The sequence below is a fragment of the Pogona vitticeps genome, chromosome 1 (assembly GCF_051106095.1).
Source record: "Pogona vitticeps strain Pit_001003342236 chromosome 1, PviZW2.1, whole genome shotgun sequence".
Classification (NCBI taxonomy): domain Eukaryota; kingdom Metazoa; phylum Chordata; class Lepidosauria; order Squamata; family Agamidae; genus Pogona; species Pogona vitticeps.
In genome coordinates, this window is record NC_135783.1 from 194,587,267 (window position 1) to 195,163,982 (window position 576,716).

The 576,716-nt window shown below is 42.6% G+C and overlaps 1 protein-coding gene and 1 non-coding gene across 2 annotated transcripts; both read right to left on the reverse strand.

The window, feature by feature from the left end:
* Positions 1-6,796: 6,796 nt before the first annotated feature.
* On the reverse strand, positions 6,797-299,600 carry ZNF804A (zinc finger protein 804A). The gene is made up of 4 exons (XM_020810961.3): positions 298,825-299,600; positions 97,366-97,509; positions 27,181-27,311; positions 6,797-10,548 (listed from the first exon to the last, which is right to left on the reverse strand). Exons 1-4 carry the CDS (start codon positions 298,933-298,935, stop codon positions 7,257-7,259), a joined length of 3,678 nt encoding a protein of 1,225 aa, XP_020666620.3. The 5' UTR covers positions 298,936-299,600; the 3' UTR covers positions 6,797-7,256.
* LOC140703574 (U1 spliceosomal RNA) lies at positions 213,262-213,429 on the reverse strand. The gene has a single exon (XR_012082898.2). It is a non-coding gene; the product is annotated as a U1 spliceosomal RNA (small nuclear RNA).
* Positions 299,601-576,716: the final 277,116 nt, after the last annotated feature.

Below are 576,716 nucleotides of genomic sequence, written 5' to 3' on the forward strand. Positions count from 1 at the left end.
CACTGGACAAACAAGATTTCAACCAGTACTTTGAAAAATCCGAATACTTACAAGCCAATGGTTTATAGCACAAAATAGATTTTCTTGCCATCTTTGTCACCCCCAGTTCAATATGGACATTGTGCACAAGGTACAATATAAGGCAGCATTTGAACTATGTGCTAATCGTACTCCAACGAGGTCAGGCCACTATAACCATAAAAGGAACTAAGAAGTTAACATTACAGCACAAAAGGAATGAAGTGATTCCTTGCCAAATTACAATTGTAATGTAACTTAGCTGTGTTTTAGTTATTGTAAAAAAGGATGAACTATACAGTAATTACATTGCTAACATGCGCTGGATTATGGAGAAAGTCAGAGAGTTCCAGAAAAACATCTACTTCTGCTTCATTGACTATGCAAAAGCCTTTGACTGTGTGAACGACAGCAAACTATGGCAAGTCCTAAAAGAAATGGGAGTGCCTGACCACCTGATCTATCTCCTGAGAAACCTATATGTGGGACTGGAAGCAACAGTTAGAACTGGATATGGAAGAACTGCTGCATATTGTCCCCCGGCTTATTTACAGTAACTTATATGCAGAATACATCATGCGGAAGGCTGGACTGGAGGAATCCCAAACCAGAATTAAGATTTCCGGAAGAAATATCAACAACCTTCGATATTCAGATGATACCACGCTGATGGCAAAAACTAAGGAGGAATTAAAGAACCTTGTAATGAGGGTGAAAGAGGAGAGTGCAAAAACTGGTCTGAAACTCAACATCAAAAAAACTAAGATCATGGCCACTGGTCCCATCACCTCCTGGGAAATAGAAGGGGAAGATATGGAGGCAGTGACAGATTTCATTTTATTGGGTTCCATGATCACTGCAGATGGAGACAGCAGCCATGAAATTAAAAGACGCCTGCTTCTCGGGAGGAAAGCGATGACAAACCTTGACAGCATCTTAAAAAGCAGAGACATCACCTTGCAACAAAAGTCCGCATAGTCAAAGCTATGGTTTTTCCTGTAGTGATGTATGGAAGTGAGAGTTGGACCATAAAGAAAGCTGACCACCGAAGAATTGATGCTTTTGAATTGTGGTGCTGGAGGAGGCTCTTGAGAGTCCCCTGAACTGTAAGGAGAACAAGCCTATCCATTCTAAAGGAAATCAACCCTGAGTGCTCACTGGAAGGACAGATCCTGAAGCTGAGGCTCCAGTACTTTGGCCATCTCATGAGAAGAGAAGACTCCCTGGAAAACACCTTGATATTGGGAAAGTGTGACAGCAAGAGGAGAAGGGGACGACAGAGGATGAAATGGTTGGACGGTGCCATCGAAGCAACCAACATGAACTTGACGCAACTCCGGGAGGCAGTGGAAGATAGGAGGGCCTGGCGTGCTCTGGTCCGTGGGGTCACGAGGAGTCAGACACAACTGAATGACTAAACAACGATGATACAGTAATTATAAGTTACCTGCAACTAATCACTCCCAAGCTCTGGGTAAAGAAAACAAAGGAGCTGGAGATTGGGTGCTTGAAACAGGCACCCAGCTATAGGAATCTTGGTTGACTTTCTTGAGCTGGAGCAGGAGGAAACAGAAATGATGAAGACAGGGAAGACTGATGGTTTGGTCCACCAATCAGTTGGCTCAATTGGGAAGGTGGGGTTGGAATATTATGCACATTCTTTGCCCTTTTGATATACTATATTACTTTTTCAGAACTTCTTTCTTAGAAGAAGGAATTGAGTAGACTTTCTGTGACCATCCTCAGTCAGAACTGTCCTCACAATTGCGTGGAAGAGGCAATCAGTGGCCAAACTATGAGCTATTGCCCTCATAGACGTCCTTGATCTATCATCCTTGTAAGCAACATTAGTAGAGGTGGACCACACTGTGTTGACTCTCCACTAGTTGTTGAAGGACACCTCCCAGCAACCCTCATTATTGGCTGCACTGGCTAGGTCTGAAGGATGTTGCAGTCTAACAACCGAGGAAGAGTTCAGAGCACCATTTCTAGCCAACCCACAGCAAAAAGTAGGCTTGTTGTTGTTTAGTCATTACATTGTGTCCAACTCTTTGTGACCCCATGGATCAGAGCACACCAGAACCTCCTGTCTTCCACTGCCTCCCTGAGTTGGGTCAAATTCATGTTGGTAGTTTCAATGACACTGTCCAGCCATCTCGTCCTCTGTCATCCCCTTCTCTTGCTGTCACACTTTCCCAACATCAAGGTCTTTTCCAGGGAGTCTTCTTTTCTCATGAGATGGCCAAAGTATTGGAGCCTCAGTTTCAGGATCTGTCCTTCCAGTGAGCACTCCAGGTTGATTTCCTTTAGAGTGGGTAGGTTTGTTCTCCTTGCAGTCCAGGGGACTCTCAAGAGTCTCATCCAGCACCACAATTCAAAAGCATCAATTCTTCGGCAGTTAGCCTTCTTTATGGTCCAGTCTTCTTTATGGTCCAGTAGACAGTGGCTCTCAATCTAATATTTTGTAGGAGAACTTCAAGATATTTTAAATATCCTTAGGTTTTTGTGACACGTTTGCTCAGTATGAATGGTGTGGTTGCCTCATACCACTGCAAGTTACCACACTGAAAAAGCTTGTTCTACACATGTTACATCAAGCCAAATGCCATCCCAAGTCGATCTTCAATGGCCTAATAAACTTCCTTTACTTCTTCTTCTTCCCCCTCCCCACTCTGTTTCCCAGCTTGGGGGTGAAGTGGTAAACAATGATACCAGTCTGGTGGGCAAATTTGGCTCAGTGGGTCACAGCTTATATAGGCCATCTCCAAGACCAGGTGCAGCTATAGGGAAGATCTCAGGTCCTCTTGATTTGATTCATAAACAAGAGTGAATGCTGAATCTGGCAACTGTATTCTGTGGCAAATCAAGTGCTTATGGGCAATCTCTCTCAAAAGAATATGATTAGGACTTGTAATGGTAATAAAAGTCCTATTCAGACCACTACTGTACAGTCCACGTTACCTGAACAACAGTATGTCTCCTGTGGACTGGTCAAGTTGCTCCTTTTCAAGATCAAGGAGTTGTGGGGGCAGGAATGCTACATTTTTCATTTGACGGGAACACATTAGCTTTTCAGACATTTCTCTGTGTAGTTGTTTAGGGAACAGGAAGCAATTTCACAAAATCCATAACTTAATTTAGGGTTATTATTGAAATCTGGAGAATAATTAATTCTATGGACCCAGGTGACTGAAAGAAATCCCCTCTAAAATATCTCTAGTATGACTTGGAGGGAAAATAATTTGTACAGTGCAAAAAGAAATGTAAAGAAATTCTTCTTTCTTTTAGTCTATCTTGACTTGGCAATGAGGAATTTTCAAGCCCCACAAAATTCTTCCATTCGAGGCAAGAGTGAGGACAGGAGAATATTTTCTGTAAACAATCTCTACGCCAAACTAGTGGCCTTTCTCTTTGAGAGGCAAAGCACACACACAAACTAATTACAGAGCAACTCATTTTAAAAAACACCCCTTTCCTATACTTCTAAGCCTTATTCATCCATGCAGCAAAGAGAGGGTGGTTGTTATTTTCTGCAGGCAGCAATCCTATCCTCAATTACCTAGAAGGAGCCCCCTTAACAGGCTGGATAACTCAGTGAGTTGGAGTTCAATTCCCCACTGTGCATCTCAGAAGAGCCAGCCTGGGTGGCCTTGGGCCAGCTGCACAGTCCCAGGATGCTCCCAGAAGAATAGAATGGTAAACCATTTCTGAGCGCTCTCTACCTAGAAAACCCTGGAAAGGGTTTCCATTAAGTCGGAATTGATGTGAAGGCACATGGTTATTTTATACACCCCTTAAACTTAATTACACCTATTTCCAAATAGTTCTGCATCGTCAGTCACATAACTTAAAAGATCTTCTATAATGAGTAGATAAAAATATTAAGAAATCCATTTGTGAATAAGAAATGGTTCTTTTTTTTTTACCCAAGGTACTTATTAAATACTGTACTAATTAATCAAATAATGAAACATTTAATTTATATGCTGCAGTATGATTTAACAGTGGTCCAGCAGTAGAATATATTGACTGTTGCCTAAAATTGGACAGCCACTTTTGAGGGGATACTCCACTGCAATGCCAAACAACAAACCTTAAAGGCCAGGTCTCCCTTTTTGACTCTCTCATACTGGGTTGAATCTAACAGCTTCATTCCATAGATGAAAGGACTGCAGGCACACAAGATTCCTCTACCCACTTTTGGGGGAGGACCCCCTTCCCTCTTTTACCACCACTAACCCCATTCAGTAAGGTTCCCAAACCCCTTGTGTAGCCTTTACAAGGTATGATATGGGCTATCACGAGGACAAGAGGAAGGGGAGGGGCTGCATCCACCAGCCCAATTGACCATGTCTAAATTTGGATCTGTTCCATTGTTAGCACCACCACCACCATCACGACTGTATCTGGGGTTTACCTACAGCTGATGAGTTCTCCCTTGTTGGCTGGCTATCTCTCACCTGCAAGTCAAAGAGGTATGTGTTTGACAGTCACATTTGTTGTTTGTTGTTTAGTTGTTAAGTCGTGTCTGACTCTTCGTGACCCCATGGACCAGAGCACACCAGGCCCTCTTGTCTTCCACTGCCTCCCGGAGTTGGGTCAAATTCGTGTTGGTAGCTTCGATGACACTGTCCAACCATCTCGTCCTCTGACGTCCCCTTCTCCTCTTGCCTTCACACCTTCCCAACATCAAATATACCTGCCCTACAATTTGAAAGGCAACAATAACAAGTATTTTTTTTCTATGGTGACAGCAGTGGTATGCAGCTGAGGAAAATGATTTTAAGAGTAAAAAGGAATCTAAAGGGTACCCATATTAGAAGGACTTGCACCATTGACCCTGTAGGTGATGATATTCCCATTATTGTACATACCATGCCTAATGACTGTTTTCTCTGTGGTGTGTGCATCGTTTTCCCACATCTTCTATATACTTGATTATGCTAGATTTGGTGACAGGTATGTGACCTGTGCATGTGACCTTGTTCAAAACCATGATGTCCTCAATAGTACAAATGTTCTGTCTGTAGTTTGGAGTCTACATTGGTCATGCAAATAATACCTAGATGTCACACTGATCGAGTGATTAAGATGGATACACAAACTGGACCTAAGAATAATCTACATCTGTCAAGGTCCACTACAGGCATGCAGGCATGAAATTCCCTTTCCTTAGAAGTAATCTTGCTAGTGACACATTAGCTCCCTTTCTCTCTGTAGGTCTTCTTCTGGCAAGGACACATATATTAATATATTATTCCATCATGCCGCCTGCTATTTTTAAGAAGCCAGGTGACAAAGAAGCTTTCCATAAACACAACTGATACTTACTTTCTTCCCAAACAATTGCAACACTCTCATTCTATGTTATCTTCATGCATACATGTGATGGCCCATGATGCGTCAGGCCAAAGTTGTGCTTTGTGCTCTGAGTAACTACGAGCCACTTATGATATTGGTTCAGAAAAGCAGTAACATCAATGCTGTCCTTCAGCATTTTCACTCACCTCTTCCTTCATTTTGTCTACCTACTAAAGCAGACTGGCTCTTCTGTACCTCATGACCATCGTTAGCTTCCAGCAGGAACTCATGTCATACTTTCTGCCCAAACTGGGTCTCTGCAGTGAGTTCTCTACGCACAAGTACACCATTTAGAAATGCCCACTCTGTGATTTATCTGTCTATAGCTTAACCACCACTTTGCCTAGCAGTGAAAGTCAGTTTACTGTAACTCTACTTCAGCTGGGACACATTTCCAAAACAAATGGGGGGAGAGCAGAAAGAAAGACTCTTGTTTGGATCTAAGTTTAAGCATGAGCAGCTGGGCTAGAGGAAGGGAACTCCCTGGCTTCTTCTTCCTCCCTTACCTCTAAAAATGATGCAGAAACAGTTAAGGAATTCTGTTTGGAATGAGAGGGTGTAATGAGGCAGGAGGAGGCATCTTCTGCCTGTGTCAGCTCCACTCTGCCTCACTGGGGGAGGAATCACCCCTTCCCTGTCATATCACCACTGTCCCCGTTCAGTATAGATGCACAGCTTGCTTTCCTCATAGGCTTGTCCTAGTGAAGAGGGGGCAGCAACATCTTCTTCCACCAGCACCTTCTAAACCTAGATCCATCTCATTGTTCTTCGCAATATCTGTGTGAGGGATGCCCCAACCCTTCCCGTGCATTGTGATCAGTATGTTTGATATGGGACATACTGATAGGGAGTACAGCTGCTAGCCACCAGCCATGCTGTGCCTGGCATGGGCAACAGAGGTTCCCTTGGCTGCACAAGCCATCCAGGAGCTGCAGGTCATGGACAGGTGGTTCTAAGCTACTTGAGTAACCCTCTGGCTCATTGCAAGGGTGCCTAGACAGCGATACAGAGCAGAGGAAGACACAAATCAGGGAAGTTGCAGGGGTGTTGTGGGAAGAGTGCCTTCTGTTTGTTTTTCCTCCCTGTGCTTTTTTAAAAAGAACTTTTTTCCCCCCAAGTCCTCTGAGGAGGATGCACCACTAATGGGCAATATTTGTCTTGACTGTATCAAACTGCTAATACAACCCAATCCATTACCCTTTGTCTACCTCTCTGTAGGAATGCTCCCTTTAAGGTTGTAGCCTCTGAGCCTTGATAGTAAATCACAGAAGGCTGGGAAACGGGATTACCCAAACATAGTAAGCCTCCTATTTAAATGAAAGGGAACAATTATCTCTGAGGCGAACAGTGAATGATTTTTTAAAAAGTAATTTTGTTAAACTGTGTAACAAACAAACAACAAGAATTATTGCAAAGAGAGAGTTTCTTACTATATTTATGGTTATAAGGAAGGTTGTACAAAACATAGTGCATCGGCTTTGTCTAAACATTACTTAGGTGCAAATACACAAATATAATCGTTAAAAAAAATCCAGGAGCATACTTTACAACATAACTTATAGTACTATAAATATATTTTATATACATGTTAACATATTTAAGACATTAGCTTCTTACATACGTACATATCTATACCTATATATAGAGACTGTATTCATATTAGACTACCTCAGTGCTTTAATTTTATTATGAATCTGCACTTTACACATAAATATTTGCATTGTTAGGCCAACGGGCAAAGGGTTCCCAGGTCAGAAGGCTCTTGAGACCTTTTCGTCATAGCCTCCCGCTTGAAAGATTTCACCTAACCTCCGACGAACGAAGTTGGCGTGTCTTCTGTTTCAAACTTCACTGCCCCTTTTTAACAATGTGGGGGCCTAGAAAAGAGGCTGCAAAGGAATGACAGCAGGGTGTGGGGACAGGAGGGAAGGGAAGAAGGAGTGTGGCAGAGGGGAGAAAGCCAAATGGCTTGGGTGGAGAACGGAGGCTGGGATGAGGGGCAACTGGGGTGGGCCAACAAGGGCCGTATGACCTGCGGGACAAAGTCTTGGCCCAACAGAGAAGTGAGGCAAAGGTGTCCGTGAAAGAGTTGGGACTTGAGAAAGGAACTGTTGGTGAGGCTGAAGGACCTTAAAGGTGCTTGCTGCCGCTGCTGCTGCCGCCGCTGCCGCTGCATGCTGCTGCAGGACAGTGTGATGGATCGTAGTGACGGAGGTAGAACACAGTGGCTGCTGATGCAGGGACAGGGGTGGCAGAGGAGCGCTGGAAGGCTGGAGGGCAGCAGGAGGAAACGTCAGCTTCATCTTACTGGTGAACATGTTCTGCTGGATAATCTGGTGGTAGGCCTCACCCGGCAAGTCTTTGAATTTGTCGTGGTTTTCTGGGGGCAAAAGTAGTGCGTGGTCAGGCAAGGCGAAAGGGGTAAGGATTTGTTCCGTGGTTAAAAAAGCATGGCTGTTCATATGTGCTTCTTTAAAGGGCAAAGGCGGTGGGGTATTAAACATGCCCGGGTTACAGCGCAACCACTCATTGCCGGACGGATTTAGCTTCTCTTGGGGGATTGTTTCAGCCACTTCATAATGGCACAGGTATGCTTTTGAGGGAGGTGGGTCTAAGTTTCTTTCAAGAGTGGGCACTTTATTAGGAGCCTGGATTTCAGGAGCACTCACATTTTCATGCATTTCTCCCTCTTTTGGCAAGTTCCTGGGTTCCATCGCTGCAAGAATGCCATGTTCAGGAACTGGAGAAGCCGAATATGTCAGTTGTTCCACATGGGGAATATTTTCTGTAATGGAACCATGTGATCCTGGGGTGTTTTCTAAGGAAAGTAAACAGTCAGATTGGGGGGATGTTTCATTTTCTAAGGCTTGCGCTGTTTTTTCCATGTTACCTGCATAGTCAGTGGTGGTAGGGTTTTTTGTTTGCTCCGTATTTCCTTCCATCAATGGTTTGGGAGAATGATTTCCCACAGAGACCTCTTCTGGAGCATTGGCATGGATACTCCTTCTGGAAAGGTCTCTGTAAGCCCTCTCTATAAACGCAAGATGCATTCTTGTTCTCTTTCTCCTTCGTTTCCGTTTAGGTTTACACGGTGCTGCTAAGCCATATGTCTGCCTTGAATTATCTTCTGAAAGACAGGTCTCTGTGTGCGAGATGTCATCTGATGAACAAGAGGGTATGTGATGTCTCCGTTTTCTGTAGGATCGCTCTGGCTCATCCGTGAGAGAATTATAGGCCCTCTTGATGGACTGTGTTTGATTTCCAGCTTGATTTTCATCAGGAGCCAGATGTTTATGAACTGAACTACTGCTACATCTTCTTATATTCCACTTACAGAATGTTCTGGAATAAGCTGAGCCCTGCCTTCCAGAACTCAGTCCTGCTTTACTTGATTGCCTGTGAGAAACCGGCTTGTTCCCTCTCCAGAGATGGCTAGCCTTCATGCAACAGTTGCTATAAGCCTTTGTGTGCCAAACGGAGTGGGGCGTTTGGTAGTCCTGCTGGTTGCTAGATGGAGCTATGGTTCCATTATCCTCACCCTTCTCACCCTCAAGAGTTTCAGGGGCTGGCTGTAAAAGCTCTGCGATGGGCCCTCCCACTCCGTTCTCAGCCACACCTTGTTCCGGAGCGTCATGAAGCTTCTGATGCTTATTAACAGCACAAACGTTGCGCTGCTCAGTGATGGGATGGGTGTCATTCTCTGCCTCGGTCATTTCCTCGTAATGGTGATGGCACAGCTTTCTCCTCCTTTTCCTTTTCCTGTTTTTATGAAGCCACTTTTCATGTGTTCTTTTGACCCAGCCCTTGTTCTGCTGTTCATGGGCACACGAGCTCTCTCGTAGGCATTTCAAAGAACTGCAGAGTCCTTCATGTTTCTCAGTACCCACATCTAATGCATCTTGGTTCTTTTCTGGATCACAACTCACAGGAGAAGAAACATCTGGCAAAACTAATGTTACGTTGTCGCACGGACACACATTAATGTCAGTTGCACAAGAAGCTGTCACTGAAAGGGATTTATCTGTACTGTCTAAAACTGAACTCTGGCTAGAGTCAGGCTTCGGTGAAGAACTTGGCATATGGAATGGCCGCTTACTTTTCTCCAGGCCTTCCTTCAGCCTTGAGGACCTGAAGTCAAAACATAATGGATTACAGCTATAAGAAATAGATGGCTCTGTGTTGGTGTACATGAGCATCTCTGATGGCCACTGAAGAATGGTTGACCCAAATTTGTTCAGCACGGGGACAAATGGCTCATAAGGTCTTTTATGTGGATTTTGCTTACAAGGTGGAGTGACTGTTTCCCCTTCAGAATGCGCTGGAACCTGTCCAATGGAAGAGCACTTTTTACTTTCATCCTCTGCTGTAGGCGAGTCACTGCTAATGTTCTGATCATGGTCCTCCTGGCCATTGTGCTCTGATGAACATTCTTCGTTCACAGGAAGACCTGTGCAGTCATTCCTTATGTGCTCATCACTATTGGTTTCTGCAGATAGGTCTGGATACCCAGGGGACACTTTGGATGGTGTTTCACCCGGCAAAACCACTGAATCTGCATCAATGGAAATGTTATCCAAATTGCCAAGTTCCTGGCTTTTCGAATGAGAAAAGGAGGGTCTTAAATGTACAACTTCTTTGGCCATGTTCTCTTGACTGGGTGATTCATGCGAGTCCTGTGCTGGGGGACAGACTGTACCATGAGCATGTTTCTCGGTTAGCAGAGCAATGGGGCTTGGTTTCTCCTCTAAACAAGGAACTGTTTCTTCAGCTGGCGAAACCTGAAGGGTGCAAGGCCCAGGAACAAACCGACTTCTTCGGTTCAGCCCATGTTCAGTTGACGCTTCATCATTATATTCATAGAAAGCCGCAGCCGATGATTCGAGCTTGACCGATGCCTTCTTTGGAAATGCAAAAGAGAAAGCCACTTTATGTCCGTGGAGTCTCTGCATCTGATCCCCAAGCTGGTTCACCTCTGGCTGACTGTTATTTGCCAGTGACAAAGAAGCAACGGATGTGACATTGCCTGTACTCTTTGAGCTGTGCAGCAATGCAAAGTTGAATTCTTGTTCCTTTTCAGCGGAGTCAAAGAGAGCACGCGGAGGGATTTCGTTCAGATTGTCTCGGACCATGACGGTGGTGGATCTGAACATAGGGCCGCTCCCAGGAGCACTGAAAGAAAAAGCAAGGAGAAATGCATTTCTGTAAATGTCACTTGGAAAGAATGCAGAAGCATTTGAAACTTACACAAAGCGATCAAAGAACATCTCATTTAAAGAACCACGGCATAATCCTGAAGTTTCAGAAGCAAAGAAAAGCCATGCATTTCCAGCTCCTGGGAATTAAAGGGAGTGTTGTGCTAAAGCTCGGAGTGTAAACGTTCCTCCTCTGGGTACTATGTAGAGGTCACTAGGAGTTCAGAGCTTCTGCCAGCTCCAGGGTTCAGAGTGGCATTGCTTCCCCATTTTTCCGGTGGGATCCCTTCCTTTCTTTCTGCTGCGACTTCTTCCCGGTTGCTTGTCCTCTTCCTCCAGGCTAATTCTGCAAAGCTAACCAGAAAATGAGAAACAGGCCAGGGGCAGCTGTTAGCCATGGTGCGGCCATTGCTTCTGTTGGGGGAGTGCTGAAGGTGGCCAAGCCACCACCACTGTCACATCCACTTCACGACGCTCGGCAGCACTAAGAAACCAGCCATGGTTTGAATAATGGCTGGCTCCAATCAGGCCCTTGGGGCCAGGGAACTGTGCAAGGGATGGCTAACTGAGTAAAGAAGTGGCCACATATATGGGGTGGGAAGAATAGGGGGAAGCCCTTTTGTTACCAGCTTAGGTGGTGGCACAGCTTGCCTTGTTATAGCTCTGACCTTGGCAAGTGCCCAGTGATGCCAGTCTGTGACAGCCTGTTCATTACCAGAAAATTACGGTAATCCAGTGGGAAATGAGATGTGAGCTACTCTGCCTTCCTTTCTTCTACTGGCTCTTCTTTGAATGACCTTTCCATCAGTCTCTTGAGAAAATCTGAGCACCACGTGGGCTACAGAACCTGCTGCAATTCACGTGGTGGTTTCAGTAGCCCTATCCAATTTCCATTGCAAGAAGACAGGATGGGTCCTGGGCTGGCCTGGGGGGCTCAAAGGATCAATGGTCAGCATGATTTTGCCTTGTTGCTAAGTCAAGGCCTAATTATCCTCTAATGCAGTGGTTCTCAACCTTGGGTTACTCAGGTGTTCTTGGACTACAACTCCCAGAAGCCTTCACCACCAGCTGTGCTGGCTGGGGTTTCTGGGAGTTGCAGTTCAAAAACACCTGAGTAACCCAAGGTTAAGAACCACTGCTCTAATGCAGTGGTTCCCAACCTCGGGTCCCCAGATGTTCTTGGATTTGAAAATAAGGATATGTTTCAACACTGAGTCTTTCTTCAGGACTAATGCAAATTTCCTTTGTGGCAGAAAGAGAAATGAGTAGTACAGTGTCTCTCCTCTCCATTTAGGCTCCACCTCCTTTTTTTCACCTCTTTCTCCTTCACAGTCAAAATGGTGATAGCCACTGAACAGGCCTGTTAAGTTACAAGGAGAGAAATACATCTGGAATTTTGTCTATGGGACGTGTATTGTAGTTTTCTGGAAAAGCAGTATTTGACTGGATTTCTCTTTAGGAGGAAAGCAACCTTAATTTATGGTCAGATTCTCTGTCTCTCATCCCCCTTGTTACACACACACACACACACACACACACACAAACACACACACACACACACACACACACACACACAGAGAGAGAGAGAGAGAGAGAGAGAATGTGAAAAAGACACAGTGTAATATGTCATAGATTTTTGTTGTTCATCCGCGGTTGTATCTAGGTGATTTTTATTATGTCCTGGTATGTAAACTGTAGAATTCGAAGAGGGTGTATAGTAGGACCCCCATATCTGTTCGGGATTGGTTCCAAGTCCCCCAGTGGATACTGAAAGTATTTTCACAGGCACTATAAGAACTGGTCCTTAGAGGGCGCCATAGATCATGCTATGTATTCTTCACTAAAAAATATTCATAGCATGGTCTCTGGCTCCCTCTAGTAGCTGGTTCTGGTAATACATATGGAAATATTTTTTCTGTTGTTTTTTTTCCCTTCTAATATTTTTTTTTATATTTTCAGACCATGGATAAGTGAGTCAGTAGATATAGTGGAGTCTCGACTTATGTGCGGCTCCACTTACGAACTTTTCGACCTATGGACTACTCCGGCCGCAAAGTTTCACTTCAACTTGCGGCTGGAGAATCGACCTACGAACCAGGAAGGGGAGGCTGGGAAACTGCCTAATTCAAAATTGGCACTTTCCCTGCCTCTCCCTTCCAGTCTGTAGGCTGCAGGTCTAAGCCCCGAAAGCCCAAAGCTGACAGTGGGCGCAGGGTGGCTTTCGGCTTTCCGGCTTCCAAAGCTGTGAGCAGGGGGGGGAGGTGGGGAAAGCCGAAAGCCACCCTGCACCCGCTGTCAGCTTTTGAGGCTTAGAAAGTTGGACCCACTTGCCTCTTGCCTCCTGTCCCTGGGGCCCAGGGCACTGGGGACAGGAGGCAAGAGGCCAGTGGGTCTAGCTTTATAAGCCCTGAAAGCCAAATCTGACAGCGGGTGCAGGGCGGCTTTCGGCTTTCCCCCCCCTCCCCCGCTCGCAGCTTTGGAAGCTGGAAAGCCAAAAGCTGCTCTGCACCCGCTGTTGGCCTTCGGGGCTTAGAAAGGTCCACCCACTGGTCTCTTGCCTCCTGTCCCCAGGGCACTAGGGACAGGAGACAAGAGGCCAGTGGGTCCAGCTTTCTAAGTCCCGAAAGCCGGCAGCAGGTGCAGAATGGCTTTCGGGACTTAGAAAGCTGGACCCACTGGCCTCTTGCCTCCTGTCCCCGGTGCCCTCTGCTTCCTGTCCCTGCGGGAGGCAGAGGACAGTGGGGACAGAAGGCAGGGGGCAGCGGGGGCAGCTTTGGAAGCCCTGGATTTTTTTTTCCTCTGGCTGGGATGCATTAAATGGTTTTCAATGCATTCCCCTGGGAAATGGACCCTCGACCTACGGAATTTTCGACCTGCAGCCACAGATCCAATACAGATTAATTCTGTAAGTCGAGGGTCCACTGTACTAGAGATGAGCATGAACTGAAAAAATGAATTATAAAATTCATCAAAAATCATTAATTCATTGATTCACATTGTCCTCAGGCACCTAGAGACACAAAAATCACATAGAAGTCTCCCATGACTTTCCTCTACAATGTCCCTCAGTCTGATGATGATTGGGATTACTCAAGCCAGCTGCTAAAGGGCACTTTCTTGGGCGGACCTTTGTCGGTGTATAACTTGGATGTCTGAAACCCAATCTTCATCATATTTGAAGGGCTTATAGAGGAGAGTCATAGGAAGCTTCTCTGTGATTTTGGTGTCTCTAGGTGCTTGGTGAGAACTTTCTTGGGGGCCCTCTTTGTGGGTGCATAACTTGGATGTAGGAAACTCGAACTTCATCAAATTTGCAGGGACTGTAGCGGAGAGTCAGAGAAAGCTTTTCTGTGACTATCGTATCTCTAGGTGACTGGCGAGTCATTTTATAGGGTTTTAAAGGGAAAAACAAATGGACAAATAATTCATTGATTTGTCTGATTTTTTTGTAAATTTGTTACTTGTTTTTTTTAATTTCAGTGAATCGCAAGTCAAAATGAATCACCATTTTCTGACTCATGCCCATGTCTAGTGGATACTGATCCTGTGAATAAGGGGGTCCTATTGTACTTCCCCCTCCTCCCAACTGTAGATTTTATGCTGGGACATGCGGTCAGGCATTTGTGTTTTTTTGTGTCTCCTTCGACAAGTATGAGCTGAATGTTATTTTCCCCTTTCATGGCGTCATTTCCCCCTTTCATGGCGTCATTTCCCCACCCAAGTGGTAACTGAACGTCACCTTTTGAAATGGTTACTGTTTTAGGTAAAGGTAAAGGTTCCCCTTGACTTTTAGTCCAGTCGTGTCCAACTCTAGAGGGCGGTGCTCATCCCTGTCTCCAAGCAGGGATGAACTGGGTGATCCTTTCTCAGGGTGTTCACTCCTGGCTGTTACTTTGCCAGGTCACTTATTTTGCCCAGCCAAGTCTGGAGATGCTCCAGGTAAAGGTAAAAGTTTCCCTTGATAAATTGTGCAGTCGTGCCCGACTCTAGAGTGCGGTGCTCAGCCCCGTTTCCAAGCCGTAGAGCCAGTGTTTGGCTGAAGACAGTTTCCATGGTCACGTGGCCAGCACAACTCGACACAGAACGCTGCAACCTTCCCACCGTGGTGGTACCTATTTATCTACTCACATTTTTACATGCTTTCGAACCGCTAGGTTGGCGGGAGCTGGGACAAGCGACGGGAGCTCCCTCTGTCATTCGATCTTACGACTGCTGGTCTTCTGACCTTGCAGCACAGAGGCTTCTGAGGTTTAACCCGCAGCGCCACCACGTCCCTTATGGTTACTGTTTTAGCTTTCCTTATTGGAAAAGTTCTCCCAGCATTTTTGCATGGGCAGGATCCTCCTTATGGGTCTCTAGGTTTGTATTATTCTACCATTAGATGAAATGTCTTGAACACTATTGGGCGATGCCTGTGATCCTATCACAGGAAATGCATGATGCTGCACTTGATGGTGATTTGTGTGGAGGAAGTGCACAATGTGCCACTGATCTGCATTCTGCAACCCTCCTCTCTTCCACTTACAGCTGAGGAAAGCTTGTTGAGTTGGCAATTTTGAAATGACTTTAAACACATCTTATTTGACATACGAATTGTTGAGTAGCAATAACTGTGGACCCCCCCCCCCCATGGTCATCCTAAACAGTAACTCTCAAGAGCACAGCGACGCTGTCTCAGTCAGGTCTGCGTTCTCTGCAATATGGCATGTAGAGCTCCTTAGCTGTATTTCTAAAACATTTATAGCCATGCCTAAACGTGTACAGTATCCCCAGGGGTCCAGCTTGCAATGCCAGATATGTATACACATAGGCTGATCCACTGTCCTTCACCCTCTCTTAAGCACCACCATTAATAAACATACCATTACATATAATGTGATCATTAGCTCAGCATGGGGAGCTGGATATGGACCTCTAGCTGTGAATTATTTAAAGGTTACAAAGGCCCAAGGAGTAGGAAGGAGAAAATAATCACACGTGCCCCAGCTTAAAAACATGCTAAATCAGAGTTCTTGAATGTAAAATGATTCAGCTGTATGGAAACCTCCAGGGCTAAGTTGTTTCTGGTTTAAATGAATGGTGGTTCACAGTAGGAATAGTCATTGAATTTGCAAAGGGCCCTGAAATTTACTCCTTTGATCCACTAGGAATTAATCCCTTTATATACAAATATTCCTGATACATTAGTTTACATCATCTGGGTTAGATAATAAGAGTAGTGATCCCAAGCAGTGCTATACACAGGACAAGGAAAGAAAGCTTCGGAGAATGCATTCATATAAGTCACACAAATGAGCCACGCTACTGAGTTACGAAAGCAGGGTGGGACTTCAGCCTCTATTTGAGAGATAAGGTAAATAGTGGGTGCCATCTAATTACTAGCCCAACTAGAGTAGACTCTTGGAATGAATTGTTGAACAGTGAGTTGACACTAATGTAAATGCTGCTAATTCAATGGGTTTGATCCAGCTGGCACTACCAATTGGATTCAAGCCATTGCACACTGATTTTACATATTAAAGTGTGTGTAAAGTGTTCTGCTTATATACCACCTGATAGAAACTAAAGCACTCTCTGGGCAGTTTACAAGTTCATTATTCAGGCTACTCATACTCCCCTGCCCGCCCGCCCCAGCCAGCTGGGTAATCCATTTACTGACCTTGGAAGGAGGGAAATCTGAGTGACCCTTGAGCCAGCTACCTGGGATTGAACCCCAGGTCGTGACTAGAGGTTTGGCTGCAGTACTGCAATTTAACCACTGTGCTATGAGGCCCTTTTGCTTTATCAATGTATGTTTTATCATCACAGTACACTGTCTTGGAGGTTTTTTTTTTAAAGGAGGTGGAGTATGAATGCTTGTAAATAAATTATGTTCAGCAAGATATGTAATCATGGAAAGATATGACTAGATCCCAAAATGACAGTGTAATCTGTAAAATGGGAATAACAGCAACTGGCATGAGGCTGAACAAGGGTAGGAAATTTGCCACCAACACTTGATCATGTAAATATATATAATCACCATTCGTACATCAATTTTAATTTTAGAGAGAGAAAAACGAAAAGCGTATTCTTCTTCTATTTTCACATCATGGTTACTGCTTGTCAGTTTTCATTATGAGGCCGAGTTGTGTAATTTGCTGCACCCAGGGGGCATATAACTTTCAGTCAACACAGTGAATCTGAGAACTTCTGTGTGACATTAGAAGTCATAGATCACACCACTTTGGGGCCATTCACAAGATATGGTCGTCAATGGAGAGAGCTCACGAGCAGGTGAATCAAAACTGAAGGGAAGGGGAAGAACGAAGCCATTACCAACCAGAGACTGTCAACACCAGAGGAAAGCACTTCAGAAGTCAATCAGTTTGGACAGTGCTAAGAGGCAATGATTTGTGGTGATGAGATGAATGCCATTAGCACTTTGGAGTTGTGAACACACCTCGGTAATGGTTGTACTCTTTGCACATTTGAAGTGTGACGTACGTCAGCAGTCATAAAGCATGGGTGTGCAATTTTCTATACTATATTGTTTTCTGACACTGAGGGACTGAAGCTGAATGCAATCAATTGTTTGTTTATCTGTTTAAAGACATAGTTTTCATATAGGTTCTCATTTTTTAAAAAACGGTTATCATGCTGTGATGTATCTATGAAGCGGGCTATAGGTCATGAAACCTCAAGCTATTTAAAAAAATTGCAAGGTCAATATTGGCCATAACAACACTTTCAGGAAAGACCAACGTTGTTCTGCAGGGACTTGGGTCATTTCACGTGATGCAGGTCCTTGTGTGGCTGGAAAATGTGTGTGTGTTGGGGGGGGTTTCTACACAATTTTAGTTAACATGCACATTTTTGCAAACTTTATCCTAATACAGTATCATCATGGTCATAATGATCATCATCATATTTGAGCTGCAGAGCTGCAGACACTTTATGCCAAAGACTCCGAGATGGGACACTCCAGATTTTTTTATTTTTTATTTTTTTTTTATTGGCCCTCCATGAACCTTTGACTGTGATAGGCTAGCTCCTGGAAGTTAAGGTCCATTAACAACTGGGGCCCGCATACTGAAATCCAGGATCTAAGGGTATGAGCAGTTTCTCTTATAGCTACTTCCCTTGCACCCTGAACATCTTTTACATATACTTGTACAAATTCCAGTTGCCTGAAATTACGGTTGCCTTAGAATGTTTCAGTGGTTGCCTCTTGATGCTCTTTTCACTTATGCTTTCTGATTCCTTTGTCATTGCCAGCTGTAGGTTATGAAACAAGGAAAGCTGACACAAACCTCCCTCACCTCCCTGTGGTTTATGGCAGGGAGAGCTCAAGATATATTTTTGCTTGAGGTCAGACAGTGAATGGTGCCCTCCACCCTACCTCACCAAAATCATGATGCATGATATCCAAGGTAAGGTAAAGGTAAAGGTCCCCCTTGACATTTAGTCCAGTTGTGTCTGACTCTAGGGCACAGTGCTCATCCCTGTCTCCAAACCATAGAGCCAGCATTTGTCCATAGACAGTTTCCATGGTCACGTGGCCAGCGCGACTAGACACAGAACTCTGTTGCCTTCTCACTGTGGTGGTACCTATTTATCTACTCGCATGTTTGCATTTTGCATGCTTTCGAACTGCTCGGTTGGCAGGAGCTGGGACAAGCGACGGGAGCTCACTCTGTTGCATAGATTTGATCTTATGACTGCTTGTCTTCTGACCTTGCAGCACAGAGGCTTCTGCGGTTTAACCACATCCCTATGATATCCAAAGCCAAGTTATTTTAGCACATGAGACCAACAAAAGCACATCCCCACTGTGTGTGTGTGTGTATACAGAAATAACAGCATAAATAATTAATAGTTATGCTTTCATGACACCCCAAGCCTCTTTTACAGATACAAGAGAGCACGTCTCTCATATCGATGTTTAGTCTTTTGCTAACTGGCCCATTTAGCAGTATCCTGCCTAATGGACAATGTTGTCTCTCTGGAGTCTCAGCTGGAAAGCCATGGGCCCTGCTCTTTCAATCTGCAATCGGTGTAAGAGAACCTAGGAAGAAGGTCACTTCCCATTTCAGAATTCTACCACGAAAATTCACACCTCTATTGCTTAAGGGGCAATCCTACCTCACTGAAAAAGGAGCAACCTTCTTTTCATCCTCAGTACAAATTAGGAAGAGTTCAATTTGTTGGCATCTCCATCAGTTTAGGCAGAACAGCAGTCTTACTATATAATTTATTTTGTTAATATCAGTATATACCAGTCGGTGGCTACATTATATTATTGTGCTCCAGTCCTTGAGGGGATTTGTGGTGCTTTCCTCTAATGCTTACTTGTTTTATTTTTTTTTAACGTTTTCACCTTGCTCCCCTTCTCAAGTATAAAAGAGCAGAGATGGGGCAGTCAGGTGCCAGCCAAGTCAAGATACAGTTACTTTCAAGTGCGGTCATATCATGATCTCTGTCCACACCCCCATCCTAGGGCTTGTGATGTCAAATTGTGAATGTGGCAGAGACCATGGTCTAAATGAAGAAAACACCAGGTTCAGTTCATTACAACTCTTTCTTTAAATAGGGTCATCTGTTGGAAACATTACTATTTTGGACCACAACTCCCAGGATGCACTAATCACCAATGGTTCTGGGAGTGACAAGCCGAAAGCAATGTTCTGAAGATTTGGCAGGTGATGGGAAAGACCTTTGCTAGATACCCTGAAGTGTTATTGCTCCAGACAAGACGGAGGTCCTGAGGGTGGGTGGCCCCACCGTCAGCGGTCTGGGAAACTCACATTTGGGGGGGAGGGAATCTCACATTTGATTCTTACCGCAAACAGTGAGGTTTGCAGCTTGGGGATCCATCTGGACCCGGTGCTCGCCATGGAAACTCAGGTGGCATCAGTGGTCCATACCGCCTTTTGGCAGATAGCCCAGCTGCATCCCTATCTTGATGTTGGGGCACTCACCACGTTGGTACATGTGCTCGTAATCTCAAGATTAGACCACTGTAATGCGCTCTACGTGGAACTACCTTTGTGGCTGATGTGGAAACTCCAAATGGTGCAAAATGTGGTGGCCAGACTCCTTAGTGGAGTTACATACAGCACTGATGTTACCTGTCTGTCATGGGTTTGGAGGGAAAGTTCCATCCTATGGGGAGTGGAAGGCGGGACATCAGGAGGAGGGGCTGTACTGTATATATATGTGATGCGTGTGTGGAGAAGTAGAGAGACTCTGGGATGTGAAGAAGCAGCAGCTGGGAAGAAGAAGCTGGTGTGGGAGTCTGTGTGTCAGACAGGGTACTACTGTGTGTCAGAGTACCAACCTGATAGGTTCAGGTGTCTGTTGGTTAGCCAGAACCTGATAGGTTCAGGGTCTGTGCTTCAAGTTAAGGGTTCTGTGTGAACCAAACTGTGTGTATGTATGAGTGAAACTAAGCCACGTTACTATATCTTATTCACCTGATCATTTTATTTTCCCTGTGTGTTGTATTTAAATAAACCTTGTTCTTTTATTTGTTTAAAAATCCATCCCTGGTCTGTGTGACTTATTATAGGGAATGGTTGGTGGCAGCTTAGTTAACGTGTGGCAGATCCCAGTAGGTCTGGGTTTGTCACATTGATTGGTGTCCAGCGTGTGGGATACGACTGGTCCAGTTGTCCAGTGGTCCAGCAAAGCCTTGGCACGTGTGCCCAGAGCAAGGGGGGTCTAGTCAGGGACAATCTGAGAGCACGTAGGTAATCTTCTAGGTGTACCTCAAGGGGAGGTGCGCTAGTAGAAGAACGTGTAACCTCAGATTGGGGACTAGATTAGAGTGCTCTGAGGCAGCCTGGTTTTGGCGGGAAAAAAGCTGAGGCAAAACTGTGTAGTAGCAGTGATTTAGCCTGCCAGCTGAGAGGCCCAGCAGAGGGGGGTAGTCTCTAATTCGCTACAGTTGCAAGTAGTGCTGAAGAACAGCAGCAATCTATAGAAAGCTGGTTCTGAGGCAAAAGAGGAAAAAAGTGGTCGTTTTATTTTGAGGCTTGACTTTTTAAAGCAGCCTGTTCTGAGGGGGGGATTATGCCCTTGACTCGAAGCCAGATGGCAGAAATGGGTGAAGTGAAAGACCCCCAGGTTGACCAAGGTTCTGAGGATGAATTTGGCTCAGTGCAAGGGGACAGCACAGGAGAGCAGAACCCAGAACTCAGAAAATTGCTCATAGCCCAACAGCATGAACTGAGGATGAGGGAAATAGAAAGGGAAGAGAAACAAAGGCAATTGGAAAAAGAAGAAAGATTAGAGAGAGAGAAAATTGCTCTGGAAAGGGAAAGGATGGTGTTTGAGTTAAAAAGATTGGAACTGATGAACCAGAACAATAATAACAATAGGGATTCTGAGGGAGGCCAATTGTCTAAAGCTGACCTGAAGAAATTCCCTGTGTACCACAAGGGAGATTGTCCTGAGGTGTTCTTTTCCTTAGTGGAAAGAGCGTTTGTGGACTTCTCAGTGAGGGAAACTGAGAAGATGACCATCATGCGATCTTTAATCAGTGGTAGCCTGGCTGAGGTCTATGCCGAGATGCCTGAGGAACTGATGAAAGATTTTGCAGAGTTTAAAAAACTGGTGTTTGCAAGACATGGGATAAATGCGGAACAGCTGAGGCAAAGATTCAGATCAATCACCAAGAAACCAGAACAGACTTTTACCCAAGTGGGGGCCCAATTGGTGAGGCTGCTTGAGAAATGGCTATCTCAGGAGGGGACAGAGACCTACGAGCAGCTTAAAGACTTGATAGCACTGGAACAGTTCTATTCAGTCCTGCATGGGGAATTGAAATTCCAGGTGAGGGAAAGGAAACCAAAATCTGTGGCAGAAGCAGCCGAGATCGCAGATTTTATTTCCCAAATAAGAAAGCCCTTGGGTGAGGGGAAGTCTGTAGGTAAACCCAAAGAAACCTACAGCAAGTACTCTCAGGGACCAGGGAAAAACCAGCAAGGGGGAGGGGCCCATGGTGAAGGGAAGCCCTCAGACATGAAACCAAGACCTCAGATTTTGGAGGGAAAACCAAAACAAGATGAGAAAGACTCAAAATACACCAGAAAATGTTATTTCTGTCAGGGAAAGGGCCATCTAATCTCAGAGTGTGAGAAATTAAAGCAGCTAAAAGGAATGGTGCCTCAGGATTCTAGTGGAACCAAGCCAAAAGCTGTGTTCTGTGTCCAGAGAGAGCAAGGCTCATTGTCACTGAGGGAGCCTGTTGCCATGGCTGCTCAGTCTGGAACGGCTGCATCTGCTGATCAGGCTGAGGAAGGTGGTCCTCTTGTGGAGGTCAAGCGATGCTTGCTCGTGAGAACAGATTCTCAGTTGTTTGAGACAGCAGGGGTGGACGTAGGAATACTTGGCCGTCAGTATCGGGGGCTGCGGGACACTTGTTCTCAGGTGACCCTGTGCCATCCAGATATTATTCCTAGGGAATATATAATCCCGAATGAGAGCATGAAGGTGGCAGGGATTGAGGGGCAGGTGATCTCACTGCCAATCGCGGAGGTACCTGTGAACTTTCAAGGCTGGAGGGGAGTTTGGCGGCTAGCAATTTCATCGACTCTGCCAGCAGCCGTGCTCGTGGGAAATGACCTGGCTGAACATGTGAAACGGGTGCTAGTGATTACACGCTCACAAGCCACCACGGGGACAGTTCAGGGGGGTAATGATGAGCCAGAGACGGAAGCAGAGGGGAGTTCAGAAGCTGTGGTGGAAACCTTAACCACAGACAGCAGATTTGGACAGGAGCAAAAGGCAGACGCCACTCTCCAAAAGTGTTTTGAACAGGTGACTGACGCCCAGCTAACACCTGAAACCCCAGTGAGATTTCTGGAGAAAAAGGGGATTTTATATAGAGAAACCCTGAGGAATATCTCAAAAGGGGGAGATGGGATCAGAAGTCAGCTAGTGGTACCTGAAAAGTATCGCCCCATGATCTTACAAAGGGGGCACTCTGACATGTTTGCTGCACACTTAGGGGTGAACAAAACACAGCAGAGAATCACACAGAATTTCTACTGGCCTGACATAGGGAAGCAGATCAGGGAGTTCTGTAAACAGTGTGATGTGTGTCAAAGGCAGGGGAATAGCCGCGACAGGACCAAAGCAAAGTTGTGCCCTTTGCCTGTGATTGACACTCCGTTCAAATGCATAGGGGTGGATATTGTGGGACCTTTGCCCAAGGCCACAAAGAGGGGGAACAAGTTCATTCTCACAATTGTGGACCATGCCACAAGGTACCCTGAAGCCATACCCTTGACTAACATTGAAACTAACACAGTGGCAGATGCCTTGGTGGGGTATATGTCCAGGATGGGATTTGCCTCAGAAATAATCACAGATTTGGGCGCATCGTTCACATCAAAGCTCATGAAACGCTTATGGCAAATCTGTGGAATTAAGCACAAGGAAACCACTGCTTATCATCCTGAAAGTAATGGGTTAACTGAGAAGTTCAATGGGACTCTTATGCGCATGATTAGGGCTTACTTGGCAGAGAATCCAAACAATTGGGACCAGAAGCTGCAATCCCTTTTGTTTGCTTATCGATCAGTGCCACAAGCCAGTACCGGGTTCAGTCCATTTGAACTTTTATTTGGGAGAAGGGTGAAAGGGCCCCTTGATTTGATCAAACAAAATTGGGAGCAGATCACCCAGGATGACCCACAAGACGTTGTGACATACATAGACACCTTGATGAATGACCTAAAGAGAAATCTAGAGCTGGCAGCAGAAAACCTGCAAGCTCAGAAGGTCAGACAGAAAACATGGTATGACCACAAAGCTAGAGAGAGGCACTTTGACCCAGGGGAGGAAGTGCTTTGGCTTAGGCCCTGCAGAGAGAATAAACTGCAGCTCAAATGGGCAGGACCATATAGGGTCATTTCCAAGATGTCAGACCTGAACTACCTTATAGAGCAGGAGGAGAACCAAGCAAGGAGGGTGGTTCATGTGAATGCCCTAAAACCCTACTACAGAGGGGAACAGAGGGTTCTATTTGCGATAAAAGCAGCTGAGAGTGAGGAAGCTGAGTTACCCTTCTGGGAGGGTAGAGGGGAAGTAAAATACAACCCAGAGGAGGTAAAAATCAGTCCTGCACTCACCCAAGACCAGCAGCAAGAACTAAAAATGCTGCTTAGTAAATATCAACAGGTGTTTTCCAACAAGCCGGGGATAGTGAAGGGAGTGATGCATCGGATCCACACAGGGGATGCACCCCCGCAGGCAGTATCCCCATACCGAGTAACGGGACCCTATAGGGACAAGGTGCGGAAGGAGCTGGACGAGATGCTTAGGGAGAACATAATCGTCCCCTCTTCTAGTCCTTGGTCCTCTCCGATAGTCCTCGTGGACAAGCCTGATGGGAGCATTAGGTTTTGTGTCGATTACAGGAAATTAAACCGTGTAACCACTCCTGATGCCTACCCAATGCCCAGGCTAGACAACCTGATTGAAACCATAGGGGGTTGTCGGTTCATCTCATCATTGGACCTGGTAAAGGGATATTGGCAATTAAGAATTGATCCCAGGGATCAAGAAAAGACTGCCTTTTGCAGCCCTTTTGGTCTCTATGAGTTTCGAGTCCTGAGCTTTGGTCTCAGAAATGCACCAGCCACATTCCAAAGGCTGATGGACCAGACCTTGGCAGGGCTCAGTGACTTTACAGTGGCCTACATTGACGACATAGGGATCTTCAGTAATACCTGGGAAGATCACCTGATACACCTGGAGTTAGTGCTGCAGAGGTTAAGTGCAGCAGGGCTAACAGTAAAGGCCAGCAAGTGTCAGCTGGGTAGCCCAGAAATAAAATACTTGGGTCACATGGTAGGGGGAGGAGTGATAAAACCCCTAGAGGCCAAAATAGAAGCTGTTCGTGATTGGCCTAGACCCAACACCAAGAAAAAAGTCAAATCATTTCTTGGGTTGGTGGGCTACTACAGAAAGTTCATCCCGAGGTTTAGCGAGATTGCGGCTCCGCTGACCGATCTGACGAGGAAGACGGCTGATGACCGCATCCCGTGGACCAGCGACTGTGAGGCGGCGTTCCAGAGGTTGAAGGAGGCGCTAATCAACTATCCAGTGCTGCGGGCTCCAGACTTCGACCGGGAGTTCATCATCTACACCGATGCGTCTAACAGCGGGGTAGGAGCAGTTCTGTGCCAGGAGGATGAGAATGGTGACCAGCATCCAGTGTCCTACCTGAGTAGGAAACTTCAAAAAGGTGAGAGACATTTGGCAACCGTGGAGAAGGAGTGTTTGGCCATAGTCTACGCGATCCAGAAGGCCAAGCCTTACATCTGGGGAAGACATTTTGTTCTGTGCACTGACCATTCACCACTGCAATGGTTAAAGACAATGAAAACCCACAATAGCAAACTTATGAGGTGGGCTTTAAATCTGCAGGACTATGACTTTGAAGTGAAGGTGGTCAGAGGGTCAGTGAACTGTGTTGCTGACGCCTTGTCAAGAAGACCTGAAGAATGAAGACGGCGAAAGAAACATGGACTATGTATATATATTGATGACAAAAAGTTAAATGTACCTGGGTTTTTTGAATTTGGTTTGTATGAATAAAGGTAACTTGATGTAATGTATATGGTAAATGTTTAAATGCCTAATTGATATGGTTAACTTAGAATGTAAGTATAAGTAAGTATGATATGGTATGTATAACTGTTGTGGTGTGTTTTATCCAGGTTGTTTTTTGGGAAAAAGCACCTTAGCTTTCCCCCTACAAAACAACTTATAAAGAGGGGAGGTGTTACATACAGCACTGATGTTACCTGTCTGTCATGGGTTTGGAGGGAAAGTTCCATCCTATGGGGAGTGGAAGGCGGGACATCAGGAGGAGGGGCTGTACTGTATATATATGTGATGCGTGTGTGGAGAAGTAGAGAGACTCTGGGATGTGAAGAAGCAGCAGCTGGGAAGAAGAAGCTGGTGTGGGAGTCTGTGTGTCAGACAGGGTACTACTGTGTGTCAGAGTACCAACCTGATAGGTTCAGGTGTCTGTTGGTTAGCCAGAACCTGATAGGTTCAGGGTCTGTGCTTCAAGTTAAGGGTTCTGTGTGAACCAAACTGTGTGTATGTATGAGTGAAACTAAGCCACGTTACTATATCTTATTCACCTGATCATTTTATTTTCCCTGTGTGTTGTATTTAAATAAACCTTGTTCTTTTATTTGTTTAAAAATCCATCCCTGGTCTGTGTGACTTATTATAGGGAATGGTTGGTGGCAGCTTAGTTAACGTGTGGCAGATCCCAGTAGGTCTGGGTTTGTCACAGGTACATGTGCTCGTAATCTCAAGATTAGACCACTGTAATGCGCTCTACGTGGAACTACCTTTGTGGCTGATGTGGAAACTCCAAATGGTGCAAAATGTGGTGGCCAGACTCCTTAGTGGAGTGAGAAAATATCACCACATCTCCCCTACTCTGGCCGCATTGCATTGGCTGCCTATTCGGTTCCATGTTGACTTCAAAGTCTTAATGATTACATACAAAGCCCTAAACGGTTTAGGGCTTCGATACTTTGCGGAACGCTTACTCCCACCAAAATCTACCCGTATCACCCGATCCAGTCAGAAGGTGATGCTGAGGAGCCTGACGCCAAGGTTGGTCCGAAAGGGAAAAAAACAAGGAACTGGGCCTTCTCGGTGGTTGCTCTTCGCCTCTGGAATAATCTTCCTTCTGAGATCCATGCAGCCCCCTTGCTGGCCATTTTTAAAGCCAATTGAAAACCTGGCTGTTTAGGCAGGCCTTCCCTCCAGTTACTATCTGATTTATTTCTTCATATTCTTTCCATCTTGTAAAATTTGATTATTGATGTTTATAACATTGTTATTTTTATAATGTTTTATTATACATGTTGGAAGCCACCTAGAGTAGTCAACTGACTAGATGGGTGGGGTATAGATAGATAGATAGATAGAGAGATAGATAGATAGAGAGAGAGAGAGAGAGAGAGAGAGAGAGAGAGAGAGAGAGAGACAGACAGACAGACAGACAGATAGATAGATAGATAGACAGATAGATAGATAGATAGATAGATAGACAGACAGAGATAGATAGATAGATAGATAGATAGATAGATAGATAGATAGATAGATAGAGAGAGAGAGAGAGAGAGAGAGAGAGAGAGAGAGAGAGAGAGAGAGAGATAGACAGACAGACAGACAGACAGACAGACAGACAGACAGAGACAGACAGACAGACAGATAGATAGATAGATAGATAGATAGATAGATAGATAGATAGATAGATAGATAGATAGATAGATAGATAGATAGATAGATAGATAGATAGATACACAGAACATATTTTAACTAAAATTCTTGTCATTTTAACTCTACTGAAAAAACATCATTAAAATATTCATTTCTTCACAGAGCACCAAACCGATGCTCCACATCTCAAAACATATTTTTATTATTTTATTATTTATTTATTTTATTATTTATTTATTTATTTATTTATTTTATATTGCTCTTGTTCTGGTTCAAGGTCTTCATCCTTGTGGGGCCTCCTGCCAAAATGCTCCAGCTGAGATATCTTGCAACCCCCACCCTTGGGCCATCCCCACTTTCCACTCACCATGCAGCTTCTTTTCTGAGTTCGGCTAATTTGTGCAAGCGTTGAAGGGCTTTTTCTTGCTTCCTTTCATCCTTCCTTGATTTGGAGGCTACGTTTCGGGCAAACTCTCTCTGTTTCAGCTCCTTGAGTCTCTATTGGAAACAAATGGAAGCAAGGGGTTGGGGTGGGGGATGGGGTGGGAGAGAGAAATATTGAATGCAGAAGGGGGAAAAAAGGCAGGGGGAAATGTTTGCTGACAGAACATCCCAACATAACCTTTTAAGATACTGTTCTCATGAAAACATTTGATTTGTGTATTTACCCAAAATGGCGGGCGTACCTGACTTCACCTTATCATTGATCTGGGATTATTTTGTTTAATTCTCCCGGAAGTCTAACTGCTTTTTTTAAAAAGCTTACACATGCATTCTTCTTGCATAGTTCAAAAGCCTTACGGTAATTAAAGTGAGACCCTAAATTATTCTGGGGAGGGCAACGGGCCCATGCGCAGTATTGCTTGCAGTAGTTCCAAAAGCATGCTGTGTTCCATAACGGTGGCTTGTGATTTGGTGTCTTTGGTTAAAATGTTGGACGTGTGCTTGGGAAACCTGTGATCAAAGGAAGGACCAGTTGGCCATGAGCTTTACTACATGATTCGAAGCCAGTCACTCTTCCCACACCCAGACCTTCCTCACAGGGCTGTTCTCAAGCTAAAGAGAGTCATGCTGAGCTCACTGGAAGAAAATGGAGGTATAACTGCAACAAACAAACAAACAAACAAAAGAAATAAACAATAAAATACTTCCAGATTACTATAATTTGGGGCACAGGATAAGAGGAAGAATACAGGGTAAGAGGAAGAATACAGGGTGGCAATGGCTATCTGGGGTTGCTGCGATGAACTACTTGGCCTTCTCTCATTCTAAATGTATGCACTGCATTATTTTAATGTCTGCAGGCTAACAACTGTAGTGGTGCAGATTGTGCATGCTATTTATTTTAATCCCCCCATCTTGCAGACAGTGAATATGACAGCAGACAAATGAAGATATGATCTACACAAATGAAGATATAATAAAGATATCACCAAACTCTTGTATTAGTGCAGTCCTGAACCACACAGCCTTTTTTTAAATTCTTTCTAGATCTTAGTGATGGGAGATGTTAAACAGAGATGGGCACAGACCACAGTTTGGAGGTTTGTGCTGGTTCGTACACATAGCACTATAAGTACCGCACATTCCCTTCTCCCACCTCCCGGGCCAATGACCCGCTCACCAGCCAACACATGCTCCTCTCCTCCTCCTCTTCGGCTGTTCGACCAAGCCCTGGCAGGAGCACAGATCTGCCTGTCCTGCCTCCTTGTCTGAGTGGAGGCTCAGGCAAGGAGGCGAGGCAGAGAAGCCCTGCCTTAATTTAACCTGTCCTTCCCCAGTCCTCTACTGATGTAGGAATATTCTTCAGTGAATTGATGAAATATCAACAAAAAGTTACACCAAGAGTGAGAAGGCAACCCATGGGCCACATGCTGTGCCTCAGTTTCCCAGTATGCATTTCCATGCCCTAGACCTTCCCCTTCCCTACACCAGATTCCCAATTTCAAAAAAATCAGAATAGTGGACTACTCCTTTCAGGAATCGTAGCTACAAATTTTGTCTTATTTTTTGCCCCCACCCCTAAACTTGTTTTAAGCTGGAGGAGGGCTCTTCCGGATCTGTAAAAGATGTTCTCATCACCCCTATTTTTTTTTTTCAAAAGTCTTTAGGAGCCTAAATCAGGTTGCAGGGGAAATAATAAACACGGCTGCTAATTGTGGACTATGGGGACGTGATTGATTATTTTGAGCTAAAAGGGGTGTGTGGGGAACAGAGGTGGAGGAGGTCTATTGAGTGGATGAGGCCTTCAGATGTCCAGAGGGGTTGGAATAATCCTCACAGCTCTGGAATTTCACCAGACCTGAGTCATACGGGATTCTTGGATAAGTAAAATGGAAAGGTAACCACGTTTTTTAGTTGAATTTTCCCTGTTATGAGCTTTGTTCACAGGTGTGCCTCGTGAGCTGTGACAACAAGGTATTGACTGACATCCAATTACATCAACAGCATTCTCCTAATCCACCGGTACAATGTTAGAAATGAGCAATGAGCAAAGAGAACACTGAAAAAGTACAAAAATATCATGGCTTCAAAGGAGAACACAGAAGACCTCTTACTTAGGCACAGACAGACGATTAAGGTAATCAATGAAGAAATGTTCCCATCTCAGCCCTATCCAAACAATGCTGAAACATCCAAATCAACTTTACTTTCAATCATGAAAGATAAACACATTCTGTCAGTCTGGTGAAAAGGAACAGACAGAGCCATCAAGCTCTTACACCACTTTATTAAGAACAATCTGGAAAACAAATATTTACACCATAACTAACAACAGAAGCCTGATTCTTCTCCCGAGTTGCCTCAGAATCGCTGACATCTACATTTTGAAGGGGGTTTCATGGTGTCTCTACTTATGAGAACTAGACATGAATTCTATGGCAGAGACTGAGGTAAACAATGGAGAATCCAAATGAAGAGAAACAGCCATTTGTTATCTTAAGACTCAGACAGTACAAAAAGTTTGGAATTAAGATTCACTCCAGTTTTCCTCCCTAACCCAGACTCTTAGGTTTTAAAACTCAAGTTCTTGCTATCAGAAATAAGAAGAAATTTGCAATGTTTAGATCAATTCTTCAAATACAAGGAGAAACTAATTTCACTCATATCTGAACAAAACTAACTCCACTGGACACAGGTATTCCTGGGATGAACAGACAGAGGACTGTGTGGTGCTTGTGCGCACCATGTATGTGTTAAAGATGATGACCTTTTTTTTTGGGGGGGGGAGATGACAATCCCCATTTAGTACTGATTGGATGGAATTCACAAGGATTCAGACCCAGGGCTTTTGAAGTTCAGCATTCAAAGCCCAGGACTTGGATGGCTAAAATTCTTCTGTGTTCAAACGTTTAATTAAAGTGCTTTCCATCCCCACTGTGAAAGAACAATGTGGAAACTTCGGCAGTTTCTTATGAAAAAAATAAAGTAAAGCAATTTTTATTTCAGCTTCCAGCATTCTGTTCTCTTTCAGTGGCCACCCACCCCGGATCTTACAGGTTCCATTACTGTATGCCCTTCAAAACCCGCTACTCAGCTTTCCAGGTCCTTGGGGTTTTTTTTTATAGCAGCCAGCGAGCTCTGACTGTTCAGGATTTTTAGTTTTTCCTTCCCGTAAATTGGATCCTTTACGAAGCACATCTGCATGAACCTAATTTATTTATTCTTCAGTATTTCAGTCTGCTCTCTTTCTCCTTTTGAGTGATACAAGCTCTGTGCCATCTGTCTACTCACATGTTGTCACAAACCTTTTAGAGAGACCAAGAAAGAGTAAAGTGAAATATTAGACTCAGCGGTTCATGTGCATTACTTGTCATTTCAGCAGCTTTGTGTGGCTTTCGTGAGGGATTCTGGATGGGTGCAAATCAATGATTTTGGAGTTAAAATAATCATGACCTCTATTCTACGTATTCTCCAAGGAGAACTTGGAAAGCATCCTGCTGCTTGTTATAGGCCAGAGGAATGGAAAGTAAAGCATTTTGGAAAATGCTTTGGGATTTTTGACAGCTTCATTGTGAAGCAGAACACCAGGTCCTGAGGTCTCGTTTCATAAGATTTAGTTCTTTTCCGTCCCAAATTATGCAGTGATGATCGAGAGCACACTTCACACTTCACGTTTCTCTTTTCTTTTTTGATATTCCAGATGGCTGATTTTATATAAATATTGCATTCCCTAAGTATAGGGGCAGTAATTATGTATGTGTGTCTTTCTATGGAAGGAGCAAAAAACACAAAAAAACAAAAAATCCCCAACCCTTTGAATATTCATCCCATCCATCTGTATCTGCTGGTCTCAATAAATGAGAGTGTTATGCTGTGGTGTGTGTGCGTGTGTGTGTGTGCGCGTGCGCGGGCACGTGTTGGTGGTGTCACATCCTATCAAACTGATTCCAACTTACGGCATACCTAGGAACAAGTGACCTCCAAAATTAATGCAATGGTCCTATGACAGAATGGGACAGACCGAAGCAAGTCGACTTGGGCTAGATAAAAATTTTGATGACCTGGGGGATTTTTCTACCAAGCAGCTAAAGTAAAGTTCAATTTTAAGCAAGTCTTCTCAAGAATAATTTCAGTGCCATGAAGGAGTACCTATGAAGCAGGCCTGATAGGAAGTCAACAAGTTTAGGGTTTAGTGCTAACCTTACTCTTTTTCTTATATTTCCATCTAAGAAAGCTGTTCTGGGTCTACACCAGTTCCTGATGGCCTGGGATGAGGGCGAACAACCTGAAACTTATCTGCAGTTCTAAGATTATTAATATTATTAACCCAGAAAGGCAGAAGTGCTCCTGATCAGTCAAAAAGCAGATCAGGGAATAAGGATTCAGCCTGCAATGGACAGGGTTCCCTTCCCCCTGAAAAGTCAGGCCAGCAGGGAGGGTGTGCGCCTGGATTCAGCTGTGAACAGAGGTTTCAGCAGTGGCCAAGAGTGCATTTCCACAATTAAAGCTAGTTCAGCCATTTCTGTTCCATCAGATATCTGATCTGCTTATGGTGATGCAGGGCATACTTACATGCTGTATGGAGTACTGGATTGCACTCTTAAGTGGTGCTGCATTTGAACAATGTTCAAAAACTTCAGCTAGTTTAAAGTGATGCCGGTGAACTGCTGACCAGAACTGGCTACAGGGAGCACATAACTTCTCGGTTACAACAGCTTCACCGGCTGCCAGTCCATTTCCAGGCTCAACTGGTCATGGGTTAGGGACTGAAGGACTGCACCCCCTCATGTGAGTCTCCTCAGTTTTTAAAATATTAATTCCCAGAAACCGCACAGAGTCATTTGGTGAAGCAAGAAGAGAGGCCTTTTCTGTGGATGGCCCCTGGTCTTCTAATGCAGTGGTTCTCAAACTGGGGCCCCCAGATGTTCTTGGACTGCAATTCCCAGAAGCCTTCACCAGGAATTCTGGGAATTGCAGTCCAAGAACAACTGGAGGCCCAAGCACTGATCTAATGCCTTCCCTTAAGAATTCATGTTGGCCCTCTCCCTGTTGTCATTCTATTGTGAATCTAAGACTTTCCTTTTGAGGCAGGTTGTGAAGTGATAAGTGAGCTTTTAGGAATACATTTACTGAATTCAGGGATTTTTAAAAGGATTTTAAAGTGTTTTTAAAGATGGCTTTTGAAATTTTTAGATCTTTAATTGTTCCAGTTTTAATATTATATCTTACGGTATTTTTTAATTGAAATTACAGGTTATTTTAACTGTGAGCCAGCTTGAGTGCTCTACGGGAAGAAATGTGGCATATAAATAAAAGAAATGAATGTGTAAAGTAAAGCACTGACTTATCCTCCTTTCGAGTGTGTCAGAAGACAGCAGCTGGGAGGACCACTGGAAAGTGGCAAAAGACTATTGCACCTGACACTTGAGACTTCTCTTAGGCTTGGCACAATTTTCACATCAGCAAGAAACTTATGGGAATTTCTTGGATGGGCATGTAGCCCTCTGCAGGGTAGAGACACAACAATATGTGTTCTTATTGAACAGGTCTTACTTTACCTTCTCTCATCTCTGCACTCCAGAGCCTATGTGACATTCTTTAAAGTCCTTGAAGAATTATTTACACCTGCTCCAGAGTCAACAGAATATATTGAGCACATAACCCAGATGTTTGAATACATTAAGGTGTCTTGAAGTACACAGTATGGTTATTTCTGTAAATGTTAGCAGGTGGAACTTTCTGGTGCAGCCGACATCATGTCTCTGAGGGGGATCCTCTATAACAGAGACCCCCTAAGCACTCCTCTGGGGGCATGCCATATTATCAAATATTTAGAGGAGTCTGAAGTCCAATTGAGGTCTGTTTGTTAAGCACTGGATCGCTGGAGATGGTGGGTGTCGCGACTGCCACCTCCTCCTACGTCACCACAAGAGATGACAGGTCACGATCCTTCACACACACACACACAACTTCGCTGCCACCAACCACACATAAACCTGACACTTCAGACAGTATGGATTTCAAAATAAAAATGATGATTTATTGAATACAGAAATAAAAAGGAAATCACTGAGTAAATGAATCACTTGTCACACTATATTTTTCAGACCTTAACCCTGCACAGTTCTTTGTTACTTAACACTTAATTACTCAATTACCTAACCTATATCTAACCCTGTCTACAGATCTTCTTTCAAGCCCTCTCTCACTCTCCCACTCTCTAATTCACTCAACTAAAAAAACTCCCCCTTCTTTGCACTCCCCCCTTATATACAAAAACTCCACCCCTTTAAGACCCACCTCCTGCCCTGCCATAGGCCAGGAAACTCCAGCCTTAGCCAAGACAGGCAGGTGACGTCATGGCACTCGTCACAGTGGGCAAACAAGGAATTTGAGAACAAAGCAACAAAGAGGCCATTACCTTAAAAAACAAACAAACACAATTTGTCTGACATAAGCTTTACCTCAGATGCAGTAGGCTAAGTTCCATGACTGCTTATGCCAAACTGAACCTGTTAATCTTTAATCCACAAGGTTTCCTGTTGTTTTCTGTGGCAATGGGCTATAACGGCTGTTGGATGCTGGAGATGATGACTGGTAATGAAATGTTGCTTGGCTAAATCGCTTTGGATCAGGGCTGACGTTGGATATAGAATAGGTTATGAGCAATGGCTTTATAGGTTTTTTTTAATTGTAAGATTTCACATATATTTCCAGTCTACATAAGTGTGCTTCCCTGCTTGCCTTCTCAGTTCCATGTCAAACAACCAAGAACATTAACTTCAGGCTCCAGCTTAATGATTAATAATTTACCATATTTATTTTTGGTACAGAGTTGGAGCCTCTGCATGGAAGTGGTGGCGCTGCGGGTTAAACCGCAGAAGCCTCTGTGCTGCAAGGTCGGAAGACCAGCAGTCGTAAGATCGAATCCACGCGATGGAGTGAGCCCCTGTCGCTTGTCCCAGCTCCTGCCAACCTAGCAGTTCGAAAGCATGCAAAAATGTGAGTAGATAAACAGGTACCACCATGGTGGGAAGGTAATGGTGTTCCGTGTCTAGTCGCACTGGCCACGTGACCACGGAAACTGTCTTCAGCCAAACACTGGCTCTACGGCTTGGAAACGGGGATGAGCACTGCACCCTAGAGTCGGACATGGCTGGACAATTTATCAAGGGAAACTTTTACCTTTACCTGGAGCCTCTCCAGACTTGGCTGGGTAAAATAAGTGACCTGGCAAAGCAACAGCCAGGAGTGAACAACCTGAGAAAGGATCATCCAGTTCTTCTCCCATGGACATTTACTGGACAACCTTGTCAGCACGAGGTCAGGAGTGGGGAACCTTGAGTAGCTCAGATACTTTAAACTGGAACATCTATTTGCTTAATATTGTTCATGCTGGCTGAGGCTTCTGGGAACTGAGCCCCAAAACCTCTGTCAGGTCTAGAGTTCCCTACCTCCGCCCTCGATGGATTAATTGTATTGGACAAGTCCAAGAAATAAATAAGCCAATGAGCTTGTGGTGGTTGAGGGGCACTCATCTAGGAAGCTTCTTGTTTTGTTACTTGAACACCAAAACTGGGCACTTTGCACAACTGAAGAATCTGGAGTGGTTATTTTTCTGATATTTTTTCCTATAAGAAGAGACACTGGATGGAAGTTGCATACTGTCATACTAACAGTTATGCGCAGAAGAGTAATACCAGCAGTGTACAATGCATTTCCGATTCCCATATGAAAGAAGAAGAAAATGTGACCAAATCACCAGTAAGATCTATAAAATCAGTATTCTTATATTCAATCACCTTTCTTTCTTTCTTTCTTTCTTTCTTTCTTTCTTTCTTTCTTTCTTTCTTTCTTTCTTTCTTTCTTTCTTTCTTTCTTTCTTTCTTTCTCTCTCTCTCTCTCTCTCTTTCTTTCTTTCTTTCTTTCTTTCTTTCTTTCTTTCTTTCTTTCTTTCTTTCTTTCTTTCTTTCTTTTTTCTCACCCTGGGGTAAGCTGGCCCTCTGTATCACCTGAACAAGTGGTGATGAAGATTTTAATGGACATCTGATACTAGTATTTTATTTATTCATTCAATTTATATGCCGCCCAAACTACCCAGAGGTCTCTGGGCGGCTTACAATAATTAAAATTCAATACAGCAAAAGATAAAATAATTAAAATACAATTAAAATACAATTAAAATTGCCATCAGACCCACAGCTAATATTATTTCAATTAAAAGCCTTCTGGAACAGGAAGGTTTTGACCTGGCGCCGAAATGTCATCAGCGTCGGCGCCAGACGAATCTCAGTCGGGAGGGCATTCCATAGTCTGGGGGCAGCTGCCGAAAAGGCCCTTTGTCTACAAGCCGTCCCTCTTACCTCCTTAAGGGACGGCTCTTTCAAAAGGGCCCCCTGGCTAGATCTTAACTGCCGGGTAGGTTCATATGGAAGGAGGCGGTCCTTCAGGTATCCAGGGCCCAAGCCGTTTAGGGCTTTATATGTCAAAACAAGCACTTTGAATTGGGCCCGGGCAGCAACTGGTAGCCAATGTAACTTATACAGAATCGGCTTGATATGTTCCGTGGCAGCTGCAACACTCACCAGCCGCGCAGCTCGATTCTGGACCAGTTGCAATCGCCGGACCGTCTTCAAAGGCAGCCCCACGTAAAGCGCATTGCAGTAATCTACGCGGGATGTTACCAGTGCATGTGTGACTGTCATGAGACTCCGCTCGTCCAGGTAGGGCCGTAGCTGGTATAATTTCCGCAGCTGAAGGAAGGCGCCCCTGGCCACCGAGTCCACCTGGGCTTCCAGTGTTAGACTGGGGTCCAAGAGCACCCCCAAGCTGCGGACCCTGTCCCTTAGGGGGAGTGTAACCCCATTCAGGGCGGGGAAATGGCCCTCCAGCCTGTCCGGCGAAGCACCCACTAACAGCACTTCCGTCTTGTCTGGATTGAGTTTCAATTTATTAACCCTCATCCAGTCCATTATCAGGTCCAGACACGAGTTCAGCACAGAAACTGCCTCACCTGGATTGGTGGAAAACGAGAGGTAGAGCTGAGTATCATCAGCATATTGCTGACTCCTCAGCCCAAACCTCCTGATGACCTCTCCCAGCGGTTTCATGTAGATGTTGAACAGCATGGGGGACAGTATTGAGCCCTGAGGAACCCCATGACACATTATGCACATTAATCAATTAATAGTAAGTAATTTCTACTAACATTTTTTTCTCTTTATTATGAAAACTATAATAAACAAAGCATTTATGGGTGGGGCGAGGGCTTATAATTTTAAATTTAAAACAAGATAAACCACAGATGGATGAAATCCGAGGCAGAGACTAATGGGGATGGTATGGTTTTAGTCACTATACACAAACACGGCAGGTAACTGCTGACAATGGCTAAAATCCTGCCAGCACAGGTCTGTGTGTGCATTGATGACATAGTCAGCCTCACATGCAAACAGTGGTGCCAGCAGATTTCAGTCTATAAGTGGTAATATATATATTCTTTTATCCTTACAATGCAATTTCCCTGTATGGCATTCTTTTTCCTCACAAGAAATCTCATGGCAACTTGCAGGATTTCCCGGAAGCTTTGTAGACATCCCCCCCCCCGGTAGAACTGCTGAGGTGTACAGGATTAGTACAATGAAATGTCCTGGGAACCCAATCCAGATTACACCAGGCACAAAGTTATGTAACAGGATTTTACCCACTCTACATTACCGGTTAGTATCATGGCAGTTTTCTGGGAAGCTCTTCCAAGCAACAGAGGATTGGTATGCAGATACACAACAATGTGAAAGTAATCTGAGTACAGGTACTATAGTCTTAATAGAATTCAAAGCCATGCACTCCTTAGGAACGCCATGGCAGAAATCTTAGCATACTACCGAAACCGTGCCTTCTCGGCGGTGGCTCCTCGCCTCCGGAACAATCTCCCTCCTGAGATCCGTGCGGCCCCCACTTTGGACACTTTTAAAAGTCAATTAAAAACATGGCTATACATTCAGGCCTTCCCTCCAGTTAATATCTGACTTTTCTGTTTATTCTCTCCTTATGTATTTTCTATTCTATTGTAGTATTCTGTTTAATACAATATGATTTATGTAATTGTTTGTGTTTTTTTGTATTATTCCACTGTTTTTACTATATTGGAAGCCGCCTAGAGTGGTCTTTTAGACCAGATGGGCGGGGTATAAATCAAATAAATAAATAAATACCTTGAGTCACACATATGTTCCATTGATGAAACTGGACCTACTCTATTTGTTGGATAAGATCAGTCTACATCCCAATACCAAAGAAGGGCAGTGCCAAAGAATGCTCCAACTACCGTACAATTGCACTCATTTCACATGCTAGCAAGGTTATGCTCAAAATCCTACAAGGTAGGCTTCAGCAGTATGTGGACCGAGAACTCCCAGAAGTACAAGCTGGATTCCGAAGGGGCAGAGGAACTAGAGACCAAATTGCAAACAAGCGCTGGATTATAGAGAAAGACAGAGAGTTCCAGAAAAAGATCTACTTCTGCTTCATTGACTATGCAAAAGCCTTTGACTGTGTGGACCACAGCAAACTATGGCAAGTCCTTAAAGAAATGGGAGTGCCTGACCACCTTGTCTATCTCCTGAGAAACTTATATGTGGGACAGGAAGCAACAGTTAGAACTGGTTATGGAACAACTGACTGGTTCAAAATTGGGAAAGGAGTACGACAAGGCTGTATATTGTCCCCCGGCTTATTTAACTTATATGCAGAATACATCATGCGGAAGGCTGGACAGGATGAATCCCAAGCCGGAATTAAGATTGCCGGAAGAAATATCAACAACCTCTGATATGCAGATGATACCACTCTGACGGCAGAAAGTGAGGAGGAATTAAAGAACCTTGTAATGAGGGTGAAAGAGGAGAGTGCAAAAAACGGCCTGAAACTCAACATCAAAAAAACTAAGATCATGGCCACTGGTCCCATCACCTCCTGAGAAATAGAAGGGGAAGATATGGAGGCAGTGACAGATTTTACTTTCTTGGGCTCCATGATCACTGCAGATGGAGACAGCAGCCACGAAATTAAAAGACGCCTGCTTCTCGGGAGGAAAGCGATGACAAACCTTGACAGCATCTTAAAAAGCAGTGACATCACCTTGCCAACAAAAGTCCGAATAGTCAAAGCTATGGTTTTTCCTGTCGTGATGTATGGAAGTGAGAGCTGGACCATAAAAAAAGCAGACCGCCGAAGAATTGATGCCTTTGAATTGTGGTGCTGGAGGGGGCTTTTGAGAGTCCCCTGGACTGCAAGGAGAACAAGCCTATCAATTCTAAAGGAAATCAACCCTGAGTGCTCACTGGATGGACAGATCCTGAAGCTGAGGCTTCAATACTTTGGCCATCTCATGAGAAGAGAAGACTCCTTGGAAAAGACCTTGATGTTAGGAAAGTGTGACGGCAAGAGGAGGATGGGACGACAGAGGATGAGATGGTTGGACAGTGTCTGCGAAGCAACCAACATGAAATTGACAACTCCGGGAGGCAGTGAAAGATAGGAGGGCCTGGTGTGCTCTGGTCCATGGGGTCACGAAGAGTCGGACACGACTAAACGACTAAACAACGACGACTCTATTTGTGACTTACAATGCTAAAGTAAATCACAACTAAAGTAGGTCTATTTGAATCAACAGAAATGTATGGAAGAGTTGACTCACCAAGTCCCCATTGATTCAGTGGGCCTGTCCTAGTGCAACTTGCTACACTAAGCAACAAGATTGCAGCCAATAGATTTTTCTTCAAGGAATAGTGAAAAATAGGTTTGGTGTGTGTGTGTGTGTGTGTGTGTGTGTGTGTGTGTGTGTGTGCGTGTGCGTGTGTGTGTGTGTGTGAGAGAGAGAAGAATTAAAGTATTCCACTGAAGCTAGTCAAAGACTTCTTCCTTAATAACTCTTACTCTGAACTTTGTTCTGTCTTCTCCTAAATTCACCTCCCTGGGATTTATAGTGATATAATAGTCCTTTAAGCAGAATCAGACAGCTGCCTGAACAACACACACACACACACACACACACACACACACACACACACACACACACACACACACACACACACACACACACACACACACACACACACACACACACACACACACACACACACACACACACACACACACACACACACATCCCTATTGGGGAAGGTTTCCTTTCCTATTGTCAAATGCATCTGCGTTTTCATTTCTCTTTTATAATGAGATTGTCGCCATCTGATGTTTTGTATAGCCAAGGGCGGAGTGGCAGCTTTTCTCGAAACCTAGTGACACCGCAGTGTCAGTCAGGTCTAGCCATGACATAATAAAATAAACACAATCCTGCCCTGGAGTTTCCAAATTGAGAGACTGAGCTCATGACAGAAGTGGGATGTCCCAAACTTTTATTAACATTAATGTAAAATGATTTATTCTTCCTTCTCCAAATCTGGCAGCTGGAAAACCAGATCTTCCCCTGAAAGAAGGAGTGGGAGAGCACACTGTAAGAACCAGAACCAACTTGACAATGCTTTAGGGCAGTAGCATAAAGAAATACAATGACGGAAAGACAGTATTTCAGATCTTCTAGAGCTGAGGCAACCTTACGTTGGCCATCAGATTTCTAGCACTGGGCTAGAATATCTGTGACTACTCGCTACTGCAGCTCTCATACTGACAGCAGTACTAATGTTAAATATGTTTACATATATAAACAGCTCTTAGAGAAAGAGGCAGATAACAAATATTAGCTGATGCGACTTGAGAGCTCCCAGACTCTTATTTTTCCTCCCAAGCAACAAACTTTTCATTCAGGCAGGCCAGCAGCAACTGGCCTATGTTGCAGAGGGGGTTTAGCTCTCGGATTGCACTTGATGCTTTGTTCACTTCATGGCTTTTAAATTGTGTTTTAAATCTTTGATTTTTGAAGCCATTGTATGTTTTAATTGCATTTGTTTTTATCTAACTGTCATGTAAGCTACCTTGTATTTCAAAGGAAGGCAGGACATAAATCAAATGAACGGCTGTAATACCTCGGGATGTTTATAAACATTCTAGTTCTGTCCCTTCTTTTACCGATGCATCTATTGAATTGTGAGAGGGCACAATACGGCTGCAGATCCTATTTGTCCATATACATTGGTGAAGGTGGGCATGAAGCACCCTGTTCTAAGTATGTGGATTCTTGTAGCTAGAGTCTAGGCTCCTACTGGCCTCCTGGGGGAAAAAAAAAGAAGTTTAATTTTATCTTCCACAGATTGCTGGGGATGAACTGAGAGTTCTGGGAATTAACTGAGTTGCTGTCCCGATAAAAGGAAGATTTGGGGAAAATACAAGGAACAAGATGAGGAACATAAATGATCAGAAACTTGTATTAGAATAAGAATAAGAATAACAAACCACTTTTTGAGCTTAAGGTTACTATATGAAAAATCTCTGGAAAGACATTTTAGACAATGATAAGGAAATTATCTTTTTTTAAAAGAATGAATTCTAGTAGTATTTGCTTTGGTATGGGTCTTTGAGCTGCTTACTGGATCTATGGACTACTAAGTTAAAAGGATCTTGTAACTCCCTAAACATACTGTATTTTTCTGTGTATATGACCCCCCCCAATGTATAAGACAACCCCAAATTTTGACCCTTGCTGGAGATGGAGAAGCAGTCAATGGGCATCCAGAAGGAATGGCCCAGCATGCCTACGCCTCCACCTCCTGCTGCTGCTGTCGCTGCCGTCCGATTGCCCTCCTCCAGCACCAGTGCTGGGGCTCACCTCCAGCTCATGTCGCCGCCTTGTCCCATGAACAAACGGAGCCTGCGAGTGGCGCTGGAGGAGGTGATCTGGAGGTGGTGGTAGTCAATGGGCAGCCATGAGAAGTGGCGGCAGAGGCAGCCACACTTGGCCCCCTCTTGCGGCAGCGGGAGGTGAAGGCGGAGGAGCAGCTGCGCTGGGCTGCTCCTCATGGCTGCCCATTGACTGCTGCTGCCCAATCGCCTTCTCCAGCACCAGTGCTAGGGGCTCACCTCCAGCTCATGTCGCTGCCTGGTCCTCTGCCCAAAGGGTGCCTGCGAGTGGTGCTGGATGAGGAGATCTGGAGGTGGTGGCAGCAGTCAATGGGAAGCCATGAGAGGTGTCCAAGTGCCATTTCCTCCACCTCCCGCGCCTACCTCCGCCTCCTGCAGCTGCCTCCACCTCCCATAGCTGCCCACTGACAGCTGCCACCACTGGATTGCCTCCTCCAGCACCACTCACGGGCTTCCTTCAAGCAGGGGACAAGGCAGTGACGTGGGCTGGAGGTGAGCCCCAGCACTGGCTCCTTCGCCTCTGCCTCTTTCTGTGTATAAAACAACCTTCAATTTGTCCTTTAATGATTTTCCTTTCATGATATTCCGTGTCCTTTTATACACGGAAAAATACGGTACATAGGAGACTGACGTATCTGTACTTTCTAGCAATCTGAAAGTGGCAAAGTGGTTTTCCTAGCCCACACCTGCCAGAATATCTCAGACATCATGGTCAGTGGCTATTCTGGCTAACGGGCTCTGTATTATGTAGGTCAAAAGCTAAACTGTCCAAGCTTGGCTTTGAATGTCATTATTTACTGTACTGTAACCCAAGGGAGTGACATAAAATTAGAGCTAATAAGGATGGAGTTTGGGAAGAATTTATATTATAGAGAAGTATAGGCAAAATTAGGGAGATGCTACACTGGATGGGCAGCTAGCTTGAAATAGGTGGATGGATGGACAGACAGAGAGACAAATCAAAGACAGCAAAGTAAGTTATGTCAGGGTATTTTCTAGTATGGGTGTGTATTAGGTCCTCTGACTAAGTCTGTGTCTGAACAATGGCGCTCAGATTGGTGCAGGGTCTTTTCATGGTCTGTTCTGTTGACATTCCAGCCAAATCTTTGTCCAAGTCCATGACAACATTTGTGTTTCTGGAACTCCATGGAAAAAAAATCCAAATTTCCATGGATAGGGAAAGGCGAAGAGCTATGACTTGAAGTGGCTTCAGGGCTGCGCAGTGGCTTCAATTCTGGGGATGCAGTAGACCTTAAATACTCAGAGAGAGACATCCAGGAGGATTGTACTTCTGCCCATAGGTACCCTTCTGGCAATGGTGTAAAGAACAGCAAGCAGAGGTACTTGTACCATCATATCAACAAGTCAAAGAAAGAAGAGATGGTGGGGTGAGGCAAGGAGAAGCCCTACCCAGCAATGGCGAGGAAACCCTTTCGCATCTCCCTGAAGCTACAAAAAATGGCTGGTCAAGCAGATGCAGATGAGATCTTATCTCACTTTACCCACTAGAAATTGCAGCCTGTCTTGGCCTTCAGTCACAAATGTGAGGATCTTTTCTAATTCCTTCATCGCTGCCCTTCTGAGGACTGAAACATATTGTAGAAATACAACACAACAGCCAATGGTTGTTATTTGAATGAGAGCATATGGAGATATGCATAGTTTGCAACTAAGGGTGTGTAATTTGCAAAAATATTAAAATGAGGTTACCCAAATTTGAAGAACTGGAATATGACAACCCTACAGGAAGTGAAAGGAAAGGTAGAGAGGAAGAAGTCTTAACAGAATGATAGCCAAGAAAGGCCACTGTTGTTCAATTAGGTACATATCTTCTGCTGATTGATTCATTTCATCTACTGCTCTATGAATACTGCAGTCAGATCTGGAACGGGTTAATCTAACGGGTTATTTTAAAACCACAGATTACAATGAGCAATTTCTATGCAATTTTTGCATTGCTCTAATGTATGCCTACTGCAATTAGCAAGAATCATAGATTCATATACTACATATTAGTTTAGGCTGATTAACATAACTCAATTTTTAAAGCTAATCAGTTCAAATTGCATATTGAAATGTTATTTAATGCCATGCTCGGATGCTGTAATAATGGATATGATACAAGAACCTGAATAGAATTTTACAAGAGTACATCTGAATGCAGTACAAAATTAATTTAGCATATTAATTTTCCATTTGTTAGTAATTATACTTCCACATTATCCTAGAGAGAATCAAGGGCATTACAAAATGCATTGAAAACCATGGGAATACTAAAACAAAAAGCAGACCAATCTATTTAAAAATCTAGTCTGTTGATTTTTTGGAGATGACCCTAGGAAAGACTGGGGGGAAATGTCATTTTGCCTTTCTCTACTCAGATTTTTTAAAATCTTTTTTTTTCTGTCTCAGATATGTGGTTTGTAACGTTTGATAAATTCTTCAAAACAAGCTTACACAGAATGCTTATAGAATAAGAGAATCATGGAGTTGAAAGGGTGTATAAGGCCATCAAGCATAACCCTCTGCTCAAGGCAGAAATCCAAATCAAAGTATATATGACAGATGGTTGTCTGATTTTCTCTTGAATGCCTCCAGTGTTGGGAGTGCCCACCACCCTAAATGGTTCCATTGTCAGACTGTTCTATCCATTAGGACATTTTGTGAAATCTTGCCTCCTGTAGATAGAGCCCATTTTTACATGTCCTGCACTCTGGGATGATTGAGAGCAGATCCTGCCCCTTCTCTGCATGACTGTCTTTCAGGTATTTAAGAAGCACCATCCTATCTCCCATCAGTCTACTTTTCTCAAGGCTAAACATGCCCAGTTCTTTCAGTCTTTCCTCCTCCTAGGGCTTGGTTTCCAATCTTCTGATCATCCTCATTGCCTTCTTCCAGTTTCTTAGCATCCTTCTTAAAATGCAGGGTCCAGAACTGGGCATATTGCTTTAGATCAATGGTTCTCAAACTGAGGTCCCCAGATGTTCTTGGAATCACTACTCAGAAAAGGAATAAAAAGGGAAAGGGAAAACAGCATGAAAGATATTAACAATCTTGCATGCTTTGTAACACTGGGTATCCATGGGAGGGTGGTTTTTGGATCTAAAGGGATTCTCTCCTTTCCCATAACCTATTGCTAAATTTCCTTTTCCTTTTCCTGCCTCTGACTTGCCTTTCCTCTCTTCCTGCTTGCTTCACTTCCTTTTGCTTTTTTAGTTTCTCTTCTTCCTCAGACCTTCCATCACCTAGCAGACATGGAGGATGCGTCTCCCACATGGCAGAGGCTCCAATTCCTTGTTTATGTTTTTCCCCTTTTATTTTTCTGACTGTAATTACAAGTAGCAACAGTAAGTTAAACAATTCCCCCATATACACACACACAAACACTTTAAATGTTTCTAGAGGGTTTTTTGTAACTCATAAAGTGCTGGTTACTGTGGAAGAGGTGGTGGTAATGAAACTTGGCCAATCTCGCCATGTTTCTTACTCTGCTAAATAAAAAGGAATTATTATACAGTAATTCCACAACAAACGACTGGCCACAAAAGTAGTACCAACATGAGGGATTTGGATTTTGGGAGCACAAGCTTCATTTCCTGGAAGATGAACTGTTAGCAAGTGATGGGTTGCACCTCACAAGGACTGGAAAGAGTATGTTTGGCCACAGCATGAAGAACGTCAACTGGGGGGGCATTAAACTGAACTTGAGGGGGAGACAAGCTCAGAAGTAAAAGGCTTATGCACAATAAGAGGAACAGAGCAAACAGGTCTAAGTGCCCCCCATAATAATCTTCATAAAAATTTGGAAAGAAAGCAGACCACAAATCACACAATCTGATGTCTATATATGAATGCCAGGAGTATGGGAAACAAACAAGAAGAACTGGAAATCTTAGTTCAGGAAGGTAAATATTACTTGACAGGGATAACTGACACTTGGTGTGATGACTCCCATGGCTGGAATACAGCAATTGAAGGATTTTCAGTTGCAGTTCTTTTCTGTTCAAAGAGAACAGAAAGAACAGAAAAGGAGGTGGCATTGCAGTACATGTCAAAAATACATATTCTTGCATTGAAGTACAGGGAAATGAACTTGGTTGTCCCATTGAGACCATCTGGTTTAATACAACTGGGGTGAAAAACAAAAGGAATGTGGTCGTTGTAGTATGCTATGGGCTGCCTAACCAAGAAGATGATCTGCATGAAGGCTTTGAAAAACAAACTGCAAGAATTGAAAAGAGACATGATGGGAGACTTCAATCATCTTGGGAGACAAAATTCTGCCAAAAATGGCTCTACCAAGACATTCCTGGCTTGCGCTGCTGACTATTTTCTTGACCAAAAAGTGGAGGAAGAAACTAGAGGGTTAGCTATCCTTCACTTGACTCCAAACAACATACAGTCATGGCCAAAATATTGGCACCCTTGCAATTCTGTCAGAAAATGCAACTTTTCTCTCATAAAATTGTTGCCAAATGTTCCAAATGTTTTGGTACTCACATGTTCATTTCTTTGGTTTGCATTGGAACAACATTAAAAAAAACAGAGAAAAAAAAGTCAAATCTGATACAGTCCCACACAGAAACCTAAAAATACACTGGCCAAAATTATTGGCACCCTGTCTAAATTGTAAGAAATAATTGCTTTTCAAGCATGTGATGCTCCTTTAATATGTATTTAGACAAACCTGTTGTAAGTAAGAGGTGTGGGCAATATAGTCATCACACTTGCAACCAGTTAAGATGGAGAAACATTGACTCAACCTTTGTGTTATGTGTGACACTGAGCATGGAGAAAAAAATGAAGTGTAAAGAGTTGCCTGTGGATTTGAGAGAAAAAATTGTGGAAAAACATTGACAATCTTAAGGCTACAAGTCCATCTCCAGAGATCTTAATTTTCCTGTGTCCACTGTGTGCAATATCATCAAGAGGTTTACAGCCCATGACATTGTAGTTAACCTCCCTGGATATGGATGGAAGAGCAAAATCACTGAAAAATTAGAACGAAGGGTTGTTTGAATGGTGGATACAGAACCCAGATTAATTTCCCAACAAGTTCAAGCTGATCTGCAGACACAGGGTACAGCAGTGTCAGTTCCTACTATCCGTCACCATCTGAATGAAGACCAAATGGAGACCCAGGAGGACACCACTGCTGACACGAAGGCATAAAAAAGCAAGACTGGAGTATGCCAAAACCTATGTGACAAAACCACAATCCTTTTGGGAGAACATCCTGTGGACAGATGAGACAAAAGTAGAGGTTTTTTTTGTCAAGGACACCATAGCACTGTTTACAGAAAAAGAAATGAAGCATTCAAAGAAAAGAACACAGTCACTACAGTCGAACATGGTGGAGGTTCAAAGATGTTTTGGGGTTGCTTTGGCTGTGTGAACAGTATCATGAAATCTGATGATTACCAAAGAATTTGGGGGCACAACGTACTGTAGTGGCCAGTGACAGAAAGCTATGTCTCCAACAGAGGTCATGGGTCTTACAGCAGGACAATGACCTGAAACACACTTCAAAAAGCACTCAGAAATGGTTACAAACAAGGCGCTGGAGAGTTCTGAAATGGCCAGCAATGAGTCCAGATCTGAATCTCATAGAACACCTGTGGAGAGATCTCAAAACAGCAGTTGGGAGGAGGCATCCCTCAAATCTGAAGGCCCTGGAGAAGTCTGCAAAAGAAGAGTGGTCCAAAATTCCAGTAGAGGGGTGTAAGGAACTTATTCATGTTTATAGGAAGCGATTTCACTTATTTTTTTTCCAAAGGGGGTGCAACCAAATATTAAGTTAAGGGTGCCAATAATTTTGGCCAGTGCATTTTTGACTTTCTGTGTGGGATTGATTTGATTTTTCTTCTCTGTTTTTTGTGTTGTTCCAACGCAAACCAAAGAAATGAACATGTGACTACCAAAACATTTGCAACTGCAACAATTTTCTGAGAGAAGGGTTGCATTTTCTGACAGAATTGCAAGGGTGCCGATATTTTTGGCCAGGATTATATATGACTTTGTGGAAGAAGTGTCATCCAGAGAAACTCTAAGGGGAAGTCATTATGTTTAATTTGAGTTCTTGATTTCAGAGGAGACAAAAGCAGAGTGTAGCCACACATGTACACTGGATTTTAGGAAAGGCCTTACAGACTCAGAACAATGATAAATAAAGTTTCATGGCAGGAGATCCTAACAGGAAAAGGAATCCAAGGTGGGTGGGGATTTCTTTAAAAGGAAATTCTAAAGGCTGAACTACAAACAATTCCAACAAGAAAAAAAAAGAAAATAGCAAAAATAGAGAGACCAATATGGCTTCACAAAAAGCTCAGAGAAAGCTTGAAAGCAACAAAAAGGACAATATAGAAAGTGGAAGGAAGGCCAGGCCATGCAGGAACCCTGCAAACAAGTATCAAAGAATCTCAAGGATGGCATTAGAAAGGCAAAGGCTAGGAAGGAGCTGAGGTTGGCAAGAGAGGCTTGAAACAGTAGAAAAACCCAAAACATTCTTTAGGTGGGTGCATAGCAAAAGGCAGAGAAAAGAAATAGTAACTCAGCTATTCAGTGGGGAAGGAAAATGTTAACAGACAACAAGGAAAAAGCAGAAATGCCCGATTGTTATTTGACCTCAGTTCCCCCCCACCCAAGAGACAGTCTATGACCCTCCAGGCAAATATAAACTACAAGAGGAGGGGACAAGGCTGCAACTTGAGAAATAGTCAAAGAATACCTTATTACTTGGAACAAGTTCAGCTCTCCAGGGCCGGATGAATTGCATCCAAGAGTACTGAAGGACCTGGATGAAAAACTCTCAGGACCACAGTCTATTATTTTCTCGAAATCATGGAGGATGAGTGAAGTGTCGGATGACTCGAGGAGAGCTAACGTCTCTATGTTCAAAAAAGGGCAAATGGGAGTATCTTGGGAACTCAATGTATTCTTGACCAACCATACTAAGAAGTTTTCTTGAAAATGTCCTGATTTTTAATTTGAGACTTTGAAAGTATGTCTGTTAGCAAGACTCTGCTGCAGGGTATTTGTTTGTAATTTTCTTGTCCTGATCCACCTTGAGGGCATACTATGCATGTGAATAACTAGGCATTTGGCATGGGTACCTGTAGCTGAAAGAGAAAGGGGGGGCATTTACAAATGTCAAGGAACAGAAGGGACTTCACCAAAAAAGAGGACCAAAAAAGGCACAGATACTACGTGTGCATATTTTGTTTCACATATATAGATGCAAATTTAAAATAATCCCTGGAGTTCCAACATCAGTAAAAAAAAAAGAGTCTCATCTACCCTTAGAAAATGATGTGCAGACACCAGTCTGTTTGTGATAGTGAGCACTGAGATCATGTGCGGCTTGGATAATATCAATTGCCACTGAGGTGGCCTCATACATCTTGTTTTCACCAGGGCAAGTACTGAATATGAGCAAGTATTTCCCATTGTCCCTTTACGCAACTGCTCGGCAGTTAAGCAGGAATGGTAAACAGGTTGATGGCTGGAAATAAGCATTTCCCTTGCCAGCAGTTGTAACCTTGTGTTTTTCAACTTTCTGGTTTTTCAAATGCAAAGCAAGGCTGCAGGTACACACGACCCCTGTTATCTGTGGGCTATCAGTTTCAGGCCCCCTGAGGGTGACCAAAACTGTGGATAATAGCACATCCTATACATAGAATGGTCTCTGGATTCCTTTAGTGTCCAGTTCTAGTAATTACATCATGGTAATACATATTTCTGTATTTTTTCTTTTAATATTTTTTAATATTCCCAGACCATGGATATTTGAAACAGCGGATACCAATCTCGTGGATACAGGGGTCCTACTGTACATCCTACACTAGTATAGCAACATGCACAGAACCTGCAGCCAAACTGCATCTCCAGGGCCAGCCCTACCCCTAAGCACAGCGAGGGGGCTGCCTCAAGGTTCAGATATGGGGTTTCACAAACGGACAGCTGTTAGTCATTTCAGTCAATTTTTCCTATATTTGCTCTATTTTTACTGCTGAGGGGTGGAACTGGTCACAGCAGTCAAAGGTTTAGCTGACCTTGGTGCTGTGCACCTTGGTTGACAGCACTGTGCGCTGTCTGTTGACCTGCATTGGCCTCAAGCAAAAAGGTGTTTTGGGCCAGCTCTAAAGATCCCAAAGGTAGTTTGGTAACACTCTGTGCATCCCATTTTGTAAGGATGACAAATCAGGCTGAAAAAAGACAGCTGAGAACTTGACAGTGAGAGGTACATTCCTTTGTTGGGGGCCACTGAAAAAGAGCATCGCCCGTCTCCTACCCATCTCAACTTTGCGGAATTCACATCCTGCTTGCCTTAGTCCCTTCCTTTGAAGTTAGCTCTTTTTAATCACCAACAGATCTTCTTGCCTTTGCTCACTGCTGAGCTGTCTCCACACCTGAATCACACACCGACGGCACTTTTATCAGCTGTTCAATCAAATATGTATAATAGAAAAACAAATTAGAGGGAAGAAGGGAAAACATGCTCGGGTTGTGGAATGGTGCCTCATTCTCACATGCTGGGAGAACATGCCCATCAGCCGCATGTTCTTGGACCACGACTCCCAGAAACCCCAGCCAGCACAGTTGGTGGTGAAGGCTCCTGGGAATTGCAATCCAAGAACACCTGGATTATCTACGGTGGTGAACCACTGCAATAGATTACAGTACTGTGAATGCTGCAGGATACTTTCCTGTGAAGATCTTCCCTAGATGACAGTAGAGCTTTCTATTGGCATGAATACCACAGGGGCATTTGACCCACCATGTGTTAATGCAGTAGCGACTTGAACCCAGATCTCCTAAATCTTAGCCCACTACTCTCTCCACTACTACGCCACACTGACTCTCCATGTGAACCAAATTCCATACTGACAACTAAGGGGAGGAATTCTATGACATGCCACATTTTCTCTGCAACGTATACGTGAACCCACTAGAAAGTTTAAACATCTTTATGAGTACTCTGGCCTTTCTCGACCAATTAACTCATAAACATGTCCAAACACAGGCTGCAGAAAAAATAAGGCATGTCATAACAATCTTCCCCCTACTCATGCCTATTTGAGTGAAAACGCGTATGGATGGACAAAAGTCATATTGTTATTTTACATCAGCATAACACTGGTGGATTGCTGCCAGTTGTGAAATCAGAATAGCTATTATTTACTGCATACTGAGTCATGTGCCTCACAGAATTCCTTGTTCTCAGTGATTTTCTGAGTCTCACTCTGTCAAGATTGTTTGTCAAGACTTCCTTCTACGCCAGTGAGATCGACATCTACGTCTAGCCTGCACAAAAATAAGTCCCTGATCTCGTTTCCCCCATACGTTGTCACTGTTGTCATTGTTCTTGTTGTTTGCCTCATGTTCTTGGCAGGAAACTGCCAGGTTCTGGGGAGCTATCCTGAACAAACTTTTTTTCCTCTTCCCTTTCCAGGTTAATCCAGCACAGGAAAATTGATTTTCTACATAGGAATTGTAATAATCCAAAACAATCTGGCATTTCTTCCTGAAAAGGAAAAATAAATAAATCATGGAGTTTCTGAGAAATCCACAAAATTTCCCATGGGATTTCTGGGGGTAGGGGAACCAGTGCAAAAAAATAATAATCTTGTTGCAAGGATTAAAGAGGGATTTCTTTTCTCAGGGTGTGTGATCTGACAGCTGCAAAAGCATCAGCTTGGGAATGGCTCTACCCTGCCCCTAAAAAGTAGTTGTTCTACAACTGGACCAAAAAATGTCCAGCTTGGAGACAGGCTGGGGATGAGCCGGAGTGCATTTCCCTGCACGTCATAGGATTGCAAGGAAACAGATTGCACTAGGCCACTCCACAAATCAGCCCACATTGTGATCTATTTCCTCATGTAATCACACCCTGAATTTCCGTCCAGGAGCAAGAGTTCCTAGCAGCCTGGACTCTCGAATCCCCCATGTTTCCAGAGCTTAGAGCCACATCAGCAAAAATATAGCACTTCGTTTTGCAACACGTTAAGTAGATTAAATGACTCTAGCTCGTCAACCCTTTAAATGAACAAAATTGCTAAGGAGAGCATGCTGGATATTTTACACAAAACAGCCATGTGTAGAAGAGCGATCTGGCCAAACTGCAGAGCTTTGAACATTTTTGTATATATCTACACACACACACACACACACACACAAAAGAGTACCTCATAAATATTAGTGATAGGAGGGCCAAAGGAAATACTGTAACACTGAAATTAGTATCCCTGCCTTTCAAATTAATTTAAATGCCTTATCAAAAGCACATAAAGCTGGGACTATTTGAATAGCTGCAAAATGGTTACATGTTGCATAGACTTGAAGTTGGAAGGTAATTATTTTTAATGATTTTTTTTGTATGGGAGTTTCATTCTGCCATCACCAAAGTCAATGGCAAAAGCACTCGCTGGCTTTCTTCAAGAGGAGACAGAACAAGCTTTCTAATTATAAAGATAAATTTTCAGTAACACCTTCAAGAGCTTTTCTCCGCCAAGAAAATTAAAGACAAGTTGGAGTCATTTTTCTCTCTTTACTTTAAATTTCACTTGACATTTCAATTCCGTTTCTGTATCGCATTGGCCTCCCATTTCAAATCTTATCCAATAGGAAGTACGTGAGAGCTTTCTCTGAGCACAGTCAAGACACAGAGATGATTACCTCATGACACAAGCAATCTTTAACACCCCAACATGACAAATAAAGCTGCCTTCAGGGTTAAATCAAAACCATCCCGTGGGCAGCAGCTGCCTCCAGCCCATGACCATGCCGGGCCTTTATGCGGCCAATGTTCTTTCACTGTTTTCCCATTCCCTTGATGGAACACAGGAAGCAGTTAAGAACACAAGAAAGACTAACATTCCCTCTCAGATTGCTCTCTTTTTCCAGCATTGGCCAGGTTTGCATGGATGCCGTTTTTATTGCTCATCCTCCTTTTCACTAGTAGATTCTGGAAACAGGCAAAGAGAGGTGGTACAAGTGCTCACTTGTCTCATATTTGTACACAAGAGCAAGCCATCAAGGTTTTTTTCTCTTTGCAGGTGAGATGAGTGATGTCCTCTGCAGATCTTAAAGGACGTTCCAGGATTGGTAAGAATGAGTTTGGAGGAAACTAAATGAAACTTACACAGTTGCTGTCTTCATGCAGGGACATGCGATAATCAGAAGTAGACAAAACAATAATAAGCAATCACAATGCAGAACCTTCACTCAAACTATAATCATAGTTCAAACTGGTGATAGTCACCTCACTTCATCAGCTATTTAGAAAGGTACAGATCCAGTCAACAGGAAGGTCTTGTTTTCTGCTGTTTTGAGTAGGATGGAAAAGAAATTCGTTAAGCTTGCATTTCCAGAGGAATCTATTTTGCTCCTCCTGAAAATGGCAATGGGATGAAGCACATCTCATCTTGGAAACCTGGGTGCTGATACACAGTGGGAAAAACACAAATTGATCCACTGTGAACTCAAGAAGTTGGGTTTTCTGAGGTGCATTCACTTTAGCCAACCAAACAGGAGTCAGCAGAGAGAAGAAGGAACTCGTAATCAGCCATGGAAGCTTCTTAAGGCAGCTTCTGCTGTAGCCACCCAGATTTTCAAAGGCACAAATGCAGCAGAGGTACCTCAACCAGCTGGATCATAAAGAAGGCTGACCGCCGAAGAATTGATGCTTTTGAATTGTGGTGCTGGAGGAGACTCTTGAGGGTCCCCTGGACTGCAAGGAGAACAAACCTATCAATTCTGAAGGAAATCAACCCTGAGTGCTCACTGGAAGGACAGATCCTGAAGCTGAAGCTCCAATACTTTGGCCATCTCATGAGAAGAGAAGACTCCCTGGAAAAGACCCTGATGTTGGGAAAGTGTGAAGGAAAGAGGAAAAGGGGACGACAGAGGACGAGATGGTTGGACAGTGTCATCGAAGCGACCAGCATGAATTTGACCCAACTCTGAAAGGCAGTGGAAGACAGGAGGTCCTGGTGTGCTCTGATCCATGGGGTCACGAAGTGTCGGACACGACTTAATGACTAAACAACAAACCTCAACCAGCTGCAAATTTGGGATGATTGTTCACTTCTTCCTCTATTTCACTCTTTCTGCCTGTCTCCCTCTCCCTCTTTGTTTTGTTTTGCTTTTGTCTCCTAAATATTTTAGTGCAACTTTGCTGCAGTGCTGCAACCAAGCTTTAAAAAAAAGGGGGTGGGTGGGACTGAAATGGCATCAGCATTATTAGCAAAGACCCAAAGTCTTCTTCACTAGATCTTCTGTGCCTTGTAGAAAAATGAACTTAAGTTGTACTTTAATATAAAATATAGGGGCTTTCAGCCTATAAAGGCAGTTATTGCATTTCTAGAATACATCATTTAAAAATAGAAATCAATATAAATTTAAACCTTAAAAAGCTTCCTTAAAATATGTATTAAAAATCAGATAATAATATAATAAGAAAATACAAAACAAAAAAAACTTGTTTGAGCTTCTAAGCATCTCTGCACATATACACAAACTTATCTCTAAAAAGCTCACCCAGCCTTGGCCAGTTAGAATCTACGACTATGAGCTGTCCATAGTCTGGTGTAGTCCTGTTGAGCTCTTTGCTGCTCTAAGGATGTCTGCCTGGCATCAGTTCTATTCACCACTCTCACATCCTCTTTGGATAAGATGTCTTTCCATTCAACGTGATAGCTATTGGTAATCCAACCAAGGGCATGGGTAGCTTATCAGTACTCTAGTGAAGGGCATATACAGCCATCTGTTGGGGGAAGCAGCTTATTGCTATTTATTTTATCATTGTTAAATGATACTATAAGATAAGAAATAATTTTATATATATCCACTTACTTATTAATTTTGAGGATAAAATCTTATAAAACAAACTACATGTTTCTTTCTCTTCTCTACTTGCTTATCATTACACAAACAGTTAAACGTAACATTCATCTTTTCCCCCATCTGTTTTATAACACTGTATTGTACAATATATTATTATTCTCATTTGGCTGACACAGGTTTTCCCATCTGTTTTCCAGTATCCCTTTGTTAATTAACATTATAAGTAAAACACAATAGAAGCAACATTTTAAAATGCACTTCATTGCCCCCCTCTTGTTTTCTTGTTCACTTTAGATCATCATTCTGTTGTTTACTCTTTCTTGTGAAAACTGGCATAAAATGGAATGAGCTACTTCCACCTTGTCAGTAACCGTGTTCCAAAACAATCTGGCTATCATTGTAAACCATCTCCAGACCTGTAGTTTTTCAACTGTACTTTTATTTTTAACATACCTCTGAAGCAACTTTTTAAAAGCAGTTTTCATTTTTTAGGGCAACATCTCTATACTCCATAAACTCAAATATTTTGAATTATTTATTTATTTATTTATTTATTTATTTATTTATTTATTTATTTATTTATTTATTTATTTATTTATACATACCCCACCTATCTGGCCCACCGGACCACTCTAGGCGGCTTCCAAATATAAAATCAAATAATAGACAAATACATAATAATCAAACAAGAACAGCAGTAAAGATAAAAAGGAAAAGTAAGAAAAAAATCAAGAGTTGGCTGGAGGGAAGGCCTGAATAAACAGCCATGTTTTTAATTGGGTTTTAAAGGTGCCCAGCGCAGGGGCTGCGCGAATCGCCAGAGAGAGATTCTTCCAGAGGCGAGGAGCCACCGCCGAGAAGGCCCGGTTTCGTGTCTTCTCCTTCCGGGCCTCTCTCGGCGTCAGGCTCCTCAGCCTCACCTCCTGACTCGCGCGGGTGATCCGGGTAGACCTTGGTGGGAGGAGGCGTTCCGCCAAATATCGAGGTCCTAAACCGTTTAGGGCCTTATAAGTAAGCATTAAAACTTTGAAGTTGACACGGAAACAGATGGGCAGACAATGCAATGCAGCCAGCGTTGGAGAGATGTGTTGATATTTTCTCACTCCTGTAAGGAGCCTGGCCGCCGCATTCTGCACCACCTGAAGTTTCCATGTCAGCCTCAAAGGCAGCCCCACGTAGAGCGCGTTACAGTGATCTAATCTTGAGATTACGAGCGCATGCACCAAGGTAGTGAGCGCCCCCATGTCGAGATAGGGTCGCAGCCGGGCAATCCGCCAAAGATGGAAAAATGCGGTGCGGACTACCGACGCCACCTGAGTTTCCATGGTGAGCGTCGGGTCCAAATATATGCTGAGGTTGCGGACCCCACTCTTCGCGTCTAAGGTGGTGTGAGAGCCACCCAAGCCACCTACCACGGGGGCACCCACCCTCAGAACTTCCGTCTTATCCGAATTCAGCCTCAGTCCGTTCTCCTGCATCCATTGCAGTACGGCCCCCAGGCAATGCTGAAGGGAAAGGACAGCATCACCTGCAGTTGGTGAAAAGGAGATGTAGAGTTCGGTGTCATCGGCATATTGATGACACGAAGCCCCACATCCCCTAACGACCCCACCCAGCGGCCTCATATAGATGTTAAACAGCATTTGGGAGATAATCGACCCCTGTGGAACCCCACAATTGAGACTCCACGGGGCCGAGACGCTCTCCTCAAGCTGAACTCTCTGGGGACAGTCCCCCAAGAAGGAACGGAGCCAGGCAAGTGCCGAGCCACCAATTCCCAACTCAGAGAGCCTCCCCAGGAGGATACCGTGGTCGATGGTATCAAAGGCCGCCGAGATGTCGAGGAGGACCAGCAGGGAGATTTTGCCCCTGTCGGCCTCCCTCAACAGGTCATCGTACAGGGCAACCAATGCCGTCTCAGTACCGTGGCGCGGCCTGAAGCCCGACTGAAATGGATCCAGGGCATCCGTTTCGTCCAGGTGAGCCTGGAGCTGATCGGCCACCACCCTCTCAACCACTTTGCTCATGAAAGAAACATTGGCGACAGGCCTATAATTGCCAATTTTGTCCGCCGCCAAACTAGGTTTCTTTCTTATGGGCCTAATGAGTGTCTCCTTGAGGGCGGATGGAAATCTACCCTCAAGGAAATACTCATTTATTATTACTGTGGCCCATTCTGTTGTTATCGGCCTGGCTGCTTTGATTAACCAGGCCGGGCAACGGTCCAAGGAGGAGGAGGTGGCTCGGCAGCGGTCAAGCACCCTGGAGACGGAATCAGGCATTACAGGCTGAAAAGAATCGAAAGTCACTGGGTAAGACGGAGCGCTGGACATCTCTGCTCGACTCACTGTTTTTAAAAACGGAGAGAGCTCCAAGCGGATGGCCTCCAATTTAGATTTTAAAAAGGCTGCAAACTGGTCAGGGGAAAAACTAGGGGGAGGCCTGTCACCTGAACCAGTTCCAGATAGGTCGCGCACTATACAGAATAACTCCGCCTGCTGGTTGGACGCTTCGCTTATCCGGTTAGCAAAGAATGATCTACATGCAGCCTTTATCTTAGTCAGGTAAAGGTTAGTTGCGACCCTGACAGCTATCCAATTGTAATCCGTCGGGTTCTTCCACCATCTATGCTCTAGCCTTCTCCTATGTCGCTTCATTGCTCGGAGCTCCTGGTTAAACCAGGGCGCAGGCCGAGCTCTGAGCCAGAGAGGGTGTTTAGGTGTGATCGTGTCTATAGCCCTAGTGGCAGCGATGGACCAGCTGTCAACCAGAGCCTCGACAGGAGCGCCAGCCAGGTCAGCCGGAACACCTCTCATGGCCTCCTGGAATCCAACAGGGTCCAGTAGCCTTCGAGGTCAGACCATAGAAATAGGTCCTTGCTCCCTGCGAGGGGGGAGTGCCACCGAGAGGTTGCATTTTATTAGGTGGTGATCTGACCATGACAAGGGGACCGACACGAGGTCAGTCACCACCAGACCACACTCGCTCCAGTTGGTGGAAAAAACCAGGTCTAACGTATGGCCACCCACGTGGGTGGGGCCGATGACATGTTTGGACATGTTCAAGGAAGCCATGGTTTCCAAGAACGCAAGAGCTGGCCCTGTGGTCTCTGCCCCCGTGTGCACGTTGAAATCACCCAAGACCAAAAGCCTCGGGGATCCCAACAATGCCGCGGAGACAAAGTCGGCCAGCTCCAGTAGGGAAGTGGCTGGGTTGCAGGGAGCGCGGTAACCCAGCAAAATCCCAATACCATCCCTAGCCCCGGCTTTACCACCGAGGAGCGCCTAGTAACCTCTAAGTTGGATTTGTAGACAATGGCTACTCCCCCGCCCTGCCCCTCCAGTCTACCCTGGTGCTGGACAGCATAACCGGGTGGGCAGATGAGAGCCAGAGGAGGACACCCCTCCCCATTAATCCACGTCTCGGTTATGCATGCCAGGTCTGCATCCTCCTCCAAGATAAGGTCGTAAATCACCTGGGGTTTGTTGGCTACAGACCTGGCATTCAACAGTACCAGATTTAGAGTGGAGGGCTGGCTGATCCGGCTACCTCGATATTGGGGTTTGGTCACAGTCTCAGAACAATGAACAGCTTTCAAACATCTGTCCATCGTTCTACTGACACAAGTAGGGACTGTGCCAACGCCGTATCTCCCTCTACCTGTGATCACAGGGATGTTAAAAGACCCCCTGCTGGGCGAACAGGCCTTCCACTCCATATCCAAGAGAAAGAAAAAGAAAAATAGAGACCAATTAACCTAAATTAATAAACCAAACAAACCTAGATACAAAGCAGGTACATGAATCAAATATATGCAATAAAACAGGAAAATTACAAAAAAATAAAAATAAAAATCCCCAAATTATGAACCCCCTGTGTAACATTAAAATAAATTATTGAGAAATCACATACTAAAGCCCCATATATAATCCTGATCCTCCCTCCTCCTCCACACAACCTTGTCCATTCAACAATGTCTGTTTTGATGTTGTTTTGAATATTGGTGTTAAAGATGATGTTGAAGGAGGAGTAAGAGTATTACTCGTGGAGGTGAGCCAAGTCGTTTCAGTCGCTGGCCGTTGTGTGGGGGCAGAGCGTCTTTGCAGATGGTCCAAGAAAGGGAGAGTGAGTGAAGCAGTCTTAGAAAAAGTCCCGTCCCCTGGAGATCCAACATGGCGACCAGCCAGCCAGGGAGCGGGACAAACAACTCACTCTCACTAACCGACACCCAATATTCCCCCCACAGCCTTCCACACTTAAAAGCCTTCACTCCCCCTAAGCCAGGTGGCTGATGTTGGGAGGGGGGTGAGGCAATCAGGAGTAGCAGGGCCTAGTCCTGGGAAACAGAGGGAGATAGAGCCAAACTCCGGATGGCAGTTGGCAACAGTCCAGCCACAGTTCTTACTGTCTCTCACCCAGTGAGACTGTGGCAAGCAGAAGATCTTCCACTCCCCCAAAGGCAGGAATGTTGGTCCGGTGAGGCCCTGAGAACACCTTCAGCTTAAAAGCCTTCACTCACCCTAAGCCAGGTGGCTGATGTTGGGGGGGGGTGAGGCAATCAGGAGTAGCAGGGCCTAGTCCTGGAAAACGGAGGGAGATAGAGCCAAACTCCGGATGGCAGTTGGCAACAGCCCAGCCACAGTTCTTACTGTCTCTCACCCAGTGAGACTGTGGCAAGCAGAAGATCTTCCGCTCCCCCAAAGACAGGAATGTTGGTCCGGTGAGGCCTTGAAAACACCTTCAGCTTAAAAGCCTTCACTCACCCTAAGCCAGGTGGCTGATGTTGGGGGGGGGTGAGGCAATCAGGAGTAGCAGGGCCTAGTCCTGGAAAACGGAGGGAGATAGAGCCAAACTCCGGATGGCAGTTGGCAACAGCCCAGCCACAGTTCTTACTGTCTCTCACCCAGTTATTATTATTATCAACAAACAAAAGAAAGAAGCCATACATAAAGCTGATGTCTGTAAAACACATTCATGCCTAGCAAAAACAGTAAGATCTTCTGACCATTGGAATGATAGACAGGGGATATTTGTCTTCTGAACCCCAGAGTAGAAGCCTTTTTGTTACAGCACTTTTAATCTGTTGCATTTCTGCAGAAGACTTGAGCCTCCTGGGTAAAGCATGATTATTTAAAATCCATCTTCCTTTCCCAAGTTGAATTGTGGAGAAAAATCCACTTGGCTAATTGCGGCCCTGATTTATGTGACCCAGGGATTGCCATTTGTATCTTTTCTACCTCCCTTCTGAAGATATAGGCAGGTAAGCACCATCCATTTAAGAATTTAGAGCTGCAGATGATACTTTACATTTGCTCTTTCAGGTGACCCTTGCTGTTGCTTTTCTTTTCTTTTCCTTTTTTAAAAAGTGGAAAGCATCTGAATCTCCAAGAGGACAGCTTCTTAGACAAGTGTGACTCCTCCCCGTGGACAAGGGAGTTGTGCTGCCTGCTCTTCTTTGGAGCTGACCTTTGCAGGAAAATAATTTCAGAAGTGAAAAGTCAGAGCAGCGTTTCATGACGTTAAAATCTATCTCTTTTTTTATTCCAAAGCTTGAGGGTTCATCTAATAAAAGACAACCAGTACCCTCGTGTTAGCACCTGTATATGCATACCAAAGCAGAAGATTCTTCTGCTTCATAGAGAGAGTATACAATATGAACCTTCTCAATTTTTCCCCACTCAGTCTCTCTCTCTCTTTTTAAAAATACTGCTTTCAGGATTTTGAGTCATGGAAATGCTAGTTGTTCCTGGGAGTCATTTCTGGTTATCTGGTGGGTTTTTTTTAAAAGTCCTGTTTTTATCTTTAAGCAGAAGAGTAATAATTGAATCATTTGCTCTGACAGATTTCAAGTAACGAAGAAAAATAAATATCGTACTTAGGAGGTGGTCCACATATTTTATAAAAAATGAATTTGCCTTCTGTGTCCTTCCTCTTTGACAGTGAATTTTTTCTGACTCTTCTATGTTGGGTATTGCCACAGAAATGGATGAAGTTCTTTAAAAAACAAAACAAAATAAAATCCCTACCTTATTTTGCCTTGCCTGCTTTGGCTTCTCTTACTCACTCACACACATTCTCTGGACTCCACATGGGCAAATAATTCTAGTAGAAATAACTGACACTGCTGCATACTCACCCACTCCCCAACAAAAATAATTAGAAGTGATTTACCATTCCCTTTTTGGGGGGGTGTCTTGGAACTGTGCACGTTGACCAAAGCTACCCAGGCTGGTTTTTCTCCCAGGCAACCCATTGAGGAATTGAGCTCCCAGCCTCTGGTTCTATAGCTACTGTGCTATTCAGTCAGGTACGTACTTATCAAAATTCAAATCACTGCCCTTCCATGTACAGCGATCACTGCCGATTCACCGGAGTCTCCTAAATATGATGGTCAGAATGCACTTGCTTATGTTTGTAAGTTGGAACAACATGCACCTATTTTTCTATAGTCACAAAATTAATTTGAAAAATCCAGTTCCCATCTGTGAATGTTAGGAGCGGTTGTAACATAAACACTTCCCCGTAGTGATGAAATACCTCTGTGCTTTTCCCATTTTGCTAAACAAAGAGAGTAGCGTGTCATGAACCAATTTCTTTTAATGTGAAACAGCTGAATGCTAGGGCTTAAACAATGTCTTTTATGTCCTAATACCAAAGGGGTTTGGGCATAAAAACACAATGCCAGGATGCCCTCTCAGGTGTTTCAAACAAAGGGCATGCCAAGCATGTGGAATGTAACAATTAGAAGATGAGAAAAAGAGGTCCTTGCTTTATAATGTATACCCATTCGAAACACTCCATAGTTTAAGGGGTGGGGGGGGAAAGGAAGCAAAAGAGGACACTGTAATCAGTTGGCACCACAGGGGGGAAATTAATAGAGAGGGTGTTTAATTACCAGACTTGGAATCTGGCGCATTTGTGAGGGTTGACACCTCTGCTCTTAAGAAAAATGTTATGGGACTTTAATTATCACAAGCCATCAGGGGCTTGGTTTTATGTCTCCAAAATGGCAGGCACAGCAGTGGAGTGACACACTGCTGCAGTACTCACTCGCAGGGGGGGAAGAACTAAGTGTCACCCCTTTGGAAAGATCAGCATTTCTTCCAGTGCAAAGAGTTAATGGCAGACCTCTTTTCTGTTGCGAGTTTCCCCCAAGCCTGCTCAGCTGGTAGACACAAAGCACCTACTCAATGGTGTGGGACATCGCTAGCACTCCTAGGCTAATCTAATTTGATTAGTATCAAGTAAATGCACGAAGTTCGGTCCAAATTCTTTCCTCGAAACTTTTGATATAGTGTGTGTGAACTAAATAATAATGAGAGCAGTAATGGTGTAGTCAAGTGCAGGAGGGCAGTCCTCTGGCCTGATCAGGTACCCCAGACTGCCATTGACCTTTTTCCTGTCCCTTTTCTCCATCTAGTGATTGGAGATCAGATGTGAGAGGCTAAATAACCACAACAAATGTGCTGTCAAGTCAATTCTGACTTATGGTGACCCTTTCTAGGGTTTTCTAGGTAAAGACTACTCAGCAATGATTTGCCATTCCATTCTTCTGGAGCATACCCCAGAACTGTATATTTTGCCCACCGCTACACAGATTGGCTCTTCTCCTGACAGAATGTGGAATCAAACTCCTGGCCTCTGGCCAGCAGCTGGAGAGCTCAGAGGTTTAGGCATCTCACTATGGAGTCAGAGGTTGGGAGTTCAATTCCCCACTGGGCCTCCTGTGAATAGAGCCAGCAACATGGCGCCCTCGGAAGAAAGAAATGGTAAACCATCTCTGAGTATTCTCTGCCTGGAAAACCCCCCAAAAAGCATTACCATAAGTCTGAATTGACTGGAGGGCAAATTATTATTATTTATCCATCCAGCAAGAAGTTATTTACAGCCCAGAAATGTTTTCTCAGAAAATATACTTTTGGTTTCCAGATTGAGGAAGGTCCTTCACGGATTCCAAGCTCTGATCTGAGGAGGGTGAAGATTTGGCATGAAACCGGAAGTGTAGGCTGCAAATAGTGAACGTTTTGGGTGGAACTCAGTCTCTGGCTTGCCATACAGCACCATCTCTGTTTTTTAGCTTGGGGACATTTTGTAAAGAGCCAGTGTTTGAACTACCAGTTTAGGAAATCATTACACATATCTTGAGCTTCCATTTGTAGACTGGGGAGGTTTTGCACAGGGACTCAGTCCCTGAATATACATGCATATTCAGCAAGCGTCCTTTTCATGATTCATGGTCTGATCTGTATTGGGCCTTGCTCCTGCTCTGTAGCATAATCTACTGCTGTCATGTGGCTCCTAAAATCCTTCCCAAATTGGAACTTGGCTGCTGGAACAAAGGAGGTTCTTCACACAGCCATATTAACTGGAGAGCTGGACTGGCTCAAATCTCCGCCCAGCTGAAAGCTTGCTGGGTGAACTGGGCCAGCTAGCAACTCTAGGTCTCATTCAACTACAATAGTAGACCACATCTACTATTTAAGGATAGGAATATCTGCTTTCTGACCTTTACCCCAAAAGTTCATTTTGCTAACGCAAGACTTTTTTTTTGCCTTTGAACAGGAAGTTATGAGAAGTTTGGGAAGTACATTTGCTTGGCAGAAATAAATTTTAAAAAAGGAAAGAAAAAAAAAAGAATAGCAACACACTTAGCAGACCAAGCTACAACATCCCAAAGTGCCCAGTTTTTAGAAGCTAACTGGAGCTGTCAAGGTGTCAGGACAAGAGAAAAGCCTTCACAATTAAGCTAAATCATAATGCATTCTCTCAAAAGGGGAGAAAGCAGCAAATGTGTTTGAGGACAATTGTGTTTAATAAATACATGTGTCACTTGATGTATAGTTACTTTCCACAGCACCCCATTAAAGCATACAAAAGGCCAAAACCTCTCATACACCCTGTCACATTACGCAACATGCTGCCATTATTTCATATTTCGGGCAATTTTACTGTCAGTGATAGCACTTAGAAAGGGGGAACAAAATGAGCTTCGCAGCAGTATGCCACACCGCTTTCATTGCAGGCACCATCAGGGCTGCCTGCTCCCAGAGACAACCATTATTTCATGTTTCCGCTGTTTTCTCCTACACAACATGTACATTCACAATATACAATTGATCCAAACTGCCGGCTTCAAAATCTATTCACCCTCCTTCTTGTGGCACATGTAGCAGTAGCGGGAACTCTTCCCACTCTCAGAAGGCCAGATCCATCTTTTTTTTTTAGCTCAGCCTAGTACTTGTCCCCAACACAGTTTTGTGAGTGTTAACACAAAGCACATGCAGCAAGTGACTCTCATAATCTTGCTTCCTGACACAAGACAAGGCCCCCGAGATGTACATATACAGCAGCACAACCATGGGCTGGCTGTGCAGTAAACACGCTGGTTAATCCGAGTCTCCTTTTTGAAAATAAGGGTCTGTGCTGTTCTAGCCTAAGTGAAGAACTCTACGGTATTAAGCATGCTGACTAGATAGGTAACTAGGCTCACAGAAAACACTAGTAAGTACATAGTACACCCTTGTACAACTTCTATGCATAGTATGTAACCTCTTCCTCTTTTAAGTCTTCGTTTAATCTAGGAATGTGGAAAATCTCTCTAGTTGTAAGAGATTGTTTAGATCATCATATAAATTAGGGCCGGTCAACTGTGGCTTCCAGGTGTTCATATGCCCACCGTTCCCATCAGCTGTAGCCAGAGTTGTCAACATGATAGATGTTGTGGTCCAAAAACATGCAAAGGGCCACAATTAGCCACCTCTGCTTTCAATGTGGCTTGGTTTTACTGACTCATGATCTGGTGAATATGTCCCTATTTTGCAGAAAATAAAACTGAGCATAAGTTAAAATGTGCAAATGAACACCCACATTTTTTTTACTAGTTTAATCTAATCTTCTTCAGCTGTCCTCCAAATTGGCTAGATATTTCGGAGTCTGCAGATTATCCACAGGTGTCCACTTCAAGTGAAATTCTGTGGGAAGTCTAATCTCATTCCTATAACAAATTCAGGACAGTGGTGCTTCTTTTATATATTTTCTACTTGGATCTACTTGCTAAGTGGTCACTTTGTAAAATGTTCTGCACTGGATTTGAACAAATCACAAATTACTAACAGAGCAGGCTTGATTCTGACCAGTTTGTATGAGGTTGTAATGGAATGGCCAGATTTCTGGTTCTGGGATAAACTAACATGAATTTGCAAATCATTTTGTGTCCAGAATTAGCTGCGGCAACAAATCACATCAACTATTGACTTCCTCCCCCCAAAAGCAGAATTTATAGGTATCTTGAATACAAATCCCTGAAACTCTCTCACAAAAAACTGGCAAATTAGCTCCCCGATGGTAAAGGTAAAGGTTCCCCTTGACAATTTTTTTGTGCTCATCCCCGTTTCCAAGCCACAGAGCCAGTGTTTTGTCCAAAGACAATCTTCCGTGGTCACATGGCCAGTGCGACTTAGACAGAGAGCGCTGTTACCTTCCCACCGAGGTGGTCCCTATTGATCTACTTGCATTTGCATGCTTTTGAACCGCTAGGTTGGTGGGAGCTGGGACAAGTGACGGGCGCTCACTCCGTCACATGGATTCGATCTTATGACTGCTGCTCTTCTGACCCTGCAGCACAGGCTTCTGCGGTTTAGCCCACAGCGCCACCACATCCCTTTTTAGCTCCCTGATGAGGTTCCATTATGTCGCCAAGCCTAGTGTGCATCAGTGCAAAATCAAACAAAAGAAAGCCATGTTGGTTTTCCAGACCAAGTCAATGGAAGGTTGGCAAATCAACTTGGATCCAGAGCACAAACAGAATCGGATGATGGACAAATTGCTCCCAGTTTAATCAGGAGTGCATTCCAAAAGACTGAACTGGCCCCCAAGTTGGACTGGAGGACTTGTACCTCATCCTGAGTGATGCAGCTGACAGCAACAGTGGAAGTGTATGATAAGCCACAGGGGGCAAGACAATGGTTACCCCCAAAATGAAAGGCTGCATCTTCTGACTGACTGCTTTGCAGTTAGCCTATTTGTCAGTCTTCTAACAGGTTCCTCTTCCCTCTTCTGTGCAAGGATGAGAATGGAATACAGCTGGTCCTCAGAAGAGCCTTCTTTAAGTGAGATCTTGAGAAAACAATGAGCAATCTTGTAGTGCCTTAAATACCAATCAATTTTCGATGGGTTTTGTGAGCTGTAGCCCACTTTATCTAGCATCTTATGAAGTGGATCAGAGTTCCACAGATAAGTGTGACCACGATCCACTATGGATTTAAAATGAGTTTCAAGGGGGTGGGATGAACCACCTGGAAAAACAGAGCTCAAATGGATGGCTGCAATCAATACTCACACAGTTCCTAATCTTCAACGGAAAAGGATGTCTTGGCACATTGAAGTATGCTGCTAGAAAGGGGGGGGGAGAGCAAACCCTCCAAGATTTTTCACTCCTACAATTAGGGCAAAAAGACACTTTTCTGTCAACAAAACCATTCACACACCAAAAGAAATGCAGAAAAGCTGTATTTTGCATTAAAATGCATTTTTGGGTTTGTTTGTTTGTGGCTTGGTTTTTTTTTTTTTTTTTGAGGAAAAACACTATTCTTTCTTACAGAATACAATGTTTTCTATGCACAAGTATTGGATGTTTGTTTCTGCAAAAATGTGTCAACATGTGAAAAACACTTTTTAAAAGCTTTCCTAATACCACCAGGTGATATCTTGAAATTTTTCGTTGCCCTCTATGAAAATGAAATAAATTAAGATCCACCCTACTCAGGTGAAGGGGTTTCCACACTTTCTCAGGAGCCCATATGTTGTCCACCGTGGTACAAAACCAGAGCTAAAAGTGTGAAGTCCCAGTGGCTGAAGCATTTAGTATCCACAGTTTTATCTCTTGGTGTATGTCAAGGATGTCCAGCAGTGCCCTCCAGAGTCTGCCTGCCTGCCTGCCTGCCTGCCTTCCTGCCTTCCACCCACACCTTCGGTCTTCACCAGGATGGTTAAGTGTGAAGGATCATGGGAGTGGAAGTCAAAAAAAGTCTAGGCTGCTGGCGTATATGGAACTGAATCCTTCACTGAAATATATGTCAGAGGGCGCAGGGATCTTTCCCTCGCTTTTGGGCTTTCATGGAATCACTGGATAAGAGTGCCTAGAGGTCTGCTATCATTCACAGGTAACGTCAAGCATGACTCAAAAAGGAATGACGAATGCTGAATAATAGGTTTTGAATTAGGCCCCGGAAATTCTAATCAGGACAGCTTCCTTTATTTCACAGGCCTCCCTGCTGCCGTGTCCCGTGGGGGTTTCCGTAGTGGACAACGGACGGCTTGCGTTCGTTCGCTCTACCAACATTTCCGAAGAGCGGCGTTGCCAGCATACGCTCGGAAGATGAATCAGGCTGGCTGCCGCGCAGCCGCTGGGCATTTTAACATAGCAGCATTAATTATTAATGAACTGGAATTAATATTATTATTTATTATTCATTATTTGTAATGCAGAGGTGCCTAGGAGGCCCGGTCAGAACTAATTGAGGCTGAGAGAACAAGAGAACGGTATAACACCGAGGCAGAAGAAAGGGAGAGATAATAGAGGCAGGAAGCCATGTCGACTTCTATTATTTATGCGAAAAGAGGTTGCCAGACTTGATAGAGGCCTTCTTCTGGGCCGGAACACAAGCGGAAAGTTCAGGCTTTTATGCGCCAGAGGAATCATAACTCAGAGCCTCCTGCTGCAACACTGAAGCCGTATTCTGTGTCAAATAAAGCATTTAGGGAGGACTTTGCTCCCCAAGAAACTTGGATTACTGGTATAATAGCTGAGAAAGCACAGCCTAAGCAGAATTTGCAAAGGGTTGTGTGTTCTATTGCAAAAGGGGGAGGGGGAGGTGTTGGCCACAGTTCCCAGGAATCCCAGCCAGCACAGCCACTGTCCATGGTGGCTGGGGGATTCTGGGAGCTGTAGTCTAAGAAAGTAACTTCTCCTAGCTCTGTAACAGAGTACCTCTTCAGGTAACAGTGCAAAAAGACCACTGGAAAAGCCTCTACACATAGAACCACTGTTCCTCACTTGTGCTCCTGGACTTATCTATTCTTCCATAAAGCATCCTGGGTGAAAAAGACTGAGGCACAAGTGAGCCCTAACAGGGCCTCCCATTGCATGCAACCAACATAATTGATGCCCCTTATTTTGACTTTTCCCACTTCCAGGGAGCATAACGGATGTCCCTAATTTCAGATACCACAGCACTAGGAGTCCCTTGTTTCTGAAATATTGATCTGCCAACTCTGATTCAGGGCCACCGTTGATGACTGTCTCTTCACAAAAGCGCCGGCTCCTCATAGTGCACCAGATACTACATTTTGGAAGTGGAACAAAAATCAATCCCCCGCCTTGCCCACCTCCCTGCCGCTAAGAGTTCCCGGTTGTGCTGGACTGATGTTTCTGGCCCAGTAATTTACTGAACTTTTAAGAGGGAGGTGGAACTGAAGAACTTCCATCTGGTGGGTAAAGCTTTTAATGGTGAGGGAGCCAACATTTCTTTTACTTTTACCAAGGTTGAAGGAGAGAGAGAAAGAGAGAGATTTGCTTTATTTCACATTACAACTACCCAGAGCAACCTTGTGGTGCTTAACATTAATATTTTCAACAGAAAATGGCACAGGAATGATTGTTCATCACAGAAAAAAAAAAGGACAACAGTCTTCAATGGCTAATAGCAAGCTGTCCCTCTCCCAGAGCAGTGGTATTTCAGAACAAACATAAACCACATAACTCAGACTGTGGGGTATAAGTTGGGTTGTCGGGTGTCGGTGTGACAACCCCAGACCTACTGGGATATGCCACAGTTTCACTAAGCTGCCACCAACCATTCCCTGTAATGAGTCACACAGACCAGGAATGGATTTTTAACAAACAAAGGAACAAGGTTTATTTAAATAACACACAGGGAAAAATAAAATGATCAAGTGAATAAGATACAGTAACGTGGCTTAGTCTCAATCATACATACACCAGTTTGGTTCACACAGAACACCTTTAAATAAAGCACAGACCCTGAACCTATCAGTTCTGGCTAACCATACAGACACCTGAACCTATCAGGTTGGTACTGACTGACACACAGTAGTACCCTGTCTGACACACAGACTCCCACACCAGCTTCTTCTCTCAGCTCTCCTTCAGCTCTCCCTCAGCTTCTCCACACAAACTCCACATATATATGTAGTACAGCCCCTCCTCCTGATGTCCCGCCTTCCACTCCCCATAGGATGGAACTTTCCCTCCAACCCATGACAGACAGGTAACATCAGTGCTGTATGTAACAGTCGGGACACTGGCTGAAGCCTCCAGGAATTGTTTCACTTCTCTGTTTCTCCAGCTGAGGAGAAAAATCTCAGGGTGGACAAAGCTGGAGGAGGAGAGAGTTTGTTTGTTAGACATGAAGCAGCTTTAAAGCTTGCACAGACCCTGAACCTATCAGTTCTGGCTAACCATACAGACACCTGAACCTATCAGGTTGGTACTGACTGACACACAGTAGTACCCTGTCTGACACACAGACTCCCACACCAGCTTCTTCTCTCAGCTCTCCTTCAGCTCTCCCTCAGCTTCTCCACACAAACTCCACATATATATACAGTACAGCCCCTCCTCCTGATGTCCCGCCTTCCACTCCCCATAGGATGGAACTTTCCCTCCAACCCATGACAGACAGGTAACATCAGTGCTGTATGTAACACCTCCCCTCTTTATAAGTTGTTTTGTAGTGGGAAAGCTAAAGTGCTTTTCTCCAAAAAACAACCTGGATCCAAAACATACAAAAACATTTATACAATAACATACAATACCATACTTACTTTAGGATAAACATATCAATTAGGCATTTAAACATTTACCATTTACAATGCATCAAGTTACCTTTATTCATACAAACCAGGCATATTTAATAACCAGATACATTTAACCTTTGGTCACCAAAATATATACATAGTCCATGTTTCTTTCGCCGTCTTCATTCTTCGGGTCTTCTTGACAAGGCGTCAGCAACACAGTTCACTGACCCTCTGACCACCTTCACTTCAAAGTCATAGTCCTGCAGGTTTAAAGCCCACCTCATAAGTTTACTATTGTGGGTTTTCATTGTCTTTAACCATTGCAGTGGTGAATGGTCAGTGCACAGAATAAAATGTCTTCCCCAGATGTAAGGCTTGGCCTTCTGGATCGCGTAGACTATGGCCAGGCACTCCTTTTCCACGGTTGCCAAATGTCTCTCACCTCTCTGGAGTTTCCTGCTCAGGTAGGACACTGGATGCTGGTCACCATTTTCATCCTCTTGGCAAAGAACTGCTCCTACCCCGCTGTTAGACGCATCGGTGTAGATGATGAACTCCCGGTCGAAGTCTGGAGCACGCAGCACTGGATAGTTGATGAGGGCCTCCTTCAACCTCTGGAACGCCTCCTCACAGTCGCTGGTCCACGGGATGCGGTCATCAGTCTTCTTCCTCGTCAGATCGGTCAGCGGAGCCGCAATCTCGCTAAACCTCGGGATGAACTTTCTGTAGTAGCCCACCAACCCAAGAAATGATTTGACTTTTTTCTTGGTGTTGGGTCTGGGCCAATCACGAACTGCTTCTATCTTGGCCTCTAGGGGTTTGATCACTCCTCCCCCTACCATGTGACCCAAGTATTTTATTTCTGGGCTACCCAGCTGCAGTTTGTTCTCTTTGCAGGGCCTAGGCCAAAGCACTCCCTCCCCTGGGTTAAAGTGCCTCTCCCTGCCTTCCTGGTCATCCCAAGCTTTCTTTCTGACCTTTTGAGCTTGCAGGGTCTCTGCTGCTAGCTCTAGGTTTCTCTTTAGGTCATTCCTTAAAGAGTCTATATATGTCACCACATCTTGTGGGTCATCCTGGGTGATCTGCTCCCAATCTTGTTTGATCAAATCAAGTGGCCCTTTCACCCTTCTCCCAAATAAAAGTTCAAACGGACTGAACCCGGTACTGGCTTGTGGCACTGATCGATAAGCAAACAAAAGGGATTGCAGCTTCTGGTCCCAATTGTTTGGATTCTCCGCCAAGTAAGCCCTAATCATGCGCATCAGAGTCCCATTGAACTTCTCCGTTAACCCATTACTTTCAGGGTGATAGGCAGTGGTTTCCTTGTGTTTAATTCCACAGATTTGCCATAACCGTTTCATGAGCTTCGATGTAAACGATGCGCCCAAATCTGTGATTATTTCTGAGGCAAATCCCATCCTGGACATATACCCCACCAAGGCATCTGCCACTGTGTTAGTTTCAATGTTAGTCAAGGATATGGCTTCAGGGTACCTCGTGGCATGGTCCACAATGGTGAGAATGAAACGGTTCCCCCTCTTTGTGGCCTTGGGCAAAGGTCCCACAATATCCACCCCTATACATTTGAACGGAGTGTCAATCACAGGCAAAGGGCACAACTTTGCTTTGGTCCTGTCACGGTTATTCCCCTGCCTCTGACACACATCACATTGTTTACAGAACTCCTTGATCTGCTTCCCTATTTCAGGCCAGTAAAAATTCTGTGTAATTCTCTGTTGTGTTTTGTTCACCCCTAAGTGCGCAGCAAACATGTCAGAGTGCCCCCTCTGTAAGATCATGGGGCGATACTTTTCAGGTACCACTAGCTGACTTCTGATCCCATCTCCCCCTTTTGAGATATTCCTCAGGGTCTCTCTATATAAAATTCCCGTTTTCTCTCGAAATCTCACTGGGGTTTCAGGTGTTAGCTGGGCGTCTGTCACCTGTTCAAAACACTTTTGGAGAGTGGCGTCTGCCTTTTGCTCTTGGCCAAATCGGCTGTCTGTGGTTAAGGTTTCCACCACAGCTTCTGAACTTCCCTCTGCTTCCGTCTCGGGCTCATCAATACCCCCTTGAACTGTCCCTGTGTTAGCTTGTGAGCGTGTAATCACTAGCACCCGTTTCACATGTTCAGCCAGGTCATTTCCCACGAGCACGGCTGCTGGCAGAGTCGATGAAATCGCTAGCCGCCAGACTCCCCTCCAGCCTTGAAAGCTCACAGGTACCTCCGCTACTGGCAGCGAGATCACCTGTCCCTCAATCCCTGCCACCTTCAGGCTCTCATTCGGGATTATATACTCCCTAGGAATAATATCTGGATGGCACAGGGTCACCTGGGAACAAGTATCCCTCAGCCCCCTATACTGATGGTCAAGTATTCCTACGTCCACCCCTGCGGTTTCAAACAACTGCGAATCTGTTCTCACTAGTAAGCAGCGCTTGACCTCCACAAGAGGACCATTTTCCTCAGCCTGATCAGCAGATGTAACTGTTCCAGATTGAGTAGCCATGGCAACAGGCTCCCTCAGTGACAAGGAGCTTTGCTCTTTCTGGACACAGAACACAGCTTTTGGCTTGGTTCCACTCAAATCATGAGGCACATTTCCTTTTAGCTGCTTTAATTTCTCACACTCTGAGATTAGATGGCCCTTTCCTTGACAGAAATAACATTTTCTGCTGTATTTTGAGTCTTTCTCATCTTGTTTTGGTTTTCCCTCCAAAATCTGAGGTCTTGGTTTCGTGTCTGAGGGCTTCCCTTCACCATGGGCCCCTCCCACTTGCTGGTTTTTCCCTGGTCCCTGAGAGTACTTGCTGTAGGTTTCTTTAGGTTTACCTACAGATTTCCCCTCACCTAAGGGCTTTCTTATTTGGGAAATAAAATCTGCGATCTCGGCCGCTTCTGCCACAGATTTCGGTTTCCTTTCCCTCACCTGGAACTTCAGTTCCCCATGCAGGACTGAATAAAACTGTTCCAGCGCTATCAGGTCTTTGAGCTGCTGGAAGGTCTCTGTTCCCTCCTGAGATAGCCATTTCTCTAGCAGCCTCACCAGTTGGGCCCCCACTTGGGTAAAAGTCTGCTCTGGTTTTTTGGTGAGTGACCTGAATCTCTGCCTCAGCTGTTCCGCATTTATCCCATGTCTGGCAAACACCAGCTTTTTAAACTCTGCGAAATCTCTCAGCAATTCCTCTGGCATCTCTGCATAGACTTCTGCCAGGCTGCCACTGATTAAAGATCGCATGATGGTCATCTTCTCAGTTTCCCTTACTGAGAAGTCCACAAACGCTCTTTCCACTAGGGAAAAGAACACCTCAGGGCAATCTCCCTTGTGGTATACAGGGAATTTCTTCAGGTCAGTTTTAGACAATTGGCCCACCTCAGAATCTCTATTGTTATTATTGTTCTGATTCATCAGTTCCAATTTTCTTAACTCAAACGCCATTTTCTCTCTCTCCAATCTTTCTTCTCTTTCCATTCTCTCTATTTCGAATTGTCTTTGCCTTTCCCTTTCCTGCATTTTTTCTCTCTCTAATTCAAATTGTCTTTGTTTCTCTCTTTCCTCCATTTCCCTCACCCTCAGTTCATGCTGTTGGGCTATGAGCATTTTCCTGAGTTCTGGGTTCTGTTCTCCCGTGCTCTCATCCTGCACTGAGCCAAATTCATCCTCAGAACCTTGGTCCACCTGGGGTTCCCTCACTTCACCCATTTCTGCCATTTGGCTTCGAGTCAAGGGCATAATCCCCCCCAGGACAGGCTGCTTTCAAAAGTCAAGCCTCAAAATAAAGCGACCACTTTTTTTTTCTCTTTTGCCTCAGAACCAGCCTTCTATAGATTGCTGCTGTTCTTCAGCACTAACTTGCAACTGTTGCCAGCCAGAGTCTACCCCCCTCTGCTAGGCCCCTCAGCAGACAGGCTAGATCACTGCTACTTCACTCAGCTTTGCCTCAGCTTTTTCCCGCCAAAACAGGTTGCCTCAGAGCTCCCTAATCTAGTCCCACCAATCTGAGGTTACACGTTCTTCCACTAGCGTACCTCCCCGTGAGGTAAGCCTAGAAGATTACCTACGCGCTCTCAGATTGTCCCTGACTAGACCCCCCTTGCTCTGGGCACACTTGCCAAGGCTTTGCTGGACCACTGGACAACTGGACCAGTCGTATCCCACACGCTGGACACCAATCAATGTGACAACCCCAGACCTACTGGGATATGCCACAGTTTCACTAAGCTGCCACCAACCATTCCCTGTAAGGAGTCACACAGACCAGGAATGGATTTTTAACAAACAAAGGAATAAGGTTTATTTAAATAACACACAGGGAAAAATAAAATGATCAAGTGAATAAGATACAGTAACGTGGCTTAGTCTCAATCATACATACACCAGTTTGGTTCACACAGAACACCTTTAAATAAAGCACAGACCCTGAACCTATCAGTTCTGGCTAACCATACAGACACCTGAACCTATCAGGTTGGTACTGACTGACACACAGTAGTACCCTGTCTGACACACAGACTCCCACACCAGCTTCTTCTCTCAGCTCTCCTTCAGCTCTCCCTCAGCTTCTCCACACAAACTCCACATATATATGTAGTACAGCCCCTCCTCCTGATGTCCCGCCTTCCACTCCCCATAGGATGGAACTTTCCCTCCAACCCATGACAGACAGGTAACATCAGTGCTGTATGTAACAGTCGGGACACTGGCTGAAGCCTCCAGGAATTGTTTCACTTCTCTGTTTCTCCAGCTGAGGAGAAAAATCTCAGGGTGGACAAAGCTGGAGGAGGAGAGAGTTTGTTTGTTAGACATGAAGCAGCTTTAAAGCTTGCACAGACATCACCGCTCATTCTCAGGTGGCATTGGGGTTTTGCAGGCATGTGTTGTGCTTGTCCAGCATCAACACACAAAAAAGCCAATGAAGGGAAGGGACCAGGTGGAGAATCACTGGGTGCAAGCAGTTAGGTCTATCTGCCACACCGAGTAGAGCAAGGCATGCACAGCACCAGTGCTATGATTCCTGAATCTCACTGTTTCACAGGCCATGAGTGCATTAGTGAAAATGTGGGGCAGTGTTGGGACTAGAAAAACTCTCCCAAGGTCACACACACTACAGGTGAGGCCACACAGAAGGCCAGATCTAGGTGCTGGCTGCTTTCTTCTCTCTGTTTGGATGCTGATTTTTCCCCTTCCAGCTATATTACCTGGTTAGATGGTTTTATCCTAGTTTAGGACCAGTTGTTCCAGATTTCCCCCAAGCCTATTTCCAGAATCACCTTGCCTAGAGCAGCTCCAACCCCCAACACTCCCAATCATCACCTGAGATTGCAGGGGCCTTTTTCCTGGCTCCTGAAATGTCAGGAAGTGGGATTTATGTTGAGTTGGCAATCCTCAACAGAGGCCATGGAACACTTCCCAAACCACAGGAATAGGTCATTCCAAAGCAGTAGAGAACCAAGGGCCTTTCTTCCTCCATTCTCCCTATAGGTAACGTCATGAAGAACCTAATCTTCAGATTGTCTTTATTGTATCTGTTTTGCTCAAATGTTTTCTTCAAGCTACTAGGGTGAAACAAGCACCCAAGAACCCCATGCCTGAAAGAGGACCAGGGTTTTCCCTGATGCTGGAACCTTGAATCTCAGAAACTATTCTGCTGTCTCATTTTGATTCATGCTGTAGAGAAGAGGTGCCGATTTTGCAAGAGTATCCTCCAGTCTAGCATTTCAGCAACAACCTCATTGCCATTCCCCGCCACCTGGCAGTTGCTTTTGGGTTTAGACTTCTCGTCGCATTTTCAGATGTCATCTGAGTTGTGCGTCAGTGGGGGTTTCTGCTTGTTTTCCCCTCCCCTCCTCCTTCATGGTCCAGCGGTGCCCCGTTGTTTTGGCAATCTCACCATCCTCGGGGGAGGGGGGGGTGTCAGCAATTTTCAAACAAGATAAGAGAGAAAGAAGCAAAGGCCCCACCACACCAGTGTGTCCCTTCCCCTCATGAGTTGCATGATAGATGTGTGTTCGTAACAACCAGGCTTAAAAAGGGAGAGTGCTTTGTAGAACTGGTAACAGCACTAATTCATACAGAGAGTGCATTTTGAAGCCTTCCAGCTGGCTAGTAGAGTTCCTATGTGGCTCTTCTTTGTGGACATTTTCAGACTGTCATTTGATGAACCCCAGGAGACTCTCAGAGATTTTTCAATGAGATCTGTATAAAAACTTCCCCATTACCTCTGTCCTTTCCCTCCAAACAAGAAGCTACAGAAGGATTTAGGGTTTGAGGGTTCACTGCGGCTAAGGGGCATTGCAGGACAGGCCAACATCCTGTACAGTGGGGTCTTGACTTAAGAACGGCTTGAGTTAAGAACATTTTGACTTAAGAACCACTCTCATAGGAAAATATTGACTTGACTCACATACTTAGATTTGAGTTAAGAACTGAAAAAAAACCACGTGGGAGGCAAGGAAAGTGCAAAATTTGAATTTTCAGTTAACTGTTGGCCAGTGAAAAGTGTGCCTGTCTGCTTCCTCTCTCCTCCCAGCGTTTAGAGAGTGGATTGGGAGACAGTCTTCGGACTGCCTGGTACTGCCTGGACTGTGTTTTCCCTGCCTTCCCTGAACCTTTCTTGACCTAAGAAAAAAAAGAAACAAAATATCCCCCTCTAGTGGTCGAAGGCGGAATAGCAGCTTCCCATTAGTTTCTATGGACGGAAAAGAGCAGATACGGATCAAATGGTTTTAAATGCATTCCTATGGGAAATGCAGATTTGACCTGAGAACTTTTTGACTTGAGAACCGCCTTCCAATACGGATTAAGTTCTCAAGTCAAGACCCCACTGTATGAGCTTGGTGTATGGCCTCAAACTAGTTTAAGGGTAGCCGATTCTTTAGATCAGTGTGGCATAATGGTTAGGGTGCTGGGCCAAGACTTTGAAGATCCAGCCATGAACCTCACTGGATGATCTTGCAGGAATCAGTCACTGTGGATCTTTACGGGATTGTAACAGTAAAGAAATAAGAAGGAGGGGAGTCAAACACTACCTTGAGCTCAGTACAGCTTATAAAGATAACTAATGGGCATATCATAGTCTCTGTCTGTAATGTCTTCTGCATAGTTGTTGTCCAATATAGCAGAGTGGTCAAAATTTTCAACCTGAACATATAAAACTCAGGCTCAAATCCCAATCAGCCAGGAAGTTCACTTATAGGGAGAGGACTTTCATTACTTTGGACTCCAGCTCCAAGAATATGTCAAGGATTTGCCAACAAGTCTATGAGGTGCAGCCAAGAAACACAAGTCTACAGACCAGCTGTATTTACTTCCACTGGTGCCTTCTTTACCCTCTTCCCAATATTCAAACCAAGAAAACTGCCCCAGTGTTACCTGGGAGCCATTGGTCTTCCTGGGAGATGTGGTACTTAGGGAAATGCACTCTAGAGAGCCTAATAGGTAGTGAGACTATCCCACCCAGGAAGACCTGTAATTCCTACCTAGGATCAGGACAGCTTCCCTTTTTTTCTGCACAGGGAGTGTAAGTCCTAGATATCTCAGCAGCCTTGGAGACAGGCCTTGGTCCAGGTGAGCAAAATGTAGGGGTTTGTAGGGGTGGGTCTGTAAGCTGGAACTTCCAGAATTCTACCTATGGAATGCTTAGAGGATTCTGGGAGCTGGAGTCCAAAAACTCCCCAAAACAAAATATATCAAAAATCTCACCAACAAATGGCACATACCTATTTACTGGGTGACCTTAGGTCAGGTACTGTCTCTCAGCCTCATTCCCCCCCCCCCAATAAAGTTGCAATGAGGACAAAAGCAGAGAATAAACATGTAGGCTACCTTGAGTGGAAAAGCAGGATATAGATATAAATTTCTAGAGGCAGACCATTAAAAAAAATCATTCATTCATTCATTCATTCATTCATTCATTCATTCATTCATTAGATTTTTACCCCGCCCCTCTAGACTATTGTACATATTACAATAACTACCCTTTCTGGCCCTTCTCATTTGGAGTGAGAATTTTGTCTGGCAAAACTTTTGTATAAGCTATCCAAGCTATCCCTTGGTCGCTCCAACCGTTACTTGGATAACTGTGGTAATTCTAGAGCTAATACATGCAAAAAAAAATACCCCTTCATGGATTGCTGCCTTGTCATTGCGAGGGGGCTTGAGTAACTCAGAGAAGCTATGGGCTATGCCGTGCAGGGCCACCCAAGACAGACAGGTCATAGTGGAGAGTTCTGACTAAACGCAATCCACCTGGGGTAGGAACCAGCAATTCCACTCCAGTATCTTTGCCAAGAATGGCCCATGATCAGAAACAAAAGGCTAAAAGATATGACGCTGGAAGATGGGACCCTCAGGTCAAAAGGCGTTCAACATGCTACTGAGGAAGAGCGGAGGACAAGTACAAGTAGCTCCAGAGCTGATGAAGTGGATGGGCCAAAGCCGAAAGGACGCTCAGCTGTGGACGTGTCTGGAAGTGAAAGGAAAGTCCGATGCTGGAAAGAAAAATACTGCATAGGAACCTGGAATGTAAGATCTATGAACCTTGGGAAGCTGGAGGTGGTCAAACAGGAGATGGCAAGAATAAACATCGACATTCTGGGCATCAGTGAACTAAAATGGATGGGAATGGGTGATTTCAACTCAGATGATTATCATGTCTACTATTGTGGGCAAGAATCCCGTAGAAGGAATGGAGTAGCCCTCATAGTCAACAAAAGAGTGGGAAAAGCTGTAATGGGATATAATCTCAAAAATGACAGAATGATGTCAATACGTATCCAAGGCAGACCTTTCAACATCACAATAATCCAAGTTTATGCACCAACCTCCATTGCTGAGGAGACTGAAATTGAACAATTTTATGAAGATTTACAACACCTTCTAGAACTGACACCGAAGAAGGATGTTCTTCTCATTCTGGGGGACTGGAATGCTAAGGTAGGGAGTCAAGAGATAAAAGGAACAACAGGGAAGTTTGGCCTTGGAGTTCAAAACGAAGCAGGGCAAAGGCTAATAGAGTTTTGTCAAGAGAACAAGCTGGTCATCACAAACACTCTATTCCAACAACTCAAGAGGCGACTCTACACATGGAAATCACCAGATGGGCAACATCGAAATCAGATTGACTATATTCTCTGCAGCCAAAGATGGAGAAGCTCTATACAGTCAGCAAAAACAAGACCTGGAGCTGATTGTGGTTCTGATCATCAGCTTCTCATAGCAAAATTCAAGCTTAAACTGAAGAGAGTAGGAAAAACCACTGGGCCACTCAGGTATAATCTAAACCAAATCCCTTACGAATACACAGTAGAAGTGAAGAACAGATTTAAGGAACTAGATTTGGTGGACAGAGTGCCTGAAGAACTTTGGATAGAGGCTCGTAACATTGTACAGGAGGCAGCAACAAAAACCATCCCAAAGAAAAGGAAATGCAAGAAAGCAAAGTGGCTGTCCAACGAGGCCTTACAAATAGCAGAAAAGAGAAGGGAAACAAAATGTAGGGGAGATAGGGAAAGTTACAGAAAATGGAATGCAGACTTCCAAAGAATAGCAAGGAGAGACAAGAGGGCCTTCTTAAATGAACAATGCAAAGAAATAGAGGAAAATAACAGAAAAGGAAAAACCAGAGATCTGTTCAGGAAAATTGGAGATATTAGAGGAAAATTTTGTGCAAAGATTGACATGATAAAAGACAAAAATGGAAGGGACCTCACAGAAGCAGAAGACATCAAGAAGAGGTGGCAAGAATACACAGAGGAATTATATCAGAAAGTTTTGGATATCCCGGACAACCCAGACAATATAGTTGCTGACCTAGAGCCAGACATCCTGGAGAGTGAGGTCAAGTGGGCCTTAGAAAGCCTGGCTAACAACAAGGCCAGTGGAGGTGATGGCATTCCAGTCGAACTATTTAAAATCCTAAAGGATGATGCTGTTAAGGTGCTACATTCAATATGCCAAAAGTTTGGAAAACTCAACAGTAGCCAGAGGACTGGAAAAGATCAGTCTACATCCCAATACCAAAGAAGGGCAGTGCCAAAGAATGCTCCAACTACCGGACAATTGCACTCATCTCACACGCCAGCAAGGTTATGCTCAAAATCATACAAGGTAGGCTTCAGCAGTATGTGGACCGAGAACTCCCAGAAGTACAAGCGGGATTCCGAAGGGGCAGAGGAACTCGAGACCAAATTGCCAGCATGCGCTGGATTATGGAGAAAGCGAGAGAGTTCCAGAAAAACATCTACTTCTGCTTCATTGACTATGCAAAAGCCTTTGACTGTGTGGACCACAGCAAACTATGGCAAGTCGTAAAAGAAATGGGTGTGCCTGACCACCTTATCCATCTCCTGAGAAACCTATATGTGGGACAGGAAGCAACAGTTAGAACTGGATATGGAACAACGGATTGGTTCAAAATTGGGAAAGGAGTACGACAAGGCTGTATATTGTCACCCTGCTTATTTAACTTATATGCAGAATACATCATGCGGAAGGCTGGACTGGAGGAATCCCAAGCTGGAATTAAGATTGCAGGAAGAAATATCAACAACCTCCGATATGCAGATGATACCACTCTGATGGCGGAAAGTGAGGAGGAACTAAAGAACCTTGTAATGAGGGGGAAAGAGGAGAGTGCAAAAAACGGTCTGAAACTCAACATCAAAAAAACTAAGATCATGGCCACTGGTCCCATCACCTCCTGGGAAATAGAAGGGGAAGATATGGAGGCAGTGACAAATTTTAGTTTCTTGGGCTCCATGATCACTGCAGATGGAGACAGCAGCCCCGAAATTAAAAGACGCCTGCTTCTTGGGAGGAAAGCAATGACAAACCTTGACAGCATCTTAAAAAGCAGAGACATCACCTTGCCAACAAAAAGTCCGAATAGTCAAAGCTATGGTTTTTCCTGTAGTGTTGTATGGAAGTGAGAGCTGGACCATAAAGAAAGCTGACCGCCGAAGAATTGATGCCTTTGAATTGTGGTGCTGGAGGAGACTCTTGAGAGTTCCCTGGACTGCAAAGAGAACAAACCTATCAATTCTAAAGGAAATCAACCCCGAGTGCTCATTGGAAGGACGGATCCTGAAGCTGAGGCTCCAGTACTTTGGCCATCTCATGAGACGAGAAGACTCCTTGGAAAAGACCTTGATGTTGGGAAAGTGTGAAGGCAAGAGGAGAAGGGGTCGACCGAGGATGAGATGGTTGGACAGTGTCATCGAAGCAACCAACATGAATTTGACACAACTCCGGGAGGCGGTGGAAGATAGGAGGGCCTGGCGTGCTCTGGTCCATGGGGTCACAAAGAGTCGGACACGACTAAACGACTGAACACACACACATCCAAAATTACTAAATATCTTCAGCCGCATGATGGAAAGAACGTTCGGATTTTTAAAATAATAACACGGGAGAAGAGTGAAACTGACAAATCTGCCCAACCAAACAAGAGGTTTTAAGTGCTTAGTGCTTTAAAAAAAAAGGAGGCAAGATAAGTTACTCATTTAGACTTAGCTTTCCCAGAATGCCCCAGCAAGGATGGTGGCAATGACTGGTTATGTTATTCTGGGATTTGTAGTTGAAGAAAAAAAAGAAATGTTTTCCAACTGGGGTTGAACGTTCGGTCTTGACCCCACTATGCATTTAACAAGGGTTGTGGGATCACTACCAATATATAGAGAAAGATTTGGCTATCACTACATAGACAGGTACCAAAGGCTTATTTAAAATTGCATTTTTCCTCAAAAGGGAATTGTCAGTAAAAGGAAGAGCAAAGTCTCAGGTTGTCCTCTTCAACATTTTAGCTGGTCATTGTCTCCTTTGATATCTTGCTGCTTTGATTGCTGTTTCTTTTCTTTTCTTCAGTGTTTTCTTCTTCTTCCTTATGTTTATATAGTTCATTTGGAGGCAAATATAATGTGCACACTGCCCTGCTTTCTTTTGCACACCACCCTGTTAGGGATTATCTTCAGAATATTTCTTGAGAAATACGAAAATACATCAATGCCCTTAGTACCATCACCTTTCATGTTAATACCTGATGATGCAAGGCCAAGAAGCTCCCAAGGAAGTCAGCAGTTGGTTGTTAAGGAAGACGTGAGTAGCCTTTTGGGGGATAAGGGTCACATGTTCACCTCCAGCGGTCTACATGGGCTAGACTGTGAAATGGACAAACATGACCCAAAACCGTGGGGAGGTGATCAGAACAGAAATCGACCTGGGCTCCAACTTCAGTTTTGTTTTGTTTTGTTTTGTTTTAGTTTAGATTTGGGAGGGCTGGGAGAATGTATGTTTGGGTGCTCCTCTGCCCTGTGTAAACCACCTCCAGAAGCAGGAGAGAAAAAATACACATGTTTGTTACACACATCTATTTTGGCTAAAGGGGCCCGGGTGATCCCTTGGAGACCCAAAGGCCTTCAAAATGAACTTTGGGGTCTGCTTCTGGCCTACCTCCAAACAAGGAACACTTTTCAGATAGCCCTAAACCAGTGGTGGGATTCAGCAGGCCAACAAACAGTTCTGCAGAACCAATAATACATTAGCTACTGGTTCTGTAGAACTGATGCGAACCTGCTGAATCCCACCACTGCCCTAAACTAACATTCTCCAATAGTGGGAGGGAGTCTTATTTTGCCCCAAGAAACAAGGTGTGATACGATCCAGAGAAATAAATTATATATGCTGAACTTTACCACTTTAAAAAGGGGATATTTTAAAACTAAGTTCCCATGAACTGTTCATAGGCATTGATGATTTGTTAGGAATGGTATAGCAGCTTAACCTAAGCTGGTGCCTTCCTGTGGTGTCCCTTGTAGCTATGGAAATTGTAGTCCCCCATATCTAGATGGCACAGGTTGGGGAAATCTGACACGGCATTTCCACAATACACCTGTCGTACAGGGGCCTCCTACTTGTATTTCAGGCAGAGAAAATAAAGCATAGTTTTTAGAGCTGTGATGGTAAAGCTTCCCCTAAAGCTTCCTACTCTGTATTTTCTTGGAAAAGGGGAATCTTAGTTATGTCCTAGGACGATGGTTGCCAATGCAGGTTTTCTACCATTTTGTTCTACTACGACCCCCAGCAGCCTGGGGCCAGTGATCAGAGCTTCTCTGTAGTATAGTCCATTGTGAGGAGGAAAGTAAGGAAACAACAAGTAGTGAGCCGTCCCCTCAGATAGTTATCGTGGAGTCAGAGATATCAGTGAAGCCCGAAATAAAAGAACAAGCAGAGGAGATAGAGGAAGGTCGCGCGGGCAGAGTAGAGAAAGCTCGAGAGGAGGAAAGGCGCGCGGGTGAGGATGACAGGCGCGTGAGAGAAAGTCAGTTGAAACGGTTGAGAGAGGAAAGGGAAGGTGCGAGAAGCAAGGTGTGCCGTGAAAGGGAGCAGATAGATGTTTTCCTAACTACCGAAGAGGGAGAGATCTCTAAAGAGACGGAGAAGGTGTCTGTATTTAAAGAAAGAGAGTCGGGAAAGACCATTGAAGATGTTCAAGCCTTCTCAGTTCCAGTGAAGAGATCTGCTCAAGCCCTGTTTGAAGGTGGAAGTGAGGAGGGAAAGACCAGTGCGACAAGACCGATCATTCCTGGGCTGAGCCCCGAAGAATGGACTGTATTGGTCTTCCCGAAGAAGCGTGGTCCTGCTCGAATAGTGCATCACATTCCCCCAGAAGTGGAGGAGGGAATATCGAGAGAGGGGGATTGGGCCCGCCACCCTTGTTGCGGGACCCTGTGCGCTGTTCGCAACAACTTTCTGAGACTACCCACGGAAGAGGAAGAGAAAACAAGAACCTATTACTAAAAGGGTTAGAGGAAGATAAATCGTTGTTATGGTTTTGGGAGAGTTCTCCTCCCTCGTTGTCTGTTCATGGTTTAAATGTTAGCAACAAAGAAATGACAAGTGAGCATATTAATAAAAATGTTTCGTTAAATACTTCTGAATCCTCTCTTATGTCTCCAAATAAAGAAAAGCCCTTTAAAGACAGAGAACCCACTCACATTGGCGCCCAACCCGGGGCTGCTTCGGAGACACCAACGAAGAAAGAGGGAGATGTAAAACAAACAATAGCAAGACAAGAGAGAATGATCAATTTATTAGTAGAACAACAGAATATAATACTATCTCAACTAGCGAGAAATACAGATCGTAAAGAACCGAGGGAGGAGACTGCAAATAAAAACGCATGGGTAGCAGGACCAGCTCCAATCCGATTACAAAAAATGACGACGGATGATGACCCTGAAGCATATTTAAATACATTCGAAAGAGTAGCTCTTGCAGCTGGATGGCCCAAAGAGCAATGGACTTTAATTTTAACACCTTGTTTGTCTGGAAACTTACAAGAAATGGTCGACACTTTACCCCCTAGTGAAGCTCTGCAGTATAACAAAGTAAAATCCATGATCTTACAAACTCTCAATTTAACAGAGGAAGCTTATCGGAAAAAATTCCGCAGTTTGAAATGGAAAAATGGATTACATCCGCGTACTTTAGTACAAAAACTGAAAGCTAACCTGATAAGATGGGTCCGACCTGAGGAAAGAAGCAAAGAACAAATACTTGATGCAATCGTATTAGAACAACTAGTAACCACTTTACCCGCGAATATGAGAGCCTGGGTTCAGAGAAATCACCCATGTGACCTAGATGCCGCGATACGATTGGTCAAAGACTTCTGTATTGCCGACGAAGGATCGCGCGAGAGTCACTGGTCTTACAACGAGAAAGAGAGAGTCAGAGAGAAGATGGCGTCCGAAAGCAACGTGGCTGGTTCGCAGCGGCCTGCGCGCGACATGAAGGGTGAAACCAGCAAGCCGGGAGGATCGAGAAAAATTATGGAAGCTTATCCAAAATGGAAAGAACCCAGAGAATTCAGAGGGGCTTGTTTCCAATGTGGATCTTTAGACCATCAAAAGAAAAATTGCCCCGGAGTAGATTGCTCATGGATTAAAGATTGGAGTCAGGTGACTGGGGGAAGTGGGGAACAAAAGAATGGATGGGAGGTGATCGCGTGTGTAAACGGAGAAACGAAGAAAGCCTTAATTGACTCCGGGAGTGGGAAAACTTTGGTAAAGGACTTAAAGAGGGTTGTGGAAAAAGGGGAATTAACAGTTAGATGTATACATGGAGAGGTAAAAACCTATAAGACTGCTATTGCAACTGTTGAGATTAACAATGTAAAAAGAGATATGGTAATTGGTATTGTACCTGGTTTGGTCAGAGAAATGATTTTAGGAAGAGATTGGTTAGAAATGAAAGAGTTGATGACTTCCACAGAAGTTATGCAAGGGGAATGTGTGAAACAAAATGTAAATGAAATGTTTGAAGATATGTCTAGACATAATACGCGACTGTGGCAACAAGATGATGATACTTTGGTTAAGTTTATGGAAAAAGCAAAGGAAGAAGGGATGGTTGGGAACGGCGAAGTGGGTTTTGAAATGCGTGATGGTCTTTTATACAGGATATCAATTGAAGGCATCCCACAGTTAGTAGTCCCCAAGAAATGGAGGGTGAATATTTTACAATTGGCTCATGACATACCAATGGCTGGCCACTTAGCTGTTCAGAAAATGAGTGCTAGAATTTTACAAAGATTTTGGTGGCCTAATGTATGGGCAGATATAGAAAAATATTGTAAAACATGTAGACAATGTCAAATGACTCAACCTAAACCAGAACCTGGAGCTGGTTTAATACCGATGCCTTTAGTTGATACGCCTTTTGAACGGATTGGGTTAGACATAATAGGACCTTTAACCAAGTCTAATGCTGGATATAATTATATTTTGGTACTAGTAGATTACGCAACCAGATATCCTGAGGCAATTCCCTTAAGAACCACTTCTGCAAAGGTTTTGGCTAAAGAATTAATGCAAATCTTTTCAAGGTTAGGGTTCCCTAAGGAAGTAATCACGGATCAAGGATCTAACTTTATGAGTCAAACTTTTAAGGAGATGTGGAAGTTATTAGATGTAAAACCATTAAAAACTACAGTATATCATCCTCAATCTAACGGCCTCGTGGAAAGATTTAATAAGACATTAAAAGGAATGTTAAGAAAATTAGTTATAGACAAACCTAGAAATTGGCACTTACTTGTTGCCCCATTAATGTTTGCTATTAGGGAAGTGCCCCAAGCTTCAACGGGTTTCTCCCCATTTGAGTTACTATACGGAAGAAACCCTAGGGGAATTTTAGATTTAATAAAAGAAGGTTGGGAATTCGGTAAAGATGAGTCACAATTACAAATTAAACAAATTATCGAAATGAGAGAACATTTAAATCACGTTGCTAAGGAGGCGAAAGAACAATTAAGGAAAACTCAAAAAGGTCAAAAACTCAGGTATGATAAGAAGGTAAGGGAAAGGTATTTTGAAGCTGGTGATAAAGTTTTGTTGTTACTTCCATCTGAACAATCAAAATTATTCGCCAGGTGGCAAGGACCATATACTGTGATAAAAAGATTGAATGAAACTAACTATGAGATAGCTACTCCAGATAAAAAGAAGAAATCAGGGATTTTCCATGTTAATCTATTAAAAGAATGGATGAAAAGAGACATTTTTATAGGAGACATTAATGAGGAAGATTTTGGACCAGACATACTAGGATGTAAATCACCGGAAGAGGAACTGATATTAGAGGAAAATTTGAATGAGACACAAAAATTAGAAATTAGGAGATTGGAGTCCAAATTTAAAGACGTATTTTGTAATAAACCGGGGTTCACTAAAGTGGGAATGCATTGCATAAATACCATACCAGGGAAGATAGTAAGGTCGGGTGCACGAAATTGGCCATATCATCTTAAAGAAAAAATTAATAAGGAAGTTGATGAAATGTTAGCCCTGGGAGTAATAGAGATGTCTTATAGTCCTTGGAGAAGTTACCCAGTTATGGTGCCTAAGTCAGATGGAAGTATTAGGTTATGCATTGATTTTAGGAAACTAAACGATGTGTCCAAATTTGATGCATACCCTATGCCTAAAATAGAAGATTTATTGGAAAGAATTGGAGGAGCCACCGTGCTCAGTTCTCTGGACTTAGTAAAAGGTTACTGGCAAATTCCGTTAAGAGATGAGGATAAAGAAAAGACGGCCTTCGTAACCCCTAAAGGCCTTTACCAATTTTCACGAATGCCATTTGGATTACATGGAGCCTCTGCTACATTCCAAAGAGTAATGGATAAAGTATTAGAGCCTGTGAAAGAATTTTCAGCTGCTTATATTGACGACATATTAATATACAGTAAGACTTTTGAGGAACATGTCGGACATTTGGAAAAAGTATTAATTGAATTGAGGAAAGCTAATTTATGTGTCAGTCCATCTAAATGTAAAATAGCACGCCGGGGCATAAAATATTTAGGACTTTTGATAGAAGATGGGAAAATTAGGCCCGTGCCTGAAAAGGTAGATAAGATTAATAAATGGATGGTTCCTAGGAATAAAAGGGAAGTGCAACAATTCCTTGGACTGGCTGGTTACTATAGACAGTTTATACCAAATTATTCAGAGATTACAGCGCCTCTAACTGATTTGACGAAAAAGAAAAAGTGTAATAAGATAGTGTGGGGGAGATCAGAACAAATTGCTTTTGAAAAAGTGAAAAGTATTTTAAGTGAGTTGCCTCATCGATATGCTCCTGATTTTCAAAAGACATTTATTGTACAAACCGATGCTTCTGATAGGGGGATCGGAGCCGTTCTTTCTCAAACAGATGAACAAAAAGAGTACCCGATTATGTATATTAGTAGGAAATTGAGTGATAGAGAAAGACGTTACGCCACCATCGAAAAGGAAGCTTTGGCTGTAAAATGGGCTATTCAATCTTTCAAGTATTATTTATTGGGTGCTCCTTTTATTTTGATGACAGACCATGCACCTTTGCAATGGTTAAATAAGATGAAAGATTCTAACGCGAGATTAACTCGGTGGTATTTGTCGCTACAACCTTTCTCTTTCCAAGTTCAGTATAGAAAGGGAAAAAATCATATTAACGCTGATTATTTTTCTCGACAGGAGTTGGAAGAGAACATATAAGCCGAGAGGACGGCCCACTCAAGGGAGGGGGCGTGTGAGGAGGAAAGTAAGGAAACAACAAGTAGTGAGCCGTCCCCTCAGATAGTTATCGTGGAGTCAGAGATATCAGTGAAGCCCGAAATAAAAGAACAAGCAGAGGAGATAGAGGAAGGTCGCGCGGGCAGAGTAGAGAAAGCTCGAGAGGAGGAAAGGCGCGCGGGTGAGGATGACAGGCGCGTGAGAGAAAGTCAGTTGAAACGGTTGAGAGAGGAAAGGGAAGGTGCGAGAAGCAAGGTGTGCCGTGAAAGGGAGCAGATAGATGTTTTCCTAACTACCGAAGAGGGAGAGATCTCTAAAGAGACGGAGAAGGTGTCTGTATTTAAAGAAAGAGAGTCGGGAAAGACCATTGAAGATGTTCAAGCCTTCTCAGTTCCAGTGAAGAGATCTGCTCAAGCCCTGTTTGAAGGTGGAAGTGAGGAGGGAAAGACCAGTGCGACAAGACCGATCATTCCTGGGCTGAGCCCCGAAGAATGGACCGTATTGGTCTTCCCGAAGAAGCGTGGTCCTGCTCGAATAGTGCATCACATTCCCCCAGAAGTGGAGGAGGGAATATCGAGAGAGGGGGATTGGGCCCGCCACCCTTGTTGCGGGACCCTGTGCGCTGTTCGCAACAACTTTCTGAGACTACCCACGGAAGAGGAAGAGAAAACAAGAACCTATTACTAAAAGGGTTAGAGGAAGATAAATCGTTGTTATGGTTTTGGGAGAGTTCTCCTCCCTCGTTGTCTGTTCATGGTTTAAATGTTAGCAACAAAGAAATGACAAGTGAGCATATTAATAAAAATGTTTCGTTAAATACTTCTGAATCCTCTCTTATGTCTCCAAATAAAGAAAAGCCCTTTAAAGACAGAGAACCCACTCACATCCATCAATATCTGGAGTTTGGGAGCCACCGTCCAGATGCTCCTGTACAGAAGTGAAATGGAAATATTTCCTGCATGTCAAGAGCCTGAAAATCACTGCTTTAGCAGAGAGATGCAGGTAATTTCATAAGTGATACTAAAATCAGAATGGGAATTTATACAGTGTGTGTAAATCAAACAAAATATCGTTGTTGAACGGAATATAGATAACAATTTTTTAAATGATTCTTTTCGGCTCTGTCACATTAAGAACATTAAAAATGTGGTGCATTCCAGACCAAAGCACATTCTTAACATCTATTCTAAATCATCCTGACACAGAATATGCATTAGATTAATACATCAGAGGTCCTAATGCAGGAAAGGGGCAGTTTTTCATGCACGAACATCAGTACTGGAGCTAACCTGTGTAAATCTTCCTTTGAAAAGAAGAGTGTCTCTCACAAAATTTCTAGGAAAACCTTCATGGAGTAGTCCCATAGATGGGACTTTAAAAACTGGACTAGAGGTATTATAAAAAGAAGGAAGCTTATTGTTTTAACCTGATAGCTATGACTCTGTCCCATAGGTTGGGAGTTTTATTCAGCCCTGTGCCTCCAGGAAGAACAGCCAACCTGTGTAGCCTTGGGCAAGCTGCACAATCCCCAGAAGAAGCGAAGAGTCAACTACTTCTGAATATTCTCTACCTGGAAAACCCTGAAAAGGGTCACTATACAACAGAATTGACTTGATGGCCCACGATTATTATTTTTATAGTCATCGTTCCAAGACCCAAAAGTAGTTATTACCATATATATTATTTAAGCTCAATTTTAAAAAAAATAAGTAAGATAGAAATATTTAGTTACCGTACTTTTTAAAAAAAGGAACAGGTAAATTCTGCAAGCCATTGGACTGTGCTATACAAAGCCCTCTCCTCCAGCCCACCACATACGTCATCAAAAGCACAGTGCAGTAGAGAGCACAAGGTACTGCAGGGGATGACCCCTAAACATAATATTCAAAGGAGGAAAAGCCATCTCTCATTCAGCTACAATCCCAAAAGTGGAGCAAGTGTATCTCTTGTTACAAGGAAAAGCAATTAATTGCCATTAGCAAATTCTTATAACTAGTTATCATTTGCAAGATGGATTTTGCTCCATGTCAAATGACCCACATCTTAGATGGGGGACCTACTCTGGGTTTATTAAACTGACATTTGTGTTACATAATATGTGGACTGGCTATAATGTTCTATCTAGAGAGAACATGTCTATCACAAGTGGTGCCAGTTATTTATTATGTTACTGATTAAACTGAATGGCCATTGGAAATAGCTGTCCATGACTCAGGACCATCATCCTTTTAAAACTACTTAAGGATTGAAAGGAGCCATTTCCCAATACACAGTTTCCTTCCCAAGCCAAGATTCCCATGCAAGTGCATACTTAATGGAGTTAAAATTGAGTTGATAAAGATAAGGGAGTGGGGGCAACATTGAAAAGTATTCTATGAAAGAGAAGCTATTCTCTCCATAATATCACTAAAGCCATCAGTCCCAGTTCTTTTCTCCTGGTAGTGAAAAAAAAGGGGACCACTGAACAGTAGAACTGTAGTGTTGGAAATAGTTCAGCAGGTCACCTAGCCCAACCCCCTGCCACTACAGGAAGTACCCAGCTAATGTATTCTTGGCACATGGGCATCCTATCTGACTTGAAAACTTTTAACAACAGGCAAGTGCATCACTTTCTGAGGAAATCTGTTCCCCACTCTTCAACAGTTTTAACCATCAGGAAGTTCTTCCTAATATTTAGTTAGATTTTCTCTTCTTGTCCTTCAAATCATTGGTTCTGGTCCTGCCCCTTGGAGCTGCTTGGCTTCCTCCACATGACAATCCTTCAGATATTTGAAGATGACTGTCCTATCACTTCTTCTCCAGGTTGAACATTCTCAGGTCCCTCTATCGTTCCTCACTGAGCTTGACTTTTAGGCCCTTCACCACCTTGGTTTCTCTTCTCTGTATACATTCTAACTTGCCAGTATCCATCTTAAACGTAGCTAGAAAACTTTCCAGTTCTGTGGCCTTGTGAAGCAGGAAGATAAACAGGGCTAAGGTTCAGAAAATGACAGCCAGCTGTGTGTTGTGTTCTCAAAATCATCTCGCAGATAAAATAAATGTTCAACTGTGAGAAACATATTCAAAGGTCAGGGGAAATGGAAAGATCTTTGCCCTCAAACCAAATCAAAATAAAATCCAGGATTAAAAAAAAACTGCTCAAAAGCTGTTGAGGCCATCTCACTAATTGGTGGTGACAAATCATCCAACAGGAAGTTGGTTTCCCAAATGTGTCTGGCAAGGTCACGGATATTTAGACAGGACAGGACTGGAAAGGAAAGGAAAGGAAAGGAGAGAAAAGGAGCAAGCAGTTGTCACTTTTGAGACTTAAAAAAATAATAATAATCAGGGGAATAAAACTCTTCCAAAACTGTCATGGTGACGGATTCCCATGACACAAAATTCATGTTAAAGCAATGACAGAACTTGGCCTACTTTTACCTCAGTGCTGAGTGTCCAAAATTTCCAATGACAAAAGAAAAAATAATTTTAAAAAGTGCTTGCCCATTTTTATCTCTGTTTAATGCCAGCAGGAAGGAGAGGAGAAACAGCAATAAATATTTAACCATTTCCACAATTAAAGGGGATTGAGAAAGTCCTTACAAAGGCAGCTAAATCTATACTGTACCATCTGTGACCCTTCCAATGGACGTGGCTGAATGTAGGAATGTCCACATCCCTTTCCCATCCCCCCACATTATGTTCTTTTGTAATTCCCCCTCCCCATCTCAAACTAAAAATAACATAGTGAAACTCTTCACTGAGGCCACAAGTATCTTTTCATTTCCCATGGCTGTCCAGCAAAATTCAGATGAATAGCATGTTCCTCTTGCCCCTCTGGGGAGTGGCAATGGTGGTGGTGGGGATGAGCCCTTTAATACGGATTTTGATAAAAGCTACAGCTCTGGATTTTCATGGGAAATAATGGCTTCGATCCAAAGATGTCTTTGGGAGGCAGAATGAAAGCGGAGCAAATTCCAAGCATTTATCTCATCATTCTTGCCTCATCATCATTGCCTCTTTCCTGCCAAGGGTGGGAAGAAATACTTGGCAGATTTTTCTGTCTCTTGCACCAAAATCATGCGGCCAGTTTTAGTGATGATGGAGAACTGTTTGCACTCAGGTAACAAACTGGTTTGGCCCAGTGCTGACCTCTAGTTTTTAGGCATAGGCTGATTGTTTCTTATTCATATTTGAGGCATACAGTTCATTGGCAGAGGGATCAGGGAAGTGAATTTTCTTGTAAGACTCTGCTAGATTATCACTGAGATGCTTCATCAAAAAAAAAAAATAAAAAAAAATACTTTCTTTGGTTTCTCTTAAAGGACTGACTGACAAACTGCCCACAGCCGAATCCACAGATTTCTTTTCCCCCTGTACCTCCACCAAGGAAGAGAGGAAGTGTTCAGTTTGCTGATGACCTGAAGTGGCTTGCTTATGAAGCTACTTCATGATATCAGAAGGAGCCGGACCAAACTGGGTTGCTTGAACTCCATTTAGATGTGAGGATGGCACCAAATGGCCTATTGTACCACCACCCCAACCCAAAATGGCCCTATTTAGCTCCCACCAGCCTGCTCCCAAAAAGTCAGTGTAAAAAAGCTCTTAGTCTCATAATGTGGGCTCAGGACTCAGATCAGAGGTGTCAGCTTCAGATGTTACTTCTGGCGGGGTGGAGGTAGTTCATGACTCTCTCTCCCACTGTCCTGTACTGAAACACATCAAACACACCAAAATTTGGCAAGCGCTACATCAGAGAAGAACCACAGTGCGTACAAGGACCACACCACCTTTTTTTTAAAAAAAAATCTGTTGGAATGTGGAAGGAACTCTGAACAACCACCTAGAACACCACTTGCAGTCAATGTGGAAACTGGACATTGCCCAGCTGGGACTGTGAACTGAGGACAACATCTTCCTCCAGCCAATAGATACTCTTATACAATTGGGTGTAATTGGCTCGCCTAGCGTGTAGACCAAATCCTATCTGAAACTCTCTGACACAGGCTCCACTATTTTTCTGTATGTCGCTGTTCCCAGCCATACAGGAACCCATTGTTTTCATCTATGGCCATTAGATGATGTGGGGGCAAGGGGTGCTGAAAGACTGGCAACCCTTTGCCTCGTGAGATAGGGAGAGAGATTCTAATCCACCTCACTAGATGCGGATCCTGAAACCTACCACTCTAACCTGGCCCTGGAGTCCCCCACTTTGAAACTAGCTTTTGACAAAGGAGCCTGGCCGGCACACTGGGGCCCTTGATCTTCAGAGCCTGGATGGCAAGTGTTGTCATTTTCGATCCAAGTTTATGACTATTTATTCAGTTTGGTCAAATATTTATACAGGGTGTCAAGAGGCAAAGTATAGTTATGTCTCACCCTTCCCCTAACCCAGTGGTTCTTAACCTTTGTTACTCGGATGTTTTTGAACTGCAACTCCCAGAAACCCCAGCCAGCACAGTTGGTGGTGAAGGCTTCTGGGAGTTGCAGTCCAAAACTCCTGAGTAACCCAAGGTTAAGAACCAGTGCCCTAACCCATATCCTGTTTCACCATCCCAACAAGATGTCCAGTTCTTCTTGAATCTATGCGAATCATAGGCACAGACCACTTAAAGGCTGAGAGAATAATTTATGCACCAGCAGGTTTGAGTTTATTTGTACTGAGAGTCCAAGAGAGAAAGAAGCAATTGTTGTTGCACAATGCTTCGGGGGGTGGGGGGAATAAGAAGGGGGAAAGTACAGCAAACATACAAGTTTTGTATCACAAGGTACTGTTGTTGTTTTTAAATAAAATGTAATTCCCAAATTGCAATAGAGCCAAGTTTAAAAAAATACTGCCTTTCAACTCACCATCTTATTTGGAAATCTGGAGCAGGACCACTTTGTCCACTGAGGGCAGGAATGCAAGACCATAAGTTCTGAAAAGTCATTATTTGATAGCACAGCTTTGTCAATCTCTTTATTAATGACTTGGATGAGGGCATGGAGGGGGTGCTTGTTAAATCTGCAGGTGGTGCAAACCTTGGAAGGGTTGCTAATAAATCAGGAAGAGGATTAGGAATCAAAATTACTCTAACAGGTTAGAGGACTGGGCTGACACAGTGAAACCAGGGGACATGTAAAGTGCTGTGCTTGGGCAAGAAAAATCAGGTGAACCATTATAGGATGGGTGAAAGCTGGCATGGAAGCAGTACATATAAAAACAATCTAAGGGTTTTGATAAACTATACTCTAAAGATGAGCCAATAGTCTGAGATAGCAGCAAAAAAAGTGAATGCTGTACTATGGTGTATCAACAGAAGTAACTATCCAGATTAAGGAAAGTAATAATGCTACTCTGTTTTAGCAGACCTCATCTAGAGTATTCTGTCTATTTCTGGGCAGAACAGTTAGAGAATATTGAGAAGCTTGAATGTGTTCAGAGGAGGGTATGAGGTTTTGAAATGACATCCTATGAAAAAAGGTTGAGGGAACTTGGCATGTTTAGCCTGGAGAAGAGAAGGCTCAGGGGCAATATGAAGGCCATCTTCAAGTGTGTGGAAGAGGGAGTGTGTTTGTTTTGTGCAGCTCAAGAGGATACAAGAAGAAGTAATTAATTTAAGTTACAAAAAAAGAAGATTTTGATTGAACATTAGGAAGAACTGCCTACCAGTGACAGCCATTCGATGATGGAATTAACTGTCTTGGAGTGCAGTGGACTCTCCTTCACTGGAAATGTTTGACCAGGGGTTGGCTGGCCACCTGTCCGGGATGCTCTAAGGTGTGGTTTTCCTGCACAGAGACCCAATAATCCTTCGGGTCTTCTTCTTCTTCTTCTTCTTCTTCTTCTTCTTCTTCTTCTTCTTCATGGCTTCTGTCACAGCAATGCCATTCCCTTTCATCACGGCATCCACTTTCATAATTTTTTTTAATCCCCACCCACAAGACAGTACTAAAGCAATGGTATAGCCAGAGTTATTGTTGCTGTGCCAAGGGGCGTGGGGGAGGGGAAGATGGTTCTCTTCCTTGGCAGCTGTTTCCCTAGAATGTTCCTCAGAACAGTTGAACACCCTTCCAAAGGTACTCTGGGACAAAAAAAACAGCTGTCACTAATCAGGGTCCCCAATTTTAAAGGAGAAATTAACAGTTGAAGATCCCTACAAATGGTAAATGCCTTTGCTCTTTGAGAACATTCACAACCCTGTAAAACTGCCTGTTAAGTTCAGGATGTACTCCATCTCCTCAGTTGTGAACAGAAAAGCCATGACCATATACTTTCCAACAATGTTATTTTCCAGTAATATATCACGCCTTATCATCAGCGACGCTTTTATTTCTTTTCCTGTTTGTTTGTTTTTTGCCTTAAAGTTTATTTAGAGGTCCATTCCATGGAATAAGTGTTTTTGGAATTGCAGTTTGAAAGCACTGGAACCATTTCATGAAGCTGAATGTCAATTGCTTTCTTTTGTACTTTTTTTTAAAAAAAGGCCTACTTGTTAAGTGTAAATTAAGACTAAGATGGCATTCAAAGAGGAAAGACTCTTCCCAGAGAAAAAGGATATTTTGTGTCTCCTACAGTGCAATCCTGTGTATTCTGAGCCTGAAGAAGGTGCTGTTGTGCTTCATCTAGGGATGTGAAGAATTTCTCATTTGTAGCTGAGACAGACTTCCTCTACACACCAAGAAAGCCTGTCAAGGAATCACTAACCCTTTCAAAAGCTCACATTTCCAGACAGAAAACAACATAATGAATTCCTCCCCAAATGGAGGTTTCTGCATCTGCATTCTAGACAAAAATAATGCCCTTTGTGAAGCTAAACTCATACACACAGAGGAAGCACAACGGGTCCAAAAGATGCATGCAACCCATCAAGTGCTTCTGTTTCTAAAAAGCCCATGTGTCAAGGCTGCAGCAATCATAGCTTTGCTGTGCAATTGATGCAAAAATCAACCAGGCAAATGCAAAAACTGTTTGCAAGACCAGAAGAAAACATCCCACTGTCACATAAGCAAGGAGGAAAATGCTTCTTGTTCTGACACCTGAGAATGTGAGAAGGGAGGATTTGCACTCCAAGTTCATTCCGACTCTCCCCCCCCCCATATAAGAATGCCTGGGACTGCAGCTTTATGTTCAGTTATTCTGAGACCAACTTGACCACAGCTGTCTATACATCAAGGACATGCTGAATCACTCAGGATGCAACTGCCAAGAAAGAATCCAAGGGGACTGAAGCGGGGTGGGGATGCAATCCCTCATATGCTGCCTGGCTAACCTTAATCTGTAGATTAATCCATTAATACCTTAGTGTATTAATTAGTTGGCAGCCTAGTATTAATCAGAGAAGGGAGATTTTAATTGGAGGGGCTGAGTGTTAAGGACACACAAGCTAATCCTTTCGAGTGATCTCGGGGCATCAGAAATAGAGAACCAATGATTCCAGATGGAAGGAGGAGTACTCTTTCAGGCACTCTCTTAAAGCATGAATTCTTGTCCATTGTCCTGTATCTCAGTTCTCAAAAGATACTTGCCCTGAAGAATATCTGACACAACTATTTAAATACAATGATTTCATTCTTTTTTTAAAAAATGGAGATGCATCCCATTGCTAAAATGGGCTTTAAGGAAGCCAGCTAATAAAATATAACATAAATTTAATCCAACATATGTCCACTCAGAAGTAAGTTCTGTTGAGTTTGGCGGTGTTTACTCCCACATAAGGGTGCATAGGATGATAGCAGTCTAACGGTGTAATCTTCTACATGTCCATTCCAATCTAAGCCCCTTTCAACAAAAGGCACTCAGAGGAAAGCAAGTATAGGGTTATATCTTTAAAAATGAGCTAACACAAAGGAACAGCAAAGAAGCAATCAGACACACAAGATCATTATAACGAGAGTGAATAAAAAGAACACACTGAAAAAGAGGGCAATTATTCGAAATGCAGAATCCACAAAGGTCCCAGATAGCCAGACAGATTTTGCCTGCTACCGAAGTCCATCCACATATGATTCAGGAAGGAGTGGCATTATATTTGGATGCCACAGCTGAAAATGATCTCTCTTTTTTTGGTAGCCGCTGCCCGCTGGTATTAATTTTAGAAAAAGTACCTAGAGAAGAACTAATGATACTGTATAGTTCTTAACTGAGGAGTAAATTTAAGTGGAGTTATCAAATAAACAGCTGAATGAATTATCAGCCTTTCAAAAAAGACAGATGATTAGTCATGAATCTAATAAGCAGACAAGTAGGAGGGTGGATCAAATGGTTCCACAGGCTATTTGGAGAAAAACTGAAAATCCCCCAGGGCTGCATGGCCTTCTGCAAGGATTCCTCCCAAATAGGTACACAGTAATCTTACGCATGTTTGCTGAGGGGCCATGTTGGCTAGGGAATTCTGGGAGCTGTTTTTGATAGAGATGTAAATTCATAGAAACATTGATTCGGGGAAGACTGGAAGGCACCCAAGTGTTGGTTCACCTGTTAAAATGTGCATATTTTGATGGGAGAATGTTCATCAAGCATGTATGTATATACTGAAGTCTTGCTATCTTTTGCACATGTTCTGGGCCTGGCTAAAATATTTTGAATCTGTTTTTAAATGTGTGTTTTTTAAATCATCATCATCATCATCATCATCATCATCATCATCATCATCATCATCATCATAATGGTTTCAGTTTCTTTGATTTCTTTTATCCTGTTCTTGATTATTGTAAATCACTTTGGGAAGAGCTGAGAGCAGAAAGGCTATAAACCAAAGCTATAAACAAAGAATCACGTCAACAAAGATGGAAACACATTCCTGGAGTAATCTAGGAGGGGGATAGATTTTTTTTTTGAGCTGAAGCCAGAGCAAATTATAGCCTGAATCCCACTTTGGATCCCTCGCTGCTGCCCTGCTGCCTCGTCCTCCCTTTCTGCCAAGGCCCAGCCACTGCCGCCACCAACTCTGCCTCCCCAGATGGTGTGGTGCCTGCTCAGAACCAGCAACCCAGCTGTCCTGCCACAGAGAAACCAGCTGAGAGGAGCCACAGTCACCGCCTCTGAGAGGGTCCCGTGTCACCCAGCTGATCCAGGCAGCAAAGCCCGGTGCTGTGATCTAGGAGCCAGTGGGTGGATGGAGGGGTGGACAAGTGATTGGGCACTGGTGGGGCAGTTGGGGGCAAGTGATGCAGTGCGTGAGAGGGCAATCTAGCAATCGGTCAGCGGCAGGGCAATGGTGGTGCTGGGTGAGCAAGGCAGGCGAATCGCAATGCTTTTATTATTTTTTCTTTCATTCCTGCACTCGACCATAGAGCAGGAATAATTTTTAAAAAGCAGGAGGGGAGTCCCACGAATCAACTGCACATGTGCCTCAAAATAAACGGACTACAAAATAAACAGAGGAAGAAAAACTTGCTCCTCTGTGTGCATATGCCTCATGTGTATGCTAAAATTTAAGTTGTGTGGGTTTGTTTGTTTTTTTAGGAGACCCCAATGCAACAGTGGGCTTTATTGTCAGCGGGGTGAAGCTCCAGGTCTCAGCCATGAAACAGTGAGCCGCTGTCTTACAAAGGAGAGCGTTGTTGTTCAGATCCTGTTGGCAATCCTAAGGATACATGTGGAATCCTTACCTGTTTGTGAGCGTGGTCATAGGAGTTGATGTGATTGTCAAACTCTTGGTGTTTGTAGTACTGTTTGTCGCAAAGTTCGCAATAGAAGTTGGCTTTCAGGTCTTCGAGAGCCTTGGCTATCGTATTCTCCTTTTCAGCATAATCCTGTGGAGAGGAAGGAAGGGGGATGGGAAGGAGAGAGAGTACTTTATAGTTATTCAGCCATTAAAATCTGGAGGGTGGTTCCTCTTCCCCCTCCTGTTCTGTAATTTAATCAAATCTGTCAACGTTTACACTGCTGTAACAAAAAGCCTGAGTGTATTTGCTTTATCAGCAGAGAGGCACGACTTTTTTTTCTTCTTTTTTTGCACACTCCAATTTGCACTCCAACCAACAGCTACCTCTAGGGCTTTCGAAAGACACAAGGCTAAGGAAAACGTATTTTTAATCTTACAGAAAAGCAAATAAATAAAATGAATATTTCTCCTGCCTAAGGTAATGTTAATGTTAATTTCCATAGAAAAGACGCCTTCCTTCCTTCCTTCCTCCCCCCCCCCCCCCAGCCAAGCCAGGGTCAAAACCTTCACTGAATAAATACATCCCAATAGAACACATATGGAGATTAAAACAGACATTTAATTTGGTTACAGGGCTCTTGTCAGGGAACAATAATAAACCATTTACTGCATGAATATGGGGAGAAATAAATACGTTGCAGGACGGTTATGGCCACAGAGGCATCATTATTTATTTCAAATATTACAGACCGTGCAATAGCCTATATTTTATGGTGTGGTTTTATGGGGCAGTGAGGAAAGGGCGGCAGGGCAGGAAGAGAGAAGGCACGCGAGCACTTGCAGCATCATGATCATATTTAAGGCAGGGCAGAGGAATCTTCGACCCTCCAGATGTTCTGCATCGTAACTTCCATCATTCCTTACCATTAACCAAACTGGGTGGGGATGATGGGAGCTACAAACCAAAACAGCTGATGAGCAAAGTAATCTACACCCTTAACACAGAGTGCACTTTACACCACATGCCACCACATCAAACTTTGCCATTATATTGAGGCAATGTAAGCACTTCTCAGCAACTACAGAAAAGCAGCAACTCTCACACAGATAGTGCTTTTTATCAGGACAGATCATGGCTCCATCTAACTCAGTGGTACCCAGATGTGGTTGCCCCAAAGTCTTTGGTCTACAAGTCTCAAAATTCCAAGGAAAGACAATTCAATACTTAGGGCTTCTGAGAATTGTAGCCCAAGAGCATCTAAGGCTCCAAGCCTGGGATCTTTTGACTTCCTCTCCACGGACCGGTGACAGCTCTGTGGGGTTTGGACAAAGGAAGGAAGGAACTGACATTGTGAAAAAGCATGTTTTCATACTAACTGATGGTTGCTGCCAGATAGTGGTAGTGGAGTTGGCAGAGGAGTAGTTTTGGCTAGTGATATGAACCTTTCCATATTTTATTTTCTCAGGTAAGGAGGAAAATTTCAAGTTTTCCCTCCATTGGGTAAGGTTATGAGAGTTTTTGTGCAATTGGAACTGTTTGGTATAAACATTGTGAAAGGGGGGGGGGGTTTGGTGCAGAAAAGTTGTATTTTATTCAAAAATGTTTGCCATTTGGAAGTTTCTGGTCCGATGCAGTACATCTAGGGAAGCCAAAGGTATTTTGATTAAACCAATTACGGCATTTTTCAAGAATAGTATATGTCTATGTCTGTGTCGCTATGTGTCATACACACATTCTCTCTCTCACACACACAATGATCCATAGGGTCCTTACAGGAAACCAAAGTCACTGTGTGTCAGTAGAAAAAGCAGTCCAATAATTTTAAGACTCAGCCAAATCCTGCCAAGCCCCTGATCGAATGCAGCGTGTCTCCCATCTCCTCTGTGTTACAAATAAGCAAAAGTACTTGCAACTGCAAAATTACCTTTGAAAAAAGTCTCATAAAACCGCTTGATTAAGTTCTTAAATGTTAGCCAAGCTGTTACACACAGTTTTGTGGTTATTATCTATTATTTACGATGCTCTTTTGGTAGTTCAAAACTAAGGAGGTAAATCAAAGGGATAATATTATTTCATAGCGGCATGCAAATAAAACTAGTGGGAGACCTGAGCGAGCTCTTGTAGAGCCATCCTTGGTCTTCCCAACAGCATGACCTGAACAATTTATGGGGGGGGGGGGGAATAGGCTTGGGATTTCCAGAGTTCTGGATTGCTATATATTAGCTTCATTTTAGCTGTTTTGACCAAGCCTTAAAGGAGACTAAAGCCATTTTCTGGCTAAACTTGAGTTAATCTTAGAAGGCCAAGAACACAATATACTTGATGAGCTTTGTCTTGGAAGTTGGTACACTGTCATAATCAGAGGAGCTAACAAGCAATGTTTTTTTAAATGCATAATAATGGGACTTCTCAGAAGCTTAGTAGGTGATGCTCAGTCAAAATGTCGATCCAGATGAACATCTTTGAAAGGCAGCTGGCCTGGCACTGGGGGTGCCAGATCAGTAGCATCTGATCCCATGAGGTTCCAGACTAAAACTTGAGACAGGGGTGGGCAATGGTGATGACACAGAGGCAGAGTAGACAAGAGCTGGGAAGGAGGCAGAACCATTCCTAACCAGTTGACTGTAGAAATGGGTATAATAGGAATCTGGGTTAGGAGATGTAGGGTCTTGGTAAACCTGGCTAATCCCAGATCTTCTGCTGCTCCTGAGGCTGGTGGAAAAGTCACTGTTAGCCTTCTGCCCTATAACAAAAGCCACCATGTGGGTCACACTCCCAGGTGGTGCAAATTGCATATTAAGTCCAAGTGCAGGCAGCCTCCAGTTATTTTCATTTGCTTCTGACTTTCGTTTGATGTACATGCAAGTCCAATATATATACAACTGCATCCACCATGCCAAGCCAGTGATCCCAACTATTCAAAAGAAATTACAAATGTTATTTGTAGTTACTTTGTTTTGCAACATTACAACTGAAATATGATAAAATGTTACTCCTTTTGCAGTGTAACTAACTTTTATCCTTAGTTACAGGTTGTGTATGGCTTTGCTATGTAACTGAGTTTTAATCACAGTCTAACACCTTGCAGCATTTTGATTTTATTGAACAACAGACTATCATTTCAGTTACTTTTGAATAATAAGAGTGTAAAAGAGTTAAGGCTGTTTTTTTAAAAAAGAACTATATTGGGAAATAACAACTTTGGGGGCCTTGGAACTATAATGAGTTGCCTTTTAAGAATATCCTTCAATGTTCTGTATCACTTGCATCCATATATTCTCCTTTTCATTGCAGGGACTAAAGAAGGTGACAAAGGCTAATCAAGGCTGCATCTTGATCCCCAGTCAAGTGAATCTTGGTACATCAAGAGCAATCAGAGCAATTTGTCAGCTTATAATACTCCAGTATTGAATATTTAACAGGCATGCACAGATCACTCCCAGCCTCTGTCCCTAGTAACTCAAGAGCTTCTGTTCTTTCTGGAGGCTGCAAGTGTTAGCGGACAGAGGGCAGAAAGGGGCTCTGTGTGACAGCTTCTTGACGGCTCCCAATCAATCCTACCCTGAGTACTAAACAGGAAGAGGAACTTTGGGAAGAACTACAAGAAGCAACCAAGGGGGAAACCCAGTGTAAACATCTCAAAGATGGAGAAACACGCTGAGCTGAGCACTGGCCACAAGGTCAGGGCGGAAGGTTTTTCCCCCTGTTTTGCGAAGTCTGGGGAAGGGCATTGCAAGGATGACATAAGGAATCCCAATATTGGAGCAAAGTTTCACCCACTGGTCCCTCCTGTTCTGCACTGCTGGCACTGTCTTGCAAAGGCTGCCCAAGATATCTGGGAGCCTTACCTGGTGAGGGCAGGAATCCAAGCTGGGATCTTTTGTGTTTAGTGCATGTGCTCTGTGACTCCCTCATGCCCCTTTGACAAATGGAACACTGTTCCCAAGAATATCAGGGAGTGTACACTCTCTCTTTGCAGAGAAATCTAGCCTTACCGCTCCCTCTAGGTCTGGGTGATACCACCTTTGCATCTTTGTTATGTTATGTTTAATCATACAAAATGTGATATTCCTAAGACATGATGTTTCTACACTCTTTTTTTAAAAAAAAACATTTATCCTTTGCAAGCATCCACCACTGACTGAAGTACATTTCTGCCCATATTTAAAATATGTATAGTTTTCTACACAGCGCTGTGCTCTTCCATCACAAGTCCTGAAAATTGTAGATTGCCAAGCAGAAACTGAATCTGATTCACTACTGTTTCTCAGAGGGATAGACGAGGGCCTGGGGAAGAAAAAAAAAGGGGGGGGGAACAATTCTGATAGATATCCTTTATATCAGATATCCTTTATACCCATATCAGAAGGATGGCCTGTTGCTTTTAAGTACACATTCAGGTTCTGAAATTTTCAGAATTCACCAAATAGTCCCGTATTCAGATAGTTCTAAATATATCCACATCTGAATTTTATAGCTCCAAATATCTGTAACAATAATTCCTAATATTTGGAATCCCGTTTATTCGTACATCTAAAAAAGCAAAAAGCCAGGTTCCTGCTTGTTGGAGGAAGAAAGGAAATTAAAAACCTATTTCTCAGGCATCCTGGGATGATTTCTTGAGAAATGAAGACACTGTGGCACCAAGGGTAGTGGTGAAAGGGGCAGAAAACTCAGTGTCTCTTGATTAGGTTTACCATGGATTTTTCAAAGGGAAGGGGGCTGGGAGAGCAAAACATCAATGATGTCTCTCTGGATCAACAAAAGCTAGAAGCAGGCACAGATATGAGGAGGTTTTTTTTTCCAAATTGGTTCTTTCTAATTGAAGGGTAGGCATAGCTGCTTGTAAATCCTCTGAGCATTTGCTGTTAGGGTATGCTCTGTAGCAAGCCTGCACTGCAGCAGTTTTCTCTGGTCCCTTTCTGAACTCCCAATTTACATTTACATTTTCTACATTTCATTGTATCTTCTTGAGTTAATATAGTCAGAAATAAGATTTAGGATTAGTAGATTCATAGATTAATACATTATAAATCAACAGGGAAATGATATATTAGGATAAGCTCCTTTGGGCTACCTCAGGTAAGGAAGTAAGATTTTGTTATATAGAGACAGATATATTAAGTTCATAGACTTTGTGTCTGTGTATGTTTGTCTGTGTGAGTTCCATTGGAAGGGTTTGTATTTTGCTGTAGCAGAATCAAATGCTGTTTTTTGGGTAAAGTCTGCAGGCACCATGGAATGTGGGTGTGGTAGAAGTAGGCACTCAGGGAAGGCTGCAGGCTTTCTGCCTACACCCACTGCAGCAGCTTCTACTGGAAGGAGTAGGAGAGGAAAAGGACAGCCTTCAGCTGCTACTATGAGCCCGCCAAAAAAAAATCTGTCACCCAGCTGCCTTGTTCAGCAGTGACCCTAACAGTGTGTGTGTGTGTGTGTGTGTGTGTGTGTGTGTGTGTCTGTGCCTGTGTGTCTGTGTGTGTGTGCACCAAAGAGGTGGCAGAGAAGCCTCTGATACAAAGTGGGAAAGATGGAAGTGAACCTGAGACATTTTCCAAGGACATCTTTGTGCAATCAAGCCAAGGCAGCCAGGGCAAGGGGCCAAAAAAGGTGGTAAAGAAGGTACTTTTCTCCCAGAGAGCCGATGTGCCAGAGAAGGACAAGGATGGCATCAGCCTTCAGACTGACCCTGTCAGATGGGGCAGCAACAGTGGTAATGCTCGTTTTGTGGTTGGGAAAGAGACAGGCGAAAAGCACCGGGCATGTATGGTTTGTTTGTTTGAAATGTTTCTATCCTGCCTTTCTCCTTAAAAAGAATGCCTGGCGGCTTACATCATTAAAAATACAATATTTAAAAGGTAAAAACAGTAGGAATACAAATATTAAAAAAAGAATTTAACACATATTAAATTAAAAACATTATTAACATAATAAATACTAAAAACACGTTCAAGCCAGTAAAGCACAACCATCCATTTTAAACCCCTCTCAGACCGCCAGTCATTGATAGAAAGCCTATCTGAAGAGAAAGGTTTTCACCTGCCTGCGGAAGGACAACAAAGATGGGGCCGGCCTGACCTCCAGTGGGAGGGAGTTCCAGTGTCTGGGAGCAGAGAAGGCCCTCTTCTGTGGCCCCATCCAATGCACTTGTGAGGCTGGTGGGACTGAATGAAAGGCCTCCCTTCATTAACTAAATGCCCAGGCAGGCTCCTAGATGCAGTCTTTAGATAGCTTGGACCCAGGCCGTTTAGGGCTTTATACAATAAAACCAGCCTGCCATATCCATACCATGCAGCTCCATTCTATTCAAGGAGGCAGGAAATGCCAGACCGACATCTCAAAAATAAGTTCCAGGCCATCCTGGAGTGGCTTAGAAGGGTGCAGGAAAAGGCCTTCTTCAAATGTAAAAATGTCGGGATTACTTGTCACTTAGGGGAGATTATATCCTTGGATAAACAGACATTCTCTCTGGTGGAGAACACTAGTGTCCATACGCTTGTGGCAGAATTACCCTTAGTCACAAGGTGGTACCAGATTTATATTGGGGTGTAAGGCAACTGGTACAGAAGCAGCTGGCCAGGACACAGGTGGCACATTTGACAGGTGACATCTGGAGCAGCCAGGGGTGCACTGGTGGGAGGTGGAAGCATCAGGATTAAGGCAATGCATAAGTGCATGATACAGATGGTCCCAGTTGACCATGGCTGTGATGGAAGGCAACCACACAGCTCACAACATTCAGGAGGCTCTGAGGGACATCCTGTAGCAGTGGAGTCTAGCTACAGAAAGGTAAGTTATGCTTGTCACAGACAATTGGGCAAACACAGTGGTAGCTCTGCAAGCTGGGATGATGAAAGGGGGGTGGTATGTGGCCCACATTCTCAACCTGGTAGTTCAGGGTGCATTGCCTGGCATGGAAGACACATGCATACCTAAAATAAAGAAGTGGGCCAGAAAGATTGTAGGGTATTTTCACTAGTGTCCATGGAAATGAGCTGTTGCAGCACAGGCAAGACAGATAGGGATTGCCCTTGCACCACCTAATCCAGGATGTCTCAAATAGTTGGAACTCCACTTTCTACCTGCTTAGAAGGGTGCCTTGTCAGCAAAGGGCATTGCTTGATTTGACACCAAACAGAGAAGAGTGGGGCGTGATGGGCCCAGTGGTCTCTGTCCTCTGAAGCTTTGAGAGAGCAACACAGGTCCTTAGTGGGGGACAGTCATCCCTAGCCAGGTGATCCCAATGTTTCCAGGGCTTGGTTGGCATGATGGAGGGCATGAGAGGGCAGACGAAGGAGAACAGCATTTTTACCACCTTGAAGTGGTGACTCTGGCCAGCAAACTAATGGACCTGATTAGCAAAAAGTTTGTCTTCTTTTGGAAAAAGGAAGAGTACTTTCTAGCAACCCTTTCGGGTCCCCAAATTAAACTGCAGAAAATGAATATTAAACAGCAGCACGAGGAGGGATAATGCCAGCCGTTTCCCCATCACATGCAGCAGCAGCTAGGGAAGAAGGCCCAGCTAGCACAGAGGAGGACACACTCTGTGTGTGTGTGTGTGTGTGTGTGTGTGTGTGTGTGTGTGTGTGTGTGTGTGCGCGTGCGTGCGTGCGTGCGTGCGACTAGCAATGTTCATGGCACCCCAAACATCAGTATCAGCCGTTGTGCTCGAGAGTCCAAGTCTCTCACCTCTGCAACAACAGAGCAAGCTTTCTGGGTCATTCTTTTGAGAAGCATGGCAGGGGCCTGTCCTCCAGAGACACGACCAGAGAGGAAGGGGATGGCAAAGGCATACAGGCAAGAGCCCTGCAAGCCAAATGACTCCAACCCCCCTCATTTTCCTGGGCTGAGAAGGAGTCTGTTTGGGGAGGTCCGGCCAAGGCAGCAGCAGGACTGCTCTCTTGCCCACCAATTAATGTGCCCGGTGAGAGTCCGTGTTCTCCCAGGCAGGGAGCATAGTCAGTCCACACCACTCACACTTGGAATGTGGATCTGTAGAAAAACGTATTTGCCTTAAAGTCAGCTCATCATTGCTGGGCTTCAAAGCGAGAACGGCCCACTCTGCTCACAGGACAAGGGAGGCCATGCTTCAGTCTGATGCCCCTTCCTTCTGCCTCTTTCCTTCTTCCACCAGCTACTCCAAGAATGTGCTCACACAACTTAACTGCATTGTGCCTCATGCTGTGGGCAAAGTTTCCACCCACGACAGGCTACCTGCTGCTCCAACCTACTTGCCAGGGCTGCCCAGGGTATTTGCCCACTCCCCAGGGCAACCTCTCCTCTGTTTCCCCAACGCTGCTGGCATTTCCTGCTGGCATTTCCCCCTTTTCTGGGTTCAACCAGGATGCCCCATTGCAGTCATTCCCTGAGGCCGAGGCCCTGCTGGCTGCTGACGTGCACTGTTTTCGCTTGGCACAATTGCTGGGAAGGTGTCAGAGGACACAAGGAAATCCTTTTAAAATATTATGCTTGTGTGTGTGTGTTTTAAGTGGAAAGTAATGACTATATTTTATCTGCATCACCTGTAATGGAGGTCTGTATATCTGTAAATGTTGAATTTTTTAAATTAAAAATTCCAAACGGGAAGGGATGCAATTCCAAATCTGAATCTGGAATTTTGGTGCTAACGCACATCCCTATATTTAATTCTACTACTCCCCCTGGAATTCACTCCCTTGAATGGGCTGCTATGTCAGCTATTAAATAAGCAAAGAGTTCTTTCTGTCCCAAATTGGGTTTGAAGGAAAGTTCATAGATTCAGTCAACTGTGTAAGACTTACTCTCACTGTATCAGACCATGAGTGATCCAGCCAAAAGGCTAGCATTTTGAATGCTGCTGATTTAAATAGCAGACTTATGCACAAACATAACTGCCCCTTTCAAGTAAATAGGACAATTTAAATTTTTGAAAGATCTGGCACTTTTTTCTTTCTTGTAAAGAGGTGCCTTCTCCCCTGACTTACATCCTTTTTCAAGATGGCCCATTTCCCTTTGGATTTTCTTATTGTTTTTCCCCCCTTCTTTAATTAGTATTTTCTGCAATTGAAATAAAAATGGCGATCATGAAAGAATGTATCAGATATTATTATGTATACTTAAGTTATTTATTTTTTCATCCCCCCTGAGCTTCGTTACAATTGACGAACTGATTTCCTTTCAAGTAAATATCTTTAAAGATTTTTTTTTAAAAAAAAGAAATGTAAATCAGTGCCAGCATTAAGAGTGCATCTTAATCATTCCTGCTCTTGAGGTGTTCCAAAAATGTATCCTGAAAGAAAATAAATACCTCTTCCTAACAAAGCACTTTAGAATTTAAAATTACATGTATTCAAACAGATGCTGAATGTAATCCAAGTAGAAGGCTGGATTTGCTTTTACAGATATTTCTCCCCACCCTGCTTGTGCATCCCAGTTTCTGATTTATAATATATTTCCAGTCCATTAAACCTTTTCAGTGAAATTTACCGTCTTTCTTCTGTCCTTCTATAGCTTTAGGGAGTTTCACTTCTACTCTTCCTTGATGTGTTATGAAGTTATGTGCCATGAGTGCTTAAAGATCAAGTCACTGAAAAGATACTTCCCAACGGGGCAAGCCTTAAATAATTATACAGAATATTCCCATATGAAGTCTCCTGTGTGTGTGTTGCTTGCTTTTGTTTAGAAGCACAAGGGGGCATGCGTCAAGAAGTTTATCTTAGTTTCTTATCCAACAGTCCTGGCATTTTGCCTCCCTTGTCATGAAGAATACGTCTCAACTTCAAGAATTCTAGAGAATATGTGATTGTCTAGAAAACACAATACATTTGAATTTTAGGTTCAGGTTCACTGTACATTAATAGGTGTCAGGACCTGACCCATACCACAGAATTTGGCCCAGCCTGACTGAGGAATAGCTGGAGGGAGAACCACTCCTTAAATAGGTCGCCCCCCCCAGGTTTCCAGGTGAGCCTCATGAATGGCCCAGCAGCTGCTACACAGGCCAGGGCCTGAGCCTGCAAACACCAGGCCACTCCTGGCTCAGGCTGGCCCTGATCCTGCAGCTGCCAGGGCCATGTGGGCCAGATCCTGACAAGAGGAATCAAAAGTGCATCTTAGGTACAAAGATGGTGTCGTTCCTAGTCATTGACAACAACAACAACAACAACAACAACAACAACAACAACAACAACAACAATAGTAGTATTACTGCTGCTGCTGCTGCTGCTGCTACTACTACTACTACTACTACTACTACTACTACTACTACTAGCAGTAGTAGTAATAGTGCTGCTGCTGCTGCTAAATCATTGCAGTTTGCAGTTTCCCTCACAGAAACGGAATCTGATCTTTTTTATTCCCCAAAATCTGTTCAGACAATATGTCCCTTTGGTTCATCTCTCAATGACCTCAAATCTTGGGGTGTGGGGAGACCATGCACTATAGCAATGAATAAAATTCTCTTAAGGGTTTTTTCTAGTCTCATTTCAATCCTTTTGGCTTTTTCTATTTCTCATGTTTTGTCTTAGAAGCTACACACTTTTTCCATTCCAATTCTTTCCCCCTGAATTCCATCTTAGGTGAAATGCCCCCATATCTCTGTTTATCAGCTATCCCATCATCATCATCTTAGAACTGCAGAGGTGAAAGGGAACCTATGGTTCCCCGGCATACTGTATATGTGGCAATGTGGAAGCTGCTTGAGTTGTCATGAGAATTTTGCATTGGAGAGCCATCTTGCCCCCATCAACATTAGATTTTATTAAGTGTTCATTAGCTGAATGGTTTGGAAAGTTGTGGTTTCACTGATATTTTCAGGAAGACGTTCTCGACTAATCGTTCAAAAACAAACAAACCACCAGGTCCAGATGATGCCCCTCTGGACAGGAGCCCTTGAAGAACTCAAGTGTATGATTGCTGATCTTCTTTTTAAAAAAGTAGGAAACATGCCTCTAAGATTGGATTTTGTACCCAAGGGCCAGAAAGATGCCAATTTTAAATACCAGTTTTTGAAAAGGGGTGCAGGGTGAGGAAAATAATTTTGAGGATCCTTGCTTTCACTTCCAAGAATGAGACAAATCTACACTGATTCAGAAAATGTCTTCTTTGTTAAGATGCCTGTTTTAACCATGACTCCAAAGTTAGCAGTCAACTACCAAAAACCCCCCAATCTCTTTGGTTTCTAAGATGTTTTTAAGTTAAATGAGATCTTCTTAAATATCCTCTTCAGGAAACACCAAAATAGCCTCGACTTATATGTTATGGCAAAACTGTATTAATTTTCTCCAACATCCTAAAAGTGAGATACACACTGATGTTTTGCATCAGGACTACTTTTGTCCCTATAAAGTACCCTTCTTCTTTTCTTATATTTAGATGAAACATATTGTATCTTCCTTTCTTATTTTTATTTTTATCCCTTTTATTCTATTTATCACTAGGTAGTAAAGGAACATTTTTATTTTCTCAGTCTGCTTTCACCATCAATGTGTCAAGGTTTGCATCTAATGCTCGAGCCAGTCTGCTCAGGAGCGCTGTCAGTGAAACAGTTTAGCCATTTGTCCACTGAAAAGCTTCATGCAGATGAAAGCTTTTTCACCATGGCTTGACAGCCAAATTATTTCCTAAAGAGATGCTGGCACAGTACCTTAATAAGGAGCGGTGAGATTAATTCCCCCCCCCCTCCAGTCATGGAGGGTCCTAAAAGGACTTGTTAATGATTTAATCTATCAAATTGCTAGAGATGAACCTCTGAATATGTTAAACATGATTTGTGTTCATTGTGAGGATAATGGCATGTTGTGATTTGTTGACAATGGTTTGAGCTTTACGATTCTTTGCGGCTTTATCTTTACAATCCAGGGATGGGAACCAATGTGAGAGTCAAGAAATTGGAAAAAGGGGGACAAGGGTTTCAGTTGCCATTTGAAATACAGGCCTGATAACTTGTGCCCGGGATAAGCAGGGGAGAGAAATTGCCCATTAATTGGAAGGGTTCGTTTTCTGTGTCTTATCTTCCTAAGAAGGAATTAAAATAGTTTAATGCTTGTCCTTGCACAAGCTAAATAACATACATGGTTTCAGCTGCGAACAAGGGAGGGGGAGAGTGAAGTTACTATGGAGAAGGTACTTTCTTCTTTGAGAAAGTTTTGGCTGAGATAAGGACTGATTTGTGCATCTCCTCAAAGGCTTTAAACCATGGAATGATGGGTATAAAATGGAAAGAGAGTTTGCTTCATTTAGACTAGCCTTTCAAAGGAGAATGTGATGCTCACCTGCTGTCTTGCTACATGATTTGTATTCCTTATATACTTTAAAACATGCTGAGGTTCTGCTTGAATGTTCAAGAACCTGTCAGCTGTGCTTGGTTTGATGTAGTCAATCATGTAAATCAGTTTGTGTTGGCAATTTGGAGGTTAAAATACTGATATATATCTGAACAAAAACACTCGGCAGCAGTCATTGTAGCAAAGCAAGGAAGTGCCAAAGGAGAAGAAGACGGACAGCTGAAGTCCTAAAGAAAGCCAAAATCACTGCTGGAAATTCCTACTGCTGGGGAGGGTTCAGATCAAACCCGATTGGACTTTACTTTTTCTCCATCCACCTATCTTATCTTGACATATGGCAAAAGGCAGGTGGCACCTCACTTATTAGACTAGATTTATTATAGGATGCTTTCCCTTTTTATTTTAGGTAGTTACATTTCAGACTGTGTGTGTGTGACAATGTGGGACAGATGACTAAAATCACTTGTGTGGGCTTTAATAGGACTGGTCAATATAACACTAACAATCCTTTCATCCTCCCCACTGCTGTTTTTTTAAAAAAACTATAGTTAGGTGGGCCTTTTGTTTTTAATTTTTAATGTCAGCTGCTGGCCTGTATGTGCAAAGCAACTTTTCCTGCCTTGCTGTGGGTGTCTCTGTATGTTTCACCGTGGGTGGCTTCCAAATGCACAACACTCTGATTTGGGCCAGGAAGCAAGTGGGCTCACTTGGGCAAGACAGGCAATAGGAAGGCAAGTCTTCCAACACATTTTCTCATCTCTTCCTCATCTTTACTACCTGCCTGCTGTTTTTCTCTTATTGCGCAGGGGACTCTCTCCTGTACAGCTTAAAGCGAGGGAGTTCCCTCTTCCCCCTTGCTTTGATTTCCTTAGTGTGTTCCACAATGAGTGGGCACAAAATATACACCATTGAGTGGACTTACTGGAGCAAGTCAGCTACTAACTGAGGACACTCAGGGGATAGTTTACACACCTCCAACACATGTTTTGCTTGGGCATAGTTTGGGGGGTTGGCAGGCAGAAAGAAGGAAGGAAGATGGGCAATGTTTTTTCTTGCACACCGAAGGACCAGTATAAGCCCAAAGTTGATGGTGCTGTGTACCAGACACACAACTTCTCATGTCATAACCTTTGGCATCTCTACTTGCCCTTTCCCCTTGTGAGACTAAAATTTTCAGAAGCCTTCGCCACTTGCTGTGCTGGCCAGGGTTTCTGGGAGTTGTAGTCCAAGAACATCTGGGGACCCATGGCTGGGAACCGCTGATCTAGAACATACAAATATGGGCAGCTATCTGCAGAAACCTGACAGCAAACTGGTTCAGGCCTCTTACAAATCAGCTTAATATGAGTCGATCCTGATTTGTTCTGCAAATATTTGGATGCAAATTAGATTGGACATTATTCCCACCTCTCTAGAACTAACACCTGAGGGGATCTCTGCCAAAAGTAAAAAAAAGAATGAAGTCCAAAGAAAGCTGTGCCAGAGTGGGTGCTTAATATAGACACATCTGCCAAGTTGTGAGGGTATGCACGTCAGTACTTCGTTTCTCTCTTTCTCTCTCTCTCTCTCTCTCTCTCTCTCTCTCTCACTGGCCCTGATGAGAATGCTCTAAAATGAACATTTGCTACAAGAGATATATTATCAGTGATTTCTTTGGGGCCAGGAGAATTTTGGACTTTAGACTAAAAGTGTTCCCAAACCATAGTAGAGTATACAGTGACATGGTTGAGCTTGACCCACCTGTGTTCGGTCTAAGTTACTGGCCAATCACAAGAGGATAAGGATCCAATTTCTGGGAATGCCACCACTGAAAACCAGCCATCCCACAGAAATATCATTTTTTAATGTCTTTATATCTCTAGGATCTGGTTAAAATACTGAATTTAGTAGGCATCAAAAAGCCTTTTGAATAGTTTCTCATGCAGCAAAAAGGAATTGAATGAATTCTGTCGATAATTATAACAGTTTTTATGGACAGCTTGTTAATTAAAGTAGTATTTTCCTGGCTGCCTACCAATCACATTGCTATTCCATGATTTTCCCCCATCACCACAGATTTGAAGAGCATGCTCACTGTGAACACTTCGTGTTAGCACTCTGACTCAGCAGTTCTTCCTGTGGTGTCTTTAATTTGTTAGAGACCAAATCTTCTTACAAACAGCAGCAGAACTAAAGGTCAGATGGGGGAAAAATCAATGCTGACATCTTCTGTTGACCTACAGAACCTTGCTTCTACAGTTGCTGAATGCCTTGATTTCCACCCAGTGCTTAATTCAGATAAAAGACACAGCCACTATCACACAGCCCAGGGAGTGTGATAGTGCAGGTGATAACATGGGTTCTAACTTTGATGGCCCAGGAGGAAGATGGAAAACGGAGTCTTCTGTACATTATTAAAGAAAACTCTGGGATTTAGGAAACAGAAATTAATGACTCCCGTAGTCATGAGTCTGAGCCCCTCCTCCATCTTTTAATTCACTTGGAATCTCTTGGAAACACTTTTCTATGGAGTAGATGTCTTACTTTAGACAAAGTATAGCAGCTTTGCTAATATTGTCCCCACTTTATATCAAAAGCGACAATGTCAGACATGCACCATAACATATGGAGACATTCTCAGTTACATGTAATTGACTCTGCTCTGGGGGGAGCAAAGTACAACTGAAATTTCCCAAAGGGTCATTTCCAGATTCCCCCATTCTTTTTCTGACCCCACCTCCCACAGGACTGGGGCAAAACAAGGAGGTTCATAGAGAAGTGAAATAGTGGCTATCCAGTGGCTACTTAAGGAGCTGTGTGACTGACCGATGATTTGACCCATGTTTCTCCAATCCTAATCCAACCATGACACCCCTCTAGCTTTAGGTAGCCCAGTCCAAGTCCAGAGAGTCCAATAAAAAGGGAAAGGAGAGAAGGCAAGAGGATGATTGGATTGTTCAGGGTTGCACTGAGATGGGTTACCAGTTGGATTTTAACCTTGGCGGCTCCCAGTGAGGGTTATAAGCACAATCAAAGACATAGTAAGTCCAGACAGACAGACAGACAGACCTATCTCTAACATTATAGCCTTGTTCACATGCAGCTGCCACTGTTCCTCCCTCTGAAATCACAAGCATAAGGGCCTGCTTTATCTAAATAGAAAGCTCAGATGGTCATGCCAGATATTTTTGTAGGAAACCAAAATACATCAGTCCAATAGGACCATTGTGGCTTAAAAAAACAAAACAAAACAGCATCCTATTCATGCAGAGAAGATGTCAATATTCAGTTTATTTATTTATTTAATGCCACTGCCCTTCATTCTGAGTAAAACCTTGCTTATATTTTAAATGGCACTCACAGGACAAAAATTACCAAATATGAGCTGACCTTTCATGTTCAATTTTAAAGGTAATGAGAATGTTGCACTAAAATAGAAATTCATTTACTTCCAGGAAGCTTTTCCTGCAACATTTTCTCTTCCAAATTGGTTAAATATTTGCAAGCAGGCACATTCTGCTTTTTCCAATAAATAAACACGTTCTTCCCCCGGCCATTTCATTTTGGGTTCTAATCAATTTGTTTATGGCACCAGAACTACCCCCACATACATCTACACACATATAGTGGAGGCGGAGAAAAGTAAGAATTATTCTGATGCAGTACAATTAAACTACAGGCATACAAGCAGTGTAGGTGCTAAATTAAAATTAGAGACGGGAGAGTATTAAGGTGAAAATATGTAAATTGTTTTAATATGCATTTAAGTAGCTGTTTGAAGCTAAAAATCATTTCCCACAAAACTGCCGCAGCATTGTAGAACCCAACAAACAAGAGAAACATTCTGTGGAAAGACATCATTCCATAGCCATATTATCTGTCTAGTCTTCCTCTTAAGTCAATATGCTGGAAGCATTTATACTGTTGAAGAAAGTATCAGAAAAATTGCCCTTTCAAGTTTATCCATGTTATTTAGCACAGCACATGCATGACCCTCCAGATTAAAAATCCCCTTCCAACGTTCCTTTCGGAGACATGTGTACCTTGCCTGAGGAGACGAAGGGCTTCCCAGTCCAGCGTTCCTTTTACATTGGGACCAACTGGTCATCTAGAGCAGTGGTCCCCAACCTTGGGTAACTCAAGTATTTAGCAAGCAGGCATGAGACTCCTGAATATATATTTTAACTGCAGTTTCCAGACTCTGCCAGGAATTCCCCCAGCCTGAATTCTGGGAGCTAGTGGAGGAAAAAATCCAGATGCTCCAAGGAGTTTCAGTCCTCCTTGGCAAGTCCAGGTCTGAAGCCACCATTGTCAGCCTGAAGGAGACAGGCTAAGCATGGCTAAACTTCATAGGAGCTGCAAAGGATTCAGAGACTGGCAGTCTCTCTGTTCATTAGGCTCTTTAAAGGGGGCCTCTCAAAAAAAAAAAACCCCAAGGACCTAATCCCTTGCAGACAGACAAACACACCATTAGTTGACTGCTTAATTATTCTATTGTATTTTGTTAGCTGAAAGGGTTTTACCCTGACAAGGGAGGAACTGGCAAGCAGAGTTTGCAAGTAAATCTAAGAAACAAAGTCGCATTAGCAAGTTCACTCAGTCTTTTTATGGACTATCAATGAGTACTAAATTGTTTCCTTTGTCAAGTAATTTATCACATCGCCACAGATCTTTGTCTTAATGTTGTTCATCCCCAGAATGGCAGCCTACCAAGTGGCTGCTGACAATAACAAACACACATAGCAAGAGTTTAATAATAGAGCTGTTCTCTACATCTTCTTCTCAGTGGCCTCTGCTCACATGATAAATTTCAAACAGGTAATCAGCTGAGTTAGCAACCTTCTAGCAGAAATTCATTCAAGCCTTGGAGAAGAGATTCTTTTAAAGTGTGCCATGAAGGGATTACCTATGTATGTCTATAATTTCCATAACTATCTCCCATTACCATGTGCCCTCCAGTTTGTTTGTGCATTCTAGGGATAATGGGAGATGTAGTCAAATACTTCTGGAAGGCATTAGCTTCAGGAAAGCCAGTCTTTGTCTTCATTTTTGCTGCAATTGTTATCGTTTGTTGTTTCAGTCTGCAGTGTCCTGACAAACAAATTACTTTGAGTATTCACAGAATCACATAGGCCAACGAGAAAGCAATTAATCAAGAACTTCAGTATCAGCCCATTCAATTAAGCTCCAGAGTATAAGGAGGGATGCAGATTTATTTATATCTAAGGTTGAGACATTAAAATCAACGTGGCTTAAATTAGTCCTGATTTAAATCACAACCTACAGATTTCATCCACATTGTTTAAGGTTGCACTTGCCTCATGAAGCTGAAACTAAAATGTTCTGCTATTTGAATAAGACATTTTAAAAGACATTATCTAGTTTGATCCTAGAAAAGGAAGCTTAAACATTATTTAAAGGGGGTAAATGTTTAAATGTGTTTTTAAGGCTACATAGAGGCTAAGAATGTGATCTCACTGGAAAAAAATGTTTAAATAACTTGAGGAAAAAATGTTTTCAATTGTGTGCTTCTTTAAAATGCTTTTTCTGCGTCAGAGCTTGCCCCTCCCCCTGGTTCTTGGAGGCGCTGCGAGCCATGAAACAAGATAGGAGAAGGCTAGAGATCATTTGGAGCAAAGCTCTCATGGATGCTTATTGGGCTGCAGTGAAAAAGATGTCAAGGACTGGCAAGTACTGTAACGCCATAGGGGCCAACAAGAAAGCATATAACACCAGGCATCAGTGACGCCCAACACACCGCCTGGTTTGGTGATATTGGGTCAGTTTTCAGCCTGTGTCACCTGATGACATGGACAAGGCACTTGCACGCTCTAAGGCCACCACCTCCTGATCAGTCCCATGCCTCTCCTGGCTCTTAAAATCAGTCAGGGCAGTGACGGTTGAATGGGCCACTCAGGTCGTGAATTCCTCCTTGCAGGAGGGATATTTACCTTCTGCCCTGAAAGAGACAACCATCTGGCCCATTCTGAAAAAAAAAAAAGCCAGCTTGTCAAGCGACAACCTGAACAACTATTGTTCGGTTGCTATCATACCACTCATGGGGAAACTAAATGAGGGGTCGGTGGTCAATCAGCTACAGGTGTTCTTGGAGGATATCAATAGACTGGGTCCATTTCAATTGGGGTTCAGGTCACGTCATAGGACTGAGACAATTCTGGTTGCCCTGCTAAAAGGAGGCTGACCAGGGGAGTGTCACCCTGTTGGTCCTCCTGGATCTCTCAGCCGCCTTTGATAGGATTGACCACAGTAGACCAGTTGTTGAGAGTGGAAGCCTAGCATTATGCTGGCCTCATTCCTTCCTTGATGGCCAGGGCCAGAGAGTCCAGCTTGGGGAAGCTGTTTCATCTCCGTGGATGCTATAATGTGGTGTTCCACAGGGGTCGATCATCTCCCCTTTCCTGTTTAATGTCTATATGAGGCCGCTAGGGGAGTGCTGATGACATGCAGCACTATCTCTTCTTTTCCTTTTCAGCAGGGAAAGCCATACAGATCCAAGAGTGTTGTCTGGCCGCAGTTATAGACTGGACAAAGGCAAATAGGCTGGAGTTGAATCCTGCTGTTAGGAGGACATCCTGGTTGGTTAGGGGACTTATTTCCTGATCTTGAGGGGGTCATACTTCCTCTGATGCATCCGGCCCATGACTTGGGTGTGCTTTTGGACCCGGCTCTCTCAATGGAGAAACAGATCTTGGCTGTGGCCAAATCTGCCTTTTTCTGTCTGAGACAGATTGCACATCTCCGTCCTCTTCTCAGCACAATGTCCCCAATAACACTGGTTCATACATTGGTTATCTCACGGACTGACTATTACAATGTTCTCTACGTGGGGCTTCCCTTGAAGGTGGTTCAGAAGCTGCTGCAAGTGCAAAATGCAGCAGCCAGGTTGGTCACTGATACATTTAATTTTGACCGTATTTCACCCTCCTGGCCCACCTGCACTGGCTGCCACTATGCTTTGGGCCAAATTCAAGGGGCTGATGTTAATTTATAAAGCCCTTTATGGTTTAGGACCTTTCTATCTGTCAGAGCATCTCTCCCTCAGGTCATCCTCCCATCCCACCTGCACCTCCCAATCCTTGATGCTCTGGGTGGCCACTCCGAGAGAGGCCTGGAACCAGAGATCAACCAGAAGCCAGGCCTCTTCAGTAGGGGCCGCTCCATTCTGGAACTCCCTCCCTGTGGAGATGCGATTGGCCCCCACCCTCCTGAGTTTCTGCAAGCACAGGAGCTTCTGAAAGCACATGAAATATTGGCTGCCCAGAGTAGTGGCATGTCCACTAAGCAAGTTGGATATATGTTTTAAGTGAGTGAGTGAGTGAGTGAGTGAGTGAGTGAGTGAGTGAGTGAGTGAGTGAATGAATGAATGAATGAATGAATGAATGAATGAATGAATGAATGAATGAATGAATGAATGAAGGATAACCCAGAGGCAACTCTTTCTGGGTGCAGTTTCTGTCACAACAGACATTGGTGCCACTCTGAATCTTTTGATGCACAGGGGAATAAACATCCATAAACATGAGAAGCAGTTTTGGAACCTGAATACCTGTGTGTGATAAGAGCTAGATCAGACAATGAAATGATGAGGTAGTATTTTCCAGAAGAAAGCATGTAAACAGAGGATCCATGCAGGTACCTTCCACCAATGGTTGGTACATATGGATTATCATATACAGTACATCATAGGTAATGTATTTTTAAGTGCATCACAAATGGTAGAAGAAGTTCCAAGGACTTCTGCACTGGGAAGAGGAGGATGTACTCAGCATGCCAGTCACTCCTTTTGCTTGGGCTTTACTTTATTTTTACCATCAACAGCATGCGCTGACACTTCAAATGAACTGTTTTTCTGTGTGGGTTTTTTTTTAATAACCCCATGTCAGCTACGTACAAATTGCCAAACACCCCCTGCACAGAAATCATTTCCTTTTCTGACTTGCAAAATTGTGTGCAGGGGTGGGGGTGGGGCAATGAAGTCTTTCATATCTATCTTAGGGCAACTTCCACAAAGGCGTGACTTCACATTGGGTCCCAGATTTTGCAGAATTAAACTCATTTGCTGACAATCATTCTTTAATTATCCAGCTGACATTTTTTATTTTTTTTATTTTTTAAAGAGAGACTGAAAGAAACAGAAAAGTGCCACTCTTTCTTCATTTCAGTTTTACAAGTTGGATTGACTTCTGGCCCCATGCTCTGCCTTACAAATCTCTGGTTTTTAATTGAATCCTGAAAGTACTGCTGTCACGGTAAAGCAGCTTCTCATATAACTAAAAGCAAGGGGCTTTGATTTGCAACTACCACGGAATTCGCAAAGTGAAATCGAACGGCAGCACACGTTGCTGTCGCATGTCAACAACAAAATGCAACGCTGGCATTAGCAGAACCTTCAAGATCACGACATAACTCATTGGGTCGGATCCCTACCCTGACAGATCCTTGTATTGACTGGGCCCACTCCATTTGGATTTGGTATTGCCACTGATCATCACAACAGAACTTGGAGGTAATGTATTAAAAGTAAAGACATTACTCATTATATATTTTGAGCTCTGACTGTGAGCAATATTAATTTTAACCACTGAAATGACAAGAATGGCATCATTGTAAAATCTGAGTGACAAACACCATTTACTCATTAAAGCGTGGTGTGTGTTATGTGCCATCAAGCTCCTTCCAATCTATGCCAAACCTAACAGAGTCTTCAGGCTATATGAGTTGTTCAGGGGATATCTTATGACTGCGGTTTCCCACTAAAGTGCCATAACTGAACTAGAACTTGAACCCACGTTCCCTACATCCTAGGGATGTATCCACTCCTCAACACTGGCTTACCATTAAAATGTTACAGGAATGAAATCTGACCATTTGGACTCATTTTTGTTTTTTGTGTTTTTTTCACTGATTGTTAAAATAGACAAAACATGATGGCTGGAATCCTGCTGTTCAGTTACACAAGTGACCTAATTTTTAAATGTGCATTGAGATGTTAAAAAATCGGGAGACTGCAGCCAAGAAATTAGAAGAAGACTGAGACTCAGAAAGGCAGCAATGAAGGAACTAGAAAAGATCCTCAAGTGTAAGGACATGCCACTGGAGACCAAGACCAAGACCACCCACACGCTTGTATTCCTGGTCATCATAATTTGTGTATGAAAGCTGAAGAAAATTGACAGGGGAAAAATTGCTTCATTAGAAATGTGTTGCTGGAAGAAGGCTTTGAGGATACCCTGGACTGCCAGAACGATGAACAAATGGGTCCTAGATCAAATCAAGCCTGAACTATCTCTGGAGAGAAAAATGTTGAAACTGAGACTGTCCTACTTTGGATACATTATAAGAAGGCAGGATTCTCTGGGGAGGAAACCCTGTAATGCTTGGAAAGACTGAAGGAAGCACGAAAAGAGGAAGACCAGCTATGATATGGACTGACTCCCTAAAGAAGAGGTCGTCAACCCCCGGTCCATGGCCCATTGCCGGTCCGTGGCTTGAGCCCGTCTGGGCCACAAAGACAGACCTCCCCCTGCACAGATTCCCCTCCCCACAGCTGCTTTCCGCGCGCGCATGCCAGCACCAGCGTGAGCACTCCCTCACCCCTTCACACAAGCGCCCCCACGTGCAAAGCTCCCCTGGATATCCTGGGCATTGCATTGTGGACAAAAAATAAAATAAAACATCAAAATGGTGGTACTCTTTGAATGGGAGCCAAACAGCTGCAATACAGAACAATGCCCCACATTGCATTTATCAAGAAATGAATAGAAGCTCCCTTGAAAACTACAGGCAAAGGCAGCCAAAACAGAAGATTACATTTCTTTAAGTGGAAATGGCATGAAGTTCATGGAATCCCAATGCAGATGGGGTGGAAGTGTGGTTGAGATAGTAGTGGCAGGAATGTTGATCCTGATGCAGCCCAAGTGTACTCTCTTGTCTCATTCCTGACAGCACAGTTAGAATATCTGCCTATTAGACTATCCTATCTAGGGCTTGGAAAAAGTGTAGAGTATCACATGTAGAGAAGAACATTCTAGTTCCTTTTCACTTTTTAGTCACTTCCAATGGAGGGTGATATATGTGAAGTACAGGTTCCCCTAGCCATGGGGGTTCTCCACAGGAGTCAGAACCTTGGAGAAGCAGTGACTCAACACATGTGGAAAGTTCCCATGTATAGCAGAGTGCTCCCTTTTCCGGTAGGAAGTCTATTAAGGTGGAATGAGTGCAGGTGGGGCTAGAGTCTTCTACTCATTTCATAACACCTGAACAGAGAGAGACCAAATCACTTATTTTCATATTCAGAAATGCAGAACTGAATTTCATGCCTTGCCCTAGGAATCCCAAGCCAAGTCTCTAATTTTTGACACTGTGTAATGTTGCACGAGGAAAATAAGTTTTAGATGGACACTGGAACACCTATTTCCTACTTCTTCAAGGCTGGTCATTCTTATACCTTTAATTATGGATATAACATTAACAACATAATTGGAACTGCAAAACCATGTCAACGTATGTTTTGTTGTTGTTGTTGAAAGGTCTCCTGTCCTCATTATTTGCTTTCCAATGTGTAGGTAACTACACTTTTGGCGAGATGTTCAATATTCACCATCTATGACTTGATTGCACAAATTATATTTATTTTATCCTGCCACTCTTGCTACTGGATTTTCTTAATTTATTTTGCAAGTACTGTATCTCTCATTTTGATTAGGGTGGGAAAAGATGTTGAGAATCAATTGCAAACAGGCAGGCTTTCCTTCCTCCCTCTTCTTCATCTCTTTTCCCACCCAGCCCACTCCCACCTCCCATCACTGAAAAGTGGTGAGCAATTAAACCAGGTTGCTATCTTTGGAATATCTAAACTTCATGACTTGATGGCATAATGATTTTAATAACTACTTTAAAAGTAACATGATGACAAGTTGACACCTGAAGCTTGTGTCCTGCAATCTTATTTTTCTAGCATTTCTATTGTTATGCTGGAAGAATCATAAGATGATTACGGAAAAAATAACGCCGTCTTGCATTCTTCCTACTTGTTTCCAACTACATAGTAATTTTTCTTTGACGCTCAAAAAAAGCGTGAGGAACAAAAAGTACTTCCTTTGATGCTAATCCCCATGTTTCATATTGAGTACAGTGGTGCCTCGACTTACAACCATAATCCGTTCCAGAAGATGGATGTAACTCGAAATGGTTGTAAGCTGAAGCACCATTTCCCATAGGAATGCATTAATCCATTCTGGCCGGGAAAAAAAATCACCCCCCCCAAAAAAAAATCACTGCAAGACTCATTGGAAACGTAATTAATCCCTTCCAGCTGAAGGGCAGGGGAGAAAAGGAATCAAGTGTGCAAGACCCATTGGAAATGCACAGAAAACAAGTGGAGCAGATCGGAAATCAACAGAGAACAAAGGGGGCAAGTCGGAAATGCAAAGAAAACAAAGGAAAAATCAAGGGAAGCATGCAGGACCCACCAGAAATGGGGAACCCCCCCAAAAGCAACCAAACCTGCAACACTCGTTGGAAATGGGGGGAACAAACAAACAAACCAACCCCCAAGACCCATTGGAAATGGGAAAAACACTCCAAAAAGCAACAAAACCCCCCAAGACCCATTGGAAATGGGGGGAAAACCCCAAAAAAACCCAACAAACCCCCAAGGCCCATCACAGCACAGAAACATAACCCCCCCAGCTCAAAACCACACTGCAAAAACACCCAGAACAGTTTTTAAAAAGCAGAAAGCAGCGCCTTACACTTGAAGCCTCCCTGCAAACACACACACACACTCAGAAGCAGAAGGAGGTAGTCTCAAGCCTCCTCCAATGCAACTCTCTAACTGCTGGCGTGAAAGAGCTCCACAGAAGCAGTCTTGTCACCACCTACAGTTAGAAATTTGAATTTCCCATCTTTTTCCCCTGCCTTTTTTTCTGTTCGTAAGTAGAAGCTCTGGTCGCACGTAGAAGCAAAATGTTGTGGCTGGAGCTGGTCATAACTCGAAATGGTCGTAAGTAGGGACGTTCATAAGTTGAGGCACCACTGTACGATACTGGTAATGATGGGATTGATTCCATGTAACTTTGGTGGAGCTCAGAGTCACAGGTCAGCATCCTACTTAGTTTACAATAAGCAGAAACATCTGCTATCATAGTAACTTGTGATTGCACAGCCTGTGCATTCCAGTATATGCCAGCAGCAAGCTTCATGGGGAAAGCACAGCCACCATGTGTGAAATGAGCAAGTGGCCTTATTCCACATTATGGCACTAGTGAGAATTTATGCACAGTGGAAGCTGTGCATCCTGCTAGTCACAGAATCACAAGAAGCCTTGTATACCTTCTAGTACAGCCCCAGCTCTTACGGGGAACTGAAGTGGGTTCTCCCCCATCTCTCTTCAGCAAGGGAGAATACACCCTCTATTTCAGCCACTGATTTCATACCTGTTCAGACAAAATGTGGCACAAGGCACCTCTGCTAGACCAGTGGTTCTGAAACTGAGGTCCCCAAATGTTCTTGGACTGCAATTTCCAGAAGCCTTCACCACTTGCTGTGTTGGCCAGAATTTCTGGGAGTCCAAGAACATCTGGGGAACCAAGTTTGAGAACCACTGTGCTAGACTAACCTCTGACATTGTTTCTTTCATCTGTGCAACGGCAACAACGCTTGAAAAAAACTGAAATATGTATGTGGGTGCAGAAAAAGCTGCTTAGAAGCCTTCACAGGATCAAACATCTCATGAATATAAGGATTAAATATCAAGCATTAAATTCTCCCTCTTTTATCGTTAAGGAGCAAAACAGCAAGTTACCTGTTCAAATGTTAATTTTGATCTCCTTTGTTTTGGCCCATTGTTTCTCCACTGTGTTTATGTTAGGTGCTTTCAACAGAAGTCTTTTACAGAAACTCAAATAAGGTTTTCAAGATAAGTGAAAGATAGTTTAATAGTTCCATCCCCCACCAGCAAGGTTCCATGGTCAAACGGGGATTCGAATCCAAGTTTCCTCCTGCATCCACTACTCCACCCTGGGTATGCCCCCTTTCTTGTCTGCATTGAGAGCATTGCCTGAGCAAAGATTCCAGCCAGAGGGCTTTGATGAAGCCAGGAGCTTTGCACCCCCTCACATCTTGCTATTCCTTTGAAGTGGTATATATTGGTTTTGAACAGCATACTGTACTTGGAAGGAGGCCCTGTCCATGGTGCTGAAAGTTTATAGTTGAGCACTTTTGACAGGCGAGACTGTGAGGAAGCAGGGAATCCTGCCCCCAATCTTGCCTTGTGCACTTCCACCTGTATCAGTGAGATTTTTCCTGGCTGCCCATGATCTCATTTTCCCATTTTATTTCCTTATTGTTCCGCACAGGAAACTTACAAGTTATGTGCAGTGTGATAGCCTTTCTGATTAATCCTGTGCAGGAAACATGCCATTCTGCTCAAGAACTGTCACTATCCAGTCAGTGAGTTTCTTGGACAACCATAGGCCAGTTACCATGTGATAGGCTAGTCTACCTCCTAGGATTGTTCTGATGATAAAATAGGCAAGGCGAGCCACCACCCTCCATTAAATTCCTTAGAGGAAGAGAAAAGATAAATGAAAAGTACCCTGTCCTAATAGTTTTCTGCATACAAGGAATGGTGTATGTTGCTTTTCATAAGGAGGAACATTGAGGCTGGAGCTTGTAAGAGTAACTTTTGTTACTGAAATCCCCCTGAAAAACAGGATCACTGACCATATGAGCTAGGGAATTCTGGGAACTGTAGCCCAAAACTATTTTACCCCTAAGGTTTGATTAAGAAATATGATACCTTTCATGACAATTTAAAGTCACGATGTCTAAGGATCACTGCATTGTCTGATTTACAAGTATAAAGTAGCCTTCAGTTATAAGTTATTTAGGTGGAAGACACTTACTTTAGGTACTTAATTATTAATCCCGCAATTAAAACTGGTTGGTGCATGCACATAGTAGCCCTAGATGTTACAAAGAGTAACTGAATGAAATATCTGCTGGCTTTCCTTCATGAATGACAAAATGTTTGAAAAGTGTCACAGAAACATGACATGGAAAAGGGGAGGAAAAACTCTCATTAGCATATGAAACCAGTGTAAAATGTTACCAACAATACAAGGTATGAATGAAAGCTTGGATCGCCTGTAAAGGCTGCATTTCATCTGAATAAGTAATCTAGCTACAGCACTTTGAAGTAATTGCACTCCATTTAGACCAACCTATTTTAGCTCAATAGCAAGACATAGTAATTAAGACTATACGAGCATTGATCAATGTCTATGAAAGGTTTCAAACGTATCAAGCCTAATTTTGAAAGCAACTTACTGCCAAAAATCAGTAAAATCATTCCTAAAAGTAGCGTTACTCCAGAGTGAAAGTGCATTAAAGATTGGACTGTTAGTTGGGATCATGGGCACTTCAGAAGGAGTATAATATAGTAGATTACAACTCATGTTTATTGCAAATTAATATTAGATCACTATATGCAATCTGAAAAATATGAGAACAAAATTCTTTCATTTTTATTTGACCATATGGAAAACTCATGCTGCTTAAAACCTAGTAAAGTTACTGGATCAACAAATGAAGAGCAGTGCTGTTTTATACTGAAAAGGAAATAAAAAAAAACATAAAGTTATTATGTGCAAAGCAGCTCCACTTCAGTGTGTTTCTGTGAAAGCCTCCACGTCTGAATCAGATTTAAGAAATTCATAGTAAGCAGTGTCTTTAACTACCTGCTAAGAGAGGTAAATGCCATGTAGACCCTGATCAATGTCAATGTACTTTTAATGAATTTTTTTCTAGTCATTATTTAAAGGTAGGCTTGCCTAGAGATAAAGCTTTATTATCCTTTGGTATCTCAAACCAGGGTCAATCATACAGTAGATTCTCATGTCTAATTGAATCCCTTCTGTCTGAGAAACCAAGGGGTTCTGCTACAGCTGGGAAATGTCATCTACCATGAAGGTTGGAAAAAGATCTGAAAGGGTCTGGTCATTACTTAGATGACACATGGCAAGAATTCAAGACAAGAGATAGGTCTCAACAAGACCAACAGCACTTCTCAATGAGAGTCTATCTGGGACTCATTCGAATGTATCAAATCAAGTGTAATCTGATTGTGGAATCTCCAACAGACAAAAGATTCTGTTGTTACCTCCCCTTTCCATTGAGCCTTCCTATGTATGGAAAGTGACATGACTACAGCACTGCAGTAGAGACCTCGTTACTTCTGTATGCTTTATACATAAGTAAGCTCATGTGAAGAGCCTACAGATCAACAGGAATATCTCTACTGCAGACACATTCCTTTGGAGTCCACAAAGTGATGGGGAGGAGGGGGATAACCGATTCTCTTTACTAGAAACATACTATCCTTGGAGACAACAATGGAATACCTCTGAAGAGGCTTTTCTGAACAGCATTTTAGTAGCTCCCCTTCTCTTAGACCTTTTAACATTTCCATCTCAAGCCTCTCCAACTCTGCATTCTTTTCTTGTTGCAATACAGCATTAAAAGAAAAAGGAACCCCGAAAAACAATTATTTTCCTGGCTCTCTGTGTTAGGTGATCAGTGCAGAAATTGTACTAATCTCTGCCTTGCAATTGGTGTTTATAAGGGTCTTTTGATGCTGCTTCTGTGGCTGACTTCTTCTTGGAAGGGCTATTTGAGGGTCTCAAATTGTACATTGACTAGGCAGTTTTAGTTAGATTGGGTGACTAGTGAAACATATACATCAAGAGGAGACAAAATGCTGCTCTCCGAAGGTTGCTGGGCTGGATCTCCCATTGCTAGGCTGCCTTGGGCTGTTCGGATCTGCAGTCCAAAAACACCTTGAGGGCCACCCTTTTCCTATCCCTTTGTCTAAGTAGACAACACGAAATGCTTGTATTTACGGCATCAGAGAAGAACAAGATAGAACTCTAGTCTCATGAACAACCCATGAGCTGTTTCTTCACTTGGGTTTTTCCTTGGTGTGAGCAGAAGGCTACATGGAACCCCTCATAGGAAATGACTCAGTTGAATGGCCCTCTATGGGTCATTGAATGACCCTCTATGGGTTATGACCCTCTAATGCCCCCCCCCCCAATGTCTATGGCACGTTTTAGCTGCCTCTGACTTGGTGGTGTGGAGGCTGTGGCTTTGTTTTTGTTCTTTAAGCTGCATTACGGAAACTTATCTGCCACTTATCAACACTGAGGAGTTGAAGGCAGTGATGAAAACATGATGCAAGCTAGGATTAAGGTTACCACTGCATTTCAAAGCAAAACTGAAGCCAGTTTGGAGGCTCTTGCTTGGAGGGAAGAGCAAGGAATTCTTGAAGTTAAAAAGAAAAAGAAATTGAACCTTACAATAAAACCAGCACAGGCTGTTGTGATGTTTGCTTGCTTTGTACAGAGGAATACAGTATGTGCATTCATGGCAATCCATACTTAAATCCATGATTCTACAGACAAAGATACTAGCCAGAAGCAGGAATATATATATTATATTGGAAGATAGATGGATGGAGAAACAGATAGCTAGATTCATAGATAGGAAGACAGGTGGTAGATAAGCGAACACATAAACAATTTTACATGTTTTGCTCAACACAAATAACATTCCAGTAGGAATCCTCCAAATCCCAACATAACGTGCAAAAGCAGATAAAAGGTGCTCTTTCTGCATGCATGGGACTCAGTCTAAAAAGCCTATCCATCTTCAGTCTGATTTAGAATTAAAGAAAACCATCAACATCTGATCTCTCTCTCTTTCTCCTCTCAGTCTTTGCCTATTATTAATTTTTTTTTAATAAAAAACCTCAGTGAATAAATGTATTTTGCCTCCACCTGGAAAAGCTGATTAATGTATTAAGAAATGATGTTTTAAAAGCAAGCTTCATGCAAGAACAGTATCTGAAAAAGACTTCAATTTTTCTGTGCCCTGTTAAATGCTGTAATTACAATGCCGTTCTAGGGAGCTAATCGCTTTGAACATTCTCAAATGTGAATATTTTAATAATAACCTCAAATTGCTTCCTGTTTATGTATCCCATTCGTGTCTGAGGCCAATCTAACTAGCACGAGGATGTAAGACACATAATTTTTCATGTCACAAGCAACTAGACCACTATTCTGGGGTTGTTCCCGGATAAAATGTAGACGTGAAGTGAAGCTATGTTGATGCGTTTCTAACAGAGAGGCAGAATCAGCAAAGGACGTCTCCACAAAAGGCTGGGGACAATATAACACACAGGAAAGAGGAGTTTTCCTGGGGGAAAATGAAGCTGGAACAGCGAGAGAACTGTGTGGGTGAGACTCTAAGGAGGGTGATGGCAGAGCTCTAGAGAAAGCCCATGCCCAAGGAGTGGCAATTGTGGCAGGGTCTGCTATTGATGAAGGGTTAATATCAGGGCCGGCCCAACCGTTAGGCAGAGTGAGACAGCTGGCTTTCAAAAAATACTAGCAAATGCTTTGTTGTTGTTGTCGTCGTCATGTTTTCAGTACCACCAGGGAGATGCAGAATGATATTCGTAGGGTGGTGCACCAGAGGGACCAAACTAATTTCATTGGCTATGGGAACTTTGGAGGGAGGGAGGAGAGCTATTTGCTGTTCTGTCCCAATTCCCTTTTGTCTCAGAAGAAGCCCTGAAACATCTGCTCCAAGAGGACAGAACAGGCAAGTGTGAATTCCGGTGATTTTGCAATGGAAGCTGATAAAAACACAGAGGACATAATGAAGAATGCAATTTGGTTCTCACAGAAGCCCGTGAAAAAAGGCTTCCTTGGGTCAGAAGCCTCTATGAACTCTAAAGCAGCCACTGGTGCCAATAGCTACTTCAAAGAGTTCCCTTCTGATCCCCAATCTGCTCACCTTCCATCTTGCAACACCGAGTTCGGCTTGTGGAACAACCGGGAGGTACCAAAAAATTGCAAGAAGACTGAGTAAGAAATTACAATGGAACAGGTGGATGGCTCTGAGCAAAAACAGGGACAAACATTTCCAGCAGACATCTCAGCATTTTGTTGCCACAGCTGCCAGAACTACCACAGTCACCTGGAGCCTTCTCATCGAATCTACTGGAATGTTATTCACAGGCTCCTGTGGACTAGGAAAAATAATATCCATGTGTCTCCGATTAGTTCCCGGCTTTATTTCTTTCCTACTCACGATTTCTGGTTTTATAATCTTTTTTTTAGAAACAAGCTCTTTCTTACTGGAATTTCTCATCCATAAGGAGAAAGCGGGAGGGAGAGAAAGAGGGAGGGAGAACAAGGGGTTTGAATCTTGCAGCTCCCAACTCTGGGTGAGATATCAAGGGGGGCGGGGAAATCCCTCTTTTTCTCCTCATATCAATAGTTGTTCTTGCAAGGTTTTGTTTTTATTTCACTAGGAGATCTCATGGGATTCTTGGACATTTCACCTTTACAAAATAAAAAAGACCAACAATCGGTGCAGAATTGTTATAAAGCCTGTGCAAAATGGCGCCCTCCCTGCCCAAAATATCCCTGGAAAGGACATCGAGTTGCCCATAATTTGGCAGTTCCTTGTGGAAAACAACAGGCGAACAAGGTTGGAAGCTGGAGGAGAAAGAGAATGGAAGTAAAGAGGGGGAACAAACGATCTCATTGTCCCAGGAAGCCAGGAAAGAGTCACTGATGCAGGAGGAGGTTTCAGTGGACAAGACACTGTTTGGAAAATGAAGTGAAAACAAGAATTGGCTTCACTACTCTCCACATCCCTAGAGAATGTTGTCACATATTTATATTACTCTCCAAGGCTCAATCTTGCAGCTTTATGTCTGAATCAAATTTAAGTCATTTACAGTTGCCGTAGAATAGTCCCACTCTGTCAACCTTTCAAAGCTATGAAGAGACACTTTCCACTTTGGTGTTGCAGACACCTTCCTGGCCAGCTTATACACAAATGCAGGAAAGAGAGGTTTTATGACCATTTTGCTTCACAATCAAAGGATACTACTACCATTTAAATTAAAAGAGCTGAAAGAAATTAGCCACCAGAGGGAGAGATCACCACAAACATTTGCTTAGTTCTGTTAACATCCAGATGGTGGCAGTGGTGCATATAAGCCACATAAAAATGCAACCCTTGAGAATTTTAATGACCTCCAAAAAAATTCTTTGGACAGATACAGTCATGTCTCAAACGCAATCCTAGCTTGAGTACACCAGTAACAAACCTAAGAGAAGGATCCATTCTTCTCTGTGAAAGCTGGATTGCGGTGCAAGGATTTGCTCTCAAAGTCTGTAGGCTGAAAGACTGGTGTTATATAAAAGATTCAGGGGATCTGTCATTGTTCTCTGGCAACTTGAACCTAGAAGTGCAAAGTAGATGAGACTAGAAAACATTGTACCTGAAATGAAAAATTCTTTCTGTGCTGTTTGAGTCATACAGGCTGAAATCCAGAACTGTAACTTAAGGCCACGGGAGACCGCTGGTGTCTTAAGCTGCAGCAGTGGTTTTCTTTTAAATTAAGCATTTACGTTTCCTCCCACCTATCCCAAAACTCCAGAGGTTCCCTTGGGATCCCTTATCTTGGGAAAGCCACTTGGAGCTGCAAGATGAGTGGAGGGACTTTTTAATTTCTGAAAATTGCTGCCCGTGAGATTATTTTTCTCGGGGCTGCAATTTTCAGAAATTAAAGACTACCAGCTCTGAAAGGCTTCCCCCTATCAAAAGGAATCCCAAAGGAGACGCCTTAGGGAGTGGGAATTGAAAATTCTTGATTTCCAAAAAAAAATGTCCTGGTGAATTAAGTCGTCACCCTTACACAGCATAAATTATGCTACTGGTTTCAGCCACAATGCAAGGAATCATCCAGTATTCTGAGGGAGTTTAGAATGTTGCTTTTTAAATGTAGTTCAGTGATTGTTGCTTTTAAAAACTAACTTTTGGGGGGCTTATGTTGACACTCTTTTTGTTTCAAGAATATGAGGGGGAAATTGATAAAATCTAAAATTTACCCAAATATGTCCTCCAAAAGTCATATTTTATGGTGAAATGTGCACATTACTCACTATAGCAAAAAGAGATATACGATTTTGCTCTAAACTCTTACTTTTCCCACCCAAAAGTGCACTTTCTCATAAATTGTAGTGCGGACTTTACTATAAGCAACGTGCCCTCCTTACTTCAAACATTTGATATACAAGATCTCCTCCTGACACAATGTCAAGATCCAGATCATAGCCAGAGTGGCTCTTGGGCCAACATTTATTTGGGCTGCTTTTTTCCATCAGTGAAGGAATGCACCCTCCAACATTTTGCGTGCTATTCTGTTTCTTTTTAAGATTTCTGGAGGCTTCGAAAGTTCTCAAATATTCACTTCTTCTGTCATGAGACCATCCTGCCATTTTATTTCAGCATGGAAAGCCAGAGGGAAGCAAAAGGCGCCACCAAATCTGAACTCAATAGCAAACACTGTCAGAACGATGACATTCTTTTTCATTTCTCCATGGCTTTGGGGTATGATTTTCCCCAACCCTTCCCTGCCGAGTCCCCACATTTCACACTAACAACGTTCAAATATGAAAGGCCCAAGGAACATTCCTAAGATGATGTAAAGCCTGGGGAATAAGGAATTTTTAACACTAAAAAGTTCAGTGAATTTAGCAGAACTCCAGTCGAATGTCTCTAGTGTCTGAAGTCCTTCTTCTCCATTCACAGCTTTCTTATTTATCTTTTTTAAAAAATAGGATGTTGAATGAGGCCCCTGGGCACTTTCAGATTTCTGAAACATACCATCTCTCAGACATCCTTTGTACAGCACACGGCAGATTTCTACTTTTTCGTATTTTTTCCCTCCCCTCTAACTTATGTAAAGTTAATGATTTACTTAAAAGGGAGAACAAAGAAACTGGAAATAAAGGTATTCATCTTGAGCTATTCAGATTTTCTACTCCCACTTGAAATATATTGTATTTTCTGAACAGTGTGTAGGCTACCACACACTGCTGAGGAGAATACATACTTAGATGACTTCACTTTAGTGATGTCTTTTGTTATTTTGGTCAAAATAATGGCTGGCATTCTTTGAGACACATCATATTTAAATGATGTGGAATGGACAAACTTAGCATGAAATCCATTGACTAAAGGACGCTGGCAGAATACATATGAAAGAGTCATGGCTTGCCCTGCCATTAAGCAGAATGTCATGACCACATGAGGCAGAAGATGTTAGTGTAAATTTATGGGATTTTTTGCTGCAGGTGCCAACATAGCTTGACCGGCCATAGATAATATAACTCTTGGTTTACACAGTATAAAGGAAAGGGAGTGGCTACCTTGTCTGTTTCCAACTCAGGTAGCAAAATGTCTTGAACTGGCCCTTGGAAGACCTTTCTCAGATATCTATCATTTTTTTCGAGTGGTTATTCTGCTTGAAGTGTCTTGTATGACAACAGTAAAGAACAGTAGCAGCAGCAGTAGTACGCATAGCCATATTAGCAACACTAGCAAGAAATAATATAGTAAGAGGAAGAAAAATGAGTGTCATGGTACTCTGTACAAGGAATTTAAAGTATATAGCCTAATGTCCTCCATGTAGAAAAATCTATGAATTTATGGCTACTGGGAGTTAGAAGTGCTAGAATCAAAGAAAGTTCTCTCTTTAAATGACCACTTTGGAAGAATTGGTGTCATATGTGCGTTCATGGGAAAAAGAAAGTATGCCCTCTTTACATTCTATTATTTTACATATCAGGATATTATAAAATCATCTGGTCATTAGCAGGTCCGAAAAGAAAATAAATACAACCTCAGATGAACAACATGACATATGACACTTTGTCATGATTTATTTCACAGTAATAAAGCCAAAACGAAGACGCCATGTGTGAAAAACTAAGTACACCCTTGGAATTAGGAAGCTAAGTGCTGCTAACCAAATGCCAAGCCACAGCACCTCGCAATCGTTGAGTCAACCATGAACTCCTCTGTACATCAAAGTATTCTCGAACCAAATGTGAGGCCATCTGTCCAACATCTAAAGCTTGGCCAAAACTGGGCCATGCAACAGGACAAGGATCCCAAACTCACCAGCAAATCTACAACAGAATACTTGACCTGCAGGGTGAACTAGCATAGTTTCCTTCATTACTATGACATATATTGGGCCGCAAGTTACCCACCTGTCTCTTGCAAGGAGAAAAACCTATGAAGTACATGTTATCCAACTTGAAGTATGGTTGCAGTATCCAACATTGCGGACAGTCAGAACATAATGAGGATACAAGTCTCACTTACCACTCACCTTTCTTCTACTGGTACCAAACCTTACCCTTCTGGGTAAGCGTTTGGATTGCTATACAGGATATTGCTACATATAAGTGGCTATCTTGAAAATCACGCCTTCATCTATTATCCAGAATCCTGGTTACTTACACACTCATGGAAGCACTCTCATGCAAGCATTTCTCCACACAGACATGTCAATGAGATTTCTGCTTGCTTACACACTGTGTCCTCCAGGTTTTCTCAGTCTGCACAATGGTTCCAAAAATCAGGTGTGCAAGCAGTTGCACTAGCAGTTCTACAAAGGATATCCCACCAGAAGAGGAGAGCACTTACACATTTTGGCTGCACACCAGAGGGGAAAAGCACTGTACGATGACCCTTACACACACAGAGTTCACTAACAGGATTTTGGCTAGCATTACTAACCATCACAATGGTTACCTTAATCTTGCTCTTAGTTACCAAATACGTACATTTTCTTTCATTTTTATTCTACTCAAACTCTGTTCCCGCATATAAAAAAAGAAATAACACACAGGCAGGAATGCTTTGTCTTTTTTAAAGAGGATGGGTAATATTCACCAATCGTTGATAGCTGTACTTTTCCTTACCTGTTACTGAATGGCTGAACTGACAAAAGTGTGTGTGTGTGTTTGCCTAGGTATTGGTTTATATTGGGATTATTACATCCAATTTTTTGGAACAATATGCAAATAGAAATGTAAAATTCTGAAACAGAAACCTATGATTTAGGAGGCAAAGCTTGTATCTATATATGCAAATATTCACTCCAGCTGTAGTAATTGGGGTATGCAAATAGACAATCAAAGAGATGCAGACTTATTTGAATTTAGAAATGAGTGGAACAGCAAAATATGTTGATACAGTGTCTCCAGCATTTACTAAATAACTGCTCCCCCCTGCCGCCCATATCTTTTAATGACATATTGGTAGAGTGTTCAAAGGACCGTTTTCTCCCTGGCAGCTGAAGCAGTTTTCTTCTGAGGGGCGCAGGAGGCGGGGGGGAACAAGTGTCTCAGGAAAAGCAAAGCATGCATTTGATTTTAAAATGGCTACCTTACAGATTCGGCAACATTCATAAATGAATCATTTCACACTAAATGACATCCTTAGGATCAGTTCAAAAATGTGCTCCCACGTTGACATCCCTTCACCCTTTGGGGTCCTTCTCCCCCGCAGCAAATGACTACAGTGCATTCGATATTAGCTGTCAGTGTAGAACAGAAGTCTGCCCAATAATTAGTTACAAAGATTGCATGTTTTCTGTAGGATCTCGGCTGGCACACCAAGTGCGTCTCAAAGGTGCAGAAAGGTACCGTGGTGCTCCCTCCACTGGTGACACTGGAGAAAGACCATCCTTCGCAAGCTGACTTCCTCGTTTCCCTATTATGTTCTCCACCACTGGAAGGGACTCCTATGGGGAAATCCTAAATTGCCTTTGCCACATGGCAACTCCAGCAATGTAGCCCTTGTTTGTGTTGTAGAAGTATTGTTCATGGTTTTGAGGTATATTTCTGGCTCCTCTCTGTCTTGATGCTATGTCTCCCTGAAACTCAGAGGATTGTACAGAAAGAAGGCAAAGGGCCTTCTTTGGTGGTCCAAGGCTTTTTATCCTGACCTAAAGGGCCCAGGCAGCTCCTTTAATATTTCCCATCATCACATCCACTTTCTTTCAAGGTCCTGTTCTGTTGGTGTAAGTTAGCAGAGTTTTTGTCCCGGTCCAGGCAGTCCAGTTGATTCACACAGACAAAGACAGCTTCTTCCAACACCAAGTGTATTTACAGTATATACCTCTTCTCCACAGGTCCACACAGTTATACACATGGACCATCCCAGACTGCATGATTCAGCATTTTGCACACCTGTCAAGTATGGCTGCTGATTACCATAGGCCTTGTTCTGCCTCAGTGTAGAAATTATCCTTGACATGTTCTGTCTTACAAAAAACCCAGAACCGTCATCTACTCTTCCCCCTTTGAAACTGAGCTTTGGGCCTCTGACAAAAGGCTAAGGCCCATTTCTCTTCCAGATAAGGAGGGGACTCTGTAGCAGAGTCTGAGGCACAGGGTGTGGTGGTGTTTATTTTATTTATTGAAAATATTTTACCCCACCTTTCTCTTTAAAAAGGACCCAAGGCGGCTTACATCCTTAAAAGACCATGTGTAAAAGCTAAGAAACAGGAAGTATGCAACTATTTTGAAAGAATGAAACAAATACCATACTAAAAATGGTATACAAAATCAACACCAAGACCAGATTCAAAGCAATGAGGCGTAGCACTCCATTTAGAAACCTCCCTCCGACAGCCAGTCTCTAAGGGGGAGCCTGCCTGAAAGGTCTTTGCCTGCTTGAGGAAGGTCAGCAAGGATGGTGCTATCCTGGCCTCCGGTGCGAAGTGGCAGCAAAGGATTCCCTAGAGTCAGATGTTCTTTATCTGATGCAGATGTGCCACGCATTGGACCTGCCAACGGCTGTAGAAACAAAAGCTGCAGACACAGAGGCTACTGAAAACAGTATGCCAAAAATGCCTGCTGTTTCCTTAACTCTCTGCGTTCTGGAAAGTCCTGCTGCTTTCAGCTGTGCCGGAATCTGGCCTTGCCTTGATGATGGACTCTGGATTCCAGGGATGGGGACTTAGAAGTGACAGCTTGAGGTTGAGTCAAACTTAAGTCACATTGGAGATTTGACTTGGACTTCTTTCAGGGGTTTTTGGGAGGACTCACAACTTGATTCGCAACTCAGGCCCATTTATCCAAGTCCCATTGTTGAGTCCCTCTGGGCCTCCCTACTCACTGCTGCTGCCTGCCACCACCATCCACAGAGGCAGGAGCCGGCTCCAAGCAGGGAAGTCAGCCTCTTGTCTCTGCACAAGTTGGGTGGTGCATGTGCAATCCAAGTCTTTAGGCCTGAGTCTCAAGCCTCGGTGGTGGTGGGGGGGCAGGGCAAATGACTCAAGTCTCTGACTTGAGGCTCGGCACTCTGGCTCGAAGACTCAGACCTGGACTTGGGTCTGAAGACTTGCAAACATCGCTGCTGGATTCCCCATACTTGATAGCATGGTAAGTTCTATCCTGATGACCCTGATTCTGCATCCCTTCCTTCCTTCCTTCCTTCCTTCCTTCCTTCCTTCCTTCCTTCCTTCCTTCCTTCCTTCCTTCCTTCCTTCCTTCCTTCCTTCCTTCCTTCCTTCCTTCCTTCCTTCCTTCCTTCCTTTTTCTTGTTTTCAAATTGTACCATATAACATAACATGCAAAACCCCCACAAATAATAGAGATAAAAATAATGAACAGACATTTCCCACTTTCAACATGCAGAAGACAAGAAAAAAAGAGAGAAGTGCTATGAATGGCGGCAGTGACCTTGCAAAAGAAGAACCAATAAGGGGAAAAGGAAAAAGAGACAGACCTTAACATCCTAAAGTGACCTGTTAAAAATCCATGCAGGAATGCAGAGATTCCTCTGCACATGCAGGCACACACCATATTATTATTATTATTATTATTATTATTATTATTATTATTATTATTATTATTATTATTATTATTATTATTATTATTATTATTATTATTATTAAAAACATTGACTGGTATTATTCAACAGATAGAACCTAAGTACCTGTTAAATGTTGTTGCAGTATGTATGCTGTTCCTATAACAACAACAACAACAACAACAACAACAACAACAACAACAACAACAACAACAACAACAACAACAACAACAACAACAACAACAACAACAACAAACAGTAGTATTGGGCAAAATCCTGTGGGTGATTTTGCATGTGAGCCAGTGAAAGGACATAAACTTTGGTAATGGACTCCGGCTAATGAACAAGACACTGGTTGCATTCCCCATCATTCACCTAGTCATGCAGTGGGCATGCCAACCAGGAATGTCAATTGCATCTTTTTAATTAGTGGCAATTCACCACTATGATTATACATGTTCACTTATGCATGTGCAACTTACGAACAGGATTCTGGCTACTCGTTATTTTGGATATCCCTTTCCTCACTTTTAATCACATAATGTCTTTTTAGTGCCATATTTTAAACTCTACAGATGCTGGGATCCAAAAGTCATCTGTGGAATTTGGCTCTGTCCCCTGAGTGCTACATCTCCTCATTGCCTTGGAAAGGCACAACGTCCTGATTTAGTCTGTATTCATACATTTGTCTGAAGATAGTACACATCTCTAGTCTCAATGCATTTCAAATGCATGTTCTGAGACAAAATATGTTTACAAATGCTGGCATTTACAGTGTATTCAAATGCAAGTTTTTGTGCTGATTCTCCTTTTTTTAAAAAAAACAGATCATTGTGAAAACAGGGCAGAAGAGTCTTATGAATGAATATATGTAAAAGTGTGAAATGCACACATCACCACCTACATATGCATACCACAGTCTGAGAATGAGCAACCTGTGGAATTCTCCCAGCGAAATGATTCATTCTGCCTACTCTTATAGCCCATTGACAGTAACTACTTCTTAAGAGTATTTTCAATAAGGCATGGGCCCATGTCATGATCATCCAATGCACAGATTCCCAGGACAACCCATGCCACTTCACCACTCTGTTCCTCACGCTGGCATCCACAGAAGTGACCTTTTCTTCTTTTGTTTTGTTACTCCCGACAGAAGTATTCAGCTGACAATTGGTATATGGTTATTTTATTTTATTTTTAAGAGGCTAGGCTGTGTTACATTGTACTGTAAACCTGAGATCAACAGCAGCTTTGCTGTGGATATCTATAAACCGAATATCATGAGAGTATGTTTTGGCCAAAGAGCAGAGTAAGATGAATGAATGAATGAATGAATGAATGAATGAATGAATGAATGAATGAATGAATGAATGAATGAATGAATGAATGAATGATCAACCTTTATAAAGCTTTGAATACATCAGTGGATGAAATGTCTCTCTTTGGGGATGGGATAAGACAATCAGCATGATAGCCACAATCCAGCACAATGTTAACTACTCTCAAGCCCTAAAAAGCAATGATTTTAAATATGGCTACCTCACTGATGGCCTGTGTCCTAAAATATATGTATATGGCCAAATATATTTTTATCAGGTCCCAAATACAGTCTACCTAGGTGATGGGGTGTGGTGCTTAGTCATGATTCTAAAAAATATATATGGTTGTTAAGTCACATTGATTTAAAATATGAAAGAATAAGCCCTTTATATCTAAGCACATGGACATGGAACAAAGACTTACTTCCAAGTGCATTAGAACTAAGACTGTATTGTATTTAAATGTCAGGTTCACATACTGACATTTACCAGATTGTGCTCATATACATTCTTTGGTGAAGCAGATACGTAATTTTTATAGTACTGTAGTTTCTATGGACAGAAAAGAGCAGATACGGATTAAATGGTTTTCAATGCATTCCTATTGGAAATGCAGATTCAACATGAGAACTTTACAACTTGAGAACCACCTTCCAATACGGATCAAGTTCTTAAGTAGAGACCCCACTGTAACATGAATGTGTGCTTCTTTTCATAAATATATACACAGTGTAATGTAACACTAGCAAAATGCCCAAAATAGACCAGATAGGCTAGTTTATGTAAAAGAGAGAAAAGAAAAGACCAGCGGAGCCAGCATTAAGTGCTTCTCCAGAAACAATCACTTCCTGGAGACGTGCACTGTCTTCAGAGAAATGTGTAAACATGAACATGAGACAGGAAGATTTCTGTATGTCTGGACCAACCATGGGGCAGAGTAAAGAGTCCAGCAGCATCAATGAGGCAGGATGGCATCCCTTCATGTTCCATCTCACATTCGCATGTGATGATCAGAATCCGGGGGGGAGGGGGGAAGAAAAATAAACAAAGATGCTGATTTGGCAGCCATGGGGAATAGTGCCTTTAAAAAAAATATATAGAAATGAATCTTTCTTTACCTGGTACAAAGTTGTTATAGCTAAGAGGCTACATTCATCTGAGAATTCTGGCTCATCTCTTGGTTCTCACTGACTCCTCTCCCCCCCCCCTTTTTTTTTTAAACTACTATCCTGTCAGGAGGAATTAAAGAACCTCTTAACGAGGGTGAAAGAGGAGAGTGCAAAAAATGGTTTGAAGCTCAACATAAAAAAAAAAAACTAAGATCATGACCACTGGTGCCATCACCTCCTGGCAAATAGAGGGGGAAGATACGGAGGCAGTGACAGATTTTACTTTCTTGGGCTCCATGATCACTGCAAATGGAGATAACAGCCACGAAATTAAAAGATGCCTGCTTCTTGGGAGGAAAGCAATGACAAATCCAGACAGAATCTTAAAAAGCATCACCTTGCCAACAAAGGTCCGCATAGTCAAAGCTATGGTTTTTCCAGTAGCGATGTATGGAAGTGAGAGCTGGACAATAAAGAAGACTGACCACTGAAGAATTGATGCTTTTGAATTGTGGTGCTGTAGGAGACTCTTGAAAGTCCCCTGGATTGCAAAGAGAACAACCTATCCATTTTGTGGGAAATCAGCCCTGAGTGCTCACTGGAAGGACAGATCCTGAAGCTGAGGCTCCAATACTTTGGCCACCTCATGAGAAGAGAAGACTCCCTGGAAAGTGTGAAGGCAAGAGGAGAAGGGGACGGCAGAGGACGAGATGATTGGACAGTGTTATCGAAGATACCAACATGAATTTTACCAAACTCTTTGAGGCAGTGGAAGACAGGAGGGCCTGGCGTCCTTTGGTCCATGGGGTCACAAAGAGTCAGACATGACTTAACAACTAAACAACAACAACAAATCCTATCAGTACTCAATTACCTGAGCTCGCTACTAAAAAAAATGATGTTGATAAGAAGATTTTATCTCAGATTAATAGATCTTTCACACTGCTTTGCACACAAGGCACTTTAAAAATGGCAAAGTATCCAAAACACCTTGACTTCCCAATGTTACCGGGAAAACAAACCAGCTTTCTCCAAATGTTGTTTAGATCATTGCACCAAATAAAAAAAGTGGATCCAGTCAATGCTGATTTGCTCAGTAAGACTCAGAATTGGAAGAATTCCACTTTGGTTCATTTTCAACAAGAAACCACATTCGTGAACTGCTTCACATTTGGGATAGGAGGAAATGGAGGTTAAAAATTAAAATAAACAGAATATAAGGGAAATTGTATTTGACAGATTATTTCACCACAGCTTTGAACCCCTCACTGTGAAAAGTCTCCATTGGCTCTTTTAGTGCTGAATTATAGTGGCCACCTCCATTTTCTGAGAGATTTCACATCTCTGATCCCCATACAGCAGAAAGCTACAACATGATAGGACTAGCTCATGGCGCAGTGGTTACACTGCAGTACTGCAGCCAAAACTCTGCTCACGACCTGGGGTTCAATCCCAGGTAGCCTGGTTCAAGGTTCATTCAGCCTTCCATTCTTCTGAGATTGGTAAACTGAGTACACTACTCAGTTCACTGGGGGTGGGGAGGTGATGTGTATCCTGCATAATTATATACTGCTTATGGGGCAGAATATAAGCAGCACACTTTTCTTTCTTTCTTTCTTTCTTTCTTTCTTTCTTTCTTTCTTTCTTTCTTTCTTTCTTTCTTTCTTTCTTTCTTTCTTTCTTTCTTTGCTTTTAATTGTAGCTGTAGCTCAATATGGCTGGTATACATAGGGAAGAATTTCATTTCAATTAATTTAGATGGATAGACCAAAATCTACAAATCTCATATTTTTAGGTAAAAGGGAGCCTACTTTTTTTTAATGGTTGAACTTAGAAGACAGGGAAAATGGCAGATTCCCCTATCTCTAAAATGGGTGCTCATGTAGGTTTTCCACCCTTTGACGCCTAAATTCATGAACTGAACTAGTTCTTTATCTGTATAAAGTATTATTCAATGGCTCTTCATTTGAGCTACAATATTTTGCCTATCCATAAATTTCAGTGTTACTAAAAACCTTCTGTGAAAACCGAGTTTAAGAGCTAGAACTCTTTTTTATTCTAGCTCTTAAACTCTATTTTCACAGAATGTTTTATATAGAGAGAGACATTGAAATTTACAGATAGGGGATTTCTCTGTTGAAAAGGGACAAGGAGTAGAAAACTCATCATTTTCCATAATTCAAAAAAGAAATAAGAGCCTGGTACTGTGTTCACTCACTCTCCATTCAACTCCAGGACTTATTTTTGTCTCCTCTTTTTGGTTATTTCACTGAGCAAATCATCCGAAGCTGGAGAGATGACCAGCTCAAGCCTTTGTTTCTGAAAACATAATAAAACTGGGATTAATCTCCATCACAAACATGTTTCTGTTTATAGAATTACAGCCTTTTAATCCCTTCAGAAAGATGCCTAGCTTCATCATCAATAATATGAATTAGCATACCCGATGGCAGGAAGTGGAGGCAGGAGAAAAAGGAAGGCTTACTCTGTCCTTCAAAAGGTTTGTAAGTGTTGTTGACCAGTCTCAGATTCATGTGGTAACACACAAGAAAGACCCAACCTAGGCCTTTTTTCACTATGGCCAGCCCACACAACCTATTCATAGCTGACTCCTTCTTCTGCAATGCTTCTCAGAACCCTTCAGGCCAACAGCTTAGTTAATCTTAGGAGGAGTACTTCATTCATCTGAAGATAAATGGAAATGCACAGCAGAATTTTGAAAGTATATAACATTGCAATTAGTTCTAATATGGAAGTAAATATGTGTGAAGAATCCACTCTGATTTCTTGAAACACGCCCCCTCCCCTCTAGTATGCACCACCTAGAAGTAGAAGATCTCTGTGTTTAGAATTCCACACATTTTAGAACTTATAGAATGTACCAATTTCGCAAGCATTAGGTGTTTGGTCCGTAGTTCCAGATAAAAATGGAAAATTGGTGCATAAAACTAACAACTACAGTGGTGCCTCGCTAGACGATGATAATCCGTTCCACTGAAATTGCTGTTTAGCGAAATCATTGTCTAGCGAAAAGTATTTCCCCATTGGAATGCATTGAAACCTGTTTAATGTGTTCCAATGGGGAAGAATCGTCGTTGTCTAGCGAAGATTGGCCATAGGAAAGCCACTTTGTGAACCACCGATCAGCTGTTTAAATCACTATCTTGCGAAGCTTAGATCCCGAAAACACCTGTTTGCGAGCGCAGAGGGAGCTTTCAAAATCGTCATCTAGCGAAAATCGGTTTGCGAAGCAGGGACCAAATATTGTCGAGCGAAATTCCCCCATAGGAATCACTGTTTTGCGAATCGCTATAGCTATCGCTAAAAGCCAATGTCTAGCAAAAAAACTGTCATGCGGGGTAACTGTCTAGCGAGGCACCACTGTACAGTGGTGCCTCACTTAACGAGTGCCTCGTTTAGCAATGAATTCGCATAACGATGTGTTTTTTTTAGAAAATAATATGCACCGTATAACGATGTTTCCTATGGGCAATTTTCGCTTAGCGAAGTTTGGGACCATGCTTCGCATAACGAATGCAATTTTAGGTCCCCTGCTTCACTTAACGATGTCTCTTTTTTCAATTTAAAAAGTGTCTTAGAAGGGTCAAAAACAGTTCTAAATGCTTGGATTCACCATAAATTAACGAAAAGTCAGATCAAAGCCAAATCAGGTTTGCACATGACTTAGGGGGTCCTCTAACGAATCCAAGCATTTAGAACAGTTGCTGAGTCTTCGTTAATTTTTTGTGAATTTTTTCTTCCCCCATAGGAACCAATGGAGCTGTCAGATTTTGACAGCTGTCAAAAGTTGGGGGAAAAAAATTCACCATAAATTAACGAAAAGTCAGATCAAAGCCAAATTAACTTTTGCATCCGTTTTAGAGGGTGCAGAAGCTAATCCAAGCATTTAAAACCATTTTTGACCCTTTTATGACACACTTAAATTTGCAAAAATTGACTTCGCAAAGCCACTGAAATGCATTGAGTCAGCTTCAATACATTCCAATGGAGGAAACATTGTATCGTTTAACGATGTTTCCTATGGGTTTTTTCGCTTAAGGACGGCAATCTGTGCCTATTGGAACGGATTAACCGGTTTCCAATGCATTCCTATGGGAAATGGTGTTTCACATAACGATGTTTCACATAACATTTTTTTTTTGAACCAATTAAAATCGTTATGCGAGGCACCACTGTATATAACATTTTGCAATGTGTCTTGTCATGGTGTCCAAATGGAAGAATCTCTGTTCTCTCAGGTGCACAATGGAAGAGTCAAATCTGGTGTATGCAGAAGGATTGATTATGCAAATCCAGGACCTTGAGAATGTCAACTAATGGAGACTGTTTTGATCTGGTATTCCTTTACCAATATTGAGAATATGCAATGACAATACATATTCTCCTCTTATAAGAAGGACCTTCCAGAGGCTCAGATGTTGCTGAATTAATTCACTGCCTCAATGTTTCTATATACCTGCTTGATATAGTAAGTTTGGCTGCTGGTCCGTTTTATTTCTTTATTTTCTGCTAGTGATGTGCTTATTCATATGATTTTTAAAACATGACATGAGGCCTGGAAGATTACTTAAAATTATATAGAAAAGCAATATGTATATGTAAATATTTAGTAAATATTTATTAAAATTTTTATAATTCTGAAAGGTGGATAAATGTGCTTTAGTGAATGCAGACAATCTGCAAAATGCACGTTGATTGATTTTTGTAGGTTGAAGCAATCTGCATAGAAAAAGGATGGAGCAGAATTACAGGGGGGAAAGGGAGAACATCTGCAGAAATGGACACATGTGTAACGTTTGTAAATGGAGGAAAAATGAGTCAATAGATCTGATGCTCCTTGAATACAAATTGCGTATTATATATTCCCATTTGCAGAGGAGATGGCTTGTCTTTTCTCCCTAACAGAAACAACTACTTTCGAAATAAATTAATGAAGCTTGATAATTAACATTGGGAAGACAGCGCTAAAGTGCCATGGCTTCAGGAGACAGCCCTGTCACTCTTGGCACAGAAGCACAGAGAGGGACACATTATTAAGGCATGAACTAGCTATAGTGACTGTGCAAAGGATGAAGAGAAAGGGAGTGAAATCCTTAAGGGAAACACAGGAGGTTTCTTTAATGAGAAGCTGAAGAGGCCCCATTGAACACAAAGGATTGCAACGTTTTTCTTGGGAAGCCTTGGGAGGACTGCAGCCCAGGTTGGTCTCTGAATACAGCTTCCACAATGGCAAGGAATTTCATTTCACGAGTCTGTGTAACTTTGTAGTACACCAAACTCTCACCACTTTTTTAAAAAAAAATTTATTAATAAAGATAAAATGAAATCAGATAACATAAGATGACAAGATTATGAGTGCGAAAAAAAATGCATCAAATATCCAAATAACAAACTGCCAAATAAGGAGATACAGAAGAAACAGCTGGGGAAAGGGAAAGGGTTTTGTTAAGTCAAAGTGGATACAACTCACACTGATTCAGCGGGTCTATTCCACTTGGGATGGAGGGAAATTTCATTTCACTTCATTTTGTGAAAGATCTACCAAAAGTCAACAACAACAACATGCGTCCTCAGGATAGAATAAATTTGTTGGTTTTTTTTAAAGTAAAGTAGAACACAAAACTGACAGATGTGGACTGGATAAACTATCGATGAAGGTTTGTGGAAGAAAGTGAGCCTGAAGGCCCCCGTATGTACCACACAAATGGCAATTGGGAAAGAGCAGTACTCTTGGAACTGCCACATTTCAACTGACACCACTCTTTCAAGTGTCTGCCTCTACAGAGTTTCACATTTATTCTATGGCCTGCAGAATCAGTAGGACTCTTGAAGAATCAAATGGTCCCTTTACTGTGGTTGCCAGGTCTGAGAAGGCACTGACCAAAGTCTTAGGGACTTGCTAATCTTCTCTAGGTTTCTATGCAGGAAGACCAATCCCAGGGGAAGCAGCAGAAAAAGGAGGAATCCTGATTTTTTTTGTTTTATTAGAGAATTGGTTTTAACCTAGCAACAGGGTTAACTGGCCCGGCCAACAGATGTTGGTATGTGTGTTGCCTGTATGTGTATTGTCCTTGTGTAATGTACAATGTTGAAGCATCAAAAAGTCAGGAGAGATGGGAGGGTGCTTGGAAAAGAGCCAGTGGCCACATGACCTCAGAGTCAGAGTGCTATTTTGAGCAACGCTGGAGTGAAGTGGCATTACTAGGACTTACAAACATTCTTGGGGCAAAAGTGTGAGGAGTAACGGCACTAGGCCTGGAATAACAGACGAGCTGCAGTGAGCTTTCTACAAGCTCCAAGAGCTGAGAAGAAGAATCAAACAATCATAGAAAAGTCAAGTTGGAAGGGGTCTGCAAGGCCATCAAGTCCAACCCCGTGCTCAAGGTAGGAATACAATCCAAGCATATCTGCCAGGTGATTATCCAAGTTTTTCTTGAACGCCTCCAGTATTGGAGCATTCACCACCTCCCGAGGTAACTGGTTCCACTGTTGTTCTGCTCTAAGAGTTAGGAAGTTTTTCCTGATATTCAACCAAAATCTGGCTTCCATTACCTTGAGCCCATTGTTGCGTGTCCTGCACTCTGGGATGATCAAGAACAGTTCCTGCCCCTCTTCTGTATGACAGCCTTTCAAATATTTGAAAAGTGCTATCATACTATGGGGAAGAAAATCTCCATATGTCAAATCTACTACAAGTAAAGTCATGAAGCTCCTGGGTCCTAGCAAGAACAACAATATGTCCAGCAGCTGCTGGACATAATGTTCCACCTGCTTGGCTACCCCTCCTCTTTCCAAAAAAGTTCCCACCACCTCTGGGCTGCCATGCCACCTAGTGCACCAGGTTTTACTCAGATTCTGGATTTTTTAACCTGGATTGATTTCAACAATCAGCTGGTTCAGAAGCAGTTCCATCCCCTACTCTCATGACCACTGCCAGCCCTGCTCTGTGACATCATAAGGGTCCACCTCGGTGATGCAGAATTGTTGCCATCCTAAAACTAATGCCACCCTTCCACTGTGACCTGGAGGACTGAGCAGGCTACCTGTCCTTGCTTGTCCCCAGCATTGTCTTTTATTCTTCTCTTAATGCTTGTTTCTCTGGATGCTAACTTCTCCCTGCGGAAGCTTGGCTTTCGGAGCAGACGTCTAATGTGCCAGGATTTCCCATCACCCGGCATGAGTGATGTTGAAGGGTTCGGAATGTTGCCTCTACAGCACAGCTTCTCGTCCTTGTGCTGGTTTGGCAGCCATTCTGAGAGCCAGCTCTGCCTCATCAGCTTCTTGACATGTAAATTACCAATCAATGCAAAAGGAAAGCAACCCAGCAGGAATGGCCTTTCTTTAAAAAAAAAATAATAATAAAAAAAGCAAGAATGAAGGCATGTTGAACTCTAGGCAAGAAACTCAAGCAGAAATTCAAGAGGCAGGTGTCTGAATTGCCATTTTCTAATTTTGCATCAGAAAAAAATAGAAATAAGCATATTGACCATGCTGTATTGGGTCAGAATCATTTTACCTCCTTTCATTATCCAAAAATAAATATGGATTGGCTTGAAAAGCATGTATAAAGAACAAGAGAACCTAAGACCACCATGATATTTGGTTTCATATCAGGGGTTAAATGAAATGAGTGTTAATATTTTCTGAAGTGGATTGACATTCTTCATCTGAGATTTTGCTGGTTTCATAGCAAGACTAATTTTAAAGTTTTCATGGTGCTCCTTGCACATAAAGGAAAGCATCCTAGTGAGATAATAATTCTTCAGCAATCAATTGATTGCATATAGTGGCTGCTTTTCCAGGTACAAGTCTCCTTAAGTAGATTGCAAAAATAAGTAAATAATAGCCTTCATACATACAGATGGCATTTAGTTCCAAGGTACGTACGGTATTGGTATTGGGACAGTCTGGTACCAACTCTGGATATGGAAAAGTTAGGAGATAGTAAACTACATACGCAGCAAAGGAAAATAACATAGGACTGTTCTTTTGAGAAATATATGTTCATTCTGTGTCACCTTTGTCACTACAGGTGATTCATAAAGGTATCATCATCAAAGAAGGAAAGGAGAACAGGAACTGACTTTCAAATAGATCAAGCCTGCTTAATTTTTTCAAGTCATCAAGTCAAATGTGCTCCACCATTTATTGTGGCCATTCAGGTATTCAGTGATTGGCTCCAGTTGCTGGTCCCAATTAAAGTGAACCATTGAATGAATTGGATTTGGTAAGTGAGCCCTAATGCAACACACCTAGATTTAGTAGGCCTATTCGACCCCTTCATGGATTGCTGTCCCCTTCATGGATTACTGCCTTGTCGTAGCCAAGGGGCTTGAGTAACTCAGAGAAGCTATAGGCTATGCCGTGCAGGGTTACCCAAGATGGACAAGTCATAGTGGAGAGTTTTGAATAAACACGGTCCACCTGGAGCAGGAACTGGCAAGCCACTCCAGTATCTTTGCCAAGAAAACTCCATGGACAGAAACAAAAGGCTAAAAGATATCACGCTGAAATGAGCCCCTCAAGTTGTAAGGCATCCAACATGTTATGGAAGAAGAGTGGAGGACAAGGACAAGTAGCTCCAGAGATAATGAAGTGGTTGGGCCAAAGCCGAAAGGACGCTCAGCTGCGGACACACCTGGAAGTGAAAGGAAAGTCCAATGCTGCAAAGAAAAATACTGAATAGGAACCTGGAATGTAAGTGAAGTGGAAGTGAAGCAGAGATTTAAGGAACTAGATTTGGTGGACAGATTGCCTGAAGAACTATAGATGAAGGCTTGTAACATTGGACAGGAGGCAGCAACAAAAACCATCCCAAAGAAAAGCAAAGTGGCTGTCCAATGAGGCCTTACAAATAGCAGGGAACAGAAGGGAAACAAAATGCAAGGGAGATAGGGAAAGTTACAGAAAATTGAATGCAGACTTCCAAAGAATAGCAGAGACAAGAGGGCCTTCTTAAATGAACAGTGCAAAGATATAGAGGAAAATAATAGAAAGGGAAAAACCAGATATCGGTTCAAGAAAATTGGAGATATTCAAGGAACCTTTTGTGCAAAGACGGACATGATAAAGGACAAAAATGGTAGGGACCTAACAGAAGCAGAAGACATCAAGAAGAGGGAGCAAGAACACACACAGGAATTATATCAGAAAGATCTGGATGTTCCGGACAACCCAGATAGTGTGGTTGCTGACCTAGAGCCAGACATCCTGGAGAATGAAGTGGGCTTTAGAAAGCATGGCTAACAACAAGGCCAGTGGAAGTGATGGCATTCCAGTTGAACTATTTAAAATCTTAAAAGATGATGCTATTAAGGAGCTACACTCAATATGCTGGCAAGTATGAAAAACTCAGCAGTGGGCAGAGGACTGGAAAAGATCAGTCTACATTCCAATCCCAAAGAAGGGCAGCACCAAAGAATGCTCCAACTACCATACAATTGCACTCATTTTCCATGCTAGCAAGGTTATGCTCAAAATCCTCCAAGGCAGGCTTTAGCAGTATGTGGACCAAGAACTCCTAGAAATACAAGCTGGATTTCGAAGGGGCAGAGGAACTAGAGACCAAATTGCTAACATGGGCTGGATTATGGAGAAAGCCAGAGAGTTCCAGAAAAACATCTACTTCTGCTTCATTGACTATGCAAAAGCCTTTGACTGTGTGGACCACAGCAAACTATGGCAAGTCCTTAAAGAAATGGGAGTGCCTGACCACCTTATCTATCTCCTGAGAAACCTATATGTGGGACAGGAAGCAACAGTTAGAACTGGATATGGGACAACTGATTGGTTCAAAATTGGGAAAGGAGTACGACAAGGCTGTATATTGTCCCCCGGCTTATTTAACTTTTATGTAGAATACATCATGCGAATGGCTGGACTGGATGAAGCCCAAGCTGGAATTAAGATTGCCAGAAGAAATATCAACAACCTCCGATATGTAGATGATACCAGTCTGATGGCAAAAAGTGAGGAGGAATTAAAGAACCTCTTAATGAGGGTGACAGAGGAGAATAAAGAAGGCTGTCCGCCAAAGAATTGGTGCTTTTGAATTAGAGAGTTCCCTGGACTGCAAAGGGAACAAACCTATCAATTCTAAAGGAAATCAACCTTGAGTGCTCACTTGAAGGACAGATCCTGAAGCTGAGACTCCAGTACTTTGGCCATCTGATGAGAAGATAAGACTCCTTGGAAAAGACCTTGATGTTAGGAAAGTGTGAAGGAAAGAGGAGAAGGACAAGATGGTTGGACAGTGTTATCGAAGCTACCAACATGAATTTGACCCAACTCCGGGAGGCAGTGGAAGACAGGAGGGCCTGGTGTGCTCTGGTCCATGGGGTCACAAAGAGTCGGAAAAGACTTAATGACTAAACAACAACAATTCTATTTGAGACTAAAAAGTGGATTTAGCTCTCTTGTAATTTTTTTGCCACTCCCAACTCAAAGGAGACAAGAAAAAAAGAAGTAGGAGACAACGATTATGAACATCGGCTGTGACATAACATCAAAAAAGACACCAAAGTGTGTGTAGAGAGAAAAACAGACCTTAATGCCCTAAAGCCAACCACTCAAAATCCACACAATAGTACAGGCATTCGTTCCCCTCTCTGCTCTCTCTCTCTCCCTCTCTCACACATTCCTAGTAATGCAACTAATATTTCTTTTTAAAAGTGAAAGGGGAAACAAAGAAAATTCTTTTTTTCCCCTTCACATTGTCCTGCAGCTAAGAGAGAGAGAGAGCCGGAGATATCCGAAGATAATCAGTGACTAGAATGCCAAGGAAAGATCCTTGCCTTCCCTATGGGTGAGTTTCCTCCTCAGCAACTTTCTTATATCGTACTTTCTTATGGATAGCTTCTTTCCCTACCCCTGCTGCATTCCTAATTGTCTGGGTCTTTTAAAATATTTAAGATCTTTAACAACATAGGTGCCAGGTGGAATATGAAGCATCGCAAGGGACCCTCTATCTCCTTGGGGCCGCTTCGGAATATGCAAATAGCCCTGATTTGGCCCATAGTTATACATACATCTGAAGACAGTACACATATCTTGTGACCAAGTTCCCTCAATATGGGCCTGCTGACTGAGGCTTGGCTTGGAGGACTGCAAACTGTGCGGACGTCAAATAATCTAAAATTAGTTGGTTAAGCTGCTATGGCCACTTAAATCTGCCAAACACACAGACATTAAAACAATCAAGATAACAATAAGTGACCAAGAGAAAATGGCAGCAACACTCTTCTCAGGGAACTTATCATAATATCAGTTTGAGTTTCTTCTGAGAGAGGAAAGATATTAATCTGTCACTGATAAGACTATTGAACTGCGTACTAGCTTTTTAAAGGCGCAAATGATGCCTGAATAAATACTGTGTGACTCTGATGAGTGCTACAGGTGTAACTGGGCAGATAAGCTAGTCACTTGATTACTCTTTTTCTTTATGTAGAGCCACTGCAGGGTCCAAACAAATGACAAATATTGTCAGCTGCAAACCTCTGTAATCCTATGAAAATAATTCTTGTTATAATGTTCCGCTAAGATTGCAGCCCTCCTAACATTAGAAGAATCTTGCTATGTCTAATCAAAGTCGCTGAGTAGTCTGTATGCATAATCCCCAAGTACCAATGGGAAGCACACAAGTAGGACATGAGGTCAATAGCACTGCTTGGCTCATGGTAAAAAGGTAAAGGTAAAGGTTCCCCTTGACAATTTTTGTCCAGTTGTGTTTGACTCTAGGGGGTGGTTCTCATCCCCATTTCCAAGCCATAGAGCCAGCGGTTTGTCCGAAGACAATCTTCCGTGGTCACATGGCCAGTGCGACTTAGACACAGAACGCTGTTACCTTCCCATTGTGGTGGTACCTATTTATCTACTTGCATTTTGCATGCTTTCGAACTGCTAGGTTGGTGGGAGCTGGGACAAGCGACGGGAGCTCACTCCGTCGCGTGGATTCGATCTTACGACTGCTGGTCTTCTGACCCTACAGCACAGGCTTCTGCGGTTTAGCCCGCAGCGCCACCATGTCCCTTGGCTCATGGTCCTATCAGCCAAAAGCCATAAGTATATTGTGTCTAACATCAGAAGTAATATATAGCCGCCATGACTTACAGTTTAGATTTTTCATGAATATAAAGAGTCTCCTTCTAAAGTCAGCTAAGGTTTGACCATCATTACTTTTTGGAATAGCAGCTTCCACAGTTTAAGCATGCAAGGCACAGTGTGATGAAATACTTCTTTTTCCTGATTTGTTAAGCTGTTTCATTGGATGACTCCAAGTTATAGTACTATGAAAGAGGTGGGAACAGGACCAAAGCTGGGCAATGAAGAAAGAGGGCAGTGGAAAATGATTAATTCAAAATGGAGTCGGTTGGAAAAGATTTTCATGGACAGTAGGGACTGCTAGGGGAAGGGAAATGGGTGAGTTTGAGATCACATCAAGCCTGAAGTCTCACTAGAAGCAAAAAAAAATGAGTAGTGTGAGACTATTGTATTTTGGAAACATCATGAGAAATTAAGATTCACTGGAAAACACAATAATGCAAAGAAAAGTGGAAGGAACAGGAAAAGAGGCAGACCTAATGTGAGATGGAGTGACTCCATAAACTAAATCACAGCTTTGGGTTTGGAAGACCAGAGTAAACCTATCAATGACAGGAATTTTCTTTCTTTCTTTTTCTTTCTTCTGTTCATTTTTCTTTTATTTCTTTTCTTTTCTTTTTGTTTTTGAGATTATTAACTCATAGGATCACTATAAGTGGAAAAAACTCAATGGCACATATAAAACGACAGGCCCATTTTATCTGTACCATGCATCGTTTTATACTCCTCGCTTATCTTTCCTTATTTGCCTTTTGTTTAAGGTTAAAAAAAAAACACTTATAATTCTCCAGAGGCTTCCCAAACTACATTCTAATAAGAACAGACTAAAGTGTATGACACATTAATTAAAAAGCATAAAAGAAGTGTCTTGCCTAAACGAGAAAAATGTTTTGAAATCGTGGTGGCCAAAACTGTACAAAGTACTCCTAAGCAATTCATAACACACACGTATACACATGCATACATTAATACAGGCACAAATAAAACACTACAACTCAAATCCAGACTCAAACAGAGACTGGTTATTCACAGAAAACAACATAAAAAAGCTTGGGGCAAAGGCTACTCATTTTTTTATTGACTCCCCTGGATCCAGCAACAACTTGATCCATCAATGTCAGGGTGAAAGAAAACCAGCGCTGCATTTCTTGCTTTGGCAAGAATTCACTGCACATCTCTTGGACTTCTCTTAATGCCTGTAGGGGCAGCTGTGCTGATTTATTGCAGCTAAAGCAGAGAAGAATCCTGCAGCACCTTAAAAGCTAATACGTTTTGTACAGCCTGAGCTCTTCTGGTCTCCAAGTGTATCGGCATTTTGCACTGCAGAGTTGTTTTAGTTCCATAGAGTTCTTCAACTGCTATGGCTCCGTCTTACAGAATCCTGGGTTTTGTCATTTGACAAGGTAGTCAAAATTTTCGGCAGAGAGCTCTTGTGCCATTTTTAAGTTAAGCTAGTTTTTAATCTTTTCCTGCTTTTCATTATTCCGTTGCATTTTAATTAGTGTATACTTTAATCATTTTTTCAATGTTTAACTTACTATGTGTTTAATTCTTTTCAATATTGTGAGCTGTCTTGGGTCTCCTTATTGAGAGAAAGGCAGCCTAAAAAACAAACAAACAGAGACACACACACACAAACAAACAATTATCTACAACCAATTTTATGTACATCACTGAACTAAAAAAAAAAACCAAGATTCCAGAAGATGGAGCTGTGAATGTTACAGTGGAATGAAATGAAGCTAACACTTTGGCCATCTAATGAAAGGAGAAGACTCCCTGGAAAAGACCATGATGTTGGGAAAGTGTGAGGGCAAGAGGAGAAGGGGACGAAAGAGGATGAGATGGCTGGACAGTGTCATTGAAGCTACCAACATGAATTTGACCCAACTCCGGGAGGCAGTGGAAGACAGGAGGGCCTGGCGTGCTCTGGTCCATGGGGTCACGAAGAGTCAGACACAGCTTAACAACTAAACAACAAACTGTTACACCTAGAGTATGGCTACATATAAGGTGCAGGGGGCACCTCTTTCTTTTAAATGGGACATGGGTGATCATTGTGAGGAGAGTATGTAGAAAGCACAGATCAGAGATGGTTGACATAAATGCACTGGAGAAACAGATAGCTATGGCAACCATACAGCAGTTCCAAAATTAGTTGTAGGAATTCTCTTTGAAACACCACAGAGTCGAATGCCAGGTACAATTGATCCACAGATTAGTAAAAAAAAATGTACAGAAAAGAGCAAATCTATCCAACCCTGTAGACAACATGGATTCTGCAAAGAGGAAAGGAAATGTGGGCAGAAATAAATAAATGAGATGTAATAATAAAGTTGAATGAAATAACCAAAGTGAAAGCTACTGCTCGAGAAGTGTTTGTGACAAAGGGTCCGACCAGGGTCACATACACTGGTAGGTCATGCACCAGACCAGAAATATAGCTTGGTCAGAATCAAAATACAACACAGGTCATGCCAATTGAAAATGTCATCAATAGGAAGTTACCTTTCCGGATTGCAGTTCCAGGAGATTTAATCCAAAAAAGCTAACTTTTCTAAGCCTCTGAACGGTATACAACAATTGAGACATATATAGCATTATGACCTGCCTACGTGGAAAGCATAATAATCCTAGAAGACTTTGAATTCAGTTTGCTTCTTTTTAAAAGAACTGGAAAATCAGTCTCTTGCACCACTACTTTGTTTTATTACATGAAAAGCTTCTTTAGCTGATGAGTATTTCTGATAGGAATCACATAATTGCTTCATAAACTGTAACTCAGAGTTGTTGTTGTTTTATTCCCCCCCCCTCCCCATTAAGGAATGATGGACATGAAGAAAGACCCAGCAGCTTTGTTTTTAATTGCAAGTACCTGGCGTGCCTGAGAAGCTGTCACATCACTACAAAGAAAATTCAGGGCTGGGAAATAGGTTGCTGACGTTTACCTTGAGGGTATGCTAAGAGTGGCTGCAGGGCTTATTTTTAAGATGGAAGGCCCTTTCATGGGGTTTCCTTGATGCCGAATTACAGGATGCCCAAGAAAAATTAAAAATCTGAGAAAGAAAATAGATATCCAGTTTGGATGCTGCCGGGGGGGGGGGGGAGGGAGAAGTTACCCTGAGCTTCAATTCAGAATCTTTATCATAGTCTACAGTAAATTCTGCAGTATAAAGAAAACCACAACAATCTGGAAGCCAAGGAACTATAGCTGTTTAGAAACGGCAGGTGTATAAACAGGTAGGGGATTCAGACAGTGGAACGGTCATTTTTTTCTGTGCAGACACTTCTCGTGAAAGTATCCCCAGCCGCACCAAATAGAGGCCAAAATTACAGACTATTGTGTCAATCCGTATTAACAAAGTAGTTCTAACGGTTCTCATGGTTACCATGAGCAGGCTTGGTCATGGGTATTAATTGCCCATTCAAAGCCAGGCCACTTCATCATGCTTCGCCAGATAACAGGGATAACACAACAGCACACATCCAACAACTGCTGGGAGCACTACGGCTAAACTCACAGAAGACAGACACACTTGAACAAAAGGTTGTGAGAGGTCAGAAGGTCCTGCTACTTCAGTCCCACGACCCCCAGTTCTACTCCACTGTTTGCAAGAAAAGTCACCTGGCTGGTGGGTTTCAAGCAAGATAATGGCCTGCAAATGAACTACTTGGAAAGCTTGACTTGAAAACCAAGGTCTGCAATTGGATGATCACTGCAATTGGTGTGTACACTTTCAGAAAAGTGTACACACACAGTGTCTAAAAAAGATGGCCCAATAGGTCATAGTAGCCATGAAGACCATCCCCATCATGTCTGTCTTCATTTGAATATTAACTGTCTTTCAGGGTAGATCTTTGCAGCCACCTAGTTCCCATTTATACGCTGCTCCTGCTCTCCCATGCTATTAGGTTATTTGGATTCATATAGTATTCCCTTTGGTGGAGAGTCACACTGACAATCCTGTTTCTCACACAGTTGATAGCAAGCATTTTAGATCCCCTTTTCCCCAGCCTAGCACCCTCTCTTTATGTTGAACGACAACCTCCATCTTTCCTAACTCCTGTGTTTTCTAGGGATTTATAGGAGGCATAAAAATATAGCTTCCATATCTTGTGTTATTGGTACTATTTCACCCAGTGGCCAGACAAAATGCTAGGCTGGATTGCTCATCATGAGTCATCTATCTAGATGAGATTCTTGATTCAGCAGGTATCAATTTCTTATTTTTTGAAATCTCTGTAATGCCATTTCTCCCTTTGTCTCCATATTTCTATAGAATAGCTTTCGATTGGAGTTATATATGTTGTTTACATTTTAAACATTTGATACCATTATTCCTTGTTTGTAGTTTTAAACATTGTCTTTCAATGGTATTAACCACCATTGTATACTCATTGTATTCAACTTTAAATATTGTCTTTCATTGCTGTAAGCTGCCTCGGGTCTTTTTCAAGGAGAAAGGTAGGGTAAACATATTTAATAAATAAATACCATGGGCTCTTTCTGCTTTTCTACACCTACAAACAATGTCAGAAAATTACTTTCACTTGAGTCAATATAAAGCTTTTTCACTGGAGAGTTAATAGCAATGTTCCTCATGTGTGCACCGATGTATGAGCATGTAGCTCATTCTTTTAAATTTGTATGTTCAGTGGTTTAAGCCCTCCTGTCTCCCATTTGGAGGATTAGAACACTGATCTCTAACTTTTTTTTTTGTCTTTCAACTTCACCCCTTTAGCTTCATTAGCTACAGCAGTACCACAAATTTTGGCTAGATCCATACTTTGACTTTCAGGAGCATTTCTAAAATAAGAGCATTGAAGATCATGACATGCACTGCTTATTACTTTGGATATCTATTAACTCTCATGTGCTTCAAAAGCTGTGCCTTGGACATGGAAATATATCCATTACAGTTTCTCCCACATGCTGATGTCTTTTAATATGACTCACTCTCAATTTGAAGAAATCTGCACATTTTTGATATATTTTGATTTTTTAAAATGAACCGAATTGCATTTCTCACCCAATTTTATTTCCCATCTGCAGTGAAATGTTCCCTGAACATTTAATAATATAACAAGAATCTTAGAGCTGCAGAGCTGGAAGGGACCCTGTGGATCATCAAGTCTAGCCCTTGTCAAGAAGGCACAGTGGGCAGAATTGAACTCCCAGCCTTTGGCTTTCCAGCGCCAGATGCCTAAACCACAGTTCAGTTCCAGGTGGAGATGCCATTTTAGAACACTCTCCCATGTAAACAATTTCTTTGCAAGCAATAAGCACATTGGGGGGGGGGGCGGGTAGTTCAATATATCATAGCCAACTTTGTTACAGATCTTTTTTCCTTGCACAGGTTTAATTTTTCTTTTGCCAAGTGGAAAACTCCAAAGGGAAAAACAAGCTCATTCCCAGTCTTCACTCCACTATGTCGGCTGGCATGTGGGTGTCAAGATGGGTGAACCTGTCATTTCACCTTCTTTCACTCTGATTTTTTAAAAAAAACCAATTCAAAATCTTCCCATTCCATTGAAGATGGAATGTGTGAATTTGAATAATCTCTCAATTAAAAATAAAACCCTGCAAGTGAGTTTTTAATTTTCCTTTCCCTACTAGCAGGATTGTATCATATTTCAGATTCACAAAACATTTTCAAGACGTAAAGTCCTGTTTTTCATGCTATTTCACAAAGTTTTGGCTGAATTATGTCCGTAGGTACTATTTTTAATGCAAGGGTTTCACACTCATGCCTATAATTGGAACCGATGAGTATACAACATAGCTACTTAGGAGGGAATGGAACGGATCTGTTCCAGATGTTCTCACTTAGCATTTGAGAGTTTGCTGTGGGACTAGAAGATTTAATTTTCTCTTCATCTGTCTCTTTAATAATGAGCATATTTTATTGCTGAATATCCTCTGCTGTCTATAATGCTGCTCCTGGAAGAGAAGTGGGCGGCGGGTGGGGGGGGAGAGATTTAAATAAGCCCAACAATTCTACCATGGTTCAAAAAATAAGGAATAATACAAGTGGCCATTAATGCCATAATAGTTGTTCTCAGAGACGGGGAAATTTCCGAAACTGGTAGTGTGATTCTGTGAGCTGCTTCTTTCCTCATGCCAGATTGTTTTAAATACACTTGGAAAATAAAAAGCAAAGTGTTCATTTCAGCTGGTATGCATTAACTAACAAAGACATCAACTGACTTGCAAAGAGGGAAAGATGCAGGGCAGCTGGACCGGCCTGTCCGTCCCCTATAACCGGCCAGAAGTTATGGGGTGGGCCTTTTCTTTTTTTCATTATCTTCTCCCTTGTTTAGGGGACATGGTGGCGCTGCGGGCTAAACCGCAGAAGCCTGTGCTGCAGGGTCAGAAGACCAAGCAGTCGTAAGATCAAATCCACGTGATGGAGTGAGCACCCGTCGCTTGTCCCAGCTCCCGCCAACCTAGCGGTTCGAAAGCATGCAAATGCAAGTAGATAAATAGGTACCACCTCGGTGGGAAGGTAACAGCGTCCCGTGTCTAAGTCGCACTGGCCATGTGACCACGGAAGACTGTCTTCGGACAAATGCTGGCTCTATGGCTTGGAAACGGGGATGAGCACCGCCCCTAGAGTCGAACACAACTGGACAAAAATTGCCAAGGGGAACCTTTACCTTTACCTTTACTCTCCCTTGTTTCCCTTTTGTTCTCCACCCTTTGCACTGAGTGAACTGGGAAGAGGTGAATTAATTACAGCCCTTCCAACAATGGGGTCATTTCACACTTACTCCATGTCAGCTCTGCTTCAGACTATACCACCGGCAGGAACACCAAGCAGCCTATTTCTCCACAGGTGTACCAGAGATTTTGTGGGATGCAAACATCAACTCACCAATGAGCAATTTTTTTTTTGCTGCATAACTCACACACAGGTGTCATTCACAGCTGTCCTAGTCGGACCCCAAATTTGCATTGAACACACTCTGTTCTGTTCAGAGAAAATGTGGGAGATTTTCCCAACCTAGTCATAGTCACCACTGTGCATCACAATTAGGCAGACATCATTGTAAAGCGATCAGATGCCTTCCTATTCTGCCTAACAATCCATAATGAACTTATTCTGATGCACCTCTGGAAAAGCTATCTTGATTAAAAATCTCTTCCACATTTCAAAAACAGAATTTAACAAACCTCCACAAAGGGTGATGCCAGAAATCTCTCAGCTGCCTTTTACCCCAATATTGCTATCCCTACTAATAATAGGAACGCTTCCCTTTTATCATGCAGAATATAAAAAGCCATCTGATGAAGAGGTAGTCATGGAACAATACTGAAAGCACTGGTGTAGCATGCATAATCTAGCACCCCATGCATTACATCTCCCTCCCTCCCTCTTGTGTCTTGATGTAAATTGAGGTGACAGGAACTGATTGTTATACATTTTTTCACCTGCTGGTTCTTTAATGTGGACATGACAATGTTTTGGCAAACTGAGTAGTTTGGGCAGCTCCGTTCCCTTTGAAGGAAACTGAGGCTGTACAGTGAAACAGCTGGAGGTTCAGAGCATAGACCCAAACTCAAATGACCCTGTAGAAGTGGTGTCTTAGCTGGATTACTGTCTTCCTTAAGATGTATTTGAGAATGGCTCAGGAACTTCAAATAGTGCAGCATGCTGTTGAGATATATGCTGTGATGGCTCCTGGCTCTGTTGTTAGTGGTGCAGTGGACCTACTGTAGGTTTTAGTCTGAACTTCACAAGAGCTATGCAAATTGCTGAAGGCATTTTTCATCCCTTGAACAGCAGGTGTGCTGACCTCTGCCATTTCCACAAATGTGGGAAACTCAATGGCATCATTTGTGATCAGATTCAGCACATCTGTGGATAGGGTTCAGCACCTTGGATAGCTCCTGTACAGTTTGCACTAAAGACCTGTATCGGATTCCCCATCCCATTGACGTCAGACCAGAGAGGATTCTTGAGCTCAATCTAGTTGTTAGTCCATGTCACTGCAGATTAGATTTGCTAAACCAATGCCAATGTAATCTGCTAGCAGTTTAATGAATCTATTGCACTTATGACTAACAACTCAATTTAGAAATTTTCATATTGAAATCCTTACATAGTTTCAGACCCAGTTCCCTGAAAAATCATCTATAACCATTTCAATTTGTCCATACTCTTGAGTTCATTCTGACAACCCCACTCATGAGCCAGTCCACTCCTGTAGCCCGTGCCACTAGTATCTTAGTGGGATTAAGGAAGGGGCATTTTCAGCAGTGGTCTCATGCATATAAAATATGGTCCTGCTTCAGGTGTACTAGACACCTTTCTTCCTTCCTTAAGGGAATCTTTTAAAATGCACTCAGTTTTACTGGTACGCTCATAATTTAGTTTATCAGGATACTGGATGCAAAAGACAGTAGCATAATTGTTCTTGCATTTTCATCATCATGCCAGGCTGACTATTATAGTTGGAAGTAGCTGGTTCTTACTCATTATGAATGTTACTTATATTTCATTCATTAGTGGAAGCCACATTGACAACAAACAAAGAAATAATAGCAAATAAAACTCCAACCATTTCAAGGTGATTTTTGAATTGTGAGCAGCACAATTCCTACAGGAATGAGTCTAAGCTAATGTCTTTTAAAAATGTATCTAAAAGAAATGTATCTTGAGTTCTGTGTTTTCCACCTTCCTCTCAGTTGCTTCTCCTTTTGTGTCATTTTCACACTTCAGGGCAAGGCCTGTCTCACTTTTGTAAATTCCTACGGGACACTTTTTTGACTGGAAAGCGCAGTAAACATGCTTGAAATACATAACCAAGAAACAACCAAAGCACTAGTAAAGTGTCCTGATGACGGCTTCTGAACTGAAAATAGTAATTGTGAAAATTAATGATTACAAATTTCTTTTGAAACTATTAAGCAAAGATCTCCTCTACATGAGAACCCCACAACCTTGATGTTAAAACTGCACATCATTCATATATGTATAATATATATGTATAAACATGAATGACTAAGCTACATCATAAATATATATTTGGAGATTTAAAAATGTGTATTATGAACAAAGCTGAAGAAAGTCTGAAGATTAATGAGCAAAAGTGGACCAAAACCCAATTCCCTGTATAATAAACATGAATCGGATGGGAAGACAGATAAACTGTGTTAAAAAGTGAGTATTATTAACTGAGAATTCTGCAACTACATCCAAGCTATTTTTAAGCATCAGTAACTTGAGTAGTGGAATTTGCTTTTTAATCTTTCAACACATCTAATCCATATTTTCTATTACTTTTCTGAAATAACCCATTTTAAACAAGACAATTGTACACACAAGGGCAATCCATCTGAAACTTCGGTAGCCTGATAACATGAGAAATGAAAAGGCGATTTCTTTGACATTTTAATAAATTACTCCTGTGGTTGTGACTGCAGATATTTATACACTTCTGTTGATGGGCTTGATATACGGAAATAATTTCCCATTACTTCCTACTTGAAAGTGACTGCTTATTAAAAAGTAAACAAGAGCTATGCACAGAAGATCTACTCCTGGCATAATCTAGATAGCTTGTAACCGTTTGGTTGGGCGAGGGACTCGGCGTTTTGGATGAACAGCTGTATAGCCAAGGGCCTTATCAGGAAAAGGAGCCCATAAAACTAGAATGAAAAGTTGCATGTTAAAATTTACAACATATGTTAAAATTTGCAGTGAAACCAATGCATTATTCAGTGCCTCCCCGCCCCCGCCCCCAGAGCACTCATCCATTTCTGCTAGCCAGGAAAAACCAAGGGATGAGGAAAAACACACAATTTTCCTTGCTTCGTGGTCCTTCCCAGGACCAAGCAGAATACAGTACTAGCTTTACTGGGTTGTTCATGAACATATTTAGATCTTGGTCATGTGAAAATGGGGGGGCAGTCACATGAGCCCCCATTTTCCCATCTCCACCTACTCAGTCGCTACATTTCGTAATTGACCAGATAGGCGGGATATAAATAAAATAAAATAAAATAAAATAAAATAAAATAAATAAATTTCCTGTGTCAATAGTCAAGGCCTGAAAAGGGCTTCTGCTCTCATTCGCTTGAGTATCGTACAAGCCTGTGCCTAAATCCAACATGCTGCCATTCCCCCATACAACAGGTCTTGCTTCTGCTTTCCCCCTTCCTCTTCAGCTTTTTCCATACCACAAAATCCTTTTCCAGAAGGTTTGCCATAGTGTTGTAAAGAATACTCACTAAATTCTTCATTTTTGTCCATTGAGACTGTCTCTGCTTGACAAACCATAGAGACACAACATCGTCATGCCCCACAAGATTCTTTACTTCCAGGAAAGGACCACTACATTTTCCTCACCAAGGACTCTGCAATTTGTGCATATGGCTCCTGCACAAAACCATAATCGTCTGCCCTCGGAAATGTAATGCACACGCAATCAGAGCCAGCACAGTACAGCTGGTGAATTGCTCTGCTTAATTTTGCTTAACTTGGGCCGTGCATTGTTCCCATTCTCCTCTCCTGTGAAGCATGCCACAAAATACCTTGCCCTGTCACAGAGAGAGGATTATAATCTGGAGGTTCTTCATCCATGCAGTGAATATGGCTTTGCATCCTTAGTTTCTCAGACCGCTGGAGAACAGTTTTGAGGGTGCATGGAAGGCTAGAGGAGGAGGAACAGTTGCTCTTATTGCCTGAAAGAAGCAGTTCTGTCAAGGGATCTCCAGCTGAATGCTGGTTTTTAATGGGACAAAACCTATTGCATTTTTACAGCGGCATAATGCAATTGGCACAAACCTCAGCAGTGAACTGATGCAAGTTAAGAAGTTAGCATTGACATTTGCTGTTGTGCGTGCCTACCCTAACTTCTCAACTTGCAGCAATTTGCCACTGAGATTTATGCAAACTGTGTCATGCTTGTGAGAATAGCTAAAAAGATTTTGTCCAACAAGTTTCAATTATTTTTCACTCAGAGAGAAGGGGGGGGGGCTCTTGCTTTTGAATACATCCTTCTCAGTTTGTTGTTAGTTGCCTCTAGATGAGTAAAATGAACTTGATCAAGCAGGTTTTCAGTGCAAGGATGAGAACAGATAGTCCATAAGCAACTCTGGCAACTATTTAGAGCTACAGGCCTCTTCATTGTGAAAGAAAAGAACCAAATGCATTTAATGGTCATGTAACTGTGCCTAGTAATGTATCAATCCCTCACTGGTTGTAATTTCCTTGATTAAGTTTTAGCACTCGGACAATTGTTTTTAATACAACATCTACTATTTATTTAATGAATAATATATCCTCTTGTAAAATATATCTCCTGTGCCACACACTAGCGCAATAGAAAAGTTAATGCTGCATTTTATAATGCAGAGAGAGAAACTGTGACAAAAGGAAGGGGTGGGTGGGGAAGTTCTCCCACGATGGAGAAATGTGAACACATCTCTAATAAAGCACATAATGAAACATTGTCAACTGCTGACTACTAAGGAAGAATTTGCAGAAGTAATCCTTAAAACAAACACTGTGCACATGAAAAGTAAATCTAGTGAAGCTTTCATCATGGAACATTTATAACAAAGAATCTTTTTTTCTAAAACAAAATCAGCACCGTGGGTTCATTTTAATCCAATTCAATGGGGAATATCATATAAACTCTTCAATTTCAATTCAATTTATTTGTTACGGTCGGGTGACCAGCTCACAAAACATACCACATGGCTAAAATATACAAAATGCAATTTAAAAAGCGTACAACAGATAATTAATTGTATACTAGTTATAATACATGTAGAGAATCAGTTACAGCATTTTAATAGCTATCCTTTGAACCACTGGATCGTCTAGGGCACACTGGTTTGGACAGGATCTTTGGGATACAGGGAGTTAATGTCTGCCAGTTTCCACCCAAGTGTTCCTGTTTGAAGTCTATGATCTTTACTAGATTTTTTTTAGCAGGAGTTTACATCACTCTTGATTCAATGAATTAAAATATAGAGCAAAACCCTGCTGCTTTAAGATCAGAATTGCAACTGTCTTGCGTTGACTTAATCTCTGCAAAGCCAGGAATTGGGAACTAAAGCTGGTTCCTTGATATAGGGGCCCACTTACAGCAATGTTGTTATGTGAAGTAAGAAACTATGCATGCTTACACAGCTTAATCTCCACACATCCACACTTTTTATTGGTCTTTTAGGTCCTAATTAAGTTTAGTAACAATCGTCATGCGCCATAAAGTCAATCCTGACTTATGGCAACCCCTTTCAGAGTTTCCCAGGTAGAGAATACTCTGAAGTGGTTCACCATTCCAAAAATCTGTCTATTTCACTTTTGTCCACATTCCCCTTTTCTAAAAATGTCAAGTGCTTTCCATCCTAAATTTGAATAAATCTGTTTGTTTGTTGTTTGTTTGAAAATTCTTCAAAAATGCAGTGACCAAGATTCTCTCCTATTCACACCAGTAATAAATACAGGTCTCCTTTGGGAAAGTTTTTGTTTGTTTTTGTTTTTGTTTTTGTTTTTGTTTTGTTTTTTGGTTAAATGAAAACTTGGGACAACTGTAGACTTCAACAGAGAACATGAGTGCGAAGTGTCAAGTTATTTACTCAATAGCTATCATTTTACAACTCAACTATTAAAAATGCAGGGCACAGGGCCGTATAACACAAATCTGCATAACTCCGGAATAGTCTGATTTATATAGACAGAAGCAAATCCAGACCAACTTTCAGAGACAAAGTCAACTGTGGATGACTTCAAAAATGTGCACAAATGAAAATCAAAAGTGGAGGCCATCCGCCGGGACCTCTCTCCTTTTTTGAATACAGTGAGTCGAGCAGAGATGTCCAGTGCTCCGTCTTGCCCGGTGATTCTTGATACCTTTCAGCCCGTTACGCCTGACACTGTGACCCAGGGTGCCTGATCGCTGCCATGCCACCACCTCCTCCTTGGACCCTTGCCCAGCCTGGCTAATCAAATCAGCCAGGCCTTTAACAACGGAATGGGCCACGGCCATAATTAATGGGTCTTTCCTTGAGGGCAGATTTCCATCTGCCCTGAAGGATACACTCATTAGGCCCATCAGGAAGAAACCTAGTTTGGCGGCGGACGAAATTGGCAATTACAGGCCCATCGCCAACGTTTCTTTCCTAAGTAAAGTGGTGGAGAGGGTGGTGGCCGATCAGCTGCAAGCCCTCCTGGATGAAACAGACGCCCTGGATCCATTTCAGTTGGGCTTCAGGCCGCGCCATGGTACAGAGACGGCATTGGTCGCCCTGTGTGATGACCTATTGAGGGAGGCCGACGGGGGCAAAGTGTCTCTGTTGGTCCTCCTTGATATCTCAGCGGCCTTCAATACCATTGACCACGGTATCCTCCTGGGGAGGCTCTCCGAGTTGGGAATAGGTGGCCTGGCACTGTCCTGGCTCAGTTCCTTCTTCGAGGACCGTCCTCAGAGAGTTCAGCTTGGGGAGAGTGTCTCGGCCCCATGGATCCTCAATTGTGGGGTTCCTCAGGGGTCGATTATCTCCCCAATGTTGTTTAACATCTACATGAGGCCGCTGGGAGCGGTCATCAGGGGGTGTGGGGTCAAGTGTCATCAGTACGCTGATGACAACCAGCTCTATATCTCCTTTTTGCCAACTGCAGGAGATGCCGTTCCGTCCCTTCGGCGCTGCCTGGAGACTGTACTGCAATGGATGCAGGAGAACGGGCTCAGGCTGAACCTGGACAAGATGGAGGTACTAAGGGTGGGCGCCCCCGCAGCTCAGGATCCGGGAAATTCCCTCTCTTTTGGGGGGGGTGGCCCTGCCCGCCAGGGATGTGGTTCGCACCTGGACCCGGCGCTCACTATGGAATCCCAGGTGGCGTCGGTGGTCCGTACCGCCTTTTTTCACCTTAGGCGGATAGCCCAGCTGCGGCCCTACCTTGATGTGGGGGCGCTCACTACCTTGGTACATGCGCTCGTAATCTCGAGATTAGACCACTGTAATGCGCTCTACGTGGGGCTACCTTTGAGGCTGCTGCGGAAACTACAGGTGGTGCAGAATGCGGCGGCCAGATTAATCAGTGGTGTGAAAAAATACCAACACATTTCACCCACTCTGGCCGCCTTGCATTGGCTGCCCATCCATTTCCGCATCGACTTCAAAGTGTTGATGCTCACGTACAAAGCCCTAAATGGTTTAGGGCCTCGATACTTGGCGGAACGCCTACTCCCACCAAGATCTACCCGTGTCACTCGCGCGAGCCAGGAGGTGAGGCTGAGGAGCCTAACGCCAAGGGAGGCCCGGAAGGAGAAGACAAGAAATCGGGCCTTCTCGGTGGTGGCTCCTCGCCTCTGGAACAACTTACCTCCTGTGATCCGCGGGTCTCCCTCGCTGGGTATCTTCAAGAAGCAATTAAAGACATGGTTGTTCCGGCAGGCCTTTCCATCATACACCTCTTGACCCCCCTCTTCTCTTTCTTTTTGTTTGTCTTACGTATTATGTGATTTAATGTAGTGTTTTCATCTCTTAGAATTGTCTATTTACATTGTCTTGTATTATTTTTATGGTTGTTAGCCGCCTAGAGTGGTCCTCTCGGACCAGATAGGCGGGGTATAAATCAAATAAATAAATAAATAAATAAATAAATAAATAAATAAATAAATAAATAAATAAATAAATAAATAAATAAATATGAGGAAATTAGGAACATGTCTTAGTCAGCATTAAAATGCATAAATTGTTCATTCAAAGAACAATTTATTCAAATATATATAGTTGCTGTGGGTTTTTCGGGCTCTTTGGCCGTGTTCTGAAGGTTGTTCTTCTGAACGTTTTGCCAGTCTCTGTGGTTGGCATCTCCAGAGGACAGGAGCCAGAACTCCATCTGTACTCTAAAAATATATAGCCTGAAAAGCATATAAGAAGCAATGTATATTCTCCATGTAAGGAGAAGGGGGAAAGCTAACAACTCAGTACAAGTGGGACAAAACAAGAGTGCTGGTGGGATCCAGAGAAATCCAATGAGACTGAAATTAGTGCAGAAATGTGGATACAAAGAGCATATCTTATGCGCCATTGGAGCACAAGGGACTTCTACCACTTACAGCCAGTTTACTGTAATAAGAATTAAAGCTGACAATGCAGCACATCAGGCACAGTTCACATCAGATGCTCTTGCACCCCTATGAGTTTTCTAGCTACATTGTATACCAACAACTACAAAACTGCATGCATACCATGTCAACATAAAAAGACCAGTATCGGTAACAGAAATGCCACCAATCAGAACCTCCCGCAAACCGAGAATATTTATTTATTTGTTTATTTATTTATTTATATATATATTTATTTATTTACAATACTTTTACCCTGCCTTCCTCCTTAAAAAAGGACCCAAGGTGACTTATTTCTTTAAAAGGTAGCATTTGAAGCTAAGACAAATGAATCTACTAAAACTAAAAAAGATCCAACAAAAGCCATACTAAAAAATAGTAAACTGAAGCAACACCAAAACACATTCAAAGCAGTAGGATACAACCACCTTTTGGAAACTCCTCTCAGGCCGTGAGTCAGTCACTCAGGGAAAGCCTGCCTGAAGAGAAAGATCTTCACTTGCGGAATGACAGTAAAAAGGAGGCCAGCCTATCCTCCAGTGGGAGGGAATTCAGCCACAGAGAAGACCTTCTTCCGTGTCCCTACCAAATGCAGAACAGACACCCACTGAGAAGTTCATCAGCTTTATGCATGATTCTGGCCTCACTTCCTTCCCATCTCTGGACCCAAAAGAAGAATCACAAATCAATGACAGCGTATGGAGGTCTGAGATCTAATCCATGATATTTACAGCTAAATGGACAAGGTACCCACTGTGGACAAAGATCCACATCTACCTGGAATCAGTGAAAGCCAGTGCCAAAGCACACACCCATACCATGTGGTCTGTAATCAAACTGAGCATTTTGTCATCCTGTTAGAGAAGTGTAGTCTTGAAGGACACATAGTCTGAACAGATAAAAGCCATCGTCCACATGGTGCACTTTTTGGCCACTGTTCCCATCTCCTTTTTTTAACATTCTGGATGCCTGGTTGTGTAAAAGTGCTGGATGTTATCATTTCATATACCTGTATCCAAATGTTGTTAGCCGCTGCCTAAGGCTGAACAGCTCTCTGGTGCATCTTTTCCACAAGCTTTACAGAATAGTGGGAGAAGTATAAATTAATAATAATAATAATAATAATAATAATAATAATAATAATAATAATAATAATAATAATAATAATAATAATAATAATAATAATAATAATAATAATAATAATAATAATAATAATAATAATAATAATAATAATAATAAAGGAACTGGAACAGCATTTTCCACTCACTGGACGGGTAGGCCCAGTAAAAGTCTTACACGGTTTGCAATGAATGTAATATCTCAATTTTGTTTCTGCAAGACCAGTGAGCATATTAGATCTTACACTGATTACTGGGGCTTGTTCCTTTTCTTCTCCCCTTCTAATCCTCCTCTACGATATCAAATAACATTTGGCACATAAACACACACATTTATGTTTTGGGAGAGGCTGGCTTATTACAAAAACAAAACTGGCATCAGTGCTACCACTAATGCATGGGAAGCATCATAGTGCTAAACTCCACCCTGGCACAAACTGGTAAATAATAATAATAATAATAATAATAATAATAATAATAATAATAATAATAATAATAATAATAATAATAATAATAAGAATAAGAATAAGAATAAGAATAAGAATAAGAATAAGAATAAGAATAAGAATAATAAGAATAAGAATAAGAATAAGAATAAGAATAAGAATAAGAATAAGAATAATAATAATAATAATAATAATAATAATAATAATAATAATAATAATAAGAAGAAGAAGAAGAAGAAGAAGAAGAAGAAGAAGAAGAAGAAGAAGCAGTGGTTTGGGGAAGGACAAAAAGACGCAGTAACACATTTTTAAAAAAACAACAAAACAGTACTAGGTGACATAAAGGGATCATTTATGGGATGCCAGGGTAATTTCTATTAATATTACTGCTTAACAAAGAACTTGTGGGCTAAGATCACTCCATATGAATTTATTTTCCAGAAATGCAACATAAGTAATGAGTAACGTAATGAATTTCTTTTTACCAAATCAGGTGGCTGCAATATTAATGATTGCAAATTACTTTTTAGGTCTCTGCAGCTAATGACTCATTATTTCAATAGTTAACTTTCTAAGCTCTGCATCTAGTTCAGTTTTGTCTATGCAGACAGGCAGAAGTTCTCCAGGAATCTTCTCCCTATCTCCTTATCCCTATATGTCACGGTTCAGATGTGGAACCTTCTACCTGCAATCTTATGTTCTTCCATCAAGGTGTAGCCTCTCTTATCCCTTATACTTCACAGAGAGAAACATTTGAGAGGTAAAGAGCAACGTGTGCCTTGAATTGGAAGTACATGGAAACATCGGCCTATAGCATCATGCTTCTACGGCCAGAATATATGTTTTCTTCACTTCACTTCTCAGCAGCTGAGTCACTGAGAAACGCTGTTCCAGTGCTTTTCTATCCCTGCACTAGGATTTGCTTGATGCTGTTAGCAGGAATTGGCAACTGGACACCTGGGCTTTCATTTTTATATTATGTGGGCTGAAGACTGGATGGCAGCCAACACAGTCATCATTTTAATGGCTGTGTCCTTTGGTAAGTTTCAGATTTTCATGACAAAGGGATTTAGTCAGACAGGCAACCTCTCAAAGCCATCAATCATGGTTTCCTCCCTCCCTCCTTCACCTCCCAGATGCATCTATAATTGGAATAATGGGATTTACACACACGTAAGTGTCAGGGCAGCACACGGTTTGTTCTTAATTTATTCTTACTGCATTTTACTGCTTGTGAGATGTTCTGCTTCAGGAGGCAGAGTAACATGGCCAGCTTAGAGTACTGCAGCCCTAAATTAGCTGTGGGTGTATTAGTCCAAAGGCTGACGACCCACCTCAAGCAGAATTTTTTTTTCTTGGGCCAGCCCTGAAAAGGGTTTTAGTCTAATAGTTACTGCTCAATGTTTGGGCCTCAAAATAAACAAACAAGTCCCAGATGGCAAAACAAAGAAGAGCTGTGCGTAGTGAGATGAAGAAGCCATCGGTATGCCAAATATATCCCAAATATGCCTCTTTACAAATTTCCTTACCTTACTTGCAGATAACACTGAATACAGAAAAAAGGGCACAGTAAAGAAGGCCTCAACATTTCCACTGAGTCAGCTGCGGAATGGCGAGTCAACACTTTTGTCAACTGATCATTTCAATCAGTCCTCTCCAACGGAGACTACCAGTTGCATACAGGCCTGCTTCCTGGTCCTTAAAAGCGAGTGAGGTTGTGACCAGATAGGAAGCTGCATCTAATCTGGAAATGGGCTGAGTCACTCCTTTTTCCAGGGACTGCATAACAAACCCACCAGCATCTTTTTGGGTCTCTGTCCGAGGCTACTGTTTCGTTTCGGTTTTGGTGCAGGTACGATTGCTCTATTTTCGTTCAGTTCCAGCAGGTGGAATTGCTGGGTCTGAGCCGCCTAGAGTGCTTGTAATTGACCAGATAGGCGGGGTATAAATAAATAAATAAATAAATAAATAAATAAATAAATAAATAAATAAATAAATAAATAAATAAATAAAGTGTCTGACTGGTTGTCCCTCTGGTGAAGCCATTGAATTCATCTTAAGAAACAGAAAGCTTCCTCTCCATTCACCTTTGGAAGATGAGGAAGTTTTGCATTTTTTTAATGGTTGCCAACTTATTAGCATTGCTTTGAAAGATTGTTTTTTTAAAAGCCCTCTCAGCAAATCACTGATGTGCTGCATCCACAACAATTCAAAAGAAACTGAATGCTTCCTCTCCATTTCCCTCCAAAGCTAAAAAGAACGGAAGCTTCCCATTTATCAAATGACATACTGTACCTTGAAGCAACCCTGTTTGGCATGAACAAGACTGAGATAACTCACCCATCTAGCCGTACCCTACAACAGTTATCTTCCAGTTACTTTATTTATTTATTTATTTATTTATTTATTTATTTATTTATTTATTTATTTATTTATTTATTTATTTATTTATTTATTTATTTATTTATTTAATTTTTATCCCGCCTATCTGGTCTTGCGACCACTCTAGGCGGCTTCCAATACATACATTAAAAAGCAAATAAATATAACTCAAAAATTATTAAATAAATAAGTTCCATAACAATTTACAATTTAAAACACACACATGTTTGAACATGACAAGCTACTGGCCTTTGGCACAAAACATACTCGCCTTCCATCCATCCATCTTGTCGTCCCTGCAAGAGCCACAAGGGAAGACGAGACACAGCTTAAGGCACAGCAAGAGTCAGCATTTGAACCAAGAGATGCCGTCTTACCACCATTTAGTGAGGCTGCATCACTGTACTGCATGTAAAAATATCGGAATCATTACAATTCTAAAGGGTATTCTCTCTTGTTAAGCTACAGTTGTAAGGTGATCAAGGTTTTTCTCTTGCTCTTCGAAACAGGGATGAATTACAAGTAATTCATTATAGGTATAACTAGTTACTTCCAAAATTCTGTTTACTTCATACACAAAGGCAACACATGCTCAGAACATAAATTGCCATGGACCAGGACAGCTGGGAAATATATATTGTCCTTCCCACCCCCCCCATTTCAACATATTCCTATGCCAGCCATGTTAAGGGCCACTATGGAAGATTACACTGTTCTTGAACACATTTTGTTGGGGAAATGATCAAACAATTAATATGAAATATAATATATTATTATTATTATTATTATTATTATTATTATTATTATTATTATTATTATTATTATTATTGTTGTTGTTGTTGTTGTTGTTGTTGTTGTTGTTGTTGTTGTTGTTGTTGTTGTTATACACACACACACATGAGGGAAAAGATCACACACATTATTATTTCCCGATAAGGATTCACGTAAGTATTCAGCTGAACACCAAGAAATTTATTGTTTGCTCATCCTTAGACAACGTTGGACGGCAGCCATCTGACCACAAATGTACCATGAAACAGAGCTGGGTTTTTAAAAAGATACACATGATTAAAATCCTCCTGACAAGGAGGAACTGTGCTCTACAGCAGTCTAATTGTTGAAAGCATACATATACATGGGAGAGAGAAATGCTTGGCACGCATTTTGATCCAAATGCTCCTGCAATCCCGCCCTCCGGTTTAGCCAATATTTTCTCAGCACCTCAGAAAAAAGGCCAAGGTTTTCCAGGTGCCAAATATCACCCAGACCAGGGTAGCCCATAGCTTTGAAGCTACATCATTAGCTTCACCACACAGTTAATAGAAGGCCGGGGCTGGAGTCTCCTTCCTGCTGATGATCTAATGCAGCAAGCCAACTCTGCCCTGTGAAATTGCATTTCATATTTCTCCTGCTAGAGCTGTATTATGCCAGCTGCTTTCCGCACAGTAATAGGTTCGCGAGGTAGATGATTGGTTTAATAACCTAGTCAGGTACCACAGTTTTGAATGGTTGTGCACAGCCACTGAAGCCAAAAACTGGTTTTTAAAGCAAATGCTATTTATTTTATACTGAATACAATAAATGGAGCTCTGTGATTGCCTCAGGTGCCAGAGGTGGGATATACTGTATAGCTATAGATATATGGCATATTGTTTAGAATGTGCTCAGAAGACAGAAATGAACAGCACAGGTCAGTCATAAAAGTATTATTTTGATTTAAAAGATCATTTATCAACTTTTATCATTTGTTTCCCTCCAACACTTACAGCTATGTCACATGATAAAATGAATACACACAGAGAGAGAGGGAGAGAGAGGGAGAGAGAGAGAGAGAGAGATTGCATTTAGCAGCTTTTTCTCATTGTCGGTTTAGATTAGGAATTAAAATCCTCACATGTCTCATCCTCGAAAGTAAGAACAAGGGATGCAAAACAGTTCTTTTTACCAGGCAAGTCTAAGATACAAAAGCAGGCAAACAAAAGGACTCTCTCTTTTTTTAGCAAAATATGCAAAAATGCAAAAAAAAAAAACATTTTAACATACATCATGCTTTTAAGGCCAATACAATTAAATTGTGCAAAATGACAGTGGTTACTGCTTTGTAACAGGGACTTCTCAAAACTAAGAGGATGCTTGGGTCTCTTTTTGCAATCAGTTGTTGTTCTGTGCTTCTGGGGTGTCTGTGCTTGTTCTTAAAGCAAAAGGACACTCACTTGGCACTGGCCACTTGTGGATGTGATGCAGACCTTCAAGAGGAAAACATCACTCCTGGTCCGTTTCTCACCCAGAGGTGAGGGATCTTGCAAGTGTTGACAATTACTCATAAAGGTGTCTCCCTTCAAGTCTAGACAACCTAAATTTAGGAGAGCAGAGAACTTAGCAAGCGCTTTTGACAACTCTCTGTCTAGATCCACAAACAAATGCTTACAGTTTGAAAGGTTTTGTCTCAGGGTTGTCACACGCAAGAGGAATGCTGCAATGTTTGCTTCTTTCTAAATCCCCCTCTTTTTTTTCAAATGGCCAGAACAGGTTGTTTACCTACCATGTTTGGCCTGTGAATGGTTGCAGTTGTGTGTTCACACACATGGCTGTTTGCCGGCATAGAGTCACCCTTTGGGGCCTTCTAGAGACCAAGCATCTTTCTCCTTCCTAAAAGCCCTTGGTTCAAAATTCAGACAACACAATGACAGAGTAACGTTCAACTGCAGATGTGAAAGGGTGGATGGAGGTCACGGGAACACATAGATGACCACTCAAAGGATGCATGTTACTAGTTGGTAGGCTTGTCTGAAGGGAAAAAAAGAATTTAAAAAAAATCTCATGAAGGCAAATGGACAGTCATCTGCAATCCCTGCAGAAGTGAGTTTCCACAATCTGGTGTCAAGAAGATGATAATGCCAGATAAAAGTAAATGACTGTGACTAGGTGGGAGCCTCTAACTCTGCCCAGGTAACATGATTGCTTTAAGACATGCAGTGGACGTGGCCACAGCTCTACTGGAATGGCTTTTCACAAAGGCATATATTTTGTTGCTATTATATTTAACTGTCTACATTTTCTGATTAAATTAAAGTACAACAGGCATAGTGAATGCACAACCCCTCATTCAGAGACAGAGAGAGAGAATCTGAAAAATCTGAGGAGAGGCCTGAAATATTTTGAAGTTCATGCTTTGCTACTCATAAAGTTCCGGATTTCTTAGAACTTGAAGAGGCTAAGAACAGTTGGGCAGATCTTCAAAACAGTGTCATACTTTTCATTTTGAATGGAAGAGCCCCTCTTGTTTTTGCATCCATTGTGTGTATGGAGTGCACCAAATCAGTGGTGGATGACGGGGAGAAAGGCAAAAGAGTAATATCAAGGAAAAAGTGGTGCGCGGCAGCAGCCATTGGGAGAAATGAAATATCCAGACAAAGAACAATTACATTGTGAGGCCAGATCAAAAAGGATTGATCAGTGCTCAGCGTGCCGAATTTCCCCTCTCTTCACACTGTGATAATGGCAATTAAGAATACTGTTTTGTGAGATAACAAGCTGGATGTCAATGTGACTATTGGTTCAAATGCAAGCTTCATACATAAGAGTGAGGGACGACCCAGAGACAGGCTTCCACCTGGGAACACAAGTGCCTACACAGGGATGTGATACGTCTCATAGGGATATTTTAGCATCTGGTATTATATTACAAAAATGTATGTAGACTAGTTTATGGAGCAAGGTTTGCTCACAAAGCTGCTGACTAAAATTTGACTGAAGGAAAAAAAAATAAACCATTCTCCAGAAGGGAAATCATGAACTGTAGGATGTGATAGGAAGAACAACCATCAGGGTCATCCGTGTGGGATTTTGTAAAGACTTGCCATTTACAGCATAAGATGAATGCACAGAGTGTTTCCCTGCATTTCTGATGCTTAGTGTAGGGTTGGATCCTCCGTGCCATCAGTTTGAAGGTGATGATGCTGAGATGGATGGCAGATGCTGCTGGTTCACATAGTACGACATTCCACCAGAGAGGAAGTCAATAGAACACTCTAGGTAACAGACGGAAGAGGAGCGAAAGCTAAGGCTGCCTCAGCCATCACTGAGCTATCCAACCGGCCATGTTAGACACAAAGAATATATGTAGACAATTGGGAATATTGATGAGAGGAGCAAATTGGGGATTGAGTTGTCCTACTTCGGGAAATGGTGGTACAAAAAGCCTTCCAGATGAGCAGCTGATCAGGCACCCACCGATGGTTAGACCCAGCATTATCAATATGGAGAAGTTGAAAGACTTGGTTTCCCTCAGAATTCCTTCATGCGACTCCCTCCAAAATTAGCCTCCCATGTCATGAAAGGCGGAATTCTGTGGCAACTTTAAGGTGGCTCCCTCCCCCAGGGACACATTGTACCGAATTCTTGTACACCTGCTGTTATTGGTGTCTGTCCATCTGTTTGTCTGTGTGGAGCAGAAAAAGTCTTAGGAAACAAGCCGGATGAAACAGTACATTCTTCCCAACAGCATAAACATGTTTGGGCCCACCATGTAATGCTGGAATACATGCTGTCCAACTCCTATCCCTCTCGGCAATGTTGTTGTTTCTTTTCCCCACATTTGATTATGCCAGAAAGCTTTAATGAGGAGATTACTCGCTTTTATTCTTTTTGCTTCCTGCACAGCCAAAACAGTTCATTTTGTCTAGATAATCCTCCTTCCTTTCCTCTTATGCAAATTGCTCCAATTTCTTTCTTTCTTTTTTTCAGCTGTGATTATAAAACTGGTCTTCGGGATAGCCAGGCGGAGGCAGAATGCACTTCTTTCCATGAATTTTGTTCTCCTTACATGCATATTTGCAGTGTTCAGAGGAAGAGACCTTTTTTTAAAAAAAATCTCCATAAAGCACCCCCTCAGAGAAGAACAGATCAGCATGGAAGGACAAGTTCTAAATGAAAGACAAGCCATGCAGTGCAAGCATTAAAGAGCATAGAGGGCTGCCCATTTATTAAAGCAAATCTCCTCTAGCAACTAGTTACTAATGTGAAATATGCTGGCAAGTATTTCAGCAGTAAGGTAAAATAAGGACTCCATGCATCCTCTGTTACATACAGCACTGATGTTACCTGTCTGTCATGGGTTTGGAGGGAAAGTTCCATCCTATGGGGAGTGGAAGGCGGGACATCAGGAGGAGGGGCTGTACTGTATATATATGTGAAGCCAGTGTGGTGAAGTTCAGAAGACGCTGGGATGTGACGAAGCAGCAGCTGGGAAGAAGAAGCTGGTGTGGGAGTCTGTGTGTCAGACAGGGTACTACTGTGTGTCAGAGTACCAACCTGATAGGTTCAGGTGTCTGAATGGTTAGCCAGAACTGATAGGTTCAGGGTCTGTGCTTCAAGTTAAGGGTTCTGTGTGAACCAAACTGTGTGTATGTATGAGTGAAACTAAGCCACGTTACTTTATCTTATTCACCTGATTATTTTATTTTCCCTGTGTGTATTTAAATAAACCTTATTCTTTATTTGTTTGAAAATCCATCCCTGGTCTGTGTGACTTCTTATAGGGAATGGTTGGTGGCAGCTTAGTGTAACGTGTGGCAGATCCCAGTAGGTCTGGGTTTGTCACATTGATTGGTGTCCAGCGTGTGGGATACGACTGGTCCAGTTGTCCAGTGGTCCAGCAAAGCCTTGGCAAGTGTGCCCAGAGCAAGGGGGGTCTAGTCAGGGACAATCTGAGGCGCGTAGGTAATCTTCTAGGTGTACCTCACGGGGAGGTGCGCTAGTAGAAGAACGTGCCAACTGGGGAGACTAGATTAGAGTGCTCTGAGGCAGCCTGGTTTTGGCGGGAAAAAAAACTGAGGCAAAACTGTGAAATAGAAGTGAGCTAGCTTGCCAGCTGAGAGGCCCAGCAGAGGGGGGTAGACTCTGGCTCGCAACTGTTGCAAGTTAAGTGCTGAAGAACAGCAGCAATCTATAGAAAGCTGGTTCTGAGGCAAAAGAGAAAAAAAGTGGTTGTTTTATTTTGAGGCTTGACTTTTAAAGCAGCCTGTTCTGGGGGGGGAGTATGCCCTTGACTCGAAGCCAGATGGCAGAAATGGGTGAAGTGAAAGACCCCCAGATTGACCAAGGTTCTGAGGATGAATTTGGCTCAGTGCAGGGTGACAGCACGGGAGAACAAAACCCAGAACTCAGAAAATTACTCCTGGCCCAACAGCATGAACTGAGGGTGAGGGAAATGGAGGAAAGATTAGAGAGAGAAAGAAGGGAAGAAAGGGAAAGGCAATTTGAAATGGAGCAAAGGGAAAGAGAGAAACAAAGGCAATTTGAAATAGAGAGGATGGAAAGAGCAGAAAGATTGGAGAGAGAGAAAATGGCGTTTGAGCTAAGAAAATTGGAACTGATGAATCAGAACAATAATAACAATAGGGATTCTGAGGGAGGCCAATTGTCTAAGGCTGACCTGAAGAAATTCCCTGTGTACCACAAGGGAGATTGTCCTGAGGTGTTCTTTTCCTTAGTGGAAAGAGCGTTTGTGGACTTCTCAGTGAGGGAAACTGAGAAGATGACCATCATGCGATCTTTAATCAGTGGTAGCCTGGCTGAGGTCTATGCCGAGATGCCTGAGGAACTGATGAAAGATTTTGCAGAGTTTAAAAAACTGGTGTTTGCAAGACATGGGATAAATGCGGAACAGCTGAGGCAAAGATTTAGGTCAATCACCAAAAAGCCAGAGCAGACTTTTACCCAAGTGGGGGCCCAATTGGTGAGGCTGCTTGAGAAATGGCTATCGCAGGAGGGAACAGAGACCTTTCAACAGCTTAAAGATTTGATAGCGCTGGAACAGTTCTATTCAGTCCTGCATGGGGAATTGAAATTCCAGGTGAGGGAAAGGAAACCAAAATCTGTGGCAGAAGCCGCCGAGATTGCAGATTTTATTCACCAGATAAGAAAGCCCTTAGGTGAGGAGAAATCTGTAGGAAAACCCAAAGAAACCTACAGCAAGTACTCTCAGGGACCAGGGAAAAGCCAGCAAGGGGGAGGGGCCCATGGTGAAGGGAAGCCCTCAGACATGAAACCAAGACCTCAGATTTTGGAGGGAAAACCAAAACAAGATGAGAGAGAATCAAAATACCCCAGAAAATGTTATTTCTGTCAGGGAAAGGGCCATCTAATCTCAGAGTGTGAGAAATTAAAGCAGCTAAAAGGAATTGTGCCTCAGGATTCTAGTGGAACCAAGCCAAAAGCTGTGTTCTGTGTCCAGAGAGAGCAAGGCTCATTGTCACTGAGGGAGCCTGTTGCCATGGCTGCTCAGTCTGGAACGGCTGCATCTACTGATCAGGCTGAGGAAGGTGGTCCTCTTGTGGAGGTCAAGCGATGCTTGCTCGTGAGAACAGATTCTCAGTTGTTTGAGACAGCAGGGGTGGACGTAGGAATACTTGACCGTCAGTATCGGGGGCTGCGGGACACTTGTTCTCAGGTGACCCTGTGCCATCCAGATATTATTCCTAGGGAATATGTAATCCCAAATGAGAGCATGAAGGTGGCAGGGATTGAGGGGCAGATAATCTCACTGCCAGTCGCGGAGGTACCTGTCAACTTTCAAGGCTGGAGGGGAGTTTGGCGGCTAGCGATTTCATCGACTCTGCCAGCAGCCGTGCTCGTGGGAAATGACCTGGCTGAACATGTGAAACGGGTGCTAGTGATTACACGCTCACAAGCCACCACGGGGACAGTTCAGGGGGGTAATGATGAGCCAGAGACGGAAGCAGAGGGGAGTTCAGAAGCTGTGGTGGAAACCTTAACCACAGACAGCAGATTTGGACAAGAGCAAAAGGCAGACGCCACTCTCCAAAAGTGTTTTGAACAGGTGACAGACGCTCAGCTAACACCTGAAACCCCAGTGAGATTTCTAGAGAAAAAGGGGATTTTATATAGAGAGACCCTGAGGAATATCTCAAAAGGGGGAGATGGGATCAGAAGTCAGCTGGTGGTACCTGAAAAGTATCGCCCCATGATCTTACAAAGGGGGCACTCTGACATGTTTGCTGCGCACTTAGGGGTGAACAAAACACAGCAGAGAATCACACAGAATTTCTACTGGCCTGACATAGGAAAACAGATCAGGGAGTTCTGTAAACAATGTGATGTGTGTCAAAGGCAGGGGAATAGCCGCGATAGGACCAAAGCAAAGTTGTGCCCTTTGCCTGTGATTGACACTCCGTTCAAATGCATAGGGGTGGATATTGTGGGACCTTTGCCCAAGGCCACAAAGAGGGGGAACAGGTTCATTCTCACCATTGTGGACCATGCCACGAGGTACCCTGAAGCCATACCCTTGACTAACATTGAAACTAACACAGTGGCAGATGCCTTGGTGGGGTATATGTCCAGGATGGGATTTGCCTCAGAAATAATCACAGATTTGGGCGCATCGTTCACATCAAAGCTCATGAAACGCTTATGGCAAATCTGTGGAATTAAGCACAAGGAAACCACTGCCTATCATCCTGAAAGTAATGGGTTAACTGAAAAGTTCAATGGGACTCTAATGCGCATGATTAGGGCTTACTTGGCAGAGAATCCAAACAATTGGGACCAGAAGCTGCAATCCCTTTTGTTTGCTTATCGATCAGTGCCACAAGCCAGTACCGGGTTCAGTCCGTTTGAACTTTTATTTGGGAGAAGGGTGAAAGGGCCCCTTGATTTGATCAAACAAAATTGGGAGCAGATCACCCAGGATGACCCACAAGACGTGGTGACATACATAGACACCTTGATGAATGACCTAAAGAGAAATCTAGAGCTGGCAGCAGAAAACCTGCAAGCTCAGAAGGTCAGACAGAAAACATGGTATGACCACAAAGCTAGAGAGAGGCACTTTGACCCAGGGGAGGAAGTGCTTTGGCCCAGGCCCTGCAAAGAAAACAAACTGCAGCTGGGTAGCCCAGAAAGAAAATACTTGGGTCACATAGTAGGGGGAGGAGTGATAAAACCCCTAGAGGCTAAGTTAGAAGCAGTTCTTGATTGGCCTAGACCCAACACCAAGAAAAAAGTCAAATCATTTCTTGGGTTGGTGGGCTACTACAGAAAGTTCATCCCGAGGTTTAGCGAGATTGCGGCTCCGCTGACCGATCTGACGAGGAAGAAGGCTGATGACCGCATCCCGTGGACCAGCGACTGTGAGGAGGCGTTCCAGAGGTTGAAGCAGGCGCTCATCAACTATCCAGTGCTGCGGGCTCCAGACTTCGACCGGGAGTTCATCATCTACACCGATGCGTCTAACAGCGGGGTAGGAGCAGTTCTGTGCCAGGAGGATGAGAATGGTGACCAGCATCCAGTGTCCTACCTGAGTAGGAAACTTCAAAAAGGTGAGAGACATTTGGCAACCGTGGAGAAGGAGTGTTTGGCCATAGTCTACGCGATCCAGAAGGCCAAGCCTTACATCTGGGGAAGACATTTTGTTCTGTGCACTGACCATTCACCATTGCAATGGTTAAAGACAATGAAAACCCACAATAGCAAACTTATGAGGTGGGCTTTAAATCTACAGGACTATGACTTTGAAGTGAAGGTGGTCAGAGGGTCAGTGAACTGTGTTGCTGACGCCTTGTCAAGAAGACCTGAAGAATGAAGACGGCGAAAGAAACATGGACTATGTCTATATTTTGGTGAACAAAAAGTTAAATGTACCTGTTTTTTGAACTTGGTTTGTATGAATAAAGGTAAATTGATGTAATGTATATGGTAAATGTTTAAATGCCTAATTGCTATGGTTAACTTAGAATGTAAGTATAAGTAAGTATGATATGGTATGTATAACTGTTGTTGTGTGTTTTATCCAGGTTGTTTTTTGGGAAAAAGCACCTTAGCTTTCCCCCTACAAAACAACTTATAAAGAGGGGAGGTGTTACATACAGCACTGATGTTACCTGTCTGTCATGGGTTTGGAGGGAAAGTTCCATCCTATGGGGAGTGGAAGGCGGGACATCAGGAGGAGGGGCTGTACTGTATATATATGTGAAGCCAGTGTGGTGAAGTTCAGAAGACGCTGGGATGTGACGAAGCAGCAGCTGGGAAGAAGAAGCTGGTGTGGGAGTCTGTGTGTCAGACAGGGTACTACTGTGTGTCAGAGTACCAACCTGATAGGTTCAGGTGTCTGAATGGTTAGCCAGAACTGATAGGTTCAGGGTCTGTGCTTCAAGTTAAGGGTTCTGTGTGAACCAAACTGTGTGTATGTATGAGTGAAACTAAGCCACGTTACTTTATCTTATTCACCTGATTATTTTATTTTCCCTGTGTGTATTTAAATAAACCTTATTCTTTATTTGTTTGAAAATCCATCCCTGGTCTGTGTGACTTCTTATAGGGAATGGTTGGTGGCAGCTTAGTGTAACGTGTGGCAGATCCCAGTAGGTCTGGGTTTGTCACATCCTCTTGTACGTTACATGTACAGGAGGCTATCATCTAGTTCTGCTGCCTCATAACAACTAAACAATGTCACAGGACTGGCTGCAAAGGACAGCACTGGGATTTGTTTGCTTGTTCTGGAGGACACAGTCCGTAGAATTTTCCCTAGACTGCAGATTCTGGGTGTTGTAGTCAACAAGTTAATTTTTCCAATTGTTATGCACACACATCTGAGATGGCAAATTTTTTGTTTGTCTGTTTTATGTTCTCAAATTTGTTCTTGAATTATAGTTGCCTTGTCCAGGAGTTTTCATGAAGAAACCTTCCATCTCCCTTCTCTGAAGATTGAGAAGTTGATAATCTGTTGCTGCAAACTCCTTTTAACGCGTTCTTGTATCAGGAACACTGTTGGGTGCTCATTTGGTTTTATCCACTAAAGCAGTGGTTCTTAACGTGGGCGATAATGCCCCCCAGTGGGCGATTTCATTTTTCAGGGGGGCGGTAGAACAAAAAGGGGCGGCATGGGGGCGCTGGAGCAGAAGGGGGCGGTAGGGGGGCGCTGGAGCAAGCCAAACCTGTGAAGATGGCTGCAGCCTTTTTACAGTGTCCATGAATATATATTTTCCTCCAATTTAAATTAAGTTTCAGACTTTTTGTCTTGAAATTTTTAGTTCCTGCATTTGTTTTTATGCCCTTTTTATATTTCTTTTTGCATCTTAAAATTCACTTGCAACTAAATGTTACTTTTTGGGGGGCATTTCATTTTCTTGGAATTTAATTTTGTTTTCAGGGGTCATTGGATTTAACTGCCTTAAATAAATCAATCAATCAATCAATCAATCAATCAATCAATCAATCAATCATCACTGCGGGGAGGGGGGCAATGATAACTTCCTCAATGGCTCAAGGGGGCGTTTCCTTCAAAAAGGTTAAGAACCACTGCACTAAAGCATCTGTACACACCTCCTTTGGCCCAAATCCTGTTGCTTAGCACAATAAATCACATTAGAGCAGGCCCATTTGAGTCAATGGATACTTGGTGAGTCAACTCCTATGTAAGTTCCATGGATTCAAATAGATCTACTCTAACTATGACTTACCATGCTAAAGTAAGTTGCAGTTACAGTAGGCCTATTTAAATCAATGGAGCACAGAGAAGTTGACTCCCCAAAACACCATTGAGCCAATAGTCCTGCTCTGTTGTGGTTGACTATGCTAAGTGACAGGATTTTGGCCTTTGTCTTGCTCATATAAAAGTGTATGTTTACTTAATTTATAGTCCAAAGGCCTGTGAAAAAAGGAGTACACTGAACACCAAAGTGGCAATCAGAATATAACAACGGTGAGATCATATTCCAGCTTCCTTCAGAAACTCTAAATTATTTTCCTGAAGAGGATCCCCCTCTCAATTTACCTGGAATTCTCCTTCTGGGAGATTGTTGGTGGCATTTTTGAGGAATGGGTTAATGGAGTGTTAGCACATTTCACCTGTTGTCCATTTACTTCTTTACAAAGACAATAATGAGGTGTGACTGAATTCTATTTGTCAACAGCTTTATTAAGAAGCATTATGCCTAATCACAAGTAGTTCTTCTTTGTATTTGTCAGCAATATTTCAGTTGTTAAATAAAAGCTGTGCTTCTCTATTATTCACTCTTTCAAATAAACAAAAAGCAAGCATTTTTTTACCCTCGTTATTTAGAGAAGGAATGCTATGCTTAAAAGAAGCCATACTTCACTTTGAACTGCTTCTCTAGCAGTGAGTTTTCTTTGCCCATAGATTTTTATTTACTCAATAAACAGAGGAACTCTGACTGGAAAACATTTTTATTTGTATGCATCTTTTACCAGGAAAATCTCTTATCAGCCTAAAATACTCACACATATAAAATTCAACAATCCAAAACAGACCATGTTTTTCTAGCACTCTTTAGTATTTAATACTTGGTTGCATTCTTTTGCAGCATCAACACTACCACTAAGGCTATTTCATATTTTTTTAACATTTTGCAGCACCATGTTGCAAAGGTCAGAGTGTAGAAGCAACATGGACATATATGACAAAAATGTGTTTTTCTCTTCCACCTCCTCTTATGAAGTCATCTAAGGACCATGGCATACAACTAACAGAATAACCTCAGTAATTTTTCCAAGCTTTGTGATCAGTTGATTAGAATCCAGCAAGAAAAGGTCATACAGAAATTATACAAATCCATTAAAAAATGACCTGCTGATAGGTATGAGCTGTAACAAACCAAATGGAACTTCCATGGAAAAGCAACATCTCTCTGGTCCCTAGGTGCCGAACACAAATAATAGAAAGTGTCTGTTGCCTGACTCTTCCATAGTACAAAACCAGAGGTATAAATTGCTAGTCCCAACTAGGGTACTAGACACTATTTATCAGTTGGCAATTGATAAAAGTTAATGGTAGCATCAATGGCACTGAATAAGTACTATAGCTGGAAGTCCTAACTACATGCAGGCAAGCATCCTGTATAACGCAGACCCCTGTTTTGATCAAAGGAAGCAATTATTAGGTCAATTGTTTGGTCCAATTAGGCAATTAGTAGGTGCACAATAGTATACTGCCAACTATTATACCACACTGTGGTGGTGTCATAGTTGTTAACACTGATGACTGGAAAGCCATTGTAGAAATCTCACTCAGTTAATTTACTTTTGGCCTGCCATCATCTCTCAGCCTCCAGCCTAAAATGCAAGGATAGCATCCTTCCTTATATGGTTGTTATGTGTGGGGAAATATATTGAAAACTCTAGTGAGTGCATATAACTGTTGAGTTTATTGTTATTGCTTTCAGATGAAGTCAGAACTGCTTTGTCTGGCTCTGTTCCAAGACCTATGCATGGGGGAGTCTATGTGTACTGATTTTTCTTTAAGACTCTCTAGAAATAAGACTTGAGAACTTCCCTAGCGTTTGTTTTTGTTTGGTAGGGAACAGTACACACTGTGATGGCAAAACAGGATCTGAAGTTCCTTCATCTCTACTTCACACCCGCTTTGCTCTCTAATCTCAACTCAGTTCTCCCTACACAGCCTTGTTCCATTTCTTTGTTCTTTTGCTTACAGCTAATCAAACCTCCTGGCTATTTATGCCCAGCAGCTTTGACAGGGATTTAATTCTGAAATTTATTTCATACATTCCCGGCAGACAAATGTCAGTGGCGATCTTTCGCTTGGCTTTGTTTTATGGCATCACTCTCTCCCCCTCTCCAAAATAAGTCTGTTTGAAACAGAGAATTTAATAAAGGCTTCTGAATGACAACTTGGAAGGAGATAAAATTAGTTCTTGGAGGCAAACAACAAAAGAAGAGAAAAACACTTCAGGTATGGAAAAATATGGTATGTTGATTCTGCAGAAGTCAAGTCCTTAAAGGTTTTTCGGAGAGGCTAGTTCAGTTTAGGACTTGTGCCTGAAACAGTAGAAAGGCACAAGTGGATGCTGAGGACCATGGAAACAGGACCCCCAATCATAAGACTTCCCCAAGAACATTCAGAGAAGGTCACGGGAAGAACTGGGTGACTTCTGGGGTTGAGATGGAGATGGTGGTCACTTGAAAACTAGCAAATTGAAGTTTAATAGAAACTTTCTGAGGAAGTTGGTTATCATTCAGGAAAGCCCATGACAAACTGAACTTGTTAGTCCTTAAGGTGCCCTGCAATTCCATTTTTTTTGCTCAGGGAAAACCTGGAAGAAGAGCCATATGCATCAGCCTGAGTTCACTGGAGGAAAGAGGAGATACAATGTAACTGAAGACTGAGGAATTGACCCATCCATGTTTCTGTATACAGTGTTGTATCATACTGAAAGAACTGATTCCTGCTCCACACTGTGCAGCGCATGCATACCAATGACCAGCACCACAAACAGAAACTACACATAACTTGAACAAGGCACCCTGTTCCCCACATGTAGCACCTTGTTCCCCATACGTAAGTTGAACATGATGCCAGACAATGAAGCACCTTCCACTTCATACACTCAGCATCTCATGTAACTTTGTCTTCATATCCCTATGGATAATTCCGTGGATTAAGTGCTGTATTTGGCTGCAAAGGCAGAATCTGGGAGCGCCCCCAGAGGAAGAGAAGATGGTCAACCACTTCTGAGCACACTCTACCTAGGAAACCCTAGAAAGGGTCACCATTTATCCGAATTGACTTGACGACACACAATGTCGATAATGATAATGATGTCTAGGAGGAGCTTGCTAGTAAATCTGGCAGGAAACCAAACACTTCTTTACTCTGTGTGATGGAGTGGATTTGCATATTCTTAGCAGCTTGTCTGTGAAACCACTTCAAAATCAGAGATAGCAATAAAGGACCTCTGATCAGGTAGCTGCCTCTATTCTCCTGTGGTGGCACAAGCTAACTTGAAAACTAGGAAAATGTAGGCTACACCAAAATTCCAACTCAAGCAGATTCACTGAATGAGCGGATTTGATAAGTCAGCATGGATTCCTACTCTGCTTGAGACTGGCAATGGAATATAGTGGTAAAAGTGTACCTGGAGAGGGATCTGGAGTTCCAGGGAGCATTTGCCTCAACACAAACCTAACATCACCTCAAATTAAGAGCCTGGGGTTTTCAGGACTAGAAATTACTATTAAATAATATAATTTGATACAAGACTTACTTCTTCTTCCTATCCTGTTTGTGTATTCTGTGCAACTGCCTAATCAAGTGTTGCTGTCTTCAAATAATTGTCTAAACAATCAACCTATCTCCTGTACTCTCACTTTACAGTCTAATTCCTTGAAATCGTCAGTCTTCATGGAGGATGACATTAATTACATCTGAACTAGGTGTTGCAAACATGTGCATATATATATAGCTGTCATTATCATGCTTAACTGTCTGCATGTTCTGATTAAATTAAAATCTAACAGGCATACTGAATATGCAACCCCATCTTCAGAGAGAGACAGAGAAAGAGAAAGAAATTCTGAATGACTTAGGAGAGGTCTGCAGTTTTTGAAGTTCATGCTTTGCTACTCATAAAGTTCCAGATTTAATCCTTGGATCACATAGCAAGTGCTGTGAATTATTTCTGTCGGGGTCTCTGGAAAACCTCTGTCATTCAGAATGGAAATATTATTAAATACTAGTAACTTGGTGTTACACAAGTGGTAGCTGTAATGGCAGCATGGCAAAAGTGCTATTTGTGAAGCACTTCTGCTGGTGCATTGCACAACTCGTCACAATGGGAACCATGCACACAACTGTGCAAATGATTCACATGATCCTCGTTGCCTGGGTATAATACCCAGTAATGCTGAGCTTTCCAAACTTGCTGGCATATTGAATGTAGCACCTTAACAGAGTCATCTCTTAAGATTTTAAATAGTTCAGCTCGAATGCTGTCACCCCCACTGGTCTTGTTGTTAGCCATGCTTTCTAAGGCCCACTTGACTTCGCTCTCCAGGATGTCTGGCTCAAGGTCAGCAACCACACTACCTGGGTTGTCCGGGACATCCAGATCTTTCTGGTATAATTCCTCTGTGTATTCTTGCCACCTCTTCTTGATGTCTTCTGCTTCTGTTAGGTCGCTCCCATTTTTCTCCTTTATCATGTCCATCTTCGCACAAAACGTTCCTTTAATATCTCCAATTTTCTTGAATAGATTTCTGTTTTTTCCCCTTTCTATTCTTTTCCTATATTTCTATGCACTGTTCATTTAAGAAGGCACTCTTGTCTCTCCTTGATATTCTTTGGACATCCTCATTCAAATTTCTGTAACTTTCCCTCTCTCCCTTGCATTTTGTTTCCCTTCTCTTGTCTGCTATTTGTAAGGCCTTGTTGGACAGCCACTTTGCTTTCTTGCATTCCCTTTTCTTTGGGATGATTATTGTTGCTGCCTCCTGTACAATGTCATGAGCCTCCATCCATAGTTCTTCAGGCACTCTGTCCACCAAATCTAGTTCCTTAAATCAGTTCTTCACTTCTACCGTGTACTAATAAGAGATTTGGTTTAGATTATAGCTGACTAGCCCAGTGGTTTTTCCTACTTTCATCAAAATCCTACAAGGTAGGCTTCAGCAGAAGTACAAGCTGGGTTTCGAAGGGGCAGAGGAACTAGAGACCAAATTGCTAACATGCACTGGATTATGGTGAAAGCCAGAGAGTTCCAGAAAGACATCAACTTCTGCTTCATTGACTACTCAAAAGCCTTTGACTATGTCAGTCACAACAAACTATGACAAGTTCTTAAAGAAATGGGAGTGCCTGACCACCTTATCTATCTCCTGAGAAATCTATATGTGGGACAGGAAGCAACAGTTAGAACTGGATATGGAACAAGTGATTAGTTCAAAATTGGGAAAGGACAAGGCTGTATATTGTCCCCCTGCTTATTTAACTTATATGCAGGATACATCATGCAAAAGGCAGGACTGGATGATTCCCAAGCCAGAATTAAGACTGCTGGAAGAAATATCAACAGCCTCAGATATGCAGATGATATCACTCTGATGGCAGAAAGTGAGGAGGACTTAAAGAACCTCTTAATGGGGGTGAAAGAGGAGAACACAAAAAATGGTCACAAAAAAAAACCTAAGATAATGGCCACTGGTCCCATAACCTCCTGACAAATATAAGGGGAAGATATGGAGGCAGTGACAGCTTTTACTTTCTTGGGCTCCATGATCACTGCAGAGGCTGACAACAGCCACAAATTAAAAGACACCTGCTTCTTGGGAGGAAAGCAATGACAAACCTCAACAGTATCTTAAAAAGCAGAGACATCACCTTGCCAACAAAAGTACGCATAGTCAAAGCTATGGTTTCCCCTGTAGTGATGTATGGGAGTGAGATCTGGACAATAAAGAAGGCTGACCACTGAACAAGTGATGCTTTCGAATTGTGGTGTTTGAGGAGACCCTTGAGAGTCCCCTGGACTGCAAGGAGAACAAATCTATCCATTCTGAAGGAAATCAACCCTGAGTGCTCACTGGAAGGACAGATTCTGAAGCCAAGTCTCCAATACTTCGGCTATCTGATGAGAAGAGAACACTCCCTGGAAAAGCCCCTGATGATGGGAAAGAGTGACGGCAAGAGAAGGGGATGACAGAGGACGAGATTGTTGGACAGCGTCACTGAAGCCACCAACATGTATTTGACCCAACTCCAGAAGGCAGTGGAAGACAGGAGGGCCTGGGGTCACGAAGAGCCGGACATGACTTAATGACTAAACGACAACAAAATCACAGCTGCATAATTTTAAGTTATGAGGCAACAAACATGATTCAGCCAGTCAGGGTTACTTCCATGAACATTACGATTTTAAGATAAAAGACATTTTAACTGAGGTCTTGAAAGAACCCAAAAGGACGCTATCTTTCAGGGGATTAGGGTAACATATATACTATTATTTTCTGAAATAAACTTCAAACATCCAAAGAGGCCCGGAAATTCAATTAAGACAGTTTTTTGATCACTAAACAATTGTATCTTGCATTGTATCGTTTTATGTGAATCACAGGTAGTACAGATTTAGGAAAGAGAAGTTTCTAGGAAGGTTGGAGGAAGCAGTCTATTTCAGAGCTTGGAAAGTTCCTTTGTGGACTACAGTTCCCAGAATCCCTATAGCCAGCAACGTAGTAGCTTGTCAAGTCCAAAACAAAACAAAACAACAAACCAAAAACATATCCTATGCTGTGACCTATTCAATTCTTTAAAAACTCTCTGGTTTCTGACTGTAGGGTATTGTGCTTCTGCATTTACAATTCAAAACAGTAGGAAATGGCCCAATATTGATGTTTAATACCACACCAATGTTGCCAGCAATAAAAGGGATGCCAAGCTTTGCATAGCAAAGGACAACCTGAATGCTGACAACACTAATGGCAACAGTCATGATGGTCTACAGGATACCCTCTTGTTTCACTACCATTCTCAAAGAAAAACAAAGGAAGAGAAAAACACATCTGATTCCTTTTTTCACCAGTTAACCACTTCTCACGCAAACACAAAGCAATTATCACGACTGTTTTTCAACAAGTATGAGTGGTAATGAGGGTATCCTGTAGATGATCTTGATTGCGGTCAGTGGTGTTGTCAACATTCAAGCTGCCCTTTGCAAGATAAAGCTTAATTCCCAAACAATTTTCTTAATTCCCAGGCAATTGTATAGTGACACAATGGGTGGAAAGGGCACCAGAGCTCTGCTAGCATCAGGTCAGTCCATCCCTAGCCACATAACAAAAAATAGTAATTTCACACCTTAAACAAGTGAGTTTCTGAGCATTTGCTCTCTATTTTTAAATATCTTTTAAATCATGTTTACAACCAGATAGAAAATCTCTTTGTAAAAATTAATACCAGTTTGGCTAGGAAAGAGTTAAAAGGTTCTCATGAGAGTCATCTAATTGGGTCTTGATTGGCAGAAATCCTGAAAGGATGCTTATTGAAAGCACTCAGGGGTGGAACAAACACAATTGGTCTGCACTTTTGTACTGGATAAATACTCTGAATATGCCTTTTAAAATAGTATTACAATTCCCTAGAGATACATGGCAAAATGTCCCCTTTTCTGGAGAACTGTCATTCCATTGTTTTCTTTAAAGCAAGCCTGATTTGGCTTTTGATTGTGTGTTGTTGTTGTTTTTATTACTTTTTAAAGAAAACCTGTCACTTGACTCCATCTCTGTGAAATTCATTGCCCTACAGCCTTCCTCTGCATGAAGCTGCAGCGATGTATCTACTTTGCAACTCATGCTGATAAACCTGTTCCACACATGTTCAGTTTATATCAAAGTGATCATTTTTCCTCTTTGAAAGGCCATTTTTGAGGATCAATATTTCAACTCCTTTAGCCTGTATTCTTTCCAAATTTAAATAGCGGGTGGGGCCAAACATTCCTTTTCAAGATAATCAAGATTGGTATTTTCAGTTTATATGAGTTATTTTAAATTTGGGGATCTTTAGCATGACCTGTTTCTGAACAAGAGGTAAAACAGTTTTACATTTAAAAAACAATAATTCAAAAGCCCTTAGCAAGGGCAAGAGCTAACTGTTTGCTACACCTGTGTCAAATCTGGTTCTGAACCAAATTCCCATTACAAAGCTATAACTTTTTGTTTGGCCTGCCCCCATTTTTAGAATAGTCTTGTAGAATGTTGATTTGCTCTGCTGCACAATAACACAGACGAACTCTCGTGCACCTATAATTTTAGTACATGTCACTCTTTTCTATACTGTTTCCACACCAGTCTATATTTTCAATTATCTGCATCCAAATTCACATTTCAACATGTATGCGACCATTTTTTTAAAAGACATGTTTGCACCTTTCTGAGCCAAGAAATATGTTGGAATACCCAGGAAGTATGAAAGGGGTTGAGTCATTAGCTTCTCACCCACACACTATTCTGAGCAAGGTGCCTGAGGTTGCTTTCTTACTGCTATTCACAGAGACCAACTTCCTCTAAGATCCCGGGTCTATAGGTCAGTGGTATGTGGTTTTTTTTTACTGTTCCGTGAAGCTTAAATATGGAAACAAACTTTAAAAAAGAAAAACAGGATTTTAGTTTTGCATGGGGACTATTTTTAAAACGTCTTCTGGAGGGCTCTACTAACCTTTACATTAGATTATACTAAAAATGCACCCATCAAGGATTTCAAAAAGCAATGGTCCTCTGGTTATTTTTGTCCTTCTCCTCCTTTCACCGATTATCTGACTCTTACACATTTACACCTTTTTAAAAAGAACATGGATATAGAAATAAAGAACAAACTCAAAGTAAATGGGAAGGAGAGGGATGGGAAGAAAAGAATGAGATACTTGTTTTTGTATTCTAGCCATCTGATTTTTCCAAAACAACTCATTTCCACTAGATTCAGACAGAACATTAAATTCAAATAAAACAAGATCCTTTGGCAGGGAGGAGGAGGAGAAGGAGAAGGAGAAGGAGAAGGAGAAGGAGAAGGAGAAGGAGAAGGAGAAGAAGAAGAAGAAGAAGAAGAAGAAGAAGAAGAAGAAGGGTGTGTGTATACATACACATCTGCATATACGTCCACATCTTTTGAACTTACTGAAGAAACAGTACATTGATAGGAAGTGACATGACAACTGGTACTAAGCTCCAGTTAAATGTATTTCCATTGGCACCAGGAATAACATTTGCCCTAGGGCAAATGTAATGCAGAATGATTTCAAGAAGTATCCTGTAAAGAAAGTCATATTAACAACAGCCTATTCCCATTATTTCTGGGGTGACTACGCATGCTATATACAAAACCCAAGCTAATAAATCCAGCAGTGCATTTGGTATATCATACCAATGTTGTTTGTACTAGGCAGGAGCATAGAGGGAATGCTCTAGCTAGGTCAGAGAGAGAGAGAATGGTAGAACAAACAAAAAAAAACACTTTTTAATTTAGCATAATTTTTATTGTTTTAAAAATCTTATAGCTGATGTATTTCCATTGGCTTTGTGTTAGCATACATATATTTTTCCTTTTTTTGTCTCCCTCTTTTTCTCTTGTACTTTCTCTTCTTTTGTCCCCCTCTTGCATTTTCTTTCATTCTATACTTTCTTGCTGGGCCCCTCTCACAACTACTGTACAGTCACGTGAAAGAGAAAGTACGCCCTCTTTGAGTTCTATAGTTTTACGTATCAGAATATAATAAAAAGCATCTGGCCCTTAACAAGTCTGAAAATTAGGTAAATAAAACCCCAGGAGAACAACAACACATGACGTATTACACCATATCATGATTTGTTTAAAATAAAGCCAAAATGGAGAAGCCATGTGTAAAAAAAAACTAAATACACCCTTACTGCTTCCCTAGGAATTAAGAAGTTAAGTAGCAGTCAAGTGCTGCTAACCAAATGCCCTTGATCATCAGCAAGTGTGGTCACCTGTATAAAAGCCAAAGTTCTAGCAGTTTGCTGGTCTGGAGCATTCAAGTGTGTTAAAGTCCATCATTCTACAGTGAGGAAGATGATTCACAAGTGCAAAACATTCAGGACAATTGCTAATCCTCCCAGGAGTGGACGTCCAAGGAAATTGAGTCCAAGGGCAGATTGTGCAATTCTCAGAGAAACTGCAAAAAGACTGTACAGTGGTGCCTTGCTAGAAGATGATAATCCATTCCACTGAAATCGCTGTTTAGCGAAATCATTGTCTAGCGAAAAGCATTTCCCCATTGGAATGCATTGAAACCTATTTAATGCGTTCCAATGGGGAAGAATTGTCGTTGTCTAGCGAAGATCGGCCATAGGAAAGCCGCTTTGCGAACCGCCAATCAGCTGTTTAAATCGCTGTTTTGCGAAGCTTAGGTCCTGAAAACACCTGTTTGCGAGCGCGGAGGGAGCTGTCAAAATCGTCGTCTAGCGAAAATCGGTTTGCGAAGCAGGGACCAAACATTATCCAGCGAAATTCCCCCATAGGAATCACTGTTTTGCAAATCGTCATAGTGATCTCAAAAAGCCAATGTCTAGCGAAAAAATTGTCATGCGGGGTAACTGTCTAGCAAGCCACCACTGTAAGGTTAGTTTGGAAGAGTTGTCAGGAAAATGCCTCTTCTCTCTAAAAAGAACATGGCAGCACAGCTTAGGTTTCCAAAATTGCATCTGGACAAACCACAAGACTTCTGGAACAATGTCCTTTGGACAGATGAGACCAAAGTGGAGCTGTTTGGTCATAATGCACAGCACCACATTTGGTGAAAACCAAACACAGCATATCAGCACAAACACCTCATACCAACTGTCAAGCACAATGATGGAGGGGTGATGATTTGGGCTTCTTTTGAATCCACAGGACCTGGGCACCTCATAATCATTGAGTCAACCATGAGCTCCATGAATACATCAAAGTATTCTAGAATCAAATGTGAGACCATTCTGACAGCTAAAATTTGGCCGAAATTGGGTCATGCAACAGAACAAGGATCCCAAGCACCTCAGCAAATCTACAACAGAATGGCTGATAAAGAATCAAGGTGTTGCAATGGCCCAGTCAAAGTCTAGACCTCAGCCCAATTGAAATTCTGTGGTGGGAACATAAGAGAGCTATGCATAAACAAATACCTGCAAATTTCAATGAATTGAAGCAATATTTTAAAGATGAGTGTGCCAAAATTGCTCTGCAATGATGTGAGAGACTGATAAAGTCATACAGAAAACAATTACTTCAAATTATTCTGTCCTGATACTTAAAACCATAGAATTCAAAGAGGGTGTGCTTCCTTTTTCACATGACTGCAGCATTTATAGTAAACTGGGAGAGAGCAAGGACAGCTCTTCAAATATTCCTGGACTGCAGCGCCAGCCCTTCTTGCCTGGGATGTAGTTCTTCACGTATTTCATTGTCACAGATGAGAACAAATACATTCAAAAGTTTTCTTCTGGATTGGGTGAGATGATGACAGCTTCTGTGCATTTTTTCTGGGCAACACATTTCCAAGAGTGCCTTTACACAGAAACCTTGCACTTCGTGCAAAAAAGAACTGTGTGCAAGAAGCATTGAATTTTGCACAAAATACAATGTCATTTGTGCAAAACAAATGACGACAAAACCAAAACAACCCACAGACTGGTCTTTTCACCTTCGTGCACAAGCAAAACAATTCGCACAGTAAGCGACTAAATTTTGGATGGGAAGTTTGTTGAGACAACTTTTTTTGTAGAGGGTGAGAAGGTAAACACGAATATTTGTTACATACTTATTCTTTAACATTGGCTAAGCTGGCTGTGGCTGATGAGAACTGCAGTGCAGCAACATTCAGGGGCTAAACTTTGTCCACTTGAAGACCACATGTTCTGAAGGTGAGTAGGCCATACCTCCCACACTCTGCCCCCCCCCCCGCGCCTCATTGATTTGGGCCCTGATTTTCACACATGTGATGTAACATGCGAAAAGAAGAGTATATAGCTATAGAACACAACAATATATTTAGCCTGATCATCTATAACCTTGTGTGGAGTAAAAGAAAGCTGGTCATTGCACAGTACCATTGTGTATTGTGTGCCATACAGCCCAATGGGAGAGCTCCACTCCATCCTCTCTTGCCAATAGCCAAGATGCTTTATTCCATCCTGATCAGAACCTAGGGGGCTCAAAATCGCTGGCACTGCTTTGAGAATGTCTAATAGCAACCCGGCGTCTCTCATTACAAAAATAATACCCATTAGCGTTTAATGTGCTTTTAATTGGTCAAAATAGATTTAATTGTTGAGCCAATTCTTTAGTGCATAATTAAATGCACTTGGGGGAAATTGCAATAAAACTGACAGGCTCTTGGTACCAGCTTTCCAGGCGCTCTCAGGTCAGAGGCTGTAAATTTCCAGGACATATTGCCCGATCGAGAGAAGAGATAAGGCACTGTGGATAAATCCTGAAGACAGCCACAAAAAAAAGAGAGAGAGGAGAGTCAGCTGTCAGAAGCAATGCGCTTCCAGCCTGGGCAACTTCAAGTAATGGCTTTTGGTTTCTGGTGCACGGTCATGAATTATTTCTGCTGCATCGCTCTGTCATTTTTTCCCCCCACACTGTGGGGACTGAGCACTGAGCACATTCTTGTGGGGGAATGTCACAACAAGCCCTGCATCTGCGAGGGCCCTCCCCTGGGAGCCTCAGCAAGGATGCAGCAAACTCCAACACATGGTGCTAGTCCTGAGGGCAGTCGGAAGCTCCCCACATCGCTGGAGAAAGGAGGGGAAGATGCTCAAATAGAAATTAAGTGCTGACTCAGTAACTGGAAAAGACTGCAGCTACTAATTGCCAAGCACTAGATAAAAATCACGAACTCTGCTTTGCAGGGGTACATTATAGCTGGATAGTAAAACCGCTCCTCTCCCTCTTTTCAGCGCGTTAAATCACATTTATCTACTCAACCTGAATTTTAAAAAGGGAGACATCAGTTGCTTAGGGAGATTCTGAAAGCTAAAAGGATTTGGAATGTAATCTGCAAATCCCTTTTGTACAGGAAAGGACACCACTCTCTTTTTGTCTTCTAAAAGTATTTAATAGATACACAAATGTTTCCGTGCCCTCCGCCATGAAAACCACTTTGCTACTAAGTCCCCCAATTAACGAATGAATAGCCATTAACATTAGTATCCTAGCCTCCCTGGAGCTCAGAGCCCCAAAGAGGCCCCTGGGGTAGGTGAGGCAGAGTGATTTTGGATGATTTAACAGGGATGAGCCCAGATCGTACTTGGGTGCCTTTTGACGAGGATGAGACAGTCCCCTCCCCCCCCCCATGCCTTGGCAGCTGATGCTTCCTTCAACCGCGGGAATGGGATAAAGTCCTTCAACGCACCCAAAGCAGCAATGGGATGGGGGTGGGGTCAGAACAGGCTGCCTTCCAAGAGAAGGAAACAGCAGGGAGGCTCAGAAGGAACCGCTAGGGAATAGGGCACTGCTGCCCTCCAACACAGATCTACTGAGGCAGTGATCTCACTCTGTGGAATAATAAGGCTAGCCCTGTGCCCAAGGCTAGTCAGTGGACTTCCTCATTGCGCGTGTTTGAACACTGGTGTAGACTTACAAAGTATAGACTAACGGAGTTGGGAATGACTTATAAAGCCATTGAGTCCAACCCCCTGCTCAATACAGGAATCCAAATCCTAGGTTATCTGACAGACGTTTATCCAATTTTCTCTTAAATGCCTCCAGCACTCAAGCACTCACCACATCCCAAGGTAACTGGTTCCATTGCTGTAGTGATCTAACAGATAGTTCTTCATAATATTCAGCCAAAATCTGGCTTCCTATAACGTGAGCCCATTATGATGCGTCCTGTACTCTGGGATGATAGAGAGCAGATCCTGCCCCTCCTCTGTAGGGTTACCTTTCAAGCACTTGAAGAGTGCTAACCTATCTCCTCTCAGTCTTCTTTTCTTCAGGCTAAACATACCCAGTTCTTTCAGTCTTTCCTCCTAGCGCTTGGTTTCCAGTACCCTGATCATCCTTGTTGTGCCCCTCTGGACTTGCTCCATTTTGTTGGCATCTTTCTTAAAATGTGGTGTCTAGAACTGGACACAGTTCTCAAGATGAGGCCGGACCAGTGCCGAATAGTATACCTCATGGGATTTGGAGACTATACTTGCATTAGAGCAGCCTAAAATAACATTTGTCTATTTTTTTTTTCACAACCACAGTATACTGTTGGCTCATAATCACAGTAAAGCTAACATTTTAGTCTCTTTGCCTCACTGGTTTGTACCTTAATTCCGAAGTATATATTATAGTGGTGTGCATTTGTTCAGCATATACCAATGTATTCCTTTCAAGTTCTTTCAATTCTTCCATGTCAGTGGTAGGCAAAGTGTAGCTCTGGCTCCACAAGATGCCCTATAAGGCTGTTTTTGTGCCCACTCCCAGAGGTTCCAGCTTCCTCTCGACCTGCGGCCGCCCCCCTGTAAATGTCCACTTTAGGAAGGTTCCATGATTTACACTACAAGCCCCCATCCCAGTACAGTTTCTCACCAAAAAAAAAATGCCCATTTTTCAAAATTATTATTGGGTGTCTTGCCGCTTCTGGGTTTATGGGTGGTTCCGGCGGTTCCAGGAAAGCCCCAGTGGCAGAAAACATCACGCCAGCTGAAATTGTCCATCCCATTCTATGCTAAAGCAATTTGGAAGTACCATCCTCATGACTCATAGAAAGCATGCGGATTTATTACATGTGAATCATCAACATATATTTTATGGGTGTTAGGGAGCTATGCATTCAAGGTTTAAATATTTTAAACCTCCTTGTTTCAGAGCGATGGAATTCCACAGAAAGTACCTCTCTGCTTTTGTCCTCGCGGGGGCTTCATTTGTGAAATGAAATTGAACATGCACCACATTTGGTCTCCCTCCCTCCTGCCTTTCTCCAGCAACTGGTTGCCCAAACAGTCTCAGCTGCCTTTGCCTTCCAAGGACAGCTTCTTCAAAAGGCAGTGCCCCACACCTTATTTCCAGAGGGCACTCCAATGCGATCTGCCACATGAAAATGTAGCCCTAGGAAATGCATACCCTTATCAAAGATGGAATAAACTGAAGAAAACGAGAGACATTCAGCACAGAACACAACCAGGACAAGATGGACAAGCACTGACACATCGAAATACAGTGGTGCCTCGCAATACGATTTTAATTCGTTCCATGGAAATCACTGTCTTGCGAAAACATTGTTTTGGTTCCCCATTGGAATGCATTGAAATCTATTTAATGTGTTCCAATTGGGGAAAAAAATCACTGTCTTGCTAAAATTATCCATAGAAGACATCATCTTGCAAAACACAGTTCCCGTACCATATTGGGAAAAACAATCCCCTCACCTGCACTGACTTTGGAAATTCAATGGGTCTCAGATGGCCTTCCCCCTCTTTCTCTAGCAATAAAGAAAGAGGATAAAAGAAGTCAAAACAGCACCCTGGCTCCTGACAATGGTAACTCCATTTGCCCTAATCCTTTATCACAGAGAACAAAAAAGGAAAAGGAATATAAAACATCATCAGGACTTACAGCCTTTGTAATAGGTCCTGATGAGAAAAAAAAAAAGAAATGAAAAGAAATTTAGAAAAAACAGGGTTAATCACAAATGCAATCTCTCATTAACACAAATTATAAAGATGAGGTCCCCACATTCCAGGAAATCACAAGGATCAGCAACACACCCAAAGTGCAAGATATGAGCCTCCCCCTGGGAGAACCACTTTTATGACATGGTATTTCTCCTGCAAGGTATGAGTTAGAATGGTCCTTGCACCTCATACCCCCTTCTGTCCCCTGACCCCCCAAGGCATGGTGACCCCCCGGCTGCACCTCCCACTCATTACAGGGCTGCACAGTCCCAGTCCTGCCAGAGGCCAAGAGAGCTCCTCAGTGTTTTGGGGTGCCCTGTGGGACCCCCATTAGGGGCTAAGTGTTCCTCCCACAATCCTCTAGTGCACAGGTATTAGCATATGCTCATATGCTAATACCTTATGATAATTGTGGGTGGAACACCTAGCTACTTTATGCTAATACCTGTGCACTAGAGCTGGCAAAGGGCAGTGACAATTTAAGAGGCTGCAGCACCTGAAGGAAGGAAGGAAGGAAGGAAGGAAGGAAGGAAGGAAGGAAGGAAGGAAGGAAGGAAGGAAGGAAGGAAGGAAGGAAGGAAGGAAGGAAGGAAGGAAGGAAGGAAGGAAGGAAGGAAGGAAGGAAGGAAGGAAGGAAACTAGCTCAGAATTGAGAGTACTGGATGGGCTCAGCAGGAATCAGAGAGTGTACCTAAAATCTGTGCACTGTGGGTCAAGATGGTGACCAAACAGTTGGCCTGTTTTGGGTGGGTGAAGGACAGGCTCTGTGACATGCACAGTTTTGTCCTCCAAGAGAGAAGAAAGGCCTGAAGTATCAGGAGGAATAGCCACGGTCACATGTAGCATCTGTTACCTGGAACGGTTGCTTTATTCTATGGAGTGGTAGAGCAGGCCTTCCTTTCCCGCCTACTGAGGCATAAAAGACAGGCATGGCATTGGAGGATTAAGAACCACGGGTAACCCCTGTTGTTTGGATTATTAGTGGAAATTCAGCAGCTTCAATCGGCAGTGTGTATCTGAGAGCATGTGCGTACATTATCCACTGTGCACTCCCTGGTGCCTTGACCCAATTGAAAGCAACCATTTCAATCACAGCCACTACTTATCACATTAAAAAAGCAGCCTGACATAAGAGACTGCAGTCTAGCTATTAGAATTTTTAGTAGCAAGGATTAATAATGAGTGCCCTCACAGCTCTATATATGAGGCCTGAGAGTCCAATGTCATATACTTTTTACAAGAGAACTGATGGAAAACAGTACGAACATTAAATGAGGTCAGAAAAGGTACACAGCAGTCATTGTTTAGGTCATTTTTCACCAGAAGAACAATTAAATTAAACATAAATCTACAATACACCAGTAGGTGAGTTTCTACTGTAAGGCTTTCCAATACCAAATAATGTACAGTAATGTGGTCATAATCCATTTACATTCAGCAGACAGGAAAGAACTGTATGCATCCCAGAATTTCTTTTCTCTGTATGAGAGTGATTTTGAAGCCTGCTTCTGCTTCCTTAAGTATGTGTCCCTAATTTTATTTTAATTTTACACATCTGCTGAAGCACTGCACTAAGTTTGAGAATATCCCACAATATTACTCCAGTCCTTAGTGGTCTATGTGAATTTTTAATCTCGGTCGAATTTTCAACAGTTCTTTCCCTCACAAAAGATGGATTGCAACTGGTATTCTTTCCTAGAACAGTTGGACACAAATGGCATTCTGGCTTCACACCAGCTGAGCTAGGCAGTGCCAGATGCAACAACACCATGTGAAATGCAACGAAGATGACTGGATGATTTTTCAGTGGCACTTTCAGCCGAAAAGCACTAGAGGCAATGGACAAGGCCTACATCAACCTCAATGCACATCCTGGATCAAAACAAACCATGAAATACTACTACTACTACTACTACTACTACTACTACTACTACTACTACTACTACTACTACTACTACTACAACAACAACAACAACAACAACAACAACCTATTTAAAATCTATGGCAATAGCAATAGAACAAACTTACTCCCCTGTTAGATAATCTTGTGAATGCAACCTCTGAGAGTTGTGCAAGAAATTTATTCCATCGATTGATTTTCTTTCCTTTTCTTTCTTTCTTTCTTTCTTCTTTTTTTAAGGAAAAAGTTTACTTCTCCACATTTCCTAGGCTAAATACAGGCATGGAGAGAAGTGGTGGTGAAAGAGCTGTACACTTCCAGGCTTGGAATGAACCCCATGAGAGAAAGAGAAAATGCAGTTGGCAACACACGCATCTTTCAATGCATGTACAAAAAAAACATGACATACAGAACATTTGTCCACAGTGGGGAAGAGAGGAAGGGGATGAAATCACCAATCAGTGACCAGGAGTCCACCAGGTTTTGATTTGTTAGTGAAGGTTTATTTCTAGGATGGGTGGTAGGCTATGTTGCTGTTCCATGAAAAAAAGAGACACTGCTCCAGAAGGCGTCCAGAAAGTGCGGAGGGAACAGTTTTCCTCTTTTTCTTTTCTGAATACTGGCTGAGCGAGGGGTTCAAAATCACCATGTTATGTTGGGGTGTGTGTGTGTGTGTGCATCCCATGGTCCACATTTTGCTCCCACCTGCATTAGTATTCATTAATGTGTTGATCTGGGGGGGGGGGGAATTGGTTTTGCCTTTGAAAACAAGGAAGTTTGGTGGCAGAATGACATCAATGAAGAATGTGAGACAAATGTTCCCTAATTCTGAACTCCAGAAGTACAGTCCATATGTGCCCTATTTTGACTCTGTATCCACACACTTGCATGGTGATGATGAGACTTTAATAACACATCAAATGAGGCACCACTTTTTTCCTACTGCTTACTAAGAAATGAATCAAATAACAGGGATGGGGACTTGAGTTGCCAGACTCGCTGTCAAGATGGAATTAAGTCGCACCAGTGACTCAGCTTGAACTCGACTGTTTTTTGTTCCTTTGTTTCCCCCCCCCCCCCCAAAAAAAAAGATTCGGACGGATTTGCGACTCAGGATTTGGTCCCAAAACTCAGACTTGGGACTCGAACCCAAAGACTTGCCAACACCCCTCTCAAAGACCATTGTTTCTGTTCACCCCATTTCACCCAACAAGAGGTGAGATCCAGGTCGCAAGTGTTGGCAATGGAGCAGCCTAATCATGATGCACCTTCTTGAGGGAGGAATTACCTCCTTGTTCTGATTTTGATGGGTACTAAAGACTGTCCTGTTCTGTCAGGCTCTTAATGTTTCATTTTTTTATTTCCCTCTCTTCTTCTTCTTCTTCTTCTTCTTCTTCTTCTTCTTCTTCTTCTTCTTCTTCTTCTTCTTCTTCTTCTTCTTCTTCTTCTTCTTCTTCCGGTTCTTTAATTCCAACACTACAATACCTTTTATTATACAGTTTTGTCCCCTGGGTTTTATAAGAAGTTTTAATGGTTTTACCACACACATCACCTGAAGCACCTGCAAGATTGGGGGGAGGGATTTTATATGGATTTATAGATAGGGGAATAAATAATCCCAGAAGTGTATTTCATAACTTCTGAAAAACTTCCCTGCTAGTTCTTACTCCTTTAAATACGGGCAGGTATAACAATGCCCTGTGGGGAAGGACATGCTTTCCAGGATGACCTGAAGGATTTGTGTCAGTGAAAAGCAACCTACAAAAGCAGAAAGATTGATCTTACTGTGGAGGAAGAAGAGGAGAAAGTATGGGAAGAACAATGGTGGTTATTATGTGTTTTAATTTGAATGAGCCTTCAAAATACTTGAGCTTTATTAAAAGGGACCAATGGCCATTCCACAAATTGCTACGCCAACCCTCCTACAGACCTCCACAGGAAGGCTCCACCAGCCTGCAGTTGCCTAGAGATACATCTGGCCCATGCGGCTCCCAGAGGACAGAAAGACAAAAGTAATGTAAGAGCCCTTTTGGGAAGTTTGACGATTAATGGCTTGTTGGGGAGAACAGCACTTACTGTACTTGAGCTCAAGCAGTGGGTAATTTCCTCCAGGAGTGGAAGTAAGTGGACAAAAGAGGTATGATTAATAATTATGCTAATCTAGATTTACTTATAAAAAATGCAGTCTCCCTGCACGGAGGTTTTCAGCAAAGTGGGGAATTAAGAACAAAGCAGGGTAACCTGAGTTTGCATGCGAAACATGACAGCAGAGAACTCTCCCTGTGCATGCTCTCCAGCCTCTCTCCTGTCATCCTTAGGCTCAAAGTATCCCTTCATGAATAATCTTCCTTGCCCCATCTCTATGCAGGGCAAAGGGTTCATCTTGGAGGGCATTTTTCAAAACAGAGGCAATTCCACTCCCCTACCGCCTCTCCTTGCAGCATCCATACCATCGATCAGTAAAGGCTCACACGGGCACGTGCATGTCATGGTGCAAGCCACCTAGAGTGGTCCATTGGTCCAGATAGGCGGGGTACAAATCAAATCAAATCAAATCAAATCAAATCAAATCAAATCAATCAATCAATCAATCAATCAATCAATCAATCAATCAATCAATCAATCAATCAATCAATCAATAAAAATGGTGCTGGGTGTCACAAACCAGATAAAGGAGAACACATTGAAATGCATTCAATAAAAGAGCCACAGCCAAATGGCAGAACAGGGAATAGGTACACTGCTTGTTCTATATGAGTCCTTGGTCTTTGAACTGTTCAATTCAATATTTGGACACACTCTGATTTCAACCTTAAACCTGGAATCCCAGATGTTGGCAAAAGCCAGCAATATATTTGCACACTGGAAGCAAGTGCATCAGCCACAGTGAACCAGCTACACCCACTGGTGAAGATCTTGGATCTTACCATCACATGCCCCTTAGCTACAACTCATCTGAATGACTGTATCCCATTCTGTGTGGGGTTGCCCTTGAAGACACACTTTAAAACATCAGTGGGTGCAGAACACTGCAAACAGACTGTTGACCAGGGTCTCTTACACCAGTGGTTCTTAACCTTGGGTTACTCAGGTGTTTTTGAACTGCAACTCCCAGAAGCCCCAGCCAACACAGCTGGTGGTGAAGGCTTCTGGGAGTTGCAGTCCAAAAACACCTGAGTAACCCAAGGTTAAGAACCACTGACTTACACGATCATCTACTATATTCCCTTCCGTCACTGGCTACCAACCACTCTGTGCCTAAACAAAGTTTAAAGTGCTGCTTATGACCTGCACAGTCTTATAAAGCTGATCATGACCCTGAAAATCCTAGCTTGGGGCCACCTTACTTGAAACACTGCATTCTCCCATCTTAAACAGTCTGAGCTTTGAGATCTGCACAGGAGTCAGGTCTGGCTGAGAGACAGTTTTCTCAGGCCAGAAACATAAGTTTGAGAGAGTCCATCATTAGAGCTAACATTAACGATGCAGAGGAGGTATTTAAGGCAGCCTTTTCATTTTTGTGAGACCAGACTTGATAGGAATCCTGTGCTTAAGACCTGAAAACCAATCACTAAACAAAATAGGCTTTATAAGTGAAAACAAAATGAAAGTAAAAAGTAAAAAAAAAAAAAGACAGAGCACCTTAAGACTAACTTTTATATATATTTTTAATGTGAACTTTTGTAGACAAGTCCACTTCATCGGACATAAGAGAAGGAGACGTCCTTTGCAAGTTGAAGTGGACTGCCCCTTCTACAACTAAACAAAGCAAGCTAATCTGCATAGTCCCAAAGATGAAATAATCTTTTGTCCTGATTGTAAAGGTAATACTAGTTAAGAATTCCTCTCTTCCGGTCACTGGACTACCTCTAACATCTCTTTCTGGTCTCAAGAACGTCTCCCAGGTCCTGGGATTATCTGCCAAGGGAGGCTAGAATTCATTCCCTGTCTGTTGCCCTTCCCTTTTTAAGCAATGACTGTTCTGCTCAGGCAGGCCTTTGGCATCTAAACAGAATCACTCAGTGGTTTAGGTAAAGAGCTGCAAAACCAGAACTTGGGGGTTCAGTTCCCCCTCTGTGGCTCCCAGGAGAAGAGTCAGCCTGGGTGACCTTGGGCAAGTTACAAAGTCCAAGGACAGCCCCGGAATAAGGGAAAGGGAAACCACTTCTGAGTATTCTCTACCTGGGAAACCCTGGAAAGGGTAGCCATAGGTCAGAATTGATGGCACACTATGATGATGATGATGATGATTGATGATGATGATGATGATGATGATGATGATGATGATGATGATGTTGTTGTTGTTGTTGTTGTTGTTGTTGTTGATGGGACACTAAATAGTTAGATACTTTTGCTTCTTTTTTCTATTAGCATGTTTTAATGTATTCAATGTTATAGCTGTATTTTTAAAGTTAATTTTTATTATTGGTAGCCACCTTGAATGACATTTTGAGGCTGGGAAATACAGGACAAGTTGTGTTGGGTCTTTTCTCCTTTTTTCCCTGTCTGCTTAGCATGGATTGTTTAAAGGCAATTTCACAAAGATGAGCTTTCTTCATTGTAAACACAAGCGCTGTGATGGGTCCAAAGGGGATGTGACACACTGACCATGGGTCAAGGCTAGAGAATCCCTCTAGAAAAATCTGCCCCAACCCATTATGCTCTTTTCTAGGCAGTGAGGTTTTCTCAATTAACTGCACAGTTAATTATATGATGTCAAGTTGATTCTGACATATAGTGACCCTCTGAGAGTTTTCTTGGTATAAAATGCCTAGAAGCGGTTAGACAAGCTGCAAAGTCTCCAGCCCCTCCTTCTGGTGGCACTCTGGGACGTTGCAGCTAATCTAAGGGGCCGACGGTGGGGGCAAGCAACCCTGTCAGCAATACAAAATCCAGGGGATCCAGGCTATTGCTCCTGCCTCCAGCAGGCAGGGGATTATTCCAGCTTCTGGCCCCTGGCTCTGCCCCTCCTGCTGATCCAGTTCACTCAGCTATACCATTTACATATGGAGGGCTCTGTTTGGAGAAGAGACTTTAGGATAAGACTTTCCACTAAAATTTCAGCGAGGGTCTTCACACACGTTGCTAAACTGCCACCTGACATGAAATTGAAACAGAAATGTTTGAATTACTGTTGGGGCAAAACACAGTAGATTTTCAGAAAGGTCAAAATGCTGCAATAAAACTAGCAAAGCCTCTTTGCTCTCACCCTTTTTTCTTTCTCAATTGAATGCTTGCTCACATTTCTTGTTTTGGCTGCCAGTGTCTGATGCTAGAAAGGTAAACATCAGACGCAGAAGGAAGAATGTGATCTCTTTGCTCCTTTACAACCTAACACATTACACAGGAACACGCTCTTGAATGTCTCAGTAAGATCTGTTTTCCTATAAGTACAGTGTAAAATATTGGCCTGGAATTGCCCTGAAACTGCTGGCCATGTTGCCTGGGGAATTCTGGGAACTGTAGTCCAAAACATAGCTTTGCTATTGTATTTCAGTCTTGCATATCTAACTTGGCTGACCTATGGCCATAAAAATAATAAAGTTAAGGTTAAATGTTAGAGATGGGCATGAATCAGAAAAAATGGTGATTTGTTTTGTGATTCATCAACATCAACAAATCATTAATTACATTTTTTTCTGACGAATTGACAAATCAGTCAATCATTTTTTTTAATTTTAAAACCCTACAGAATGGCCCCCAAGCACCTACAGACACAAACATTTGCACCCTAACTCTCCTCTACAAGCCCTGCAAGATCGGTGAAGTTTGGGTTTCAGATTCCAAGTTATACAACAACGAAGAGCGCCCCCCCCAGGAAAGTTCCCCCCATGGCACCTAAAGACACTAAAATCATAGAGAAGCTCCCCATGGCACTCCTCTCCAACCCCTCCAAGTTTGGTGAAGACATCCAGGTTATAAACCCACAAATTGGTCACCCCTTTAGCAGCTGGCTTGGGAAAATTCAATCTTCACCAAAGTGGGGGAGATTGCAGAAGTGTCAGCAGAAGTTTATTTGTGATGTTTGTGTCTCTGGGTGCCTGGGGGGAGCTTTCCTGGGGAGGGGTTCCTTGTGGGTGTATAACTTGGACATCCGAAACCCAATCTTCACCAAACCTGGAGGGATTGTAGAGGAGAGTCAGCGGAATCCTCCCTGCAATTTTGGTGTCTCTGGGTGCCTGGGGGTGGGGGGTTCTGGTGTTTAATTCATGCCCATATCTATTAAACATACATTATATATACCTCTTGTGCATATACTAAGAATGTACTATAGGGCATACCTCCACATATCCCTGGTGGTTTACTCTACAAGGAGTGATGGGTAGTACCTTTTTTTGGAATGCCTGTCCTCCATGACTGCTCTTGTAATTGATAAATCTTCCAGAACATGGAACGAAACCCACCAATCTACATTAATGAAACAAGTTAACAAGCCATTCTTTGTTGCTGGATGTATAATTCAGAGTTAACTGTAGAATGGCAGCTTTTATCTGCGGCAAACAACAGAATATTTGACCCAACACAGAGTTAGTGCGTTGGGTCAAATTAAGTGCTCCATCCCAAATTAAGTGCTCCAACCCCAGCACAAAACCAGTAGTAGCTATTGAACGGAGTGATGCCCCCTCCTCGGAAGAAGTAATACAATGTCTGCTAAGAGGCTTGCCAAAAGCTATGCACTGCTGTTAGGAAATTATCCTTCTTAGCTAGTCACAGCTGCGGGAGGGGAGAGGGCTTGGACCTTTCTCTGCCACATGACGGAAAGGAAAAGAAATATGACAAAGCGCACAAACGGTAGAGTCCAAAGTCATTTGACGTCAACCCCCCCAAAATAGCCCAAGTCCTAAAAATATGTAACATTTCCTCTTCCCTCTACTCACCTTCCTGTCCTTTTAAAAAATTTCTCCCTTAAAGAAAGCTTCATTTGGAGAAACAAAATCCTGATGCGTGATTCTAACCATGTAGACCTGATAGATAATTATGCCAGCCTTATCTTTCCCTTTCCTCAGAGCAGAGCTGGGTATGTTGTTTCATTTGAAGCACAGTTCAGTGAATATATCTGGTTGCAACTACGGTAGGTCTGACACTAGAGAAATCCAGATGGATAAGCACTAAGGGGAGCACAAAAAACTGAACGCAGGAAACAATCGGCCTGTATCTCCTGTACTGTCTCCTTGCAATGAAAGGGAATAACAGGAGGATAGAGCCAACATCCTTTCCAGCAGTTTGCAAATGAAAAGAGAAGCATGCTTGCAACACTCCCTTTGGAACTAAGGATTACTGCCCAAATACCTCCCTCATGAAAAGCTCCGTTGTGTTCTATGTGCAATAATAATACTGCCCTGGTCTGGAAGATTAAAAAAAAAAAAAAAAGGTTGGTTCATGTGAAATGAACAAAAGATGGATCCAGATGACTGCTTTGTACCAGATTCACACAAACATGAGTTACTAATCTAATCAACTTGATTTGGAGCCATTTCTATGAGGCCCAGACTAATGGCCAGATACAGTCCCAGAGCGAGAGGAAAGCAAATTTAGAAATCTGTTTGTGTCTGGAGCAGAAATCAAACCAGACAGGGCACAAATTGCTTCAGGCTTGTTTTTTTTGTTTTTGTTTTGTTTTTGTTTTTAAAAAGAAGAAAACATTAAAAATGCCTGCCATGCAACCCCCTGAAGCTAGCCATCTGAAATTTGGCAGGTTTCCTCCCTCTTTACGCTCTATTATGTCTTTAGATGCTATGCCCTTCTGTGGAGAAAGAAGCAACCTAGAAGCATATGGGTTTTCCAATTGCAAGTTAAAAGGGAGACTGACCGACCCACTCAGGCCCAGGGCACGAACCAAACTGCATAGGACACGAATCAACCTGGGCCAAACTGGCTTCCCAGCCAAATCAGGAGATACACAGACAGCTCTAGTCTCGATCTACTGTCACACTTTTGGGTGATTTTAATAGATTAGCAAAGACTCCTGGCTTCCATTTGTTTTAACAACAGCAACAACCACAAAAAAGCACCCAGTCTCCAGTCAAATAGCTATGCTATTTGAGCAAATAAAGGTTATGGTGACCGTAGCTGTTTCAGGCAAGGAAGGATAGTAAAGCATAGTAGGGCCTCCTTATCCATGGGATCAGTGCCCACTGATACACTACTCCATGGTCTGAAAATATTAAAGCTATTAAAAGAAAAAAAATCAGGAAAAAAGTATGTTCACATGTATTACAAGAACTGGCCACTAGATGGGGCCAAAGACCATGCTATGAATACTTTTTAGTGAAGACTACATAGCATGGTATCTAGTGGCCAGTTCCGGTAATGCATGTAAAAATATTTTCCTGTTTTTTCCCCCATTCACCATGCTCTCTCTCTCTCTCTCTCTCTCTCTCTCTCTCTCTCTCATATGTTTGCTATTATCCACAGTTTTCAGCATCCACAGGGGGGCTTGGAACCAATCCCCAGCAGATATGGGGGGGGGGGGTTCCTACTGTATGGTCATATTGCCTAGTCAGAAACAATTCCTAATATTAGAATTAATTAATGCAAGTGTGCTGTGTCTTCTCTGCACTAGGTTCATCTCTCTCTCAATTTTCTCTGTGGGAGCTGGGATAACTTCCAGAACAGTGAGGACCTGGGAAACACAGAAAGTAGAGAATCAGCAAAAGCTCACTTTTCCTGTACTTTTCACATCATTTGGAGTGAGGCTCCACTCAGAGAAAACTCTTGCAGACATAAGAGAAGCTGGGACCAATCTGCTTGCTACTTTGCAAGTCGTACTATATGAAAATACTAACTGGTGCTCCTTATTATCGAGTTAGACGCAGGCTTAGTCATATTTAGAAGAGACCCACTGAAATTAATAGGACTTTATCAAGTTCCATGGAACTAAGACAGTCTGTTTGAAGGCTGAGTAAGCCTGAGTTCGACCCAATATGCATGTATACATGTATTACTGAGTCCCGTGCTCTGAAGAAAGGTACAATATGAATCAAAACAAATGAAATAAATAACTTAAATGATTACATTTTATACGATTTCCTTCGCCACCCCATACCTAGCTGCCTGATACCAAAATCAGACCATGGATTCATCCCGTTCAGTGGTGTCTACAGTGAGTGGCACTAATTGATTACTGGAATTTTCACATAGGGCTTTTTCCCCACCCCAGTCCCGGAGTACCTGGACTGCCTCTGTGCTGCTCTGCATAAGACCTGAGGTCATATTGAGTAAAAGGGAGGTAAACCGAAGCCATACAAGCCCATGTGTGCCTTCACATGCATGCATACGCACATCCTTACCAGCCCGCTCACTCACTGAGTTTATTATTGGCTTGGATTTGTTGAAGAACCTCTCTCCACCCCGAGCACCAAAGTGAAAGAGCACCAGAGGCTCCCACTGAATGAGTTCGGGGTTGCCAAAGCACACAAGCACCCCTTTCAGTTTCAAGATTTAGATATGGGTGTCAGTGAATGGGTGAGAAGGGGTCTCACTCGATGTGATTCTGATCCCTTATCTAGTAGCAGAACATCCTTATGAGGTAAAGCAGTGGTCCCCAGCCTTGGGCCTCCAGATGTTCTTGGACTTCAACTCCCAGAAATCCTGGCCAGCAGAGGTGGTGGTGAAGGCTTCTGGGAGTTGTAGTCCAAGAAACATCTGAAGGCCTAAGGTTGGGGACCACTGAGGTAAAGGACTTTCTTTCTAATACCAGCTGGCCTCAATCCACACAATTAGCTTTATGTTTTACCACTGAGAAGTGGCATGGCTTTGTCAGCATATCTGTTGTCACAGTCAGAGAGCACTGGAGGATTTGCATGCCTAGGGGGAATAACAATGTAGGAAGGGGAAATCCACATTTACCTTGAACTATGATCTGACCTATTGGTATATTCAGTTACATTTTGCCATGTAACTGAAAATCCCACCCTAATATTCTTGTATGTCATGCTTTGTGTTTATTAGTGTTAAGAAAGAACACGGCTTAACTATTTGCAACATTTTTATTTATTGTGCCTTTCTTTGAGCGTTTCTACTAACTCAAAATAATAATAATAAAAAGTGTGTCCTGAAATGCGGAATTCCTTCTGGATACTGGTTACATAAAGAAATTTGCAAGCCGATCTTCATGGCAGATGAGTACTCGGAGCCAAAAAAGAATTTGCTAAGCTTGTCAGCTTCTGTGAATGTTAAATGCTAAGACATAACTGTTGCTAGAAATGATGGGAGGAAATCTCAAAGGGGAGAAGAGAGAGATTTATAAAAGTCTCTCCAGCATGTTCGATTCTTTTGTTAATCCTGTCACTTACTTAAGTACACGGCGATGCTTGATTTACTTTATTTGAACATTTGGGATGAGGCAGCAGAGGGACACTGTTAAACATACAGTATGTACAGAACGGCATTTCAGAAAGTGGTCAGAATCGTATCCGTCCATTCTAATGCAATAAATACCATCATCGTTTTTCTAAAAAAAAACACCAAACAAACATTAACAAGCCTGAATTATGGCTTTCCCATGAAATAATGAACAGAACATTCACTTGGTAATTGCAATATAGTGCAGTGTTGATTTGCTAGAGGATTAGGGTTAAGATCAAAAAATCAAGTGGAAAAATGAAGCTGAAATTAATCAGGAAATCAGATGCTGAGCCAAAATTCATCATCCCCATCGAAGAGACAGCTCTTCCCGAAATAACACAATTGCAACTGGGCCCAGTTGAGAAGAATTAATTACATCTTTGCTTGCAAAAACTAAACATGTTTGCCTGTTCCTGTTCCCCAACCGCTTGTACTGTGCATATACCCGAAAGCATAAAAGCAAGTTTAACACATTCAGTGGAATCCTTCCAGAAAAGCCTTCTCAATATTTCATAGCATTTTTACTCATTGCTCAGAGAAAGGCATGCAAAACAAGGGAAGAAAAACCTGTCAAAACACAACCAAATTGCCGGGTCCTTCTTATAAACTGTTCTACTAACACAGGCGAGCTGTATGAAAATGACCAGCAGCACAAAGGAAGGTTTCTTGGCTACATCACTTCACGTCAGGGGAGCACCCAAATGTCTGAGTATTCCCAAAGAAGGAGCCTTCTCAATGTTTCCCCTTTTAAAATTGTAAATGCAACATCCTGACACTTTCCATTTCAATGCAAGCTTTCAGCCAAACCAACCGGACCATAGAGTGGGCTGTCACAAAGCTTAGTGGTTACTCTAGCTCTTTGGAGGGCACCAGAAAGCTAGACATTTCAAGAAGCAAGCAAACAGGTTTCTTACAATTCTTACACAGAATGGCATCTTTCCTGAGCACGATTCATCAGAGAGAGCATTATGCTGGGTGGAATTTGGCACTTCCCTGCACAGAACAATGGGTAAAAAAAAAATTAAGAAAGGAGAACATGGTGTGATTTTTGTAGGAAGCTGTGAAATCTTCCTGGTGCAGGGGAAGAGGAAACCTTCTCATAGCATTATTCAGAAAATCACTGACAAGAAGAAATGTTGTGAGTAATCACCACATTGCTACTTAATCCCCCCTTTATTTTAACATTTTAATCCTAGGGCAAGTTTTATCAGGGGTTGTCCACTATATAGATCTTGCTTGCTAACTGATACTTCTGTGATGTATGTCACTTTCATTAAAACTGTTCACTGAAACACAGGGAGATAAGCACCTTTCTTTCTTTCTCTTTGGAAAGAAACAATGTAAAGTCTGCTTTTGCAGGAATCTGCATCTCATCAACTGACAGTTAGGATCCTCTGTAAAGGAGTATCTGTACCTGAAAAGTTTTTCTAGCACTGTTAAGTAATCAAAATACGATTGGCTGTTCCTTTTTAAAGAAACCTACAAACATTTTAAGGCACTCACTGTAGTAATATATTCACTTCTTTAGTGTGGAGCTGGAGGAGTGTCATCACATCCCCAGGCCCTAATATGCCTGCAGATTACATCTCATGCTGTCTAAGCGTGCAAGTGTCTTGCCATCTGTGGCTTTCTCATGAATCCTGATTCTTCACAGGTAGAAGAGTTTCCCCTGCTCAGACTGACAACAGAGGAGATAAGGCTAGCAGTCTCCCTTCCTCTCATGTTTATTTTAAACATTTAATATATTGCTAAATCCCTCTTCAGGTTCAGTTCGAGAGAAACTGGGCTGGTTTCCAAATTGCTGAATCAGGGTCTAGAACAGATTTTGTCTGATGTGATAATATATGGCTCAAAGAAAGCTGCTGGCTATGATATGAAACTGTTGTTATATAAACCTTCCAGCTTCATAGCCTCTGGTACACAGTCATACTGCTACTCTAAAGCCATTTGACCCATTGTGTATCAACACAACTTCACATACTAAAATTGTGCCTTTTATAATAGGATTGCCAGAGACATAGTCAACTTGGTTCTTTTGCCTTGCAAAGCATCAGTGTTCAATTCACACAAGGAGAGGTGCTGGAAAATCTGACTGCTCATCTAAAAGATCTCTTGCCCAAGCGCACAATGTGTGAATCCTGTCCACAGGGCACAATCCTCTATATATGAAAAATTCCAAGGAAAACTTAATGCAGAAACGATGTGCCCTAGGACAGAAAATGGTCCCCAGTGTTCAGCTCTAGAAAGACACAAAGCCTTGAGCAGGGGGCAGTCATTCGATTTTTATATAATCTATTCTGCCACAGGATTAATTAAGACACAACATTTGTTCAGTGGTTTTAAAGAGTTCAAAGCGTCTTTTCTTTTGAGAAACCAACTCCTGAATATGCTAAAGGTAACTTTCAAGAATGATGTCCTGTCTGTATATGCAGATATAGAACTAAAAGAATGTATTGCAAGATTATTTTAAAAAATCATGAAATATGTTGTCAAAATATCTTAGAGACAAACAAGACACAACCTGGGCAAGGGTGATCTTACTACTGTATAAACTATTTTACATGGAAGAGGTTTCTCCCCTTTTCTCGCAGTTTTTTTAAAAAAGCAAACAAGCTGTTTAGTTGAATTAGAAGAAACTCCTGGCAGCCTCTCGGGGTCCCATCCAGTTTCTGACAGTACCTTCCCACGTGGGTACTGCCAGAACTCCTAAGGGAGTTTGGAAGTGGCCAAGAATTGGTTGCAATTGCAACAAGCAACAAAGGGACTTATTTTATTCATTTATTTATTATTTATTTCTTTAAAATATTTTCACCCCACTTTTCTCCGTAAGAAGGACCCAAGGTGGGTTACATCATTAAAAGATAATGTTTAAAAGCTAAAAACAGTATGCATACAGGTATTTTAAAAGAACTGAACAAACAGATTAAAACTGGCAGATAAAATCAGAACTAAAAACAGACTTAAAAGCAAGAAGGCACAACAATCTATTTTAAAAATCCTACTCGGGCAGCTGGTTACTGAGGGAAGGCTTGCCTGAAGAGAAAGGTCTATGTCTGCTGGTAGAAGGGCAGCAAAGGTGGGACCAGCCTGGCCTCCAGTGGGAGGGAGTTCCAGAGTCTGGGAGCAGCAACTTCAACAGCATTAACAGGAGGAGAGCGTGAGGAAGGGTAATGGAAGGTGACATCAACACCACCCCATTGCTGGTGAAATCTAGGACAAAGCTTTGACCCAAGTCCAAATCAAGCCTACAGTGTGCTAAAACAGGCCAGGCCTCTCATGGGACCGAAGGCAATGTGGGAAAGGAAAAGGAGTGAACATGTTTGTACCAGGCTTTGAGATAACTAGGCTTGGCCAGTGCCTAGTATTTGAGAAAACAGTATCTCTCTTTCCAGCTCTGTTAAAGTGTCGGTACATGATGTGCCTTCTGTGTGTCTCTAGCATCTCTTTATTTGCATTTCCCTGTTGGAAAGGAAATTGCTTTCTGTATTTGATGCTATTAAATAACTTTATAAAAAAGGAATCAATTAGCTCTCCTGTGTGTTAATTAATCCAGTGTTTTATCCTAAGGACTGCTGACAGGAGAAAGAGTGCAGGTTATCAAAGCTATTTTGCACTCAGGACGACGACTTTATAGTTTTTTTAATATTATGCTAGAGAATAGAGAATTACAGTAATACTCTCTGACATTTTATAAATGCTCACTGAAATCTATCAGTAGGCAGAAGGCAATAAATGAATTCTTTCTTACTGGTCAGCACTCTTTGGGATAACCGGCAAAAATGCTAAGTAAGTTAAGTTCATTTTCTTTCCAGTTCCCCTTCACTGTGTGTTTCAGGAAGTTTGTGGAATTAAAAAAAAATATGGCATTATGGGAAAAGCCGAAAGAAAACAAAGGAAAAACCTTAGTGACATTCCAGTGCTATCACCACTGGAATAATGACTGAGTATCCGCATGGTGTAGTGGTTAGAGTAATGGTCTGGAATTGGGGGACATCCAGATTCTAGTCATGGGACACACGGTTAACCCTCAGCCAGCCCCTCTTTCTCGGACTGGCCTGTCTGCTAGGGTTGTTTGTTCTTTTCATTTATTTTCAAGTATATAGTATACTGTTCTCCTGTCCAAAAACAGAAGACAACATGGGGCTGAAGAGAGCAATGTGTGCTGGTTTCAGCCCATTGGAGGGAAAGCAGGATATCACTACACAACTAACCATCGTCTTCCTCCTCATCAACGGACTAGATCCAAAGTGCAGGCTCTCCCTTGGGGAGGGAGACGTCCTCAGCCCACTTCCTGTAGCAGCGCCTGGCACCTCCCCACCTAGTCTCTTGGAAGATGTGGGTCAGGGATCACTACAATTTCACACAGAGCTGCAAAGGAAGATGTCAGACTGGGGTTTGTGGTGATGGTGAAAGAACTGGCCAACATCAAGGGAACGGTTGGGGCCACTCCAGATTCTAGTCTGGGTTTAAAGGAACTTGACCAGAGGCCAAACGTATTCCGGAGACAGGGTTCAATAGCAGAGCTAGCTCTTTTCAAGTCCTCCAGACCAGAGATCAGAATGGGTTCCCTGCCTCACTTGCCTTGGAACCACTGGCCTCCGTTTGGTCATGTGAACAACCCCATCAGTGCCAGGTCTGATTTGGGTGCAAAGTGGCAAGGGATAGTGCCTACTGATTTAAGTTGTGCCCATCTTTATGGAGTGGTGCCTCACAAGACAATTGCCTCGCAAAATGATGAATTCGCTAGACAGTGACTTTTCACACCTCACAAGACAGGTTTTTTTTTTTCAAACCCTGTTTCGCAAGAGAGTTTCCCCCCCCCCCCAATTGGAACACATTACAGTAATTACATAAGACCTACTTTTTTATCCCAAAAAAGTATATGCTGCTGGGACAAAAGAGTATGTTGCTGGCTTTTCAGGGTCTGCCTCCTGGAAAAACACCAGCATACACTTTCACCCCCTACTTTTTTTAGAAAAAAAGGTTGGTCTTATGTAATTAATATGTTCCAATTGGGGGAAAAAACATCTTGCAAAGCATTGCCAATGGGGCTATAATTGCAAATTTAAATGATACAAAGTGGTAAAAATAGCCAGAAAACAAAGGATAGAGATTGTAAAAAAAAAAAAAAACAGGAAATTATAATCTCCTCTTTAACATAAATTATGTAGCTGAGTTCCCCACATTTAGGTAAACCACAGGGATCAGCAACATACCTGAGTACAATGGATGAGCTTCTTCCTGGGAAAACCATTTTTATGACATGGTATTTTGCCTGCAAAGTATATTTTAGAATGGACCTTGCATCTCCTACCCCCTTCTGTCCCCTAACCCCCCAAGTCATGGTGACCCCCTGGCTGCACCTCCCCCTCAGTACAGGGCTGGACAGCCCCAGTCCTGCCAGAGGCCAAGACAGCTCCTCAGTGTTTTGGGATGCCCTGTGGGACCGCCATCAGGGGCTAAGTGTTCCTCCCACAATCCTCTAGTGCACATGTATTAGCATATGCTAATACCTTATGCTAATTGTGGGCGGAACACCTAGCATTAGCTAGGTGTTCCTCCCACAATCCTCTAGTGCATATACATGTGCACTGGATTGTGGGAGGAACACATAGCCCCTGATGGGGGTCCCGCAGGGCACCCCAAAACACTGAGGAGCTCTCTTGTCCTCTGGCAGGACTGGGGCTGTCCAGCCCTGTACTGAGGGGGAGGTGCAGCCAGGGGGTCACCATGACTTGGGGTATCAGGGGACAGAAGAGGGTTTGACTCCTTTTACCAATTTTTTTCTTAGCAGAAGGCTGTCTGAGACCCATTGAATTTCTAAAGGCAGTGCAGGTGAGGGGATTGCTCTCCCCCAAGATGGTATGGGGAATTGTGTTTTGCAAATGTCTTTTGTCTTTCTTCTATGGATAATTTTTGCAACACAGTGATTTTTCCCCCAATTGGAACCCATTAAATAGATTTCAATGCATGCCAATGGGGAACTGGGTTTCACAAGATGATGTTTTTGCAAGACAGCGATTTCCATGGAACGAATTAAAATCGTCTTGCGAGGCACCACTGTATAGACATTAAATATACTGTATATGCAGTAGAAAACATCTGAGGCTTGCAGAGGTCCCTCCCATAAAGCTGAAGCCCAGTCAGGATCAATAGTAAACTCAAAAGCCCCATTGTATGGCCCCCACAATGGTGATATATTTTGGGAAAGGATGGTGCCTGCATAGGTAGTCCAGAAAGACAGTTTCAGCTTCATCATTATGGCAAAGGCAGCAGAAATCTGGACTCTGCTATTTTACACTACAGGCTCTGGTGGAGTACTCACTATTGGCCTTGCTGGCCAGGATGCAGAAAGTTACCTTTTCTAAAAAGTCATTTCCTATGTGATTTACTAAAAAGCCCCCGAAGTCATTCGTGACCAAACAATTTGTTTCAAAAGTAACTGCGTACATTATTTAATTATGTTGCTCATCCTTTTGCTGCTGCTTAAAGGAAATAAGACAAAGCCCCACCCCAAATGCCTCTAACATGTCTCTAAAATGTAAGAAGTGACAAAACACAACAGGAAAAAAATATCACGAAAGTAATGACGCTCCTTTCAACTCATTACCTTAGTTTTGAAACGGAACATTGTCCTACCTTTGCACACTCATACATGACAGGTAATTGCATTATCTGCAACATGTTACTTCCTTGCTCTGCTCCTGGATACAAGGAAACGCTCTAGGCAACTGTCAGGCAACGTCCCTGTAGTTTAGAGTCCAAGCGTTGCCCAGAGCCAACTGGCAGCTGGGATTTTCTCTGCCAGCTCCTTGGTGGCTAAAATTAAGTTGGATTCCTTCTGTTTGGCCTCCTCTTTGTGGCATATTTTGAGTATGAGCTTGCACATGTAAGATAGACCTGTACTGTAACTAGCCTATTGTGGCACTGCCTGTGAGAAAGGTTTCCTGCCACCTCCTTCTCTGCTTGGCCAGTTTCATAATTTATTACACATATAAGACATGTGTGAAAGCGCATCCCTCTGGAGAGCCCAGGTCCACACCCACCTTCCCTGGAATTCTGCCTTCTCAGGATACAATCCAAAGTTCACTTGGCCTAGGAGTGAACCTCACACGGGGCTTCGCTTTTGTTGCTGTCGATAATGAGGACAGGATTGGTTTGTCAGTCAGTTATCTCACTGTAGGTAATGTGCAGAATGGAACGCTCCACCTGGCACAAGGGGCTTCCCACCCAGATGGCTAGTGTTCAACTTAATTCAGGGCTGTGGCCCAGGTGCTGTTTGGACTGCCAGAAGCTCAAGGTCTGCAGTATATAAGACATGAGAACATGCTTTTCCTTGCTGTGATCTATGTGCTAACAATTACCAGGCTCTCCATGAAAATAGAGTTAGGGCTGAATGGGCTCCCAGGTCTTGCTCTGTGACTCACTGACTCCTGTCAAGATCTTCCACATGGATAATAATCTAGCTTTTGTCTGCTCTGGGCACGTCTGTTTCCAATTTTCATGGAACTTTTTATAATATGGACAATTCTGGGATAAGGGGCAGGCATAACAACAACAGCTGGTAAAGCTACACACAAGGAGCCATTAGGAACATGGCATGCCCAATCAGCTTGGCCACTTGGCCATCTCACCTTTTATTGGCATTGGGATCAGCCCTGGGACAATAGCAGTTGTGCCCCTTGTGACTGATGTAGAAGAATGCACAGCAGCCAGTGGTGGGTGAAGCTTGGTGAGGGAAGTGGAGCCAGGGACATAAATGGGTATACAGTGGTGCCTCACAAGACAATTGCCTCGCAAAACGATGAATTTGCTAGACGAATTTGCTAGACAGTGACTTTTTTTGAGCAATGTTGTGCTTCCCAAAACGATTATTCTCGCTGTTGCTGGACAATGTTTAGGTCCTTACCTCACAAGACAGTTTTTTTTTTTCAAACCCTGTTTGACAAGACAGTCCCCCCCCCAAAAAAAAATTGGGACACATTAATTACATAAGGCCTACTTTTTTATACCAAAAAAGTACATGCTGCTGGGATGAAAGTGTATGTTGCTGGCTTTTCAGGGTCTGCCTCCTGGAAAAACACCAGCATATACTCTCTCCCCCACTTTTTTGAGATAAAAAAGTAGGTATTATGTAATTGATGTGTTCCAATTGGGGGGAAAACCATCTTGCAAAGCATTACCAATGGGGATATGGTTGCAAATATAAATGATAGAAAGTGGTGAAAATGGCCAGAAATCAAAGGATAAAGAGATTGTAAAAAAAAAAAAAAAAACCATAAATATATTCTTTTCATTAACATACATTATGCAGCTAAGATCCCCACATTTAGGAAAATCACAGGGATAAACTGGACTCCCAAATGGCAATGGATGAACCTTGCCTAAGGAAAACCATTTTCATGACATTATATTTCTCCTACAAGACATAAATTAGAATAGCCCTTGCATCTCCTACCCCATTCTGTCCCCTAACACCCCAAGTCATGGTGACCCCCTGGCTGCACCTCCCACTCATTACAGGGCTGCACAGCCCCAGTTCTGCCAGAGGCCAAGAATGAGCTCCACAGTGTTTTGGGGTGCCCTGCAAGTGTTCCTCCCACAATCCTCTAGTGCACAGGTATTAGCATATGTAATACCTTATGCTAATACCTGTGCACTAGAGGATTGTGGGAGGAACACCTAGCCCCTGATGGGGGTCCTGCAGGGCACCCCAAAACACTGAGGAGCTCTCTTGGCCTCTGGCAGGACTGGGGCTGTGCAGCCCTGTACTGAGTGGGAGGTGCAGCCAGGGGGTCACCATGACTTGCGGTGTCAGGGGACAGAAGGGGGTCTGACTCCTTTTACTTTTTTTTTTTGTTTTTTTTAGCAGAAGGTTGTCTGAGACCCATTGAATTTCTAAAGGCAGTGCAGGTGAGGGGATTGCTTTTCCCCAAAAACAGAAACATTCACCTTTCCCCTACATTAAATGTATTCAGACCTGTTGCTGTCTTCCTCTGAGGTGCTAAGAGTTTAGAAGGAGGGAAATGCCTGCGGAGCCCCAAAACCCTGCTCCTGGTAAGGAGGCAGGCCGGTTGGGGATAATCTAGGCCTGAGGTGGGACACTGTTCCGCTTGGTCAAACAGGCCAGCCTGCCACTGAGCAGAAAAGTACAGAAGCAGCCAGTGCTGACGTGGCACAGAAGCTGTCACCAGCCGGTAAAGGCCTATGTTATCTTTCTTGTGCGCAGCCAACTTTGATCTAGCTTCAGGAACCCTCCTGCTACCTTTAAGAGGTGGCAAGGTTTCTTTCCATCAATATCATGGCAGGGCCAGTCCTACCCTTCGGCACCAGGAGGTTGCCCTCTCGGGCAGGCAGTTTGGATATCATGAAACAAAGCAAACTCTATACTGTATTGCTCACTATTTGTGTGTTTTAACCGCCAGAATAGCCTGACTGGCTTTGGACACCACACACTTTGCCTTGAGTGAATTAAGGGCACTCTTTGCAGCTGTGTCTCCGGCAACAGAAACTCTAAGGCCAGGCAGGTTCTGGGCTGATTTCTGCAGGTCCACCTGCCGCTTCTGCCATTTAGGCTGGTCTTAAGGACATAATCACAGAGTTGGCCAGTTTGTTCCTTGTCGAAGAGCATCCCAAATCATGCCGCCGTCTGCCAGGCTGTGCACATTTTTTCCTGGCTTTACCTGGCTGGCGTGGTTTTTAGGAGGTGTTCTATGGAATGCTTGGCACAGGATTAAAACACCAAGCAGAACTCATTAGTGGAATGGATGGAGGCAGTATTCCTTTATTTTCTGCTGCAGTGAGGCCTGGTGTGACAACGGCTCCCACAAACCGCTAATCTCGCTCCATCTACTACAGCTGCAGGTTCCTATTGGAAACCGGTATGCCTATATGACTCCATTTGACTACTGGAAAAACTGATAGAAGTCAATACCATTCATTGCTATTTGTCAGGTGGACAACATGTCTCTGCCATTCTGGCATCTCCAGGTACAAAGACTTGCCAAACAATCAAAGACTTGCCAAATAACCACAGGGGCACACTTTGGTTGATGCTGTTTAGTAAAGGCAATAATACTTGGAAATTTATCTTGCCAACAAAATGATAAACTATGGGAAAAACTCATTTGGATAGAACTGATCTCTTACCACAGTGTTTCCCAAACTAGGGTCCCCAGATGTTATTGAACTAAGACTCCTCAAAGCCTTCACCACCAGCTGCGCTGGTCAGGATTTCTGGGAGTTGTAGTCCAAGAACATCTGGAAGCCCAAGGTTTGGAATCACAGTCTTACAAGATCTGTAGGATTCCTTAAAAAGTAGATGTGACATATACATTTCTTTATATCTATGAAATGTATGGAGGCCTTCTTCTTTTTTTCCTCAACAATATTTGTTTTTCAATAATTCCTTGGTTGATCACGTATATTTTCCCCAAGGGATACACAGGGCCCGGGAACTAGCTCACTATGAACTGGACACAATGGCCTGCTCTATTTCTTTAGACCAGTGCTTCTCAGTTAGTGACACCTGGGCCACCAGTGGGACACAGTTGTTGTCTAGGTGAGATGCAAGGTTTTCCTAACACTTACTCAAAATTCTCCCTTCACATCATGTCATCCTGCAAATATAAAGCATGATTTCCTACCCACTAAAGATGGACGGGAGAAACGGAGATGAGGAGAAAAACTTGAGTGTCCAAAGTTACTGCTACCATGCCAAAAGCTTGAAGATGGATCTCTATGCCAGGTACAGTGGGTCATGTTTTATATTTGCAGGATGACATGTGGTGAAGGGAGAATTTTGAGTAAGTGTAAAACTAAGCGTTGTACTAATCATTTATTATCTATTTATTTGAAATATTTTTATCCTGCCTTTCTCCTTAAAAAGAACCCAAGGCAGCTTACGTCGTTAAAAGTACAATATTTAAAAGCTAAAAAGAATTAAACAAGTATTTCACTAAACACAGTAATAAAATCAATACTAAAACACATTTAAAACAACGGAGCATAGCCATTCATTTAAAAAAAACCCATCTCAGACCACCAGTTAGTAAGAGAAAGCCTGCCTGAAGAGAAAGGTCTTTGCCTGCTTGCAGACGGACGGCAAAGATTGGGCCAACCTGGCCTCCAGTGGGAAGGAGTTCCAGAGTCTCGGAGCAGCCACCAAAAAGGCTCTGTCATGTGTCCCTATCAGACGTACAGTACCTGTGAAAGTGATGAGACTGAGAGAAAGGCCTCCCCTGATCTTTAAACCTGAGCTGGCTCATAATGGGATACATGAGATTTGAGATAGCTCAAACCCAAGCCTTTTAGGGCTTATAGGCTAAAACCAACACTTTAAATTGTGCCTGGAAATGTATCGGCAGCCAGGGGAGCTGCTGTAACAGGGGGATCACACGACCTCTGTAACCAGCCCCAGTCAGCAGTCTGGCTGCTGCATTTGGGACCCTCTGGTGTTTCCAAGCACTTTCCATCAGCAGCCCCATGAAGAGTGTGTTACAGTAATCCACCTGAGATGTAACTACGGCATGTGTCACCATGGTCCGATCAGTCCTCTCAAGGAACTGGTGCAGCTTGCACACTAGTTTTAACTGTGTGAAGGCACTCCCGGCCACCTCCAAAACCTGGGCATCCGGGCTCAGGGATGAATCCAGGAGCACACACACACCCCAAGCGGCGCACCTGTGTTTTCAGAGGGAGTGCAGCCCCATCCAGCACAGTCTGCCACCCTATTCCTTTGCTCTGCTTTTTGACTGGCCAGCAGCATCTCTGTCTTGTCTGGATTAATCATTGCATACAATCTTCTAGTCTCTCCATTTAAACAATTATTTTTAAAGACCAGTCAGTAAATAATCAGGTCTTTAGTGTCTGTTGTTTTGTTGCTCTTCCTAGGAATTACTAATGCTATTACAGCCCTTTTGAATTCTGTGGAAGTGAAACTCCGCTCTAGGCAGATTTAGGGATGTGATAAGCTCTTAGTATTCCCCCCCCCCCCGCATTTCTCTAAATCCTATGTATATTTTGCTTCTGAATATGAGGAAATGTTATGATTTCCTCAATTCCAGCCAAGGCATGCTCTCCTGACAGGGCGACTCTGCCAAGAATGTTTCAAACCATGAGCAAGAAGGCACCTGTAGCAGAGGACCAAGTCAGCAAAGTGTACTGTTTTCTTCAAGTTCTCTGCAATTTGCACAAAAATATCTGCAAGCAAAGCAGGCATCTTTTGGCTTCATAAACCCAGGAAAAAAAATGACAGGCTGGTTTATCACAAATATGCAAGCAACTATTTTTGCAAGTTCAAACAACAAGGCAATAGTTGTTGCAAATTAAAAGTTGTGTATTTATGGGACTGTCCAAAACTCAGCCCTAAAGATATATGAAGGTCCACTGAAACTGTCAATGTTTCACTGTCTTACAGTGAGGAGGAAGGCTGTTGTGTTTTCTTGTTTACAGTGTGAGGACAAATCCAGCCAGAATTCACATCCCTAATTATCTTCCTGTCCTTGTTTCATGACAGCCTTTGGGAATATGTCATATGGAAATTCATGCACGTTTATCTGAATATGTGCATTTATTTATGATTTTACCTATCTAAACACATGTTACCCCGCTGGCTATATTGTGTTTCTATATATTTTTTCAATTCTGCATATTTTAGGTACTGTATTTGCTTTTCAAAAGGAGAACACATGTTTGTATGTATGTTTTTTCACTCATTCTCTCTCTCTCTCTCTCTCTCTCTCTCTCTCACACACACACACACACACACACACACACACAGCTTTTTATGATTCACAATGAAAAGATTTATTGCAATCTATAAAGCCAAAATGATTTTCTCCTGAAATTCTTTCAAATATTCTAGGAGTCAATGTATATTTGAAATATGCTTTCTGGTTCCTCTTCCGTATATGAACACAGTTTAAACATTTTATTCATTGATTGATTGATTGATTGATTGATTTGATTTGATTTGTATCCCGCCCATCTGGTCTAGGCGACCACTCTGACATTTTTCTCCCCATACCGTCATTGCAAAAGCTACAGCATAATTTTGTTTGCACAGAAAATTATTGTAAAGGTCCTGTCACTACTATAATAGCTGATTTCCCCTTTCTTTAGCTTTGGAATATATGTGGAACATTTCCAATCTGTGGGCCATAGTGGTTTTTTTGTTGTTGTTTTTGGTAGCTTGAAATAGCAGTACCGATATCCTATCTATCTGGTGATTTATTTCTTCCAATTGGTTTATCAGCAGCTATCACTTCATTTTCTATAATTCCAAGTCCTTCACCGTGGGATTGTTCTTCAAAGGAATGGTCCATCCTTATGTCTGGGCAGACAACATATTCACCCGTGGACCTTGACCTTGGTTTAAATTCCTCTTGATTTCTTGGATTTTATGGCAAGGATCTCCCATTTTTTCCTTTTTGTTGTTCTTTTATTATTTGCAATGATTATTTTTATAGTTCTCTTGGACCTCCAAACATAAGTTGCTGAAAAGCTGCATTTAGGATTCTGATGCTATTTTTGTCTTGCTTTTGACTTCTCATTGGTTGTTATGAATCGTAAGAATTTCTTTGATTGCCTTTTCAGTAATCTTTTTTTATAGTTACAGGAGTAGTCTTTTCACATTTTGCCTGATAATATTATCTCTGGTTTCACTGGGCAGTTCTAGTTCATCATGAGTTTTTCATCCTCATTGGCAAGAACGAAATAAGTGAAGACTTACGTCCTTGATTCTATTAACAATGCCACCAACCTTTTATGGCTTCCCAAAACAAGGGCACCTTCCCTTCATAAGCACTGTTTGCCTCAATTCTCCAGAATCCCTTCCTCCAGGATGGATCAAGGACTGCAGTTTCAGATCTAAACAGTATGGAGCACTATGAGTGTAGAGCTTCAGAGGACAGAGTGATAATTGTCCACACTCTGACTCAAAATTCACATGGCTTTTTTTATGCCTACGATCTCTACATGGATTTCTTGGTTCATTGGGTTGCTCTTCATTTACAAAACTGAAATGGAAATTAAGCTTTTTATTCAACTAGTCACCCAGTGTGTTTTCCAAATCCCTTTCCAAGCCAAAGCACTGCATTAAAATGTATGCAAAGCAACATTCGTATGACTAATTTTTTTAATACAGTCAAACCCTACACTGCAGTACATCTCATTAAATTGTTTGATCTGGAACAACTAACACAAAAATGGGTCACCTTGCCACTAAGGAGCAAGTTGGCATGAACAGCTGTAGTGTGCAACCCACCACCAATTAAATCTGTGTAAATATTTCTGCTCTCCATATAGAGGGAGGGAACACAATGCTATTTGCAGTTTTATGGGATGACATCTGGTGAGTGACAAATGCCTGTGTCACAAGAAGGCTCTACAGATTTTTTGCTCTATTGATAGCATAATTTCCTCAAAAGGTCTGTGCATAATACAATAAATGTATTATATATATATAAATTGGTTTATGATAAGGATATTTGCATTCTGTAATCTATAGCGAAGAGACTTGATATATCACTGTAGTATTTTTGCTGAAGTTTACAGATGCCTTAGGCATTGATTTTCCTGTACCACACACTTTTCCGTATTGAAAAGGGCATAAAATTTATCTCATACCAGCCAGAATCCTACTGGTGTTCTATGAGATTTGTGTAACTTGTTGTGGCTATTTGCTGAAGTCCTTGGATACATTGTGGGTGTTTGCCCGGCTATGTGCCTGATAGCACAACCAAGATGTACCATAGCATCCTGTCAGCCATGATTTTGCAATGAGTAGTGCAATCAGTTAAACAACTTGTTGTGCAATCCCTTTTACAACGAATTGTGCAACCAGACGCATGGACTACCTGGTGTAACTCCCTATGAGCAGGCATACTTTTCACTACACCAAGTGCAACAGGATTCCAGTCAATGTATCTCTTGATATTCATACCTTCTCTGGAAGTTATTCTATCCCTGATGGTCATCTCACACAACCCACCATTCTAATCTGAGTAGAAATATACTACTCACCAAGTACCTAAGATTCTTGGCCCCTCTCCCATAACTAGTGCACAACAAGCAGCAGGTAGTACAACATGCACCATCATGAGGCTAGCACGGAAGGCCCAGTCCCAATGCATGGATGGGGGCAGAGCACTTCACCTGCTTCTGTGGAAGAGGAACCGCATGGGAGAAGAAAGCTAGCTGTCCTGTGGCCCATGGCAGAGAACGAAGCACTGCACACACACAACTTGAGGGATCCTCCTACAGTGGGGTCTTGACTTAAGAACGGCTCGAGTTAAGAACATTTTGACTTAAGAACCACTCTCATAGGAAAATATTGACTTGACTTACATACTTAGATTTGAGTTAAGAACTGAAAAAAAAACCACGTGGGAGGCAGGGAAAGTGCAAAAGTTGAACTTTCAGTTAACTGTTGGCCAGTGAAAAGGGTGGCTGTCTGCTTCCTCACTGCTCCCAGCGTTTAGAGAGTGGATTGGGAGACAGTCTTGAGACTGCCTGGTACTGTACTGCCTGGACTGTATTTTCCCTGCCTTCCCTGAACCTTTCTTGACCTAAGAAAAAAAGAAACAAAATATCCCCCTCTAGTGGTCGAAGGCAGAATAGCAGCTTCCCATTAGTTTCTATGGACGGAAAAGAGCAGATACGGATCAAATGGTTTTCAATGCATTCCTATGGGAAATGCAGATTTGACCTGAGAACTTTTTGACTTGAGAACCGCCTTCCAATACGGATTAAGTTCTCAAGTCAAGACCCCACTGTAGATGCCTAAAATTAGGCAGGGCCCCTTTTCATTCACAAGTCTTCTTGCCAATCTAGCCTTTAGGGCAAATGAGATGTTGCCCCATCTCAGGCTTAGAGTTCTCTTTTATTGTGTCTTCTGCCTCACCAACAACTTCTGCTCTGCATTCAGGGAAAAGCAGAATTAAAGAACAAAATTCTCTTCTTTGTGTTTCCTTTACTTCTTTGGATACCATAGGAATCATTAGCCTAAATTGCTTCAGATGAAAGCAATCCATTTAGCAGACATGAAAAGTTGAATTGTATGCACCTGGCTTTAGACATCTGTAACATTTAAGTACCAACATGAATTTGACGCAACTCCGGGAGGCAGTGGAAGACAGGAAGGCCTGGTGTGCTCTGGTCCATGGTATCATGAAGAGTTGGACACGACTTAACAACAACATTTAAGTGTTATTATACATTTACAAGCAACATTTTTTCCTCCAAATATTTGTAATGTCTCTGTGCTTATCCTTCTATTACCATCCTCAACATAATGGGAAAGACTAATATTCCATTAGTTCCAGTGGGGAAACCTAAGTGCTAATCCATGATTCATAATTATTCATGAAGCGAAATGCACACGAATGAGAGGCCTCCTAGAAAATAAAGTACAAAAGGTTCAAAGATTATCTTGCACAATGTAAAAGAGTGAGCAAATTTGGTAGGTTTCCTTCCTTCAAAGGAAGACAATGCTCACATGCTGATTTCATGTACCACTGAAATTATGCTGCAACACTGACTAGAAAGGGAAGCCCACTTAAGATTTCAGCAAAACATCATTTTCACTTGAAATAAGGTTCTGTGGTCACACAAAGTACACTTGTAAAACCAATGGGACTTAACATTCAGCAACTGATTCAAAGGCTGAAATCCTGTTGCATGGTACAGTAAATTCTACTAGAGTAGGCCTATTGAATCAGTTGGGTTTTGGTGAGTCAACAAGCTTTACTGATTCAAATGGGTCTACTCTAGTTGTGACGTACTACACTAAGTAACAGAATTCCATTGTAGCTGTGATGAGCACTGGAAACTTCAAGGAACGTCCTCCTCCTTCTTTTCAGTTTTCCAACAAGTGGTAGCATTGGAGAGGTTTCAGGAGCTACAGGAACAGATGAGGGCAACACATGGTCCACATAAAACATTTTGCCTACCTCGCTATACTAAGCCTGCACAAATGGCAATTTGTCAAACCAAATATATCCCGCTAAATATGTATCCAGAGAGGCACGCCTGAAGTTTGAAGCATCTTACAAAGGGATATATCTAGTCCATTGCCTCCTCCAAGCTACAGCCTGTTTTATCTACCAAATCTGGGTAGGTGAGACATTATTTCATTCTCATTTTATATATATATATCTGCCAGAATATGCACATTGCTGCACAAACACAACAGAAAGAATTTGAGGCTTTAATTCAAAATTAAAATGAGGAATAAAGCAAAACCAACAGATTCTCGCATCATTACCTTTAAGACAGGGGTACTTAATTTGTTACTCTCTGGATGTTATTGGACAACAACTTCCATCATCCCTCACCACTGACTATCTGGGCTTATGCCATAATCCAACAATGTCTGAAGGACTACAAGTTGCTCACACCTCCTCTAAGGTCACCACCATCTACCTCATCACCACAGGTGGTGACGGCATTTAAAGAAAGGCATCTAAAGTAGGTGTCCTACACCTGGGCAAACACCTGTGAGGGACCACGGAGGCAGAGAAAGGGACTGCACCACTTCAGAGTGCGGGCATAGCACAACAGTTTTGGCTGTTTTCCTTTGTTTAAAATTCCCTACATCATTCTGTTTTCCTTTCCTACTTTCTTTTGATTTTTATTCCACTCTAATATACATCTCTTTTTTGAAAAATTATCTTGTTATCTTGGGGCCAGGACATATTTTTACTTTTATATACTGCCTAAGGGACCAAACATACCTGCAATAAAAATGACCAAAACACACACACAGACTGCCCAATCTTAGTTGAGATATTTCAGCAGAGACCATAAAAGCACAATATAATATATCAGATAAATGAAATGAACAGAGATATGCAACACATTTTGACTAATACAGCATGAGAGATAGAAAATCTAAGCATATAATGATGGGGAGCTCATACGATTTAGTGAAGGAATTGCTGTCATTTGTTCTTTCGATGACATATTGATTGGCCAAATTGGAACAGAATAAATATATGCAACTATATTGTCATGTGAGGTGAAAATCAAACACCTAGCTGCTCCAACTTTCAATCCCTATATTGAAATGCCTCTTACACATGTCAGAGAACAATAATAAAGAGGCAGGTAATCCTGCCATTTAGAAAAAAAATACAAAACATTTCTAACCTTAAAAATATAATATCAATTTGGCAGGTAGTTGCCCAGTAGAAATGCTGCTTTCTCCCCTTTTAATAAAGCCATTTACCAGGAACCAAATTGTTTTCCCACTATTAGACTTTTCCCCTTTTACCTATTTTCGTTTGCCTTGACAATGTATTTTAAAAGGCAGTAAAGCAGAAAGCAGTAAAAGAAGCAATAATGAAGGGAGAGACACACAAAGTGATCCTTAATGGATTGTCAGCTCATGAAGGCAATTCACAAGCTGTGGCAAAATGAGTTCTATGCACAAAAGAAATCAATACTCATTGTAGAATCCTTCCTGCTACACTGCAATTTATCAGCTAAACAGAATACTGTCACATCTCATAGGCTTCCAAAGACCAGTTGCTCTCAGAAGCAATATTTATTCCACACTGCCTCTACCCACAGCAGAATCTGATTTGTGTAGAGCACAAGACGGCTGTCTAGCGACTTGAAGACGAGGCAGGAAAACAAGGAAGCAAGATAGAGATAGCAGAGTGAGAGACAAGGCTTGTCTTGACAAAGCACCGCCTGGGCGTGAGATATAAACATCTCCACTATACGTTTGTGATGCTTTGCAACTCACAGAACCCAAGACCAACAAACTAAATGGACTCTCCAACAACACAAAGCCGCATTGTGGCTATGAAGGCACCCCATGCCTTGGATCCAATTTTGTTTTGCCGAAGCAGAACGTCACTTCCACTGGCACAAAATTGACCTGCCTAGGGGTGTGAAAATCTGGCTGTTTCACTTTTGATGTGCTTCACAGAATCCCTCTGACATTCTGTTTCTGCAACAGGCCCAAAGAGAAAAGCATCCGTTTCCCCTGCAGCCTTTCCACATGGAAAATCTGCACCCGATTTGTGTGGAGGGCTTCCACGCACAAAATACGTTCTCCTTATAAAATCTGCACCTTTTTGCCTGAACAGTAAATGGTGCCAGTGGAACAGGCTCAACTATTTGGGTATTGAGCAAACACCCTCAAAAACACCAGAATGGGACTGCAGTCTGTTTTGTATGTTAGATCTACAGCACTTATGACGCATGCTGCTAGTTTGTCGAGGTGAGGTGGAAGGCATGGAGAATAAGCTAAAGAAAAACAAACCTAGTGAATGTTTGTGCCATTTCCTTCTTCCCTTTTCACCCATGTTGAATGACTTTGGGGAGGAAAGGAAAGGAAAGGAAAATATTGGCCTTGCTTTGAGATAAAACAAATCAAACCTTGTGAATTCTGTGTCAAAGCAGAAATTAAAGATGCAGACCATGATTCATTCTGGGGGGAAGTGTAAGAACTGCTTTTTTCTTCTTCTTTTTTGCTATTCCATTTGCTTGTTACTGTAATCTCAGTACATATTTTTTTCAAGGCATAATATTCTCTCTTTCCCTAGAATAACATATTTTGCAATGAACTTTTAGTAATCTAATTTTTCTCTCTCTCCTTTCTTGATGTGTGTGTTGTATGTAAACATGTAACTAACTATATTAATGTTTGCAGCTGTATCAAATGTAACTTCCACTCTCAAAACATTCGTTTTAATCACCACTACCAAGCTTAAATGTGTGTATCTGTACACACACACACAGAGAGAGAGAGAGAGAGAGCAAGAGAGAGAGAGAGAGAGAACATTCGCAGGCCATATTTTGTAGCACACTACTCTTTAAAATTGGTGTGGAGTTATACAAGGGGAAAGAGAAAGATAAATCTAGGGAAGGCTGAGTGGATGCCTACAAAGAAGAGTACACTCTCCCCCTTCAAAATGAACCTTCTTTGCCTTCTCTGCTCCAAAGTGATTGATTAGTCAGCAAAGTCTATAATGTTTAGAGATTTCTTTCATCAGTCGCTTAACATCCAGCACGCATCCTTACAGCCATGGCTGCAACATGGGAGGACAATGGTTAAACTGATTTCAGACTCACTGAGGAGAAAGAGAAAAAAGCAGCCGGGGTAGGGTGGGAAAGAAGACAGAAGAGAGAAAGTGTAGAGCTAGGATCTGAAGGTTTCTTCATTCATTCTTTCAACAGAAATAAACATTGTATTTCTCTTCTTCGATAAACCTACTTTGGACAGAAGAAGTGAGGACTGAGAAAGGGAACAGGATGAGGTGAAACATCAGGTGGTGTAAAAAGAAGAACAAACTCCCTCTACAGCCCTTTTATGAAAGCATTTCAAGGAGACAGTGTGTATTGCCCTTTTCAAGTCCCTTCTTCACCCTCTTCCTTGTGGCTTCCTGAGGGAGATGGTCTGCTCACTGTTGAGGTTGGGGCAATGAACATCCCTCGTCCCAGTAGCTATTTCCAATGATGAAACCACCTAGGATGGCAAAATTCACTAGGTGGTTATTTCTAAAATAAATTTGAGGAAGCGTCTTCCTTATTATTTCCAGGTTCTAAACTATGAGCTGTCTGGGTGTGCAAAAGGGATCTGAGACAACTCCATGTGTCTCAGATGAGAACTAAACAGATTTTGCAGCCCAGCTCCTCCGCCTTTCTCCATCACCACCAGGTTTTTCAATCCAGAAAGCTGCTTGACTTTTTGCAATCCTGGCTTGGAGTGATTCAGTCTCCAACCCCTTTACCCATTCAGTTGGAAACCCGAGGAATTAGCACACCCAATAACCATTAACATGAAGAGGAAACTGCCCAGCTTGTGGCTTCTTAGACAGAAGGCATAATGACAATTAATGAGAGAAAAACCCTTTAATGTTATAATTAAAGTACTAATTTAGGTCAAATAATCACATTGCAAACATTATGGCCCCACTGAATAAAACAGTAAAAATTAAAATTTAAAGTATTACGTGTAATGAATTATTTTTAAACTCTGGTCTGATCATTAAGTATTGGATAGAAAACTCTGCAGAAGAGGATTCTGGCAACTGTATTTTCTGCAAAATATGATGCTCTTGTACAAAATTTGTTTTTTTGCTCAAAATGCTTCTGCTGTTCCTACTACTAATTCTTTCTTCTGCAGCTGACAAACAATTCTGTAGTCTTTCCACTTTAAAGTAGGAACAAAATATTTCTCAGTGGTTGAAATAAAATTTTATCAGCAAATATTTATTACATCCTTACTGTATACTGTATACTGAAATCATGTCAGCCTTTCAATATTTCATACACATCCATATATCATCAGAATACAGAAGACTTCATTGAGGTCTATTTTAACATGGAGCTGAATGACAAATAAAACTTTACAGTATATACGGTAGGCCAAAATCTTATTGCTTTGTTTAGAAAAGCATACCAAAGTAGACTCAATGAATTAATGCAGTTTCTTGAGTCAGCAGTTCCATAAGTTCCGTTGAATCAAATGGGCCTAATTTAGTTGTTTCTTACTTTAATGTAGATACAGTTAGACTAGGCCCATTTGAATCAATGGAGCTTAGAAGAGTTGGGTCACTAAATCCCTGTTGATACAAAGGGCCTACCTTACTGCAATGTCTACATTAATCAACAGGATTTTGGCCATATAGACTCATTGAATCTAGGATAGCATAGTAGGCATGAGACTGATAGTATGGAAGTCCCCAGGTTGGATCTCACCTCTTCCACAGCCTCTGTCCTTGTTCCATCCAGAATACAGGAGCTTTCATTAAGACTATGGGATAGTGTAACATTTCTTACTTTAGGGGGAGAAAATTATGTTTGATCTAGGAGGCAATTTCAGGTACACTCCTCACCATCCCTACTACAGCATACTTTCACAATTCAATGGTAGACATAGCAGACATCATCCTGAAAACTTTTGGCCAAGCATCTCGGACCTGCTCACATACTTCTGAAGAACTATGTGGGAACTAAGCTTCCTGAAGGCTTAGAAAAGACTGATGGTACCCTCGTTTCCAACGGACAAAAATCTGAGTACAAGTAGGGGGATGTGAGGACTGCAAACATGGGCAGACCAGACGCCGTGGGTTTTACACTCTGTTCACGGGGCTCCTGTACAGGGTCAAAAGGACATAATGTATAAAAAGCACTCTGTACACTGAAAAGCAGTATGCAAGGTTCACTAAGTGATATGACAGACACATGAGTCCGCAGCTGAGTTGAAATGTTTGTGTTGTCCTCATGGAAAAGTTACACACACACACACACACACACACACACACAGAGAGAGAGAGAGAGAGACAGACAGACAGACAGACACACAGACACACAGACAGACACACAGACAGACACACAGACATACTGCTATCTCCCTCCCCAGTCTTTCCTGTCCTATGTGAAGTGCTCATACGTAAATGAGGAAAATAGTTCCACCTTTTTACTTTCCGTATGTGTTACTTAACATTTCTGATTTGTGACAGTCATTTTTTCTATTCTAACAAGGTAGATCCATGTGAATAAGCATCCTTCTCTGAACAGAATCTATGTCACTATTTTTCTCAAATGGACTCAACTAGATTCACTTCTCAATTTGTAATAACTAACCAATGGTGGGGAAGGGTAACTGTAGCGTTCAGTGAGATCTAGATGTGGCCAAACCCTTTGTCCACATCCTCATGCCTTAATAACTGAAAGTTATCCTACACAACTAGACCAGTCAGCATTCTAGACACCTTTATAAACGAGACTGCAATAAATGTTATATCTTCTAAGTCCCAATGGATGTTCATCTCAACAAGCCATGGGGACAGGCAACACCACTGTGGACTACCACCAGCTGCAACACATGGCCAGCTTTCTGTGAATGGATTTGGAGCTAAAAAAATGGATTTGGAGCTCACCTCCCAGAATGCTTTGTGGTATGTTGGCCATGCCAACTGGAGAATTCTGTGAGCTTGGACCTAGATTCATACCAGGGCTAACCATATACTGTTAAAGAAGAATGATGTCGTAAAGATACACATAGACAACATACACATGGAATAAGCATTTTATGAATCTATTTGCAGTAAGTATAACAAATAAATATTTACAATATTGTATATATAATAAAGGTACATCATTAGAATGAGTGAGGACAACAATTTCTCTGCATTAGCATCTAGGCAGATGTTTTGTTTACAGGATATGAAAAGTCAATAGGTTATCACAGCCGACCTGAGATGACTAGTTTTATAAAACGCCCATTATAAGCACACAAAGCCAAGCCACACTTGTTCTAAATTCTCCAGATTTCCAAGATATATAGATCAACTTACTCTATAAAGTGAACATGACTCGTTACGCCCTGCAGGCCTTGTATAAACGCAGAGGCTTTTCTGGGACAGATGGGACAATCCCATTGTTTGAAATCATTTTCCTCAAGACAAGAACCAGTGATTTATTTCCAGCAGCACCCTGGCTCTTCGATTAAGTCAAGCAGGGATTACATGGATTTTCTGCCCATATTAGTAAAACTCTAGCATCTGTTGTTTGCTGGATTTATAAGCTGAATAATAGTCTCGCAAGCTGCTTTTGTTCAATGAGGTCAGTTTTCAGGCTTCCAGCCATGTGTACAAACAAAACATACAAAGGATGGGCCTTGCTCTGTTGTCCATCTGGATGTCCTGCCTCTAACAATATTTCACATATCCTTTTGCCCCAAGTAGGAATGGGGAAAAAGGCAATCCTATAATGCAGATGGACACTACATTGCCACTCTCAGTATAAGGGCAAAAACAGGAGCATGCATGAAGCTGCTGCCTTATTTCAAGTGGTCTGCTCCTTATTCCAATATTGTCTGGTCTGACTGGCAGCAACTGTCTAGGGACTCGGGGAGAGGGTTTTCCTTCCACTAACTGTACAACACATGTTAACTTGAAGATGCTAGAAACAGAACCTGGGAACTTTGGTATTCAAAACATGCCAGTCAAGCTGGGAGATTCTGGAAGATGTTGCCCACTATCTCAAGGGCTGCCTCTCCCTTTATCAGCTTGCCTAGGGGTGAAGATCATCAGGAGAGGCCTTTCTCTTGATTCTACCACCTTCACATGTACATTTGGTGGGGACATGGCCTTCTCTGTTGCTGCACCCCAGACTTTGGAACTCCTTTCCACAGGAGGCGAGGCTGGTCCCATCTTTGCTGTTCTTTTATAAACAAGTGAAGATTTTTCTCTTCAGGCAGGTTTTCCTGAGTGACTAGCTGCCTGAGTGTGAGTGGGGTTTTTTTCAATGGGTGGTTGTACCTTACTGCTCTGAATGTGTTTTGGTGCTGCTTATGTTTTTTGTATGGTATTTCTTTGATCCTTTTTTTAGTATTTGCATAATCACTATTGTTAGTTTTAATATTGTCTTTTAATTACGTAAACTGCCTGGGACCTTTTAAGGAGAAAGGTGAAGTATGAATGAATGAATGAATGAATGAATGAATGAATGAATGAATGAATGAATGAATGAATGAAACTTGACAAAGAACTGCACTGAATAATGGTTCCGGTAAGACAGCAGAGGACAGACTTCAAGCATGTGAAGTTGACTTTGTTCTTTCACTAGAAACCTGAGCTCAAACAAGCAGAGAAAGAGATGCCGATTGGTAGGCTGGAAATGTGTTGTCAATGCTAGAACAAAGTTCAGATTTACTTATTTATTTATTCACAAATACAGACCATGCCTAATTTGGCCCAAGGATTTTTTTTTCAGGTACCTATTTTTTGCAGTGGGAAAAATCAGTTGTTCCCATTATTATATAATTAGACATCAGGCATCCTTGCTGATGTATTTACAAATCACCTAGAGATCTACCAGTAGTTCTTAATCTACTTTCTCCTCACCTCTACTCTAGGGAATAGTCCTTTCTTACATGGAAGTAGCACCCATTTATGGAGAGATCTCCCCAAAGGATAAAACAGGGGCAAGGAGCCTTCTGTCTTCCAAACTGGTTTGGGCTTCAATTCCCAGAAGCCATGGCCACCTTGCTGACTTGTAAGAAACTATGAGAACTGCAGTCAAGAACATCTGAAGGTCTGAAGTCTTCCTATCTTTTGCGTAAAGAAAGCCCTGCTTTCAATTATTATTACACATGCAGGCATAGGCACAGATACAGCTTTGTAGCCCAGAATAACACATTCCTGTTCTTCGTCCTATGGAGCTGAGACAACTCTCCTACATGCTTATGGAATCAACTTAAGATGAAGGAGATCTTCTGCCATATAAGTAAATGACCAACAATAGGAGAGAGAATGGAAGAAGCAAATAGTGATGGGAAAAGGGCAACAAAAATATTAAACCTTGCCCTAGTCACCCAACAACCACCCTGACAAGTCTGCAAACATTTGATACTTCAGAAAGCTGCAGAGCTGATGGTCCGTTTTTCTTATTCCAGAAGTTATGCAAGTATGATGCTAAACAGGCACACACAAATAGCAGCAGTTCCCTTTTCTAAATATGTATCTTCCTGGGCATCTCTCAGCTGGCTATAAATGAAAAAGAAGAGGAGGGCAAGGTGGGCTTCTTGGCCCAACAGAGATTTAGCTGTTCCCCCTCCCTGTTTTTTTAATCATCATCAATCATTTCATTTCGTGCTTCCTTCAAACAGGCAAACAGGCAGGCATCCCTGGAACGGGCAGTTTAACGAGGTCTGTTCCAGCAGATCCCCTTTCCTCTCCTTTTTTGCAGCTGAGAGAGACCATTAGTAGAGGAAGCACGCCAATCCCCTTCCACAAAGGTTGATGGGTGGTGGTTTTGCTCCAAATAACATTTTTGGAACATCCTATGGAGAATGAAATCAGTTTTCTTTTGTTCTCATTTGTGAGACAACGCTAGTCTTGAATTGGTTTAAGTGCAACAGGAATTGAGTGCGTAGCTGCCTGGGATCGGACAGGTCATCTCCTGGAAGCACGTTTTAATGAGTCCTGCACCTTCGGCTTTATTGCTGTGCCGTGATGAAGAAATAAATGTATTTAAGGAGTGGTCAACTGGCCCTTTGTGGAGAAAGTGTCCCCAGCCCTGGAACTGCCAGTGATTTTGCACTAGAGATCCCAGAAGCTCTGCAGTCTATGTGAACTATGTGTTTGAGTATAACAGTCCAAGTGTGTTTACAAGGACAAGTTTTGACCCCCTAGTATAGAGATTAAAGGCAGGTATGGGCCCTTTTTTTCCTTGGAACAGTGTGAGTGACATACACCCTCTGCAGGGGATGCATACAATGACATTTGAATTCATGTGCTAATAGCACTAATATAACAAATCAAATGTTTTCAAGTTTAAATATTAACAGCAATAAGTTAATTTCACAATTACAACTGCTTAACTTTAGCTAGTTATCATTCCATGCTTTGGGTTGTGTGAATGTCACAAGCACATACTGTATTTGAACAAGGCCTTTGCTCTTAGTAGTGACTGACTGCTTCACCCTACCTTCATACTGAGCTGGCTGGATAGCTCAGTGAGTTAGGTATCTGGCTGCCAGGGACGTGGGCAAGTCTTTGAGTCGGAGTCTTTGATATCAAGTCCCAAGACCCAAGTCCGAGTCCCTATTAACAACAAGCTTTTATATACTATGTAACAGTGGGTATCAGTGGAAGGGAGCCTTTTAGGACCTAAGCTATTGCTAAAGTTCTTTCCCCCCCACCTCTGGCTTGCCCCTCCTTTCTTCCTGTTTGCTTTGCTTCTTTTTCCTTTGTTCATTTCTTTCTGCCCCTGACCTCCAACCATGCAGCCAGCATGAAAAGTCTGTCTGATCCATGGCTGAGACTCACCTCTCCTTGTTTTCCCTTTTTAGCATTCTGACTGCAACTATAGACAGCAACTGCAATTAAATATACCCTTCTTTTCCACTTTAAATGCTTCTGGAGTGATTTTATACCAATAAAGTGCTAGTCTGCATGAAGTGACGAGACTGGGCTGATCTCTCCAAATTGCTAACTCTGCTAACTAAAAAGGGATAAGCAAAATAACGGGGAGTTCGATTCCCCATTAGTTCCTCCCAGAAGAAGAGCCAATTTGTGTGGCCTTGGGCATGCTGCAGAGACCCAGGGCGCCCCTAGATGAAGGGAATACCTCTTCTGAATATTCTCTACACGGAAACACTTGAAAAAGGGTTGCCATAAGTCAGGATTGACTTGAAGGCACAGTATTAATATCACGACCTCCATATTCAAAAATACTACTATGGTTACTACTACTACTGTTATTTATTTATTTATTTATTTATTTATTTATTTATTTATTTATTTATTTATTTATTTATTTATTTATAGCTTCTTCAAAAGCAGTGCCTTTCTTTGCAATCTGATTCACATCTTCCTTTCCAGCTATTTTTCATAACAACATACCTATGTAATGAATCAGCTTCAGTTCAATTCAGTTTGCTGGTTTGCCCTGGAAGAACCTTTTCAAATATATGTATTTGAAGAGTTGCAGTTTTTATTTCTGTTAATTAAAACATTTATAGAGAAGACATGCGAACAGAAAAGGAAACCTATTTATTTAAATAAATAAGACAGAACTATATATTTCTTATCGGCAGCAAACCACAGATATGTCTTCTTTTGTTACTGATGAGTTATTAACTCCCAAGCAGGACCTTTTCATTTCCTCCTTTAGGAGGATTTAACATGTTGCATTTTGTCAGCAGCAAAAACTGGGGCAGCACACAAAACCTTTAAAAGCAAGTGGCTTGTGAGCACTTCTAACACAGTAATTCTTGCTGGTCCAACAATGTCATTGTAAAACAATTCCTGCAGATTTTTCTAACAGACATTTTGAAAATCATCAATTTGCCTTCTCCTTAAGTAACACTTGATAGGAAGCTGAACTACTTACACATTACAACGAGGGAGATGCTGACGTCTCACAGAGAATCAAACAAATACTCTGAAAATCCACCATGCTAAATTGTCAAACAGGATGTAACACAATATCCATATTGAAGCAGAAATGGTTGCAATTACTTACTTATTAAAATCCCATGGCCAGTTTAGCTCTCGGGGCAACCTTGGCAGCTGACCTGGGAGGCATAACTGAAGGGCATAAACCACACAACCTACTAATATGATGAAACAGCCCAAGCCATTGCCCTGTTTCTGATGAGGAAACTCCCCGTGTGAAAGATATTTGAACACTACAGCTGGGATTGGAGCTATATTCTGAATTTCTGAATGCTCACCTTGTCCTATACAAGATAGCAAAACAAAAAGCAAAAGCAGAATTATGCTTTTTATTGATTGATTGATTGATTGATTGATTGATTGATTGATTGATTGATTGATTGATTGATTGACTGATTGCATTTATATGCCACCCATCTAGACATAGTCTACTCTTATAAGAGATTGACTGAAGCAAAGACAATGGAAACTTAGGGATATAGCAGAAATTTGTTGGGTTCACATTTTAATATTAAACTTTCCAAATCAACATGCAAGTTGAAAGGTGTCTGCTGTATTCATTCCTCTACATGTCTCAGTGTAGCTTCCCCACTGAAAAGCTGTACAGATTATATACATATTTAGGTGACAATGTGCACAAAAACACACATAATGAGGAAACATCATATGCAAAATGCATTATATCTGGCAAAACTATATACCAAATGCATCAAGAAAAGAAGCACACAGGACCTAGAGACATACGTATATTCTAACTTGATTTATCCTCAACAGCAAAACCTCAAATTTGTTTTCCTAGTCATGAGCATACAGTAGATTTTTTTTCTTCAGTCTTACAGAGCATGTGTACATTTCCATAAGTGATTTTTGCACATTTCTATAAAACATGCAATATTGAAAAAAATGTGGTAACTGTTGCAATTCTTTCGGAAACTAGTAAAAGGTGCAATATTTGATGGGTTATTTGTGTCTTTCTTATCAGTGAGCCCATTCTGTAATTGGTGTAGGGCGGTGCGCCTGTGTGTGTGTGTGTGTGTGTGAGAGAGAGAGAGAGAGAGACAGACAGACAGACAGACAGACAGACAGAGAGCGTGCATGTGCATGTGAATTTTGTTTCACAAAGGGAAAAGACACTAGTTCTGCACAGAACAGAGGCAGGAATTTTATATCAATTCTATTTTGCAAATATGACAAAATAACATGAACGCGGACACACACGTACACACACCACACAGAAGGAATAAACACAAGGCCTCATTCCTGTGCTGAGACTAAAATCGCTAGGACAACTTAGCATATTCTGTAGGAGCTACATACCTCACTATTCTGACACAGCCAAATTCTACCAGAATCTCAGTAATAAGATTTCTTCACATCCTTACCACCTCCCTCTAAAATCCTCAGCTGATTGGGGAGAGTAAAAGAAGGTGCTGGAATAAAACACCTACTCCACCCAGTTGTTTTGTTTCATTTGCATTTATTTCTTTAATTCCAAAACCGCAAATGTCAATGGTAAGGAACCATTAGCGAAAATAAAACACACAATTCAGAGCCGCAGTCCTTGCAGACCGAAACAGGCGTCTTATGCAGAACATTTTGCAAAAAATGAAAAAACTGTTTCAACTGAGCCTCTCTTTTTTCTTTCTGTTCCTTTTCCACATTTATGTTTGTTAACTTAATTGGATTTATAATAACATTGCAAAAAAAGCCTCTATGCACTGTTTATGCACTTCTTCCCCAGAAGTAAATTAAAAATGAATGCAAAAATTAGCATATTTTTATACTTTTCTTTCCTCATTAAGAATTCCATTAAAATTAGCTCTGCAAAGATTAAAAAAAATAATTGGTTGCCTCTGACAGATAAGTGAATACTTTAAGGTCAATTATACTGATATAATGTTAGCAAAACTCCCTTCCTGTCCTCCCCCTTGGTTAATGCACTGGCCTTTATCTGTTCTTGGTGATATTTGTGACTTTTAGAATAGCACAGGGACCAAAGCAAGCACCAATGGAAGAATGAAGAGACTTTTTAATGCACTAACCATGAGTGATATGCCAGGCTCTTATGGATCCCATCTGTCACACCATTTTATGCACAGCAAATCTTTCTACATTATTGGCGTCATCAGCTGATAGTATTTGCATTTGTCAGAGCAGAGACAAGGGCCAGACAGAACGTTTTAAAAAGCCAAAGGGCCTTTGTTACTTTAGTTGCACACATGCACCGGGTTAAGTGCGCTACTTTCCACCTTCTTGGAAAAATGAAAGTCAAAAGAGTGGCTGGTAGTGGTGAAGGGGGAAAATGAGGAATTAGCACATGTTTTCAAATACACGGTTCTTAACTTTCTTCAAACATGCATTTAAATGAGATATCAATATTAAAAACTTGGAATCATCCAATTCCAATGGGTATCTCTCTCTCTCTCTTTCTCTCTTTGAAGAAAAAGAGATCTAACGTGCTCTAGAATGAAGATCACAAAAAGAAATCTTGGTCTTTTATTTTCAATCTGCACCAAACTGGATTATAGCCGTCTGGAGGACCAAATCTAATCTTCATCTCTAAATCTAATTTAAGAGCAGGGATCTACATTTTGTTACTTGCAAGCAGTCCATGGATGCAACCCATTTACCCTTCTAGATGTGTGAGGAATCTGTTCTGGGGGACTTGTTTGGAGGCAGAGGATAGACTTGACCCAGTTTGCACTTCCCAGAGCACAGGCTGGATGTGATCTGTGCCCCAGAATTTGTAAATGGAGACAGAGGCTGCTGGGGGGAAATGGACATATTCTAAGTCAATTTATGGAGAAACAAACTTTGAGATGTGTACAAAACACTGTTGAAACATTCCTCCCACTTAGTCAATAGAATGCATGCAAACAGTGGTACAATTAAAACATGTTCAAAAACATACAAATTTGTGGAAAGTAAGGAAAGAAGCGCTAAATGAACAACTGAGAAAGAAGAGGTGGTGCCTTTATGGATACGCATATCACTTAATTTGACCTACACAAGGCCTCATTTCGTAGCGTTCAGCCAGCCAATACTATCAATTAACTCACCCTAAGATTCAGGGTTACCTTGCTTATTAGGTAATTATTGGCTATGAGTTTAAGTTAATACAATTACCTTATTGTATTTTAATGCTATATATTTTAAGTGTATAGTGAGTGCCTTGGAATCCGATTCTGGGATGAAGACAGCATAAAATCACTCAAACAAACAATCTGGCCGGTTAAGTGAGAGGGAAAAATCCCCCCCCCATATTCTCAAGTGTTTTCCATCTTCTCCGCCACATTGCCTTAGGTTTGTGTGCATATACTGCACCAGGACATATACATCACAACTTTGGAAAGCAGTAGGACTCTCGATGTTCCTACAGTGGAATAGCAACTAATCACCACAATTTGGATAGCTATTGAAAGTGGGAACCTAGCCTCCTGTAATGGCAGACACAAGACATCACCACACCAAAAGACTTATGCTCCAGCATGCTGCCAAAGGAACCCAAAAGTGACATGGTGTAAGTGAGGAATTGCAGCCCGTTACTTCCACCTCCACCTCTAGATTTGTTGAATGAATACAGTACCTAAAGACAAGGCAGCACAAGGCATTTTTGCTGCTCAAGGCAGAACTGTAAAAGATCCTGTTTATAAGTAAGCAAACAAAGACAAGACACATAGCATAAAAATCCATTCATTCATTTTGGCACCTAAGAATATCTCACAAATGGTTTCCCTCCTCCATCTCTGAAGTTAAACATCTCACGAATGTTCGGTCTCAGTACAACAACTCAGTAATTCACAATCCACTCAAGTAATTCACATGCCACCTAGAATCTGCTGCCTAAGAAGGACCTCTCACAACCTAATGGCAGGCCTTGCTCAGCCTGCAGACAAATGAAGTCATGGCCTAGTTTTGAAGTCAATAATACCATCCCCCTCTTTCTTGTCGTCATAAACAACTGTTCACCTAACACAAGACAAGGCAAGGTAAAACAGTAATTAATTCCCTAAAGCCAACTGAGACAGAAAGGTTTTCATTCATCTGCAGTTGATCAGCATGGAAGACATTGTTTGAATTCCTGTCAGAAGGGAGTTTCACAATATATGGCTGTACAACACACAATATAGGGCTATTGATCAAAAGAAACATGGGAATTCTTTCACACACTCCCGTGTTTCAGGTAAAAGGCAGCGATACACTATCAGGTATTTAATTTCTGTCCAAGTGAAGCTGATAAGAATTTGCTGCACACAGCCATCAAAACAGGACTAGATTAATTATATCCTCACACAAGCAAGATAAAGGCACAACATTTGCGATGGGACCGTGTTGTTACATCCTGCTCTTGTTTACAGATGCCTAAATGTGATCAACATTTTAACAATCACCTCTCTCCAGTTTATGAAGAGGCCCCCATTTAGCATCAAATGCCTCATGCAAGGAAGAGGAGGCACACAACAGATGCAAGGAAACACCTGAAATGTCACTGAAGCCCCAACGGCATACTAACTGTTCAAGGCAGGGATCCTTTCTCTTGCCCCATTTGGGGAGTTTACACCCAAACGAGGTATTATGTGCCAAAGCTCACTTCCCCAAGAGCTATAACCAAATAACAGGGCCATCCGCAAATGCTGCCTAAGGTGAAAAGACAGGAAACAAACAAACACCCCATTCTTTATACTGAAGCAACTGTAGTGGCTGTAGTGGCAAAGGGGCTGTGCCCTCCACCACCCAGATGCCAGTAGGCTATTTTAAGGGTCTGCAACAGAGGGGGCACACCCCTATAGAGCACAGATGGCTCCACCCTCATCCAACAGAGTGAAATGGCCCAGGGAACCCAGGTGGAATTCCTGGGGGGGGCTGTGAATCCCTCTTGGCAGCACCTGCCTCATTCTGCCAGCCTTGCCACATTGATTATCCATTCTGTTTTGAAGAAGGAATTGGGTGAAATGAGTTTCCTGCTAGAGCTTCTTGCAAGGACTACTTTCCTTCTCATGGGCTTTTCCAGTCTTGTCCCTATCCTGCCATCTCCCACATCTCAGCTTAGGTGTTGTTTCCAGGACACTTCTAATGCCCCCCTCCCAGAAATACATTTTATTTTATTTCCACACTGACTCTTCTTCAAAGGAAAGGGTCAACTAGTTAGGCTCCTTTCTTTTCCCACTCTGGGAGAAAAGGACTTGAAATCAAGTCATGGTTATAGAATACTTGAAGGTAAAAGTTATCCTGTGGTTTGTATTACAGATCTGGTTCCCATAAGAAGATGCAAGAAAGCCTGTTGTTGGTAGAGAACAAAAGAGAGAAGCAATGAGATGGAACCCAACTGATGGCCATCTATTCACCCAAGATTTGGGGACTCCCATTTTGTACATTCTATACATGTATGATGGATGCAGAACCATTTTCTCTCAAATAAATATGTGCAGCACTGGGATACACTAACAGTAAGGAGCTGAACACCTGCACTGTTATGAAGTGGATGAGAAGTGTGAAGTGGTTTCAGTTCAAATATGGCCTCACTAAAGAGCTGACCAGGTGGCTCTTAGACAAGTCATCATTTCTTTGCCTCTGTGCTTCACATCTCCTTCGGCCTTCCCTCTCTGTAATCTGGGTGTAGTAAAACTGAAAACAGCAGTAGTTGGTGTATAGGAAAGAGTGCCACTTCAGAACCAAAATACACATGTGCAAACACTAGTGCAGTGCTTCTCACCTTGGGTCCCCAGATGTTCTTGTACTAAAACTCCCAGAAAGTTTCACCACTAGCTGTGCTGGCCAGGATTGCTGGGAGTTATAGTCCAAGAATATCTGGGGACCCAAGGTTGGGAACAACCGCACTACTTAATCTGCTGTGTCACTATGGATTCTAGTGTAAGCATCCTTCAGTCGGTGTGAGGACACAGCCCTGTTTTACTCCGCTTCGGATGTCAAAGGGATCTGATGCTGAGCCATCAAAAACTACAGTGCCCTTCATTCCCTCATGGAAGGACCTGGTGATGTTAAGGAGTCGAGGTGGACATCCAATCTTGGGAAGTATTTTAAAAAGGCCATCCCTGCTAACCAAATCAAAGGCCTTTGTGAGATCTATGAAGGCAACAAAGAGTGGCTGTTGTTGTTCCCTGCATTTCTCTTGCAACTGTCTGAGGGAGAATACTATGTCAGTGGTGGATCTATTGGCTTGAAATCCACACTGTGATTCTGGATAGACTCTGTCTACAAGCACCTGGAGCCTCTTCAGCACAACACAGGCAAGCAGCTTCCCTACAATGCTAAGAAGAGAGATGCCACGGTAGTTATTGCAGTTGTCTCTGTCGCCTTTGTTCTTGTACAATATGACGATGTTTGCATCCTTCATGTCCTGTGGTACTCTACCTTCCCTCCAGCAAAGACAAAAGATTTCATACAGCTCAGTGGTGATGGTCTCTTTACAGCACTTCAGCAGGGATGTTATCCTTCCCAGGTGCCTTGCTGGAGGCGAGGGAATCCAAGGTTGCTTTTATTTCTGCTAAAGTTGGTTCGCTGTCCAACTCTTCCAAGACAGGCGGTGCCAAGTTGAAGGGAACAGTGGAGAAGGAAAATACAGGTTGCAGTACAAGAAATGAGTTGTCAGTGTAGTACAGTGGATAGAATGACAGACTAGGGCTCTGGACACCTGGGTTTGAATCCCCGGTTCACCACAGAAACTCACTGGGGATTGGAGATGAAAAAAACATTCCCTGAATATCTCACTTATCTTCAAAGCCACATTAGAGTCACCATAAGTCAGACACAATGTGTCAGCACAGAGCAAATGCAAACAGTATATGAACTTCAGTAGGCTAGTAAAACGTTTTGAGAGTGAGTTTATGAGGCCAAATGTGACAGCTTTCACGAAGGGAGGAACCCTTTTCCTCATACACACTCCTCTGCTAAACTAGAAAAAGCCTTTCTATGAGCAGGGAAGTGTTTGTAACTAGCAGACTGGCACCTTTGGATCAAACCCAGGATTTTTAAATCCCCAACACACATTCAAATAGAAGGAGCTCAAAAGTGGGACTCTTTCAGAAGACATACTCTTTAACAAACACGCAAATTTTTGTCCCCTCCAATGCTTTGCTTGCAACAAACAAGCAAGCAAGCAAAAAATAATAACCATCCTAACTTAAAAAGAGCCCAAACTCCTTTACAAAAATACTTAAGAAAATTGGGAACTGCCTAACAGGCAAAACCATTTTTTTTTACTAGTTGCTTAATAACAGAGTTGTCTACGCCCAACATCCAGGGTACTCAGCTTTCCTCTCCCCCCCCCCCCCCGTGAATGATGCCAGATGCACTTCCCGTTTTAACAAGATTATCCCACTGCATTTGGAACAGCCAGACCATTTTGTTTGGAGCCATGCTGGCTTATGAAGCTAGCATTTACCCTAATAATGCTAATGGACTGGCGGATTGTCAGCTAAATCCCAGTATTTCCAAATGGCAAAGTAATAACCAGAAATGTGCTAAATTACTAACAAAAGTGCTGCAAAACTAGATCTTTATAGTTCTGCCTGGAATCCTAAGTCCATAACAAATGCAGCTCTTGGAGTAAACCTTGCACAAGCTACAGAGTCGCCAGACCTCTCCATGTCCTGTTCAATGGGAAGCAAACCTGATGCTTACATGAATGGCTTGAATGATGCACTGGAGTGATGCTAACTTTGTCAGTAGCAGTGATGAGTGGAAACAAAGAAGGCAAGATGCTCCTTTTGGAGTATCTGCAATTGCTATAAGAAGCTCCAAAGAGTACACATGGTTTCTTCCACCCTCGTCTTTTTCATCCCTGCAACTCCTGAGTGGTAAAGTAGCCTGGGAGGCAGCAAGCAGGCCAAGAGCACTTTGTAAGCTTTGTGGTTAAGGGACGATTTCAACCTGGGAGTTCTCTTTTCTAGCCGCAGATATTGCAGACCACACTGGCCAACTCATGCCAGCCAGTCATTGCTTGGGGTTGCAAACATCAAGTGGCCAATCAATGCATTGAATAAGTTTCTGTGAACAAGCCTTTATCCAGATACAGTATAACTATGCAGGATTGTAGCCTATCTCTCTATGTACTTTCTGCTTCTGCTTTCTTCTCCTTGTTGGTACAGTCATAAAAAATCCATGGCTGGGAGAAGAGGACGACATATGTACAAAAATACAACCATCCTGCTCAGGAGTAAACCTTCTTTAGCGGTCTGCCGGGTTTTCAGATCTCTCAGCCCTACCACTGTCAGAATCATATCTGGTGAAGACCCAAAGAAGGGTTTTCTTAGTGTCCACTCTCAGATTCCAGTACTCCTTGCTGCAGGAGGCAGGGAAGTGAGCCCATCTCTGTTGTCCTTCTAGCAGATCCCCTGACCACTTGTGAAGGACCAAGCACCCCCCTTTTTTTCCAACAGCAATGTATTTAGCGTTGTCTTTCCTAAGTGGAGAGATGACAGTTTTTCTTCCATAATAACCAGAAACTGAGATCATCCAAAAAAGCTAAATGGTGAGAGACTCAAGAAATTCAAATGAAGCAATTACCGTATATACTCGAATATCAGCCGAGGCACCCAATTTTACCCAAAAAAAAAAAAAAACTGGGAAAACTTATTGACTCGAGTATAAGCCAAGGGTGGAAAATGCAGTAGCTACTGGTAAATTTCAAAAATTATTTTTATTGATACAATTACATTAACTGAGGCATCAGTAGGTTAAATGTTTTTGAAGATACTGCCCTTCTGAGCTGCGAGAAACACTTCACTGCCTGCGGAGGGAGGACTCGTACCGGATGCTGTGCTTATCTACTGCTCTACTGCTGTGTAACAAGATGGAGGGAGACGGAGGATGGAGGAGGAAGGTGGGTACATAGAATATGCAGAAGGAGGAAGATGGGAGTTTCCTGGAAGCGGAAATGCAGTGAACCCAGGTCATCATACCACCCACTGAGGCTGCAGGCGCCCATAGATGAGCAGGGGAGTCCGGAGAACACCCGCACTGCAGGGGAGAACATGTAATTTTGACAATGACTTGAGTATAAGCCGAGGGAGTGCTTTTTCAACAAAAATAAAAATTCTGCTGAAAAACTAGGCTTCTACTCGAGTATATACTTGACACAATGCAGAGTTAAATTCTGGTATTCAATGCCATAAGATGTAGGGAGGGCATCCAATTTAGGTGTTTCAGGTTGTTTTATATATTAAGGATTGGTAAGGCTATCATTGGCAACCAGCCATGATAATTATAACAACTCTAAGGCCAGAGGTAGTTGGCTGTTATATATCAGTTTCTGGGGAACAACAGCAGCAGAAAGGTATTGTTTTATGGACTACGTATGGACTTTCTACTGAGATATATTTTGTCCACTGGAGATAGTCCTTTGGTCTGATCCAAAACTTCTCTTTAGGTTCACATGTTCACTGCTGCCATTACCAGTTAGACAGAATGAACAGGTATAGACAGGGGGCCATGCTTATAACCTCTACCTTATGCATGTTCAGTTGCTCAAGCAAATATGCCATCTGTGTAGATTGATGGGTCAGGTTTGTGGGTCTCCAAACACATACACAGCCCATACACTCTGCACACACAAGGTCAGATTTCAGCCTATATTTAGAGGAGACTCACTGAAGTCAAAAATCATCATGACTATATCAAGTCCAATCTATTTGAGAACTTCTCTATGTATGCCTAAATCTGGATTCAGCTCCTGAGAATGCTCACGGTGTCACCTGGACATGCTTGCAGCCACGGTTCCATTCTACCACTCCTCACAGACACCATGCATTCATGTTAATTTTGCCCAGATTGGTCACATGGGTGAGCACTGCTGAAGTTGTTTCTGTATTATACTTACAAAGAATAGCAGCAGCATCTTCCTTGAATGATGTGACCAGATGAAAATCAAAATTCTAACAGCGAGAATAATTTAGTAACTTGCATAGAAAATTCATTAGGTTAAAGGAGAAGGAAGGAAGGAAGGAATCAAGTTTCACTTTAAAGTCAATTTATAATAAGAAACTAAGCACAAGGCGTAGAATGACAATCATTCTAGGTGCATGAACTGAGTTAACACTGCAGAGAACAGCTATGTCAGCACATCAAAGATCTCAAAAACCCACCAAGTCATTGGACTGCTAATGTGAGAGTAACAGAAGTGCAAAACTGGAAAGTTTGTGCAATTCTGTGCATAGACCTGCCCACAGAGAAAATCCTGATCCATCTGCAGTGTTAGCAGCCTAAACTATTGATGCAGGCTTGGCCAACGTATTCTTGGACTGTTTTGAGATGCACCTGCCCACCACTGTTCCAGAGAAGCACAAAATATTGCCTGGCTGTTGATGGCTTGTTGGGGACAACAGATGGCTTTGGGACACAGGGTCACAGGAAAGAGATAAGCAAGGCACTTTTATTCATGTTCAATGGGATGGTCAACATGCTGGTGGATATGTATGGACAGCATGGCAGCCTAAGGCTGGCTTTACATGTAATACATTAGTGGCAATCTTTAGAAGGGATATCCGAAGAATGATCATCTCTGGAATCCTCACTTTAAGAACAAGATAATCTAAGAGGATCAGTGTTGAATCAGACCAAGACTTGGTCTAGTTTCATGCTCATCCTCAGTATGTCCAACAGTTCGTCTCTGGGAAGTCTGCTAGCCGAGTTGAGTGCAGCTGCACCCTCTATTGCACACAGCACCTGACCTATAGAAGCATAATGCTTCTGATGCTGATATATACGTAGCTACCCTGACCAGCGGACAGCAGTGGATGTATCCACACACTGTGGATGCATGTATACAGTGCAGATTTGAAAAGTGCATGTAGAACAATCTGCACGCTTCAAATGGGTACCAAACACTGCTTAAACATATTTTAATAGGAAGAAACATTTAAGAAATTTGGAACATATGCACAAACACACGTGTACAGTGGGGTCTCTACTTAAGAACGTCTCTACTTAAGAACAATCCAACTTAAGAACAGCTCCATTTGCTAAATTTTGCTTCTACTTGAGAACAGAAATCCAAGGTAAGAACAGGGAAAAAAAATTTCCTGCTCTTTTTTTAACCTTAGGTCATCTTAGGTTAAAAAAAAATCTCCCCCTAGTGGTAGAGTACGTGTTAACCAGCTTTGCATTAGTTCCTATGGGAACTAATGCTTCAATGTAGGAACGCACCTCTGCATAACAAAAAAACAGCCAGAACGGATTAATTGGTTTTCAGTCCATTCCTATGGGAAATTTTGCTTCAACTTAAGAACGTTTCAACTTAAGAACAGCATTCCAAAACGGATTAAGTTCTTAAGTAGAGGTTCCGCTGTAGTTTCTATGGACAGAAAAGAGCAGATACGGATTAGATGGTTTTCAATGCATTCCTATGGGAAATGCAGATTCAACATAAGAACTTTTCAACTTGAGAACCACCTTCCAATACGGATTAAGTTCTTAAGTAGAGACCCCACTGTAGTTTAAAAGAAAGCAAGGGGATGATCTATTTTGTTCCATTAAAAAAAGAAAGCCTCAAAACAGGGCACAACCTGGAGGTGGAGGTGGAAAAGCAAAGTGTCCATGGATGCAAATTTCATATATGTCAACATCCTTAATCTTTGGCTTATGGAAAACCTGAAGACAGATGTTTCTATTCAAATTCCTATGTACAAATGCAGTAAGAGCAAGAAGGCAAAAAGGCAACGGAAGTCATGCCTGCTGTTTCAGATACTTTGCCAGCTAATCTCAGAAGCATAGGAGCTGGCTGCAGTTATTCATAGTCAATGAGCCTAAGCAATGAAACAATGTTCTGGGGCTTAGCCACAAGGAATTCTGGCTTCTATTGCGCACTGCCAAACAAGTTAATTCAGGAGGAATGAAAACTTGCTTCTTTCCTTCATAAATCTGGTTTCACTCAATGCCAAAAGGGTCTGAGATGAGGTATGTATGATTTCTTTTTCTTTTTTTGCTTCTATTCCGCTGCTTTTTCCCTAGTACACATACGTCCTTGTCTTCCAGTTATTATGTCTGCCTCTAAGCGGCACATTTAATAAATGCAACTTTCCCCTTTTTCTTCTTTCCCAAACTGTGCGTTCATCTGCAAGAGGCACAGTCAATATCTGCAGAAAAACAGCTGTACACCTCTCTTTAAACTGCCCTTAAACTGGCTGCAGGCTTTAAAAGACAAAGCTAAAACAGCCCAAGGTCCTTCCAATGTCAAATAACAAAATTACCCATGCTCGGGCATCATGTGCCTCTAGTTTGTGCCTGCCAAGACTTTACTAATGGCCATTTCCAAGATTTGGCTCCCCGCAGTTGTCCCCAGCTGTGCTGAATGGCTCCTGTCCTTATGTTGGCAGTGGGAAAAAGCCAGTGGATCTGCCTCGTATGGTCTTGCTTGTGCCATGTACAATCATGAATCTCTTGGTCCAAGTCCTCAACCGCACATATTTTTGTTGCTGTTGTTTTCACGCTCTCCTCTGTGTCGAAACAGATTAAAAGGCTTGTCATATTTGTCTTTGTCATTCTGTTCATGCAGCCCAGATGCGAGTAGAGAGAGCCAGGTTCCCATCAGATCAAATTACTCTTCAAAAATTTGAGATTATTTTTTAAAAGGGACAGATCTTTCTGGCGTAGGAAACACATTGCCACTGACCCTTAATTTCTCTCCCCCCAAAAAAATCAGATAATCTGAAAAATGCTGTAAAATATATTTATATTTCATACTCAAGCTAACAGCTCAATAGTCTTAAGGGCTACACTCAGAGCTTTTGAAAGGAAAGGGGGAGGGGGAAACATATATATTTTTTAACTACAAAATCACCAGTCTGCTTTGTCTTAGTGGCAGTGTTGGCTGAGGGGATCTGGGGAGTTGTGATTCAAATTCGCATTTTGTTCCAGATTCTACCAATTCCACTTTCTAGCGAACACAGCATAATATTAATTGACTTGCAAGGCAACAGGCCTTCTCCAAAACACAGAATCATTTAGTCTCAGGACTAGCTTTGTGTATTATACATACCTGTATTAAACATACGTTGTGTGTTAAACATATTTTGCCCTTGGGAGCCTTAGGGAGGTGGAGGAAGGTGGAGCCTTTAATGTCAGAAAATTGTCATTGGATCACTGCTGGTGGTCCTGATCCAACAGTGGAACCACTAGCAGCAATTTTCTAATATGAAAGGGTTCTCCCAGCATCATAGGGCTCCCAAAGGCTTCCGATAGGCAAAAAGGATCCCTTAAGTGCCTCAGAACCTTAAGTGTGTTTGGGTGTGGTGGGGGGGAATAGGAAGCTGTAAATGTAATCAAATGAAATATATCCATCTTTCCAAGTTATCCATTTTACCAACTCTACTTTCTAGCTAATGGCATAATCCAGTTTGCATGGCATACATTTCAGCCATTCATTTCTATCCAACATATGCATCTTATACATATTGATTCAAAGCCACTTGAAAAATTACCCTGGTCAAATTCATCAGCATATATTTCTGAGGATTACTGCCAGAAGAAATCCACATAGTCACTTGCTGTTGTTTGCCAAGTTGTGCAACTGGTGTCTCATAACAAATGCCCACACTGACTACTCAACAAGCAGCATTTCACCTCTGAGATCTGCATCAATAAACTTATGCCCAAATTTGCTGAATTTGCTGGAAAACTGGTGGATGGATGGACGGATGGACGGACAGACAGACGGATGGACGGACAGACAGACGGATGGACGGACGGACTGACTGACCGACTGACTGACTGGATTTTTATACCGCCTATCTGGCTACCAAAGCCACTCTGGGCAGTTTACAAAAACAATAATACAAAACAATAAAACAGAAATAATTAATAACAACTTAAAGAAAACGTAAAAGTAACAAAAGTAAAATATATTAAACGAATAAAATTAAAAAGGCATGGCAAAGGGTTGAATGTACAGTTATTAAAAACACCACTCTATCAGGATATTCTAGAATCCAGAAAGGCCTGTCTAAATAACCATGTTTTTAAAAATCTTTTGAAAGTTCCTAGTGAAGGGGCCAGGTGAATTTCAGGCGGAGGACTGTTCCACATTTGCAGAGCAAACACCAAGAAGGCCCGGTTTCTGCTCGTCCTTTTTCAAGCCTCTCTCAGGGTTAGGACTCTCAACCACCCAGCCTGAGAAGATCTTACAGGATGGGCAGATCTAACTGGAAGGACACATTCTGCCAGATATCAAGGTCCTAAATCTTTTAAGGCCCTATAGGTTAACCCCATCACCTTGAAGCTGGCACGGTCTAATAAGCTGGTCTAATCTTGAGGCTACCAGTGTATGAACCAGTGTGGTAATGGACCCAGTGTCAAGGTAGGGATGCAATTGGGGAATCTGGCTTAGATGGAAATAGGCAGAACAGACTACGGACACTATCTGAGTTTCCATGGATAGCAAGCACTGGGTTCAAGAGTATGCCCAAGCTGCACACCTCAGTCTTCACTGAAATAATGCCTCCCAAAGAGAGGGAAGCACCAAGACCACAAGCATTAGGGGCACCCACCCACAGGATTTCTGTCTTGTCTGGGTTCAGTCTGTGATCCCTCATCCACCCCAGCACAGCATCCAGGCAGTATTCAAGGGATGGGACAGCATCTACTGCAGAAGAGTGGAAGGAGAGACAGAGCTGGGTGTCATCTGCATATTGGTGACCCTAAGCTCCAAAACTCCTGGTGACCTTCTCCAGCGGCCTCATATAGATGTTAAATAACATGGGGGGGATGATTAACCCCTGTGAGACTCCACAATTGAGAGTCCACAGAGCAGACAGCATCTCCCCAAGCTGTACTCTTTGAGGGTAGTCCTCCAGGAAGGACTGGAGTGAGGCTAAGGCCAGACCTCTGATCCCCAACCCAGAAAGCCTCCCCAGGAGGATACTGCAGTCGACTGTATCAAAGTCCACTGACAGGTCAAGGGGGACCAGTAAGGGTTTTTTGCCCTTATCGGCCTCCCTCAAAGGGTCATCTTGCAGGGTGAACAATGCCATCTCCATGCCATAATGTGGCCTGAACTCGGACTGGAATGGATTGAGGGCATTAGTTTCCTCTAGAAGTGGCTGAAGTTGGTTGGTCACCACTCTCTCCACTAGCTTGCTAATAAATGGGTCATTGGTGATGGGTCTGTAGTTGTTAGTGTAGTCCTCAGCCAAATTGGGCTTTTTACAGATCGGTCTAAAGAGCGTCTCCTTGCACAGTCCCAGAAGAAGGGAAGGTTAAACCACTTCTGAGCGTTCTCTACTTGGAAAACCCTGAGAAGATTGCTAAAAGTCAGATTTGACTTGATGGCATACAACAACAACAACAACAACAACAACAACAACAACAACAACAATAATAGTTGTTGTAGTTCTTGTTGTTCTTGTTGTTCTTGTTCTTGTTGTTCTTGTTGTTCTTATTCTTGTTCTTGTTCTTGTTGTTAAACCAATAATATCAGGACTTTATAGTATAGTACAGAAACATGGCAGTTAAAGAGGTACTGGAGAGCCGTTGAACTGTGTACAGTAGTGTAGATACAGATTCAGTATGATGGCGCCTGATTGCAATGCAGAGACATGTATTAAATCAATAGGGGGCAAAAATAATGAGGAGCATTTGAGTAAGTCAATGATCAAAATTCCCTATGAGGACTCAAAATGTCCTGGTGTTTCTTCCATATTTGTGGTAGGAGCCACAGCTCAGCAGTAATGAACAGGGTTTTCCTTTTAGCATCATCATCTAAGAATCAGTCTTGGATGTTAGGGATAACTTCCAATGTAATCCTTCCTTCTTCACATGTGGCTCTTATGAAGGAGTTTGTATAAGAAGCATCCAAGAAAGCAATACGGGCACCACTCCCAACATCTTGCCTATGCTGATTCAGTCACAAATATGTGCATGTTAAGCAAAGATGTAAGTAGAGAGCCAGTGGTATTCTCCTCCATACAACTGGGTGAGCAGATCATGCAGCGCTCCTACTTCCGGTGCACTAGGCCAGGGGCCTCCAAAGCATGTCCTGCAGGCCACATCTGGCCCACCTGGCCTTTTTATGTGGCCCATGCAGGCCAGTGGGTGTGCATGCATGCAGGTGGTTGGTTGGGTGGGAGTGTGTGCATGCATGCATGCGTGCAGGAGTGCAGGCATGTGTGCGAGTGGGTGGGAGTGTGGGCAGGCAGGCAGGTGGGTGGGAGTACATGCAAGTGTGTTTTCTTGCATGTGGGTGGGAGGGAGTGTGTGTGTGCATGGGCCTTGGCCCTCAAAATCTCCAAAATATATTATGTGGCCCTCCATGTGAAAAGTTTGGAGACCCCTGCACCAGGCTATAGAGGATGAGCAGGACAGCAGTTGTTGGGACTCCTAAACCAGGACTGGGAACCCACTGCCATCAATAGGTTGCCGGACTCCAATTCCTATCAGCTGGGACACGAGTGAATCATGAGAGAAACAAACACAATGGAGCCAAAATCTCCCCAGCCCTGGTTTAAGCTTGCAGGGGTAGCTGGTCAGTGCCCATTGCCAATATATCTCCCATCTGCTGTCATATGCCAAGAGCAACACCTTGGATGAGAGATCCTAACTCTGCAGATATCTGTTCTGTATTTTAAATATACTGCAAGCTGCTCTGTAAATTTCAGTTAGCAGGAAGGGATTAAGTATTCCAAATATATATGTAAGTAGACAGGGCTAGAGAGATCAAAGGTCTAAGAAAGCTTTATATGTATATTGAATAAATATATGCCAAGCATTCCCTCAGTGGCTTGCAAGGCTTTGGACAGACAAAATGATTGCACTTTCTGTAACATTTACATTTTTATCCAACCAAATGTATGTGCACATTTTCATAAATATGTGATTTCCCCTAATATAATTCTCTCTCTCTCTCTCTCTCTCTCTCTCTCTCTCTCTCTCTCTCTCTCTCTCACACACACACACACACACACACACACACACACACACACACACACACACACACACACACACGAGTAAACAGCAAACACAGAGTCTAGTAGCAGTGGCCTGGACACTTTGATAAAAAAAGTCATAGCAGTCTCAGTAGCAACAGATAAGAAGCCTTTCATGGTTTGCCTTTGCTCTTATCCTGTTAGTGTGTTCAAAAAAGTCAAAGGGCATAGATTGTTTAATTTCCTCTGAAATGGTGTTGGCTCAGAGTAAGTAGGCAGTGATGACAATGATTATGATTGTGATCATGTCGTCCTCACTATCTAACTCACAACCCACTTTTCCTCATATCAGCAGTGCCTCTTGAAAAAGCAATGCACCTTGCCATATGAAAACCAATGGCACCTTCACCTACAGATACTTTCTGGATGAAATAGAGCTGCTTCTGTTATCAACTGCAGTCATATGTGTATTCCTTGAGAAAACTCAAACAACCTAACATGGAGCTCGTGGGAAGTCTCCCTATCCAGATGAGACCTATTTGAGTATTATCAGTATATCAGGAGTCTTTTTAAGGTCATGTCCATTAGACCCACATGAAACAAAGTCACAGTTAGCCAGAGCTGGCTCTCTCCCACGGACAGTCCCCCAGTGTCCTTTGCATGAAGTCAAATATCCTACCAGGCAAGGAAACTGCACATATAATTGATCAGTGTTGTCCCTCTGAATCTTGACCTAAACAATTCAAATGGATTGGGAGAGATGAGGAAAGAGTGACCTTTAAAAGTTCTGCATCACATCCTACCGGATGCCTGGCCTGCAGTGGTCCAGAAAGACTTCTACAGCAGAAGATTCATTAATGCCAGTATTCCAAACTCATCCATTGTGTTAGATGCACTGCAGCTGAAGCTTTATGAATACAGTTCGAAAGGCACCAGAGAACTGAAGCTTCAGACGACCCTTGATTTATCACTCTCTCCAGACTGGGAGTAATCCATATTTTCCTCAGACTCCCTCTCTCTTCTTCCTCCCTCCCAATTTTCTTTTTTCTTTTGAGAGTCAGGAAATACAATTCAGTTTCATTTTATTTTGTAGGCTTGACTTTCTCCCCATGCAAGGTGATTACAGTAGCTTGAACAAAAGTAATAAGTTACTTTGCTGCAGTGCATAATGACTGCTCTATAAAGTCAAGTAGACAGCTTTACAGGGCTATTGCCAAGCTACTACTCAGTTGAAAAGTGGAGCATCTGGTTTGACTTAATTGCTCAACTTCTGCGGCAAATCCTGCTCTGTGTCGGAGAAATATTATATGCTTGTTGGTATTTCCCCCTCCTTTTTTTAATGGCCTTGCCTGTCAGATGGAAATGATCTATTATCTATTGCTACACATTCTGGGCCATGTTGAAATCAAGTTTCACACTCAAATTCTTCACTGAGAAAACTCAGATTTTGTAGTCATTCTAAATTATGCATATAAAGCAAATCTGCATCTGTTAGAACTGAGGTTTTCATAATTTATTCATTTTCTTGTAGCCATGAGAAGGGTCAAAAGAACTGAAACTATTGCAAGTCTTGACCTCTGGATATCTTTACACACACACCGTTTCCAGTTTTCTAAAACTAGAAGCAAACATCAGACACAGTCCACTGACTGGAAGTGAAAAAAAAATTCTCTTAACTAATGTGAGCATCTGTGTGCCAGAGCACACACTTTTCTTACCTCTGGGATTATGCAAATCAGCTTCCTTTGTTTGGTGATCTGTCTTTAGGACTTAAGCACAGAATTCTTTTGAAGTCTGATTTTGCAAACCCAGAAAAAATGCCACAGTCACCTCTCTGCAACATTAGCATGCTTTCGTCTCTTATGTACTACTGTATTTCTAATGGCTGTTTTTGGTCAAATATGTCACCTGATTCTGAGCACATTCAAAACCAGCAGTAAGACATTAAACATAACTGGGTTGAAATGATAAGTTCCTGAAAATAATCCACTGTGGTGCATTTTACAGTGCACAGATGGAATATAACATTTTTATTCAGATAATTGCAATGTGCTTTACTCTAGAAATAAAACAGAAGAAATAGTTCTGTTTAACAGTGAGATGAGACACAGCACAAGTAATTAGGGGATATAATGAATTTGTCTGACCAAATAATGTCAATCATAGTTCATGGAAATGTTATCAATACAACCAATCCATCATTCAATTCTGTGCCACAACTATAGATGATGAAGAAGAAATTGAAGGCTTTTGTGCAAGTGTCCATAAGGAAACTGACTACAAAAGGATGTGATAATGAAAGGTTAAAGTAGGAGATAACACATTATTGGATTGTTGTTGTTGTTTAGTCGTTTAGTCGTGTCCGACTCTTCGTGACCACATGGACCAGAGCACGCCACGCCCTCCTGTCTTCCACTGCCTCCCGGAGTTGGGTCAGATTCATGTTGGTAGCTTCACAGACACTGTCCAACCATCTCATCCTCTATCATCGCCTTCTCCTCCTGCCTTCACACTTTCCTAACACCAGCATCTTTTCCAGGGAGTCTTCTCTTCTCATGAGATGGCCAAAGTATTGGAAAAGTCAGATCTGGAGCAGAAGAATTCTGTGAAGCCAACAATGTATTTATTGCAAATACATAACAGATAACGTAACACATAATTGTATACATAGATATCAGTGGATGGCCATTAGAGAAAACATATGCTAGACTTACATAATTCAAAGATGGAATAACCTATATCTCTCTGCAAAAGAAAGAAAGAAAAAAAAGAAATCCAGATCCCAAACTGTTTATACCAACAGTTAGAATAATGCTGAATATTAAGCAATAATGCAACCACAGTGCCAAAGTACAATTTCAGTAGTATTCCTGATGCATTTAGAGATATTTGGAACAATATGGAACATATTTGGACTACTGAATTCAACTGACCACAAACCAGAAAAACCTTGGAATGAAACTAAGAAGAAATCAGAAAAAAACGCAGAAAGATTATTCCTGTATTCAAAAGTGTGCAAAATGCTAGACAACTGATGGAACTCCTAAAAATTATTTATGAGAAAGGAGAAGCAAAAGTAAAAGATGACAGAAACAGGTTTGGAAATCTACATGCAGCATTTCATTGGCTGAAATCCTGTGGGCATAGGAGGAGTCCTGCTATTACAAGCAAGGGAAGATTATTGGTAATTAGACTTCCCCCTTCTCTCCCACAACTTTCCTGCCTTGCAAATAATCCCTTTCATTGAGAAGAAGTTTTGGGATAGGATGAGGATGTCTTTCATTCCTGAAAATTGCCACTGACAGATTAGATTTTTAGTACTGAAAGACTTCTTCCTCTCACACCACCGTTCACACAGTTTCCATTAGCGAAGTGTTATAATAATCACCACAAAGAAAGAGAGGACAACAACATCATCAAAGGAGATATTTTCTGTAAGATCTAAGAAATTAATGGGAAATGTTATACCAAAATTAGGAATGCTGGAAGATTAGCAAAGGAATACAGAAATAATATACTGAAGAACTATTAGAGGAGAAGAAAGGATGAAATATTCCTTCAAAGGAAAATCCTTTGATAAAAAATCTGCAATATTAGAAAATGGAGTAAAAATTGCTGTCAAAGTATATGGGAAGCTGGATTAGATTCAAAGGAAGGAGGAGTGAAAATTGGTAAAAGAAACATTGATATTTTAAGATATGCAAATGACACCATATTACTGGCAGGAAATAGCCAATGACTTGAAATGCCATTCATCAACCTACTGATGAGAGTTAAAGAAGAAAGTGCCAAAGCAGTATTGCAGCTATATATATTGTAAAGTTATGTGATTCTTCTCTAAACTATATATATATATAGTTTAGAGAAGAATCACATAACTTTACTATTTACTATGAGGAATGATCAATTGTGGTTTAGTCATTTATTGAAACTGAGACTACAGCGAAGAAATCAGGAAAATGAGTATTCATGTGTTTATCTTCATTTTAGTATGTTAGTTTTATATCTCACTAACTTTTACGTACTACAGTACTTGCTAAAGCATACATATTTTAAACAAAATCCACAACAACCCTTTTTAAAATGAGCCCTGGAAGGGCAACTAGAAAGGATCCTTAAAAGTAAGGATGTGTCACTGGTGTCCAAGATGAAAACCAACACTACTATTGCAGTGTTGCAGGAGAAGAAGTGCTTAACATGAGATGAACCAACTCAATAAAGGAAGCCACAGTAGTATGCAAGAAGTGAGCAGGACTATTAATGTAAGAACCTTTTAGAGATTCTGAATTCACAAGGTACATCAGTGATCGCTTCAAGGCATACCACCGCAACAATGAGGTTGCAGATTTCACCCACTACAACCCAGTTAATCCCTTATAACTATTGTTTAGACTCTGACCAGCAAAGAGACTTTGTTAGCCCTTCTTTCACCCTCTTTAGCATCCTTTCATTGAGGATAATGTTTCCAGTACACTGAATCGCAAGCCCTACTTTGTTAGTCACTGTGGGGGTGGGGGTGGAGATCACATATGATGAGAGTAGTGTGCTAGACCCAGACACTCTACCACTGCTTCAGTCATGGAAACTAAAAAGGCTGACAAGAGGGAAGTTGGTGTATTCAAGTTGAGCCACAACTCCATGCTCCCCCACCCCACCCCCAGTTCTGGTTCAAACAAAGAGGCTACCTAGATAGAGCAAATGTCCCCGCTTTCCATTACTAAATCAATGATGGGTCAGAGGCACCAGCGCACTCCTGTCATTGTGTACAGGCTTCACACACAAACTAACTGAGTGATTTAGAAGGGCTACTGGCTGCTGGCTGTCCTGTAATCCATGCCTGTTGGGGACATCTGTGTTGCTCAGGGCTAGCCCTAGCTAGCACACTACCCTCATCATATGTGATCTTCAACCCCCCCCCCCACACACACACACACACACAAGGCTGTCCTATCTTCAACTGTGCCTGGTCCTATGTTTGGTATGTTCTCTCTGAGGTCCCTGCAGAAGATTGAGTCTATCAAACTGGTAAGGATGGATTAGGATTTTCATCCCAGAAACTACCCTTAGTCCGTCCAGTTCTAGTTCTGTGGTAGCTTTATATACTGTTGACTCTTTGGATGACGTTATTTGTTGATTATTTTTCCAAGTTGTAATTCCTCCTACGAGCTCAAAGCTGTTTACATAAGACTTCAAAAGTGCCTTTTCACCTTGGCGACATATTGTTTGTTCATTTTGTTTGTTTACCCTCCTCTTCGCCAAGATTCTAAGGTTCCTTCCAACTTTTTCCAGCCTCCCCTGCAGGAGGTGTGTTCAGAGGAGAGTGAGAGTTTATGGCTGGCTTAAAGTCACCAAGAAAACTCTGCAGCCAAGGAGGCATTTCAACTACAATTGAATCAACCCAGTCAGTCCAACACGTTGAATGGCAGGCATACGTCATTTGGGGTCCACCCACCACTGGCATACAGAGCCTGGAAATTTACCTGTAAGGGAATGTGGCCTTTAGTGTGAACAAGGTTCCCTCTATGGATATACACTGCTGGCTCCTCTGCCTACTGGAAACATAGGTGCCGAGTGGTGCCCAGGGACTGGATGTGAACGTTTTAGCACCCATAGACACACTTTGCTGAGATGGGAAGAAGGCTTTAACCTCATTGCCATCACAACAGGGTCAGGTAGGACCACTGCAATGGCACCAAGGCTGGAAAACAGGACATGCTTTGACCATGCACCTCATTTCCTCATGCCATCCTATTAAACATTTTATCAACCAGAGCATTGGATGTGCTGTGGAACAAGACCCTTGAGAATGGCTTTCTTCTTCCACCCTATTTTCAAGGAGACTAATGGGATTTTGACTTTGCACCTAAGCAGAGCACACTGGCATGACTCATCCAGATGCCCTGTGTTGTGGGGCACGGCACCCAGGTCAGTCCAAGCCACATGCAATCCCCAGGGCACAGGTGTTTCCTTATTTATAAATTTCTATTCATCTGATTTCTAGCTCACCTTTCTTTCAGAAAGGAAGACACTTACGTCTGCTGTACTAAAGGATTTCAAATGCCGCGTTTAAAGAATAACTTCCTTCCCATGGCTTTTGTGAAATACAGAATGTAGCATATTACAGAAGACATTCTCCATCAAGCCAGCACTACGTTTTGATCTATAAGGTCATTCAAGCAGCTGTTTTCACAAGTAACTCTAAACCATTTTGATGATGTTACTGCAACTGCTAAACGATTTTGCTGAGTGCTTAGGAGGGGGGAAAAACACACACACAGTAGGCCTCTTTCAAATCATTTAGCTTCGTATGCTAGAATCATCAGCTTGATCAATGAGAATTTGCTTCCCTGCGTCTCACAAAAACTGACCATAGCAAATGCTGATTATCTTTCTAGAATGCATCCCTTGGCTAGCCTAATAATATGCAACAGACTGCAGATCTTAGGACTAATGTATATTGATGCCACAGTTGTCATTTTAACTGGGTAGGTCTCATCTTGCCCGTTATCTTGTTGTGTTCATGATCATTTATTATTTACCGTTCTACCTCCTGTAAGTTTCTGCATTTCAACAATGTGCCATGCTGTTCATTTCCCTCATAATGTTTGTAAGAATTGAGACATTAATGTTACACTTAAGCTATTATCATATTAGCTGTTATATTTTATTATCCATGTACAACATTTTATGTTCATAATGTACACATGTAAAGACTGTTACAAAGGGTTGGCTCCTCCACAAAATCACTTTCATGTTTAGTGTTCCAGGTAGCTCTAGGAATGCATTTACCTCCCACACCTGCTGGCCAAGTGACAGGAAGATTAACCATGATCAGTGCAACAGGATCAGGCCAGCTGAGCTATACTGTACATCCTATGAGCCAGGATGCCACAGAATACCCAAACCAGGCAGGTTGCTTGGAACAGAAGACAGAAAATCCCACAAACATCTCATCCCATTCCTAGAGTTGACAATTTGTCACCCTTTCATGATACTCCAGATCGGCTGCCTTGGGTACCTGCATCAAACTACCTTATAGTAGGGCCAGCTCTGGTATACTCATATTTTTTAATGGCAACTCCAAGGGGAAAACACATCCACATTGGGCCAGAATATTCCTTGCTTTGAGTGCTACCAATTAGTGTCCACTGGTGTGGGCAACCTGGGGCACTTCAAAAGCTTTGGTCTCCAACTGTTATAGGACCCATCTCATACAGTCAACGGTCAGAGATGAGGGGTGTCATCCTCCAACACATATGGAAGACACCAGGTTACCTCTGCCTGGTGTAATCTTTTTATGAAATGACCCAAAATGCCTGTCAGCAGTGTTTGATCCATAACAATTCATTCGCATATGCATGTTCACTACCTGATGTTGTAATAATCCAAGAGAAGATATGTTTAGTAGCAGATCAGTTTAAATGCCAACATAGCATCATGAATGGTGGCACTCTGTTGGTAGCACTGTGTTTGACCTGCCTCATTTATCCATATATACTTGCCATCAGCTCCTAACAAATCTTACACATACAGTATCAATGCAATTAAGCAGTGCAGGAATACCCTGCTTGACACAGCCCTGTTTAGTGCCTTTTTTTCACTGCTCTCTCACGAGTCAGTCAGTCAGTTGTTCTTTGCTTGGGGAAAATTGCCTCCCTCTTCTCTCATCCCATCTCTTCTTTCTCTGTGTGTGTTTCTCCCCCTCCCTCTGCTTCCTTTCACACACGCCTCCCAGACAGAAACATACACGCTATCCATACATATACTGCACACAGATGCAGGCGAACAGACAGGCAAGAGAGCAGTCAGTCAATAAGGGAGCTCTCCTGCAACTCCTGCTCCCTCACGAGACCCTCTCCCCCAAGTGTGGCGAGGGGGACTGCAGTGGCTCATTTTCTCCATATATTTTTGTTCCTCTCACTCCCACCCCTTTTTTCCCCCCTCACACACAACATGGACTCCCTCTTACATGTTTTTCTTCTTCCTCCTCCTCCTCCTCTAGTGCCACAGACCTGGAACCAGCTCAAACATTCATTTGTATTTTCACCTGTCCGATAACGTATGATGTTATAAAGGACCCCACTCAACACTGCTTCAATTAGCACTCCACATTCTAGGAACATATCCTGAATGTGAACCAGAGTATTACTGTAATTTGTAGCACAGCAGTCAGGGAAACTTACACAGACTGGACACAAAGAATAAATGAGACCAGCATACAATATAGGGAAGCAGAGAGAATTTGGAAGTGTTTGAAACCAACGCAGAATGGAAGCAATTGGGGAATTTCTACCTATGAGTAGGGCAACTTACCACCATGGTCTCTCTCACACGCTGTAAGCCAGAACAGTTAGAAATAAACTGAAAGAAATATCAGGCAAAACACAGTATGGTCCAACTCTGCAACACACAGAGGGAGGAGGATCCTTAACACAGATCTTTTCCTTTTCCTTAAGTGGGGAAAGAATATACCAGCCAGGACTGAGACTCCTTCATTCATTGCTGATGCATTTCCAGGCTCAAATCAAATTAGTGGTTTTAACAAGTCTTACGCAGTATTAATATCTTAGAGACTGCCTTTTACACTATAATTCTTCTTCCATTCCAGTGTATTAAGTTAAACACAGCCAAAATTCTTCAAAATACATTTTTTTTTCCTGAGGAAATTTCTTCCCCTTCCTCTCCCTTTAGACAAAAACGATAGTCCTCTTGGGGAAAACATTCCCTCCAGTCTCTCTTCCCCAAGCAGATTGGTAAATTTTGAGATGCCATATATGCAGAGGATGTGAGCTTCAAGATGCTCAGAGGGGGGGGCCTTGCTTCAAATATCATGTTCCAGTAATAAGATAATTGTTGCCGGATGGAGGAAGGGCCCTACAGTTGTGAAATGGCCTTTCAAGGCAGTCGGCCAGTGCTCCTCCCTGAGCCGATAGAGAACGGAATGTTACAGCCCTCACCTTGTGTAGTCCTTTAGGGGCTGAGAAGGCATTGGAATAAGTTATAGTATCCATTTCATTTTACTTGAACCAGCAGGTTGACATGTCACATGGTCCAGTCATGAACCAAACTGAACATTAAAAATAAGATTAATGAAGAAAGTAGCCAACAGGCATTTGATCCATTAAAATGTTATAAATCCACATTAGCTTCCCAACAGAAGATATTCCACTGCTGTCCTAAACTCTACAACTGCTCTTGCGCTGTGCAATTTCCATTTTCATTGCACCACGACCTGCTACGCTTGACCTCCTGCCTTTCACCCCAACATCATACTCCAGGCCCTGTCAACCACCCTCTGCATGCCTACCAAATACTACTACTACTACTACTCCCCCACCATGCAACAAAGTTCTGGCCTGACCCTGCTCATGCTGGGTAAAGCCAGGCTGATCTGTGCTCGAGGGAAGCTGTGTAGCAGGCAACAGCAAGGAGAATCCTAGGATTCAGGGGGCCCAGTAGCAGTCACAGAAAAATGATGTATGAAGGGTCCTGGGAAGGCAGGTTTTGGAGAACCACCAGATGTGCCATTTCTAGCATTCTGTCACCTGGCACGACAACTTTACTACACATTATGTAGGATTATGCCTGATCAGTTCCTGTCTTGCTCCCTTTGGAGTTGCTAGGCATACTAAAGGCTGAGGCAACCACATCCAGAAAACTGGATTGACTAATTTACACATAGATGCAAATTGAAACGGAAATACAGGGACACCACACTGGTATTGTGCAAATACAACCCATTTTTCCTAGTGCTCTCCTTGGATAGTGTAAGACCAGAGGTGTTTTGGCAGGAACTGAGCAAAAGCCACGGGTAGACGTACAGGCGGCTCTGGCAGATATAAAGGGAGGAGAAGGAGAGTTACCGCCAGGCTGGGAATGGATATGGTTAGAAGATCCACAGACTGGTGAGGTGGAGAAACTACGGATCCCCAAAGAGGAGGCTGATGCCCGGAGGAGGAGAGTAAACACCCAAAAACCTTCCTACTGGGGCAAGAGAGAAATCAAAGAGTGGAGAAGATGATGAAGAGGAGAAGGAGAAAGTTGAGAGGGAAAGGAGAGAAAGAATAGAATGGAAGGTGTGGGAGTTGCGGACGAGGGGGTGTTCAGAGAACCCTGGCAGGCGGGCTCCCCTTCCAGAGAACCGGTCTGGTTGGATGACAGGGACAAAGACACCGTCCCTTTAATGGAAGGGGAGACCCAACAGTTACTAGACCCAAATTTAGCCCTGGACTGGCCAGGACCCTGGAACGTTTTGGGGGGAAAACCCCTTCAAGGTTGAAAAGTGGAAGCCTCAGTCTGACCTGTTGTCAGAGGGGGCAAAAGGTTGGAACACGTTTGCTGACACTGGTTTCCTGTTAAACAACGCAATAAATGTTGCAACAATCTCCAAACCTTGCAAGTCTAATGATTTATTTGAAGCAAAACTGGAGCCTGAACTCGAACCCTCACAGATAGTCAATCTGCTTTCTGTCCTTCTGCCCAAATCCTTTGCTAGGCAGACTTTTGGCAAATGACCAAACTTGCTGAGAAATCAGTTTTATTACCTGTGTGCTATACAGTACTATCTTTAAGATATTTTTCTAAATGGCTTTCAATCCAATTGCAATTTAATGTTACATTTTTAGTTATGCTTTAATATGTTGTTGTTGTTGTTATTATTATTATTATTATTATTATTATTATTATTATTATTATTATTATTATTATTATTATTATTATTATTATTATTATTATTATTAACTGCCTTAAGCCCATTTGCAGAAAGTGTGAGAACAGGCCGTATCTCTAATCAGTAAGTAGTGGGAAATGTGGCGATCAAGTGACCTGCATACCAGCACGGTCTGCTGTCCAAGTGCCTAACCATTGAAGGACACCTTCAGTGCCTCTGTACTCTTCTGATGGTTCTGTGCCTTTAAAGCAGACTTGAGCTGGAAAGCCCTTCACACACAGACTATTTCAAATAGAGGAGCATTCTAAAATGATCTTAAATTAGAAGTCTGTCCTCTGACAAATAGCACCCAAGAACACGAGCACACAATATCTGTGCTCCTCCCAGCCACAGCAGAAACTCTATTTAACTTATTAGAAGGGAAAGGAGCACTAGAGGCTGGTGAATTTGATTTTGTATGTTTGTGTCTCTGTGTGTAAATCTGCTCCAGGTTTGTCTGAATATTATAGAAATCATCCAAGATGTTGAATCTCATATCCTAAATAAAATTCAGTGCATGGCCAGCTCTTGCAAATGGCAAAGACTCAAGAACAGATTTATCACCCCTACATGAAATAGAGTCACTTAACTCCACTGGGATACAGTATATATAGACTTAGGGATTAAGATGGTGCAGAAGTCTCACACAAGTTTTGCTGTTGTGTTCTCATGCACAGAGGCTTATAGAATTTCACAGTCACTTCTTCCATTAGTAGGCAATTTGATTCAGCAGAAATTGCGTACCAGTACTTGTTTTCTGGCAAATAATAAGTATTTCTTTTATTAATAACTCTTTCCCCATGCTTCTTTATTTGCAAGAAAAAATTATAAATTTAGAAAGCATGTTTCTTATAATGCTTTTAAAAGTGAGGAAGCAATTCCTGGGTAGATCAAACATACTTCCATTGCGTGATAACTTCATAGCACTAAGCAGGGGATAGAAAACTCAAAAGCAGTAGTAACCGCAAAGCTTTTGCTAATGCTCTGCTTTTAATCCCAGTGCCTCGTTTTCAAAGGAGACAATACAATAGTGACAGACTTTCCACAGAAACCTTGTTGAGCATCAATGATAATTCACCTGAATGAACATTCTGAAGCAATTATAACTAATAAACATGTTATTTCAAAATCTCTGAGGTGATATTATAAGTATGATTGGGACCATATGGCTTTAGTATTTCATAGAAAGCTGTGAGCTTTTGCATCTCATTTCTGTGCTTATTTCTCAGGAGTTGGAGGTGGTGATATTTTTTTCTTCCCCATGAGGTAACCATGGTATTGGTAAAAAGTAAAAACTCATCTGTCCCTGTCGCGACTGCCACCTCCTTCTACGTCACCACAAGAGATGACAGGTCACGATCCTTCACACACACACACAGTACTTCTTCGCTGCCACCAACTACACATAAACCTGACACTTCAGACTTATTGTGGATTTAAAAATAAAAGGAAGATTTATTGATTACATAAATAAAAAGGAAATCACTGGGTAAATGAATCACTTGTAAAACTATATTTATCAGACCTTCACCCTGCACAGTTCTTAGTTACTTAACACACAGTTACCTAACCTATATCTAACCCTCTCACTCTCCCACTCACTAATTCCCCAACAACAACCTTCTCCCTCCTTGTACACCCCCCTTATATACACAAGCTCCACCCCTATAAGACCCACCTCCTGCCTTGCCATAGGCCAGGAAACTCCAGCCTTAGCCAAGACAGGCAGGTGACGTCATGGCACACGTCACAGTCCCTAAGAAGCAGAAAAAATAAATCTCTCTATACTTAAAAATATCCTTTAAAAAGGTATGACATGAAAGACAAAACCTATTCTTTTTTGTTCCATTGGCTGAACTGTTGCTTTGCATGGTTACGTTGCAACTAGAGTAGGTCCATTAAAAAAGAACTTACAGAAGTGTTGACTCACTAAATGCTCATTGATTCAACAGGCCTGCTCTGGGGGGGAAAACACTACACTACGCAACAGGATTTCTGTTATTGACAACTGTGGGTATCTTCAGAAAATCACACTAGGTGTCCATCAAGTTGATAATCACTCAAGAACTTTCTTATGTAATTAATGTGACACTGTTCAGTCCAGAACAAGGCTTGCAAAGTGCCTTTTGAAACATGTTATCTATTCTTATATATATGAAAAAGTTCTCCTCAAAGTGAAAAGAATATTGCCTATTCTTACTAAAAGTTCTTGATGGTAGGACTTTATGTATGTATATGTGTGTCAGTGATGGGAATAATCTGATATCTGCTCAACCCAGTCTTCTTCATAATAAACACAGAGAGCTAACATATACATCAAAGTACTACGGCCAATATCTTGTCATATACATACATGTCTGCAAAACTCCACCTGTAGAATCTGCTACAGCAGTCTGATGATATGTTTATCATGTATGCAACCTGGCACATGCCCAACTTTCACAGCAGGAATTCTACACATTTAGATATTGAATAAATTTTTGTTTACACTTTCATATGCATCAGCAAAGTAATCTTAGTGGTAACAGAAGCTTGCTGCTAAAAACAATTTCACGGAGGAGAAGAAGCAGAAGTTGACATACTTTGGAGGGTTAGAGACAGAACCTGCAGTTCTCAGTTCCCTCTCCACCAAAACAAACAAAAATCCCTGTGTTTATTTGCCCAAAGCATTGCACACGTCATCTTTTCAGAATGTTTTTTTCCCTATGGCAAACTTCATCTGATTCTTTGTTATATTAAATGAGAGAGTGATCCATGATTTTGAAAAACAGACCAAACCAGGAGGCCCCACTGTGAATGTGAAGCAAACCATCATTTCCATCTGAAATTCTTTGCCAAGGGAATCCTAAATTCAACAATACTCTCAGAGTAGACTCGTCCAGAGTAGACTTCGGTCTAGATGGGGGGGGGGGTGAAATTGAATGAATGAATGAATGAATGAATGAATGAATGAATAGTTGTTGTGGGTTTTTCGGACTCTTTGGCCATATTCTGAAAGTTGTTCTTCCTGATGTTTTGCCAGTCTCTGTGGCTGGCATCTTCAGAAGACTGGAGTAGGAACTCTGTCCATGCCCTATTGCTGTTTGTTGGATAGTTGAGTATTTATAGCTGTGCTATAAATACTCAACTACCCAACTGTTTGTTGGATATAACTGTTTGTTGGATATAACTATCCAACAAACAGCAAGAAAGCATGGACAGAGTTCCTACTCCAGTCCTCTGAAGATGCTGGCCACAGAGACTGGCAAAACATCAGGAAGAACAACCTTCAGAACACGGCCAAAGAGCCCAAAAAACCCACAACAACCATCAGATCCCAGCCATGAAACCTTCAAGAATACAAATAAATAAATACTCCAGCTGAAGTCCTATTGTTTAATATAATAAATTAGAGTAGGCCCATTGACTCAATGGAACTTACAGAGGAGTTGACTCAACAAATTCCCACTGATTTGGAGGTCTTACTTTAGTTGTGACTATGCTGAACAACAAAATTCTAACCTCTCTTGCACAGCTGTAGAAGTGCAATAATAGGAGGTCTGCCAACACAGACACACAAGTCTTGCAAAGCACAAGTCTGTAGCAGACTGTCTCCTATGGAAGTTTAAAGGAAGAGAGGAAGGGGAGGTCTGAGCTGCTCGTAAAGGGGCACTGCGCAGTCAATTAATATCCCTGGGCATGCGGCATTTGACATGAAAATTAAATATATCTTTTTTCTGCATATGCGACCTAGCAATGTGCCTACTATTTTCTCTAATGTAAAACTCTGCAATGCCCTGATAACACCACAGTTTGTGACATTCAGCTTCCTCAGTATTTCACATGACTCCATAAGTGCTGATGCAAACAGTGTTAGGATCAAACTCTTGATGAAATTAAATTTCATCAGGTGTAAAGTTATTATGATGCTTGAATGGAACTGCTGTCATTGTTAAGTAATTAACAGAGAGTGAAGCAGAAAACATTTCTGCATTATACATCATTAATGCTACCACATTCATATAAGTGTCTGCTAATTTTAGATCAGCTCTCCATGGCATCCTATTTGAGAATAAAAGCAACTACTTGAAGTAAAACCACATCACACTTGATTTCTTTTAACTGGCCAACTACAGCAATAATGTGGTGCAAGCTTGGCAAAAAAACAACAACACACACACACAAAATAGCCACCGTTTCATTTCCTAGGAATCAAGATTAAAGTATCACATTGTTTAATCAAGCGAAAAGTAAAGCCATGCATTAAAAATATTACCAAGTCCACGGTTAGCCAGTACCTTTTTGTCTTGTGTGCCATTTTTGATTCCCACTTATGGTAACCCTAGCAGGGTTTCCAAAGTATGTGAGATGTTCAAAGAGAGATTTTCACCTTTGCCACACATACTTCAGGCATTTTCTGTATCCAAGCGGGCATTTGGACCCAAGTCTCCTGAATCCTAGATCATCTGCTACACACAATGGGTCTACCTTTTTAAGGTCAACCAGATAGGCAAAGAATAACAGATACTGGAATCCTAACATAGAATTGTGGGAAAGGCAAAGACTTAAACAGCTTTGGGCTCAGTTTTAAGACTTCGGCCATCAACTTATGTACTTGTACTTATATACCGCCCCATAGCGCTACAAGCACTCTCCGGGCGGTTTTTTACAATTTTAATTATACAGGCTACACATTGCCCCCCCCCAGCAAGCTGGGTACTCATTTTACCGACCTCGGAAGGATGGAAGGCTGAGTCAACCTTGAGCCGGCTACCTGGGATTTGAACCCCAGGTCGTGAGCACAGTTTTAGCTGCAATACAGCGTTTTAACCACTGCGCCACGAGGCTCTCAAGATTTCATACATTCTTGAAAAGTGCTTCCTATAAACATGTGCATACTCATTTGGCCTTAAATTCATTTGGCCTCAAATTGGTTGAGAATGGAATCTGGACTTGTTCTTATGGACCAGTATGACTTTGTTTTATATATAACTTGGAAACGGCTTAATTTAACAATTCAGAACATAGGAGCAAAATTCTACATCTGAAAAAATATGAGGCTCTAACATTCAAAGCTGGAACATTAATATTTGGAGGTTACCTTCCCATACTTCCAATCAGAAGGTAAGAGCAGCCAGTTTAGTTTCTACTGGGCTGATCAAACTACCAAGTAGAGTGAGGTAGCCATCTCAACAAGCAGATTATAAGTGTCACAAAGGGGCAAAAAATAATTTATTTTACTGAGAACACATATGAACATTGATAAGAGTACTGATGTACACCCTCACGAACTGGCCTAAGCTTTTAGCAAGTACAGACAACACTCCTTGCACAGCAGCATTTGATTTCACATAGGTACAGTTACACACACACACACACACACACACACACACACACACACACACGGAGGTTATAAATCACTGGTAACCTCGTTAGATGAAACAGGTAAAGATATTATATTTCCTTCATAATTCTCTGATGTGTTGTTGCAAGTACTGAATCTCAGCAGACGTATTTATGTATGCTTTTAAAAATTATCTTTGTAAATGGATATTTCAGATAACACACAAGGGGTAAAACTGCACTGGATCTTATTGTTGATATAGTACACTAAAAAAACCACACATACACATAGACAGGCAAATAGATCTAATAGCAGATCTGAGTTAAGCAGTAAATTATATCCAATCGAGAAATTAACTCAGTAAAAGGTTGTTCATGACCAATTTTTCTCTATACATTGTATGTTTTTATTAACCTTGGTTAACAGTAAGATGTCCAGGAGAACTGCAAGAATATGTACCATTTTGACTAGAATCACTGTGAAAATTTGATGTTCAACTTTACAGGGGCAGACATTTTAAGCTTCATTGTAATGACACCAGTTTATAGCCACATAGTAATGATGACGAACATGAGAAAGAAAGAAAAATGTGTATAATCTAGCCTGGGGAAATCTAGAGAATCAAGATGCTTTATTATATTAGTAAACAGGGCATTAGTGAAGATGTCCATGAGCCAACTAAATATTACATCTAATTATATATCAACAGAGAAGCAACAGCTGGGTTAAAAAATGTAGAACTGAATATGAAAAGCATGTGGTTGAATAAAAGCCAGGGCCCAAGTGGGGCATCTGGGACCATGTTCAGAGGGCACCAAATTTAGAGGGTCCCCCCTCTTTCCCTAGATTTCCAAGACTGGCCTGGCAACCTGGTCCATAGCCATAGGAAAAGATGGCAGCAAAACAGACCTTCATGGAAAATAGCCAACCTACTGCAGCAATGGTCCCCAACCTTGGGCCTCCAGATGTTCTTGGGCTTCAACTCCCAGAAATCCTGGCCAGCAGAGGTGGTGGTGAGGGCTTCTGGGAGTTGTAGTCCAAGAACATCTGGAGGCCCAAGGTTGGGGACCACTGTACTGCAGGCCTCACAGCCAGTAAGTATACTAGGCCACTGAAGAGAGAACAAAGCAGTTTGTGCATTAGCTCCTGCTGAGGGAACAGAAGGTAGGTTTACCCAGGGCTTCATAGACCATGCTTTTTGCCTGAATGTTAAAAAGGAGTTGGTTTCCAGATGGAGATCTCAACTCCCTGGGCCCTGATGGAGAGCAGGTCTATGCGAGGCTTGGAAGACCAGGCACCTCGATTGGAAAGTACAGTAGGTCAGCTTGTAGATAAAGTATATAAGCCTGATAGTGTTCCTGACCCCCTGGGAAAGAGGGGAGATACTGACAAGCTGTCCAGCGGTGCAGCTACAACTTGCATTAGTTTCATGCCATGAATTACAAAACTGATGTGGAGATATATTTTGCACTGCTTAGCCCAAGTGTCAAAATTGCTAGTTGGGAGTTTTAATAAAAGCATTTTCTGTTCCCCTTCAAAAGACAGAGAAGCGTTCACAACAAATCCCAGATCCCTATGCTTTGGTGCTGCTTCCCAAGCTTTGCAGAAGGCAACTGTGTTGGTTTTCAGTCTTTATTGTGCATCAGACCCTGAACTGTTTACTTGTTTTGTTTTAATCAAATGTATGTTCTGCTAAAAAGTAGAGCTGCAGAAGTAAAAGGAATTTTCTTGAAAGACAGCTATTCGGCCTTCACAAAACAGAGTAAAGCAGAGAGAGAGAGAGAGAGAGAGAGAGAGAGCCTGGGTGCTGTAGCAGATAGCATCAGACTGTGACTTGGTCACATGGAATCTTATAGGGAGGGGGGTATTTTAAAAACTATTATACACATCTCTTTTGCTTCCTTCTTGTTTATTTTTTTTCTACACACACAAGCAAGTGGTCTTAGTGGAGCTCAAAAACAAAATATGGATCCTTCATTTTTTGTGTTTTTTTTATTGCTTGTATACACTTTTCTCTCTTCCCTCTTGCTGAGGAGTTGAAGGGAGCAGGCAGGTCAGGAAAGGAGTCAACGAAATAAAGCACTTCAGGAGGATATTTTTGGCTTTGTCAGGGAACAGTACAGATAATAAGTGAGCAGTTTACTCCTTGACAACATGCCATGAAAAGGAGGAATGTATTCCACAGCAGCTTATTACGACCTTGTTCTCTGATTTTCCTGGCTGATCACACGTATCATGAAGTGCTCTCTGGTTTTCACCTTTCCTCTCCTCCGTGGCATATCTAACAATTAGTGGGGGGGGGGGAATGTAGAAGTAGTAGAAGCTAACCAGACATGATATTTTGTATGGGCTATGCCGTGCAGGGCCACCCAAGACGGACAGGTCATAGTGGAGAGTTCTGACTAAACGCAATTCACCTGGGGTAGGAACCGGCAATTCCACTCCAGTATCTTTGCCAAGAATGCCCCATGATCAGAAACAAAAGGCTAAAAGATATGACGCTGGAAGATGGGACCCTCAGGTCAAAAGGCGTCCAACATGCTACTGAGGAAGAGCGGAGGACAAGTACAAGTTGCTCCAGAGCTGATGAAGTGGATGGGCCAAAGCCGAAAGGACGCTCAGCTGTGGACGTGCCTGGAAGTGAAAGGAAAGTCCGATGCTGCAAAGAAAAATACTGCATAGGAACCTGGAATGTAAGATCTATGAACCTTGGGAAGCTGGAGGTGGTCAAACAGGAGATGGCAAGAATAAACATCGACATTCTGGGCATCAGTGAACTAAAATGGATGGGAATGGGTGATTTCAACTCAGATGATTATCATGTCTGCTATTGTGGGCAAGAATCCCGTAGAAGGAATGGAGTAGCCCTCATAGTCAACAAAAGAGTGGGAAAAGCCGTAATGGGATATAATCTCAAAAATGATAGAATGATGTCAATACGTATCCAAGGCAGACCTTTCAACATCACAATAATCCAAGTTTATGCACCAACCTCCATTGCTGAGGAGACTGAAATTGAACAATTTTATGAAGATTTACAACACCTTCTAGAACTGACACCGAAGAAGGATGTTCTTCTCATTCTGGGGGACTGGAATGCTAAGGTAGGGAGTCAAGAGATAAAAGGAACAACAGGGAAGTTTGGCCTTGGAGTTCAAAACAAAGCAGGGCAAAGGCTAATAGAGTTTTGTCAAGAGGACAAGCTGGTCATCACAAACACCCTTTTCCAACAACACAAGAGGCGACTCTACACATGGAAATCACCAGATGGGCAACATTGAAATCAGATTGACTATATTCTCTGCAGCCAAAGATGGAGAAGCTCTATACAGTCAGCAAAAACAAGACCTGGAGCTGATTGTGGCTCTGATCATCAGCTTCTCATAGCAAAATTCAAGCTTAAACTGAAGAGAGTAGGAAAAACCACTGGGCCACTCAGGTATAATCTAAACCAAATCCCTTACGAATACACAGTAGAAGTAAAGAACAGATTTAAGGAACTAGATTTGGTGGACAGAGTGCCTGAAGAACTTTGGATAGAGGCTCGTAACATTGTACAGGAGGCAGCAACAAAAACCATCCCAAAGAAAAGGAAATGCAAGAAAGCAAAGTGGCTGTCCAACGAGGCCTTACAAATAGCAGAAAAGAGAAGGAAAACAAAATGCAGGGGAGATAGGGAAAGTTACAGAAAATTGAATGCAGACTTCCAAAGAATAGCAAGGAGAGACAAGAGGGCCTTCTTAAATGAACAATTCAAAGAAATAGAGGAAAATAACAGAAAAGGCAAAACCAGAGATCTGTTCAGGAAAATTGGAGATATTAGAGGAAAATTTTGTGCAAAGATGGACATGATAAAAGACAAAAATGGAAGGGACCTCACAGAAGCAGAAGACATCAAGAAGATGTGGCAAGAATACACAGAAGAATTATATCAGAAAGTTTTGGATATCCCGGACAACCCAGACAATATAGTTGCTGACCTAGAGCCAGACATCCTGGAGAGTGAGGTCAAGTAGGCCTTAGAAAGCCTGGCTAACAACAAGGCCAGTGGAGGTGATGGCATTCCAGTTGAACTATTTAAAATCTTAAAGGATGATGCTGTTAAGGTGCTACATTCAATATGCCAACAAGTTTGGAAAACTCAACAGTGGCCAGAGGACTGGAAAAGATCAGTCTACATCCCAATACCAAAGAAGGGCAGTGCCAAAGAATGCTCCAACTACCGGACAATTGCACTCATCTCACACGCCAGCAAGGTTATGCTCAAAATCATACAAGGTAGGCTTCAGCAGTATGTGGACCGAGAACTCCCAGAAGTAAAAGCGGGATTCCAAAGGGGCAGTGGAACTCGAGACCAAATTGCCAACATGCGCTGGATTATGGAGAAAGCCAGAGAGTTCCAGAAAAACATCTACTTCTGCTTCATTGACTATGCAAAAGCCTTTGACTGTGTGGACCACAGCAAACTATGGCAAGTCCTAAAAGAAATGGGCGTGCCTGACCACCTTATCCATCTCCTGAGAAACCTATATGTGGGACAGGAAGCAACAGTTAGAACTGGATATGGAACAAGTGATTGGTTCAAAATTGGGAAAGGAGTACGACAAGGCTGTATACTGTCACCCTGCTTATTTAACTTATATGCAGAATACATCATGCGGAAGGCTGGACTGGAGGAATCCCAAGCTGGAATTAAGATTGCAGGAAGAAATATCAACAACCTCCGATATGCAGATGTTACCACTCTGATGGCGGAAAGTGAGGAGGAACTAAAGAACCTTGTAATGAGGGTGAAAGACGAGAGTGCAAAAAATGGTCTGAAACTCAACATCAAAAAAACTAAGATCATGGCCACTGGCCCCATCACCTCCTGGGAAATAGAAGGGGAAGATATGGAGGCAGTGACAGATTTTACTTTCTTGGGCTCCATGATCACTGCAGATGGAGACAGCAGCCCCGAAATTAAAAGACGCCTGCTTCTTGGGAGGAAAGCAATGACAAACCTTGACAGCATCTTAAAAAGCAGAGACATCACCTTGCCAACAAAAGTCCGAATAGTCAAAGCTATGGTTTTTCCTGTAGTGTTGTATGGAAGTGAGAGCTGGACCATAAAGAAAGCTGACTGCCGAAGAATTGATGCCTTTGAATTGTGATGCTGGAGGAGACTCTTGAGAGTTCCCTGGACTGCAAAGAGAACAAACCTATCAATTCTAATGGAAATCAACCCCGAGTGCTCACTGGAAGGACAGATCCTGAAGCTGAGGCTCCAGTACTTTGGCCATCTCATGAGAAGACTCCTTGGAAAAGACTTTGATGTTGGGAAAGTGTGAAGGCAAGAGGAGAAGGGGACGACCGAGGATGAGATGGTTGGACAGTGTCATCGAAGCAACCAACATGAATTTGACACAACTCCGGGAGGCGGTGGAAGATAGGAGGGCCTGGCATGCTCTGGTCCATGGGGTCACGAAGAGTCGGACACGACTAAACGACTGAACAAACAAACAAAAGATGAACTCCCACCTGCCCATTACAACTAAAGTGTAAGCTATGGAGAAGGAAGGAAAGCATACTTGCACAGAAGATAGAAGGATATGCTTTTTAACACGGAAATAAGAAATGAATCTTCAGAGGAAAATGGAAATTTCTTGCAGGATCACTAGATTGGGTTTGGAGACAAATCACCCTCATATCCCAACATGTGAAATAGCTAGACATGGGGTGGGGGGGAAACAATATGAGAAATCGTGTCTGCCCAGTTTTACACACACCTGAAGATTTTTATACAGTACTCATGTTACTAATGTATGCCTGAAGAAGTGGATTTTTATTCCACAAAAGTTTGCCTTAATTGTTTGATTTTTAGTGGTCTAATGAAGGTATTACATTCTTCTACACTTTGGTACCAAATCTTTGGTATTTTTCTATTTATTTTGCTTTTGTGATAGATAGATAGATAGATAGATAGATAGATAGATAGATAGATAGATAGATAGATAGATAGATAGACAGACAGACAGACAGACAGACAGACAGACAGACAGACAGACAGACAGACAGACAGACAGACAGACATTTTTTTTGAAACCCTGAAACTAATTTAAAAATTGTATAGATTCCTGCACAAAATGCATAGAAATATCAGAAAAACTTTGAAAACTAGCTAGAAAATGGGCACTGTTAGATCAAAAACCACCCCTAGGAGTGGTTGCCACCCTTTTATGGCCTTACTTTTGAAATATAGCTTTGCTATGTCTTTGTCAGGCAACACTGTAAAATATATTATTTTTTTAAAAAAAAATCAAGAAACCTATTACAGATAACTACATTACTTCCAATAAGAATACAGTACATAAAACATTCCAAGGTAGAAACGACTATCAGTTTCACACACATAATTTTAGCAGTCCTTGATCGGCTTTAAAAAGAATAAAAATCCTAATCAGCTCATTCTGTGTGCAGCTCATGCATGCAATGGACCTCAGTGGACCCCAACAGAACACAGAAGATCTCTGATCTTCCCAAATTCCCTGTAGTGCACCCTATGTGCCTGAGTTTGAAACAAACCAAGTCATTACAAGAATGTGTGTTAACTCCCATTGCACCATCTCTCTTGGCCCAATTATGGGCTGTAAGCTTAAGTGTTTTCTTTCCCCCTACTGACTGAAGAGGCAAGATCTAGATTAGTTATGGGACACAGAGCAATTTAGAATTTTGTTTTCATTGCATTTGATACTAATTTTACCAATAATCATGTGGTGTTTTTTTTCAGATTTGGGAGGGAAAGAACTTGAGAAAGCAGAAAACGAAGATGTGAGGGAAACCAAAACTGAAGTCTGTTCAACAGCAGCAGATTTATGACAAAACTAATGAAACTTAAGCTTCAGGGCCCCTAATCCTGGAGGGCCTCCAGAAATGACTTTAAAAAACGGTGGTGATCTAACATGGAACAACCCTCTTGAAGAAAACAGTGGCTACCCATGCCATATTGCTGGTTGCAAAAGGAGTTCCCCTAAGGCATTCAAACTTCAGGATCCCCCCACTGCTGTCCAAGGCCTGAGACTAAGAATGCTCAAGTCTTTGAGCTTGAATGCTGGTGTATTCAACTATTTTATGCAACTAAATTATGGTTGGCACCTCTCTTTTGCTGAGAGGCTCCTCATCTTTAACAACAATAGCATGTTCCCTTAACCCTGGAAACAGCTTTATCTAATGAATTTAGACAGTGCCAAGGAAGGACTTCATTCTAGCCCACTTCTGAAAAATTTCCTCAAAAAGTTGCAATTTATTTCATAATTGTGAGATAACAATGGTAGTTGAATAGATGGGATAATGCAGCTAGCTGTGTAGAAGTTACTGCTTTTTCCATTAGGGTGAGTATTCCACATAGCCTTCCCTACAGGATACAGGGAGGGATGTTTCCAGACATTCAGTTGGCTTGGGGGGTTGCAGAAAAGTCACCCCAGCCCATGAGGAGCTCCTGCCCAGCCCTTCCTCACTGTTGCCAGACTTTGTATGTCATGTCTCAACGTTGGTGAATGTGTGGATGTTGGCACTCACCTCCTTGCCTTGTTCCAAATGGCACAATAAACAGGTACTTAGTACCACCAGGTCTCTTCCTTCATTCCCGGACTTTTGATGTGACAATATTGCACAACACACATAACAGTACATCGGCCTTTGTCCTGAGCTGATGAACTCAGGTATGAGATGAGAATGTATATGAAACTGGTATCCAGGCTTTGAAGCCACTTCACATAATCAGCATTCAGTGCCGCTCTTCCCATGACTTAGGTCACCAGGTCTCATGGGGATCACCTGAAGTCTCGAGGGGTTGGTATGATTTATCTCAGACTGAAGACAGGAAGACATATCTCAGGACAAGCAGCACTGGAAGAGGGGACATTTTGGTTTTTGTGAGAGAGATGGTGTAAAACTTGGGCAATCATTTCTGGGAGTTTTAGCCCAAGAATACCTGGGGACCCAAGGGTGGGAACCACTGGCATAAACCAGAGCCCAGGGAGCCCAGGATGGATCAGAGCTCACTGGTTCACTACAACGTGCTTGTTGTTCTGAATGGCGTAATGAGCTAAAGTGGCTGCATCCACCCATTCCCTACCAAGTCTCTTTGTCTTGTTCCTTCATTTTTGGCATGCTACCATTGGGCCTCTCTTTCCATCTGCAGTAGAGAAAAAGAGTACAATGCCAGCATTGTCCCTCATGAAACTTATGTGGTACAAGACATGGTGGCAGTGGCAGCACCAGCACAAACCCTGAGTAAGCCTCTCCCTCACTCATTTTATCTGTAGCATCAGAAGGGCCCACTATCAGCTCTAAAGTTTCTTCCCGAAATCTCAGGGAATAGAATTTGGATGACCTAGCAGCCCTTCCGAGATTTGTCTCCCTGACTGACATCTAGGGCCACACAGCCATTCCTTCTAGATTGCATCCAGTTTCTAGAGATCTAGCAGCCCTAGAACACAAGCCTTCTTTCTCGTATGCCTAGTGAAGATCTCCCTGCATATAGGTACTGCTAAGCCTACAGCAGACTAGATCAAACTAAGTAGGCTTTGAACAGGAAACCTGAAATATTGAAGCAAGCAGCGGGAGGTGTAAGACACTGCAAAAGGAAGGTAGATGCCCCGTCCAAAAATTCTGGACTTCCTGTACAGATGGTCAGACCATTTGTAATGCAGAGCCAGATGTTGCTTGCCAGCCAGTTGGTGTGAATTTGCCACTCATCACAGTGACTGGAGAATGTAGCTTTTGCATGATGAAAATACACAGCACAACGAGCCTTAATGGTTGTTATGAATGCGATCTCCAGGGCCAATGGGTGTTTCAGATCATTCCAAACATTCAAGAGGCTCTGAAAGAAGTCACTGCAATATTCCATGCAATTTCCACACTGAAGTGGAATTCATTGTTCAAATCTCTAAATCCTTGGCCATCAAAGAATGAGACTTTTGTCTGCACAAACAACAACATATACATACAGATGATGCTGAACTGCAACTCCCATAATTCCCAGCCCACACAGCCAACAGTGAGGAGATTTGGGCCTAGCCCACACAGCCAATAGTGTGAGGAGAGTTGGGCCTAGCCCACACAGTGAGGAATGTTGGGATTTGCAGTTCAGGAACATCTGGAGGGCTGCACTTTGCCCAGGTCTGATAGGCTCTTCGCTGTTATTGTTCTGTGCCCTTACTTCTGATTTACAATGACTGTAATAGAGCTTTCAAGGCTGTGAAATTTTCAGGGAATGATTTTACTAGTGTCATGCACCCCCTTGTGAATTTCCATGGCCCAGTGGCAATCTGAACCAAAAACTCCAAAGTACTAGGTCACCACTCTTGTCTACTACACCATACTGGGTTGCAGTTACGGTATATTCTACCCGATATAAACATATCCACAAAAGCTTCCTTTCCACGGCTTGCCAGGTATTCACGGTATGAAGACTCCAAATGATGGCTATGGCTAGAATAACCAAATGGCAGTTCTTTTGGCATTCCAGCTTCACCTGAGTGAAAGGGCCTGGTTCTAACAGAAACACTTCATCTGGACTGCATGATGGTTCGTGAAACCATGAGCAGGGATAAAGTTCTAGTCCTACCTCCTGACTGTCACTGTCTTCTAAGGAAGGGGATATATGAGGAGGAAGGCTTCTGCTAGATACAGAGTCTCTTGAGTTAATTGGTGATCCTAAAAAGATCAAGGTTCCCAGTCACACAGAGGCACTCCACACATTGCTGACTGTTTACCTTCAGATTGTCCCTCTTCACGTGGAGACAACAGGCAGGGGTCAGGGCTAGAAGGCTCTCCGTGCTCATTTTTCAAAATTAATCCATTCTGGAGTGCCTAAAGAAGAGTTATCATCACCAAGAAGAAAACATATCATCAAGAAAGAGGATAGGACACCACTTGTCCAAAAATTGCCTATGCTGATCTACAAGGATAGATGGAACATTAGGAATAAACAGTTTGAAGAGAAATGTAGTGCATGTCATTGCAGTGTGGAAGACCATGACCTACTGATTCTGCTCTTCAGGTACTAACATGGGATGTGAGGTTACACCCCCCCCTTCATGGCTGTCCCTTTTTATGGCTCATTATCTTTCTAAGACCACCAAGGGAACTATTCAGGGAAGATCATTCCACAAATGGGAGAGGAGGCCAAGATGGACTTCTGCACCTTGAGGTGAGTTATGCACTATTAGGAGACCTGTATGTACTGTAATTAGAGGAACTTAACAGTCAGATATGGGAAAACATGGGGAAAAAAGCAACTCTGAGAAACCCTATTATGACAATTCCACCTTCTGGAACCATCTACCCAAGCAGCAGAATCCCTGCTCCGCCATGCAGCAATATATTAATAAAAACTATTGACAATTCCATGAGAATGAGGATGGACACTTTTCTGCCCATTTTTCACCCAATATATGTGTCTCTCTAGGAGATCAAGTCTACTTCTGTTCAAAACTCAGGCTTAAAATAGAACAAAAATGAACTCAATCTTGTATTAACTAGTTTAGTTCCATTCAAGAGCACTTGGAGTTTAGTCACTTTTCCTTGACCACAATGTCCATAAAGCATGTGTCTGTAATTGATCTGTAGTTGATTTCTTCTTATGAGTCTAGATGGGATTTCTTCAAGAGCACCTTGATTACCATCTATATTAAAGAGGCTGGTGCTACTTATGCCCTCAAAAAGGAACATACAACCTTGTGGATTTAGTTGTTAACACAAAAGGGATTGCCAAAATACCTTGTCCACAACCAGACACATCAATAAAGGAAAGTCAGCAAAGCTTATAATATTCTGGACACTTCCTGCACTGCAAATTGCACAAACTGTGGAGTCAAAGTCATGGTGGATAGAAGTTACTTCATCTTTAAATTGCCTTCCAACATGGTTGCAAAATGCCCCCCGTTTGGCAATCAAATTCTGTCTCTGGTCCAGATTCATAAAATCCCTCATCAGCTGGATGACATTATGAAGATACAATGGGGGGGATAAATACTTATTTCCCACTTATATCACCACATAATGTGGGTTCTCTGTTTGTTTGTTTGCTTGCTTGCTTGCTTGCTTGGTTGTTTAAAATATTTTAACCTGCCTTTCTCCTCAAAAGGATCCAAGGAAGCAATACATATACAGTATTCAGATATATTTTTTCATTACTTTTTTTTCTGCTGTCATTCTACCTGTCATTCTGTTTGCTTCAGATCAGATGTATATCAAGGCAGCACATGTCAACAAAAGAGTGTGAGACCTTCATCACTGCCCTAGGATCTTTACACTCAATAAACTTGTCTGTGTACTCTGGACTGAAGTTTTGTCATCTACCCAAGTCCTAGCCTTTTTCATTGCTGCTGTGTTTCCACCTCAGTTCCCCTGCTTTTCCCTTGTTTTTTTTCACAATCTGCCTCCCATCTCTGTCCTAAAGCACCTGGAGTAGCACCAGAGAGGGAACAGGAACATCTAATCCCACACTCTAGAAGGAGCTAACCTCTCACATTTAAATGTATTAAACCTTGATGGATGGTGTGCAGCCTTTGATGTTTGCTGGTGTTCTGTTTAACAGGAGAAAACAATGACATATTACAAAAGCAAAAAGAGGAACAGGACAAAAGATTTTAGATGATTGCAAAACACTTGTATCTTTTATTTTTCTTCCACAATTGATTTTTATGCTGTATGATACATTCAACATAGAAAATTACATGTTCAGACAAGCAGTGATTCCTACAGACTCTTAATTTATCCTAATGCAATGTCATCTGCATTCACACTCCTCGAGAAAAGAGTCTCCTCTACAAGCAACTTAATACATCTGCCCAGAATATAATGCAAGTTCAAAATGTCAAATCACAGCCAGTTGAAAGACAGAGATACACAAAGGACTGAATTGATTCATTCCAAAGATTTTCAGCAGATTTCTAAAAATAGGCACGATAACAGATATTTAGCTCTTCTTCTTTCTTAAAAACACTCTGTCTCATTTTAATGACTGACTAGTTTTCTACAATTACTCTAAAATTACTTTAAGTGTGTGTGTGTGTGTGACTAGCTATTAGTAGGATAATTATATTTTGCATAGAGCTGATACTTTATTGAGTTATCACAGCCACACTGTCACAAAGACAATTTTCTAACTTCAACTATCACTTAGAGTTTCTTGCACTTGGTAACATTAACCAATGTTCTCACCATTTTCACCCAAAGCTGCAAATGGAAAGCAAAGAAACAGAGGTTGGAAGATGTAGAGCAACCAAAATGAACAAACATCTGGCCCAACCATTATGAAATGCTCCTAAGCTATGGTCAGTGGAAGAGGCATTCATGTGTGCAAAGAGGAGCTACTGTTGTTGCTGCCGCCGCTGCCGGTCTTGCTGTCTATGGTGAAATTGCTGACAGTGCACAACATGAATAATTTATCACTGCCCCAGTGCTTAGGAAGCACCATATACAGCACTACCCAGTAGTCACTGATGGAGTCAAAGCCACTGTAGATCCGTCTATCAGCATGACAACCACTCGCAGAGAGAGGTGTGCAGGGTGAACCTTGGTCACTAACATCTGATTTAGATCTCCCCTGCTGGAGGTAGGTCATGCCATGAAAACAACATCCCAGCTATCCAGAAATGCAAAATCTTGATTTGCATTTTTGGGTTCTGAGTTTGGTTTTGGTTTGGTTTGGTTTTGGGGTAACAGTACCCTGACTTCCAGAGCCAGCATGACACTAGCCATACTGCCTGCAGAATTTGGGGGCAACTGTAAACCAAAAAAGTAATGTTTCCCATCCCTGCAACTCTCTTGCTCTCATCATGACAAGCCTTCATCTCAGATTGCAGGGGATTCAATGAAAACCCCTCATTCTACTCTCCTTTCATTCTTACAACATCACCTTTCTCCTACTAGCTTCAGCTGCTCCTCTGCCATGTCCACATTTCCTGCATCCCTATAAAACTAGAGAAGGCAGCCCACATATCTAGGTTCATGATGCTAGGGGAACAAGCAAGTAACAGTTTGGGAGATGTATCTCATTCTTTTCCTGGTCTCAGGATATCATAATTTGTTAAACCCCTTCATTCTGCCACCCCCACCCCCACTTGTTGCTTTTGTGCCAGATCTTCAGTATGGTGCAGATGTTGGTGACAGCCTCTTTTTCTTTTTCTTCTCCTTCTTTTCTTTCTTTCATTCTTTCTTTTTATTTTCTCTGTTAAAAAAGAGAGGGGAGGAAATGTTTGGTTCCAAATCAGTGTCTCAACTAGACAGCATTGCTGGAAATGTTTTCTGCCAGCTGGGCACTCAACGGTGGTAGTAACACAGCAACACTTAGTCTTAGGGAGACCATCAAGTCCCATCCCAAACATTGTGCATAGGGTTCAAACCCAGTGAAGCTACTTTGGTGCATGGGTCAGAGAATACCAGATGACACTCCTCTGAGCCCTGGCAAGAAAGCTACAAATGACAAACTAAACAGTCAGTCAACCATTTTCTACTCCTTTGTAACATCCTGTATCTGCTGCTGGAGCCTTTTGCCCCATTTTGCTTGGGGCAGAGCCTGGGAAAAACTACATTTTCAAACCAGAACTGCCCCTATCGGCAACCAGAATGAGGATTCTGGGAGCTGTAGTCCAAAGCTAACTTTCCCAAAATCTGGCTTACTAGGAAAGTCAACAGAACGTATCAGCCTAACTGCAGAAGTGGTGCTCAACCATGATTACTCCGTCTTGAAAAACATATTGTTTTTGATAGGAAGCGATGGATGGATAATTAAGCCAGCAAAACATTGACAGTGCACTATGTCATCGACTGTACTGTGCTTTGTAGAATAATGTACAAGAGTGTTTGGGAAATGTATCAAGAAAAATACATTAAAAGATTTTTCATGTGCTAAAATGCAAAGGATTTCAGTGGAGAATTACTCTCCATGCACTAATGTGCAGGCACATATGTTTACATTGTGGGGTCAGAAAGTAGCTCTTGGAGGGAAGCAATTACCAGATGAGTATTTTGGAATATTTACATGCCTCTTTTCAATCCCTACCCTGGTGCAGTATGCAAACTCTTTTTCAACCTTTCAGAATAATTGCATTCAGAATTGCACTTACATTAATCATGTATCACACACACACATTTGTAATAATCCTTGAAACAAATTGAGCACTGTCTATACAATCTGGGATGAAAACTTGTCATTAGTTATGCATTAAAAACACTTTCTTGAAGCAATTCCATACTCCCAACATACACATATGTTAAAACGCCATCATTCTATAAATCACTCATGAATCTTGGCTTTAAAAGCATCTAATATTTTGTGCTGTTTAATGGCTAATATTTGTAATGCTCATGTTTTCATTGCGAGTATGAATACATTTCCACATCCAACACCCATTTGGATGGTGGTCGAAGAATACAGATAAATTTGACAAAACGCTACACATAGAACAGGCTGACAACAGGCAGCCTGAACGACAGATGGCACGTTCAGAAGGCATTCATGGACTTCAACTACATGGAATTTTAATTAAACACACAGAGGGAGAGAGAGAGAGAGAGAGAGAGAGAGAGAGAGAGCTAGACCACTGAGCTTATAGAGTTGTTTTTCTTTAAAATTGAAAACAGTCCTATACTAGCATTTTTAATAATGCGAGTAAATACCAATATAACAAAATAAACCAGTCAGAAACAGAGAAGGGGAAGAAATTGACTGAGATTGCATTTCCTTACAAAAAATATCGATTTTACACCTCCTGAGACAAGCTAAACCTACCTCAGAAATCCATACATATCTGAGGCTATAGATGTGATCAAGAGAAGAAGGGGGGAGAACATCGAAGTATGTTGTTGTTTGCTCCATGATCACTGCAGATGGTGACAGCAGCCATGAAATTAAAAGATGCCTGCTTCTTGGGAGGAAAGCGATGACAAATCCAGACAGCATCCTAAAAAGCAGAGACATCACCTTGCCAACAAAAGTCCGCATAGTCAAAGCTATGGTTTTCCCTGTCGTGATGTACGGAAGTGAGAGCTGGACCATAAAGAAAGCTGACCACCGAAGAATTGATGCTACATATCTGAGGCTATAGATGTGATCAAGAGAAGAAGGGGGGGAGAACACTGAAGTATGCGCACAACTAATTTATATATTTTTAAGAATGTATAAACTTGAAAAAATACAACCCCCCACACCATTTAGTCAATAGATTTAAAAATATATACGATGGAAGGAAACACCCACAAGAACATCCTCCTCATATATAGGAAGGAGGGGGAGTTCTCACTCCCAAGCTGGGACAGAACAAGAATGTCAGTGGGATTCTGATAAATGTAACAAATGGAAGATTTTCACTTTCCTAGTTAGATACAGTACTAATGGGGGGGGGGAGGTTTAATTTTAAAACGTGTATGTGCCTCAGTGTATGAGAGAAGAGTGAGTGCATGTGCCTCAGTACTTAATTAAGTCAAGGCTGGACAAAAACAGCGCCCTCAGGAGCCTGTTATCCCCAGATTGAAGTTAAACATGTTCTTAGTACTCATGAAAGCAGCACAGCATGTTCTCAATGACAGTCTTTGAAAACACATGAAAAATGTAAGAAATTTCTCATCTGCTGTGAGTAAAATCTAAAGGAAGCCAGACACTTCCATACTGAAGAAGAGGAGACTTGGCAATACAACTGTGTGTATAAATCTCATTAATTTCAATACAATGTTTGTATTTTACCTTATAGCCAAAATCCTGTCCTGCATTTACGCCAATAGAAGGCAAAGGGTGTTTACTTGAAACAGCTAATTGGCACTACTGTAATAAAAAAGTTCCCATTTGTCTTCCTCATTCTGCATCATTTGTGTTGCTTGTCATATAACCAAGAATCCAATGAGAGACTCAAGAATTAGCAGCAATTAGCCCTTGCAGATTATCCCCTTTCCCTTTCACCAGTATAAATATAGAACAAGATCAGGGTCTATGTTTTAAGTTCGTATCAGGAGATCTTTTAAAATACTGGATTTGAAGAATGCATTGCTTTAGATCACCCAGGAAGCTAGAAAATGCAAGATCATACCACATAGATACATGGTAACCTTTAATAGGAACATTTTTAACCCATCCTCACTTAGATGCTTGTCTGCTGTTGTGTGGGGAGAGATTAGGGTCGACAAAAGGATGCACATGCCATTATATCCCAGATTATAGCACCGAAATGTATTTACCTTATCTATATCCCACCTTTTCTCCCAAAAGACCTAAAGTAGCTAACAAAATGATTTTTTTAAAAATGGATACAACTAAAGCCACAACAACTTAAAATACTGTAAGTTGTACACAAGTTCTTATTTTAAACAAAAAGCAGCCAAGTTAAAAGAAGAATTTGGACACATTTTTGGCTTGGACTACAGACCTCAGAATACATCGGCCTCAGGATCACCCGAGGGACTGAGAGCTCTTCTCCAAAGCATAACATTTCCAAGCTCTGGATGAAAGCAATTTAAAAGCACATTTAAAAGGTGCTGGACCACAAAGCTCCATCCTGCCCAGCCTCTAAGATCGATGCTTGCCAGCAGAAGCACAACAGGGTGGGAGGGAGGCAGCCTAGCCTCCAGTGGAAGGAAGTTCCATTGCCTAATAGCAGCTCTTCTCCATTGAGCTATGGCCCTTACCTCTTGTTTATGTACAAAAAGAACTAAGAGTGAGTTTTGAAAAGCAAGTTGTTAAAGGTGCAGTTTCTGTTCCTTCACAGTAGTCTCTCATCATTAGTTACAATTTTAAAGCCTATTTTCACATTATTGAAGAGTAACTAAAATAGTTATGTTTACTCTTTTTATTGCCTCTGTTATTGCCTTTTTTCTTCACAAACAATTCATTATTTGTAATGAACTACTTCCAAATTCTTCCAAAAAGACAAATACTTGGAGACTTGGCTCAGTATTTAGCTCTTTTCAATGCACAAAGTTATATTAACAAAAAGATCACTTCCCCTTAGAGATAACGGATCAGGTCCCTAGATATTCTAAGACCACCACTAAAGCCTGCAGAACTGGGCTATGCTAGCGGAGCCTCTGGCAAAATGAATATAAATTAACAGACCTTAATCTGTCAGTAACTCTTTGAGAAGGATCGTATTTAAAGGTCAGCTCACCTGCGGAAGAGTCTGAGAGTCATGTGTGTCCCGACAGTAAATCCCTTCAAACACTGGTAGCTATTCCGAAGGACATTGCTGTGAATACTTCACAAATCAACCTGCCTGTAACTTCTGGCTGCTCATTTATCTAGCCAGACAGGTATCCCTTCATATATATGTTGTCAACCCTTCAGGAGATTAAAAACCTGGTGGGAAATCCTCCATGGTTTAAGTTTCTAAATTGCAAAGCTAGATGAGTTGGATCCAAAGGAATCTAACAGCAGATTGATTACTGTAGAAGAAGTCTAACTGTGGAGTTTCCAGCCCTTGCTTCCCCAGATATGCCTTGTGCTCAAAAGGTAAGACCTTCTGAGGAATCACTGTGGTCCTCATAATGCTCCACTGGCAGCCTTTTGTCAAAAGGTGATCTTGCACCCATACCCACCTTCTGCCTTTTCTTTTCAGGACTGTTAAGATGAGAAGACACCGAGTGTTGTCTGTCCTCTATTCTTTCCTCAGTTGAGTGACAGGGAGATCTCATGCCTGAATCTCCCAGGCAACCAGATTTGACCCTAATAGCCAGGGTACAGGAAGAACAGTGAGCAACTCCTTGCTGGGTTCACTTTGGGGGCATCATTTGGTGTCAGACCCAGCTCTTGGGAAAGGGAGTCAAGTCAAAAGTTACTTCTTCCAGCAAGACCTCCCAGTGGTTACCTAGTATGTTCGTCTGACCTTAAAACTCCTTCAAAAGTTAGAGTGGCACACAATGGTTCCCAACCTTGGGGCTCCAGATTTTCTTAGACTAAAATTCCCAGAAGCCATCACGACTAACTGTGCTGGACAGGATTTCTGGGAGTTGTACTACAAGAACATTTGGGGACCCAAGGTTGGGAACCACTGGACCAGTGTATAAACAAGCTCAGGCCTTGAGTGACGTGGTAACCTTAGGTGGCAAATGCTGGGTAGCAGCAGTACCAGGTGACAGAAAAGAACTCCACGCTAAGCAGCTTTACATCTCTGGACTCTTCAACATGCATTGGACACTCTTGCCTTCCGCTACAGTGAATGATGGTCTCCTATTCCCAGCAGGGAAGAAAAATTCAAATGCCGGTCCAGCTGGTTTTCACATGTGGAGCCAGAGGGACGACCATCTTGTTCTTGGGGGGGGGGGGTTGGTTGGTCTCCCTATAGTTTTCTGCTTTGGCCAGAACTGGGGAGTGTAAGCCTCACGTATTAGCCATCACTTTCCCTTGAAAAGAAACATTTCTAAGGGATTAGTTGGCAACATACCATCCATTCCAACTTTGGCCCTTGCCCACGTAGCAGAATTTACCCATTTCTTCAGTAACACCATATTTGGAACTTGAAGTAGGACAGAGTATTAAGGACACAGCTTGGTGTTCATGATTTCCCAGAGGCAGTAAGTAGGCAAATAACCAAGGCATGGATGAACTGCTTCCAGGGAAGGTGCAACTTGGATAAATAATGTGCACATATATCTTCACTAACATAACATACACACAAATACACATAGGTATGTACGCTTCATAAAAAGTTGCGTACATGACACCTGGGGGGGGGGGAAGAACACCTTTTCCCACATCCCTCAAATATTCTTCACAGGAATGAGTGCTCCAATTCATTCACAAGCCAGTTTCTATCTAGCAAATAAAACAGCCTGCTTATTCCCTCAGCCCAGTGCTTAGCAGCAAACGTGCTAAGCAATTCTGCTCAAAGAATGCCAGACTCCCAGTGCACTGAGGTATATTCACTGACTGTGCAGATTCTCAGGCCGTTAGCATATGGCTAAAAGTCAAACAAACAAAGCCAATTAAAATCAAGGCTAGTTTTGTGCAAAGGCAGCATCTGCCACTTATTTTAGCACTAACATTAAAATACTGCGTTCAGTGCTAAAATTAAAATATGGTCTTTGCCACAGTTATCGAATCTGAATGGAGGAAGCAGTTCCTAGAAACCAATGCTGCTGAATATTCTAACTTCATCAAAGAAACCATAGCATGAATAAGTATTTTACTGCAGCATCCACCTCATCAGATATAGAGAGCCACAGTTTAGGTCATGTTGCTATACTGCACTGTCTGGATCCCTAAACCTAAACCGCTTGAAGTCAGCTTTGGCACTGAGGGGGTCTTGGCTGTCGGATAGGTGTCCTTTGCTAGACTTCCTCTATCAGTGGACTGTGAAGGGTTTGCCTCATGTGTGATACCAGGATCTAGCTCTGCTACAGGCAGTTGTTATGTCTCACTAGAACAAACAAACTAGAAATGAGAAAGATACTTGTCAAATTCTGCACCCTCACTGATTTAGGCTGCATTGAAAATACACCGTGACGAAGAACTTGAAAGTTGGTGAAGATTCCTTTTCTCCAGCTAAAGGTCAAAGGATTTTGGAGTACAGAATTTTCCCTGCACAAAAGTAGTATATTTTCAATTTTTAAAGAGAAGCATGCACACATAGAAATGAACAGTGTAAGCACAAAAGAACTGAGTGATTGCTAAGACAGAAACAAATAACCCAGCCCATGCCTCAGATTCCTTAATGTTTATGAAACAAAGCACGAGACATCCTGGTTTTACACAAGTTGGACAATTCTGCTCAGAAAAACTGGGAACGTTGCACCAAAGTCATTCCTGCCAGTTCAAGAACAGTACTAAGAGTGTCACCTACAAATTCTTTACTGTCCTCACTGGTGAGGAAAATAATGGCTAGAACTCAGCAATAAGTCGCAAGTTGAGTAGGCCCATTGAATCATTTGGGATTTGGTGAATTAAAGGCTACATATGTTCCATTGATTTAATGGGCCTACCATAGTTGTAGCTTACTACTAGATTCCATCCAATGTAACGATGAGTCTTCTATAGTTGGTATTAATCACTGAATGTAGCCCTTATCTCTCAGAGCATCCCAGAAAGTCCCTTCAAGATGAGAGCACTGGTGAATTAGAAAAAAAAATGGCTACACTCAACTACCTGTCATTGCCTGGAGTGCTGATCCATGGCAGAACAGGTCCCGAACAGGCAACAGTAGTGCATCTTGAGAACTTAACAGCTGCCCAAGAAGGTCAAGTGCTAGAAGTTTGCCACTTACCTTGTAGAATCACAATGCTCAGTGAAACATTTCATTGTGATACTATGCTGTCTAACTAGTCCAGCTGCCACGGTGCAGCTTCAGTGTGTCCCGACTGTGAAAACCAACCAAGAAGCTTTCTGGGTGGCACTGAATCTTATCTCTCTACCTAAGTTACCTTACAGGATTGTTGTGAAAGGGGAAATTGGACCATATATGTGCCATGGAGGAGAAATGTAGCAAGCTTTTCTATTCTGTGTAAAGGATAAACAGGGATGTTCAATCCCTTTCCTCTGTGTGTCTTCATCTGCCACTAATTGTGGTTTTCTGAAAAGTTTGCAACACAGAGGTGAGGCAGATATGGAGAGTGTGACATGGGTTAAAGAGGAAGCAACTTGACAGAGGTATCTGAAAAACCTCATCTCCATACTTTGTCTGGAACATTTGAAAATATTCTGTTCTTTTTCATTGTCCCTATAAGTAAATTGAGTTTTGCTGCTAAGATGATTTCCACAGAAGTAACTCAACCTTCACCTTAACACTTAGCATTTTCAGAATCACACCTATGACTCTGCAATACAAGATTTACTGCCAATTAAAAACAAAAAGGGGAAGAGATGGAAAATAAATATCTGCTGGTTTCTTTTTCTTTAAATGTCAAATGTAATGTGTACATGGACAGATGGACAAACTGGGAACAGAAGAGAGAGAAAAAGAAGTCTATGTTCGTTCCCAGAATTTATTTTTAATTGAAGGAAAAAACACACAGAGAGAGAGAGAGAGAGAGAGAGAAAGAAAAAGAACTGAGAATAAATGCAACATATGCTATGATTTACTTATTTGTATGAAAGAAAAGGCTTTAGTTCTAATAAAACAAGTGGTGGCTATGTGCTTCTATGTTGATACTAGGGTTGTATCATGGAAAATACTATACATTCAGGATGTTTATTATATTTGCTTATACCAAGTTTGTCTTCTGTGCTGCATTGTAGATAGAAAAGAAGATTCAGGTTTAAATCTCACCCCAATGAAAATCCATTAATAAGGCTCTTAACAAGGCTGCACACTGTTCTTGTCTATGATCCTTGAATATTCCATTTTCATGATAGACTAAGGAGTGCAGAAACCACTTCCACACTATTTGTTCCTGTTGTTGGTATGGTTCGTGTAGATGGAATATAGAAGTTAAATCATGTTCATGCTATGTGTCCATTATCATTGCATTGGACACAATGGACCCACCCCATATACAGTATAAAAAAGCAAGAAAAGGTAAATTGAATCAATTTGCAAATTTCTGATATCAACGATAGGGAAAGAAAACTTTGAGAGTAAAAAAGAATGAAGATGGGAGAAACCAAACCTGACTGATTCACTACATAAAATCCTTTTGCATAACTATGCAGGCATGACTTAGCTATGAAAGCACCAAGGGGAAAGTGCTAACCACAAAGCACTTCTGCCAGCAGATTGTACAATTAGTTGTGCCAGAACCCTGCAACTGATTGTGCAACTGAACTGCACAATTGCTTGTTGCTGGATGTACACATTTACAATTTTATATTATGCATTCACAAACAGATTTATTCCTCTGAATGTTTAATTCTTACAAGTCTGAGTCTGAATCCCTGTGTATTCAACCAAGTATTCAGTTTATTTAAATTTTTACACTTCTTTTCCCAGGAGGCTTGTTTAACACCTCTATGGGAAAGATGAACAACACTTTTCTTTACAAATAATCATATGGATTGAATCCAGCAATTGGAGGTGGTCAGTTGCATTTTAGTTTGTTTCTGAAGAATTTGCCAAAATGTGCAAATGTCTTCATATTTGTGACACTAATACCTTTACTGTATATATATACACACATACATATACATTTCAAAAGAAACCAAGCATGGGAGAATCTGAAAGTGACAGATTTTTAAAATTCTAATGAAAAGCATCAATAATTTTAAAGGTTGTTGTTGAAATTAAGAAGATTATCAGCTTCTATATAGCCTTTGCAAAGTGAATCAGAAGGAAGCCCCACTGAGATGAGTGGGTTTACTCACAAGCATTCACATCATTATAAAACTCAAGACCTGGAAGGTTTCTGAAGATTAGAATATCAGCTGGAAGTTGCCTGGAATATATGGTTTCTTAAACTTCCCACTCCTTTTATTACTTTTTTTTTCATAAGTAATATCTTAATAAAGCTACTTATTCTGTAACATAAGCTTCTAAGATAATTTTTTTGGCAAGGGCAACATACTTACCAGGCTGAACAAAATGGAGCACAAACATTTTAACAGTAAAGAAATAACTAGTCACTCCAGACACTTTCTACCTTCCTTCCCCTTATTATGCTGCCTACTGTGCTGCCAACAACATACATTGACACTCCATAAGGTTTTCATTTCCACCTCCGACAGATAACAAAAAGCAATATGTACAACAGTTTCTTCCAACCTTAGCAGTTGCCCAAGGTGCTCTTCTATCAGCAGCAAATTGGTCTGTGTGCAACTGGCACACATCCAGTAAATCAAGACAGTTCCTTTTGCATTTATGGGGCCATGACTGTTCTTAATGTTAGCCGCTAATGTGCCAGTTTGATATGGTTTGGATGGTGCTATGGTTGAAGGAATTGCATTCTTGGGTTATGTTGGGGCTTTATTCAAGACTACCTGGAAAAAAAATGTACCCATTTTAAGCATTTGTGTTGTTTCCTTTCTGCATGCGAGAGAAAAAGCACCCAAACAAAAGATCCAAAAAGAGGCTTGGTAAAACCTTCTGCTGGAAGTAGCATCGAACATATTTTGCAATATTTTAAGGGTTGCAATGGATAATGCTGAGCAAGGCAACTCTGGTGGCTAGTGCCACAGCTTGAGGTGGGTGGTCAGGAGTCTAATATAAACTTAAGGACACTCAACAAACACATTTGAGCTTAAATGACTTAATATGTATTAAAGCTGGCTGGATAGCTCACTGGGTCAGCTGTGGTGCTGGTGATGGAGAGCCTGGTTCCTCACTGTGCCTCCCAGGAAAAGAACCAGACTTTGTAATCTTGGGCAAGCTACACAGTCCCAGAGCATCCCTAGAAAAAGAAACTAGTAAAGCACTTCTGAGTGCTCTATGCTTAGGAGACTCTGCAAAGGACTGCCATAAATCAGAATCAACTTGATGGAAGAAGAAGAAGAAGAAGAAGAAGAAGAAGAAGAAGAAGAAGAAGAAGAAGAAGAAGAAGAAGAAGAAGTTGTTGATAGCGATGATGATGATGATGATGATTCAAAAACACCAGGCACAGTCAATCAAAATTATAAAAAGATTGACTGGTATTATATAACAGATACGAGTTTTAACCAAAAACCTAAGTATCTATTAAATATCAGTGCAGTATGTATGCTGTTCCTAATATTGCCATTTTTTTAGCTCTGATGGAGTGATTTCTGAGATCTACAACTGCTTACAGTACCTTGTGAAATTTCTTGATATTATTCCCAAAGCTAAAGTTTAAAGATCCTAAAGATTAAAAGCAGCAGTGCAGTTTGAAAAGGACAGTCTGGGAATTGGAATCCAGTCTTAGAGCCCTCTGTGGGGCAGATATATCAGAATGCAGGATGACACCATAGACATCATGACTAGGCTTTATCCAACCCCAGCCTTTCCCAGTAGAGGAGGATGAAGGGTGGGTTGAAGCACTATCTCAACTACACAGTGTAGAGAAGCATCCCTCCCCACCACATGGCTCTATTAACTATCATCCTGCCCAGTCAGGTAAGGTGTAGAATGGACAAAGCACAGAAAATCTCCACTCTTTTATCCAGTTAGTGTTCAGAGATAACAGGGGTTCCTGTCCCTGCCCCAACTGGAGAAGGCTCTGAGGCTGGAGCGGGGCCTGGGGACATCCAAGGAGCAGAATAAGTTTGTAGGCTAGAAGTTCCCCCTTCCAAACCTAAACAATGAAAGTGGATTGCATTGCTCTGATCTGAAGCTAAAGCAAAAGAATTCTGGATACCACAGCAGGATTAGGACAAAATTGCTTTCATCTTCTGGAAAGCTTTCAATAAAGGGATTCCATCAATGTCTTCCTGATCGCTTCTTCCATAATCCTATAGGCAAGATCTCATTCAGTTAATAACAGCCCACCATTGTTGGAAATAAACCCTGCATTTTGCCTACACAGGAAGTATGCAAGCTCAGCCACTGGCATTTTCATTTGGAAAGCTCAGATGATGAGCATGAGCTGTGCCTGAGAGTCAACAACACAGGGGATCCCCTACTTAGAACAGCTCACTTGAGAACCTCCTTGTTTTCACAATCAGCCCAATATTACCTAATATCCTCCCCAAATATCTAAAATTCATTTTTATAACCGCTATGACTGGCACCGTAAACTAGCATGAAATGCCATAGCAAGACAGTAGAGGTGGAAGTGAGAAAACAGAGAAAATTGGAAGGGAGCACTCATCAACCAAACATGAGAGCAGAACTGAGAGGGAGAACTGAGAAGACAAGAAAGGTGGGAAAGAGGTGTTTGGAAAGTAAGCCAAAGAGAAGAGGTTAGGTGGAGATGGGAGGGACAGCAGAAGTTTCGTTTTTAAGGTATGAGAAGTATCCGGGTCTCAAACGTCTCTCTGAACACTCAGGCTAATGGGAAAACAGGGTTTGACTTAACAATGGCTCGTTTTATAACTGCTATACAGGAACTAGTTAGGAGATACGTGCAGGGACCTGTTGCATTGGGCTCGACAGAGAAAGAGCTGACCTGCTATAATGTAGCCTATGTTAGTATTGTGCTGAATGTTGGCGTGAGTGCCGTTCAGCAAAACAAAAACACAATACGTACACACATTCTTGCCAACTTTTGTTGTAAGTACTGCAGCTTCTGCCATTTTTTTACACCGGAACTCCACTGGCATCTAAGCTACCAAGAAGCAGGTTCTATTGACTTCTGTGTTGCTTGTTTCCAGGTGTTTATAGTCCTTCAGCCTCAATTATATAATTTATGTTATAAGACAGCTACCTACACCTCCTAAGTTTGCAATCAATTTCATACCGATTTCAGTTGCAGTCCTATATCCATTTACCCAGTAGTAAGCCTCAATAAAATCAGTGGGATAATATGTCTTAGCAGACATGTCTAGCATTATGTTCTTATTCACTCGGTTTACATCAGCTTATAGAATCTTCTCCATCCCCCTTAAAATACAACAACTTTTCTTCCTACTGTCTTATAGATGACAGCAGCTATTTAACATTTTCCTGATCCAAATCTATTTTGTTCAGTCTCACGTTTCCCTTTAAACTGACCTCACTAGAAACTTTCTCTCCTATTCCTCCTCTTTCCTTCTTCAGTCTCTAATGACACCCTTTCTCTTTCTCTTTGCTCTGGAGTTGAAAATATTGTGATGATGAATCTGTGTCCTGCTTTCTTTCTATGGAGAATATGGATCAGTGCTGGGCAAGTACACCTTTGATACCATCCTGTCAGTCACCTCTGAGCACTGGGACAGCGGAAATGCACACAACACCATCCCTTTTTCCCCTCCAAAAGATATCTGGTGAAGAACATGGAATTCTGGAATTTCTGCTTCTGTTCTCACCAGAGAGGAATTCTTACCAGGAATGGCATTCATCCCATTGCTGCAGAGTTCTCATTCCAAAACTAAAGCATTCAGCAAAGTTAGCTGCTAAAAGAAAGAGAAGTGAGCAAAAGATGGGGATAAACTGCTCAGCAGTGGCCCCTCTTGGCCAATGAAAAAAACTACACAAACATAAGAACGAAACAAATCTCATAAAGAAGAAAGTCCAGTCACTAAGGCCCTTGCATTTTATCTCAAATTATTCATTGTTCTTTTGAGTAGCATTTTAGACCCTTATCCTTCTGGCCCAGCACACTTTTTTTTTCCTGGCAAAGCTTTTACTTCCCTGCCAGCACAGCAGCTGCCCATGCTAAGCTTGTTTACGCTTTGTTGATACCACACACGCACAACAAGGCACGGATATATTTTTAGCCCATTTTATAGACAAAAAGAGACGTGTGCATGTTTTCTTGGTAGAATGATACCTTACGCCTTTCAGGGTAGAGGCAAGCTAAGAAACCATTTAAAAACTATATCTTTGCACATGACTTGATTCTACCCACACTGTGCAAATAGCTGTCTTCAACCTCACTCCATATGTCACAAAGACTACTTGTAGTAACTAGCTTTGGGAGTATGATAATGGACTCCCCTACTCTAGCAACAACTCAAAAGTCTATTTTCTTCCCTTGGGCTGCAACTTTTAATGAAACTATTAAATTTAAAATGTTTCAACTGATGCCCCAAAAAAGTCTTCAATATTCAGAAGTACATTTTTAAATGTCTGTTACTTCTAAATACATGTACTGAACAAAACACACAAGTGGTGAGCATCAACTTAGAAGAGGCATTCTGCTTTTCCCCCCCACACCGAACACCTTCCAATTCAAGGCTTGGGGGATCTATGGCCCTCCAGATTTCACTGGGTTCCAGCTCCCAATACTGTAATCTCTGCTGATTGGGCAATGGTTTAGATGTAAAGTAATAGCCATTCAACAACTTTTGGAAGACCACAGGCTCTCCATTCCTCTCATAATAGACAGCCTCCACCGAACAACAAATTCTACCCTCCCTTGAATAATATGCAAAATCATGCAGATGTAGTTGACACATTGATGAAATAAATATCCCATTATCTCGTTTAGCGGATAACAGTTCTAATTTTTTTCTGCTCTTTTATTTTCCAATAAATGCAATCTACGCATTCTATCCACCACAGAAAAAAGACACTCAAAATTATATAGACTTTTAATGAAAAATCCGAATCTTCCTGGTAAGATTTTCTACATTCAGTTATGTTTGAGGGGTACATCTGCATGCAGGTTGATTGGCTCTGTGAACTCTGTGAACTTTGCATTTGCTTTCAAAGAGAAGTGAATTTCATCTTGAGAGCATTACATTGTATTATAAGCAGATTCCCCTTATATTACCTTTCAAGAAGTCTGCTGTATCAGTATCATTAAATTACTTTTTTTTAAAAAAGGAAAGAAAAAACTCTGCAAATGTAAAAACCAAATTATATCTGAGGCAAAGCCCAATCTAACCACTTATCAGACCACCTGGGGGCAGAAAACTATTATGTCTAGATTCATGAATTGTTGTCATTGTGTGCCTTTTTTAAATAACAATACAATAAGGTATACTCATTCTTAAGAAAATTTACATTTGTTCCTAAATGTGTTGAATAAGCAGCAGACAATGAATTTTTTCAGAAGTGCTGCATGGAAATAACAAAATATTTAATGTATAACAAAGCTTTAGAGTATGATAGTCATGATATTCAAAAATGACACATACCATCTGACCAGACAGATCCTTGCAACTACTTCTCCACTGGATGAAAAGGTGGGATAAAATTTAAACAAATAAATTAAAATGAATCAACTATATATCAAAGTGATATGTAAACTTGTCTGCGGGCATCTTTATACACTCTGGTGCAAATCCTAAGTACTGTCCATTGGAATGGATTTAGTTACCTACATTTTGGCTTTAAGTCCATTTCAACTTCTGCTCCTACTTACAATTTCTTAAAACTACCGTTCAGTAGGTGTGCTTGGGACTTAACCCTCAGTAACTATGCATAGAATCATGGCATTAGTTATCAAAGATGCACAGTGATAAGTAGCAACAAAAGCTATTTTCTTCCAAAGCATAGAGTTTACTAAAAGTGGCAAACAAAATTTGACAGAGTTTAATCAATATGAATTCAGATGAGCAAGAGCTGTTTATATATTGCACCAGAATTTTATCAATGAAACATTTTGGCCTCCTCCTTTGAAGAATTGGAAGGAAAGAACAAGTGGCATGTTTCAAATGTAATATTTTCCCTTTTATTATATTAATACCTGTCTGTGCATGTGCAGTTCTGCCAATGTGTTCTTGCCATCCCCTTTTGATAAAATATGAGCAAACAGGATATTTTAAGGAAATAAGGTCATGTTACTGAAGAGGGTTTGAAACATCTAGTATGGAAAAACAGTTGATGTACTTTCTCCCAGCCACTGTTATTTCTATTAAGCCTGATTGCACAAACTATTTTAGGATTTGGTTCAAACTTTGCCAATCTTTGTATCTACATGTTCAGCACTCATAGAGATGACAAAAACAACAAAAAGGAGCACTTCTCCCATGAAAGAGAGGTGTGGTGAACTACCCATTTCCTTGTCAACATAGAAAAGTTTCACAACCAGAAAGTAATGAGAAAGTTGTGTTTTCCCATACAATATTACTCTGCAAAACTGTACTCTAAACTGAATGCTAATTTTAGCTTTTGAGGGTTCAGCTATTCCAGCTTGTAAATTTGTTGTTCAAGTTAATGCTTTTAATCACTCGGCATATTTGATTACTATGGTAGTTTAATTTGTTTTAATGCATTATTTATTGTGTTTTAATTTTACTTGTGTTAACCTTGTGAACTGCCTTGAGTCCTTTTACGGAGGCTTATAAAGAGGAGTAAATAAATGAATAAACTAAAGCACTTCACAAGGATCTCTCTGACATATACAAGAGTTTGGCTGAGATCCCTGGAGTCCTGCGGTCAGTTGTCTTCCTACATGCCATGAGTCATATAAAAGAAAGCTGAAGTTCTTCAGAAAGAATTTCTTTCTGCTGCCTCTCTCTCTCTCCAAGAGTGAGGTAGAACAAGCCAGACCACACTATGACAAACCAAGCTTGGGCTAGCGAATGTATCTAAGGCCAAGTCAAGAATCACCACTCCAATAAACACCAAATGCAATTTGGCCAACAGCCTGAATGTACAAAAGCCATTTCCCTGATTGCCTCTGTAACGCATGTGTTGATCACGGGCCATTCCATGATGTTCACTAATGGTCATGCCAAGCCAGGAACCTCACTATGCCCAAAAGGGGTGACATCCCAGCCAGAGCACTTAAGACAGATTTGATCAAGTTGTCCTTCGGAAGCCAAAAGTTGCTTCCTCCACTCCTTTAATGGGATGAGAAGATATGTTCTTAACTTGTCCAGTCATCATCATTCTTCTACAATCCTCTGGTCAAAAACTAGAAAACTGTATTACACCTCTTTGGACCCCTCTTTCGCTTTCTGCATCTAAATCAGGCGACTCCACGACTCATTGCAGGGTAAGAACCAGATCGAAACGCAAGACGGACCCTGCCCCTTCTGAAAGACTAAACCTCGTTGGAGAAGTTTACACCAAGTTATCCTCAGTCTGGCCTGAACACAACAAGCCTCTCTGAAAGCCCTGTGGGGTGGGAGAGCCACAAGTGAAGTCTACGGAGAAAACAAGCGGGGAGGGGAGGGAATGAGAGCGAGGGGGTGCTGGACAACCCCCCGGGCGGGGTCCCCTCGGCTCCTGCCCTTTCACTGCCATTAGGGACCATCTGGATGCTACCAAGCGACCTGGGCGAGAGTCCCGGGAGAGAGTCCCCTCCGATCGGGCGCCGCTCGGAGCTGTCCAGGACTCGCGGGTGCTGAATCCCGAGCAGCCTCCGCGACGAAGCACCCAGGAACCGAGGCGGCGGCGGCGGCGGCGGCGCGGGAGACAGAGGACGAGGCCGGGAGGCGGAAAGACGGAAACAAAGGCGCACTTACCAGAGTTTTGTTGCCGTTTTTGCTGAGCGGACCTCGGAAAACCCCCTTGATGTTGCGAAAGTGCCCATTGCTGAGGTGCGCCGAGCTGATGACAATGTAATAACACTCCATGGGGCAGCCGCCGCCGCCGCCGCCGCCGCGTGGGCTGCAGCAGCCGTTTCCATGCACCCCAAGGGCGCCGGTCAGGCGAGCCCTGGGAGCCGCCGGATGTTGGTGCTGCTGCTGCTGGCGGCGGCGGCTGGAGCGAGGAGCGCGGGGCGAGGCTGGAGGGAAGACCGGACGTCCGAGCGCAAGCCTGCCTGCCTGCCTTCCCTCCGCGGGTGATCTCTCCGGCGACGGCCGAGGCAGCCGCTGCAGGCGCCGGAGGAGCCTGGCTCTGCCTCCTTTCCGCAGGGCGAGCCGAGAGCTCGCCGGCAACGGCAGCAAGAGCACCAGCAGGAGGAGGAGGAGGAGGCGCCGGCAGGCAGGGGCCGGATCCTGGCTGCCTTTTCCTCCGCTCGCTCGCTTTGTCAGCGCTGGGCTCCCCGGAGGAGGAGGAGGCGGCGACGGCGGTGGAACGGCCGCGTTGGCCGCCTCGGCCTCTCTCTCTCTCCCGAGCTTCGCCGACGGAGTCTGAGCGGCTGCCTCGCGCCGGCAGGGCGCTATTATAGCGCGCCGCCTTGCCGCTCCGCTGCACGGAGCCAATGGCAGGGCGGGAGGCGCTGGGCTGAGCCAGGCAGCCGCCGGGAGGAGGGCGGTCGGGCGCACACGCCGCCTTCCCCCGTCGGCCGCCACTCGCCCACCCCAGGTACTCCTTCCCGCCCGCCCACTGTCCTGGGCTCAAGCCCTCCTCAGGAAAAAGCGCGGGAGGGGGAACGGGGCCGTGGGGGGGGGGGCAACAGCGGGGAGAATCTCGAACGGGGAGAGGAAGCGAAGGCAACCCCTGTCCACAAGAGCGGCTAATGCTGGAGGAAAGTCCGGGCGGGGCAAAGAAGCCTGGAAAGGGGTTATTTCGTGTCGGAGAGGGGCCAGGCCCGTATTTGTCTCCAAGTGGCCGAGGGAAGGCTCCCCGTTAGGGGCAGTGCCCCCACGCCCCCGGCCGGCCGGCCGGTGAAACTTGCAGCCGCTCTCCTCGCCTCGCAACCCCCGCCCCCCATGTTGGTGTCCCGCCAATTCCTGGTTAGGGAAGACGGGTGGGGAGGTGGAGTGTATTCCGCCTTCGGTGCTTTCTGAGGGACTGATTTTTTTTTCTCGCGGGGAAGTGACTTGAGGGAGGCGGGAAGGGCAGCGGCGTGGCTCTTTCACCCGGCGGGCGGTTCCAGGGAGCTTCCTTAGGCAACGGCAGTCTCCCCGAGGACCGAGGGCTTGGGTGGGAGGAGGCCCGGCCTCTTCAGGGGCTTGCCTCGGGGTTTCCCCGCCGCCGTGGGGCTAGCCCTCTCGGCAGAAGGCCCCACGGTTTGCTCTGCTCTTCTCCTTTGTCCCGCACCCACCCTCAGGCGCTGCCCACAGTCGTTTCCCGCCCAAACGGCGCCAGCGACCGACCCTCTCGGGCCTCCGAGAGCCTCAGTCCGGGCCTCCAGTGACCCACTAACACAGAAAGCGCTTCCCGCTTCCTCCTCCCTGCGTAACGCTACGCCAAGCGGAGAGAGCCGGGAAAAGCTTGCAACCGCCCCGTGCAGCCCCTCCCTTCGAGGACTCCCCTGCCTCCCTCCCTCTCTCGGCCACGAGGAGACAGCTTCGCCTGCCAAGCGCCGTCGCCCGCCTTTTATACTTCCCGACCGACCTCCCCGCCCCTTTTTCGTGCGTCCCTTCACTGCCACGCCCCCCCGCAGCCCCTTTTTTGCACCCTGGAGCCGCTTAACCCTTTCAGGACGGCGCTCGAAAAACCATGCCCCCTTTCCGCCTCTCTCTCTCTCTCTCTCTCTCTCTCTCTCTCTCTCTCTCTCTCTCTCTCTCTGTGTCTGTCTGTCTGTCTGTCTCGCTGGGAGTTCCTTATCCACCTCGGCGCTCCTCTGGCGAGCGTCCTTGATTGCTTATAAACGGGTCTCATTAGCAGACACTTAAAGGGATCAATAGTAGCCGGCGGACCTGTCCTGCTTGCGGGGATTTCCCGAGACTTTTGCTTCGTTCGCGCTGAACCCGGGCTGGCCGGGGTCTGGGCTCCCTTGCGAGCGAGCACGCGGGCCGGAGCCTGGCTTGGCAGCGCGGAGGGCGAGGGGGAAAGGGTGGGAGCAACAGCCCGCGAGCCAGAGAAAGACGGTGAGGATGATTGCCCGTCTGGAAGAGATATTGCTCTTCGCACTTTTCCCTGCTGCTTTTAATCTCAGCGTTATACCTATTGTAACATCTGGCAGAACATTAGAAGTGCTCCTCGCTGCCCTAGACACACCGGCTGCGATCCGACCCGCCCTTACCTGGGGGTAATAAGCCCCGTCGGGACTTAACTTTTGAGTAGACAGACAGGGAGAGGCTTCCGGGCTTCGCCTCGGAGAACTGACCGCGATGAGTAACCCCCTACCTCTAAACCCTTGCTCCGGAGTAAATGTGCAGGGACCGCTGTCCTAAAGAAAACCCTCCTAGTAACGTTTGTTGTTATGAACGTACCTAGAGCGATCCTAATAGGGCCTACATGATAAGTGGGATATTTAAGTAGTGGTTTTACCAGTTCCAACGTCCCAGGGAGTTTCTATGGCCAAGTGGGGATTCGAACCCGGCATCCAAAGTCCTAGTCCATCACTCTATCTGCTACTCCACAGCGGGCACCCCCTCACTCCTGCGATATTTGTGTAAGGCTACAGTCCTAGGCTCTCTTATTTCGAAGAAAGACTCACTAATGTCCAGTAAGAGGGAGGCTGCCATTTTGGACAGGTGTCCCTGGGAGTAATTCCTATTGCACACAAACACTTCAAAATGCACATGAATAACAAACAAACAAAAAAAAAGAGTCAGGAAGATCCACTTGTATTTTTCATGAAGCTTTAATACAGCTTCCTCCCCCCCCACTTCCATTTTTACAGTAAGCCCTTTTGTCAAGGTTTCAGGTGACAAGTGGTTCTTGGTGACCTGACCAAGTCTTCAAAAATTGTCAAGACACAAGATTTGCACAACATATCAGCTTGCAAGAGGACACACACACACACACACACACACACACACACACACACACACATTCTTGTCAAACAAATGTTCTAGAGCTAATGAGAAGGATGGTCTGCCTCAGAATGCAGGGGTTTAATGACTACCAGGAGGGATCTCTGCCTTGCAGCATCTTCAGAGCTGCATTTCCTAGCTCTCCACTTGGGGGAGTCTGGGAATTTTCTAAATAAGAAAATACTTACAAAACTTTGGTTTAAAGCAGAACTAGTGTTGGATATTGTAAGCCCTGAGCCCTTCTTCTCTGCCAGACCCCCTCCCAAGTGGGTGGGTGGGTGCAGGTTAAATATCAAAGCGATTTATAGACTTCCAGAATACAGTATGAAGATATATTTCATTTTCTGGTCATGCAACCATTGGAGGGGAAGGGGGAGGTTTCATAAGTGGATCAGCCAGGCTTTCCTCTAAATGACTGGTTGATCAAGGGGGTTACTATATTTAAAGGGATGGCTTTATTTTGTTTTAGAAGAGATGGTCGTGTTAGTCCCTGCAGGCATATTAGGCAAAAAGAACAGACAAATTTTAAAAAGAGGGGGGGAAAGTGTTGTAGTACCTTGTGTGTGTTCTGTGTGGTCAAGTCGGAACTGACTTATAGTGATCCTAATGGGGTTTTCAAGGTAATTGAAGTATTTAAGGAGTGTATTTTACCCTCTGCTCCCCCAATCAGTTTCCATGGTTGAGTAGGGATTCAAACAGCGTTCAGGAAAGTCCCAGTCCATCGCTCTATCCACTACACCACAGTGGGAATCCTTCAAGACTAGCTATTATATTTTAATGTAAGCATTCATGGATATTAAGAAGTGGGGCTCAAGGTCCATGAATGCTTACATTGAAATGTCATACTCTTTAAGGTGCCACAACACTTGTGCATTTTTTAAATTGTCCTATATATTTTTTGCCTTTTGTTCTATTGTTTTATTTGAGCTGTTAATGTTGCTCTTATTTATGCGTTTTGATATGATATCTGTTTAACGCTTTTCTAATATTGCAATAATTTATTATTTACCTTTTAACTTTGTTTCTTTTAATGCTATAGGCCACCTTGGATACTTTAGGAGAACGGTGACATAGATATTTTAAATCAATCAGTCAGGGTGCTGAAGATGTTAACGTAGTCAAAGTAGAAGCAGGATATAATCTGTTCTGAGCAAAACTGAACATTTTGCACACTCTGAGTAGACAGAGTTAAAATATATTTCACATTCCCCTTGGAATCAGTTGGATTCCAAAATGACCCCCCTCCCATTATATTATGTGATCCATTTTAGTTTCTGTGTACAATTGTACTTCTCATGTAAGTCCAGTTGAATTAAATGGGGGTTACTTTTAAGTAAATTTCCTGGAAGTCATGCTGCAAGACCCATCTCCTGGTTGTTCAGCTGAAAATAATATAGTAGCAATAATAGTTAAAATATTTGGAACAAAAATGATATTTAAGTGCTCATTCTCCTTTTTGACAGAAGGACAAGTAAGTCTTCTATTCTTTCTCCCCTTGCCTTAATAGCATTTCTTCTAGTTGAACGATAGGCGGGGTATAAACAAACAAACAAACATATAAATATATAAATATTTAGTTATATTGGAATGGTTGGTAGGTTAGCGGGGTATTAAAAAATCCACTCTGAACATAGGCAAAGGCATGGTAAAATATATTAAGACTTCTACTAAGAATACTAATGGTATTATGACGTATGGACACCCTTTTCAGGGTTTTCCAGAGAGAGATTACTCAAAAGTCGTTGACCATTCCCTTCTTCTGTGGGCACCCTGGGACTGTGCAGCTTGTCCAAGGCCACACAGGCTGGCTCTACTCCCAAGAGGCCCAGTGGAGAATTGAACTCCCAACCTTTGCTTGTACAGCCAGCTACCTAACTCTCTGAGCTATCCAGTCGTCTAATATAAGTTTATATGCAACCTCATATAGAAGTACACACTTATGAATAATTTATCTCTAATTGCTAAGAACTAGATTTCTGATATGGAACATCAGGTTAAAATATTAATTTGCACAGTAGGTGATATGCGTGAAGCATTCATATTAGCTTTCCATTCCCAATTCTTATCTACCCAGCAGTAATAAAATGTAAGAACTGGTGTTTTCCCTCACAGTGTTCTGCTTAATGTCATCTGGAACTGTCCTCATACAACATGTGTAATAATATAAAGTTTTCAAACTGTTTTTTTTTAAGGCCATATATTTCCCTTCTTTGAATTTAGTGACTTTTAATGTTCTTGCATATAGTGCTAAAATAGTTCTGTGCTCACCCCGCAGTTTCCCAAACACAATATAGCATAATGGTGAGAATAGTGACCTAAGACTGAGGAGAGACCAGGATTTGCATCCCACTCAGATTGCAATGTGATCTTGCATCAGTCATAAGTCCTCACTCTTGCTCATCCCACAAGATTCTTGTGAGGATAAAAGCAAGGTGTTTGGGGCTGGTGAGGAAGACTGCCTCCGGCATCTTAAACCCCTTAGTGGAAAGGTGGGTTCTAAGTCTAGAAATTGTACAATCATCATCATTTTAGCTGGAAGGGACCCTCGGGATCATTAAGTCTGCAGCCAGAGACTAAAATCCCCGAGCTATCCAGCCAGCTAATAATCTTAGAGCTGCAGAGCAGGAAGGGACCCTCTAGATCAGTGGTCAGGGAATGGGGTAAATTACCCCAAATTGGGTAAAAATGAAAATCCTGGGGGTAATGAGCAGAGCACTACCCCACCCCCACCCCCACCCACCCCTGCAGCCAAACCTCAAACTGGAAGCCACCTCTTCCCTCCTTCCTTGGTTGCAGCACTTGTAAATCCTCCATTCGTTTAGAGAACAGAGATAAGGTGGCTTGATTGGTTACAGCTGTAGAACAGCCCCCAGCAGTCAATCCGGCTTGTGAATGACTGCTCCCTCCAGAGGTGACTGCAAGCACAACAAGGGAAAGCTGCAATTAAGGAGGGAAGGAAGGTGTGAGAGAGCGATGAGTGGCTTCATCAACTTGTTTAAATGTATGTAGAAAATTGTGTGTGTGTGTGTGTGTGTGAGAGAGAGAGAGAGAGAGAGAGAGAGAGAGAGAGAGAGAGAGAGAGAGAGACTGACTCAAAACTGAAAAAAAAGGAACAGGCAAAAAGGATGGAAGGCTTGAACTAAGGGGGGAAAGGGTGGCTTCATCAAGCTTGTTTAAATGTAATGAGAGGAAATGGACATAGTGAACTGAAGCAACTAATTGTTGAAAATTGAGGGAGGAAGGGTTTGTGTGTGTGCCCGCGTTTGTACGTGTGTGTGTGAGAGAGACTTGACTCTTTCATAAAACCATGAAAAATGGAAACTTCTCAAATTTAATCTCCACTGCATTTAGCTCTGCAGTTTTTTCTGAGAACAACAGAATTCTGAAGTGTGTAGCAATCACATTTCTCTATTTCTCATCCCCAAAGCAGACAAGATATCATAGTTTATTCCAAAAATCTGAATCCCAGTCTTTCTGCTCCTGGTCCTACTTTGCAGCACCAAACAAAAGACTGAGAGTTTCTTTATTGAGTCAATCCATCTCATGTGCAGTCTTCCTCTTTTCCTACTGCATTGCACTTTTTCCTGCATTGCTACCTTTTCCAGTGAGCTTCTCTTCTTATGATGCCACTGTAGTACAGTGCCCTTTGTTTGGTTATTTTAGCTTCTAGTGAAAGCTCACACTTAATTTGCTTTACTTATCTTTCTGACAAGTCATAATAGGTTTGTCATCTCTTTCCTCCCAAGAAGCAGGTGTCTTTTAATTTTGTGGCTGCTGTCACCATCTGCAGTGATCATGCAGCCCAGCAAAGTAAAATCTGTCACTGCCTCCATATCTTCCCCTTCTATTTGCCAGGAGGTGATGGGACCAGTGGCCATGATCTTAGTTTTTTTGATGTTGAGTTTCAGGCCGTTTTTTGCGCTCTTCTCTTTCACCCTCATCAAGAGTTTTTTTAATTCCTCCTCACTTTCTGCCATCAGAGTGGTATCATCTGCACATCTGAGGTTGTTGATATATCTTCTGGCAATCTTAATTCTGGCTTGGGATTCTTCCAATCCTGCCTTTTGCATGATGTATTCTGCATATAAATTAAATAAGCAGGGGGACAATATACAGCCTTGTCGTACTCCTTTCCCAATTTTGAACCAATCAGTTGTTCCATATCCAGTTCTAACTGTTGCTTCCTGTCCCACGTATAGATTTCTCAGGAGATAGGTAAGGTGGTCAGGCACTTCCATTTCAGTTTAAGGACTTGCCATAGTTTGCTGTGGTCCACACAGTCAAAGGCTTTTGCATAATCAATGAAGCAGAAGTACTGTAGATGTTTTTTCTGGAACTCTCTGGCTTTCTCTATAATCCAGCGCATGTTAGCAATCTGGTCTCTAGTTCCTCTGCCCCTTCGGAATCCAGCTTGTACTTCTGGGAGTTCACGGTCCACATACTGCTGAAGCCTACCTTGTAGGATTTTGAGCATAACTTTGCTAGCATGTAAAATGAGTGCAATTGTACGGTAGTTGGAGCATTCTTTGGCACTGCCCTTCTTTGGGATTGGGATGTAGACTGATCTTTTCCAATCCCATGGCCACTGCTGAGCTTTCCATTGATGATGATAAAAAAAAATAGTGCACTGGTCCTTTGATATTGGGCTGTGACACCAGGGTGGGTGACATGACCTTTAGTCGGGTTTGTTCCTTTTTGCACACCACACACAGAATGATTGAAGTGGTAGGAAAGCCCCCCCCCTCTACCTTGGCTATCTCTAGCAAGCATGTCATTGCTAGCAGCACTCTGGCAGCCACTGTAGATGATTAAATCCTCTGCAAGTTAGCAAAAATTTAATGCAACTTGCTAAGCATGTTGGATACCTTACTACACCCTATATCACCCCATAGCTGGAGTGCAATGTGTTCCAGCAAAAATAGTGCACATCTTTATTAAATTTGGTGCAGCCTGCTAGTTCAGTGCACAGTCTGTATAGATTCAACAATATTTTGCATTCAAATAATGTATGATTTCCTTCCTTTCAAATCAAGGGGGTAATGTCAGCGTATATAAATTGGGGAGGGGGGGTAAAAGGTAAAAAAGTTCCCTGACCCCTGCTCTAGATTATTGCATCCTCAAGGAAACAGCGTGGGGAGAAATGAACTCCCAATCTCTGGCTCTGCCGCCAGAGGCCTGAATCCCTGAGCTACCCAGCAGACGTTGCTTTATGTTCTCCTTGCTTTCCAATGTGAGTTTGTCCACCCTATCAATTCTTGGGGTTTGTGTGTTTCTCCTAACATGTGCATTTTTATCTGTAATTTTGCCCAATATACACATGTTGGCAAAACTTTTCCCCTGTGTAATGATACTTTGTGCATTTTCTAATGCATCCTTCGTTCAGAGGATTGTGTAGCAAATATTGGAGAAGAGCGAATATCAAAACACCACCAAATTCCTGTTCCAATCTTCATTCCAGCCCTGCCTGCTCGGCTGGTTACCATAAGAATCTGGCAAGTTTTTACCAAAATGTCCAATATTTGAGAAACTATCAAAGTGAACCACGCAAAATCTTTCCCTGACCCAGTACTTCAAATGTAACAAATAAATAAATCCCTGGTTTGACCCAAATACTTCAAAAATGACCTCTTCTTGCCCACTCTGGAAATCTATACAGACCACAGGAGGCCAATGGAGGAACATTTTAAGTGCATGAAGGGGTACTAGCTTCGCCACTCTGCTTTTTCACTAAGCAAAGGTGGAAGGAAATGAGATCCCAGGGCTTAATTTGGGGGAAAAGAAAGAAATAAGATCTCACAAAAAAATATATATCTCCAAGCCTTCCAGCATGCACATGCTTTCAGTGGGGAGATGACGATTATATCATTTTGCAGCCTGATATAAGGCAGGTACTTCCAGGAAATGTTGATGGCTGTCACTTTCCTGTCAGAATTTGCTATCTTTACCATTTGTATTCCTTGATACAGGGAGGCAACAATTTATGATTGGTGCCTTGCAGTTATTAGAATATACTATCTTCCCCAGCTCCCATCATGATGGAGGGAGAGCATTTTGACAGGTGTCACTCATTTGCCTGTCAGGACTTGCTATCTGTTGCACCCATGTTGCAAGTTGTGAAGGCAGCAAATTGGGAAGGGCAAGAAGCACAGCAGACTTTTCTCCCTGCTGTTAAAGCAGCCCAGCTTCAATCTTCAATTCCTTTTGTGTGTGCTTCACACACACGCACGAAGGCACAGAAAGGCGCACACATATTTGAAAAGAAAGTTGTAATATTTTTGAGGAAACTTTGGGCACATAGGCCTCCTTTTCATAATCAGTAGTCAAGGACGGTGATGAACTCCCTTAAGATGTCCATCCTAAAGTGGTCTTGTATTTTGGAGGATCAGTCTGACCTCACTTAGGACAACATTAAGTAGGGTGGACCTGATGGTGAGATAAACTATTAATGGATCATGTAAAATATGCCTGTTCCTAATGACATCCATTTTATAGAATCTGGTAATGACGGTAATATAATAACAATAATATAATTCTTCCATTTCATAGAGGCCTCTTTGAGTAATATTCATGGTTTGCAGTAGGTGTACCTTAGTACCTGTTAAAGTCATAGGCTGGCACAGATTCACACCATTTAGGTTATTCAACAGAATAAAGCACTTCTTTATTGCTTCTCTTCTGAAAATTCACTGACTGTGAGGGATAACAGATTCCTCAGAAGCCCCATGATGCTAGCGGTACTCCTGATTTCCATTTGCAACTATAGGTACTCTGGAAGAGCACTCTAGCCCTTTCGCTGATGAAAATGGTGACGTTTGGGTAGAATCCTGTGTGGTTTATGTGGGCAGGGCACACTTATGTGAAATCCTGTATCCCTTCAATCCATGTCCATGGCTCTGCTTTGCTTACTAGGCTCAGGCCTGGCATGGGGCCTTTTTGTGTCTATAGACTTCAGTGGAAGGAGGAAAAGCTCTCTGTGTTCACAGTCCTCTGACCCACATTGGCATGACAGGGCATAGTACATGGCTGAGCTCCACAGTACATAATCAGAGTACACAACCACCCATAGATAGATATATGAATGCACTGTCCAAGGAGTCCGCAGTTGGGATGGTATATATGCAGCATGAGACCATATCACTCTGCAGACATGCTGAGCACACTCCAAGCCCACAGGAGGGGGATTTGGGTGATGGGAAGCTATTCAGAAAGAGTCCTTTGCAAACAGAGAATTTTAGACAAAACACCCTTGCCTCACAAAACACATGGGGATGCTGCACGGCTGCTGCCATTTCTGAATGTGGAACCATAACATGTGCCTCTCTTTCAGCGATGGTCCTACCGGTTGAATTTTGGTGTCACAAAAGCAAAGACGATTGTTAGCTATTTGACTTAATTTGGCTTCCAGGCAGAGAACTTTATGGGATTTTCTCAGGTGAGGGAGCAAAATCGTTCTGCCCCAGGAAGCAGAATTTTCCAGGCAACCTCTGCTCTGCTTGAGACAAATGTCATAAACACCCAGCAGCCAGAAGTGCAAGAGAGAAACCCTCTAGCCCATTAAGAAAACAAACGATGCTACAATGTGTAAATACTACCAGTTTCCCATTTCTCTTTTCTCTGCCACTTATTCACACCGAGTGCTGTCGGAAAATGAGTGAGGTAATATTCTTCTCCAACTCTCACCCCTATGGTGCTTAGAGTGAGCCACTGGGAACCACTGCCACCAGGGTCTGTTTGTGGCTGTCCCTGTTTTGCTTCATGGCCCTCTTTGTGTGTGTGTTTAGTCGTTTAGTTGTGTCCGACTCTTCGTGACCCCATGGACCAGAGCACACCAGGCCCTCCTGTCTTCTACTGCCTCCCGGAGTTGTGTCAGGTTCATGTTGGTTGCTTCGCAGACACTGTCCAGCCATCTCATCCTCGGTCGTCCCCTTCTCCTCTTGCCATCACACCTTCCTAACATCAAGGTTTTTTCCAAGGACTCTTTTCTTCTCATGAGATGGCCAAAGTACTGGAGCCTCAGCTTCAGGAGCTGTCCTTCCAGTGAGCACTCAGTGTTGATTTCCTTTAGAATTGATAGGTTTATTCTCCTTGCAGTCCAGGGGACTCTCAAGAGCCTCCTCCAGCACCACAATTCAAAGGCATCAATTCTTCGGCGGTCTGCTTTCTTTATGGTCCAGCTCTCACTTCCATACATCACGACAGGAAAAAACATAGCTTTGACTTTTGTTGTCAAGGTGATGTCTCTGCTTTTCAACATGCTGTCAAGATTTGTCATCGCTTTCCTCCCAAGAAGAAGGTGTCTTTTAATTTCAGGGCTTCTGTCTCCATCTGCAGTGATCATGGAGCCCAGGAAGATAAAATTTGACACTGCCTCCATATCTTCCCCTTCTATTTCCCAGGAGGTGATGGGACCGGTGGCCATGATCTTAGTTTTTTTGATGTTGAGCTTCAGACCATTTTTTGCACTCTCCTCTTTCACTCTCATTACAAGGTTCTTTAATTCCTCCTCACTTTCTGCCATCAGAGTGGTATCATCTGCATATCGGAGGTTGTTGATATTTCTTCCGGCAATCTTAATTCCGGCTTGGGTTTCTTCCAGTCCAGCCTTCCGCATGATGTATTCTGCATATAAGTTAAATAAGCTGGGGGACAATATACAGCCTTGCCGTACTCCTTCCCAATTTTGAACCACTCAGTTGTTCCATGACCAGTTCTAACTGTTGCTTCCTGTCCCACATATAGGTTTCTCAGGAGACAGATAAAGTGGTCAGGCACTCCCATTTCTTTAAGAACTTGCCATAGTTTGCTGTGCTCCACACAGTCAAAGGCTTTCGCATAGTCAATGAAGCAGAAGTAGATATTTTTCTGGAACTCTCTGGCTTTCTCCATAATCCAGCGCACGTTAGCAATTTGGTCTCGAGTTCCTCTGCCTCTTCGGAATCCAGCTTGTACTTCTGGGAGTTCTCGGTCCACATACTGCTGAAGCCTACCTTGCAGGATTTTGAGCATAACCTTGCTAGCATGCGAAATGAGTGCAATTGTACGGTAGTTGGAGCATTCTTTGGCACTGCCTTTCTTTGGGATTGGGATGTAGACTGATCTTTTCCAATCCCCTGGCCACTGTTGAGTTTTCCAAACTTGCTGGCATATTGAATGTAGCACCTTAACAGCATCATCTTTCAAGATTTTAAATAGTTCAACTGGAATGCCATCACTTCCACTGGCCTTGTTGTTAGCCAGGCTTTCTAAGGCCCACTTGACTTCGCTCTCCAGGATGTCTGGCTCAAGGTCAGCAACTACATTGTCTGGGTTGTCCGGGATATCCAAATCTTTCTGATATAATTCCTCTGTGTATTCTTGCCACCTCTTCTTGATGTCTTCTGCTTCTGTGAGGTCCCTTCCATTTTTGTCTTTTATCATGTTCATCTTTGCACAAAATGTTCCTCTAATATCTCCAATTTTCCTGAACAGATCTCTGGTCTTTCCTTTTCTGTTATCTTCCTCTATTTCTTTGCATTGTTCATTTAAGAAGGCCCTCTTGTCTCTCCTTGCTATTCTTTGGAAGTCTGCATTCAAGTTTCTGTAACTTTCCCTATCTCCCTTGCATTTTGCTTCCCTTCTCCTCTCTGCTATTTCTAAGGCCTCATTGGACAGCCACTTTGCTTTCTTGCATTTCCTTTTCTTTGGGATGGTTTTTGTTGCTGCCTCCTGGACAATGTTACGAGCCTCTATCCAAAGTTCTTCAGGCACTCTGTCCACCAAATCTAGTTCCTTAAATCTGTTCTTTACTTCCACTGTGTATTCATAAGGGATTTGGTTTAGATTATACCTGAGTGGCCCAGTGGTTTTTCCTACTCTCTTCAGTCTAAGCTTGAATTTTGCTATGAGAAGCTGATGATCAGAACTGCAGTCAGCTCCAGGTCTTGTTTTTGCTGACTGTATAGAGCTTCTCCATCTTTGGCTGCAGAGAATATAATCAATCTGATTTCGATATTGCCCATCTGGTGATTTCCATGTATAGAGTCGCCTCTTGTGTTGTTGGAAAAGAGTGTTTGTGATGACCAGCTTATTCTCTTGACAAAACTCTATTAGCCTTTGTCCTGCTTCGTTCTGAACTCCAAGGCCAAACTTCCCTGTTGTTCCTTTTATCTCTTGGCTCCCTACTTTAGCATTCCAGTCCCCTAGAATGAGAAGAACATCTTTCTTTGGTGTCAGTTCTAGAAGGTGTTGTAAATCTTCATAGAATTGTTCAATTTCAGTCTCCTCAGCAATGCTGGTTGGTGCATAAACTTGGATTATTGTGATGTTGAATGGTCTGCCTTGGATTCGTATTGACATCATTCTATCATTTTTGAGATTGTATCCCATTACAGCTTTTCCCACTCTTTTGTTGACTATGAGGGCTACTCCATTCCTTCTACGGGATTCTTGCCCACAGTAGTAGATATGATAATCATCTGAGCTGAATTCGCCCATTCCTGTCCATTTTAGTTCACTGATGCCCAGGATGTCGATGTTTATTCTTGCCATCTCCTGTTTGACCACCTCCAGCTTCCCAAGGTTCATAGATCTTACATTCCAGGTTCCTATGCAGTATTTTTCTTTACAGCATTGGACTTTCCTTTCACTTCCAGGCACGTCCACAGCTGAGCGTCCTTTCGGCTTTGGCCCAACCACTTCATTAGCTCTGGAGCTACTTGTACTTGTCCTCCGCTCTTCCTCAGTAGCATGTTGGACGCCTTCCGACCTGAGGGGCCCATCTTCCAGCGTCATATCTTTTAGCCTTTTGTTTCTGATCATGGGGCGTTCTTGGCAAAGATACTGGAGTGGCATTGCCATTTCCTACTCCAGGTGAATTGCATTTAGTCGGAACTCTCCACTATGTCCTGTCCGTCTTGGGTGTCCCTGCACGGCATAGCCCATAGCTTCTCTGAGTTACTCAAGCCCCTTCGCCATGACAAGGCAGCAATCCATGAAGGAGGCCCTCTTTGACTGCTTCACAAAACAGACCTTGGAGCAAACTGAATGAGATACCAGCATTGTGTTTACACAGCAAATAGGTTATCCTACCAAGAGTCAGAAGCAGATGAAAAAACGGGTCAGGTACCAAGTTCTGTTGGGGTCACTGTCCTCCCAGTGTCCTTCTTGCATCCCCCAACCAAAAAAAACCCTCCATTTATTAACTTACCTGAAGGTTTTCCTCAAAGCTTCTGTGTTTGCACAGTCAGTTTGGATGTATGTACGTCCCAATGACCAGTCATCAAAGAACGAAACCTCCTTTCAAAACATCATGGTAGGGTAAAAAAATATCCTTTATCTTTTGAAACACTTTTGCTAGAACTACAAAGCTGGCATCTCATATACTTTCTCCCTTTCTACCCCCACATGGATCTTGAAGATGGCAAGCCTTGTTGAATAGTAAGAAAACCTAGCCTTCATCAATAGGGTTAGGGTTACGGTTAGGGTTACGGTTAGCCTTTCGGTTAGGGCTACAGCTAGGGTTAGGGTTAGGCTTACGACTGGGGTTAGAGTTAGGGTTAGGGTTAGCATTAGGTTTAGGGTAACGGCTAGGTTTAGGGCTACCGTTAGGGTTAGGGTTAGGGCTATGGTGACGGTTAGGGTTAGGCTTAGGCTTAGGGTTAGGGTTAGGGTTAGTGTTAGTGTTTGGCTTAGGGTTAGGGTTAGCCTTAGGGTTAGGGTTAGGCTTAGGGTTAGGCTTAGGGTCAGGGTTAGAGTTAAAGTAAGGGCTAGGGTTAGTGTTAGGGTTAGAGTTAGGGTTAGCCTTAGGGTTAGGGTTACAGCTAGGGTTAGGGTTAGCCTTAGGTTTAGGGCTATGGCTAGGGTTAGGGCTAGGGTTAGGGTAAGCCTTAGGATTAGGGTTACGGCTAGGGTTAGGGTTAGGGTTACGGCTAGGGTTAGGGTTAGGGTTAGGGTTAGCCTTAGGGTTAGGGCTACGGCTAGGGTTAGGGCTAGGGTTAGGGTTAGGGTTAGGGCTACGGTTAGGGTTAGGGTTAGGTTTAGGGTTAGAGTTAGGCTTAGGGTTAGGCTTAGGGTTAGGCTTAGGGTTAGGGTAAGGGTTAGGGTTAGGGTTAGGTTTAGGGTTAATCTTAGGGTTAGCCTTAGGATTAGGCCTAGTGTTAGGGTTAGGTTTTTTGTTAGCCTTAGGGTTAGGTTTAGGCTTAGGGTTAGGGTTGAAGCAAGGGTTAGGTTTAGGTTTAGTGTTAGGGTTAGGATTAGGGTTAGGGTTACGATTAGGGTTAGGGTTAGTTTTAGGGTTAGGATTACGGCTAGGGTTAGGGTTAGCCTTACGGCTAGGGTCAGAGTTAGGGTTAGGGTTAGCCTTAGGTTTAGGGTTATGGCTAGGGTTAGGGCTAGGTTTAGGGTTAGGGTTAGGGCAACGGTTAGGGTTAGGTTTAGGGTTAGGGTTAGCTTGAGGGTTAGAGTTAGGCTTAGGGTTAGGTTTAGGCTTAGGGTTAGGGTTAGGGTTAATCTTAGGGTTAGCCTTAGGATTAGGCCAAGTGTTAGGGTTAGGTTTTGTGTTAGGCTTAGGGTTAGGGTTAGGCTTAGGGTTAGGCTGAGGCTCAGGGTTAGGGTTAGCGTAAGCCTTAGGATTAGGGTTACGGCTAGGGTTAGGGTTTGGGTTACGGCTATGGTTAGGTTTAGGGTTAGCCTTAGGGTTAGGGCTATGGCTAGGGTTAGGGCTAGGGTTAGGGTTAGGGTTAGGGCTACGGTTAGGGTTAGGGTTAGGGTTAGGGTTAGGTTTAGGGTTAGAGTTAGGCTTAGGGTTAGGCTTAGGGTTAGGGTTAGGGTAAGGGTTAGGGTTAGGTTTAGGGTTAGAGTTAGGCTTAGGGTTAGGCTTAGGCTTAGGGTTAGGGTTAGGGTTAGGTTTAGGGTTAATCTTAGGGTTAGGCTGAGGCTCAGGGTTAGGGTTAGGGTTAGAGTTAAAATAAGGGCTAGGGTTAGGGTTCGGGTTAGGTTTAGGATTACGGTTAAAGCAAGGGTTAGGTTTAGGTTTAGGTTTAGTGTTAGGGTTAGGATTAGGGTTAGGGTTTGAGTTACGGTTAGGGTTAGGGTTAGTTTTAGGGTTAGGATTACGGCTAGGGTTAGGGTTAGCCTTAGGGCTAGGGTCAGAGTTAGGGTTAGGGTTAGCCTTAGGTTTAGGGTTACGGCTAGGGTTAGGGCTAGGTTTAGGATTAGGGTTAGGGCTACGGTTAGGGTTGGGCTAGGGTTAGGGTTAGGGTTAGGGCTAGGGCTAGGACTAGGTCTAGCGTTAGGTTTCACCTAAGGGTTACGGCTAGGGTTAGGGCTAGGGCTAGGGATAGGGTTAGGGTTAGCCTTAGGGTTAGGGTTACGGCGAGGGTTAGGGTTAGGGGTAGCCTTAGGGTAAGGGTTCCGGCTGGGGTTAGGGTTAGGCTTATAGTTAGGCTTAGGCTTAGGCTTAGGGTTAAAGTAAGGGCTAGGGTTAGGGGGTTAGAGTTAGGGTTAGTGTTAAGGTTAGGCTCAGGGTTAGGGTGAGGGTAAGGGTTAGGGTTAGGATTAGGGTTCGGGTTTAAGTTAAAGTTAGGGTTAGAGTTAGGGTTAAGTTAGGGTTAGGGTTAGGGATAGGTTTAGGGTTAGGGTTAGGGTCAGGGTCAGGGTCAGGGTTAGGGTCAGGTTTAAATTAGGGTTAGAGTTAGGGTTAATGCAAGGGCTAGGGTTCGGGTTAGAGTTAGGGTTAGGGCTAGGGTTAGGGTTAGGGTTAGGGTTAAGTTAGTGTTAGGGTTAGATTTAAAGCAAGGGCTAGGTTTAGGGTTAGGGCTAGGCTTAGGGCTAGGATTAGAGTTAGGCTTAGGGTTATGCTTAGGGTTAGTGCTAGGGTTTGGGTTAGGGTTAGGGTTAGCCCAAAGTTTAGGGTTAGGGTTACGGCTATAGTTAGGGTTAGGCTTACGGCTCGGGTTAGAGTGAGGGTTAGGGTTAGCCTTAGTTTTAGGGTTACGGCTAGGGTTAGGGCTAGGGTTAGGCTTAGGCTTAGGCTTAGGGTTAGGGTTAAGTTTAGGGTTAGTCTTAGGTTTAGTGTTAGTCTTAGGGTTAGGCTTAGGGTTAGGCTTAGGGTTAGGCTTAGGGTTAGGGTTAGGGTTACGGTTAGGCTTAGGGTTAAAGTAAGGGCTAGGGTTAGGGGGTTAGGGTTAGGGTTAGTGTTAAGGTTAGGCTCAGGGTTAGGGTGAGGGTGAGGGTGAGGGTTAGGGTTAGAGTTAAAGCAAGGGTTAGGTTTAGGGTTAGGGTTAGTATTAGGGTTAGGGTTATGGTTAGGTTTAGGTTTAGGGCTAGGGCTAAGGTTAGGATTAGGGTTAGGGTTAGGGTTTGAGTTACGGTTAGGGTTACGGTTAGGTTTAAGTTAGGGTTAGGGTTAGTTTTAGGGTTAGTGTTATTGTTATTGTTAGGGTTAGGGTCAGGGTTAAGTTAGGTTTAGGGTTGGGATTAAAGCAACAGCTAGGGTTAGGGTTAGGTTAAGGTTAGGGTTAGTGTTAGTGTTAGGGCTAGGGTTAGGGATAGAGTTAGGGCGAGTGTTAGGGTTAAGGTAAGGGTTAGGGTTAGGTTAGGGTTAGGGTTAGGTTTAATGCAATGGCTAAGGTTAGGGTTAGTTTTAGGACTAGGGCTAGGATTAGGTTAGCCTTAGGCTTAGGGTTATGGCTAGGGTTAGGGTTAGAGTTAGGGTTAGCCTTAGGGTTAGGGTTAGGGTAACGGCTAGGGTTAGGGTTAGGGTTAGAGTTAAAGCAAGTGTTAGGCTTAGATTTAGGATTAAGATTAGGGTGACGGTTAGGATTAAGGTTAGGCGTACGGCTAGGTTTAGAGTTAGGGTTAGGGTTAGCCTTAGGTTTAGGGTTACGGCTAGGGTTAGGGCTACAGTTAGGGTTAGGGTTAGAGTTAGAGTTAGGCTTAGGTTTAGGGTTAGGCTTAGTGTTAGGGTTAGGTTTCGTGTTAGGCTTAGGGTTAGGGTTAATCTTAAGGTTAGGCTGAGGCTTAGGCTTAGGGTTAGGGTTAGGGTTAGAGTTAAAATAAGGGCTAGGGCTAGGGTTAGGGTTCCGGTTAGGTTTAGGGTTAGGGTTAAAGCAAGGGCTAGGTTTAAGTTTAGGTTTAGTGTTAGGGTTCAGGTTAGGATTATGGCTAGGGCTAGGGTTAGGGTTAGGATTAGGGTTAGGGTTTGAGTTACGGTTAGGGTTAGTGTTAGGGATAGTTTTAGGGTTGGGATTACGGCTAGGGTTAGGTTTAGCCTTACGGCTAAGTTCAGAGTTAGGGTTAGGGTTAGCCTTAGGTTTAGGGTTATGGCTAGGGTTAGGGCTAGTGTTAGGGTTAGGGTTACGGTTAGGGCTAGGGCTAGGGTTAGGGTTAGGGTTAGGTTTAGAATTAGGGCTAGGGCTAGGGTTAGGTTTTGCCTTAGGGTTATGGCTAGGGTCAGGGATAGGGTTAGAGTTAGGCTTAGGGTTAATGTTAGGGTTAGCCTTAGGGTTAGGGTTACGGCTAGGGCTAGGGTTAGGTTTAGGGTTAGGGCTAGGGTGAGGGTTAGCCTTAGGGTTAGGGTTACGGCTAGGGTTAGGGTTATGGTTAGCCTTAGGGTTAGGGTACCGGCTAGGGTTAGGGTTAGGGTTAGCCTTAGGGTTAGGTCTACGGCTAGGGTTAGGGCTAGGGTTAGAGTTAGGGTTAGTGTTAGCGTTAGCCTTAGTGTTAGGGTTCCGGCTAGTGTTAGGGTTAGGCTTACGGCTAGGGTTAGAGTTAGGGTTAAGGTTAGGGTTAGGGTTAGGGTTTGGGTTAGAGTTAAAGTAAGGGCTAGGGTTAGGGTTAGGGTTAGGGTTAGGGTTAAAGCAAGGGTTAGGTTTATGTTTAGGGTTAGGATTAGGGTTAGGGTTAGCCTTAGGTTTAGGGTTACGGCTAGGGTCAGGGTTAGGCTTACGTCTAGGGTTAGGGTTATTGTTAGGGCTAGGGTTAGGGTTAGGGTTAGGGTTAGAGTTAGGGTTAGGGTTAGGGTTAGGGTTAGGGTTAGGTTTCGTGTTAGTCTTAGGGTTAGGGTTAGCCTTAGGGTTAGGCTGAGTCTTAGGGTTAGGGTTTGGGTTAGGATTAGAATTAAAATAAGGGCTAGGGTTAGGGTTCGGGTTAGGTTTAGGATTAGGGTTAAAGCGGTTAGGGTTAGGGTTAGGGTTTGAGTTACGGTTAGGGTTAGGGTTAGAGTTAGTTTTAGGGTTAGGATTACGGCTAGGGTTAGGTTTAGCCTTACGACTAGGGTCAGAGTTAGGGTTAGGGTTAGCCTTAGGTTTAGGGTTACGGCTAGGGTTAGGGCTAGGGTTAGGGTTCGGGTTATGGCTACGGTTACGGTTAGGGCTAGGGTTAGGGTTAGGATTAGGGCTAGGGCTAGGACTAGGGTTAGGTTTCGCTTCAGGGTTACGGCTAGGGTTAGGGATAGGGTTAGAGTTAGGCTTAGGGTTAATGTTAGGGTTAGCCTTAGGGTTAGGGTTACGGCTAGGGTTAGGACTAGGGTTAGGGTTAGGGTTAGGGCTAGGGTTTGGGTTAGCCTTAGGGTTAGGGTTACGGCTAGGTTTAGGGTTAGGTTTAGCCTTAGGGTTAGGGTTATGGCTAGGGTGAGGGTTAGGATTAGCCTTAGGGTTAGGTCTACGGCTAGGGTTAGGGCTAGGGTTAGGGTTAGCCTTACTGTTAGGGTTCCGGCTAGGCTTAGGGTTAGGCTTACGGCTAGGGTTAGAGTTAGGGTTAAGGTTAGGGTTAGGGTTTGGGTTTGGGTTTGGGTTAGAGTTAAAGTAAGGGCTAGCGTTAGGGTTAGGGTTAGGGTTAGGGTTAGGGTTAGGGTTAGAGTTAAAGCACGGGTTAGGTTTATGTTTAGGGTTAGGGTTAGGGTTACGGTTAGGATTAGGTTTAGGGCTAGGGTTAGGGTTAGGGTTAGGGTTATGGTTTGAGTTCGGTTAGGGTTCGGGTTAGAGTTAGGGTTAAGTTAGGGTTAGGGTTAGCGTTAGGGTTATGGTTAAGGTAAGGGTTAGGGTCAGGGTTAAATTAGGGTTAGGGTTAGGCTTAAAGCAAGGGCTAGGGTTAGGGTTAGGGTTAGGGTTAGGATTAGGGTAAGGGTTAGGGCTAGGGCTAGGGTTAGGTTGAGGGTTAGTGCTAGTGTTAGGGTTAGGGTTTGGGTTAGGTTTAGGTTAAAAGTAAGGGCTAGGGTTAGGGTTAGGAATATGGCTAGGGGTAGGGCTAGGGTTAGCCTTAGGTTTAGGGTTACGGCTGTGGTTAGAGCTAGGGTTAGAGTTAGGTTTCAGGTTCGGGTTAGCCTTAGGGTTAGGGTTACGGCTAGGGCTAGGATTAGGGGTAGGCTTAGGCTTAGGGTTATGCTTAGGCTTAGGGTTAGGGTTAGGTTTAGAATTAAAGCAAAGGTATGGTTCAGGTTTAGGGTTAGGATTAGGGTTAAGTTTATGGTTAGGATTAGGGTTAGGGCTAGGTTTAGGGTTAGGATTAGGGTTCGGGTTTAAGTTAAAGTTAGGGTTAGAGTTAGGGTTAAGTTAGGGTTAGGGTTAGGGATAGGTTTAGGGTTAGGGTTAGGGTTAGGGTTAGGGTCAGGGTTAGGGTCAGGTTTAAATTAGGGTTCGAGTTAGGGTTAAAGCAAGGGCTAGGGTTCGGGTTAGAGTTAGGGTTAGGGCTAGGGTTAGGGTTAGGGTTAGGGTTAAGTTAGTGTTAGGGTTAGATTTAAAGCAAGGGCTAGGTTTAGGGTTAGGACTAGGCTTAGGGCTAGGGTTAGAGTTAGGCTTAGGGTTATGCTGAGGGTTAGTGCTAGGGTTAGGGTTAGGGTTAGGGTTAGCCTAAGGTTTAGGGTTAGGGTTACGGCTATGGTTAGGGTTAGGCTTACGGCTCGGGTTAGAGTTAGGGTTAGGGTTAGCCTTAGTTTTAGGGTTACGGCTAGGGTTAGGGCTAGGGTTAGGGTTAAGTTTAGGGTTAGTCTTAGGTTTAGAGTTAGTCTTAGGGTTAGGCTGAGGGTTAGGGTTAGGGTTACGGTTAGGTTTAGGTTTAGGGCTAGGGTTAGGGTTTGAGTTACGGTTAGGGTTACGGTTAGGGTTAAGGTTAGTTTTAGGGTTAGGGTTATTGTTAGGGTTAGGGTTAGGGTCAGGGTTAAGTTAGGTTTAGAGTTAGGATTAAAGCAACAGCTAGGGTTAGGGTTAGGTTAAGGTTAGGGTTAGGGTTAGTGTTAGGGCTAGGGTTAGGGATAGAGTTAGGGCTAGTGTTAGGGTTAGGGGAAGGGTTAGGGTTAGTTTAGGGTTAGGGTTAGGTTTAATGCAAGGGCTAGCGTTAGGCTTAGGTTTAGGACTAGGGCTAGGATTAGGTTAGCCTTAGGTTTAGGGTTATGACTAGGGTTATGGTTAGAGTTAGGGTTAGGGTTAGCCTTAGGGTTAGGGTAACGGCTAGGGTTAGGGTTAGGGTTAGAGTTAAAGCAAGGGTTATGGTTAGATTTAGGATTAAGGTTAGGGTTACGGTTAGGATTAAGGTTAGGCTTACGGCTAGCTTTGGAGTTAGGGTTAGGGTTAGCCTTAGATTTAGTGTTACGGCTAGGGTTAGGGTTAGCCTTAGGTTTAGGGTTACGGATAGGGTTTAGGGCTAGGGTTAGGGCTACAGTTAGGGTTAGGGTTAGAGTTAGAGTTAGGCTTAGTGTTAGGGTTAGGCTTAGGGTTAGGGTAAGGCTTAGGGTTAGGCTTAGTGTTAGGGTTAGGTTTCGTGTTAGTCTTAGGGTTAGGTTTAATCTTAAGGTTAGGCTGAGGCTTAGGCTTAGGGTTAGGGTTAGAGTTAAAATAAGGGCTAGGGTTAGGGTTCCGGTTAGGTTTAGGGTTAGGGTTAAAGCAAGGGCTAGGTTTAAGTTTAGGTTTAGTGTTAGGGTTCGGGTTAGGATTATGGTTAGGGCTAGGGTTAGGGTTAGGGTTTGAGTTACGGTTAGGGTTAGGGTTAGGGATAGTTTTAGGGTTAAGATTACGGCTAGGGTTAGGTTTAGCCTTACGGCTAGGTTCAGAGTTAGGGTTACGGTTAGCCTTAGGTTTAGGGTTACGGCTAGGGTTAGGGCTAGTGTTAGGGTTAGGGGTAGGGCTACGGTTACGGTTAGGGCTAGGGTTAGGGTTAGGGTTAGGGTTAGGTTTAGGATTAGGGCTAGGGCTAGGGCTAGGGTTAGAGTTAAGGTTAGGATTAGGGTTAGCCTTATTGTTAGGGTTCTGGCTTGGCTTAGGGTTAGGCTTAGGGTTAGGGTTAGGGTTAGGGTTACGGTTAGGTTTAGGTTTAGGGCTAGGGTTAGGGTTAGGGTTTGAGTTACAGTTAGGGTTACGGTTAGGGTTAAGGTTAGTTTTAGGGTTAGGGTTATTGTTAGGGTTAGGGTTAGGGTCAGGGTTAAGTTAGGTTTAGAGTTAGGATTAAAGCAACAGCTAGGGTTAGGGTTAGGTTAAGGTTTGGGTTAGGGTTAGTGTTAGGGCTAGGGTTAGGGATAGAGTTAGGGCTAGTGTTAGGGTTAGGGTAAGGGTTAGGGTTAATTTAGGGTTAGGGTTAGGTTTAATGCAAGGGCTAGGGTTAGGTTTAGGACTAGGGCTAGGATTAGGTTAGCCTTAGGTTTAGGGTTATGGCTAGGGTTATGGTTAGAGTTAGGGTTAGGGTTAGCCTTAGGGTTAGGGTAACGGCTAGGGTTAGGGTTAGGGTTAGAGTTAAAGCAAGGGTTAGGGTGAGATTTAGGATTAAGGTTAGGGTTACGGTTAGGATTAAGGTTAGGCTTATTCCTAGCTTTGGAGTTAGGGTTAGGGTTAGCCTTAGGTTTAGGGTTACGGCTAGGGTTAGGGTTAGCCTTACGGCTAGGGTTAGAGTTAGGGTTATGGTTAGCCTTAGGTTTAGGGTTACGGATAGGGTTAGGGCTAGGGTTAGGGCTACAGTTAGGGTTAGGGTTAGAGTTAGATTTAGGCTTAGGCTTAGGTTTAGGGTTAGGCTTAGGGTTAGGGTAAGGGTTAGGGTTAGGGTTAGGGTTAATTTTCGGGTTAGGCTTAGGATTAGGATTAGTGTTAGGGTTAGGGTTAGGGTTAGGGTTAGTGTTAGGGCTAGGGTTACGGATAGAGTTAGAGCTAGTGTTAGGGTTAGGGTAAGGGTTAGGGTTAATTTAGGGTTAGGGTTAGGTTTAATGCAAGGGCTAGGGTTAGGTTTAGGACTAGGGCTAGGATTAGGTTAGCCTTAGGTTTAGGTTTATGGCTAGGGTTATGGTTAGAGTTAGGGTTAGGGTTAGCCTTAGGGTGAGGGTAACGGCTAGGGTTAGGGTTAGGGTTAGAGTTAAAGCAAGGGTTAGGGTTAGATTTAGGATTAAGGTTAGGGTTACGGTTAGGATTAAGGTTAGGCTTACTGCTAGCTTTGGAGTTAGGGTTAGGGTTAGCCTTAGGTTTAGGGTTACGGCTAGGGTTAGGGTTAGCCTTACGGCTAGGGTTAGAGTTAGGGTTAGGGTTAGCCTTAGGTTTAGGGTTACGGATAGGGTTAGGGCTAGGGTTAGGGCTACGGTTAGGGTTAGGGTTAGGGTTAGGGTTAGGGTTAGGGTTAATTTTCGGGTTAGGTTTAGGATTAGGATTAGTGTTAGGGTTAGGTTTCGTGTTAGACTTAGGGTTAGGTTTAATCTTAAGGTTAGGCTGAGGCTTAGGGTTAGGGTTAGGGTTAGTGTTAAAATCAGGACTAGCGTTAGGGTTCCGGTTAGGTTTAGGTTTAGGGTTAAAGCAAGGGCTAGGTTTAAGTTTCGGTTTAGTGTTAGGGTTCGGGTTAGGATTATGGTTAAGGCTAGGGTTAGGGTTCGGATTAGGGTTAGGGTTTGAGTTACGGTCAGGGTTAGTGTTAGGGATCGTTTTAGGGTTAGGATTACGGCTAGGGTTAGGTTTAGCCTTATGGCTAGGTTCAGAGTTAGGGTTAGGGTTAGCCTTAGGTTTAGGGTTACGGCTAGGGTTAGGGCTAGTGTTAGGGTTAGGGGTAGGGCTACGGTTACGGTTAGGGCTAGGGTTAGGGTTAGGGTTAGGTTTAGGATTAGGGCTAGGGCTAGGGTTAGGGTTAGGTTTTGCCTTAGGGTTCCAGCTAGGCTTAGGGTTAGGCTTACAGCTAGGGTTAGAGTTAGGGTTAAGGTTAGGGTTAGTGTTCGGGTTCGGGTTAGAGTTAAAGTAAGGGCTAGGGTTACGGTTAGGGTTAGGGTTAGGGTTAGGGTTATGTTTAGGGTTAGGACTAGGTTACGGTTAGGATTAGGTTTAGGGCTAGGGTTTGGTTTAGGGTTAGGGTTATGGTTTGAGTTCGGTTAAGGTTAGGATTAGAGTTAGGGTTAAGTTAGGGTTAGGGTTAGCGTTAGGGTTATGGTTAGGGTAAGGGTTAGGGTCAGGGTTAAGTTAGGGTTAGGGTTAGGCTTAAAGAAAGGGCTAGGGTTAGGGTTAGGGTTAGGATTAGGGTAAGGGTTAGTGCTAGGGCTAGGGTTAGGTTCAGGGTTAGTGCTAGTGTTAGGGTTAGGGTTTGGGTTAGGTTTAGGTTAAAAGTAAGGGCTAGGGTTAGGGTTAGGATTATGGCTATGGGTAAGGCTAGGGTTAGCCTTAGGTTTAGGGTTACGGCTAGGGTTAGAGCTAGGGTTAGATTTAGGTTTCGGGTTCGGGTTAGCCTTAGGGTTAGGGTTACGGCTAGGGCTAGGATTAGGGTTAGGTTTAGGCTTAGGGTTATGCTTAGGTTTAGGGTTAGGGTTAGGGTTAGAATTAAAGCAAAGGTATGGTTTAGGTTTAGGGTTAGGATTAGGGTTAGGGTTATGGTTAGGATTAGGGTTAGGGCTAGGATTAGGATTAGGGTTCGGGTTTAAGTTAAAGTTAGGGTTAGAGTTAGGGTTAAGTTAGGGTTAGCGATAGGTTTAGGGTTAGGGTTAGGGTTAGGGTCAGGGTTAGGGTCAGGTTTAAATTAGGGTTAGAGTTAGGGTTAAAGCAAGGGCTAGGGTTCGGGTTAGAGTTAGGGTTAGGGTTAGGGCTAGGGTTAGGGTTAGGGTTAGGGTTAAGTTAGCGTTAGGGTTAGATTTAAAGCAAGGGCTAGGGTTAGGGTTAGGGCTAGGCTTAGGGCTACGGTTAGAGTTAGGCTTAGGGTTATGCTTAGGGTTAGTGCTAGGGTTAGGGTTAGGGTTAGCCTAAGGTTTAGGGTTAGGGTTACGGCTATGGTTAGGGTTAGGCTTACGGCTCGGGTTAGAGTTACGGTTAGGGTTAGCCTTAGTTTTAGGGTTATGGCTAGGGTTAGGGCTAGGGTTATGCTTAGGCTTAGGGTTAGGGTTAGGGTTAAGTGTACGGTTAGTCTTAGGTTTAGTGTTAGTCTTAGTGTTAGTCTTAGGGTTAGGCTTAGGGTTAGGGTTAGGGTTAGGGTTACGGTTAGTTTTAGGGTTAGGGTTAAAGCAAGGGTTAGGTTTATGTTTAGGGTTAGGTTTAGGGTTAGGGTTATGGTTTGAGTTCGGTTAGGGTTAGGTTTAGAGTTAGGGTTAAGTTAGGGTTATGGTTAGCGTTAGGGTTATGGTTAGGGTAAGGGTTAGGGTCAGGGTTAAGTTAGGGTTAGGGTTAGGCTTAAAGCAAGGGCTAGGGTTAGGGTTAGGGTTAGGGTTAGGGTTAGGGTAAGGGTTAGGGCTAGGGTTAGGTTCAGGGTTAGTGCTAGTGTTAGGGTTAGGGTTTGGGTTAGGTTTAGGTTAAAATTAAGGGCTAGGGTTAGGGTTAGGAATATGGCTAGGGGTAGGGCTAGAGTTAGCCTTAGGTTTAGGGTTACGGCTATGGTTAGAGCTAGGGTTAGAGTTAGGTTTCAGGTTCGGGTTAGCCTTAGGGTAAGGGTTATGGCTAGGGCTAGGATTAGGGTTAGGCTTAGTCTTAGGGTTATGCTTAGGCTTAGGGTTAGGGTTAGGTTTAGAATTAAAGCAAAGGTATGGTTTAGGGTTAGGGTTAGGATTAGGGTTAAGTTTATGGTTAGGATTAGGGTTAGGGCTAGGTTTAGGGTTAGGATTAGGGTTCGGGTTTAAGTTAAAGTTAGGGTTAGAGTTAGGGTTAAGTTAGGGTTAGGGTTAGGGTTAGGGATAGGTTTAGGGTTAGGGTTAGGGTTAGGGTTAGGGTTAGGGTTAGGGTTACGGTCAGGGTTAGGGTCAGGTTTAAATTAGGGTTAGAGTTAGGGTTAAAGCAAGGGCTAGGGTTCGGGTTAGAGTTAGGGTTAGGGCTAGGGTTAGGGTTAGGGTTAGGGTTAAGTTAGTGTTAGGGTTAGGTTTAAAGCAAGGGCTAGGTTTAGGGTTAGGGCTAGGCTTAGGGCTAGGGTTAGAGTTAGGCTTAGGGTTATGCTGAGGGTTAGTGCTAGGGTTAGGGTTAGGGTTAGGGTTAGCCTAAGGTTTAGGGTTAGGGTTACGGCTATGGTTAGGGTTAGGCTTATGGCTCGGGTTAGAGTTAGGGTTAGGGTTAGCCTTAGTTTTAGGGTTACGGCTAGGGTTAGGGCTAGGGTTAGGCTTAGGCTTAGGGTTAGGGTTAAGTTTAGGGTTAGTCTTAGGTTTAGTGTTAGTCATAGGGTTAGTCTTAGGCTTAGGGTTAGGCTGAGGGTTAGGGTTAGGGTTACGGTTAGGTTTAGGTTTAGGGCTAGGGTTAGGGTTTGAGTTACGGTTAGGGTTATGGTTAGGGTTAAGGTTAGTTTTAGGGTTAGGGTTATTGTTAGGGTTAGGGTTAGGGTCAGGGTTAAGTTAGGTTTAGAGTTAGGATTAAAGCAACAGCTAGGGTTAGGGTTAGGTTAAGGTTAGGGTTAGTGTTAGGGCTAGGGTTAGGGCTAGTGTTAGGGTTAGGGTAAGGGTTAGGGTTAGTTTAGGGTTAGGGTTAGGTTTAATGCAAGGGCTAGCGTTAGGCTTAGGTTTAGGACTAGGGCTAGGATTAGGTTAGCCTTAGGTTTAGGGTTATGACTGGGGTTATGGTTAGAGTTAGGTTTAGGGTTAGCCTTAGGGTTAGGGTAACGGCTAAGGTTAGGGTTAGGGTTAGAGTTAAAGCAAGGGTTATGGGTAGATTTAGGATTAAGGTTAGGGTTACGGTTAGGATTAAGGTTAGGCTTACGGCTAGCTTTGGAGTTAGGGTTAGGGTTAGCCTTAGATTTAGGGTTACGGCTAGGGTTAGGGTTAGCCTTAGGTTTAGGGTTACGGATAGGGTTAGGGCTAGGGTTAGGGCTACAGTTAGGGTTAGGGTTAGAGTTAGAGTTAGGCTTAGGTTTAGGGTTAGGCTTAGGGTTAGGGTAAGGCTTAGGGTTAGGCTTAGTGTTAGGTTTAGGTTTCGTGTTAGTCTTAGGGTTAGGTTTAATCTTAAGGTTAGGCTGAGGCTTAGGCTTAGGGTTAGGGTTAGATTTAAAATAAGGGCTAGGGTTAGGGTTCCGGTTAGGTTTAGGGTTAGAGTTAAAGCAAGGGTAGGTTTAAGTTTAGGTTTAGTGTTAGGGTTCGGGTTAGGATTATGGTTAGGGCTAGGGTTAGGGTTAGGGTTTGAGTTACGTTTAGGGTTAGGGTTAGGGATAGTTTTAGGGTTAGGATTACGGCTAGGGTTAGGTTTAGCCTTACGGCTAGGTTCAGAGTTAGGGTCAGGGTTAGCCTTAGGTTTAAGGTTACGGCTAGGGTTAGGGCTAGTGTTAGGGTTAGGGGTAGGGCTACGGTTACGGTTAGGGCTAGGGTTAGGGTTAGGGTTAGGTTTAGGATTAGGGCTAGGGCTAGGGCTAGGGTTAGAGTTAAGGTTAGGATTAGGGTAAGCCTTATTGTTAGGGTTCTGGCTTGGCTTAGGGTTAGGCTTAGGGTTAGGGTTAGGGTTACGGTTAGGTTTAGGGCTAGGGCTAGGGTTAGGGTTAGGGTTTGAGTAACAGTTAGGGTTACGGTTAGGGTTAAGGTTAGTTTTAGGGTTAGGGTTATTGTTAGGGTGAGGGTTAGGGTCAGGGTTATGTTAGGTTTAGAGTTAGGATTAAAGCAACAGCTAGGGTTAGGGTTAGGTTAAGGTTAGGGTTAGGGTTAGTGTTAGGGCTAGGGTGAGGGATAGAGTTAGGGCTAGTGTTAGGGTTAGGGTAAGGGTTAGGGTTAATTTAGGGTTAGGGTTAGGTTTAATGCAAGGGCTAGGGTTAGGTTTAGGACTAGGGCTAGGATTAGGTTAGCCTTAGGTTTAGGGTTATGGCTAGGGTTACGGTTAGAGTTAGGGTTAGGGTTAGCCTTAGGGTTAGGGTAACGGCTAGGGTTAGGGTTAGGGTTAGATTTAAAGCAAGGGTTAGGGTTAGATTTAGGATTAAGGTTAGGGTTACGGTTAGGATTAAGGTTAGGCTTACTGCTAGCTTTGGAGTTAGGGTTAGGGTTAGCCTTAGGTTTAGGGTTACGGCTAGGGTTAGGGTTAGCCTTACGGCTAGGGTTAGAGTTAGGGTTAGGGTTAGCCTTAGGTTTAGGGTTACCGATAGGGTTAGGGTTAGCCTTACGGCTAGGGTTACAGTTAGGGTTAGGGTTAGCCTTAGGTTTAGGGTTACGGATAGGGTTAGGGCTAGGGTTAGGGCTACAGTTAGGGTTAGGGTTAGGGTTAGAGTTAGAGTTAGGCTTAGGCTTAGGGTTAGGCTTAGGGTAAGGGTTAGGGTTAGGGTTAGGGTTAGGGTTAATTTTCGGGTTAGCCTTAGGATTAGGATTAGTGTTAGGGTTAGGTTTCGTGTTAGGCTTAGGGTTAGGTTTAATCTTAAGGTTAGGCTGAGGCTTAGGGTTAGGGTTAGGGTTAGAGTTAAAATAAGGGCTAGGGTTAGGGTCCCGGTTAGGTTTAGGGTTAGGGTTAAAGCAAGGGCTAGGTTTAAGTTTAGGTTTAGTGTTAGGGTTCGGGTTAGGATTATGGTTAGGGCTAGGGTTAGGGTTAGGATTAGGGTTAGGGTTTGAGTTACGGTAAGGGTTAGGGATAGTTTTAGGGTTAGGATTACGGCTAGGGTTAGGTTTAGCCTTACGGCTAGGTTCAGAGTTAGGGTTAGGGTTAGCCTTAGGTTTAGGGTTACGGCTAGGGTTAGGGCTAGTGTTAGGGTTAGGGGTAGGGCTACGGTTACGGTTAGGGTTAGGGTTAGGGTTAGGGTTAGGGTTAGGTTTAGGATTAGGGCTAGGGCTAGGGTTAGGTTTTGCCTTAGGGTTCCAGCTAGGCTTAGGGTTAGGATTACAGCTAGGGTTAGAGTTAGGGTTAAGGTTACAGTTCGGGTTCAGGTTCGGGTTAGAGTTAAAGTAAGGGCTAGGGTTAGGGTTAGGGTTAGGGTTAGGGTTAGGGTTAGGGTTAGGATTACGGCTAGGGTTAGGTTTAGCCTTACGGCTAGGTTCAGAGTTAGGGCTAGGGCTAGGGTTAGGTTTTGCCTTAGGGTTACGGCTAGGGTTAGGGATAGGGTTAGAGTTAGGCTTAGGGTTAATGTTAGGGTTAGCCTTAGGGTTAGGATTACGGCTAGGGCTAGGGTTAGGTTTAGGGTTAGGGCTAGGGTTAGGGTTAGCCTTAGCGTTAGGGTTACGGCTAGGGTTAGGGTTATGGTTAGCCTTAGGGTTAGGGTTCTGGCTAGGGTTAGGGTTAGGGTTAGCGTTAGGGTTAGGTCTACGGCTAGGGTTAGGGCTAGGGCTAGGGTTAGAGTTAGGGTTAGGGTTAGCCATAGCCTTAGTGTTAGGGTTCCGGCTAGTGTTAGGGTTAGGCTTACGGCTATGGTTAGAGTTAGGGTTAAGGTTAGGGTTAGGGTTAGGGTTAGGGTTAGGGTTTGGGTTTAGAGTTAAAGTAAGGGCTAGGGTTAGGGTTAGGGTTAGGGTTAGGGTTATGGTTAAAGCAAGGGTTAGGTTTATGTTAAGGGTTAGGATTAGGGTTAGGGTTAGCCTTAGGTTTAGGGTTATGGCTAGGGTTAGTGTTAGGGTTAGAGTTAGGGTTAGGGTTAGCCTTAGGTTTAGGGTTACGGCTAGGGTTAGGGTTAGGCTTAAGTCTTGGGTTAGAGTTAGGGTTAGGGTTAGCCTTAGGTTTAGGGTTACGGCTAGGGTTAGGGCTAGTGTTAGGGTTCGGTTAGGGCTACGGTTACGGTTAGGGCTAGGGTTAGGGTTAGGGTTAGGCTTAGGTTTAGGATTAGGGCTAGGGCTAGGGCTAGTGTTAGGTTTTGCCTTAGGGTTCCATCTAGGCTTAGGGTTAGGCTTACAGCTAGGGTTAGAGTTAGGGTTAAGGTTAGGGTTAGGTTTCGGGTTCGGGTTAGAGTTAAAGTAAAGGCTAGGGTTAGGGTTAGGGTTAGGGTTAGGGTTAGGGTTAGGGTTAGGGTTAGGGTTAGGTTTATGTTTAGGGTGAGGACTAGGGTTAGGGTTACGGTTAGGGCTAGGGTTAGGTTTAGGGTTAGGGTTATGGTTTGAGTTCGGTTAGGGTTAGGGTTAGAGTTAGGGTTAAGTTAGGGTTAGGGTTAGCGTTAGGGTTATGGTTAGGGTAAGGGTTAGGGTCAGGGTTAAGTTAGGGTTAGGGTTAGGCTTAAAGCAAGGGCTAGGGTTAGGGTTAGGGTTAGGATTAGGGTAAGGGTTAGTGCTAGGGCTAGGGTTAGGTTCAGGGTTAGTGCTAGTGTTAGGGTTAGGGTTTGGGTTAGGTTTAGGTTAAAAGTAAGGGCTAGGGTTAGGGTTAGCATTATGGCTAGGGGTAAGGCTAGGGTTAGCCTTAGGTTTAGGGTTACGGCTAGGGTTAGAGCTAGGGTTAGAGTTAGGTTTCGGGTTCGGGTTAGCCTTAGGGTTAGGGTTACGGCTAGGGCTACGATTAGGGTTAGGTTTAGGCTTAGGGTTATGCTTAGGTTTAGGGTTAGGGTTAGGGTTAGAATTAAAGCAGAGGTATGGTTTAGGTTTAGGGTTAGGATTAGGGTTAGGGTTATGGTTAGGATTAGGGTTAGGGCTAGGGTTAGGATTAGGGTTCGGGTTTAAGTTAAAGTTAGGGTTAGAGTTAGGGTTAAGTTAGGGTTAGCGATAGGTTTAGGGTTAGGGTTAGGGTTAGGGTCAGGGTTAGGGTCAGGGTTAGGGTCAGGTTTAAATTAGGGTTAGAGTTAGGGTTAAAGCAAGGGCTAGGGTTCGGGTTAGAGTTAGGGTTAGCGTTAGGGCTAGGGTTAGGGTTAGGGTTAGGGTTAAGTTAGCGTTAGGGTTAGATTTAAAGCAAGGGCTAGGGTTAGGGTTAGGGCTAGGCTTAGGGCTAGGGTTAGAGTTAGGCTTAGGGTTATGCTTAGGGTTAGTGCTAGGGTTAGGGTTAGGGTTAGCCTAAAGTTTAGGGTTAGGGTTACGGCTATGGTTAGGGTTAGGCTTACGGCTCGGGTTAGAGTTAGGGTTAGGGTTAGCCTTAGTTTTAGGGATACGGCTAGGGTTAGGGCTAGGGTTATGCTTAGGCTTAGGGTTAGGGTTAAGTGTACAGTTAGTCTTAGGTTTAGTGTTAGTCTTAGGGTTAGTCTTAGGCTTAGGGTTAGGGTGAGGGTTAGGGTTACGGTTAGTTTTAGGGTTAGGGTTAAAGCAAGGGTTAGGTTTATGTTTAGGGTTAGGCTTAGGGTTAGGGTTAGGGTTACGGTTAGGTTTAGGTTTAGGGCTAGGGTTAGGGTTAGGGTTTGAGTTACAGTTAGGGTTACGGTTAGGGTTAAGGTTAGTTTTAGGGTTAGGGTTATTGTTAGGGTTAGGGTTAGGGTCAGGGTTAAGTTAGGTTTAGAGTTAGGATTAAAGCAACAGCTAGGGTTAGGGTTAGGTTAAGGTTAGGGTTAGGGTTAGTGTTAGGGCTAGTGTTAGGGATAGAGTTAGGGCTAGTGTTAGGGTTAGGGTAAGGGTTAGGGTTAATTTAGGGTTAGGGTTAGGTTTAATGCAAGGGCTAGGGTTAGGTTTAGGACTAGGGCTAGGATTAGGTTAGCCTTAGGTTTAGGGTTATGGCTAGGGTTATGGTTAGAGTTAGGGTTAGGGTTAGCCTTAGGGTTAGGGTTACGGCTAGGGTTAGGGTTAGCCTTACGGCTAGGGTTAGATTTAGGGTTAGGGTTAGCCTTAGGTTTAGGGTTACGGATAGGGTTAGGGCTAGGGTTAGGGCTACAGTTAGGGTTAGGGTTAGAGTTAGAGTTAGGCTTAGGCTTAGGTTTAGGGTTAGGCTGAGGGTTAGGGTAAGGGTTAGGGTTAGGGTTAGGGTTAGGGTTAGGGTTAATTTTCGGGTTAGGTTTAGGATTAGGATTAGTGTTAGGGTTAGGTTTCGTCTTAGGTTTAGGGTTAGGTTCAATCTTAAGGTTAGGCTGAGGCTTAGGCTTAGGGTTAGGGTTAGAGTTAAAATAAGGGCTAGGGTTAGGGTCCCGGTTAGGTTTAGGGTTAGGGTTAAAGCAAGGGCTAGGTTTAAGTTTAGGTTTAGTGTTAGGGTTCGGGTTAGGATTATTGTTAGGGCTAGGGTTAGGGTTAGGATTAGGGTTAGGGTTTGAGTTACGGTTAGGGTTAGGGTTAGGGATAGTTTTAGGGTTAGGATTACGGCTAGGGTTAGGTTTAGCCTTACGGCTAGGTTCAGAGTTAGGGTTAGGGTTAGCCTTAGGTTTAGGGTTATGGCTAGGGTTAGGGCTAGTGTTAGGGTTAGGGGTAGGGCTACGGTTACGGTTAGAGTTAGGGTTAGGGTTAGGGTTAGGGTTAGGGTTAGGGTTAGGGTTAGGGTTAGGGTTAGGATTAGGGCTAGGGCTAGGGTTAGGTTTTGCCATAGGGTTACGACTAGGGTTAGGGATAGGGTTAGAGTTAGGCTTAGGGTTAATGTTAGGGTTAGCCTTAGGGTTAGGGTTACGGCTAGGGCTAGGGTTAGGTTTAGGGTTAGGGCTAGGGTTAGGGTTAGCCTTAGGGTTAGGGTTACGGCTAGGGTTAGGGTTATGGTTAGCCTTAGGGTTAGGGTTCTGGCTAGGGTTAGGGTTAGGGTTAGCCTTAGTGTTAGGTCTACGGCTAGTGTTAGGGCTAGGGTTAGACTTAGGGTTAGGGTTAGCGTTAGGCTTAGTGTTAGGGTTCCGGCTAGTGTTAGGGTTAGGCTTACGGGTAGGGTTAGAGTTAGGGTTAAGGTTAGGGTTAGGGTTAGGGTTAGGGTTTGGGTTTGGGTTTAGAGTTAAAGTAAGGGCTAGGGTTAGGGTTAGGGTTAGGGTTAGGGTTAGGGTTATGGTTAAAGCAAGGGTTAGGTTTATGTTTAGGGTTAGGATTAGGGTTAGGGTTAGCCTTAGGTTTAGGGTTATGGCTAGGGTTAGTGTTAGGGTTAGAGTTAGGGTTAGGGTTAGCCTTAGGTTTAGGGTTACGGCTAGGGTTAGGGCTAGTGTTAGGGTTAGGGGTAGGGCTACGGTTACGGTTAGGGTTAGGGTTTGGGTTAGGGTTAGGGTTAGGTTTAGGATTAGGGCTAGGGCTAGGGCTAGGGTTAGGTTTTGCCTTAGGGTTCCAGCTAGGCTTAGGGTTAGGCTTACAGCTAGGGTTAGAGTTAGGGTTAAGGTTAGGGTTCGTGTTCGGGTTCGGGTTAGAGTTAAAGTAAGGGCTAGGGTTAGGGTTAGGGTTAGGGTTAGGGTTAGGGTTAGGGTTAGGGTTAGGGTTAGGGTTAGGGTTAGGGTTAGGGTTAGGTTTATGTTTAGGGTTAGGACTAGGGTTAGAGTTACGGTTAGGAATAGGTTTAGGGCTAGGGTTAGGTTTAGGGTTAGGGTTATGGTTTGAGTTCGGTTAGGGTTAGGGTTAGAGTTAGGGTTAAGTTAGGGTTAGGGTTAGCGTTAAGGTTATGGTTAGGGTTAGGGTTAGGGTCAGGGTTAAGTTAGGGTTAGGGTTAGGCTTAAAGAAAGGGCTAGGGTTAGGGTTAGGGTTAGGATTAGGGTAAGGGTTAGTGCTAGGGCTAGGGTTAGGTTCAGGGTTAGTGCTAGTGTTAGGGTTAGGGTTTGGGTTAGGTTTAGGTTAAAAGTAAGGGCTAGGGTTAGGGTTAGGATTATGGCTAGGGGTAAGGCTAGGGTTAGCCTTAGGTTTAGGGTTACGGCTAGGGTTAGAGCTAGGGTTAGAGTTAGGTTTCTGGTTCGGGTTAGCCTTAGGGTTAGGGTTACGGCTAGGGCTAGGATTAGGGTTAGGTTTAGGCTTAGGGTTATGCTTAGGTTTAGGGTTAGGGTTAGGGTTAGAATTAAAGCAAAGGTATGGTTTAGGTTTAGGGTTAGGATTAGGGTTAGGGTTATGGTTAGGATTAGGGTTAGGGCTAGGGTTAGGATTAGGGTTCGGGTTTAAGTTAAAGTTAGGGTTAGACTTAGGGTTAAGTTAGGGTTAGCGATAGGTTTAGGGTTAGGGTTAGGGCTAGGGTTAGGGTTAGGGTTAGGGTTAAGTTAGCGTTAGGGTTAGATTTAAAGCAAGGGCTAGGGTTAGGGTTAGGGCTAGGCTTAGGGCTACGGTTAGAGTTAGGCTTAGGGTTATGCTTAGGGTTAGTGTTAGGGTTAGGGTTAGGGTTAGCCTAAGGTTTAGGGTTAGGGTTACGGCTATGGTTAGGGTTAGGCTTACGGCTCGGGTTAGAGTTAGGGTTAGGGTTAGCCTTAGTTTTAGGGTTACGGCTAGGGTTAGGGCTAGGGTTATGCTTAGGCTTAGGGTTAGGGTTAGGGTTAAGTGTACGGTTAGTCTTAGGTTTAGTGTTAGTCTTAGGGTTAGTCTTAGGCTTAGGGTTAGGGTTAGGGTTACGGTTAGTTTTAGGGTTAGGGATAAAGCAAGGGTTAGGTTTATGTTTAGGGTTAGGTTTAGGGTTAGGGTTATGGTTTGAGTTCGGTTAGGGTTAGGGTTAGAGTTAGGGTTAAGTTAGGGTTAGGGTTAGCGTTAGGGTTATGGTTAGGGTAAGGGTTAGGGTCAGGTTTAAGTTAGGGTTAGGGTTAGGCTTAAAGCAAGGTCTAGGGTTAGGGTAAGGGTTAGGTTTAGGATTAGGGTAAGGCTTAGGGCTAGGGCAAGGTTTACGTTCAGGGTTAGTGCTAGTGTTAGGGTTAGGGTTTGGGTTAGGTTTAGGTTAAAAGTAAGGGCTAGGGTTAGCGTTAGGATTATGGCTAGGTGTAGGGCTAGGGTTAGCCTTAGGTTTAGGGTTACGGCTAGGGTTAGAGCTAGGGTTAGAGTTAGGTTTCAGGTTCGGGTTAGCCTTAGGGTTAGGGCTACGGCTAGGGCTAGGATTAGGGTTAGCCTTAGGCTTAGGGTTATGCTTAGGCTTAGGATTAGGGTTAGGTTTAGAATTAAAGCAAAGGTATGGTTTAGGTTTAGGTTTAGGATTACGGTTAGGGCTAGGGTTAGGGTCAGGATTAGGGTTCGGGTTTAAGTTAAAGTTAGGGTTAGAGTTAGGGTTAAGTTAGGGTTAGGGTTAGGGATAGGTTTAGGGTTAGGGTTAGGGTTAGGGTCAGGGTTAGGGTCAGGTTTAAATTAGGGTTAGAGTTAGGGTTAAAGCAAGGGCTTGGGTTCGGGTTAGAGATAGGGTTAGGGCTAGGGTTAGGGTTAGGGTTAGGGTTAAGTTAGTGTTAGGGTTAGATTTAAAGCAAGGGCTAGGGTTAGGGTTAGGGCTAGGCTTAGGGCTAGGGTTAGAGTTAGGCTTAGGGTTATGCTGAGGGTTAGTGCTAGGGTTAGGGTTAGGGTTAGCCTAAGGTTTACGGTTAGGGTTACGGCTATGGTTAGGGTTAGGCTTACGGCTCGGGTTAGAGTTAGGGTTAGGGTTAGCCTTAGTTTTAGGGTTACGGCTAGGGTTAGGGCTAGGGTTAGGCTTAGGCTTAGGGTTAGGGTTAGGTTTAGGGTTAGTCTTAGGTTTAGTGTTAGTCTTAGGGTTAGTCTTAGGCTTAGGGTTAGGCTTAGGGTTAGGATTAGGGTTACGGTTAGGTTTAGGTTTAGGGCTAGGGTTAGGGTTTGAGTTACGGTTAGGGTTACGGTTAGGGTTAAGGTTAGTTTTAGGGTTAGGGTTATTGTTAGGGTGAGGGTTAGGGTCAGGGTAAAGTTTGGTTTAGAGTTAGGATTAAAGCAACAGCTAGGGTTAGGGTTAGGTTAAGGTTAGGGTTAGGGTTAGTGTTAGGGCTAGTGTTAGGGATAGAGTTAGGGCTAGTGTTAGGGTTAGGGTAAGGGTTAGGGTTAGTTTAGGGTTAGGGTTAGGTTTAATGCAAGGGCTAGCATTAGGGTTAGGTTTAGGACTAGGGCTAGGATTAGGTTAGCCTTAGGTTTAGGGTTATGACTAGGGTTATGGTTAGAGTTAGGGTTAGGGTTAGCCTTAGGGTTAGGGTAACGGCTAGGGTTAGGGTTAGGGTTAGAGTTAAAGCAAGGGTTAGGGTTAGATTTAGGATTAAGGTTAGGGTTACGGTTAGGATTAAGGTTAGGCTAATGGCTAGCTTTGGAGTTAGTGTTAGGGTTAGCCTTAGGTTTAGGGTTACGGCTAGGGTTAGGGTTATCCTTAGGTTTAGGGTTACGGATAGGGTTAGGGCTAGGTTTAGGGCTACAGTTAGGGTTAGGGTTAGAGTTAGAGTTAGGCTTAGGTTTAGGGTTAGGCTTAGGGTTAGGGTAAGGCTTAGGGTTAGGCTTAGTGTTAGGGTTAGGTTTCGTGTTAGTCTTAGGGTTAGGTTTAATCTTAAGGTTAGGCTGAGGCTTAGGCTTAGGGTTAGGGTTAGAGTTAAAATAAGGGCTAGGGTTAGGGTTCCGGTTAGGTTTAGGGTTAGGGTTAAAGCAAGGGCTAGGTTTAAGTTTAGGTTTAGTGTTAGGGTTCGGGTTAGGATTATGGTTAGGGCTAGGGTTAGGGTTAGGATTAGGGTTAGGGTTTGAGTTACGGTTAGGGTTAGGGTTAGGGATAGTTTTAGGGTTAGGATTACGGCTAGGGTTAGGTTTAGCCTTACGGCTAGGTTCAGAGTTAGGGTTAGGGTTAGCCTTAGGTTTAGGGTTACGGCTAGGGTTAGGGCTAGTGTTAGGGTTAGGTTTAGGATTAGGGCTAGGGCTAGGGCTAGGGTTAGAGTTAGGTTTAGGATTAGGGTTAGCCTTATTGTTAGGGTTCTGGCTTGGCTTAGGGTTAGGCTTAGGGTTAGGGTTAGGGTTATGGTTAGGTTTAGGTTTAGGGCTAGGGTTAGGGTTAGGGTTTGAGTTACAGTTAGGGTTACGGTTAGGGTTAAGGTTAGTTTTAGGGTTAGGGTTATTGTTAGGGTTAGGGTTAGGGTCAGGGTTAAGTTAGGTTTAGAGTTAGGATTAAAGCAACAGCTAGGGTTAGGGTTAGGTTAAGGTTAGGGTTAGGGTTAGTGTTAGGGCTGGGGTTAGGGATAGAGTTAGAGCTAGTGTTAGGGTTAGGGTAAGGGTTAGGGTTAATTTAGGGTTAGGGTTAGGTTTAATGCAAGGGCTAGGGTTAGGTTTAGGACTAGGGCTAGGATTAGGTTAGCCTTAGGTTTAGGGTTATGGCTAGGGTTATGGTTAGAGTTAGGGTTAGGGTTAGCCTTAGGGTTAGGGTAACGGCTAGGGTTAGGGTTAGGGTTAGAGTTAAAGCAAGGGTTAGGGTGAGATTTAGGATTAAGGTTAGGGTTACGGTTAGGATTAAGGTTAGGCTTACGGCTAGCTTTGGAGTTAGGGTTAGGGTTAGCCTTAGGTTTAGGGTTACGGCTAGGGTTAGGGTTAGCCTTACGGCTAGGGTTAGAGTTAGGGTTATGGTTAGCCTTAGGTTTAGGGTTACGGATAGGTTTAGGGCTAGGGTTAGGGCTACAGTTAGCGTTAGGGTTAAGGTTAGAGTTAGAGTTAGGCTTAGGCTTAGGTTTAGGGTTAGGCTTAAGGTTTGGGTAAGGGTTAGGGTTAGGGTTAGGGTTAGGGTTAGGGTTAATTTTCGGGTTAGGCTTAGGATTAGGATTAGTGTTAGGGTTAGGTTTCATTTTAGGCTTAGGGTTAGGTTTAATCTTAAGGGTAGGCTGAGGCTTAGGCTTAGGGTTAGGGTTAGAGTTAGGGTTAGGGTTAGCCTTAGGGTTAGGGTAACGGCTAGGGTTAGGGTTAGGGTTAGAGTTAAAGCAAGGGTTAGGGTTAGATTTAGGATTAAGGTTAGGGTTACGGTTAGGATTAAGGTTAGGCTTACGGCTAGCTTTGGAGTTAGGGTTAGGTTTAGCCTTAGGTTTAGGGTTACGGCTAGGGTTAGGGTTAGCCTTACGGCTAGGTTCAGAGTTAGGGTTAGGGTTAGCCTTAGGTTTAGGGTTACGGCTAGGGTTAGGGCTAGTGTTAGGGTTAGGGGTAGGGCTACGGTTACGCTTAAGGTTAGGGTTAGGGTTAGGGTTAAGGTTAGGGTTAGGGTTAGGGTTAGGGTTAGGGTTAGGTTTAGGATTAGGGCTAGGGCTAGGGTTAGGTTTTGCCTTAGGGTTACGGCTAGGGTTAGGGATAGGGTTAGAGTTAGGCTTAGGGTTAATGTTAGGGTTAGCCTTAGGGTTAGGGTTACGGCTAGGGCTAGGGTTAGGTTTAGGGTTAGGGCTAGGGTTAGGGTTAGCCTTAGGGTTAGGGTTACGGCTAGGGTTAGGGTTATGGTTAGCCTTAGGGTTAGGGTTCTGGCTAGGGTTAGGGTTAGGGTTAGCCTTAGGGTTAGGTCTACGGCTAGGGTTAGAGTTAGGGTTAGGGTTAGCGTTAGCCTTAGTGTTAGGCTTAGGATTAGGGTTAGGGTTAGGGTTATAGTTAAAGCAAGGGTTAGGTTTATGTTTAGGTTTAGGACTAGGGTTAGGGTTACGGTTAGGATTAGGTTTAGGGCTAGGGTTAGGTTTAGGGTTAGGGTTATGGTTTGAGTTCGGTTAGGGTTAGAGGTAGGGTTAAGTTAGGGTTATTGTTAGTGTTAGGGTTATGGTTAGGGTAAGGGTTAGGGTCAGGGTTAAGTTAGGGTTAGGGTTAGGCTTAAAGCAAGGGCTAGGGTTAGTGTTAGTGTTAGGGTTAGGGTTAGGATTAGGATAAGGGTTAGGGCTAGGGCTAGGGCTAGGGTTAGGTTCAGGGTTAGGGCTAGTGTTAGGGTTAGGGTTTGGGTTAGGTTTAGGTTAAAAGTAAGGGCTAGGGTTAGGGTGAGGATTATGGCTAGGGGTAGGGCTAGGGTTAGCCTTAGGTTTAGGGTTACGGCTAGGGTTAGGTCTAGGGTTAGAGTTAGGTTTCGGGTTCGGGTTAGCCTTAGGGTTAGTGTTACGGCTAGGGTTAGGCTTAGGGTTAGGCTTAGGGTTATGCTTAGGTTTAGGGTTAGGGTTAGGGTTAGAATTAAAGCAAAGGTATGGTTTAGGTTTAGGGTTAGGATTAGGGTTAGGGTTATGGTTAGGATTAGGGTTAGGGCTAGGGTTAGGGGTAGGATTAGGGTTCAGGTTTAAGTTAAAGTTAGGGTTAAGTTAGGGTTAGGGTTAGGGATAGGTTTAGGTTTAGGTTTAGGGTTAGGGTTAGGGTTAGGGTCAGGTTTAGAGTCTGGTTTAAATTAGGGTTAGAGTTAGGGTTAAAGCAAGGGCTAGGGTTCGGGTTAGAGTTAGGGTTCGGGTTAGGGCTAGGGTTAGGGTTAGGGTTAGGGTTAGGGTTAAGTTAGCGTTAGGGTTAGATTTAAAGCAAGGGCTACGGTTAGGGTTAGGGCTAGGGTTAGGGTTAGGGTTAGCCTAAGGTTTAGGGTTAGGGTTACGGCTATGGTTAGGGTTAGGCTTACGGCTCGGGTTAGAGTTAGGGTTAGGGTTAGCCTTAGTTTTAGGGTTACGGCTAGGGTTAGGGCTAGGGTTAGGCTTAGGCTTAGGGTTAAGTTTAGGGTTAGTCTTAGGTTTAGTGTTAGGCTTAGGGTTAGGCTTAGGGTTAGGGTTAGGGTTACGGTTAGGTTTAGGTTTAGGGCTAGGGTTAGGGTTAGGGTTTGAGTTACGGTTAGGGTTACGGTTAGGGTTAAGGTTAGTTTTAGGGTTAGGGTTATTGTTAGGGTTAGGTTTAGGGTAAGGGTTAAGTTAGGTTTAGAGTCAGGATTAAAGCAACAGCTAGGGTTAGGATTAGGTTAAGGTTAGGGTTAGGGTTAGTGTTAGGGCTAGGGTTAGGGATAGAGTTAGGGCTAGTGTTAGGGTTAGGGTAAGGGTTAGGGTTAGGTTAGGGTTAGGGTTAGGTTTAATGCAAGGGCTAGGGTTAGGGTTAGGTTTAGGACTAGGGCTAGGATTAGGTTAGCCTTAGGTTTAGGGTTATTGCTAGGGTTAGGGTTAGAGTTAGGGTTGGGGTTAGCCTTAGGGTTAGGGTAACGGCTAGGGTTAGGGTTTGGGTTAGAGTTAAAGCAAGGGTTAGGGTTAGATTTAGGATTAAGGTTAGGGTTACGGTTAGGATTAAGGTTAGGCTTACGGCTAGCTTTGGAGTTAGGGTTAGGGTTAGCCTTAGGTTTAGGGTTACGGCTAGGGTTAGGGTTAGCCTTATGGCTAGGGTTAGAGTTAGTGTTAGGGTTAGCCTTAGGTTTAGGGTTACGGCTAGGGTTAGGGCTAGGGTTAGGGTTAGGGTTAGGGCTACGGTTAGGGTTACGGTTAGGGTTAGAGTTAGAGTTAGGGTTAGGTTAGTTTTAGGATTAGGTTTAGAGTTAGGGTTAGGGTTAGGGTTAGAGTTAAGCTTAGGGCTAGGGCTAGGTTTAGGGTTAGGCTTAGGGTTAGTTTTAGGCTTAGCGTTAGGTTTAGGGTTAGGATTAGGGTTAGGATTAGTTTTAGGGCTAGAAAGAATAGAAAGAAAGAATGATAGAAAGAAAGAAAGAACGATTGGCCCCGAGGGACAGTCACCCCTTTTCTAGCCGAACACTCCAACTTCTCCCCATTCGCCTATAGGAGTGTGGGAGTGACACATCATATTGGGGCCAACCCTGAGGCCACACTCCTGTCCCATGGGACCCCCTCGCCTATGAACCTGTCCTATAGACCCACAGTGGCCTCAGCAGCCCCCTATGTCATCCTAAAGACCCACCCACCCAGGAAGAGGGCCCTGGGTCGATTCTTGACCCTTTGTCCCGCCTCACAGGGGCAGTGCACCTGTCAAAAGCAATTTTGATGAAGGTTAGGTATTCTTAGGGACGTGGTGGCGCTGTGGGCTAAACCGCAGAAGCCTGTGCTGCAGGGTCAGAAGACCAAGCAGTCGTAAGATCGAATCCACGCGACAGAGTGAGCGCCCGTCGCTTGTCCCAGCTCCCACCAACCTAGCGGTTTGAAAGCATGCAAATGCGAGTAGATAAATAGGTACCATCTTGGTGGGAAGGTAACAGCGTTCCGTGTCTAAATCACACTGGCCATGTGACCACGGAAAGATTGTCTTCGGACAAACGCTGGCTCTGTGGCTTGAAGAGCGGGATGAGCGCCGCCTCCTAGAGTCGGACACGACTGGACAAAAATTGTCAAGGGGAACCTTTACCTTTTACCTAGGTATTCTTACTACTCTTTGGAGCCTCCTGGTTTTTCCCTTCCTTTGTGTTGCACTTCTGAAACATTGGTGGCTGAGCCAAGCCCTAGGGTGTTCAGACATTTGCTAGCCAGAATGTTCTGGGGACTGGCATTCCCAGAATCATTGCTGTCTGCCACACCAGGAAAGAGAGATTAGAATTACTTCAAGGTCCTCTTGCATTATGAGCATCAGCGTGCAGGGAGTGTGCTTAGATTTCTCTGTTGGAAGATAAAAGGAGTGGTTATTGAATAAGTAAACATATAAACTGAGGGTCTATTGTCTTGCGTTTACTTTGGGTAACAGATGGGCTTCATTTCTGCTATAGTGCCTGACTGGCAGGCATCGACAGATTCTCCAGACCTGCTGTATTCTCCCTCCCTCCCTCCCTCCCTCCCTCCCTCCCTCCCTCCCTCACACACACACTTTTTCCCTTTCCCAGAGAACATACTGGATATGGTAGTCTTTCAACAAGCATATCAACAGGCAGTCTTTCAACAGATCAAATGATATGGTTGCCTGGCCCTCCACTCATTGAAACCAGTGGTTCTTTTGGTGCAACACCTGGACTGAATGTGCAGTGTTGCTTCAGTCCATAGTTCTGACATTTCTCTACCATGGATAACTTTGACAATCCAAATCCAAACATTTGGGACATTGTCATCCCCTTGCTGAAGGCCTGACCCAAGAAGAACTGAATTTATTAGCAGCACGTGTCAGCAGTAGCTTGCTCCCCTCCTGCTTCCACCACCAATTTTCTATCACATTCAGAATCAAATTAGAAGGGCCAAGGCACTGGTATACCAGCTGACAGTGCAGCTGGAGAGACAGCAAAGGCAAACTTCAAATGCTGTATCAGGCAAATTACTGCACCTGGATAACACAGAAGGAGTCCACAGAGATGAGATAAAGGGTCAGGAAATAAGACACACTAGGATTGCTCTGCTTTCTGCATCCTTGTTAGGTATCCCGCCCACCCCCAAGGCTGTTGGGTTATTTACATAAGGAAGGGGGATGAATGTGTAGCCTAACTTGTCTAGTACTCCAGTTCCCATCGGTCTCTCTTCCTGCAGAGAGAGAGACAGAAAGAAAGAGAGAATGAAAGATGCGGGGAGGACTATTTACCAAAAAACCAGGAATCCCTGTCATAGATCTCCCGACATCTCATTTAGTTGGGCTCCCAGCCATTTCTTTTCCATTCACATGTCAAAATGTGTTGGATGACGTCTGGATGACTTGAAGATTCTCACTGACAGTGTTAGACTATAAAGCCATCCTCTGATGGATTACAACTACAAGTGCTTGGGTGTCAATTTAAACAGACACGCAGAATTACAACCTACTCAATTCTTTTTTTAATTGCACTTGTTTATAAGTGCAGGAGCAAAAAAGCATTCAAGCAACACCCAGCAAAATACGCTACGTTCCTAGCCAATAATGGGCAATCTATATAGCTGCTTGTAGGAGAATTAACAAAATATTCACTTGCCTCCTTCCTATTCCTTCCTCTCTTTCTGACGCCTCAATAAAAGACTTCCTGGTTTCCTCAGTTTGTGATGGTTTGTAACCTTCTCCCACCCTCTCCCCACTTGATGACTTTGACTTGTGTGTCTTCATAATAATATCTCACTGTGACGTGTGCCATGACATCACCTGCCTGTCTTGGCTAAGGCTGGAGTTTCCTGGCCTATGGCAAGGCAGGAGGTGGGTCTTATAGGGGTGGAGCTTGTGTATATAAGGGGGGTGTACAAGGAGGGAAGGTTGTTGGGGAATGAGTGGGAGAGTGAGAGGGTTAGGTATAGGTTAGGTAACTGTGTGTTAAGTAACCAAGAACTGTGCAGGGTTAAGGTCTGAGAAATATAGTTTGATAAGTGATTCTTTTACACAGTGATTTCCTTTTTAAGTCTGTATTCAATAAATCATTATTTTTATTTTAAAATCCATACATAGTCTGAAGTGTCAGGTTTATGTGTGGTTGGTGGCAGCGAAGTACTGTGTGTGTGTGAAGGATCGTGGCCTGTCATCTCTTGTGGTGACGTAGGAGGAGGTGGCAGTCACGACACTCACCAAGTTCTTTCCTTTTTCTGTAACTCTTGCTTTATTTTCCCTAGCTGACCAATGACTACCACTGTGACACCCCAAGCGCATGTGACCTTGTCTGACTTTGTAAACTAAGCAGGCTCACGCTTGATTAGTGCCATGGGTGGGGACTCAAGTTGCAGGACTTGAGATCAAATGAGACTTGAGTCACACTGGCGACTCAACTTGGACTTGACTCAGTTTTTTTTTAATGACTTGGATTTGACTCCCAGCTAAGAACCCAACCCCCTCTCCCCTTTTTTTCTGGGGAAAGGAGCTTGGTGTTTTTTTTAAAATAGGGACTTAGGGCTTGGTACTAAAGATTCAGACTTGAGACTTGGACTCAAAGACTTGCCAACATCTCTCGTTAGTACTTTCATGGGAGACCATTGGGTAATATAAGGGGTCTCCAGGCAGGGCTGGAAAGAATCCTGTCTGAAACCTTGGCCCAAGGCCATTTGGTCCATTTTAGACCAGTGTCTAAAATGGACCAAAGATCTGGTCAACTTGCTACATTTCCATATTACTTAGGGATAACCGTGCACGTTGAGTTTTACCTTAATCTTCAGGAAGTACCTCAATGATTCAGCAGCAGATGATGCATGGGGATTGAGCTGTTCCTTTTATCCTTTATGAATAAACTTACTCTTCTGGTGACCCAGTAGGAGCTCTTGGTGAGTACACTCTGCTTCCCACTGAAACTAATGGGGAAACTTCTCTGAGCTCTAATGGAGCCTGGTGGTAATAAAAGCAACCGAAACTGAAAGAAATGTGTTATGTAACCTCTTGCTGAAAGTGGCCCCTGCTGTGAAATCTGAAATGTCACCAGAACTATATGCCTTTATTCTTGTCAGTAAATGGTCTTCGCCTGAGATTAAAAGAATGGGTCAAGAATCCTGCAGTGGTGGACACTTGCTCCCTGTGGACATTCCCGGATGTACGGCGGGTAGCAGAGTTATTTTTCAACAAATCTTATTCTACTTCCTTTTGCAAGTGTTTAGCAAGAAACCTGTGGCATACCTCTTAAGTTTTCTTATTGGAGTGTAAAAATGCAGGCGGTACACCATCATAGGAGACAAGTAGCAAAATAGACTGCATTAGGAGATGATCAGCTAGCTACCCAGCACCTCTGTCCTCTGGATTCACTGCCAAGCACAGCTGCCATGGAAGCATTTAGAGAGGTCTGATTGCTTATTCTTTTAATGGTGCAAAAGAGACAATTCTCCCCCATGCCCAACAATCGCAGGGCCATCTCAAATGTAAGTCTACTGAATCCTCTGTTTAAAAAGGTGAAGGTTCCCCTTGACATTTTCAGTCCAGTCGTGTCCGACTTTAGGGGGCGGCGCTTATCCCGCTTTTCAAGCCATACAGCCAGAGCCTGTCCGAAGACAGTTTCCATTGTCTCTATTCAAAAGATAATGACACTGTGTCATATCCTTTTGCCTTCCCCATTCACCATGAAAAAAAAACTGATGTGCAAATATGCAAAATATTTGCATGGACCCAAAGGGAAACAGGCACAGGCCACCTCCTAGAGAGGGTGGAATTGGTCAGTGCTGATTAGTAGGACCAACAATTTGATATAAAATGGGTCAGGTGGTACTCGAACACCCTTGGTAAAATTACTGCCTATATACAGATCAAGTTAGCATTAACTACTTTTATTTATTTATTTATTTTAAGGTCCAAAATCATTGCAGGGTTGTGGCGGTGCTGCGGGCTAAACCGCAGAAGCCTGTGTTGCAGGGTCAGAAGACCAAGCAGTCGTAAGATCGAATCCACGCGATGGAGTGAGCTCCCGTCGCTTGTCCCAGCTCCCGCCAACCTAGCGGTTCAAAAGCATGCAAATGCAAGTAGATAAATAGGGACCACCTCGGTGGGAAGGTAACAGCATTCCGTGTCTAAGTCGCACTGGCCATGTGACCACGGAAGATTGTCTTTGGACAAAAACGCTGGCTCGATGGCCTGGAAACGGGGATGAGCACCGCCCCCTAGAGTCGAACATGACTGGACAAAAATTGTCAAGGGGAACCTTTATCTTTACCTTTTACCAAAATCATTGCAGCCCAATGAGTATGCCCATTTTTTAGGCCACATATGCAACTCATCAAGCCAAATGCACCTCTCTTGGCTTGCATTGTGTGGCCTTGCTAGACAACTAACAATCCTTTTTTTTTTTTTAAATTTTAATTTTTATTTATAATTAAAAAGTACAAAAAATAATAATAAAAACAACCTAAAAAATACAAAAAATACTACAAAAAAACAAACTGTAAGTTACGAGACTATAAATTACAAAACATAACAGTGAACCCATCACCCTCAGGACTAGCATTACACTTCTTTCCATCCATTTTCATTCCAAAATTTCAGTGTTTCTTCACTCGGTGTATACCCCCTCCCTCTCCGAAATACATGTTCTAAAAATACGTTCCATATTTTTTTAAAGTCATTATTTTTCATTTGGCCCCTGCTTATTTTCATATCGCATGTCAGTTTATCATTAATAGCCATATCCCACAATTCTCTATACCATTCCTCAAGGTTAAATTGATTTTCATTTCTCCAATTCCTTGCCATAATTATCCTTGCAGCCGTAATCATTATTATTATTAAATCCTTATTTTCATTCACCAATTGCTCTTTACTCAAATTCAATAAAGCTGTTATTGGGGACATTGAAATATTCAATCCCATAATTTCAGTTATTTCCCTAAATATTACTTTCCATTCTTTCTTTCTTTTTTCACATAGCCACCACATATGTAAATACGTCCCCTTCTCTTTTTTACAACTCCAACATAATGATGACACAGTTTTATCCATCATATTCATTTTGACCGGCGTTAAATACCACCTCCATATTACTTTATAGCAGTTTTCTTTTATCCTTACTGACATGTTCTTCATAATTCTCTGATCCCATATTTTATCCCATTCTTCTCCTATTACTTCTTCATCCAAATCATTTTGCCATTGCATTTTTAACCCTACAGTACCCTGTTCTACTTGATTTAATAATTTATATATTTGACTTACAGTTCCTTTTCTTTCTGTTTTTTCCTCTGATTTCAATCTTTTTTCTATAATTTCTTCAAATTTTGTCATATTTCTACCTTTCCCTTCTTTAGTATACCATTCTCTTGTCCACTTTTCTAATTGAATTAGATTTAACCATGAATACCCTTCTCCCCCTAATATCTTTTTTATATCCCCTTTTTCTTTTATCTTCTCTGTCCAGTCTTTTAATCTACTTATCTGTTTGCTTTTTAATACATTCTTTAGATTTTTTAAATTTTCTGGGAAATTCCTTAAATCAACTACCTGAGATAAAGGAGATATCTGTGGACTCAATACCTCTCTAAATTCCTTCCAATTTTCCAACATGTTTCTTAAAAACGGATTTTTAATCTTTTTTATCCCTTCTGCAATTTTCTTTTTAAACAAGATACTTTCCACAGTTTCTCGTATTCCTTCCATCTCCATATCCATCCAAATTAAATTTTTATTATCCTTAATTATATCTGGGATATGTCTAAGCTGATTCGCTACATAGTATAATTTTATATTAGGTAATCCAAGACCTCCCTTTTTTTGTGCTACATACCATAATTTTTTATTAATCCTCCCTCGTTTATTTCCATTACAATAACAATTTATCATTATCTGCCATTCTTTTAATTGTTTTTCTGTAATCTTTATAGGGAGCATCCAAAATATAAAATTTAATTTAGGGATTATTTTCATTTTACATAATGCAACTCTACCAAACCATGAAATTTTTAATTTCTGATATTCCTTTATCCTTCCAGTTATCTCTGTTTTTAATCTATCCAAATTTATTTTGATTATTTCTTGTAGGTTCCAAGTTATACTAATCCCCAAATATTTCATAACCTTTCCTATTTTACCTTCAAATATTGTTTTCACTTTATTTTCCTCTTCTTCTGAATGGTTTACCAATAAACATTCGGACTTCCCCCAGTTTATCCTTAATCCCATTATACTCTCAAATTCCTTCAAATGTATTTTCAACCTTTCAATTGTTTCAACTGGATTATTAACTATTAATAATGTATCATCGGCAAATAAATTTATCTTACCATTCTCTTTATTATCTACCCCTCTAATTTGTTTATCTTCTCTAATTATCTGTGCCAAAATTTCAATTATCATTGTAAAAAGTACTGGAGATAGGGGGCAACCTTGTCTAGTGCCCCGACCTAAGTATATTGTTTCAGTTATACCATCGTTCACTATAACCTTAGCTGTATTCTGAGAATAAAGTTGGTGAATTATATGATTGAAATTAGATCCAAACCCTAAATACTTAATTAATGTCTTCAATGACTCCCATTCCACTGAATCAAAAGCTTTAAATATATCTAGTGATATTACTCCCGCCTTAGAATTACTTTCTTTCGCCAAGTTCATTACATTAAGTACCCTCCTCATTAAATCAGACATTTGCCTACCAAGTATAAATCCATTTTGGTCTTTTTCAATATATTTCCACATAAAACTATTCAATCTTTTTGCCATTATTGCCGTAAATATCTTAGCATCCTGATTTATCAATGATATTGGCCTATATGCATCCATGTTTGCAGGGTTTTTATCTGGTTTCAGTATTAAAACTATAAGTGATTCTCTCCATGAAAGTGGGATTTCTTCTCCCTTTAATATCTTATTAAATAACTCTTTTAATTTTGGTATAAGGATCTTTTTAAATACTTTATAATACTCTGGGCCTAGTCCATCTGTTCCAGGGGTCTTTCCTACTTTTAAACTGTTTATAATTTCCTCTATTTCCTTTTCCGTAATCATCTGCTCCATAACATTTTTATCATCATCTGAGATTTTTTTATTAAAATTATTTTTAATATACTCTTCTATTTTTATAGTGGAAGGATTTTTACTGCTATATAAAGTTTTATAAAACATTTGAAAAGCTTCAAGCTTCTCCTTTGTTTTATTACATCTTTCCCCCTTCATATCTTGTATTACTCCTATATTACTTTTATTCTTTTTTTAGAAGACGCATTAGCTAGTAATTTAGAATTCTTATTACTAAATTCAAAATAATTTCTTTTTAAATATATTAAATTTCTTTGTACCTTTTCTAAATGAATTCCTTCCAGTTCCTTTCTCTTTGCTTGTAATTCTATTATTGCTTTTTTATCCCTAGTTTTTATAACTATCTTTTCTAATTCCTTTATATTATCTTCTAATTCCTGTATTCTTTCCCCCTGTTTTTTCTTTATCATGTATGACATTTTACATGCATACCCTCTTGCCACAGATTTCATTGCATCCCATATTACCTTAGTTTGACTTCCCCCTTTCTCATTTATTTCCCATGTTTCATATAGATCCTTTTGAAATTTTTCAATTAGGTTTGGATTTCTAAATATACTCGTATCCATTTTCCACCTATTTGCCACTTTATAATCACATTTAATCATCAACTCCATTTTCACTCTGGCGTGGTCTGAAATTTGTATAACATCAATAACTGTTTCATTTACTCTAGGAAGCAAGTCATTAGACACAAATATATAATCTATCCTTGAATATGTGTTGTGCACCTGTGAGCTGAAAGAAAATCTTCTTTCATCCCCTTTTAACTCTCTCCATACATCTTTCAAATCAGTTCTACTTATTAATCTATTAAAACCTGTAGTTTTAGATTTCCTTTCCCCAGTCTGCAGCTTTGATTTATCTTTCGCCAAATCCATTACCATATTGAAATCTCCTGCTAATATTACTGACCCTTTTCTCAATTTGTCCAACTTTCCCAATATATTTTCTAAAAATTCTTCTTGTCGCTCATTAGGTGCATACACATTTACAAGCGTAATCTCTTCCCCTCTCACTTTCCCTTGTATTATCAAGTATCTTCCTTGAGTATCTTTTTCTATTTTTTCAATCTGAAATTCACACTTTTTTGAAATTAATATTGCCACGCCTCGAGATTTAGAGGTTCCAAATGATTTTTCATAAATTTGAATCCATTTACCTTTCAGTTCATTGACACCTTCCTGTTTTTGATGAGTTTCTTGCAGAAATACAATATCATTATTACTTTTATTCAAAACACTCTGTATCTTAGCTCTCTTTGAGTTAGATCCAAGGCCTTTTACATTCCATGTAAGAAAATTTAAATATTTAACCATATTTCAATTTACTAGTTACTATTTTTTTTACTAATACTAGTCCTGATTGGTGTACCCTTGCCCCCCTTATTACGAAACAAAACACTAAACACAAAAATAAGCATAAACATAAAATCCTACTACCTTTACCTACACCCCCCACTACTAATATTTCTCCCCCCCATACTTCGCAAAATTTCTTCCGGTCTTCTCTACTGACCCTGGGGGGGGGGGACATGTCTGTCTCCTCCGCCTCGGCTCTCTCCCTCTCTCGCTTTATAATGTTATATAAATCCATACTGTATATATTTATATACTCACATACGCACACACATATATGTATATATATATATCCTTACCCATACACTCGTATACATTTCATAATATGTACTGTTATCACATAAACAGGAAAGGCAATGTAACTAATAATAATAATCAAAACATTATTTTAAAACATAGGATGAGAAGGGAATGTCACTATCTAACTTTCATAGAATTTTTTTTTTAAATAAATATTTCTTCCCAGATTTTTTCCATCTAGATCTATACATCTATTTCCATATTGTTCCTCTATATTCGGTTTTCTCCTTTTTGTGTCTCATTTGCTCTTATTTATTCCCGATTGTTCCTCCCCTTCTCTTTTTTTTCCACTTAAATTTACCCTCACTGGGTATCTCCCTTTATGTCCCATTGTATCTTCTCCTTACGATATCATTCCCTTCTCATCCCTTCTTCCCACCTTTTCTTTCTGGTTTACCCATTGATTCTTGTCTTTTTTTTTTTCTTCTACTAAAAATTCATCCTACCAGACCCTCTCCATTTATCTCAATTACATTTTAAATTATGCCTAAAAACTTTTACTCCTTTGATTTTCCACGTCCCCTAGTCTTCCTTGGTTGTTTTGGAATTGCTCCTTGTTTTTCCTTTTCCTGTTCTTCTTCTAGTTGTCGTTCCTCTTCTTCTTGATCTTGTTCTTGTTCTCCCTCGCCCTTATCGCTCTCAATTGAATCGCGCTCCATTGTTTCATCTTCCTCAGATTCCTGATTTGACCCTGATTTCTTCATCAGCCTCATCTGCTCCTCCCACTCTTTTTTTGTTAATATTCCAGAATCCTTTAAGAAGTCCAAAGCCATTTGAACGGATATAACTTTGTTAAATTTTCCATCGTGATGAATCTTTAGGAACAAAGGGTATCCCCAACTGTATTTCACACTTTTTTTTTGCAGAATAGATGTGATAACTCTCATTTTTCTGCGAAATTCCATTGTCTCATGCGAAAAATCGTTAAAAATCTGTACTGGATATTTAGCAATCACCAAGCTTCCTGGATTCTCCCGTAACGCTTTCATTAACTCCTCTTTTTTTCTCAAGCTTGAAAATCTAATTAAAATATGACGGGGTTGATCTCTGCGTTTAGGGCCCACTCTATGTATTTTATCTAGATCGTACACAGTCCAATCTATTTTTGGTAGTGTCTTTTTCAACCATTCCAGTACCAGCTCTGTTAGTTCCTTCTCTTTAGGGCCCAAATCTGGAAGACCTTTTATTCTGATGTTATTACGGCGATTATAATCCTGTGTTAACACCATCCGATGCTGTAGATCAGTAGTCACAAGCTCGTTATCCATGATTCTAGTAAAGTTCCTGTTGGCTTGACTCCGCAGCTGTTGTAAATGTTCTTCAGTTTCTTTAACATGAGAGTCTAATTTTTTACTAACTTCTTTACTTCGCTCTTGATTGGCTGAAATCTGCTTTGACATATCATCCACTTTTTGTTCTATATTGTCCACTTTTTGATTCATTTGCCGAATGGATTCAGACAACTTAGTAATTTCTTCCAAGACCAGCCTCATCTCTGATTTCTCCCCCTTCTGGGCCATCTCTGAATCTGCTTCTTCTTTTAACAAACTCTCCAAACGTTTATCTGAAGGCTTACTTCTTGAAACTGAAGATTCCCGCCTTCTAACTCCTTTCTCCTCAAGCCTCTGCATGTATTTTCAATAAGATTTCATTAGCTTTTTTTTTTTTTTGAAGCTTTGACTGCTATTTTCGCTGTTACCAGCAGATGGCGCTTATGTATCTTATTGAGAGTTGAGGGCTTGGGCTTCACTTTTGTGAACACGTTGCAAAAGCGAAAGTGAAAGAGTCTATTTTTATTTTACTCTTAAAGTCTTGCGATGTAGCTCTTTACCAAAAATATTTCACCATCTTTATGAATGAATTCGCCTTTTCTCTTTATTGGATTTATTTCCCTCTACTCCCGGCTGCGTTTAATGTCCACTCTTTCTCTTTTTTCCCAAGATAATCTCCTCGGCAACTAGATAAAAGTTCCAATTAGTGCTTTCGAAAGGTAAAATGAAAACACCGCCTGTTCATTATGCCACTTTGCCAAGAGAAAACAAGCTTTCTTGCAAGCCTTGGTGGGAAACTCTCGTCCGCAGGATTCCCCCGCTGAGATTGCTGTTCCTCCCTCCACGGCCGGCTGTATAACTTTTTTAATGAAACAGGCTACTTTTACTTTCTTCTCCGTTGCCCGAGGATATCGCAAGATTAAAAAGTCACTTACATATCAGAAAGTTTGATTTTTTTGCAGCCTCCTTGATGTTCAAAGCGAGAGCTCCGGGAAAAGTTAGACCGCAGCCATGATGATCCAAACCACGCCCGACAACTAACAATCCTGAAGTTCCTCATTCCCACCAACCAACCAACCAACCAACCAACCAGTAGCAGCAGTAAAATTTACTTATTCTCGGCTAGGTTCATTATAAGGTTCATCATAATTGCTAGGCTGGCTGCTCTGAGACTGAGAGAAAACAAATGGGACCTTGACTTGGAGTTACTTCATTTCCTTTCTCTAGGTTGCGGCCATTTTGTCTAAAAGTTAACAGATATGGAAGATAATTCACTTTTATTTCCTCTTTGTCTTTTGTTTCCTCTCGTCAAATGAACTATGAAGCTGGTGATGGGGATGGGAAGAAAAGGATACCAATTTGCTTTAATATTTTTTTTCTGTTGTAATTGTACTTCTGCTTTTATTTGAATATGAGTGTTGTTAAGCCTCCTTGACTGCCTTTTGGTGGCAGGGTCAGAAAGGCAAGAGATAAATGGAAAAATCAATGAGAAATAGCCTTTCATTTTATCGAGCAGTGGTACAGATATGTATTTTAAAAGCGTAGAGAAAAAAAAACTTCAGCTTCAACTCACAGAATTCTTCAGCCAGCATGAATCTCTGATCGACAATAAAAGTTGTACATTTTTATTTCAGTAAAACATTTTTCCATTTTCTATTTATTTAAAAAACCGTTTCTAATCTCATCTGTTCTTAATGTGTATCATATACATTAGGGGTTTTTTTTACATGATTACTGGCATGAATGTCAGACTTTACCTTTGCAAACATAACTAAGTTGACCAACTTTACAGTGATCATAAGCAGTGAAATAAGAGACAAGAGTGCATCAGTCCCAAGTATATAAGGTGCCACCAGATTTCTGGTGTATTTTCCCCCAGTACACCTGACTCTTCGTAAGGGTATTCTATACCACAAAACAGGTTGAGTCTGGGCTATGTCTTGAAGGTATGAAAGACTTCAGTGTAGTCCTGTGTTTAGAAATTTATTTATTTATTTATTTGATTTATACCCCGCCTATCTGGACTATTTGCCCACTCTAGGCAGCTGGACTATTTGCCCACTCTAGAAACCAACTAGATTTTCAGGAAAATGAATTTTACCTGCTAATATCCTTTCCCTCACACTTCACAATGTGGTTTCTCAAGGGAGACAAAGACTTGTATATGAAGCGTCTGTTTACTATCCACTGACCAATCACAAAGCAAACCTCATTTGAATGCAAGCTACAGACTTGAGTCAAAGGATGTACAGGTCAGATTTGGGTTCCTGCAACGAGCAAGGCGTTGGCCTCGATGACCTTGTACGAGTCCCTTCCAACTCCATTATTCTATGATTCTACAACCTGCTACAACAAGCACATGTTTCCTGTCATTTAGTAGTTCCCTTTCTAAAGGCATGCTAAGTGTATGGTAGAGATTGAGCCTTTATTAGTGAATTGTTCACTGGGAGCTTTCCATGGTGCTGCCTTGTTTATTTATTTATTTATTTATTTATTTATTTATTTATTTATTTATTTATTTATTTATTTATTTATTTATTTATTTGATTTATATCCCGCCCATCTGATACATCTATACTACTCTGAGCGGCTTGTTCTCAAGTATGGCTGCACATGAGGAGATATAGGGATGCAAGAATTATCTGAAATTTGAAATATCTGAAAGAATATATGAGCTATGAAAATATCTCTCATTCTCAGCTGCTCTCAGGGTGTTCCCATGCCAAAATGTCCTCCTGCTCCAAGGGATATTTATTTCTAAGCATCTCACAAAAACGAGGTGGCTGTCTTGCTTCTCCCTGCCCTGTTTTTCACTTCTTCTTTTTCCCATTTGTGTCAGAAACTGCATAAATGTTAGGCAGGGGGGCGGCGAAATGCCACTTTGCATAGGAATGGTAACTTTAAAGTGGGGACACACCATAAAATATCTAAGAAATTCCCTGAGTTTCTTGAGAGGTGGGAGGAATCTCACACAGAGAAGTGTTTCTGCAGGGAGAAAACAGAGGGTCCCCTCCCACTTCTCCCCCCCCCGAAAGTGAGGGGCCATGTGATATATGTCCGAAAGCAGATGTTCCTTATATTCATGAAAGTCTTTTGTGCACTTACAAAGTGGAATGGAATGAGAGCCACGGGTGAACGGACCAAACTCACTGGAAGAACAGTAGCTCTTCATATGAAGTGTTTACACTGGCACCTTGCAAAAAGAAAACCCTCATAGTGACATGACGTTCTATGATATTTCTGATGGCAATTTCATCCATGCATGGAACGTTGTTTATTTATAGTTGGGGAAGCATTCCTGGGCATCTTAAGAAAGTGGGGAATGACAGAGATGAGAGAAGGAAAGCTTACCTACATGTTCTAGGCTGCAACCTAATGGGCTATTTCCAAGGCTGAATATTCACCTTGGCCCTCCCAAAGACTCCCTGCGCCTGTGTCACAGCCACAGAGAAATGCTGCATTGGCCCCAAATGGTGCTAAAGGCTCAGTGGCTGTCAAAGATCAGAAACTACAAGAACCCTGGTGATCAAGGCCTTTATTCTTTCACAAAGCCCACAGTCCTCGCACTCTGCACAGCTTGTGGAAGCATAAAGCAACCTGCCAGTGACACTCAGCAATGCCTGCCATGTCTGCAAAGGCATGCCCATCACTTTATGTGTGACAGGTACAAAGCTCAATATTCTGCAGTTTTAAGATTTAATCAAATTCTCCTTTTTAAATGACTAATCCAAGCATAATTTAGTATACACAAGTCTCAAGTAAGAATATTTACCGTTGTGCTCAACCATTTACATAGCATCTTGAAACATGTTAAACCTATATATTATTTCGGCCCTGAACAGATGTGTTATTCCCTATGGCTGCACAGGCTTGCTCTGGTTCATCTGAGATTTTTGGAAGTTTTGAATTTCTATTATCACCTTTCTTGAAAAAGAATTGGGGTTGGAGGAGAAAGAAAAATGGGGGGAAAAAACATACCCTGTAAATTATTCTTGTACAGGTCAGTGCAATCTTTATAAAATATCTCTTTGTCACCACTGTGCTTTATCATCCCCCCCCAGTTCAGTAATATAATTCTCAAGATGAAAATGACTGATGTGAACTAGGAGATGGTAATGATAACAGATGAGCAAGTAAGTATATTACTGTTCAATGTTTCAATAAAATTGTAAGATCAACAGGGGAAGAACAGATCATTACTGATTAAAATTCAAAATATCTAGCACTCCATTTGAAAAGTAATTAATATTCCATTCTCTCCCCCTCGTCCTTTAAAGTTCCATATTAAAGGAGATGGAAACATGAAACAAAACCATGTATCAGTCATTGTAGCAGCGTGGTTGAGCCAAAAGTCAATATAAAAAAAGGTGGTGGTTTATATTGGGGTACTAAAGTTAGTGCAGTAATAATTTTGTATTAGTATTTTTTTAAAAAAATCATATGAAATAATCTAATTAAGTTCAGTTTCCTGACTCCAAGAGCCCGTGTAAAGAGAAGCCAATATAAACATGTGTTAAGAAAGAAAGAAATCAAAATATATGTACTTGCTGCAATATATGAATACAAATGAAATGTTAGTAGGAAGTAACATCACAATTTTAATTCAGAAGCCCAATTAAGTTAAGCAGGACACTCCTTGGTGATAAGTATAAGATTACAGACCATGAGAACTCAAGTCCCATTGATTTCAGTGGGACAGACTCCCATATACGTGTATATAAGGTTGCAGCCTAAGATTTAAAACATGAGTGGTTCAGTCATTGCTGCTATTCCAATGTGATGTTGTGGGGCCCCTGCCACCTCCATCAAGTGAGGGGCCAATGGGCAAACCCTCATCCATAGATTCCGGATGGTCTTGCGAGTCACAAACAGGATTTACGAGAGCAAAGAGACAAGGGACAACAATCTTCAAACTTGGGAGTTCTTTAGACTCCCGGGAGTCTCCCAGAGGACATAATTTTGAGCTGTTGCCCCTGGAATGACTCAGTCCTTTCCAGGCCCAGAGTTAGCTCCAATGGGGCCCATGAGTCCTTAGTTCTAGTCAGGGAAGGCTTCCAAGGAGGATGAAAGGAGGCTGTAAAGAACAAAGAGGGCTTATAAATCCGAGACCTGGTTACAGTCCATGCCTCCCGAGGGCAGCGGCTGCTGGATGCGCCGTTGGGGCTCCTGTCACCTTTTCTGCCTCCAAGGTCTCCGAGGAGATGTAGGGCTCTACTGACCCTCCATGAGTCATGGGCCCTGGTGGCTATCTCTATGCAGTGGTGCAGAATGTGGGGCATGGTCAAACACCTCACAGCCTCTGTCTGGTCTATGGGTGAGTCAGATCTGAAGGAGGGCCCTTGTCCTGGGGTCTGCCAGATATGTAGAGTCCCAGAATTCCTCTGCACTCCATACCTCGTCTGTCTCTTCTCAGGAATCTCCCTCAGTTCCTGAGGTGTTTGACTCCTCCTGCCTTGATGGTGTCAGGTGTTTCTCATCTCCTCACCCCAATCCTTCCCTGATCTCCTCAAAGTCTTCCTTTATGGCCTCAGCTTATAAACTACATCTCTCTCTTCCTCCTTTCTCCAGGTGCCTTCCATCTGCTGTGAACTCCTTCTCCTGGGCTGGTCAATCCTGCTGAGCACCTGCCTTGAACTCAGCACTTGCTCAGTCTGAGGGCTCTGACTGGGTGCATGGGGTGAAGGGTGGCAGCCCACCAGTGGCACTGGTGATGACATCCTCGTGGAGGCATGCCATCACCACCTGCATTCTACGCAGTCAAATACTATAGAAGCAAGGCAGTCTATACTGAGGATAAAACAAATAACTTAAAAAAAGATCTCTGGAAATTTCTCTATTTTGCTACTCAAAAACTGTTGGAATAGCAACCTGCATATTATGTATCTAAGATATTTGGATTGGAAGGACTTTGGGGTTGAATATCAATCGCTCAGAGTAGCCAGTTGTTTCTTTGCTACCTCAAATTCCCTTTCCCGCCTTTTTTTACTTGGGTCAGGGTTCTGTGTGAGTTAGGTTCTGTTATCCATGGAGTCAGCAGCTGGAGTCTGTGTGAAGTATTTATGTTAACCAGTTAGTGAAGCAAATAATGAAGCTATCCAGTTATATTCTTATACACTATGTAAAAAGTGAATATGATTTGTTTAGTCTATCATATGTATATGCAGATTTTATGAGTAAAAGAGAAACATATTTCATCTCAGCCCCAGAGTCTGTGACTGAATCTACTGAGACTATGTTATGCCAGTTCAGGTAAATCAAACTAAAACTAATTATACAATAAGGGCTGCTGTATTTGAGGGAGACTTGTCATTATATAACAATCTGCTCTGTAGGACCCTGTCTGGATTTTTCTCTGCAGCATCACAGGAAGTTTTAAGTGAGCAATTTCCCACATACTCTGCCAATAAAAATACCCTTTAACAAAACTTCTTCTGCTTCCATGAAATTTCTCAGCACCACCATGACAGCAACATGTTCTCTCTCAGCCTCCCTCCCTCTCTCTGTTTTTTCTCCCTCTATTTTGATACGTAATACAACATAAAATATTGTGCACAATCAAACTGCTCCTATCCAACTCCAAAGGATAGGTGTGCAGTATCTGAGACTATCCAGGTGAAATCAAGAGGTATTACTGGCACCAAAAACAATTTCAGTGAAAGTTCCAAAGACATCATTCTCTAATGTGTATAAGATGGAAGTATATCCTACCTAAGATAGAGGACTTGCTCTCTCTCTCTCTCCCCACCCCCACCCCTCTCTCTTTTTTCCTAGTGTACAAAACAGTAAAGGAAAACTATGTCTGTTAAAATTACAATTGGCAGGAACTTTGGTAGGGTTCGGCAGTAATTGGTGAAGGAAACCACTATTTCACAGATATCTAGTTATTCAAAAGGTATTCATCTCTCAAAAAAAACCTAACAATTTTCAAGCTGAGGTCTTTTGAATGGAAAAGACCATGTCACACAACAAAACGTTCAAATTCTGTGTAAGCTTTCATTTCCTACTAGGCGAGGGAAGGGGAGGCAGAAAAAATGTGAGAAATCACATGGGGTTTTGTTTCAAACACTCTTATGCTGGGGGATCTTACTGCGAGAATACTTTTCAACTTGTTTCCTCTGTGGGAATTCAGTTCTGCAGCCTCTACCAAAGTATACCATATTGTGTATGGGGACCCCGAACTATCAAGAATAGCAATATTCAAAACCCACTGGAGGAACTCTTCAGTCTGGCCATTGAAACTTTTTTACAAAGGAAGACTGCTATATGAAATTGCTGAGTAAAATAAATGAAGAAGTTCAATTTTATCACTTCTGGAAATCAGGATAAGGGACTTATTTACACTACTAAGGTAATTAGCTTACCTGTTTCAACATGTCTAGCACTGTTTTATGAACAGCCACTGTAAATACAGCAGGACCCCAATATCCACAGACCAGTTCCAAGCTACCCCATGCTAAAAATACAGTTTATAGTAAACACTATTATAATAGTGAATGCCATACATAGCATGATTTTTCTGTCCCTCTAATTTTTCTGGATGGATGGATGGATGGATGGATGGATGGATGGATGGATGGATGGATGGATGGATGGATGGATGGATGGATGGATGGATGGATGGATGGATGGATTGGATTGGATTTGATTTGATTTGATTTGATTTATATACTGCCCATCTGGCAGCCCGGGCCACTCTGGGCATTTTACTACAGATAAACAACAGAGTAACAAAATAATACATGTACAAAATAATAAAAATGCAATTGGGCCATAAATTGTGCAGTAAAACAAGTACAATGCAATAAATTACAGTTAAAAGCATAAAATATAAAAGACAAGAAGCATGGTGGTGTGATGAATGATATTTTAGCAAACACTGCTGCATCATACAGTTGTTTATTCCTGGAAGGCCTGCTTAAATAGCCAGATTTTTAGCACAAAATGTGCCCAGTGAAGTGGCTGGGGGGGGGGGGGGGATTCAGGTGGAACAGAGTTCCAAAGTTGTGGAGCTACTGCCAAGAAGACCCAATTTCTAGTGGTTGTTTTCCAGGCCTCTCTCTGGGTCAGAACCCTCAGCCGCCCTGCCTGGGATGATTTTACAGGACAGGCAGATCTGACTGGAAGGAGGTGCTCAGCCAGATATCAAGGTCCCAAACTGTTTGGGACCTTGAAACTGGTACGGAAGTGAACAGGAAACCTGTGTAAGGCAGCCAGGGTGGGGGAAATGGTATTTTCTAACCCCACTCAGGAATCTGGCCGCCACTTTCTGGACCTGTTAAAATCTCCATAGCAGTCCCAAGGGCAGTCCCACATAGAGGGCATTGCAGTAGCTTAAACTCAAGACTACTAGCACATGAACCAGCATGGTGAGGATCCAGTTTCAAGGCAGGGGCGCAGCTGGGCGACCCAGTTTAGGTGAAAATAAATGGAACGAACCACAGACACTACCTGTGATGCCGTTGATAGTGCTGGATCCAGAAGTACACCCAAGCAACGCGCCACATCCTTCGTGGAAAGAATAATATCCCCCAAAGAGACAGGGAGGCACTCAGACCACAGACACTATGGGCCCCCCACCTGCAGGATTTCCGTCTTGTCTGGATTCAGCCTCAGTCTGTTTTCTTTTATACATCCCAGCACTGCATCAAGGCAGTGTTCAAGGGACGGGACAGCATCCACTGCAGAAGGATGAAAGGAGAGACAGAGATGAGTGTCATCTGCATATTGGTGACACAAAGCTCCAGAACTCCTGATGACCTCCCCCTTGGGCCTTGTGACATGTGCCATGACGTCACCTGCCTGTCTTGGCTAAGGCTGGAGTTTCCTGGCCTATGGCAGGGCAGGAGGTGGGTCTTAAAGGGGTGGAGTTTGTGTATATAAGGGGGGAGTGCAAAGAGGGAAAAGATTAAAGTGTTGGAGAGTTAGAGAGATAGATAGAGGGTTGAAAGAAGATCTGTAGACAGGGTTAGATATAGGTTAGGTAATTGAGTAATTGAGGGTTAAGTAACTAAGAACTGTGCAGGGTTAAGGTCTGAGAAATATAGTGTGACAAGTGATTCTTTTACTCAGTGATTTCCATTTTATTTTTGTATTCAATAAATCATCATTTTTAATTTGAAATCCATACTAAGTCTGAAGTGTCAGGTTTATGTGTGGTTGGTGGCAGCGAAGTTGTGTGTGTGTGTGTGAAGGATCGTGACCTGTCATCTCTTGTGGTGACGTAGGAGGAGGTGGCAGTCGCGACAGGCCTCATACAGATATTAAATAGAATTGGATAGATGATTGACCCATGTGGGACTCCACAATTGAGAGCTTACAGAGCAGACAGCATCTCTCCAAGCTGAACTCTCTGGGGATGGTCCTCCAGGAAGGATCGGAGCCAGGCCAAAGCCTGACCACCGATCCCCAATCCTGAGAGCCTCCCCAGGAGGATACAGTGGTCGACAGTATCAAATGCTGCTGAGAGATCGAGAAGGACCAACAAGGACGTTGGCTTCCCTCCGGAGGTCATCTTGCAGGGTGACCAATGCCATCTCCATGCCATCATGCGGCCTGAATCCAGACTGGAATGGATCAAGGGCATCTGTGTCCTCCAAGAGAGCCTGAAGCTGGTCAGCCACCACTCTCTCCATCAGGTTGCCAATAAAGGTGATATTGGCGACTGGATGAGAGTAGTTAATATCATCAGCCACCAGATTGGGTTTTTTCCAGATAGGCCTAATGAGTGGCTCCTTGAGGGCGAGGGGAACCCTGCCCTCAAGGAGAGATCCATTAATAATAGCCTCCGCCCACTCAGTTGTTAATGGCCTGGCCACTTTCAAGAGCCAAGTCAGGCAAGGATCTTGTGAGGAGGTGGTAGCCCTGCAGTGATCAAGGGCCCTGTCAGCTTCACCTAACATCGCAGGCTGAAATTGTCTTAAAATTTTTGACATCTAATGTACAGTTCTGGCAATGACACCATGGAAATAAACTTCTCTAGTGAATGCCATGTATAACCATGGTTTCTTTCTCCCTATAGTGGCCAGTTCTAGTAACTTCATTGTTAAAAATCGATATTTATAGGACTTTAAAAATTTTTTTTACATTTTCCGTGGATAAGTGAATTAGCATATACTGATCCCACAGATATGGGGCTCTACTGTAATTGTGAAATTTTGATTTTAAAAATTGGAGATTCTATGAATTTGCTTATTCTTTTATGTAGTTAGCAGAGTACAGTATAAGACAGTATAAGGCAGAATAAAACACGGAACCATGGAGAGATCAGCTCAGCCTCACCAAACACCTTCCCTGTTTTGCATACAAAACTAGCACAGTGTATGGTGAAAATCACCATAGAAGCATTTAAAGTAGAAAAAAGTATCTTTACTTACACTAGTCACCTGTAATTGCAGTCAGAAGAAAAGGAGGGAATGGAATCTCGCAAGCTGTAAAGACACTCAAATATGCAAAGCCACCTTAGTTATGACTTTGGCCTGCACCCCAGATGGAAACAGCCCTCAAGATGCACCTGGAAAGATGGGCCAGATTCATATCAGATCAGTGTGGGGGAGGGGGGAGTGCGTGTGTATCATATTTTTCTGTTGCTGGGTAAAGCAAGTATCAGGAGGAAAGCATATTTGCAGTGCAACACACTTGACTGATCATAGTTTAGAGAGCAAGCAAGCCAGCAGACCAAAATGCAATGTACAAATTTTTAGTTATCAGAGATGAAGTTGCCTGGGTTGGAGAAGGACGTGAATCTTGAGTGCTGGGCTCAGTCCTCCTTTATACCCAACTAGGGTGTCTTTCCACTTGAGATAAGTAGGGAAGGAGGGAAGGAACAGAGAAGTACAGACCTCAAACCCTTGAGGAAAATGTATTCGCGAAGGCTTTCACGGCCGGGATCCATTGGTTGTTGTGGGTTTTTCGGGCTCTTTGGCCGTGTTCTGAAGGTTGTTCTTCCTGATGTTTCGCCAGTCTTTGTGGCCGGCATCTTCAGAGGACAGCAGCTCTGGTGTAGTTGGCTTGGGAGTGCCAAAGAGCCCGAAAAACCCACAACAACCCTTGAGGAAAACTTAACTTCCCCTTTCTCGTCACCACAATGCAGTCAATGAGAATCTTAGAACATCACAGAGCCGACCAAAGCAATACTTTGGAGCTATTCATAATTGGTCTGCCTCATCTTCGTTTCCTCCTCACTGTTTCTCCAAGAGCTTGGAAACTAAGGATTTATAGGATGAGAGAAAAAGAGATGGAAGGAAAAACAAGTGGCCTGTGAGGTTGTTGTGGGTACATGTGGGTGTGGCAAAGGTATGAGTTTAAGAGTGGGTTGGACAAACGCCTTCCCTCTTGACCAACTGTGTGCTTATAATGCACAGTGTGTTTGCATTGGGGCTGGCTAGATAGCTCGGTGAATTGTTAGGTATCTGGCTGAGGAGCCAGATGTCAGGAACCCAATTCACCCTCTGTGCCTCCAGGGAGAAGAGCCAACCTGTGCAGCCTTGGGCCAGCTGCACAGTCCCAGGATGGCCTCAAGAGAAGGGAATGGTAAACTACTTCTGAGTACCTAGAAAACATGGAAAAGAGTTGCCATAACTCAGTATTGACTTGACAGCTTATATTTGTATCATGTGCATCTCTGAGTGTGGAAAGTGTATATGTACATGTAGAAAAACATACAGATTTGGGAGAATGGGAGAGTGTGGGCAGGATGTTTGAAGCAGGGGGGAAGTTGCTGTCTGTCCTTCTCTTTTCACCACCACAAGTTATCATACAACAACTTTGCATATGTTTGTTGTGCTGGCCATACATTATTTCTCCACTGTGTTTTGATTTGAACATATTTTTGAGGTTATTTTGTACCCCCCCCACCACCACCACACAAACACTTAGAAAAGGCCATTCCGTCCATTAAAGCGTATATGTTACCAATTACATTACGCACCTGAATTAATGTAGTGATTTACATAGGTATAACTAAGTGCTGTACTTCAAACAGTTTTTCAAGTGTGTGTAATGATTCAAAGCTTGTGTGGTTCCAAGTACCTACAACTATCCCTCCTTTACTTGTATCTTTCCCTTCATACCTCATAAAACAACTCCTGTTACCAAGGGAAGAAAACAATAATTAATTATGAATAGGTATATTAAAATCATATGAAGAAAATGTATTGAGAACAGAAGCCAATTTTGAAAACATTAATAACCTAAGTGCTTTAATTAAAAATTACCATTATGATGCGACCTCACATACATTATGGATTTCTGGCTGGAAAGCTTTTATAATAAGAAACAAGGTTCTTTTTTTAAAAAGCACACATTAAAATAGTATCTGCTTTCAGTTGTATTGTAGTGTGCATGATCTCTCTCTCTCTCTCTCTCTCTCTCTCTCTCTCTCTCTCTCTCACACACACACACACACACACACACACACACACACACACACACACACACACACACTGTTGGGTTATGGTCTTATTATAATAACAATATTTTTCAAACATGATTGGTGGGAGAATGAAGCAACATTTTTGCTTTCATTTGTAGGACAGCCCATCTAACCTGAATTTCTGGGTGCAACAGAAATGGGTTTGCTTCAGCAGCTGCCTGCAATTAGATAGGCCAGCAGGTCTTTGAGGCAGGGACCTTTTAATGAGACCTATAGTCACAGACAAAGCTCCTTGAAGTACTGGGCTAAAGAAGTATACCAAGTATACCAAGGGACTGTCCAAACGGACTTTGGAGTGAACTGGTTTGCACTAAAAAAAGGTTGTTATGTTCAACGTGATCTATTTTATTTCTCATTAATGTGATTCTTCTGTTCCCACTGTTCAAGGTTCTCCTCCTGTAAGGAAGGTCCACACAAGTCTTTGGATCACCATTTAGTTGTGTGCAAGTATACCCAGTTTACTCATAAGTAAGATCTACCTGATTTGCTCATGAATGAAATTATTTGGTTTACTTGCAAGTAAAGAGGCAGCAGTGGAGGACAGTAGTGGTGGGGAAAACCCTCAGCTGTGATACTTGTGTGAGAGGAAAATGTTGTGGTAAAGGCTGGGGAGGTGGAAGGGACGTAGTCCCTCCCTTTTCCCACTTCCCACCAGGGCCACCTTGGGGCTGTGCTGCCTTGTAGGGACAGAGCCAATGGAGTTGACTAGCCCCCTTCCCCACCTTTTCCTATGGCCAACATTTAGTGAGCTGCAATGGCTCCTCCCCTTTTTTTGGTATGTTAAATAATGTAAGTGGCATATTGAAACAGCAATGCACCAACCTAGGGAAGTATCAGAATTGTGCTGTGCCAGTAACGGAAATGTTAAAAAAAATGAGAAGATGGAACTAGAGGAGGAGTTTCTCTGTCCACCTATGTCACAACCCACCTATTGTGTCAGAGGGTTGTCACCTCTAATATTGCTGCCCTCAGCTCCATTTGGGTGTGAAATAGCTATCTGCACATGCTACATAAAGGGATAATTAGGAGCAAGCCATATCATGCCAAAAAACAAATGACTTAGCTTGGTACCAGAAAGGAGCAGGACAGGTCTTAAAAGGGCAGGATGGATTAAACAGAAACACTTGTGGACAGCACAACTGAAGTGAACCATGCCAACAGGGATCCACATACTAATCTGTGTACCCATCGCTAATGAGTTTCTAATTAGTTCTTTTTAGATCACTAGTTCCTAGTCATATGCCTGCTGATGATGATCTTAGACCAGTGCTTCCCAACCTTGGGTAACTCAGGTGTTCTTGGACTTCCACTCCCAGAAACCTCAGCCACTACAGCTGGGGGTAAAGGCTTCTGGGAATTGCAGTTCAAGAACATCTGGAGTACTCAAGGTTGGGAACTACTGTCTTAAATTATAACTCTAAGAAGCCCATAAATAATGTAGACTGTTAACTGTTTTAATAAAGGATACTTCCTCTTTTAGTCTAATTCCATTTATATTCTGAGGACTAGACTGTCTCTTATAAACTGAGTTTCTGAAACGTGTTTTCCCCTTTGGTGAGAGTGAGTGTAAGTAACTTGTACCATCCACAGAGAACCCAGCCAAATAAAGTTTAAATGAATTCTAAATTCATCAGTTGTAGAGATCCCAAATTTCAAATGTTTAACTTAACTAATTGATGGTTGGATGCCTTGCCTTAGACTAAATAGGTGTACAAACTCAATGAGGGGCAGTTTTGTATTTTCAAAGTCACAATGGGACAGAGCCAAGAGGCACACCCGTGAATCCCTTAAATCTATTAAACCTTTGCATACGATAATTAGAAGTGGAAAAGAGAGGAGAAAGAATCATTTCTCCCTAGGCAGGGAGCAGAGCAGGGGCTTTCCAATATCCCTACTAATTAATTTTTAAAGCTACCATTCCAAGCTCTGATCTTAAACTGGTCTAGGGGAGCTGAGAAAATGTATAGGCAAAACTCAGCTCATTTTAAGAAGGGGGATTGAAATTATCGTAAGCTTTCCAAGAAAAGCTAGTGTTATATTATAGTAGCCTCTATCCCCACTTTGGAACCTTATTCTCAGAGTGCGAGTGAGAAATTGAGGTGATTATAATGACTGAGGGGCTGTGAGGGTTCAGTGGTTACCTCAGGCTTATCAGACACAAGCACCAGAGTTGCGTGTTCTTGAAAAACAGAACTAGGGTTTATTGGAACATCAAACAGTGAGGTATCAACATTAAACTTGTCAGTGTTCTTTTCTCTCGCCGCCAACGGGTCAAGCGAGGGTGTCCATGCTTCTGGTAAAAAGGGGTTGAAACTAGGATTGTATCAAGGTCCTTTGGCAAACTGGTTAACGTCACCCGGTCCCTTTGCTTCAATGTCCACCTCAATCAAGGGTAAGGTCTCCTCATCTCCCCTCTCCAGGTCGAAGGGGTCAGCTCCCTCAGAGTAGGGGTCCCAGGGTCCGGTGAATACCTCCTCCGGAGAGCCTCTCCAGATGCCATGCTCTCCTTTCCCTCTCTTCTCTCCCTACTTTCTCTTTTTCCTCCCTCAAATGCCTCCTCCACTCTCTAGCCTCTGTTTCACCCCAGTATGATGGTCTGGGGGGCAAACCTCTTTATCTTTGATAGTCTGCCTCCTCCCGAGGCACCCTAACCTTTTCAGATCTCCCTGTCCAGGGGTCCTCTACCCAGATTAATTCCCAACCCCCGGGTATCTTATCTTTCTCCTCCCCCAACTCTCCATGCCCCGCCTCCGCTAACAGTCGCTCATCCACCCGGGTTCCCGCCTTTTCTGTCCTGGTCTGGGTAGCTACAGACATCTTCTTTATACCCTGTTCCAAATCCCCTGTGTCTACCCCCTGGTGTCTGAACGCAACGCGGGAAGTCGTAGGCGCTGTCTGTGTCTCTTTTTCTCTCTTAACTGAGGACGACACTCCAGCGAGGACTTCTATAGTCTCGCCTCGGGTCTCACAGGGGCACACTTGCACTCCCCTCTGTTTCCCTCACTCTGGCACCCTTTGAGTAGAAAACATTGAGATAACGGTCCAGTAGATAGCATAAAAATCACAACCATCAAGACCACAAAGGTTAGCATTCATGGAATGAATGAATGAATGAATGAATGAATGAAGGAAGGAAGGAAGGAAGGAAGGAAGGAAGGAAGGAAGGAAGGAAGGAAGGAAGGAAGGAAGGAAGGAAGGAAGGAAGGAAGGAAGGAAGGAAGGAAGGAAGGAAGGAAGGAAGGAAGGAAGGAAGGAAGGAAGGAATATAAAAAAGAAAGAAAATGTGAGTGGATTTGCCATTTCTGATTGTAGCTTTTTTCCCTAATCAAACTTGGAATGATCCCAGATGGGAGGAGTCCTTGGAAAAGCTTTTGGATTCAAAGATCAAGTAAAAGAAGAAGAAACCTTGACTGGTTCAAAATGCTGCAGCCAAAATGCTGCTGACTGGTGCTGGTTATAGGGAGCATCTATATCCCTTATTACAACCGCTAGAGTGGCTGCCAGTCTGTTTCTGGCTTCAGTACAAAGCAAAGCAAAAAAGCAAAAGTATGCTGCTTATATACTGCCCCATAGCACTTCAAGCACTCTCTGGGTGGTTTACAAGTTGATTATGGAGGCTACACATTGCCCCCCCCCCAGCAAGCTGGGTACTCATTTTACCAACCTCGGAAGGATAGAAGGCCTTGAGCCAGTTACCTGGGATTGAACCCCAGGTCGTGAGCATAGTTTTGGCTGCCCTACAGCGGTTTAACCACTGCGCCACGAGGCTCTTCAGGAGCTGGTTATTACTTATAAAGTCCGATATGGCTTGGGTTCAGGCCATCTGAGGGACTGTATCACCCCCATATGAGTCTTCTTGGCTTTGAAGATCTTATGGGGAGGCCCTTCTCTCAGTTCCATTAGCTTCCAAAGGACACGAGAGAGGGCCTTCTCAGTGGTGGCTCCGAGGTTTTGGGATGCACTGCCCCAAAAAGCCAGGTTGGCCCTCTCCCCCTTGTCCTTCCGTCAACAGGGAAATACCTTCCTCTTCAGGCAGGCCTTTATGCAGTAAGTTATCTGAGGAATGCTGGTTTTTAACTTAATAGGGTTTAAATGTTTTTCAATTGGTTTTATACTGCGTTTTTAATCTTAATATATGTTTAACTGTTTATTTTTTTAAAAAACAGAACATTTATATCGTGTTTTAAAATCTGTTGTTTCTTCTGTTGTGAGCCACCTTGGGTATCCTATGGGGAGAAAGCCAGCATATAAATAATTTAAATTAAGCCTTCCTTCCAGCCACTTCTTGATTTATTTTCTCTTCCATCTTGAGTTCTTGTCTATTGATGTATTAGTTGTTCCTATATTTTAAATTGTTTATTTTATATGTTGTTAGCCGCCCAGAGTAGTCAGTTGACTAAATGGGCAGGGTACAAATTCAAGAAACAAACAAACAAACAAACAAACAAACAAACAGGCAGACAGACAGACAGACAGACAGACAAATAAATAAATAAATAAATAAATAAATAAATAAATAAATAAATAAATAAATAAATAAATAAATAAATAAATAAATAAATAAATAAATAATGAGTGGGGATTCCTTAAGTGTCATAACAATCTGTCATAGCTTTTTCAATACCAGTTCCTAACTGGCAAATAAAGAGTCCCTTGCCACAGGGGACTTTTTATTTGCCCCTTAGGAACAGAGTAAAAGTTACAAATGTCCTTATACTAATCAACAAGATTTTAACCAGTAAGTTACAAATGAGCTTGCTTTGCTCAGTGATTCATAGTCAGGAAGGAAACATGGGCTTTGTTGGCTAGTCTGATGGTTGGAGAATCTGTGTGGAATCCTTGTAGCTTCCCATGTTGGTGCTATCAATCTGTATCATCCTAACAAACTACACATACATAGAGACAGCAAATGTGAGAGTGCCAGGAAATAGCCACAGAATATCTTCCAGGGTATACAGGAAAGTCAATGGATTTGTGACCTGATTGGGATATTGGTGAACCACCAGAGAGGCACCACTCATATGAAACCAGTGTCCCTCTGCCAAGCTTTGTACATGTTTGCTTGCTTCAACTTTGGTGACTGAAGTAGCATAAAAAGGGCCTCCTACAAATAGCCTCTGCATGAGATGCTAACTGTACTGTGAGCAGATACTGCAACAGTGTCTTGGCAGGGTGTGTACTGTACCCACTTTCCCCTCTCCTGCCACCCTGAAGGACTTCCCTGCTGCTGGGGAGATCCAAAGTCCTAACTCAGTCAATGCCTACCCATTTTGCTCCCATTTTGTGGGTCAGAACATAGTGCCCCTGAAGGTAAATGGCAGACTTGTAAACCTCAATGATTCATTGTCCCCTTTCTTTCTTCGAGATTTTTCTGCCTTTTCCCCTTCCCTTCCTCACGATTTCCCAGCTGGATGGAGGAAGGTGTCTGTTACAGGGAAGTGACTGAGTATGAAAGGGCGGCAAATTGTAACTCTGTTTTATATATATAAATTGTGAGAACTGGAAAACATTTTGTTGGTGTGACCATGTATATTCTATGGCATTTGTGTCAATGCATCAGTTAACTTCTGTCAAATGGTCTCAACAAGAAGCTCTAGGCGCTTATGGAATTGGAAGGAAATGACTCGGTAACCCATAAACATTGGGACACACATCCTGGAATAAATGCCATGTGACCTTAAGGCATGAAAGAAACACGATTAAAAGTAGCATAACCACAGGGGGACATTTCACTGGGGTGCCCATGGCTTCGTGTTCTTACTGCCTAAGCAGGGAGAAAACAGGAATGACTTTTTTTCTTGATTGACACTAACTTGGTATAGGAGAAGGCAAAATTTTGCTGCCCAACCTCAGGTAGCACAATAATGTGGCCAGGCCTGAATTCTGCCTTATGATACCACATAACCATAGTTACTTGGGGGAAAGGAGCTAAATCAGAAAATGCAGACATCACAACAGAAGAAAGACCTGTGGTGACAGGATTTCCTCTGCACTGCTCTAAGTCTCTTGCATATTATGAAGGAGAAAGAGGAGGAAAGAACAAAGCACGGAACACAGCCAAAGAGAAGCCAGTTCCCTAGAATAAAAATGTGATTGATTGGGGTTTCTTAATGGGTGGATAGCCACATTTCTAATTATTATATTGCCCAGTGTTATGAGCTTTATGCCCATTTAACCTCACAGTGTTGTGCATGTGAGCAACTGTTTGACACACTGATTATAATTAAAGGTCTGATGTCAACTAGTGTCTGTGGAAAGCATTGCATTGTTAAAAGCAGTGTTAAAAACTCTCTGTGCCATGAAAATTTGATTAACATGTGTAGTTTTTCATCCACTCGCCAAGAGTTAGTTATTTTATTCATTCATTTATTTTCATTTGTGTGCCACCTTTCTCCCAATTAAGGGACCCAAGGCAGCTTACAAGTTATCATAAAAACAAATCAACCCAAACCACAATAAATTGCGGGACTATGTTGACCATGAGGTCAACATAGCTTCTTAAAAGAAGGCATTCCACACCCTGAGAGCAGCTACAGAGAAAACCCTCTCTTATGTTCCCACCAGACATGCCTGTGAAGTCAGTGGGAGTGGGAGACGGGACTCCCCTGAAGATATCAAAAGCTGAGAAGGTTCATATAGAGAGATACAAGGCCTTTAGATAGTCTGAGCCCAAATTGTATAGGGTATTTTAAGTCATAACTAGCACTTTGATTTGGGCACAGAAACAGACCAGCAGCCAGTGAAGCAGTTGTAATAGGGAGTGATATGTTCCCAAGAGGGAAGCACACTATCTGACCAAGAGAAAATAAAGAAAAGGTGGAAACAGTATACTAAAGACCTATACAGAAGCAACAAACGGATGTCATGCTCCTTTGAAGAGGAAGCCTATGATGAAGAACGTACAGGTCTAGAAAGCAAAGTGAAAGCTGCTCTGAAAGCATTAGGAAGAAATAAATCACCACGAAATAAAGATGGAAATGGAATACCGATATAACTGTTTCAAGTCACAGAGAATGAATCTGTCAAAGTCCTAACAAGAATATATCAGCAAATATCGAAAACAAAACAATGGCCCACATACTGGAAACGCTCAACATACGGTACATTTCAATTCCTAAGAAAGGAGATGCCAAGGAGTGCAGTATCTATAGGATTATTGCTTTAATTGCTCGAGCAAGCAAAATGATGCTCAAGGTGTTGCTTTTACCTTATATGGAGAGAGAAATGCCTGATGTTCAAGCTGGATTTTGAAAAGGAAGAGGCCCTCAAGATCACATTACAAATATCTGCTGCCTACTAGAAAGTGAAAGAAGTGTGCATTGCATAGTTACATCAGACTTAAAACTGCTTTCAGTCTCGACTAAAGATTCCTGGGGTTTGTAGTTTGGCGAGTCACTTGGAACTCTGAAGCAGAGTATTCTAGTGATCTCATCCAATGACAGATGCCAAGATTCATCAGAAAGGAGCCACGACGATTAAAGTGGTGTCAAAAATAATATGACCTTGTAGAGCAGATGCTCCCTAGAAGGGAGGACGAGATATGGGAACACATAGAAGCCTTGCCCTGGTGTCTCCATCCCACCTAGTGTCCACTGTCCTGATGAGTACAATGTCTGAAGAAGTTACCACTCTCTGCGCTCAAGCAAGGGGCCTTACAGGCACATCCATGTTTCCTCCTCACTTTTGGCCTTCGCAGCTATAGGATGAATGCCCGCTCAGGGCTCTGGGATCGGATATTGGATCAAAGTGTAATATGAAGAGGAGAGGCACTTGCCTGCTTTTTCCACCATGTGAACCCTGTCTCTGATCAGTAACAGAATCCAGGTTTTGAGCAGGCCTTACCATATGCCTCTTTGCCAACTCTGCCTTCCTAGGTCAGTGAAGTAGACACTATACAGCCTCTGCCAGTCTACGTGTACTTCCCTGTCCCAACTAGAAACATAGGGATGCAACTTTCTGCATGTTTGATTCTTCAGATTAGTTCGAAAGAAGAGGGAGACCCTTCCTTCCTTTAGAAATCTGATCAGGCCTATAAATGGAAGCAGCATAGATTTAACCAACATTCTGGATTTTGAGATATTGCCCAGATCTCTCCCAATTTAATTTAGGTGTCCGAAAGTGAAATGGAACCATTCTTGAAATGAAACAGCTTGTCCTGAGGGCTCACGTACCTTCTTAACAGACTGATGGATCACGAACATGGATGGACAGCTCTCCTTCAAGGAGAAATCCTGGGATTATATTGGCATTTAAATCTCTATTTCACCTACCAATATAGGCCAAGAGTCAGGCCTCTTCATAGCTCAAAAATAATAATAATAAAAAGGAAATCACAGAAGAGAAGGATTTATTATTATTATTTTTTCATCATTATGCAGCACATGCTTCCCTTATCTTGAATGAAGCAACAGCTTTCCAGGGCACAAAATTCAATTAATATCTTCATTCCAGTTTCAAGAATAGATACATTCTTATACACCAGCTAAAATTATCCTCCCTCTGGAGGTGTGGGTAGGGAGAGGACGGGCCATTTGCATACATTGCATGGGCCGAAACATGAAGCTGGCTGCCTTTCTTTGTTCTTAAATGCTTCCATGCTCTTTCTAGAGGAGAGCACATGCTGTCCATGCGCTCAGTTCCTCACTCAATCCCCAGCATGTCCTGGAAGGCTCCAAACCCTGGAGAGATCCTGTCAGTCAGCCGAGACAATACTCAGCAGATGGGGAAATCATCTGACTCAGGATAAAGCAGCTTCCTGCCTTCCCGTGTTTTTATGAAGCTTGGGAACCAGCCAGAATCTTTGTGCTTCCTTCCTCTTTCACTTTCAATCCTGGCTAGGTTTGCTTTTGAAATACTGTGGGCTGGGGGGGGGGTTCAAGTGCCTGTTGTTGAGCATGCTGTTAGAAAATGCAATCTTGCGTGCTTCTCCTTTAACACTGGACGCTGGCAGGGAGCGTGGTCTGTCCCTGAGACCGTCGTGATTTTTTCCCCCTGCCCACTGTGGCCCTTGGTCCAAGCGGAAAATCAGAAAGCCAGCTGCAAAATGCATGGCAGCCATTTGTTTTGTTTTAACGGATGGACAAACAAAGCCATCAGCTTGACGAAAAATATACAGTTGCTAGAGTAAGCAAAATAAAACCCGCACCTTCCTCATGTTCTCAAACCCCCTATATAGGTTCGGATTTCTACGGCCTCACTTTCATTACCACATCACATGAGTCAGGAGTCTTCTCCAATCAAAAACTAGCTAAAACGTGCTTCCAGAAAGACACGTAACAGACAAATGGCTGCCAAGTTAACGAAGGTGCGAGAAACTCAATGGGCCTGGCCTAACGGTATCTGGAAATGCAAGAGGTGTTTCCTGTGTACTTATAGCAAGACCTGTTCCCTGGGCTGGTTATCTACAAGGGACATACAGTAAACTCTGGCCAAAATGCCTCAACGGGAGCCCCTAGCTTCATCTTATTTTCTACCCTTGCTTAATGAGCTGATAATATTAAACATATATAGAGTTATAACAATATTATAATGTAGGGAAACAAATACCACTGTTACAGAGACCACCCCTTCATTTTTGGTCCCTCCTCCTCCATGTTTTCTGTTCTCTGAAGATAGACTTGTGGAGATACAGCTTCATATTGTGTACAGTGGTGCCTCGCTAGACGATGATAATCCGTTCCACTGAAATTGCTGTTTAGTGAAATCATTGTCTAGTGAAAAGCATTTCCCCATTGGAATGCATTGAAACCTGTTTAATGTGTTCCAATGGGGAAGAATCGTTATTGTCTAGCAAAGATCGGCCATAGGAAAGCCACTTTACGAACTGCCGATCAGCTTTTTAAATAGCTGTCTTGCGAAGCTTAGGTTCCGAAAACACCCGTTTTGCGAGCACGGAGGGAGCTGTCAAAATTGTTGTCTAGCAAAAATTGGTTTGTGAAGCAGGGACCAAACATTGTCCAGCGAAATTCCCCCATAGGAATCACTGTTTTGCGAATCGCTATAGCGATCGCAAAAAGTCAGTGTCTAGCGAAAAAACTGTCATGCAGGGTAACTGTCTAGTGAGGCACCACTGTATACATAAAAGAACAAAGCCATGATTTAGCCATATTGGGTCCTTTTAAGTAGAAAGGCAGGGTGAAAATATTTTAAATAAATCAGTGGCAGGCAACCACCGACTTTTTCTTTTCTCTTTTCCAATGGAAAAAGTGAGACTTGGCAAGTCTCTCCACACTTTTCTCTGCACTGAAAATAGAGTATCGAAATTCCACATCTATCCAACATGTAAGGGAAGCTTACCAGGGAAGTGGGGGACATCCAAGCAATCTCCAGGGCCTGCACATGACTGGGAAGTCTGAGCTCACTTATTCAATCACCTACCGGAGACTGGCTTCTACTAGGATGAGATTTGGTGGACATTGCCCAGACATTTAAAATTAAAATGGCTTCCATGTTTTAAACCATTTAATTCATGACTACACATCAATCTACTGTGAATTGCAATGCATTTGCTGTGACTAATGAAGCCATGTAATAGTCTGGTCGGTTATGTGGCATAACAGAAGGACCCAGTTATGGAGAGATTATTCGAAGCTCTGCACAGGGAAGAATTATCTTCTAGAGCTGGGGCTGGTGAAGTGCAGCCTTCCTCATGCTGTTGGACTATGGTTCCTATCATCTGCCACCATTAGCTATTCTTCACCATTGGTTATTCAGCTAAGGATGCTGGAAGCTTTAGTTACTAACTTCTAGAGGGATTCCTTCAACTCATCTTGCCTCTATTATCAGACTTCAAGACGAAAGTATCTTAACTAATGATGAGAGATCTACAGTCTAGCAACATCTGATAGGCTGCAGATTCCCTAAGTCAGATTCACTGGCCAAAATCCTGTTGCTTACCATACTATGTTGAGCAACAGAATTTTTGCTGATGTCATGGGCCAGTTCCCCCCTCCTTCAGTTTCCTGCAACCTCAGATCACACTTCATGCCAAAATGCTAACTAGTACAAAGTTCCCAATCTTGTCCATTTGTTCACTAGTTATTTTTTTAAAAAAGAAATCATGTTGTGATCTCTTTCTCTCTCTCCCTCTCTCGTGAGCGGCCCCAGCCACTGTATCCATGATGAAGCAGCAGGTACTGGTGATCAGTTAAGCTTTATTAGACTCAGCATACAAAGAAAAGAAAAACAGTGTCTCTGTAGTCCTTTGCAGGATCTAGCCCCAAGCAGCAGGGATGGAATTGGTAGCTTTTTTCATTGGTAGCCCTTCCAGGGCTGAGAGAATATTCTGTCCCAGCTCCCAGGGAGTTACTTCACTCCCGTGACAGCTCATCTCCGCTGAAAGGTCCAGGCTGTTAAACAATCTTTGCCAGCCGAGTCCCCCAGCAGGGCGTCCAGCAAGCAGAGGAGGCTGTGCAGCACTGTCTGACCCTGGGAGCTTCTCTCTTTCACCTTTCAACTTGCCTTCGGATAAGCCAGCCGTCCTCTGGAGAGGCAGGCCTCTCAGAAGCTCCTTTCAGTGTCTCCCCCAGCAGACTATTTTCTCTCTTCTCCAAAGGTGACAGAAACTTCCAGGTGTCCTCCCAAATGTCCAATTCCTCCGCTCACTCGCCTCTATATCTACCTCAGCTACAGCTACAGCTTTTTCTCTGGGGGTGGGTTTCGGGCCTCCACCCTCCTCTGCCCCAGGGGTTTTCCTCAAGGCCAACAACCCTTCTGCCATTGCTGAGGGGGCCTGCCCACGCTGGCACTTAGCTCCTTCCCCCCAGCTGGCTGTAGCTCTCTCTCTCTCTCTCTCTCTCTCTCTCTCTCTCTCTCACACACACACACACACACACACACACACACACACACACACACACACACACACACACACACACACATACTGTATGAAGGAAGCCCACATCTGTTTTTCTCCTCCACTGTTGACAGCATCTAAATATAGTGATTTGTATAGGTTTTAAATGTGTTTCTAAAAATGTTTCAGAAAGAACATTTTTAATTGTGTGGGTTTAAAAAACAAAACAAAACACCACAGGAGAGCACAGGATTTCCTCACATATCCTAATGGCTTTTTTTTCTGCATTAGTTTCTCTAGCAGAAATCTGTAAAGTTGATATGCATCTCATTCACATGCTGCCAGATCTATTTATGTATCTAGCGCTACAGTAGCTGACAGTGTGAAAATTTGTGTCCCTTTCCAAAGCATAATCTAATCTAATATGTTTGTGTGTGTGTGTGTGTGTGTGTGTGTGTGTGTGTGTGTGTGTGTGTGTGTGTGTGTGTGTGTGTACACTCTCCCTTTAGACTCCTGACAACACGGATTAGATTAGATTATGATTAAATTGGACTATATATATATTCCAGTCTAATCATAATCTAATCTAATCTGTGTTATTCCTACACACACACACACACACACACACACACACACATATACATATACAAACTCCCAGGCATCCTCCCAATATATATAGGAAAATTATATAAGTATGTATGTTTGTGTGTGTCCTCTCATGTACAGAGTTGAAAGAGAGAAAGAGAAATATTAAAAGTAGTAACAAAAGGGGGGGCATCACCATATTCTAGGTGTTATTGTTTTCTGGTGTTGTCATTATGGAAAGACCATTCATGTGACAAAGGAATCAGCAAGCATTTCTATTTTCACAGCTACCACTGTAAGCAAAGTCTTAGTCTAATTTAGATTAAATAATGCCACATCCCAGCAGGCGTAATCTAAATGTTTGGGATACAATGCTTAGCTTAAAAAAGTGTTATTAAATTTTAGTTTAATATTCTTGTCCCTGTTACATGAAAATGTTCTCTAGGCGACCAGTTCTCGTACTGAACACTCATGGTCTCAGTCCCACTCAGTGTCTGAATTCCATAAGGTGTGTGGGAGGCATATAAAAATCCACATTTTTTTCTTGCAATTCACATTTTTTTTCATCCTGTCTCCTGTGAAATTAATATGATCAGATGGAAGGGAAATTAAACTACTCTGGACATGCTGAAAAGCTCACTTTTCTCAGCTCCTATTACCTACTGCTGGCTACTACAAAAATCATCCAGTTTTAGCACTGGAACAACCCCTATATCAGCAGATATGGGACAAAATAAAAGCAAACAATTGACAAACCTTGTGCATTACATTTCTAATGATTTAGAAGGTAATCTAAAATATTAGTTGCTTCAACTCTCATTGTGCTTAAAGTCTCATACTAGTTGTTTTACTATGATTAACAATGACGCTGAAGTCCAGAACTGTTCAGAATTAGTCCGGGGGGGGGGGAAATTAGCCAGTTTTGAAAGTACAAAGCTATTGTCAGGCAAGCCTGAACACCCTCGAAATATGATCCCAACACAGAGGCTTTACAATGCAGCCACTCACCTCTATAGAAAGAGGAAGCTCTTCTGTTTTTGTTGCTTTTTGAAGTACATTATATTGTGCTCCACTCAGAGAAATTAGTCAATAGGTGTTTAAAAATGTATTAAATGGATGAATGAATAAGGAATAAGGAATAAGCTATGCAGGCCCTGCACCATTTAAGGAGTAATGGTTGAAACCAACACCTGCTAAGCCAGATGTATAGAGCCTCATGGCACCATGGTTCAACTGCTGTACTGCAGTCATAACTCTGTTCATGACTGGAGATGGCCACAAAGTGATGTCACGCTTACGAACTGACACAAACCTATGAACTCAGGTAACCAGCTCAAGGTTGACTCAGCCTGCCATCTTTCTAAGGTTGGTAAAATGAGTTCCCAGCTTGCTGCCGGTGGGGAAAGCAATGTGTAGCCTGCAGAATTGTAAACTGCCCTGAGAGTGCTTTAAGCAGTATGGGGCAGTATATAAGCAGCACCCTTTGCTTTTGCATAGACTGGCCACCGGTGCAATTCAAGGACAGTGGTGCCTAGACTTACAAACTTAATTGGTTCAGAAAGATGGTTGTAACTCAAAATGGTTGTTAAGTCGAAGCACAATTTCTTATTGGAATGCATTGAAATGCAATTAATCCATTCTGGTCAAAGAAAAAAATTCACCAAAAAACCCCTGCAAGACTGGTCAGAAATGCGATTAATCCCTTCCAGCAAAAGGGGGGCGGAGAGAGAAAAGCAATCAACTGTGCAAGACCCATTGCAAATGCAAACAAGACAAAGCAAAAAAGCAATCAAGCAGATCATGCAAGATCGGAAATGGGGGGGACTAAAAAGGATACAAACTCACCAAGACCTGTCGGAAGTGGGGGGGCAATCCAAAAAGCAAGGAAACCCCCTAAGACTCAATGGAAATGGGGGGGGGAATCCAAAAAGCAACCAAACCCCTCAAGACACATCAGAAATGGGGGGAAATCTGAAAAACAAATAAACCCCCCCAAGACACATTAGAGCACAGAAACATAACCCCCCCAGCTCAAAGCCACGCTGCAAAAACACCCAGAACAGTTTTTTAAAAGCAGAAAATAGCACCGTGCCAGACAGCCCAAAGCCTCCCTGCAAAAACAAACACCCACACACACACCCACACACAGAAGCAGAAGGAGGCAGTCCGAAGCCTCCAATGACGATGCACACTCTCTAACTGCTGGGGCGAAAGAGCTACAAAGAAGCAGCCTTGTCACCTCCTACAGTTAGAAATTTGAATTTCCCACCTTTTTCCCCTGCCTTTTTCTGTTCATAAGTGGAAGCTCCGGTCACAAGTAGAAGCAACATTTTGCGGCCGGAGCTGGTCGTAACTCGAAATGGTAGTAAGTAGAGACATTCGTAAGTCGAGGTACCACTGTACAACGCATGATGAAACACTATTTTTGCATCAGGTATAGTATGCTTGAAAACAATTAAAAAATAACTGCTTACATGTCGTACAACTAGGTGCACATCTTTTGGTCAGAAAGAGTTTTTAAACACCCATGAGGGGGTTGTTTATTTTGAATTGATTCCGATCGTGATTTTTTAAAATTGCTTTGCTATGTGTGTTTGCCTATGTCGGAATAAATTGTGTCTTTGAGGTTTGTGAAGTACTGGATGCCAGGATCATGGGATTGGGGGTGGAGGGAACCTTGCAGTCTGATCTGGTTTCCCCCCCTCCCTTCTATTTCTAACATTGACCTAGCACTCTGTCACATTAAAATATATATATTTTAAAATTTTTAATGAGCATATAAAACAAAGAAAATCCTGTTTGGTGAACCATGGGCTGCCATACTGTAGATTCCCTACAAAATTTATATTACACAGGGGTGAAGTTTGTAAAGGCCTGGGTAAAAAGCCAGTTTTTTTGCTGGCTTTTGGAAACTCAGGCGGATGGGAGTCAATTGCACCTCTACAGGGAAGGAGTCCCAGAGTGGGGTGACCACTACTGAGAAGGCCCAGCCTCTGGTTTATCACTTCAGGGCGTCTCTCAGAGTGTCCATCTGCAGCCTCAGGGGTGTGGGTGGGATGGGAGGATGACCTGAGGGAGAGACACTCTGACAGATAGCAAGGTCCTAAACCATAAAGGGCTTTATAAGTTGACATCAGTACCTTGAATTTGGCCCGGAAGCATACTGGCAGCCAGTGCAGGTGGGCCAGGATGGGTGAAATATGGTCAAATGTAGAACTATCAGTGACCAACCTAGCTGCCACATTTTGCACTTGTTGCCGCTTCTGAACCACCTTCAAGGGCAGCCCCACGTGGAGAGCATTGCAACAGCCAATCCTTGAGATTACCAATGCATGAATCAGACTTCCTGCCAAGAAGGCTTCTTTGGCCTGACATGGAACGTGGGAAAATTGGAAGCTGGAATGCCTAGGTGCCAATTCCCTTAAAAATGCAAGCCTATGTAGCTCCCTTGGCCAAGATACAGCACAGTTTACAACCAGATTGAAAAGCTGCCCCAGTAGGATGCATAAACCAGCATAAAAACCATGTGACTTTAGACTGACTTCAAAAACCCCAATCCCCATTAATTTCAGCAGTATAGACGTACCCACCATCAAAATAATTAGTTTGCACTAGCAAAATATCTGCTATATTTTACACCAGTTGTAATTTAAAAGTGCAGCCCTATCTAGAGTTACTACAGAAGTTTACTATTCAGCTTGACCTTCTTTCATGAGACGATACTCTGAGCCACCCATCCCTGAATCCACTGCTGGGGAAATGGTCAAACTCAATACTTTTATATACATTTATTGAGGTGAACCACATCCGAATTTTAATAGGCAATAATAAAAGATGTTCTGAACTTTCCCATTGAAGTTTATGGGATTTAAAACTCATTTATCACTGGCAAGATCAGTGTCATCACGAGGGGTCTTGAATTCATTATGATGCGATATTTTGCTATTCATGAACAGCCATCACTAAATAACTGGTCTGTTTTGCTAACTTTCTCACTATCTTCTCAGTCCATAACATTTTAGGCCTACAAGAGAGAAAAGCAAATAAAAGATAAGAGGGCCCAAATGTCACAAGAGGTTCTGGGTTAATGGAAGCTCTCTGTTGAAGTGGGTCCAGAATGTCAGGAGAAAAAAAAACTTAGAACAAGTCATAAATATCTGAGAGCAGTATAATTTCATACACCTGGTTCAGTTCATAAGCCTCTTACAATAAGAGCGGTTTCCCAGGAGGGCATTAGTTCCCTGTGTGCCTATCTAAATCTTTGGCAATAAATCCTTTTCATTTCCTCCCGTGATGGTCAACTGACAGCACTTGAAGTTCAAATGGCTGTTAAGCAACTCAGCAATAATCAGTTGTTTAGTACAGCTCTTCATTCACTGCACCTTTTCATAAGACCCTTGAAGAATTATAGCACTGGGGTGGTAGCATCTAGCAACAAAGGATGGCTTAGGTTAAGGACAGCTGACACCATGGTACAGTGAGGATTTCAGGCAATGGGGGCTTCTGGTTCTCTTGGATATGAACAAGAGTTCTGTGAAGTTTAGTCTACAGGGAGGCTTTCAAGTCTGGTCTACCCATTCCAATATGTTTTGCCACCTGAAGCATAACAGAAATGATACACGCACATATACACTACTTGGAGCAATACTTGATAACACGGGTGGAAAACGTCTGTCCTGCTAGATGCTGTTGGACTATATGCCCCATCATCCTTCATCATTCACTCTGCTGGCTGGGACTGATGGGAGTTTCAGCCCAACATTAGAAGGGTCACAAGTTGCCCACCTCTGCAAAAAGAATCCACAATGTATCATTCATAGAGTGAAACCCAACACTATATTTCCACCAGAGAAAGGGGCACCAGTATAGATTGGGTCAGAATGGATTTGCCCAAGTCCAAATATCTCCAAGTTCTGCCCTGGAGGACTGGGAAAATGTGATGGGAAGGAGAGGAAGTGCTGTTCCTGAATGGAAGAGGGATCAAGGAATGGCAAAGGTCCTCCAGAAACCTGTCTTCATCTCCGTGACACAGCCTGATGCCAGCCGCTTCTCTCTGCTGCATGGCATGGCATAGCATGGCATGGCCAGTCCTCCATCTGTGTCCCTCTGCCATTTACTCATTGTTTTTCCATGAATCCAAGACAGATGAAACAGAGGCTGCTGTGTGCTTTCGAAAATGATGCCAATACCTTTCAACTGTGTGAGAATTAATTTTGAGTACACATGACTTGTTGGCCACTGCTGTTTTAAACTCTTCCCATCCTCCCTTCTCTATGTTTTCTGTGCCTTTGGCAGCATTCATATGAGACACCTCGATGTTAACAATCACATGATCATGTAGCCACCTTTTGTAGTAGGGAAAGTTCTGTTTTTTCCTCTCTGAAAAACTTTCCCATTTCTAAAATCTATTTAGACTGTCATGCTTATATACAGCTTGGTATAATACAATCTCTAAGTTTTTACTACAAATCCACTGGCAAAATACATATTTAATAGAGTTAAAACCCATAAATCAATTCATTTTACAAGCCAAGGGATATTTGTGTGAAAAAGCCAGTATTCAGATGTGGTGAGGGGGAATGTCCCTATACCCCTGCTGGTTAGTTATAGCGAGATGTGGCTCTAGTCTAGAATGATGCTTCAAACAGGCTTTAATCTGGAACACTCCCATGATATACAACCCTCAAGCCATTCTTGAATCCTTCTGTTCTTCTATGAAGTGCAGTGCCTGAGGTGGTTGTGTTTGCACACATGCCTGGGTCTCATCTCAGTCCACAACACTGCCTGTAACCGTCCAGGACCTACGGTGTGTAACAACACCCCTGGTCCTCTCATCAGTCATCATTCCCCTCAGCGAAGGTCAGTTCTATTGACATTCAGCAGGGGTGCTGTGACATACCCAGCCAGGCAATTCCTAGGTACAAAGAACCCATTTCAGCTTCCTCAAATATTTGACCTGGCACTCTCTGCACCAGCAGCATAATTGCGTTGGGTGAAGGAGGCTCGCCATCTGGTCATGCAGAAATCTTCTGTCAAGGACCATAAACATTCCCCTTTCTCAAACATTTCTGTGCCACCAGGGTTCAGGCTATGCTGCCATGGAAGGATAGGTGAAGCTCACCTGGACCAGGTAAGTTGCGTCCCCAGGATACTGGGAGATGTTGGTCCTGTCACAGGCGTCTCTCCACTTCTGTTCCACCTCTTCCCCCATTGTCATTATCATCTCTTCTCCCCATCTCTTGTCCACCATCTCTTTTCTAGCATCTGTCCCCTCAGTTCCTGAAGCCTCTCCCACCTCCTCCTCATCTGATCACGCCCCCCCCCCGATCCTTGAAGCTCCTGCTGGCTCTTCTGTTTTCCTTGTTAGTGTCCTTCAGGTGAATGTGGGGAGTGGTCCCGGGGCCTGAACCCACCATGGATCGTGCTCTGCTGCTGGTCTTCCATCCGGCTGCCCTGTACTTGTCTAGTCGTCCCTGTGAGTTCCAGGTGCAAGGGACAGTGAGAATGCGGCAGGTGCCCAGATCTCTTGTTTCCTGCCCTGCTGCTGATGTCAAAGAATTATTTAAAGTTGAACACATTTTGCTTCTCCAGAACTACATGTGGGAGGTATCCAAAGGATGGTTCCAAGTACCAAGAAGGCATTGGTCACCATACACTCAATAAGATTGCCAGCCTGGGAAGATCTCAAATGTTGCTTAGGTTTATATAGGGCAATTTCCAATTTGGACCAAAGCCCAAGGGCCATGATCTCTTTCAACTTCCCCACCTAGGAGGGACTTGGACCCATCTGTTACCTACCAGGGTAGCCTCTACCCACCTGGGAATCAACCTTTCTCACTTCACCGCTTGCCTTGAATAAGGGCCCATCCTGCCAGCCCTGACCATGGTTGTGGTCCATACCTTTCCCTTGTGATCCAGGCACCAGCCCTCACTTCCCTGGCAATTACTCGGGCACCTGTGCACTGATGTAGGAGAATAGGGTTTCTTAGGCACCTCATCTTGAGTTGTTGAGCTGTGTTCTTCCCATGAGATGCAATACATGGCTCTCTTCCTTCCCACTTCCCACTGGGAGAGGCTGAGTATTGCCATTGAGTGCTACAGCAAAATGGTGACAAGAACGCTAGTCTTTTCAGCCTGTCACTCCAAGTCCACATCCCAGCAACAGAATTGGTAATATATTCTGGTAGCGACTAGGCAGCCAGTGTAGTTCTTTTAAGGTAGCAGTAATACAGGTTGAGTCCTCAATATTGGTCCTGAATGGCAGCAAGACATCCCACCTAACTGTTCTCCCTATGTGAAGCTGAAAGACTGCTGGGCCTTGTCCTAGGTCTAGAGGCAATTCCAGCAGTGCAGCAGAACCAGCAAAAAAAAAGTCCTGTGGCACCTTTAAGGCTAAGAGGAGAATGGGCTGAGGCTGAACCCGGACAAGACAGAGGTACTGAGGGTGGGCGCCCCCACAGTCGGGGGCTTGGGAAACTCCCTCACTTTTGGGGGGGTGACCCTCCCCGCCAAGGATGGGGTCCGCAGCCTGGGGATCCATCTGGACCAGGCGCTCACCATGGAATCCCAGGTGGTGTCGGTTGTCCGAACCGCCTTTTACCATCTTAGGCGGATAGCCCAGCTGCGGCCCTATCTCGAGGTGGGGGTGCTCACTACGTTGGTGCATGTGCTCGTAATCTCAAGATTAGACCACTGTAATGCGCTCTACGTGGGGCTGCCTTAGAGGCTGTTGCGGAAACTACAGGTGGTGCAGAATGCGGCGGCCAGACTTCTTAGTGGTGTGAAAAAATACCAACACATTTCGCCCGCTCTGGCCGCCTTGCATTGGCTGCCCATCCGTTTCCGCATCGACTTCAAAGTGTTGATGCTTACTTATAAAGCCCTAAACGGCTTAGGGCCTTGTTACTTGGCGGAATGCCTACTTCCACCAAGTTCTACCCGTGTCACTCGCGCGAGTCAGGAGGTGAGGCTGAGGAGCCTAATGCCGAGGGAGGCCCAGAAAGAAAAGACAAGAAATAGGGCCTTCTCGGCGGTGGCTCCTCGCCTCTGGAATAACCTTCCCCCTGACATTCGCGCGGCTCCCTCACTGGGTACTTTCAAAAAACAACCAAAAACATTGATGTATTGGCAGGCCTTCCCCTTTGTCAATTACTGATCCCCCTTCCCTTCTACTCCCTAGCTCTGTCCCAACCTGTTGCAACTTTTCCTTTGTAAAATTGTTTTAACTATATTGTTGTTGTTTTATTGTTGTAAGCCGCCTAGAGTAATCTTAATTGATTAGATAGGCGGGATAGAAATAAAATAAAATAAAATAAAATAAAATAAAATAAAATAAAATAAAATAAATAAATAAATAAATAAATAAATAAATAAATAAATAAATAAATAAATAAATAAATAAATAAATAAATAAATAAATAAGACGTTTTAGGCATAGGCTTGAGATTTTGCCCACTGTTTTGCCACATAAAACTTTTGGGGCCTAAAGATGCCCCAGCGGCTCTTTACTGGTTTTGCTGCAATGTCTAACAAGGCTATCTCCTTGGATTCCCGCACCCTAAACAGACACACACACGAATACACAGAGGCATTTGCCTTTGCTAAGAAAGTTTTGCTCATCATTCCACAGGCTGTTTCTGTGCTGAAGCAATGGCAGCTGACCGGAGACTGCATTGTCCCAACCAAAACAGAGGGCAGCCTCTCACGCTCCTCCACAGTCTACCTACAGTGACTAGACAACCAGGCTAGCACACGTCATTTCCCTAATATACCCATCAACAAACGTGGCATAAGATGTGTCCAGTTGTTATTGTTGTTGTTGTTGTTCAAAAACTCCAGGCACAGTAAAAATTATAAAAACATTGGCTGGTATTATATAATAGATACAAGTTTTAAACAAAAAACCTAAGTATCTGTAAAATATCAATGCAGGGTGTATGCTGTTTCTAATGTTGCCACTTTTTATGGCTCTGATGGTGTGATTTCTGAGATCTGCAACTGCTTATAGTAGTGGGTGAAATTTCTTGATATTATTCCCAAAGCCCCAATGACTACGGGGACCGCTGAATATGTTTCTTCCCGAGGCGAGAGGTTTCAATTGCCAGATCTCTGTATTTTGTTACTTTTTCCAATTTTTTATTTTCAGCTCTGACGTACCCTGGAATTGCAATGTCAATGATCTGGACATTTCTTCATTCTGTTACTGCTATGTCTGGTGTGTTATGTTCAAGATATGTGTCTATTTGGATCCGGAAATCCCACAAGACCTTGACTCCCTCATTTTCTGACAACTTCTCTACCTGATGTTCCCATGGGTTTCTGGAGGCTGGCACGTTATAATTTTTGCATAATGACCAGTGGACTACCTTTGCCACTCTGTCATGTCTAATTTTATCTGTTTGTGCCATCTTTGGACATTCACAGATGAGGTATGACACAGTTTCATCTTTTTCTTGGCAGAGTCGACATTTGCTATTAGCACTAACTACTTGGATCTTAGCTTTCATCATGTTGGTTTGGAGTGCTTGTTCTTGTGCAGCCCATGTTGAATTATGATTATGCTTTCCATCAATATATCTCAATGTGTTGTCCATGTAGTGATTTATTTTTCCAACTGTTCAATTTATATTTAAATTGTTGTTTCGTATATTGAGCCTTTGTTTCTGCATTCAAATATTCTCCATTTTTACTGCTTCTAATAATTTTTCTTTGCTTGTCCTGATATATTCATTTATTTGGAGTAATCTACGGCCTCAGATTTTTTGTAGTAAATGTAATCTGTCCACATGGCTTTTTTGGGTGTAGTGTGTGTGATGCATGTCCATTAGTTTCCATGTTTTCTGATCCAATTCTTCTAGTTTGTTTTGAGTCCAATCTATTGTTCCAGCTGGATATATAATTACCAGAACAGCCCTTGTGTTTATGGCTTTGATTGTATTTCCCCCATTTAATTTTGATTTTAAGATTTTCCACAGTCTTTTGATATATTCTCTTTCTGTCAGTCATTTAACTTTTGCATGCACGATGTTGTTTGCTTCTAGTATTCCAAGGTATTTATATTTTTCATCATTTGAGAGTGATCAAAACTCCAGGCACAGTCGATCAAAATAAAAATAAAATCATTGACTGGTATTGTATAACAGATACAAGTTTTAACCAAAAACCTAAGTATCTGTTAAGCATCGGCAAAATATGTATGCTGTTTCTAATATTGCTGTTTTTTTGTGGCTCTGATAGTATGATTTCTGAGATCTGCAACTGCTTATAGTACTGTGTGAAGTTTCTTGATATTGTTCTCAAAGCCCCAATAACTATGGGGGCCACTAAGGTGTGCTTCTTCCAGAGGCAAGATGTTTCGATTGCCAGGTCTATTTATATTTTTGTTGTAGAACCTGGAAGATTTAACCTTTTATAGTTATTATAATCCATGAGGTGGGGGGGAACCTTCATGGGGAACAAAAATAGGTTGTATGGACACTGTAAATAGCTTCACCCTTTTTGACATATCACGGTAACTCTTTAATTACTTGGTTTATCTTTGTAGTTCCCAAGTCTCCCTAAGGAGCACTTAGCACTTGGTCAGAGAGTTCAACAGACCACTTACCTACCACCTTTGCACTGAGGCAAGTCCTAAGACCTCAGCAGTGTGTAGCGTAAGCCACTTAAACAAGTCTGACCTTAAAAAAACACTTTAACTTTTACCCAGTACAGTGGTGCCTCAACTTACGAACTTCCTTACTTATGACCATTTCGAGTTATGACCAGCTCCGGCTGTAAAATTTTGCTTCTACTTATGACCAGAGCTTCCACTTATGAACAGAAAAAGGCAGAGAAAAAAAGGCGGGAAATTCAAATTGCTAACTGTTGGTGGCGACGAGGCTGCTTCTTTGTAGCTCTTTCGCCCCAGGAGTTAGAGAGTGTGCGATCAGGGAAGGCTGCCTGGTAAGGTAAGGTGCTGTTTTCTGCTTTTTAAAAACTGTTCTGGGTGTTTTTGGTAGTTTTGGGCTGGAGGGGTTATGTTTCTGTGCTGTGATGGGTCTTGGGGGCTTTGGTTGTTTTTTGTCCCTCCCCCCCAATTTCCGATGGGTCTTCAGGGGTTTGGTTGCTTTTTGGATTTCCCCCCATTTCTGATGGGTCTTGGGGGTTTGTTTGTTTGTTGGTGCTTTGCTTTTTCCCCTTTTCAGATCTGTCTTGCATGCGTCATTTGCGTTTTGCATTGCTTTTTTCCCATTTCTGATCTGTCTTGCATGCTCTGCTTGCTTTTCTCTCCCCCCACCCAGCCCTAAGGGATTAATTGCATTTCTGATAGGTCTTGCAGTGATTTTTTTTTTGTGATTTTTTCTTCGGCTGGGATGGATTAATTGCATTTCAATGGGAAATGGTACTTACGACCATTTCAACTTATACCCATCTTCCTGAACCAATTAAGTTTGTAAGTCGAGGCACCGCTGTACTTTGCAAGTACAGACACATGGGCTTTGCGATTCCTTAGAACTCACAACAGCTCAGTTAGGTAGCTAGTTTGTGCCCCTCTCCACCTCCTGGATTCAGCCAGACCCTGCTGTTCAAGAGACCAGTCCTTTGTAAGGATTTTTATAATGAATTTTTATTAAGAAAATAGAGTTTTTTAGAATCAGTTTATATTGCTCAAGCTTTAAGAACATATTCAAAGATTATTACAGTTAAATAAAATAACTAATCCCCATTACAATAATAAATACTATTAACCTAGGCTAAGGTGGGCTAGCCCCATCTCCTTCTTTGTCTCCACTTACATTCTTTCTCCTTCAAGCCACATACTCAAACCATCAAGTTCTTTTTCTCTTCCATCATCATGGAATAGAACTTCTGAACTTCTTCCACATAACCCATCGCCCATTTTTCTACATTCTCTAACTCCTCCCTTCTTCTTGACACTTCGTGGCTGTTAACCAATTAGCCTCGAGGGGCTATAACATCTTCCTCCTCCATCAATTCCCATGAAAATCCAGGTGTTTTATCTCTTCTCCAATTAGCTTGGAATATTGAGTCTTTCACGGGCTCCTAGTCCGACCTTTAGCTTTATCTCGAACCCTGCTGTACCAGTCTTCAGAAAACCACTCTTAGCACTTAGAAAAACACATTCCAATATCTCTCAAATCATCCTCACACAGAATCTGTCTGAGTCCATCTTACATTTCTCTGACTACATATCCCACACTGCTTCAACTCTATCACAGTCTTTAAATGCTTTTTACAGTTGTAAGGGAATGTCTTCATTAAATGGTGGAGGGGAAACATCATGTAGTTCTGTGCTGGTTTGTCATACGCCTCATGCTACTGCCTCACATTGCACTATGCAGGGGTGGTTTAACACACACACACACACACACACACACACACAAAGAAAAACAGAAAAAGAAGACCATAAAGAAGGGGGAAAAACTGAGAAGAAGCAAACACACAAACACAAAGTAGAACTACAGTATACAGCTTTGAGGAAGTCAATGCATAAACTTCAATATTTCCAGAGAAATGTTCACATAGGGATGCCCTCTATAAGCCACACATTTAAACACTGAAACAACTGTAAAGGTTTCTATTCCTTCAGTTACAAAATGTGGGCATTTATCTTTCACTCTTTTGGCCACCAGAAGTCATGGGGAATGCATGTCCTACAGGGCTGGTTAATTTCATTCATTCATTCATTCATTCATTCATTCATTCATTCGTTCATTCATTTATTGTGAATGAGTGGATAATTTAGGAGAACATGTGTATCAGGCAAAGGTCAAAGATTGCTCCATTACTCAATTACTGTTAAGTAATGAATTCTTCCCAAAATAATCTATAACAGGACATAACCCAATTATATGTTTAAGATGCATCAAGTATATGCGTATACCAACAGGTAGCTGACTTAGGGTGTGTCTACACAGCACAAGAAGCACACTGATGCATTTTCTTCCCCGATCAGGGTCCCTGCTGGCTTCCATGGGTAAAACCCCAGTAGCCATCCAAAACCAATCAATTATCATATTGCAGGAGCCAGCAGGGGCACAGACAGGAAATTGTGAAAAGAGCCATCCATGAGATTGCCAGTTTCCATTCTTTTACCTCTTTTTATTTTTATTTTTGAAGTGACATAGCACTTATCTGAATCAGTGCTAACTGTAGAAAGCATTAGAAAAAAAAAGAACTGTTTGAAGAAACTGGAACTAACACCCCTGCAACTTTTCTATCTGATCAGGTGGTAACACAGGGCAGAAAGTGGAGAAAAGTGATGACAGCTGAATTGGAGTAAAACAAAATAATTCTGCTTGCTGAACAAAAGGAAATTATAGTGGTGCCTCGCATAGCAATGATAATTGGTGCAGAAAAAATCGCTGCAAAGTGATTTCGTCGCTATGTGATTTTAAAAAAGCCCATAGGAATGCATTGAAACCCCTTCAATGCGTTCCTATGGGCTTCAGACTCACCTTTAAATCCTCCATACGGCGGCCATTTTCGCTGTCCGGTAAGCGAGGAATCCATCCCAGAAAACAGCGGGTGGCCATTTTTTTACCCGGCGGCCATTTTGGAACCGCCGATCAGCTGTTTAAAAAATCATTGCTTTGCAATGATCGGTAAGTGAAACAGGGTACTGATCATCGCAAAGCGATTTTTCCCCATTTAAAACATCGCAATGTGATCGCTTTTGCGATTGCAAAATCTTCATCGCTATGCGATTTCATCATTAAACGAGGCACCCGTTAAGCGAGGCACCACTCTATTTCATATTGGGGTGTGTGGGGAAAAGATTCCTCACTGGGCTCCCTCACAATGTCTTTTACATTGTATACTTGCCACTTGTTGTTTGTTTTAAATGTCATCCGTGCTAAATCTGACATAAACTGTGGGGTTAACAGCCTACGTAGTCACTCCATTACTCAGACCTTCCCCAAAAAGGCATTGTAGTGCCCCATATATGCAGAATTTTACTTTTTGCTGATAAGTCACAGCTTAAAATCAATAGGATATAGAAACCAAGACCACTGATTAGGCAAAATAGCACGATCCAGTTCCTCATTCCCTTCATTTCTGAAACCTTGTATATCTTGTTAATCAGCAATAAATATTTATAAACAAATATGATGGGTTTAATAAATTTACTATCCTGATTTAATAAATGTTTCCAAAAGCAAAAGAAACTACTTTTGCTGTAGAGATGAGATGAGATGAAGGATGAGATGAGATGAAGGTGAGAGGTGAGAGGTGAGTATTTTGTAGCCAGCAGTTTGTAGCATTCAGAGTTTTAGTTAAAGTCAGAATATTCTCAAATGAAGCAAATTTCCACAGCAAATGAGCCCACATGGCTTCAATTTCTCCCGAGGAGACCAAAGTTTACTAGTATCTATATCTACACTAAACTGCAGATGCCACATCTTTTAAATTTGTTTCTCTAGGACAGTGGTTCCCAACCTTCAGTCCCCAATTGTAAGTTGTACTCCTCATTGGAGTACAACTTTCAGAAGTCTTTCACCACTAGCTATGATGGGCAAGGTTTCTGGGAGTTGTCCAAGAACATCTGGAGACTCAAGGCTGGAAATCACTTCTCTAGGAAAAGAAATCCTTTTAAGTCCTCACAAATTCACGTCCCCACCACAGCTTTGCCTCCTAGAATCCATTGATCCCTGTCACATACAGCACTGATGGTACCTGTCTGTCATGGGTTTGGAGGGAAAGTTCCATCCTATGGGGAGTGGAAGGCGGGACATCAGGGGGGAGGAGCTGTACTGTATATATTTGGGGGAAGTCCTTCGTAAGAGAGCTGACGTGGAGAAGTGGAGTTGGAGTCTGTGGGTCAGACTGGGTACAACTGTTCGTCAGATAGTACATACCTGATAGGTTCAGGTTTCTATCTAGGTAGCCAGAACGGATAAGTTCAGGGTCTGTGCGTTACCTTAAAGTGTTCCGTGGGAACCAATCTGTTGTATGTGTATGATTGGGACTATACCAAGTTCCAGTATCCTATTTACCTGATCCTTTTATTTACCCTGTTTGTTTTTTCAATAAACCTTGTTCTCTTGTTTATTAAAATCCATTCCTGGTCCGGGTGACTTGGTAGAGCGAATGGTTGGTGGCAGCATAACTACAGGGTGGGATACTCCAGTAGGTCTGGGGTTGCTACATTTATTGGTGTCCAGCGGGTGGGATCCGACTGGTCCAGTTGCCCAGTGGTCCAGCAAAGCCTTGGCTAGTGTGCCCAGAGCAAGGGGGGTCTAGTCAGGGAAAATCTGAGGGCGCGTAGGTAATCTTCTAGGCTTACCTCACGGGGAGGTACGCTAGTGGAAGAACGTGCCAACTCAGATTGGGGAGACTAGATTAGGGAGCTCTGAGGCAACCCGTTTTGGCGGGAAAGGGCTGAGGCAAAGCTGCGTGAAGTAACAGTGATCTAGCCTGTCTGCTGAGAGGCCTAGCAGAGGGGGTGAATTCTGTCTGGCAACAGTTGCAAGTGGGTGCTGGAGGGACAGCAGCAATCTATAGAAGGCTGTGTCTGAGGCAAAAGGAAAAAAGTCGTCGTTTTATTTTGAGGCTTGACTTTTGAAGGCAGCCTGTTCTGGGGGGATTATGCCCTTGACTCGAAGCCAAATGGCAGAAATGGGTGAAGTGAGAGATCCACAGGTAGACCAAGGTTCTGAGGAGGAATTTGGCTCAGTGCAGGATGAGAGCACGGGAGAACTGACCTCAGAACTCAGAAAAATGCTCCTAGCCCAACAGCATGAACTGAGGGTGAGGGAAATGGAGGAAAGGGAAAGGGAGAAACAAAGACAATTTGAAATGGAAAGGGAAGAGAAACAAAGACAATGTGAAATGGAAAGGGAAGAGAAACAGAGACAGTTGGAGTTAGAAAGAATGGCGTTTGAGCTGAAGAAGCTGGAAATAATGAGTAGAAATAGGAATAACAATAATAATGAGGGGAACCCAGGGAATGGGGAAGGCAGCCTGTCTAAAACTGACTTGAAGAAATTCCCTGTGTACAACAAGGGAGATTGCCCTGAGGTGTTCTTTTCCCTCGTGGAAAGAGCGTTTGTGGACTTCTCAGTAAGGGAAACTGAGAAGATGACCATTATGCGATCTTTAATCAGTGGCAGCCTGGCAGAAGTCTATGCAGAGATGCCAAGGGAACTGCTGAAAGACTTCGCTGAGTTTAAAAAACTGGTGTTTGCCCGGCATGGGATAAATGCTGAACAGCTGAGGCAAAAATTCAGGTCACTCACAAAAAAACCAGAGCAGACTTTTACCCAAGTGGGGGCCCAACTGGTGAGGTTGCTAGAGAAATGGCTGTCTCAGGAGGGGACAGAGACCTTCCAGCAGCTCAAAGACCTGATAGCGCTGGAGCAATTTTATTCAGTCCTGCATGGGGAACTAAAGTTCCATGTGAGAGAGAGGAAACCGAAAACTGTGACAGAAGCGGCGGAGATCGCAGATTTTATTTACCAAATAAGGAAGCCCTTAGGTGCTGAGGGGAAAACTGTGGGTAAGCCCAAAGAAACCTACAGCAGGTACTCTCAGGGACCAGGGAAAAACCAGCAAGGGGGAGGGGCCCATGTTGAAGGGAAGCCCTCTGACATGAAACCACCAAGACCTCAGATTTTGGAGGGAAAACCAAAAACAGATGAGAAAGACTCCAAGTACAGCAGAAAATGTTATTTCTGTCAAGGAAAGGGCCATCTAATCTCAGAGTGTGAGAAATTAAAGCAGCTAAAGGGAAATTTGCCTCATGATTTGAGTGGAACCAAGCCAAAAGCTGTGTTCTGTGTCCAGACAGAGCAAAGCTCCTTGCCACTGAGGGAGCCTGTTGCCATGGCGACTCACTCTGGACCAATTACATCTGCTGATCAGGCTGGGGAAAATGGTCCTCTTGTGGAGGTCAAGCGCTGCTTACTAATTAGGACAGATTCGCAATTGTTTGAGACCGCTGGGGTGGACGTAGGAATACTTGACCATCAGTATAGGGGGCTAAGGGATACTTGTTCCCAGGTGACCCTGTGCCATCCAGACATTATTCCTAGGAAGTATATAATCCCAAATGAGAGCTTGAAGGTGGCAGGGATTGAGGGGCAGGTGATCTCACTGCCAGTAGCTGAGGTACCTGTGAGCTTTCAAGGCTGGAGGGGAGTTTGGCGGCTAGCGATTTCATCGACTCTGCCAGCAGCCGTGCTCGTGGGAAATGACCTGGCTGAACATGTGAAACGGGTGCTAGTGATTACACGCTCACAAGCTACCACGGGGACAGTTCAGGGGGGTATTGAAGAGCCCGAGGCGGAAGCAGATGAGGATAGTCCCGAAGCTGTGGCAGAAACCTTAACCACAGACAGCAAATTTGGCCAAGAGCAAAAGGCAGACGCCACTCTCCGAAAGTGTTTTGAAAAGGTGACAGACACCCAGTTAACACCTGAAACCCCAGCGAGATTTCGCGAGAAAAAGGGAATTTTATATAGAGAGACCCTGATGAATATCTCAAGAAGACCCGAAGAATGAAGACGGCGAAGAAACATGGACTATGTATATATTTTAGTGACCAAAAGTTAAATGTACCTGTTTATTAAACATGCCTGGTTTGTATTAATAAAGGTAACTTAATGGATTGTAAATGTTCATGTTTAAATGCCTAATTGATATGTTCAACCTAGAGTGTAAGTATGAGTAAGTATGGTATTGTGTTATTGTATAACTGTTTTTGTGTGTTTTGATCCTGGTTGTTTTTTGGAGAAAAGCACTTTAGCTTTTCCCCTACAAAACAACTTATAAAGAGGGGAGGTGTTACATACAGCACTGATGGTACCTGTCTGTCATGGGTTTGGAGGGAAAGTTCCATCCTATGGGGAGTGGAAGGCGGGACATCAGGGGGAGGAGCTGTACTGTATATATATTTGGAGCTTGTGTGAAGAGTGAGGAGTTGGAGTCTGTGTGTCAGACTGAGTACAACTGTGTGTCAGTTAGTACCTACCTGATAGGTTCAGGTTTCTATATAGGTAGCCAGAACTGATAGGTTCAGGGTCTGTGCTTTACTTTAAAGTGTTCTGTGTGAACCAAACTGTTGTATGTATGATTGAGACTAAGCCACGTTACAGTATCTTATTTACCTGATCTTTTTATTTACCCTGTTTGTTATTTAAATAAACCTTGTTCTTTTGTTTAGTAAAATCCATTGATGAATATCTCAAGACTTGGTAGAGCGAATGGTTGGTGGCAGCATAACTACAGGGTGGGATACTCCAGTAGGTCTGGGGTTGCTACAATCCCTCATTTTTACAGCTATTTAACAGGGTGTTAAAGAGTTCTGATGTGGGAGCTTCTGATTATTTTATTTATATTTATATTTATTTTATTTATTTATTGCATTTATATGCTGCCCATCTAAAAATAGTCTACTCTGGGCGGAATCATTTGATTCTGAAATGAATTCTCTAGAGCAGTGATTCCCAACCTGAGATAACTCAGGTGTTCTTGGACTGCAATTCCCAGAAGCCTTCACCACCAGCTGTGGTGATCGGGGTTTCTGGAGTTGCAGTCCAGGAACATCTGGTTACCCAAGGTTGGGAACTGCTGCTCTGTAGGAAGTACTGAAGCGTTAAACTCTGCCCATCAGAACCAATTTCAGAACGAAAGGAAACTGTGCCCTCAACAGGAACAAAACAGCATGGGAAAGCCGGAAAAAGCATGGATCTTATTGGACAAAGCCTTCCACCATTTCATTCGTGGGATGAAAATTGGTGCCAAAAAGGGTACTTTCACTCAAGCAATACACCATCTGAAGAAGCCGCAATATAATAATTAGATACGTATGTATGATGCTACAGAGAAATTAGGAAGTAAAATGAATACGGTAGCTTAAAACAAACAAACAAACCTATAGCCACAGTGATAACTAACTGCTTTTGGAGGAGTATACCTTAGATCTGGGATGGTGACTGCTAATCTTCAATGCTCTGCCCCAAATAAAGGAATAGTCTATGTATCCCAAATATTTGTAAGATAGGATGGGTCAGACAAATATAACTGCAGACGAAATGGAGAGGTTGCAATTCTGTATACATGGTATATGCTTGGAAACATCCTTGCTCCTTACTTCTAAGACTATGCTTTCCTCCTCTCCTGAGCTCCTTTATTGCCCCTGGCTGAGGATGATGGACCTCAATGTTCTAGTGAAAGACAAAACAGATCCCACAATGCCTGCAATTTGGGCACCCTCCCATAAGCTATGTGACTGCAGACTGAACAGTTTGTTGCTGTAGTTTGTAGCATAAAAGCTTATATACTCTGGGTCTGTAATAAGCAGGTAGCTGTTACATAGTAAGCCAGCTCTTGCGCTCCAGCTAACGTCCTATTAATAAATGTGATGGGTGAATCCAAGGGAGTGACTTATTACGGAAGGCGAGCAGACTGGCAAGCCGCAGACAGATGCCAAGGCAAGGAGAAGGCTGGAAACTTGGTGGAAACATCAAGCAATCTGAACAGTGACTAGAAAGAAAGTGAGTGGCACAGACAGGGGAAGGTGGCAATATGTGAAGTGGTGTGGGGCCCGGAACTAATTAGAGCAGTGGTTCCCCACCTTGAGTAACCCAGATGTTCTTAGACAGCAAGTCCCAGAAACCCCAGCCATCACTGCTACTGCTGAAGGCTTCTGGGAGCTGTAGTCCAAGAACATCTGGTTACCCAAGGTTGAGAACCACTGAATTAGATGATTTTCCAAATCACCTGACCTTAGCTTAAGAACCTTTACTTAACACTATTGTGGATCTGGGCGTATCATGCTTTTGATGCTTCCTTCTTTATTTTCATCTTGCGACTTCAGTTTCTGCAACATTGCTGAGGTTAAATAATGATGAACTCAAGTGTCTGTCCCAATTGCAACTGCATGACAGGTTGTACCTGCTGAAATCCTCTCTTTAGCCTTCTTGCCCTTTTTTAGTTCTGCTTCTGAGACCTCACCTCCCCACAGAGATATTGCCTTCTTCTATGGAAATTCATGCATAGGCTCTCACCCTCACCCATTAAAATGTTTATTTTTGTACCAATGTTGCCTGATGACATGCTGACACCATTGGTGTGAACAGTTTTGTGTGTTTATGTGTTTTTGGATTATAATGGGAACATATATTTCATCTGATAAACCTGATATCCTTCACAGAATAAGGTTCTTTCAGAGACACATGCTTTGATAATCAGATTTGGAAATCAACCTCATATTTACCTTCTAATCACCAATTACAGAACAAATCACACTAAATGCAACATAAGCAGCTGAGAAAAGTACTTCCTATGACAACCAGACATTTTTCACAACTTAAAGGGGGATCTCTTCCAAAAACATGCTAAGCATACCATCTATTTCATTTTGGACATAAGGTGCAGTGTGGATCTAAGAGCTAACCATCTTCAGTATGTGTAAACCAGTATACTTTTAGTTCTATTTCAGTGTAGAAGCAGTCATTAAGGCCTCAGTCTAAACACACTTATTTGGGAGTAAGTCCAATACGTTTAGTGATCAGCCTCAACAAACATGATTAGAATTAAGCCTTAGCACTTGGTGTCTTTTTTTTTTTAAGAGTCCCACTCCGATGTGCTTCATGTACTTTTCCTAAGACTTTCTGGTTCCAGCAGAGGCCAGACCTTAGCAACAGCAGAATAATGTATCATGAGAGGAGGCTAGAATGTGGATAATTCTGATTTCTAACGGGATCCAGCCTGGATTTAATAGGACCTGTGTTCCTGTCATTTGGCATGCAACACAGCCCCACGGTATTCCCCTCCAGTGGATTCAACATTCCGTGTTTCTTTTGTATTAAATGGTTTGGACATAATGGAGAAAATAGTTGATGAAACATTATCCCAAAGGGCTGTTACCAACACATGCTTCACTCTGGTTTCCCAGTTGTTGCTGCAATTACAGGATTACCAATTTGTTTACAAATGAGCTTCCCCCCCCCCACCCCACAAGGCATGTTTGTGATAAAAGAGACTATTGGGGTAATATAGCATAAAAATGAGCTGATAAAAACACACAAGTTTTCCCTCCCACATAACAGAACAGTCATGGTTGATGGAATCAGTTCTAATGCAGATGTAGTTTCACAACATTTCTCCTTTTTATATTACAATCTGTTAACATAATGTTTCCCTCTGAATATTCTAATAGAGAAGCCTGTTTTCTAATTCAGAGTTTAATGGGTCTTATGTTTCTACAGCCCTGCATGGGCCTGCCTGCTGCATAAGACTGGAGTGGCCATGGTGCTCAGAAAAGAGCAAGACAATTTACACTGTAGATTTAAAGCCTTCTGGCTTATGGCCTCAGAAAATATATACAGCCAGGAAAAGCAACACTGTTTATTAACCTATACCGGTTGTCCTAAATGACCTGAATAGGGATGTCAAGAAAATGATACTCATTAAATTCTTCATTGTAGTCCAATTATGCTTTCTCTACAAGGAATGTTGCAGCTCTTTGCTTGCAGGACACATCAAAACATGCAGCTCATTTTTTTTTCCAGTCAAAGTCTGGGCCATTTGTGCAGTTTGTTTCTGCATATAACTAGTGCCTCTTCCCTCCGAAAAACAAAGCACACACATGCACGCAGAGAAGAAGCAGAGGACGAGTGGCTGCTTGCTAAAATAAGAGAGAGAGGTACCACCCACCCTTCACTGCTTCTGATTATTTGAATTCCATGTAACAAAGCAACAGCCCTCATCATTTCACACAAGCGGACTTGTCTCCCCCAAATCATGGGCTTTACACCGGTTTTGATTGCTTTCCTTGCAAAAATAGTTCTCATTCTTATCAGAGGTCCCACACAATGTTTTACCCTCTTGCACAACATGGGAAATAATATTCTGCTTCCTCATCTATGTGTACACAGATGAGACAAGCAAGGATTTGGATCTTGATATCTAAGGGTTTGTATTTAACATACATGCTCCTCACCAGCCTGGTGGTCTTCACATGAATACCCAGCACTTGATTTCTCTACACTGGAAGAGGCTGAGGCCTTTGTCTACAAGTTGCAATAAGAGTCAAACCTCTGCTACTATTTATGAAGGCCCTTGGGTAGCCCCCCCTCCGCTTGTCCCGCCTCTAACAGAGTGACTCGGGAGCCATCTTCTTGCTTCAAGCAGTCAACCTTTATTAACGGAGGCCCAACAGGGGTAACAGGCAGAACTTCAACAGGTAAGGCCCCTTCCCCCTCCAATGGGCAGAGGAAGGGCTTCCAAGAACTTTTGTCCAGCTTAGGGGTCTTCTCCCCTTCACCAGCCCAGGGGACTTTGCTTTCAGTCTTTAGTCCTAGCATGGATCACGGTGGCTACAACATTGGCAGAAGTAGCATTGACCACTGCCTCTACCATTATTCACATTCTGGGATCCTCCAGGATCCTCCCAGGCTCTCTGCTGAGGCCTGGAATTGATCTCTCATTGAGGAGGGGTCCTCTGCCATGATCTGTCCCCTCGCCTCTTGCCATCCTCTCTTGGGCCAGGGCTTGTTCCCTCTTTCATCTTTCCCTCCTGACTCTCTCTCCCCAATATGAGGGCTTCCGTGATGCTTTTTTCTCTCCTCCTCCTCTCTGCTTCCTCCCTGGGTACCAACATTTTTTCCCACTGCCCAGTCCAGAGGTTCTCCAATTCTATCCATGTCTACCTTTCTGGTAAGACTCTCTCTTCTCTTTACTCTCTGTCCACCCTGACTCCCCTGCCCCTCTCCTCTTGCCTTGCCTTTATATCCTTCCTTCTGTGTCTTCCCTTCTCCCTCTTGCATTGTCTCCTCCTTTCCTGCCTTGTCTTTCAAACTTGAATAGTCTGTTTATCCCAGGGTGTCTTTCTTTTCCCTACTGGTGTTTTGCAATTCCCGGTTTGCTCTCTGGCTCTCTCTTTTCCAGGTCAGAGGGGATGGCACATAGGCGAGAGGCCGGTTCCTCTGGCCCTCTTGCTCATGCTATTTTACACAATTCTAGAAGAAACTGTTTTAGTGCTTCACAATGGGCTGAATTCTACTTCATGGATAATCAGTCATTGGGAGATGGAGCTCCTTAACTGCTGAAAATGTACCATTGGCAGAGTCCTTAAATCATGTCATTAGCAAATTAGCTTGCACTGTTTTTGTAACTAGTATTTGGGAGCGAAACAGGGACTTCGTTTGCAAGTCTTATTTTTCAGACTCAAAAATGTGCCTGAATCATATCTCTGGAATAGAGATGGGGACAAATTTTTAAAAATGGTGATTCATTTTGATCCATTATTTATCAAGGTTAACGAATCAACAAATACAAATATACGAATATTCTTCGATGGATCAATCTGTCGATTCATCTGCATTTTAAGCAGCTACAACACTGGACTCCAATGACTTAGAGACACCAAATACAGTGGTACTTGCTAAACGAAGACCCCGCTAAATGACGAATCCGCATAACAATGACTTTTTGCGATTGTTATAATGATTCGCAAAACAGTCATTCCAATGGGCGATTTTTCGCTTGACGACGATTTGGTCCGTGCTTCACGAACCATTTGTTCGGAAGACGATGATTTCTACAGCTGATCGGCAGCTTCGCAAAATGGCTGCCCTGTGTTTTCCAGACCCATGCTTCGCAGGACACCCATTTTTACAGCTGATCGGCACTTTGCAAAATGGCTGCCCTATGGGTGATCTTCACAAAACGACAAGGTATTTTCCCCATTGGAACACATTAAACGGGTTTCAATGCATTCCAATGGGGAAATGGTTTTCGCACTATGATTATTTCGCTAAACAGCGATTTTCACTTGTTCAGGGGTGCTGGAACTGGCTCTGGGTGTGCCAGCCAAGAGGGTAAGATGGCCCTCTTGGCACGTTTGAGTGAGCACAGACAGGCTTTGGGTGGGGCAGAGCCCGGACGCACTGCTACTACAGCGGTTAATCTGTGGGGCCACTCTTGAGCTGAGCTAATTCGTTTGGATAGTTTATTCCAACTTCTGCCTACCTACTGAGTTGGCATGGGGCTGAAAGCAGAGTGTGTCACTCCATTGGGCACTGCAGTAGTGGGCAGCAGCAAAGTGCCCCATCGGGCACTGAGGAAATTGGCAGCAGCAACATAGAGTGTGTTGCCGCATCAGGCACTGAGGTAGTTGGCTCCAAAGTAGGCAGGAAAGCATGTCTTAATAGGCATCAGGCACCGAGGCAATTGGCAGCAAAGTAGGCTTTGCCCATTGGGTGTGTTGGGGCAGAAATCTTCAACATCGATGAGCAAGAGGCTGACGTTTGCCATCAAGGTGGCTGTAGCAATGCTCCAGCTCTTCTGTTTGTTTTCCTTAACTTCCAGATTTGCCTTTAGGTGCTACTTACAGTTTTCACCTTTTATACGCTGCCACCAGAGGATATTTTCCTTTATCTCCCAAATTTTAATGATGAATCACAGCTGCCAGCATTGACAAGTTTACATATAGGATAACAGTTCAATCATACATGGAAATCAAAGCTGGTCTTATTTTATTCATTCAATATATGTTCTTTTGATTTGAGATATGCTTCAATAGTTAGATTTTCTTTAATCACAATGTTACAGTGGACCCTCTACTTACAGAATTAATCCGTATTGGAACGGTGGCCGCAGGTCAAAAAGTCTGTAAGTTGAATCTCCATTGACCTACAATGAATTGAAAACTGATTAATCCCATAACCGGCCGTTTTTGTTCCATTTTTGTTTTTTCTGGTCTGTAGGTTGATTCTCTGGCTGCAAGTCGAACCTAAATTTTGCAGCCAGAGAAGTCTGAAACTCAAAAAGTCAGTAAGTTGAGCTGTCTGTAAGTCGAGGGTCCACTGTACTATATTCAATCAGTTTCTTTTATTATTATCACTTTTAATTCATTCAATTATCAACTATCCAAACTTTCCAAGACTTGTCCTCTTCCTATCTCTTTCAATCTCTTTCTCTCTCTATTTCTCTTCTCTCTAACACAACCAAGGCCTTAACTGCCTTAAACTGTCATTAACTGTCTGTCTCTTTTTTTCTCCTGGTTCCGCCCCTCCTGTTATGTCATAGGCTCCCACACCAGAGCTCTGACTTGACTGATAGGAGTGATCCGAGAGCTGTCTGTCACATAGTACGTGAAACACAATCCTCCAGAAAGACTTAGTTATTTAGTCAAGTATGCTGTTTTTGACTACCAGGAAGGGCTTGGGTTGGCCGAACCCTCTTGGCATGGGGAAGCCAGAAAGACAGCTTTGGAAAACCAGATGATCATCTCTGCATTCTGGAGCCATGCGATGGTGTTGTTTATTTATTTTATTTTATTAGTTTTATACCCCACCCATCTAGACCAAAGGTCTGCTCTGGGCGGCATTACAAATTTAAAAGCAGTAAAACCAATAAACATGCAATCAAGATGGTAAGATGTGAATTTAAGATACAGCAGGAGGGAAAGCCTGCCCAAATAGCCAAGTCTTGAGTTTGCTTCTGAAGATACCCAGCAAGGGAGCCAGGCGGATCTCCACGGTTGAGTTGTTCTAGAGGCGAGGCGCCACTGCCGAGAAGGCCCGGTTCCTCATTCTTTCCTTCCGGACCTCCCTTTACAAATACAGATCAACGAATATATGACGAATCGGCTATATTCGTCAGAAAAACTTATCCATTTATATATTTGTCGCCATCTCTACTCTGGAACCTTTACTTGATTCTGTTGGGCTACCTATAATGTACAGCTTGATTCCAAGACCTTTAACTCACAGCAAAGTTTTAGATTTGTCACTGTCCAGATTTTGTTAGGCCTCAACTCCCATAATCCCTTCACTATCAGCTGTGTTGGCTAGGGCTTCTGGGAGTCGTAGGCCAACAGCACTTGGAAGGTAAGAGTTGCCCACTTCCTTTCTAGACTAGTTAACAACATACACTATAGTGCCTATATGTGTTTACTAGGTTCAATATTGCACACCTCAGAATGTACTTTTGTCTGACAGGCATTCTTAATCTGCCAAAAAAAAAAAACCCCTAAAAGACTGTAAACTAGAACAGCGAAAAATAAAATAAAATCTGGCTTGATTCTGTCAAAAATGTCCCACATAGTAGCATGGAAGAGGCAATTTGTTTGAAAGGAACATTTGATTTCTTGTTAATTTAACACCATCCCTCCCAAGTTCTGCATAATTTTAGCAAGAAGAATTGATTTGTTCCAGAGAAACATTTCATTTTATGCTACATTCCTTCAATTCTCCACTGAAAGAGAAAGACTCATTTTCAGACAGCTTTGGAGTGATTACAAGCACCCATATACACACACACACCAACTTTTCTCCTGCTCCTCTCTCCCACCTTTTTAATTATGTTTTTGCCCTTCTATCTCTCACTAATTGCCCAGATTTATGCCTCCCACTTGCCAGTTCCAGTCAGTGTACTCACATTTGCTCTAACATTTTCTTATTCATTCTGTTATGAACCAGGTGAGTTTCCAAATATGGTCACAAGCTTGCAAGTGGACATCTCAGCTCTGTTTGTTGAGAGCAAGCTCTCTCTTTTTTTTCTGAGGGTGGACATAAATGACACAGAGGTAGATTTTTGCATTCCAGTAGTGGGCATCCCCGAAAGCCAGGACTAAAAATCCCTGGATGTGTCATCTAAAAGCTCCTACTGCAGGGTGCGCTACAATGGAATTATACTTTGCTGTGATTTGATTCACAGCCTGTATTATGTTTGAAACCACAATCAGTGCTCATACAAGGGCTATGAATTGATTTGGGAGTTTACCCTTCATATTGGATGGGATGCGAGTCAAATTACAGCCCATAGCCCCCCCACTTCTTTCCTCCCTTCCTCTGGTCAAACCTCTGCTGAATTTTTTGTGGTTCATTATGACACCTCTTTCTCATTTAAAGCTTCAGACTACTAGCTTTCTCAAAAACCTTTCTATAGAAAAATAACATGGAAGGATACTTAACAGTCTAATAGAACAGGCTGTGAAAAGTTATAATTTTGCAAAATTCACCCATCACAACGATTCCATAATAGGGGCCACAACTTTCCAATCTATTACTCTTTCCCTTTACTTTCAAGTAACATGTGCAGGAATTACCTCATCTCAATTCATATATGCTTTTAAACTATTGATATAATACACTTTTAAATCCTTCTTTAAGACCTATCAAGTAACTAATGGAACTAAGGTTTTGCTTCGCAACAAAAGTCTCTCCCCATATGATCTAAAGCTTATTGTGTTTGACAGGATTCAGGACTTAGCACCCAACACCCCACATTAAAATCATGGTGCTATGCTTTTACATGTGTACCCCCACCTCCAGGCCTGGACATCATGCTCCAACTGCCCACATAACCAACACATCACCTATAGACATGCCTATCTGTACAAGAACATGTCACAACTAACCACATGGGGGAAAACCTATTTGAATTGTTCCAGCTTGAAAAAGTAGAGAGAAAGAAAGCTGATTTGAGAGCAAAGTGGCTGGGGCAATTCTAAACCAACCTTTGCATCATTAAGTCTGTAAAAATTACTTCAAATTCATCTGCTTTATAAGTGGAGCAAGTCCAGTGATATTTGACCCTGTAGTTGCACTCCCAGTTTGTAATTCCACTTCCAGAAATATATCCAGGTAAGACTCCCAAATAACTTTGTTTCCAGGGATGACGAAATTCACAAAGAGTCTTAACATGAACCAAAAGGAATTGAGAAGCACCTCTGTCAACAGACTTCCCCCACCCCACCCCCCGTTGCTCTTGTAGCCTACTGTTCCCCAGTAGAAAAGGGGGAAGATGGAAGAGAGTTACACCAAAGGCCCTCAGTCAGCCATGGTGTCACCAAAGAGATGTGGGGCCAAACCTCTTCAGATTTCAAAGAGTTGACAGGTTTGTGTGACAATGTTTCTTAACTTTGAATTTGAAGAATACATGCTCAGAGTGATTTCAGCGAAAGTGCCAGTATCACACAGAGTGAGGTTTGTGGAGTCTGAGGAAACCACTACATTTCTCTGGATCTACATGCAGAGAGTGTGACTTCAGGGCAAGTAGCACTGGAAGAGGTGCAAGTTTGATTTATGAGGTGACTTTAAATGCTGGGAGCCAAATGCCTCCTATTCCCAGCTAGCCGCAGGGCTCACAGGGTGGGACAAAGGTGTTTGTGTGTATATTGTGCTTGCTTCCCTTCCAGCCCTTCCTTGCCTGCCTCCATGACACCATAAGAACCCACCCACCCCAAGATCACAGGGCTCCTCCCCATGATTTGAAAAGGCCCCCATCCCCTGCTTTCACGTTTCTGCCTTGAAACCACAGGGAATAGAATCCTGCTCACCTGCCTTAAGGACACAGCATAGAAACAATGCTTTAGGTCAGATACCATCTTTTTATTTTCCGCCATCAGTGAGAGATCTCCAGCCAGCCCTGAGCAAGGTGTAGGTTTCTTACTTTGGTGTGACAAATGGCACCTGGCATTTTTTCCCTTTCTGTCCATTTATCCAAGGCACGAGAAGGCCTGTCCTTTTCTGCAGCTGGTTCTTTCAATCATATACCTCTGCAGCATTTCCCCTTAAAAATAGAAGGCAAGATTTTCCAGAAACAATTTTAAATACATAGCCATTATTGAAGGTCATCCTTAAGAATTCAATTCACATATTAAAAGACCACCAATATAACAACAAAACACATTAGAGGCAGCTAAAATGGCCAGTTCAGCAACATTCTGCTCCCCTAAATTCCAGTACCAAATGGTGAAACCAGAGGAGTTCATATAAGATTCGCATAACTTGCTACACCTTGCTAATAGACATGGTGTAGGACAATTGAGAAACACCCAATCATGTCTTAAATTGTCTGCATTTAGCTGTGACAAGTTACTCAAACCTTACATGAAAGTGATTAGGATTCTAGTTACTGCCTCAGGGTGGAAGATGGCGGGAGAACTGTTGACAGCAGAGAAATGTACAGAAAGGAGTATAGATAGATGAGCATAAAATTGGGCTAATTAACCAGTTGATGTGGCATTCCAGAGGAAATAAATCCTACTATGAGGTGGATGGAAAGATGGCAATTGTGGCCAGCAGTTACCACCATTACTGCTACAACTCATACCCACCGGACCTTAGGTACAGCAGACACCACAGCTTTGTCAGGTTGTACACTTCGACCAGGACTAACAAAAAGCTCACTGGCCTGCCAGGCCAAGGGCAGATGTGGTTCTTCTCCCCCTAGACTAGCTCAACCTTGTGGAGCAATCTCAATGGCTGGTTGCTAAAGTTTGTGCCACAGTTGGGAAGGTCACCCTCCATCCCCTGCCTTGGTCCCAACAGCAAACATGATCCCAAATCACACACCCAATCCTTCAGCTCCTTCCCTTGCTACTTGGATTTTGATGCACCAAAAACCTCACATGCACTATATGTGTAAAACATGTCCACATGGAGGTTGTGAACTCTGATGCCAGATAGAACTGGGGAGGGAAAATTGCCTAGGCTTTGAAATCACCTAGCACAGAAATATACTATTTTTTCCTTCTCCAGAGCTGTTTACCCTGAGATAGTTCTTCCCGCTTGGAGACCCAGAAAAGGACAGGACTTTCCTGAGACTTCATCTGGCACCTGAAGCCCAGCTAACCCGACGGTCAGGCTTACTTATTGGTGGAAGGTGTTTGCGTTTTTCATTCATGGACAGCAAAATGGACCCAAACTCTTAATTTTTCACCATGCAGGGAACAAGATTTGAATCACAAGGGAGAACAAAAAACAAACAAACAAAAGCATGCATAAACATAGTTTGGAAGTGGGGAAAGAACCATATTGCTACCTCCTTTCCGAATGGTTCTCTTAACAATATTATGGACAGTTTCCCATGGAAAAGTAGTTGCTATATTTGGTCATGATTCATAGCAGCCAGGGTCACTGTATTTTATTTGTACAGGAACACCAACATGTGTGGCAAATCAGCTGAAGGAATAAAGATTTTCTTCTGCTGCTCAGTGAATAGGTCATAGCAAATCAACTGTAAACCTTTACAGCCGGCAGTTCCTTTTAACTGAGCTGCAGCAACTTTCCACTGTTAAAACACTGCCTGTTTCTCATCTCTCTTCCCACACAAGCACGGAAATATTGTACTTAATAATCCAGAATAATAAATATGAGTATTTAAATGTTTGTGTGGCTGTCAGCATCTGCCTCACTGTCAGAGATGCAGACCCAAAGACATGAAATCTAGACATGTGCAAGTCAACCCTAGGGGTGTGCGGTTTGAGGATCTTCCATTTTAAAAAAATTAATATTAATTAAATTACCGATGTGTTTTAAGTCTATGGTACCATCTTCAACCACTAGGTGGCATACCTCCTTAATAGCACAAACATCTGCAATCTATATACAGTGGTGCCCCGCATAACGAGCTATTAGTTTAACAATGAATCCACATAGCGATGGCTTTTTTGTGATCGCAAAAGTGATCGCATTGCAATGTTTTATATGGCAAAATATCGCTTTGCGATGATCTGTAAGTGTTTCGCTTACCGATTACCGCATAACAATGTTTTAAAAACAGCTGATCGGCGGTTTCAAACTGGCCACCAGAAAAAATGGCCACCCGCAGTGTTTTCACACCCTTTCCTCGCTTACCAGGCAGCGAAAATGGTGGCCGGATGGAGGATTTTTGCTTAAAGGTGAGTTTTTTGCCCATAGGGTCGCATTAAACGTGTTTTAATGCGTTCCTGTGGGCTTTTTTGCCCCGCATAACAACGAATCCGTATAGCGACGATTTTTTTGGCACGGATTATCGTCGCTATGCAGGGCACCACTGTACTGTCTGAGGTAGGAAACTATGGAAAAGGACAAATTATAGGGCATCCCCCTCCTCCCAATCTCTTGTGGTGAATACTCTTTTATTGGCTTGAAGTGGGCAGACCTGCTCCTTAGGAGGGTGTAAGGATGAACCATGTCAGACTGGTGGGTGCAACGGGCAGTCCTGGTCGCTGCATCATTTTCCTTGAAGGCCCCATGCAAAGCCAAATATTTTTGCTTGCAAAGGACAGTAAGGGTTTAGTTAATGGTCAATTAGCTGTGGTGAACAAGAATTACTTTATGTGACCAAGAGGATTTTAGTAGATTGAAGAACTAGACCAAAACAAATGGAATACATTTAAACATACATGTAAAGTTCTACAATTAGATAAGAAAAATTAGATGCCTACGGATAGGATGGGTGAAACATAGCTTAACTATAGTACAAATGAAAAGGATCTAAATTTGGGATGTGCAAATACCATCCACTCCAATTCAGCGTGAATCACTTGTGTTACAATAGCAATTGATTCATTTGGAGCAGATTTTAACTCATTCACTTCTATTTGTATCCAAATATCTGAAAGTATCTGTATGAGTCCAAATGGTGAAAAACAATGTAAATGGGGAAAATAATGGGTTCCGACCTGAGATGGAGGATGAAACTCAATGCCCTCAACTACTGCTCGACCTTGAATGTGCAGGAACACCCCCACAAGTTCCTTCCTTCCTCCTGGGAACCACACAGTTTACTCATATTTACTCCACAAAAATGTATGTTTAAGGAGAAAAGATACCCCCGTTTAGCTGTGCTGCTGAGAGGACCTGGATGCTGCCTTGTGTTCCACATTTGCCACTCACACCATCTGGAATACATGCAAACAGAGCTAAAAAATAATAAGAAGAAAAAACAAAGTGCTACAACTAGATAACGTTGTCAACATCTTAGTAGTCCCTTTCAGCTTTACACATAGTATAAAATCATGTCTTGTTCCACAAAATTCTCTAAAGCTTTTGTGCTGCTTCTGGAAAAAAAAGAAGAGGAGATGGGAAAGTTTACAGATTTGTGACTCATCACAACATATATTGGATTATCTGAATAATAATCATGTTGTCAAGTCAGTCCTGACATGGTGACCCTTTTCAGGGTTTTCAAGTACTCAGATGTAGTCCACCATTCCTTTCCTCTGGGAGCGTCCTGGGACTCTGAAGCGGTTGCATAAGCTGACCCTTCTCCCAAGCGGCACAGTGGGGGAATTGAACTCCCAACCTCTGGCTCTGCAACCAGAGACCCAATTCACTGAGCTATTCAATAAGCCTTGATTTTCTGAACTTCCTGTTTGAGTGGTTAATGTGTGGCCAAATTTCAGCAGCACCAAAAAACAAAGTTGGAACTCTTTAAAGCATGACGCATCTTGTTTTTACACTGAAATGCACTCTTTGAACCATCTTGGAAATGCAAGTTGGCTTCAACAGGAGAGCCATGCATTGTTTCTAGATTAATTATGCTATAAATCCTTCACCATCAAACCAGCAAAATGTTCTTCTGTTCCAGGGAAAGGATGCAGCCCTGCTGGGTTACTGATGCCACCAACCACTAGACATTGCTAAAACTTAGTTGAATGACTATTTGAATCCAAGTTTAGCCCCCTTTTTTTCATCTTATGCTACAAATGCAGCAAAGCATTGTTGATCTCAGAAGTCTGAACGTAGTGGTGTGGAAGAAGTTTATTTGAATCAACAAGCATGATCTTGAAGTTAATTTTAGAGATGATCAATAGATGTAGAGTTAAGGGGTTGGGAGCACTTTGCCTCTGAATATCTCAGATTATATCAGGGGATGACTCACCTGTAAGAACTGTAAGTTATGTACTGATGACTCAGATGATGGGTTGTGTGGAGCCCAGGCTGCATATGAAGTTCTTAACCTTTGAACTCTTCCTCATATTTTAGTTGGGAAATTTAATTCATATTGTGGGGCAGAAAGTTATCTGAAACAGAAATTAATTGGGAGGGAAATCTTCCTTATTACACATGATGAATGAGTCATGGAATACACAGTTCTCTTATTTTAAAAATAAAGCTTCACAAAAGTTCAGCAGAAGCAAGCCAAAGCAAGTTGGGCAGAATTACACAAATAATGACTGTTTTTGTTTTAGATCGAAATTCTCTGTGGTGTATTTTATCATATATTGATGTTATGAAGTATGGAGTGATCCAAGCAAAGGAATTCTTTCAGATAGGAAAGGTTTAAGCATATGGCTAACTCTGACACATTGCAGTCTTTAACTGTGTTGAACTCAGCTTTACATTTCTGTCTTAACTGTTAATTCATCCAAAACCTTCGGCCAGAATCCTTCCAGGTTTCAGTCCAAAGTAAGTGAAACTGCGTAAAGTTGCTGAAGCTAATTGATAAAGTGCTAGTCAGTTGCCTGGTTATGAATAGAGTAGCATGTCAGTCAAACAACTCAGTAGATAATTTGCACTTTGTTAACTGACCACCACAACTTACACAATTTCACTTATTCTTGTAAGGCCGCACCTGGAGTATTGTGTACAGTTCTGGTCACCCCACCTCAAAAAAGGCATAGTGGAACCAGAAAAGGTGCAGAAGAGAAAGACTCAAATGATGACTGGGCTGAGGCACCTTCCTTATGAGGAAAGGCTACAGCATTTGGGGCTCTTTAGTCTCGAGAAAAGGTGTCTGAGGGGGGACATGATAGAGACATATACAATTATGCAGGGGATGGATAAAGTGGATAGAGGGAAGCTCTTTTTCCCCTCACACAATACTAGAACCAGGGGACAGCCACTCCAATGGAGTGTTGGGAAAGTGAGAAGAGACAAAAGAAAAAATTTCTTGACCCAGCATGTTGCTAGTCTGTGGAACCCCTTGCCATAGGATGTGGGGATGGCGTCTGGCTTAGATACCTTTAAAAGGGGATTGGACAGATTTCTGGAGGAAAAATCCATCGCAGGTTACAAGCCATGATGGGGATGTTCAATCTCCAGGCTAAAAAAGGAAGGTATCTCCAAATGCCAGATGCAGGGGAGGGGGAATCAGGAGACAGCCGGATGGAGGATTTTCGCTTAAAGGTGCTCCCAGAGGCATCTGGTGGGGCCACTGTGAGACTCAAGGAGCTGGACTAGATGGGGCCCTTGGCCTGATCCAACAGGGCTATTCTTATGTTCTTATGTTCTTATTCTAGAGTAAAAATCCTAATAGGTTCTAGCCTTGTTCTCACAAGTGACAACAAATCTTCTCGCTATGGTGGGCTATGCATGTGCAAGACATATCAAAGTGTTTTATTTCATGTAATTTTGTCTTTTACAAAGACAGAAGTACAAGTAGCCATGTTAGTTTGCACAAACCTAGACAAGAAGCAAAACAGAACAAAACACCACAAGTTACAAAAACATGGTGGCACCTTAAAAACTAGCCTCTATCTGTTAATGTGAACTTTTGTGGATCAAGTTGTTGAGAATTTTGATTATAGCGTGTATTCTCGTAACATCAGCAGAGTAAGGAGATATTGGTTAGCAGAGATACTTATGACACTGAGAGAGTAAAACCAACAACTTAGTCTATTTACATATATACATAGAGAATAGACATTCCTCTGGCAGCATAACATGACATGAAGCAACAACACACAGGATAAGAAAAAGTGATCTGACTTACAGTAGATAAAGACGTTCATTTTATACACATGACTTATGTACAGTTCTGTGACCAATCAGAAAATACGTTACTTCATTTTCTGTTACACAAAGTTTCATCATGTACCACAGCTATACAACATTAAGTCTTAATCCTTGATACCCACACCTGCATACAATCAGTACAGTGACTCAGGTAAAATCAGCCGTTTTACATATAAGTATACAACATTAATATTTAATATATTTTCATTTCAAAATCTCAACGCAAGTCCCCTCCCTCAGATATGCAGACGACACCATCTATCCTCTGCGATGGTCCTATTTGTGGAAACCTCCAGGAAGAACACGCTAATACAGAGTGACAAGTGACATTGTGTTTGTCCCCGGCTTTAACAACTAATCATCATTCTCGGAAAACATGAATTAAAAGATGAATAGGCAACTGCCCTTCCATTGTTTTCACCTCCCGAACCTGATCCTAAAAATAAACCAGGGTCCCTTAAACTAAAACTGCTTGCACAACTAATGCAGTGGGAGTGATCTGACTTTTCGGCTCCTAAGTCAGCTGTTTGCAAGGACAAGGACCTCTACTTGCCTCCTGGCAAAGGCTGTGTGAGCAGGGGACCCTGTGTTACAACCCCCGCAGGGCTCCACATTCCACTCGTGCCTCATGGCATTCTGGCTAGAATTGCTTGCCAAGGAGTTCCAGTGAAACAAATGGATCTTCTCATTCAAACCGATTTAAAACCAGAGTGCAGTGGTCAGGTGGAGGCCAATACTGGGAGAGGCAAAGGATACCACCTTCATGATCCTCATCCTGTAAGCCCCATGATATAATGTACTTTGCCCACATTTCCTTCTAGGCAGAAACCATTAATTAATCAAGACTGTTAAAAAAGGTTATTCATTATTTAGGGCAGTGGTTTCCAACCACGGGTAACCCAGTTGTTTATTTATTTAAAATATTTTTACCCCACCTTTCTCCTTAAAAAGGACCCAAGGCAGCTGACATCACTGGAAGACAATATTTAAAGCTAAAAACAATAAGTATACAAGTGTTTAAAAGGAACATATAAGTGCCACTCAAAGAAATGGTAAACACAAGCAATACTGAAAACAAGGTCAAAGCAGTAAGACACAACCATCTGTTTAAAAATCCCATTCAGGCTGCCAGTCATTAAAGGGAAAGCCTGCCTAAAGAAAAAGGTCTTTGCCTGCTTGCAGAAGGACAGCCAAGATGGGGCCAGCCTGGCCTCCCATGGGACGGAGTTCCAAAGTCTGGGAGCAGCCACTGAGAAGGCCCTTTCCCGTGTCCCCATCAGACACACCTGTGAAGATGGCAGGACTAAGGGAAAGGCCTCCCCTGATGACCTTAACAACTGAGTCAGCTCATAATGGGAGACATGGTCTATGAGAGAGCTCAGACCCAAGCCATTTAGGGCTTTATAGGTTAAAACTACCACTTTGAATTGTGTCCAGTAACTGATCGACAGCCAGTGGAGCTCCTGTAACAAGAAGGTCACGTGATCCCTGTATCCAGCCCCAGTCAGCAATCTGGCTGCTGTATTTTAGATTTGCTGAAGTTTCCTGACACTTTCCATTGGCAGCCCCACATAGAGTGCATTATAGCGATCCAGCCAGGAGGTAACTAGGGTGTGTGGCCAGATCAGATCTCTCTAGAAATGGATGTAGCTGGCACACTAGTTTTAATGGTGCAGATGCATTCCTGGTCATCACTGAAACCTGGGCAACGAGGCTCAGAGAGCAATCTAGAAGCTTTAACCATCAGTTTTGCTGGCTGGGGTTTCTGGGAATTTCAGTCCAAGATATAGGAGGAATGAAGGATTTTGTTTCGTTATGTTAAATACCGTTGAAAACACTGCCAGACCTAAGGTCATTGATTACAGAAATGTGATGAGAAGGGGGCAGTACTTTGATGTAACCATTTTCAAAACACAGAGGCCAATGTGTATTTACTATATTAAAATTCAATATTATTTTTTAAATGTTTCATAATGGGTAGAGCATTGGACTCTGACAGGGATGCTTCACAAGGCTGCTGTGAGGATAAAATATGTGTTTACAGATGGGGACCGAACATGCCTTCAGTTCTTTGGAGGATACAGAAGAGAGAAGCAGAGTTCCAGTGAACACTGGCATCATTTCCCCACTGAAATGTGTGACTGAAGACCATTATTCCCCATGATTTCCGATGAATTGGCCTTGACTCAATGAAAGCAAGGCTCAGACATCAGCAGCTGGAACCCTTAACAATAGCAACTATGCAGTAACGATACAGGGAGAGTTCTGCTGGTTCAGAGGAAACTTCCTGTGCCATTAAAAAAACCATTAGATTCCACACCTGAAAATGTCAAATGACGAATTGGCCTCTGCCCTATGTCTTCTGCAGAGAAGACAGACACAAATCATCCATTCTGGTGCAGAAGAACCCCACCGTTTCTTCTTCTGCCATCTGAAGACTGTGTCATACCTCCATTGCAACATCAACTCTCCTGCTTCTTAATCCCCATTGAAGACAACCCCACTCTTTCTGTCCCTGAAGTCAGTTCACAACTGAGCTGCAATTGCCTGCAGCCAAGGACAACACTTGTGTGTGTTGTCATTAATAATAATAATATTCTGTCTATTATTATTACTACTCATGCCAAACAAGATTTTTTTTAATTACAGAGAACGTTGGAAGTTTTGCAGAAACAGGGCAAACATGTACAGAAACATGAGGAGGAGATCAACAGCAAGCAGAATTTTTAAGTCAAATCAAATCAAATAATTATAAGCATCAAGTTTGGGGGAAAAAGACAACTCAAAGGACAGATGAGAGAGGGAATGAAAATTGTAGGCCAGATTGCAATGGTGGCCTAGACAGTCATCAGCAACCTAAACAAACACCCGCCGTAAGGCAGCTCTGAAGCTGCCAACACAAATGCTCAGAGAGTCGGGAAGAGGACAGCTGCTGCCATTTTATTAGTATTTTCACTAAACAATTCTTGCTGTTCACATGCGGGAAGGAAAACAAAGATTAATACAATATGAGAGGTGGGCATGGCTTTAACGGAGCAGTCTGGCAATGATCTTGAGAGCCATCGTATACATTAGGAAAAGAAAAGCATAGTTTGGTGGGGATGAGCATGTGTGTATAAAGCAATTCCATGTTGTCATTAAAAAAAAAAAGAATACACAACCGATCCTACTATAATCAGGGAGAAATTTAAAATGACACCATCCAGATCCAAAGGGAAGGATGCGAACGCTTCATTTATGCTGAAGGAACCCCAGGGCTAGATAATCCAGGATGCAGGTCCAGTTATCAAGAAGGCTTGTGTCCATCCAACCCAAACACCTTATCAGCATCCTACCATGGAAAAACAAGGGCAAGTCATACTTCTATTAGACCATTAAAAATTTCAAAGGAAGGAAGGAAATGCTAGTTTTCAATTTATGCTAGTCTTCATCAGATGGGATATCAATATATTGTGGAGGGTGTAGAGGAGACGGTTGAAAGTTCCACGTCTATTTCTTAAAAGTGAGTTCCAAAATGTAAGCTGCTAATGTAAATTTGGAGTGTAGGGTTCAAACTATACAGAGGACAGAAATCTCTACATTTCCCACTGAGTTTAGGCTGTACTGGATCGTTTAAAGGGGAGGCAGGTTCCATACACTTCCCAAAGGGATACTTTAAAACAGAAGTATTAAGTGAACTTGGGTAATCCTCTCTTAAAATACAATCAAGGGATTTCTAGAAAATCATCAAAGCAAGTATTGGGCAGAAGCCATGAAAGATGAGAAGCAACAAGTCTTAGGGAGATTGAGAGAGAGAGCTTGGAAAAGTTGGACCTCACAGAATCCTCCAGGGAACATGGATATGAGCCTTGATAGAGTAGGGCTAGAGAATGTGTGGTCACCCAAACGTTGTGGAATGGGATGATAGGAATCACAGACTGGTGATGTCTGGAAAGCCACTCATTCCCTGCCTTGTTTCAGAGTCACTCAGCCTTGTGTCTGTATGACTGGCAAAATCAAGGTTTAAAGAACCCATTGGGGGAGATACATTAGTAAGGAAGCAAATAGCGTCTAACTAAGTGTCTGCATGTGTCTGTGTGAAATTGAGGATCGTCTGCTGGATGATGCCATAGCAGGGCAAATGGTGTGGCAATTACACATGGAGAATGAACAGCACTTTGCAAAACAGTGGGAGAGAAAGGTTGGAAGCAGCTGAGGATGGATTCTGGTCTCTTTGATGGTTGGATCGGAGCCAGGAGGTCTGTTTGCCCCCATCAACATATACATAAGCTAGAACAATGAGTCATTTCTCAAAGGACCCATCACCCATATAGCTCTTTTAAGGCAAGTGGGGGCAAGCAACTAAAACATTCATTTGGTGGGGCAGTTCATACACAAAGCCCACAGATGGCTTGTGACTAGATGGTGGTGTGTATGCGTGTGCATGTGTGCTCTTTAACTAAGAGCCAGTTAATGAAGATGCCTAATCCTGTTGTACAAATTGCATATTTGTACACCACTTAGATTTTATAGAAAGCCACTAAGGGAAAGGATTTTAGGTAAACCAATTCCTTTTTCAAATTTCCCCTTTGGCAAAAGCCAGTCTACCCACGTAGACTGTTAATATTGGCTTTAATTTACATTGGCATTCATTTACTCAGCTCTCAAAGTGATGTATGAATCAAGCTGTTAGCTGCACTACTATCTTATCTAGGCACATGGTGAAATCTTGGTTACACACAAAAGCATATATTAAGATTTATAATCATATTCATTTGTAATTTTAGATTCTATCTTTTTAAAAAAATAATGGGCATTGAATTCTTTTTTTTCTCTTCACAGTAGCAAGCCCTACCCAAATAACCCTGTGGCTTTTTCCTAAAAGAGTAAGGAGTCTTTTGATCTGCTGTGATAATCAAGTTAATGTTCACTTTTCTACATTACTATAAATCTATTTTCCCTGCAGACTCAAACGTAATTACCTCATGCTATAAACTTGAGACATTTCAACAACAAAATCATTAAATCAGACAATTGTCTGGGGAAGAATTTTCTTTATCCACTTTAAAAAAACAAAACAAACTTGTGTTTTATGGGGTTAAACAGAGAGAAAGGGAGAGAGAGTCCAGATCTGAATCTGTTTTCATGCAACAATCTTAGCACAGCTTCAATGCAGCAAGGTAGACCGAAAAGGACAACCCCACTCACACTTTGTGATCCAAATGGGTGCTCCAGCAGATGCTTCGTGGCACAGAAAGTATAAAAAGCTGTCTTATATGGAGTCCACCTAGCTCAGGATTGCCTTCAACAACTGGCATGAGCTCTCCAGATTTTTGAGCAAGAGTCTTCCCAGTCCTGTCCAGAGATATTTGAGAGTACCGCAAATCACCCAAGATGCTCCCCATTTTTTTGGGGGGGGGGAGGTTAAAAGAAATATATCAAGTAATAAATGTGAAATCCAGATCCAGTTGACAGTATCAGGCACGTGCTAGGAGCTCAAAACCCACCTTTTTTTTTCAGCAGAGGTGGGGCTGAGCCATTCCTAGGATAGACTTCCCTCTGGGCCAGAGTTGGGAGAGCTAGCTGTATGTAGGCTGCCATCAAGGCCAATGGTGGGAACATCTGGAGGGACAAAGAGTTATGTTGTTTTGATTAACTGTGTGCTGTCAAGTCAATTCTGACATATGGTGATCCTTTTCAGGGGTTTCTAGGTAGAACGTACTCAGAAGTGGTTGACCATCCAGTCCTTCTGGAGGGGGGGTGTCCTGGGACTGTGCAGCCTGCCCAAGGTCACACAATGTGGCTTTTTCCCTGGGAGGCCCAGTGGGGAACCAAAGTCTCAACTTCTGGCTCCTTAGCCAGATAGCTAACTCACTGAGCTATCAAGCCAACGTCTGCTATTTAGCTCAGAAATAAACCTTCCCTGCCTTTCCTGCTGCAAAGTAATTTATTAAATGATCTTCTTCACTACTGATTGCAGATCCAGAAAAGAGAAAGATGATAGAACGGTAGAAGGACAGAAGGTCCCTCACATACTCCCTTCCTGATGACTGCCTGAAAAAGCCACTTGGGGCTTTCTCCTTGGATCACCAGAAAAACAGGAGGTAAAAAAATAACCATGAAACATGAAGCTGGACAGAGCTCTGGAGATTGCTCCCCTTGCCGGAACCCCTGTCGCCCTGCCTGCACTATTCAGTCTAAGTCTCTGCTTTCCTGTTTGCATTTCCCCGTTTGTTGGAATGGGGTCTACGTAGAGAACTGGAAACATACAAAGGCTGCCATGTACCTGGAAGACAATCGGGTTGCATGGTCTCGAAAAAGGGCATAACCCCAATCTGTGTTCACTTTATTCAGGCGCCGAGTGGAGTTGGTGACATTCATATATCTGTAATCTGTTGTCTCTAATGTAGTAGAGATGAGCAAAAACTGATTCATCTTGGTTTGTCCAGGTTGTGGACAAACAACCTGGACATAGGTGTTGTTGCTTCTCTCCCCCACCTCCTCTGGCTCAATCAGCTACTCACTAGGCCCAGAGTGTGAGCATCCAGCACCTCCTCAACTGATCTTCTAGTCCCAGCAAAAGCTTAGGCTTCTCTGCCCCTCCCCTTGTGGCTGTCCTCTTGCTCGTGATTGGGAGATTAGCTGAGGAGGTGGGAAAAGCAAGCAGGCTGGGTCTGCTGAGTGGCTGTTTGAGCCAAAGGAGGCACAGAGGGGAGCTGCCGCCTTTATGAATTGGGATAAACTGGGATGACTAGTCCTATCGCTCTGGAGCTTGCGGTCAACTTGCCACTCTTCGACCTGGCAGGGAGGCTCGTCGTCCTGCCTCCTCCCAGGACTGGCTAGTCAACCGTGAACTCTGGAGCCATAGGAAGGGAGCGCGGAGCCCCAAGGCAGCAATGGAAGGGTGAGTGGACAGTCCGGCTCCAGGGGGCCAAACCCTCATTATGTCCACCACATTATGTGTGGGGGTATTCGTAGACGAATATGAATACCCCCATCTCTAATGTAGACGATTGCTTGTCTTGCCATTGAAGGCAAGGATGAGAAATTTCCTCACTTCTCCTCACCTAGGAGGACTGCGGGAGATGTCACTGCTCTCTCTAATCATTCCTCACATTTATGAGGATGATTTCTCGTGAGAATAAATCAGTGAAGCTAAACAAATGTAGGGGAAATGCTGTTTAGTTTCATGGACGCTTGACAGCTTGGGTTGCTTGTGTCTTCCTTGAGAATCAGCCATTTCTTCTGCCTGTGCTGTGGGAGCCTACAGAGACCTTAATGAGAGGCAAGGAACCTTGCAGGGCTGCCAGACTCCTTGTTGAGATGGTGCACGTGGTCAAACCAGGCAAAAATAGACGAGGACGAGGAATTGAGCAAGTATGTTTTCACAGCCCTTCTTTAATGACCAAGAAATCGAGACAGAGACAGCCTGCTGAAAGATATGAGAACTGTTTTAACCTCCGTTTACACTGTTTGCTTTCTATGCAAGGAAAAGCAGTTCCTCAGTTTTACAAGGTAGCCCTTATAAGCTTCAGTATCTCTCCTGCTTTCGTCCTTCCTCTTGGACTGCAAAAGCAGGGAATTTATCCAGTGCTGGCAGCCCACCATTTGCGTCTGGCGGTGGGCTTGAACTGATGGGCGACAAGTTGCAAAGATGGCCTCTTTGAACCCAAGTGTGTTTCACTGGAGATAACGTGGGTACTTTGATCAGTCAGTGGACTGGTCAAAGGGATAACACGGGCAGTGTACATCTATGGAAACATAATCTGATGTTTATGGTGTAGATCCCCACCTGCTACAAATCCCTGTTGCTCTTTTGAAAACAATTATGCCAATTAACACACCACCTTTGCAAATGGAAGAGAGCATTCTTTCTAAATTCTACTGTAATTGTAATGGATGCTGCTTCTTGAACTCTGTCAAATAACACCCAACAGTTTCTGCAGCAAACGTAAGGCTCTGTGCCTTTCTTGGCTTGTATATAGAAGTGAGAACAGTAGGCGAGTCATTTAATTGCCTTGATTCTTTGCGATGCTCTGTTAAAAAGGTTTTTCATGTTGTTTAAACTAACAGTATTTGGAAAGAAAGAAAAACATGACTAGATTAGCAAAATGGATTCTTTTAAGAATTGCAAATTCATAAGAAGATGATCAAATTAGTATTAAAGTATCTTCTTTCTAGCTGGACTTTCCAAACACCTTCCGTCTATTGTTTTCATTGCTTCTACAGCCCTGTGTCACCAGGTTTCTTGCATATTTGTGTGTGTGTGTTACTGTCGTTGCTTCTAATAGGATCCTATGATTTAAATGCATTAAAAAGTAAGCTCTATTTAACCAATGGCTGAAATCTTATTGTACAGTTTTGGGTGCACGATGGGAATGAGATAATCAACAACAGTGGATCACCTCTCAGTAAAGGCTTCTGTTGCCAATTTTGGAGCGTGTGCAATTTTGAAGCATTGGGCACAAGGCGTGGGTATCCCAAAACCACTGAAGGAAGCCTTTAATCAGTGGCAATTTTCTGATGATGATGACATGGTTCCCATTTCACATGCCATGCTGTGCAACAGGATTTCAGCCAACAAAAGTTTAAACCAGAAGCATTTATATTGTAAACTAAAAGTTAAATGTTTTTGATATGTGCTGTCAAGTCATGTCTGATGTATGGCATCTTTAATAATGTTTTCAAGATATGTGCCAAGTTAAGGAAGTAATTTACCTTAAAAATCACCCCTATCCCCTGACCCCGATCAGGACTTTTCTGTGGTCAAGGAGGTTTTTGAGCTGAGATCCTAGTCTGAGGCTCTATCATTAAGCTGCAGTGGCTTTAGAACTCAAATAAATGGTAGAAACAGACGAGCAAAGCTTGTCTTTAGTAGAAAGAAAGAAAGAAAGAAAGAAAGAAAGAAAGAAAGAAAGAAAGAAAGAAAGAAAGAAAGAAAGAAAGAAAGAAAGAAAGAAAGAATGAATGAATGAATGAATGAATGAATGAATGAATGAATGAATGAATAACAGTTAGCTATTTCTATGTGTTCAGTTATTGTCAAGCTAAACTCATTGCAGAGTTTGGAAAAGGTACTTTTCCAGAGTCCTCCAGCCAGGGGGATGTTGAGTTCTGGTGAGTCTCAAACCCTACCAAATGCAAGAGTAAGGTGATCCCTTTATTGAACCACTAAAAATACATACAGATTAAAAGCTTTCATGAGTAACTCTCACTTTGTCAGGCTGATCATCATGGATCATGCTAGCTAGAAACACAGACGTAAAACCTGGTCTATGCCTCTCTGCTCCATTCTGCAATTACGTCAGAAATTCACAAATAGCCCTCACCTTGAGTTGGTCCATATTTACTCTTTTGTCTTAGAATAGTGCACACCCCTTACACATACGTACACATGTATACACACATTGTGCGTGTGTGCGTTTAAAATCTTCTGCAGTTATTTTTAAAAAAAGATCAGGAAAATTAAAGAGTGTCCTTCTGAAATGCATCACTGGATTTTAATTTTGGCAGCTAAAATGCTTGATAGTGTTGGGGGCCATTCTTTCACAGTCAATGAATAGAATGGCAATTTTAACACTTCAGAACTTCAGCCGTGAGTCAGTGAGTTGGAACTCTTTCCTGAGACTTGAAACAGACTTCTTTGCAATTTGTTCTAAAAATAGGTAAAGATTCTGATAGCAATGGGAATTGTGTGTGTGTGTGAGAGAGAGAGAGAGAGAGAGACTTTTTTTGCCAACACGATAAAGCAATTGTTACTCAGACTTTAACAGAACATATAAGCACAAGTAAACTAAGGGAGGGTAGGGTAGGAGAGATGCCGATGGAAATACGAATAATTTTCTTCACAGTGAGCCACATGTTGCTACCTGAAAAGGGTGTAGTGCTGCTAGGGCTTCCTGGGCTGGCGTGCTGGGATTAGCAGTCTTTTTTTAAAAAACAACTAATGGCCCAGATCTTCTTGCCTGGTTACACTGCCATAACACAAATGACATAATTTTTGGAGCTGAATAGCTAAAAGTTAAGAAATCCCCGTGATTATTACCAGTTGCATACTGAGTTCTGTGACTCAGAGTGCAACTGATAATTTCTGTGGTGATGTCTTAACTTGGGTTTATTTGCCTTGGAACATTACACTGTTTCAATGGCTATGCAAAAGGATTTTGGTCAGTATATTTCCTTCCACTTATAAGGTCCGCCCAACCACTTAATAGGTTTACATATCCCCCTCCAACACGTTATAGTGTTGCAAATGCCACAACTGCAGAGTTTGCACCTACTGTGCTGCTGCTCCACTGAAGGTCCCAGCTTAGTCCTGTAGTTCTCAGATCATTGCAGGGCAGCTGCTGAGCAAGCAGTGCCTTCATCCATTGGAGAAACAGATCAGAGCTAGGAAATGTTACTCTTTTAAGACTGCAGCTTCTACATCAATAATCTAAGCTATGACAATGACACCAGAACACTGACACAAAACAGCAATGATTTGAAAGTGAAAGGAGAAAGTGCAAAAGCAGGACCACAGTTGAATGTTAAGAAGATAGAAATCCTGACTACAGAAGAACTTCCTTGTTGACAATTAAGAAATTAAAATTGATCTCAATTCAATCATTAAGCCAAATAGAGACTGCAGCCAAGAAATCAGAAGACTGGAATTTAGAAAGGCAACTATGAAGAAACTAGGTGTGATGTGTTTCACTGGAGATGCAAGGCTAATTCCACTCTATTGTATTCCTAATGCATATGTACAAATATGAAAGCTGGGCAGTGAAGAAAGAGGATAGGAAAAAGATTGATTCACTCAAGGTATGAAGCTGGAGGAGAGCTTTGGGGATATCATGAACCACAAGAAAGACAAACAAAGAGGTCCTGGAGCAAATCAAGCCCAAACTATCTCTGGAGGCAAAAATGTTGAAACTGAGGCTGTCAGACTTTGGGCACATCATGAGAAGGCAGAATGGAGGAGACAATAATGCCGGGAATAGTTGGAGACAACAGGAGACCAAATATGAGATTAACTGACTCTGTAAAGCAAGGCATAGCCTTCGGTTTCCAAGAGCTGAACAGGGCTAAGAATGATAGGAAATTCTGGAGGTTATTCATTCATTGAGTCACCATAGGTCAGAGATAACATGATGGAATATAGTAACAAGAATGGACCAGTGTGGTGTAGTGGATAGAGTGATGGACTAGGACTCTGGAGAATAGGGTTCAAATCCCTGCTCAACCACTGAAACTCGCTGGGGGAGTAGAACTGGCAAAGCCACTCCTTAAAACATCTCCCTTACCTTGAAAACTCTATTAGGGTTGCTATAAGTCAGTTCTGACTTGACATCCCAGAACGCACAACAACAATCACAAGTAGGGATAGATAGATAGATAGATAGATAGATAGATAGATAGATAGATAGATAGATAGATAGATAGATAGATAGATAGATAGATAGATAGATAGATAGATAGATAGATAGATAGATAGATAGATAGATAGATAGATAGATTCATTCATTCATTCATTCATTCATTCATTCATTCATTCATTCATTGATCATGGACACATATTACTTGCAGAACCTACCATACTAAAATGCAGCATAATTACTGTGTACCAAAACACAGTTCAGCCAAACACACAAAGGTGGGCTCAGCAGACTTATAGCTGGTAACATTAATGGCACATGCCCCCTTTGCCATATTATATCTAATTGGTTCTGTTATCTGCATGCTCATGGTTTTCTCTTTTCACACCAAATCATCTCACCATTACGATAGTTTCATGAGGGACCTTTTTCTGTAACCTCACCAAATTCTGTGATACATTTTCACACTCTTAACACAACAGGTTTATATAAAATTCCCAGTGATTTAGATTACATTGCAAAACCTATGACAAAGGAAGACTGCCATTTACATTGGGCACCCTGAATGTTAAGGCATCTGCCATGTAAAGATACAGGACCTGTACGACTGCACAAAGTGACTATAAACCTATGCTTGCAAACATTAAATCAGACAGCTGATAATGAAGGAAATGGGATACATGTGGTGATGCAGCCAGTTGAATTGAAATATGGATTACTCACATCCATGTGCAATGAAATAAAATCTCCTGCACTTGAGAAATACATGAAGACTTTCTCAGTTATCAGTTAAAGTAAAATCCACCATCATGAGTTAAAAAATAAAAGAGAAGGCTATCAAGACCGGACGATGACTAGACAGGCAAGTCTTGAATATTTTTATTTGTAAAATTCCTCAGCACAAATACCATACATTTTATATACCTGGTGGTTAACTTGCAGGAAGCTGTATTTTACTTCTGAGCTGAATGAAGTCCTAATTCCTTTAGTTAGACAAATAAAATATCTTACAGCATCATGAGTAAGCTTTTGATGATCTTTTCCTTTCAATGGAGTAAGCAGGGAAAGAAGCCATAGGAGTAAATGGGGAGGGTTCTGAACCCCTGAGACATCTTTAGGGAGATCTCTACCCACAGAGAAAATCAGCCTCCCTCTCCTTCTCTCACTGAGTTCATTGTAGCCCCAACCATCCACTTATCCTTGGAGGGATCCCCAGCCCTCAGGAATAAGTGTACAGAAGATGCAAGGAACAGTGGAGGGAGAAGCTGATCCTTCTGCCCCATGGGCGGGAAGCTCATAACTCGATCTAAATTGGAGTGGCTGCTCCTGAATAGATCTGAAGGGGAATAAAGAAAAGAGTTGATAGCTGACTTTTTTGATCTGATGGTGTCCTGATCCAGCAAGGGGAGTGTGAGCCCCTTTTCTAAATTTAAAGCGTAAACAATATCTCAGAAGACTGCTGAAACTGGGCTATGTATGCCACAGCCCTGGCAGCAGGTTCTTTTCCAACCCAGTGGCATTTTTGTAGCTCAGGGTGATCGCTCCCTTAGCGTCTCGAAAGTTTGTCTGACATTTCCTGCAGGTTGTGTTTTCAGTCCAGAATGTTTCTACTTTCAGCTGACATTGAAAACAATGGAGAACATGCTGGAAAGGCAGACAAACTCTCCTCCCATTGCTTCCTTTCACTTTCTCTCTTTGGTAATTAAAAACTCCTTGTTGATTATGTGCTTTTTTTTTTTTTTTTACAGAGATGGAAAAAGTTACTCTTTTGGACTAAACACCCAGAATACTTCCAGGATGCTGACTGGAGGTTTCTGAAAGCTGTATTCAAAACATGTAACTCCTCTCTCTCTCTCTCTCTCTCTCTCTCTCTCTCTCTCTCTAAGATAGCCCTTTCCCAATGATAAAGCACAAGGAAGGCATGATTGGCCAGCCTGCTTGCCAAACTAAAATTTCATTCACTCCAATATTAGCTATACAAGCATCAAAGGACAGCTTAGAGAACAGCTCTTGGATTAGTTTTCATGGGTCGTAATCAAGTTCAAACAACTGATTGCCAGAAGGGAAAACCCAGTGGGAAAAGGTGGGAAAAAAGTAAATAACTTTGCCATTACTGGGGACAGGAAAGAATTGCACTTTGTTTGAAACTCTTGATCCCAAACTGAGAGGCTGTTCACACTGACTTATAGTTATGATACGTGGTTCCCTGATAGCACTGTTTTGCATGGGGGAGGGGGGGAGACCACGTCCACGTGTGCTTCTACTTAAAACGATCCAGCTGTCCTCTTTAAGAGCTGCCCCGTATCTTTCTAGCACAGGGATAGGACATGCAAACTTTTTGGAACGATTCATTGAGATGCACAGTAGCTTTTGGTTCTGCCTTTAGGGATGGTACCAAGAGTTTAAATAGATTGCACTGAAGATCAGGAGGACTGTAGCGCTCTCCATTTATTAGATCTATGCTTCTTGTTGTATTATGTAATGGTTTATGAATATTTATATTGCTGTGAGGCGGAGCCGAGGGAGATGCTATAAGAGGCGGAGTCAGAGAGTCAGAGAGAGCAGATTAAGTCAGATTGAGTCAGTTAGAGAAATGTAAGAGTCTGTCAGGAGAGAAAAGCCAGACAGAGTAATAGGCTGTGTAGTTTGCGAAATTTAGGAGTGATTAGCTACTGAAGATATTTATGAATCTCTGTAATCAATAAACTAAAGTTTATTTTAAAGGACTGAATCTTTCTGAAGTAATGGTGATTTAGAGATCACCTGGTGGCAGCAAGTGTAAAAGAAGAGAGTGTTTGCCTTTGTATGCTCTGAGGCTTGGTAAAGGTAAAGGTAAAGGTTCCCCTTGACAATTTTTGTCCAGTCGTGTTCGACTCTAGGGGGCAGTGCTCATCCCCGTTTCCAAGCCATAAAGCCAGCGTTTTGTCCGAAGACAATCTTCTGTGGTCACATGGCCAGTGCGACTTAGACACGGAGCGCCGTTATCTTCCCACCGAGGTGGTCCCTATTTATCTACTTGCATTTTGCATGCTTTTGAACCGCTAGGTTGGCGGGAGCTGGGACAAGCGATGGGCGGTCACTCCATCGCATGGATTTGATCTTACGACTGCTTGGTCTTCTGACCCTGCAGCACAGGCTTCTGTGGTTTAGCCCGCAGTGCCACCACGTCCAAAGGCTTGAAGGTCAAGCAAAAGGGGCACAAGAGTGGATGCCACAAGGACCCTTTAAACACTAGCTGGATTGCACAAAATTTCACAGTGTGGACAGGCCCTGAGATTCACACACACACACATCCCTGTGAGAACTCTACCAAATGACAAAGTCTGCTTGTAGAAATGGAACTGTTGAACAGACCTACCAGGCAATCCACTGAAGTCTTTTTCTTTTCTCCTTCCTATTCAGAAAGGCAGACCATTAGAAGACTGCAGGTATGCCACTTGTATCTTTGCTCTCTTCGGCTCTTTCAGGTCTTTCAGCCTGGTCAGTGTTAAGTACAGAAGTCATGAGATACAATGGATACAAACATGAGAATGTGAAGGACTGCCTTTTTCTGCCTGGAAGTTTTTATTCAGGACAATCTCTCTCTGGGTACAAACGTGGTGTGTCTGTTTTTCGAGGGCCATATGGTTGGCTTTAGGGGACTAACAGCTTTGTTGCCTTCACAGACGACATGCAGCCACAAAACTGGATATTGAAATTGCAGAGATACAGGGGTGGAGTGTACACGTGTGGGGTTGGGTAGCAAGCTTTTAGAGAAGGAAAGAGGCCTTGCATTGTGGGGATGGGGGTGGGCACGCTCTTGAAAAGGAGTAAGATTTTATTGTACAGAATGAGGCCTATCAGGTGGGCATAACAATGCGATCAGTATCTCTGAGAGGAAACAACAAACTGTGAATAACATATATATTATATATTGCACAATTGAATCTGATTATTATACAGTGAATTAATGGATTTTTAGGTATTGTTTTTTTTTTAAAAATCTTGGAATTGTCTTTTTAGTGTGTCTTGTTTTTAACATTATGAGCAGCCTTGGGTCTCTCCCTGGGAGAAAGACAGCCTAAGAATGAAACAAAAGAAAAAACAATAACACTATAACATGATGCTCAGGTTGTGAAATTTACTTTGCAAGGGCTTACTCTATGAAGGAGAAAGATCGGGCCCTATGTAAGGCCGAAGAAAACGGCCTTACATAGGGCAGTCAGCAGCAGAATTCAGGGATACACTAACTACAAACGGATAGGGAAAAGGGAGACTCCTTTTGGCAATGCCACACACATTGGAAACAAGTAAGGAAGGAGAGACATGTTTGGCACCAAGAGACAATATCTGTGCCCGGCAAAAGCTGCATTTTGAGGTCCCTCTGGGATTCTTTACCTCCAAGTAAACATAAGGCAAGGGCTGCTATTCTTGCTTGTTGGAGCTTCCATAATTTGTGCACCTTGAGAAACAGAGCAGACATACAGCAAGCACAAAATAATTGTGTGTGTGTGTGTGTGTTTTTTAAAGAGGCAAACTCCTTTGAAGCTTCTGATCCTTAAAAGGCCATGTAAAATAAGCAGAAAGGGTCTTGGTTTTATGCTATTTATCTTGGGTGTCATTTCTGCAATGTGGGTCCTTTTCCTTCTCTTCTTTGGTCCTCTCGTGCCCCCAAAATTTCATCCATTCTTTTAGATGGAAGAGAATAATTTCAAGGCTAAAGGTGGATAAAAGGAAACATGAGTGGTTTCGAAGCAAACAAAGCACAGTAAATAGTTTTGGTCTGAGGGGCCGCAAAAGAGTAAAGGGGATATTTCTCACTAATAACCCAAGCCATTTTAGTTCTCACTTGCAGCAAAGCATAAGGTAGCACATTACATTTGGAGTCTTGGGGAAAGAAATATCCTAAAAGTTTGCTTTCACGTTAGATTGGCTAAGCCTCCTGCACGGAACTAGCCGACAGCATTAATACAAAGGCAATCTGTTGCTGAGAGATAAAAATGGAGTTATGCAGAAGTGCCGGCATGTAAGATTCAGAGATCTATATGAAGCATAAAGCCCACAAACCTCCCCCTTTTCCACCTCTACATTTGGCCCATGCACTCTTCTGCCTATTGTTTAACAGAATAATCTGTACCTGCTTTTTAATATACGGAATGAAACAGTCTACACACTTGTGCACATATCTTTCCAGACCATATGCCTCACTTGTGTGTATCCTCCCTTGGATAGCCAAGTCACTGTCAGCAAGCAGTGTTGCCTCTCCTCAAGCCCCAGAGGGCTCCACATGTCCCGTTCTCCTGTGGGCCTGGGAGGAACCAAGTGGGACTTTTGTGTGTGTGTGTGTGTGTGTGTGTGTGTGTGTGTGTGTGTGTGTGTGTGTGTGTGTGTGTGTGTGTGTGTGTGTGTGTGTGTGTGGTTAAAGCAAAAAAAGGGGAAAGGGGAAAGATCCCTTGAGGAGAAGGAGGGAAGCAAAGCAAAGCAAAAAGCAAAGCCTGGTGCTTATATACCGCCCCATAGCGCTTCAAGCACTCTCTGGGCAGTTTACAACTTAATTACAGTATGCAGGCTACACATTGCCCCCCCCCCAGCAAGCTGGGTACTCATTTTACCGACCTCAGAAGGATAGAAGGCTGAGTGAACCTTGAGCCGGCTACCTGGGACTGAACCTCAGGTCGTGAGCACAGTTTTGGCTGCAGTATGGCAGTTTAACCACTGTGCCACGAGGCTCAGTGAGAGATCTAAAAGACAAGAGAGGGAAGGGGAAAGGGTTGAGAATGAAAGTGAGAATACCGTAGAAAGGGTTGAATTTGAAAGAGGGAGAGCAAGCGAGAGGAAAAAAGAGAAAGAAAGGAAGAAGGAGAGAAGTTGGGTGATGCTGTGGAAGTACTGGAGAAGGGTTCTTACCTAGTAGAGGTGGGTTGGGAGTATGTCTAGAAGGAAGACCCCACAGACAGGAGAAATGGTCTCCCCCTCAGAGTTCTTAAGATAGAGGAGGAACATTTGTGCTACCAAAGCCACCTTGGAAACCTCCTTCCTGGAGAAGAGAGAGGAGGGAAAGAAGGCAACAGCAGAGAGATAAGGAACCCATAACATCTATGGAGTAACCCTGGCTTAGTCCCCAAGAGATGGGCTGTCAAACCCCTCAACAGTTTGGGAGAAGCAGAGGAGAAAAGAGAGTCCACCCCACCTCACCCCAATTATTCAAGCGGTATCCCCCATAAGCCATCCCTGTTGCGGCACTCCTTGTTGATCCTACCTCATGTTGGAGGTCCAAGCTGGTGTGAAGCCAAAGGCCAAACCCCAGGGACACCAAGGGAGGGAAACAAACTGAAATGGAAGGAGAAAGGACTGAAGTGAGCTCAGGCATAACTACAAAGATTTCTGAACTGTTTGAGCTCAGAAGCTGCCTGGCGGCTGGTAGGGTGCTGAAGATGTTTGTGCAGTTTGGCCTGGGGGATGTTTGCATTTACATGGTAAGAAAAAGCAGTTTCGGTCTCTGGCTGCAGATTCAGAGTTTGGAAGTTCGATTCCCCATGGTGCCTCCTTGACAGGGGCTGGAATACATGATCCATAGGGTCCCTTCCAGCTCTGTAGTTTGGTTATGATTATGAAGATGATTAAAAGCAGCTATTGCTGCTGGCTATTTCTGTCTAGAGCCTGGAAAAAAATACTTTTGGACTATAATTTACAGAATCCACCAGTACATTTGTCCATTTGGAGTTATGATCCAAAACTCCAACTTTTTCCAAGATCTGATTCTGTTTTTTAAATTATTATTATTATTATTATTATTATTATTATTATTATTATTATTATTATTATTATTATTATTATTATTATTATTATTATTATTATTATTATTATTATTATTATTATTATTATTAAAGAATTGCCAGCACAATACAAATTATTTCAGTAACAGCAAAGTGACAAATGAAGACAGCTTACACACATCAACAACCAAAGAGATACTATGAAGCTGAAAAGCTGATACAATTTTAAGGGATCATACGTTTAAGCAAATTAGTGTACTTTATTTGTGGTTTAATTGTTCTGAGATATATCACTCATTTTAATGATCTGTAGTTACTTTGTGGGCTTCTGTTGGAATGGATTCTGCCATAAGCCTTGTATGCAGATAGCAGTTGTCTGCAAAAGCTATTGTCTTGATTTACAAAAATAGCAAAAGGATACTAAGTCCAAATGTCCTCTGGGTTTGCATGTTGACTGTTATTCCTAATTTGCTGGGTCAGTTACTCCAACCAAGCAATGTCCCAGACCAGGGATAGTAAATGTCCAATATTGAATTGCAGCCACTGGGAATTCTTGGAAGCCAGTTTCCCCTCATATCTAGCAGTCACTGGGTCTGAACTGCTCAGAGCTTGTTTTCTTAGCTTTATACAATATGATGCTCCAACAAATGGGGCAAAATTCTGTATCACATGTTTCTGCAGCCCAACAGAACTGTGGAGATGAGCAGACTGGATGCTATCAACAGGTTTAGTTCAAAATATTGGAACTGATCAAGCAATCAATGCCTACAAGTTAGGAATCTAAAAGAGGAGACAGTGAATTTAGGATCTCAAGTCTTCTCTCTGCACCTGAACAAACATCATTCAGATCACTGTGCTGGAGCAGTAAATATCTTCAAACACCCACGTTGGCAATTCAATGTCGTGCTGCTTTTATACTCTATTAGCAAGCCCTTAAATGCTCTTGTTATCAAATGGCTGCAATCCAAAGCACTTGCACCTAAGGACCATTGATTTTAGTGATGCCTTCACATGATTAAGTGGATTTATGTCCGCAGTCAAAGTCATTGCCATTTTGCATGTCACCTTTGTTTACAGCTGATCCATTTGACTAAATCCGCCATGGTGGTTTGGAGACGAAGGGCTGAGCTGTCATGCAAGCTGAGTTGGCTACCAAGTTATTGAAACCCATTGTAAAGGCTATAGATGGGTTTCTTTGCCATCGGAGTGAAAGTTCTCTGATCCCGAAAGAGTTTTACCTCTCGGTTACATGTCCTTTAGCTGAGAGATTGTGAGTCATAGTCAAAAACATAACTTTCCTAAAACCTGTTTTTCATTTGAATGAATCTCATAAGAGCTTGAAGATTTTTTTTATGTGCAAATAGTCATTGTTCAAAACTAGAGATGGGCACGAACCAAAAAAACGAACCAGGAAATTCATCAGACGTTGTTGGTTCATTGATTCAGGTCAGTTCGGGTTCATCAAAAGCAACAAACCAGAACAAACTGAACCAGCAAACTTGAAAAGCAATTCTTGGTTCGTTTGGTTCATTTGCCCATTTTCTCACCCCCGACAGCCTGTCTATCAGAAGCACTAGGCCACCCTGGGAACGACCTGGAGATTACTGGTTTGACAGGTCAGGCAACCAAGCACTCTGCTCAAAGTGCTTTGGGGGAGTTGCACATAAGACTGAATCATAGGAGCCCTTTTCACCTCAGAGCTACTTCTGCTAGTCAGAGGAGCCCTTTTACCTTGGAACCAGCTTTACGAAGATCTCCAACAACCTGTCTCTTCCCCCCCCCCGGCCCCCACTGACCACATAGCAGCCTCTGTACCTCAGATCAGACCTCCAGGGTGGCATTGACCATGGGGTTTGGGCAGAGGGCATTGTCCCTCTTCAATCCACCTCCTGATGGCACGAACCACTGCTAGAATTTCCCCCATGCCAGCAGCTAAAGGGCACTTTCTTTGTGGGACCTGCTTTTAGGATATATAATTTGGACATCTGAAATCCAAACTTCATTAAACTTTGAGGGATTTATATAGGAAGGTCATCTCTATTCAAAACCCAGAAGTTTGTGGTCTCAGGGCCAGAATCCTCTTAAGAAAATCTCCAGGGAAAGATACAGAAGGGCAATTGCACTGCAGTTTTTCCCCTCTGGCAGGCTGTCCTTCACATACTTGATTGCACAAGTGGTCACATGTTCACTTTCACAACCACTGTGTGATTACATATGCAGAGGAGAACCGTATGCAATTGCTGTTCCATAACTGTGTAGACCAACAGGATTCTGACCTGTTTGTTTTACCCCTCTTTACTTACGACTTGTAATAATTTAACTACTGTAGTACGATTTTTGTATCTTGCACTTCCAAATGTCTCTCCTTTCTGCAAGAGCTGACAATATCACAAATGGAAACATACAAAATGAACACAACATGTTTAGTCTTTCATTGCTGTCCATTATATAACAGGAACATGGGGAATGGGGGGGACGGACTTGTTTTTCCTGCAACTCCTGTTCACTTCATATTGCTTTTCCTAGGATAGCCTTCAAAATGGATGCTGAACAACAACAGATGTGACCTTCTGGTTGTCTGGGAAAGGTTTCTTACTCAAAGTGCAGAAGATGAAGCAGCTCATGCAAAAAGGAAGCTGTTTCAGATGCCATCACGCCCACATTAAACTAGAAACAACATCTTCTGGGAACTTTAAGTGCATAACACTTTCCTGGTAACAAAAGGCCAGGTGAGAAGCAGAAAGGGAGGCAGATCACCCGTGTGGAGACATGAAGGCTGCGATGAAAGTGATCATTGCCATTCTGAGGGGGGGGGGTGAGAGCACTTTCTGTTCATATTGCTGTGGGTTAAATATGCAGCTGTGAAGCGCATGTTGGAGCATTCGGGGGAGGTTCCAAATCCAGATTTCCTGAGTTCATACTCAAGTCCTAAATTCTCAATTTGCAGCTTTATTCCACGGGTGACCACACCGGAGTTCTGTCAACAGCTGTGATTTTGTAACTATAGCAACCATAGCGAGGTTGATTTAAACTTATAACTTATTAATAGGGATTTATATTAGTCGCTCCAAAGCCTCTGTTGGTTTTTATTATAGGTTACATCTTAAGTATTATACCCTAGGTATTTTTTAATCACAAAGGATGTTTTCTTTGCCTTTTTAAATGTTACTCTGCAGTTTATTCATCAAGTTACTTTGTCATAATTGATGTTCCTCATTTTTAATGCGGTGAGACATTTCAAACACTAAGCTACTATAATCTGTTTCTTCAGAAACGGAAACTTTGGTACTGTAACTTTTGGGCATTCTGTGATGTCCTGGGTTGGGGAGCAACTGGTGGTTTTGCAAGCCGAGAGAAATCTAGAAAGGGGGAGAGAAAACCAAGTTCCAAATGTACCCTCACCTTCAAAATCTGTCATGTCTGCTGTCACTTGTTGCCGTCTTTCCAGCGGGACAAGAAAGCCTTTTTACATCTGTAATCCCCAAAGGCAGGGACCCAGCATGGAAGCACCAAGCTGGGAGTTAATTTCTCTGAAAACACAAGAGACAGCTGGTAGGAAAGGAGAAAAGTGTATTTTCAGGCTTCAAGGGTGTTACACTCAACACCCGTACAATCTCTCTATATAAGAGTAGACATGGTCTAGAGGGGCGGGGTATAAATTAAATAAAATTAAATAAATAAAAATAAGTAAGTAAGTAAGTAAGTAAGTAAGTAAGTAAGTAAGTAAGTAAGTAAGTAAGTAAGTAAGTAAGTAAGTAAGTAAGTAAGTAAGTAAGTAAGTAAGTAAGTAAGTAAGTAAGCAAGTCTATGTATTGCTAATCTATGCACTCATACATATATCCACATGTGGTGGGGGATATGTTATGTTTGAGGCAGGGACTCAGGAGAGATGGCTTCAAATTCCCACTCATCCATGGAAACTCACTAGGGAGTATTGGGTAAACCCCTCCTTGCACATTTCTCTTCTCTTGAAACACCAACTAGGGTTGCCACAAGTTGGGAGTGACTTTACAACATATTGCAACAACTGTGGAGGATGTACATGTTCAGGGGTTTCAGGAGATGCTCATATGTTGCAACAACATGCTCAAACAGTATGTATACTTAGCTAGAGGACTATGAGAATCATTTGAAAGTTTCTTCCATAAGCAAACCTGAAAATTTCAGAATTCTATCTGACTGGATGATAGCTTCTTTTTGTGGAATTCCTGAGTGTGCACATGTGTGCACACATCCACACCCACCCACTCCCACAACTTTCGAAGAGTTATCTCTTGTGTTTATTTGTTCCTCCAAATCTTCCCTTGAGGATCAATCAAAGCAAAGTATGTTGCGTCTATACTGCCCCATAGCACTTAAAGCACTCTCTGGGTGGTTTACAATTGGTCAACACTATTCGCCTTTTGTCTCCAAAGAAGCCCTGGACCCTCTTATGTCAGACGGAGGATGTATTTGTAGGGTGGCTTGTGCCAGACTGCTTTTTGCCTTACTAAAAAGATGAGCATGTGTGTGCCTATCTATTATCCATGAGAGGAAGGACGCGCCTCTGACCACCTGACCAGCCTGAAAACATGAACTGCCCAATACTGAAATCCATCTCAAAACAGAAGTGGTGAAATGCATAAAAAAGCAGTTACAGAAATAACCATTGCTACTTCACATGAATTGTTTCTGTTCTGCTTCTGCTGGATGAACATTTTGAATTTGGCTAAATCCTGGTAGAAACCAGGCTGTGTACATCTTTATGGCTGTGTATGGGCGCCTGTATTCAGTTTTACTTCCTCCTGGTCTACAACCAGAATTACAGCTATCTGACATTGGCTGAAACCCTGTCACTTAGCACAACCAGTTGCAACCAGAAGAGACCCATTAAATCAATGAAACTGACAGAGGAGCCAGCTGACCCAATGCCCACTAGTTCTATGAGCTTACTCTGTCTGCAGCTTCACTGTGCTTTGATTCACATAACACACAGTCAAGACATTAGAAGCTAGGACTGATGCCTTTAAAGACATGAGTGATGCCCAATGCCACATATTGATCATGACTGATGTTGTCCAATGTCACATATTGTCCTCACTTACAATTCACCCACCATGCAACCCCATGCTACTTAGATCTTTTAGGCTTAAATCCAAAAAGCACAGTAAGAATGGGGTGCTTGAGACAAACAAAGACACCACACTTTATCCTTCTCTAACATTGCCTTGTGAAGCAAATGGGCATTTCAGTATTGCTAGTGGTGTTGTTGTCAAGTCCGTATTGACTTATAACAACTCTAATGGGGCTTTCAAGGTAAATGTGATATTTAAGGAGTGGCTTTACCAGTTCCAAAAGGGACGTGGTGGCGCTGTGGGCTAAACCACAGATGTCTGTACTGCAGGGTCAGAAGACCAAGCAGTCGTAAGATCAAATCCACGCGATGGAGTGAGCTCCCATCGCTTGTCCCAGCTCCCGCCAACCTAGCGGTTCGAAAGCATGCAAATGCAAGTAGATAAACAGGGACCACTTCGGTGGGAAGGTAACAGCATTCCGTGTCTATGTCGCACTGGCCATGTGACCACGGAAGATTGTCTTTGGACAAAAGGCTGGCTCTATGGCTTGGAAACGGGGACGAGCACCACCCCCTAGAGTCGAACACGACTGGACAAAAATTGTCAAGGGGAACCTTTACCTTACCTTTACCAGTTTCATTGCCCCGATCAGTTTCCATGGCAGAGCAGAGATTCATACCCCATTCTCCAAAGTCCTAGTCCATCACTCTACCCTTCTCCACTACACCACACTAGGTACCTCCTTGTAATTTGGTGCATGCCTGTTGTTGCTTACTTCAGTAGCTTACAGGATGGGTTGAATACAGAGATGTGGAAGACCAGCAAACATGCCCAGCTTGTCCTATATTGCCTTATAAAGCACCCTTGATAAGAAAGTATCAAAGAGTCCTGTGGCACCTTATGACATTACCTCTCATGGACTGTAGCCCACTTCTTCATATGCTTCACATGCCAAACAATGCTTGTCAACCTTTAAAATGCCATGAGACCAACACAGCTGACCTCTCTCAAAATATCTTCAGTATTTATAAGTTGAGGACAGGACATTTTGGAGATCACTCAATCGCCGAGTCACTTTAAGTCAGAGGTGGCTTGACAGCACAGAGCCACAATAACAACAATGGCAACTACATGTTTAAGTAGTTTGTATCAACACCCTGCTAACCAATTAAATTGCTAACCTATCCAATTCTGGCAACAGAGAGCATTTATGAAGAACTGGAAAGTTTTTGTTTAATGTAGGGGCAGGAATACAAATGCCAAGGTAATCCATCAGTTGACATCAATTTAGAATAATCCTCTTTTGACATTTTCAGAAACTACCTTACTCTTTCAAAAAACAATGAATGAAAGATAATTCTTCTTTTGCAACAATTACGGAGTGCTAGGACTGCAAAATATCATTTACATCTCATCCTGAATGTGATGTGTTTTTAGCCTAGTAACCTTTTGCTTTTCTTTCTGATCAAAACAGAACAATAATTAAAAAAATAAAAAAAAAACTATTAAATGGAACTTTTTGGTTTATTCAGGTCTTTTCACATCACTAAAGCAGATGCAGAAGCTGTTATTGTGGAGTGCCCTTAAAAGTCCTTGCTTTCATGTTCATGTAAAAAAACAACAGAATGATTATATTAGGATTGTTTGTCCAATAAAACAATAGGAACAGTTTTGTTATCAAATAAGAGGGAGACAAGATAGCCTGATCCATAAGAATGGGGGAAGCATGCTCAAAGCACTAACATTCTCATGCTGTGGGGGAAGAACCACAGTGGAGGGGGGTGTTTGTTTATATAAATTATTTATATGCCACCTTTCTCCCCATAGGAGACCCAAAGTGGCTCACAACAGATAAAAAACTTTAAAGCACTATATAAATATCACATTTGAAAAACAATTAAACATATATTAAGATTTAAAAAATCAAATATAAAACCAATTGGTTCTTGTGGGTTTTTCGGGCTCTTTGGCCGAAAAACCCACAACAACCATCAGATCCTGGCTGTGAAAGCCTTCACGAATACATATAAAACCAATTGAAAAACATTTAAAAACCTGTAAGTGGAAAACCAGCATTCCTGAGATAACTCACTGTTTTAAAGGCCTGCCTGAAGATGAAGGCCTTTGCCTGACGACGGAAGGACAAGAGGGGAGGAGGCCAGCCTGGCTTCTCAGGGCAGTGCATCCCAAAGCCTGGGAGCAGCCACCAAGGAGGAGGAGGCCCTCTCCCGTGTCCTCACCGAGCAAGCTTGGGAAGGTGGTGAAACCCAGAGATCTTAAGAGACAAGAAGGTTCTTATGGGGTTATAGGTTGCTTCAAAACAGCCTGGACCTGAGCCATTTCGGGCTTCATAGGTGATAACCAGCGCTTTTGAATTGGGACTGGGATCAGACTGGCAGCCAGTGAAACTCTTGTAATAAGGGAGTTCGATGCTCCCTATAGCCAGCTCCAGTCAATAGGCTGGCTGCAGCATTTTGAACCAGCTGAGGTCTCCGAACAGTCTTCAAAGGCGGCCCCACATGGTGTGCATTGCAGTAGTCTAAATGGGATATAACTAAGGCACCTGTCACCATGTCCAGCCCGGACAGCTCAAGGAATGGGCACAACTGGTGCACCAGGTTAAACTGTGCAAAAGCACTTCTGCCAACTGTTAAAACCTTCAGTTTCTTAGCCTTCATCCAGTCCATCACTGCCAACAGACGTTGGTCTGGGCACAGAACTGCTTCCTTGGATTCAGATCAGAAGGAGAGATAAAGAGTTGGGTGTCATCCACAAACTGATGACACCGAACTCCAAAAACTTTGGATAACCTCTCCAAGCCGTTACATGTGGATTTTTAAAAAGATGGGGGACAGGACTGAGCCCTGAGGGACACCATAGACCAAGGATTCCCCCAATACCACCTTCTGAGTCTGGCCATCCAGGAAAGATGAGAAACACAGTAAAACAGGACCTCTTGAGCACATGCTTTGCATTCAAAGAAACCCCCAGTATTGATCTCCAGTGTTCCTATTAGGAAGATTCTTGCCTGAACTTCTTCTGGATATGTTACCAGCCAGACCACTGCTCGGGCTCTGAATCACTTCATAATAGTTCAGAAGAAGACGGGAGTTTGTCAGTGGAGGCGACTAAAATGCGGGTTATTGTGGCAAGCCTTTTGGTATGCCTCATTTATCCATGACATGGGAAAAGAGAAACTTGTAGGCATGGGTTTCATTGATGTCCCTAATGCTGGTTTTCCTCTGCAGGAGGAAGGAATGGAGGAAGGAAATGTTAATGGAAAACCAGACACACAAGGTTGCCAGCATTTCAACTGAAGATAGATGGTCACAATATTTCTTTCAGTGGATATAAAACTTACTTTTTCGGCCATGAATTCCATGGTGGCTGGGTGATTCCAAGAGCTATTAAAAATTGCATAGTTTTACTTTCTTTCAGTAAATAGTCTGGGGAACACCCATCCCAAATTCTGTGCCAACCATGTAGCCACTGATGTTCTTGCAATTCTCTGTATTGGAATAAAGGGAGACATGCTTAATAACGTTAATGCCGGATTATCTGGCATATGGGAAGAGGTTGGTAAAAGGAACCATCTTCAGTCTGAACAAATATTCTATTGTCTGACAATTTATTATATTTATGAGACACACCTGACGAATGAATGAATGAGATGTGTAACCATTGCCATGAGGAGTTCCATGGAAGAAGCCTGTTATTAAAAGCATGATGTTCTCCAGCCTCCCAGCACAACGGCTGAGATAATGTGCAAACATTGTTTGGAAAATGCGATGTTATTTTCCATAAAGTGAAGCATGGAAGTCGTTTGATCAGAGTTCTCATTTATAGCTAACATTCCCTTGCCCTTTCTACATGTGTATACTTGTAACAGATGTAATGATTCCTAAGAAGGATGTGTCAGCTGCTGAAAACTATGTGTTATTTCCCCAATTAACAGCGAAAAGCAAAACACACTCTTATACTTGGCCAGCCTCAGAGTCCCACTAGCTTTGCCCAGCCGCTGGCTACAGTGGGGCCACCCTTTTGAAAGTAGGCATGCTCTTCCTGATGCTACATTTTCCATACATTGATCAGTGTCTGAGGTATAAAAACTGATGTCTGTATTTTATGAAGAGAGTTTTCCTAATCTTCTTCATAAGGATCAGGCATTGCCTTACATAGGGTAGAAATCCTTAAGCCCAGCCAGATGGGAGAATTTTTCAGAAATACAATTAAAAAGATCCTCATGGTTCAATTTGCTGCATCCCATTCTTATCTGAGCTAGAGCTGGCTTATTCCACTGGGATATCATCCTGCCACTCCTGTGCACTGCAGACACACTTGGAATCTAGACATTTTTCTTCACCGTGGGGACAATGGAAAAACCCACTGCCTTTTAAGCCATTTTTGCAGGCAAACCCTGAGTCTGTATATACACCAAGCTATGGGGCAATCCAGATGTTACTAGAGGATGCCTCCCACCATCCCTCACCGTTCAGTATCCTGGCTGCAGCTGATAGGAGCTGCTGTCCAATAATCTGGGGAGAGCCCCATGTTACTCAGTCCTGGTCTACAGTATTTGAAATGTGAAGAGTGCCCTGCTAGCTTAAAGTATCAAATAAAGAGGTCAAAATCTCAGTTCACTTCAGGGGTATCCATCTACCTCTTTAATTGAATGGAGTCGCCAAAGAGTTATATTGAAGAGTTACATTTCAGGAGGCTTAAGGACACCCTCTCATCTGGCCTTGAACCTGCTAGTCTGCTCTCAATCAAAACAACAGAAAGAAATGGGAATTTTGTCCAACTGAGACAATTTCTCTGATTTCAGGCACAGCAATCCACACTGAGCACCGTTTATAGCTTTTGCAAGGCCATTACCCTGCCCCCCCCAACTCTTAGTTACAGAGCAATACATTTTGAACGGATGGAACTCTTCAGACTGCCGCTGCCACCACCATGTCTGCTTCTGCTGCTTGCTCATGGCAAGTCTCCTTCCCTTTAAGCTCTACCACAAGGCACCGTGTACCAAGCAAACGGAATCCATTTTTCTGTAAAACTCTTTCAACCTTTCTTACTGCTTCAGGGAGCAGTTGGGCCAGATGGGAGGATAAAGGTCAGTAAAGTAGACTATGATATTTATTTATTTTTATTGCTTTCTCAAGCAACAGGGGAAATAATAACGACAAGGTTTAAAGATTAATTCAGAACAAAATGCTTACAGGCACATGGCAATGTGTGCGTTCAGGGATGGGGGGAGCAGATATTGACTGCCTTTGAGGAGTGTGGCTTTAAAGAGGAAGACCCAATTTTATAATTAAATCCTGTTGTAAAATCTAGTTTGAACACACACACACACACACACACACACACACACACACACACACACCAGGCAGTTTGCAAGCCATGAAAGTGATGATTTGATGCAACCCGGCAAGCACAAGGATTGAAGGCTGTAATCTGTTGCATATTTCCTAATGAATGCAAGAATGTACAGAGGCAACTAACATCAAATACAGTGATGCCTCGCTTAACGAGCGCCTCATTTAACGATGAATCCGCATAGCGACAGATTTTTTGTGATCGTTTTTGCGATCGCATAACAATGTTTCTAATGGTAAAAAATCACTTTGCGATGATCGGTATGCTATTTCCCTTACCGATTTTCGCATAGCGAAGTTTTAAAGACAGCTGATCGGTGGCTCCAAAATGGCAGCCGGCATAAAAATGGCCGCCCGCTATGTTTTCGCGCCGATTCCTCGTATACCGGGCAGCAAAAATGGCGGCCGTATGGAGGAGTTTCGCTTAAAGGTGAGTTTTAAGCCCATAAGAACGCATTAAACGGGGTTTAATGCATTCTTATGGGCTTTTTCTTTTCGCATAGCGACGAATCCGGATAGCGACGATTTTTCCGGAACAGATTATCGTCACTATGCGGGGCACCACTGTAGATATGAGCACAAACCAAATAGCCGATAGTTGGGAACTTGCATAGAATTCAACTGTGCTTTATAGGCATAAAACTTAGGACATGGAATCGAGGACAGCTTTGCAGCCTGGGAAGCTGCTGCCCGGAATCAAGCTGTGCTTTGCAAACCTAGAAGTTGTTGCAGGGGCATTGAGCTGTGCTTTGCCAGCTTTGACACTGTTGTCTGGAATTCTGCTGCACTCCCAAACTGAGTTTCAGGGCTGGACAAATGTCTATCCTTTGGGCTGTACCTCTTCGAAGCAGGTGTTCAGAGTTTTGAAAAAAGCAGATGCAAGGGGTTGTTTGTGAGATGTTTTGCTTGCAAAGTTGGTGTTCTTTGTTTGAGAAATAGTTCTTCCCCAAAAGGACCTACTTCTGAGCAAGGATGCATAGGATTGCATTGCCTGTCTAAAGAGTAAATAATAATATTTCCAGTAGCTGCAACAAGAAAGGGGAAAAAAAAGATTTGCTGAACAGTACTTTTGCACAGAAAGGAACAAGTCCAGCAATGTCACATATGAGACAAGAGATGCTTCTCTGCAGTTAACATTTCTGTGAATTCCACACACCATTTTGGTTCACTAGACCATGTTCCAGAATACAGGTGGGCAAAATGTGGCTGCTGGTGGTAGGATCCCCAATGTGCTCTCAACCAGATTTTTATATTAAAGGTGGTTTTCAGAAAAAAATGTTTCTTGTGCACCTGGACACATCCAAGAGCAGCATTTTTGCACGAGGCCCCCAGCTGGGGGGGGGACTTAAGAAAACATCAAAAGCAAAAATGGCTAGCTGATCGCTTCCTGTTTTGATCCTTCTTCTCTCCCAAAATGGTGGCCAATTCTAGCTCATTTCTGGTCTGGCCTATAGGGAGTGCAAATCTGGTTTTCAACCTCACTGAAAATTCTCACTCCTGTTCAGGTAAAAGAACATCCATCCACGTTGAACAACTGTGTGGGGTCCTCAAGTCAAGACTCGAGGGCAGTGATTTTTAGCCTTGGATCACCAGATACTATTGGGCAAAACTCCCAGAAGCCTTCACCACTAGCTGTGCTGGCCAGGATTGCTGGGAACTGCAGTCCAAGATCACCTGGGTTAGCCAAGGTTGGGAACCATTGCTCTAGGGGACCCCATGCCCCTGGTCTTCCTGCTCCTTTGGTGCATCTTCCAATCTTCTACAAAGTAACCCTGGTATGCTAAGGTAGGGAAAAACAATCAAAGAAAAGTGGAGGAATTTGCCCAAGCACTTCAGGAAACCCTTCCAGGCCCGGCTGATGTGAATGCACCTGAACGATGGGAACACTTCAAGAACGCTGTTTATAACACTGCCTTGTCCACATTTGGCAAGAAGACCAAAAAGATGGCTGATTGGTTCGAAGCCCATTCGGAGGAACTGATTCCAGCCATCGAGGATAAGAGGAGAGCTCTAGCAGCATACAAAGCCTGTCCTAGTGAGTACAACTTGCAGGCTCTTCGAGCTCCTCGTAGCCAAGTCCAACAGACTGCCAGGAGATGTTCCAATGATTATTGGCTTCAGCTCTGCTCTCAGATACAGATAGCAGTGGACACAGGTAACATCAAGGGAATGTATGACAGTATCAAGCAGGCTTTAGGTCCAATACAGAAGAAATCTGCTCCCTTGAAGTCTACTACAGGTGTGATCATCCAGGACCAAGAACAGCAGATGGAACGCTGGGCGCAGCACTACTCTGAGCTATATTCTAAAGAGAATGTAGTAACGGAAGAGGCACTAAATAACATTGAGTGCCTGCCTCTCTTGGAAGAGCTGGACAGTGAACCAACTTTAGCAGAAATAAAAGCGGCCTTGGATTCCCTTGCCTCTGGCAAGGCACCTGGAAAGGACAACATCCCCGTTGAAGTTTTGAAGTGCTGTAAAGAGATCATCACCACTGAGCTGTATGAAGTCTTTTGTCTTTGCTGGAGAGAAGGTGGAGTACCACAGGACATGAAGGATGCAAACATTGTCACATTGTATAAGAACAAAGGCGACAGGGGCGACTGCAATAACTACCGTGGTATCTCTCCTCTCAGCGTTGTAGGGAAGCTGCTGGCCCATGTTGTGCTGAAGAAACTTCAGGTGCTTGCAGACAGAGTGTATCCAGAATCACAGTGTGGTTTTCGAGCTAATAGATCCACCACCGACATGGTATTTTCCCTCAGACAGTTGCAGGAGAAATGCAGGGAACAACAACAGCCACTCTTTGTGGCCTTCATAGATCTCACAAAGGCCTTTGACTTGGTTAGCAGGGACGGACTTTTTAAAATACTTCCCAAGATTGGATGTCCACCTCAACTCCTTAATATCATCAGGTCCTTTCATGAGGGAATGAAGGGCACTGTAGTTTTTGATGGCTCAACATCAGATCCCTTTGACATCCGAAGCGGAGTAAAACAAGGCTGTGTCCTTGCGCCGACCCTGTTTGGGATCTTCTTTGCTGTCATGCTGAAGCAGGCCTTTGGAACTGCAACAGAAGGTGTCTATCTCCGGACTAGATCAGATGGAAAGCTCTTTAATCTCACTAGATTGAGAGCGAAGACCAAAGTCCAACTGAAATGCATGCGGGACTTCCTCTTTGCAGATGATGCAGCCATTGTTGCCCACTCTGCTGAAGACCTCCAACAACTCATAAATCATTTTAGCAAGACCTGCCAAGACTTTGGACTAACTATCAGCCTGAAGAAAACACAAGTCATGTGCCAGGGCGTGGACTCACCTCCCTCTATTACCATCTCCATGCAAGAACTGGAGGTTGTTCATGAATTTCTGTACCTTGGCTCAACAATCTCTGACACCCTCTCCCTAGATGTCGAGCTGGATAAACGCATTGGGAAAGCAGCTACCATGTTCTCTAGACTCACAAAGAGAGTATGGCTTAATAAGAAGTTGACGGCATACACCAAAATCCAGGTCTATAGAGCCTGTGTCCTGAGCACACTCCTATACTGCAGCGAGTCCTGGACCCTTTGTGCACGGCAGGAGAGGAAGCTGAACACCTTCCATATGTGTTGTCTCCGACATATTTTTGGTATCACCTGGCAGGACAAAGTTCCAAATACAGTAGTCCTAGAACGAGCTGGAATTTTCAGCATGTATACAATATTGAAACAGCGCCGTCTACGTTGGCTTGGGCATGTCGTGAGAATGGCTGATGGTCGGATTCCAAAAGATCTCCTGTATGGAGAATTAGTGCAGGGAAGCCGCCCCCGAGGGAGACCACAGCTGCGTTACAAGGACATCTGCAAGCGGGATCTGAAGGCCTTAGGAATGGACCTCAACAGATGGGAAACCTTGACGTCTGAGCGTTCAGCCTGGAGGCAGGCGGTGCATCATGGCCTCTCCCAATTTGAAGAGACACTTGTACAGCAGACCGAGGCAAAGAGGCACTCCCGAAACAAACAAAACCAGGGAGCTGGACAAGGGACAGACTGGATTTGTCTCCAGTGTGGAAGGGATTGTCACTCTCGAATTGGCCTTCTCAGCCACACAAAACACTGTTCCAAGACCTCCATACAGAGCACGATACCATAGTCTCTCGAGACTGAAGGATGCCTACATACAGGGGAAAACCCTAGCATGAAACCCTGGACAGGCTGCTGTTGCTGCCAGTTAGTGCAGACAGTATTAGGCAGATGGAGGAATGATTGTATGTGGGCTAAGGCAGTTTCTTATGCTGGATAATGTTCTGAAAGTGTCATTCCAAACACAGTATTATCCCAGTTAAACATTTACTTTCTCATCAGGAGTAGTCTTTACAGGAGGATGCATCACAGCTTCAAAGTATGTAATTAAACATAACTGGGTGCTTGTAATTGGTTCATTTACCCAATGATTAAGAAAAACACTAAGTTACAATATGACTGTAAGTCAATGAGGGATAATGTCCCTCTTTTTATGGAGTAACTTTTTGGTTATTCTTATGGACACTAAGCATTGGGGAAGGAACAGTAAAGCAGGAATAGTAAAGGAGGTGCTCTGGAAGAAAGTGTGGTTTGTTCCACAGACCAACCTCGTGTAGCCTTCTGATTCTGCAAAGCAACTAGTAAGCATCAATTTTGGTCCCTTTATTCACTTTTGAAAAATGGGAAACTAAGGAGCTACTTTTTTAAAATGTAACTATAATGACAACTATTTTGGGAAGGCCTTGGGAAGATATAACCAAATGGGAACTGTAACCTATTACTTTTTATAAAATAACTTTCCCAGTCCTTGATCCAAGTAGCTCTATTAATTGCTGAGAGACGTACAGCAGGCCTTTTCAGGACACCTCCTCTTTCCTGTCACTACCAGTGACGCTACAGACACGTCTGTATGATACTCCATTCTGGCTTCCATCTCCATCCCACTCAGGGCTCTTGTTTACAAACTCTGCTTAAAAACTGATAGCCCAGTCACGCAATTGGCTGTGCCAGCAAAATAAGGGTTGATGATACGTATGACGATGCCTTGGCAGTGCGATGACTCATATAAAAACATTACTGCCATATTGCTGGGTCATTATTCTGCACCTTCAGGCAGATAACACTGGCACAAATATTGAGGACTGGAATAGCCATCAATCCTTTTCTCTGGTCTAGGGTTTAAAAACTGAAGGAAGGATTAACATATAACAATATGTACATGGATTTCCAAAATTTCACACTTTTGATTCCTTTGGCAATCCTTCTAGCTAGAAAATACATTTTACAGCCATTGCAATATAGCTCTGATATATGAGCTGGCTGGATAGCTCTGTGGGTTAGGTAATGGGCTGTAGAGCCAGAGGTTAGGAGTTCAATTCCCCACTGTGTCTCCTACAAGTAAAACCAGCCTTTGTGGCCTTGGACAAGATGCACAGTCCCAGGGCAACCCCAGAAGATGGGAATGAGAAACCACTTCTGAATACGCTATACCTAAGAAACCCTAGAAAGGGCCACCATAACATGGAATTGACCTGACAGCTCACGATGATATGAAGGTGAGCAAGTTGTGACTTCTTGGAAACTGGCTACAGTAAAGATACAGTGATGGTTTCATAACTTTTTCTAATATTCTCATGCCCGTTTCCAGGCAAGGCACCTGGAAAGGATAACATCCCCGCTGAAGTGCTGAAATGCTGTAAGGAGATCATCACCTCCGAACTGTATGAAGTCTTTTGTCTCTGCTGGAGGGAAGGTGGAGTACCATAGGACATGAAGGATGCAAACATTGTCACATTGTACAAGAACAAAGGAGACAGGGGTGACTGCAATAACTACCGTGGCATCTCTCTTCTTAGTGTGGTAGGGAAGCTGCTTGCCCGTGTTGTGCAGAAGAGGCTCCAGGTGCTTGCAGATAGAGTCTATCCAGAATAACAGTGCGGATTTCGAGCTAACAGATCCACCACTGACATGGTATTCTCCCTCCGACAGCTGCAGGAGAAATGTAGGGAACAACAACAGCCACTCTTAGTGGCCTTCATAGACCTTACAAAAGCATTTGATCTGGTTAGCAGGGATGGCCTTTTTAAAATACTTCCCAAGATTGGATGTCCACCTCGTCTCCTTAACATCATCAGATCTTTCCATGAGGGAATGAAAGGCACTGTAGTTTTTGACGGCTCAACATCAGACCCCTTTGACATCCAAAGTGGAGTGAAACAGGGCTGTGTCCTCGCACCAATACTTTTTGGGATCTTTTTTGCTGTCATGCTGAAGCATGCCTTTGGAGCTGCAACCGAGGGCGTCTATCTCCGGACTACATCAGACGGAAAGCTCTTTAATCTCTCTAGATTGAGAGCGAAGACCAAAGTCCAACTGAAATGTGTTGGGATCTGCAAGATGAGGGGAAGTAGGGGTCTTCCTCTCATCTTGCGGATCCCAACAGAAATGCATGCGGGACTTCCTCTTTGCAGATGATGCAGCCATTGTTGCCCACTCTGCTGAAGACCTCCAACAACTCATGAATCATTTCAGCAAGGCCTGCCAAGACTTTGGACTAACAATCAGCCTGAAGAAAACACAAGTCATGAGCCAGGGCATGGACTCCCTCTATTACCATCTCCACACAAGAATTGGAGGTTGTTCGTGACTTTGTGCACCTCGGCTCAACCATCTCTGACACCCTCTCCCTAGATGTCGAGCTGGATAAACGCATTGGCAAAGCAGCCACCATGTTCTCTAGACTCACAAAGAGAATATGGCTCAGTAAGAAGCTGATGACACATACGAAGATCCAGGTTTATAGAGCCTGTGTTCTAAGCACACTCCTGTACTGCAATGAATCATGGACCCTTTGTGCACGGCAGGAGAGGAAGTTGAACACCTTCCATATGCGTTGCCTCCGACGGATTTTTGGCATCACCTGGCAGGACAAAGTTCCAAACAGAGCAGTCCTAGAACGAGCTGGAATTTTCAGCATGAACACATTACTGAAACAGCGACGTCTATGTTGGCTCGGGCATGTCGTGAGAATGGCTGATGGTCAGATTCCAAAGGATCTCCTCTATGGAGAATTAGTGCAGGGAAAGCGCCCCAGAGGGAGACCACAACTGCGATACAAGGACATCTGCTGCAAGATCTGAAGGCCTTAGGAATAGACCTCAACAGATGGGAAAACCTGACATCTGAGCGTTCAGCCTGGAGGCAGGCGGTGCATCATGGCCTCTCCCAATTTGAAGAGACCCTTGCCCAGCAGGCCGAGGCAAAGAGGAAGTCACAAAAGCAGCAAAACCAGGGAGCCGGACAGGGGACAGACTGGATTTGTCTTCAGTGTGGAAGGGACTGTCACTCTCGAATTGGCCTTCTCAGCCACACTAGGCGCTGTTCCAAGCCCTCCATACAGAGCACACTACCATAGTCTTTTGAGACTGAAGGATGCCTAACTAATAATTTGACAGTCCATGCTACTGGTGGACAAATTGCCATGGCTCTTTTGAAACCATTACAGATGGAATTAGCAGTCCACAATATAGCCTTTTATTCATTACAATGATACTTAACACAAGATCCCCCCGTGTTAAATTGCACATTTCCTTTGGGCTCTAGGGACAGATTGTTGAGCTTACCTCTTATATAACCTTGCACAATCTCTAAATCTGGCTTTGGTCCTTTCTTCTTCTTCATTTTCCCAATGGAAGATGAAGAAAGAAGGTTTCAAGTCCAAGTAACTTTCTTTATATCAAGGGAGGAGGAATACTTGGCCTTCCAAATACTGTTGGACTACAAGTTCCATCTGCCCTAGCAAGCACAGCTAATGGGAATGGCAAATGGGAATTGTAATCCATCAACATCTGCAAAGAAATACATTTATCCGTACAAGTAAAATAACCCAGCAAACCCAATTTCCGCACTGCGGCTTTATATGAAACAAGATTATGCCGGAGATACTCACCGTGATGAGAAAACTCTATAATGTCATAAAGGCCCCTCCTGCTTTACTTCCAATAGCCTTTCTAACTTGCACAAAAGCCACTGTGCTATTTATATATTTATAGGGGAGAAAATCAATAAAGAAATAAACTCTGCAACCTTTTAAAAATGCTGACTTCACTTTTTAATATAGGGCATCATCAGGGTCATTTATGAACCGGAAACCATGCACCCAGTCCCTTGGTTGGATTGAGGGTGTGCACGTGAATCAAATCTATTAGGACTCTGTTTTGATTCATGAGAATCTGAGCATATTTCTAGCCTCGTGGACCCACCAACATCAGTGAAGAAACATCATTTATACCAAATGGAACGACAGTCTGCCGTCAACTGGTTGCTTCATCGAAACAATTTATCAACTCCCACAGTGCTGTCGCAAACGAACAAGCATTATCGTCTGCCAACTTTCTCCAAATCATCATTTAATTACTTTTTACAGTCAACGGTTTTGATGGATTTAGTATACTTTGTGCTCTAAAGGACAAGAAGCTTCTTGCAGTAAACAAGAAAAGGCACTGGATTGGCAGGACCTTCAACGCCCGGTCTTGTTTGTCTTTTCGGCCATCCAGGGCATCTGCAAACCTCTGCCTCTACACTGTATTTCAAATGAAATCCTGCCTTCTCATGAGGTGCCCAAAGTAGGACAGCCTCAGCTTCAACATTTTTCTATCTAACAGTTGGCTTAAAGATGCTATTGATGCTCACTGTGAGGCCCATCTTATCCTCTTGTTCCTAGTTAGACTATTTTGCAGCACCAACGGAGAGATGTGCAAAATTTTCAGGAAGCTTAGCCTCTCTGACAATGTTTTAGGTATCTAACTGTGAAGTTCAGTTCCCCATCTGTGCCTCTCTGACAGGGGCTGGACTCAATGATCCCCAAGGCCCCTTCCATCCCTGCGGTTCTAAGATGATTATGAAGATTCATTCATTCATTCATTCATTCATTCATTCATTCATGAAATTGGTCTGGATTGTTATTCCCACTGTCACTTCTCCAATATTCCCATTTAAAAAACCTTCAGCTATAGACTACTTTGACAATGAGAAGGTATAAGTTCGTCAAGGACATGCTTAAAGATGTTCCCTTTCTTGTAGACTACGTATTTGTAATTTCAGATGTTGCTATCACCATCTGAGCAGTTTTAAAAGACATTGGTCTGCCAAATAATCAAGAGGTGGAACTTTGGGGGAATCTCGTGGCTTCCTTTGGGTAAAAGTATCAATAGTTCCCCGTTTTCCTGAGTCAAATCAAGAGCTTCACACAGATCAGAGGACAATTCAGAAGAGAAGGAAATCCGGCCTGCTAGTAAGATAGGGAAGGCCGTCTTTTCCTCCATAGATTTCTCTAGTGGTCCACTTTTGAAGCCCTCTATGACAATGGTGGTTGCTACATTTTATGGCAGAAAAAGCCATAAATTAATTCTGCTGCTTAAAAAGTGGCTTAGCCCTCTCTGTGTGATTGAGTAGAACATGCCACGTGGAAGGACAGCCTGCTTTTGCCAGAAAAATGGACTGGTTAATATGATCCTGCTCTAAATCCCTAGCCATTCGATTATCATGGAAATAAGCCATGGGTTTTAAACAACTGCTGTTTTAACAGAGCAGAAGAAGTAAAGAGATTCAATGCTTTTCCCTTTTTTAATGTTTCAATAAGGGTTCTGTGTGTGGGTTTTTTTGTTTTTGCTTTTTGAGTCAGTTATATCAGCCTTCACAGCAACTCACCAAAGGATAAACTCTAGTTGTAGTGATAAAGCTTTCAAATTAGTAAAGAGTTTTGTTTGCACAAGTGCCAGGTGGCGGGGGGAGAAAGCTATGGAAGCTCCACGTATGCTATTCAGTTTCCTGAAATCACATATTACCCTGGAGAACATTCTGAAAGGTAGTTTTAAGTAATGACTGTAGTGAGATGTCAGCAGCCTGGATTTTCCCCCACTTGTGCTAGGCTGGGGTTGGGGTAACCCTCTCTTCCATCCTTCCCTCCTTACCTGACCTGGAATCGACAGGCAACCCACTGCTTTGCGCGCGCACACCCCAGCCCACATGGGATTGCTCTGTGCTCTTGTTTTCCCTTTCAGTCCTGTAAATATATATTTAATAGATGTGATTCCCCACTTAAAGATTCAAATCACACAAGCCATTTGAATGCAATTTTTGTTGTTGTTGCTAGAATGGATTGATAGGATACTGCGCATGATTTCTCATCCCAACAAATCAGATACGTAACTCAGCTTTCATGAATTGATTTCATATTCCCCGCTGAACCCCTTGGTTATTTTTGGGAGGCCCCGTGAGTGAGGAAAGGGCTGCATTCCCCCAATGACGACATCCTCTTAATCTCTGCTGAAAGCCAGTGGATTGCACGGGTGTAATTAAGGACACCGTTTCATCCAGTGGTCTTAATCTGGATAGAGCAGGTTGCATCTGTCCCTTATGCCAGGATACAATCTCAGTTAACATGAAGAAATATAGGCCATATCTTTCAGCAAATTTCAGAGGGCAGATGGGTTGGCAGTAGAGGGAAAGTATTTGCTCTAATTCGTTTGTAAGCCTAGCTAGTTAAGGTCAATCCATCTTGAAACGTGGTTTTTAAATGAAACAAATTCTCTTCCAGCTGCTCTCATCTATGGCTGCATACAGTTTCCAGCAGGGCTATCATAGATGCCATAGGGCCTGAAAATGGGTGTGTGTGAGAGATGGTAGACCTTTGGTTTCTCTTTTTGCGAGGGTTTCTTTTAAAAAGATATATGGATGTCTCCCTTTCCAGCCCCATTGCTGTGTAAATAATACCTTCTCAGGCTTCTCCTTTGTAAGTGGGAGAATGAAGGAATGGCAAGAGCAGTCAATAACCATGGGCAGGAGGAGGTATGGAGCATAAAACAAAGGAGCAATCAGGAAGGGTAACTGGGATTACAGGACAACTTCACATTTGCTGTCCCCCTACACACACACACACACACACACACACACACACACACACACACACACACACACACACACACACACACACACACACACATATTGAGAGAGAGAGAGAGAGAGTGAGAGAGAGAGAGAGAGAATATAGTTAGGGGGCCATATGTAACACCAATCTCTTTTGGACTGTTGCCTTAGCCTTCCTTGAAGCATTCAAGAGAGGTTGATATTTTTCTGTCCTGCAAGCAATAAACAGAACCTCCAGGTCTCATAATTAACAATGTTTGCATCTTCTGGACTGTTTTCCAATTCCCTGAACCATTGCTTCTTTGAGTCAGCACCCAGAGTAAATATCATCACTTATTATTACTTTGGATGCAAATGTTTATATATTAATCAAGGGTTTACTAATCTCCACATACTTTAAATGCAATATTGGCAGACTCTTAAACAATGATGTCCCTGTGTGCCCACCAAAGCTTAGCATATATCTATCACATGGCAAGTTAGCTACTAACATTAACTAATTAGTTAAACGGACACATTAATCTCACCCATTCAAGCCAAATGGAAGTTCTGTCATCCTGTTCTAAATAAATACAGTGGTGCCTCGCTTAACGTTTGCTTCGTTTAACGTTTTTTTCGCTTAACGTTTATTTTTTCAGAGGCAGATTGTGCTTCGTATAACGTTTTTCCCTATGGGCGATTTTCGCATAGCGTTTTTGGGACCATGCTTCGCTTAACGTTTTTGGTTTTAGGTCCCCTGCTTCGCTTAACGTTTTTTTTGTTTTCAATTTAAAAAGTGTCTTAGAAGGGTCCAAAACGGTTCTAAATGCTTGGATTCGTTAGAGGACCCCTTAAGTCATGTGCAAACCTGATTTGGCTTTGATCTGACGTTTCGTTAATTTTTTGTGAATTTTTGTTTTTTGGCCCATAGGAACCAATGGACCTGTCAAAATCTGACAGCTCCATGCTTTCCTATGGGGGAGAAAACAATTTACAAAAAATTAACGAAAGTTCAGATCAAAGCCAAATCAGGTTTGCACACAACTTAGGGGGTCCTCTAACGAACCCAAGAATTTAGAACAGTTGCTGAGTCTTCATTAATTTTTTGTGAATTTTTTCTTCCCCCATAGGAAATAATGGAGCTGTCAGATTTTGACAGCTGTCAAAAGTTGGGGGGGAAAATTCACCATAAATTAACGAAAAGTCAGATCAAAGCCAAATTAACTTTTGCATCCGTTTTAGAGGGTGCAGAAGCTAATCCAAGCATTTAAAACCATTTTTGACCCTTTTATGACACACTTAATTTTGCAAAAATTGACTTCGCAAAGCCATTGAAACCTATTGAGTCAGCTACAATACATTCCAATGGAGGATACATTGTATCGTTTAACGATGTTTCCTATGGGTTTTTTCGCTTAAGGACGGCAATCCGTGCCTATTGGAACGGATTAACCGGTTTCCAATGCATCTCTATGGGAAATGGTGTTTCGCATAAAGTTTTTTTCGCATAAGGTTTTTTTTTTTGGAACCAATTAAAAACGTTATGCGAGGCACCACTGTACTAAAAAATAATCAAGGTTGCATTTTCTTTGTATTTTTCGAATAATTTGGTACTGTTCACAAATGCTTGGAACAATTAGAATTAACATCCATAGGGGTTTCCTGTCCTGTCAGAGTAGTCTTAAAAACATCAAGTTGTCTGAGAAAGTCACTTTGACAGAACTTGATGCGAAAGGTTTCACTCATTAGCAAATTGTTTTGAATTCTCATTGGAAAGCCAAGACAAATTTATGGACAGGGTTTGAAAAAGTTGTTTGTGTGAGGTATAACTTCTAGAATCTCCCAGCTCACATGACTTTTGGCTATGGTGCTACCAGAAAGGGTTACTGGTCCTCAATAACTAAAGTCACATGCATTCATTGAAAGAAGGGATACACTTTATACCTTATCTAGAAGTAAACCCAAGTTTATTACCCATTGCACACACAGAAAGCTATAGTCAATCATATGATACTATGTTTTTATAGCCAGCAAGCCTTTAGATTTTTGAGTGTATACCCCTTCATATAATACCGGAAGTGGCCCTGATAAATCCTTTTCTGACAAACCTGTCATAAAGCCACTTGGGTGGAGTGATATTGGGGTCCCCCTGCATTGTTTTCATCTCCTGGGGAAAAGGTGCTAAGCAAGCTTGCCATTGTGAGCCCCTATTGCCAGCCTCCCCATGGCTCATTCCAAACAGTTGCTTTGGAGGACTTGGCTTAGTTAAGTAAGGCAGTGGTCCCCAACCTTGGGCCTCCAGATGTTCTTGGACTTCAACTCCCAGAAATCCTGGCCAGCAGAGGTGGTGGTGAAGGCTTCTGGGAGTTTCGGTCCAAGAACATCTGGAAGCCCAAGGTTGGGGACCACTGAAGTAAGGGATGTTGACATGGCTAAGATGGGCAAGAGGTAGAAATACTGTAGCACCAGCAGTTCAGAGTGGACAGCATTAAGTCAGATCTCAGCTCTTGTCCATCTGGAAGTAGGGAAGGAGTCCATTGCTCCATAGTCATGGAACAGAGCTATTCAGAGCAGCAAAAAGCATGACCAGAGTGCCTCATAGGGGACCAGCTGAATAAAAAGTCCTCTCCTGCTCTCGACTATTGGGACTTGTAGTCCCACTCCCCTTTAACCTTGGGCATTGATTCCCCATGGAGGCCTTCAGTCCTCAAACCTGCTGGACTCCTCAATGAAGGAACAAATGGGTGCCAAACTGTAAATCTGAACCAAGGAAAGTACAGCCTTCCAGGGGTGGTCGAACTCAACATTCCACTAATCCCTGCAAGCCTAGCCAATAGTGATGGATGATGGGGGCAGGAGTTTATCACTACCCGTCTCTGAGGTGCAATAATCTCTGTTCAATGCTCAAGAGCCACATTTGATATTATTCTCTCATTGATAAGGGAAATATAGAAAGGCAAAGCTAACCAGGGTCAGCTCTACCATTAAGAAATCCACAGTGGCCATCTCTGGCAATAGATGTTGTGGCACCAAATTGTTAGCTGTTTGTATGTTGCGGTACTTTTGACAGCCAGAGATGGAGAGAGGGATATGTGAGGTTTTATTGGCTGGCACCATGACTATTTTCTGCCCTGCCTCGAGCGGTAAAACATCTTGCCCTATGCTCAGATCAAGCAAAGTGAAACGAGCCTCTACTACTGTGTTGTTTTTAATATTATAGCCTTGAAGGTATAGGCATTTAGAAACAAAGTGAAGTGAAATAAGACAAAGTGAAATAAAACACAAAACAGCTTTCCAAGATGAAGCAGGACAGCTGAATAATGGATACTTCTTTTATGACTGCTTTTCATGTCTCTTGCCTCCAATCAGATTGTGAAGGTGTGTGTCCTGGGTTTTGGGGCTGTGTCCATAAATATACACAGCAAGCTTAAAGATGAGCATACTGCACAGCTTGACTGTGTAGAGTGATTCCAGTATTTCTACAGCAATCGCGAGCTTTCCTCTGCATCAGCAGCCCAATATGACCTAAAGCTTTGCCTGTACAAAATTATGTTCTTAATATGCTTGGCTAGTATCCCATATACATAAGCTATGTCTCAATGTTATTATAAATGGTCATGCCAACCTGTGTGGAAGGGAGGAGGTATTGGTTGTTGTGGGTTTTTTGGGCTTCTTGGCCGTGTTCTGAAAGTGGTTCTTCCTAACGTTTCGCCAGTCTCTGTGGCCAGCATCTTCAGAGGACAGCAAACTGTGCTCTGGGAGGCTGAGAGTGGGTGGAGTATTTATGGTTGTGAGAAGGCTAGTTGGTGAGGTAGGCTATTGTCCTAATCAGGAGATGGTTGATTGTGTTTTGTTATGGCTGCATTGTTTTGATCAAGAGGGGGGATTATCTGTCCCTGTGGCTGATGGTTGTCGTTAGCTGGTTTTTTGTGTGCAGTAATCCCTTGACCTTATGGCTGGGTGGAGTTCATTGACCTTTTGCACTCTGTTTTTGAGAGCTGGGAGCCAGGTTTTATGGAGTTTCAGACATTCCTCCTTCCGGTTGAAGTTTTGTTGATGCTTGTGGATTTCAATGGCTTCCCTGTGCAGTCTGCACAGGGAAGATGTTGGGGCACCAAATTGTTAGCTGTTAGGGAGGAGGTATTATTTCAATATGTGATGGTACACTGGCTATGCCACTAGTTTAGATTTTCTTTCTGGATTTCCCCTGCCTCGTGTACTTGGTATCCTGAACACTTCTAGGCTGACCTATGAGACTTCTAATTCTCTCTCTCTCTCTCTCTCTTTCTCTCTCTCTCTCTCCACGAAGCAATTAATTTTGTGAACTATTCATGTGACATTTTTCTGGTCCACTTTTGTTAATTCACTATTGATACTTACAGTATGTTTGGAAAATACTACTAATTTTTTAATGGCATTACAGTTATATGTTACATAACTTCAAAGTGGAGGAACATGCCACTGGAACCTTTCTTAGATATTTTGTAATTTCAAAGTTGGAACGCTATGGTGATTGATTTTCAGTCAGGAGGGGAAATGGCCAGAATGGCTTAAGTTACGAGGCATTCATTTGACTGTGACTGTCTCTTGTCTCCCCTCAAAAAGGAAGGAAGGAAGGAAGGAAGGAAGGAAGGAAGGAAGGAAGGAAGGAAGGAAGGAAGGAAGGAAGGAAGGAAGGAAGGAAGGAAGGAAGGAAGGAAGGAAGGAAGGAAGGAAGGAAGGAAGGAAGGAAGGAAGAAAGGAAGGAAGGGGAGTTCTCAAGAGCGAGGTGAACAGAGTCTCTTCAAGACAGAAGCTCTTCCTCCAAAAAAGATATATATCACTCGATATATAATGCTGCATACTTCGCTTGTAGTAATATATAAGCCAGGGGTGGGGGGAAGGATAATGATGTGCTCTAAAGAGTTCAGAGAAATAACTATTCAAAATCAGTAGTGTGTCACTGGCTACCATTTTATTGCTTTGACAACATTTCCTCTCTTGGTGTGTAAGAAACTCTCCAAGCATAAGAGAGGCAAAATCATATTATCCTGGACCACCCATTTCCACTGTTTCTTTTAGTGGAGGAAGTGAAAAAGGAAAGATATAACTGTCTGGCTCGTGTTAAGACTAATCCGTCAACCTCCAGCAGTCATTGCAAACATGAAACTTTGACTGACGGATATGAATGGTAGGGATCAGATTAACTTTTGGACAGTGTATGATTTTTTAAAGGATGCTGCAGAACTGTAGTGCAGTAATGGCTGAATGAAGCGCCTGTGCCCCCAGATGCCACGAAGGGGGGGGGGGTGTAACCAGCCCCAGTCAGCAATCTGGTTGCTTCATTTTGGACCCACTGAAGTTTCCTGACACTTTCCATCGGCAGCCCCACATAGAGCACCTTACAGTAATCCAGTTGAGATGTAACTAAGACATTTGTCTCTGTGGCCAGATCAGACCTCTCAAAAAATGGGTGCAGCTGACACACTAGTTTTAATTGTGCAAATGCACTCCTAGCTAGAGATGGTCATGAACCCACCTACTCACTCACACACACACCCCGTTAGATTCCCCCACTCACCAGCCGGGGCGAGCACCTCTCCTCCTCTTTGACTGATCAATCAGTCTCTAGCAGGAGCACAGGCGCCCCTCCTCCCCTCCTTGGCTGATCAGATAAGGAGGAGGCACAGGCAAGCCCATACTCCTGCCGTGGACCGGCTGAACAGCCAAAGAGCAGAGTTCTGGCTGCCTTGGGAAATGGGGGAAGAGAACACACGCCACCTGTGGTGCCAAGCATATGGACTGGCACGAACCTCCAAACCTGGACATCGAGGCTGAGAGCTGAATCCAGGAACTGATTTATAGGGCTTTCAAGGTAGGCCAGAGTCCTGTCTCAGGCAGCAAATTGTCTTGGGGTCTCCCAGTCCATTTGTGTCCAGATTTTCCCCCAATCTTTTCCCAGTGATGTCTCTTGCTTATGTATCTCTCTTTCATCCCCTCAGCCCTTACTCTAAGCACCAGACTCTGAACCTTCCTTCACCCCCCCCCCTTTCTCCTTACAAGTGCCACTTCCAGAACTTGGCCCATCTTTCTCCCCCCCCCCATGTATTTCACTCAGGGCGAGACTGCGCATTAAGGCACAAGGGTATTTTTCCCATTTTACAATGTTGTCCCATCAGATGCACAAATCTGCCAGCTGCTTCATGCCTGAAGCATAAATCATGCAAACAAAGCTGTCCAATCTCCCAGGTGAACAAGTACAAAACGAAGGCGAGTTAATTTGGCCAATGTAGAGTGAGGCAAAGTCATGTTAGAATAAATGGACATCTTTTTCCTCCTAAGGGGAGCATTGAATTAGTAGCTCAACTGGTGGCGCCCTAACTATCTTCACACACACACACACACACACACACACACACACACACACACACACACACACACACACACACACACACACACACACACACTCCATGTTCTCCCTCTGCCAGTATAGGAGATGACTGGATTAACCTTTGGTCTCTTTTCGCAAAGTCGCAATTATGGGTGCCTAGACTGCACCAAGAAAAGAGCGTAGTTTTGAGGCTTCATAGCAAGCATCCCAAAGAAAGAAGCCTCATTTAACCTCATTTAGTCTGGCTATTTCACTCAAAGGAAAGAACAGAACATCCTTTGACAGCTCTGGGATTGGCATTCTGGAAGAATGGCATGTAGGAGACCTACAAAGTCAACACTAGAGATGGGCACAAATCCAAAAGCGAACCAGGAAGTTCATCGAAAATCATTGGTTCATTGATTCAGGTTCGTTCGGGCTCGTCCCAACTGGAGAACCCGAATTTTCCCAAATCAATGAACTTGTTTGCAATTTAATGACCTTCCTGGTTTCTCCTGCCTCCAGAGAGCCTGCCCCTCCCCCTTCCCACTGAACCCATTGCCTCCTTACCTCATCCTGCTGCCTCCAACTCCACCACCCTCTTGAGATTCAGTGGCCCAGCTTGCCTTCCTCTTTTTTTTTTTTTGATGGTTTGTGTGTGTGTGTGTGTGTGTATGTTTGGTTTGAGCCCACCCCTAGTTATAGAACTCCTCCGGTCTAACTTGGAGCCAAGGCTTTATAAATCAGATCACACCCTTTTACACAGATAACATTTTGACATCAATGTGACAAACCCAGACCTACTGGGATATGCCACAGTTTCACTAAGCTGCCACCAACCATTCCCTATAAGAAGTCACACAGACCAGGGATGGATTTTTAACAAATAAAAGAACAAGGTTTATTAAATAACACACAGGAAAAATAAAATGATCAGGTGAATAAGATACAGTAACGTGGCTTAGTCTCAATCATACATACACACAGTTTGGTTCACACAGAACACTTAACTTGAAGCACAGACCCTGAACCTATCAGTTCTGGCTAACCATACAGACACCTGAACCTATCAGGTTGGTACTGACTGACACACAGTAGTACCCTGTCTGACACACAGACTCCCACTCAAGCTTCTTCTCTCAGCTCTTCCCCAGCTTCTCCACACAAACTCCACATATATATACAGTACAGCCCCTCCTCCTGATCTCCCGCCTTCCACTCCCCATAGGATGGAACTTTCCCTCCAAACCCATGACAGACAGGTAACATCAGTGCTGTATGTAACACCTCCCCTCTTTATAAGTTGTTTTGTAGGGGGAAAGCTAAGGTGCTTTTCACCAAAAAACAACCTGGATCCAAAACAAACAAAAACAGTCATATAATAACATACAATACCATACTTACTTATACTTACACTCTATTAGGCATTTAAACATTTATCATTAACAATACATCAAGTTACCTTTATTCATACAAACCAACATGTTTAATAAACAGACACATTTGACTTTTTATCATCAAAATATATACATAGTCCATGTTTCTTTCGCCGTCTTCATTCTTCAGGTCTTCTTGACAAGGCGTCAGCAACACAGTTCACTGACCCTCTGACCACCTTCACTTCAAAGTCATAGTCTTGCAGGTTTAAAGCCCACCTCATAAGTTTACTATTGTGGGTTTTCATTGTCTTTAACCATTGCAGTGGTGAATGGTCAGTGCACAGAATAAAATGTCTTCCCCAGATGTAAGGCTTGGCCTTCTGGATCGCGTAGACTATGGCCAGGCACTCCTTTTCCACGGTTGCCAAATGTCTCTCACCTTTCTGGAGTTTCCTACTCAGGTAGGACACTGGATGCTGGTCACCATTCTCATCCTCCTGGCAAAGAACTGCTCCTACCCCGCTGTTAGACGCATCGGTGTAGATGATGAACTCCCGGTCGAAGTCTGGAGCACGCAGCACTGGATAGTTGATGAGCGCCTGCTTCAACCTCCGGAACGCCTCCTCACAGTCGCTGGTCCACGGGATGCGGTCATCAGCCTTCTTCCTCGTCAGATCGGTCAGCGGAGCCGCAATCTCGCTAAACCTCGGGATGAATTTTCTGTAGTAGCCCACCAACCCAAGAAATGATTTGACTTTTTTCTTGGTGTTGGGTCTAGGCCAATCACGAACGGCTTCTATTTTGGCCTCTAGGGGTTTTATCACTCCTCCCCCTACTATGTGACCCAAGTATTTAATTTCTGGGCTACCCAGCTGCAGTTTGTTCTCTTTGCAGGGCCTAGGCCAAAGCACTTCCTCCCCTGGATCAAAGTGCCTCTCCCTGCCTTCCTGGTCATCCCAAGTTTTCTTCCTGACCTTTTGAGCTTGCAGGGTCTCTGCTGCTAGCTCTAGGTTTCTCTTTAAGTCATTCCTTAAAGTGCCTATATATGTCACAACGTCTTGTGGGTCATCCTGGGTGATCTGCTCCCAATTTTGTTTGATCAAATCAAGGGGCCCTTTCACCCTTCTCCCAAATAAAAGTTCAAACGGACTGAACCCGGTACTGGCTTGTGGCACTGATCGATAAGCAAACAAAAGGGATTGCAGCTTCTGGTCCCAATTGTTTGGATTCTTTGCCAAGTAAGCCCTAATCATGCGCATTAGAGTCCCATTGAACTTCTCAGTTAACCCATTACTTTCAGGGTGATAGGCAGTGGTTTCCTTGTGCTTAATTCCACAGATTTGCCATAACCGTTTCATGAGCTTCGATGTGAACGATGCGCCCAAATCTGTGATTATTTCTGAGGCAAATCCCATCCTGGACATATACCCTACCAAGGCATCTGCCACTGTGTTAGTTTCAATGTTAGTCAAGGGAATGGCTTCAGGGTACCTCGTGGCATGGTCCACAATGGTGAGAATGAACCTGTTCCCCCTCTTTGTGGCCTTGGGCAAAGGTCCCACAATATCCACCCCTATGCATTTGAACGGAGTGTCAATCACAGGCAAAGGGCACAACTTTGCTTTGGTCCTGTCGCGGCTATTCCCCTGCCTTTGACACACATCACATTGTTTACAGAACTCCTTGATCTGCTTCCCTATTTCAGGCCAGTAAAAATTCTGTGTGATTCTCTGCTGTGTTTTGTTCACCCCTAAGTGTGCAGCAAACATGTCAGAGTGCCCCCTTTGTAAGATCATGGGGCGATACTTTTCAGGTACCACTAGCTGACTTCTGATCCCATCTCCCCCTTTTGAGATATTCCTCAGGGTCTCTCTATACAAAATCCCCTTTTTCTCTAGAAATCTCACTGGGGTTTCAGGTGTTAGCTGGGCGTCAGTCACCTGTTCAAAACACTTTTGGAGAGTGGCGTCTGCCTTTTGCTCTTGGCTAAATCGGCTGTCTGTGGTTAAGGTTTCCACCACAGCTTCTGAACTCCCCTCTACTTCCGTCTCTGGCTCATCATTACCCCCCTGAACTGTCCCCGTGGTGGCTTGTGAACGTGTAATCACTAGCACCCGTTTCACATGTTCAGCCAGGTCATTTCCCACGAGCACGGCTGCTGGCAGAGTCGATGAAATCGCTAGCCGCCAAACTCCCCTCCAGCCTTGAAAGTTCACAGGTACCTCCGCTACTGGCAGTGAGATCACCTGCCCCTCAATCCCTGCCACCTTCATGCTCTCATTTGGGATTATATATTCCCTAGGAATAATATCTGGATGGCACAGGGTCACCTGGGAACAAGTGTCCCTCAGCCCCCGATACTGATGGTCAAGTATTCCTACGTCCACCCCTGCTGTTTCAAACAACTGAGAATCTGTTCTCACGAGCAAGCAGCGCTTGACCTCCACAAGAGGACCATTTTCCTCAGCCTGATCAGCAGATGTAACTGTTCCAGATTGAGTAGCCATGGCAACAGGCTCCCTCAGTGACAAGGAGCTTTGCTCTTTCTGGACACAGAACACAGCTTTTGGCTTGGTTCCACTCGAATCCTGAGGCACAATTCCTTTTAGCTGCTTTAATTTCTCACACTCTGAGATTAGATGGCCCTTTCCCTGACAGAAATAACATTTTCTGCTATATTTTGAGTCTTTCTCATCTTGTTTTGGTTTTCCCTCCAAAATCTGAGGTCTTGGTTTCATGTCTGAGGGCTTCCCTTCACCATGGGCCCCTCCCCCTTGCTGGCTTTTCCCTGGTCCCTGAGAGTACTTGCTGTAGGTTTCTTTAGGTTTACCTATCGATTTCCCCTCACCCAAGGGCTTTCTTATTTGGGAAATAAAATCTGCGATCTCGGCTGCTTCTGCCACAGATTTCGGTTTCCTTTCCCTCACCTGGAATTTCAGTTCCCCATGCAGGACTGAATAGAACTGTTCCAGCGCTATCAAGTCTTTGAGCTGCTGAAAGGTCTCTGTCCCCTCCTGAGATAGCCATTTCTCTAGCAGCCTCACCAATTGGGCCCCCACTTGGGTAAAAGTCTGCTCTGGTTTCTTGGTGATTGACCTGAATCTTTGCCTCAGCTGTTCCGCATTTATCCCATGTCTGGCAAACACCAGTTTTTTAAACTCTGCAAAATCTTTCATCAGTTCCTCTGGCATCTCTGCATAGACTTCTGCAAGGCTGCCACTGATTAAAGATCGCATGATGGTCATCTTCTCAGTTTCCCTTACTGAGAAGTCCACAAACGCTCTTTCCACTAGGGAAAAGAACACCTCAGGACAATCTCCCTTGTGGTACACAGGGAATTTCTTCAGGTCAGCTTTAGACAATTGGCCTCCCTCAGAATCCCTATTGTTATTATTGTTCTGGTTCATCAGTTCCAATTTTCTTAACTCAAACGCCATTTTCTCTCTCTGTAATTCCAATTCAAATTGTCTTTGTTTCTCTCTTTCCCTTTGCTCCATTTCCAATTGCCTTTCCCTTTCCTCCCTTCTTTCTCTCTCTAATCTTTCCTCCACTTCAAATTGCCTCATCCTCAGTTCATGCTGTTGGGCTATGAGCATTTTCCTGAGTTCTGGGTTCTGTTCTCCCGTGCTGTCACCCTGCACTGAGCCAAATTCATCCTCAGAACCTTGGTCAACCTGGGGGTCTTTCACTTCACCCATTTCTGCCATTTGGCTTCGAGTCAAGGGCATAATCCCCCCCCCCCCAGAACAGGCTGCTTTCAAAAGTCAAGCCTCAAAATAAAGCGACCACTTTTTTTCTCTCTCTCTCTCTCTTTTGCCTCAGAACCAGCTTTCTATAGAATTGCTGCTGTTCTTCAGCACTAACTTGCAACAGTTGCGAACCAGAGTCTACCCCCCTCTGCTAGGCCTCTCAGCAGGCAGGCTAGATCACTGCTACTACACAGTTTTGCCTCAGCTTTTTTCCCGCCAAAACAGGCTGCCTCAGAGCTCCCTAATCTAGTCCCCAATCTGAGGTTACACGTTCTTCTACTAGCGCACCTCCCCGTGAGGTACACCTAGAAGATTACCTACGTGCTCTCAGATTGTCCCTGACTAGACCCCCCTTGCTCTGGGCACTCTTGCCAAGGCTTTGCTGGACCACTGGCCAACTGGACCAGTCGTATCCCACACGCTGGACACCAATCAATGTGACAAACCCAGACCTACTGGGATATGCCACAGTTTCACTAAGCTGCCACCAACCATTCCCTATAAGAAGTCACACAGACCAGGGATGGATTTTTAACAAATAAAAGAACAAGGTTTATTAAATAACACACAGGAAAAATAAAATGATCAGGTGAATAAGATACAGTAACGTGGCTTAGTCTCAATCATACATACACACAGTTTGGTTCTTCACACAGAACACTTAACTTGAAGCACAGACCCTGAACCTATCAGTTCTGGCTAACCATACAGACACCTGAACCTATCAGGTTGGTACTGACTGACACACAGTAGTACCCTGTCTGACACACAGACTCCCACTCAAGCTTCTTCTCTCAGCTCTTCCCCAGCTTCTCCACACAAACTCCACATATATATACAGTACAGCCCCTCCTCCTGATGTCCCGCCTTCCACTCCCCATAGGATGGAACTTTCCCTCCAAACCCATGACAGACAGGTAACATCAGTGCTGTATGTAACAATGAGGACCACAGTGCGCTCCAGACTGAGCAGCAACTTACTTTAAGCTGTGGTGAATGCCAAATTGCCGCCGAGATAGCATTTGATTCTGTCCTGTTTCTATGGCTCAAGCTTAGCATATTTTTGGAAGTGGAGTGCACCTGTCCCTAACCTTGGGTTTTCCACCTTATAAGACCCAGAAATCATGGCCAGCACAGCTTGAGGAAAAGGCTTCTTGGAGTTTTAATCCAAGAATTGCTGGGACCCAAGGTTTGAAACCACTGATGCCGTGAGAAAGTGTCATAGCCCATGATTTTCCTCACTTCTGTATCTTGCACGGAACATATGGCATTACAAGGTAAACACAGGCTTAGTTTGCAGTCTAACTGCCAGTAATCTATGTTTGGAAATCCTGTTTGCAGAGGGAAAGAGGATAATGGCAGAAAATTCAGGTTCTCCAGTTGGGACGAGCCCAAACCAACCTGAATCAATGAACCAATGATTTTCGTTTAATGTCTCTTTTGACCCTCTATGAGTATAGCAATGTTTTTCCCCATGAAAAATTAATTCAGATATACCACATTTCATTTTTTTTAAAAAAAATTACACTGATTTTTCAGACTCACTGCCTGTAAGTTTGCATCACTGTTCCATTCCATTTAAAGGAGGTTTTTTATATATACCATATACCATATAGATTTGCATAGCACCGCAGCCATAACACACATGTCCTCGCTTCAAGGACAAACACACAAGATGTAGATTTCTCTGCTAACCCAAATGTCACAGAATATGATCTTCCTGTGCTGGGAAAAGATTCAGAATTTCTGTTCAGCAGTCTCTTATTGTGACCATCACCAAACCTTCTGAAACAAGGCTGATGAGAGGGATCAGGATATGGACCATAAATGAGGAGCCAACCTGGCTGCTAAGAAAGATAATAGACAGGGTGGTTCAAAATCTCTGGACAGCCAAATGCTTCTTAACCATAAGTGAGAGGGAAGAGATATTGTGTGTTTGGACTGTTAGAGATGCTACGCTTGCTACCTGATCTTCTAGAAGGTGAGATGCACAGTATCCTCCCCTGGCACTTTGGCAAAGCAGAGTAGCTAATGCGATGCCACACCTGATCTGGCCTGATATAACCTGGTCCCAGGCAGATTCAGAATTTCTCTTCAGGTGTCTCTCAGTGTGACTGTCACAGACTTTCTGGTGTTGGCCACATCAGAAGTAAGGCTGGAGAGACAAATATGGTCTCCGTGTGTCCCTAGAGAACAGTTTTGCCACAAAGGCCCCAAAGACCAGTTTTACAGCACTTGTGGGTGACCTCAAGAGATCAGGGGCCTTGGAGAGGCTCTATTTTGCTCAGCCACACATGCCCTCCTCTCATTTTCTCTTACAAAAATGGGTGGCTAAGAATGTAACTGTGAAAGGGGTTATGGAAAGCCCAGGCTGATGAGGAACTCATAATATTTGTGTGGGGGGGGGGAACAGCTGCAATTAAATCATCACCTGCTATTACCTAATCACCCTCTCTCCCCCTTCTCCCCCTCCCCCCCTCTGTAAGTATCAGGATTAGGAATTGGCTTCTGGTCTTCTCCACTATCATTTCTTAAAGCAGAGGTATGGGGTGCTGAGTTCCACATGTTGCCAGCCCCTGGTCAACAGCATACTTAGGATGTCCATCTAAACCAGTGGTGTCCAACCTTGGCCCTCCAGATGTTCTTGGGCTTCAACTCCCAGAAATCCTGGCTAGCAGAGGTGGTGGTGAAGGCTTCTGGGAGGTGTAGTCTAAGAACATCTGGAGGCCCAAGGTTGGGGACCACTGATCTAAACCATTCCATGGCACATTGAAAGTGATGCTCCTGCTCCCTTGCTTTCTATGTAGCTGTTAAATTGGGGCTGTGGAGATCTATACACCAAAACTAGCAAGCCAGCAAAACAGGACAGTTGTTTAAAGCATCAAATAATTGTTTCTAAAAGGGGGCCCATAAAAGTGTATCATTTATAGTCAGACCTACAGCAAAGCAATTTATCAAGACCAGACACAATTCTACAAATGCTTCATCATCCTTCATTTTCTCAAAAGCCAAACCATATTCAGCTCCTGTTATCATTCAGAAACACTCTTGAGTGTCATTTTTTTTAAAAAAAAACCAACAACACATAAAATCCTTTTCTTAAAAAAAAAATTAGAATGTAACATGTGGCATTTAAAGCTTTAATAAGCCCATCTTTACCTTCGCGTAGGCCATAGTATGCACTAAAGAGCAAGTTTTGATTAAACTCTGCACCCATGATTTTCAATTTTAATTAGCGCTATGCTTTTCATTTTCACGATGTTTTTATCATCTTGGAGGACAACGAAGAGAACCCTTCTGTGCCTAATTTACTACCACCTGTGAATTCCCATGGTCAGTAAATTAAAAAAAGGAGACCAGAACACTGTAGTGTAGTTTATTAACTCTTGTCAGTAGAATGAGAAAATATTGGAATTTTTTTTATCCCATTAAGATTCTGCTTTCATTAAAATTCTTCTACTAATGCTATTATGGATTAATTTATATTGATGTGCTTATCTACAGCAAACACACATACAAGAGCGAAATCTGATCTGAAATAGTTAGGTATATTAATCAAGAGGAAACGCATGTAATGAAGAACACTGGTGTTCTATATATGAAACATTGCCCTCCACTGGATGAACCCAGAACAATTAAATCATCACCTGCTATTACCTAATCACCCTCTCTCCCCCTTCTCCCCCTCCCCTCCCTGTAAGTATCAGGATTAGGAATTGGCTGTATTGCAACCTACACAGTCCCTGGTACATTAGTACAGGAAGGTGAGAGGCATGCCATGTATAGTCTCTCTCTTTCTCTCTTTTAGACCAATAACCAGCAAAGAAAGCTTGCAGGCAAATTCAGATGCTCTTTGCAATTACATCGCAGCCCCCCCCCCATGCTTCCCTCTGCCCTCCTGCAGCATCTGGAAATGGGATGGGCAGAGATCCCATGATTGCATTCAGGACCAGATTTAGGAAAAATTATTTGGGGTTCAGGGTAGCAGGGGGAGGGGCAACCAAGAGTCATGGGCTGGTTATTCAGCTGCCCGTTCAACAATGTGAAATCAAACAGGGCAAGCAGGTTGCCCCCACTTGTAAATCCAGCTAAACCTGACAGCCTTGGTGACCATTTGCATTACGAAAGAGGGGAAATTGCTACATGTTCATTTTGCAACTGGAGTTTACAACAGGGCTCGTTTTACAACATTTTACAAACCTCGGTAGTGATGGAGATGGCAAGGCAGTCAGGAGAATGGGCATTGTCCAACATTTGTCCTAAACGAGAATGATGAATCATGTGAGTTACCTGTGCAAGCACATTTATCTTTTTGTATGATGGGGAAATGATGTGCAAGGATACAATCTGCCACAATCTTAAAAAGCAGCTGAACATGTTACATGATCAAAACAGCACTGGAACACTGTTGTAACATGTCACATGTTCAGCTGCTTTTTTAAGATTGGGGCAAATTATATTCTTAGCTGCATCTGTGTTTAAACGTTTGGTCAGCTGCCTTGAGTTCCTGTAGCACGACATAGGCAGGATGTAAACAGAATTGGGAGGGGGAGACAGAAATGGACTAAAAGTGCAAAGACAATTAAAATATGCAAATACATTTGGAGAGGAGAAGCCAGCAGTCCTGTGTGGCCCCTCTTCATTTTCTATCACAAAGGAGCCCTAAGAGTCTAACTTATGTGTCCAATCATCATTGTGAGCGCACTGCCACAGAAGTCGTCATAATGGGCAGAATTACTCCTGGTACAGACTATGATGGCCTTCTGTCAGGATGCAGCTTTGGGCAGTCCATTCAGGCAAACTGGGGCCCTGCCCCACTGCAGTCTCTGGCTACTCCCTCCCCATATGTCCCTCCTGGTCCACTCCTAGCCTCATCCATCTCTGTGTAAATATGAGGGGTGTGGAGAGAGAGGATGCAAACAGCCACAGGTAGCAGTGGATGGTCACCTCTGGAGTCACCTGGCATTGGTTGCTGTGCCTTCCTCTCCACCAGCCCGAGGGGGCATCAGCCACCACTGCCACTGGGTATAACTCCTCTGATTGAAGTTGGCCTGTGTTTGAAGGACTATCCAGTCCAAATCTGGTTCAAAGCGGGGGGGGGGGGGGACCCAACCAATCAAACAAGAAAAGCTTTGGAAAGAGCTTGAAACTGGAATTGAACCAAAGTTCAAAACCCATGAGTTAGTAAGTAAAGGATCATTTAAAAGACCTGCACAGAAATATAAAATATGATACAAATTTAGTATACAGTATACAATCTCTTAGATCCTGAAGCTGAGGCTCCAATACTTTGGCCATCTCACGAGAAGAGAAGACTACCTAGAAAAGACCATGATGTTGGGAAAGAGTGAAGGCAAGAGGAAAAGGGGACGACAGAGGACGAGATGGCTGGACAGTGTCATTGAGGTGACCAACATGAATTTGACCCAACTCCGGGAGGCAGTGGAAGACAGGAGAGCCTGGCATGCTCTGGTCCATGGGGTCACGAAGAGTCAGACATGACTTAATGACTAAACAATAACAACAATACAATCTTTTACAGGATGCAATAATCAGCAGGTATAATGCACTTCATTAGTTCAGCAGTAGAGAGACCTATATCAGCTTTAGCAGCTGTACAAGACCTGGTGGCTTTGTCAGGAATTTGGGGTCATAATTATGTGTGTAAATGAGGAAACACCCTTAAGGAAATACCTTCCCCCTACCTTTTAAATGGAAAACAATCCATACACCCACCCACCCTAAAGGATACACTTGTAAATTTGACTAACAGCAAAGTGGTGTGCTTATGTGTAATTTGTCTTCTACACTCAAGTGTGTTGAGTACTGAGCGACTGCCTTTATTGCCTTTCAAGTGAAGACTTCATGAGGCATGTACATATTTTTTTAACTTGTTAGATTATATGAGAGGTGCTAAATATAGCCCTTTGCATCACAGATGGACAGGAGGGATCATGTTTTAGGCCATATAGGACATGGTCACACACAGCCAGTTTTTAGGACAGCAACCTTCCATTGAGTCCACGTTGTTCCAGCTGCCACGCACTGGCTGGCTGTACCAGGTAAGTCAGGCTACTCTGCTGAAGGAAACCGACTGAGCAAGTGGGCAACAAGTACACTGTATGTGGCAGCCTTTTCCAAATGAATCTTTCCACTGGACTGATTGAGGACAGTCTATGGTCGGAGCAGGCAAGGGGTTCACCCCAGACAGGTGGAGGTGAGATGCTCTCTCTACTTGAGCCGTCGTCTACTGGTATTGCTTTGCTGCCTTGAATGGGGTGATATCTCTTTGCTTACATCCAGTTGTGACTGATCGTCGTTGTCGTTTAGTCGTTCAGTTGTGTCCGACTCTTCGTGACCCCATGGACCAGAGCACGCCAGGCCCTCCTGTCTTCCACTGCCTCCCGGAGTTGGGTCAAATTCATGTTGGTAGCTTCAATGACACTGTCCATCCATCTCGTCCTCTGTCGTCCCCTTCTCCTCCTGCCTTCATACTTTCCTAACATCAACGTCTTTTCCAAGGAGTCTTCTCTTCTCATGAGATGCCCAAAGTATTGGAGCCTCAGCTTCAGGATCTGTCCTTCCAGTGAGCACTCAGGGTTGATTTCCTTTAGAATTGATAGGTTTATTCTCCTTGCAGTCCAGGGGACTCTCAAGAGTCTCCTCCAGCACCACAATTCAAAAGCATCAATTCTTCGGCAGTCAGCTTTCTTTATGGTCCAGCTCTCACTTCCATACATCACTACAGGAAAAACCATAGCTTTGACTATTCGGACTTTTGTTGGCAAGGTGATGTCTCTGCTTTTTCAGATGCTGTCAAGGTTTGTCATCGCTTTTCTCCCAAGAAGCAGGCGTCTTTTAATTTCGGGGCTGCTGTCTCCATCAGCAGCGATCATGGAGCCCAAGAAAGTAAAATCTGTCACTGCCTCCATATCTCCCCCTTCTATTTGCCAGGAGGTGATGGGATCAGTGGCCATGATCTTAGTTTGCTGTGCCCCTTCGGAATCCAGCTTGTACTTCTGGGAGTTCTCGGTCCACATACTGCTGAAGCCTACCTTGTATGATTTTGAGCATAACCTTGCTGGCGTGTGAGATGAGTGCAATTGTCCGGTAGTTGGAGCATTCTTTGGCACTGCCCTTCTTTGGGATTGGGATGTAGAGTGATCTTTTCCAATCCTCTGGCCAATGTTGAGTTTTCCAAACTTGCTGGCATATTGAATGTAGCACCTTAACAGCATCATCTTTCAAGATTTTAAATAGTTCAACTGGAATGCCATCACCTCCACTGGCCTTGTTGTTAGCCAGGCTTTCTAAGGCCCACTTGACTTCACTCTCCAGGATGTCTGGCTCAAGGTCAGCAACTACATTGTCTGGGTTGTCCGGCATATCCAAATCTTTCTGGTATAATTCCTCTGTGTATTCTTGCCACCTCTTCTTGTGACTGATAAAGTCACAAGTCTTCTTGTGACTGATAAAGCTTATTTATTCAATAAATCCATTTCCAGTAAGAAATCCCTGTATTATTATACCCTGGTTGTGTTGGATCAGGCACTGCACACAAAAGCCACATGGGCATGGCTTGCTGGCCCCCCATTCACTTGACTCAGCAACTGCAGAGCTGGCGCTTGAAGAAGTGCATGGCCACGTTTTTTCAGGACGCTGAGTCTGACACATCTATTGGAGCGGCTTGTACGTGCAAAGAATACTCTATTAAATGAATGGATAGAAATGAGACCAACCCCAACCCCCGAGACATGCCACAATCCATCAGGTTTAAAATGGAGAGTTTAAAGTGGACTTTTGACCCTCAATTTTCAATTAGGTTTCAGCACACCTAATTTTTTTTCTCACTAATGCGCCAACACTGTGGCCTTCGGGGTGAACCTGAGCCGTGGTAACTTGGCTTCACAGCTCAGGAATCCAAACTCCCCAGTTTAAGACATACATTTTGGGGGCAGCAACCCAATGGTTCTCTGAAATCAAAGAGTGATTTGCAGTTCAGTGTTTACCTGTAAGTAAAGTTCACTTTGTGAGACAGGGCTTACTCTGTTGAAAAAAGTGTTTAAGGTTGCAATGTAAGTGTAGGAACATGGCCCAGATCTATGCCAATTCGCCTCAACATTAGGATCTCGAAATGGCTGTCAAGTTCATTTCTACCATTAATAATAAAAGCATTTTCTTGTTCTTTTCGAACAAACTAGGGTCAATCCAATTCTCCCAGTTCAAAGAAAGAAAGATAATTTAAATGAAAGTGATTCATCTGAAAAATCTCCCAGCAAACAACTATTGTTTGCCAGCAGGTTTTTCATATTAAAATGTCAACCCACGAATGAGCAAATGTCATTAAATCGCAGACAGCTAATTTAGCAAAAATATGGATGCCAGACACTCAATAAAGAAATAAATACATAAATCTATGTGAGGATCATTATCCAAAACATTCCTGTTAGTGTATACTAGTCAAATATGTGTATAATAGCTGAGAATGTCTAACCACAAATAGCACTTCAGCTATATTAAGTATAAGTTTATCATTGTATTGTGATGAATATAAAACAACCTTGAGTGCTTTTTTTTAATTATGGAAAGGGGAGATATAAATGCTATAAATTATTCTTCATTATCATTTTTATCAAAAACAACAATGGCAAGAACAATAAAAGGACTTCATAACTATACAGCCCGGAGACTATACTAATGCCCAGGCAATGAAAACTAATTTGACCAAATTAGAAGCCATTATCAATCTGCAATACAATTGTTGTAAGTCACCCTGGTTCCAGTAGAACATACTCTCAAGGAACCCAGCATAGGCTCTCATTTTTTCCCCCTTCCCATTATATGTTTTGGTCAACAACCCCCCTTGGTGGCTCCCAACATGGAAAATCAAGAGGGGATGTGGGAGTTATTGTTCCAAACATCCCTAGGACCAAAGTTTCTCACTTCTGATTTACAGCGTGACCCTTGCTTCTCCATGTGCGCACAGAGGCATACTCACGGTATTAACAATTTTTGCATGCTTTCTAACCCTGGGTATCAGTGGGAGGGAAGTTGTTAGGATCTAAAGAGATTCTTCTTTCCCTATAATAATAATAATAATAATAATAATAATAATAATAATAATAATAATAATAATAATAATAATAATAATAATAATAATAATAATAATAATAATAATATAATTTATTGTCATTGTAAGTATATACACAGTATATCATACAACGAAATTCACAGACACCCAGAGACCAGACACATGCACACACATAACATTCCCCAAACACTCCCCACCCACTAGAAATCCCCCACTAAAAATACAAACATCTACACCTCAGGCCAAGTAACACAGTCCAACTAATTATTCACTACTGATGGTCTTTAAGCTCATTATTAATTGCAATTATAGCTAAATATATTGCTAAACTTCATTTCCCCAGCTCTGGCTTGTCCCTCCTCTCTTCCTGTTTATTTTCCTTCCTTTTGTTTTGTAAGTATCTCTCTTTTCCTAACCTCCAAGCATACAGGAAGCATGGAGAGGTTTCTCCCATGTGAAGAGACTCAATTTTCCTATTTTTTCTACTGACTGTAACTACTGATCATACCTGTAAGTAAGTAAATTTTCCTTTTACTTCTCTTAAAGTGTGAAACAACATATTATTTGGGAGAGTAGAAAATGGAAGCTCAACTGTATCTTGCAGTTCAGTATTTACCTAAAAGTAAAGTAAATGCCGAGCTCCCAGAAGGAGTTTCTTTTTTCTTCAGCCCATGGGTTATGTGGTCCAGGTTGCAATGCTTACATTGCTGGCCTTTATGAGCCCTTATCCCACTTCCTAAAATGATACTATAATTCTCAGAGTGTGGGTTGTTCATAGTTGTTCTGAAAGGAGCCTCCACAAAAGGGTCCTGGAAAAGAGTAAGTGTATATATACACTTCTTAGTGCTCTGCACCAAGGTAATGCTGGACACCGTAAATCAAAATCCATTTGACAGTGAATAATTGTTATTTACAAACATGTGGATTTCAGAGGCAAGGGTTCAGAATAAATACTGCCACTGAGAGTCTTAAATCCGATGACATCCTCTTGGTACCACGAGTTAAAAGTAGACAATAATATCTTTATAATATAATTGCTTATTTTTAAATGATGAGGACCAGGAATGGGGAGATATGGCGGCACCAGGCAGTGCAGTCTGGCAAGTAATATCCACTTCTTTCCCTTTATCTCGTGCCCTGAAGGAAAGTCATGCTTATTTCCACCCACAGTAATTCACAAGTTAGCTCTTCTCTCCCATATTTACTGCGATTCATATAAAAGGCTATGGTCCATTGACGCTTCATCCTGCTTGATTTAGCAGCCCCCAGGACCCAGCCTTGACAGAGAGAAAAAGGGAGAGAGGAAGAGGAGGTCTCCATTCCTGTCGCCAGGGATCTTACCCCAAGGATGTTACCTACTGATTACTGACCATACTCATGCTTCCCAGGTTGCATGTTGGGGTATATCAGCACACTGTGGAAAAATTGCAATGCTTCATAATGTCATAGGAAATATCTGATTTAATTTGTGAGCAGAAGCTTAATTTGCAAGTCTGATCACTCAGATATGTACCTCTGAGGAAACGCCACTGTACGAGTGTAAATCTCATTGTAGGAGGTGAGATGGGTTAATCACTGGGAATGTGTATTCTCCCTAATTTCTAGTGAGAACTACAGTCAGATGGACTAGCGCCATGTGCAGAAAGATGGGAGTGGTCCTCTGAAGAACGGTGATATTTATTTATTTATTTATTTATTTATTTATTTATTTATTTATTTATTTATTTATTTATTTATATCCCGCCTATCTGATCGTGTCAGGACTACTCTAGGCGGCTAACAACATTAAAAGATAATACAATAAATATACGTATAAAAACAATTTACATAACAGAAATATTGAGCAGAATGGGAAAGCTAATGGGGGGGGGAAGGGCGTCAGGAATTATCTGATGGGAAGGCCTGCCTAAACATCCATGTTTTTAATTGATTCTTAAAAATACCATTTCTATGTCCATAATCCAGAATCTCGTTATAAACTGCAGGTTCTTTCCCCTTATGCACAAATAAATCTGGATTATATTCTGGATTGGGATCACAGAAAGGCCCAAAGATTAACAGCCCTACCTCTGGGCCCCTATCCAGATGTAGTACTCTCTTTCAAGTATGCAAATCTTCATTTGTCACATTGCCACAGGCAGGAATGGGAAATGCCACCATTTTTCTTCTCTCCTCCACAGACTGCCTGGGATTTTATGGCACTCTAGGATTGCTGCTTCCATTAATAAGGATGATTGGTTTTGAAAATAAAAGGGTAGCACAAAAGAGCAACAAAGCAACAAAACAATGCAAAGCAAGGTAACTGCTGTTTTGTTTCACAGACGTGGCCAGTTGTAAGCCTTGGATGGGTTGTCTGTGTCTTTCTTAACAAGTCTATCATTGTTTTAACACCTCTTTCCTCTTTGAGCAATCTCATGGCGCTGAGACAGCCAAAATCAATGAGGAAATGAAATAAAGTATTTTCCATGCAAGATTCTTCCAGTTTTCTCCTTCTGGCTTGACTCCTGCTTCCTTTATTTTGTTTCCATTTGACAAGAGGGGGGAAAAAAGGAAGTAGAGAGCCTGTGATTTTGTGGCTACTGCTTAATTGGAACTGGAGAGAGAGGGGGGAAAAACATTTAGGTGCTCACTGAGGTGTGAAATTCACTAGGTGACTTTGGGCCAACCTCTCTTTCTCATCCGAACCGCACAGCCTAACCTCATTAAGCAGCCTCGGGCCAAATGCTCTCTCTCTCTGCCTAACCTCACAGTGGTGAGGATGAAACAGTGATGGAGAAGAGCTACATAGGCTGACTTGGAGTTAATTGAAGGAAAAGTGGTGTTTAAATACAACAAATCAATTTAAGAAGAAAGGAAGGAAAGAGATTATAGAAACAAAGGAAGAGACAGAATGGGAAAAGCAAAAACAGAAACAAATAATTTAATACAAGCATAGCAGTTCGTCTCCCCACTGCTTTTTTTATGTTCTCGCATATCCCAAAATGGGTGGAAATTCACTGTTCCAGGCAATTCGGATGCAATGGGATAGATGACTCTTGGAGAGATACAATTTCTGATACGATTGAATGTGACTGAGTTCAGCTGTGAGCCAACAGCCTTCTAAAGTCCGTCTGAGGCCTGGAGTTCAAGACCAGCAGGACTTCAGGCATGCTTCTGTTCGCCTACCTCATCGACAGGTTCATGAATTACTGGGCTTGATAGTTTTGATAGCAGACGCTTTATTACTCAAAATGAAATAAGAGTGGGAAAAAAGGAACACAGCTTGACTCTCAACTCCCATGTTGCGTTTGCAATTTCAGCAGCTTGAAAAATCATCTATTGACTTGTCAACGAAGCAGATTTGATCTGGAAGGTGGTGAAAGGGAGGGGAGAATGGAACCCCACAATGGCATTTTTATAGAGTCACTTTTCCTAGCATAACTGTGCTTTAATTTGTCAGTCAGACCTTCAGTCACACAGGGATATGGTTTCCCTGGAGACCAGCCTTTCAAGCTGCAGTTGAAAATATCAACCAGAATGGAAATGGAATTCTTTTTTTTTTTTAATTTCTTCTCTCTCTTTTTAGGCTTATTCTGGTAAAGTGTTTGACTGCATCACCTTTTCCAGCTTCCCTTTTCTCTGTATGAATTTCAGCTTCCTTAATTTCTTTCTGCTCTTGTTTTCTGCATGCAAGACAGTGTGTATACGGCTTAATCCAGATTATAGTACTATGTCCACACTCCATGAGATACTTTATGAAACATTCTGTCTCGATGTATTCGGTAGAACTTGAAACTAGAAAAATGTTTCCATCGGTTTAGCCAACAGGAAAATTTAGATCAGTTGAATATGGAATGAATTCCATAACTGCTCAGGAAAAATGACAGTAAGATGCCATTACAAGTATTTACTTACTCATTTCTTAGATGTATGCCCTACATTCTACACAAAATGGAACAGAAATAAGTGAATAAAAACTTTAGTTAAAACATGACACAAACATAATTAAAATATAAAACAACTTTTAAAACCAGTGAAGAACTAGTCGTGAAGGTGGGACGATACTCCCCACAGTGACAGCCAGTGGCCTCCATTACTTGACCGTTGTTCTGGGGGGGACGCTGTTATGGTTGTTTAATCTTGTTTGTTGATCATTAAATCTTGTTTGAAATCACGTCATTCCATGCAGTTCTGGAATATTCTGAGCAGTGCTGAAAAAGTAGCATCTAGATGCTTGGGGGGGGGAATGCAAAATCAATTCTTGAGATCAATGTCCCCTCTAATTTTTGGGGATCCACTCAATGGAAGCCTTCCCCCTTGTATATGTGTGTGCGTGTGGGGGGAGGTTCATCCAAAAAAGTAACTAAATGGGTGTCAACACTGTCTGCCAATGCACAGGCCTGATGGCACCCTTTGCGCATGCAGCTTAGAGAGAGAACATTGCTTGAGATGCTTTATGACTGGTGGTGTGAGAGTTCTTTAAATGAATTTTAAGCTCGGTTGTTTTAAATGTGTTTTAGTATTGCTTTTATTTACCATTTTTAATATCACACTTGTTTAATTCTTTTTAAATATTTCTACACTTCCTGTTTTTAGCTTTTCAATATTGTCTTTTTAACGATGGAAGCCATCTTGGGTCCTTTTTTTTAAAAGAGAAAGGTGAGAGAAAAATATTTTAAATAAAATATTTTAAAAATATTTTAGATAGATAGATAGATAGATAGATAGATAGATAGATAGATAGATAGATAGATAGATAGATAGATAGATAGATAGATAGATAGATAGATAGATAGATAGATAGATAGATAGAAAAGGAAATGGAAATCAAGCTCTAGTGTGCTAACCAAAACAAATCTGGGGCACGACTACACTTGTGTAGAGGCCTGATCTATATACCTTTTTAAAAAGCCTGGTATAGGGCAACAGGAGCAGAAGAGCCTAAACAAAGCGGGTGGAAGAGCTCCCCTGTCAAGAAAACATTGATTTCCTCATGCCCACACTGCCCTTCTTGTATCTGGAGAACTTTCCCTTCTTCTCTGGCCATCCCTCTCTAACTTTCTCCTTCCTGTTTTGATTGTTCACATGTCAGAGGTTACACAAGACCTAATAAAGTGTAGCTGGTTTTGAGGACTGTTACAGATGAACTTCCCTGGGCACAAACCAAGGCTGAGCCAAACTACTGTACAGTGGGCCCTCGACTTACGGAATTAATCTGTATTGGAACGGTGGCTGCAGGTCGAAAAGTCTGTAGGTCGAGGCTCCATTGACTTACAATGCATTGAAAACCGATTAATCCTGTAACCGGCTGTTTCTGTTCCTTTTTTTCCCCAGTCTGTAGGTCGATTCTACGGCTGCAAGTCGAACCTACATTTTTGGACCAGAGAAGTCTGTAACTCGAAAAGTCTGTAAGTGGAGCCGTCTGTAAGTCGACGGTTCACTGTACCGGTTTTTGCTTGTATGTGTCTCTGCATGTGCACGTGGCTGACTGGGGAGCATCTCAATTTGCAGCCATTTTAAGCAGACTGGAAACGGGCACCACAATCCTAATACAAAGACCCGCTGGTCTGGAATCAGCCGAGGCCTCTTGGACTGGCCCAACTACCCTCACAGAAATCGCCCAGCAGAAGTATCGGTTGGCAGGCATCACTCCGATCAGCCAACAGAAGAACCCAAAAAAAGGGGCAGGGAAATTTTAGAGAGAGGAAGGAGCCGAGCTGTTCAGTAGCTAGGTCTCCTCCACTCCAGGGACACAGTCACTGTGCCAGTGCACAAAGCTAGGCCAAGGTGAGGGGAATCCTAAACAATTTTCAGCACCCATGGATTCAGCACAGCTTCTGCAACAGTAGTATGACTTCAACATCGGCCATCTTGGTTGGTTAGCATGGAGGCCCCATTTGGATTGTTTTCATGCTTTTTCTGGTGTTTCATCATCTTTTTTCCCCTTTCTTCTATCTTTTTCTTTTTCTTTCTCTCTGCTCTCTTTAGCCTCACTTCCTCACAATGCAGGTTAATATAAGGCAGCATTAGCAAGCTATATGATTTTAATGACCATCTTATCATGATATCATGGTATATAGCACTGAGAGCATATGATATATAGCACTGAGAGCAATAAAGTTGATGCATGCCTTTATCTAAACAAATACACATAAATTTACATCCTAGTTTTCACCCCAAAATATTCCCGAGAGTACCACCAATAATTGTAGTGAAAAACAGCATGTATCTTTTTTTCAAGAAAATGCATTAAGCATTAAGAAACATTCACTGAATGTCAAAATGTAATAACATTAGAAATCTCCATTTTTTTATTTTTGTGTTTTTACAAATCCAAAAGGCACCTCAAGTGTTCAGAAAAATGAAAAAGGCACCAATAAGACACCAGTCAGCACTCTGCGCACTTTCTTAGTGAAAATGTTCCAGAGATGGGTTACCATGCAGGTCACCACGTGCCTGCACTTGGAAGGCAAGAGAACATAAAGAATGGCTTTTGTCTGGGGCAGGTGGAGGCAAGCGATCCTTAGGACACACTGGTCTCCATCTGTGTAAGTTTGGAATGGGCAACCAGTGTCCAGTCCCTCAGTATTTCTGGACGGTAGGGCCAGCTTCAAAATTCTGAGTCACCACTGCCAGTAGTGAAGAATGATTGGAATGGCAGTTGAATAACACCTGAAGAGCTACAAATACCCCCATCTGTGATGCAGGTGACATTCAAGACAGCCGGAGGACACACAGGGTGAAGGAATGTGGTACCAAGGAAGAGCAGCATCCAGCAGGGCAAAAGCATGTGGAGCAGCACTGAGGGACAGCAGGTCTTTCAAGAGGGGACTGCTCCCTCCCACATGCTGACCACTCCAAATATGCTGTTTCCAAACACATTCTGAAATTAGAGCTTGTCCGATGTCATCCAATCCTCACTTGAAATCTATGCTTCATCCTTCCGGTCACTTGAGGACCTAAACTTTCGGTCGTAAGCCTGGCAAGGATTCTCTCGTCTTCTTTTTATTTCCATGTAATCCACTCAGAACAGCCTCCCAGCAGAAGAGCAGGACATAAATGTTTGAAATAAATACACAAATAATTGATTTTCTCCGTCAGGTCGTTTGATGGATCGTTTGCAAACTAGGCCAACAAAGATGGAGATTGTGTGTTTTATTCTGTCAACAGTTCATTTCCAAAGAATGGAAGAGAGATAGCTCTCCATTGTAATTCCTGCTCCGTTTGGGCTGGGGGGCAAGGCAAGCCATATAATGAAGGAATTGCAACAGCATGTTTCCTAAACAGACCTACCTTTGTGGAGAAGAGAGCTTATCAAAAGCAAGAGCGAGCTGTCTGAATTAGTGTACAGAGCCAGCTGCTGTAGAATGTCCCACCTCAGCTTGAAGGAACAGCAGGCAGTCCTGGACAAGCTACCAATGGCTCCCCTGAGAATGAACTTAAGGTGGTAGCACTCCAATACTGGAATGGCCCTAAAGGTACAGCTGCTGAACTCCTGCATGTAGTGACAAGCCACTATGGCCTGTGTTTTCCTAAGCCGGGCCCAACTGATATGTCCAGGTCTTTCATTGTTTTCTGTAGTCTTAAAAATACCCGCCTACATTTTTTGGCATAGATGTACTGAAGCAGTGGTAGAAGTTAAAGCATGGATGGAAAGAAAGAGGGGAAAATCCACTTACAAATTAATTCTAATTTGCCTTCCTGGTTGACAAAAGGTTTTTCCCTTGTGGAAAATGCAAATTTTGTCACAATACTCGAACATCAGCCCAATTCTTGCACAGAGACACAAAATACATATTTGGGACATTAAGCCACTGTGTGTTATTTGGGCCCCTGGTGCATCATCGCAGGGCTAGAGGAAAGGGAAAAACTATTCTGCTAGCATCAATCAGAAGTGACAAAAATATTTGCATTAATAAACAACCTTGCTTTGTGGAAAGAGGCTGTAGGAACTAGTATTATATTTTCCATGATGCAGAATTCAAAAGCTTTTGTACTCCAATACAAAATATAAGTATTTTCTGTTGGAAACAAAGCAAACCTCACTTAAAATCTTAGCATCTTTTTGAGAACAGCGACGGTCATTATTTGGCCATCTGAAAAGCATCCAATCTGGGTAACTTAAAGCACAATTCAGTATAGCCATGTTATAGTTACAAATTATCTAATCGCATGTCTCTTCTGAATCTATGCCAAACATACACTGTGAATGACTGGTGCACTATGTTACACAAATGCCAGGTTACATTCCACTACATACAAGTGTGTAATAAAACTTATCATCTCAGTTCAGTTAACATAGACACAACCCTATATTGTCAAACCCACTACAAACCTATGCCAAGTGATAAATAGATAAAACTTTATTATGATCAAAACACCAGCCACAAATAAAACATCAAAATATATAAATATAAAGAAGTATATAAAAATATTGGGATTGAATGCAAAGCAATACTCGGTTCTGAGGTCATCAAAACAGCTCCCCTAAAGCAATTCCAAAATGTCTAGCAAACCATGCTCCAACTACAGAGGCTCATCCACTTTTAGGGTCCTTTTTCTAATGCCCATTAGAGCAGTAAGAAATTTGGCAACACTATGTTGTAAGCATGGGATTGGAGACAGACAGCATATACATTTGGTTTGGGCCGCATGGGCATAGCCTTCCTCTGCAGCCCCGCTCCAAGCACGCTTACCAGCAGCTGCGATCTCAGACAGCAGAGGCTGCCAGCTTCTACTCCGGCAGCTTTATGGGGCCGGGAGGGGGTCCGCCTATTGACGGGGATGGTGCAATGCAGTCCCGCAGCCCCCCTGTCCCCTCCCCTCCCACTCCTTCCTTCCTTCCCTCTCTCCCCCTCTACTGTTGTGATGTGCCCCGGCCACATTCTGGCCACAAGCACCGGCAGTGTAACTTGAAACTTTGGAATTTCTTTAAAAATAAAAAATTGCACTAAGCCACATTACAAGCTGACCTGGGCCGCAGGTTGGACAAGCCTGATGTACATCTTTGTAAAATGTGCACCACAACAGGACGTGTTCAGTTGTTTCTATCTGCTCCATTCCAAATGGGCAAAGGCGCTCTGCCCAGGGGGTCTTTTTATACCGTCCCTCCTGCACTGCCTGGCCAGAGTAAATGCCCTTCTATGCCTGAGCTGCTCCAACTGGGCAAAATAAGGTGCTGCTGTAACCTTGTATAAATTGTCCTCCCTAAGGTAGAATTTTGGGGCACTGCTTAAATCATTTTGTCTCTCAATGTCCTCAATACGCTGTTTGATTATTTTCTTTTCCTGTTCCATTCCCATGGTTAACAGAGTCAACCTAGAGAGACCCCAAAAGGCTATTTTTTGTTCAATTAACTGAACCCATTTTGACTTAAAGGTGTCTTGCAGGATCAGTGGTGCAAGAGCAATAGGGAGATAAGACAGTCTGTGCTAGTACATGAGAATTGCAATCCATATCCTGGCTTCGATTTTAATTTGACCAGTTTCCAATCTTAGTTTTATATTGGTGAGTGTATATTCTAATTCTGTTTCCCAAACCGCTGCCGTATGTTGGTTGCTGTACTCTATTAAATGCTATGTCTTCATTAAAAAAAACACAAACAAGCAAACAAACAAACGTAAAACAAAAATGTAAGCAATGAAGAGAAAGGCCTTCTCTTTCCTTGAGAATGAATTCATCCTACAATATGGCAAAATAAAGAAGATCATTCCTTCCTCCTGGCTTCCTCTCCCATACTGAACCCCCCAATGAATGGGGTTCATTACAATCCTACACCCACTTCCCTGGAAGCAAGTCCTGCCAACATCAGTGGGGTTTACTTCTGCAATAAGTATCTATTGGATTTAATGTATTCGTGAAGGCTTTCACGAAGGATTTCACAGCTGGGATCTTTCAACAGGAAAGAAGAATGCCTGAAACTAAACCCGACCTGGTGGCCCATTCTGAAAAATACAACCTGCAAAAGGCCAAGGAACTCTTACTTAACCACAAGGGCCGGAGATTATTTCACAAAAAAGACCAGCTAAAGACACCCATCAACCACAGTGACAGATAATCTCTCCCTCTCCCTCTCCCCCTCCCTCATCACAAGAAAAACATGCTAATCATCCTATCTCCTGAAAAAAGACAAAAAGCTGTTCCCACAGCTATAAATACTATCCAACAAACACCAACAGAGCATGGACAGAGTTCCTACTCCAGTCCTCTGAAGATGCCGGCCACAGAGACTGGTGAAACATCAGGAAGAACAACCTTCAGAACACGGCCAAGGAGCCCGAAAAACCCACAACAACCATCCATTGGATTATTCAGGATTAAGGGAGAAAGCAAGCAAGGAATGAGATTCCTCCACCACCACTCCGCAATGAAAGTCTTCCTGCAAAGCAGCAAAACAACAGCCAAGCTGTTGATGCTTTTTTCTCCTATACACCATCAGAGTTTGAAAAAGTTGAACTGTATTGCTGGCAGTCCTTCCCCTGCTCCAGCAACATAGGTAGTCCTCCAATGCACGTTTAGGCCAATGGAAGATTTCATTCTAGTACATGCTTCCTCATAAGCAGGACTGACTTATCTACGAGGATTCAAAATGGCTAACAGGTCACACAAAATCCACTTCTCTAGGTGGGAACAGGGAATTGAACCGTAGTGTCAGTTCAGCAGGCACACCATGAATGGTGCTGAGGCAGCTTGTGATGTTGCCTTGATTCACCACCGCAGTGGTACATGCTTTTGGCTTTCTTATGCCATTTGGAGGACTCCTAATTAGCCTGTTTTGTAGCCAGTGCAGATAATTAGTCTCCACCCACATAGATCTGTGGTCAGTGTTTTCTGAGGTAACAACCCTATGGAGTATTTGGTGGATTGTGGTATTGATAGGAACAATGGAGAACCACCCCTCCTTTATTTAATATATTTTCTTATTGATGCAGCACTGCTCAAATAAATGAGAAACATCGCTGGTATTATGTGCAGCATGCTAGTTAGATGCATTGCTGTTTCACTATATCCTACATATAAACCTGCCATGGTTCTAATACACATGAAAACCCATTTAAGACAATGCAATCCATTGTGACTAAACTTAACAATTAAAGCTTCAGATTACTACCTTTGCCAAAATTTTCTATTGAAATATAGTGGAACCTCAATTTATGTACTTAATTTGTATTGGAATGGTGTTTGTACGTCGAAACATTCGTAAATCAAAGCAAAATTTCCCATAGGAATGCATTGAAAACAATTTAATCGTTAACTACGAACGGAGCGGTTCGTAAATCAAAATGTTTGTAGGTAGGGATATTCGTAAGTCGAGGTTCCACTGTATAACATTGAAAGATACTTAACAGTCTAAGGGTACAGAACATCTAGAACAGCAATTTTGTAAAACACAACATAATGCCTCCATCAGAATGATTCCACGGTGGGCTCATCAATGCCCATCGTCAATCTGTTACTTTTTCCCCTTACTTTCAAGTAAAGCATTTAGACATCACCTCACTTCTGGTCACATATGGTTTTAAACTTTTACCATGATAAACATTCTGGCATAAGTCTTCATCCAGGTCTTTCAATTAAATAATTCACAGCATGAAGACTCTTCTTCACTGCAAACAGACCATCCTACATTATTTGAAGCATAGGGCCAAGACTTGCTCTTCCATACTGAAATCATGGTGCCTTGCTTTGGTACCATGGCAAGTTTTGTGTTGTGCTGAGTGCTATGAATAAAAAAGGAGACAGTTCCAGAGACCTCTCTGGACGCTTCTCATGGGAGGAGGGGGAAAAACCTTGATCAATGTGAACAGAAGTGAGAGATAAAATAGACTGCAATAAACATAACATCCTTTAAAGTGCAAACCAGACCACTCTAGCTTGCCCCACGATGAGTAAGCTAATATGTTCCTTCCAGATTTGCCCCTGTTTGAAGCCCTGGCTCCCATATCGGATATTGATTAACCCTTTTTTCCCCTGACCCTTCTTTTCTTCCAACTTCAAATGACAAGCCCTCTGACCAAGCTTGCTGTATGATATACATAAATGACTAAATAAATCCAACTGCAGCTATTAGCAAGTGAGGGAATTAAGAAGCTCATGCAACGGCCATTCTACAAGAAGAATGGGGCTTATTAATCTTGCAGCGTGTATTAGATAAAGGTAATAACTTTGTCTGACTCTGCCTCTTATTGTAAATTATGAAAGCTGCAGCCAAGTGAAGATCAGTAATTTATCCTAAGTCACTCTCAGATTGGCCCTGCCATCAAATGTCCCCAACAAAAATTAAGCTTGCTCAGATCTATTAAAAAAGAGAAATTGCTTCTGTCTTCTTTTTTCCTCCTCGTGCGGGACCAGGCAAAGGTATTTTGGTGTCTGTGGAAAAGGCAGTGAACCGTAACCCTCAGGGGGGGCAGCCTTACCATTAGGCAATGTGAGGGAGCTGCCCCAGGCAGAAGATTTGAGGTGTCATAAAATGGACGGAAATTGTTTAATGTACAGAATCTACAGGATCAGTATTCACTGTTTTCGCATGCATTACCAGAACCAGCCACTAGAAGAAGCCAGAGACTGTGCTATGAATACTTTTTAAGCAAAGAATACATTGCATTGTCTCTGATGCCCTCTAGTGGCCATTTCTGGTAATGCACATGAACATATTTTTCTGGATCCCCCCCCTCCCCAATTTCCATTCTATAGAGAGAAAGAACACAATATACAGTATATATATCCATGCTTTTCAGTATCCACAGGGAGAGTGCTTAGAATCAATCTCCAGTGGATATGGTGGTCTTATTATTTTATTTTATGGTATTATTTTATGGATCGAGGCAGAGTAAGGGCCTGGTGAAGTGTTTTTCTTTCGTGCTGTCAAAATAATGGATTTGGTGGGTACACACCTTGAAGTGCGGGAGGAAAAGGAAGGTGCCATGACCTCTTCCACTTCAGGCAAGACAATGCTTGGGTCATCACTGATTTCAGGTTAACTCATGTTAAAACCTAAAACTAGCCAAACATTCTCTGGTACACCAGTAATGAAATTTCACCCGCTCTTCTCCCGATCCCTGGCAGTAATTATACAACAATTTTGCTACATTTCATGATCTCTGAGCCAGTGGAGTACTCCACCTAATGGTAGGGTTGGCTCTGTTCCCTACCACTTTCTTTTCAGCACCGCATTTTAATATCTCATGGGCAAGTCTTCGTTGGAACTACAGTAATTTCTGTTACCATTTCGAAAAGGCCATCGTAACCTGTTTGGCTGCAGGCCAGACAGTATATAGCAACAAAGAGACCACATAGCTCAAGTTCCACAAAGCCAATTTCAAACTGTGCCTATTACAATTTTGGCCACATAGGATTTTCTAAACAATCCTAAGTATCTCATGAGTACATATGGCTGCTTAGTCAGCTCCCAGTCAAACAGTGTTCACACAGAGGAATCGTTCATAAAAAAAAAACCCAGTTCCTCTATGCCTGCACCACTGGATAAGTTCGCACAATGGCAGTCAGCTGTTTTCTGGGTTGTCATCAACATCCTCACTGTAGGTGCCATATGGATCATGCTCATGAGGGACAGCAAACAGTGCTTCCAACATGAACATTTAAGGGCTACGTAGGAAGTGCTACCTAGGGAAAATCAACTACTGTTTTCTCCTGAAGACTACTCCATAGGCATTAGCCATAATGTGTCTATCCCTCCTACATTGTATAGCATCAGAGAGAGAAAGGTGACTCCATACTGCAATGAAGCATTTAAAGATCCCTCACATAACCTAAAGATCTAAGCCAGTGGTTCCCAACTTTGGGTCCCCAGATGTTCTTGGTCTACAACTCACAGAAACCTGGCCAACTCAGCTAGTGGTGAAGACTTCTGGGAGTTGCCATCTAGAAACACCTAGGGACCCAAGGTTCGGGACCACTGATCGGAGAGATTTCTCCTTCATATATATTATTTTAACCATGGCCTTCATATAGATCCCATTTTAAACATAGTTGTTACAAACAAAATAAAATGAAAAATTCACTGGAATGGCCATGGTCCAAACAATTGTCTCCTCTGGTTCTAAGTACATTGATAACAAGTCTCTCTGTGGTACACATATACATATGCACTTATTTAAACATCTACATTTGTCTCACACACAAAAGTATGGGCAATTCCATAGACTTCCAAGATCTCATGCAGATTTCCCACAACCAGTTGTTCAGTTATGCAAAAGGTGTGACTTTTAGAGTTCAATTGCTATAAAGAAATCTCCACTGGCACTCCAAGTTGTATAACTCAGTCTGCAAACGATAATATCCACAGAGATTTCTTAAACTTCAGGTAAATTCACTTCCAAAAATTATGCCATTTGTGTAACGGTGCAACAGGAATTCAGCCCATGTGTAAAACTAATGTTCTACAAATACCATGGTTACCTATAACAGCTGCTCTTTTTAGAGACAGATATGAAATGTCACATTATGAGAGGAAACACAATCATTAGGTTTGGATTCCTCATTCCTTATTACTTCTCAGCAGCCAGGTTGCCTTTATGGTTGCTATTACTTTGGATTGCACATTGCATTGTAACATTTTCTCTTTGATTCCAGAAGGTATTACACAATGGAAATAAATAAATAAATAAATAAATAAATAAATAAATAAATAAATAAATAAATAAATAAATAAATAATAATAACAAAAACAAAAACAAAAACAATAAAAATAAAAAACAACAACAACAACTATTATTTATTTATTTATTTATTTATTTATTTATTTATTTATTTATTTATTTATTTAATGAACGATTCCTCTGTGTGAACACTGTTTGACTGGGAGCTGACTAAGCAGCCATATGTACTCATGAGATACTTAGGATTGTTTAGAAAATCCTATGTGGCCAACATTGTAATAGGCACAGTTTGAAATTGGCTTTGTGGAACTTGAGCTATGTGGTCTCTTTGTTGTAATGCTTCTTGCGATATACTGTCTGGCCTGCAGCCAAACAGGTTACGAAGAAGAAGAAGAAGAAGAAGAAGAAGAAGAAGAAGAAGAAGAAGAAGAAGAAGAAGAAGAAGAAGAAGAAGAAGAAGAAGACATGATACAGTGGCAAAATTAGTGCACTGATGATTGTGCAAGAAAAAATACAGTGGTGCCCCGCTAGACGCTTACCCCACATGATGTCCAAATCGCTTGACAATGACATTTTTGCAATCGCTATTGCGATCTCAAAACAATGGTTCCAATGGGGGAAATCCGCTTTACGTTGATTAGAAGCCTGTTTTTTCCAGCTACGCAAAATGGCTTTTCTCCCTTCTCAAAATAGCTGTTTTCCGGCTCTGCAAAATGGCTTGCCTCCCTTCTCGAAATGGCTGCTTTCCAGTTCTGCAAAATGGCTTCCCTCCATAAAATGGCTTCCCTCCCTTCTCAAAATGGCTGCTTTCCAGACTCCTGCTTCAGAAGACAGCGATTTTAAACAACTGATTGGAGGGTCTCTGTGGACAATCTTCACTGGACGATGAGGTATTTCCCCACTGGAACGCATTGACCAGTTTTCAATGCATTTCAATGGTTTTTTTTACTTTCGCTTGACGACGATTTCACTCTACAGCGATTTTGCTGGAACTCATTATCGTTGTCAAGTGGGGGACCACTGTAATAACTTGCCAGTCTCCAAAAACCCATGGGAACATCCGGTAGAGAAGGTGTCAGAAAATGAAGTAGTCAACACCTTGAACATAACACACCAGACATAGTAGTAATAGAACAAAGAAATATCTGGATCATTGACACTGCAATTCCAGGAGGTGCCAGAGTTGAAAATAAAGAATTGGAAAAACTAACAAAGTACAGAGACCTGGCCATCGAAACATCTCGCCTCTGGAAGAAACACTCTTCAGTGGTCCCTGTAGTCATTGGGGATCTGGGAACAATATCAGGAAATTGCAACTATAAAGCAGTTGCAGACCTCAGAAATCATGTCATCAGAGCTACAAAAATGGCAATAATTAGGAACAGCATATATACTGTGCCAATATTTAACAGATACTTAGATTTTTGTTTAAAACTTGTATCTGTTATATAATACCAATGTTTTTATAGGGGTGATTGTGCCTGGTGTTTTAGTAGTAGTAGTAGTAGTAGTAGTAGTAGTAGTAGTAGTAGTAGTAGTAGTAGTAGTAGAAGAAGAAGAAGAAGAAGAAGAAGAAGAAGAAGAAGAAGAAGAAGAAGAAGAAGAAGAAGAAGAAGAAGAAGAAGAAGAAGAAGCAGCAGCTATAAAGTTGATTCCTGGTTTATAGTGACAGGGTGTTTCCATGTAGGCAATACCTAGTGGTTTCCCATTCCCTTCTTTTGGGGGAACCTTGGGATGGTGCAGCTTGCCCAAGGCCACCTCGGCTGTCTTTTCTTGTACAAGGCCTGATAGGGAATCAAACTCCCAACCTCTGCTTCCGCAGCCAGATACTTAATTTACCAAACTATCCAACTGTGCAAAATACAAATTAAAGAATTTTTCCCATGAGATGTGTGTCTGATAAGAGAATGACATGGAAACCCGAAAAATTCCTATCAAAATGCTTCTAAAATGCCTTAAAATGTCCTTACAAGAAGCACATTTGAAACTAACCAGGTATTTTTCATTACATCAAAGTGACATAGGTGTCACCTGCTACAGTAACAGCAACACTGGAAGTACTAGTTATATATTACCAAAAACAACTAATTACATATAACTACATTGTTTTTAACTTGTTACTTCCAATCCCTGACTGGGATGTTGGTGTAACAAGTAATGTTTTGCAATAATGTCCTAGTTCCTTTTTACTGGCATTTGTCAGCATTTCTAGCAGAACTATGAGTGCAGTTTTTAAAGTTTTATGCCCTTCAACCTTAAAGGTTTTTTTAAGAGAGGGAGAAAAGGTAACAAATACTGTAACAAATACTGCAGCACTAAAATCCAGCATTTCTCTTTTTTTTAAAAAAAAAGGGTGGGGAGGGGGAATACTGTGGCAGGTAACAGCAATGAATTACTTGGATTTTTAAAGCCTTGGCATGAGCAATAGGAAGAAATAATTTTTGAAAGATAACTTTCCCAAGCCTTGAGCTCATTATACCATATGAGAAATACACTAGCAGGGGACATTAACCCAACTGCCATATTTTTGCTTACCATGGCAACCCTGAGCCTCACCTTGCTCCATGGGGCTACATCACAGGGATGTAAAACTTCGTTTGTCTTCTCCTCAAAAGTGGTAATGGGGAATCCTTTCATCCCACTGCTTGCCAAAAGGATGGTTTTTCAGGCATTCTTACGGGGGAAGGGGAAGAGTTCCTGAGGCACTCTGAGGTGTTTTCAAGTTCCTCACTGAGGTGTCTCGTAGAGTCCAGATGGCCAAAAACGAGAAGAGGAATATTCTTCACGCCCCTGTTAAGCTTTTTTTTTTTTCCTTTTTTATATATTTATTTAGGAACAGGGATAAAGGGTACAAAAAGAAAGAAGGGATAGAGAAGGGAAAATGGTTTTGGGGGACAGGAGAGCATAAAGTATAACATCATCCAATCAATTCATATTACTAATATATATCAACTTTTTGCTTTTTCACAGTTTGATTACCCTCCTGCTTTTATCTTATCATTTAATTTTAATTTTATTCTATGTTATTCCAACATTGTCTGGTAGCTGCTGCCATTTATACAATACATCCCATCGTTCATTTTCTTTTTGAATTGAACAGTCTTTCAGCCCATCTGACAGAATATCCATTTTTTTCACTTCCCATATTTTCACCATAAGATTGTCTGGTTTCAGTATCTCTGCCTCCTTAAGATTTTTGTCATAATGCTTTTTAATTTTGGAGACTGCATGGGTCACTGGATAACTCTCTACTGCATTCATATTACCTGGTGTCATATCTAATACAGACGATTCTAAAGTTTGTACAACTTCATTTGAGTTTTGTTTGACATCTACTGTCCCCTCTTTCGTCCCTTTCATCAAATCTTCTATTTTGCTAAGACCTGCATTCACTTGCTGGAACCCTGATAATATTAGCCTTTGTATATTAATCTGCCATTCCTTTTCTATTTCTTGCACCACTATTCCAGAACTTTGGGGTTGAACAGACCAAGTCTCCATTTGTTCTTTTGAATTTTTGGGGTCCATCTCAGGCTTTGGGGTTTGTATAAATACCACAATAATCACCCCCTAGAAATCCTTCCACAGTTTCCACAATTTTGTCAACAATTCAAACCCCTCATCATAAACCTCCCCCCAATCTTTGTCCAAATATTGTAGTATAAAAATCAACTTTTAGCCCAGCAAATACAATATCAATTAGAACCGTGACGCAGTTATTTCTTCTTCTCCTGAGTTCAGCAAGCTTCTATTATTAGACTCACACGCGGTCTGCAGTCCGACAAACTTAACAACAGTCACAGAGTCTCAAACTATCCAGTAGATTGTCCTTGGAGCTCGTCTTGTGATCTTCATTAACCCCTTAATGCTCCTTAGTCCAGTCGGCCACGTCAGCTCCTTCTCCCGAAAACCACCAAATTCTATTATTTATAGTTCCCAAAGTCCAGAGAAGGCAAAGAGTAACGTATCCCAGCCACACTGCATCCACCGAAGTCTCTTAAATCCAGTCAGACGGTGTTGCTGTCTGGGATTCTTTTCCAGAAACATAAGATTTATTTTTCCATCTCAGACTCTCGGCTTTAGAATCAGCCTGGCGTTTTAACAGTTCACTTGGAGAAGCTTAGTTTCGCTTTTGAGTCAGACTGATAAGATAAACCCGCCGCTGCATTTATTCTTTCAGCCAAATATTTTCATTCTTATTTCAGCTTAATGAGGCTGTTTCATAAATCAGAGGCTTCGGCTTACTTACTTGTTATATATTATTAGTTTATATTGATTGCTCTCCTCTCCCCCGGTAAAGGGTTCCTCACGGCTCAGTGCCAAAAAATGGCGCCCGCTCCAGTCCGTGCACGGTGATTTCTTCAGAAGAAAAAAGTCCGGGTCTGCCTCCCTTTCTTCTCCTTCTGCTGCTCACCATCTGCTTCAGAGAGACTTCTTCTAGACTCTCCTTTGATCCCCATTTCAAAAGGGGGATCCCGGGCCGGAGGGTTCCAGTTTTTTCCAGAGAGCTCCTCTCTGGAGTTGCTGGCAGCACCGCAACAAAGCCCCGCCTCTCACGCCCCTGTTAAGCTAACTGGGTCATTTTTCTCACATGACGCCTTAGTTATATTTCTCTCGCTCCCTTCCCCCCCCCCAAATAGGGGAACTGTGGGTCCAGCAAAAGGGATTAATCTCAAAACTTAATCTGAATTTCTGTATCCAGAAATTTCTGTCAGCACAGAGCAGAGAAATTACAGTTTGCAGATTCCTTCAGCAGGCACTTTTCAGCTGTGTGCCTTTTCACGTTTGTCCATTTGAGAACTCTACCCACGATTCCTGTGGGTTTTTCTTTTCTTTTCCTCCTCTTGCATACATACTTCCTCCTCTGAAAAGCAGTATAAGTCTGGAAACTGTCTATATTTTCAAAGCAAGGTAAATTCCAGTCTGTTGCCCGTCTGGAGGAGAAGCAATCTGAAACAGGACACTATCATATGCTGGTCCTTTTTTACAGTACTTCCATTTTTGGATCTGTGAAATGTCCACCAAAGCTATGTGAGAAACGTTTCTTACCATCATTTCTCTGCAGAGCTTGGTACTCCTTAAGTCCATTAAAGCCTATTTCATATCTACTTCTGCATCGGGTCCTGCTGATTAACCTACCACTTTGGGTAGCTGTTGGTGAAAAGAAATGTATTAGGTAACCTAGGTAACCCACTTAGTGCACAGACAGCCGTCACCTTGAGCTGGTCCCACTTTGGCCCTTTCCAGAACCTTATCTCCACTTTCATCTTGCTAGCGGCTTATCTGCTCGCAGACCTTCAGCCAGGCATCTAAGGAAGCTGACATTGTTTTATGAGCTGCCTCTTCCATGATGGCCCCAAGTCAAAGGGAATCTGAAATGAATCCTTAAATTCAGTAAGCAGCTGGCCCAGTCCCAACTCAACCTAAGGCAGCTTTGAATTACAGGAAAGCTTTCTAGAAGGGGCAAGGAGGGAAACATCATCCACTCCACGCAGTGCCACATTCTGGAAATCCACAACGTTGAGGTTTCCGAGAAACTACAGCCTCATCACAGCTGATATGCAGCCATGCAAGTGATGTTTCTTTCATTTCCCATCTCTGTTTTGAGAGAGAGAGAGAGAGAGAGAGAGAGAGAGAGAGATTGAAGCCATTCTGCTGCTTCGCTTATAACATATATTTCATCCAGATTTGTCTACTAGTTTAAGCTGACTAGAAAAGCAAGAGATGGCAAATATCTGTGGAAGTGGGACATAAAAGCAGTGCACGAGTTCCCAGAAGGAAGTTGAAAGGAGCACACAAACCACCACCCTCCAGGAGAAAAGACTGACAGAAGTGCCCAAATCATCGCCTCGGATCTCCGCAGAACGGCCTCCTACTTTCCAGTATTTGCAGAACAAGGGAGCTTTTGCGACGGGCGAGGCAAGAAAGAGAACGAAGTTGGGAATAATATTCCCTTACGAGAATAAACGAGGGCTGTGCGTCTTCCCATTTGCACAGCTTAAATAAATAAATAAATAAATAAATAAATAAATAAATAAATAAATAAATAAATAAATAAATAAATAAATAAATAAATAAATAAAAGGAAGATCGGTGTGAAAATGTAAAGGAATAAATCTCATTAGATTTATGCATGCCTTCGCTCATCCTCCCCCAATGCGTAGCCCGGGGGGGCAACGTGATGATGTGTAATGAGTTAGTGTGAAGCGTGTATAAATAAATGTACTGTCAATTTGAAAAGCTGTTTATTTTACAACTCCCTGCTCATACTGCACTGAATGATATTTCCTTATGGAGAAGGAGAAGAAACAGTTGAGAATTAACACAGTGAGAGAGGGAAATACCCTCCTTTCTATCATTTTCCTACTGTGGTGTGCATTGATTTCCCCTTTTTTTTGTTTTGTTGATCATCATCATCCCCTTCATGGGCACAGTCCATGTCGAGGCAGAGGGGCTTGCCTGCTTCAGTGAGGTTGAGAGCTATGCTGAAGGGTCTCCCAAGCCAGACAGGTCTCAGCTGAGAAGCCAGACCAACCGTGTCCACCAACCATCAATTATGATGAGAGGAAGTAAACAGAAATCCATACCGGATCGGTCGTCGCCCGGGTCAACAAGGACCGCGTCAGATGCTATAGCCCCTGGGCATCTGGTGGCAAATGGGCTACAGGGCTCAGCACACCCTGTTGAGGAACCAGGACAGGCTGTTTCAAATTTACTGGTACAACGTAAACACAAAATGTGGACTCTTGCCAAAAATTGAGAAATTATTATTATTATTCAAAAACTCCAGGCACAATCAAAATTATAAAAACATTGGATGGTATTATATAACAGACACACGTTTTAAATAAAAACCTAAGTGTATGTTAAATATTGACATGGGATGTATGCTGTTCCTAATATTGCTGTTTGTGTAGCTCTGATGGTGGCGTGATTTCTGAGATCTGCAACTGCTTATAGTACTGTGTGAGATTTCTTGATATTGTTCCCAAATCCCCAATGACTACAGGGACCACTGAAGTATTATCTTCCAGAGGCGAGATGTTTCAATTGCCAGATCTCTGTATTTTGTTAGTTTTTCCAATTCTTTATTTTTGAACTCTGGCATCCCCTGGAATTGCAATGTCAATGATACAGACATTTCTCCGTTCTATTACTACTATGTCTGGTGTGTTATGTTCAAGGTGTCTGTCCGTTTGGACCCGGAAATCCCACAAGAACTTGACTTCCTCATTTTCTGACACCTTCTCTACCTGATGCTCCCACGGGTTTTTGGAGGCCAGCAAGTTATATTTTTTGCATAACGATGACTGCACTAACTTTGCCACTCTTTCATGTCTAATTTTATAATCTGTTTGTGCCATCTTTGGACATTCACAGATGAGGTGTGACACAGTTTCATCTTTTCCTTGACAGAGTCGACATTTGCTGTTAGCACTAACTCCTTGGATCTTAGCGTTCTTCATGTTGGTCTGCAGTGCTTGTTCTTGTGCAGCAAAAATCAAGCATTTGATTTCTTTCTTAAGGGGCCTCAGTTTTAGTCACGCCCATGTTGAATTATGATTATGCTTTCCATCAATATTTCTCAATGTGTTGTCCATGTGGTGATTTATTTTTCCAACTGTTCAACTCTTCCAACTGAGATTCAGGACACACAAAAACTATTTATCACGTTGTGCGTAGCTAAACTATGGAGTTTGCTAAACTAAGATGCAGAGGAAGCTGCCAATCTGAATGGCTTTCGAAAAGGATTAGCCACATTCATGGCAGATGAAGGCTATCAGTGGTCATATTATTTCTGGAATCAGGTGGAGCATGGCTGTGAATACTGGTTGCTGGGGAACATGGGCTTCCTTCCCATTGGATTGGCTGCTGGGCTCCTAGAGGCACAGAATACTAGACTTCATAGTTCCAGCTAAACTGACCGTTCTTTCAAAAAGCCTGTTCCCCATTTATTCTTCTGCACATTTATTTATTGCTGAAGGAAATCAGCCCTGTTAATTCTTTTGGAAACTGCCTGTTGACCCAGATGGCATTTACTATGTTAGATCTGAATGCATTTAAAAAAAGAGAAAGAAATCCAATGCATGGCTTTATACAAGGTGCTAAATATTCTTAATTGTCACATAAACATAGTGACATTTTGAATATGCAGTGTGCAGATTGCTAAGGGCAGCCACAGCTTTCATCTGCAAACCTGGCAGGCAGATGACTATTCAGTTCCTAACCACTCAACACATCCCTAAATAGCAAATAGTCACACGTTGCTAAGTTCTACAAAGGCACACAGACACTGCTGAGTGCATTTAACTGCTTCACAAATAGTTTGCTATGTTGATATACAGCATTGGCAAGGGAAATATATAGGGCTGTTCCTTTAAACAGATTAATTAATTAAAACCAGGCATACCATATTCATGCACCATCTCCATTTAGTACATTCATGTTTTTAAGGCAACTCACAACACTGAGTTGAGCAGCATTCCTTTCAAATGGCTACCGTGTTGAGTCTTGCAACAGGATCTAATTTATTAGTGAAATGAGTTGAAGGAGAAGGTGTTGCCCAGAAATGAGGGGGAAATTATTTTTCTGGGTTCCAACTCCCAGAATACCCACTACTGAGTATGGCCAGTGGTCCTTCTGATTGGGGCATTTTGGGGAAGAGGAGGGATCCTGGGAGACACAGCCCTCCAAAAGTGACAATGGCCATGCTAGCTGGGAGATGTGGTTCAGAAAACTAACATGCCCTATCTCTGGCCTTGCCGAAGAAAGGTGGAGTAGGAAGAGAGAGAGAGAGAGTTGTGTAGGGGGTGTGGCCATGCAGGAGGCAATGAAAGATGGGGCAAGCCAGAAATTGTCGAGGCCCGGATGGCAGAGGGCAGGTATGAAGCAGTAGGGACAGAGCTGGATGGGGTGTCACGTTTCCAAGGGTTTTTACAGGCAAAAGTCCAATAAACCAGTCCCATATCAGAAGTCCACTAGATGCAAAACAGATACCAAAATGCCAGAACCAAAAAACAAACCATAGTCAGAAGTCAGAGTCCAAAGCCGAGGGCTCCGACGACAAGGCCCAAGATGAGCAGGAGCATGGATGCGAGCCAGAGGAATTGACTTATTGCTTCCATGAGCTTCCCAGCCATCTGGGAGCGGATTATATAGCAAAACAGTCAATGAGCTGCTGGAAGCCTTTCGTCCTGTCAAAACTCAGGACTAGCTGACCTGATGTTTCTGCCAGCAGCATTCAGGCGATCCTCTGACCTTTGCTTCATAAGTCTTTGCCGAAGCCTAGCCCTTACCCTGGCTACTGGGGGAGGAGAATCTGGTGGCGATTCAGCTGTCTATGCTTCTAATCACTCAGCATTCTCCTCAACTGTAGTTAACCCCTCAGGTTCCGGATCTTCGGCTGAACTCATGACATGGGGGCACAGAGCAAAATTCCCCAGTCCTTATGTTCTGCTGTGTGAGGAGATGGCCTAATGCAGGTGAGTGGGAAAGCCTGGTCTAACAAGGGTGCCTTGGACAGAATGCTTTCTGCCCTCTCTCTAGCCTGTTGACTGAATCCCTCCAGGCCAGAGAGCAACACAGTCCCTTGTGCTGAAGTGTTACACAGCGTAGCCTGCTGGGCAGCAGGGGCACCACTGACAAGGAGGGATGGGGGACGTTTGTTTTTGGTCTACAACCTCCAGAATCCCCTAACCAGCACAGCCCATTAGCTATGGGATCCTTGGCAATGAAGATCCGTAGACCTCATCGCTACTCAAAAGATGTCTGAAGAGAGAATCCCCAACACCACATACCTGAGGATGCGCCTACCTTTTAGTTGTTGTGAATATGCAGGTGTTGTATCTTGCCTCTTCTCCTCCATCGTCACTCACTCACTCACTAGGCAAGACAGGTGAGAATCCCAACATGCTTTGGTGCTTGAGTCACACTCACCCGTTTAGTACCCTGGAGGATGGTGAGGATTACAGTCGCAAATGGACCTTGAGTCTGGCACAAACAGACACAAACAGCCCCGGGGGGTGGGGGAGACAGAGAATGAATGAGAATGAGAATAGACAAAGCAGTAAGACAGGACTCTTTATTATGCTCGTTCACCCCATGGCAACAGTGGGGTTGGAGGAGATACAACCCCCTACCTCATCCACTGACATCTCTGCAGCCAGAATAATTGGAGTAAGGGAGTCAATGTGTTCAAGAGTGTGACTACTGTGACTGTCAGCTTAGCAGTCATTAGTTGGCCACCTGCCATCTCTTCAACCGTTAGAGCTAAAGCAGTGGCCAGTTGGTAGCCTTGCCTCATTCCCATCTGGGTAAGAGGATTTAAATTGCTCTCCCTGTTATATTTCTTAAATATTGAGTCTCGGCTTGTTGTTTAGGCTTTTGGGGGTGGGGAAGCTGTTAGTTGCTTGTGTATTTTTCTTCTGAAAATCTCTCATTGCTTGAGCAAATTTTTAAAAACAAAATCTTTAAAAGTTAATCTCTCACTTTTCTCTTTATGGCTTAGAGAAACATCACAACCCTCTGCTTTTCATTCCTGGTGTCAAACATAAGAATGCTTTGCCGCTAGAACAAAACAGGGGGCTCAAAGGAATACTTTGCTGCTGTCCTATCCTGGTGACTTGCCAAGTGATTTTTCTATGTGCCTTTATGAGAAATGGAATTAGGAACCATGAGAGAACATGGTTCTCTTTTTAAGGCAGTGTAGACCATCACATTTCATTGTAGGTGTTTTCCTAATTATTATACTCAATGTTGCAGCTTGCTTCTAGACTGACCAGTCTCCTGCTTTGCTTCCCTTTGAACCAGATATAGAAATGCAAGTACAAAGCCTAAATTTGAACACAGTAGAATGAAGGAACATACCCACCAATGCCCTGATTGACCACACAATATTTGCTACCCTAATGTAGTCCGAAATGTATATTTAAACACTCACAAAGGCTAAGAAACAACCTATGCTCTTCTCTAGTTACAGTTCTTATATTGGTTTACCCCAGATTAACACAAGAAGACATCATCTGAGCATAGCATCTCCTAAGACACACTAAACCAACTAAAGTAACTTCTGAAGTTCTTTTTTTTACCTTATTGAGCAGCTTCTAGATCTTTCCAGATAGTCCACCAATCAGGCTTCAAACTTCCTCAAATGTTCACTAAAGCAAGAGCACTTTCTGCCCTCTTTCTTCACGCAGTTGAAGTCACTTTCCAATTAGCAGAATGCCAGGGAACAAGCTCATTTGGCCTTGAAGATTTCACTGAGAAAAGATAAACTGCAGGTGTTACTTCTTTTTCTTTCATGCCAGAGAAGCCCTCTTCACTCCTAGTCAGCCATTCCCAGGCACTGGCAGAAAAGCCTGAATTCTCTAAAGAATTCTATGTTCCATGTCCCAATTTCTCTGTTTCTTCACAGCATATAATTATTATTATCTATTTAGTACTGCCGTCTACTGATGCAATAGATTTTATTCATTATACTGAATCAAATGGGTCTACTCTGCTTGCAATTTACTATCCTAAATTAACTCAGAAGTAGAGTAGGCCCATCTGAATCAATAGAACTTACAGAGGAGCACCACTGATTCAATGGGCCTGTTGTAGTGCCAATGACTATGCTAAGCAGCAAGATTTCATCCAGTATCTAGAAACTCAAGAAAGCATCACCCTAAGTTGGAATTGACTTGATGGCATATAATTATTATTATTAATTAGTGTTTCACCGGCTCTTTGCAAGGGAGTTAGGTGGGAGAGAGTCCTAGATCTTGTTAGCTCCAAGAACAGTGGCCTTTAATCTCCACTCCATCAGACCTAGTCACTGTGGGAACACACCATGCATGTTGCTCAAAAATTACTATAAATTTTGATATTCAGAATGTTCCAGTTAATCTGAAGTCACATTTTGAAACCTTTTAATTATGCATGACATATTTAGTTAAATAGTATTGTGATACAGTGACTCAGGAAACAAATTGAAAGGATTGGGTTGTTTTTTTTCATGTAAAAGTGGTTCCTTCCCCACAAATTCATTAACAGGCCTGGCTCCTTGGCAATACTGTGATTCACAGATAGCCATCATCTTCACCAGCAGCACCATCATCATTCAAAAGGAAGCATCATCTTCCTTATGAATCAAAGGTTCCCCTTTGGCTCATCATTTATTTCTTCTCTGAATAAAATGGCAGAAGGTGAAACCCTTTCATATTGTGTCAGCAATCAGTCCCGTTGACATTGCCATCCTGTGGGCTTCCCTCTACTATAGTGCCTCTTGACTTCTTCTCTGTTTGCATGTTTGGTCTGGATATTTATCAAGGGACACTAGAACAGGCCAGCGTCTTGGTATTGCTGTTCATCTGATTCAGGAAACACTTCAGGTAATGTGAAATGCAGTTCATGAATTGCTCAAGAGCTGGTCAAAGAATTGTTGACTGCCCATTTCCATATAAATGGCTTCATTATTATGCAGGCTCGCGATAATTTATGAGACTGGATTCTCCTTTACAAATAGGGGTCTTGCTGGGCAGTGCCCTTCTGCATCTAGGCAAGGAAAATATGATATCAAAACTATTCAAATAATAGAGATGTTCAGCTGCAAAAGGTGCACCTACATTAGAGCTACGACAAAATGCTGATTAGATTTGAGCATTTTCCCTTGATAACCAGAGGCATTTTAATATTAAACATGCTATGTTTTGCTCTCTAAAAAAATGAAAAAAGTTATATCCAAGTTGTAGAGCACTATTACCTGCAGCACTAGTAAATCTGACAATTATCCTTTCAGGGAGTGACTAAACGGGCATTTGTCCCACTGTTTGCAGCATGTTTCTCAATGATTCTTTCAATACAGTGGTGCCTCGCATAGCGAGGTTAATCCGTTCCGGATTAATCTTCGCTATGTGAATACTTCGTTAAACGGAACAAAAAAAGCCAAATTGGCAGAAAACTCACCGTTTAACGAAGTCTTCCCATAGCCGGCAGCCATTTTCACGCGCTCGGTAAGCAAGGGGAGGGCGCGAAAACGCTGCGCGTGGCCATTTCGGCTGTTCTGGCGACCATTTTGGACCCGCCGAACAACTGATCTGCGGGTCGCAAAGCGAAGGTTGGTAAGCAAAACGCTTACCGATCTTCACTATGCGAGTTTCGGCCATAGAGGCTGACGCGATGCCTCCGCATTAGCGATCCCGGAAAAGGGATCGCTATGCGGATTCGTTGCTATACGAGGCGCTCGTTAAGCGAGGCACCACTGTATTTGTTTTGTTGACTATAGGACTTTATCTCTAATTGCAATCAGGTCTACCACTATGTGTTGTAGAAGAGTAAACCATTTGGCATAAGTATGTGCTCTATTTTGTTCGGTTAGCAAGGCTTGTGGGGTTTGGGGTTTGTTTTTTTAGCATGTCTAATCACATTATTTTTTCTTGCTTTGATATTGTTTCTGAATATGTTCAGATGACATCAGTGATGATGTGCAGATTTGTATGTGATGTGTGAATGAAACCTACTCCTTTTGCCTACCTTCTGCTTGCAGTAGGTAGGCAAAACTTCAATCAAAAGTTGTAAACTGAATTAAAAAAAACATTGTTCTCTTAATTTAGTGCTATAGCGCTAAACTGATACAGCTTTAATCCAAATGCTTGATGTGCTTTAATTCAAATGCTTCTGTTCAGTCCAGTTCACAATATTTTATATTATAATGACCTAAGAATCATTGACTTACATTATGATGGGTTTTAAACATGTGTATATATATTTTATCCCATTTTTGTTTTGTTGTTGCTTGATATGCTAGCACAGACTAACATGGCTAGTTCTTCCAAAACTACTACTATGATGGGTTAAGTGGTCTCTGTCCTCTGAAGCTTTGAGAGAGCAACACAGGTCCTTAGCGTGGGACAGTCATCCCTAGCCAGGTGATCCCAATGTTTCCAGGGCTTGGTTGGCATGATGGAGGGCATGATGAGGGGACAGTCTGGATGGATGGGGAATTCCATAGAAGGAGAACAGCATATTTTTTTCAACCTTGAAGTGGTGGACATGGCTAAGAAGCTAAAGGACCTGCTCCCCTACAGGTTTTTCTTCTTAAGGAAGAAGGAGTCAATTCTAGGGGACCTGTAAATTAAACAGAAGACAATGAATGTTAAGCGGGGTTGGCAGCAGCGGCAATGCCAGCCATTTTTCCATCACATACAGCAGTTAAGAAAGAAGGTCCAACTATCATTGAGGGTTCATGCAGAGTGGGAAGGAACTAGCAATATTCATGGCACCCCAAACAGCAGTATCAGCCGTTGTGCTCGAGAGTCCAAGTCTCTCACCTCGGCAACAACAGAGCAAGCTTTCTGGGTCATTCTTTTGAAAAGCATGGCAGGGGCCTGTCCTCCAGAGACACCACCAGAGAGGAAGGGCATGGCAAAGGCATACAGGCAAGAGCCCTGCAAGCCAACAGAGACCGACCCCCCTCGTCTTCCTGGGCTGAGAAGGAGTCTGTTTGGGGAGGTCTGGCCAAGGTGGCAGCAGGACTGCTCTCTTGCCCACCAACTAGCGTGCCCAGTGAGAGTCCGTGTTCTCTCAGGGAGAGGGCATTGTCAGTCCACACCACTCACATCTGGAACCTGGATCTGTTAAAAAAACACTGGTCCTCCCTGAAGTCCCCTTGAAGTAAAAGAGAACAACCCACTCTGCTCACCGGACAAGGGAGGCCATGCTTCAGTCTGGTTCCCCCTCCTTCTGCCTCTTTCCTTCTTCCACCAACTGCTCCAAGATTGCGCTCACTCACTCAACTGTGCCATGTGCTGTGGGTGCAATTCCCACCCACTACAGGCTACCTGATGCTCCAACCTGCCTGCCAGGGCTGCCCAGGGCATTTGCCCACTACCCAGGGTGACTTCTCCTCTGTTTCCCCAATGCTGCTGGCATTTCCTGCTGGCCTTCCCACTTTTCTGGGTTCAATCAGGATGCCCCAATACAGTCGTTTCCTAATGCCGAGGCCCACTGGTTGCTGACGTGCACTGTTTTTGCTTGGCACAATTGCTGGAAAGGTGTCAGAGGACACAGAGAAATCCTTTAGAAATATTATGCCTGTTTGTATTTTTTTTAAAAAAGAGGAAAATACTGACTACATAGTATTCATACTGACTGTAACAGAGTTCTCTATATCTCGAAATTTTGAATTTTTAAAATTCTGAATCCAAAAGGCTGTAATTCAAAACTGGAATTCAGATACTGAATTTTGGTGCTAGTGCACATCCCTAAAATGAAATAAAGCATATATTCACCAACTATTAGACATGGGAGCATTGTATTCATCTCCTGGGGGAGATGAATACAAAGCCTACCAGCACAGAAATCCCAGTGGTCCTTCCCCACCCTGCAGAATCAGTCCAGTCCACTTTCCGGGCTCCTTGTCATGTACACGCCCACCAGTGGCGACATCATGCCAATCACGGACATAGTCCTGCTAGCACTTCTCCACCTCTCCCCTCAACCAACCAATCGGCAACTGAGTGGGGAGGCTCATCTCCCTGCCTCCTTGCTGGAGTGGTCAGCTGCAGGGAGAGGCGGGGCAGCACCAGCAGGACTACATCTGTGATTGGCATGATGTTGTTGCTGCTAGGTGCACTTGCACCAAGGAGCCTAGGAAGTGGACCAAGTTGGTTCTGGGGGGCAGGGAAAGACTGCTGGGACACCTTTGCTGGTGGGCTCCAATTTGTCTCCCCTTGGAGACAAATACGAAGCTCCCACATCTACCTACTCTGTAATATTTGAGGCAGTAACTTACAAAATACTTTCCACTGACAAGCAAAACAGCAGAGACAGATATCTTAGGCAATTAGAAGAAGGTGTAAATCTGACTTTTAAAAATTCTTCTTCTTAATTAAACTAATGTGGTTTTGCATATCAGCAATAAAACGAAGTTTAAATCAAGCCTTCCTCATGCATAAAACTATATAAAGTGAATCACAAAACTAAATGTAGCAGTTACCACGAGTTATTTAGTTTAGTTCTTTGTGTTCCTGGGGAAAACCTATGCATCAGAATCCCATACTTTAAAACTTACGTTAAAATTAGAATTGCTAGAACATTAGAAATGCAGTCTTACAGATGTTAACAGTATGTCCATTAGATTTCATGGGCTTTCCTCCTGGTTGGGGTATAGAAGTTTGGTCTCCCAGCATGTGCTCATATGCATATTCCCGGGTAAGCTACAGTATACCAGCGAGCAGCCTGAATGTCTAGTACACTGGGGAAATATAGTTTAGGATAGCAGTCCTGATTTATTTTGGGGTCCTTTTTTTCCAGAAGGAAGGAAGGAAGGAATAGACCAAGCTGCTGAAAAACATCTTTTGAATCTGTAAATTCAATAAATACAGTAAGAATTGTTATTACTGTAGTATAGGACATTTCTCCAATGAGACATTTTGACTATTTTCATTCCATTTTAAAGGACAGAAATCCCCGTATGAGGGAGGGACCCCGACTCACCTGTGCCGCCATTGGTAGTCCAGCAGTGAGAGAGTGAGAGAAGAAGACAGCATCGTCCCTTTAGTTGCAGTGGCTCCACAGCTCCCAGTAGACCCGTAATCATTTCGTCATGCTCAGCCAACCAATGAGGAAGAAGGCGGCTTGGCCAGGGGTGGGACTTGGCTCTATGTGGGACAAAATCTTTTTTTTTTTCCCTGTTCTATTCCACCCTTTCAGTTCAGTTGTCTTTGGAGCTTCGTTCACCTACATTTCCCTTTTTCACAGACTCTGGGAATTTTGTGAATGTATGGTGTGGGAAAGGTTTGTGTTTTTCAGTGGGCTAAGCTGTAATGGCTCTGTCACAATTTTATTTGAGGAGGGTGCATGTTGCAGCTTTGACTTTAATCCAGTTGGTGATTTCAGGGTGTATGAGGCTTTGACACTATGTGTACAAACGGGGTGCACTCTGACATTGTGGAAGGAAGCCTTTGGAAAATGACCATGGGCCACTGGGGATGATGTAATTTCTCTTGTGCATGTGGAGTTGTGCCACAGGATTCTACCCTCTGCCTAATACAGGACAGGTTCTACTGTTCCTCAAACTGTAGCCCTCCAGATGTGATTGTGTTAAGCTCGCAGAAGCCTCAGCTAGCATGACCAGTAGTAAGAGATTATGGGCGTTGGCCCAGTGACACCTGAAGGATCAGAGGCTGAGGAACCCAATCCTAACCTTCCTTACATTTAAATAAAATATTACAAACCTATATATCAGTCTTAATCTCCAAGAGAGAACGGTGGACTACAAATATGACTGAAAATGAAGGATGTGAGGATCTCTGGATCAAGGCCAGGAGGACGTCTTAGAGGCACTCAAGTGTTTTTATGTTATGCACAAGGATGTCTTAATAAACAGACTAGCAGTCAAAGGCATCGCTATGAGTCATGTATGCCAAAGGCACAATGCTACATTTTTAATCCCAATTCTCTCAACAACACTTCTTTTGATGTCTATCATGTCACTTTGTGTTGTCTTGATGATACGGCAGAAAAATAGCAAGAAAGAGCTCTGCTGAGTTTCATAACAACTTTTCTCTCTCTTTAAACTATACCGTTTAGTTTGGAACATGCATTTTTTTTCCTGTCCACCTTGCTGTGCAAGCCCAATTAAAGTCAGCCTTTGCTGATGGATCCCTGTTTTCCTGATCTAATTAATTTTTCTAAAAAAGTTGTGATCAGCATTTTTCCAACACCGATTTTTGATGCCTCTTAGTGGAACACCCACCTCTTCTCTCCTTGGAGTTCAATGGATCATCTGTTATCCCATGCTATTGAAGTTTGTTTCAATTAAATAACTTGTGTTTAAAACAACAGAATATGTTTGAAGAGTTGGACTGAATGGTTATTTGTAGGCAAGACTATTTGTTAAGGATTCCTTTGCCAAGATCAAGAACAATGAGGTGCTATAGAAAAGTTACGCTGAAGTGAAGATTTTCACTCCCGAGTCATAGCAGATTGAGGGAAAGATGAACTTAAAATCTTCTGACTAACTTAACCCAGAAAACGTCTCACTAATTTGGGGGTGGGTTCAGGAGCTCACTGGGAATCATGGCAGGAACGGCTGACTCTTGAGAAGAACAGGATATGACCACCAGCCAAAACTTTTGGAGGTTCCCCCACCCCATAAATGGAGCAGGGGGACCTCATCTCCCCACTCCCATAGAGTGCATGCCAACAAAGACATTATTACTCAAATATATATGGGGCAAAGTACTGTGTATAAGTGTGTGTACATGTTGGTGAGTGTATATCTTCTTTATGAAATCTGTGCTGCCGTCCCTCCCCTCCTTTCCTCTGTGATGTGCTGAGCCAGGCTTATGAGATGCCTCCATGACAGATTAGACTTTCCAGGAGAATAATTGAATTGTACTAACAAGCAAAATTGCACAATGTTTTGCTCTTCATTTTTTAAAATAATTAAACTTCTTTTTTGGCAGGAGGGGGAAATTATGTTTATATTATCTATACTGCAATCAATCCTCATAAATAATTGCAAGAGATTTGATTATTTATATTTAAATGGATTTCTTTCTGGATCTACAGCTAACTGGAATGCAAAGCTATTATTATTCTTTTAATGCAGTGGGATTCACTATGTTTGTAGAGTGGGAGGAGGGAGCCAACAGAGACCCTGCTACAGTCACCATCTGCAGCTGAGTTCATAGCAATAAGGAGAAATGCAAATATTTCATCATTCATTTTAAACAGATAATCATCATTCTATCATCTATTTGTTTTGTTTTCAAAACCAGCCTTACGTATCTACTTGTTTATTAACACATGCCTTGTGTAAATTCAAGGCTACTCTTTTATCCTGAACCATATGTTTCTTCTGCCACACAATAACAAATGTTCAGGAGGACAGAGAGAGATGATTTCCCCTTCTCTGCTGCATCCAGGACCTTGACTTAAACTTCTCTGGCAGGATTTCTGTGAACATAAATGGGATGAACACCATGTATAATGCTGAGACAAAAAAGGTTTATTTCCCACCATCCTCATTCACAGAAATAGGTTTGTTTCAGTTAAATTAAATCCAAAATATTCTAGGTTGGGGGGGGGGAGCTTACTCCAAGATCCCTTTCAGGGCCAGGGTTTGCTCTGTGAACATTGGTCCAAGAAATGTTCTGCTCATTTTTAAAGAATTGAAACAAGTGTCCTGTACCATTCATGGCAGTATGAGACTCACTGCTGATTTCCAGCCCCTACACTTCCTAGAAAAAGGGACGTGGTGGCGCTGTGGGCTAAACCGCAGAAGCCTGTGCTGCAGGGTCAGAAGACCAAGCAGTCGTAAGATCGAATCCACACAACGGAGTGAGCGCCCATCGCTTGTCCCAGCTCCCGCCAACCTAGCGGTTCAAAAGCATGCAAAATGCAAGTAGATAAATAGGGACCACCTCGGTGGGAAGTTAACAGCATTCCGTGTCTAAGTCGCACTGGCCATGTGACCACGGAAGATTGTCTTTGGACAAACGCTGGCTCTGTGGCTTGGAAACGGGGATAAGCACCGCCCCCTAGAGTCGAACACGACTGGACAAAAATTGTCAAGGGGAACCTTTACCTTTACCTTTACACTTCCTAGAATGGTTTCAGAGCAATGTAAGGGGATGTTCTATCACTCCCACAAGCCATTCTAGGTAGTGGTCCCACCAACGTCCTGTCAGCCACTCTTTCTCCAATGATTTGAGAGAGCAACAAAGCTTCACCTTTTTCTCCTAGCATTCTGAAGCCATTTTTGGAAGTGCAGAAGATTACAGGCAGCAGAAAGCCCCGGTTGCTTCTGTGGGCAGAGTGGCACTCTGGCTTCTAAGTTCAAAAATGAGCAAAAACCCTTGTCACTGTTAAAGGAAGCAGGATTCCCTCCCATCCTTGCCAAAGACTTATTAGAAATCCATCCCTCCGGCTGGAAATGGTGAGAATATTGCTCCCTGCTTCACAATGTTTTCAGGAAAATGAGATAAGGTTTTCAGCTCTTATAAGCTGCTCATTAAGATCCTTGGAGGAAAAACAGTGTAATGCTGAAGCGCTAAAGGGTTCGTAAACATGGCTAAAAAAAATGAGTAGGTTAACGACCACTTTATTTTGCTGTGCCTCCAGAACCTTCCTGTGTAAGCACAATCATACATCTCATTTTTAACTGTCCAAGATCAATGCCTAAATTACTAACTCTCCAACTTCACGAGTATGAACAATTTACAAACTGTTGTGACATGTCACCCCCTTAATTATTAAATGACAGCATAAAATCATTACAGCAAAACATAGAGGGAGAGATAAATTCATAAACGCTACTAACCATGTAAAATACATGAAAGAAAGTATTGCCGGGTGTGTACAGTATGTGTAGCTCCAAACCCGGTCGGTATATGGGCTGTTTTAAAGGTGTCCTGAACCAATATGGTCTCTAGGTTTGTGTGTCCATTTGTACATTTCTGGATCGATGTTGTTTTTTAAAATGATTTGGGAAAATAAAGGGCTGTGACATGGAAGGAAGGACAATAGGCAGCACCATCAATTTTAGGAAAGTGATGAAAGTGATGAATAGAGGGTGGACGTGCTTACGTATCGGGCTGTCATGCAATTTTTTCAGGTGTTGGGTAAGCCGGCATTCCAACACAGTCTTGTGCAGTAGGAAAGGAATAATCTCCCACACCATTGTAACTGGCAAAGCAGCAGCAGCAGTTCTTGACAGAGAATCCAGAGATAGACATGATGAGTAGGCGATTCTCCCAGCTGGTAATGTCACTTCCAGAAATATGTCCAGACATTACACCAAAAAGATTTTGTTCCCAGTAACGGCAAAATCCTCCAATGGCCTAACGTGAACTGAAAGGTTGAATTGAATGGAAAAATACTCAGTTCTTCTTACTTCTGCCAACAGAGCAGAAGAGCAGCATGTGCTGGCATTTCTTTGTGGTACACCATAATGGAGGGGAAAAAAGACAAAAAGTAGAAAAGGGAGGAGCGGAATAAGGGAGTCCCTCACACTATTATGACCTATCCAGTCAAGGACCAGACAAGAAAAACCACATTCTTCCATCCATCCACCTTCGCACATACACACACACACTGTCATGACAGTGAGAGAGAGGTAGATATTCAAGAGATAAAGACATTCAAGAAAATTTAGACAGTCACCTGTCAGATATACTTTAACTTGGATTCCTGCATTGAACAGGGGGTTGGACTTGATAACCTTAAAGGTTCCCTCCAATTCCATTATTCTGTGGTTCTATATATAAAAGAAAATTGCAGACTATAGCAGACAGTCAAAATAGCAATACAGACCTCTCCATCCACCCTGCATAAATGTGAAATAGCTTCCCAAACAGCTGAAGGGGGGGAATTATAGACTCCAGTGATATATAGAACTCTGAGCCCTTCCTGGGGTCTCAGCAATTAGACTCTCCTGGAGAGTTCCCGGGCTTCACTGGTGGTTCAGCTATCAATCACCTTCTCTTATGATGCTTTTTCTTTCCTGTATGGATTTATCCCCATCTGTTGGGGAGGATGGACTATCTCAAGATGGCTTGCTTTGTTTTGTACAAATGCAGTGGTGCCTCACAAGACAATTTTAATTCGTTCCATGGAAATCGCTGTCTTGCAAAAACATTGTCTTGTGAAACCCAGTTCCCCATTGGAATGGATTGAAATCTAGTTAATGTGTTCCAAACCACTATCATGCAAAAATTATCCATAGAAGACATTGTCTTACAAAACAGAGTTCCCCATACCATCAAAAAGCAATCCCCTCACCTGCACTGCCTTTAAAAACTCAAGGGGTCTCAGATGGCCTTACCCCTCTTTCTCTCTCCAGCAACAAAGAAAGAGAATAAAAGGAGTCAAAGCAGCCCCTTGGCTCCTGACAATGGTAACTCTATTTGCGCTGATCTTTTATCACAGAGGAGAAAAAAAAGAGAGAAAAGGGAATATAAAACATCATCAGGACTTGCTACCTGTGAAATAAGTGCAAATGGAAAAAACAGAGATAAAAACAGTTTTATAAAGACTAGGTTTAATCACAAGTGCAATCGTGGCGCAGTGGTTAAAACACTGTACTGCAGCTAAAACTGTGCTCACGACCTGGGGTTCAAATCCCAGGTAGCCAGCTCAAGGTTGACTCAGCCTTCCCAGGTAGGTAAAATGAGTACCCAGCTTGCTGGGGGGGGGGGGGCAGTGTGTAGTGTGTATAATTAATAAAATGAGTACCCAGCTTGCTGGGGGGGGGGAATGTGCAACCTGTATAATTAAATTGTAAACCACCCAGAGAGTGCTTGTAGCGCTATGGGGTGGTATATAAGTAAAAAAAAAAAATCTCCTATTAATACAAATTATGTAGTTAAGTTCACATTTGGGGAAATCAAAGGAATCAACAACACACCCAAAGTATAATGGATAAACTTCCCACTGAAAAAAAACCATTTTAAAGACATGGTACTTGCCTTGCAAAGTATAAATTGGAAAAGCCCTTGCATTTCCTACCTCATTCTGTCCCCTAACCCCCCAAGTCATGGCGACCCCCTGGCTACACCTCCCACTCAGTACAGGGCTGCACAGCCCCAGTCTTGCCAGAGGCCAAGAGAGCTCCTCAGTGTTTTGGGGTGCCCTGTGGGACCCCCATCAGGGGCTAAGTGTTCCTCCCACAATCCCCTAGTGCACAGGTATTAGCATAAGGTATTAGCATATGCTAATACCTGTGCACTAGAGGATTGTGGATGGAACACCTAGCTAATGCTAGGTGTTCTGCCCACAATTAGCATATGCTAATACCTTATGCTAATACCTGTGCACTAGAGAATTGTGGGAGGAACACTTAACCCCTGATGGGGGTCCCGCAGGGCACCCAAAAACACTGAGGAGCTCTCTTGGCCTCTGGCAGGACTGGGGCTGTGCAGCCCTGTACTGAGTGGCAGGTGCAGCCTTGGGGTCACCATGACTTGGGGGGTTAGGGGACAGAAGGGGGTAGGAAGTGCAAGGGTTATTCTAACTTATACTTTGTAAGAGAAATGCTATGTTATAAAAATGGCTTTCTTAGGGGAGGCTTATCCATTGCACTTGGAGTGTGTTGTTGATCCTTGTGATTTCCCCAAATTTAAGAATTCATCTGCATAATTTATGTTAATGAGAGAATTGCATTTATGATTTCCCTGTTTTTTTATAATCACTTTACCCTTTGGTTTCTGGCTATTTTCACCATTCTCTTGTCATTGAAATTTGCAACCATAGCCTCATTGGCAATGTTTTGCAAGATGGTTTTTCCCCCCTAATTGGAAATTACATAAGACCTACTTTTTTTATCCCAAAAAAGTGGGGGAGAAAGTGTATGCTGTTGTTTTTCCAGGAGGCAGACCCTGGAAAGCCAGCAGCATATACTTTTTGGGATAAAAAAGTAGGTCTTATGTAATTAATGTATTCCAATGGGGGGAAAACTGTCTTGCGAAACATGGTTAAAAAAACAAAACTGTCTTGCGAGGCAAGGGACCTAAACATTTTGGGAAGCACAACATTGCTCAAAAAAAGTCACCGTTTTGCAAGGCACCACTGTATCCAATATGGTCCATTTTAGAACTTTTCTTTGAAGGCAACTGCATGTACCTATAAAGTATATTTGCTGGTTAATTATGATTGATATCTATCAACAACTCAGAGGTTCACTTGTTGTTTTCATCATGGGTATCCAGTAGACCCACCCTCAAATTCCTCATAGTAGGACAAGTGATCTGTTGGGTTAGAACAGCTGGAAACTGACGCCTTCAGACACCTCAGGAAAGTTGAGGATGTCTCTTGTGTCACAAGGTTATAATGTAATAAGGCCCTGTTGGCAGTCTGTATCATAAAAGACTGAGTATGGTTATCCCACAATTGTGCCCTTTGGTCCCAGGTGCCTGTGGAATAACTTCTCAGGAAAACTCGGTCTTCTGGCTCTGGAAAGATATGGGCCATCTGGTCAGAATGGTTTTGAGAAGACACATGGCCAAAAACAAAATATTGCCAAATGCTGTGTTCCAGCTTTGAATTTCTCTGCTCCTTATGAGACTGTCAATGGTGTAACACTGTGGTGAACCTTCAGTTATAGGCAAAGAACCACTAGCCCACCTTTCCATTAAGAGTTTCACATGACACTTCTCCCATGGTTCATTCATGTGAATTGGAGGAGACTTGTAAATATTACCACCATTATGAGCAGATGTCTTTGTCAGATTTCTGACAATCTGTGCAGAACTTAGTACAAGGCCATTTGAGTGAGGTAAGTTTGAACTAGATGTATTGTGCTGAAGAACCCAATCTTTGGCTCACTTTCTGACCCTCACAAATTTTCTACAGCATTTTCCTATGAAGGCTGAGGCACTCGTGTATCTTCTCTACCTGTGTGTACCACCACACCAATGACAACCATCCCCAAACCCCTGCATGAAGCTTGGCTGGATTGTGTTGAACGCTGCTGTTCAGACACTGCCACAGCCGACTTTATTGGAAGTGTCATTCTCCTTTTAAAAGAGGAAAGAACGCTTCTGGGGGTGGGGGGATGGGGGAGCAACACACACAACTGCAGTCAGTTTGGTGACAAGAAACTGCCTTTCTTGGCAATGACAAGAGGTGTGCAGAAGTATAACGCCTTGTTACTGCAGTCTTCAAAAATAATGAACAGGATGTGCAAACCAAAGATGTTTTAGGTTTTTTTTTTAAAAAAAAAAAACAAAAATAAATAAATAAATCTTCAGACAACAGGTAAAACTAAACTATAATAATGTTCAAGCTGCCAGGTTCTTTATCATACATTTGTAAGAATTCTACTGACTTTCTTTGAAATTTAAACACACACACACACACACAAACACACAAATGCTTGATCTGACATGTTACAGCAATACCACACTATTATTTACAGCTTCTTCATCAAACGGATGACATCCATCTCTAACAATATCAACCCAAACTAACCCTCCGCTTTTACTGAAATCGTACAAAACAGAACCTTCTCTGTCAGAAACCACACCACCCAATCAGCTCACAGTTCCATTCTCAAACATTCTTTCGTGCCTCTCAACTATTTGAACTATCACTCCTGTCACACATCCAGCCTTCAATTAAAGCTCAAACCCTAGTCAGTCACTTACCATGTGTGTCAATACAAACTTATATGCCATATGTAGAGTGCATAAGTGCTAAGAACTCTCACATATACATTTCTGTTACCAGAGCTTTTCCAGTACCACAAGAGCACAAACAGTTCCTGGAGGTGCACCTGCAGTGAACAAAATCTTCCTGCTTGTATAGCTCACAGCCAATTCACATCTCTGTAATTTGAGCATAATTCATTAAATTCATAACGAACAGTCACTCAATGATTTGCTGAATAATGTGATGAGGCGTGTATGATCTATTTCCACAATCCCTCCCTGGCCATAAGTATGATTAATTTTTTTCCCCACAAGCAAACAATATACCAAGTAATTCTTTATCTCTTTGTACATGCTGAGTTTCAGCATCAGTAAAGGACTTGGAGGCATATATCATTAGATGCCAGAGGTTATAATATCCTTGCAGCGGAATAGCACCCAAGCCAAATTGAAAGGTATCTGCTGATCTCTTGATAGGTTTGATTGGAATTTGGAGCTATTGCCAAACTCCCACCCTGCCTCCTAACACATTCACTTTCTGTTCAAGAAACAAGTGGGCCTGTTACAGCACACATATGAGGGAATAAAATCCTCATAACACACCTCCTTAAATCTCTGAACCCCTTTGACTGTAGTTGTGGCACGATATTTACAGCTATTACTTTCTGTGACACTGGTTTCGCACCATCAGGAGAAATAGGATATACTCCAAAATGTCAAATCTGGATTATCAGAAACCTAATCCTCCCCATCCATTTGGACTTTTGCCACTCAAGTAGCCATTCAGAACTAGCCGAAGTGATTCCTAGTGCTCTTCTTTAGCAGAACCTGTAATTATGATACCATCAGTGTCCACCCTGATGAAGTGTTTGTAGAACATGTGTATAGTTTTGTGAAAGACTTCAGGGCCAGATGCAACGCCAAAGGGAAAATGCAAATACATGTGACATTGAAATGAATTGTTGAAGATTCATTGTTTTGAACTCTCCCCCCATTAACTTCAACTATCACAATCCTGATGAAGCATCTAGTTTGCTTTTGTTTGATTTTTAAAAAGCATGCCTTTGCAAATTGGGCCTTTGCCTAGCAGTTTGAAATGCTCTCTTTTTAATGCGTTGTCCAGGTCCCTCGGATTTAAACAGATGCACCACTGTCTGTTGTTTTTCTGCAAGGACCAATGACCTGAACCCAGTCAGTAGGTTCACCTAGATTTCTTTTCAATTACTGTACTTGTAAGGCCACCATCCTTTCTTGCTCAATTTTTAATTTATTCCAAAAGTAAATGCACTTTCCTTCATGCGTGAATAACTGGAGGCAAGGTCTTATTAATTGGGATGGAAGGTTTTCCTGGCGAGGAGCCCAGTCCGAAAAACACGTGATAGCATGTTTCTGTGAATGACAAATACTCTTGGTAAGTACAATCCTGCAAGGCATATCCACATTTTATTCTTTTTTTCACTGGCTGCTAGAGTCGGAATGGTTGTCACATTCCTTGGTTAGAGTAAAGAAGGGAAGCTTCGGGGGGGGGGGGGGGGAGGGTTGCCTGATGCTAGAAATACATCATCACAGAACAAGGAGATTTGTTCCAAAGTAACAAGCAACTATGACATCTGTTGGTCCCAGTTTGGGCTTGGGTAACAGACTTTTATACTTCTTTTCAGTGTGAACGTTAACATGGCCACCCATGTCCAGTTAACATACGGCAAAATTTTGTAGGGACTTGGTGTGGTGTAGTGGCCTTAGGAGACCTGGGTTCAAAACCCCACTCAGCCATGAAAACTCACTGGGAGAGTGGAACTGATAGAACCACTCCTTAAATATCTCACCTACTCTGAAAGCCCTGTCCATGTTCACTATAAATCAATGCTGACTTAATGGCACATAGCAACGACATCTCATTCTACTGCACAGAGAGGATCCAGTCTAGAGATGGGCATGAACCGAACCATGAACCATAAAAACTGATGAACCAGGCTGGTTCACAGTTCAGTTTGTTGCCTAGATTGGGGATCCTGTTTTGCCAAAGAAAAACAAAGCGCCAGACATTTCCCCCCTTGGCACTTCATTTTGCTTTGGCAAAACGGGATACTCAACTGCCCCATTCCCACTGCCCTTATTGCCCCCTTGCCTGTTCCTGCCACTGCCTCCTCCTCCTCCACCACCACCACCACTACCTCTTCTTCTGCCATCCCACCAGCCTCAGAGGCAGTGGTCCTTGCTTCCCTGCCAGGAGCTGGGCCCGCTGCCTCTGCACCTGCATCCATCTATCGGCTGGGCTGTGCAACAGCAATGGCAGCAGTGTGACAAGGGCAGGTAGGCACCTCCATAGGCACGAACCAAAAGCCGAACTGCAATTCGGTTTTCCTATTAGTTCATGGCAGGTCGTGTTTCATAGTTAGCCGTGAACCATCTTGAGCCACCATTTTACAGTTCATGCTCATCTCTCATCCAGTCCCTTTCATCAAAATTTCCTGCATCCATTATATCAGCATAAAGATCCTGATCAAAAATGTCATCAGAAGTCTTCAACTGATTCCCCCCCCCCTATTTTTACTTGGTAGTATCTTGCAAAGTAATTATGCCTCCCATAGTTAAGATTAAGTTCTCTAAATGTATACATGGCTTAGGACCATGCCTCAATCTACCATTCTTTTGAGCCTCATTCATTTGGACTGAGGAAGATTGTGAGGAAGACTTGTTGCTTGTAAGGTAGACATTTCCCCTGATTTTGTGCCCTTTCTGCTCCTCTACATTCAAATCATCAGATGAGTCCTTCGCCTGCACTTTCATCATTTCTAAGGTCACACAAATCTGGAGCTGTGTCCAGGCAGAGATCCCCTTTATGAAACAGACACTCCATGAGAACAGTATCTGTAATACCACAGACAATTGTGTCCCTTATATAAGAGTCGTGAAAACCACAATTCTTACTCAGCCTTCTTAATTCATTGACATCATGATCCACTGTTTCATCTGTTTTCTGTCCACATACAAAAAATCCTCTCTATTTCTTCCAAAGTTTCATTCTTTCTAGGTGTGCAGTATTTTTTGAAATTATCAACTATACAGTGGTGCCTCGCTTAACGATTTTAATTGGTTCCAAAAAATTCATCGCTAAGTGAAAACATTGCTAAGCAAAACGTGTTTTTTCATTGAAATGCATTGAAAACTGGATAATCCGTTCCAATAGGAACAAATTGCCATCCTTAAGTGAAAATCACCATAGGAAACATCGCTAAGCAAAACGCAGTTCCCCAATTGAAATGCATTGAAACCTATTCAATGCATCTCAATGGGGGAAAAAATTTCAACAACAAATTAAAAAAGAGTCAGAAAAAAGTCAAATTTGGTTAACAAAGGGTTTATTAAGTGCACTTTATGATTTCAAACATTTTAAACTATAACTTTATAACATTTAAAAAACAGCAAACATGAGGCTGTTTAAACTATCATTAAGCGAAACAGGGGACCCAAAAATTTAATTGTTATGCGAAGCATGGTCCCAACATCGCTAAGCGAAAATTGTCCATAGGGACCACCGTTAAATGGAGCGCAAAAACGCTCTGAAAAAGTCATCGCTAAGCGAATTCATCATTAAACGAAGCGCTCGTTAAGCGAGGCACAACTGTACTTTCAGTTTTGGTTCTTTCAGCATGTCAAAAATAGTATCTAGAGCTTCCTTCCTCCACCACATAGGAAAGAAATTAAAAAGAAAAATGAACAAAGATACGATTTTATCAGCTTTCTCTTCTGTTCCTACTGTTGCCCAGGTAGAGTGCAAACCTTTTTGAACTAAATTTTTTCAACTCCTCAACAGTGTTGCCTGGTCAGAAGAAACTTGATAGGGTTTGTAACATAACCATGTTTGCAAACATTCCTCCAACTTAACAGTAGTAACACAGGGCTTAATTCCTTATTCTCCACTTCGAACACCAAGTACTGGTTTTAGGGTTTATAAACACACCTATAGAGATGAAAAGGAGGCCAAAGCCAAAGTTGTTCCACAGAGCTTCCAGAACCTTCCTCTGCAACCAAAATCATAGGTCTCCTTTGTGATTGTCCATCTAGTGTTCAGGCCTACTTCCTGAATTATCAACTGGTTCACACCGAGGGAGGGTCAACAAAGTACAAATTTCAAGCAGGATGCAAGTGTGATAAATAGATACTGAGACTAACAGGTGAATCTTGTTTGCTGATTAAGACTTATTGACATCTGAATGAAAGGGAAAACAAAATTGATTAATTTTTAATTGTATTTTATGTATCCCCATAAGGGATCTAAGACAGCTCGCAAAAATGAAAACTACACAACAATAACTGCTTAACTGCTTGAAACGCTATACAGAAGAAGCAGATTCTTTCTACCCCCAACTCACATTTAAATCAAACCAACCTCTCATGGACTCTTCAGCTGTGTTCTGAATATATAATGCAGAAGCCATACCTCTTCAGATTTGTTCTTATAGTAGTTGCAGAAGGAGAAGGGCCTGCCCATGAAATTTAGGGTCCACAATGATTAATGGATTTTTTTTCCTACCCATCGGAGTTTCTATGGATGACAGTCCACTTCCTCAGCTGCACTGAGCACCCTACTCAGGCCCTACAGGTTTAGGTATACTGAATGCAAATTTACAGAGGTATAATTCACAAATTCTGAATTCTGACTCAATACGGAATGGCAGAGATTCTCTCATAAATTAAGAACTGTATCTAAGCTTCTTTAACCATTAATTATAAAGAACTGTTATGTGTCACACTACCATCTAAAACTCAACACATTATTTTCCTGTGTAAATCAGTCCCATAAAGCAAGCATTTCAACAGATGAAAAACTACTAAACTGCGGCTGTTGTAATTTGGCCATACCATGGGCAAGCAGCATTTTCTGAAAATTATTGAATGTCGCTAGGAAGAGTGGAAGGCAGTGAGAAAAGAACTGAACATGGAATTCAGTTGTTAAGACCCGAGGAAGGCTAGTCTATTAGTACTCAGCCCTTCCAAAAGGCTTCCATTCTTTCCAATCACCACAAGTTGGAAGTGACTTGACAGTACATAACAGTAACAAGAATACGAGAGTGTGTAACACAATGCCCCCCCGAAAGATGGTCTCTTGAGTACCACTCTAAAGTGCCATCAAGCTTTCAAATATTTATTGGTTCAAAATGGGAAAAATCACACCCTAGTAAACTGGTAGGAATAAGAAGTCTGTTTAGAAACTTCATACAAGCTGAAGCTATTTGTATGCGGGGGACGGGAGATAACAAGGACAAGTGAGTACAGTGGTGCCTTGCTTGATGATTACCTTGTTAGACGAGGAAATCACTTAATGATGAAGTTTTTGCGATCGCAAAACAACGTTTTAATAAGGAAAAGCCGGTTTACAACTATCGGTTCCCTGCTTCGGGAACCAATTCTTTGCTTAACGATGATCAAAACAGCTGATCATCGGTTCTTCAAAATGGCCACCCGCTGTGCAAAATGGCTCCCCGCTGTGTTTTAGGACGGATCCCTCGCATTATAGGCACCGGAAAATGGCTGCCCTGTGGAGGATCTTTGCTGGACACTGAGGTATTTCACCCATTGGAACGCATTGAACCGGTTTTCAATGCATTTCAATGGGATTTTTACTTTCGCTTGATGACAATTTCGTTCTACAACGATTTTGCTGGAACGGATTATCCTCGTCAAGTGAGGCACCACTGTATAAGATATTGTTTCTAATCTATTCTTATATTAATCACTAAATTAAATGAAGAACTTGATTTCATTTTAAATTAAATTAAGAATACTATTATTCAATTATCAGACTAAAGAATTAGAAAATGTCTCATAAAGACATTTTATCCTGTGTGGAATGTACAGAAGTACAAAGGATGATTATTCATCTTTGTGGGGAAGTGGATTACCTTTCAAGGTGGATAGCTCAGTGGTTTATGTCTCTGGCTGTCACCCGCTCCTGCGCCTCCAGAGAGAAAAGCCAGCCCTGGGTGGCCTTGGGCCAGCTGCAGAGTCCCAGGACACCCCCAGAAGAAGTGAATGGGAAACCACTTCTGAGTATTCTCCACCTGGGAACCCCTGTAAAGGGTCACCTTAATTCACTTGACAGAACATGATTATTATTTCAAAAGGGAAGGGTTGAAAATAGCCTTTCATCTTAAGTCAAGGATCAAGGTGGAGAGAAAAGAACAGTGATGTGATTTCAGGCTAAGAGCGTAAAAGATACATCTATGACAAAGCTTTTGGTACAAATGTGTTATCATAGTTAAAAGCCTCAGGCATAACTTCGATCTGACCTTTCTTTGAAGATGCTTTGAGAGCATAGAGAATACATATGTGTATATGTGTCTTTTAACCATCATGTCATAGCAATGAAAGATAAATGATAGATGGGGGTGGAGTTCTTCTCAATGTGCAGTTTTTTTAAAAAAATGTCAGATCATTTATTTTGTGACTGCTGAAGGAGGCTACATTTTAGGATCAGCTCAAGCTTTGTGACATTTCGAAAAACAAAAGCTACAAGAAATTAATTTTAGTCTTCAGCAATACACAACCCATTGACATGAGTATTACTGAGAAAGATCGATAATATTCAGATTCATTAAAGTCTGGAGAAAATGAAACTGTTCTCTACTCTTCTTCATTTCTCATACTTGTCTGCTGTGCTAGAGAGAAAGTGGGTGGAATATGGTAGCAGGAAAGGAAAATCTAGGAAGTTAAACCCGTGAATCTAAAACAGGGTGGATTCACTGACTCTAGACCAGACTCTATTTCAATCACTATCGACTTGACAATTAATGCTGCTCTAACAAGACTATTCTAGTTGGGACAAATAATTGGAATTAGCCCCATGGGCCCTTTCTTTGCTACTATCTACATCTAAGTCTTCACTTCTAAGCATGGCTAAACAGACCACTGTTGACTAGAACTCTGAGAGACATGGTTGGAGATGGGCATGAACCACAAATAAAAGTGGTTTGTGGTTGTTTGTGGTTTGTGGCTAACCATGAACCATCCAACAATTTTTTTTTAAAAAAATCATGAACCAGTTCCTTTAAAAAAAAGTTCATGCCTGAGGGAGGAAAAACTAACTCCTACCCTACCCCCACAACCTGCCCTCACCCTCCTTCCCACTGTCCCCATTGCCTCCCTACCTGGGTCTGTGACGGCAAAATAAATACTACTAGTAGTACCTGGGTCTCCCACCTCCTCTTCCTCCTCCATCACTGCATATGAGCAAACTGGGCCTATGGGAAGGGTTGCCAGATACATTGGTACCAAAAGGAGGATATAGAAAGACAAAAAGGAGGACAAAGGAGGACATATTGAATGTTTCATTTGAATCCACATTAAACCTGCAATCAATACAATTTTATTACAATTCCTGCCAATAAACGTCTCTTAGTGAACTGACCAAGAACCAGTCATGTTAAAAAAATAAAAATAAATTCAATGGAGGCTTTTTTCAAAATACCAAAGAACATTATTTAAACAGCTAATTGTACAATTACTACCTTGAAATATTTGCTGTTCTCAGAAGAGCTAAATGCAATGGAGATTAAATTTTGCAATGTTCCTTTTTTCATGGTTTTATGGAAAAGTCAAGTCTCTCTGTGTGTGTCTCTCTCTCCTTCTCCCTCCCTCTCTCTCTGACACACAAACCCTTCCTCAATGTTCAAACAATCAGTTGCTTCAGTTCACTATGTCCATTTCCTCTCATGTCCATTTCCACCCATCCCTCCCTCGCACCTTTGAGCCTTCTCTCCCTTGCAGTCACAACCTTTTTTCATGGTTTTATAAAACTAAGTCTCTTTCTCACTCACATACACCCTCCCTCCCTACATTTTCTCCAATCTTACTTTTAAACAAGCTCTGTCAAGCCACCAGTCGCTCTCTCACACTTTTCTTCCCTCCTTAATTGAAGTTTTACCTCGTGCTCTCAGTCACCTCCCCCGGAAGCAGTCACTGATTGCCCCGGCTCTGTTGCACAGCGGGGGACCAATTAAACTGGCTTATCTCCGATCAGAACCATCAGAACGGAGGATTTACAAGCCGCTGCTGGGAGGATTTACAAATGCCTTACAACCAAGGAGGGAGGGAGAGGTGATTTACATTTTCAGGTAGAAATGCCGGACATTTTAAAGCTTTTTAGCTTTGCCTGCCGGATGCAGGATTTTCGCTTAAAAAGCAGGACATGTCCTCCCTTTTCCGGACGTCTGGCAACCCTACCTATGGGGCCATGATCTGGTGCCACACAGTGCCAAATTGCCCATTTGCAGCCCCACAGCCTGCCCACTGCCCCCGTTGACTCCCAACCTGGTCCCTCCTCCTCCTCCTCTCCTACCATATTGAGAGACGCTGACCAAGCTTTCCTTCCAGAAGCCAGGCCTGCTGTCTCTGTGCATGAGCCAATCTATCAGCTGATCGGCAGGGGCCTGCACAGAGACTGCAGGCTCGGCTTCTGGAAGGGAAGTCAGGCCTGCTGTGTCTCAAGATGGAGGAAGAGGCAACAGGGCAAGAGAGGGAGGGGCAGTGGGAAGGGGGGCAGGCCGTGCGGTGGGGTGAGCAAACTAGGAATTTCATTAAATCATTTTTAAAAATTGGGATCCAGGTCGGTTCAGGTTCATCCATTTTGACGAACCTGGACCAACCCGAACCAAGGAAGCACCAATTTTTAACAAACTTCTTGGTTCATTTTTTAAATTCATGCCCATCTCTAGTCACTGATGCTTCTCCAGAGATATAAGGCAGGAGGAAGGAAAAGAAATGTATTTGCAATGAAAAATGAACGCTCTGAAAATGCTTAGAGTTGCATAGGAAGATTTGGTTTCACTCTGGAACCTGTAATGCTGTTGTTGTTGAATTGCTTTTTGCCAATAAATCTGTATAAATGGGTTAAAAATTGATTACATAATTCCCACCAGAAGCAAGCATTTTTCCCCCTGAACTGTATTTCCCGTTCCCTTACCTTTGGCTTGCCGCCTGGTAAGGTTGTGATAATGTTTGTGAAGGAGTAGAAAAGGCAGAGGGGGAGAAAATGGCCAATGAGGAAGGGAAATTGGTGCTGAACCATGATGCGCCATTGGAAATAATTGACAGCAGGTTGAACTTAACACCGAATGGCTTGGGATTTCTGGACAAAGAAAAGCACCACCAGTTCCAAATGTCTGTCTCTCTAGTTAGACATATATAAAGGAGACATGGATTCTGCTTCTACATCATAGTTATGGGGTCTATTGGAGGACTCTGGGCCCTCTCCTTTAGCCTAATCCACAACACAAAGTTGTTTGGGGAGGAAAATGTGATTATTCCCATGATTATAGCCCTGAATGATTCTTTTGGTGGGGGGATGAAATCAAAATGTGATAAAATGGTTTAATTAAACATATTAAAACTAGGGCTGTCTATGGCTCCTCAACTCCAATTCAGAAGCCAGTTCAGGGATGTAATCTTCATTCTGTCTGGAGTCCTTTGTGCTCCATCTGATTTGATTTATGCCCTGGATCTGAATCAATATATAAACCTCCCTTTGACTTGCATGAGGAACTCAAAATGACTTTTTTTTTGTTTCCATGTCAATGTACATGACATTAGCAAATATGCTATACCCTAAAGGAGGAAGAAAGCCTGCCAAATATCAGAAGCACCTTGAGCATTTGCTATTCCCCCCCCCCCAAAAAAAAAGAAGGCTGGAATGATTCGTGCTGTATCTGATTTGATTTGTTCTCCAGACACCAATTAATTTGTAAATTTGTAAAAAAAAAAAACATAACAAGGATTCATAGCTTGCCTAGCTTCCTCTTCTTTTTTCTAAAGAATTCTGTTACATCTAAGTACTCTATCTACTTCAATTGAACAGAACAGGTTTTCGTCAGTTTTATCCATATAGGATAGAACTTGAGGTTGAAATGAGAGATTCTTCCCAGAACCTAGACAAAAGATCTTAACAGAGCCAAATATTACAGTATGTTTCTGTTCAACTTACACTTCTTGAAGGTTGGGTATGGCTAAATTCAATGGGAGATTAAAGAGATTTGGGAAATGGCCTTTAAAAAAAAAAAGAGGCACCTTTTACAGAGTCTGATAAGCACAGAGACCAGTCCCCTAATCCCTTGTCGCTCCCATGGAACTCAACAACTTCCACCCATTTCTCATTCGGGCAGATAATGGTGGCTCCAGAGGGAGACTTGCCAAGGTGCTGGTGTGAGTACTGAGATTCCTCTGAGGACTTGATTTTTTTTTTTATTTTTTTTTTTATTTTTTATTTTTTTGGCTAAAGCTACCAGAGTTCTGGCAGGGAAAATTGTTGATGAATTCTGGGAGCTGAGATGAAATCCCATGCCTAAGTGGGTAATTACTCTCCACACGGTTTGATGGAGCTGGGCAGAAGGCTAAAGCACATGCCAATAAATGCAGCATTTGATGTTTTGTTTACATTCAACTCAGTGTGCATAGTTCTGGTCAACTCTGGTACTATCATATTCAGCTAAGAGGTTAAAACCTCTTGCTGGTTTCATTTCACCCCACTTGGGATCTGCAGAAAAATAAGAGGAAAAGAGGAAAATGTGCCAATGGGAAGATTTCCTTTTATTATTAGCTGCCAGCATGGTCTCATGAGCTAACATTGACCAGGTTCCCATGTCCTAAGCCAAGAAAGCCCACACCAGTCCCTCCTGGCGTAATAAGAACAGAGTTTATTGAATCAGGGGGAGGGGAATCAACTCTGAACAAGTTACTCATCCAAGGAGCTTCTTCAGTCTGAGGAGAATCGGTAGGAGACCCCTGATATATCCTCCACATTGGTTTCACCTCCCCCTGGTCTGAATAGGCTCGTTAGACAGACAAAGAGCAGTTGTGTGTGTGTGTGAGGGATAATCCTACCTCTGCAATTCTTCTCTACTTATTGTCATTTCAACTGGCAAACTCTTCTGATTAAAATGGAAATGAAGTTTAGACACCTATTTTTTTTTCATGTTTACGCACATATGAACATATATTGCTTATAAATGTTATGTAAGCTACCTATACAAGCTTTTATTAGACAGTATAGTTCGCCATATGTTGCTATACTTTAGTTGTCCTGAAATTCTATCACGTGTGCACCTTGTTTCCTACCTTGATTTCAAATATAATTCCATGGGGGTAGAATTAATGAGATCAGAAGAACTAACAGCAATCATGTGTTTTTGTTTCAATGTTAAAAACAAACCAAATCGATGGTATACAGTGGTTTTAGCATTTCACCTCCAAGAAGTGCCATTATCGGTGATAAACAATAAAAATGCCTAGAGCTTTTGGAAAAGCACTATAAATCTAACTGGCTGAAATATCAGTTTTTAAAAGTGTTCGTTGTTACTCATAAATCTCTCACAAACACTTAGCCTCGAATTTGAAAGGTTCATTTACAGAACATGCCAGAGACCTTTGTCCTATATAAAGCGGTTTAATCTCTATCGCTACCAAGAAATCATGTATGTATTTTGCCAATGGTGGATAGAAGAGTGAAAATAAAACATAATAAAGAGTTGAAGGAAGAGTACTTTTAGCTCTGAGAGGCATTTAGGTCGACAAATGGAGACTGAGAAAGTCGCTCCAAAACCTGGATCAGAATATGGATCAAAGCCTAATTGGGATTCATGAAAGGCAGGAAAAGGACAAATTAGAAATGGCCGAGTCCCTAAAACCAAATAGGTTCAGAGCCTCTGAAACACCATGGGAGACATGTACAGTTTATGTCAACATTAATTCATCAATTTTGTCTCTTTTAACCTGTAAATAGCAATCAAAACAAACCTTCAATTCTGCTTTAGGCTTTTGATATATTAGGTGAAAATAAAGGCAAAAATCTGAAAGATGGCTGATTTTAAAGAAGCTGGTTGAGAGGGATGTTGTGAGATGTTCTAGAGCATGCATGAAATGAGATGATGGTAAAAGAAAATGATGCCTTATTGGTTTGCAACACGTGAAATGGAATCTAAATTTTCTTCCCACAGATTGATTGAAATCCTGTTGCTTAGCACAGTAAGTCACATGTAGAGTAGACCCATTTGAATCAATGGAACTTATGGTGGAGTTGACTCACCAAGTTCCCACTGATTTAATTGATCTGATCTAGTGTAACTGGATTAGACTAGTGGATTCCCAGTGTGGTGTGGTTTAGTGCAGTGGTTCTCAAACTTGGGCCCCCAGATGTCACTGGACTGCAATTCCCAGAAATCCTAGCCAGCATGGCAAGTGGCGAAGGCATCTGGGAATTGCAGTCCAAGAACAGTTTGAGAACCACTGGATAAAACGATGGACTAGGTCTCTGAAGAACAAAATTCAAATCGCCGCTCAGCCAGGGGAACTCACTGGAGGGGTGGAAACGGTAAAACCACTCCTTAAATACCTCACTTACTTTGAAAGTCCTATTAGGGTTGCGCACACACACACACGCACACACACAGACACAGACACAGACACAGACACACACAGACACAGACACAGACACAGACACAGACACAGACACACACACACACACACACACACACACACACACACACACAGTGACTTACTACACCAAGCATTGGAATTTTAGACATTGTGCTGTGCAGTTCCATTTAATTTATTTGGAAATTCATTATAAACCATTAGAAACCACAAAATCCAATGACAGCTGCGTGCTGAGACAAAATAACAAAATATAAGCACCATAACTGAGAGGAGAACACTTTCCTTCGTATCGCATGCGCAGTAGTCTATTGCATGAGTGTTGGGGCTTTTTGGAGCTCATGTAAGAGGTCATCCCCTGGTCCTCATGCACGAGCAGAAGGCCCAGTTCCTTTAAGTGGGGGAATGGCACTCCACTTGACAAGCCAAAGATGGCATGGAAGCTCCATTATGATGCACCTGCCCCCAGCATCTCAAAAGTGAGGATCATACTGACAAGGAACAGCATTTTCATTTTAGAAATGTCTTCCATTGTGCAGAGAAAAAGCAGACAACCTTTGTTTATCTCACCCTACCATAAGCATATCACTGTGCCATTAGCATTCCCCTTTTCCATAGCTCCCTAGAATCTGGGGCAGATGCTTTACCCTCAGTACAATGAGCTACTGCAAAAGGGCAAAAGAACATAATGGCCAAAATCTTATTGCCGGCGCAACTCAAACGGTGCAACCTTTGGGAGAAAAATGCCACCAATTATATGAAGGCAATGTCTACACTGACCTTGTAATTTGCAGCAATTCATTTCAAAAAATGATGCTGTTTAACTAAGATCGGCAATAGGAGATTGGCCATTAGGTACATGACTTTCAACCTGTCTTAACCCAAAAAGGCAGGTTATGCGCAAGGTTGTGCTCCTAATCATAATCATCATGATAATGACAATGATGGTGTGCTGGTGAGTCATTTCCAATTTAGGGTGACCCTCATAACATTTTCTAAGTACGTATGACATTTTCAGAAGTGGCTGATATCATTCTCCACTTGTGATGCTGTAGGGCCACGAGAAGGGCCCCAAACCACAAAGGCAGCAAGGCCCGTAACCCCACCTGCCTCACACACTTGGGATGATTGTGTCTGGCCCTTCTTCTAGTAAGCATAGTGGGGATTCCAACCCCCAGCCCTGGCAGCAGTTCATTGTTCCCATACGTTGCCTCTTCTTGTCTTCGTAGAGCTGGCTAACAATTTCCAAAGCCCTGCAGCATCTGTGTGCATCACTAGCTTGCTTATGTACCATGAGTCGTTAATCAAATTGTTCACATCCAGTGAGGATTACACCTGCACTCTGTCACACAAACGCAAGATTATGTGCAAATATATTGTCTCGGCTTTTGAGGGAATGGGGAAACATGGTCATCTAATCTTGCTGAATTTGTGCTCAGTACCGTGTGCAAAAACTAATTTTACTGTTGATTAGGTAGGAATATCTCTGAACATCTCTGTTTAGCCTATCTTATAGGCTAACAGAAGGTGAGTGGCTGAATCGCTGCTCTATGCCCACTCTTCCTCTCCTGTAATTAAACATTTTTTAAAAAAACATTTAATATAGGTGAAATCATACCCCATCGTCCTCACAGGCAACACTATTAAGATTGTTCCATCAAGGGAGAAAAGATGAGCAACATTTGTCTGCAAAGGAATGTGCCCATTAGAGAAACTAAAGTGCTGATATATCGCACTTCAAGCAAAAAACAAACAAACCAAAGTTCTTTGAGGCAATAATGATCAACTTGATGCCAGCTGCTTAAATATTTATTGCATTTATAATATACTGAATCTGTGTGTGTGTGTGTGTGTGTGTGTGTGTGCGTATATGGCTTGGTAACAGTTTATTTTCAATAATACAGTCCTTCCATTTAGGTGCATTTTTGACTAGGCATTCATTTTTATGATATGTAGTACAGTGGTACCTCGCTTAACGAGCGCACCATTTAATGACGAATCCGCCTAGCAATGCGTTTTTGTGATCATTTTTGCGATCGCATTGCGATGTTTAGATAGGCTAAACATCGCATTGCGATGATCGGTAAGCGTTTTGCTTACCGATCTTTGCATTGCGATGTTTGGGGAACAGCTGATCGGCGGTTCCAGAATGGCCACTGGAAGAAGAAAATGGCCGCCCGCAGCGTTTTCACACCCTGCCCTCGCTTACCGAGGCGGCGAAAATGGCGGCCATATGGGGAATCTTCACATAACGGTGAGTTTTGGCCCCATAGGAACACATTAAACGGAGTTTAATGCGTTCCTATGGGGTTTTCCGTTCCGTTTAGCGATGCTTCTGGATAGCGACATTAATCCTGGAATGGATTAACATCGCTATGCGGGGCACCACTGTATAATTGGCAAGTAAGAGCTGCTATTAGAGATGGGCATGAACCTCAGGTTTGGCAGTTCATGCTGGTTTGTTTAGCTGACAAAAATATGTCAGGCACTTCAAAGCCCTGCCTCCTCCAGCAGGCGCCCACTCAGAGGCAGTGCCCAAAGGAGGCAGTTCAGGGAAGCCAGGTCGTTGCCTCCAAGTGGAGGAAGAGGCAGGGCTTTATGTAAGACAGAAAAGAAAAGTAAATCAACCTTTTAAAAAACAGATGTCTAAAATGTGAACATACAGATTTTGTGAAAAGATACTATCATTTGTGGATCATGGTGGACTTCTTGTAAGTTTATTTATGAGACCACAGGCTCGGTCTGCTTTGATCCACAGGCTCAATGGAGATATCTAGTCAGAGCTTTCAAGAATAAATCCTCTGCAGTACCCAAGAAAAGGAGCCAGAGGCCCCTAAATATTGCTGGGCTTGCTTGCTACGTATTGGCTGAAATGTTGTTGCTTAGTGCATTAAATTATCCTAGAGTAGGCCCATTGAATCAATGGGGATTTAGAGAATTAATTTCTCCATGAATTCCATTCTATTTGCAACTTACTCTAGTCACAACTTACTTTTATGTAGTTAGTCACAACTAGAGTAGGTCAATTCCCCACAGTGCCTCCTTCACAGAGACTGGATTCAATGACCCACAGGGACCCTCCAGCTCTACAGTTCTAACATGATGATGATGATGATGATGATGATGATGATGATGATGATGATGATGATGATGATGATGAACTTAACAGCACACAACAACAGCATGTAGTCTTCTCGGAGCTTCTTCAGGAGGAAGTGGAATGCAAATATACTTAATAATCTACCCTAATAGATGTATTTTGATCTGTAAAGGCCTTAGATGTATGTGTGTGTTGCAACTGTGGCTTCAATCTTGCTACAGTGGGGTCTTGACTTGAGAACTTAATCCGTATTGGAAGGCGGTTCTCAAGTCAAAAAGTTCTCAGGTCAAATCTGCATTTCCCATAGGAATCCATTGAAAACCATTTGATCCGTATCTGCTCTTTTCCGTCCATAGAAACTAATGGGAAGCTGCTATTCTGCCTTCGACCACTAGAGGGGGATATTTTATTTCTTAGGTCAAGAAAGGTTCAGGGAAGGCAGGGAAAATACAGTCCAGGCAGTCCAGTACCAGGCAGTCTGAAGACTGTCTCCCAATCCACTCTCTAAACGCTGGGAGGAGTGAGGAAGCAGACAGGCACCCTTTTCACTGGCCAACAGTTAACTGAAAGTTCAAATTTTGCACTTTCCCTGCCTCCCACGAGGTTTTTTTCAGTTCTTAACTCAAATCTAAGTACTTAAGTCAATATTTTCCTATGAGAGCGGTTCTTAAGTCAAAATGTTCTTAACTCAAGCCGTTCTTAAGTCAAGACCCCACTGTAGTGTATATGTGCCCTTCTGGCTTAAAGAGTGCAGGATGGCTCTCTAAGCCAAGGGAGAATCAAATCATCTGTGAATGAGTGACCATCAAAATGGCCTATCCTCAACAGTCTTGCTCAGCTCTTGTAAATTCAAGGATATGGCTTCCTTTATGGAGTCAATCCATCTCATATTTGGTCTTCCTCTTTTCCTGCTGTTGTCAACTTTTCTTAGCATTATGACAAAAAAAAGTATTCCCTAAAAGAACTGAAACCAAACAAAATGAAACCAAACCAAACCAAACAGAGATTTCCCTTAATATTAATCGGGCAGCTTAATACGAGCAAAAAGTTTCAGCCTTCCAGAGTTTAGAACTTCTAGGAATCAAGGATGGACAACATTTCTTGGTGAATGCTGATGGGAGCTGCAGTTAAATAAAACAAATAAGCAGGTGAAAAGAGGAGCAAAAATAACAAGCAATGAGTGTGACCAGATCCAGCTACATGTACTTCAGCTTTGTTTCATCTGGGAAAGAGAGCTAAGATGCTAGACTTTTTTACATGGTATATGAAATACTAATTTTGTTCACCAATACGTGAAGGTGGATAGTAAATCTTAATGTTCTCTAGTCTGACACATACCAGGAAGATAGGATTATCCCTGTGTTATGTAACTTTACAAACAGCATGACTACAGTGTAGTGTGTGCAACAGATGGATTTATTCTAATGGTGGGGGGTTGAGAAGCATTAATTCCAGGACATCAATAAACAACACACCTCCTTAAATTACAGAGTGGAGTGATTATCTCTAATGTGGATCAATAAAGCCAATAATCAGGGCTTCAAGATAAATGAAATCTGATGCTGAGGAACATCACTGTTAAAAACCAGAAAAGGAAAGGGGGGAAATCCACTACGTACTAAACTGTTTCATCATGGTGCAAGTTCCACTTTCAGCCCAAGAAACATACATGTGAAAGAGCCAAAAAGTAAAATAATGGTATAATTTCAGGCAAAATAATTCATATAATTCATAGCAAAGTTAACCATTGTTTCCACTGAGGAGAGTGGGAAGGCTTTTTCCCACAGAAGAAAGCCCAACCCAGCACATGCACCCCAGCTGGTGAAAGCAGGGGGAAAAGCTGTTTTTCGATCATCAGTGCCACTATCTTTTACAAAGTGTCCTCCCATTAGATGGAGCAAATTTGTGGGAAGTGAAAAGGAAGGAGAGACAGACAAAAAGCGCCCTCTTTCTGGCAGCAGGTGGATTCACTGAGTAGGTTCCTAAATGTGGAATTGCATTGATTGGAATCAGATGATCTGTCAATTGAAATATATGTTTAAAAAAAACATGAGAACTCAAATCTGAGTGTTGAGTGTTCCAGAGACATGATTCAGTCAGGCCGTCATGTCCAAGAGATCAGACTCCTAAACAGGAGTGAACATGAAACTCAAAGCAAAACAAGCTCAGCCCCCTGTCATAGTGTTAAAATATGTGAATCTTCAGGATTTTTCTTGTACTTGGGGGGGGGGGGGGAAAGGTGTCATGACCCACTTGTAAACCTGCTTTAAGACTCTTTTTCCCCTCATATATTGAAGCAAAAAGAACAGCAGGTCTTTCTTGTCAGTCATACCATTAAAAAAAACTTTGTTCTTTCTTTGAAGGTCTTATATTTGCACGTAAATGGTATTTTGAAAAGTACACTCCTCTATGCAAAATACCAGATTTCTGAGTACAGAGGATTTTTTAACAACTTTTTTCCACAGAAAAAAGTCCCAAAATGCAACCAAAAATATGTAGAGAAATTCTTTCATTTCAGCTGATCGGTGGCCAGCAGGCAGGATGTTTTTTTGTTTTTAAATCACAAGGGACGAATAAAATGGGGAAATATTCGTCAAGCCGTATTCATCAGGACTCAAAATCTGACAAATACGGATTGACAAAAATTTAACGAATCAGCTATATTCGTTGAAAAAACTGATCCGTTTTTATATTCGTCCCCATCTCTAATTATATCCACTTATTACATGACACCTCTTCTTCACTCAGTGCAACCCACCTGCCCCTACTTGGGATTAGTTTCACGTTCTTCGTTCTTATATTTCAGATCGTCCCATTTCACTCCAGCAATACAGGGATTCTTTCCCCTTCGCTTTCAGAAATACATGTACTGAAAACAACTTCCATATTTGTTTAAAGTCATTACATTTCATCAATCCTCTTCTAATCTTAGTTTCACATGTTCATTAATCATTAATTGCTATATTCCACACTTCTCTGTACCACTCCTCCCTACTAATTTGATTATTACTTTGACAGTTTTTTGCAATTATTAACCTTGCCATCGTCACCATTGTAATAATTAATCCATTTTCTGCTCTCTTCAATTGATGGTTATCAACCAGATTCAACAAAGCAATCATTGGGGACATTTGTAACTCCATACCAATTATTTCTCTTATCTCTTTGAAAATCATTCACCATTCCTTCTTCCTTATTTCACAAAACCTCCGGTCATTTCACCCAGTCAGGGAATCTCTTGAAATGATTTGTTCTTCCCTCTGAGAAGAAAATAAGTGAAGATTTGGGCTCCTATTCAATGGAACACAATTTGGTTTTGAGATCAGGATGATTTTTGTCCTTTGCTGCTCTTTTAGTCTTGGATTTTACCATGTGCGTCTTACTGAAGTTTTATTTACAACTTTACATGCTGTCTGTAATTTGAGTGACTTGGAAGGACTTTTCTCAGCTGGGGTGATCATCTGTCTATCTAGCACTAACCATTTGTTCCTTCCAGGTTTTAAAATTCAAAGAGAGCCCCACCTCTCTGCTCAGTGTTCTATCCCTCTCTTTCGTTGGTTGGAGGCAGTTATTTGTTGCTGTTGAGCTATTCTGTTGGTCGCTGGTATGTGTGCAGTAAAGAAAGCCATATACAAGTCTGCAACTCGATTCAAGATGCAAACATTTTTAATTTTTTCACTACAAATATCTCAGAGTGAATTACAGTATTGAGATTTCAAGTGCCAGTTAATGAGAAAGGGATGGACTTTGTGGAGGTTATAACTATTCTCATCTCTGAATCTCTGTACTTTTATTGTGTTGCAAAAAGGATAATTTTATTAGAAGTTCAAAGCTCTGCAACCCCCCCCTTTTTTAAAAAAATTACCATTTATTGCCTTGTATTTATCTGTTTATTTTCAAATTACCTGTATGACAGCCAGAGAACTCTGTTGCATGGCTCATTAAAAAATTAAATAATAAACAAATAAATATTCCTTAATCATCCAAGAGAAGAAAAAGGGATTGGCCAGGTAAGAAGTCATGACTGTCATTGTTGTGTAAGCCATAGGTTTAGAAGGAGGAAAGTCAAGAGACTAGCCCAGAAGCTGAACTGGAAAAGGTACTGATGATCAGAATTTCTTTTCACATCATTTTATATATTCTACAGATCATGTCTCTTGGATTTTCGCCCCTCGGCTTTAAATTTTGGTACTAAATGTTAAGGCTATTCTTTAGTTGCTCTTAATGGCTCTCTCTAATGGGGATTACCAACTAGATTTAGGCTAAAGGATTATTTTTCAAGAGCTGGGCTTCTGACAGTATCTAAGCACGATGGACTTTTGAATTTCTTGCTTTTGTTTTCCAGACCTACTGGAGTATACCACACTTTAATTAAGCTGCCACCAACCATTCCCTATAAGAAGTCACACAGACCAGGAATGGATTTTTAACAAACAAAAGAACAAGGTTTATTTAAATAACAAACAGGGTAAATAAAAAGATCAAGTAAATAAGATACTGTAACGTGGCTTAGTCTCAATCATACATACAACAGTTTGGTTCACACAGAACACTTTAAAGTAAAGCACAGACCCTGAACCTATCAGTTCTGGCTACCTATATAGAAACCTGAACCTATCAGGTAGGTACTAACTGACACACAGTTGTACTCAGTCTGACACACAGACTCCCACTCTCCACTCTCCACACAAGTTCTAAATATATATACAGTACAGCTCCTCCCCCTGATGTCCCGCCTTCCACTCCCCATAGGATGGAACTTTCCCTCCAAACCCATGACAGACAGGTACCATCAGTGCTGTATGTAACACTAGCCCAGAAGCTGAACTGGAAAAGGTACTGATGATCAGAATTTCTTTTCACATCATTTTATATATTCTACAGATCATGTCTCTTGGATTTTCGCCCCTCGGCTTTAAATTTTGGTACTAAATGTTAAGGCTATTCTTTAGTTGCTCTTAATGGCTCTCTCTAATGGGGATTACCAACTAGATTTAGGCTAAAGGATTATTTTTCAAGAGCTGGGCTTCTGACAGTATCTAAGCACGATGGACTTTTGAATTTCTTGCTTTTGTTTTCCATATTCAAACGGCTCCCAAATAAATAGGCTTAAGTTATACAGTGGTGCCTCGCTGGACAGTTACCCCGCATGACAGGTTTTTCCCTAGACATTGACTTTTTGCGATCGCTATAGCGATTTGCAAAACAGTGATTCCTATGGGGGAATTTTACTGGACAGTGTTTGGTCCCTGCTTTGCAAACCGATTTTCGCTAGATGATGATTTTGACAGCTCCCTCCGCGCTCGCAAAACAGGTGTTTTCGGGACCTAAGCTTCGCAAGACAGCGATTTAAACAGCTGATCAGCGGTTTGCAAAGTGGCTTTCCTACAGCCGATCTTCGCTAGACAATGACAATTCTTCCCCATTGGAACGCATTAAACAGGTTTCAATGCATTCCAATGGGGAAATGCTTTTCGCTAGACAATGATTTCGCTAAACAGCGATTTCAGTGGAATGGATTATCATCGTCTAGCGAGGCACCACTGTAATGCTTTCCTGGTCCAAATCACAATGCAATATGACTCTCAGACCACAGTTGAATATAGATCTTCTGGATTTTTCCCAATGCATGTTTGGCTTTTATGCTCCCTTCTCAACAGCGAATTTTATGAGTTTCAAAAGGAGATACCGTTTAGATGGATCACACAGTGTTAAAATTATTGTCTTGAAACAACAGAGATTTCTCCTGCTGATGAAGAAACATGGAAAGTAAAAACAAATGTCACAGTGACCAGCTTTTATATATTTACTCATGCATGAGGGCTATAATATCAAACTCAGTCTCCAAGTACAGAGATGGAATGGCATCAATTAAGCCCACGAGCGCCAGGTGGAGCATCAAGCTGTGTGGATGTTGAAAAGCAATGAAGGAGAAAAAGATCTTAGCTGGGAGAGGGACCTCTAAACAATCCATTGTGGATTGAACCTTGGGCCTGTATCCAGACCCGTTCACACAGTCTGGAGATGGGTTCAGCACCTGGTTTGTTCTGTGCCAATCCAAGTCCTGCCCAATTCAGTTTATACCTTTATGGCTTCAGGTTGCAAGCTGCAGCTGCCACTCAGCAACATCTGGATCCCTCTTATGGTTCACATAATCCCTCACCATGATTTGGCTCCCTTCCTCCTGTTTTAGATGCCTGGCTGTCTGAATCCATCCAAATAGTCTTTGTTTCACCATGGAACCAAATCTGTCCATTCTGCTTCACTCTGGACCTCAAGCAAATTGTTCCAGATTGGGCAGATTTGGAACAAAATGAGAGATTTTGTTGACACCACGGCACACTGATGAACAGAGAGTTGATGACTAAAAAGAAAAGCAGGCAATCAAAGACACAGAAAGAAAGTGAATTTTGGAGAGATGGAGGGGGGAACCACACCAACATTTGCTGTACATTTTCACTTGCTGAACCTGTGTGTTAAACCTCATGTCTGGTGCACTTTGTTGACATGTGTGCTAGGCAACCCTACACTCATTTCAGCAAATGGGGCTGCTCTGCACACACTGTCCTTCATACACCAACATTCCTTATGAGTGAAGTGGTTGCAGTGGAAAAGTATGACCTACATTAGGCGTCAATAACTAGACATGTCAAGCCCATACTTAACTCCTCAGCAGCACCTGCAGGTCTCATGGCTGCCAATTCGAGGGCAAGACGTTAACAGCCTTATTCAGTTGTTAAGGAGGCTGTGGAAGAATGCTTGATGGCAGTCCATGAAAAAGAGTGAATGCCACGAACACTCCACCATGGAGGGGACCAGGCCAATCCAGGAGCCTCTTTGCTTGTAGGAATTCTCCATATCGGTGGTTCCCAACCCTGGGTCCCCGGATGTTTTTGGACTAAGACTCCCAGAAGCCTTCAGCACTATCTGTGCTGGTCAGGATCTCTGGGAGTTGCAGTTCGAGAACATCTGGGGACCCCAGCTTGGGAACCACTGCTCTCCATGTACCTTTTATGTACAGAGGGCTTCTCATGAACTGCTGAAGATTTACTAAAGGAGAGCCAAGTCAGGGGGCATATTTCTGGCAGTGCATCCCTGTGCCCCCTTCACTTGTATCCCAAATGTACAGAGAAGGTTATGTGTGCCCCGCTGTTGTTAGATTTTTATTTTTTAGTTCTTCTAATTCAATGCAAGAAAACGTTTCCCACTGGCTTCTGCAGTGAACTCAGAATTCCTCCCATGAGATTTTCAAATATTCTCATTCAACCGGCTGGAGAGAAAAAAAAATCCCCTTCCTGCCCTCTTCTAAAAAAGAGAGAAATTTTGGAGAAATACTCATGGCTTCCAGAGGTATGTCCTTCCCTTTCTTCTGAGATGGCTGACATTGTATGCAGATCTCCTGTCCTTCATGGCACAATCTTCTTGGCGACAGGTGGCACTCTTCCTGGCTTCCAACACCTGAACTAAATCTGGGGAAAACATTATGAGGTAACTCTCACCCATAGAGCTTTTTCAGATGCAGAAGAGAGCTTTCATTCACGGAAACTGCAGAGTGATGATAAGTTGAGTAACAGGGGAAAAAAGAAACACATTCAATAACCTAGGGCAGTTTCCAGTTCCTTGTTAAGATCAAAAACATTACCAAAGAGGCTTTTTAAAGTGTTGGAATTTAGCAACCTTTGTATGCTGCTTTTAAGAGGTTTCGGCTGGGAGGGATTTTTCTGGGCTGGAATGACTGTCAATCAGTCCAGTAGCAGCCAATTCTTCCCTTTCTGACCCAAATTTTGAAAACAGCCATGCCTCTCTACTCAAGTCTTTTTTTCTCCACTCTTTTTTCAGTCAGAGGTTAGTTAGAGTCAGTATTCTTTCAGTCACCTAGTCAGTATGAAGCTAGCTATGAATCAGTTAAGCTCCTTCATGTAACCAGTCATTATTTGTCTATAAAATGCTGGTTTTGACCTATCCAGAATTGTGAGTAAATGGAACCTTTTGTTCTTTCTTTTACCTGTGTTTCTGATTGAGTTATTGAGACAGTAAGTGCCAATTGAGGAGGACTAATTAATAAGGGGTGATCTAATGCGGTGAGAACAGGATCTAATTCTGCTTTGTCCCTGAACTTTTTCTGCTATGTAGTTAGAAGTTTTTAAGCCACAAAATCTCACACTCCACCAATATAAAGAGCCCCAAGAATGAAGAGGGAAAAAAAATAAGAAACCTTTCCCATGGGGCAATTAAATAAAACTTTAGGAAAGTGAGAAGACAAATTATGTCCCAGTACTAGCTTCACCTTTGTGCAGAAGCTGAATGCCACCCTGTTCTCCCCCATATCTGCTTCAAAGTTTACAATGAAAAAGCTGAATTTAGAGCCAAAATATATCTACAACAAGCGCTTCAAAAGGCAACAGGGTGCTGAAAGGTGCTGAACCCAGAAGACGTGTGGTGAAAATTTATTGTATGACATTTTTTTTGAAAGGCATTCAGCGATTCTTCTCTTTCTTACTTTCCTGTAGATGCAAAGTCACTTTAGTTTTGTGGTTGCTCCTTTGCCATCACCACTCTCTAGAATGACACAAAGTAGAGGACAACGTGAAAGAAGCAAAATGTTGGCCAGATTGCCAACACGGTCACTGTTGTTGCTGCTTTGAGTCACAGCACAACTGCCCCCTCATAAAATCCTTGCAAAGGGGGGGGGGGAGAGAGAGAGAGCAATGTCTTCTAAAGGTGAGCCCCATTTCTGAGAAATTTGTGAAAACATTTTCCTCCCCCAGAGAATTTTGGTGAATGTTTTCTTCACACACAATTTCTCTGAGCCCAAGGAGGGTGTAGAATTTTGAGAGGCCATTGGTGCACAGTTTTAATTAATGATAATTACAATTAAAAGGTAAAATAAATATGGTGTTGTTGTTTTTTTAAATGGATGTTACTGTTCTATCCCTTTCGAAACTAGAAATCCAGCAACAGCTGTAAGATTGCTTTGCTGCAAAGCTGATGTCCTTGGGGAAAGAGGGGTGGAAAGGAAAGAAAGTGAGATACCATCATTTGCCACACAGGGGAAATTGGCATTCCACTGTTTTTCTGCAAAACAAACTATGGCTCTATTCTGATGTAACTCTCTTAACGACTGTTTAAGCAATTATAACATGCAAATATTTAGACAGTTTTGAATGTCCCAGCTCCTGTTCTTTTCTTTTTGATTCCCAAGAACGACACTGTTTAGAAACCAGCCTCGGCAACACTTTCAAACTTGAACTGTGTCCTGTCTTTTTAATTCTGATTTAAACACACACACGCAGCATGTGAACTAAAAACACATCATCAAATTCAAAGCAGCACTGCCATCCTCACTGTATACCGTTGACCAAAAGGATGATATACGCCTTCTGTCTGGACTCATCATCCTCTTCCACCAAGTGAGCAGCTTAAGGAGGGACACATGTGGAGTGGTGAGGGTGGAAGGGGACACCCACCAAGCCAGCCAGATCAGCTGAATGGAGAGCAATAGGGTGACAGATGTTGCAGCCAGAAAACCCCCCAGATCTGTACAATACTCATTTCCAATCTCTACCTCTGGGGGGGGGGGCTGCTTTTGATTTTGTATTCGGCTGTTAACAATTCCTAGAACTGCAAAGCTGGAAGGGCCCTTATGGATCATCAAGTCCAGCCCCTGTCAAGGAGGCACCATGGCAAATCCAATTCCCAACCTCTGGCTCTGCAGCCAGAGACCTCAGCCACTGAGCTATCTATCAGTTCTTCTGCACAGGAGTTTCCTAATTCAACTGAGATGATCTTACACTTTAGGTAACCTCTGTGTAGTATCTTTTAGCACTGGAGAAATCTGATAATGTTGCAAATGTGATTTTACCATAGGAGGCTAATGATGTCAAGATGTATGTTGTATTTATTGCTTCCAAGAGTTGGCCTTTACTCTTCTTTTATCTTATAACTGCTTGGAGGATGTTACAGCATAGGAAGAAAGACAGATATTAAATATCACTGAGCATGGATTTGTCACCCTGGAACACCATTTTAATTGCCATTTGGATAAATCACTTGCCGTCAACCTACTTTAAGAGGTAGGAGTGCAGTTCTTCACCAGTCCTGCTTTTTTCCTTACTTTTGTATTCTAATCACCTGTGATTATAAGCATGTCTTATTCTAGTATGTGATCAATTTCTTCATGAATGCTTGCATAAAAGCTTTCAATGTCATCTTCTTTAGCATCAATAGCTGGAGCATAGACTTGAAGGATAGTTATGTTGATGGGTTTTCCACAAAGTCTGATGGTTATTATTCAGTCACACTTCACATTATAGCCCTTAACTGCCTGTGCTGCATCTTGTCTCAGTATTACTGCCACTCCATTTCTTTTGGATTTGTCATTTGTCAAAATACTTTGTAGTTGTTTGACGTAAAATGTCCCATTCCAGTTCACTTAAGTTCACTGACACCAAGCACTGCAACATGTAGATGTTCAATTCTTGCTTTACGGTTTTAAGTTTACCTTGATTCATAATTCTCATGTTCCATGCACCACTTGTATATGTTCTGCTGCATTGGACATTCCTTTCACCTTTCTGCATGTCAACCACTAGATGCCTTTTCAACCTTAAACATTTCAGCTTTAATGCATCATTAGCGACAGTGCTGTTCGTACTTGTCCTTTGCTCTTCCCTAATGGCTGACTGAGTGCTTTCCAACCCGGGAGTCTCATCTTCCAGTACTATCTCTTGTTTCATTTTGGACTGTCTGATCATAGGCTTTTCGAGGTAAGAAAGGTTCAGCAGTGCTTTACCATTGCCTTCTTCTGTGCAATATTAACAAAAGCTTGCTTGGGTGACACTGCTGTTGTCTGTGAAAGATTCTCCACCAGCATCACCTTTAGCTACCGCTGCTGCCCAGTAGTTGTCCTCCAGAAGTTTCTCCACCCCATCACCACTGGAACTATCCATTCCTTTCTTCTGATGTGGTTGTTATTCTTCTGATGTTGGTTGATATGTCACATATCCAGTGATGGAATCCAGTGGTGGTATACCCACCCATTGCCCTAAGCTGTTTACCACAGTGTTAAAAGTATAGCCCTCCCCTATCATAAACTATAAAGCTGAATTTGAAAACAGTAAAAAACAACAATAACTATGTGGTAACAACTAAGGTAGAAGATATAACTGAGGGTCAACAGGAAGTACCAGAGGGAGAGAATACTACTGGAGGTTTCTTTAAAAAGCTCTGCCTTCACTAACTTGTGAAAGGCCTGGAGGGTGGGGACCTGGCTAACCCTGGATGGAAATAAGTTCTACAAAGACGGGGGCCACTACCAAGAAGGCCTGATTGACATTCCAGTCAACACACTGGTCCTTGCTGTGAGTATAAGGTGAAGACTAGATTTAGCACATACTTGGAAAAGGTCTTCCCTCAAGTGGGAAAAGATGTTCATCTGTCATAGCAGGTGATTTTCCTTATCTGTGTATCTTGATTTGGCCATGCTTTTTTTGTTAGTCACTGGAAGCTAAGTACAGGTTTGATCTTTTGTTTATGGTATAGTCCTGAGGAAATCCAAAGGAAGACAGGCTGCTTGTAGGAGAAACTCATTCTCTGTAACAATTAGTTTGGGCTTCAAACTTTTTAAATTTGCAGAAATTAAAATTCCTAAACTTTCTGAACAACATAGCATTGGTTGTTGTAGGTTTTTCGGGCTGTCTGGCTGTGTTCTTGAGGTTTTTCTTCCTAGCATTTAACCAATCTCTGTGGTCAGCATCTTCAGAGGGCAGGAGTCAGAACTCTGTCTGTGCTCTGGTCATAGCACCGTTTGCAAAATCTGAACTTTGCTGGTAGATGCGTGGAATAAAAGGTCTAACAAAAGCAAGAATTATCTTCTGAAGCCTCCGGGTTCATTATTGTTATGTGTCATCTTGTCATTTCCAAATTCGAAGGCTTCCGACATACGTGAAATGTTCAAAGAATGACTTACTATTGACACTCCATCCCATGCCCAAGTGAACCTTCTGAAGCCATGTCTCCTAAGCCCTAGTCTAATTCTGTCCACTGCACCAAACAGGCTGTTGGAAGGTCATTCATCAAGCTGTTTCATACACAATTCTCCTTAGACCACTGTTCTAAGTGATTATCAATTGGAGATCCATTCTTGCCAATTTATATCAAGTTTTATATCTCTGAAGATTTTCAATCATCCAGGTGAAGTTATCTGGAAGTTAAGTCATGGCAACTGGACTTCTTTCTTCTTTCTTCTTCTTCTTCTTCTTCTTCTTCTTCTTCTTCTTCTTCTTCTTCTTCTTCTTCTTCATCATCATCATCATCATCATCATCATCATCATCATCATCATCATCATCATCATTATTATTATTATTATTATTATTATTATTATTATTATTATTATTATTATTATTATTATTATTATTATTATTATTATTATTATTATTCATTCATTCATTCATTCATTCATTCATTCATTCAGTTACTTGGATGAATAATGAAACATTTCAGCCTAATAAGAAAGAAGTACAGTTGCCATGACTCAATTCACTGGGTTTTTTTAAAAAAAAAAAAACTTCCCATATTAAGCAAATGTGCTCAACCGTCATATTCACACCATAGATTTGGAGTTTTCTGTTGTGGGGGGTTTCTTCTCAGCACAGAATTCTTTAAAAAAAATGAAGGAAGAAACCTACTGTGATGTCTTAGCAATGCCAGAAAAGACTTTTGCCTCTAAATGTTTCTAAATTAGAAAACTTTTTAGAATGCTGTGAATTGCTTTGATGCTGCTTGTGTTTGTTTTATCTTTCTTGACTGCTTTTATGCTGCTGTTTGTCTCACTCATTTTTAAAAAATTTCCATTTGCTTTAGTACAACTTTCAATTTTTTACTGTAAAACAAATTTGTTGTTGGGCAGGATAGATGTCCCTGAAGTCAGGCATACATTTTTCTCTGTATCCTTCCTTTGAAAGAAAACAAAACCCCCAAAAATGGCACTTATGGCAGTCTAGGGATCTGTTTCCAATTTGTGGCTAAATCCTATATCCGAAATGAAACTGGGATAGTTTCTTCCAAAGTACCAGCTACAACAATGAGTGGGTTCTTAGCATGCTTCAAACATATATTTGTCAAGGAATCAGATCATTCTGCATAGCAAGGAAAACACACTTTACTCAGTGGTTTAGGTCTCTGGCTGCGGTTGGGAACTCCTAATGTGCCAGAGGTTGGGAGTTCAATTCCCCTCATCTGTGCCTTCTTGACAGGAGCCGGACTTGATGATATGCAGGGTCCCTTCCAGCTCTACAGTTCAAAGAACAGAATACGACAGGATAGTGGCACAATCCCTATTATCATGCTAATAGGACTTTCTACTCCACAGAAATTTAATGGGTTACTGGCCAATGGACCTAAAATGGATCTGGTCACATAGAACTCCAAGGAGATCATCATCATCATCATCATCATCTTAGAAATGAAGAGTTGGAAGAGCCCCTATAGAGTCTGTCTGTTACAATGTATACCATTGATTTCTAACTGTGAGAGCTAGTTATTCTATATTTTATGTCCCACTCAAAACATGGAGATTCATTTCTTTATAATTCCACAAAAAAGTAACTTAGCAGTCAATTTTGAATCAGCATTCTTTGCACCACATAACCTTCCTGTCTGACATAGATAGCAGGCACCTTATATAGAAGGACAGCTTCATGACTGGATGGAACAGTTGTGCCTTCAAGGACGCAGATCTTGAAACTATCAAATAAAATGGATTGTCGTACACTGCAGCTGTGCTTTCTAAAATCATTTTACTTACCTTTTTATCAACACTTCATATCTGAAACACAAAACTTCCCTTAAATCGCTCTACGGTCTTCATCATCCCAAGGCTTTTTGTGTGTTTATTGGGGAGAAAGCACCATGTTCCCAAAGTCTAAAGACTTTATGAGTGGAATGTTGTGAATTCATCTGCTTAGAATTCAACGTTCTGCCATCTTTGGGAACAACATTTTCTTTACACAATTTCCAGCATAATCGCCATGGCGGTTGCACCTGGCTGCGAGCCAGAGAGCATCATGTTGTGGCATCTGTTGTAAAAGTGGCATTAAAAGCACTCCATAAAGGAAAGCCTACAGCTCCATTGTCTTTTGTATTTTGCTTCTGATATGTTATTATTGTGGCTTCCTGGGAAAACTTAGGAGGCTAGATTGGAAAGAAAGGGCAAAGATTGTTGTTGTGTTTTTTCAAAATTACCTCTTAGATTTTTAAAAGCCAGAGGATTACAGTTATTATTACTGGGAAAAGTCAAAAGGAGGCGATTATCTTAGGATGACTGTAGGTGGAACAGAAAGTTCTATCAAGTAATGGGTACGCTGTGGCACAGATCTGTTGTCGCCTGTGTGACCATCAGTAAAGTTACAGTCTTGTAAAATCATTCTCAGAGAAAAATGAATTCCTCAGTGGTGTGGGTCTCTGGCTGCGGAGCCAGAGGTTGGGAGCTTGATTCCTCACTGTGCCTCCTTGACAGGGACTGGATTTAGCAATCCCTTCAGCTCTGCAGTTTTACGATGATGATGATGATATCATGTAAACTGCAAAGTACTTCTGGCCAGGATCCAATGGGTCCATGCATTGACTAGCTTATTTCATCAAGTGGTCAACTGGTGTTCTCTTCTCCCCATGTATCTGGTCCACAGGACTTAGGAAATCCCATCACTATTTTTTAGTGTCATTAAAGGTTGCCAGGGGGAGGGTCCTATCACTCTGGTGCTGCAGCAACATTGCTTTGGAAGGCCCATGGTTGCCAGTGGAACTTCACCACAGATGATGAAGTTCCTTTGCAGCCTTGAAATGAATTAAGCAAATCTGAAGGTGCTTCACTTTGACTGAGTTGCACCCATATCAAGAAGACATGAAATGACATGGATTGGACTTCACATCAGCAGACGCATAATTTGCATGGTTCCTCACAGTAAGAACCATTTATTTCAGGGGGATTACTCTCAGATAGTCAATTAGATTATAATCTTCATAGCTGTGAAATCTACACCAGCCCCATTGGCATTGATAGAACTGCCTGGTTTATTCTGAGGCAAACATGACAGCAATGTTTAACCCTAGACCATAGTAATTCAGTGACATTTTCTACTTGTTTTTCACCTTTCAAAACTGTTAATCTGTATGATTCTGCATCTGGTTTGTATGGAACAGGGATGGATCACTGTGGTCCTACAGATGTTTTTGGCATACAATTCCCAGCTGAGCCAATAACTGAAAATTGTGAGAGCTGCAGTCCCAAAACACCTGGAGTTGGCCAACATTGATGTAGAACTAACAAGGGAATCCAGGCACATCAGACTGGTATAGAAAGGTGTCCTACCTACGCAAGACAAAGACTGTTCTTCTTGTGCAAGTCCCTCCTCTTGCACCTCTTTCCATTGATTCTTCCCTCCTGTTGAAGACGTCTATGTCACAATTCACAGCAGAGTAAAGTTCGCTTAGGGATGTCAGGAAACCTGGACAATGGCTCCTTCAAGGGCACCTAATAATTCTCAAGGCTCCATGAAAAATCTCACCTGACTTAGAGATGGGTCCGAACTGCCAGTTTGTCAGTTCATTGTGGTTTGGCCAACAGCCCCAAAGGTGTTCTGCAGTTCGGCACCCTACCCCTTTGGCAGGTGCCCACTCAGAGGCCGTGCCCGGACAAGGTGCTTCCTCCAAGTGGGCACCCACCAAAGGGGGTGGGGCTCCAAACCATGGAAGACCTGTTGAACCATTGGAGAAACTGACACAAAAACCTCCAAACCAGCAATTTGTGACCATTTCCACTCACCACCAGAGCAGTGGGACTTAACAGGGATCGCATTTTCAGGGACACCAGCCACCTTTCCTCTCCATGCTTCATGAAATTTGTATACATTTGTATGAAGCTGCCTAGAGTGGTCGAAATGACTAGATAGGCGGGGTATAAATACAATCAATCAATCAATCAATCAATCAATCAATCAATCAATCAATCAATCAATCAATCAATCAATCAATCAATCAATCAATCAATCAATCAATCAATAAAATGAAACTCCCGTGGTATCTTTCCTCTTTGCAAAACTAAGGACAGTGGCTGTTCACAAAGACACAACACAGCTCCTTCAATGCTTCTGCTATTAATATTCCATGGAGGAAAAGGTAGCAGTTTTTGGGCAGTTTAAATTTTTCACATTTGCAGGATTGCACCAGCATTGGTTTTGCAAACATGTAAAATCTCTCCTGAGATCAACGAAAACATCCTTACCATCTCACCAGAATAAATTATTGAGCGCTTTCTCATTTTGTTAGTGAAAACCAGCAGGCTCAAGACTGACATTCTTGGTTTCATTTTCTTGCACATTTTATTTTTTTAAGAAAATCTATTTTCCCCCTTTGAAAGGCCATTGGAAAATTTTGTAAAGTTTATATCAGTGATGACCCGAACAAAATGCTCAGCCATCTCTGTTCGAGGGGGTTCCCATCCCTATAGGCAGCCTTATCTGTGCGACTTCAGAGCTCAGCTAGCATGTTCATGTAATCCTTACAGGAGCTCAGTAAACTAGATGGTATCCATGCTACAGAAAGTAGGACAAGAGTGAAAATGAATCTGAAAGGAAAGCAATTTACTTGAGAGATGGGAAAAATCTCGCCATTGCAATTTGTTGCATGTGTCTGAAGTATTGTCTTGTATGGCGTAGGGCCAATCCTGCAAGCAGTAGGAGGTATTTTCTCTCCTGTCCATCATGGGCTCATCCCTCCCCTGATTGTGCAATTGATCATGTAATTGGGTGCAAAATGGCTAGCTGGGAGGAAGAAAAACTGCTTGCCTGATAGCCCTTAAGCATGCATTTTCCTGCACTAGTGCTTGGCCTTTGTTGTTAACTCCCATGCCAATATTCATACACATGCACTCATGTGCCTTTTAACATTTACATTTATTTCCCCATTTTGCCTAGTTTGTGCACTGTTATTTTTATTTATTTATTTATTTATTTATTTATTTATTTATTTATTTATTTATTTATTTATTTATTTATTTATTTATTTATTTATTTATTTATTTACCGCCCATCTGGCAGCCAGGGCCACTCTGGGTGGTTTACAACAGATAAACAAACAACAGAATAACAAAATAATACATATGCAAAAGAATAATAATGCATCCACAGCTCCTCCCCTTGACTAAAGTGGGGTTGTATTTTTTTTTCCAGCAGGAGGTATTTTAATCATTGAGCAAAACCCACATTGGTGGGATGTTATATGCACACAAGAGAAATCATAAAGCCCTGCAGTCAACTGACAACATGCCAGGTTCTATGCCAGTCACATACCCTGCCGCACTCCCAGTCATGTGCCCAGCACACACTAGGCACCTCATCAATTTGCACCAACCTGCGTGATTCCCTTTGCACATGCTTAAAATCCAGAGCAAATTTTGTTCATTCACATTTAAGGACAGCCACTCTATTAGACGTTTGAAGCATATTTCATTTTCCCAAACTTTCCTGTAAGTCTTGTAAATTCTTGCCACAAGCTAGAACTTTTTTGGGGGTGGGGTTGTTTGTTTTATGCAGTAGGCATTGAGAGGCATGAAAATGCTACCTCTATTGGGACTGTAGAGTCCAGCAAAATTCTTTTACAGCCCTCATTAATAATAATGTACAGTACTTTTTATATGGGTATGAACAGAGACACAAGCCCCGAACAGCCTTCATGAGACCAGAGGTTACGAGCAAGGGAATGTAGCTGTTCTTCCCTACCATGCAAAGGACAGCAACTACGTCTCAGAAGCTGCCATTTTCTTTTCAAGGGAAGTTTCCATGAATGGCAGTTTGGTTCCTCCTTGGGCCACATAACAAAAGCCAGGTTTCATCCCGGACCGAGAGATCAATAGCTTAGAATTCAGAAATAAAATACTGCATGCAGTTGCCTTTTAGAAAGAGGAGGTACATGACTAAGGAACTGCTGTTTCTGTTGTAGGAGTCAATGTGGGTGAAACAGTTTAAAGCACATGTGTCAAACTCAAGGCCCATGGGCCGAATCAGGCCCACCAGGCCGTTTTATGTGGCCCTTGTAGTGTTGCCTGCTACTGTGCAGGATACAATATGCAGCCGCTTGCTCGGTCACCCATAATGCTCTGCAAGGATGGTGGCAATCTGCCCAGTGGGACTTCTAATCCCAGCATTCCAAGCAGCAAAGGATCAGAAAGTGCAGCCGCTTGGGCTGCATACAGCACCTTGGGAAATGCAGTCCTCGCTATTGCCCACTTCCATTCTTATGGCTCCCGGGGAGGACTGTCTGATGATGTCCACCTCCTCTCCCGCATCAGCTATGGAAGTGAGTGAGGAGCCAGGTGATAATGAGAGCTGTGGCAAGCATGAGGGAAAGTTGAATAATTAAAAAAACAAACGCAGGTGGGGCTGTGGAGCAGGCATCAACGGGTGTTACTAAATCTCGCTTTTCAGTAAATTGTACAGTAGTTGTATCCTTGAATATCTGCTTGCCATTATTTCTAGACTTTGATGATAGACTTTTACTTTCAGAGCTAGTTATTATTTACCTTATTACTAAAACCAGTAATAATCGAATGAGGAGGATTGTATTTAATATGATAAAGAGTAGATACATTTTTTATAGTCTTACTGAAACAACCAGCCCTTTGAGGGCAACCATAATGCTGATGTGGCCGAAGATGAAATTGAGCATGACACCTCTGGTTTAAAGACTCTTAGTTTTGACTCAGCGCTGTAATTTTGTTGGTTGTTTTTTCTAAATGTGCAGCACCTGGTAATCGTCTTCTTTACGGATTGCTCATTTGACATAGCTTATGTTTAGAAACCAGAATCATCTGCCACAACCTATGCCACAGTATGTTGTGAATTCAGCATTTCTTCCTGTCTTCACCTTGTCCAGATGTGAGTGCCACCTCAATCAATATATGCCCCATCAGAGGAATGCTGAGGGGTCATCAACCAATCAACTAAACAGGTATTCACAAGCCTATTTTTTGCACTGTAGGATCCATCTTTCTCATGCCCTATTAGTTCATGTTTAGTGTTATTGATTTATATGCTTCCTTCTTCAGAACCCAAAAGAGCATACGAAAGGCAGCAGCATAACAGAATATGTCATATCTGAGGGGAAAATGTTTTAGAAAATATGTGAATAAATCCAAGTGAGACAAGAACAATTCAGTAAGCATAAATGCAATATTTCACTGGAATGAATGAGACTTAATACAGAGCTGCACTGAACCCATAGTTAGTTATCTAAGCACTTGCAAAGAGGTAACGCTGAGAGGCATAAACCTCTGATTTATTTACAGATGTGTACCAAGCACTTTTCCCTTTTGTAGAGATGCTCAAAGTGGCTAACATCATACAAAAAGGGGGATGCTAGCAAGAAGCAATTGACATTATTCATGACAATATATTCATTGTAAATGTATTCACCTTGCCTCAAATACTAAGTTTAAATGATGCCCATTTTTCTAGATCATCGGAAATCTGTCTAATCAGTTTACCTAAACACAATTTAATCATTTGAGAGATATTTTTGGGATCAAAATACCTAAATAGGTTAATAAATCTGGACCACCAACAAAATTGCCATTTTTAATGCAATGCAAATGTTTTATAATTGCCCATTAGCATTAGCACAGGTTATTAATTCTTTTTCAGTATTTGAATAATTTACAATTTTTAGCTTTTAATATTGTGTTTTTAATTATGTAAGCTATCTTAAGTCCTTTTTAGGACAAAGGCAGGGTAAAAAATATTTTAATTAATTAAAGCAATAAAAAAATATCCTGAGATTCGACCAAAATTATCAATTATTTTCATTAATTCTATTATAGATATTTCTGCTCTGCTAATGAATAATATGAAATCATTTGCATATCAAGCTAATTTAAATTCTGCTTGCTTATGAATAAAGCCATTGATCATCCTATTCTGTCTAACAGCACATGGCAATGGTCATTTTGTCACTACTACTGTACTTGTATTATTTTTACTGCAGCTTCGCGACTGCTTGTTGAATTGCTGGTTAGCCAAAAAGCAACTAGTGATAACTGTTGTAACTAGCTACGTTCAGGCTCTGATGTGTCTCAGTGGCTTCATGCAGTTGGACCACATGTGTCTACTTCAGTGTTTAATGATGTCTAATAATAGAGATCATCACTGGTGTGGGTGAAATTTTGTCTCTCCACCACCTCTGACCTTTGATATAATAACAATACTTTCCTTTCTAGTCATAGCATCATTAAACTGAAAACAGAACAACTAAATATAGCCATTTCATTTTATTTTCCAGATCGTCACGTTCTCAAAAGTTGTTTAAAGAAATCTACCTGTGGAGAAACAAAAATGCAAAACAGTTTAATTTCTTTCCGAATCTGGGACACTTCCCAATTAAACATATACAAAACAGCATGCAGGACTAGATTCAAGCATAACTACTGTAAATCATGGGGGAAATAGTCTATGTCAATCAATACACCTGCCTGATCAAAGGTACATCTGGAATCATTCACAGGCATGCACATGATCTAATGCCACACAAATCAGGAAAACAGGGTTTTAATTTTTCTTCATAGCTGTATGGACTAGCTTCAAACATCAGTGTGTGTGGCCTCCTTCAGCCTGGTGCCCTCTGGATAACATGGACTTCTTCCTTAGTGCTGGTCAGCAGGCCCTGTGGTCAAGGATTCTGGGAGTTGCAATTTAAACCAGCAGTTGAAGAATGCACTGAGAACATTGAAAAGAAGCAAATGTGTTTTTTTCTATCAAACACAGAGAAGATCCAAGATCAGTTATTGGTAGAAAACAAAGGAGAATTTTAGGAAATGCTAGCTACTACAACTTCGTTCCTTCATTGACACAGTTTCCTTCCATATTCTGTCAACACTATGCAAACTGAACTGCACAGAGAATTTCTAAAGGCTGGGGTTGCCCATAATGAGTTTGTGACAGCAGGGCATCATACGAACATTCCCTGCATAGAAAGTGGAGGATATATAACTTTTGCAGGCAGCACCCTCCGGAGGGGGGGGGAAAGCATGACATGCATGAGATTGCTGGGGACATTTTTGCCCCTGAATGCAACTACACAAAAAAGGCTCAGCTTGGCAGTTGGGGCAGCCATCGTGCCATCAGCCATATTTTGGAAGTAAGGACTCTCCTGATGTTATGTAGAAGACCTTGACGGGAGCCTGAGGGGATGTACCTCCTGTGGTGCATACTATATACCCACTTCAACGATGCTTAAAGTGGTACTAGATTTATTCCTTTGTGAATCTGATTTTGAGCAAGTTGCTTGGAGAAAGCTATTTTTTTGTAAAGTTACTTCGAGAAGGTGTCTAGAGTGGCATATATCATAAACAGCAGCATAGCACAGACATAGCTTACAGTATCAGAGCCTTGTGTCTTTTGGGGCTAGGAGGGATTGTGACATCATCAGCCCCTATCTCTTTCAATCTCCCCTGTTTCTTCTGAGCTGAGCAGTGACTCTCACAGTCCCTGGGAAGGAAACAGATTTTTCTAGGAATCATATATTGTTGCAAGTATATGTTGTTGTAACACAAGGTATTTTGAAATTGGTTTAATTATGAAGGGACAATGAATAGCCTTAGATTTTACAAAAGAGCTGCTCCCCATTCATCAATGTGGACCAATCCAGCTGCCTGCCTTTGGACGGAGTACTCTCTTTAGAGGCCCCAGCTATGACATTATGAGCACCAATACTTCTAAATGTGTCATTAGACCCCTGGTCCTATGCAATATCCTTAGCAAAATACAGAAAGATCCTAAAGGAGAATGGGATGTGTGCCATTTTTGGAACCAGTCTCAAACTCCCCATTAGTTTTACAGTAGGGGGTTTCGTTTCAGCTCACCAAGATGCTTACAATTTTAAGCCTTGGATCCACCCATCAGGTTACCAGAACCCCATCAGAGCATGACAGAAATGCTCAAGCACAGGCTTCTTTTCCTATCTCCCCCCCCTTAAAAAAACAAAACAAAACACCTGCTTGCTTGGGGTGTCCCTGGGTTACATAGACCAGTCCTTTCCTTCTTGGTGATCCTTTTTCATTGCTATACCAGTTAGGATGGCCATTTCACTATTAGAGGCAATTGTTCGGAAACTCATTTAAGCAGGCTTTATTAGAGTATTCATTAACTATGTTTTCAGAAAAAGAGATATATTTGAATTGCATGAACGTCTGATCATTTATGCTCTTAATATTTGTCATTTTAATGGGTATTTCTAGAAGGGCGTCAAAGGCTTTGGTGTTTCAATTTGAGGACGGGGAGTGATTTGCAATTTGTATGGGAAAGTGAGGCATCCTAGAGGCGTCCTAGACCAGCTGTTCTCAACATTTGGGGCGGGGGGGGGGAGTTGTGAAAGAAATATAGGCCAAATTAGGATAGTGTGAGTTGCATAACAGACCTTATAAGATGGTGTGTGAAGTATTGTTTCCTATTTGTGCCCCCCTTCAAATGTGCCAGGGTCTCCCAGGGGGCCATACAACGCCACCCCACCCCACCCGGTTGAGAGTGGATATCCTACGAAATAAATGTGCAAAATTACAGAAGAAGAGGCGAGATGCTTAAATGGTTACAACGAACGGAAAAGCAAGCAAGCAAGCAGACTTCCCTGTTTCATGATTGGTTGGCACCAAAGCCATAGAAAACGCCACATGACTGACTCGGATGGTTGGGCCCACCTCCAGGACAAAGGTGAAAGATGGCAGTAACGCTGTGGCAGAATTTGTTCTCCACTTCTTTCTTGCCTTGCTTTATTTTGAAGGGCCCTTGCGAGTTTTTATCGGTGATTATTTTGGAGCTTGCCATCATAGTGCAAGATGGCCAAGGGTGATTATGTGTTGGGGGGGCAGGGATGCCGGCAAGGCCTTGCCTCTGGGTCCCAAATCTCAGTCTTTGGTACCAAGTTCTGAGTCCCGAACCCCAAGTCTGAGTCCCCATTGAAAACAATTTCCCCCAGAAAAAAAATGGGAAGGGTGGGTGGGTTCCGAGTCACAATTCAAGTCCAAGGCACTGAAAAAAAAAAGAGTCCGAATTGAGTCACTGGTGCGAAATAAGTCTGATTTGACAGCGAGTCCCATGACTCGAGAGCACATCCCTGCTGTGTGTGGTGGGGTTTCTTTCTTTCCTCATTATCCATCAATCTGAAATGTCCCTCATTATTGTGACAGAAACCTGATGGGTGTGCCGAACTCCCTGCAACAAAAAGACCAGGCTGTCTATTTATTGCTCCTCACTGGTTCATGTGACTCATTGCTTATGTTGGTGCTTTTTTACTTGCAGTACTACAAACGTTCTTTGCTGAACTGCTTGCTCCTTTAGCTATTGTGCCCCAGAACTGCATCTGTTATTTGACTGCAGAAGTGTAGAAGTCAAGTAAAGCCTTGGCTATTGCTCTCCCTAAGAGTTGTACTCATGGGAGGATAACTCATTTCCTATATATAAATCCCTGCAAAAGAGGGGGGGGGGTATATGTTTCTATCAAATGTGTAGCCAAGTTTTCTATCAGGCCAAGTTCACAGGATGTACAGCTTTCTCTATTGAAAAGGAGGGGGTGTCTGGATGTGGGTGTGCTTCTGATGACGTCACACGTGCAAAAATCTGAAAGAGAAAGAGCAAGTTTCCACAATGTTGACTTTTAAAAAGTCCTACATTCCCTCTTCCTTTCATGTGAAAACCTCCCAGACTGAACTGCGTATGGTGGGAGAGGAGGGGAGGGTTTAAAAACAGGCAGAGGCAAAGAAAGCATGAAACATTTTCAGGTGGAAGCCAAATTTTTACGCATATGGCGCTGTATGAAAATCTAAATAAGGGACCTATGAAGTGAAAACATTACCTTTCGTTTTTAATCCTGGAGTGCAAGAAATCATGGTTTCTTGACACAATACACTAATGCACTCTGTGCTAAAGCAAATGGCGGGACTTCTAAGCTTGCCAGCCAAACGTCTTTCTTCTTGGCAGCAGGAAGCCCCAGGCATTACCATGTCCTCTCCTTCTCTAATTGGTGCATAAAATCCGAAGATTTTGTTCACCTGCGTATTCTTTTTCTTTCTCTCTTCATTACCCGTACACTCCCATTTTCGCTCCTGGTTGGGGCTCTCGCTAGGTGGCTTTCTGAAGAAAGCAGAGCATTTTGTCCACAGCTAAAACAGCAACAGACAAGAAAGTGCTCTAGACGTTCTGTATCGCTTTGGAAATTGCAGGGTGGGTGGAAGAGCATTGGAGGGGGGCAGGCCATTTTTAAAGCTGCTGCTGAGAGCCCCGCCGCCACTGGTCTCTCTTGCCTGCCCGCACTGCCTTCCTGTTCAGCCTCTAACATTTGAAGTCATCATCACCCGACAGTGTGCTCCCTGCAAAACGCCCGTCTCAAATCATAACCCAGTTGCTTATCGTTAATTATCAGCCATCGACCCTCCTGTCCTGATCCATCTCCACAAGAAACCCAAATATGCTTCTTCTGCAGCTTTGCTTATCGGCAGGATTTTCCGTGCGGGTCTTTGCATCAAGACCTTGCTGAGTCTTACAGGGTGCAGATCCAATGACTTACTTTCAACGTAGATTGGACTGGCTGCAAAAACCTACTAAGTAGGGGGTCCCAGTTCTGATCAATTCTGAGAAGCAGGAGATAGGGAAGCCACAGAAAACAGTGCACAACTAGTCTATCACCGGAGCAAGGGGGGGACTTCACTTCCCCCTTGTGGAGGTGGGGTGCTCTCCCTGGTTGAACCAGGAATTCCTTTTTGCAGCTACAGCCTTGAGATTATAACCTGTTATGGTGACGTGTTATTGTCCATGATCATAGATGCAAAACAGAAGTACAGCGTTTGGAAAAATTAACTTTTAAAAATGAGTTCATTACATGTAGATTTTTTTCAAGGCCAAACATGAGTTAGCTAATGTTATCATTGCCATTTTAAAAAGGCAGCTTTTCTCATTGTTCAGTTGTAACTAAAACTTGCCTTTGCAGTTACTTTATAAAGAAAAAGACCAAACTAGAGCAAAACTCACACTTCCTCATTGACAGAAATTAGACAGCAGTGGCCGCTATGAAGACTGATAGAAACCTTCTATGTTAAAAGCCTAAGAACTCTGCTTTCACAGTCCTCTGTTTCTAGTTCCTAATTTTGGGAGATAAAGCAAATGCATTTTCTGCTCCTTCAAATTATTTGCCAACTATGTACTCCCCCCGCCCCAAGGAGCATTTGGCATCCAGCCTTACAAGCAGGACCAGTTGGAACTGGAATCCAAGGGCATTTTTCCAATCACCAGGTAGACTCTTGCACAAAGTCTCAATTGGAGTTGTTATGGTAACTTTCATCCTTCATGAAAGAAAACATTGACACACTCACATGCCCACGGCAGCAAATTCTGAGTTGCGGAGCACTTCATGGAGACTACCAGAAGGAAAGCATTTGGGTTTGTTTTTGGTTGTTCTGTTTTTTTTTTGTTGTTTTTTTTTTTAAGAAATTGTGGACATGAAGTCCACTAGAATAGTTAATTGCTTCCTCTTCAGGTTCTGCCCAAGGAGACATCTGACATACTGTGGCTATTTTTCAATCCATCTTTCGAGTGCTAATGGAAAGAGCTGTTTGTACTAAGACTGATGCTGTTGTGAACTAACCATTTCTTTCCACTTTTTTTAAAAAAAAATACTTATTAAAATTGCCCACTGGGCTGGGGGGGGAACTACAATTTGACAGGAGTAGTTTATGTCCTCAGGGGCAAAGAACTCTCTCTCCCTCTCTCTATGATTTTAACTAGGAAGAAAAATCAAAGAAAAGAAGCCCCTTCCACAGTATCATGGTCCTGATCCTGATCCTGACCCCTATCCCAATCCCAGTCTCTCCTGTCCTTCCCCTCAGGATAGTAAGCCAGTTTTAAAAACATGGGGAATCCTATTCACGGGCCACTCTTACCATGTCTGATTTGGCACAAGCAAATCAAAGAATCTGGACTGAGTCAAACTATTAGAAAGCATTGGCCAGAACTCAGGCATCATGGGAGATGCCCTCCAACAACTAGAAGGCCCCTTCCTGCCTCTGGCCTATACTCTCCACTATACACAGACATGTACGGCACCAGTCGTTCCCCCTAGCAACACCAACATTCAGTTCCCTAAACTGCCAAGGTTGCCAGCTTCCTTCTAAGCCCAGTCTTCAGGCCCCTAAAGTGGTGGCAACTTGTGGTCCAGTTCTGGGAGCGTGGATATCTCATCCTTCCAGTCAAGGGTAAATTATCCCTTGCTCAAGATGCAGTCTGCCTGTGTCTCAAAAGCTATTGCTCCTTCCCTACCTACCCAACTCACCCTTTTCTAGGGCCCCACAATTCCTCTCCCACACACTCGCACTACTCTTAAGAACCGGACCCTACTGTGGGACATATTGGGCAGCAGAAGCACATGAACCAAGAGGTTCATGGGACAGGGAAGCCACCTCTATACGTTTCTGTCCTCAGATGCCATTCTTTACAAAGTGATAATAACTGGGCAAGCACATCTGGTTATTGCACATAGCTTATACCATTCTCCTCACGGTTACCCGTAAGAAATAATGCAGTTGCGTTGAATTTCAAAGACACTTCACTTTGAGAAGCCAGGGATTTGCCTCCCATTAATCAAAGCTTGAAATCATACGAGCTAGCGAAATGCTGGTAAGGATGTTTGGTAATTCTGCTTTGCCTGTGTTGGTCTTTTTCTTTCCCATTTATGACAAGTCCCTTGCTACCCGTGTGATTTCTCTCTCTCTCTCTGATCTATTGGCAGCAATACGTCTGTGTGTGTCACAGTGGTGCAAGCTGATTTGAAGTACAACTTATTTCTTAAAGCACTGAAGGGCATTCCGTGTCTATCTAATCTCTTTTCCTGTAAGATGAGCATCTTCATTTGGACATTCGTACAAATAATAATTATAATACCTTCAATATTTGCTAAGGAGGTGGGCTGAGGGGAATTTATTTTAAACAAGCTGATGCTCTGGCTGCGAAAGCAGTAGAAGGGGAAACAGCTGTCTTCGTATCATTTGTCTTCGTATTAAGAACTGGATGATAAGGTTCTGACTCCTAGAAAGATACATTTTAATATTTTAAAGCTTCTGCAGTAAGGGTTGAACCTCAGTTTGTTTGCAAACAATGGGTCTGGCTGTTTCAGGCTAGAGATGGGCATGAATTGCTTCATGCCGCATTATCTAAAGTTGTTGGTGCAGCATCATAGGTGTCGCACATTCTCTGCCCTCCACTCCCCCATTCACCACCAGGTGCGTGTTGCTCTTTCCCTCCTCTTTGTGTGATCTTTCACTCCTGGCAGGAGCATGGATTTCTCTCCTCTGCCTCCTCCAGCAGCCGCCCACTCAGACAAAATAGTGGGGCAGAGATTCCGGCAGGGCTCCCTTTGACTGGGCGGCTGCTGGAGGAGGCAGAGGAGGGAAGTCTGTGCACCTGCCAGGACTGGAAAATTGTGTGAGCAGGAGGGAAACAGCAATGTGTGCTGGGTGGTGAGTGGGGGAGCTGACCAGGGGGTAGGGGCAGGGAATGCGTGGCATCTGTGGTGCTGCATTGATGACTTTAGATGATTCTGCATGAAGTGATTTGTGCCCACCTCTATTTCAGACTCTTATTCTAGTTTGCAGTGGGCTAAACATTTGCCTTACAACATCCTAGGGAATCTCTCACCAAGATAATGGCATACAAGACATCTAAATAGAAATGGATCCAAACTATCACTGCTACCTCCTTTGCAAAGGTCAAATTGCAGGTGAACGTTTCATTTTTGTTTCAGGGATCACAAACCTATTCCCAGAGAAAGTTTTTTTTTCTTGTAGAGACCCCAAACAACCAACAGGTGTCACTGATAATCTCAGGAACCTCTTTCTTAAGCATCTTCTTTTCACCATGGTTTTCTGTATAAATTACCACCTTTTATGGCTAGAACCTTCTGATTATCCATTCATTTCAGCTGGCAAAGCTCTTGGCTGAATGAACCCGTCCCTGTTGCATGGAACAAAACATAGTACTATTTTGGTATGTATGAAAGGATACATATATAAAAGGGGTGAGAAGGAGTTGCCAAGTTGCTCAACTTTTTTTAAGGTGCTAATTTAAAAAGTACAAAATATACAGGTTAAAAATATGTACAACAGACATAGGAGCACAATGGTAATCATAACGAAGAGTAATCATACATTAGCTCCTACAGGATGAACATCTGTGGTATGAATCTGGTCATGTATCATCAATATTACAGCAGTCCGGTGTATCTTGCAAATAAGTACTTACTGGTGTGGGAAGGGGGGGGACTTTAATGCTGTCCAAGAATCAATATTAGAAAGCAGCAGACCGCTATGGAAATCATTCAACTTAATAGGCCTTTTGAGATCCATATATTTCTGATCTCCTGTTCAAGATAGCCACCATCTAAGAGCATTTCCTCCTGTCCGTACTGCAGGACAGCAGAGATGGCGAGCCTTGTCTCATGCCCATGATTTGGACTGCAATTCCCATCACCTCTGACCTTCAGTCATGATTGCAGCAGGGGATTGTGGGAGATTTAGCCCAGAGTATCAGAAGCAAGGCCATCCGGTTGTCTACCCCTGGCCTACAGTGTTTCGGATTTTTTTTGGTGGGGGGGGGGAATTAAGAAAGCAACCACATGAGAAATGCCAAGCATTTGGAGGACAGTATGTTTTGCCCGATTAATGTTGGCTTTAAGCCTGGCTTTTCTGGAACAAAACAACATGTGAAAAGAATGCCCTTCTTGTGTTTTTGCTGTCTACTCCCCATTGTCTAGAAGAAATATTTTCTACATGGGTATTTAGCCCCTCCTTGACAGATTGTGTTTTTCCCCCATAGACACATTAAAATATCTATTTTTGCCTCATTAAAACTTAGATAACCAGAAAGATAATAAAACTGACAAAATAAGACTGAGATCTGGTGGCAAAAACAGACTTGAGTGGGCAGCAAATCTGCAACCACAGCAACCACAAGAAGCTCTCTGGTCTCTGGCAGAAGAAGATATGAAACGGTTTTACCAATGGCTTGATAAATAGATTTTTGTTTCCTTCTTTCTTGAGGTATAACCAGTCACTGACCTCTTCCTCTCCCCTTTTTAATCACAAACTGAAGAAAATCCATTGGAATGCTTAACTATTGTTCTTTGAGTGTGCTTTAGCAAACACTGTTCATTGCAGTACAGTGGTGCCTCGTTTAACGAGCACCCCGTTTAACGACGAATCCGCATACCGATGTGGATTTTGCGATCGCTTTTGTGATCGTATTGCGATGTTCACTATTATTATTATTATTTATTTGATTTGTACCCCGCCTATCAGGACCAATGGACCACTCTAGGCGGCGCGGGGCGGCTCCCAGCGGCGGGGGCAGGGTAGGGGGGTCCGGAAGGCTTCCAGTGCTTTGTCTGGAAGCCTTCCGGACCCCCCCACCCTGCCGCCGCCACCACTGCCGCTTGAAGCCGCCCCGCGCCACCTATCCCAGCCATGCTCGGACTCCCAGGAGTCCGAGCATGGATGGGATAGGCGGCGCGGGGCGGCTCCCGGCGGTGGGGGAAGGGTAGTGGGGTCCAGAAGGCTTCCAGGCAAAGCACTGGAAGCCGTCCGGACCCCCCCACACACCCTGCTGCCGCTGCCGCTTGGAGCCGCCCTGCACCCGGTTTCCCAGCCATGCTCAGACTCCCGGGAGTCCGAGCATGGCTGGGATAGGCGGTCGTGGGGCGGCTCATGGTGACGGAAGCAGGGTGGGTGGGGGGTCCGGATGCCTTCCAGGCGAAGCACTGGAAGGCATCCAGACCCCCACACACACCCTACCGCCGCCGCCACTGCTTGGAGCCGCTGGCCGGCAGGCCCTTCAGAGCGGCCGCAGGGGAAGGGTTCCCCCGCCGTCGTTCTGAAGCACCCCGGCTGGCCAGCTGTGTGAAAATGGGGGCTTTTCCTCCCAAAGGAAAAGCCCCCACTGGTACCTGCAAAATTAAACAGAACGGGGTGGGGGCCCCACAGGTGCTCTTGACAGCAGAGGGCGCGTGGGCACCTGGGGTGGCAGGCAAGTTGGGGGCCACAAACTATCATCCGGTGGGCCACAAATGGCCCCCGGGCCACATGTTTGAGACCCCTGTTTTAAGGTGAGCTTTCATGGACAAGTCCACTTCCTCAGACGTAAGAGTGGGACTATTGTTCGTTGCCTCTTTCTTGCATTTAAACCCAATTTATAGTGTAATCCAATATATGCAGTACATATGCAGAAATAAGCCCCACTGAAGTTAATTGGCTGGATCCCAACCAAGTTAGGTGAATTGCTGTTCCACTAATATCAATGGGACCTAATCAATGATTAAGTATTCTCACTGATTCCAACATTCCTTTGAACTTGCAGACTTTTGAAAAGATTTGAGTAGGGGTTCTTAGGGACACATTCTAATAAAATAGGGACCAGTTCCAGAGAAATGGTAGTTAGATTGTCACTTGCCAAACCAAAGACAGAATTGAGAGATTACATGTAAGAAAAATGAACCTAATGCCACATGCCATCATCTTTAGGAGATCAGAAGAGAGGTGACACTAGAAGACCAAATGCTCTGAAATGAAATTCTGCCCCATATGAGTATTCCCAACATGGAGATGACCCTGCTGTCCATGGCTGCCATATATGTATTCAAGGTGGACCATCTGCCAATATTGGGGAAAGAAGTGGCTATCATCATTCAGAGGTTGAAACCTCAACTTTCAAGAGATAGATATGCACTCAAGGCTAGGGGTAATACATCTGGCAATTTGGGTTTCTCCTACATGGTATTTCTCATGTTCTTTCTATCCTGAATACAACACAAGAGGGAGAAAATCAGTACCCCTTACATATGGAAGAAAGAAGTCTAAGACCCACCAATGACATTTAACTAGAATCCACTTGAGATGAGAATTTCTTCTCCCAATTGCTTGAGCTGTCCGTGATATTAATAAATATTTTTATGACAGCACCAGACCTTGCACCTCCTCCCTACCCCTTACATCCTAAATATGAAGTTGCAAATTTTAGAACAGTCTGGTTTTTTTGTTTTGTTTTAATGAACTGAACTTCCTACATGGCTGCTCTTGGGACCGTGTCATTCCATGATTAGACAGAATCAGGAACTTAATCCCCCCAGGCAATCCCTCATCAAATTCTGGAATTTATCAGGCTTCATTAGTCTTAGAGATGGAGAGGCCACCCACATTAGTCATGACCCAACTCTGTAGGGCAGAACTGGTGTTTGTTTCTTATTCTCTCTGAGGATTTCCCAATCTTCCATTCGGTAACGAGCACCAAAGTTCCAGAGTCTTGTTCTCTCATTCCCCCTTCAAAGGCCAAGATTGAGCCAAAGATACATGGTGCCATCCACTAAGCTGATAAAGCTGGATTGATGAGCCTTGTCATTATACTAACTCTTAATGTCATTTCATGTCCCTGCTGAGTACAGCTGAATGATGCTGAGGAAAACAACCCCCCTTCTTTGCCATTGTGTTGCTTCCAGTGACTCTCAGGAGCACTATTTGTTTTACAGCATCATGTGGGTGGGTTGGGAGGTGGAGGTAGAAACACTCAAGGGGCATTAACTGTTAAATTACCCAGAGAATCATCGACAGCCACTTAATAAAACGTGAAACAACAATGGCTTGATGTTTCAATTTGTGCCAAAAGCTAAAAACATCTGTTACTTGAAACCTGTGCAATGTATAACAGTAAGGTTTGGAAGATCCCCAGATGCTCTGGGTGTTAACTCTTTCCATCTACTAACTCTTAAGACTTTACATCTGGACATCCTTGTACCCGTCCATCTGTGAAGCACTTTAATTTGACTATTATTTCTTTGACTCAATGTTCTCTGAGAATTTTCTGAAAATTTAGATTACCCCACATGTCAATTGCGGAATCAAGGCCTATGCATTCATTTTTTAATTTGGATTCTAAATCCCAGCATTCTTCATTCTGTGAGTTCTATCTCTCAGGCAGATACTTAAGTTATGCTCACCTAGCAGAAGGCTAGATTGGAAGTTCCCAGTAATCCATTCTATAGCCTCATTCTGCTGCACGAGTAGCCTCCGTTCTTGACAGTTTTACCTCAGACATTTAAAAATCTGTTAAAATTCCATAACATTGCCTCAACGTAGCCAATGACTTCACATGCAGGCACGGAAGTAGCTACTTCTTTATGTGCTTCTTTCAAAGGCAAACAATGCAGCTGAGCCACTAACTCTGGAGCAGAAATATGGCCCCATCTCCTTAAAGGAGGATTTGTTGAGACCATCAAAGAATAAATAATTTGCAAGTTTCAGTTGTGAACTTCACAGTGGATAATTTATTGTTGAGGGGAGAAGAAGCCACAGCCAAGATAGCAGGTTGTTTTAATCACATGCAAATATGTCCCTTATTTGCCAGACCATTCTCATTTTCAGCACAGATCCTCTGTCTAATATTATAGCAGACCTCCTTCAGTTTTAACAGATTGCTAATCAAAAGACTAAATCTACCCTGCCTGACTTGCTGACTGAGGCAGAATATACCATTTCATGATCGATGTTCCTCATATGCCTTCGCAGATTTTTTATTCCAGAAGGCACTCAAGTGCAAAATATAGATACAGACATAGATAATCTCAACTAGAACTAAAATCAGCATAAGGATGGGGGGGTGGGAAAATTACTGCCACTATTACTGTCATCACCAGTCCTGGAATCAGAACCCCTACTAGAAGTATTGTGTGAATTGGTAATGCTGGTTTTGCAGATGCAGTCAAAGGAGATCACACTTTAGGTATGGCAATAAAAAAATTGGAATATGTTCTTAAGGCTTTGCAATTTAATATCACCACCATGTTATGCATTTTGACTCACAAGTAGATCACAAGGGTTTCATTGAAACCTCTTGGGGTGGCATTGTATGCACACTTAGTAGGACACAAGACCCATGGAACTCAGTCCTGCATCACTTGTGTCCGAAATATTATTCAATTATTTGTTTTTGTTTACACACACACACACACACACACACACACACACACACACACACACACACACACACACACACACACACACACACACACACACACACCTCTGCTTTCTTAATGTGGAAAATAGTGCTTCTGTACCCATGACTCAAAATGCCCAGAAATGGCCCAATATTGCCACACAATGTCATGCCCATTTTGCCAGCAGGAAAAGCACACCAAGCTTTACTTAGCAAAGGCCAGCCCGAATGTGGACAGTACCCATGGCAGCAGTCAAGATGGTCTACAGCAGTGGTTGTCAAACTTTTTTTGAGCCACATCCCTTTTTAATAATTGCCAAGTAACCTGCAACCATATTTGCATAAAAAGGCATTTTTAATGGGGTAGTTATTCCTTCTCAGAAAGCAGAGGCTTCCTTCTCCCCTGAAGAGCCTGTATTTTATACATACATATACAAACTAACTATAATATCCCACTATGAAAGGTCAAGGAAGAAATTCTTTAACAAGGGCTACAACATATATAAGGTGACCTGTGACACCCCACCCCCCCCGAAAACATTTTGACACCCCTTTGAGAGACAAAACCCTCAGGTTAGGAAACACTGGTCTACAGGATACCACACTCCTAAAGCTGATAGTTGTACATAGAGATGGGCACAGACCTCCGTTCGGAGGTTCATGCCAGTTTGTACACATTGCACCACAATTACCACACATTGTCCTTCCCCATCTCCCCAGCTGGATCCCCCACTCGCCAGCCAGGGCGAGCGCCTCTCCTGCTCCGGTCCCCAGCAGGAGCACAGACTTCCCTGCCCCACCTCTTTGGCTGATCGGCCACTCAGGCAAGGAGGCAGGACAGGCAACCCTGTTTTCCTACCAGGGACTGGTTGAACAGCCAAAGAGGAGGAGATGAGTGGTCATGAAGGCAGGGGAAGCAAATGTGGAGGTGGGTGTGAGTTCTGGCAGGATCCTCCAAACTGAGGTTCGTGCTCATCTCTAGTAATATACAGTAGTGCTTTGACTTACGAATTTAATCCATATTGGAACGGCGGCTGTAAATCAAAACGTTCGTAAGTCAAAGGACAATTTCCCATAGGAATGTACTGAAAACCGATTAATCCATTCCGGCTGTTTTTTGTTCTTATGTCAAGGCACAGTTCGTATGTCAAAGCATTAGTTCCCATGAGAACTAATGCAAAGCTGGTTAATCCGTACTCTACCACTAGGGGGAGAAATTTTTTTCTTTTTTCTTCTTTTGATCTAAGATGAACTTAGGTCAAAAAAAAGGGCAGGAAAGATTCTTTTCGTTCGTAAGTCAAAGCTCTGTTCACAACTCAAAGCAATATTTAGCATCTGGAGCTGTTTGTAACTCAAAATGTTCGTAGGTCAGGGGGTTCCTAAGTCAAAGCGCCACTGTATAGTGTTCCCCACCCCAGGTCTCAGCCTTATATTTTCCACCTAAGAGGGATTTCTCCCAGTCCAAAAATATACAAATGCATAGAAATATGTGCAGGAACAAATTCATTCAGGATACCTTCAAATCAGTTCCGGGTATGTCAATCCTGATCTGCACACCAAAATTTTGGCTACAAATTGAACTGGATGATATTCACATCCACCCCTTCCCCAATTTTAAAGTATTGCTCTGCAGACCATGGGAGAGTTCATAGCCTTTTTCGAAGTCGGCTTCATCATGAAGTTTCTCACATATGGAGGGCCTTTTGCTCCCTTCCTTTAAGCATCATCATCATCATCATCATCATCATCATCATCATCATCATCATCATCTTTGAACTGCAGAGCTGGAAGGGATCTATTGGATCATTGAGTCCAGTCGCTGTCAAGGAAAAGAACTCCAACCTCCAAATCAGGTTGTGGTGGGTTGCTCACAATTGGTGTGGCAGACTTTGGGATACAATTTGGATTCAATGATATTCACACACCTTTCGTTCTTTCCTTAAGCCTACTGGAAATATATTATCAAACTTTGCTCTCGAGATTGCAGCTTTAAACACAAGCAACTGGCCGAAACATGACAGAGAAGGGTCTCGTGACCGATTGTGCTGCTCTTCCTTGTGGAAACCAATATTTCATAGCTTTCTTTGAGTTGCCCATTCCCATTTCTTTCTGTTTTCTGTTTATATTTTCAAAGAAACTGAAGGGAATCAGAGTTTCCTCACAGTATATCTTCTTCATTCTCAGAGACATTTTCAGAAGCAATTTTGCTTGGCCAGTTATTTAATCATTCACAGATTCCAGTGCAGGATATTTTTAGACTTTATAACTGACCTCACACAAGATGCCTGTGGCGATACATTCTTTAACACACACATTAATGGTGTCTGTATCTAGAGGAAGCATCTAAATAAATAAATAAATAAATAAATAAATAAATAAATACATACATACATACATACATACATACATACATACATACATAGACAGAAAGACAGACAGAAATATTTGTGAATTGTTCATTGGATCTTATTGATGAAGGAGAGTCTGTTGCACAAAAGTTACTGCTCATGTGTCACTGTGAATACAGAAAATGTAATCTGCCCCCATGAGTATGATCAAATAGCCAGGTTATTTGTACAAGAAAATCACAAAGACTCTGAAAATTGCAAGGGGGACAGTCATTGTGGTTCCCAAACTTGGTTCCCCAGGCATTCTTGGACTAAAATCCATAGAAGCCTTCACCGCTAACTGTGCTGGTCATGATTACTGGGAGTTGCAGCCCAAGAACATCTGGGGACCCAAGGCTGGGGACCATAGTTCTAAAGGGTTACTTTTGTATTTGCTTCTGTTCATTCATGTGGGTCCACCTCTCTCTGTGCTTCAGTTTTACTTTCCAAAAGATATTGGCTGGATTTCTATTGATGTCCACGTACAGTTTTGCATGTCTTGCTGTTTTTAACTGATGGGGTGTTAGGACTTCTCACAGTTATGGAATCAGGTGCATGAATAGACATGTGACTGAGACAAACTGTCATCAATTGGCCACAGTTAGCCATGGAAATTTATGCCAACCGTACGGCAAATAGCAGTACAATTCCGGCCATTATGTGGATATGAAAAACGTGAACATGTCTAATAGGTAATTAAATATACCCTTGTCAGGGAACAAGTAGGAGTTGATGAGTGTGCATTTGCACACTTGTCAGGCAGGTGTTGTATGTCTGTACCTCATGGGGAAGAACCAACGCTCGTGCTTTGTACACAAAAGGTCCCAAGTCCTGTGAAGCCCCACTTGAAAGAATCAGGCAGCAAATGACAGGGAAACCTTCTGCCTTAGAACAGGAAAGCCACTCTCAGTCAAAGTAGACAATATGAGACGAGACCAGCGATGAGCGACTTGTGGCCCAGGAGCCACCCTGCTATCCTTGAACCACTGCTTCAACGAAGGAGACCACTGAGAACCAGGATGCAAAAAATGCTCCGCATTCCTCGTTCTCATTGATTCTAGCTGTTCTGACACAAGATATCTTGACCTGGGTGTTTCAAGACCCTGCAAAGGACCTTGCCTCTAATGCGAGAATGAGATGAACACTTTTTTTCTTTCCAGGTTATGGTCAGTTGTACAAAATATCTTCATGTACATTTTATGTCTTTCCTCCTTGTGAAGTACACAGACACAGCAAGCTTAGAAGGAAGGGATGATGGATAACTGGCTCAAACAACACAGTTAAGGCTTCTAATTCACAGAAGGCCAAGCAACATGGCAGGAGCCATTGTCGCTCATTCCTCTCCCTCACTACTTCTGTCTTGTCAACGAGAATCTTTGAGTAGATCAGAAGCTCTGGGGTTGGAATGCTCCATCTTTGAGCTCTTAAAGGTAAAGGTACCCTTTGACATTTTAGTCCAGTCATGTCCGACTCTAGGGGGCGGTGCTCATCCTGTTTTCAAACCATAGAGCCAGCGCTTGTCCAAACACAGTTTCGTTGTCACGTGGCTGGCATGACTAGGGAACGTCTGACTAGGGAACGCCGTTTTACCTTCCCACCGAGATGGTACCTATTTATCTACTCGCATTTACATGTTTTCGAACTGCTAGGTTGGCGAGGAGCTGGGACAAAGCGACGGGAGCTCACTCTGTCGTGTGGATTCGAACTTACAACTGCTGGTCTTCTGACCCTGCAGCACAGGCTTCTGTGGTTTAGCCCACAGCACAACCACGTCCCCTCTTTGAGCTCTTGCCTTTCTCAATTTGTGTTTCACAATTTTGGGGTTTTTTTATAGCTGAGAAATGAACTTATGCACCCTTTCAAATGAAATATTCTTTTGTTTAGAGCAGTGATCCCTAGATGTTCTTGGGACTACAGTTCCCAGAAATCCTGGCGAGCACAGCTAGTGGCAAAGGCCTCTGGGAGTTTTAGTCCAAGAACCCCATGGAGAACCAAGGTTGGGAACCACTGCTTTAGACCCAAATTTTAACACACTAGCTCCCCACAAGGCATACAAAGCTTTTTAGATTTATAGAAGCAATTGGCACTTCTACAGGTTGAAAATGTTCTTTAGACCCAGGCACAGTACTCAAGTGCATTTCATTATTTCAGAACAGGATTAGTCGAATTAGTTTTGACACTGGCACCTCAGCTCTAGATAGCAGCTGTCCATTTACCATCTATCAGTACATGAGAGAGATAGCATTGCTGAGTAAATATGAAGAAGAGCTGAGCTGATAAGAAACTGATGCACTCATTTTTAGGGGGGAAAAACTTGAAGACATCAGGCAAAAAGTTATTTGACTAGCACAGAAGTGAGAATCTAGACAATCTTCCAGTCTAGTTTAAACAACAACCCTGAGGAGCATTCGTCATGGAAAAGGTATATTTAGATAATCTGGCCAGTAACCATGTTAGTGTCTTGTCACACAAGAGAAACCAGAAGCCATGAAGCAGCTTTAAGATTAATTAATAGCATCTGATTTCCCCCATAGCACCTTTAGGACTAACAAGTCTTGATTCACAGAAACAGGGGGAGTGGCAAATGACTATGACCTGGGTGGGCTATGCAACACCCTCGTTGTGTGATCCATCCATTCAAGTCTTACACAACTACCATCTTTCCAAAATGTCACACATACACTCAATCCTAACTGTTCAATAACATTTCAGTAAACTTTAGCAAACTAAGCTGAATCAGAAAACAAAGGGAAAAATATCTAATAGCTAAACATCAATACGAGGCTTACTTTTTGTTCTAAAATTCTGCAAAGGGACTGGTAGTGTAGCTGCAAGTGCATTATATACCTCTATTTAGCTGTCCCAGGTACTCCCCCTAATTGGAATGAGATCTCGGGAGATCTTGGGCTTTCTTGGTATGTTTTCTTGGGAACTCGAGTCAACAGGAAAAGAGGTTTATTTTTGTCTATGTTTGGTGGACTGGATCAAAATTTCTCTAGTTATCTGACATAACTACAACAGGTTTATGGATGCCACTAACCAAGATCATGGCAACTTGGCTAGAACAACATAACACAAACATAACAAAATATTTCATGGACAGAAAACAAAGTTGAACCACCAAAACTGTGTTCTATTCTAGACCCCATAGCGATGATTTCCCCTTACTTTTCAGCAACAGGAAAAGACCAAGAGGTCTTGCTATGAAAGAGAAGGAGGAACATGTTTCCATCACCATATGCAAAAGACAACTTCTTCAACAGAAGTGATGGGACAGTGCACATGAATGCAGCAGGCTAGTTTAGAAGGCATATGGTAGGCCATGGAACGTATAAACACTAAATACCATCTTGTAACAAAGTGGAAGCCTGAATGCTGATATCTCTGCCCTCCTGAATGTGATGAAAAATTATGTCTATAAGTGGATGAAGACCCCCCAAAAATCACTTCGATATTCTCTCCTATCTGATCGTTCCTACATTTGATTCACATTACAGATAGTGTGTCATTAGAAAAGGAGATTTTTCAAGTGCTGACAAAGCCTGATTGTCATAGTAAGAGCTTTTCACCCATCCTATAGTTTCTGATTGATCACTGGGAGCTAAGTAGGGGCTTTGATTGCAGCTATGATTTCTTGGTCCCCTGAGGTCTGTCTGAAATATATCTCTGTAATGCTAACATGACTTCAACTTCTAATACAATATAGTATCATTCATATTCTCAGGGGACATGTAGAAAGATGGGTAGAGCATCCTAAGTAACTCAGTGAAATTCCATCAATAGAGTTGCTTCTCTTTATTTCATCTACTCTGGCTTTTTGCTTCTTAATCATAAACCCTTTATTCTCCCATTCCAGCATCTACTGTTTCATCTATGCACATTGCCCTCCTCTGACATGCCAGCATCTACTGTTTCAAGCATCTGCTTCACTTTGCCTAACAATAGGGCTAGTCCTATTCTGAGATCCTTGTCCTAGGGATATTCACCATCGGTATGAAGGCAGATGACGTGAAGGACTCTCCTGTAATTCCATTTAATTTCATATCCACCCAGAGAGCTTTGGGTAGTGTGGGTGGTATATAAGTTAAATAAATAAATCAAATCAAATATTCCATATGTGTGGCACTTCTGGACATTGTTTCTTCAGGGGGAGACAGTTATGACAGAATGAGAAGAGAAGAGAAGAGAAGAGAAGAGAAGAGAAGAGAAGAGAAGAGAAGAGAAGAGAAGAGAAGAGAAGAGAAGAGAAGAGAAGAGAAGAGAAGAGAAGAGAAGAGGGGGCACATTTATGAGTACAATGAGATAGAGATGAAATTGAAGAAATAGCCAGCTCTTCTTTTTCTAAATAAAGAGACAGAAAGTTAACAGCATTCAACAGATTGCTGGAACAGAAGGCTAGAGAGTCCCAAACAGTGATGCACATATTTCCTGTAAAATGCAGCTTTCACACTCCAAATGCTTTCCTATTCTGGTACTGGTATTCAGCTGATTCAGACCAGCTCTCTCACTCTCACTCTCTTTGCAATAAGTGTTTTTATATTATTATTATCTGCTTTATTTCCTAGGAATGTGGATTTCATTATTTATTCCCTAAGAAGCAAAGCATTTGCTTGAGGAGGTGAAATCCCAATATTTCTCTCAGTATTAAACTTACAATAAGGCTGCATGTGACCGGCAGCAATAGGTGTGTCACACCATTTCACAAGGTGGAGGAAATTAGAGCTTTGTAGAGGAGCTTCTGCCTGGGAATAGTAGAAGAGCTGAGGCTGCAACTCAAGCCATATAAATGTAGGAGCAGGCCCTATTGAGCACACTGGCCAAAATCCTATTGTCCTTTCCTACCTGCATTGTGCAAAAGGCAGAATTTTAGAAGTGAATTGTGGCAAATCGCAAAATCATTGTTGACATTATTTGTTGCCTGCTGATCTGCACAATTGATCACGTCTATGTGGACTTCATAATTTGTGGCAATGCACCTCCAAAAGTGAGGCCATTTGCTTTACACTCACGGATAAGCTTGCCAGATACATGGGTACCAAAAGGACAACATAGAAAGACAAAGAAGAGGACAGAGGAGGACAATAACCAGTGGTCCCCAACCTTTTTTGGACCACAGGCCAGTTGGGGGGTGGGCTCCGTGCATGGGGGGTGTCATGCCCACGAAACCCAGCATGAGACTTTCAGAGGCTGGGTCCAGAGTAACAGGGCAAGATGACAGAACTGATCTGTATAAAGAAGATGGTGGGCTCAGTTGTATTGCCCCATCTCCAGCTAAAAAGAATCCAACATAATGGGGTTGGGAAAGTCCAGGGCTTGCGTTTCTGCGGGAGAGAATCACCCTCCCCGTCCCCCTATTCTATGCTTTTCAGACGTGCTGGGTTGGAACTCATATCATTCCCAATCTCTCAGATCATGTGCCTGCCCCCCCCCCACTGCTGCCTGAGGGGAAAGGTAAACCACGGACTACTCCAAAATCAAGTTACTGCCAAGAGGAGAAGGAAAAGGAGCTCAAGGAAGAGCATGCACCCTCTGGGTCCAGCTGGGAGAACTCAGTTTCCTGCTGCCGCCTTGCCACACAGGGACCCTGTTTGGATTTGGCTTCATCACCGTGTGAGCAGCGCCAGCCCGTGCTTGTGGGGTAGGGCAGAAAGCACAACGGGTGGCTGGCAGAACTAAAGGGTGGTGGTGGGGAAGAGTGGGTATGCATTCACATAACATGAAGGCAGGCAAGCTTTCAGACATCGAGGCAACAGGAAGGCAACAGAGGTAGAGTGCTGATCTCCCACCTCAGATACACGTTTGACATGGAATGCAGGCAGGTAAGGGCTAGTGGCGAGGTCGGTCTTAGTGGTGCCTCACATTTTCCCTCAGGGACCAGCTTCCAGTGCCTGGACATGAAAAAGGAGAGAGCGAGCCTAGCATGTCATGTAGCTCTCAGGCTCGACACTTACCTTGAATACCCATCGTGTGTGCGGGGGGAGGGAGATACAAAAGCTGGACATTTTAAAGGTTTTTAGCTTTGCCTACCGGAGGGAGGACATTAGGCGAAAAAGGAGGACATGTCCTCCTTTTGCTGGATGTCTGGCAATCTTAGCCAGGGGAAAAACAAATCCAAGCTTAATTTCCTCTGTTCTCATGCCCCCACCCATGGAACACAGAGATTCCAGCCCACCCTAATAAACATAAACTCAGGAGTTTTATATATATTATAATATATATATTATATATACACTATTATTTAATTTAAATGTTTATAAAAATATACATATACAGTGGTGCCCCACTAGACGCTTACGCCGGTAAACGATGAAATCACTTGACGATTACTTTTTGGCAATCACTATTGCAATCGCAAAACAATGGTTCCTATGGGGGAAATCCGCTTTACGTTGATTAGGTTCTTGCTTTGCGAACCGTTTGTTTGCAAAACGATGTTTTTTCTGGCTCCACAAAATGACTTCCCTTTGCAAAATGGCTTCCTTCCCTTCGCAAAATGGCTGTTTTCCGGACAGAAGCTTCAGAAGACAGCGATTTTAAACAGCTGATCGGCGGTTCTCTATGGGCGATTTTCGCTGGACGAGGAGGTATGCACTACCATGGAGTGGCTATGCTCTGCACCTCAGAAAGGTCTGGTCTAGTCTATGTAGTTATCAAACTCTGGGAAAGATATGGAAGGTTATAAAACATCATGCCACAAATCAGGATAAGCCCTGTTCGGATGTCGCCTCTACTGTAAATTAACCCAGTAGTATTAGACAAGGTGCTCTCTCATTCTCTCTTCCCTCCACTGTTTTGTCTCAGGCTCACCCCACGCCAATCCGGGACAAAATACTGTAGGCCTACCCTAAAGGCTTCTTGCAATGATTACTACAAGGTACCTAAAGTAAAGCACTGTATAAAGATGAATTATTGGCTTAAATCCTGTTGTGCATTCATACAAACAACATTATTTTTGGAAGCCAGTGTCAACAAAATTTTCTTCCCTTACTCCAGCTGGCTTCCAAAAATAATGTTGTTTGTATGAATGCACAACAGGATTTAAGCCAATAATTCATCTTTATACAGTGCTTTACTTTAGGTACCTTGTAGTAATCATTGCAAGAAGCCTTTAGGGTAGGCCTACAGTATTTTGTCCCGGATTGGCGTGGGGTGAGCCTGAGACAAAACAGTGGAGGGAAGAGAGAATGAGAGAGCACCTTGTCTAATACTACTGGGTTAATTTACGGTAGAGGCGACATCCGAACAGGGCTTATCCTGATTTGTGGCATGATGTTTTATAACCTTCCATATCTTTCCCAGAGTTTGATAACTACATAGACTAGACCAGACCTTTCTGAGGTGCAGAGCATAGCCACTCCATGGTAGTGCAACTTTGCATGAGCTCTGGCTTAAAGTTATACAAGCCAGAGATCACCCGGTTGCTAGCAATGCTGCTTTCTGCTTATATGGGGCATGTGTGGATTCCTCCAGCATGAATACTGGATACAAGAGAAACATACTGTATATGATGTGTGCATGAATAAAAGAAACAGGATACTGGCCAATAAAAGATAGAAAGGGTTTCCTACTCATTCCATAACAATGCACTGAAAAATAATTGACAATCTGAACTTTGCTGATTGGACGTTGTGATTTTCAAAAACTAACAGGAGGTCAATATAATTACTTCAGGATAATTCAATCAATTAAGTCTTCCTTACTGATCAAGAAGAGTGCTGATTTCGGGAACACTGTGAATCCGTGATACATATCTCAAAGATAATTTGCATACACGAAGCAGGGCCAGGTTCCATTTTTCTTATTAACTTCTCTCACCTTTACTAATCTTTTCTATAAAGAATGTGTGGAAAGGAACAAGGAACAAGCTTTACTGTGGACATAGGGCTAAATCCCCTTTTGGTTGCAACAAGTGTGGATTCATGAGATAAACAGGACTTTGGTAAGTTCCTGTTTGATTCAATAGATTTAGTAGAAGCGGGAGTAATAATTTAATGTAACCCATGCAGACACAGATACTATAGAAAGTGAAGGCTGTGGAGAACTAATGTGGCCTAATGGCTAGACCAAACTTCTCCATTTGGTGCCTACCATATGAATTGGCCTGGAACTCCCAACTCTCAGCAAGGAGCGCCAATAGCCATTGACTTTGCCAAGGTGAGATGTTGTTGGGAACAACAGACCAACTCTGATGAGCCCTAGGTTGGAGGTGGTTGGCAGGGTATTTGATGCCATGAGACGATCCAGGCTTTCTTAAGATGTAAAGGAATGTAACTTAGTCTCTCCTCCTGCCCGGAGATGATGTGGAGATACTTTGGTATACTACTTGAGCAATGCCAAAGAAGAAGACTGGGATAAAACCTGAGAAAGCAATTAAGTTTAGCACATTTCTTCCCAAACCTACTCAGGAATGATAGTAACATGACAAAGTGATGTATCAAGAGTGTATATTTATATTTACCACACAAGAGCATATGGAGTGCAAAATAATGTTACCAAGATTTCATAATGTTTACTATGGATGAAAGGCTGCAGCGGTGCTCACTCATTTCAAGTAGAGCACAATAGACTACATACTGCACAGTCCTGAAAAAGAAGAAGAAGTTGAGTTTGTTTTGGAGGGAGAGGGGGCAGGTTCAGGAATTATGAGGCAACAGGGACTGGTGGTCATTATCTTCTGAGGCAATGCTGCTGAGAAGAAGCAGAAGAAAAGTGTCCCAAAGCAGCAGAAGTCATTTGTGTTGGCTAGCAATAAGTACACCTTGCATTAGACAGCTTCTATGACCCAACATTAGAGAGCTTTATGACCCAACATTTCCACCTCTGAGATAATACCCTGATAGAAAAGGTAGGTGAGGGTTCAAAATCAAGACTGTTAAGAATGTTTTGCACCGATTATTCTGGCAGCTGATGAGACTTTTAGGAGGTAATGTTACCCTCATAGGTTTCCATCAATTTTGTGTGAACCACCTCGAAATATTCATTGTCCCATCCCTATATTAAGTGAAAATGCAGGGGGCACCTGAACAAAACAATTTCTCCTAACCCTCAGACCAAAAGAAGTACTTGCAGAAAAGATGAGGCAATTTTCACATAATTTAGTGTGTACGGTTATAATATTTTAATAATAGCTTATTTATTCAGTGCTGTATGAGAAAAGGGTCAAAAGCTTGTTTAATGCATTTTTTTTTCAGATTCTAATTTTGCTTCATCTTAAAAATCTAATTTTGAATATGAATGACTCCAGCCAAGGTTTAAATATGGAAATTGCAATCCCATAGACACTCAGCTGAAACTTATATTTATTAGAATTTACTTCCAAATATACACACATGGGGTTACTGTAAATCTTACTCATTTCAGTCTTAAAAAGGTAAACAGAACCTTGATATTCCCACTAAAAACAATGTGTATTGAAATCAGATTTCTAGGTAGAGAATACTCAGAAGACGTTTACCATTCCCTTCTTCTGGAAGCATCCTGGGACTGACCAGCTTTCCACACAAGGGTGGCTCTACTCGCAAGAAGCCCAGTGGGGAATCAAACTCCCAACCTTTGGCTACACAGCTAGACACCTAATTCACTGAGCTATCCACCAGCCAAGATGGGGGATTGTAAAATTATTGTTTCTTTGCTCCACAAGAAGCTAGGGCATTTTGTGGCACTCTCCATAATAGTATTCATAAAGAATGGGAACAGTATTTGCACAAATTAAACAAAATGCACAAGGAATGTAAAGACCACTTGATCATGAATAATACCAATCATGCAAAACAACAGGGCCTACTGCTTTGGTACCTTGACTCTTAGCATGACATGGGTTGTTTGCCTCTTTTTAATAATCAGCCGACCATTCTGTCCGATTTTGCATGTAGGATTTGCTTCCCAGGTTGAGATTTGCAAATTCCAAAGAAACTGTTGATTTAGTTTGTCTCAGCATTTTGGCAGAACTTCAAAGAAAAAGAGAGAGTGGGGAGAACAGAGACAGGGAGAACAAAAAAGTGACATGGTTGTTGTGGGTTTTTCAGGTTCTTTGGCCATGCTCTGAAGGTTGTTCTTCCTAATGTTTTGCCAGTCTCTGTGGCCGGCATCTTCAGAGGACTGGAGTAGAAACTCTGTCCTACTCCTGTCCGCTGAAGATGCCAGCCACAGAGACTAGTGAAAAGTCAGGAAGAACAACCTTCAGAACACAGCCAAAGAGCCCGAAAAACCCACAACAACCATTAGATCTCGGCCGTGAAAGTCTTCAAAAATACAAAAAAAATATGACACTTTAAAGGATACCAGATTTTTCATTGTTTGCTTTTGTGGAACAAAATCCACTTGGTGTTGGAAGAAGCAAATTTTGATCCATGGAAGCCCACACTGAAATTAGTACAGTGGTGCCTCGCTTAACGAGCACACCGTACAATGACGAAATCGCATAGCGATCCCTTTTTTGGGATTGCTAATGCGATCGCTCAGCGACTTTTAGATAGGGCGAAACTCGCTTTGCGAAGATTGGTAAGCGTTTCGCTTACCGATCTTCACAAAATGAAGCCCCGACGACCAGCTGTTCGGCGGCCAAAATGGCCGCCGGAAGCCCTGAAATGGCCCAAAATGGCCGCCGGAAGCCCCGAAATGGCCCAAAATGGCCGCGTGCAGTGTTTTCGCGCCCTCGTTAAGCGAGGGGAGGGAGCGAAAATGGCTGCCAGCCATCCTGGAACATCGCTGAACGGTGAGTAAAGGAGCCGATTGGAACGCATTAAACACTGTTTAATGTGTTCCAGTGGCTTTTCCTGCCCCGTTCAGCGATGTTTCGCTATAGTGAAGGTTAATCCGGAACGGATTAACCTCGTTATGCGAGGCACCACTGTATGTTTAAAGTGCCACAATATTTTGCTCTTCTTTTCACTACTTTAGCCTTTTCCTTTTTTTCCCCCTTGATGTTACCAACATAGTTTTTGCAACCTTTCACCCTCCCCTTTTCCTTTCAGTTTGCACAAATTGGAGATAACTGGATCAGAAAAATAATGCTCCTTGTTTCACTCTCAGGTGAGGAATCACACAGGGTGTGAAGATTTCTTCTTGAGCTTCCCGATCATTGATTGAATTGAGGAATTTAGTGTACGTTGTTCATAAAAATGCTGTGACATCTGTCCAGGGGATCACTACACTGATACTTCTGCAGTTCATGGGGGAAACTATTGCTCTCAGAAACGTAAGCATAATGACAATCCATAAAGACATTGTACATCAATGTGTCACAGCCTCTTGTGGCAAGGAGCATGTTGTCCACAACTGAAAACCCAATTGGCACAGAGTGAGTGAGGCATGTCAACAGAAGGGGTCATGAGCACTTAACCTTGCAAACCATAATCTCTGTCTTTGTCCTCTTAAGTTTCATTAGACATGATGTCTCTGGCAAGGGTAGAGTTTCTTCAATATGCAATTAAAGCTTGGCATGCTCTCTTTTGAAATATTCCCAGCCTCTGCATTTTCCAATAGCCATCTGAAATAAGTGCTATTTAAAGCAAGCTCTTACAGTGACCGTGTGCTAGGAAATGTGGTGGAGGATTCTACTGCATGTACTGCTCCCTCCGAGGCTTAACAACACCTTGAACTTTATGGCAATGCCACATCTATGTCAGTGAACGCTATGCCCCTCAACATATACTTTGGAAGATTTGATGTCAATTGCCCCAAATGCTCTTGATGTTGCCTGTTATTTGGTGAAAAAGAGCTGATACGCTAATTCCAATGTTACAATTTATTATTTATTTTTAAACACACAAGTTTGTATTTCTTATGTGTCTATATCCAGGCCAGACACCCAGTGTGGTGTGGCTGGATAGAGTGAAAGACTAGGACTCAAGAGCCTCAGGTTTCAATCCCCGCTCAGTTGGGGAAGCTCACTGGGGATGTAGAACTAGTAGACTCACTCCTTAAAAATCTTACTTAGGTTGAAATCTCTATGAGGGTTGCTATAAGTCAGTTCCAACTTGATGGCACATTAACGTGTACAGGTCACGACCCAATTTTCTATTGCAAACTACTAATTGTATTGTGATACTTCTGACCTGAATTAAGAAATGCTGTATTTTTATGGAAATCTAGACAGCCACCAGACACTCTTCATGAGTCATATCACACTCACAGATGACAGGGTACTCCTCACTCAACCCACGGGCCTTTCTCCTCAGAAGAAAAGGGCATGCTTTCAATATGACATTGCGAGCTTCTCCCTCAGTTGTTTCACTTTAACCATCCCACAAGCATATCTATCACAAACACTAAAGCAGCAAGTTTCTTGAGTGACCTTATTGAGACATGAATTCCTTTTATTATTATTTTGCTTGTAGTTTAAGGAAAAAAATGTTTCAAAAGGAAGACAATTCCATCTGCAAAGTGACCTGCCTCCTTTTTTTACTTTGTACATCTATTTATTTCATCCACTTATTCTAATTTTAACCTGCATTTGCTCCAGACCGGTTGAAGGGTATCCTCCATCACAATCCCTCTGCTTCCTTTGTCCATGTTGCTATTTAATTTTACTGGTTGTGTCAAAGTCATAAAAAGCAGAAGAATGCACTGTTTGGTGCCTGGGAAGGATTTTAAGGAAGATACCAAGCTGGCAATATGATTTCTAGATCATGAAAAAAAATTGAATGGAGGCAACCTCACAGGTTCCATCAGCACTCAATTTCAGATCTAAGCTGAACGTTTTCCTCTTTTTGCTCTGCCCCTTGAAGTAAATATGACATTGTGTAGTGTTATTTCTTTGGTGCTCTTTTACAAGGGGACATGGTGGCGCTGTGGGTTAAACCGCAGAAGCCTGTGCTGCAGGGTCAGAAGACCAAGCAGTCGTAAGATCGAATCCACGTGATGGAATGAGCTCCCGTCGCTTTGTCCCAGCTCCCGCCAACCTAGCAGTTCGAAAGCATGTACAGTAAATGCGAGTAGATAAATAGGTACCATCTTAGTGGGAAGGTAGTGTTCCCTAGTCACGCTGGCCACGTGACAACGGAAAACTGTCTTCGGACAGGCGCTGGCTCTACGGCTTGAAAAGCGGGATGAGCGCCGCCCCCTAAAGTCGGACACGACTGGACTGAAAATGTCAAGGGGAACCTTTACCTTTACCTTTTATACATGATTCTACTAAAAACACGAATCATCGGAAGACTCCATGCCTCTGCTTGTCAATAACTAGATTAACAAAGTGAAAGTCATATTCGTATTAGTGCTCCTGCATGACACAGCAGCTAGTTTTGGCTCTAATCATAATGGCACTGCCTGAGACATAATCATCCAGGAGATAGGGATGGGGAGAATAGAAGAATCAGGGGAAAAATTCAAACAATGCCTGCAAAGCTGAAAGAAATGAGGCATTTCAAAGACAGAAATCAATAGACAAACATGAGATATCTCAGGCCACAATGTAAGTTTAGGTGAGAGGGAGATATATGTTCGACCCAGATGAAGCAGGATACTGATCCACTTCAGACTATATGGCATAAAACCAATTGAGGTACAGTTACAGGGGGCTAAGATTTCCCCCTTATTACTTTCTTTATTTATTTATTTATTTATTGGACTTATAATTTACTTTACAATTTTTAAAATTATACAGGCTACACATTGCCCCCCCAGCAAGCTGGGTACTCATTTTACCGACCTCGGAAGGATGGAAGGCTGAGTCGACCTTGAGCCGGCTACCTGGGATTTGAACCCCAGGTCGTGAGCACAGTTTTAGCTGCAGTACAACGTTTTAACCACTGCGCCACGAGGCGCACTTGGGCAGGTCTTGGCTGAGCATAAAATAAGTGGGAATTGCATAAAATCAAATGCATGATTCAAATACCTGGATATTAAATAATTCACTCATTCAACCTCTTTATACCACCCATCTGGCTGCAAGGCTACTCTGGGTGGTTTACAATATAATAAAACAAAACAATAAAACATCAGCACCAACATTTTAGAAAAAAAACAGACATAACAGTTATACAAAAATCCAAATCAAGATCAGAATTGCAATATACCATCATAATAATCAAAACAACAGGAAGACAAACATAAGTACAAATAAAACAATAAAGAGGGTGAAACAAAAATAAATGTTGAGACTGCCACTGCATTATCCCGATGTAATATCTGGAAAAGCCTATCTGAAGAGCGATGTCTTAAGAGATTGTTTGAAGGTTCCAAGTGAAGCGGCCAGCCAGATTTCAGGCTGGAGGTTTTTCCAGAGGTGGGGAGTGACTGCCTGGTCTCTAATCTTCTTTTTCCAGGTCTCTTTTTCCGGGTCAGTGTTCTCAACTGCTCCACCTGGGAAGATTGGGTAGGTTGGCCAGATCTCATCAGGAGGAGGCATTCTGTCAGGTATCGAGGTCCCTGACCTTTTAGGGCTTTGTATGTCAAGGTCATCATCTTGAAGCTGGCACAGAAATAGATAGGTGGCCAGTGCAAAGGGAGATATGTTGATATATCTTCACTCCACTCACTAATCTGGCCACCATATTCTGGATCTGCTGGAATTTCTTCAGCAGCCTCATGGGTAGCCCCACATAAAGAGCATTACAGTAGTCTAATCTCAAGATTACCAGTGCATGGACCAGCATAGGGAGGAACGCAGTGTCAGGGTAGGAACGCAGGCGGGTGATCTGTCTCAGATGGAGAAACGGCACATGGATGATAGATGTTTCCTGGGATTCCATCACTGGGTCCAGAAGTACACCTAAACTGCAAACCTTATGCCTTGCAGAGAGAGTAGCCCCACCAAAAAAAAAAAAAGGGAGACCCCTAATCCACAGACTCTGGGCAACCCCCACACAGGATTTCCATCTTATCTGGTTTCAGCCTCAATCTGTTACACTTTATCCACCCCAGCACAGCATCTAGGCAGCGCTCAATGGATGGGATGGCATCCACCGCAGATAGGTGGAAGGAGAGATAAAGCTGGCCATCATCCCCGTATTTCTGTGAAGATTCTCAGTCATCCAGGTGTGGCTATCTGAAAGTTGAGTCATGGCAATTGGACTTCTTTCTTGTTAGGTTGAAACATTTCACTAGTCAACCAAGTAGCTTCTTCACTCTGAGGAGAGTTGGTAAGAGACCTCTGATATATCCTCCACGTTGGTTTCACTTTCCCCTGGTCTGAATAGGCTTATTAGAAGGACAAAGGACTGGGGGTAAAGGATAATCCCACTTCTGCAGTCCTTCTCCACCCATTGTCATGGGTCGTTAGTCGTCGTTAACACTGGTCTTCCTGTTGTGTGTGGTCCTCCTAATCTTTCTGAGGCTGGATGAAAGGGCAGTGTAATAAATAGGAGACAGATTGTATGTAAGGCCTCCACACCTGTTGAATGAGGGAATTTCTATATGCACAAGTATGGCCTCTTTGACCCCTCTATCAAACCACCTATCTTCTTGGTCCAAAATGAGTACATCTTGGTCATCAAATGAGTGTCCTTTGTCCTTCAAATAAAGGAACACTGCTGATTGTGGTCACGAGCCGTTGCCCCTCCTGTGCTGGACCATTCTCCTGTTCAGTGGCTGTTTGGTTTCTCCAGTATAGAGCTCTGAACACTCCTCTTTGCAATGCACTGTATATACTATATTGCTTCTGTTGTGTTTTGGTGTCCAGTCCTTTGGGTGGGTGAGTCTCTGCCTTAGTGTATTTGTGGGTTTGAAGTGCACAGGTATGTGGTGTTTACCGAAACCCCTTTTGAGCTTTCCAGACACATCTGCCATGTAAGGGATGAGCAGGTTCTTCCTTCAGCTCTGGGTCTCAGAGTGTTCCATTGTCCTCCTGGGTCAGAACATTGCCTTGCTAAAGGCCCATTCTGGATATCCACAGGACTTAAGGGCTGTCCATCTTCTTTCTTCTTAGCTTCTGTGGAGGTGGGAATGTTTGTTACTCTGTTGTTTAACATCCTGATGACACCTAGTTTGTGTTGCAATTGGTGATGAGAGTCACATAGCAGGTATTGATCAGTATGTGTAGGTTTTCTGTAGATTTCTATTCCTAAGGTAAAGGTAAAGGTTCCCCTTGACAATCTTTGTCCAGTCGTGTTCGACTCTAGGGGGCGGTGCTCATCCCCGTTTCCAAGCCATAGAGCCAGCGTTTTGTCCGAAGACAGTCTTCCATAGTCACATGGCCAGTGCGACTTAGACACGGAACGCTGTTACCTTCCCACTGAGGTGGTCCCTATTGATCTACTTGCATTTGCATGCTTTCGAACCGCTAGGTTGGCGGGAGCTGGGACAAGCGACGGGTGCTCACTCCGTCGCGTGGATTTGATCTTACGACTGCTGGTCGTCTGACCCTGCAGCACAGGCTTCTGCGGTTTAACCCGCAGCGCCACCATGTCCCACATTCTATTCCTAAACTGCTCTTAAATCATATGATGACTGCACAGTCCAGGAAAGTCAGCCGGTTGTCTTTGGTCTCTTCTCTGGTGAACTTGATATTTGAGTCCATTGCATTTATGTGGTCTGTGAAGACCTGTACTTCCTGAATCTTCAGGAAGTTGTCCACATACCTCAACCAATGGGTTTGAGTCGTGCCTTCTTTTCCACTTCTTCCATGTATACGTTCGCAACAATGGG

Bases quoted from the DNA above. Each gene is read 5' to 3' on its own strand.
- ZNF804A (XM_020810961.3), bottom strand. From the start codon at position 298,935: ATGGAGTGTTATTACATTGTCATCAGCTCGGCGCACCTCAGCAATGGG. The intron at 97,510-298,824 runs GTAAGTGCGCCT...TCCTCTCCACAG, and splicing joins AAAACGGCAACAAAACTCTG to GATTATGCTGAAAAGGAGAA. The intron at 27,312-97,365 runs GTAAGGATTCCA...TGTTTCCAATAG, and splicing joins ATGACCACGCTCACAAACAG to AGACTCAAGGAGCTGAAACA.